Consider the following 482,130-nt stretch of genomic DNA (forward strand, 5'->3'; position numbering starts at 1 on the left):
GGCTCTTCCGGTTAAGCATCTGACTCTTGGTTTTGGCTCAGGTCATGATATCACAGTTTTGTTTGTTTTGTTTTGTTCCTAACGTTTATTTATTATTGAGAGACAGAGAGAGACAGAGCATGAGCAGGGGAGGGGCAGAGAGAGGGCGAGACATGGAATCCGAAGCAGGCTGCAGGCTCTGAGCTGTCAGCACAGAGCCCTAAGGGAGGCTCAAACTCACAAACCATGAGATCATGACCTGAACTGAAGTGAGACGCTTAACTGACTGAGCCACCCAGGCGTCCCTATGATCTCACTGTTCTTGAGTCCGGGCCCCATGTTTGGCTCCTCACTAGGAGGCTGCTTGTGATTCTCTGTCTCCCTCTCTCTCTACCCCTCCCCTGCTCTATCTATTTCTCTCAAAATAAATAAATAAACTTAAAAAAAAGAAGAAGAAGAAATAGAAGAGTCATGGCAAACTGAAAACAGAAACTTAGCAAACCAAGATGAAAAATAATGAGTTTCCTTAATGCTGTCAGCAACCAGCAAGCTTGGAGCTAGGTTTCTAAGTTAATCACAATCATTTTTCCTCAGTCTGGGCTAACTGGTATTGGCGTCCCTCTTCGTTATTCATGTCTTGTCCGTTGACTTTCATGCTTCCTAGTTTTATTGTGACTGGCTTTTATTGTAAATCATCTAAAAGTTTGTTAAGAAGCAGGTAGGATGTAACAATGTATAACAAGATAGAGAAAATTTTATTTGCCAAAATCTAGGGGACCTAAAGACAAGCAGATTTTCTTTGGGCATTAAGAGCAGGAAGGGACTGTTCTCTCTGGTGCCCACTGGAGTGAGATACAGAACTGTTCTCTCAGCGATTCCTCTGGTGAAAGTGGCATCTGGACAGTGTGAGTTTGGGTAGGGCTAGATTGTATGAATGAGCTCCCAGACAAGATGGTAAAGGTCTTTATTTGCCTTATCTCATATGATCACTTCTCCATGCTTCCCTTCTGCCCTGAAAACTTCGGGTAAGGTCCTAATCTATCAAAATGCTATTGTGTACGTGGATTTTTTTGTGCATATAATAAAGACCAGGTGGGAAAAGAAGATTATAGAGACTTAGCTGAATAGACAGAGATGGGAATAAGGGAAAAGACACTTTGAACTATTATAATACTAATAATTTTTTATCAGAATTTCTGCAACACAAGAAGACCCCAAATGAGGTCCTGATTAAATAAATTAACTAATAATTATTAGATAAGCTTTAATCCCTTCAAATGCCTTTAATCCCTTCAAATCCTTTTAAAAATACTGTAAGAAAATATAAACATCTCTTTGTTATCTTTATAAGAATACAAATTAAAATATTTTGTAGATTTTATGCCTGTAACATATATCCATATAGAGGTAGATAGATAAATGAATTTGCATATTTATTTGCATCTTGGAATGCCAAGAAGATAGCATGAACCATTTTAAAGTGACAAAGAAGTACATTAGCCTGGAAAAGAAGGGCTTATGTCAAGTGGAGAAAGTTCACTTTTGATCTTTCCACTTTTCCATCATCTTTCCATTTGGGTTAAACCAACAGATTTGGGGGAAGAGGAGAAAGAAGGAGCAAAGGGCACCTGAGATGTGCAATACAATCCAGTTCTGGCTGAGCAAAGTGGCCAGGGCAGACACTACAGATTCTCCCCTTCCTGGGCACACAGAGACATATGACCGAGTCCTCATCAACGGGAAAGGGAGTAGAGCTAGTGGGCCACATCCTATCCAACGCCATTAAGAGCTGGCATGGCTTCTACATATCGTCTCCTCTTCCTTCAGCATGGCCGGAACAATGAGATAAAGGAGAGGTAAGATGGAGACAGCTTAGATCCCTGAGACACAGCCTCCCCAAGGAGAGGTGCCTGACCTGAATAAGCCTGAGACAGGGTCATAAATAAACCTTCCTGGACCTTTCAGAGTCATAAATAAGCCACTGAGAGTGGGGCGCCTGGGTGGCGCAGTCGGTTAAGCGTCCGACTTCAGCCAGGTCACGATCTCGCGGTCCGTGAGTTCGAGCCCCGCGTCAGGCTCTGGGCTGATGGCTCAGAGCCTGGAGCCTGTTTTCGATTCTGTGTCTCCCTCTGTCTCTGCCCCTCCCCCGTTCATGCTCTGTCTCTCTCTGTCCCAAAAATAAATAAATGTTGAAAAAAAATTAAAAAAAAAAAAATAAGCCACTGAGATTTGAGGGTGTATTTGTTATCACAGCATAATCTAGCTATCCTAATACAAAAGCACTATTTCAAGCCATTAATACGAATATTCCTCGATTTGGAGTCAACTGGCATTCAACTGTTCTATGACAAAATTAGATATATAGAGGAGTTAGCAGAAGCTTACCTCTTTATTTTAGATATTTATCATTTATAATCAATTTATAATAGATAAGAAAATAACCAGTAAATCGAGAGCATCAACAAAATATAGAGAGGGTTTTTTTTTTTTTCTATTTTTAACTACAATTGACTCTTGAACAACATGGGTTTGAACTGCACAGGTCCAATTATATGTAGACTTTTTTTGATAGATACAGTATAGTACTGTCAATGTATTCTCTTTATGATTCTTTTAACAGCACTTTCTTTTCTCTGGCTTACTTTATTGTAAGAATACAGTACATAATGCATATAATACACAAAATATGTGTTAGTTGACTATGTTACAGGTAAGGCTTCTGATCAACAGTAGGCTATTAGTAGTTACTTTTTTGAGGAGTCAAAAGTTATACTACTCAGCAATGAAAAAAAAATGAAATCTTGCCATTTGCAACAATGTGGATGGAACTGGAGGATATTATGCTAAGTGAAATAAGTCAGTCAGAAAGAGACAGATATCATATGTTTTCACTCATATGTGGAATCTGAGAAACTTAACAGAAGACCATGGGAGAAGGGAAGGAAAAATAAGATATAAACAGACAGGGGGGCAAACCATAATAAGAGACTCTTAAATACAGAGAACAAACTGAGGGTTGATGGGGGTGGGGGGGTGGGGGATAGGGAAAATGGGTGATGGGCATTGAGGAGGGCACTTGTTGGGATAAACACTGGGCGTTGCATGTAAGCGAAGAATCATGGGAATTTACTCCTAAAGCCAAGACTACACTGTATACACTGTATGTTAGCTAACTTGACAATAAATTATAAAAAAAGAAAAAGTTGTATGTGGAGTTTCAATGGCATGAAGGTTGGCACCCCTAGTCCCCAGGTCATTCAAGGGAAACCTGTACTTCTAAGCACCTTTCAGATAGTAGCCACCCAAAGCTTAATGAAAATTTCTAATTCTTTTTTTTTTTTTAATTTTTTTTTTCAACGTTTATTTTTATTTTTGGGACAGAGAGAGACAGAGCATGAACGGGGGAGGGGCAGAGAGAGAGGAAGACACAGAATCGGAAACAGCCTCCAGGCTCTGAGCCATCAGCCCAGAGCCTGACGCGGGGCTCGAACTCACGAACCGCAAGATCGTGACCTGGCTGAAGTCGGACGCTTAACCGACTGCGCCACCCAGGCGCCCCGAAAATTTCTAATTCTTAAGCAACACTGAAAATTTATCCTTAACAGGTGGTCGGAAACTTATTACAGCCCAAATGATCAACGCTAATTTGGGTCTCAGCACAAAAGCGTGTTTTTAAAGCCTCAGTCTTAACATTTTGGGTGGTGACATGGAATACTATCCCTTCCTGGGGCATCAGAATGATCCCTGATGCCTTCCTTTCAAGTATGACATGAGTCTGGCATACTTTTTTGCTGGTGAGTTGGAAATGAATGTACAGTTTTTCCTAAGCCTTGAAAGTTCAATCCATCTTATGTGAGATAAATCTTAGTGAACGTTCAGAGAAGGCTGAATTTAGTGAGAGGCTCATGTGTGGTATTTTATTTCTGTCAAGTAGAAGATGCTAGTCAGCAGTGGGGTCATAAAAGCACCCACCTGGCCAAGATTTGTGCCAATCTCCAAGTTCAACAGCCCTTGTAACTGCTGGTTGCCACATCACTGTTTCTCTATATAGATTTTCCATACATGTTTAATACCCTAAGGAATGTTTGATATCCATCCAGTTTTGTTAAAGCCCTCATCAGCTATCCCAAACCCATTGGGCAGACTACTGAAATACTGAAGGCTTTATGTGGAAGTCATTAATACTATTGCCTAGCTAACTAAAATATCTTTAAGTAACACAAAAGACATTAACTTTATGTCTTTACCTTTCCAAACATCTTTTTTTATTAATGTTTTTATTTATTTTTTTGACAGAGAGAGACAGAGCATGAGCAGGGGAGGGGCAGAGAGAGAGAGGGAGACACAGAATCCAAAGCAGGCTCCAGGTTCCCAGCTGTCAGCACAGAGCCCGAAGCAGGGCTTGAACCCACGAACTGCGAGATCATGACCTGAGCCGAAGTCTGATGCTTAACCGACTGAGCCACCCAGGCACCCCTCCAAACATCTTTAATAGAGTAAATAAATTAATTCAATAAATGGCAAACATCATTTTCCTTAATATATTTCATGTTAGCATAACAATTTTTCTCACATAATATCACAAGGAATAGTTTAGCCAGTATAATTTTCAAAAATTCTGGAACAACTTTTAGGCATCAAAATTCCCATTGAAGTTCTATTAATATTTAGCTAGATTATTTTCTCTGCTAACAATACTCATTCCCTACATATATCACCAGCGGAACACTGATGCCTGCCTTTATATAACAAATATACTCAATATTCATTGAGCAGGATACATTTGCTATACAAGCTAAAAAGAGAAAACAACAGGTAAGCAAGTTTCTTAATTCAAGCGCTTCAACTGATTTTCTTTGTGCTTACTGTTGAAATTTGTCATATTCTTTCAGGTGTGATTAGCTCTATGGCTCAAGTAAAAATGCTAATCATGTATCCATATCCTAAAGTTGGAGCATTAGGAAAAACTTCCCTTATTCTTAGATCTTAGAAGAGCAGGAATTCATCGGCCCCTTTCATGCTTCCCTTCCCCAGATATGCCCCTATTATAAATTGCTGGGTTTTGAGTTTCTTAACACTAAAAGCAACGTGTTTATGCATTTGAACCCCCTGCATGTCCTATCCTGGAAAGAACACATAATACGGACTCAAAACAAGTTTGAGAAAGAATTTGAATTGCCTGTTCTTAGCTGACTCTTTTTAAATCATAGAATGTTCTCAACTAGAATATAACAAATCTGCAGAAAAATATACACAAGCAAATAGGTTAACAGTTTAATGACTTATCAGAGAGAGAGCCTTTTTAACACCCCCTCCCTGTCCAAAAAAAAGGGGGAAATTGCCAGCACTGTAGGAGCCCGGTCCCTGCCTCAGGCTCTCTCCCAAATACTAGCTCCCCAAAGGGAACCACTCTCCTGATTTCTCACTCTGTAATCTAGCTTTTCCTATCTAGGATCTTAAGTAAATAGGCTCACGCTGTATTCTATTATGCCTGGTTCTGACACCCAACATTATGATTATGAGGTTTATCCAGGGTGTCACATGGAGCTACTGTAGTTTGGTCTTTGTTGTTGCTGTGTGGTATTATATTGCAAGAATGTACTATAATTTACCTTTCCATTCTATTGTTGGTAGACATTTGGGTTGTTTCTAGTACCCATAAGCACACATGTGCCAGTTATATATGCCGCAAATATCTTTTCCCACCCTGTGGCTTGCCTTGACAGCAAACAATTTTAACTAATGTTTCTTGGCAAACGGCAAGGTATTGCACCTGACTCTGTAAGAGGGTACATACAGAGTGCTACACAATGATGGGACTGTCGTATTTTCCTACACCTGGGACAAATAGCAATTGTACACAGGGGGAAGAGATGCTCACCCAAAATGTATTGTATCTGTACGTCTGTGTGTCTGTGTCCGTGTCCATGTGTGTAAGTCGTGTGTGTAGAAAAACACCAGGATTCCAAAATTAGAATGAACTTTCAGATACTTATTGGGTAAATTATAAATGGCTCTGGGGCACCTGGGTGGCTGAGTTGGTTAAGTGCCTGACTTTGGCTCAGGTCATGATCTCGCAGTTCATGAGTTCCAGCCCAGACACTGGGCTCCCTGCTGTCAGTGTGAGTGAGCCCATTTCAGATCCTCTATCTCCCTTTCTCTTTGCCCCTCTGCCTCTTTCTCTCTCTCTCCCTCTCTCTCTCTCTGTCTCTCTCTCTCAAAAATAAACATTAAAAAAAATTTTAATGGCATTATACACAAACAAGTTATGAAAGCAGATTGTTTGCAAATGTAAACAAGCAACATTTTTGTATTTTTATAAAAACTCTGGTATCTCTTTTGCCTTTCTCTCCCTTTATGGGCCATACTTAAGGTTTAGGTTGTAAAATCCCAAATACTGTAAATTATGTGATCGCTGAGCTGGACTGCCACAATATCACAGAACGTGCCCTGATGTTCTACAGTGGGGAATGTGCCTTCAGCTGGGACACTAAGGAAGGAGAGCTTCTTCCTTGAAGGGAATTCAAACTCCCCTCTTATTTGCCTTAGCAGGAAAAGCAGAGACAGCCAGAGAAGGAAGAACAGGGATTCCCAGCACTCAGCTGAGTGAAACCAGGGGTAACAACCTCAGGCCAATGTTTCTTTAAGGTGGCAGCCAGCTTTGGGCAGAGATACTGCAGAGAAATAAATATTTCCTTAAATCATTTGATGAAGACTGAGTGGTGGACTAGAACTGCCTCGAAAGACTGAGAAACGAAATCCCTGAAGCAAGAAAAAGAGGTCTCAATGCAAGAACCATGCAGAGCACAAAGAAGACAGCTCAAACTGGAAGAGAATTTTCCCTGAGAATAATAGGCATAATCACTTATTAAAAATGATCATTGCCCTTATAAGGATCCACCATTTCTTTCTGTGGAAAAACTAGGATTTGTAGATCCTTCTCAGTTGTTTAGCGGGGGTAATCATCTTAGGACATCAAGCCAATGTGCCTTCACCCTTGGCGATTGCTGCTTCCACATTAAGGTAGTTGGGGTTGTCTGGGACACAGACTTAGGGAAGGCATTTCGAGTGCAGGATGTTTGTTAAGCAGACCCCTGGGACCAACCCTGAGGGAGGGAGCAGCAAGGAGCAGAGCCAGGTAGAAGGAGCAGAGCCATGATGCTGTCACAATGCAGCCTGGCCTGACTCATGTGTCCTCCACAGCTGGACCAGCCCTCTAGGGCTGTGCCACATAGGACCAATATGGCCCGGCCTTTGTCCTCCCATACAGATCAGTCATTGGCTCGGAGCATGACCTTGGGCACAGCTCCGAAGCTGAGCTGGTCCTAAAGAAATGACAGCTGAAGTCTGTGTGGATACCATACTCTCAGTGGCTGAGTCCAAGTCCAGCACTGAAGGCATCTGGGCTGTCCAGTCGGGTGTCAACGTGACACCCTACCACTGGCTCCTGTTGCAGATGCTGCTGTTCCCCGTCTTTACCACTCTGACCTCCAGTGTGGGCAGTTCTCTCCCGGGCAGAAGCCCCATCACTATGCCTGCTGGCTCTTTGCTGAACCACTGTGGGCAACGTTGCCCACAAACAAGACAGGCTGGATGTACCAGGGAATGAATAACCACCTACAGCCTTGACTCTTGGAAGTGGATGAAATACCCCAGCTTCCTGACCCCTCCATGATATAGTTCCAATGTGTGACGCTTCTCCAAGTTTCCTTGTGAGATTAAGCTCCCGTCACCCAGTGCAATAATTGTCTTAATAATTCACCCATTTATTGGCCTTTTTCTTTTTCCTTGCTCGCTTCCTCACTCCTCCGCCAGTGTTCCTTGCCCCCTCCCATATAAACTACTTGCATTCAAATCTTTGTCTAAGGACTTCTCGGAAAAATCCAAATGAGAGAGCTTCCAGAGCCAAAAACGTGCCTCGTAGACTCAGATGATGGAGTTTCTTTCATCAAGTCTGGTCTGTGGAGATCAGTGCTGCACAGAAAGCCATAGTAAAGGGAAATCCTTTCCAAGAAGGAAAAGAAAGCGGGAAACCTACTCTGTTGGTGCAATGAAGTGTAAGAGGAAAGGACGCAGGAAGAAATTGGGAGCTGTAGGGTTGAAATCTATAGTGGGAGACACACCCAGGCAGGTACTATCGGGGAAATATAATCAACAACATCTCTGCCAGCCCAGAAAACCTCTTCACAAAGACAGAATACAATTCTATCATTGAATAATTGTTGAACCAGAATGTGGTGTGTATCATAGGCCATCTGCAAAGAGGCTGCAAAGAGGGAAAAAAAATCTTCCTGTTTTATAGAGCCAAGAAGATGCAACCATTTACATGCATGTTCTCAAGATAAACAATAACCACTCCTCTATAACAGGACCTGACAGCACCATTTGTCACACATAGATCATCCCAGATTCACCTGGTAACTGAGGTTGCCATCTGTGTTTGCTAATTGGCTTTATCCAAAGGAAAAATAAACCTCTCACATCTTTATGACAGGAGGTAGCTTTGGAGTGAGGCACTTGCCAAAGTTAGGTCCCTATCCTCTCACAGAAATTGGGAAATGGGACACTTGAGAAAGACATTTCTGGGTCATAAAGCTGACAAGAGGCTTAGTTAGCTTTTAAAAAGATTTACATACATTTCAAAGAGAGAAAGAATTTACAACAAGTTTTCTAAACGTAATGATTGAAGAAAGGGGACATCTCTTCCCTTATTTTCAACAGAAAGAGTTAAGCATCTTGTTTGTATCTGTACTTGCCTTTACAGTACGAGGGGACCCCAACACTTGTCGTCCCCCCCCAACACAGGTTTTTTCAGGTGATACTCCAGTGAATAAGGAGGAGAACTGCAGGAGACAAGACCAGAGGGCACTGGGGATTAGACTGAGTCCCCCCTCCCCCTGTCAACTGTTGTAGGGCTTGGCACTCACCGTGATGGAGATAAAAAGTCATTAGAGGTTTTGATCAGAGCAGAGCATGTGGTCTGATGTACATTTTAGGGTCATTTATTATAAAGCTGGCAACTACCTATTTAGCAGGACTTTGTTCTGCATAAGTGCTAATACAGATACACAAGGAACAAAGCTTTATCTTGAGGTTGTCTACTCTGCCCTCTGCTGATGGGAAGGTAGTGGGGGAAAGTCATTAATAACATGAGGTCATACAGGTTCATTTGCCCAAATGGCAGCAGTCTGTTTACAGACGAGGCTAGACAAAAAGAATGCAGAGGCAAGGAGAGACACTGAGGACTGAGCCATCACAGAATGCATCAAGGAGCAGACAGGACCTGAGCTGTTCAGAGGATGGTGGCAGCTGAGTGACAGAGAGGCAAACAGCATGAATCCAGGGTCAAGGATCACTCTGAATACAGCCTGTTTGGAGTAGGCTGAGAAAGGCTAACAAATTAAGATCAGGAGACCTGTGCTGTGGAGGCCAAGTGTTACTGATAAGAAAGCATGGGAGCACCTGGGTGGCACAGAGTCAGAAGAGTGTGCAACTCTTGATCTCAGGGTCCTAAGTTCAAGTTCCATGGTGGGTGTAGAGATTCCTAAGGAAAAAAAAAAAAAAAGTAAACATAAAAAAAAAAGAGAGAGAAAAGTATAATGAACAGACCGAAAAGCAATTATAGCCATTACTTTTAACTACTCCTGCCATTCCTTCCTTGTCCCACCCCTGTCTCTGTCCCTTAGACAAAAACTTTGTCCCTTAGACAAAAATTCGTCGGGGGGCGAATTTTACTTGAGACCTTTAAGCAAAATGCCATTTTACTGGCAGGAGGAGGGAGAGGGCTTCGAAAGAGATGAGAAGGGGAAATTGTGATGGTTAATTTTCTGTGTCAACTTGACCCAGCCACAGAGCGCCAGATATTTTGTCAAACGTTATTCTGAGTGCTTCTGTTAGGGTGTTTTGGATGAAATTAACATTTTAATAGGTATTGAGTAAAGCAGATTGCCCCCCTAGTGTGGGTGGGCCTCATCCAGTCAGTTGAAGGCCTGAATAGAACAAACAGACTGACTCTCCCTAAAATAAGAGATAACTACTTCTACCTGACTGCATTTGCACTGAGACATTGGTCTACGGGCATACCACCCTGACACGCCCAATCTCATCTGAACTGAGACATTGAATTTCCCCGTCTTTGAACTCAAACTGAAACACTGGTTCTTCCTGGGTCTTGAGCCTGCTGGCCTATGGACAAGGACTACACCATTGGCTCTCCTGGGACTCAAGGTTCCTGACACCCTGAAGATCTTGGGACTTGTCAGACTCCATAATTGTGGGAACCAATTCCATATAATAAATCTCATTGTATTTATATATGTATAAAGAGAGAGAGAATATGTCCAGAAAATACAGAGTCAATAACTCTCCCAAGCTTCTTTTAGGTAATGGCCTATGTCACCGTGGAGCCTAAGGGACTGAGACTGGAGGAGGGAATACACTCTGTACTGGTAACAATTGAGTACAGCTGAGGAAACCACATTCAGCAGAGCGACCCACACAAGCAAAAGCAGGGTGGACCAGGGCCTGGAATCCCCTGGAGACATACCTACGGACATTTCTCTGTAATAGTCACAACTCACACGGAATGCTTACTCGGTAATACACCCTGGGCCAAACAAAGGCTTTCCATCCATTGTCTCAGATAACGCCCCCGTTTTTCAGATGAGAAAACAGAGATCTAATGAGGCTAAGTGGAAAGTTATAGATAAAGAGATCAAGGGCCTCAGACTAAGAATCCTGTAAGAATTAAATGAATCATTCCAGGAAGCGTGGAGAGCTAGGTGTCTGGCATGTCGTATGAGCTCAATAAATGGAAATTGCTATTTTCACATTGTCATCCTCATCACTATTATTACTATAGTCTTCCTTCATCACAAATTCTTTATCAACCATGTTTCTCTGGCTCTAATAAGCCTAAAATGCCAAAGAGGTGGCTTTGTATATGGCCTTCAAACTCAAAGCTACCTGGAAGTATCTTTCTTGCAATATTTTCTGCCTCAGTTGAGAGAGGCACGTGAAGGTCTTCGTAGCTTGAGAAAGAAAGCACCATCACTCACCAGTCAGAAACCTGGTTCAAAACTGCTCTCTCATTTCTCCCTGGCCTCCATAGCTCGTTCCTGTTTCCCATTGTTAAACATCTCTGGACTCAAGGGTGCCCACTCACTAGCTCAACTGGGTTTTGCCTTCAACCTCTTCATACACCGTAACCTAGATGTTACTCAGGGCACTTCATAAGCCCTAAATGCTTACTTAATGTGAGCCGTTTTCTCTTCAACCCCCTCCTGCCCTGCACTAAAGAGAAAAGCTTAAAGTTGACCATGTAGCTCTCATGTAAAACTACCTACATCGTTTTAATTGTATTTTATCTTTGCATTAAAAAAAGAGTAGAGGGGCGCCTGGGTGGCGCAGTCGGTTAAGCGTCCGACTTCAGCCAGGTCACGATCTCGCGGTCCGTGAGTTCGAGCCCCGCGTCAGGCTCTGGGCTGATGGCTCAGAGCCTGGAGGCTGTTTCCGATTCTGTGTCTCCCTCTCTCTCTGCCCCTCCCCCATTCGTGCTCTGTCTCTCTGTCCCAAAAATAAATAAACGTTAAAAAAAAAAAAAAAGAGTAGAGTTGACCAAGTAGCTATAATAAAAAACGTCCTCAATGGTATTGTATCTTTGATACCTGGAGAAATGCCCTTTGAATTAATTTTTCCAACCTGTGTATCATGAGCAACCTGATTACACTGGAATCATTTTCTAGCTGTTGCCATTAATTATTTTTTCCTTTTTTGGTGGCTGTCATTGTACTGAAATATATTCATTAGTGGTCACACATATATCCTGCAGTTTGCTTATTGCTGTGCTCATGTCAGTCCTGATTAAATTCAACATGAACTTTGGCCTTGAATGGAAAGAGAGGCAGATTTAGCCGTGTTCCCTGAATTCGTGAGGCCGCAACATGTTTTGTTGTGACTGGAGATAGGACAACGCTCTGGAGAGCAGGGCTACCACAGAAAGGAAGAAGCCCATGTGACCTTCCCTTTGACACTGGCGATCGCAAGGGGTTCACAGCCAGGACTTGGCCTGGCTTCCTCTCAAGAGCCTGCAGAATGTTTGCTGGGATCTGTATGTTACGCCAATGTGGCCTCTGCTCTTCGAGCATTGAGAAGGAAAAAGGAAATAAATGTACATTGCTTGTCACCTGTTACCGCTCTGGCCACAATACACATTCAGACTTATAACGGCACAGCAAGTAGGTTTTTTTTTAACATGTTTTAGAGACAAGGAAGCTGAAGCTCAAGGAAACAGAGTAACATGGCCAAGAATAACACAGCTGTTAGTAAAGGAGCAGCATGGGGTTTTGAACCCACGGCTGTGATTCCAAAGCATGGGTTACTTCTCTGCATGTAACTAAAAAGCCTTTAGAAATGTGTTCAATGATGAAATCAAGTTTGTAAAATGGACAGTGGTCCAGCCAAGAGACATCTCTCTGCCAAGAGATGTAACAGGGGGCAAATCTCACAGCCAACCAGCAAAGTCAGGAGATTTTCTCTAGTGAGTCTTAGAAACCCATCAGGATGGAGAAAGCAGATAATCTGATTGCCCAAGATTTGGGGTCAGCATTATGGGTGCAGTGGAAGTTGCCAGAGTGAGAAATCTAGGACAGAAAGGAGGGCATGATGTTGGCATGGAGTCCCGGCTGTGTGCGGAGCTAAACACCAGGAGGGAGTGGGGACAGGCTGGGACAGCAGGGAGGGGTCTGCAGTCTGAGAGGTGACTGGGTGGGAGTGGGGAGACAGGGAAAAGAGCCTCGGAAATACTCAAGGGGAAAAAGAGGTGATGTCAGCAAAGAGGCAAGTTTCAGAGTCAGATACAGGGCAGGCAGAGCCCGGGGCATGGCTCGTCCTCCAACAAGCTGTTCCCCTCCAGCCGTCAGACTCTTGATAGTTTAACAGGATGTGCTGCCAGCCCCTCAACAGGTGTCTCTTCCCAGACAAAGCAAAGGGACTTGAAAGGCAGAGGATTCTTTACTAATAGAATGGCAGAATCTACAGACAGACACTCCAAATTGTGAGAGCTAGAATTTCCGGTGAGGACACACACCCCTCCTCAGTCCTTCCTTCAAACCTTACGACACAAGGTCTAACCTGCCTTAGAACACACCAGCTCTGCCTGAAGCTTGCTTCTGGGATGGGTGTCATGAAAGGGTTATGGTCCCAGTTTGGGATTCTCTTGCCACAGCCAACAGTTTCTGGGCGCCATTCTGCTTTTCTCTCCAACCTCACTCTGCTCTAGCAGAGTGGCCTCTTCTCAATATCTAGAACATTCCTTTCCTGATGAAAGACTTTGCACTTGCAAAAAAAAGATTTCCTCTGTCTGGAAACCTCTTCCTTCAACTTTTCCTGAGGTCGCTCCTTCTCATTGCTCAGGTCTCTGCCTACGTATCACCACCAGCGACCTGACCTCATACCCCTCCTGCACCCACCTGTTACGGCTGCTTGTGCCTATCCAGTGCCTGTGTATAATCACTGCATTCATTACCTTCTGTCTCACCCACAGGAGGGAAAGCCCCCTGCAAACAGGGACAATACGGGCGTATCCTCAATGCTTACCATGGTGCTTCAGCACAGAGTAGGGCACCTGATAAATGGTGTTTGAATAAATGAATGAATGAGGGATCAATAAGTAAGCATCTCAAAGGTGCAGCAGAGGCTAGAGGAAAAGAGACAATGGTTCCATCTGGTGCCATTTACCCCTCTCTCAATGGACCTTTCAACTCTTCCCTATTTGTCAATTTTCACCAAATTTCCCAGTGTGAAAAACTTGTAAGGAAGGGGACAGAGGGAATTTAATATTTTCTTTGGGCTCCACTTGTGGAAGGCACAGCCCTGTCTTACACAGCCCACAACCCAACTCTGGCAGAACCATGATTATGGACTGAATTGTCTCCTTCCAAAATTCATATGCTGACGCCCCAGCACCACCCCCCCCCCCCCCATTACCTCAGAATGTGACTGGATTTGGAGCTTTTAAAAAGTTAAGTTCAATGAAGCTGTTAGGAAAGGCTTTAATCCAATCTGACTAATGTCTTTATAAGAAGAGCAAATTTAGACACAGAAAGACACCAGGGATGCACACATTCAGAGGAAAGACCACATGAAAACAGCAAGAAGGCAGCCATCTACTAGCCAAGGAAAGAAGCCTCAGGAGAAACCAAATCTGACAACACCTTGATCGTGGACTTCCAGCCTCCAGAACTGTGAGAAAACAAATTTCTTTCCTTTAAGCCACTCAGTCTGTGGTTGTTTTGTTATGGCAGCCTGAGAAAACCAACACAAACATCAATGTAATAGTCTTAACACATCTTGGATAACTTTCATAGACCACACAAGTTGGACCAAGCTGACCTCACAGCCCATGGAAGCACTGTGATGAGTGGAAGGCATGTGAACTGTGCGATAAGATCCCAAGTCCATCACTTGTCAAGCTGGGACATTTGCCTAACCTCTCCTATCAAGATATAGAACATTTGTCTATATATTAGTCAATTATTTTTCTCTTCTTCCCCCTCTCCCATTACCTTATCTGTCATCAGATGTTTTAATAGTTGGTTAGCCTTATATCTCAGTATTTAAGTTACAAGATCTCAAAGGAAGAGCACCATGCATCTTGGAGAGGAATAACATCGCCTGGGGATAGATTAAGCGACAAATGAGACCTTGTATACTTTTGGAGAGAGAGTTACCATGTTTTAGGCTGTCTGAGGAAAAGTTGCATCATGTTAAAAAGTTAAATATGGGAAGGTACATATTGATGCCAGGTTGACAAGGAGTGGAACATCCTCGTTTTACACTATGTCAGCCTATCTACTGGCACTGTGGGTCCCAGAACCCCCTACTGGGAAACTTGAGTAAAATTTGGAAAGCAGAAGTGAAAAGTAGCCCTTATTCTTTGAAGAGCATCATGCTTAGACACAACGAGGGATAGAGACAGAGTGCCGGAAGGTTCCAGGTTTTGTCCTTACTCTTCCCTCTTTGGTGCCCAAGTCCTCGACTTCCAGCCTTGCTGACTGTAATGATGACTCTTACATGTCAACCTAGATTATGTTTTCTAGAAGCAGTTCACATTTAAATTGGCAAACACTGGGTAAAGCAGATTGACCTCCATAATGTAGGCAGGCCTCATCTGATCAGTTGAAGGCTTGAATAGAGAGAAAAAGACTGGCCACCTGCAGCAAGAGAAAATTCTCCAGCAGACTTGGAACTGTGTCATCCGCTCTCCTGGGTCCTGAGCCTGCTGGCCCAGGCTGCAGATTTCAGACTTCCCAGCCTCCAAATCATGTAAGTCAATTCCATGACGGATGGATAGATAGATAGATAGATAGATAGATAGATAGATAGATAGATGACACATAGATAGATGATAGATAGATAGATGACATATAGATAGATGATAGATAGATAGATAGATAGATAGATAGATAGATAGATAGACAGATAAATAGAGATAGATCCCATTGGTTCTGTTTCCTTGGAGAACCCTGACTAATACATTTACCAACAGCCATTCCAGGCTGTCAAGCACATGCAAAGCCCACAGCCTTCCCTAGACCCCTCCCCCCAGGCTTCCTTCCCAGGACCACTCCTCAGGTGGTACCCCTGCCTTCCCACATCCCCATCCACTAGTCCACTTGCACTTGTGCATCAGAAGGTCTGGATACTGATGCTTCCCTGACTCTGCAATCTCTTTCAAACCCCTGCTTCTCCAGCATGTTCCATAATTGTGGAAGGCCTCAATCCTATAGCAAATCTTATTCTATAAAACCCATAATGAAGGGTGCCTGGGTGGTTCAGTCAGTTGAGCGTCCAACTCTTGATCTCAGCTCAGATAATGATCTCATGGTTCATGGGAGTGAGCCCCACATCAGGCTCTACACTGACAGTGCAGAGCCTGCTTGGGTCTCTCTCTCTCCCTCTCTCTCTCTCTGTCCCTCCTTGCTCACATGTTCTCTCTCTCTCTCTCTGAAAAATAAATAAACATTAAAAAATACATTAATTATTCCATTTTCCCTTTTATGCCATGAGTGATAGAATATATCATAATTTAGCACAAATGAAAATGGGCTAAAATTCTCAGCATACACAGTAAAGCATTAATACTATTAAATGGTTCTCGCTTCTTGTCTCATTCACTCACTCCCTTCCTCATTCATCTGGGAAATATTTGGTGAGGGTCTGCTACAGGCCACATGCTCTTCTATGAGAGCACATGTGAAATATACAAAGGGCCGTGATATGAAAATCATCAGGATCTGGAACTATGACCAACGAGGGGAAATTGCCAGATGGAAGCTTGGGCTCAACACAGAGAACTTTCTGACAGATACAGCTGTCTATAAATAGAATGGCCTCTCCATTCTAAGGCAGTGAGGGGCTAGTTACTACAGAAATTAACAATTCAATTACCAGGAATGTTTCAGAAAGCAGTGGCACATCAATTACCAGTATTTAAGGTACATTTGCACCAGGCTCACTCTCAAATTTTTATATTCTACGATTCCATTATAATATATACCATTTGTGAGATTCTGAAATTCCCTATTCTGCCCATATTCTGAAGCAACTATGAGGCATAACAGGATTATGATAGTCTCTGAATAAATACCAAATGGGAATAGAACTAGCATTTGTGGCTTAGTACATGCCAGGAAATTTTCATTGGTTGGTTTGTAATGCTCCCAAAACTCCAAGAAGTAAATTTTATTATCCCCACTGTGTGGATGAAGACACCAAGATTCAGCACACTATAGCAACTCATCCAAACATCTCAGCTCCCCAGCAGAAGAGGCTAAAATTTGTATGACCCCACAGTCTGTGTTTTCTTTTACATTCTACCGCATCACATTTCAGTATTAGGGTGTGAGAATTAATAAGATTATTATCAACCATAAATAAAAGCAGAATGTCCAGGTAAATTCTTAACGAATGCATACTTAATATATAGCTTAGACCATGCTTTCTAGTAACTGTATTAGACTCGTAGCGAGATACCGCTTACGGAATATTCTGTGTGTTCCAATCACTCCGAAGTGCTTTGCATTCACATCTAACCTCACAATAACCCAGCAAACGGAGTTATTATCCAGTCCCCTTTTACCTGGGGAGAGTAATGAGGACAATGACCATCAGAGAGACTGAGAAACGCTTCCAAAGTCAATCAGCTCCTAGGCAGGGGCACATCTGGAATTCTAATTCTATTGCAGTTGACACTGAAGCCCATTGTCCATGTGCTGGGTACCCCAGAATACCCTCCCCTTGGACCGGGGTGGGAGCGGTGGGTTTTGTCTACTACACTAGACCCCCTTATCGGTGAGAGGCATGTTCCAAGTCCCCCCGTGGGCGCCTAAAACCCCATATATACTGTTTTTCCCTATCCACACCTCTCTTTAATGAAGATAAATTTACAAACTAGGCACAGAGATTAACAACAATAACTGTTGTTAATAATAAATTAATATACTAATATGTTAGCATATTGCTAATCATATATACTACTAATAATAACATAATAATAAATAATAAATAAAATAGAACAATTACAATAACGTCCTGGAACAAAACTTATATGAAAGTGGTCTCTCTTTCTTTGCCTCTCAAAATATTTTCTTGCACTATCCTCACCATCTTCTTGTATTGATGTGGTGATAAGACACCCACATGATGAAGTGAGGTGAATGATGTAGGATTAGACGGCCACTGACCTTCTGACAACAGGTCAGAAAAAGGATCATCTGCCCCCAGTTACTTGAAAGTAACTACAACTAGAGAAAGTAAAACTTTTGACACGGCAGGGATCCTGTATATTTTCCAAAATGACTTGTTCCCTCTTCTGCATGTTCCCAGACCCATCTTCTCCTTCCTCTAGATGCCTCCATACAACAGCTCCTGGTTCCTGGGTTATCTCCATGCCAGTGTTCGTTTTCAGCCTCATTTAAAAATTAGGAAGACTCACCCACCTTAAAGCATTTTAACATGAGGAATTGGCTGAGCAGAGAAAAAGAAATATTTTTTTGAATACTTAAATTGCAATGAATGACGTACTACCAACATTCACTGCAGTTCAGGTCTTTTAAGATATTCTTTTTTCTTGGCTCAACCAAGCATTCGTAACTAGATGATTTTTGCTTCAAGCTATGATTCAGATCCACAGAGGACTTCATTTTGCCTTTAAACTATAGCTGACTCTAGCTATATGAGATGTTTAAGACAACCAGGTATATAAATTGCCCCATCTGCAATTAAGGGAAAGATGATTATATGTTTGTGAAATGGACCTCAGGATAGAGACCGACCTATCTGCTATTTGCTCTCGTTACCAACATCAGCTCCAAAGCAGAAAAATAAAATTGAAGGAAAGAAAATTGGTTTTTATCTCATTATAGGGAAAGGTAAGCTACATTAGAACATGACTCATACAAAAAACGAAATATATACACAAACACACAATGGGAGAGAAGGAAACTAACATTTATTAACGGCTTAATATACACCAAGAGCCTCACATAACTTACAACCGTCCTATGACATAGCTATTGCCAGTTCTCTATTACAAAAAAAAAAAAAAAAAGAAAGAAGGAAAAAGAAAAAAAAAGAATTCCCAAAACAAAAAACAAACCTTAAGTTTAATAAACCCTTCCAACTCAAGGTCCAGGCTCTTTCCACCATGTTACATTGACGCTCTCTACAATACTATGGACATTTCTTTCAGAAACTTGGAACTAGTTTATGAGACATTACTTAACCTTTTTATGCTTCCGAACGAAAATAAAGTCATGAATCTCAAAAGGGAGACCAGAGTTATTGCAGCCTCTACCAATTGTCCCGCTGCTCTGGTGTTTATTACCTAGTTTTACAAGCGCCTTTGTGTTTAAGCCTTGACAAACTTGTTTGGAAACCCTGAAGTTTATAAGGAAAGTGAACAGAAGAAAACTGTCCTCCCATTTTGAAAACATTAGAGAGATTTCTAGCTGTCTGGAGATGATGTCTATTTTTGTTCACGACCCAAAACCCAACTCACTTGATTTTGAAAACAACCCCTTGCCTTTCCTGAATAGAACCACCCTCCTCCTGGTTGATGGTTTTGATAGAGCGCTCTGTCCTTCAATATGCTCTCCCCTCCCCTGACCAAGGGGAGATACACCAAAGCTGGATTCTCCTCACCCCCACCCAAGACTCAGATTTTGCGCAGAGGAGTGAAAAAGAGAAAACAATTGGTATAAATTCATCGCAAAGATGTCACATAGACATCACACCTTATTTCTCCAGCTCTGCCCAGATTCTCGGGCTCCCTGCTTCATTCATTCATCTATTCCTTCAGTTCTGTGAGCTATCGCATATCCTTCCAATATATTTATTTCTTCCCCCTTTATTGGCTAGAGTCAGTTTCTGTTGCCGGCAACCCAAATACCTGAAATGGTAAACAAATTTGCCCTTGGAAAATTGTAACCTTGGGTTCCTGGGCCCCTTCTCTTCTGGACTCCTGTATTTGCAAGATGTGTTCTTGCATTATCGATTTGCTCTAAGCCACTAATCCCATCTAAAACGGTCAAGGAGCATGAAAGTTTTTCGTGGGTCTCGCGTCCATGAAATACAGCCAGACCAACACTAAACCATCCTACACACCTAGAAAACTGGAGGATTAACAATCTGCACAACCGGAACCACAGAATTCAGCAGGTATGCGGCGCGGAGAAGTGAACTTGGGGAGCAAGAAGACACAGGAAGGGAGGTGCTTTTGCAAGCGGGGAGAGGACAGAGACTGGGGGCGGGAGGGAGAATACGGGAAAAGCCCCCTTCCCCAAAAGCAGCTGGAGAGAAAATGGAAAATTGGAAACAGCCGCAGGGACTAAACTAAAAAGGGAGAAAGGAGAAAGGAGAGGGTTTAAATTCCATTAAGACTGTAAACAAGGAGAAGGCAAAGGCTGCAACTCCGCAGCTCCCTACCTGGCGGTGCTGGGGTGGGAAGGGCGAATCCCCAGGAGCAGAGTGGGGTCTGGGAGGTTCTCGGGCCACACGGGGAAAAGCGGTTCCACTGCTGGAAGGACATTTGGTAGAGTCTGTTGAAGCCACCTGGTCCCAGCAGACTCCAGAAGGCGGCCACATTCGCTGGTGTTGGGGCAAGGTCTTTAGGGTGAAGCCTGGTGCCAGATGTGTGTTGTAATTTCCCATAATCCCTGAAACGCTGCTGCTACACTGTCTCGCGAACTTTTTCTGGGGCGAGCTGGCTCCTGGCCGCAGTCTCGGGGTACCGGCAGCAGCAGGGTCCAGCGGGTGTTCCTGGGTACAGCCAACACTCGGCCGTTGCTCTTTCAGCCAGTGCTCAGTGAGACCCTCTCGCAGAGGGGCGGAGCGGGTCAAAGCCGCAGTCCTTCAGAAGTAAGAGGCCAGAGAAAACAGCCGCATCTGAGACAGAACTCAGGAGAGAGGTGCTGCCTGGGGCCTGGTCACGGAGAGTGGAAAAGCAGGGAGTGGATGAGAGATGAAGACAGAGGACTGGTGCGCGATTGCTGATAGGGGAGAACAGACTTGGTGGCGCCATTTTTCACAACTCCCACACATGCGCACCAATGAGCACTGCAAGACTCCACCCCAGTAGGCTAGCAGCGCCATCTAGTGGAGAGCGGAGCCGTTACACTGAGCCCCGCCCAACAGGGCCAATTTAGTTCTTCAAGAAAACAAGTCTCACAGCCGCTTGGTTTATGGACTATAAAGAGCTACATAGACTAACTTCTAGGGGAAAACGAAGTAATTTCAGTCCTACTTCAATCTGTTAGCAGGTCCATCTATTCAATTTTCTTTCTTTTTATTTTCTCTTTTACACTTCTCTTTCTTGACTACAGAAAGAGAAAAAATTCATTTTTATTTTCCATTTTTATTAAAAATATTTTTCTTTAATTTTTACTACTATATTTTTTACTTTTGTGTAAATTTTTTCAAAGTCTATTTTACTTGCATCACTTTATTTTAGTCTACTTCAGTGTATTCACCTTTTCAAATTTTCAAACGATCTCCTTTTTTTTCTTTTTCTCTTTTCTTTTTTCTTTACTTTCTCTTGAATGCAGAAAGAGAAAAACTTCATTTTTACCTTAAATTTCTATTAAAAATATTTTTCTTTAATTTTTTATATTTTTTGCTTTTATGTAAATTTTTTCAAATTCTATTTTATTTCCATCGTTTTATTTTAGTCTACTACAGTATATCCACTTTTTCAAATTTTCAAACAATTTCCTTTTTTTCTTTTTTCTCTTTCTTTTTCTCTTTTTCATTTCTTTTCTTTTTCTTAAATATAGAAAAAGAAAAAATTCATTTTTATTTTTAATTTTTATTAAAAATATTTTCTTTAATTTTTTTCTACTATATTCTTTACTTTTGTGTATATTTTTTCAAATTCTATTTTACTTCCATCATCTCATTTTAGTCTACTTCAGTGTATTCGTTTTTTTAGATTCTCAAACAATTTCTTTTTTTTTCTTCCCCCCCCTTTTTTTTCTCTAATCTGTCAAACCACTTTCAACACCCAGACCAAAACACACCTAGGATCTAGCATCACTTATTTGATTTGTGTGTGTGTGTTTAATTTTTTAATTTTAATATGTTTTTAATTTTAATATGTTTTTAATCTTAAATTTTCTACCTCATTAATTCCTTTTCTCCCTTCAAAATATCAAAATGAAGGAATTCACCCCAAAAGAAAGAGCACAAAGAAACAACAGCCAGGGATTTAACCAACACAGATACAAGCAAGATGTCTGAACCAGAATTTAGAATCACGATAATAGGAATACTAGCTGGAGTCGAAAATAGATTAGAATCCCTTTCTGCAGATATAAAAGAAGTAAAAAATAGCCAGAATGAAATTTAAAATGCTATAACTGAGCTGCAATCTCGAATGGATGCCATGGCGGCAAGGATGGATGAGGCAGAACAGAATCAGCAATAGAGAGGACAAACTTATAGAGAATAATGAAGCAGAAAAAAAAGAGGGAGCTTAAGGCAAAAGAGCACAATTTAAGAATTAGAGAAATCAGTGACTTATTAAAAAGGAACATCAGAATCATAGGGGCCCCAGAAGAGGAAGAGAGAGAAATAGGGGTAGAAGGGTTATATGAGCAAATCATAGGGGAAAACTTTCCTAACCTGGGGAAAGACACAGACATCAAAATCCAGGAAGCACAGAGGATCCCCATGAGATTCAACAAAAACCAACCAGCAACAAGGCATATCATAGTCAAATTCACAAGATACTCACGCAAGGAGAGAATCAGGAAAGCAGCAAGGTAAAAAAAAGTCCCTAACCTACAAGGGAAGACAGTTCAGATTTGCAGCAGACCTATCCACAGAAACTTGGCAGGCCAGAAAGGAGTGGCAGGATATATTCAGTGTGCTGAATCAGAAAAATATGCAGCCAAGAATTCTTTATCCAGCAAGGCTGTCATTCAAAATAGAAGGAGAGATAAAAAGTGTCACAGACAAACAAAAATTTGTGACCACTAAACCAGCCCTGCAAGAAATTTTAAGGGGGACTCTCTGAGGGGAGAAAAGATGAACATATTTATCTATCTATCTATCTATCTATCTATATAAAGCAACAAAGATTAGAAATGACCAGAGAACACCACCAGAAACTCCAACTCTACAAGCATCATAATGGCCATAAATTCAGATCTTTCAGTACTCTAAACGTCAATGGACTCAATGCTCCAATCAAAAGACATAGGGTAACAGAATGGATAAGAAAGCAAGATCCATCTATATGCTGTTTACAAGAGACCCACTTTAGGCCTAAAGACACCTTCAGATTGAAAGTAAGGGGATGGAGTTATGCTAAGTGAAATAAGCCATACAGAGAAAGACAGATACCATATGGTTTCACTCTTATGTGGATCCTGAGAAACTTAACAGAAACCCATGGGGGAGGGGAAGGAAAAAAAAAAAAGAGGTTAGAGTGGAAGAGAGCCAAAGCATAAGAGACTCTTAAAAAACTGAGAACAAACTGAGGGTTGAGGGGGGTGGGAGGGACGGGAGGGTGGGTGATGGGTATTGAGGAGGGCACCTTTTGGGATGAGCACTGGGTGTTGTATGGAAACCAATTTGACAATAAACTTCATATATCGAAAAAAAAAGAAAGAAAGTAAGGGGATAGAGAACCATCCATCATGCTAATGGTGAACAAAAGAAAGCCAGAGTAGCCATACTTATATCAGACAATCTAGACTTTAAAATAAAGACTGTATCAAGAGATGCAGAAGCGCATTATATCATAATCAAGGGGTCTATCCACCAAAAAGACCTAACAATTGTAAACGTTTATGCTCCAAATGTGAAAGCACCCAAATATATAAATCAATTAATCACAAACATCAAGAAACTCATCAATAGTAATACCATAATAGTAGGAGACTTCAACACCCCGCTCACAACAATGGACAGATCATCTAATCAAAAAATCAACAAGGAAACAATGGCTTTGAATGACACACTGGACCAGATGGACTTAACAGATATATTCAGAACATTTCATCCTAAAGCAGCAGAATATACATTCTTCTCCAGTGCACATGGAACGTTCTCCAGAAGACCATATACTGGGACACAAATCAGCCCTAAGTAAGTACAAAAAGATCAAGATCATACCGTGCATATTTTCAGACCACAACGTTATGAAACTCGAAATCAACCACAAGAAAAAAATGTGGAAAGGTAACAAATACTTGGAGATTGAAGAGCATCCTACTAAAGAATGAATGGGCTAACCAAGAAGTTAAAGAGGAAATTAAAAAGTAGATGGAAGTCAACGAAAGTGATAATACCACAACCCAAAACCTCTGGAACGTAGCAAAGGCAGTCATATGGGGAAAGTATATAGCAATCCAGGTCTTCCTAAAGAAGGAAGAAAGATTGCAGATACACAACCTAACGTTACACCTTAAGGAGCTGGAAAAAGAACAGGAAATAAAACCCAAAACCAGCAGAAGACAGGAAGTACAAAGATTAGAGCAGAAATTAATGCTATCGAAACCAAAAAAAAAACAGTACTACAGATCAATGAAACCAGAAGCTGGTTCTTTGAAAGAATTAACAAAATTGATAAGCCACTAGCCAGTTTGATCAAAAAGAAAAAGGAAGGGACCCAAATAAATAAAATCAAGAATGAAAGAGGAGAGATCACAACCAACACAGCAGAAATAAAAACAATAATAAGAGAATATTATGAGCAATTATATGCCAATAAAATGGGCAATCTGGAGGAAATGGACAAATTCCTAGAAACGTACACACTACCAAAACTGAAATAGAAAGAAATTAAAAATTTGAACAGACCCATAACTAGTAAGGAAATTGAATTAGTAATCAAAAATCTGCCAAAAAACAAGAGTCCAGGGCCAGATGGCTTTCCAGGGGAATTCTACCAAACATTTAAGGAAGAGTTAACACCAATTCTGTTGAAGGTGTTCCAAAAAATTGAAAGGGAAGGAAAACGTCCAAACTCTTTCTATGAAGCCAGCAACACTTGGATTCCAAAACCAGAGACCCCACTAAAAAAGGAGAACTATAGACCAATTTCCCTGATGAACATGGATGCAAAAATCCTCAACAAGATATTAGCCAACCGGATCCAACAATACATTCAAAAAATTATTCACCACGACCAAGTGGGATTTATACCTGGGATGCAGGGATGGTTCAATATCCGCAAAACAATTAACATGATTCATCACATCAATAAAAGAAAGGACAAGAACCATATGACCCTCTCAATAGATGCAGAGAAAGCATTTGACAAAATACAGCATCCTTTCTTGATAAAAAAAACTCTCAAGAAAGTAGGGATAGAAGGAGCATACCTCGAGATCATAAAAGCCATACATGAATGACCCAACGCTAGTATCATCCTCAATGGGGAAAAACTGAGAGCTTTCCCCCTAAGGTCAGGAACAAGACAGGGATGTCCACTCTCGCCACTGTTATTCAACATAGTATTGGAAGCCTTAGCCTCTGCAATCAGAAAACACAAAGAAATAAAAGGCATCCAAATAGGCCATGAGGAGGTCAAACTTTCACTCTTCACAGATGACATGATACTCTATATGGAAAACCCAAAAGATTCCACCAAAAAACTGCTAGAATTGATTCATGAATTCAACAAAGTTGCAGGATATAAAATCAATGTACAGAAATTGATTGTATTCCTACACACCAACAATGAAGTGACAGAAAGAGAAATCAAGGAATCGATCCCATTTACAATTGCACAAAAAACCATAAAATACCTAAAAATAAATCTAACTGAAGAGGTGAAAAATCTATACACTGAAAACTATAGAAAGCTTATGAAAGAAATTAAGGAAGACACAAAGAAATGGAAAAAGATTCCATGCTCCTGGATAGGAAGAAAAAATGTTGTTAAAATGTCAATACTACCCAAAGCAATCTACATATTCAATGCAATCCCTATCAAAATAACACCAGCATTCTTCACAGAGCTAGAACAAATAATCCTAAAATTTGTATGGAACCAGAAAAGACCCTGAATAGCCAAAGCAATCTTGAAAAAGAAAACTAAAGAAGGCATCACAACCCCAGACTTCAAGCTATACTGCAAAGCTGTAACCATCAAGACAGTATGGTACTGGCACAAGAATAGACACTCAGATCAATGGAACAGAATAGAGAACCCAGAAATGGGCCCACAAATGTATGGCCAATCTTTGACAAAGCAGGAAAGAATATCCAATGGAATAAAGACAGTCTCTTCAGCAAATGGTGCTGGGAAAACTCGACAGTGACATGCAGAAGAATGGACCTGGACCACTTTCTTACACCATACACAAAAATAAACTCAAAATGGATGAAAGACCTCAATGTAAGACAGGAAGCCATCAAAATCCTTGAGGAGAAAGCATGCAAAAACCTCTTTGATCTTGGCCGCAGCAACTTCTTACTCAACACGTCTCCAGAGAGAGGCAAGGGAAACAAAAGCAAAAATGAACTACTGGGACCTCATCAAAATAAAAAGCTTCTGCACAGTGAAGGAAATAATCAGCAAAACTAAAAGGCAACTGACAGAATGGAAGAAGATATTTGCAAATGACATATTGGGTAAAGGGCTAGTACACAAAATCTATAAAGAACTTATCAAACTCAACACCCAAAAAACAAATAATCCAGTGAAGAAACGGGCAAAACACATGAATAGACATTTCTCCAAAGAAGACATCCAGATGGCCAACCGACACATGAAAAAATGCTCAACATCATTCATCATCAGGGAAAGACAAATCAAAACCACAATGAGATACCACCTTACACCTGTCAGAATGACTAACATGAACAACTCGGGCAACAACAGATGTTCGAAAGGATGCGGAGAAAGATCTCTTTTGCATTGGTGAGGATGCAAGCTGGTACAGCCACTCTGGAAAACAGTATGGAGGTTCCTCAAAAAACTAAAAATAAAACTACCCTATGACCCAGCAATTGTACTACTAGGCATTTATCCACGGGATACAGGTGTGCTGTTTCGAAGGGACACATGCACCCCCATGTTTATAGCAGCGCTATCAACAATAGCCAAAGTATGGGAAGAGCCCAAATGTCCATCGATGGATGAATGGATAAAGAAGACATGGTATATATATACAATGGAGTATTACTCAGCAATCAAAAAGAATGAAATCTTGCCATTTGCAACTACGTGGATGGAACTGGAGGGTATTATGCTAAGTGAAATTAGTCAGAGAAAGACAAAAATCATATGACTTCACTCATATGAGGACTTTAAGAGACAAAACAGATGAACCTAAGGGAAGGGAAACAAAAATAATATAAAAACAGGGAGGGGAACAAGACAGAAGAGACTCATAAATATGGAGAACAAACTGAGGATTACTGGAGTTGTGGGAGGGAGGATGGGCTAAATGGGTAAGGAGCACTAAGGAATCTACTCCTGAAATCATTGCTGCACTATATGCTAACTAATCTGGATGTAAATTTTAAAAAATAAAAAATTAAATTAAAAATTAATTAATTAATTAATTAATTAAAACGGTCAAGATTGGGGCACCTGGGTGGCTCAGTCGGTTAAGCATCCAACTCTTGATTTCGGCTTCAGGTATGATCTCATGGTTGGTGGGATTGGAGCCCCAAGAGAAAGAGCCTGCTTGGGATTTTCTCTCTCCCTCTCTCTCTGCCCCTCCCCCTCTCACTCTAAATAAACAAACAAACAAACATTTTTAAAAATGGTCATGACTAATGACTGCTCAGGTTGTATTATCTACTGAAAGAAATTTTAATTCAGTGGGAAACTCAAGAAAGCTAGAAAACATAGACACAGAGGAATGAGACTCCAATAATGAGATCATACATATGCTAAGTAAAATAAAGTATAATTAATATATTTATGGTAGACCATTCTATAACAATCTGTTCTATAACAATCTATAACAATTACTGTTCTGTTATCTAAACAGTGTCATCCAAGACCCTCTGCCCTAGAATGTTTCCATAATTTATGGAATCTTGCACTTAGAGGGTCTCTCTGAGAGAGTCTTAATTAACCAGTTTTTAAATACAGTACCTAAGACCATGATAATTTATGCTCAATCACTTCCACACTCAGATTTATTGGAGTTTAATTTAAAAATTTAAAGATCGACTTAAAAAGAAAATATCATCTACCCTTTCACTACTAGAAGCAGGCTTCGCTGCTGACTCCACGGAGAGTAAATTCATGCGATTGAAATTCATCTGCATTATCTCATGCTGTTGTCCTCTTTGCACACCAATAGTGCAATGGTAGGAAACGACTATAATCCTTGCCATCTCGCTGTTCTTTAGCGTTCCTCTCTTAAATCGGCTCTTGAACCAAGGACCAGAGAAATTGTCAAGTAATACCTGTTTCATTTCATCTGCAGGTGAATAAAGGGCCAGAGACAGCTGTTTCCCCGGGGGCTTCCAATTAAAAAGGATTAAGAACAAATCCAGGTCCTAAACTTCCCTGATTTCTCAACATAATCACTTTACTCCATCTAAGAACTTCAGCTGCAGAGCTCTTCTATAAATACCAGTTATATTTTGAGAAAGACTCAAATCAGACAACTAAAATTGCTTGACAAAGTCAGGTCAAAATAGTGTAGGATCTGGACCCTAAACACCACAGATTCCCACTTCTCTGGTTTGTTCGCTGCAGGCTCCTACCTGGACAACACTCTGTCACATCATCCCTGTCCTTTGAGGCACAGATTGTTCCCTTCCTCCATGGAGGATTCCGTGACCCACTGACCTCCTGACGCATTCCTCCCCTGGGGTCCATTCATGCCCAGAAATTCTAGGAGTCTCTTGCACTTAGCGTAGCCGGCCATACATACTCTGACCTCCAGGGGAGCCCAAGGCTCCTGTCCTCCCAATCCGGTCCCAGCAACGTCTGAGGAGACAATAAAGCAGCAAAGCACAACAGGGCCACACTGCTGATGGAACACAGGAGGGAGATGTTTAACTGAAGGAATAAAAATGAGATGACTAGTATGCCTTTAAAAGAATTTCCCTTCCTTTGTGTGCTGTAAAAATTAACAGGGCAAGATTAACATTTGGTACAACCTTGACCTGCCTCTAGAGTAAGTCTACATTTAAAGGGACATGGGCGATTCTTGAAGCTGGGTATAGTTCGGATTAACAAGCAGGGTTGGGATCTGCAGAGAAACTAGATCCATAGGCAGTAGGCGTTCCTCTTCTGTAAGGCCAAGTACAACACGGAATCTATCTAGTACAGAGTTGCCAAGTGGACGGAGAACCAAGGCATCCTCCTCAGTTCTGCTTCCAGCCCTAATCTCTTCTACCAAAAATCGTATACTGCTTTGTACATTTAGTTGTGTATTGTGGACTTCTTCCAGTTTTACAAATGCATTGGCAATTTCTTGAAAAGACTCTCTTTTTTTTAAAATGTTTGTTTATTTTTGAGAGAGAGAGAGAGAGAGTGGGAGCAAGGGAGAGGCCAGAGAAAGAGGGAGACACAGAATCCGAAGCAGGCGCCAGGCGCCGAGCTGTCAGCCCAGAGCCCGACGCGGGGCTCGAACCCACGAACCATGAGATCATGACCTGAGCCGAAGTCGGATGCTTAACTTACTGAGCCACCCTTAATGCGTCCCTTAAAAAGATTGTTTATCTCACTAATGCATATCCATTCACCACAGCTTCTACATAGTAAGTGTGAAATGTTTGATGGTTTCAATTAGAAATGACTTCTTAATGAGAAAAAAATCACATGGAGAAAGAGAAACATCCTAACCAATAAATACAACACGCAATCTAATAAAGTTATGAACATAGTGGGATGCTAGCCGAGTTGCCGTATCAGCAGGAAGCTCCAAGAAGAAAGTGGCCATGTCTGTGTTACTGACCGGTGTGCCTAACACCAATGATAGGCTTAAAAAGTATTTAAATAATTAGCTACATGTAACTCAAAAATTAATATTTTACCCCATATTAGTTTCCTATGGCTGTTGTAACAAATTGCCACAAACTTAGTGACTGAAAACAACACAAATTTATTATCTTGCAGTTCTGTGGGTCAAATCCTACCGAGCTAAAATCACGGTGCCAGGGGCCTGTGTTCAGGCCCTCAGTAGAGGCTCAGAGGGAGAATCTATTTCCTTGCCTTTCCTGGTTCCTAAAGGTGTCTTACATTTGTGGGCTTATGGCCCCTTCCTCTACCTTCAAAACCAGCAGGGCAGCATCTTCACATTTCTGTGACTCGGACAGTCCTGCCTCCCCCTTATTAGGACAGTCGTGGCTATATTAGGAGCCACATGACTGATCCAAGGAAATCACCCCCTTACGAGGTCCTCAACTTAATCACATGTGCTTTTTCCCAGGTAAGGTAACATATTCGCAGATTTCAGAGATGAGGACATGGGCATTTGGGGAGGCCATTACTCTACCTACTACCCCACCACACGCACGCGCACACACACACACACACACACACACACACACAGAACCATGTCAGACATTTACGAAGCACCCCAGTGCTGAGGTGGAAGGTTTTTGGAATATTAGTCCCACCACAGAGGCAGTGAAAGAGCAAGGCAAATCTTCCAGGGAAGCGTGGGTATGTGCCTTCTCTTCCGGGCAGCAATCCTAAGCAATAGCCAGCCTCCTCACAGCCTTTTATACTTGGATTACAACTGTGAAGTTCACTGACAATTGAAAATGTATTTAATCAAATCATTACTTATATGTGATAGAAGCTTATGTGAAACTCTTTTGTAAAGAAAACAATCATCCTTCCAACTAATCTTTTGAGTAAATAAGAATTTTCGTGCAAGGGACTACTTAAAATTGGAGAGCACCCACATTTATTTTATGAAGCTCAGCTTCCCGAATCCCACTCAGAAAGCTACCGCCCCATGGTGTGATAAGGCTTTCGCCTCAAAGATGAAGAAATATTGGGAATCCTCCATAGAAATTCTACTCTCTAGGATCATGCTTGGAACAAAATAGAGAGAGAAGAGCAGAGGAGAGGAGAGTCCAGAGAAGAGAGAGAAATGTCGGTTAATATTTTCCTGGCAGGGTTCCCTAGGAAACAGAAACATATGTGACGCTTGCACACTTTTTTCTTAGGGAGTACAATGTATCAAAAGCCAGAGTGAGGGGGAAAGGATAGTAGGGTAGAAAACAGGGGCGCCTGGGTGGCGCAGTCGGTTAAGCGTCGGACTTCAGCCAGGTCACGATCTCGCGGTCCATGAGTTCGAGCCCCGCATCCGGCTCTGGGCTGATGGCTCAGAGCCTGGAGCCTGTTTCCGATTCTGTGTCTCCCCCTCTCTCTGCCCCTCCCCCGTTCATGCTCTGTCTCTCTCTGTCCCAAAAATAAATAAACGTTGAAAAAAAAAAAAAAAGAAAACATAGCAAAGAGAAGGTGGACCCCCACCCAGCTGCCCACACCTTCAGCATAAAGTACATTTTGCCCACTTGCATGGACCGTCTCCAAATGAAACAGAAAGAAAGAAAGACAACTGGAGCCTGTGAACCATATGGGGGAAGAAAGGAGAAAAACTTATATGCAGGCTCATTCTTGTCTCCTGGTTCTCACTGGTCCAAGTTCACCCCCATTGTATTACCTGGCACCCCTGGAAAGCCACTGGGAAGCCAGATCTCACACCTTAGGTGTGGCCCTTTAACTCAGTTCTGAGGCAGTCCCGCGAGCCTTGACCAGCTCAAAATCTAAGTCCAACTCACCTCCTATCTCTAGGGTGGGGGACAGACCCTGGTGGGGGCTTGGGCCCTCAAACCTTCTGTTCTAACTCTTGGTGACCCCATTCGGAGGCTCCGCAAAGGAAGACAAACCATCCCCAGGTTGTGTCTCCACCTTGTCCCAAGACTCTGCACCCCTTCACCACTGGACCTACTGCGGCTCTTGTTTCCATGAGCACAATGGTGGTCACAACAGCCACACTGCATTCTCATGGCCATGTTTGGTGACGTGGAAGAGGTAAGCCTGAGGCCACTAGGCAAGTTGGTGTCCAGAGAGCCCTTGTATCGGAGGAAGAAAAGGCATAATACAGGGGCAATCTGAAGCTCAGCGTATCATAAAAGCACATAAAGTTGGACTTGATACCAACTCCAAGTACATGATAATTTTTATGTGATACCAAATTATGATTTGGAAGGAGACTGAGTACTCTGGGATTTCAAGGGAAGAAAAAACTCCCCCTAGGCCAAGGACAAGGACAACATGGGAAAAGAAACAGCTCTCAGACTAAGCCACGAAGAAAAGATTATAATAATAGCAACCACCATTTTGTGACCACATAAATGCTTTCGACTCTTTCCATGAAATGTTCCACTTAATCTGCTGCTCTACCTGGGAGAGGGAAGTATTGTTACTCTTTTACACAACTAAGGAAGCTGGCACATGGTTTAGAGAAGGTTATTCAAAGAGCCTGAACATGTGGGAGAGTAGAGAGCTCATTAAGGACAAAAGAAAAAGATGTTTTTAAGAGGTCAGTAACTCCCAGCCCCAAGAAGGTCTTCAGAGCCAGGCTGTAGGGTTGGGCCATTATTCAGTGGCACTGAGGCCAACAGGGAAGGATGACCCCCTGAGGACTGACACGTGTACATGTGTTTAGAAGACAATCCTATGGAAGAGGCAGAGACAAACAGAGGGGAAGATTTCGGAAAGTGAAAGAAGCAGTGGCCGTGGCTTGAAACTGGACAACATAACTTGATAACTTGAACGTGAACGACAAGATGGCAGGAGTGAACGATGGCCCAAGGCTCTTCGGGAGCACATCACGGATGGACCAGTGCTATGGAGAGGAACCTAATCCCTCAGTCACCTTTCTGACCAGACTGCACTCGCACAACTCGGCAAATCCCTTGCCACGGGACCTCGCTCACCCAAATGCTTCAGACAAGTGTGAAACTTCCAATTCGCTGTGACAAAGGGGCCAATTCCCAAAGATGGAAGGAGCATGATGGATCAGGGTCAGCCCTGCTTTATCTTCCACCCCTTCTCTCCAGTCACAGAGTAACATCCCTCAGCATTTCGATTTTCAAGGAACTCCTAGAGCTTTCCATGCCCTCTTGCTAATTACTACACACCTCTGGGTGCTGGGAGAAGCAGCAACAGTAATTACAGACATAACCGGAGTGCAGTCGTGCCCAGCACAAGTGGCTGAATTAAAATAAAATGCAGGTGACCTGCTCCTCAGCAAATGTGGTCCTATGCACCCTGCCCCCCTCCAGTGTAAACATGTGATTTGGTGAATTATCTTTCATCCAGTGACATGAGCAACTCTCAGGAATGGTGGCCAGCCTGGATGGGAGAAAATAAAATTTATTATAAGCTAAACTTGTAATTTGACATGAAGATGTTTATAGGAATAGTAGGTTCATGAGTTTTGTACTTTTACAGGAACCCAAGTTTCCCTGGAGACCCTGAAGAGGTTATCACATGTGGTTTCTTATTGTCAGTCAGTCTGTTTGTGAAAAGGATTATAAGAAATCGTCTAAGGTGATATCTGAAGCAATTGTCAGTCTTTCAATGTCATGAGTGACTAGACAGGGCTTCTGAACGCCATCTTGGGACCACAGAGGGACATTAGGCTGAGACCAGCCAGTGCAGAAAAGAGCAGAACTGAGGGTAAAGAAAATGATGTCAGGGAACCCTTGAATCTAGTTCCCCTATTCCTGAGCTTTTCAGTTAAGTGAGCTAAGGACGTCTTTTTTGTATTATTATTATTAATACGAGTTAACTTTCTTTCACTTAAAACTGACAACTGACTCAAAATACCACAGACCCAAAGAACATAAATGATAACTGAGATTTTTCTGTGAGAATAACCTGAAAGCCAACATTTATTTGAGTAATAATTCCTATCATTTTGTGGTTTTAAAATTAGACCAAGAGAAAAATGAAAGAACAAATTAAAAAATACATTCATTTAACTTGGTACAGTTTTTTGTGACTTCACCTCAGTTCTGACTACTAAAGCATTGAGTTACCCCATCTTTTCAGCTCAGAGTTGGTGATTAAATCTTGCCTGCCATCAGCATCTCTAAACCATTCTTCCAGCCTTCAGGGAAATGCTGTACAATATAATAGCTTTGTTCATCGGAGCACCTAAATATATAAAGTGAAAACTAACAGAGCTAAAAGGAAAAATAAACAGTAACACAATAATAGTTGGGGACTTTAATGCCCCACTCTTAACGACTGATAGATCATCCAGACAGAGAATCAATAAGGACACAGTGAATTTGAACAACAGTATAGACCAAATGGACCTAAAAGACGTATATAGAACATTCTCTCCAACAACAGCAGAATGCACATTCTTCTTAAGTGCACATAGAACATCTTCTAGGACAGACCATTCATTAGGCCACAAAATGAGTCTTAGCAAGTTCAAGAAGGCTGCAATCATACCACGTATCTTCTCTGACCATAACGTGTGGAACTAGAAGTCAATAACAAGAGAAAATCTGGAAAATTTTCAAACACATGGAAGTTAAACAACACCCTCCTGCGTGACCAATGGACCAAAGAAAAAATTAGAGACAGTTAAAAAGTCTCTTGAGACAAATGAAAATGAAAACACGCACACCAGAATTTATGGGATACAGCAAAAGCAGTTCTAAGAAGGAATTTCATAGCAATAAATGCCTCCATCAAGAAGCAAGAAAGACCCCAAATAAACAACCTTAATCAACTAGAAAAAGAACAAACTGGGCCTAGAGTTAGCAGAAGAAAGGAAATAATATAGATTAGAGCAAAAATAAATGAAATAGAGAACAGAAAAATATTAGAAGAGATTAACCAAACAAAAAATTTGTTCTTTGAAAAGATAAATGAAATTGACAAACCCTTGGTGGGTTGACCAAGAAAAAAAAAGAGAAACGACTCAAATCAATAAAATTATAAATACAAAGGAGGCATTACAAGTCATATCACAGAAATTTAAAGGACCATAAGAGTCTCCTCTGAACAATTATATTTCAGTCTAGAGATAAGAAAAATTCTTAGCAACATACAACTTACCAAGACTGCATTGGAAAAAAATAGAAAACTTGAATAAGGAAATTGAATCAGTAATCAAAAATGCTGCAATAAAGAAAAGCCCAGTACCAAATGACTTCACTGGTGACTTTTACCAAACACCTTAAGAATTAACACCAAACCTTCTTAAATTCTTCCAAAAAATTAAAGAGGAAGGAATACTCTCAAACTCATTTTGATAAGGCCAGCATTATCCTGATATCAACACCAGAAAAATGCACTACAGGCCAATAACTCTGATGAATATAGATGCAAAAAATTCTCAACAGAATGCTAGAAAACTGAATGCAGCAGGACATTATAAAGATCATTCCCAGGGCACTTGGGTGGCTCAGTCAGTTAAGCATCTATCTGACTCTTGATTTCAGCACAGGGCATGATCTCATGGTTTGTGGGTCCAAGCCTGCTTGGGATTTTTGCTCTTCCTCTCTCTGCTTCTCCTCTGCTCAGTCTCTCAATCTCTCTCTCTCTCTCTCTCTCTCTCTCTCTCTCTCTCTCTCAATGAATAAATAAACATTTTTTAAAATTTTTTAAATTAAAAAAAGTTTTTAAAAAGGATCATTTGCTGGGATGATCAAGTAGAATTTATCCCTGGTATATATAGATAGTTCAACATACACAGATCAATGTAATACATTACATTAATAGAATGAAAGAATCATATGATCATCTCAGTAGACATAGAAGAGCATTTGACAAAATTCAACATTTATTCACGATCAAAACTCTTAACAAATTAGGGATAGAGGGGACATATATCCACATAATAAAGGCCATATATGATAAGTCCACAGCTAACCTCATACTCAATGGTGAAGGGATAAAAGCTTTGCCTCAACCCTGAAAACTATAACACATGGATGAAAGAGACCAAAGATGACACAAATAAAGGGAAAGCCATCTCATGTTCACAGACTGGAAGAATTAATATTATTGAAATGTCCAGACTCCTAAGAGCCATGTATAGATTCAATGCAACCCCGATGGCATTTTTTAATAAAAATAGAAAAAAAGAAACACTCCTAAAATTTACATAAAACTGAAGAAGACCCAAAGTAACCAAAGAAATCCTAAGGAAGAAAACATAGTAGGAGGTTTACACTTCCTAATTCAAACTATACTATAATGCTATAATATCAAAACTGTGTGGTACTGGCATAAAAACAGACAAACAGACCAGTGAAAAAGACAGAAATAAACCCATGTATACACAGTTAACTAATATTTGACAAGGGACCAAGAACACTCAATGGAGAAAAGGCGGTCTCTTCAGTAAGTGGTGCTGGAATAATTGGATATTTACATATAAAAGAATGAACCTGGACCCCTATTGTACACGACTCACAAAAATTAACTTGAAATATATTAAAGATATAAATGTAAGACCAGAAACCATGAAACTCCTAGAAGAAAACATAGGAACAAAACTCGCTTACATGGGTCTTAGTAAAGACTTTTTTGATATGACATCGAAAGTACAAGCTAGAAAATAAAAAATAAACAAGCATGGCTACATGGAGCTAAAAATCTTCTATACACCAAAAGAAACCACCAACAAAGTGAAAAGACAACCTATGAAATGGGAAAAAAAACTATTTGCAAACCATCTATCTGATAAGGGGTTAATATCCAAAATATATACAGAACTCATACAACTCAAAAGCAAGAAAACAGATAGCCCAATGGAAAAAAAAAAAAATAGACAAAGGACCCAAACAGACATTTCTCTAGACAAGCTATACAAAAGGCCAACGAAAAGGCCATGAAAAGATGGTCAACATCACTAGTCATTAGGGAAATGCAAATCAAAACCACAATGAGAAAACACACACACAAGACAAAACAAAACAAAACAAAACAAAACACCATAAAAACCACAAGAGATAGTATCCCACACTTGTTAGAATGGCTATCATCAAAAAGATAAGAGAGAACAAATGCCGGTGTGGACGTGGAGAAAGGGAATTCTTTTGCACCATTGGTGGGATTACAAATTGCTACTACAGAAAACACATTGGTGCTACAGAGGGGCCCATGGGTGGCTCAGTCAGTTAAGCATCTGACTCGATTTCAGCTCAGATCATGATCTCAAGCCCCACATGGGCTGTGCACTGACAATGCGGAGCCTGCTTGGGATTCTCTCTCTTCCTCTCTCTCTCTGCCTCTCCCAGCTCACCTCTCTCTCTCTCTCAAAAATAAATAAACATTTAAACAAACAAACAAATAAAAAAACAGTACAGAGGATCCTCAAAAATTCGAAACTAGAACTACCATATATGATCCAGCAGCTACACTTCTGGTAATATATCACAAAGAACACCAACTCGGGGAAAAAAAAATATCTATATATATCTATATCTATCTATCTATATATCTGTACCCTCATGTTAATAGCAGCATTGTTTATAATAGCCAAGACATGGAAACAACCTAGGTATCCACTGATGCAAAATGGATAAAGAGGTTGGGAAATACATATACACAATGGAATATAACTTGGCCATAAAGAACAAGGAAATCCCCCCATTTGTGATCATGGATGAACTTTGAAGGCATGATGCTAAGTGAAAGAAGTCAGACAAAGACAAATACCATATGATCTCATTTATATGGGGAACCTTAAAAAAAAAAAAAAACTCATAGAAAAAGAGATCAGACTTGTTACCAGAAGCAGGGGTGGGGGAGGGAGGGAGGGTTGGAGAAAGGGGGTCAAAAGATACAAACTTCCAGTTATAAGATAAATAAGTACTAGGGATGTAATGTACAACATGAGGACTATAGTTTACACTGCTGTGTGATGTACAGAAAGGCGTTAAGAGAGTAAATCCTAGGGCGCCTGGGTGGCTCGGTCGGTTGAGCGTCCGACTTCAGCTCAGGTCATGATGTCTCTCAGTCCATGAGTTCGGGCCCCACATCGGGCTCTATGCTGACAGCTCAGAGCCTGGAGCCTGTTTCTCATTCTGTGTCTCCCTGCTCTCTGCCCCTCCCCTGCTCATGCTCAGTGCCTCTCTGTCTCTCAATAATAAATAAATGTTAAAAAATTAAAAAATATAAAAAAGAGAGTAAATCCTAAGAGTTCTCATCAGAAGGAGAAAGTTTTTCCCTTTACTCTTTTCTTCTTTCTTTTCTTCTTTTTTTTTAAATGTTGATTCATTTTTGAGAGAGGGTAAGTGAGCAAGGGAGGGGCAGAGAGAGAGGGAGACAGAGGATCCGAAGCGGGCTCTGTGCTGACAGCAGAGAGCCCGACGCCAAGGGGCCAACTCAGGAACTGCGAGATCATGACCTGAGCCGAAGTCAGATGCTCAACCCACTGAGCCACCCAGGAGCCCCTGTTTGCTTCTTACTGTATCTATAACAGGATGGACGTGAGCTGAGCCTATCGTGGTAATCATTTCACGATATACGTAACTCAAATCTCCATGCTGTACAAGTTAAACTTACACAGTGTTGTAGGTCAATTATTCCTCAATAAAGCGGGAAAAAATAATAGCTTTGTTGATCAAAACAAAACAAAACAAAACACCAGGAGCAGAATGTACTGAACATCAGGTTAACTAGGTAAGGATGTTGCTTCATATTCTGCTGGAAACAATGGCCAATTCACAAGCCTCTTACCTGGAGGCAGCCTCTGTCCAGGCTGTTGGCAAAGATACTAATGAGGTTTGAGATCTGCACAGCACTGTGTGCTTTCTAGAGTGTTTCCCCATCCACTTTTACATGTGACACCCCCGATCGTAGGCTGGAACGGAATGATATCTTGCCTGTTAGAAATGAGTAAACTGAAGCTCAGGAAAGTCCACTCGTTTCCAAGCCAAACAGCCAGCGGCTCTCAAAACGGGACCCAGTTCACTGCGACCCTGGTGAATCTGCAAATTGCTTCCTTTGCCTCCAGAGGAGAATCGGGGAGCTCTGCAGCCACTGGGCAGTCTCCCTGGTTGCTAACAAAAGTCCTGGGGAGGCTTTTCTTTCAGCAAGTGGTTGGCTGCAGGTAGAGGTGAGGAGAGAAGCAAGCCTTTAGTAGGCTCTCAGAGCTGGGAAAGTCCTCCGCCCCCAGTCCCTCCTCCCCCGCCAGCTCTTACCACTCCAGAGAGGCTGAAGCAGAGAGAGCCTTTGATTTCATAATGCAAGATCAACTTTAAAAAAGAAAAAAAAAAAAAAAAAAACTGGAAAGGGTAACATTAAGTAGGAATTCACTATTGCTGTGGAAAAACCCTCACAACCTTCTTTCCCAGACCCACCGCCCACACAGGTTCCCAGCCACCTCCCGTTTCACCCCCCTGTCACCTCTGCCCAGCCACCCTCAAATCAAAACGCTCCTAAGAGCAGATGTGGACGTTGAGTGAGGAAGGGAATAAAGGCCACAGGGCCCAGAGAATTTGAGATGTTTGTGCATATGGGGGAGAGGAGAGAATGAGCTGAGTGCCCCATACTGCACCAGCTGCTGTACCCATATTATATATATACGGGGGGAGCACAAGCAGGGGAGAGGCAGAGAGAGGGGGACAGAGGATCTGAGCCCAGTGTGGGGCTTGAACTCAGGAACTGTGAGATCATGACTTGAGCTGAAGTCAGACGCTTAACAGACTGAGCCACCCAGGTGCCCCAAATGTATTTTTTAATGTTTATTTACTTATTTTGAGAGAGAGAGAGAGAGTGAGTGAGAGATCTGCAGATGGGGAAGGGGCAGACAGAGAGGGAGAGAGAGAATCCCAAGCAGGCTCCGTGCCATCAGCACAGAACCCACCTCAGGGCTCGAACCTACAAACTGGGTGACCATGACCTGAGCCGAAATCAAGAGCCAGACACTCAAACGACCGAACCACCCACCCAGGGGTCCGTCCCCATCTTACTTAATGCTGCCCCAATTCCTCAATGCCAAACATCACTTCCCTCACTTTGTAACTGAGGAAATCAAAGCTCTGGGAGGTAAAATTGATTATCCAAGGTGCCAAAACCAGCTTCAAAAACAGGTCTAACTCCACAGCCTGAGTTGGGTCTGCCAGACCATGTTGCCCCAAAGACCCGCGCAGCTCCCTCCCCGCACCCCAGGAGCTGGGGAAGGGGTCTGGAGAGTTCCCAGAAATGTTAGTTCTTCAGGTTTGCCACCACCAGTCAGAAATTTGTATCCAATCCCTAAGTCAGCAAAACTCAAGAAATGAAGGAGGGCTCTTGTGATGAGCACTGGATGTTGTATGTAAGTGATGAATCACTACATTTTATTCCTGAGACCAATATTACACTGCATGTTAACTAACTAGAATTTAAGTAAAAATTTGGGGGGGGGGGGGTGCCTGGGTGGCTCAGTCGAGCATCCGACTTTGGCTCAGGTCATGATCTCACGGTTCATGAGTTCATGAGTTCAAGCCTCACGTCGGGCTCTCGGCCGTCAGCACAGAGCCTGCCATTTAGATCCTCTCTCTCCCCCTCTCTCTGCCCCTCCCCCACTCGCTCAAAAATAAACATTAAAATTTTTTAATTAAAAAATACAAATTTGAAACAAATAGACAAAAAAGAAGAAAGAAAGAAAGAGGGAAGGAAGAAATGAACTCCAGATGATCTTTGCTGATCTTAGCACAGCTAAGTCTGACCCAAGTCAAAGGAAAGGACAAAACAGATTAACTGATATACTAGGAGTGGGGTGAAAAGGGTTATCTCTGGAAGAAATTAGTGTAGTTAAGCAACATCTTCGAGCTATTAAATGGGCCTCGTCAGATCTAATTGCCTTTTTCACTGAAGCACCTGTTTTCAGTCCCATCCTCCAGAGCCTCGGGCTTTAAATGGAGTCATAAATCTTACCTGGGTGACGTCCATCAGTGGAAGTCAGGCCATGGGCGTTGCAGAGCCCCCTGGTGACCTGCCGAGGAGACACAACATTTGTTCTCAGGGCAGGTTTGCAAAGGCTGGCTGAGGACAGGTCGACACTTCAAGTTAATGAAGAACTCTGGGATAGCCAACATTTGAAGCCATCTGTAATGATGTCTCAAGTTCAGGCACAGGGCCATCCAAAGTCGCCGAGCGGGACAGGAGAGGCAGACAGGCACACTCCAAGATGGAAGAACCACAAAACAGCATTCCAGCCTCACCCTCCGAGTGAGCCCAGCAAAGGGAAAGGGGCTTTGCCCTGAGAGGCCGTGGACGCAAGGGCAGAAGGGGGACTCATTCCTGAAAGGCACGGGGAAAGGGGTTAAAGGCAGGAAAGAACTCAGCGCTACCGCAGCCAAATGCCCACAAAGCAATGAAAACTGACCCTCAGCTCAGAATCTCATGTTGAGTTTTAATTTGCATTGTAAAATGTTGATTTTTTTTTAAATGTTGATTTTTAATTTGCATTGCAAAATGTTTCCATCGTACAAAACAGAGACAATGACACACTGAACATCTAGGACCCATCACCACGTCAATCAAATCCTAATAGCCTTCCAAGTTTGCTCCCCATCTTTTATAAGAAGTAAGTCATCGGGGCACCTGGGTGGCTCAGTCAATTGAGCGTCGGATTTTGGCTCAGATCATGATCTCACGGTTCACCCATTCGAGCCCCACATAGGGCTCTGTGCTGACAGCTTGGAGCCTGGAACCTGCTTCAGATTCTGTGTCTCCCTCTCTCTCTGCCCCTCCCTTGCTCACACACACACACACTCTCTCTCTCTCTCTCAAAAATAAACATTTCAAAACATTAAAAAAAAAAAAAAAGAAGCCGTCAAGTTGAAGCTCCCCCTTCCTCCTCCCTTCTTTCTTCCCCAGAAATAACCAAAATACTGAATGTTGATGGTCATTCCCATGAACGCGTTCCACAATGATTACATGTAAACGTAGTATTGCTTGTATTGTTTGTTTTCAAATTTCATTTAAATGTATCTTACAGGGGTGTCTGGCAGGCTTAGTCAGGAGAGCATGTGACTGTTGATCTCAGGGTCATGAGTTCGAGACCCACCATTGAGTATAGAGATTACTTTAAAATAAGTAGATGATGATAGATAAATAGATAGATGATAGATAGATAGATAGATAGATAGGTAAATGGCCTCTTCTAGTACATATCCTCTACCACTGCTGTTTCTCTGAAACTTTAGGTTTCTTTTTTTTTTTAAGTTTATTCATTTATTTTGAGAGAGAGAGAGAGAGGGAGAGCATGCACAAACCGGGGAGGGCAGAGAGAGAGGGAGAGAGAATCCCAAGCAGGCTCTGTGCTGTCAGAGATCATGACCTGAGCTGAAATCAAGAATCAGACGCTTTACCAACTGAGCTTTACGTTTCTAAGATTTGTCTACTTGATATGTGTGGTTCAATTTCATCCTTTTTCACTACTGTATATTATTCTATTGGATAATAAACCAAAATGTATTTATCCACTCTTTTTTTTCCTGAAGAGTTAGATTGCTTCGTTGTTACTTTTTTTTTTTTTTTTTTTACAAACAATGTCACAATAAACATTCTTATACCCTTCTCCCCCTGCCTATCCAACGGGAGAAGTTTCTAAGGAATATTGCTAGCAGCAGGGCTGATACTCAGCATTTTTTCAGCAATACACATGCACCTGTTGGGAAGCGGAAGCCTCCATTCTGACTGGAGAAGGTGTGGGTTCTGCTTGGTGGCTGGATTGACCCATAGGATGCTAAATATGTCAAATATCATCCCTGCCGAGAGATGGAATTACTGGGTCCAAGGGCATGAGGATCTTTGGCTTTGCTAAATAGTGACAAATTTCTCTCTAAGGCTACTGTATTGACACAAGCCTCCGGGTCATGGCTGGTATTTCTCCAGACGCTTGTCAATGCTTGGTATTATCAGTCTTCCTTTTTTGTTCAACTGATGGTGCAGAGCGTTATCTCTCTGTAAGGTGTACCTCTCTGATTCCCAGCGGGATTGGACATTCTTTCATTTTTACCACGTCCTCTGTGAATTACCTGTTCGAACTTTTGTTCACTTTGTGTTTTGAGTTTTTTCTCTATTTGTAAGTCATATGTAATAATCCTTGATCATATACATTTTTATAATATACGCTATGATTATATATTGTGTATGTATTATGATGTACAATTATATAACACCTGCATGATAAGTATCCTTTGCCATCTTGCCACACGGTTTTCAGCCTATAACACCAGGTGTGTTGGTTTCCCCCAGCTCTGCTTCACACACCAGCATGGCAGTTCCTGCTCTCTGAAGGGGTGTCAGCAAAACAGCCACCGGGGGAGACCCCATAATGTGACCTGCGACCTCTGAAACACCTTCCTCGGACAGCCTCCTCTCAGACTATCCCCTTAGATTTTACTGATATTTTGGGCTTACCTTTCAAATTGATGGTAGGTACTACAAGGGTAGGAACTTGGGCCCGGGACAGTGTTTTTCACAAAAATCAGTGCCCCTCACATTGTTGATGGGTCACAAATAGGAAAGGGAAGAAGCTGATCTCCTAGAAAACATAACTAAAAGTTGGCAGAACTAATAATTTTATGGAGACAACTGTCATTTATTAGACACAAACATAGACACTTAAGTCATTTACTCTTTTCAACAATCCCACAAGGCAGGTTCTGTTTGTATCGCCTTTTTTTAGATGAGAAGACGGTGGCAAAAAGGATTTCAAACGCTTGCCCACTTAGACGGGAAGTGGAAGAATTGGGACTGAAGCCCAAGAAGGTGGGCTCCAAACGTGTGTTTTTCTTGCTTCATTTTACTGAATTCCCTTCCCTTCTTCCCCTCCCTGTTATTTGGAATGAAACCACATAAAGGCTCAGAGTCTAAAGGTTTCTTAAAACCAAGAAAAAAACAAATATTGTAATCACTGATTATCTCTACCTGCACTGTAATATGAGACAGTTGCTTGATGTGATGGTTAATTTTGTGTCGACCTGAGTGGGTAAGGGATGCCCAGACACAGCTGGTAAAACACTATTTCTGGATGTGTCTGAAGGTGCCTCTAGAAGTGATTAGCATGTGAATTGGTGAACTGAGCAAAGCAGACATCCCTCCCCAGTGTAGTTGGGCATAATTCGATCCTCTAAGGGTCTGTATTAAGCCAAAAGGCAAAAGAAGGGCAAATTCACTCTCTCTGCTGGGGCTGGACCAGCCATCTTCTCCTGACCCTGGACACGGGTTTTGTGGTTCTCAAGACTTCACACACGGACTGAGTTACACCACCGGCTTCCCTGGATCTCCAACCTGCGGTCAGCAGCTTGTAGGACTTCCCAGCCTCCACAATCATGTGAGCCAATTCCTTACAACAAATATCTTCGGATTTATACACACACACACACACACACACACATCCTGTTTGTCCTGTTTCCCCAGAGAACCCTGACCAATACCACTGAAATAATAAATCAGACTCGGGGGGCACCTGGCTGGCTCTGTCAGTAGAACGTGTGACTCTTGATCTCAGGGTTGCATAAGTTCGAGGCCTGTGTTGGGTGTAGAGATTACTTAAAAATAAAATCTTTCATAAAATAAAATAAAATAAAATAAAATAAAATAAAATAGGGGCGCCTGGGTGGCGCAGTCGGTTAAGCGTCCGACTTCAACCAGGTCACGATCTCACGGTCCGTGAGTTCGAGCCCCGCGTCGGGCTCTGGGCTGATGGCTCAGAGCCTGGAGCCTGTTTCCGATTCTGTGTCTCCCTCTCTCTCTGCCCCTCCCCCGTTCATGCTCTGTCTCTCTCTGTCCCAAAAATAAATAAACGTTGAAAAAAAATAAAATAAAATAAAATAAAATAAAATAAAATAAAATAAAAATATAAAATACAATAAAATAAATCAGAGTCAGATCATGGTGTCTCAAAGACTCGAAGCAGGAAGAATCCTAAAATGGAATTGGAAAAACTTAGCAGATAACATATTTCCACATCTTATTTTGTGACTGGGACAGCCAAACCCGGACAGAGTAAGAGACTGGCTGAAGGTCAAGCAAGCAACAGAAAATCCAATTGAAACCAATTTGGTGGGAGAGTTCCTGTCACCTTCCTCCTGCTAGTTTGAATCGCCTGCCTGAGAAGGTAAAACAAGCAGGATACAAATGAGAACAGGGAAGATTCTCTCCCTCCCAAACCCACAAAGACATTTCAGGTCCTTAAAAACTGTGAAATCCAGGGGCGCCTAGGTGGCGCAGTCGGTTAAGCGTCCGACTTCAGCCAGGTCACGATCTCGCGGTCCGTGAGTTCGAGCCCCGCGTCGGGCTCTGGGCTGATGGCTCGGAGCCTGGAGCCTGTTTCCGATTCTGTGTCTCCCTCTCTCTCTGCCCCTCCCCCGTTCAGGCTCTGTCTCTCTCTGTCCCAAAAATAAAAATAAACGCTGAAAAAAAAAAAAAAATTAAAAAAAAAAAAAAACAAAAAACTGTGAAATCCAAGACTCAAATACCAACTTCCATCCAACTTGTCACTAACCGAGTTGTGGATGAGGCCCTTCTTCAGCTCAGCGCCATTTCTTTGGGGTTCTAATCACCTCACACTAAAGGAATTAATTCTATCCACACCAAGGTAATTTAAAACAGATAAGACATCTGTGTTTGCAACACATCTTTCCTGCCCCTCATCACACACACACACATCCACCTCCTTTCTCTCTCAGGCTACAGTTCGCTGTTTTAAATATTTGATCAATTTTTTTTCTAATTAATGAAATGTGATTTGATTGTTCGGTTTCCCAGTTAAAAGCCTTACATGGATACATCTCTCGAATAACGCAGGGGAAGATATGGAATGGAGAAGATAAAAACCTGGTTGAAAACACTAAAAAGAAATATTCTTTCTAAAATAATTTATTAGTGATCAGTTAGGAAAAATAATAACGCCCGTATTTCCTGTTAATGGCTTACTAAGAGAACTTCTGGAAAGCTATATAGTCTCTGTGCAGAAAATGAGTTCGAACTGCCAAATGTCAAAATCTCAGCGCTTCCCGGGTTTGACAACGGACTTTTCTAAACAACTCTCTCCTTGCCCTCTCTGGGGTCAGGGCATGTGAGACACAGAAAATGAACAGTTGGAGAAAAGAACGCAAAACCCAGCTAGCGACCGTTCAACTCTTTACACACAAGCGCGAAAGTCCATTTCCATCTGGTAAAAGCTCGTGAAGGGGAATTTTAAGTATCTTTGCCTTGGTGCATGGACTCAAAGGGTTTGTCATTGATCCTGTTGAGCAAGCGAGTGGTGAATGAATGTTGCAAGAACGTGGTAAGCAGAAATATCACTCTCCTATTGTCCTATCTTATGCTGACTTATTGGAATAAAGAGGGGAGAGAAATAAAAAGGGGAGAAACAGAAAGAGGGGGGAAAAAGAGACAGAAAATGAAGGGACAAACGAGAATTTTTGATCAGAGCAACATTCTGGAACTTTAGAGTCTTAAAAATATTCGTAGTGAAAGAGCGACCTCTTCTGGTCAGATCAAAAAATGCAGGAACTTCTCTTTTCTCACCAAGGTACGTTCAACCTCAAAGATGGATGAATTACTACATTGAAAAAGAGTGCATTCAAAATTTAATAAATCTGCTGGTGTGCACTAAACCTCATAAACTAGCAAACTCAACTCAGAGTCAGCATCCCGAAGGTGACAAGTTCCAGCAATCCAATGAGAAACTAGGCTTGGATAGGGATCTTGTTCAGGATCCATCCTTCACAGTGATGTCCTTCCCTAGTTAAATTAAGTAAAGCAGCTCAGATTTAGCCCCTTATGGTGAAGCAACTTTTCCAAAATATAATTCAAGAGCAAAGACTATGCTCGCTCTTCTAAAGTAACAGGAAGTGGCAGGACATTTGAGGTCAGCATGAGGTCATAGTGACCCACTTGGGCGCTTTTTGGAGCCAAGACAGACGTAGATTTGAGAGCTGGGTTTACATAAATGGGTAACTTTGGGCCACGACTGAACAGTCTGTTTTCCCAACTGCAAAATGAGCATAGGAATGGCTACTCTCAGGGTTTTTTTTTCCAAGGAGTCCATGAGAGACCTCATGAAGCACTCGGCCGCTAGGAAAGGCTTGGTCACCTTGAGCCCCTGAATGGTCACCACCAAGCACAGTACAGCTCATTGTCAATTACATTGCACATCCAACATCTGTGTGTTATCTCTTCTATCTTTACATCTGCTCTTTCAAAAACCTGAAGACAATTTCTTTTGCTTTTTTTATTGCGGTAAAATAGGCACAACACAAACCATTTTAACCATTTGTAAGTGCATTAATTACATTCGCAATTATGTGCAACCACCCCCACTATTTCCAATCCATTTTCATCACCTTGAACATAAACTTCATACCCGTTAAAGGCTAAGTCCCCACTTCCCTTCCTTACCTCCCCCCTCTCCCTCCCCCCATCCCCCCAGCCAACCCTGATGACCTCTACTCTACTCTCTGTCTTTATGAATTTGCCTATTCTGGATTTTTCACATAAGTGGAAACCTACACTATTTGTCCCTTTGCATCTGGCTTATTTCACCTAGCCTACTGTTTTCAGGGCCCATCCATGTTGTTGCATATATCAAACTGTTTTCCTTTTTTACGGCTGAAAAATATCCCATTGTACGTATATACATTTCGCTTGTCCATCCGTCGATGGACACTAGGGTTGTTTCCACCTTTCAACCACTGTGAATAATACTGCTGTGAACATTGGTGCATAAGTGTCTGTTCGAGTCCCTGTTTTCAATTCTTCCTAGGAGAGGCACTGCTGGGTCATATGCTAATTCTGTGCTTAACTTTCTGAGGACCTGCCAAGTTAGTTCCCAGAGCATCCTCACCGTTTTACAATCCTATGCTCAACATATAAGTGTTCCAATATACTTATATCCTCACCAACACTTGTTATGTTCTTGGGGTTTTTTATATTATTATTATTGTCACCTTCCTAGCAGGTGAGAAGTAGGATCCCATTACAGTTTTGATTTGCATTTCCCTAATGACTAGAGATGCTGAGCATCTTTGCATTTTCTACTTGGTCACCTGTGTACCTTTTTGGGAGAAATGTCTCTTCAAGCCCTTTGCCCATTTTTAATTGGGTCTGTTTGCTTTTTGTTGTCAAGTTGTTAGTGTGTGTGTGTTTTTTTTAATTCTGAGTATCAAACACTTATCAAATATATGACTTACAAATATTCTCCCCCATTCTGTAGATTGTCTCTTCACTTTCTTGACAGTGTCCTTTTTTTTTTAACTTTTAAGTTTATTTATTTATTTTGAGAGAGAGGGAGGGGAAGAGAGAGCCTGTGCTGTCAGCATGGAGCCTGACTCAGGGATCCATCCCAGGGAACCGTGAGATCATGACCTGAGCTGAAACCAAGAGTTGGACGCTTAACAAACTGAGCCACCCAGGCGCCCCCTTGATAGTCTCTTTTGACGTATGAAAGTTTTTAATGTTGATGAAGTCCAACTTCCCTGTTTCTTCTTTTGTTGCTTATGCTTATGGTGTTACATTTAAGAATCCTTTGCCCAGCTTGGCAATACCTTATTTTGGGGTGAACAATGCTAACCACTTAACCTACTTGATTACCACCTCCTACATCTGCCTCAGTGTCTTACCCATGAAGCTCTGCTTCCAACCAGATTCTACTCCTGCCCACGTCTTCCGTGCCCACATTCCTGGACTTCGGTGCCAGTCTCACTTCATCACTTCTACTGGAGTCCCAGCTCATTCTACAACACGGCAACCGTGTTGATAAATCATATGACAGCCTGAGTAACTTAACACTGTGCATCCCATCTAGGTTATGGCCCCCAATTTAAGCTCCCCCCATCATCTAACACCCCCCCTTCTCTTCGTGTTCCTTGTGTGCCCCCTGCCTCTCCTTCCTCCCAATTTCTCCCATCAGGTCCTCCGGGATGCTCGGCTCTGATGAACAGCCAGCTCCGTCCTCAGCGCCCATCGCATTGCTCACTTTTGTGTTGCAGCTGCTGAGTTTGCACTGGATTGGCAGAAGCTGGGACACACGTCTGTGTTCTGGTTGGAAGGTGGGCAGGGGCTCAGGAAGGAACTGTACCAAATCCTACCTTGAAAAGGCAGAACAAGACTGCTGCAGTGAGACACTAGGTGCAAAGAGAGTGTGCAAGTGATGCTGCATGGCCAGCAGATGTCCGCTGCCAGGCTTTTCTAGTCAAAAGGCAAGAGGAAGTGTTAGTGGAGAAAGAATCAGGAGAAGGGCTCCGTGAGGAATCAGATGTAGATGACAGAGGTGACCAGGTATCCAGCTTACTCAGCCCCGTAGAAGGTGATGAACCATGATGGAGGAAGAAGTGAGGGTGGAAATGATGAGTCTGGTTTTGGAAACAGCCTGCGGGGTTTATAAGTCCATAGCTCAAAGAAGCTTCCAGATTCTCAGGCTCAGGCAGTGGCACCAACAGTCATCTAGGGGCCTTGCATGTGGCACCAGCAGCTGTTCTGACAAACCTGTCAGCCAATTCTCATCTCCAAGCTTTGCTCAGGCTGACCTCCTCTGAAGATGTGAGTTGTTCTCGCCTATCCTTAACCATCGTTTCCCAGGCACCCCCCACCCCCGCCCCCAGCTGGGACCCAGTTACTAACGTGCATGAGCCTGAAAAAATCTACTTCATCACTAACGCGTATGAGCCTTGGAAATCCACTTCACCGTTCAGGACCTCAGTGTCTCATCGGTGCAATGAGAGGGTTAGAAACGACCTCCAAGGCTCCTTCCTGTTCTCTGGGCTCTGGTTCTAAATAAGACGCGGCACTTTCGCTAGTACACCACCAGGGGGCACAAGAGAGGCGCCCTCTCAAGGGGCTGCCATGGAGGTGCCGGGGTCAACCCTCCCCCCGCCCCCCAACCTATGCAGGGCGCCGCACTGGAGAAGATAAAAGGTAGGACGCGATCCTTCTGAAGCCTCCTTAGGCAGATCCTTAGGCCTGGGGGGAAACAAACAAAAACGTTAAATAAGTAGCTGCCAACTTTCTATGTCTTTATACTCTTTACCACTTTATTAAAGTAAAAAGTATCTTACTGCTTCTTCACGGCCAGAGTTGGGATCAGATATATAAATTTTCAGAGCAAATTACATCCAATAATTTTCCGTCCAATTATAAGACAGACAAGGAGAAAAGGATTTTCTTGCTCATGATTGATACAGACCTGTAGTTCACGGCGCGGCTGGCTCATTAAAATCCCCGGCCTGCTTTTAAAATGTACTGATCGCAAAGTGAGACGCCGCAGGTCTCCCTTCAGCTTGGGACAGATTCCTGCTTCCCGCTCACCTCGCCCCACCTCACTCCTGCAAACTCAGCTCCCCTCTGTGTCAACCCTGGAAAAGAAAAGCTGGAGACCATCCGGCAGGTGTCCAGCAGGGGGCAGTGCTGTACACGTGGTACCTTCAAAGCCTTCGGCAAAAAGCTGCAAGGTGGTGGTTAACGCTGAGTGGTTCTCTTATCCTTATCGACGGGATAAAACCATAAAGAAAATACCACCAGAGACTTTTAGACGCTCGACTGTTACGTCTGTTCTTTTTCAAAGAGGCAGGGACAGTGTCTGATTCTAGCATTCTGTCATTATAGTCAATTAATTATCTAGCTGGCAATGCTGGGTTTTGCCAGTCTTCTTGTCTCTGTGTGTGGTCTAATCCTGGTCGTTAACACTTAACCGCCGGGGTGCAAGTCACGCTTTCTTTGTGCCTTCTCTTCTCGCGTCTATGGAGAGTAAGATATCCGTGCAACCCATCTCACAGGATTTTGTGAGGGTCGGACAGGGTATGTATCACTGGCGATTTGCCATGTGTAAAATGGCTGCGAATGGCAGGTGACACTTTTAGAGGTGAGGGGTCGCTGCACGGTGTTTTCTTTACACTTAGCCAAAAACGTAATTCAAACATCCAAAATTCCCGACTTGAAGTGGCGACCCTCATTTCTTTTTAGCGAGTATCTGACGTCCTGCAGTGTGTCCACTCAAATGAAATCTTTGCACCTCTTAGAAACTATTGATATAGTTAATAGTTAAAGCATGTTTAATGGCACCGGGAGCTCCTGATTATGTATAAGTGAAATTAAGCAGACTATAGTATAATAAAGTACAATATGACTCCCTTTCAATATGCATGTATTGGGGCGCCTGGGGGGCTCGGTTGGGCGTCCGATTTCCGCTGGGGTCATGATCTCACGGTGGGTGGGTTCAAGCCCCACGTGAGGCTCTGTGCTGACAGCTCGGAGCCTGGAGCCTGCTTCGGATTCTGTGTCTCCGTCTCTCTCTGTCCCTCCCCTGCTCATGCTCGGTCTCTCTCTCTCTCTCTTTCTCTCAAAAATAAATAAACATTAACAATTTTTTAAATATGCATGTATCTATATCTGTGTGTTAGATATGCATATGCATATAAAAATAGAGGGAAATGGAAGCCAGTACCCCAGATGGAAGCAATGGGTATGTCTGGGCGAAGTGGACCCACCGGGCGTGGCCGCCTCCCTGAGTCATTCTTCAGACTGAAGAGCAAGAAATGGGCTAATGGGACAACTAATTGGGTTTCCCTTCATTTCACTTTACTATTAATGTATCTTAACATAAATAAAACTGCATACATTTGAACTCACCTTAATTTAGTAATTTAAAAAATAAACACGCAAAAGCAAATTCAAGTGTTTCAGTCAATGCGAGGGGTGTTTGATTTCACACCCGTGAAAATCCTCAGGTTGCATGTTTCTTCCGTATTCCCATTTCAAACATGGAGCTCCTTCTCAGAAGTTCTTGGGAAGGAAGGGAAAATGGCTCTCAGTGAACAGAAGCTCCACACGATGTGTTTGGTTATCAGGGACATTTTGATGTGAGGAACAAAGGCAAATGAAAAATTAAATTTCCTTACTGCCTGCAGCCCATTGACAGGCCCTTGAAACAGGCAGAGAGACCCTCTGAGAGCTCAGCTTTTGCTAAGGGCAAAAGGCAATTTTAGCCTGATTCCCACCCCCCCCCCCCCAGGGCCCTGTAAGTCTACTTTAACATATAAAAATTCCTTTAGAGGGGCGCCTGGGTGGCGCAGTCGGTTAAGCGTCCGACTTCAGCCAGGTCACGATCTCGCGGTCCGTGAGTTCGAGCCCCGCGTCGGGCTCTGGGCTGATGGCTCAGAGCCTGGAGCCTGTTTCTGATTCTGTGTCTCCCTCTCTCTCTGCCCCTCCCCCGTTCATGCTCTGTCTCTCTCTGTCCCAAAAATAAAAATAAAAAAAAAATAAAAATAAAAAAAAAAAAAAAAAAAAAAAAAATTCCTTTAGAAACTTCCTTTATCGCCCCTCCCCCAAGATATATGTTGGCAATCAGACTCCAAGCTTGTGGCCCCTGACACATATCTGAAGGGTCTCATGACTGAGTTTTTACCAGACCGTAATAAATGACCTTTTCTTAACAGCTAGCCCCCTCAAGGTCCTGGAAACCTTGCTTCCAAAGTTCCTTAGAGACTTGCACTGTCCCTAAACCCCCTCCCAACCTGAAGGTATATAATCTGTCATCTGTCACAATCCCAGGACAGCTCTTCCTGCCCACGGGCCCTGTCCCCTTGCTTTAATAAAATCACCTTTATGCCCTGAAGACGTCTCAAGAATCTTTCTTGGGGCGCCTGGGTGGCGCAGTCGGTTTAGCGTCCGACTTCAGCCAGGTCACGATCTCGCGGTCCGTGAGTTCGAGCCCCGCGTCAGGCTCTGGGCTGATGGCTCGGAGCCTGGAGCCTGTTTCCGATTCTGTGTCTCCCTCTCTCTCTGCCCCTCCCCCGTTCATGCTCTGTCTCTCTCTGTCCCAAAAATAAATAAAAACATTGAAAAAAAAATATTAAAAAAAAAAAAAAAGAATTCTTTCTTGGCTATGGGCTCCGAACCCCAACATTTCCATATCACATTTCATGATTTCATTTTGCCAAACTGTGGGCTTCTTGGGTCAGGAACTATGCTTATCCACCTTGTGCTCCCAATCTCTTATTATCTTGCCCCCACTCAATAAATGTTAGAGGTATGGATTTTCAAATTTTCAAGGTAAATTAGATCCAGTGCTCTTGGGTCCAATAACACGACAGAGAGCCAGAAAAGGATGAAGTTCCTTGCCTGTGGGTGATGGAGTCCTGTAGTTCGCAGCCCTACTGGCACCTTGGAACCACCCGAATGCTTATTAAATTAAACTGAAGTCAGTGGGTGTAGCGCTACCTTGTTTTTTTAACCTCTGGTAAGATTCCTTGGTATGAGTCATTGATTTAACCTTTCCACATCTCTCTCATCTGTATATTTGTTGCTATTGTAAATCTCATAATACTCAAACACATCTCTTTGCTTAGATGAGACTATCAAACATCTATTTTCTAAAGCGAAGGTTTATATATAAAGCAACGAACTAGAAATAGATTAGATATTACTACCTACAGAATTAGTCCATAATGGGGTTATAACAGTTAGTATTGGGCCCACTGTCCAGCTGGGTGTGAGATTTACATTCGAGATAGTAGAGGTCTACCAAGTGCCTTGCCTAAAGGTATCCTATCTAGGTTCCATTCAACATTTTTTGGTTTGGCTTTGAGGGTCCTCTAGTCCTGTACGGACACCTCAGAATTTAAAGGATTTCCTTTGGCCACCAAATAGCATTTACTAACCAATACATATGATTTTATAAATATTTCTCTCGGAGAAATATACCAATCACTCCGACCAGCATGTGTGTGTGATGGCACCAGTTACTGTGCGTCCAGTTCAAAGTGAGGAAATGAACTATTTGAGTCCATCTCAGGCCTTTTCTGAAGGCTGACGTAGCATTTCATTAAGCCATTTAAAGACTGAAATCAGCTCTGGACCTCTCTACTTATATAAAGTGAATAAAAGCTGGGCTTCACATAGTCTAGCATTAAAAAAAAAATACACTGATGCCAACCTGGAGCCTGTGATGCTCTTGGTCGGAGGTGGGTCCCAGCATCAACCTATTTTCAAAGCTACTCGGGGTTGAGTACTGCTGATGCATTAAGATTTTCTCTTTTTTTTAATTTTTTTTTAATGTTTATTTATGTATTGAGACAGAGTGAGAGCATGCGTGTGCACATACATAAGCTGGGGAAAGGGTAAAGAGAGGGGGAGAGGGAGAATCCCAAGTAGGCTCTGCATTGTCAGTGCAGAGCCCGACCCGGGGCTCAAACTCACAAACCATGAGCTCATGAACTGAGGTGAAATCAGAAGTCAGACACTTTAACCAACTGAGCCACCCAGGTGCCTGTCAATTGCAATTCTGAAAACTCAGGTATCATTTAAAAATATTTTTTAATGTTTATTTATTTTTGAGAGACACTGAGCGTGAGCAGGGGAGAGGCAGAGAGAGAGGGAGACACAGAATCTAAGCAGGCTCCAGGCTCCGAACTGTCAGCTCAGAGCCCGACGTGGGGCTCGAACTCACAGACCGTGAGATCACAACCCGAGCCGAAGTCGGACACCCCACCGACTGAGCCACCCAAAACTCAAATATCACTTTACACAATTGCAATAACTACCAACCTCTTGAAAATTTCCAAAAAAAAAAAAAAAAAAATGATGATGAGGAAGGGGAAGGAATTATCAATAAAACAATGGTAGAATTCTCAAATGTGTGCCTTATAAAAATTGACTCAATAATGTAACTTTAAGAGAAATTACACATGTCCTGGGTAAGATTTACTATGGAAGAGTAGGAAAAAATGAAAAACAGTTGATAGAATTCTACGAATGTGTTTTAGATTTTTTTGTACATAGCATTATATGAGTAATGTAAAATTCAAGCAGAAAAAAGATTTTAGTAAAATTTTCCTATCTTAGCTAAGACATGGATTGTGCAGTGGATTTTAATGCACTTTTAATTCCAAAATTGGGGTGCTTCAGACTCAGCCCCCTGGACAGAAATTATTGAGTCATGTGGTAAATGACATAGGACTCATCTACAAGTTGCTATTTTGATTGAAGCTTCCATGTTTGTTTTAAAAATGTCATTTTTCCAATCAAATAAATTAAATGTACTTATGTACTTTCAAGGTAGCTTTTATATTTTTTTTAATTTCTATATCAAACCTTTTTTTTTTTTTTTTTTAAGATTGCATTTTTAATCTCTACACCCAATGTGGGGCTCGAACTCACAATCTCAAGATCAAGGGCAACATGCTTTTCTGACTGAGCCAGCCAGGCACCACTAAAGTTCTACATAAAAATTAAAAAAAAAAAAATTTTTTTATTATTTTAGGGAGAGAGAGAGAGCATGAGTAGGGGAGAGGGGCAGAGGGAGAGAGAGAGAGAGAGAGAGAGAGAGAGAGAGAGAGAGAATCTTCAGCAGGTTCCACTCTCAGCGCAAAGCCCGACGCAGGGCTCCATCCCACAACCCTGGGATCATGACCTGAGCTGAAATCAATAGTTGGACGCTCAACCAACTGAACTACCCAGGCAATCCCTAAAAACTTTTATTTTAATCACTAATGTCACTACTAAGTGTAGATTTATATATATTTTTATATATATATAAAATATATATAAATATATATAACTTTTATATATAATATATATATAACTTTTATATATTTTATTATATATATTATATATATATAACTTATATATATAATATATATAACTTATATATATATATTTTTATATATATAAAATATATATATATATAAATATATATAACTTTTATATATATAACAGAGTGATGAATAACTTTACGAGTGAATAGAAATCCCTGATGAGAATAAAGCATTTTTCAGCTTCTCTGGAAAGACTGGTCCAAATCAGAGCCAGAAGTTTCCATTGCAAAGCTGGCACCATGTCATCATCTCAGGGCACTGGTAAGTTGAGATTGCCATGAGGTTGAGGCCCTGCTACCTCCTGGTCCTGGCTGGGGGTAGAAGGAAGCAGAAAGTGACCATTAATTGAGTCACATGGTGAAGTAGGTATTATTATCCTCTTTGAGATGAGGAAGCAGAAGCGTTTGGTGCCTGGCCCGGGATCACACAGCTGGTTCAAGCACACGGGGGTCTCATGACAAAGCCCATTCACTTTCTGTCCAGTTAGCCTCCCTGATTCTCAATGAAGAGACAAGTATGAACAAGCATGGACTGCCCTCTAAAATAACTCAAACTTCTAAGGCAATAATTTTCCATTTTGTCTCAAAAACTTTCCCAGATAATTTTTTTAGATTACGTACCCCCTCTCATTGACATATGTCTTTTTTTGTCATAAATTTAAATTGTTTCAAAGGATGCAATTTCTGGTTCTGATAGATTTTTGCAGTAATGGTCCCTAATGAATGGCACCTCGATGGATCCATGCCCTTGGGTAACTAGTTCCTTACCAACCTGCCTCTGGGTTTGGCTACATGTCTTGCTTTAGCCGAGGGGATATTAGCAAAGTTGAGATGGGAAGGGGCTTGAAAACTGCATTGGAGCTTGGCCTCTGATGTTCTTTGGAACCCCAAGGCCACCATACATTCACTGAATATTTATATCTCCACAGAATGCATATATGGAAGCCCTAACCTCCAATGTTATGGTGTTAAGAGGTGGGGCCTTTGAGAGGTAATTAGGTTTAGATTAGCTCATGAGTGTGATACTCTCATGATGAGATTAGTGCCTTTATAAAGGGAAGAGAGACATCTCTCTTTCTCTACCCACAGGTACCAAGAAAAGGCCATGTGAGGACCCAGCCAGAAGGAAGCCATCTACAAGCTCAGAAGTGAGCTCTTACCAAGCCTTCAATCTGCCACCACCTTAATCTTGGACTCCACAGCCTCCAGGACCGTGGCAAATGAATGTCTGCTGTTTAAGCCACCCAGTCTATGGTATTGGTTGCAGTGGCTCCAACTGACCAAGACACCATGTGAAGAAGCCTGTGCTAGTCTATTGGGTGAAGAAAGACCACGTAGAGAAGAGACAAGCTATCCCAGCTGAGGACCATCTGACCAAATAGACTTCCACCTGACCAACATGTGACTGAGGCCACAGGACCTGAGTGAGACCATCGCTAAGCTTCCAATTGACAAGAGATCAGCCAACCCAACAGAGACCAAAAGAATTTCCAGCTGACCCACAGAATCACCAATATCGTAAATGTTGATGACGCCACTGAGACTTAAAATGGCTTGTTACATAGCAACTGATACACACGTATTATATAAGTTGATATTTTAATTTTTTTTAATGTTCATTCTTTGAGAGAGAAAGAGAGAGAGCATGAGCAGGGGAGGGGCAGAGAGAGGAAGACACAGAATTCAAAGCAAGCTCCAGGCTCTGAGCTGTCAGCGCAGAGCCCGACGCGGGGCTCGAACTCACAAACTGCGAGATCATGACCTGAGCCGAAGTTGGACGCTTAACTGATTGAGCCACCCAGGCACCCCTAAAAGTTGATATTTTAAAGTAAAATAATACTGGGGTGCCCGGGGCGGCTCAGTCAGGTAAGCATCCAACTCTTGATTTTTGATCGGGTCGTGATCTCATAGTCGGGCTCTGTGCTGACAGTGCAGAGTCTGCTTGGAATTCTCATTCTCTCTCTCTCTCTCTCTCTGCCACTACCCCACTCTCTTTCTCTCTCCAAATAAATAAATAAAAATTTTTTAAAGGTATACAATAAAATAATACTCACTTTTAATGTATCTTACACAATCTGTATACTATACCAATTGGACACCCATCATCCATTTTAAGACTCAAAAATTTTTTTCTTTAAATTTGTTTTCCTCATCCCCTAGCTCTCTAATATACTACTTTACAATAAAAATCTCTATATAAATGTATTTGTTAATGGGGTGCCCGGGTGGCTCAGTCAGTTAAGCATCTGATGTCAGCTCAGGTCATAATCTCATGGTTTGTGACTTTGAGCCCCAGGTTAGGCACCATGCTGACAGCGTGGAGCCTGGAGCCTGCTTCGGATTCTAGGTCTCTCTCTCCCTCTGCCCCTCCCCCACTTGTGTTATCTCTCTCACAAAATTAAACATTAAAAAATAATTAAAAAATAAAAGTTTTGGCATTTGTTGGGACATCTGGGTGGCTCAGTTGGTTAAGCGTCCGACTTTGACTCAGGTCATGATCTCAGGGTTCCTATGTTTGAGCCCCACCTCTCCCCTCCCCCCGCCCCCTCATCAGGCTCTGTGCTGAGAGCTCAGAGCCTGGAGCCTGCTTCAGATTCTGTGTCTCTTCTCTCTGTCCCTCCCCTGCTTCAGCTCTCTCAAAAATAAACATTAAAAAAAATTAAAACAAAAAGTTTGGCATTTCCTATGATTATAAAGCCCCAACTACTTCTTTAAAAATCACTTTTGGGGGCGCCTGGGTGGCGCAGTCGGTTAAGCGTCCGACTTCAGCCAGGTCACGATCTCGCGGTCCGTGAGTTCGAGCCCCGCGTCGGGCTCTGGGCTGATGGCTCGGAGCCTGGAGCCTGTTTCCGATTCTGTGTCTCCCTCTCTCTCTGCCCCTCCCCCGTTCATGCTCTGTCTCTCTCTGTCCCAAAAATAAATAAAAAACGTTGAAAACAAAAATTAAAAAAAAATAAATAAATAAAAATCACTTTTGGATTGAGTTAGGATTACAATTGTTACCGGTACAATTGACCAATAAGAAAAAACAGATAAGATATTATTAAATGTAAAAGGTGACATTTCACTGGAAATGATCTCTTAATGACATGGAAGTGTTTGGGTATTTTTCTCAATTAGTTCATGTTTCCAGAAGGGATCCTATTTTTAGCCACATAAAGACTTGAGCACCAATTCTCTTCCTACTTTTCACGTTTATAATGAAAGCACAGAGAAAGCAAACTGAAACCACCTGACATGGAAAAGTATGAGCATCCTGGTCAGTAGAGTCATTTGCTCTCTCAACACACTATTTTTCTGTGTCTATTTGATGCCCCAGAGGTTTGTGCTCCCAAGCGTGATCCACAATGGATGAGAACAGTCTCTCTTCCATAAAGAGGGGGAAGATTCTAAGAAGGGCGGGAGAAAACTTCTACTTCCTTCACAAGCACACTCCCAGGCAGATGAAGGTGAGGAGATTGGGAGGTGGATTCCCCTGAAACGATCTGCATTTTGAACCCGCAGCAAAGTCACATTTTGGCTCAAGGATCATTGCTCCGGTGAGTCAGGGTCATCTTCCTCTCACGGGTGGTGACAAACTCCCGGAGACGTGGAGAGTTTATTGAAAATCCACCAATAGGGAGCGCCTGGGTGGCTCAGTTGGTTAAGCGTTGGACTTCAGCTCAGGTCATGATTTCACGGTTCATGGGTTCAAGCCCCACTCGGGCTTTGTGCTGACAGCTTAGAGTCTGGAGCCTGCTTTGGATTCTGTGTCTCCCTCCTCTCTCTGCCCCTCTCCTGCTTGCTCTGTCTCTCAAAAATGAATAAACATTAAAAAATTTTAAAAAAGAAAGAAAAGAAAATCTACCAGTCATTGCTCCTCCCTCTGTTCTACAAAAATCTTTTCCATAATGGTTTTTAGTAAAAAACATCAAGATTTATTTCAAACATAAATTTCATCCCAACCATGTATCCCTACCTTGACTTTCTCTGATTTTTTTTTGAAAAAAAAAAAAAAATCTACAAGCCTTTATTTTGTTTCCAAAGGCCATTTTCTTCATTATGGATAAGAGGACTCTGGGGAAAGGAATGAATTGCCCAAACATGTCTGTGCTATGAAACTGATTTTATCACTACTGTAAAAGTTCCTCCCTCATGTAAATCTAGAGGGAAAACAAGAAGTAACATATGTGGAGTGAGGGTATTTAAAACCCTTGGAGTTTGGAAGGGAGACCTCTCAAGGATGGTCGTGTCACATTAAGTACCCAAATCCTGTAGCTTAATGGCCAAACGTTCCTGTGAAACTGAGTGTGGACAGGAGGAAGGACAGGACACTGGGAGATGGTCCACCCACCAGGATATCCAGCCCAAGGATCTAATACAAACGCAGGTGATAATGCCAGTCTCCGTGGCAAAGCCATAGGCATTTCTGTGGCAAAGTGAAGACACCAGACAGGAAAGTGGATCTTGACGACTCACCAGAAGCCAAACAGGTCAGCAGTATGGCCCCTACAATGTAGAAATGTACATCAAAATCTTCAAGACACATATACATACACTCAAAGCTATTTCAATGACTGTACCCTAACAAGTGCACAAAGAATACGCAACACATACGTTCACGGTATTTTTCTATAATAATAAAAACCAGAATCCTTCATGACCATCAGCAGGGAACTGAACATAGAAATTATGGTAAACCACAGTCCATCCATTAAAATGGATGACTATGTAGCAATGACTCTGAATGCTACAAACCCATTTACTGTCTTAGGCAAATGGCCACAATTTGTATCACTGAGGGTAAAACTCAGATTAATAAAAAAAAGTATGTGTTAATAAAATAGTATGAACCCATTTCGTAAGTGTGTGCGTGTTTTGTCGGCACACAGGGGCACACCCATGCATGTATTCAAGGAGTCAGTCAGGAAGGACATGAGCCAAAACGTGAACGCCTTGATTGAAAGCGAACCAACCCTTTATGTCTACAGCACAAGGCAATGACACCGGGCACAAAACACAAGCACAGACCTGAACACAACGGAACACAGGATGTTCTATTTAAGATGACGACACAGAACTCAGAAACCAACGAGTTCTTGGGATCGGCTCGGGAAGCCCTAGGTGGCTTCCAGGAAAATGGGCCAAGTCCTAAAGCCAAAGAGAATGGGGCTGGTGCTCAGAAATGCTGTGAGGGTCCCACTGAATTTGACCTGGATGTGGGGCATGTTGAAAGGACATGTAAAATGGCGTTCTTTTCTACGGATTCTGCTCTATAGTGGTTCCTGATATTTAAAATATTAAGGTTTAGGTTTTTAAAAAAGTATCGGGGCATCTGGGTGCCTCCGCTGGTTAAAGACTGACTCTTGATTTTGGCTCCGGTCACGATCCCACGGTTTGTGTCCTCGCTGACAGTGTGGAGCCTGTTTGGGATTCTCTCTCTCCCCCTCTCTGTTCCTCTCCTACTTTCTCTCTCTCAAAATAAGTAAACTTTAAACAAATAATAAAAATAAAAACAATGCCCCCAAACCACAAAGAACAAGAATCCAGCCCACAAACAGAGAACAGACTGATGGCTGCCAGAGAGGTGGGGGTGGACAAAATGAGTCAAAGGTTCAAAAGGTACAAATTTCCAGTTCTAAGATGAGTAAGTCCTCAGGAAGTAACATACATCATGGTGACTATAGTTAAAATACCATACTGCAGATCTGAATATACCTAGAAGAGTGGATCTTGAAGGCTCTCATCACAAGAAAAACTATGTATGGTGACAGATATTAACTGTACTACTGAGGAGGCCATTTTGCAATATACACGAATACCAAATCACCTGAAACTAAGATATTATAGGTCAATTACACCTCAAGTTGAAAAAATTAAAAAATAACACACAAAATTTTTTTTTTAATGTTTATTATTTTGACAGAGACAGAGTGTGGCCAGGGGAGGAGCTGAGAGTGAGAGGGAGACACAGAATCTGAAACAGGCTCCAGGCTTCGGGCTGTCAGCACAGAGCCCGACGCAGGGCTCGAACTCAGGAACGGTGACATCATGACCTGAGCTGAAGTCAGACACTTAACCGACTGAGCCACCCAGGCACCCCCAACACAAAAAAATAAAAAAAAAAAAAAAAAACACACAAAAAAAACACAAAAGCATGAAAAGCTCTACCAAGTCAGCTTTCCCTTGATGATCACGATAATTATTGAGAGAGAGAGAGAGAAACAAAAGGGCATTCCCAGGAATCTCCTCTTTCCCACTGCCAACAGTCCACACCCATCCTCCCATCCAAAAAGGCACAGGACCGTCCAGATACTTTTCAGTATTTTTATTGTTTGACAGGCATTTACAACGTTCCATTCGTAGACCTAAAAACATAAAAATAGACCTTCTTTCAGCTTATAAAAGAAATATATAAGAACTTTTGACATAGACACGTCATGACCTTATGTACAAGAGACAATGGCACCCTCTCTAAGCACCAGACTTTCTAGCATCTGCAGACGGAACCGTTGCACTGGGACTAGTGTGGCTATCAGAAGTCTCTGCTTCCGTTTTCCATCTGGACACAATCGAACTGGAGGTGATATGGAACAATGCAGTGGTACAAAGGGTATAGAAACCATTCTAAAGCTTTTTAAGAAAACCAGAAGATATAGCAAAAATTTAATAGAATAAAACTTTCAAAAGATCAAGCTCAAAGCCCTGGAAACCCGAAAGGGGGGGGGGGGGAGGGGACAGAGGGTGGAAAAGCAGGTAAAGCAAGCAGGGGTACCAGAGCGTGATGTTCTGAACTCTCTATTGTCTGGAAATATAAAGTCATAACTGATTTTTATAAAATATAACTCCTAAAGCTACTATAAAATTCAGGTCTTTAAAGTACCTACTGATGTGTCAAACACCAAATAGATATTTTCCCCAAAAAAGAAAGTTTTCATATTATTGAAACCCTTCTTAGGAAGTGGACATTGTGAAATGGGAGAAAAAAAAAAAAAGCTATAAACCGTTTTAAAAGAATCAAAAGTGCTTTAACTTGTTTTTGTTCTTCCTATTTGGAAATCTGTTGAGAACGTTAGGTTTTTTAGCGTGTTTACCCTGTTTTTGTTGGCATGTTGAAAGTATTAAACACAAGATAGGTTTCTGAAGAGGCTGTTTTGTTAAGGGGTCTGGTGTGGACCGTCAGGGAAGGGACAGGTATTCTATGGATGAGGATGCAACTTTGATGGGAAAACCAATGATCACCATGGCAACCCCTTGAGAAGGAGCCTCCCCTCCCCCGCCACGTGCAACAGACATAACACACTGCCCATCCGGGTGTCATGTTTAACCCAGCCAAGCTCCCATCTCGCATAGAGATTCAAACATTTAAAAAAAAAAAAAAAAAGGCAATCTGTTTCTTTAAAAGTTTCTCCTAAGCATCTTGTTGGCCTTTCATATATAAATATAAAATCACCATGCCTCACTCTCTCTGTAAAAGGTAAAATCCTCATTTCTTTAGATTCAGAGTTACACTAGCACTGTAAAATTCTTATCTGTTTGTGCCCCTGCATCTCAAGTAAAATACAAAAAATAGTGTTTTTTTGTGTGTTTTTTTTTTCAAGTGATAAATTTGGATCTCTTCTTAAAGAGTTTGGCATCTTTATAATTCTATGCAAAACTAGAACTTCCGAACACGGACACTGAGTAAGACCAGCCATGGACCAAAACAGAAGAGAGAGAAGAAAACAAACAAACAAAAAACCAACAAAAAAAAAACCCCAAAAAACAACTCATCAAAACATACATCTCCACCGTCTCCTCACACATTCTTAAAATACACAGATATTCTCAGACATTTAAGAGGGGAAGGAGTAAGAACATTGTAGACGGTACAGTTGCTTTGTTGTGTTTTGTGTTTGAACGTGGTTTCCCCAACTGAGAGATGGCTCCTGGACTGATTTCAGATAGAGCGACTTTTATTATTGTTAGTTTTTGTGCTGTCCCTTCAACTAATCTGTCGTAACATACTTAAAACACCCGGGGTGATTCTTCCTCCAGTGCTACAGAATCTTTTTTTTGTTTTATTTTTGAATTTTTCCGGCCCTGATTAGTTGAGGATAAGAGCCCTTAGGAATGTACAGAAGATGGAACTCGAGCTTATTTGGGATTCTGGACAATTCTTTCTGATGTCATGAGAGATGACGAAGTTGGGTGGCGACGTGGCTTCAGCACAAAGTCAAGCCGCCAAAACCGTGTGTGTGTGCAAGAGTGCCACCTACGGGGACATTCTCCTCCTTGAGGGGACAGGAGGGGGCAGGGGGAGGGCGGGGCGTGGGGGGTGGGGAGTATCTACACACACTCTCTAGGGGGAAAGTGACAGTCAGATCTCAGTGTTCAGTTTCCTGGAGGGGGCAAAGTCTTCGCGCCTAACCCAGATGACTTCCTCGCTCGGGCCCTCCAGGCCTCCATTGATGCCCGACAGGGCGGCTTGCTTCTTGAGCTGCATCATGCGGGACGCGTGACTATCCAGGCTTTTGCGGCCTCTCTCCCGCTGACTGATGGACGCAGCCTGAAGCTGCTCGGGCAGGTCTGTGTCCACCGCGGCGCCCTTCACGGACTCACAGAACTCATCATCGTCACTGAGGATGTCTGTCTCCTTGATGTCGTCTTGCTCCTCGTACTGAGCAAGATCAAACTGCTCCTCTACCCATCGGTCAGTGTCCCCGCCACCGGGGGGCTGCTGGGACTCTTTCTCCGGGCTGCTGGCCGAGATGGCATCAGAGTCAATGGTAAACCTGTTTCGAGCCAGTCGCCGCCTCCTTCTGCCAAGAGACTTGCTTGGGGCGGACACTGCACACACACACAAAAATATAAAAAGAAAACCCCCACATGCTTTACATGCGATGAAAATCCAGACAGCAAAGAAAAGAAAAAGAAATGCTAAATGGTATTTATTTGATGTCGTTCGGGGCTTAAAGTCCAGATTTCACCAGTCTGCCTTAGAGTCTTTATTTCACACAGATGTCTGGACTTGGAGGATGTCATAGCAACGGACCGAAGGGCAGGGCAGGGGGAACAGAGGGACGCAGGGGGCTGTCGGTTATGGGGAAAAGGGGATTCACCTCCCTCTGAAACAATCCATTTCTCTATCTACCCTGTGCTACACCCAGTTGACCTCTGACCCTGGGATTAGTTAGTGCCCTCAGCCCTGACGATGTCCCATGGTGCAGTGCTCTGGGGATCCCCAGGGGCTGTCCTAGGGTCATGTAGCTGGAATGGGTCTCTGGTAAGGGTAGGGGGTGCTTTTAGGGTTCCACTGGCTTCGTAGAAATCACACATCAAGGAGGCAGAAGTTTGGGTCCAAGTTATACTGCTCTCTGGGAAACCAAATGTCACATTTCTGGAGGATCTGCAGTGAAGTAAGGGCACGGCGTCCCTCACGCAGAGCCTACAGGAGAGTGGCTCTCAGAGACACCAAGTCTCCAGTCACGGCCCTGCCCGCTTTCTGACAAAGCCCCACGTCAACTGTGAGGCTGAGCAAATGTGAGCTTTAGTCCCTCCTGACGACATTCTGTGTGTCACCGATTACTCTCCTACAGATCAATTAAAATACCGGTGCCCGAGTGGAATGAGAAAGAAGTCATATATGACACCCATGCCATTGATCCTCAAAGCGCTGTATAAAGGGACTCACCATTACCAACAAACAGATCTTTGAATTAGTTTGTTCACCCCACAGCCCTCTAGGAAGCCAGAGTTTTTCAAAACACACAAGACGCCACTCAATCAAGCAAACGAACACTCCCACCACACGCTCACACACAAAAGACACATACACAAGGGACGCCACTGCCTGGTCCCTGCTAGTCAAGGGGCTGTGGCATTAGACACGAGAAGGTGAAATGCAACATGGGGTTCCCAGTGGAGGGGAAGAGCCTAAACCCCCATTAGGAGCCGCGTTCCCGGCATCTAAGCCCTAAAACCATTAAACTGTTTTCGGTGTAAGAAGTACGATAGCTATTCCCAAGTACTGCCAAACATAGCCATGACTCCAAACACAGCAGGTATACGGGCAGTGGGTTGGATGACGCCCTCACTTGGCTCCCATTCCGGCCATCCTCTGGCTCAGATCCCTAGGTTTCTATCGTTCTACCAGCTGAAAATGGAACAAACGGACATCGCTCTTGATCAAGGAGGGAAATCGAATAAAGGTTTCCAGGAAAAATGGAAAAAAAGAGAGAAAAAAAAAAGGCACTACTTTTACTCCAGTGGGAAAAAGCAAAACTTCCTGTTCAGTTTATCCCAATCCCACCATAGTGGAATCTGCCTGTCTCCAATCGCCATATTAGAACCACCTCAATTCAAAATTGGGCTACTGGAAATATTTTTGCCAATGCTCAAGTATTCAGGGGTAAAGTGTGTTAATGTGTGTATTTTTGAAATGTGTCAGAAATACGATGCGTTGACGGACGATAGATGGACAGATACGGGATAAGGAAAATACAAAACAAAAACAAAAACAAAAACAAACCCCAATTATAGAATGGATGGTAGGTTCTGTATGTGTACAATTCTTTCATTTTCATTGGGCTTTTGGCAGACATAAAGTACTTGCAGACTGAGTACTGAGGCAAGACACTTGGCTTTACTGTCCTTTTCAATCAGAACAGAGAAATAAACTACCTGGGTATTTATGACAATGCACAATGAAGCACGAGTATTTATCCTTTGTTAAAAGGATACTTCATAACCTGGACGGCTATACAGGGTTCAGGGAGACCATCTCTGACTTGCGTATTCCCAACTCATTGTTAAGACTTGTGACAAACTGGTGCTGGCTGAGCCACTCAAGCATCATCTTTAAATCGTCTAACATGAAGATGCTGACGATGATACTGAGGGGTTTGCAGAATGGCCAAAACTTTCTTCAGCTAACTATGAGCCATCAGGCAGACAACTTCCAATCAGCCAAAGCCAACAGGCTGACATTGAGGGTTTCTCTTGGTGTCCATGATGGTGTAACTCTGCATTCGTTTTCGCTCCAAAGGGGTCTTAGCAGGAAAACTTCTGAGTGTCCTGCAGACTAAAATCGCTTAGTTTTAACGCAAATGCAGCTCTGAATTTAGGTTCGTTGATTAACAACTGAAACCTAGCCAATGACAAGCACATTTCCTGAGGCTGGCACGCGTATTCGCAATCCGAATTTAAACATTCCCTGGCAAGTAAAAAGGTTAGGCGAGACAATTCTCAGGAGAAGTGCTCTACTGTGAGGTATAAAGGGATCTGCAAAGTTTTCTTCACATGAGGACTCCGCGAGAAATTGTGGATACAAAGGTATGTCAGATTCTCAAGACACTTGGAGAACCCAACAGAACACGAGATGTTCACTGCACTAGGTTTTCAACAGACGTTTATCAACTGATTGGAGAGTAGGTTCGACTTAACTAACCCCCAACATTAGTTAAATGTAAGGTGCCTCAAGAACATAATACCCCACGTCAAGCTAAGTAGGCTAGGTCTACGAAAACTTCCAACCATTCACAATTCTATCTATGCCTCTTCGACACAATTGTGAATCGGCAGAAAGGTGACCCGGACAAAGGTCAGAACCTTCTCAGCAAATGCCAAGGAAGCCTCTTTTACTGAACAATTCCCTGCAAAATTCAGGGCTACCTCTTAAGAAAGGAGGGATAAAAGCGTGAATATCTTGATGTCACTAATACCTATGTTATGAAAATACCTTTCTTCCTAGATATATTTTACTGCTATTTATAGATGGTAGTATAGGTCTTCCTTCCTCACTGCTCCAAGGTGATGATTCCAGTCCTAAAAGAATATTTACTCTGGGACCATTTAAACTCTAGTTTCCTCTTTAGCAAATAGCAGCTCAAGGCTTCCCCAAACTAACACTGAAGCTAAAAATAAAGTTGCAGGCACTAGGCAAGGGTAAACAGCTTATGTGTCACCTGGTCTACCAAACACACCATCCTTACTGAGAACAGGCATCGCTGTGTTTTCAGATTACAGAGCCACCATGTTTTCAGAATGGCAGGCCGTGACCTTGCTGAGACAGGACACACCGCTTTTTGCTAGACAAAGCCGGCTGTCATGCAAAGCAGCGACTCTCATTCCACAAGCAGGCTGAGAGAGCCCCTCCAGAAAGGGACCGCGCTCACTTGCTGGCTTGGCGAATGAGAGAGGCGTCCCCAGCCAAAAGGAGGAGGGTGGCAGAGGGAAGCTGGAGGGAGGGCAAGATGAGTAAATGAAGGGCGGATCCCCAGGGAGCTGCCGGGAAGGAGGCAAGGGCAAGGAACCTGACACCAGGGAAGAGCTGTACTCCAGTGTTAGCCCCCACAAGGCCACATCTAATTCCTGCTCAACAGAAAGGTCAAGCTCACTGGAGTTCTACAGTGGAGTGGGGGTGACGGGGATCTTGAACGTCTGAATCCCCACAGTACCTGCCCTGCTCATGGCTGGCCTGGCCCCTTTGAGCGCACACAATCTTTTTCCTCCAAAAGGTACATATTGCTGGGATGAGGGAAGGCTTTCAGTTTTGAGGAGCTGTCTTCTGTGCTTATCACGCAGGATTGAATGCACAGCCTTCAGGAAATCTTTCCGGCTCTCTGGAGAGCTATGAAAAGAAAGAAGATTTACACGCGTTAGGGGGAAAAAGTACTTAAGACATGGGGATCTTCTAATGTTATCGGGGGCAGCCCAACAAATATCCCTGAGGACCAAAGGTTAAAGAGGCCACAACTCCAATTTCTGCGCTGAGCCATGTTTTCATTCCTGGAGATAGAGAACACACACTTCTTTCCCTTTATGCTTTGCGACTCATCTCCCGCAGCTAATGTGGGACAGACAGCCCACTGACGAATAGATTGATGGATACACTGATCCTGCACCAAGAAGTTGCCAGATTCTGCTTTTGACACTTAAGGCCTTTCGTTCCAAAATGTTTTTTTTACAGGCAAATGAACCACAGGATTCTCCGCTCTGCAGAGCACCCAAAGACAGACATCCCAACGACCTTAGTTTCCTCTAGAGTTGGCCTTATGTTAAATATCAGCTACTCCCATGACATATTTGAACAAGTCGATATTTTTTTAAAGACTTTTTAAAATGTTATTTATTTTTGAGAGACAGAGCATAAGGTGTGGGGGGGGGGGGGGGGGCGGGGGACAGAGAGAGAGACACAGAATCCAAAGCAGGCTCCAGGCTCTGAGCTGTCAGCACAGAGCCCGACACGGGGCTCGAACCCACGAACCGTAAAGATCGTGACCTGAGCTAAAGTGGGACGCTTAACCGACTGAGCCACCCAGGTGCCCCACGACAAGTCAATATTAAAGCTACCTTGAAAAGAACTAAAAAATCTTCCCAAGCCCTAATTCCCACAATAAAAACCTTCCTCCTAGGTAAGAGTAATTTTTCTAATTAGGTCGTCAGTATTTCTACCCAGGTAAGTGGCACTCGGTCTTCCGTATTAATGATGAATGAATACAGCATCTCTAGGGGCAGGCTCACCAAAGTCCATGGACTTTGCCAACAAAATCACAAACAGGTTAGCCTACGCAGATAGGACCCAAGTTTGAACTCAGTGTTCATTTCTGTAATATTTTAGGCAAAGTAGCCTCCGTGAGCCTTGGCTCCCCATAGGTAAAATGGAATAATGGAACCTCAGTCTGGCTAAATGAAATAATGCATGTGGTGGGGGGTGGGGAGGGCGCGGCATCTGGGTGGCTCAGTCGGTGAAGCATCCAACTGTAGGTTTCGGCTCAGGTCATGATCTCATGGTGATGAGCTGGAGCCCCGAGTCAGGCTCTGCAGTGAGAGCACAGCACCTTTTTGAGATTCTCTCTCTCTCTCTCTCTCTCTCTCTCTCTCTCTCCCTCTCTTTCTGTCCCTCCCCCACTTGCTTGCTCTCTCTCCAAACAAACTTAAAATAAGTATATAAGTAAATAAAAAGAAATTAGGTTAGTGAGATCATCGTCTATGTTCTGATAAGATCAGTTTAATTTGCCGGATCAGTGTTATTTGTTGCGCAAGAAAAAGCACGTGGCGTCTAGGGATGCACAGGCAGATGTGCAGAGCCCTGAGGGGGTTGAGGGGACATCGAGCAGTCACGTCCTTTCCCTCTGGGCTGCACAGTCTCACGGCCCCAGGCTCACCTGCAGCACAGGTGGAAGATCCTCTCCGGCCTCCCTTCAGACTCAGACTTTACATGGACAATTTCACACACGGCATTTGCTTCCGCGTCTACATAAATTAAAACAAGGAGGGATTAGCGTACGTTCCAAAGAGATATGTTTGCATTTTTACAAAAGCATGTTCTACGCCCTGGCGTAAGATTAAATAGCGCAGAGCCTCATAAGACCAAAGGTCCTTCACCACCATCCTGTCAGCTCAGAGAGACAAAGTGAGAGCTTAATGGGTGTTAAGAAAAAGAAATGCTTGGAAATTTTCCAGTTGCTACAATCTCCTGCTAGATGGTCTAAAAGGGCAATCAGTCAATCATATTGATCACAGAACTACCCCTTTAGCTGCACGGCCTGTTTGGCCGGACTTTTTCCATTAAGTGAATGGTTCTTTTGGCAACGGTTGGACTAGACAGAACCCAAGATGCCAGTGCAGAGTGCAGCAGGCCAGTGCTATCCAGAGGCAGGTCCTCGTGTCCCTGAGAAGAGCCTTCCCTGTGAGTGGCCAGGCCCGTGTCCTGGCCAAGCAGGTCCTGGAAACAGATGGGCCTCCTCCTCTTTCTCAGCACCCCCAGGGTGTCCACTCTGAGGGAAGCAAAAATGGGATGCCCAGAGGTGGGGACAGTTGTACTTTAAAGTCATTTCTAAGCTTTGCAACGTCGGCATACCATGGTCTTTGAAGTCAGAAATAGTGTTTGTGGAAAGGACAATTACTGCAATCAGCAAAGGCTGCACATTGCGAGGTCTCAGCCTTACCCAGCGTGGTACCGAGAGCCCCGGTCACAAACCCTCATTGTGCCCACACGATTTAAGCCCAACCAGGGTTCATCTGCAAAAATGTTCACGAATCTTCCCAAACGAAGATAAAAATCGAGAAATTGCACATTCTGGTTTCTCAGAGCCGCTAGAATGTATCTCATGACGAGAAACAAGTTGGCTAATCTTTCTAAGTCACTTAAAAAAAAAGCTTTTATCTTGATTATCTTAAACATGCTTTGAATGAAAGCATGAAAGAGTGAGAATGGAACAGCACATCACAAAGATGGCTTTGTTGCCACAATTTAAATTCTTTGTGTACGTGGTCCTCAGCGAAGGCAGAATATCTGGCCGAGAAGCCAACAGTTGGCCACGGACACAAGCTTTCCCATTTATAAAACAGGCACAACATACGAACTAGATAATCTGCAACCTACAGTTACAAAATAAGACAAGAAGAGTGTTTAAGTGCCCCATCCTCGGAAAGCTACTCCAGCTAATAACTTCCAGGTTCTGGCAAATCAAATAAAGTAAAAAGGCACCAGAGTAAATTGCTGTGCCTCAAGGTTGGGAAGAAACCTTCTTAAGGCAAATGATCATCCCACATACATTCGTCCTATGGGGTTTCTGCATTTGAGTGTTTCTACAAGAGATCACAACAGTGAGGGAAGAAGCTCTGGTTTAATTTCAGTGAGTAATTGAAGGTTCACTAAAACCGCATGACGTGGCACTTGACTTTATGAGGATCAGAGCCAATTTTATTACTCATGGAGGTGACGCGTGGAAACAGGGAAGGATGAGGAACACACACTGGGCACCAAGAACTTCATGCTCACATCAGATGCCAGAAGAGGATACAGAAAGACGGATGTACTGTGCATTGCAGACGTCCCTTCCATGTCCTCCCTTCACTACCAGACAACTGCACCTGTTGTCCAAGTGGGATTGGGCTTTAATGGCTTTATTTTGTGCTTTTGGTGGCCTTTACGGGCCCCCCGGTTAAAAAGCTAGTGAGTGATTTTCTGTGGGCTTTAATCTGCTCACGGTCTCAAGGATTCTGTCCAGAAGTACAAGACTCACTGCTACTCAGATATTAGGCACTATAATATTAATACATATAACAGGATTGACTAGAACTCCTTGAAACAATATTGAAAACATTCCATCCATTCGCTTAGTTCATGCATGCATGCATGCATTCATTCATTCAAATATTTCATACATGGCTGGGAACACAAGAGGCAGTAGAGAGACTGAGGAAAAAGAGATAAATATAGAAGAAAAAGGAAGGTTACAGAGGTTATGCCAAAGAAAGGATTCAGACCAACCGTTCACACACACGTTGGAAACATGCACCCGACATGTTCCCGTGTTTACCTGCACTTGCCAAAGCTCGAACCTGCAGAGCTTCGGTGGGGATCATGTGCCGAAACCGGAAGGGGTCCCAGTCCTCATAAATCGAAAGCCTGTGAGATCCTACCTGCAGGAAGAGAAGGAAGCGGGTGCGTGGGGGTGATCTGCTTCAGCCTGGACCGGACCCCCCCCACCACCACAGACACACACCCACACCCCCCACACCCACACCCAGACAACTAGTGAGGCTGGAACACCCCGTGCTGGTCTGGAGGGACCTCAGCCCCACGGGAAGGAAGATGAAAGGGATTCCCCAAAAGGGGGACAGAAAAAAGGAAACAAGTGTCAGGAAGGTTCTGGCCATGATGGGCCCCAATAGCTCTTCACGTTTCATGCTCTCAATGTGCACCTGCCAAAGAGAAGGCGGGGTAGGCAATTTCCTCCTGTTCTTAGCAACACTGCAAATGTATTTAGAACGGAAGGAAGGAAGGAAGGAAGGAAGGAAGGAAGGAAGGAAGGAAGGAAGAAAGAAAGAAATCACACGAGGCTTGTGCCTGACCAAGGGGCAGAATGGTAATTATGCAGATAAAAACTACGAAGCAGACAGAAACGGAGTTACTTTCAAACCAGGGGAGACATAAGAAGTCTTACAAGTTTCTTCTTCTGTTTGGAACCGTCTTTATACACAAGGACCACAGCAGTTTTGAAGACTGGAAAAAGAGGAGACAAGGTGGTTACAGCACATAACACATGGGCTTTCCTCTGAACTCCGATAATGGACACTACAGTTCCCAAGAAGACAGCGAGGGGCATGTGAGCCAGCCCCGACCCCACCTTCTGCTCATTCACCCCATCCACACGGCTCCAAAGCCTCCTGAGATGACAATTTTCCAAAAACCACAGAAAGCCTAAGTAAATGGAAATAAACCCTCCTGCCCCACTGGAACCTTTTTTTTTTTTTTTTTTTTTTTTTAACGTTTATTTATTTTTGAGACAGAGAGAGACAGAGCATGAACGGGGGAGGGTCAGAGAGAGAGGGAGACACAGAATCTGAAACAGGCCCCGGGCTCTGAGCTGTCAGCACAGAGCCCGATGCGGGGCTCGAACTCACAGACTGTGAGATCATGACCCGAGCTGAAGTCGGACGCTCAACCGACTGAGCCACCCAGGCGCGCCTGGAACCTTTTTAAAGCAAGTTTAATCATGGTGTGATTTCAAGTTTAAAACTTCGGCAGAACGCATTTAACAAAAATGTACTGGTTCAGCAGCTGGAGGAACAGTACAAACCTCGATGATGATAACAAAGCTTACAGGGATTTAGATTTATGCCAGCTAACCTAATAAATAGTGCGCGCGCACACACACACACACACACACACACACACACACACAGAGTATTGATAATTCAGGAAACAGAACTCATCTTTTTTGACCTAAAGAAATGAAAATGCGTTTATGGAACCAGAATGCAACTGCACTTCTTCCAAATGGGGCTGAATCACAGGAAGGATCCAGGGGCAGAGAGCTTGCCGGTTTATTCTTACAGTGTTTGAGGGGTAGAGGAGACCCAATAGTTGTGCACACTCCATAGAGTTCCTTAAACAATGCCAAGCATGGTGACCACTCAGTGACTCTGACTCTTCCTAGAGGGAAGGAAGAACGGGCGCCCAGGAGACCAGAAGATGGGCAAGCCCATCGCTGGCTCTTGGATGAAAGGACTCCATCCCTCTTCCCGCTCTGGCCCCAAGAGCCAGGGCCCAGGTGGTCACACGGCAGCTGGAGGGGCCATGCCTGGTGTACCAGACCCAGGATCACAAAGGGAAGGAATATTCTGAGCATTCTCAGGGAGGGGCTCCCAGGCCTTCTGGAGACCAACCCCAAGAGTCTGGCTCATTTTCTGTCCTTATATATGGACATTTATTATAAATGAATCGGCTTCTCCTTGGTGCAAAATGCCTCTAACTTCCACTGCAGAAACCAGCCTGATGGTGTAAAGAAACCAGCTCTAGCCACTGGGTCTGGACTGCCCCTGGCCCTTCACGCTCACAGCATCCCACCCCTCAAGAGTTCCAGAGGGTTGGGGCGCCTGGCTGGCTCAGCTGGTAAAGCATCCAATTTTTGGTTTCGGCTCAGGTCATGATCTCACGGTTTGTGAGTTCGAGGCTCATGTCAGGCTCTGTGCTGACAGCACAGAGCCTGCTTGGGATTCTCTCTCTCTCCCCCCCTCTCTCTGCCCCTACCCCACCAGTGCTGTCTCTGTCTCTCTTAAAATAAATGAAAGAAAGAAAGAAAGAAAGAAAGAAAGAAAGAAAGAAAGAAAGAAAGAAAGAAAGAAAGAAAAAAGGAGGGAAGAAAGAAAAAGAATCCCAGAGGATTGACGGAGAGGTTCCCTCTCCAAAGTCCCCACTGGCCCAATAAGGCTGTACCTGCTCTGCACGGTGACTAACACTGGCACCTGAAGAGGCCCTACATTCCCACCGGAAGCCTTCAGAAATCACCACGGCCGGGACAATGGGTCCCTTTAAAACCGAGGGAGCTCCACCCCAGGACAGGGTGTCCAGTGACCTTAGTCTCAGAAGACCCACCAAGTCACTGGGACTACAGCTCAATGGGGTGGTTGCTATGGTTCTAAAAAGGCTACTGGCCTGCCTCAGTTTACCCTGACCTCAACTATCTTGGATCACGGCGGTGGGGCCAGAGCGGTCCTCAGCAGGGGCTGTGACCACCTCCGCCTTAAACCCTCCCTGATCCCCTGGGACTAGTCTCACTCAGCTGACTGGAGGTGTTGCCCAATCTCTTCCACATGACCCCCACCAAAACTCCTAGCTACCCCTTGCCAGCCCCAAGCACTCCTCTACACCCCCAGCAGTGAACATCTAATACCCTGCAAGGCGGAAGCCTAGACCAACTATTTCTTTTCTTTTTTTTTTTAAGGTGATAATCATCAGCATTCAGTACAGATTAGCCATCCTGTGAGTAAGAACATCAAGGTGCTGAGGTATACATCAGTACATCAATTTGTTTCAGAGGAAAGCTGCGCTGTCTCCTGAGAGGAGAGATTCAAATCAAAAGACAACCACATTTTAACCCCAGGGCTGCCTGTTCAATGGTAATTACCCTGCCTCCCTTATAGCAACTCCTCTTCACTTCAAAAGGCATTTCTAAGGCTGTTTGCTCTGCCTTGCTACCTGAAATCACATCAAAACTGCCAAACATGACCTTGGAGGACTGAAAACCCGTAAGTAAGCTCATGATGGTGAGGACAGTCTGCCTTTACTCATAATCCTGGTTTGTTTTTCTCAATTTTTTAAATTAATGTTTATTCATTTTCTGAGAGAGAGACAGAGACAAGAGACAGAGCGTGAGCAGGGGAGGGGCTGAGAGAGAGGGAGACACACAATCCAAAGCAGCGTCCAGGCTGTGAGCTGTCATGTCAGCACAGAGCCTGATATGGGGGCTCGAACCTGCAAACCGCAAGATCATGACCTGAGCCGAAGTCAGACACATAACTGACTGAGCCACCCTGGTGCCCTCTGGAGATGACTCTTACTTAATAAGCTTGCCTCCACCTCCCATAGAGCCTTGGGCAATTCTCACCTCGCTAACTATGGCCCCAGCGGAGTCTACAGGCAGTGTGATCACCGATCACTGGGGCTGGGTGTGCAACTTCCATTCACGCCCAGCACAGGTGTTGGGGGCTCCCTTTTGGTGAGCCTCCTCCTCTCCCAGCCCCAGTAAGCAACCCATGGGGCAGGGAGCAGAATGCTGCAGAGTGAAACACACACTGTCCTCCCTCTGAGCCTGTGCAGCAAGAGGCAGCTAAAGCCCCAAACCTCAAAAACAGCCTGTTCCTGAACCCTTTGTAAACCACCCTGGAAACTGGGGCCAGCTGCCTATTCAGCACAGCCTGCGAATACAGGCGCTCATTTGGTTACATATGGTCTATGGTTGCAGTTTGGCTACAAATGACTTCTGACCCTGAAAACCTAAAACATTTACAATGTGGCCTTTTACAGAGTAGGTTGGTTGACCCCTACTTTCTCCCACTCAAATTATTTTCTGGTTTTAAATCTGTTCATTTCTAACCCCAGGAAATCTGTACAATTCAGGACATAGTCGTGAAAAAGTCCCAATGACAGAACTCTGGAATTGTTCACCTGTAGCCCAGAATCAGAAACAGGTAGGTAAGACTGTTTGGGTCATTTACTTGGGAATCATACTTCCTAGAAATGACCTACCATGAAGCATCAGAAAGCTGCCAGCCCTTCCAAGAAGAAATTGCAACATAAGAAACACAACTGGTAAGTGGGGGGTGGGGGGTGGGGTGGGGTAGGGAAAGAAAACACTCTCCTTACCCCTGCCAAAAGCACCCCGCCCCCATCAAAAGCTACCAACGTTGTTATAATATCCCAATACTTTCTTGTATGATGCATGTAGTCACATATTTTTCTTGCACACTTCTACCCACCTTTTATTTTTTTAATGTTTATTTATTTATTTTGAGAGAGCGCACGAGAAGGGAGAGGGGCAAACAGAGAGAGAGAGAATCCCAAGCAGGCTCCAAGCTATGAGCACAGAGCCCGAACCCACAAACCACAAGCTCATGACCTGAGCCGAAGTCAAGAGTGGGAGGCTCAACGAACTGAGCCACCCAGGCGCCTGCCCACCTTTGTTATGCTTAATGAAATGGCATCACTACTCTAGTGGCTTTTTGAAAATGTTACAAAGGTCACTACGTTTTTCCGTGAAGGCTGAGTGATCTAAGTGAGAAGTTCAACAGTCTTTATGTTCAACACTCCGATTTTAATATCACTAGGATGTTCCACCTGGGGAGACTCTGTTCACATCGTGGGGGGAGGAAAAAAAGAAGTGTTCTGGTTAAAGAAGCCTTAAGCAACAACCTCTTGAAGGCAAGGTAAGAAAATGGAAATGCTAGATTTCCTTTATTTTAGGTTCCCACCCATGAGTCTTCTGTAGAGGCTAGGAGAAGACACAACATAAAACAGAAGCACACACTGTTGGTCGTTTTGCACCCAGAACGGCACTGCAGGCCGTCCAAGCATTCAAACTGCAACAACAAGCCGTATTTCCTAAATTACCCACAATTCCCGGTGTGCCAAAACACAGTTTTCTCTCTCAAAGAGCATTTCACAATACGACCGCGTGAAGAGTCCTGATTACAGCAACTGCATCCATCTGAACCAGTTTATTGAAAAAAAGAAATCACGCACAAGCATCTCTACTTTTGCTAGTATTCGCCCTACTGTGATTGAGAAGCACCCCACAACTGAGCAAGGCACCCACCACAGGTGAGCTGAGAATCAGAGTCCTGAATCCCAGCACCACACACAACAGCAGAGTCAGCAAGGATAAAAGATGTCAGATTTGAGGTCGCAGAAAAAGACGGTGTTTTCATTTTTGCCCATCGGCTTTTCCCTGGTGTATTGTTAACCTGTTATTTTGAAAAGCTATGCAGAGGGGGGTTGGGTGGCTCAGTTGGTTAAGCATCCGACTTCGGCTCAGGTCATGATCTCACAATTCATGAGTTCGAGCCCTGTGTGGAGCTCTGTGCTGACGGCCCAGAGCCTGGAGCCTGCTTCCAGTCCTGTGTCTTCTTCTCTCTCTGCCCCTCCCCACTCCTGCTCTCCCTCTCCCTCCCCGCCCCTTTCTCAAAAATAAACATTAAAAAAGGGTTTTTTTAATAAAAAATAAAAAGAAAAGATATTCAGAGCAGGGACGACAACAAACTCTTTCTCTGCCTGCGTGTTCGTACACGGGGCAGGCTTGGCACGGCCATTCCCTCCCTCCCACGTAGCTGGTGCTCACACTGGCCATACTTAACTGGAAGGTTTCATTCACTGTTTGTGACATGTTGGTGCTCAAGGCAGGAAGACCGGTTCAGATAACTGGAATGAACTTCATTTTAATAAATTGGGTCTTGGGAAAGACATGTTCTTGTTTTGGGAAATAAGCCCAGCCTCCCTCCCTGTGCCCACCCTCACCAGCCCTGTTCTGATACGTACCAAAGGCTGCCAGTTCTGGCTCCTTTTTCCACTTTCCCAGGGAGGCTGGCGGGTTTGGCCAAATCACGGTGGTGTGCAAAAGCAGGTCCCCCATGCTCAGATCCGCAACCTGAGAAGCACAGAAAAAACTTGCAGGTGGTTGTTACAATATTCAGATTTTTAGGTTTTCAAATCTGGCAGGCTGATGTCAATCTTATTTCACAAAAACATGGCCTTTAACAACATCTGGTCACTTTTTTTTTTTCTTTTTCTTTTAAATAGATTTCCCATACTTTTTAAATTTTTTAATGTTGATTTTTATTTGAAAGAGAGAGAGAGAGAGAAAGAGACAGAGACTGTGCACGAGTGGAGAGGGGCAGAGAGATGGAGACGGAATCTGAAGCAGGCTCCAGACTCCCAACTGCCAGCACAGAGTCTGACGCAGGGCCAGAACTCAAGAGCCATGAGATCATGAACTGAGCAGAAGCTGAACACTTAACGGACTGAGCCACCCAGGTACCCCTGGTCACTTTGTTTTCTTTACCCCACATTTATCTACAAGAATTTCAAGACTAGAGTGGCAAAAGGTAGAAATTGGGGCCTCAAAATTCACACACAGTAGCCTGGAGCCTGGAGCCTGTCAAAATTGATCTATAAAACTGGCCAAGCTCTGTGTTCAAATAGAGACAGTTCCCCAAGAAGAGACAAATGGCCATCGATCACAGACATTCCCCCCCAGAAAACTAGGCATTTCCACCTATGGCTTTAAATCCCCTTGGAGCCAAGGTTTTTCTGGAAAGCAGTGGAACCAATGATTTTTTCTTCTTCCAGCTCATTCTAAAGGTTTGATTTCACTTTAGAGGAGGAAGAGAGAAGCCAACTGAGGAGTCTGAAGAGTGTTCTTTCAGTATGTGCAGCATGAGCTCAGGGATCCGCAGAGATCATGGGGTGTGGTCACACAGCTGGGGGAGACTGAGCACAAGCCTGGTCCAGATGCGTCTTTGGGTCGTAGAGCCATCCAGACATGATGCTGCGGCAGTCCAGTGCTGACACTTCCCAACAGCCACCTCTGCCTTTGTCACCGGAGTCCAGGGCCCATTTGCAAGCCCATCCACACCTCAACCTCCTGCCCACTCAGCAGCCTATTCACAGGGAGGAGAAGCATCTGGTCTCTTGACCTGCTCTCTGTGCAGGCACATTAGGGGACAAGGCTTTACAAACAACCAGAGTCCGTGGTCCACCCACTGATAAATACCAAACACTGCCAATAGGTTCCGCATCCAGAGATCAAGCTCAAGGCAGCATTTCAGATACTCCAAAACTTGATGTTGAGCTTCTCAAAGACAGATGGGTCATTTTGCTGCTTATAATCTGACAGGGTTTCTGGAAATAGCAGCAGCAACCCGGCAGCCCTCTGCTGACCACAGTGCCATTTGGCGTTGCTCATCCTGAGTCACCAAGTCAGATGCTGGTGCTGGGGATGCGGCTCCAGCAGTACAAAATCCAGTGGTGTCGGGGCACCTGAGAGGCTCAGTCGGTTAAGCACTGGCTTAAGACTTCGGCACAGGTCATGATCTCGCGGTCTGTGAGTTCGAGCCCCATGTCGGGCTCTGTGCTGACAGCTCAGAGCCTGGAGCCTGCTTCGGATTCTGTGTCTCCCTCTCTCTCTGCCCCTCCCCCACTTGTGCTCTGTCTCTCAAAACAACGAATAAACGTTAAAAAAGAATTAAAAACACAAACTAAACCAAAATTCCGTGGTGTGGTTACCACTATAGTGACTGGGGGATCAATAATAATAATTACTGACCTGTATTATTAGTAAGTAGTATAGCCAAGGATAAAAAAAATTAATCAATCTTAGTTTGTTTGTACATATGAAATAACTAGTCAACCACCTCCCAGAACAGTCTCAACTAAGGTAACTATAGTCTCTACTACCCATGCCCCAAGCATCCGCACAAAAGAGGACTGTTTATACACAGAAGTCAAATTCCCAGGTACCATTCTGGGCCACCGCCTTAGGGGATATGTCTTTAAACATGATTGAGGGTCACTGGGGCAGATCATTCTCCAAACTCTACTTCCTTCTCCGACATAATTCTGTATCGGCACCCTCTGCCATGTGACTTTCTAGCACCTCCCACTACACCAGGCAAATCCCTGATGACTCTGCACGTGGCCATGTGCCTTGGGCCTCGGACTTGCCACAGTAAGTTTCCACCAGCCCTCCTGGGCTTCCACCTTCCATGGAAACGATATGCCCAAGACAGCCACTGCTTCTTAAGCCCAGATCCCGAAAGGATGACAAGTAGAGTCATTTACGTTCTAGAGCTCACCAAGAAAGGCCAGAGTTCCGCTGGCCCACATACCCGAGTGTGGTGGTATTCACTGAGATGTTATTTGTCACATAGTGAAAAGGGACTGATGCAGTCCCAGTCCATGTGGTTATGCTCTGTTTTCAAGTTTCCACATGGCCCACGGAATAAGGGTGTCAGCGCTGCCCATCCTGGCCAACAGTATCTCTCTTGGCCTTCTATTTGTCACCTTCTCAATTTTCTGCCCAAACCTCAAGACTAAGCTCTGCTTAGAAGTCTGGCCTGTTCTACTCGGCCACGTCTTTTGGGCCCAAAGGGGACATGCCCTCTTTGGTCTTTTCTTCATCCTACCTAAGCAAAAGGGATGCTCTACGTGGTCCAGCTCAACTCTGCAGGGTTTAACATGGTGAGGTTGAAGGCCTCCCAGCTTCATCATACAGTATTTTCTTGAACAGCTTTGTTCTTTGTGCACATATCTGCCTTCAGGGATCGCCTGAGGAAAGTGGCTGATGACAAGATGAGCTACGGTAACGTGTCCCTGGAATGTTACCATTTCGATAGTGACCCACCTTTCCCAACAGATACTGATAAATGTTCCTATTCATAACTGTTGACAAACTGTTCATAAATCCATTCTAGGTTTTTACTGGATATTGCCATTAAAAAGGAACTACAATGATCAGGAATCAGCTCTGTGGGAATCAGGACATAACCAAAGTTTCCATAATTGCTCCAATGTATGTGGCAAGGAGTGTGATAACTGATCTGTGCACTATTTCCCCAGGACCCACATTTCCCTCAGGTCTTGTGTTTGTGAAATTGAGACCACTCCATCCTTTTCAGTTTGAAGACCATCCTCAAAGAGAGATTGCATGGAACTTGAGGCCTTCTCCTTGCCTAATCAAGGATCGTTGGCTACTAAACCTCTGCTCCACTTTGGGCGCCTACTTCTTTCTTATTCTTCTTACAGGGTTAAAACACAATCTTCTGTTGCTTTCTTTGGCATCTTTTCCAAGCCTTGATCTTTCTGGGCTTTGGACGTCCTAATACTGAGATAGGATTTTCCTTCTCTTTAATACTGGTTCTCAGTTAAATGTCTCCCTTTATCTTTTGCACATTTCTTTTCACAAAATCTCAGCCCACGGGAGGCTATTTTGTACCGCACTTTGTCTCTTTGTTCCTCGCTAGAAAGATTTCTTACTTGATTGTCAGAATTTCATTGTAGAGGACGGGCAGTTTCACCAAAGCCATGTTCCCTTTCACGGTCCTTGACTTTTGAATCATATTCGTCTTTTTTTTTTTCCCTAAATGCTTTGCAATCCACTATCCATATCACTTTCTAGTCTTTAGCATAACAAGGTCTTTGCCCCCAAGGTCATTAAAATCCAGAAGCTAGCTTGATGCATCATGAACAATATAATGAAAATGTTCATTTCCCAGGCCCAATAAAATTCACTTCTGTCAAAATTAAAATAAACTAAAACACAGGGGAGAAAGTGTTGTGATAAAAAAAATGTTTGCAGTATTGGGGTGCCTGGCTGCAGAAGCCTGATCTTGGGGTCGTGAGTTTGAGCTTCACATTGGGTATAGAGATTGCTTAAAAATAATAACAATAATAAATAATAAATATATATATAATAAAAATAAATAATAAATACTTTAAAAAATGCTGTCAGTATTATTTGTAGTAGTCAATGAAACCAAGAGATCTGTCTAATGACAGGAAATTAAGTAAACCATTGTTCACCCACACAATGAAATATTACACAATAATTTAAATGATTGTTTTGAATAATTTAAAACAACATGGAAGTTTTTTGTTCAATATTAAATAAACAAGGCATAAAATTATTTTCAAAGTATAATTATTCAAGCATATACAGAGATATAATTTTCTAAATCAAAGCAAACACCCAAACATTAAGAGTGGTAAGTGCTTTGAGATCGAAGAGATTTTTCTCCTTGTCTTTTCCCATATTTTGCCCTCTCACAAGCATCCCACGGCTTTCTTCTTACAAAGGTTTTATAAGAAAATGAGAACTCAGTCCAGAGTAGCCGTGCCCACCTTTTCTAAACTCTTGATTGATTACAACATCTGCCAGGTAGACTGCGAACATTCTCATGCTCTGCTTGTCACACCGGTAGAAAAAAATAAATGGTGTTGCAGTGGAACACTGTGGATCCTCTAACACACCCTCCCGAGCCGTCAGACTGCAGCCCTCCATGCTGCCTTTGAGCTCCTCTGCAACTCTCTTGAAGGTGTAGGCAATGGTTGTCCAGTCGGGTGCTGACTTGACTTCCTCCCACTGTGGAGAAGCCAGTGTGTCTCCATTTGCAAACGATCACACTATTTCTTCATGTCTTATCCACACCTGTGCTAGTCCAGCTTTTCCAAGAAACCGTGGTGACGTCTGCCTGGTTCCCTCCTATCATCTGAGTAACATAAATGTCTTAATATGTCTTTGCTTTTACATCTAGAGGAGGGCCCATGATTTTACCTCTGTCTGAAAATCAGCCTTTAGCAGTCTGAAAACTTGTTTTGTTTCCCTGAAGACATCAAAATGAACCCAGACAGTAATCCTGTGTACCTTGAGGATAAGGCTGTTTTCTCTCTGCTTAGACTAAACAACCAAGTTTCCCCGCCCCCTTGTCTTTTAACCTCTTTGTCATCCCAGTAGGAGTGATTTTCTTCCTGGTTCCCTCCCAGCTTTTCTCCTTTCTTTTCTTTTAAAGGCAGAAAGCAAACCCGAGAATATTCCAGCCGAATGCACAGAGGCAGTGATGAACGTTATTACATATCCTATCCCTCGGATTCATCTCAGTATTATCAGAATTTTTATTCACATAAGCTCTTGTCAATGACTCAGGCATTATTTATAATTTGCTCTCCGTTTTTCTCAGGTGTATCTGGCCCTGTCACTCTTTCTTCTAAGTAGGTTTTTAGGTAGACTTTAAAAAAAACAGATTTAGAGTCATTTGAAATTTTCATTCATTTAGCAAATATTGACTGAGCCCCTACGACAGGCTGAGCATTATTCTAATCTCGAGGGATGCAGCTTTGGCCTTTTACGGTGCTTACGGAAGCAGCCCAAGCCATGGTCATGGGGGTTCAGGCTCACACATAACAGAATAAAACCAGAGGTCCCGAGGGGGAAGGAATGAGACTCAGAGACGCGGTTCCGATATTAAGAACTAATTCAGCTGAGGAAGAAAGTTCACTTATAGCCTTGGATAAAGGGTAAAAGTTCCACCAACAAAAACAATACCTTCGTAACTCTTTCACTTACAAATAACACCTTCAGAAAACAATGGAACCAACCCAGCTTTACTGCCAGGTGTTCTGAGAGGCCGGCCCCCTTACCTCTTTTTTCTCACCGGTCTGTTCAGCAATGAGCTGGTCAAACACAGCCCCAAATTCTTCATGAATTTTCTGCATTTCATTGATATGACTTGCAACCTTGTTCATAGTCTTGATGGCCACTGGAAGAAAACGGCCGTGAAAGGCAAAGGATGTTTAGAGACGGTCACGGAGACACGGGCAGGGGGGGCGGGGGGCAGACCTCGGGGCCGGGGCCTCACCGTCCAGATGGTAGTGCTCCTCGCTCTCGGCATCCGTCAGGGCAAAGAGCTCCTTCAGCAGAAGCGGGTACTTGAGGATCCTCTGGATGGGCTTGATGAGGTAAGACTCGAGAGTGGCCGAGTGCTGCTGTTTCGGGTTCTGGGCATCTAAGAACGCCTTGAAAGCCGTGTCCGTCTTGGCTGGAAGAGATTAACACAGGCTGTCAGGATGCAACCTCCAAATGACCCCCTCCCCACCATTTCCCTCACTTTTTCCAAGGCGCCTTTCCACAGGACTGAGTGGAGAGTGTGTTGCAGGAGGAAGGAAGGCGGGGGCCCCAGGGAGACAACTGGAAGAGCCTGTCAGGCTTCTTTGTTTGGGGGCAATAATGGAGTCTGAGTAAAGGGATAACAGGGTTTGTAAATCCTACACCTGGGCTTTCAGGGGCTGCTGTTCATCCTCCTTGTACTAAGAACGTCTTTTTTTTTTTTTTTTTTTTAATTTTTTTTGGAGTTTATTTATTTTGAGAGACAGAGAACGAGCAGGGCAGGAACAGAGAGAGGGGAGAGAGAGAATCCATGCTGCTAGTGCAGCGTCCGACGCAGTCCTCGAACTCACAAACTGTGAGATCATGACCTGAGCTGGACGGAACCAAGAGTCTGATGCTTAACTGACTGAGCCACCCAGACGCCCCAAGAATGTCTTTTTATTCTGATATTTTGACATCTGGGGGCCTTACAGACCCCAGAACTGCCCCTCCCAGGGGCTAGCCATTCCTACATGAAGCAAAGGACTCACCCACCGGGGAGCACACCTTTCGTATGCAAACCAACCAATGTGGAGTCCCCTACCCCCATCTCTTCTAGTGGGCCCTGACACTCTGGGCCGCTAATCCCCTGCCCTAATCCCCTCAGGGCCAGGTACCAGACAAATCAGGACTGCCCCTCTACCTCAGAACCCACTGAAACCCCCCCACCCTAAGCCTGCTTACCCTGCCTCGCTCCATCCTTCGTGCAACAACCACAATAAAGTTGCCCACGTTCCCCCCTGGCTGCTGCTTCCTGACTGGCCCTGGTGCTTCCCAGTGTGGCCCTGTGTGGCATGTCTCGCCCCCTTCTTTGGGGAACTGTGGGTAACAAACTACCTTTACAAAGGTCTGTTCGCTTCGCCGTATCTGAATACTCAGAAAGCCTACATGTTGAAACACTCCTTACCCTGGTTTTCTTAATCTTTAAAGCATTTCATTGCCAGTTAGAATCCTTTTTTTTTTTTTTTTTGAGAAAAGATATGAAAAAAACGAAAAAATGAGAAGCAGTGGTGCTCTGTAGCTCTGGGAAGTGGGGCAGGGCTGGGTCTCCCACAGCCAATGCCTTTTAAGATCTGTTCTATGTTAATACGCTGCTACCAGCTATTAGCATCTAGAGGGCAGCGCCTCCCTCCCAGAGCCCAGGACCGCAGGGTCCATTCAGAGGGAAACATGCATCTGACCTCAAAGAACCCAGGCAGCACTTTCTTCATCAGCCTGGTTTCTATCTATGTCCCAGCAGGGCTGAAAAGCAGCCCTGGGGAGTTGAGGGAACCCAGACGAGCAACAAGGTACCCACCAGTGGGTAGTTGGGAAGACAAGCCTAATTAGGAAGACAAGGCTAATTAATGCCATCTAGGTGCAGAGAAACTGGGGGGAGGGAGAAGGGAATGAGGGCACAAAACGGGGGAAAAAAGGTACGATATATCAAAGTGACGTAACGGTGGGCATACCCTTTTTCAAAAGCTTCTGATAAAAATGTATCTCCGTCTCCAGGGATTAGCAGCGCAAGCGGAGACCAGAAGATGTTGTAAAAGGGCATCATGGATTGTAAACTGATTATTCTATCTTTATTCAAAGAAAAACAGCAACCATGTGAAGGTGGCCTCATAAAGACCACAATCTTTTCATCCCTTTTAAGCCCTGTGAAGAGGAATTAGACTGCATGGGGTTTGGGGCCACTGTTTCTCCTCCTGCCAAAGAGCAAATCTGGGAAAAGAAAGGACACTGGGAAGGAGTGGCCTGTGTGTCAGGAAAGCAAGGCCCAGCCCCTCCGATGCCCAGGAGGCTGTGGCTACTGTGCGACATCCCAAGTGTCTACTGCCCACATCTAGAAGGGGCGTAGGAATCCCCTCAAAATCCAAAAGCCCAAAACAATGGCCACTGGCATTTAATCCATCAACCATATTTCATGGCAGAACAAAACTCAGCTCTTGGTGAGTTAAGGGAGTCTCACTTTCATCCAACCTAGCCGTGAGCCTATTAAGAGTGAGACTTTTGGGACACCTGGGTGGCTCAGTCGGTTAAGCATCTGACTTCGGCTCAGGTCATGATCACACAGTTCATGAGGTCAAGCCCCGCATAAGGCTCTTGCCTCTCAGCACAGAACTCACTTTGGATCCTCTCTCTCTGCCCCTCCCCCACTTGCGCTCCCTTCCTCTCAAAAATAAACATTAAAACAAAAGAAAAGAGTCACAGACTTTTGTTCTCCAAGAGTTCTCTTCACCCTACCCTCTAGGAAACTTTGGCCATTAGAAAAATGTAGGTCATACCTAATGTTTCCAGCGATCATTTTGAAAGACAATAATATTTTTCAGGTGCAAAAAACAATGTTATTGGATTAAGAAAAAGTCTCCAGGGGCACAATTTAATCTAATTGAGTGATTAAAAGTAACACAAATTGCTCTAAAGCCTGTAATGTGTATATAATTTTACAGGAGAACAAAGTTCTCTAAAATTGTTATGTTAATGATCTCCTAACAATCAGCAGTCGGTTAAAGTTGAAAAAGAAGCCTGTATGCAGAACTCTATGCCCAATACAGGACACGTGAAAGCAGCATATGCGAAAAGCTGGGCCAGACAACGTGACAAGGAAATTCCCAGGCTCCCTCTAAAAAAGTTTTCTTTAATGTTTATTTATTTTTGAGAGAGAGAGAGACAGTGTGAGCGGGAGAGTAGCAGAGAGGCAGGGAGACACAGAATCGGAAGCAGGCTCCAGGTTCTGAGCTGTCAGCACACAGCCCGACACGGGGCTCAAACTCACAAGCTCTGAGATCATGACCTGAGCTGAAGTCGGACGCTTAACGGACTGAGCCACCCAGGCTTCCTTTAAATTTCATGTTGAAAATGTCCTTTGAATTTCATGTTGGGATGGGTGCCGTGGCAATCAACTAGCTCTACCAGTAAGTATGTCATTATCTGGGGCATGCTCTTCTGTCAACCGGAGACCTGCACTGTACTAATATTTCCTATAATAGGTTTTAAATTAAGTCAAGCTCATTCTCTCTGGCAGGAAAGCATAACATGGATAAATTATTTACGTATTCAGGGACTGGATCCGCAGCTGTGCACATGACAGCCACAGGGAAGTGTTAAGAACGAGCAGGCTGATTTCCAGAGATCCTTTGCAATCGGACTTTCTACCGATTATACTGTTTCCCAGGGAAATATCTTTTTTTTTTTTTTTTTAAATCACCTATCACTAACATCACATGCTGAACTAGGGAAGCAAAACAGCTTTCTGGAGACTCTCAGCTTTAGCAGTGCTGGTGGTGGCTATTATCACACACCTAGGGAGAAAAACATAGGTGAGAGAAAGAGGCATTCCACCAAAAGGCCCAGTAAGTGTGCGAGGTTATAAGGAAATGAATGAACATTAGGAGTAAAGCAGGGATTTCTAAAGCTCCTCTGTTTTTGCATAATTGCAAGATGACCCCTCAATTCTGGCCCCAAATAGATGAGTCAAAGCTTTCGTTATGAGAAGACTGGTAAGACCGTTAGTCCAAGATAGTAGGGGCACCTGGCTGGCCCAGTCAGTAGAGTGTGTGACTCGGCATCTCGAGGGTTGTGAGTTAGAGTCCCATGTTGGGCACAGACTTTACTTAAAAAAAAAAAAAAAAAAAAGACAGGGGCACCTGGGTGGCTCAGTCAGTTAAGCACCTGACTCATGATTTTGGCTCAGGTCATGATCTCACGGTTTGTGAGTTCGAGCCCTGCGTGGGGCCCTGTGCTGACAGCAGAGCCTGCTTGGGATTTTGTCTCCCTCTCTCTCTGCCCCGCCCCTGGTTGCTCCCTATCTTTCTCTCAAAATAAATAAAAACAAACTTAAAAAAAAAGACAGCAATGCATTTCACTTCTTAGTACCTTTATTTGTGTAACATCTATCTGGCACATCAATGACTCGTGGATTTCTGTCCCAAACCCCCAACCACAGTCAGCCACACAAATGTGAATCTACAACAGACATGCCCACCTACCGCCCAGTCCTCACCGGCCTACCTTTCACCAGGACCTTGGGGACCTTCGTGTGGCTGGCGCAGAAGGCACTGTAGAGCTTGAAGCGGTCAGCGTAATACAGGAAGGATCCCCCCAGGGAGAACAGCACTTTCTGGATTCAACGAGAAAAACCGCAGTTAGTTCATGTTCATCCTCATCTAGAAATATCAGCAGGACACAGAGGGAGCCCACATCTGTCTGACCCTCCCCACACATCAGCACCATTCACACCTGTCACAGCCTTTCTTTGCTCCCCGACGGCCTGAAACTGACTATTGGAAAGGTCGAGGGCTTACATGTTTGTGGAGTTGGCCTTCTTGCTAATTACAGTGGAGATGTCACTGCTTCTCCAGCCCTGGGCCTTTAAATGACCTACCTGGGATGTCTGAATGTTAACGAGAAAATATAGATGGCATTTTGGAAAAGGCAGAAATCTCCTGAAATCTCTCATTAGCTCATCCTGGGAGGGGGAAGCGACAAACCAAATAGAGGCAAGAAATACATACACCCCAAAAATAGAAGACACATTTTCCTGGTCACTAATTCCACCCTCTCCAATATTACTCCCTTGTCTAGCAGGGAGCAGATAAGAATGTAAGAAACATGCTTGGCTATGGGAATTAGATATCCTCTCCCAGCCCACACCCTCTGCCTCAAAAGGCTCAAAGATGGGTGATGAACTTCCCTATTAGAATTTAGTTTGCAGGGCGCCTGGGTGGCTCAGTCGGTCGGGCGCCCAACTTCGGCTCAGGTCATGATCTCACAGTTCATGAGATCAAGCCCTGAAATGGGCTCTGTGTGGACAGCTCAGTGCCTGCTTTGGATTCTGTGTCTCCCTCTCTCTCTGCGCACCCCCCGCTCATGCTCTGTCTCTCTAAAAAATAAATACTTTTTTAATTAAAAAAAATAAATAAAAGTGACGTTCCAAGAAAAAAAAAAAAGTTTTGGATTTCAATGTGCAATTTACCTAATGAGCAATGCACAGAATTCTGGTAGATGGTCTACTAAGAACAAAAAGTTTCTTTTCAATTACCCAGAATAGGTAATTGGAGACCTACACTTGTTTCCTATGCTTTCTACTTTTCCTCCTTTCCAAGCCCCACCCCTTCCAACCTCACCACCCTGGCTGAGAGGGGTCCAGCAGGGACAGTTATCCTTGGAGATACACTCAGTAACTAAAAAGAAAAGATGTGAAAGAGAAAGCTCTAAACATAACCCCTCACGTTAACTGTATCAAGCCATTAGTTAGGTCTAACTTATGACTTACTTAGCATTTACCATACAGGCACCCACAGATAAAACATTAAGGCATTCATTTATTCTTCTGGCCTTAAAAAAATGATCTCAGGGCACAAAGTGTGCCCAAGTATGAGGGGTTTATACACAAAGACTATATTTACCCCAAGTTGCCCTTCCGTAGGACATCATAGAGCCACTCACTGGATGTTGGATGTAGCAAATTTCCAAGGGCACATTTTATCAAGACTTGTTTGACCTCAGAACTAGTTGTTATTTCTTTCTGATACTGCCTTAGAACTAGAGTTTTACGCAGTCTGAATATTGGAACAAGCTTTTATGTTTCTGGCCAAATGTACAATCAGAATTTAGACAGAGCACCAAGGGTAAAACCGACAGGGATAGGTGTGGGAGCAAAGGCAAGACAATCCAGAAGCCAACTGAGAGGTGCTGGAGAGGAGCTCTTGGGCCATGAATATTCAATATGCATCAATTGTCTTGCCTTCCTGGCAGAATGGAGACCTTCAGGTTATGCAATAAACCAGTAAAGCCACAGTCAGGGAAGAGTCCCGCTCGAGTGGAATTTAGAACTGTAACCGTTCAGAGACAGCTTACTCAAAGAATCCATGCAGCAGTCCCTCCTAGAAGAACCCTGCTCATAATGCAGCCATGTTCATACTACAGTTCTGTTCACCTACCTCTCCTCAATTGATTCACTGAACCTACACTCAAAGAACCGGCGTCCCAGCAAGAGACTGGTAAGTGAATTTAATGAGTGTTGTATGCTTTAGATTAAAACCAAGTGTTTTAGGGGCGCCTTGGTGGCTCAGTCAGTTAAATGTCCCCCTTCAGCTCAGGTCATGATCTCATGGTTCATGAGTTGGAGCCCCGTGTCAGGCTCTGTGCTGACAGCTCAGAGCCTGGAGCCTGTTTCAGATTCTGTGTCTCCCTCTTGCTCTCTGCCCCTCCCCCACTCGCACTCTGTCTGTCTCAAAAATAAATGCTAAAAAAATTTTTTTTAAACCAAGTGTTTTAAGGAATGTCTGTAACCATTTATTTTTTTAGATCCTCATCAAACAACTTTTTTGATTAACAAATCACTGACCCTTGTCATGACTTTGAACTGTCTTAATTAATGCACTAATTTAGAAAATACATGTTATCATTAAAAACACACACAAATGAACCAAACTGTATTTTGAATGGACAGCAGAACCACCCTGAGGATGAAGAGGGGAGAAAATTAATTCATCCAAGCAGCATTTGAACACACACACAAATGTACCTTATGCGGTAATTAGGATTAAAGAGGTATCCTGCCTGCAACTAAACTCTTCAATGGTTCGAGGAAAAAAAAAATTATATTCCACAGACACACAGATACATACACATATACATATCAGAGATAGGAAGGGAGGGAAATAATAAAGCAAACGTGGTCAAATGTTCACATTTGGGAAATCTGGGTGAAGGAGATCCGGGAATTCTTCCAGACTCTTCTTGCAACCAGTCTCAAGACATATCCAAATAAAAACAGATGACTATATATAAAAACACATTTGGGGGCACCTGGGTGGCTCAGTCGGCTGATTGTCTGACTCTTGGCTTTGGCGTGGGTCGTGATCTCGCAGCTTCATGGGTTCAAGTGCCACTCTATCAGTGCAGAGCCTGGTTGGAATTCTCTCTCTCCATCTCTCTCTGCCCCTCCCTGGCTCACGCTGTGTCTGTCTCTCTCAGAATAAATAAACTTAAAAAGAAAAGACTATATTCATATGCTAAGTGTATGAACGTGTGTATGTATACTGAATAGCTCGCATTGCAAAGGATCACTGACCCAAAAAAACACGAGGGAGAAAGGGCAGCCAAGTCCCTAAATGTGTATACTAACATCACTCAGCCATATCTTGGCAGGCTCTACGAGAGGTCGAAGCGTATGGGGGCCCTACACAGACAGCTGAACCTGAGTCCAACACAATGGCCAAATTGACAAAGCAAAGAGAATAGAAGGATGGTCATTTCAGCACATAGTACCAGAAAAATCACATTCACAGGCAAAAAAGATGACTTTGATTCCTACATTGCACCTTAACAAATTTAATTCAAAACAGATCCGAGACCATAAGGTACATGCCCCAATTACAAAGTTTCTGGGAGAAAACAGAAGAAAATGTTTATGACCCTGGTTTAGGCCAAAATTCCACAGCCAGGACACCAAAAGTGTGACCCAAGAAAGAAAAGATTTGAAAAATTGGGCTTCGTCAAAATTTAAAATTCCTGATCTTTGAAAGACACTGTATGACAAGAAAACATTTACAGATCCCGGTTCTGGTAAAGGACTTCTACTCAATATCCAATAGTAAGAAAACCAAAAAAATCAATGGGCGAATGGTATGAATAGATCCGTCACCAAAGAGGATATGTTACAGGCAAACGAGCACATCAGAACATGTGCACCGTCATGTCATAAGGGAAATTAAAATGAAAGTCACAGCCAGATGCCACTACACATGCGTTAGGATGGCTACAATTATAAACAGAGACCATGACCTCCTCGTGAGGGTAAGAGGGAACCGCCGGTGACAAGGTACATTGGCTCAACCACGTGATCCAGCCACTCTACTCCTGGGTATTTAGCCAGAAGAAAAGAAAGCAGACATCCACACTAACACTTGTACACAAATGTTCACAGCAGCTTTACTTGCAACTGCCCCAAACTTGGAAACCACCCAAGTGTCCAGAAAAGGTGGTAAGATAACAGAGATTGCTATACCTGTTAACCCGTGTCGGGGGTCACCACTGAGCGATGGCAAGGTTGGACTATTGGCAGATTGAGATACGCAGCCACAAGGATGAAACGTGATTAAACTAAGGACAGGACGCCACGTAAAAAGAGCACACGCTGCATGATGCCATTTATATAAAACTGCACAATGCAAGTTAATCTAACTAATCTATGGTATCACAAAGTGCACGCGGTGGCCTGGGGCTGACGGGCAGTGAGGGGCGGGAGACAGGAATCACCAAAGAGCAGGAAAAACACATTCGGGGCTGATCGTTATGGGTATGTACATATGGCAAGATTCATCAAACTGTGCAATTTGAATATATGCAGCATATTCTATGTCAATTATACTCGAATTTTAAAATCTGTTTTTTAAAAGCGTATGACGGTGACATGTAAGCCAACAACACTGTGCATGAAGCAGCGAGCTCTGTCATTTGCAGGTGTAGCATAGGAAATTATCTGCAATAAAGGAAACCCGGCCAAGGAGGAGGACACAAGCTGTAAGTATCCTCACTACGGTACTCGTCATAAATCCTCATTAAGGCTATAAGAACACTGTAAGATGGAAGATCGTGTTCCTCCTGGATAATGATAAGCATTTCCATTAAGCAAAGTTTTCCAGAACAGGATAAATTAATTTGTTTACTGGGAAACCAAGGGTGCTGGTCTAATTTGCTAATAACAAGTATTAAAGGGCCCCACATAAACAGAACAAAAGGTCAAGCTTGGTCTATCTTCCACAGCAGAAGCTGGTAGACCTACCAGGTTTGATACATGTTGATGGCACTAGTGTCCCCTTAGCCAGACAAAGGTCCCCTCTTAGACTCCCTTCCTGAATGGACGCCACTGGAGGTCCAATGAAGACTCAACACCATGAGCACGAGAACTGACCAGAAAGAGCACAGGCCCCCTGCTATCAGGAGAGTCAACCTGACCTACAGAATAGCCCACCCATGACATTAGGAGGCAGCCTCATACCTTTGGAGATGAGACTTACCTTAAATTGATCGACTTTCTCGAGCTTTTCCAAATCAGGGACCAGTCTTACTCCATCCTCCAGGGTTTTCAGAAATTCTACCTGAAACTCTACCATTTCGGTGAGGTTTCCGAAGAGCACGTCCAGCTGGAAAACGGAAAAAAATTTAATCCACTCTACATTACATTAGTGGTCAGAAACTTTATTTGCTTCCGATTTCAAAGCTCTTCTATCAATACTTATCAATTAAGATAATGAGCCCACCATGGGGAAGGGGGGAAAGGTGAGGGGGGGGCAGCTCCTCACCCTTTGAGCACAAGCCAAGAGCTTAACAGGCAATCATTTGAGCTATTTATTACAATTAAGCAAATTCAAATTGCTTTCAGTGTTGCCTGTGTGCCTCGCTCCTTCTTCACCAGGTTCAACTGCAATGTGACCCTCCCAAAGTTAGGTCGTTTTTCCATCATACCTCATCTTGGGTGAGGAAAGTTTCTTTTTGAAGAGGTTTTAGGTATCTCTCCATGAGACAGTTTAAGTCCTAAGGGTTGAAAGATACTTCATTAGCACATCTAAAAGTCTGTAAAGCATCTAAAGAAGAAAAAACAGATTATGTCCGAAACGCTAACATTACGCTCTTTAGGTCATTAAATTCCCTTAAAGCAGGAGTGAGCCCAAATTTCCTGCAATATGTTAGACTGCAGGCCATGTGGCCTCTGTCACAACTGTGCTGCTGTAACAGGAAAGCCGCTTCCTGTGACAGCAGCACAAACACATAAGTGAATGTGTGTGTGTGTGGCCACGTTCCGATAAAACTTTATGTGTCAAAACAGGTAGAGGGCTGGATTTGGCCTGAGGGCCATAATTTGCTGACCCCGGAGTTAAAGACTAAAATAGGTAATTAAAAACAGATCACAGTGTTGTGACATCTAACTAAATTATATAGTTATAGGAATATATAACTATTACAGTCATGGGCATGTATTACAATGTACGTTTTGCAGTGTGTGTAAAATGCACCTATTATAGTTATACATATTCGATAGACATTATGAATGATGAAGGAATAAATTACATAGCTACAGGAATATAACTAAATGTCTGAACACAAGTGAGAATAAAAACAAAACAGATGCCCTTCTGCCTAGACTCAAATTAGATCCTGAAAATGACACCTTTACATTTTTCAAAAACTCAATTCAATTTTAGTCTTAGCCCAATGACAGATTCAGAAAGGTCAGAAGGCTCACTTAATATTCTCCATCATCTCCTTTCTCAGTCGATCACTTACAAATCTCAAAGAATTGCTCTAAGAATTGATGAGCTTCCTTAAGACGCAGGAGAAATGAACGTTCAGAAGAAAGGCCAGATTCCAAGGGGGACCAAGATATGTCTCATTACCACCACCGGGCTTTGTGGTTAGTCAAGCAGGGGTATGAACCCACAGAGCCCCTCCTTGGAAGTGAGGGAAGGCAGGCCCCGCTGGAAGGCAGGGCGGGACAAGGGGACATACTTTCACATAGGTGCGCTCCGTCTCCAGGAGCTCACAGATGACCTTGCGCAGCTTGTCAGCGTCGGTGAGCTGCCTCATGGTGGCCAGCTGAGGCCCCGTGCAGTCCTGAGGCGATGGGCTCGGGTCAGAGAGGTTCATCTCATGCAGACTGCGGCAAAATGCGGCCACCTGTTCCGTGCTCTGCGGAGCACGGTTTAAAAGGCAAGGCAGATGAAGTTACCCCTCGCTGGAGAGACCTGTCTGACATCTGTTCCGCCTCAAGATGTCCTTCCTGGTTAATGAACTGCCACACATGAATTACATCTCTCCCTCCCCGCCCCCCCGCCCCCCACCGCTCTGCACATATGAGAGCTCGGATGCTCAAAACAACCATAACAATAATTGCTAACACATTCTGAGTGCTCACCACATGCCAGGCACTTGTCTGATGTAGTTAACCCTCCCGCAGGGTGAGTAAGGGCTATTAGCATTCCTACAAAACAGCTGAGACAAAGGAGGCCCAGAGAGGTTATGGAGCTCATCTGAGATTGCACAGCTCCAAAGTGGCAGAGCTGGGATTTGAGCCAGGCAGTGTGGATCAAAGCCTGTGTTCATAACTACTCTGCAAGAAGCATAAAAATAAGGGGACAGAGAAACAGAAAAATGAAACGCATTCCACTCAAAATACAAGGCTAATTAATTAGCACACCCCCAGGTAAGTAAACTATACTTTGCAACGTCAGAAGATGATTTTATAAGCTAAGATTCTTTCTGGCTCTGTTAAAGATTGGCCCTAAGGCAACCTTCTAGATAATGACAGACACTCATATATTTTAAGAAAAAAAAAAAAATTTTTCTGTCTCTATAGCTTCTCCGAACAGAAAGATACCTCCTCTGTGGGAATAAAGGCTGTTGGGCCCTGAATAAGGCTTCCGTGGGGGAGTCCAGCCTCCACCTAGTCTCTGTCCAGGATGATTCGGGTAGAAGTTGAGGGTTCTAGGATTCTAAAGTTCCAGTTTTCCAAGTTATGCAAGACAGTTCTCCAGAGCGTGGGTGATAGAAGTGCTGCTGAAAATCCCTGGGCCCAGTGCTTGGCCACCTCGGCTGCATATGGGACTCACCTGGGGAACATGCCCAGCTAACCCTCCAGGTCAATTCAATCAGGATCTCCAGGATGGGATGAGCCAGCATATTTTTTAAAGCCCCTGGTGGAATGACTCCAGAGGCTACTTCGCAGCACAAAATCTAGTTTATTAATATTTGTCCAAATGTGCCACCCTACAAATGTTTGCCAGATATCTCCTCGAAGGCAGGCTGTCCACTCCTCCTCCTCCTCCTCTCCCCGGCTTCCATTCTCTAATTCATCCCTCAGCACAGACTATTCCCAATCAACACGTGTGCAAATAAAGAACGACTTCTATCACCCACGTACCCAGGAAGAACATGAGAAGAACATCTTCCCCAAAACAACAGTTGCTGCCCAGAGCTGAAAGTCAATGCTGGCATTTTTGTGCAGGGCAGAGGAGCTAAAACCAAGGGGACCCCATGGGGGCAATCTCTTAAACGCAGAGGAGGGCAGCCAACATTAATATGCCTTTTCTCCATTAGCACATCCCCAAGGGAAGGGAGCCTGGAATAAAGGCAGGACAAGGACTAGGGAAATCAGAACCTCACAAGGATACGTTAACAACAATGGCATGACAAGCCAAGAGTAGAGCCAAATCCACAAAATTATTCTTTCAATTCTCTTGCAGTGACCGCAGCTTATTCGCTGCTAGCGCTAACCCTAGTCTTATGTGCCAGAAGGTATTAGTCACCTGTCAGGGGCACTGTTCAATGTTCTCTATGGATTCAGTGTTCCAGACATTGTATATTCCCATGAAGAATCCTCCCTTCAGTGACTGACAAAAAAAAAAACCTCACCAAAATGGGCTCAACTGTATGATATGTGAATTATATCTCAACAAGGCTGTTAAAAAAGAATTTAATCAAAGCTTGTTTCTGTAGAAACCAACTACACAGTTTTATTTAGTTATGTTAGTGTTTTACTAACTTGTCACCCTGAAACATCCAGTTTAAATATGGCTTTGTCTTAAAAATGGCACAGGAATAAAAGACCCGTTGTAACAAAAATGCTCACACATCTTTTAAATGATCCAGTGATGATTTATACCATCTGCATTATAACATAGACATGACAGGAGGGTTGGGGGAGAAAACCTCACCAAAACTAAAATCCTGTGGGTGAGAAAGTCTGACAAGTAACTGCCCTGCTCTCCAGCTTTTCCCACCTGACTTTTACCGTTTAGATTTAGCGTTCTGCAAAGGAAACTAACGCAACAAACGTATAACTGGCACCTTTCCTTTCACAAAGCTTTTCTAACCGGCCCGGCACTAACCACAGCTACCTGTCATTTCCCTGCAGATGAACATCAAAGCTACTCCTCATGATAAATAAATCCATCCCTTCGTTCCCATCAGAGATGCAATGCACCTTTCTGCACTTTTATCATTTAGACAGGTTACCACGTGAAATCCAGTGTCCTCCTATGGTATACCAAGGGCGCCTCACACTTTCAGGAGGGGCCAAAGTTACAACCTGGGGACTCTGACACATAGCAAAGGCACAGGAGTCCAGAAGACACTTCTCTTTGTGCTCCCAGTTCTCACTACACTGACCTGTTGCCATTCTCCCCAACATCTACGTATAGTAATGGAAGGTGCGGGAAGGTCTTTCCAGGTTTTTATTCCCTTGGTTTCACCACACTCTGAGGTTTCCATTTTCAAGAGTGTGAGGAGAGCTTCTGACTTTACCTGTGTGAAGTTCACTACTCCTAAGGTCTGGTATCCTTATTTTAAGCAGGTCCAAGGGGAGAGCTAAGGTTAGTGGGCTGTGGGCTAGGGCTATGGTGCATCAAACCTAGCCACGTCCTATCCAACCTCACTCCAAACACCCAGCCTACTCCTCTTTCTCCTGCTCTGAGCCAAGTTCTGGATTCTATTAGGAAAAACCTTTAGCATCCCAGAGACACCCCCAAATTCCCTTAAGTCCTCTTCTGAGAGTTCAAAGCCTTAGACATCCCTTCCTTATTAGACACAATCCTCAGCTTAGGACAGATTTAGCTAGGTGGTCTCTAACACAGAGGAGGGGGTTAATGAAGTTTCAACATGGGCAACCCTGTTCTCTGATTCAAGATATAAACTCTCGTGAGGAACATGGACGTAATCTCAACATGGACGAAGTCTGCTTACTGTCAATTCCATGTTATTTAAATAAGGAATAAAAAGACAGAATTCCAAGTTACAGTGCATACTGGCAAAGCACGTTTTACAAAGCTCATAAGGAAACTTTTGCTTGGAAACATTTAACCTAAAATGATGTCATCAAGTTTGAGAATTTTGTTTTACTAAAATCTGACCCAGAAAACATCCTTAGAAGGAAGTATGAAATGCAGGTATTTTCTAGAAGAATGCAGAGATTTTGTATGCTGTGGCCCAACTTTTAAGTCCCCCTGACCCTATGCTGTGGCCAGAACTTTTTTTCTTTTTTTAACATCAAGGTCCTAGGGAGCTAGGCCACGATGTAGGATGTACGAGGAACGCAAAGCTTCCCCCGCTCTGTCACGGAGCGTTTTGTGGTCTCCTCGTTATTCTACACCAAGCTCTGGGGTCAGAGATGCCCGGAGAGGCGGCTGCTGTGGGGGGTTCTCAACACACTCCCGAAAGCCAAGTGTCCTGGAACCAGGACAAGGGGAGAAGGGCAGCTCGGGAGGAGGGGACAGCGAGGTTTCTGCAATGGGAGAAGTACAGACCTCTCCCGGCTTGAGGACTGCAATCAGTCACCCTGGAAACAGAAAAGCACTTTCAGGCATTTCAGAGCTGCCGGTTAGAGACTGTTCAAGGTAGCAAAGCCGTTCTACTGCCATAGCTCAGAATTATCCAACCACCATGCAGAAGAGAGTACACAATTGCAGGAGGAAATGGACCACTTTACTGGGGCCAGCGTGAAGCTCAATGTTTATAATATCACTTTCTTCCTGTGGAAGATGAAAAGAAAGTACAAAAAGAAGGGGGAGGCTTTTAAGTACACACTATTGACTCAAGCTACCCAGCTGTTTAAGCCCTTCCTGTTATGCAACCACCGAGGGCAATTTCTATCTCTAGAGGAGTTCAGAGTCCTAAAACTGTCCTTTAAGTGTGACCGATTTAACACATCCCACAGATTTAAAAGAGGCCAGAGTGGCCTAAAATCTTATAACCTTTACTTAAGCTCTTTTGGAGACAAACACCAAAGTCGTGTTCTCTATAATTTCAGAGACCACTATACACAATGGCAATCCCCATAGTTTTCCATCACCTTCTCTGTCTCCTTTTGAACAAACTTTGAAGAAGAGACCTCTAGGAAGGACGAAGGCTCAACTGAGTAAATCGGGTGTACTTACTGCCAAAGTTCAAGCTGCACTAAGTGACACAAAGATCGCACGGCGGGCAGACTCCAATGTTAATATGAAGCTATTTTTAAAAGTTCAATGTGATTTGGTTAAATTAGTCCTTGTCATTAACCCACCAGATTGTCTTATTAGGGACTCAACACTTTACTACAGGAACTGACACGTACAATAGAAGTCAGTGGACGTCAAACCACCAACACATTCCCTGCGCCAACGCATCTATAAACATCTCCTTCTCAAGTAAGCAGAGATAAAGTCCAAAACCCTTAAAACGTTATAGGAGGCAAGGTGAACACCCTTCTTCCAGAAACACATGCGGAACACTCTGACGTGGGGTTAGGGGAGATTTGCCATACACATAATACAAACACACTCGAAATCTCAACAACCAAAAGAAAGGGGGAAAACTCAACTCTCACTTCGTTTTAAAAATACACACTACTGGGGCCCCTGGGTGGCTCAGTTGGTTAGGCGTCCGACTTCGGCTCAGGTCATGATCTCACGGTCCGTGAGTTCGAGCCCCGCGTCGGGCTCTGTGCCGACGGCTCGGAGCCTGGAGCCCGCCTCGGATTCTGTGGCTCCCCCTCTCTCTGCCCCTCCCCTGTTCGCGCTCTGTCTCTCTCTCACTCAAAAATAAGTAAAACATTTTTAAAAATTATTAAACAAAATACACATTACATCTTCAGGCCATTTAAGAATGAAAAAATATATATGTAAATGTGAAGATTCGAGGCAAATTCGGCTTCACACCAACTACCAATGCCCACCCCCATGCTAAACTACATGTCTCTTTATCAACAAGGGGAACTGGAGGGCAAAAAGACGCAATATGGGGAAATGGGGCTGGAAGACAATTCAGCTGGAAAGTCATAACAAACAAGGTTAGCAAGACAGAATTCAAACATGCTCACCAGAGGAAGCGTCTGATACACAGAGTCCCCGGACTTGTAACTGGTTTCGATCCTGGGCTTGCGCTTTATTTTCCACAGTGCAGACATCATCAGGAATATATTCTCATGGTAATGCTACCACCTGACATGCTCCGCACAGAAAGAGAAGTTTCCTAAAATACCCCGAGAGCGCCAAACGCCTTCCAGTTCCCAAGGGAGCATCCTCTCACACAGACAGCCCATGCGGGCTCGCCGGTGAAACCTACTGTCGCATCTCAACACAGCAAGGAGGGCAGCAGTGCGCCCCCCGTCCCCAGACCAGCACCCCTCTTCCCGTCAGCGGCTTCTGGGATGGGGTCAAAGGCTAACTCGCGGACTCGAATTCATGCTTTGATTTCACCTGGCTAACCAACAAAAGTTCCAGAAAGGGAGAACCAAAAGGGACCAGAACACAAAGCCGAAAAAGCCTGCCCAGGATGTGAGCAGTCTGCTCTGCGGCCAAGATCAGCTGATTGGCCAGCGTCACGCCGTGCTCGGGGATATTCAACCCGGCAGGCTCCCACAACTTTGAAGACACCCCTCTCTCACTGAGTCGGGAGCAGGCACTAAAAAACAAATAGATAAATAAATAAAAACAAACTACGTTCTTGGAACAGCTTATGTTTTCACATCTTCCGCTAATGCTTTGTTACTAAAGCAGACATTTCCAAGACAATCCCAATTTGGATTAAAAAGGAAAAAAAAAAAAAAAGAGAGAGAGAGAAACAAGGCTTTCAGAATGGAAATGTTCTGAAAATTATTCTAATATATTGGCTAAATGGAAAACAAAATCACAGCTGCCAGGGGGCCTGGGATGCATAACGACAGCCGGGAGCTCATCAGCATTCATTTCCAGAGACAAGAGTTTTCCAGGAGAAGCAGAGAAACCAGTGGCCGGTGGAGAAAGCCCCCTTTGAGGCTATCACCACAGTCACAAGAGGAGGGAGGTGGCTCACAAAGAGGCTAGAATGCCCCCCTGCGGTGTGGGAGCCCTACCCCCACCCCAGGGCCACCAATGCCCGGCAAGCTCATAATTATCTACTTGCTTAACCCCAAAAGGCCACAAATAGCGAAAACTGCTATTTACAAAAAAGAAAAAAAAATCAAAAAACACATTACACTCAAGCCTGCATTCTCTTGTATTCTGCCCAATGTTTCGTAAAGCAATTCATTTCGGAAGAGCAACAAAAATATTAAACAAAAAAATCAACAGTCTTCACACACTCAGCAGGAATAAAGAAAAAAAATGACTGCTTGTTTCATTTCATGTCATTTCTTGACTTGTTTGTTTATTTACTTGTTTTTACATTCTACACCCAGCCTGGTGCATTCGAAGCAAAGGCTAAACCATCCTTCCGTGTTTACGGCAGCTTACAACTTAAAAATTAACATGTGGTTTATTCTCAAGAAGAATTACTGATCTAGGAGACATGTCAAAAGAATAAGCTTGATCAAGAAACTCTTGCTCTTACTTTTTTTTTTTTTAAATGTTTACTTACTTTTGGGGGAGAGAGAGAGGGAGAGAGAGAGAGAGCGCGCATGTGTGCTCAAGAGCTCAGGCACGTCCGTGGCGGGGGAGGGGGTAGCAGGAGAGAGGGAGCCACAGAATCCGAAGCAGGCTCCAGGCTCTGAGCCGGCAACACACAGCCTGATGCGGGGCTCGAACCCACAAACCACAAGATCATGACCTGAGCCCAAGTTGGAAGCTTAACTGACTGAGGCACCCCCAGGTATTCCTTACTTTAAATCATAAGAAAAGACACCCCAAAAGCTTAAGTATTAAGAAAATATTTAAGTGGCTAATGAGTTTCTAGCTAATTGACTTACACGGCACATTAATTAATTAACTCCTTTTTCTGAAACTTGGTATTTAACACCACACTTTAACCAATCTGGCCAGAAGATAGTTTTAGCATAGCCGATAACAATACAAGGCCTGGTTTTGCCATCTCAGAGCTGTGTGACCTTCAGTGAGTTGTGAACCTCTCTGTTCCAATGTCATTACCTATAAGATAGAGGGAATAACAGGATTTCTCTCTCAGAGGTATTGAGAGGATGAGGGAAGTTAATATGAATGGTGCCCAATATGTAGAAGAATCCACAGTAGGACCCAGACTCCAGAAGAACCATTTGCACAATTTAAGATTTTTGCTTCCAAATATCCAAAGTGAGAAAGTAACTCATTAAAGGCTAATTTAGTTAACTAACTTGGGTTGAGTGACAAAATCATTCAAATAAAGATAAAATGTGAATCGAAGCAAACCTAGGGAGTATTTTCAGGTACAGAATCACACAGTGCCCTCCGACCTGGTGAAAAGAAAAGATTAACCTATGGTTTTAGCACGGGTCACTGCACTAGCTTCAAAAATACTGATCATCACCCAAACTTGTCATCAATAACTCTGAAGCAGTTCTCTTTCAGGAAAGCGCACTGAGCATCGTACAGTGAAATCCAGGGACGAGCTGGCCTGTTCCTGCACCTGACCCTGTCTGTTCCAGGTGAGCTGTAGGGCCTGTTCTCTGGAGAAAGAACCATGAAGTCAGACAGGCATCCACAGGCAGTCAACAAAACCCCAGGGCCCCTTCCTTCCTCTCCACTGCCAGACCTAATATTATAGAGGACCCTGTTTAGGACCTCATGACTCACAAAATTTTAAATGAAAACAATCTCAAAATCCACAAGGAATGAGAACACGGGGCTATTACAGTGAGGTAAAAATGATCCAAGTTAAAAAGTATTCAGAGATTAATGTTTTAGATATAGGAAAAATAGCCGTATTCCTAAATCAAATTAGAAACTGAGAATTAACATTCAATAACAAAATAACTTAATAAATACCTTTCGAAATATCTGACCCCAGTTTGGAAATATCCATTTCTCCCTGAGGGGGGATGTCCCTGTCTCCTCCCCCAAGTATGTAAAAGTAAAGTAAGGGCCACAAACATAAAAAAGTTAAGTTTAAGCAAGTTTTTGTTTGTTTGGGGTTTTTTGGCTTTAAATGAAATGTGTGTATTTCCATTCATCTGTGGGTTTTTTTTTAAATGCTTATTTTTGAGACAGAGAGAGAGAGAGAGAGAGAATGCAAGACGGGGAGGGGCAGAGAGAGGGGGACAGAGGATCCAAAGCGGGCTCCGTGCTGACGGCAGAGAGCCCGATGTGGGGCTCGAATTCACGAACCGCGAGATCGTGACCTGAGCCCTAGTGGGACACTCAACCAACGAAGCCACCCAGGTGCCCTACCATTCATCTGCGTTTTTTTTTTTTTAATTTTTTTTTTTTCAACGTTTATTTATTTTTGGGACAGAGAGAGACAGAGCATGAACGGGGGAGGAGCAGAGAGAGAGGGAGACACAGAATCGGAAACAGGCTCCAGGCTCTGAGCCATCAGCCCAGAGCCTGATGCGGGGCTCGAACTTCACGGACCGCGAGATCGTGACCTGGCTGAAGTCGGACGCTTAACCGACTGTGCCACCCAGGCGCCCCCAATCATCTGCATTTTAATTAATAACCAACGTAAAGCCCTTTACAAATATTAAAGTTAGTTTCAAATATTAAATTTGAAAGTTCAAATATTAAATTTCCAAATATTAAATTTCAATATTAAATATTAAATTTTATATTCAAATATTACATTTTATATTGCGCCCAACTTAGAAAGGACACCAAGGAAGGTAATCCCATGAGGACCAAAGACACACACATGGGTAAAAGTGACACGGGCACTCAAGAGAGTCTTACAGAGACAGAAACACCAAGAGAGACCAAAAAAAAAAAAAACAAACAAAAAAAAAGGACACATAGAGAAATGCAGGTTTTTTAAAATAAGGGTTCATATTTGAATCATATATTTCCCTGGCCAACGTGCTCTCCTACTGTTATATTATTTGACCTCCCCAGTCATCCAATCACTGGGCGAAGGCAAGAATCACCCTGTTACAGGATTTGATCAGGGCAAGTGGTAAATATCAAACAGAAGAACAAAAGCTAGGTGGAGGGATCAAAATAAACATGTGCATATTATTTGTTTTTTTTTTTTTTTAAGGTGAATAAATACAGAAACAGAATCACATACAATGACTTTTGCTGCGGAACGGCCTTTGGACGGAGGTAACACCAGGTTTTCAAACTGCCGTACTCTGGAGATTGTGCTAAGAAGACATTACTTACTGATCCACAGAACCCTCTGGGAAGTGAGGGTGGAAGGGTGGAAGCATGATGAATTATGGGAAACAAATACACAGCCTTCCACCAAAGAGAGGCAGAATAAGGCCTCAGCCAACCAAGGAACATGCTATTTGAATAAATTAAAAGATGGTTTCTTTCCCTTTAACAGGAGCCACACACAGACAATCCAAGAAGAGTTCAGTGCAGAAACCAGAAGAGCAAGAAGGTGTAACTGACCCAGCAGCACACAAACTGGATGCTGCCTTTTCAAGCACAGACGGAGACGTAAGAAGGAAATCGGATGAAATGAGACTTGAATCCATGCAAAGGGACTTCTGCCCTGTAAGCTCACGCACAGGTTTGTTACCAAGGTGGTAATTTGGATTTTGTGTCTTATCTCGTGACCTCTCAGAGTAAAAGCACTTGGTCCCGGGGAGAGGCCTCCTGACCGCATACGGCTGCAAAGGTGACGTGTCAGTTGTGATTCTTCGGTGGTTTGACACGTGGGACGTGAAAATGAAAATCTCTCACCTTGCTGCTGTGATCAGTTTCATCTGAGGATTCCAGGTCCGGCCCTTCGGTCTCCTCCAGAGCGGTCTCAGCACCACTGCCCTGCTCGCCGCACAGGCCGTGCCCTGCAAGACGACATCAGAGGAAAATGAGGGTCGGCATGTGCACCAACCGCTAAAAGCCATGCCTGGGCAAAGCGGGGCACGGGGTCAGGCTCACGACAGGTACATACATTGTGAGACCCTCCAAATACGAGCTCCACGATCTTGGCTCAGTAAGTGTGTTTTTATTGTTACTAGTATTATTTTTATATTATAGCATATATATTTTTTTCCAATACCTAATTGTTATGATGCGCCCCGCCCCCCCACAACAAACTCAAGTTGAAGCCCTAACCTCCCACGCCATGGTATTTGGAGGTGGACCCAGGGATGTAAACATTCGGTCCACAATACGTATGATACCTGTTTTTGCGAAGTCTGGCAAGCTATAAACAGAACACCAAACTTCCATACTTCCCGGCATACTCTATGTAAAAGAGAAGGAAGAGAACACTGCAATCACAGGCCTCTGGGGGGGGCTTCTCAAATTTAAAGAGCATCTGAACCCACAGGGGATCACACTCTGCAGATTCAGATTCAAAAGATCTGGGGTCGAACCGAAAATTCTACATTTCTCACAAGTCCCACGATGACACCAATCAGTACTGTAGGTCCACGGACCACACCTGGAGTTCCAAGGCTCTAAGACATTTAAAAACCTCTAGCTAATCTGATGAGACAGTGGTATAATCAAACCAGTCTGGCACTGGATCCGGGACGACAGCACCATCACTATAAATGGACAGGATGGAAGATGAGAGAGGTAAGGGAGCCACTTTCTGACTCTTCCGATGAGAAAGCCTGGGTTTGCAAAGAGGTTGCCTTATCCAGTGACACCAGTACAGTCATAACCTGCCTGGCATCACTTTCTGTTTGGACTCGAAGTCAGCTGGGAAACAGGGAGGAAGCCCGCCTCCCAGTGAGCACTGCTCCAAGATGGTATCCTGTGGTCTCCCCTCCTCCTCTGGAATGAAGCACCAACAAAGTGAATACACTCTGAATGAAAGTTTCTGTCTGTGTCCTCCCTTTTGCTCTGGCTCTAGGATTTTCTAATTACTGGCTCACTCTACCATATGGCAGTAGCAGTCAAAGAAAGCAGCTCAGTCAACTTGGTGGCTATCGACTATATCATATTGTCACCTTCATGGGGAAAAAGTGACTGAACACTCTGTACGGGGGCAATGGCTTAGAGGCTGGGGCCAGAGAAACGGGCAAGAGTTGATCTCCAATGCGGAGGAGCGGATGAGCTCATTTAGGGACACTTTGCTAAGCACTGAGCTCTTGGATCACAGAAACCACGGCTCACTCAGCACTGTCCTAAATAGCCAGGATGCACAGCCCACAGGACACCATTCACACTGCAGTCTGCAGAATGGCAACCCCCCTGCCTGTACAGCCAACTGCTGTGACTCTACAGACCCCACTGTGTAATGCAATGCCTGGGGGACAGCTGATGCTCACAAGGTAGTGAGAAAACAGATGAAAGGATTTCATTTTTAATGATACAGTGGTGCTAGGTATCCTGAAAAGGAAGGAAGGAAGGAAGGAAGGAAGGAAGGAAGGAAGGAAGGAAGGAGACAGGGAAAGGGAGAGGGAAAGAAAGAAAGAAAGAAAGAAAGAAAGAAAGAAAGAAAGAAAGAAAGAAAGAAGAAAAAAGAAGAGAAAAGAAAAGAAAAGGAAAGAAAAGAAAAGAAAGGAAGGAAGGAAGGAGGAAGGAAAGGGAAAGAAAGGAGGGAACTTCACCTCTACACAACACTTAAGAATGATAAATAAAACATAACAAAATCCTTTTAAACATAGAGCTGAGCTCCAACGAGTCCCAGGGCCCAAAATGAAGACAATAAAAGAAGCTGGTGTGGTGGGGCCAGTCTAAAAGCTGTGGCGATATTGAGTAAATCCATCAGTCCCCAAACCCTAGAGCAGTGTTTCCCGAAGAGAGAAAGAGACCTATGGGTGTTAGGAGAGGAACAATTCGGGGCGGCGGGGTACAAAATTGCACATTTGGCAGACACTTAGTCTCCCTCGCTCCTGGGCACTAAATACAATTAGCACTCCCCAATCTCTGTGCCAATAAAAATGCACCCACACATTTCCCAACAGCGGTACCATCACAGCTTGGGAGCCAATGTCCTGGAGACTCTGGTTTCAACTGTAAAGACCAGAGACAGAAGACAGGTGTCAGATCGGCACAAGTTGGAGACCTGGAACTGAATCTCCCGCATTCATTCACACGGTTCCTTTGAAGGGCTACACCCTTGGTCTAAAAAGATGTAAAAAGATAAAAGAAAGAGGTATTCGTTGGCAAAAGGGAAGGGAAGGGGAGGAAAGAGAAGGGGAGGGGGAGGGAGGGGAGGAGGGGAAAGGAAGCTTGTCTGATTCTGCCTACACTCTGAGACAGAAGACCAGGGAGGGAGCAAGGGCGGGGGGGGGGGGGGGTTCTCCAAAGAGGATAACCACAGGCTGACCCCACGGGTGTTTGAGATTCAAATTTACACCAGGTACTGCCTCCAGAAGACTCTATGTCTTAGTCAGCTTGGGCTTCTGTAACAAAAGACCACAGAGGTGGTGGCTTAAATAAGACATTTATTTCTCTCAGTTCTGAAGGATGGAAGTCCAATGTCAAGGGGCTCACAGATTCAATTCTTGGGGGAGACCCTTCCCCCGGCTTGTGGAAGGCTACCATCTCCCGATGTGCTCACATGACCTTTTCCTCACGCATGTAAGGGAAGACTGAGCTCTGCTCTGTTGCTCTCCTTACAAGGACACTAACCCCATGTGGGGGGACCCCGTCATGGGTGGGGTCCTACTTTCACAAGTTTAGCTAAGCCTGATTACCTCCTAAAGGCCCCAACTCCAAAGAACAATCACACAGGGCTCACGGCTTCAATGTATAGATTTTGGCAGGACACAAACATTCAGTCTGTGACACTTAAGATGAACAAACTATCTTAAAATCATGGTAGATTTGTATTCCAAGGGCTCTGGCAAAGACACAATCCAAATCCCTCTGGAGGAATTCACTCTTAAAAACGGTATCATGTAATGTCCAGAGATAAAGCTTGATCAAATAAAAACTCCTAATCCATTATTAGAAAACCCAGGAAGAACCAGGTCCCCATGAGTGAGAAGCAGCAGACACAATAAACAACAGAAGCAGATTCCCAAGGAATGATACTGTAATCATCAGATACAGAATGGCAAGTATGCATAAAAATATATTTTTTTAAAAGGGACAAGAGGTAACTTCAGAAAAGATCAGGTAAATTCACAGAGTTTTTAAAAATGAGAACTAACCACTGAAATAAAATGCTCAATAGGTAAGAATAAAAGTTCAAGAAAGAATAAAAGATCTATCTGAAGAAAGCACAAAAATCTTCAAATGCTAACACGACCAATATAGAATTGTATTTACAGCTAAAATATTATTCAATAAGGAGAATATAATGTTCTCTGTTTGAGAAACAAAGGTGAGAAAGTTTGCTACAAATAGAACCTCACTAAAACAAACAAAACAAACAAACAAACAAACAAACAAACAAACAAACCCCACCTCTCTAAGGGATATACAGCTATACCTTGGAAATATTCTGAGTTTGGGTCTAGACCACTGCAATGCAGTGGATATCACAATAAAGCAAGTCAGATGAATTTTTTGGGTTCCCAGTGCATATAAAAGTTATATTTACACTACATTGTAGTCTATTAAGTGTGCAATAGCATTGTGTCTTTAAAAAGTTTGATTTTCTAATGTTTACTTATTTATTTTGAGTGAGAGAGAGAGTGAGCGGGGGATTGACAGGGAGAGAGGGAGAGAGAATCCCAAGCAGGTTCTGCACTGTCAGTGCAGAGCTGGAACTCACAACCCGTGAGATCATGACCTGAGCCAAAATACAGTTGGACGCTTAATGGACAGAGCTACCCAGGCACCCTCTGACGATTTTATTTTTAGGGGCACCTGGGTTGCTCAGTCTGTTAAGCATCTGACTTCAGCTCAGGTCATGATCTGGCAGTTCATGAGTTCCAGCCCCACGGTAGGCTCAGAGCCTGGAGCCTGCTTTGGATTCTGTGTCTCCCTCTCTCGCTCTGCCCCTCCCCCACTCACGCTCGGTCTCTCTCTCTCTCTCTCTCTCTCTCTCTCTCTCTCAAAAATAAATAAACGTTAAAAAAAAAAAAAAAAACTAAAGGGACGGGAAGATATAGTTGGCCAATGTAAAGAAAGCGCAACAAATGTCAGACAAAACAGATTTAGCCACCACGTGAAGATGTATCAATCGTTAAGCTTGATCCATGAATAGATTTCAAACCCTTTTTCTAAGAATTTGTGAGTGTGCATCTTCCCCAAGGATCACAATTTATACAAGCAGGCCACACATCAGACCACAACATAAACCTCAACAAATTTCAAAGAGTCTGTATTTAGCCTCAGACTACACTTAGCAGCATTTTGGGGGAACTGAATTTGTGACAAAAGAGCACAAAGCCAGTAACACCAGAGACAGTTTTAGAGAAAAAGAACAAGATTACACAAGGTTACAGTATTTTCCCTACCAGATCCCAAAATGTATTATAAAGCACAGACTAACAGAGCATAGAGCCCAGAAACGGCCCTTCCGCATAGGGGGGCATGATATACACAGTAAATGTGCCGTTTCAGACCCCAGGGAACAGAATGGTACCTCTGCTAAACGTTATGACAGAAGACTACTCACATGGAGAAATAGAACGTTGTACCCTAACACACACCATTCACAAAAATCAATACCAGGGAGGTATACACCAGAAGAATGTCAGTAGCCCCAAGTATAAAATCTTTTATAAGAAAATACAGAAGACAAGGTTGGTTACCTTAGGAAAGAGAAGGGCTTCTTAAATAAGATATAAAAAGCACAAATCATAGAAGACAGAAACATCAGATTTTATTAAAATTAAAAACCCTTCTGGGGCACGTGGGTGGCTCAGTCAGTTAAGCATCCAACTCTTGATTTTGGTTTAGGACACAATTTCACGGTTCGTGAGTTTGAGTCCTGCATCGGGCTCTGCGCTGACAGTGTGGAGCCTGCTTGGGATTCTCTCTCTCTCCCTCTCTCTCTGCCCCTCTGTCTCTCACCCAAAATAAATAAATAAACTTTAAAAAATAAATAAATCGAATTAAATTAAAACCCTTCTTTGTCAAAATGCAACAAGACACAGTATAGACTGAGAAAAGTTATCTTCAACATATAACTGGCAAAAACATTAATATCTAATAAAGGGACTCCTATGAATCAGTATCTATAGGTATATCCGATTCTAAAGCAAGTGTTCTTTCCCACTTCACTATGCGATGCTTCTGCCCTTAGCTGAAGACAAAAATTAATAAAATAAGAGAGAAAGAGCAATGCAGCTGGTAGAGCTGTTTGCAAACTGATGATTCTGTCCATCCCTTTGAGCACAGACTCCTGTGTCACTTTTTCTCCACCCCATGAACTGGGACTGGCCTTGTGAGTTGCTTCAATCGACAGAACGTGACATAGATGGTGAGACAAAAATTCCAAGCCAAGGCCTCGCGAGTTCTCACAGATTCTGGTTTGCCCCCAGGATCTCTGAGCTCACCAGACAAACCGCCGCCTAGCCTCCTGAGGTCCAGCCAACCAAGCACCAAATGTACAAGTGAGGCAGTCTTGTAACCCAGCCCCAGTCAAGCCACCAGACGACACAGCCAAATGTGCCACTCCGGGCAAGGGCAGCAAGGACCCAGCTGAGCCCCGCCCGAAACTGCCAAACCCAGAAGAACGAGCAAGGAAATTGACTGTCCTGGGATGGTTTGGTACCCAGCAGAAGATAACCAGGAAATGGGTCAGGGGGATTTAGTAATCAAAGAAAGCCAGAGAGGCAGGAACAGGGACTTCAAAGAGATGAGGTCATGTTCTGGCTCCTATGCTTCAAGGCCTTCTCCGAACATCCCCCAGCTTAAAAGGCTTATGCAAAAACACCGCTGGGGTTTTTTGGCAGCCTCAGTACAGTTTTGCAACATCCTATATCTCAGGTCTCCACCGCCTTCACTACAAGAGACTTGCCTCCAACAACAGACACCGAAGGAATTTTCTTCTTTGTCCCGGAGGGAGCTGCCCCCATTTACTCCCTAGTGCACCGCCCAACACACACTGGCTCTGCTGACCATCAGAGAGATGGGAGAGCCGAAGATAAGGCTGAGAGGTGGCTGAAGAAGTGGTCACAGCAAGGGAGCCGCCACCTCACCTCCATTCCATCCCCACGTTTAGCACAACGTCTGGCACAGAGGAGGTGCCCAGTAGCCATGTGGCAGCACAGAGAAGAAGCGGGGCCAAATCTGAAGAGACAGTGGGTTGACAGGGGGCTGGGCAGCCCCAGAGAATGAGGAAGCACAGAGTAGGGCTGAGGCTGGGGGAGACGGGACCTAGAAGCACCATAAATAACATTCATTGTTGGAAACAGGTGTGGTCATTTCTTCACTTTTTAAAATGATTTTCATATCAGGGCACCTGGGCGGCTCAGTCGGTTAAGCATCAGACTCTTGGTTTCGGCTCAGGTCATGATCTCACAGTTCGGGAGTTCGAGCCTTGCGTTGGGGTCCGCTCTAAGCATGGAATCTGCTTTGGATTCTCTCTTCCTCTCCCTCTGCCCCTTCCCCCTCCAAAAGAAAATCCTTACAATGATTTTCACATCATAACAATGCTCTGGTGACCAAGAAAACCTTTGTGACGAGCATAGCCCACTCACAACTAGCAGGATGCACACATCAATGTAAGCCTACGTTTAGATTTATCTTTAATTTACTTGGTTGAGACACATTCACTCTGGCTCCATTTAAGTCCCTTTGGGACTTAAAGAAAGAAGATAAAAATCTTTCGCTTATGAGATGTACTAACAATGTGTACTACATAAGCAGATTCTCCAAATCAAACATTTCCAAAGAGGGACCAATTATAACACTGATTTTCATAACGCCTTGATTAATGCCTGAGTTTAAAGCTCTGTGAGGGAAAAAAAAAAAAATGATTGGAGGACAAGGAGGCAAGAAAAGGTTAGATGCTGTCAATAAAAACACTTAGCTGAAATTTAACCACTAGGCCAGGATTTTATTTTGCTTTTTAGTCACTTGACTGTCATATAAGAATTCCATAGAAACACTCATAATATATGTATAGGATCAGCATAAACACTCTTTTCACAACAAAGCTAAAAAGCAAAAGTAATTACAGAGAGAAAAAAAAAAAAAGAATAGGTTAAAGTGCTCCAACTTTGACCTCATTGACAAATAACTTGTTCCCAGCCAAATTTCACACAATCTCAGTGTCCGTTTCTCTATGGAAATTTTTACATCCCCAAAAACCGTAGATCTAAGCGTTACTGACTCTGTTAATCTGTTGTAAAAGCCATATAATACAAGGTTCATTACTTTTCTCTTAAAATACACACACGGAGGCTCTGAAATTCTGAACCATTTTTCCCCACACACAGGATTTCGAGGGTGTCGTCAACCCAATCCAGCCGGAAATCAAGACTAGATGTTTGGCTCTCGCCAGCAGGGCCTCAGGAAGCAAGCCAGGTGCTGTGTGACAAAACCATGGGGCCCAGACAGTTTACAAAACGCACATGGCTCCAAGTTTTATCAACAAACAAACAGAAGACCGTGTGCTACTGGTATCTGGGAGACTTCAGAGCCTCCGAAGGATGGGGCCATATTTGTTTGCAGGAAAAAAATCTGTGCGGTGCCTATTTCTCTGTTGTGTCTCCCTGCTGCCTGATTGTCTTGTGTTTTCAGAATCGAGCTCCAGACAATCTGCACGGAACAACGGTCTGAAATAGACTTGTATGTTCCACAGGCACTGAGGGAAGCAGGCTCTGCCCGCAAATCAAACTGTCCATGGTGGGTGCTCAACCAGTCCTCTGGCCAAGGTGCCTTGGGCTCTCCCAACTGTCACAGAAGCCTTTCCTGTTACAACAAACTCTGCTTAATCTACTTCCTCCAGGAGGGGTATTTGTACTCGGACAGACTCTAATCCTCCACTTAGCATCAGACAGATGTGCCTGAGGTATATCAAGGGGGGAGGGAGGCGCTTGACTCTCCAAACAACGATGGCCCCAACTGTCCTTGACGCGCATAGGCCGGAGTGAGCTGCAGATGCCCAGCTTGGCTTCCATAATGACCACTTTTCAAACAAGAACCAACTCCAGTTTGCTGAACTCTGGCACTTTTATTGTAACACTGAGCTAAATGAGGGCACCGGCTTTGCCCCAACCCGTCGAGAGGAATTTTAGAGAAGATAAAGCAGAGCTGCATGCACCTCTGCATAAAATTAAATGGATGCAAGCCTTGATGGCGGGATTTAAAATGAAAGACGCAAACAGATGTTTTGAAGCCTTGGAAAGACACCATTGATGCTCTGTAGTGATTCTTTCAACTTGCGTAAAATGTGGGGATTGCAGAATTACTGAAAGAAATACCTTTGTGCCAAGAATTAATTTCAATGATAAATATCTTATGTCAGAACAATCCTCCTCACACTTGGGAGAAAGGCCTCAGAATAAGCATTTATTTGTTCTTTGCTCTTCCCTTGACTCAAAAGGCAGTGGGTGGGGGAGGCCCAGGGGGAGATGCCAGAGAAGGGTATTTGTGTTAGAATTCCCTCAATAAGTGTTTAATAAAAACCTTTAAAAATTATTGTACACCGAGATTTGCTTTTCTATATTGATGCTCACTGTGAATATTTCCCTAACTGGGTAATGTGGGTTTTCCTTCTAGTAAAGCGGGCCAGTGGCTCTCCAAGGGAGGAGATTTTGTTGCTCAGGGGACAGCTGACAATACGTGAAGAGATTTTGGTTGGCACAACTCGGGGAAGGGGCTACCGTTAACTTACAGTGGTTACATTAATGCACAGGACAGCCCCCCCCCCCCCACCACAAAGAATAACCTGGCTCCAAATGTGAGTAGCTCCAGAGGAGACCAGTATTCAAAATAAATCACACAGGAGCATTCGAGAGGCTTTCTGGAAACCTCACACAAACAGTGTTGCAACTTCCTACCTCAGCTTCCTCTTCACTCCAAGGTTCTCTCTATAACAACAGCCACTCAAGGGACTGTCGTTTTGTCTAGACATCCTTCCTCCATTTTCTTACCAGTACATCAGTAAACAAACATTTAAAAAAAAAAAAAAAAGGTGGGGGGAGGGGGATGAAAGTAGCTCAAGAAAGATTTTGACAAGGACCCCAGGTGGTCAATGACTGAGGATGGGAAGCTGAGTCTCAGGGAGAACACAGAGGATGAGATCTCTTATTTTCTAAGCCAACACAGCAACCCATTTGCCACGCTTCCTTCTCAAGGGACACAAGGGCGGGGACACACTCCACATCCCCTAACGGATTTCCATTACAAAAATCTCAGGCCACAATATGATGTCAACAAATGCCACCACAGATGGTCTGCGTATGACCATAACTTTCCAATCACCTTGTCATTCTACCAAGACAATCAAAAGAGTATCAACAAACAAAGACCGTTGGAGAGCAAAGGTAGTGGATCCCAATCCCAGCTGCACGTTAGAATCCCCTGAGTTTTAAGTAACCACAAGTACAAATGCACCCCCAGACCCCTCCCCGGGTCATGGGAATCACCATCTCTGAAAAGGGGCCCAGGTGTCTCAGCACCTAGTCAGCAGAATTCATTTCTTTCTGCCTGGGAAAGGGAAATACTTAAGTAAGGTATTCATAAACTTAGTTCTCAGACAATTCACCTGTTGCACGTTGAGGTGGATGGAGTAGAGACCAGAGAGATCAAAAGTGAGCAGCTTCCGGTTACAAGCCACAAATCTTCATGTCTCCATAAGAGACTGTGCTTTGAACACGTAACATTTATCGAGCACTAAGACCTAAACACTTCACTTTTATTTTTATTAAATTTTTTTTTAGCATTTATTCATTTTTGAGAGACAGAGAAAGAGCATGAGTGGGGGAGGGGCAGAGAGAGAGAGAGAGAGAGAGAGAGAGAGAGAGAGAGAGACAGAATCCGAAGCAGGCTTTAGGCTCTGAGCTGTCAGCACAGAGCCTGATGTGGAGCTTGAACTCATGAACCACGAGATCATGACCTGAGCCGAAGCTGGATGCTTAACCAACTGAGCCACCCAAGCACCCCAAAACACTTCACTTTTATAACTCAATTAACCCTCACAACAACTTAGTGAGACAATACTGTGGTATCATCCCCATTTTGTGCACAAGGACACTGAGGCACAGAGAGATTAAGCATAACCTGTTCAAAGACAGAAAGCTAATAAACACAGAACCAGGACTTAGTCCCAAGACACGTGGTCCCAGAGCCCATTCAATCTCACTAGGGTGTGGGGCTTTCAGAGAGGAAACAAACTTATGCAACAAAGGGGTTCAGAAATAATCCAGTGCTGAAAGTTAGTCCCATATTTCAGTTCAGGGTTCTGAGGGCAAGATCGGGCCACGCCTGCCTACTTGGGCACCGTCCAGGGCTCCACGTGGACCCCAGGGTCCCTGAGACACTGCCTGACCCTCCGTCAAGGTGGCCAAACATCCACTGTGACCACCGTTAAGACGGTCCCTGCATCACACCTCAAACCTGCACTCAGGATGCTTCTTATTTTTAGCTCCTTCTAAATTTAGACTAAGGCGATAGTCCAGCCTCCCCATTGTACAAATTGTCTAGTTGTTTTCTTTACTATTTTAACTGCAGCCATCAGTGGATGCTGCTTTATCTCTGCCTCATTACGGAGCAGTCTTTCAGATCATTTTATCCTGTTTCCTTGCCTCTTGTATTTTTCATGGTAAAATGGGGACCAGGAGCTGCTAGCGACCAGAAAGAAGGCAAAGAGGCTTCAGCTGCTCCAATTGGACCGCCACTGCCCAGGGCATTTGAGAATTCTTCTGGAACGTGTTAATGCTGAAGAAAACTAACACGATGACTACCTTTTTGCTTTATGCTTGAACCAGTTTTAATGACCTCAATTTGACCCAGAGGACTGTGTTCTGAAGGATTTTGATCATCGCAAAATAGTATCATTTAACTGGAAAAGAAGCAAAGGAATGGATACATCTTCTAAGAATGATTCCAAAATGGAAATTTTAATGTGTTTTAAACACTGGTAGATTTGGTGGATTAAGCACTCAGCCTTCAAAGGTGACTGGCCTGAAGGAGGTAATGTGTACTATGTAGAGGTCAGTTAGGTTTAAAACTCCATCATATAAAAGATGGGACAGCTACTATATATACAGAATATACTCAATATTTCTAAAATAAATACACGCATGCAAATACATTTTAATTAAAACAATTTTAATAAAAATTTGCAAAACGTACACACACATACACACACACACACACACACACACACACACAATTTTTTAAAGAAGAAACACCCAAAAATAGGGACAATCAACCTTTATTTAAACAGTTTGTTTAAACAGTTCCAAAAAAACTTTACTTGTAAAAACAGGCCATGGGTTGCATTTGGCTTGTGGGTTGTAGTTTGCCAACCCCTGCTTTATATCCATAGCCCACAGGAAGGGCTCAGATGGAAAAAAAAAATTCAAAGAAAGTTGAAATACACTGTATGTACATAGTACGTACATCCAGATCTTATAAAAATCCTTTAAATAACCCAACCTAACCTAACACAACAAGCCTCATTCAGAGTCATATTACAGATAGAAACATCAGTCTCTGTGAACTGAGTTTTATGGGATCAATCCTGCCATCTTGTGGTCACACAAAAGAATAGCCTTCGTGGTCTCCATTCCCCATAGGGGTACACAGCTCCCTGGAAACATTTTCTAAAAATCTGATTGGGGTGCGGGTACTGCAATGACATAATGAGTCAAGGAAGTCAACAGCAGTAAGTGTGATCAATTTTCTGAAGCCTCAACTTGTCAAATTCCTGCAACAGCCACTGAACAAAAGAATGTGCTCTCACAAGGGCTCTGCTGGGGATCTATTCTCATCAAGCCAAACTTCAGAAGGGAATTTGAAACACAGTGACAGGAGGGTGCCTGGGTGGCTCAATCAGTGTCTGACTTGGGCTCAGGTCATGATCTCGTGGTCCATGACATTGGGCTCTGCACTGACTGTAGAACTTGCTTGGGATTCTCTCTCTCTCCTTCTCTCTCTCTCAAAATAAGTAAATAAACTGAAAAAAAAAAAATCAATGGCAGGGCAAAGAATATTCAAAGTACCTATACCCAGAGTTTGAAATCAAAGACTTTTTTTTTTAATTCAAGTTTTGAAAAGAAAATAAATCCAAAGACCCCAACTTACTAAATCAACCCCACTGCTAGAACCAGGTCATGGAGAAAGAAGTGACAGCAACATGCTATTGACTGGTGGGCTCATTCACGGACCCTCACTCAACAAGAACGGGGTGCGTGGAGCAAAGTGAAGCAGGTGTAAGCCCAGTCCCAGGAACAAACTCAGGACAGAGAGACAAACCAGTAAGAACAGTATTGTACAACTAGGGCCCACGTGAAAGAGGTCTTTGCACGGTCCTAGGGACCCGGAGCAGGGAGGCTTCAAGGGGCAGATAGCATACAAGTTCCTTCTTTTTTTTTTTTTTTTTTAAGTTTATTTCTTAATTTTGAGGCAGGGGCTGGGGGGAGGGAGGGCAGAGAGAGAGAGGGAGAGAGAGAGAATCCCAAGCAGGCTCCACACTGTCAGTGCAGAGCCTGATGCGAGGCCCAAACTCACAAACCATGAGATCATGAGCTGAGCCAAAGTCAGATACTTAACTGACTGAGCCACCCGGGTGCCCCCAAGTTGCTTCTTTTAGGGTAAGCACAAGGTTACAAAGGGATAGGGAGAAAGGCTGAGGGCAGGAAGCGCAGCGGGTAAGGCAGGGCACGGTTGCACCTGTGGACTCCTGCTCCGACTGGAGACCGGGTGAGCCCAAGAGAAGCTGACCAAATGAGAGCTCTGGGCGTATTTCCACGCGGGGCAGCCCGTACCCTCTCCCACACAGAAGGGAAAGCACGGGCTCGACGGTTTGGGGGATGGTGGCGTGGAAGGCAGAGGGGGGACCCGGAGCCTTGGTGAATCTCTGTCATCTCCACCCACAGCCGAGACACGGGGGCCTCTACCCATTCGACTTTCTCCAAAATGATACACAGCAGCAGCAGCTGCATGTGTGACAGGTTGATTAGTGGACAAACGGTTACTCCGCAAGAACACAAGTCCCCCGACCCCTGGAAATTAACAGGAAGCACACACTCCGTAACCAGTTCATTTCACTCGTACATCTTAGGCCTGCTGGCCCTAGGCCACTGGAACACACACACACACACACACACACACACACACACACACACCCCCAGCAGGTCCCGGCTGACCTGGGCTCAGATGCGGGTCCGGCACACGGCACAGCCATACCTGGGTTGCTGCTGAGGAAGGCCAGGGGGCTGTCGTTGAGATCCGCGGGGCCGTCCGCTCGGTGGGGCGGGCAGTCCAGCAGCTCCACACCCCCGACCAGCTCGGGGTAGGTCCTCACCAGGAGGCCCAGAGACGGCTGCGTGAGGAAATCTTTGAGCACAGAGGAGTTCAGGGTGCCTGCAGCCCGGCTATTGATCTCGAGAATCTCATCTCCGGCTTTCAGGCCTGCCAACGCGAGACGGAAAATGTTTCATTTCACACGCACATAAAAGCAGTGGCGGCCGCAGCATCGAGTCAGATCACAACAGCGTAGAAACCCTGCTGTAAAGGGCACGTGGAGTCACCTGTCATGGGCCCCACGGCCCCGGGCACCAGCGCAAACAGGCTCTGGTCCTCAACAGTGATCACCAGGTGATCATGCGGGCCCTGGTCTCAAAGGCTCCGGACTCGGTCGTGACAAGCGTGCCTGTCTGTCCTGCACACACACCAACTAAACACATTTTCTCCTTCCCGAATCCACCTGCTCTGGGCACCTTCTCCTCACAAATGCTAATTCCGGCTATCATCCTCAGTTTTGAGGGGAAATGGTAGAAATGCTCTGGGTAGCTGGGGCGGCTCAGTTGGTTAAGCATCTGACTTCAACTCAGAGCATGATCTCGCGGTTCGTGGGTTCGAGCCCCGTGTCGGGCTCTCTGCTGACAGCTCAGAGCCTGGAGCCTGCTTTGGATTCTGTGTCTCCCTCTCTCTCTGACCCTCCCCTACTTGTGCTCTGTCTCTCTCTTTCTCAAAAATAAATAAACATTAAAAAAATTTAAAAAAACAAGAAAACAAATGCTCTGATTGCTATAATCAATATGTTTTGTACACACTCGTGCGACAGTGCACACATGTGGCACGGCCAGCTAACATCTCTTTGCTCACTGCTATGGAACCAAAGTGCAGTGAGCTTCTTCTGGCTACGACTATAGAAAATCAACTTATTCCAAATTCAAACACAATCTAGAGAACCACATGTGATCATTTTTTGCCCTCCACACCCCCCCTCCCGCCTTTTCTGTAACTATATCACGGCTTCGGGGTGAGTATCTTTTGGAAGGTCCCCAAAGGTTCTGCTGCTTTTGCAAAGCATGCTGGGGGAGTTGCCAAAGTCTGGGACCCAAGGGAACTAGCCCAACCCAAAAGAACAAGAGGTTGTGACGGACCCTGCGGCGTTTCAACCTGGTATTAAAAGAACATTCCAGCAGTTTGAGAAAGGGAGAGGTTAGAGCAGAACATGAAAGGAAATATTGTTTCAGCTACGAAGAAGACAAGAGTCCAACTCTCACTCTAAAGACTCATGTGGAAGAACAAACTTGGAAAGGGAAGTGAGTGAGGGCAAAGGTAAATGAATAAACTGCAGATGTGAGACGCCACTCAGCTCCTCAGGTATCCACAGATCCCACCTCTGAGTCTGAGGGAAAGTGTTTCCACAGAGAAGTTCGTACTTCCCGGCTTCACCGAGTCACAGCCCTTGGCTATCTGTACTCGGGCTTCCAAAACACTTGACATCAACCTTCTACCATAAAACACTCCAGGAAACGCTTGGAGTGGGGAGGCAACGGAAGACAAATGTTTTTCTCTACTCAGAGGTGGAATTCTGGGAAGCTAAGCACTCCAGTTTTAGGTGACAGATTTTGGCATCACAGCATTTGAAATGAAAACACAAAATTCCCCCATGTGGAACGTAGTTTGTTTGGTTGGTGCTTTTTAAGTCTTCTCTCGGAGACAACCCTTTCGGTTAGACATTAGAGGAGGTAATATAAGGAGAAACAGAAGACAGGACTTAAACATCTAGGAGTTTTGTTTTGTTTTGTTTTTAAAAATTTTTTTTTTAACGTTTATTTATTTTTGGGACAGAGAGAGACAGAGCACGAACAGGCAAGGGGCAGAGAGAGAGGGAGACACAGAATCTGAAGCAGGCTCCAGGCTCTGAGCCATCAGCCCAGAGCCCGACGCGGGGCTCGAACTCACGGACCGTGAGATCGTGACCTGAGCCGAAGTCGGAGGCCCAACTGACTGAGCCACCCAGGCGCCCCGTTGTTTTGTTTTTTAAAGAAGTTCCAGGTTTACCATGACTGGTGTAGCAAAAGTGTATAGTGGGTTGAACAGTGACCCCCCCCCCCCAAAATATGTCCATGTCCCAGAACCTGTGAGTGGGGCCTTATTTGGAAACAGGATCTTTGCAGTTATAATTAAATAAATGATCTTGAGATGACACCATGCAGGATTGTCTGGTGGGTCAAAAACCCACTGATAAATGTCCTCTGAAGAGAGGCACAGAAAAAAGATAGACGTGAACAGGGCGGTGATAGATACTGCTGGGGGTCAAGGAACACCTAGAACTGTCAGAGGCTGGAGGGGACAAAGAAGAATTCTTTCCTAGAGACTTCAGAGGGAGCTGCTGACACCTTCATTTAAGAATTCTGGCCTCCAGAACTGTGAGAGGACACATTCCTGTTGTTTTAAACCACCCAGCTTGTGGTCATTTGTCATGGCAGACCTAGACAATGACCACAGGCAGTTGCCTGAGTGAGTTATTCTCAGTATTAATACGTGAGTGTAGACAGCCCAGCAGTAGTGAGCAATGAAGTGCCTCACTGGGGTCCTGCTGTCACAGTGTGACCGCGTAACAGCTCTGTGACCGCGGGCATGTTACTGAATCTCTCCCAGCCCCCGTTTCCTCATACGTAAAAGTGACCGTGCGCTGAGACTAAGTGAAGTAACCCATGTAAAACTCTTAGCACAGCATTTGGCACGTTGAAGGTATTCACTAGACATGAGCTCTCATCAGTATGTAGCAGAAGAAAAAGGAAAAGGTTTTCTTTCTAACAGAAAACCACAGCCTGCTTAGAAGCAATCCCCATAATTGACCGTGGCAAAAGCTGTGAAGTATCTAGAAGATACTCTGCCCTGGAGAAAGAAGCACACGGTTTTCTCAACCGGGCTCTGTCCTGTGGAGCCATCAGAGAAACACTCGGGAGGACAGCAAACAAGATGCCAGCTCCCAGCCTCAGATGACCCCAAGAGAAGAATGATGGGCCAGAATGAGCACACCCAAGTTGAACAGAGATTAAGTGTCATGGTTTTGGTTCAAAGAGTCAATTCCGTAAGTATAGCCAACGCGAGATCCAGGGGACGGGTAGGCAGATATTAAAGGGGGATTCACCATTAGTTCATTATAGGCCAAAAGCCCCAGGTGGTTAACAAAAATAAATAAGAGACTTAGTTATAACATGATGGACATCCAAGGCTGTCTATAGAGAAGAATAAGGTAAAATGGTAAATGGAAGCTGAAGAAGGAGAATGTTTTGTGATTAGAGATCTCCAAGAAGAGGCCTTACGGTCTATAGTGAGCTCTCCATTATCCAGACATCTGCACAGAGAGGCTAGAATTAACATTAAAAAACCCAAATCTCTCTCTCTTTTCTAATGCTTATTTATTTTTGTGAGAGAGCGTGAGCAGGCGAGGGGTAGAGGCTGTGGGGACAGAGGACCCAAAACGGGCTCTGGGCTGCCAGCAGGGGCCAGTCCGACGTGGGGCTCGACCTCACAAACCACGAAATCACCACTGCGCTAAAGTCAGATGCTCAACCAACTGAGCCACCCAGGTGCCCCAACCCAAGTCTCTTGCTTGCCACTGCCCTCTACATGGGTGTGTCTGTGGCCCCAGTGGACAAAGGGACATCACTCTTAAATCTATAGAGGACAGTGCTATACAAGGCAAGTGGGTTGGAACAGACAACCATTTGTTTTTATCTAAAACCAGGGCTCCTGGATTCAAAGAACTCAAACAGGATGTGACTGAAACTGAGGCAGCGTACTTCCCCACCCCCATACCACGCCAACGGGCACACTCATCGTGCTGCAAGAGATAACAATCAGACTTTGGGTTTGTGGGAGAACAAACCCTGCCACATCTGCTCCCAGCTGAGATACAGCTTAGTGAATGTGGAGACTCGCCTCCAGGCTGCCTTTGGCCTTGAAAAGTATGGAAGGAAAATCCTCCTCTGTGATGGCGGTGAATACATGACTTTGACTTTATTCCCCATTTGTCACACTTCAGCCATTTCTGTGCACAGCCAAGTGTGCAGGCTGCCCTTCTCCGAGGCTTACGGCACAGGGGGAAGTAACCTGGGTGGGTAGCTCGAAGGTCGTGAACACCCAGAACTGAGCTGTACCAAGACATGGAAGGAGTTGGCAAGGTAGGCCACTCCACCATTTTCTTGTCTCCTCCATTCTTGTCTGCTAGAGCAGACAGATGCAAGGCATTACGTCTAAGTGCAACTGACCCAGACGTTTTGGTCTTTTATTCGACAGGTATGATATGGCTGCTGCCTGGATGAAACGAAAAGTTCCACAGCAAGGAGAATGAAAGGAAAGTGGGTTTTGAGCCCTATCTAGCAGCCTGATTTGTTTACGGTAAGTATGGTAGGCTGAAAAGTGCACCCCCCACCCCCCAAACTCATGTCCATCCAGAGTATCAGAATGTGACCTTAGTTGGAACTAGGGTCTTTGGGGTGCCTGGGTGGCTCAGTCAGTTAAGCGTCTGACTCGATTTCGGCTCAGGTCATGATCAGACGGTTTGTGAGTTTGAGCCCCACGTCGGGCTCTGCGCTGTGTGGAGCCTGCTGGGGATTCTCTCTCTCTCCCCGCCCCCATCTCTCTACACTTCCACCACTGTCTCTGTCTCCCAAAATAAGTAAATAAGCTTAAAAAAAAAAAAAATGAATGGGGTCTTTGCAGATGTAATTACGTTAAAGATGAAATCACACTGGATTAGGATGGGCTCTACATCCAATGACCGGTATTCTTATAAGAAGGCCATGTAAAGATGCAGAGACACATAGGAAAGAAGGCCATGTGATGAAAGACAGAGAGATTAGAGGGACGCAATCACAAGCCAAGGACTGCCAAGGACTGCCAGCAGCCACTGGAAGCAAGGGGGAGGCATGGGACAGATTCTTCCGTCAGAGGCGCCAGAAGGAAACAACCCCGCCCATACTCGGATTCTGACCGTCTGGCCTCCTGAACCGTAAAAACATAAATTTCTGCTGTTTTTAATCACTCAGTTTGTGATAATTTGTTACTGCAGCCCTAGGAAACCATCACAGGAAGCAAAAAAATCTAGGCTGAAAAGATTCTCTCTGAGTAGAAAGAGGAAAGAGAGTTGGGGTTTCGCAAGTAGCCCAGACCGCAGTGAGCCCTGGGAGGGCCACAGGCGTGGTGTGGCAGAACAGAGCTCTCTCCGTGGGGCAAGAAGACTGGATTCTGAAACCCTAGGTTCTCAACTTCTGCAAAGGTCCCTTCATGAGCGGGAGCAGGACCACAGCCACTCTGAAGGAGCTTTGCAGGTTCAGGGGAGAGCCAGCATCAGCTCTGGCCACCGGAGCACAGAGGGCTGTTCCCAAATGCTGCTTCAGGAAAACCCCTAGGACCTCCATACCATCGAAAGATGATCATGTCAGATTAGAATGGAATTTCCCACCAGCCCCAAGGAAATGGGCGCAGAATCAGATTTAAGATCCAAAATGTGGCATTTCTTAAACACTTGCGTTTATAGAACAATATGCATATTCCCTGGGAGGGTTTTCAAGGAGACAACGTTCAAATAATCTTTACCGGTGAACCCTTTGGGGGTGTCTTTCTCATCCACCAACCAGAGAAACTCCCAAGGGATTTCAAGAGAGACAGACAGTTACGGTACTCAGTCACTTACCTTTCTTGGAAGCTAAGCCAGTTTCCTTTACACTATTCACATAGAGCCTTCGAACGCCATCTTCTTCCACAGAGGAAAGGGAAAAGCCTAGAAAACACAAAGACAGAATGGTAGAGCTCACACCTTCCGAATGTTTGCCAAACAACACAAAATATCTGCTGTGAACTAAGTATGTTCAATGTTTTTGGTTACAGTTTGGAGCGATTGTTTTTTCCTTGTTCGTATTATTTTACAAAGCACAAAAAAAAAATGTATTTTTAGATCACTCTAAAAAAGCCACTACTTGCAAAAATTAACATTACCAGGTACATCTCTCCTCACACCACCTACCTATCAACCCAAATGGAAGAAAATTATTTTGTTTTACCTTGCTGGCTAGCAAATGCCACAGTTTTATTTTTTCCATTGTCCCCTCCACAGTGCAAACGGGATGATTAGCATATATCTCAACTGGGTCCTTCGGCTTTTTGCAGGCAATCCTTGTCCTAAGATATGTTACACCTGAACAACTATATGGTATGTGTCCAGCCGTATGTATTGCTATATGGACACCGAGTTTAATTTAATAAATCTCTGCATATGGGGATTAAGTAGTGACTTACTTTACAAATCTTATTTTATACTCAAATTCATTGATTGCACATTCTACTAGAGTGTGATCATAAGATTATCTTATACTTGTCCAGCCTTCCAGAGCCCAAAGCCCATTAGCTAATCAATCTTGGGCTTGCTACATCCTTCGGGAAAAAACGCAGAACCAGACCCTGAGTTTCCAGGTGGTTTGGGGATCTGAGGGGCTTCTAATTCCGTGGCCACAAGCCCTGGGCACCTCAGTTTCTAGACAGTCTCATTACAACTCTTTTCTGATCAGGGTGACTGGCTGGCTCAGTCAGTGGAGCATCCAACTCTTGATCTCAAGGTCATGAGTTCCAGCCCCAAGCTGGGTACAGAGATTTTTATTATCTTTTTAATGTAAATTGATTTATTTTGAGAGAGGGTGAGACAGTGCAACAGGGGAGGGGAGAGAGAAAGAGAAAGAGAGAGAAAGAGAGAGACAGAGAGAGAGAATCCCAAGAAGGCTCGGTGGAGAGCCCGACACGGGGCTCGATCTCACGAACTGTGAGATCATGACCTGAGCTGAACTCAAGAGTCGGGAGGCTTAACAAACTGAGCCACCAGACACCCCGAGATTACTTAAAAGTCTTTTCTGATCTGTTATCTCCTTTCCCTCAAATAAGAGACTGTGGCAAACACCCCTAAAAGAGCAATCAGAATTAATGCAGTTGTGAAGATATGACATAATTTCAGGTCTGGGAGAAGAATAATCCCCTAATATAGGTACTTACCTTAAGGGTGAAGGCAGAAAAAAAATCACAGTGCTTTTGAAGAGCAAATAAGCAAATAACAACAAGACTGAATAATAAATTACAGGACTGAGACCCAGGGAGTCATCAAGACTTTTCAGGCCATGTCATAAAGAACATGGGTTTTTCTGTTTAGTTCACAGGATCAGGAAATAGATACCCACACTTAGGCAAAACTACCAACTGTCTTCGCCCACTACAGTATCATAACTCCCTCAGATGGGGAAACACAGGCCATACCCTGAGGACTTTCTGGTCTTTATTTGACTCGTACTTTGAATTCCATTCTTACAGCAACTTGTAACGTTCAGATTATGTTTCAAGAAGACCCACTCAAATCGGGGCCCCTGGGTGGCTCAGTTGGTTAAGCGTCTGACTCTTGATTTCGGCTCAGGTCATGATTCGTGAATTCGATCCCCACGTTCGGATCTATACGGACAGTGAGGAGCCTGCTTGGGACTCTCTCTCTCTCCCCCCCTCTCTCTCTGTCCCTACCCTGCTCGTGCCCTCTCTGTCTCTCAAAATAAACTTTAAAGTAAAAAAAAAAAAAAAAAAAAAAAAGAAGAAGACTCACTCAAGTAAAAATAATTTTATACATGAGCCAATTAAGTGATATTAGCCCTAACACAGGTTTATCTATTTGCATTTCAGTAGAGAATTTCCCTTATCTGTTAGAGTAGATGCAGAATCAGGGGCAATGCCAAGAGAAAGAATGGATACAAATTCATTAAAATATAGGCATTTCCTTTCTGAAATGCCGAGTTTCTGTCAAGTTTTGAGACCACATTTCTTTTTCTATTAAAACAAGTGAGCAGGGGCACCTGGGTGGCTCAGTTGGTTGGGCGTTTGACTCTTGAGATCAGTTCGGGTTGTGATCTTGTGGCTGTGAGATCAAGCCCCATGTCGGGCTCTGTGCTGAACGTGGAGCCTGCTTGGGATTCTCTCTTTCTCTCCCTCTCCCTGACCCTCCCCAACTCTTTCTCTCTCTCAAAATAAATAAACATTAAAAAAAAAAAAGTGGGCAAATGACAAGGTGCCAGGGGACAAGATCAGAAGATGCCAGGAGAGGTGACAGTTGAGAGCCTGATACAAACCACATGAGGCCAAAATCAGTGGAGATGGCTGAACTATTCCTTTGCCCCCTTCCCTCTTTTCTTGGTCTATTTTTTTTTTTAAATAATCAAAAGATAATAATAATGACTACAAGCGACTATGAGATTGGTGCTGGGCAAGCATGGCTCCGAGAAAGAGATCAGACCCCTATAGTTGGTGGGAAATCTCTGTGACAGGACTGCTGAAGAAAGCTTTTGCAGTAAGTTTTCTGGAAGTTCATTCAAGGGAAGCCAACATTCACAAAGGGAAACGGCACTTCGGCTCTGCACTGGAATTCATATTGGAAGACACCTGTTGGGGGGTCAGGCAAACAGGACCCCCTCCCAGCATTCAGAAAGGCAGCTCTCCCCACACTCAGCTACACAGCACACACTACCTCGGGCTCTCAGAGTCTCAGGGAGCAGCCTCCATTTTGAGATGCCAGTACTGTGCCCACGCAGCGGAGGGGGATTACAGCCATCTCCTAAATTAACACATGTAAGGAAAATATTGTATATCCTACCGTTGGATTATTTTGAGATCACTGGAAAACACAGTTTTTTTCTTCCTTTCAAATAGGATAGCAACAATCTAATTCCCAGCCAATAAACGTAACATAGCCCCAGATGACTGCCAACAGGAGGCAGAGGGAGTTATTCAAAATAAACCCAACTTAACCCACCAGGAGGAGGCACCACGAGCGGCAATAATGCTCTCAAGAATGAAAGGAAGTGATTAAAACTAAGAAGAGAAACCAAGAAGACAAACGCCTGTGATGAGCAACCAGAAGGTCCCTCATACTAAAACCTATAACCGAGGAAAAGTCATGGCGTCATCAGAAACAGCAGGGGAGTACTCAAAACCAGATTCCAGGATACAGGGAAATTCAGAAAATAGGACAAGTGTGGACACCTCTGATAGAAATGGTACATGTGACCAAAAATGCAACAGCAGAAGTCCCCGTAGAAGAAGGAATGTTCACTTGCTGCAACGATGCATCCTTTACTTCAAGGCAGCCTGGGGGTCATGCTTAGTCTATGTCATAACTCTGTGAACTAATTTCAACAATCAGTTCAGGTTGAGATGCAGGGAAGGGCGACTAAGAGAGATTAAGGAAGGGCCAAATCTTGGGGCGCCTGGGTGGCTCAGTCAGTTGAGTGGCCGACTCTTGTTTATGGCTCAGATCATGATCTCGAGGCTCACAGGTTTGAGCTCCACATTGGGCTCTGCACTGACGGTGTGGAGCCTGTTTGGGATTCTCTCCCTCTCTCTCTGCCTCTCCCCTGCTCGTTCTCTCTCTCTCAAATAAATAAACAAAAAAAAAAAAGAAAAGAAAAGGAAGTGTCAAATCTTTCCACTGGTTCAGTCAGTTGGATTATTAAGCCCTATTTTCCTCCCTAAAGTGTTCTAAAATAGAAGACAGCATGTAGTTTGTGTTTGGATTTTTGTATGTTGGCATATGCTAGTAACTTATATATATACTGCACTGTATATATATTGAGCTCAACGTACGGCAGGAAGCCAGACTTGAGTAGGTGCTAACGTTAAATACTGCTGAGCTGAATTTAGAATCCTTGGTAGTTCTGGGGACACCTGGGTGGCTCAGTTGGTTAAGCCCCCGACTCTCAATTTTGGCTCAGGTCATAATCTCACTGTTCATGAGATCAAACCCTGCATCGGGCTCTGTGCTGGCAGCACAGGGCCTGCTTGGGATCCTCTCTCTCTGCCCCTCCCCTGCTCAAGTGCTCTCTTGCTCTCAAAATAAATAAATAAACTTAAAAAAAAAAAAAGAATCCTTGGGGGCACCAAGTTGGTTAAGCGTCTGACTTCAGCTCAGGTCATGATCTTGCAGTCCTTGAGTTCAAGCCCCGCATCAGGGTCTGTGCTCACAGTTCGGATCATGGAGCCTGCTCCGGATTCTCTCTGTCCCTCCCCCACTTATGCTCTGTCTCTCTCAGAAATTAAAAAAAAAAAAAGAGAATCCTTGATAGTTCTGAGGTCAGAGGCAACCAAGTAAGTCTCTTAGGATGAGGGACTCTTTAACTTCTCCGTCAATACGCTGTTGGAACACCTTCCACCAGCATGAACTGGGCGCTCAGAATAAATGGTTATGCTGAGGTTATTAGCCACACATAGCAGGCTCTAGAAAGTGAAGTCCATTGGTGACTGATAGTAACATAGACAGAAACTGAGATTAAGCACTGTGAGCCCAGCCGTTAGACAATGGCACACCTCCAAGCATGAGCTTTGAGAGTTTACAAAAGCAGTGGCGGTCCACGACAGACTGTTAAAACAAAACAAAACACCCTGCTTCTTTACCTCAGATATTTTGAGAAGCACTGTTGACGATACTTTCCAGGGTGACGCCTGAGGTGCTAAAATACCTTCAGGGTGGAAATGTAAATGGGGTCTGTGAGCGCTTGAGTCGATAAAAACATATAAAAAGTATAGCTTTTTTTTTAGAGATTTTTTTTTAATGTTTTATTTATTTTTGCGACAGAGAGAGACAGAGCATGAATGGGGGAGGGGCAGAGGGAGAGGGAGACAGAATCACAGCAGGCTGCAGGCACTGAGCTGTCAGTCTGAAGCCCGACACAGGGCTCGAACCCACGAACCGTAAGATCATGACCTGAGTCGAAGTTGGACGCTTAACCAACTGAGCCACCCACACGCCTCAAAAGCATAGTGGCTTTATGCCCAGTTCCCGAGTCCAAGCACCCGTCAATCTTACAGTTTCATTCCAAGACCTTTAAATTCAGCCCTGTCTTGCTTCTTGCTACTTAAAGAGAAAAGAATAACTGTCACGGTGCATCTCACTTTGGAGAAGCCAGACACTTAAGTTACAGCACTGCCACCAACTACTGCTTTAATTACCAAGGTCACGCTTCCGATGCATAATAAGCCTTCTGTAGATGTTTATCCTCTGCCATCAAAAAACATCCTCTGGGTGTATGATGTCTTTAGTTTCAAGGTCAAGAAGTAAACAGCATGAAGGTGCAATGCAAGTGACCAGGGTCCAAAATGAGGTTCTCTTCATTAGGCCAAATACCCTAAGGAATGTTCAGAGATGAAGAGTAGTGGCCTGTGGGAGCGACTGCAGAATGATTCTGCCATCCTGCTGGTCAGTGAAAGTTCTGAAGATGCTCAAATGCTAAGAAGCCAAATTAACTTAATTCAGAGAGAAACCGTAAATGAGCAAAGACGGTAAGCTCCACGTGTCTGCATCAGGCTTTCTGGTTCTCTTCCTTCCCACAAATAGCAGGGCTAGAGTCCCCCGCCCCTTGGGGGCAGGCGGGGCCAGGGGACTGGCTTTGACAATAAACTGTGAGGTCACCAGCACCTGGCTCACCGCGCCTTCTCTCTTCCCCTCCGCCAAGAGACAGACAACGCCCCAGGCGGCCGCTGCAGGCCTGTGCCCGAGAGTGAGGGTAACATAGAGTCGAGTCAAGCCACAAAGGATGCACGGTGAATTCAGGAAGCCCATTTCACTGTTCTGAGCCACCTCGGCCAACCTCGCCACTCCTGACTAATATCACTGTCTGGATTTCCCCTCGTGGTTTCCTCAAGCACCAACTCCACTGCTATTCAAATCATACAGTGTGATGCTAAGCAGTCTGGGACATATGAAGGGACGACATATTCGGCTATGCCAGAATGCAGACAACTGTGTAGAAAACCATCAACATGGCAGATCTGTTATTCTTTCAAAGGCCTGCTTATAAGTTTGGCCCCTGGCTGGCCATCCGGGAACTTGAATTTTGGGTGGGTTCCCAACACCCTGACGAGACTCACCGGGCCTAAAATTTGTACAAACAATACGGCTGACGCCGAACTCCAGCTTTCCCCTGCTGGGAGCCTGAAACTTTGGTACATGCTAGGTAGAGTGCATCTACATGACTGGGCACTGAGTCTCCAACAAACTTCCCCGCTAGACAACACCCCACGTGCACTGTCCCAGCTTGTCGCTGGGGGAATCGAGGACGTCCCGTATGACTGGGGAAGGACTCTTGGAAGCTTGCACCCACTTTCCTCAGACCTCACCCCATGTGCCTTTTCCCTTTATTGATGCTGTTATTATAGCTTCTCTGTAATAACTCACAGTCATGACCAGGACGATCTCCTGAGTCCTATGCGTCCTCTTAGTGGATCAGCAAACGTAGGGGTGGTCTTGGGGACCCCCAGCACAACACCGAAATAAGTTCTTTTTACATTATTTGTGGGGGAAGGGAGAATAATGAGTATGTTTGAGGAAGAGGGGTGTGAAGGGATCATTTCTTCATTACTAGGGTATATCATACTACAATCTATTCCTGATACACGCATTTCCTATTTACGACAGAACCCCAGTGACCCAAAGGTATGAAATTTAACCCCAATGATTAAAGCTATGAAGTTTAGGCTGAAGTCTGCATGGTACCCACAGTAAATCTCTTCCCTTCCCCCCCCCCCCCCTCGGTTTGGCCTCTGTGTATATAGCACAGAAGCCAGATGTGCTATCTGTTTTAAATAGGCCCCAAAGACGTTTTACTGAATTGTAAGTAAGTGCCTGTTTACACAAGAATTGCTTTAACTTGAAAAACACCAAAGATCAGAGAAAAATAAACATACCATAATTATCACTGGCTGTATCTGACTTCTCAATCTGGATGTTCTGAGTGACTTTTGGACAAATTTCAATTTCTTTGTACAGCTGAAAAATGACAAAGAGTCTGATTAGGATTGCATTACAAATATCTTATTAGGAATAGACATCATTTTGTAAGTCTATTTTTTCACAATTGATACTTGGAAGTAAATTCTCATCACATCACAGCCTTTTTACTGAACCGAACCCAGTAAAAGTCAAAAGAGAAATTTAAAATGCACGCTCCCAAACTTGGCTACCGTTCCAGTTTCTAAATAATGTCTCTTCCCCTTCTAGATCTCTCACAGACCTGAAAACTATTGCTAAAGTAACCAAAAATCTCCAGTACTGGGGAAAGAAATCATTAAAATCAGAAAGAGGCTATAAAAATCTTGACAAGGGGGCGCCTGGTTGGAACCTGGGTGGTTCAGGCAGTTGAGTGTCTGACCTCGGCTCAGGTCATGAACTCACGGCTTGTGAGTTTGAGCCCCGCGTCAGGCTCTCTGCTGTCAGTGCAAAGCCTGCTTTGTATCCTCTGTCTACCACCCCCTCTCTCTTCCCCTCCCCTACTCACTCTCTCTCTCTCTCTCTCTCAAAAATAATAAGTAAACATTAAAAAAAAAAAAAAGATCTTGACAAGGGATTCCTAGAAATAGGATAAGTTTCTGTTCACATGCCATTTTGCCCTAAAGATTCATAGTAGCACAAATAGGTGCCGACAAAGAATAGCACTGAAACAGACAATAATTTATATAAATGGAGAAGATTCTCTTTTAGCCACTGGATTATACCAAGTTAGCTAGAAAATTAAGGCACATAAATTAATCAATTCTCTAGAAACCCAATAAAGCGGGGGGGGGGGGGGTACGGGGAGGGGCGGGAAAGATAACAGAAAGCTGTAGTTCACATATCAGAAACTTTACTTCAATTTAATTTAATTCACTTTCATATGTCTACAACAATCAGCATCATGGACAATAACTTATGAAGGTTTTCTCAGGTGTCCATGTGCCACACAAGTGTCATTCCATTGAACAAGCAAGGGAATAAGTCTGGAGAGGAAGCACTTTGCTAAAGGTTTTAAAGCCAGAATGGGCAGAACAGGGATTTGAACCCAGGTCTCGCTGGCTCCAGAGGTCAAGTTCTCTCCACTATACCGCAGTGCCCGGTAGACCACCTCCAGGTGGCGCTGAGAGGTACCACAACTTCTTAGGTAAGCAAGACAAAGGCCATTTCCAAAGATTATGATAAAAACTCCAAAACAAATAAATGTGTCAAAGCTCATATGGAACTGGAAAACTGTCATTCAATTTTGAAATGAAAAACTCTGGTGCCAAGGTCAATAACAGAAGGCTGTGCTTTAGTACGAAAGAGAAGTCTTGGTGGTTATTGAAACTTGCTCGCATCTCTGACCCCACAGTCATTCACCCAGCAATAACGTAATTCAGGCAAGTAGAAAAGAATGGTAGTTTCTTTCTCTTCACTTTCTTAGGGAGGCTGACAGGTGGAAGAAGGAGCCTTGGAAAGAGGCTGCTAGAATAGAAAGGGGAGCAGAGTCCTGGGAACAACGACCACACAGCCCAGATCCTCTAGAACATCCTAATTTAATGCAACTTCCGCCAAATGCAATGTGTTAGGGGTGTCATTTCATGGGTTTTTTTTTTCCTTTTATACTTCAGAAAAATGTTCATACGAATAAATTCTGCAATCAGAAGAAATCAGTTGTGAAACTGATCTTTAGTTCAGAAAATGCAGTTACCAAAGTTATAAATACCAAATATAATAAAGTTTTATGCAATATTTTAGGACGCCATGGAATGTGCAATAAATGCTATGCACTGTGTTTCCTTCAAATTACTTTGAGCCTCAGTTTTACTTTTTACAAATTTCCTCAAGAGTCAAACTCTTACCCTAGGTGGCAGTATATCACTGTTGCAATCATCTCCAGAAAGTTCCTAATGGTTGCCACAGATCCAGGGGGAATACAGCTTTGTGAATAATCTTTCCCATTCTCTCATAATATTGCCTCTTACTTTTCTTTGGAACGGTGTGAAAGCTGTTGTGTCTTTTACCAGCCCCAGACAATACCTAAGTGTGATCTAGATATAAGCCCTCTTGGCCACAGTATGTTCTCAGAGTGGTTAGACTAAAATTGTGTTTGGTAAAAAACACTAATAAAAACATAAAATCTCAAGAAGGATATGCACTTTAAAATATATTTTTTCAATGCAACTACAATCCCTATCTGAAACTACAAATGCTGAAATTTCATAGGTGTTATACAAATATCTTTTTTTTTTTTTTTTTTAATTTTTTTTTCAACGTTTATTCATTTTTGGGACAGAGAGAGACAGAGCATGAACGGGGGAGGGGCAGAGAGAGAGGGAGACACAGAATCGGAAACAGGCTCCAGGCTCCGAGCCATCAGCCCAGAGCCTGACGCGGGGCTCGAACCCACGGACCGCGAGATCGTGACCTGGCTGAAGTCGGACGCTTAACCGACTGCGCCACCCAGGCGCCCCTATACAAATATCTTTAACAGCAAAACGTCACACGCGTTCCCTTTATTTTATTAAGTCAATGATGTGTCACATTTTCCTTCCCTTTTTTTTTTAATGTTTATTTATTTTGAGAGAGAGAGAGAGAGAGAGAGCACGCAGAGGAGGAACAGAGAGAGAAGGAGAGAGATTCCCAAGTAGGCTCCTCACTGTCAGCACAGAGCCCGAAGTGGGGCTCAAACCATGAACCCTGAGATCACAACCTGAACTGAAATCAAGTCTGATGTTTACCCAACTGCGCCAGCCAGGTGTCCCTTTCCCTCTTCTCAAAGAGCAGATTAAAAGATCATCAGATTTAAGAACAAACTTGATTGCCAGGCATTCGAGTTATCATGAAGTCAGGATCATGTCTCACACATCCCCGCTGGGTGCCCTGGTCCAAGCCAGCATCACCCGCTGCCCCAATTACAACGCACTAACCCCCTGCTCTTTCTCAGCAACTTCTCTTGTGCCCTGTGGTCCATTGGCCATGTGGCACATGTCCTACGGACACAGAGCCACAGTGAGCCTACTAAAATAGAAGTCAACCAGTGTCCTTCTTCCTCCGGGGTTTCCCCTCTCATGTAGGCCCTACATGGCCCATCCTGCTCCCCTCCTCCCTCCTCTCTTGCAGCCTCACCCCCTCTCCAGCCACTGACCCTCCTCACACACAAGAAAACAACCTCCACCCTCACCATCCGCCCCCTGCCAGGGCCTCACCCAGCTTTGTTCCCTTAGCCTAGAACACTTTCCTCCAAAATACCTCTACGACTCACTCTCTCACCTCGCTCTGTTCACACATCAACCCAAACACAGCTAAAGGGGCAGAACACTCTGTTTTTGGATGCCCCATCTCTCTTTCCACTTGACCTAACCTTTTCTTTCCAAGCTCTTCACATCCTCTGAAATACTGCACAGTTACATGTCGTTATGCAAAAAATCTACATATTTTTGTATGTCTCCACAAACTTGAGTGTGGGTTCCACAAGGAGTAGAGATTTTTTTCATTTTCGTTCCTTTTAAGTAGGCATATGTCCAATGTGGGGCTTGAACTCATGACCCTGCGATGACGAATCACATGCCCTGTGGGCTGAGGCCGGCCAGGTGCCCCGAGGGGTAGGGATTTTTGATTGTGTATCCCAGTGCCCAGAACAGGCACAGTGGTGCCAGGCACACATAAATGCTAAATAAATATTTGCTGGATGAGTAAATAAATCAATTGACCAGTGTTTCTGCAAACTCTTTATTCCCACCTGTCACTTTAAGAAAAACACATTGAATAAGGGTCTTGAAAAGCCAGTGCCTCCCTATTCATTATCAATCCATCGATGGGGCCTAACAATTAACCAAATACAAAAAAAAGTGGCCAAACAGGTACCACTTCTATTAAAACATAACCAGCAGAGCAGATAAGTAGACGACCGACTAGTCATGGTCATTCACAAGCAAGAGGATCCCCTAACCCACCAAAGATACATCCTAGACCCCTCAAAGCTTTCAAATCTAATACACACTTTTCCTAATAACTACAGACTTTACTATTAAAGAATGTCTGGTAAAAGTGTCAGAGAATAAAACATATCAGGACAGCCATCTATGAATGAGTTACTTACAAGGAAACAGCTTCATACGTGTGCGAGTTTCGCTAGTCTGTCAAAAATAAAATGGAGGTGGGCTACAGAAACTAATCGACCGTGTATGGTCTGATGCTTATTCAGTAAGGGTCAATAGCCTGAAATCTGCAAACTCTCAAAAAGCCTCCAGGAGCGCTGTGTGTTCAGACGCCCCCTGCCTTGGAATGACATTAGAACAAGTTTAATGGCCTATATGGGGGATTGGAAGCCAGGGACCCCTGGGTAGAATCCAAGGGGTCTGTGAACTTCAATGGTGGGGGAAAAAAATGCCATCTTTATATCCACTAACCTGTAACTGAAACTTAGCATTTCCTTCAATCATAAATAAATGTAGGCAACGAATACAACAGTACTGGCAGTGACTATGACCTTGTCACCAGTAAAAATCATGGTTGTTTCCCAATCACATTCAGGCTGCTGTCAGTACTTCAAAACAGTAGTAGCTATCGGATCTCCCGCTAGGTCTTATTATTTAAGGAGCCAATAAATAAGCACACGTATTATCTATAATTTTAAAAATATCTTGGATAACTATTGCAACATAATTATGCCATAGGTGATCCTATGTGTTTTATTTCGTGCAACTGAAAACAGTAATCTGAGAAGGGAGCGTGAAACTTTGCCAAGTTGCCCAAGGTATTCTTAAGAACAAAAAAGTGAAGAAACTTGGTAAAAGCAGAGATGTGAGTAAGCAATACTCACTTGCAATCTGAACGATAAAATGAACGAGCCTATGGCATTCGCTTCCTCAGGGACCTCTGAGCTGGAGCCCTTTTGCAAAGAGCAGGAAAGATGCCATGCTCTCTCTGCATTTTAGACACTTTAAAAAAAATTGTGATGAGAACATCTGCAATTGCAGATACAAACAGACCAAGCTTGGTGCGCCTCAGTCTCCTACACCAGATGAGCTACCCAATGGCCAAGACTCGAAAATAATAAGCGCATCAATATAATTTCAAAAGACATGTCTTAAGTCCCTACTATGTGTGAAATAGGAGGGCCATGGAAGTCAGTTAGAGGCAACATATGAAAGTCTTAACCATCAAGATGCAAACATACTGGTGGTCAAAGAGCTATCCCAGTCTAACCAGCCCCGCACTTTCCTTTTTTAAGTAAGGAAAAGGGTTTTCTTTCCTCTGCTCAGAGAGAACAAAGTCAGGGCTCTGCCCCATGCCAGCCAGAGGAAAAAAAATAAATCAGCTACTCTCTCTGTTAAAAGCTCCCTCTCCTGTTAACGCTTAATTGTTCAGGCGATGGTTGAAAATAGACTCATCATTTTGATCTTCTTTCATGGATTGCATCACATGGAAAAGTGCGACAAACACCCTCCCCCTCCTATTTATTAGAAACACCTAACGGGGCACAAGGGAACATTTTAGGATGATAGAAACGTTCTAAAGTAGGACTGCAGTGGTGGAAACATGATGGTATGGTGAAACCTCACTGAATTGTGTGCTTAAAAGCTGGGGAGCTTTAGGGGCACCTGGGTGGCTCAGTCAGTTAAGTGGCCAACTTCAGCTCAGGTCACGATCTCGCGGTCTGTGAGTTCGAGCCCTGCATCGGGCTCTGTGCTGACAGCTCGGAGCCTGGAGCCTGCTTCAGGTTCTGTGTCTCCCTCTCTCTCTGACCCTCCCCTGCTTGCTCTCTGCCTCTCTCTCAAAAATAATAAACATTAAAAAGATATTGGTGAGCTTTGTTGCATATAAAGTAAACGTCAAAAAGTTGATTGAAAACAAAATTCCCTATTAAATTTTAAATCACGCTTCTCCTTTTCAGAAAGAGACTATGCGGGTTCAAGTTTTCAATTCTGCTTTCTGTGGTGCAACCATGTCTGAAGTCATCCTGTTATCATTCACATATCCACAGCCAGCAGCTCGGTGGCCCCCAGAGGAATGACTAAGTGCAGAGAGAGAAGAACAAATTCTAAGATAGAGGCGCCTTGCTCCCAAATTGTCTCTTTCCTGGAACTGAAAACTATACCACTCGGCTAACAAAGAAGAGCTTGTTACTGTGTTATTTCCATGACAACCATTTACTGAGCATCTATTATGTGCACTAGTATCTATCTCTCATCTTTGCAAAATCCTAGAAATTAAGCCCAGTTGACCCTTGAGCAACGTGGGTTTGAGTTGCATGGGTCCACTTTTCCAGAGTTTTGTTTTGTTTTGTTTTTTACAGTTACTGCAAATGTATTTTCTCTTCCTCAGGACTTTCTTAATAACATTTTCTTCTCTCTAGTTTACCTGATTGTAAGAGTACAGTACCTAATGCATGGAACATGCCAACTGTGTGTTGACTGACTGTTACTGTTATCAGTGAACTTCCAGTCAGTGGTAGGCTATTAGTAGTTAAGTGTCGGGGGAGTCAAAAGCTATACTTGGATTTCTGACTGTGCAGGCGGTTAACACCCCCAAGCCCCGCACTGTTCAAAGGTCGACTGTATTAGCACATCTTTTGCCAATATCACAAAATTCGTAAGCAACGGGGCCGATATAAAACCCATCTCTAGTTTAGAACCCAAGTCTCATAATGAAACCCAAACATACCTAAATGTCCCCAGGCACCTATATAAATACAATTACAAAAGACTGGGACATAGAATCACACGGCAGCATTTTCACCCAGAAGGATTCGACCCATCGGTTTCAATACCCAGGTAGAAGTCATTCAAAACCAGAGTTAGTGCTTTTGTTCCTGACAACAGCCAGCTGATCTTTGAGTCACCATGCTGCCAGGAAAGCTAGGAATAATAACTAAAATTCTACCTGAGGGTCAGCTCTGGATTTCAATTTCTCACGATCGCACAGCCTCGCTCCTTGCAGACACAAAGGTGGCATTTCTACTCTACAGACACGTTGTGATAAGTAAGGCCATCTTCGCAAACTTCCGAGCTCTGAATGAGGTTCATTTATTTTAGAATTCGTTCTACTTCACCAACCACAATTAGTACAAGCACACATATAATTTAAAAATAATCTCCTACAGAATGTAGTTGGACAACCGTCATAAACATTACCAGCTCATAAATGTCCTCCTCGGGCTTTGGAACGTAGTGTTGCATTTTGTTTTCTATTAGAAATTTCAGACGCAGGTAATGAGCAGAGTGATCCAGTTGATGTGTCTGGGACAAAAGAAAGGAAAAAGAAAACGTTCAATAGTAAACAGGAGCATTTAGTGCACCACTGACATATTATCACTATCCCCCAAGAATCATAGAGATTTGTTACTGGGGAGGGCGTATGGTTTCTACACCTCCTAGGAGGTTTACCTCTAAAACTCAAACTTGAAACGAATTTTCATTGAACAGATGAGTAATATTCCACGGACAGCTTATGATTCAATGGAAATAACTGAGTCACATCTTCACTTCTGCTTATCTGAGTCATTACCCTCTTTAACACTGGTTTTGCAACAGAACCCCATCAGATCAGGGAGGCCCTTCAACATAATTCCAAACATACAGAGGTGATTAAAGAAAAAGTCACAGAAACAGTAAGGAAAGATTCACAGTGACAGGGAAAAGCTGTGCCCTGGCAACGTTGTTTTTCTAGCCACATGGGGACACTGGGACAGTTGCTAATAGTTCATTTGCAGGCGAGTCAGCGTGAAGACAAGGCATTTGGATTTCAGTCTTATTTATATACACCCCAAGTGAGACTCCCTCCGGGGGCAGTGCAGACGGGCATGTGTCCAGCACTGGCAACACATTGAATGACTTACCCAAAGAAAACAATTCTAAAATAGTTAAGGGTTGAAATTTCCAGGCCTACTCCTTTGGTTCAGAATGGGTCGACGGATTTTTCTCCTCTAGAGAGTCACCCTCGATTTAATGTTGCGGTAAAAGCAATAGTCGCAACGTGGCTTTATAAATAATCCTCCACGTGCATTCGTGAAGATGCAGAGAAAAATGTAAGAAAATGCTCTTTGAAAGTTACATGGCAGCTTGAAAATGTATTGCTAGAAAACGCTTAAGTGAAGCCACTTTTTAAAGCATTCTTATCCCTCAGAGATGCATCCCAAAGCACTAGTAGATAAAAGATAGGATGTCTAAAACTTGCTTCCAAAAGAATCCAGAGCAGGGGGTGGGAGGGGATGAGTAAACAGATGAAGCATAATTTGGTAATTTTGGTTAATTATAGAACCTTGGTGACAGATACGCAGGAGTTTATTACACTATTCTCTGCTCTTACATGAGTTTGAAATTTTTCATAAATATTAGATCTCTTCACAACAAAGCTCTACTGGTGAGAATTATTGCAATATAAGTGAAAATTAATCTTTTGCTGGCTTAATCCTCTTTCTACCTACCCTGATCCCCCCCCCGAATTTTAAAGGCTAAACTAAGAAAATTCCGATAATTATTCCAATAGTAGTCATTCAGTCCCATCTAACGAAATCTTAAGGGTACCAGATGCTGTGTGAAACACTGCAGATATAAAAATTAATAAAACATAAATGCAGCCTTCAACCGTGTGTGTGGCTGTGGGGAAGAGGGGGGCAGAAAACAGAAGATGGGGCGGTGGTGGCTTTGCTTTTTAAATAAATATATATGCAACAGGGGTGCCTGGGTGGCTCGGTAGGTTGGGCATCCGACTTCAGCTCAGGTCATGATCTCACGGTATGTGGGTTTGAGCCCCGCGTCGGGCTCTGTGCTGACAGCTGGGAGCCTGTAGCCTGCTTCAGATTCTGAATCTCCCTCTCTCTCTGCCCCTCCCGTGCTCATGCTCTGTTTCCCTCCCCAAAATAAATAAACATTAAAAATTTTTTAAAAAAATACATGCAACATAGGCATCCTGCATTATTACAAAAGCACATTTTCAGAAAGTGGAAATGAGTTCGTTCTGAGCACCTAGGAGAATGATAAAGAAGTTTTCTACCCTGCATCCTCTCCTGAGTAAAGTGATAGTTTGAAACCCGCTGTGTGACCACAGATACTGCTGAGCCAACACATTCCCACGTACCTGACTTTCAGGCTGTCACTGTCTGTATTACGGAGGTCAAATGCTCAGGGTCTGACAGACCCAGATGGATGGTGTCTAAGGTAATAAGAATGATTATGGGTAATCCCAAGAAGCGTATAACAGGGAAGCTTTTGTTGGTTTTTTTGTCTGTTTTTGTTTTGAGAAAGAGAGAGACAGAGAGAGAGCATGCATGCATGGGGAGGGGCGGGGGTGGGGAGAGAGACAGACAGACAGACAGACAGACAGAGGGAAAGAAAATCTTAAGCGGGCTCCAAGCTGAGCGTAGAGACCACCACAGGGCCCAATCTCACGACCCTGAGATTATGACCTGAGCTGAAATCAAGAGTCGGATGCTTAACTGACTGAGCCACCCAGGTGCCCCAAAACAGTGAAGTTTTACAGTGGGCTACCTAGTACTTACAGGAGGGCTGCTGAGACAAACAAATGAAATAATAATATTTAGGGTAAGATGATAGGAAAAGTTTCCCTCCAGAGACAGAAGCTGCAAATGCTTCCCACCTACCTAGGTCCTCACCGAAATCTTTCAATAGAAAAAAAAAGTTGTGTTTGCCATCTGTTTCTGACTGAGGTGGGATGAAAAGAGCGATGAAACTTCATGGGGTCTTGGTTAACAGGAACAAATTCACTTGGCAACCTTACTGTCATCATTAATAAACACTTTGTGGACACTCTCAATAAGGCTGACACTTAAACCGTTTTCTGGAAGTCAGACCCAAGGAGCAACCTCACCTAAGAAGCGTGTGGTTCCTGAACCCTCAGTGGGAGAGACAGCCCCCTGTCAGGCACCAAAGATCTTAAGATGGTCCTGATGAAGAGTAGAGAGGTTCTCATCACGCCTTAAATGCTGCTGTGCTGAAACATTTATACAGATGTACAGAGAGCAAAAAATAACAGCCGTCTAGGTACCTCACTTAGAGGGACACAGCAAGGACAACAAAAGAATGGTAAATACAGCAATGGTAATGAGGCCGATTCTTGGCACCTTCCCCTCCATCATCATCTTTGTCAAACTTCTTTAAGTTACAATAATGTCTTGATAATTTTAAAAAATGAAAATGGCACATGCAACAGATAAAACTTTTAATGGTCTTACTTGCACCCAAGGAGCCCTTAGATTGGTCAGTAAACAGTTACCCTAAAAATGGGTAGTGTACCTGAGGGTCTCCCATTTTGGTAAAGATTTCTCAATTACAAGCCCTCACTAGTCATGGCTGCTCTAACGTAAAGGCAAAATCCTAATGAATTAATTGATCCTGATGAATTAAATCTGATCATCAGAACTCTCAAGAAGAATTTTCTGCTCCCCAAATATCTGCAGGTTGAGCAAATTTACCATGTTCACAATACATCTTTGTGCAAAAAGAATTCCAAGTATCAATGAATATGTTAACACAGCAAGTCCAAATATTTGTCCTGCTACAGACTTGTGAAACATTCAAGAGAAAACTTCCTAATTCAAGAGAAACTCAGGGAAAAATTTAAGTGGTACCAATTTGTGTTCCAATATGCATGTGCTTAAGTTACTCAGAGAGCATTTGATTCATTTTGAGGCAATGTAGCCACAAGTTATACCAGAAGATAAAAATACCATAGAACAAGTATTAGTTTAGTTGGCATATATCTTCTTTTAATTTGCATCCACTTCAAAGGATGAAATAGCAAACACAATGTACTTTTTTTTTTTCCCAATAAATAGTTTGAGCCAATTACAAGAGATAATAACATGATCTTTTAATCCATCAGGGTTTTCTCTTCCAATTCAGTCAAACTTCTTGGGGAAACATAAAAGTTACCACATATAGAAATCCATGCAAACACACACACACACACACACACACACACACACACACACACACACACAAGTGCTATTGCAGAATTTCCAAAGATTGATCTTCCTCTTCAAGGTGACCTTTCTTTTTTTTAATGCCAATGGTTTTTAGAATAATCAAAAAGTCATAGGCCAATACAGTGATGGCATGAAATAAAACTCATCCCATGGTCACACATGAATTGTATCAGTGAGTATGAATGAATGAATTTTTTGCAATTATTTTGGTAATTGCAATGATCAGAATATATCGAAAACCCACAGGCCAACGTGGTTACCTGCTATAGTTAGCAACAATCATTTTCGTAACATCTATAACATGAACTGTACATGAAATGTAGATCTTGAAACATTTACTATACCAGAACTTGACTGGTGCTCGGATGGCAGATGACAAACTGATGTGAAAGGATGTGGATCAGATAGAATAGGAAAAAGAATGAGCTGAATGCAAGAGACAGAAGAAAGAGATTGATTATTAAATATTAGAAAAAGCATCCATCACCGACGTTGAGAATGACAATAAAGAAATAAAAGACAGACATTCTGACAATCACCTTTTTTTTCAGTCCCTCCTCCTCCAAAGAGAAAAACACTCACCACTAATTAGATCATTAATAACATGTGGCACTGTTACCCCATTATCTCTTTCCCTCTTAAGAATAAAATTGGCTCCACTAATTACAATAAAGTGTTTTCCAAAGAAGGAGCCAGCTTTAGAAGGCACCTGGTTCTCAGCACACTATATAATTTATCCTACATGGGTGCTTTTCCAGAGACCATCAATTTCTTCAAGTGCATACAAAAGTTTTCCATTTTTAAACTCACGACACTTAGCTTGTTCCACACCATTGTTTTTGTCTTTATTTCCATGTTTGGGGGAAAAGAGTTGAGGACCCAAGGGAAAATTGGGCGGGATGACCTTCTGTTGTTAGAGAGAGGGATTTGTGCCCTCACGATGCCATCAAAAACCTTTCCAGCGATAGATATGAACACTTTATGCAGGGACAGGTCCCACTTGCTGTCCAAAGATAGTCTCTAGTTGTCGTGACAATACCATTCATCATTCTCTTAGTTTCTATCAAAACAAAGCTTGAAAAGTACCTAAAATTGGGCCCATCACTATTTTCCCCACTCATTGTTCAAGTTTCCACCAATCAATGGTCACTGGAAAACTATGACCTACCCTCTGATCCCTAATTGCATCCAAGGCCAATGTACACAGGAGGCGCTTAAGCAATGCTATCCCCTTGGAAAGACCTCCAGGGTTTGACTTTATTAAAAAAAAAAAAAAAAAAAAAAACACCGGAGTCCTACTTTTGACACCTTCAGCTGCAGTTCTGAGAACGACTTCCACAGCTCTGCGGAATATTAATGGGTCTCTAAAGAATCGTGCTAATCTATAAATAAAAGAATGCAGAAATCCTCAATAGACTAATTTTGTTAAGTAATTAAAATGAAAAATGTGAACAGAAATACCATTATCTTCAAAAAGCTGGAATTCACGTACATGAAGGATTCGAAGCATGTAACAGAGTATCATTTATTTTTAACACCTATGTGGGGGCTGAGTTTAGCTTTGTCCTAAAACAAATGGCCCTTCTACATTTCTTCCACATAAGGCTTATTTGAGCCAGACTGTTTCATTTCTCCCACTCATATAAAGAGCCATATTTTTTCTTTACAAAGGCCCTAGTGATTTGTTTTCTTTAAAAAATTCCGAAATTGCTGATTGCAGAATTACAGCATTGAGGTACTTGTTCTGGTAGTGAAATAGATTCAGTCTTTATAAACCATTGTGTTGAGTGAGGAGGTCCTAAAAATGTCACTGTATCCATCCAACTTCTTCTAGGACAAAATTATGACGGGAAGGTTTCTGCTTGCCCTTTAGGGGTCCTGGGGAAAGCCATCATGCTCTCTAAAAAATATATTCTGGATTCTTCTGACCCTAATGGACCATCCTTCCTGATGACCACCCTGGCGCAGGAGAGGATACAGGCTCAGAGCAACCAGGTAGATGTGGGTTCAGTCTCTCCTTTGCAACTGACTGCGTGCAACTGAGTGCTGGGCCTGGAGCTAAGGCTCTCTGAGCTTCACTTTCTCCATCTGTACAATGGGCAAACATCATTTCCTCCTCAGACTCGACAGAACTCCTAAATAAAACTATTAGTGCTGATACTTTTGTACAAGTAAAAACAAGCACACGAAAAAGGCTCGTTTCTTTCTCTTTTCCTTCCCTCACTCCAGGCAATTCATCTGGTGCCCTTCAGGGGGGTGAAAAATAAAACCACGTTGACTTTGGAAAAGAATCGGAAGTTTCTGCAGCTTAGAAGTGACAGCAGAGAAAGTGAACTCAGGCATTTGTCACATACACACGCATAGTAAGAGGCTAATTATGTGTTTACAGGAAAGGGAACTTCCCATCACGGAGATCAAACATATTTATTTCAGTTTTTCCCTACCCATATGGCTGTGGCGTCAGTTACTGTCAAAGAGCAGGTTACACACAGTACACATAATATGATGCCACTAAACGTGTGTGTGTGTGTGTGTGTGTGTGTGTGTGTGTGTGTGTGTGTGCGCGCGCGCGCACAAAACAAGTTAGGCAAATGCCAGAATGTTTACGGCGATACTTCTAGACCTTGTAGGGGTGGCCTTCATTTTCTTTGCTCTTCACCCAAATTTTCTAACATTTTTGCAATGAGCATATAATTCACTTATTTCAAATCTATGAGACATGCATATTGAAAGAAGCTATTTAAAAAAAGAATCCCTCTCCTCCCAAAGCCCAAGAATTCACTTCCACTTAGTATGCATATGATCACAGAGGAAATCAAAGCTGTGAGAGGAAATGGAGGTACCCTTCGAAGCGCCTTCCTCCCTCACACGTCTCTGAATCCTCACGCGTGCCACAGATGATTCCTCTGGCCCACTCTGCTCCTCTCAAGGAGGCAACCCCCAATACCTTCATACCTTACAGATCAGCTCCAGGGTGTCCCGGGCAGTGTCCCCGGGCCGGACGACCGTCAGGGCTGGCTGATTATTTGGCAGACAGAACCACGATGGTGTGAAATACTCGTGGACCCAAATGTCACAGTCGGGATTGTGCTGGTGGACGCTGGGCAAGACCATTTCTTTCTCCCTCTACGATAAGAAATGAAGTTAGTCGGGTGGCAGTCATCAGGCTTTGCTATCCGGATTGTACACAGAGATTCACTGTCTCCATGAAAATGGCCCAGAGTGGAAATGGTAGCACTGGTCAGGGACAGAGGGGGATGTTCAGAGAGGAAACTATTGACAAAGGAGCTTTAATGGGGGAAGGAGAGATTTCTCAGATGTGAGGCAGACCTTTCACCCGGTCCACAGCATCCACAGGTGGGCACTGTGTAAGTTGGGGGGGGGGGCGGGGAGGGTACTGAAATTTGGAAGAAGGAAAGAAATGGATCATTCATTCAGCTCAGCTTTCTTGCTAGGATTTCCCCCACAAATCCACCTTAAACAGGGAATTCCTACAGCAAGAATATCTACAAGAATATCTACTGAGTGGGTTATATGTTTCAAAAGCAACAATGAGGCCCCAAGGAAATTATTAAAGAAAAGATGATGTTCTAGCACTACACGTTTACAGGGAGCATCGTTTCTGTGCTTGCACTTGACCTCCAGCACAGCTCTGGGAGGGAGACAGTTCCGTTTCCCAGACAAGGTTCAGAGAACCTCAAAGCATGAGCTGTGTGGCCTTTTTAGGCCTTTGCCACACTCCATCCTCTTCCACTACTCGGCCTGAGGGTCAAGGAGTAGTGTCATGTTTATAAGGATGGGAAAAGATGTACTTGTTCAGCAGCTGGGATAATCCAAGCAAGCGAAGCTAAAACATTCCATAGAACAATGAAATAGGGGCCAACTTCTTTGAAATAAGCAAACAAAGAATGATGTTAGGGGAGCCTGGGTGGCTCAGTCGGTTAAGCACCCAACTCTTGGTTTTGGTGCATGACCTCACGGTCACGATCTCTTGGTTCATGGTTTTGAGCCCGGATCAGGCTCTGTGCTGACAGTGTGAAGCCTGCTTGCGATTCTCTCTCTTTCTCTGCCCCTCCCCTTCTCTCTCAACATAAATAAATACACTTAAAAAACAAAAAAAAAGAATGATGTCAGATTTCAGCAATGTAAAAACAATATTGATGGGCAAGATGTACTTAGACAAGACTTGATTATTGGTTTATAACCAGGCCACTGATCAGTAAATACAAATCTATAGGTTACCAAGAACAAGGCTGGTATTAGAAAATTACAAGAAACAATTTTTAAAACTAAGGCTGATAGGCGGTAACGTCATAGCTTCTATTCAAAACAAGAATGAATCCGAGAATGGGGGAAATATTTTTGCAAAGGCTACTAACTAAATTCAACCAAGAAGACAATTTCAGCTCTGGCTTTGAATGATGTCACTTTTGCGGATAAATTGAACCCCAAGGAAGGGATTGTCAAAAAGCAAAAAGCAATCAACTTGGCTAAATCCCATGAACTATAATTGGAATCTTTTTATTGTCCCCATGTGCCATATTAAATAAGTGCCCCTTAGCACTGGATCAACTCAAGTTTTGCATCTAAACTGCTGTTTGAGATCAAGGCACTCCAGCCAAGAAGAAGAATAAAGAAATATCTCAGAGAAATGGACAAACAAAAGGGGCAGAGAAATCCAAAGGAAAAACATGTGCAGGTTCCAGGATCTGTGTGCTCTGTGCCTGGGGTCCAGGATCTGTCTGCCTGGAGAGGCTATCCCAACATTAAAAGGGAACTAGTAACAGTATGCAAGATGAGTTAGCTAACTTCAGAAATGGCTTCATTAACATCAAAAACAATGCTTGTGTTGCACGTAGGTACAGTGATTTAATTTCATCAGATTTCATCAGAGACAGAGTTTTTCAGAGAAAGGGGCATGGATGGGTATTTCCAAGGACAGCTGCATTTGTATCTACAGGGACATAATCCAGAAGTAGTTCGAGCACAAAAGTGACAACAGGCCTGTCCCTGGCCACTCCTCTCCCCTCACCCCTTCCAAAGGCCAGAACTCCCCGCTGCACTCTGTTTCAGAGGCTCCATCTCGAACACAGGGCTGTGCTACCGCTGACCGCCCCTGCTTGGTTGCACAGCAACCGAGAGCTGAACTCTCTGTCATATTGATCCTGAGCCCAAGAACCGGGGGATCATTCCAAGGTCACGTTATCAACAACAGAACCCCCTGAACAAAGAGGTTACTGGTATCACTATTAGGGTCTTTAAAGCTTGGGATGTCCATTTAAATTAGAGGCTGAAAAAAGTAGCCCAGAGGAAACAAAAATCAATATTCTTCATGGGCTTTCAATCAGAGCAGTGTGACCACCCCTTTTAAATCCAGGCACAAGGTTAGAACAAGTCTGTGAATCTTTAATTGAATACTTGTCTTCAGGAGGCAAAAGCATTTTTTTTTTTTAAAGAATATACTATCAGAACAGTTCTTTGAATTAATGGGAACAACACAGCATGTGTGGGCAGAGAGGGAGGGCAGTACGAACTCACCTCTTGGGAATGGAAGTTGTAGATAAAAGCAATTGGCAAGGACATAAGATATTCAGCTCCCCAGAACCCAAATTTCCTCTTATATTCTAGATGGAAAATGATACATCCAAATGATAAGTATTGAAAATGTTATGTTGGCAGGAGAATGTCCTTATTGTTACCAAGTTTTAAGCATAAAATGCTTGTCCACCTTTTACCGACCTGTTACATAACTTTAAAGATTTGATCATTTCAGCATTTAATACAGTCCACTTAATTTTAGGATCCCAAGAAACCAATGCATTGTGTAATGTTGACACATTCGCGGTACTTTTAGAAAAGGAATGGGTTTATTTTTACCTTGCCATCTGGAACAGTGTCATCAAATATTCCCTCTAAAGATTTCTTTACAGCATCACTTCCCTCACCGAACACCTGCATATACAAAAGTATCATCTTAAAAAGGCCTGTCGGCAAGAGGGCAAATGAAGCATGGGAAGGGGGATGGAAAATGAGCGTGGCTCTTGGAACACATGACAGAAGTCTCCAGATCCTCCTATATCAGCTCCATAAATAGGGAACGTAATTCATGGTAGCAGACCAGGAAAAACATGATCCTCTATCTGGATCACTTCCCATAACTCTAACAAACTCAAAAGAAAAAAGAAGAAGAAAAGAAAAAGTTGGCTTCTAGATCTGGATAAGTCATTTTGTTGTAAAGAAAATAAGCTTTTGCAAAAGCAATGGACTAGATTTGCTCACATTGAACAGTTTCCACAATTCCCTCACATATACAATCAGATATTCATCAACAACTAGTTTACTTTTCATACTCTGCTGAGCAGAACCTGAGACTATCCATTTAGAGTGCTTTCCGTAACATCCCAGAAAAGGTTTTCTTAATTAAAGAAAAAGAAAAAAAGACAGAAATTTGTCTGTTCTTTGAAATTAAATGAATTCTGTTCAGTAGTCAAAATCTAAACATGTCGACAAGAGAAAGTTTTATATTCTGGCTCTAAACCAGCCAGGTACTCTAAGGATATTACACATGATTAAGAAAAAGCCTTTCTCACGATGCAAATGAGATAGATAGAAACACACCATTTGTGTCCATTTCAGAGTCCTGAATTAACAAGTAGATTTCTGTTGGTATGCTCATGGCTAAGTAGGAAGTTTTTATAAACTCTTACTTTAAGAGACAGGAACAAGAATTGCTTCGAGGAAATGGTATCGTCCTTTGATTTTTGAAATACGTTAAAACATTCTCTTGGACCTCATTTAACTTGAGGCATCTATTTCAGCAGCCATGGACTCTGACACAAGCTGGCCCCGATACAGTTACCACCGCATGAACCAAGGCTTGTGACAGAAAAGACGTTCGAACCCAGTTCCCAACTGCCAAGTCCTGGCATGTATTTTAGTGGGTGCTCTGAGTCACCTGCCATCACAGGAGGATTCACGCAAAACGCCACCACCACCTGCCAAAGGGAGGGGAGAAATCCTAGTGGCGAATGTCTTCCTTCTGTACGTACGTTTCGTCCAGAGACATCAAGTCTCTTGCGTGAGTGTTTTGATAAATCAGTGACCTTCCTCCACACTGTTTCTTCTTCAGGTTTACACAGAAGCAAAACCTGGTAGCAGACTTGATGCTCTGCCTTCTCCAAAGACCACAGACCAAACGGCATGAATGCTCAGTCTAAGGCTCACTTATCACCTGCTCATCTGGTCTCCTGCAACGTCCATCAGCGACACAGAATACCCACGTTTAAACAGTGAGTGTGGTGGTCAGTTAGGAACGTAGGACGTCACTTTTCAGGACTGTCTCTTCTAAATTTCAGTTCTTGTGTAAGCTAATGGCTGGAACTGTCAGAACAAACAATGAGGGATCTTTTTATCAAATTAGTCAACTGGCTTCTCACTTTGCATAAGGGCACAGAGTGAACAGGTCAAACTGGGAATCCTAGCCATGACCTCCAACATGCTCAGTGCTTCACTTTTCGGCCACCATAACCCATGAATCAACATTCTCCTTCTCCTGAAAAGACCAAGACCCCTGTTCCTTCAGTCCCTAAATCACGAGCAAGCAGTCCCGGAGCCACTTGCTTCACAAAGCCAAAGAAGAATGACAATGACAATGGAGAGAAGTTCCTAGAAGTGACTCTAGCAGGATGGCGGTCTTGGCTAAAAGGGATAAAAAGGACAAGGCCACAGCATGTGGCTATCAGAGGACTGACCCTGTGGTACACCTCTCGGTGATGCCATTCGTGAGGTACCGAGATCCCCTTCGAGCCCCAGCATCTGGGTAGAAGGGCATCATGGCAGTGGTGAGGACTCTCAGACTCCTGATTTCTCATACTGGAAGACAAGGGAACTCCCCATTTCATGTCAACCCCAAAAAGCTAATGGCAGAGGAACAATCTGACCTCCCCGGAGGCCACCTTTGATCCAACGCCAGAAGCAGCTTAAAAAGCCCTGTGCTCAGGTGCCCACTTGGCTTCATCAACAAGCCCCGCTTTTTTCCGAAGACTCAGGATGAATTGTGCACTTTCAGGAGGTCTGTAATTAGCCAGGGTTTGCAAAGGATGCAGGTGGGAGACTGGAGCTTGGTGATAGACTAATAGCAGAGTTCAAAGTCATGAGTACACATTAGCTATTAAAAGCGTCTAGTACAACCAACGTCTTTGTGTCAGTGAGCTGATTCGAAATACCACCCAGTACCAATAAATCACCACACATGCACATGCATCCCAAGTTGAGGTGGCCATGGAAGCAATCTGTGCCTGCTCTTTCGCCCACCCTGGAACCCACCTGGTTGATGCTGGGGCGTCCCTGCTTCTTTTTGGAGGTAGTGTCCAGACCCCAAAGGGAAGAAAACCTGCTCCTTCGCTTGCTTGCGGATCTGGACATGGCCTGAGTACGACGTCTCACTCCGGTCTCACCAGTGCGTGCTGCCACCTGAGGTCGTCGAGGAACAGCATCGACAAGAGAAATGCGTCAGGACCGCTCACCTCTTCCTCAAGGTCCCTACTAAGTTACACGCCCAGGGAGCATCCCTCTACTTGCTAGAGGGATGCTGCCCGTTCGTGAATGACTTAATAAAGCCAGTTACATCTTCAAATTCATAAAAATTTTTAAAAAGACCAACCATACCTCCATCATGCCAGCCCATCACCAAAGCATTTAATCTGTGACTCCCATATATTGGGACTTCGAGGGCCCTTCATGGAGTCCAAATATAATTGAAAGGTTGGCAAACTCAACCACTGTCTGAAACCATCAGGAAAACAGTAATATATAAAATAACAATAGGATGCGTATGTAATGTTTCCAAGAATTCAATGCCCTTCTGGTCACAGGATTGAACTCTAGCAGCAAGTTGAGCTAACCATACGATCTTGAGATTCTCCCTAAATGCTCTAGAGCTGTTTCTACATTCTAGAAGAGTGGTGTCTGAGTGTCGGCAAAAATAGCGAAAACAATACCTCTTGGTTCCTGTGATTCCACATGAAATCTAAGTGTACCAATTTTTCTATTTAGTTTTCTCAGAACGACACAATTTCCTTCGTAGGGAAGTGATGGTTGTCCCCCTATATCATTCTCCCTCTAGCTCAGTCAGAGAAACCCCCACACGTAGCTGAGCACATGACTACCCAACGCTGACTTATTTTCCTTTGTAGCAGGACATGGGCCTGTGACTAACTTCCAGTCAACGGGAGCTAAGCAGAAGGGCTATTTGTCACCTCCAGGAACCGTCCTTAAGAGGAGGGAGGGATCTCCGTTATCTTTCACTTCTCTCCTTCCTGACAAAGGAAGGTCCGTGGGTTAACTCTTCTAGGACATTCAGACAGAACCCTTTTCACGGTTTTTAGAACAAGAAGATGGACGGGACCCAAGTCCGGGAAAATGGTGAAGCCACCTTATTAGCCTTACATGTCCCATGTTTAGATACAAGGGAATAAAAGTTCTATTTTGTTTAAAAAAAAAAAAAAAAGCAGTGGGGAGCAGGAGCTCCACTCTGTTGAGATATTTGCAAGATGCCAACAGCCCAGACAAATATTTCAGACAGGAACACCCCAAGTTCAAATCTGCTTCTCTACAAACTGCTCAAGTAGACCCTGAATCTCTGTGAGGATCCCACAAAGTCCTTCCCAGGCCAACATTCGTGCTTGCAGTGTATCCATAGGTTAAAAGCAAAGTCCCAGGAACTTGAGGGAACTTCTGCCAGGAAATCTCAATAGGCCACCCACAGGCTCTCCTTTCAAATAAGGGAGTGCCAGGAGGTACAGCGAGTCAGACTTGAAATGAAACCTCCCCACCCGTCCTTTGTTGCTGGGGATGAGTCTTGGAACCTACTTGTCACAGATTCCCACACGGGCAACTCCCAGTGTGGTGGGTGCCAACTGGCATCAGACTGGGGGATGAAACCCCGTTGGGGAACAAGAGGGGCCCCCCAGCTGTCAGCACGTTTGTTAGAAGGCACGCCTCTCTGGGGTTTTCAGTACTGACAGGGTAAATACCCTGGACGCTCCATGGGTAGACTGGCAAAGACACTAAAAACAGGAATCAGAACAGCTTCCCTGCAAAGGTATTAGAGGGGGAAGATTTTGGTCCCAAATGAAGATAGGAAGATGAGGAAGCGGTCTTATATTTTCCGAGCTTGAGGCATGTAAAAACGCAGCATCCAACACCACGTTAGAGAAAGAGGTCTAGACTAGGATTGTGCTCAAGGGGATGAGGGGGACAAAATCACAGACCAAAAGACACGTGTTTACTTTAAATAGATACACATTTTCTCTTCCCTATTTTCATCACTTTCTGAGTCAAAGGTAAACAAAAGCTGCAAAAGGAATAAATTATAATGTGCTGACATACATACACGCACACATGACGATTTCAGTATCAGATAAGCTTATCATCACAAAATGAGGCTAGGAACCACTAAATAAGTGGTGTGAAAGTTAAAAGTCTGAGAGGAAACAAAAATGCCTATTCGGTCTCATTATTTGTATATCTACTTATAAATAGACAAATCTATCTGTAGATACACAGACACCTACAGGCAGTCATATACAAATATATGGCTGTTGTATCACTGTTTATATATATATATATATATATATATATATATATATATATATGTATGTATTATTACCTTGTTCACTTCCTTCATAGCATACATCAATACCTGCACCTACCCTGTCTATTTAACTGCTTACTCATTTATTATGCATCTCCCCCCATAAGAATCTCCAATAGGAAAAGAACTCTGAGTTGTTTGCTGCTATAACCCTAATCATAAGAAGAATAAATGACATATGCCAGGCCTCACATGTATTTGCTGATTCAATGAATAAAATACATAAACCAACATCACAAAGCAAAAGCAGGGGGAAGCCTGGGTGGCTCAACTGGTTAAGTGGCCGACTTTGGCTCAGGTCATGGTTTTGTTTCATGAGTTCGAGCCCCACGTTAGACTCAGTGCTAACGGCTAGGAGCCTGGAACCCGCTTTGGATTCTGTATCTCCCCCTCCCTCCCCCTCCCTCCCCCTCCCCTGCTCCTGCTCTGTCTCAGTCTCTCTCTCTCTCTCTCTATCTCTCAAAAATAAGTAAACATAAAAAAAAAAAAAAAAAAAAGCAAAAGCAGAGATCCTACATATAACATGGTCACAACAGTAATTCTTTACAATTTTAGAAAGACAGAGTCCAGCAGAGAAACTTACACAACGTAAATGTTCTCAGTTACCGGCTGACCAGTTGGTTGAGTCTGTTTAACAAATGGGCCCTTCACTAGGGGTTCTCACAGTAACTATGCTGCACTGCTGGGGGCCCTGTAAACTGCAAAAGTAACTGCTACCCCCAACACAATAATGACTCAAAATAAGCAAAGGGATTTACAGGGGGGGGGGGGAAGCTGGCAAAAGAACTAGCAGACAAGAGCTCAAGAGTTTCTCAATGATCTTTGCCCAGACAATGCCTCCCTTTGTGGCCAGAACCTGATTACTCTATCATTCTGCTCATCTGTGCAAACAAGAACAATGATAACCTTCTTTCAAAGAGTACAGCGGGGACCCTTCAGTTAATTACTGCAAATCACTGAGCATTATGGGAAGCCCTCCTGGTGAATGGGGCTTAAATTGTAGCCCAAATCTCCCCGCCCACCCCCAGCCCGCCTGCCCTCACACCTCCTCCTCCCTTGCCCCTCACTTAAAAGAAGAAAAAAAATAAGTCTGGACAAAGGCTAAATTGAAACATGTTTCAATGGGGGGTGGGGGGGGGGACCTCTCTGGGGTCAAATGACAACAAGTAGAGGAAAAAATAAGTATCTAATAAATCAGACTGTAAAATTCCCTTCCTGGGATCTCCTGCAGGAACTGGAACAACAAACAGGGGCAGACACCTAACCGGCCTGCTGAACTTGTTCTGTGTGAAGTGAAACCCCTCGTGGAAAAGAGAAGTTTGTGAGGACACACAGGCATATAGACACCCAGACTCACACTGCAGCTGAGGACGGTGGGGGGTAAGGAAGAGGAAGCTGCACATAAGGACTTAAATATGCTTCTTAAGGGGCGCCTGGGTGGGTCAGTTGGTTAACAGTCCGACCTCAGCTCAGGTCATGATCTCACGGTCCGTGAGTTCGAGCCCCGTGTCGGGCTCTCTACAGTCAGTGCAGAGCCCTCTTTGGATCCTCTGTCTCCCTCTCTCTCTGCACCTCCCCTGCTTGCCCTTCTCTCTCAAAAATAAATAAACCTAAATAAATAAATAAATATTCTTCTTTAAAGTCACTCACCAAAATGCCTAAATTACTAACCCTCCCATCCCTATCTTCAGCTGGCCAGATTTTAACAGTCTGCCCATCCAAATAAAAGTACACACAAATCACAGATATTGAGATAGAGGCAATTAGAAGGTCTGAAGATAAGTTATGGAAGGATAATAATAAAGTTAGCTCCAATGGCTTTGAAGAAAATTAAAGAAAAGAAGTTTTAGATAGATAGCAAACTTATTCTCTCCCAAATCTATCAGGCCCAGTAACAGGAAAAAGTCATTTGGATGCTTGGGGTTTAGAATTAATACGGACTCTGCATCATTGGAGGCATGAGCTCTCTTACAAAAATGCCACTTCAATCTACGACATTCTTACCATGCAGTAGACAAGAATTTTTATTATTATTATTTTTTAATTAATTAATTTATTTTTTTTGCAGAATACAAAAACTGAGATTTGGTCAAGTTACAAATTGGTGTCTGGGTCTCAGAGAAACAGTCCTAGAGCCTCAAACTCAAAAACATTTGGAAGACTTATTCATCACAGCACACTGACCCATTACTAAGAAAAAAAAAAAAAAAAAGCACTTAACAGCTATATGAAGAGGTGGGAGACCAAGAAAGACCAAGGGAGACCAAGAAAGACCAAGAGCTGAGTCGTAATTAGCAGAACAAATCAGGGTGCCAGTTTTAATAAGTCCAGAAATTGGTTTAAGACTTCTTTAAAAATGTAAATCTACCCCTAATTATCTGAATGATGACGCTAATCTATTTATAAAGAATACAAACGCCTTTGACTGAATTGCAGCTCTGAATTCAATTGAAGGGTACAGCTGACGAGGGGAGGCAAGCCAAGCCCAGCAGAGCTAAGGTTTTCCAAAGCAGTTTCTGGAACCTGAGACTTAACATTTAATTCCACAGCAAATGTGCTAAGGTGCAGTACATTTTAAGTGGGTGTTGACTTGGATGGGCTGAAACCATGTTACTCGCAATAGCAATTTTTGAGAAGAAAGGAGCCAAACGTACATAAAGCTGTTCGCAATTTAGCAAGTACATAAAATTACAGATTGCAAACACACAACACAACGATGCAATCTGCCGTTCCGGAGGTCAGATGCAAATTCTCCTTCCCAAGCAAATACATATGTTGGGCTGGAAAATCATGGAAGATCTTTACTTTCCTCAAATGCAGCAGGTACAGTTATGACTGTAAAGAACTGATTTCTGAAATTACAGTATTTAAAAATAAAATGAAAGGAAGATCACCAAAGAGATCTGTGTTCAATATATGGGGTGTGTGTGTGTGTGTGTGTGTGTGTGTGTGTGAGAAAGAGAGAGAGAGAGAGAATGCATTTCTGTATGAGAGAGCTCTCCGCTTAACATTTACATAAGGTTAATATAAAAAAAAACTGTATTTGGATTAAAACCAGAACACTGCCTAAAGAGGACATCAGTTACGAACAAACACTACATGCAGAGATCTCTTAAGATAATACCTTTCCTATTTTCTTCGCACGATAGTTTAGGCCCCATCAAGAGAGGCTTAAGGAATACATTTCAGAACAGACTCAAATGAAGATCTGTACCCACCGCAGAGGACGTGTCAGAAATCCACACCCAGCAGTGAACTAGAAAAACACTTCAGCGGCTCCTGTCAAGTCCTGCTCAGGATTAATAGTAAAGAGAAATATTTCTTAAAAACACACCGGCTTCGACTCACCAGGGCATGGAAGGATGATACAGAGAAGATTCCAAGGCGGCCCATTGCCACTTTCGTTGGTCGGCTTGCAAAAGCAAGTAGCCTTTTGGGGTTTGGCAGTTCCCCACCTTGGAGGCTAGCTAAGTAACAGCGGTAACGAAATAGGTCCATTTGGAACTGCTCGAGATTCTGCTCCCAAACGAAGATCTACGGTGGTGAAAATATGGAAAAAGGAAAGGCGAGGAAAAGGGAAAACAAGTGTTAACAGCTTCATCCCACACGAATGTTACAAAACCACACGTTGTCAAGGTATTGATTTTAATCCTAAGGGGTAAACCACAGGTACCCCGAATTTCTTAGGGAACAGCATCTCAAGTATCACTGTTTTCGTAGCTTACACGTTTTTTTCACAAAGACCCACAGTCATAAATTCGGTCTGGTAAACAGAAAGTATATGTCAGCTGCTCTGTGTCCTCTGGTTACAATGTCACGTTTCTGGGCTTTCTAGGCCATCAGCTCCAAGCTCTGGGCCACAAACCCAAGGGAAGTAAAATCTGCAGGGTTTTTACCACTGGAGAATTATAGGACTTACCAGGAGATGACCTTTCATAGGAAGACAAAGAGAAAAAGGAAAGGGAGGTGAATTAAAGATCAGAGCCCAACAGCTTTTGGGAACAGGGGAGTGGCACATGGCCCACGGTGGGAGGCAGAAGACACTAGAAGGTGAAGACCCAGGCTCTGGAATAAATTTCCAACCACAGAGTGTGTCCAAGATATTTCCTCGCTTTTCAGAGTGGCAAAACGATACCTACTTCCTAAGACTGAAGTGATATTTAGATGAGATAATGCAAGAATAAGCTTGGCACAGGATGTGGTATATAGGCCAAGGCTCAGTGATGTTAACGATGACGTGGACAGTGGTTAATGGCCGATGTCTACTTTTTACTGTGACTTATGCATGTTCGCAGCACTGTTCACAGCGGCAAAAAAAGTGGAAACAGCCAACATGGCCCATCAACGGACAAACGGATAAGCAAACTGTGGTGAGTGTGGGCAACGAATCATAGCCGTAAAAGGGAATGAAGAACTGACTGATGTACCCTACGATGTGGGTCCATCCCAAAGCGTGACGTGAAGTGAAGGAATTCAGACGCAAAAGGTCACATGTTGTGTAATTCCACTTGTATAAAAACATCCGAAATTGGGGAATCCGTAGAGGCAGCATGCCAGGAGCATAGGGGAGCAATTTAACAGGTATGGAGTTTCCTTCTGGGGTGAATGACAACATCTGGGAACTAGACACAGGTTGTGGTTGCTCAATACTGTGGACGTATGACATGCAACTGGATTGTACGCCTTAACATGCTACGTGAATTTTGCCTCAGTGAAAACAAAGACAGCGCCAGGTAACAGAGGGAGAGAAACCACGGGAAACCAGCTGCTGGCCCACACCATCCACTGTTCCATTCCTGAAACTCACTGATTCCCACGATGATTTCCTAACCGTTAAGACAAAGTTTCAAAGCGCGACTAGATGGCTCATCGTGGACTTTGAAACAACTGAGTAGAAGGCACAACCTTCCTGTTACCTCGTGACTGCTTTCTTTTCTTAGCATGAAATATACTTACTTATGATCCTATACTGCAGCTAGGCACACGCTTTTTCAAACACACTCCACCTTGCCGAAATTGCCTAAATTTGCATCTCCCCACAGTGGAGCTCACTCGTGAACCGGACAAGGTGGGGAAGGAAAACCAGCAGACGTGGCGATGACAGAGATGCCCCAGAATAGCACAGCAGTGGTGGTGGGAGCGGGGGCAGGCTCCTCTATTAGATTTCTGTCTCCCATTCAATGTAATATTGTTCCCTTCAGCTCGTAACAATCGGCTGCGAACGACGGGTAAGGAACGCTGACAGTCACAATAAAGAATTCAGCAGCCCGGATGACAGGCTGACAAGATAAGCGATGATGCTCTGTGATGCCAAGACGTGGAGGCACTTGAAAGACCCATAACGATCCCGCCCAAGTCGAAACATGGAAGGACGATTACCTGATCTAATATAGTCTTCTTCTTCTTCGAATCGGTGACCGAAGACAGCTGCATTTCGCCCATTTTCTTCATCTTCTCATCCATATCAATCTTCTGTTCCAGTTTTTTGATCTCGGACTTCAGGAGCCGGAGCGTGTCCTCTTTGTGGTGATGTCTCGCCACGGCAGCCGCGCAGGCAGAGTGGATGGCGGTGATCCAGTTTTCCAGCTCCGTCTGGCTGGTGGTCTGTAAGGGGGGGGGGGGGGGGGGCAAGAAGAAACAGCCTCCTCTTAGGTTATCGGCAGTGGACCAGGGGCGTTTCGAGAGAAGCAATGGCACGGAGTCAAGGTGACGGGTCTGGACACCTCATGAGTAAGGCTAACCTTCCTGACCTCCTCCTGCAGACAGTACATTAGGCCTTAGGCCAGACGAACTGCACCCACCCCCAGCCCCCAAGAGCTGTCTGGAAGGAGGCCTCCTCCGTGTCTGCTCACTCTGTGTACTCCCTGAACTCACTTGTTGTGATGGAATGATCGTGTGCATCTCCCCCAAATGCAAAGGTTGAAATTCTCACCCCCAGAGTGGTGTTAGAGGACGAGGCCTCGGGGAGAGGATTAGGTCATGAGGGCAGGGTCTTCATGCAGGGGATTAGTGCTCTTATAAAAAGGCCAGAGAGGGGCGCCTGGGTGGCTCAGTCGGTTAAGCATCCGACTTCGGCTCAGGTCATGATCTCACGGTCCGTGAGTTCGAGCCCCCCATCGGGCTCTGTGCTGACAGCTCAGAGCCTGGAGCCTGCTTGGGATTCTGTGTCTCCCTCTCTCTCTCTGCCCCTCCACCACTCATGCTGTGTCTCTCTCTGTTTCAAAAATAAATAAACATTAAAAAAAAAATTAAAAAAAAAAAAAAAAAGGCCAGAGAGCTAACTAGTCCCCTTCTGCCGAGTGAGGACCCAGAGAGAAGACAACATTTACGAATCAGGGAGCCGGCCTGCCCCTCCCACGCTGCCACCCTGAACTTGGACTTCGAGCCTCCAGAATGTGAGAAATAAACGTCTGTCATTTATAAGCCACCTGTTTATTTATTTATCCGTTTGTTATAGCAGTCCAAATTAAGACGCCTGTATATGTGATAATCCTACACAAAGAGCTTAGTTTCTAGTTAACAGGGTTGCTATGAAGCAAAGGTCAGTTTCCAGAGAGGGATGTGTGGTTCCAGAGTGGGAATGAGGCCAAGGGACGTTACTGGCCAAGGAAGGCACAACAGCCCTGCCCCCAGTGAACTGCTGTGACCCAAATCCCAAGGCCCTATGCCAGAGTCAAGCAGCAATGACACAACTAGGGTTGTGGAAGAAGTTCAAGGCAGCCAGATGCAGTATTATGTTCGGAGACACACGGGAGTACCCAGGAAGAGGGGCCACCTGGCAGTGAAGAATGGCCAGGTCACTTTAAAGAAAATGGTAACCCCCAAAAACACACAAGCAACCTCCAAGTGACTCGAGGTGCTCTGAAAGGCAAAAGTCAAAATACAGCTTGGGGGAGACAGTTCATCTGCAGAAACACATGATCACTAAGACTTTAGGAACCCAGTCAATTGAGTATTTATAAGTAAGGACACGCTAGAATGTTCCGGGTATCCCCTTAAGCCCAGAGAGGTTTAACAAACACTCAGAAATTAGATCACTGAAGAAAAGGTCTATTCAGCCACTTCAATACTAAAGTAACAGCCAACATCATTTTCACACACAAAACACTCATTTTTTTTTCCTCTCTCTGTGATGCGTCTTCTTAGTTTCCAAACTCATCTGAGTGAAAGTCTGCAAACAAAATTCCACCAGCAGGTCCCCATCCGCCTATTACTCTGTACCGACAACCAAAGACCACCCCAGGTGTCTACATTATTTCTGAATTCCATCAGTTTTGTATTCCACAAAGAAAATGACAACAAATGTTACGAAATGGCATCAGCCAATAGAGCCCCGACACACTGGACAAATGTAAACAATGTGGCCGTTGTTACATATATAACAAAACACGTGCCTCTGTCTAAAGAAGATTTCCATAAGCTAGACATCCTCATGAAAAAACAGCAGAGGGAAGCAAATGGAATCATTTTGTGAAAACTGAGTGGGAGAAGAGGAGATAGCAACACTGGAAATCAGAGGTAAATACTTCTTGGCGGGGGTGGGGAGGGTGCCCGTGTCTGTACAGGAGACTCATCTTTAAGGCTTAAATAACTTTGCTTCAAATTTTTAATGTGTATCTCCTCTTAGAAAGTCACTGTCTTACATTTTATCTTGGTAGATCACTCTAAAGTAACTCAAGAGGGGCGCCTAGGTGGCTCAGTCGGTTGAGCGTCCGACTTCGGCTCAGGTCATGATCTCGCGGTCTGTGAGTTCGAGCCCCACGTCGGGCTCTGTGCTGCCAGCTCAGAGCCTGGAGCCTGCTTCGGATTCCGTGTCCCCCTCTCTCTCTCTGCCCCTCCCCCACTCATGCTCTTTCTCAGAAATAAACGTTAAAAAAAATTTTTTTTAATAAATAAATAAATAACAAAGTAACTCAAGAAAAATTCAGAGTTCCGGGTCCTCCCACATAAGATAAATGCCCCACGCTTGCTCCCGCCTAGGACAAGGTACAGTGTTGGACCTCGGAGTCTCTCTGTGCCACAGCATCAGTGCGTTTCTTTACTAAAAAGTGGAGTTATTTTTCCTCTTTCTTTTTTTTAAATGTGTTTATTAGGGAAGGTATCAGCTCAGATGGAAAAAGAATCTCATAAGGATTCTTTCCTAAAAGGAAAGCTTCCAGGAAGAAAATACCAAGTGATGGCAAAGATACGGAGCAACCAGAATTACGACGCACTGCTGGCTGCTGGCTGGAGAAGTAACTGGTCTACGTGCTTCGGAAAGCTCTTTGAAGCTACCTAAAAAAAGGTGAATATATGCATGCCTTGCGACCCCAAAAACGCACTCCTGGGCACATGCTCAACAAAAATGCATTCATATGCTCACCAGAACACAGGTACCAAATTGTTTATAGCAGCATAATTTGCAGTGGGCCAAACGGGAAACTATCCAAACACCCGTCAACAGCAGAATGGAGAAATGAGTGTGGTAGAATCACACAATGAAATACCATACAGCAATGAGAATGAAAGACTACAACCTGAATAAATTTCACACACTGAGGACAAGAAGGCCGACATGCAAGAATACAGACTAGGATTCTATTTATATAAAGTACAAAAATGGGCAAAAGCAATGCGAGAAGTCAGAAGAGTACCTCTTTGGTAGGTGTCGGGGGGAGGGTGGAGAGCAAATGGAAGAACCCACAAGCCAGGGGGGGCGGGGGGCTCTGGGGTGCCGGCCAAGTTCAGCTTCTCGGTCCGGGTGCTGGTTATGTGCATGTATGACGTGGGTGTACGAGCTAATCAAACACCATCAAAAGGTGTACTTTTCTGTGTAGATATTCTACTTTAAGAGAAAGTTTTTTTTAAAAAACACTAAGATATATTACCCTAAATTTACATCTAATTTCTCTGTAGCTATCCCCCAAAATAATATATTTCAGATTCCATTTTTCTTTAAAAGGTGTTCCCTATAATTTTGCAATGGAAGTCCCAAACAGCACGACCCTTTCGCGGGGCTATGTCTCTGTCGTCCACGGTGTCAGGCAGTATCTGATAAAAATAGCTGCTTCCTTGAGCTGAAACATGCTTTCTCCTTGGTACATGCAGCTCAGTGGAAACAAGGAGCTTTTATAGACTTTAGGAAAGATGGTGTTTTCACCTATTACAAAGGGACACTGTTGGGAGCGTTTCAGATGCCATCCGTGCAGAGGCGGCATGTGCTACTGAGGAGGAGAGACCGTGTCTCCTGTAAAAATAGCAGGTACGTGGATGCTTAGAGTGAGGTCAGCATCCACCCCACCCCTGCCACCGCCAGCTGCCCCTCGCCCACCTCTGCCTCCATTAGAACCCTCCACTCCCAAACTCCTCCCGCCCCAAGGCACAAAGAAAAGGAAATCCCTACAAGTCTGACATAAGATGTGAAGAATTGATGGAAAGAGCTGAAATTCCCTGATACAGGCTCTGCTTTTTAAGTTACAAACTTAAATTTTATTTTTTTTAAAATTTCTTTTTAACGTTTATTTATTTTTGAGATAGAGAGAGAGCATGAACGGGGGAGAGTCAGAGAGAGAGGGAGACACAGAATCTGAAACAGGCTCCAGGCTCTGAGCTGACAGCCCAGAGCCTGACGCGGGGCTCGAACTCACGGACCGCGAGATCATGACCTGAGCTGAAGTCGGATGCCCAACCGACTGAGCCACCCAGGTGCCCCACAAACTTAAATTTTAAAACAAAAATATGCCTCTAGAAGGGGCCCAGGGCAACTTTATGAATGGAGAAACCAAAGCTCAGAAGAATGAGGGATAACACAGTAATTTATTATAAACCTCGATCTCTACCAATTCTGTGCTCAAAAAAACATTTTATTAAATATGCTACACTGCCCCTGAACCCCTAGTTCTCAGCAATTACCCCAAAGCCTGGGCCCCCACAGTGTCATTAGTGCTATACCTGTAATATTTGGAGCCCCTCCTAAGGATGTAGGGGGATAGAACTCTCCTGCTCCCTTTAAAGTTCGGTGTGGCCATGTCACTTGGTTTTGTTTTTTTTTTTGTTTGTTTTTTGTTTTTTTGGCCAATGCATTTGAGGAGAAGCGGCGTGTGTCATTACAAAACAAAAGCCGGATTTGCCCCCATTCTCGTCCCTTGGCTTACAGTCATGGAAGCATGTGTCGAGATGAAGCGTCTGTCAGCCTGGGTCCCTGAAAGTCCAGGACAAATACAGCTTCATAGCCAATGCCCATCAGACAATGAAGAGGTGTGGTAAGCCATGGGGGTATGAGGGTTGCTCCTTACTACGCATAACCTAACCACCGTGACTGATGATGCACTAACTATGCTCAAAAACCCTTCTAAAGAAATGCTTTTAGAAGAGTCTATAGAACACACTTTTAACCTCCGAGAAGAGCCATAATCTGATAGGTTTTATAGAGCAACAGCCTTTTCCTCTCTTTACTTAATGGAAGCAGGGTCCCAGGCCCCTTCTTCCCTCCACCTTTGAGGGTCTCTGCCAAACTCAGCCAAGGGCAGCACAGACTCCAATCTGATGCCTTAGAGTTTATGTTTACACCCCAGTTAAGAAGTGGAAAGAAATCACCTGGCTGGCTCAGTCGGTAGAGCGTGTGACTCTTAATCTCAGGGTTGTAAGTTTGAGCCCCACGACAGGTGCAAAGGTTACTTAAAAATAAAATCTTAAAGGGGTGCCTGGGTGTCTCAGGCGGTTAAGCACTCAATTTCAGCTCAGGTCATGATCTCACAGTTCGTGGGTTCAAGCCCGCATTGGGCTCTGTGCTGACAGCTCAGAGCCTGGAGCCTGCTTCGGATTCTGTGTGTGTGTGTGTGTGTGTGTGTGTGTGTGTGTGTGTGTGTGTGTGTTTGTCTCTTTCTCTGCCCCTCCCCTGCTTTCTCAAAAATAAAATAAACATTAAAAAAATGTTTTTAATAAAAAATAAAATAAAATCTTAAAAAAAAAAAGAAGTGGAAAGAAAGGAAACTGATACTAGTCAATGAAGCTAAACATCCTTTGAAAGATGTTTATTTACTTTGGGTAGACCAGCTATCCTGAAATTTATTTATTCAAAATAAAGAAAGATGGTGATTGCCAGGGGCCAGGGGAAGGTGGGACTAATGAGTTAGCATTCGGAATTTCGGGTTTGCAAGACGAGGAGAGTCCTGGAGACGGACAGTGGTGACGGGTGTACAAAGATGCAAACGTACTTAACGCCACTGATGTGTACATTTAAAAACAGGTAAGATGGTATGTCACGTATACTTTACCACAACTAAAATTTTAAGGAACAAACAAAAGCACCAAACCCCATAACCTAGAGAAGGATACGCAGAAAAGTCTGATCACCGCTTCCTGAAAAATTTATCCATCATTCGTTCTAACCATTCGGCATGCCTCGGGCCTCCAAGCTTCTCTGAAACCTGTCGGTGGCTGAAGGCAGTTCCATTAGAGAGAACTTTTGCTCCTGCTGCCCTGTATAAACAACGCAGCAGTCTCGGCCTTTCTCTATCATTAAGCCACATCTATTTCTAAGAAGCGCAATTCACTAAATGAGCTTTCTGAAAGGGCTTGTCCATTCCCAGGGGCATACACAGAGAGGGTGGGCTAAGTCCACCTGACTGCTGTCAACAGCGAGTTAAGTAGACAAAACTCTGGATAGTTCATGGCAGTTTATAGGCTTAACAATCCAGAGCTGCTCACAGCAGATCACCAACTTGATAGAATGTTTCCCAGTGTGGACTCCCCAGGATTTAAATTCTGACATGCTAGAGAAAGCTTTTCAGAGCCGCTACCTTTGCATTATCTTGCTGAAGCAGGCAAGTTTAATTAGGGACATCGGGTCTACTAAAGGGCTCTCTGTCAGAATCCAGTGGTTAAAAGGGCAGGAAGGAGAGACACCCCCCTCCCCATGGTGGAATCCTCTTGACTTCCTCCACGGTCATCAGCTTCAATTAAACAAACAGCAGCAGAAAGGTAGCAGACAGAATTTTATGATTCTTCCTCTGTCTTCTAGAAATTATATGAAAACTGTATAAAGTTCAGTGAAGGGAATATGCAAAGTTCTTGCCAACAGAGGGATATAATCAGAAAAAAGAAATGCATTTTGCCTAAGAGCCTCTTTGAGTGCAGAGTTAAGATGCACTTTATGTATTCATTATGTATTTAAATAGATCTAGCTTCAATTATCCAACCGAATGGAGGGTACTCAGTGATTTCAGATAATCAATGGTTTACGTGAATGGCAGGAAAAGGGAAATTCATTTTAAACGAGAGAAATACTAGGGAATATATGCCAGATCTAGGAAACTAAAATTTCAGATAATTTGAGTTTATAGGAGCACAGGAATAATTGGAAAGTAGACTGAACTTCTTTTTTCCATCTAAAAAGAACAACAACAAAAGGGAATAAAGTTATGTGTTTTTAAAAGGTTAGTTGGGAATGAAGTTCCTGTATGAATTCTTGAAAGTCTTTTCTTTCATTATTTCTCTCTTTAACATATTCTAGAATTCTACTTATACAAGGCTTAAGTAAGCTATCACTTTTTAAAATTTCCTTATGTAATCTCTACACCCAAAGTGGGGCTTGAACTTACAACCCTAAGACCAAGAGTCACATGCTCTACTGACTAGGCCAGCCAGGTGCCCCAGTAAGCTATCATTTTTAACACGTGTAAAGAGAACAATATGGGGCTTGCCTCATCCACTGGAAAAAGTCATAAACTGGGCACTCTTCCCTCCCTACCCCCCAATCCCTCACCTCTCTACCCGCTCACTCACCCAAGGTAAATTCTTTGGGGAAGAGAGGCTCCAAACTCTAGGAAAACAGGCACAAAAGGAGGAGGAACGTTTTGCTCCAAACAGGGGAATAAATGGAAGCCTGCCCAGTTAAATGGCAAGGGCAGGATGCATCTCTGGCAAAGCTGAGTAGCCCCACAGAAAAGGCCAACAAATACTGTCAAATGGACACCCTCAACAAAAAAGGTTTTACCATCTGTTCATGCTATAAAAGCCCCCAGTAGATGGCACAAACGATATCCAAGCACTTTTTTGATATTTCACATTTAAATATGATCAGATAATGAAGAATCGCCATTTGATGAAAGCCTCCAGCATGAAAGGCAGAGACTAGAGCACACAGAAGAAAATACATAATGAAAAAAAGAGAAACAAAGCCTGCAGCCACATTTCCTGAATATTCAGCAACATCCCCAAAGATGGAGACACAAAAGAATCTAAAGCTATAAACAATAAACAAATGCATAGGTTACACTGAAAAAGGGATGATAAGGTAGAAAGGAGGGAGGAAGACAAAGGGAGAAAAGGAGAGAAGGACAGAGGGAGAGGAGAAGAAAGGAAATAAGGAGGAAGGGTAGGAGGGAAGGAAGGAGAGGGAGAGAGAACAAGAAAGGGAGGGAGGGAGGAAGAGACTGGGAGAAAGGGGAAGGAAGGAAAAGTAGGAGGGAGAAGGGAAGGAGAGAGAAAAGGAAAGGAAGAGAGAGAAAGGGAAAGCTTTTAGTAATAAAAAAAAAGATAACTAAAATTAAAATCTCTTTGAGAAATCATAACCCTGGTGATAGAAAATTATTCTAAAGCTTCAAAAGAGAAAATAAAGCACACACAAATTATTCAGAAATGATAATAAGTGAACAAAGCACATTTTCCAACCAAAATTTCAAATTACTCAAAGGTTATTCAAGTAAAAGGTAGAATAAAGACATTTTCAAATATGAACCATTTTGTAGGAAATTATTACAGGTTTGTTCGTTAATGAAAATAAAGGAGAAAAAAAGGATAACTTGCAATCCAAGATTCTAACTAGGATGGTGAAGGAAAATCCAAGGTAACTATTATGCCTGTGGCCTAGAGAGCAAACAGATTGGAGCAGGACAATAAAGGACCTGGGATAGGTGGTCTCCAGGGAACAAAACAGTACTAAGCAACTAGGTAATAAAGTACAGATGTAGAAAATACTGCTAAGTAAGTGTAAAAGTAAATAAATGGAGCAGAAAAAAAGAGGCAGGCATTAACTACAGGAAAAAAAAAACAAGAAGTTGTTCAAGAAAGGAAATCAAATGATAGTATACTAATTGGCCCAGCAGCTAATATTATTTATATGGTCATAGCATGGAACACCCTAACAGTATAAGAGAGACTACTGATTTAATCCTAAATGTTCATATAACTATATAGGAACATGAAGAAAGGAGAATTCATATATAATATAGCTAAATATTCATCTGTCATCACAGAAAGTCAGTAGTTAATGTCCAAAGTTAATTTAAAAATACTATAAGCATGTTAATGAGAAATGAGGGTAAATGCAAGGGGAAAAAGAACAACTAAACAAAAAAAAAACCTAGCTAAAATAATTGAACATAGTTACTCTGGAGGACTAAGGCTGGGGGAAGAGGTTAAAGAAGGATAAGAATTTCACTCTTAATTTTTTTTTTCATTTTTTTTAACGTTTTATTTATTTTTGAGACAGGGAGAGACAGAACATGAACAGGGGAGGGTCAGAGAGAGGGAGACACAGAATCCGAAACAGGCTCCAGGCTCTGAGCTGTCAGCACAGAGCCCAACGCGGGGCTTGAACTCACGGACCGCAAGATCATGACCTGAGCCAAAGTCGGCCGCTTAACCGACTGAGCCACCCAGGCGCCCCTTAATTTTTCTTTTAAGGTTAATTAAATTCTTTAAAACCATGTGCTCATATTGACTTTATACAAATTTCAAATAATGAGAAAAGGAAGATGAATACTGTCAGTAATATATTATTTGGATAATACATTAATAGTATACAAATCATATACTAAAATCAAGCTCAGCCACAATTATATTCACTGTCCTTTTAACATATGTGAGGAAATGTCTGAACACACTAATAGTAGGGCATGTGCTGTAAACATTTACTGCCCTGTGTATTCATTTTGTACTTCAACATCTATACTCTTCATCAATACTCTCCTAAGAGCTAGGCAAATGGAGCCCCATATTTTGAAAATACCCCTTCTGGTGCCTGAAAAGGACAGGGTCCAGGAGGAACCCTCCACACCCAGTATACTTTCTTCCCTTTGGGGAGTTCAATAAGGTATGTATGCTAAGGAGCTCTTGGACATGAGTCAATGCCTAGTGGTTGTTCCCAATAGCCTATGTGGTATTTCTTTCACTAGATTGCATGAGATGAGCCACCAGAATGGTTTGAAAAGTTGATATGGGGTGAGTCAAATTCTCCATATAGATAAAAAATTTTGCCTGGGGCTCCACACATCTTAGGAGTTCACCCTTCTTCACAACTAATCCATGTCAAAACCAAAGGTAAATATTTCTAAACTTTTTAGAAAACTGGCTAGGGGCAGGGAGATGATCTACAGCGATGAGAAAACAGGACTTAGCTACAGACTAAGGCAGCATTTAAACCAACAGAAAGAACAAAGACCAAACATCCAGTTTGTCTTATCTGCAGAAAGCATGAAGTTAGAGGGAAGACCAAATTAGGATCCAGGATGATTTCGACAAGTTCATTAGAAGGACAGAAACCACAAACATAAAATCTCAAAGAAGTCAATTTAACTTCTGCACTTAGAGTTCTGGAAACATCTATTAAAATAGGATGGTAGAGACCTTGTAAGAGTTGATTCTATGGGTTTGATACACCACAAGCTCAGTATGAGTCAACAGTTAGGTGTGGATCCTAATAAATTAAGGAACTGACACTAGCATTGTGGAAGAAAATGGGAAGAGCAGGAACCAAACTGCAGGGAGGCTGCACAGCACTGACCTCAAGGGAGACAGGGTGCTGGGTTCCAGAACTATTTACAAGGAGGAGTATCTACCAAGTCCACTTCACGCCTCTTTGTTTTTTTATTTTTATTTTTTTTGAGACAGAGAGAGACAGAGCATGAACGGGGGAGGGGCAGAGAGAGAGGGAGACACAGAATCAGAAACAGGCTCCAGGCTCTGAGCCATCAGCCCAGAGCCCGACGCGGGGCTCGAACTCCCGGACCGCGAGATCGTGACCTGGCTGAAGTCGGACGCTTAACCGACTGCGCCACCCAGGCGCCCCACTTCACGCCTCTTTGTAAAAGATGACTTCCAGAATTTTCCTCAATCTGGCTGGCCTTGTTCAGGACATGTGTGCCAGTGACTTTTGTCAAGTCCACATAGAACCAGATGTGGCACTTCAGGATAACCATCCAGAGCTTAAGAGCCTAATAAAACTCAAAGCCTTAGCCTTTTCCCAGGGAAGCCACACTCAACTTCTGTAAAGATCCTTATATAAATATTTTTTTTAACGTTTTTATTTATTTTTGAGACAGAGAGAGATAGAGCATGAACAGGGGAGGGGCAGAGAGAGAGGGAGACACAGAATCAGAAGCAGGCTCCAGGCTCTGAGCCATCAGCCCAGAGCCCGATGCGGGGCTCAAACTCACAAACCGCGAGATCGTGACCTGAGCTGAAGTCAGACGCTTAACCGACTGAGCAACCCAGGCGCCCCAAGATCCTTATTTAACAGAAATAAAAGGAACTAGTCACTTTTTCTTTATTGTTAAAATGCAACAATAACATTTAATGAGCATTTGCTGGGGGCATCTGGGTGGCTCAGTCCATTAGGCATCCAACTCCTGATTTCAGCTCAGGTCATGATCTCGTGGTTTAGGAGTTCGAGCCCAGCACTGCCAGTGCAGAGCCACCTGCTTGGGATTCTCTCCCTCTCTCTCTGCCCCTCCTCCTTTTGTTCTCTCTCTTTCTCTCTCTCTCTCTCTCTCTCTCTCTCTCAAAACAATAATGAGCATTTAAAAAATATTATTTAAAAAATTATTTTAAAAATAATGAGCATCTGCTATCTATAAGACATCTGACTTGGATTATTACACCCAATCCCCAACCCACCATAATGGTGTAAATACTATTCTTTTGTTCACTAGTCTCTTTTTCATACGCATACTATACCCTCATACAAGTGACTTTCTAAATGATACGAAAACTTTCTATAGAAAGGCAGTCCCCCCACGGAGATATTCTCTACACTTCTTTAGATAGATCATTGCATATGATTTTCCATCCAGTCAGGAGTCATTCTTACCCGGCCTGCGAATTATGTTCCTAAGACATGTGATGTAGAAATAAAAACCTAATATTAGGATATGTTACCATAAAAGTCATGGAGCTTTTTGGAATTGTATGTAACACCCGGCGGTAATGGACAAAGGAAGGCCCTGAGAGGAAACTCTACTTCGTACGTGGTAGATGCTGGTTCTGCCTTCCAGTTGGAGGGAAGTCTCTAAAGCAGTTTCAGTGCAGGAACTATAGCCTCCCTTTGCAGACAGCATAGCACCTCTTCTACGCAAGCAGCTCTAATATTCACGCCCATTCCCACCCCCATCCTGCCCATAAAACCCCTTTTCTGCTTTTGCCGGTAGCATGAATCTCCTTACCACGGGCAAATCTGAATAACAGCATCAAATCAGCAGCACACTGGCTCTGTAAACCATGCACAGTGAATTGAGCCCCGGGGCTGGAATAACCTACAAATTATTTCCATAATCGTGGTTGATCTCCCTTGTGTTAACCTCACCCCTAACCCACACAGGTTTCTTTCAAACCTAGCCCCTCTAGAGTCATGTGGATTACAACAAGTAGAAGGTAGAAAATGCCCTCATAGGTCCTGAACAGCAGTAATTTCTGCTGAAGAGGTTCATTTTGTGCTCTATCCCACGTAAGTAGCCTAAAAATTTCACCACCACAAGAGGACACAGAGGTTTTCATGAATAGGTGCTATGTTGCCACAAAAGAATTTTATTCAACGTGACCTATTGGATATTTAGATTGTACTAGCAATTTTATGGCCAAGACGGTCCTTTCAAGAGGAATTCACATCAGCAGAGTGTAAGTAAAGTGAGTATCCTGAAACCGGTTAGATTATCATCTAAACCGCGCAGTGAGGCGAGAACGGCTGAAATATTGAAACATTCCCCAGTGAATGGCTTAATTCCAAGAATGAGAAACAGACCCTTTTGACCGTGGTCAGTGATTCCTGCCCATGTTCTTCTTAGGGTAAACAGTAATAGAAATAAGATAAATAGTATGCTTAGACAGTAACAGATTTTAGAGAAAGAGGGGCTTGGTTTGAATCCAGCCAACACTCAGTGACTGTGTCACTTGGCGTCTAATTATTAGCCTTTATAAAAGCCTCAGCTTCACCAAATGGGAGACACAGTCCACATTAATTGGCTAAAATATGGATAAACCATCCAAGTCACTGATTGCTGTACGAATTAAATGTGACTTATGATTTTGCTTTCATGTGGAACTGAAAAACATAAAACAAATGAACAAACAAAAGCAGAAACAGACCCATAAATACCGAGAACAAACTGGTGGTTGCCTGGGGGGTGGAGGAAGGGGAATGGGCAAAACAGGTGAAGGAGATTAAGAGGTATAAACTTCCATTTATAAAATAAATAAGCCACGGAGATGGAAAGTACAGGATAGGAAATACGGTCAATCATACTGCAATGATGTTGTAGATGGGAACTATGGGAACTATGCTAATGGAGATAATCGCTGCCTAATGTATGGAATTGCTGAATCACCATGGTGGCACCTAAAACTATGATATATCAACTATACTTAAATTAAAAAAATTTTTAAGAATTATATGTGACTCACATTATAAAACACTTTCCAAGATGGTGGCATACAAGAAGGGCTCAGTAAAAGAGAGCTGCTGATATCACATAATATTGTTATTGTTGTCATTGTTAGCTCTTTCATTGTTAGCTATTCCCTCATATACAAGAAATCCAAATAATAAAAAGTGATGCCGGATGCAGAAAAACAGTGGTTAATAAGCTATACAGAAGAATAGTTTCATGACTCAGAGCACGTAGATTTTTTAAATAGGATACACAAAAGCACTATCCATTAAGGAAGACCTGAGAAATGATAGACATTAAAATTAAAAAGTCACAGGGCATCTGGGTGGCTCAGTCGGTTAAGCCTCCGCCTTCGGCTCAGGTCATGATCTCACGGTCTGTGAGTTCGAGCCCCGCGTCGGGCTCTGTGCTGACAGTTCAGAGCCTGGAGCCTGCTTCCGATTCTGTGTCTCCCTCTGTCTCAGCCCTTTCCCCACTCACACTCTGTATCTCTCTCTGTGTCTCAAAAATAAATAAAATATTTATTTTATTTTAAATTGTTTATTTTATTTTAATTTTAAAATAAAATTAAAAACTAATAATAGGGGCGCCTGGGTGGCGCAGTCGGTTGAGCGTCCGACTTCAGCCAGGTCACGATCTCGCAGTCCGTGAGTTCGAGCCCCGTGTCAGGCTCTGGGCTGATGGCTGAGCCTGGAGCCTGTTTCCGATTCTGTGTCTCCCTCTCTCTCTGCTCCTCCCCCGTTCATGCTCTGTCTCTCTCTGTCCCAAAAATAAATAAACGTTGAAAAAAAAAAATTTAAAAAAAAACAAAAAAAACTAATAATAAAAATTAAATAGTCAGATTAACAAAGGATATCTTTAACAGAGTAAAAAGCGAGCCACAGTAAAAGCACAGTAAAAAGCGATACACAAAGTATGTACAGAAGTGTCATGAATCATTAAGAAAGATAACCCAATGGAAAAACAAGCAGGAGACTAAAATAAGCATTTCACAAAGATGATGTTGAAATGGGCATTAACCACCCCCCCCACCACCAAAACATGGTCAGCTGCACACTAATGGCTTACAAATGAAAAACTAAAAAGATCTGACAATACCAAGTGCAGACAAGGATATGGAACTCCTTGAATTCCCTTAGGCTGCTGATCGGCACATAAATTATCATTTTGGAAACTGGCAGTATTTAGTAAATACGAATGCGGGGGCACCTGGGTGGCTCAGTCGGTTGAGTGTCCAGCTTCAGCTCAGGTCATGATCTCACGGCCCGTGGGTTCAAGCCCTGCGTCGGGCTCTGTGCTGACAGCTCGGAGCCTGGAGCCTGCTTTGGATTCTGTGTCTCCCTCTCTCTCTGCCCCTAACCCACTCGCATTCTATCTCTGTCTCTCTCAAAAATAATTAAATATTAAAAAAAAAAAAATTGAAAAAAAAAAAACGAATGAGTACATTGACCCCATGACAAACCGATACCAATCCTAGGTATATGCCAGCAGAAATGTGGACAAACATATCCTGAACACAGACACAAGCTTACTCTAGCAATACTGCTCATGGTCCCTCCAAATTGGGATCAACCCAAATGTACCCAGGGACAGGATGCTACACAACCCAGGTAGCCTGGATCTGTTGCAATTTATACCTGTTATCCTGGCATAATTGTTTATTGAGCTGCCATATCTCTCAAAACTGGCTAGTCTCTGAAGTGTCCTGATGAGTTCATCAGTAGAAATGGTAGAATAAAGGACCTCAAAAAACTGCTCCTCTGTGAAACCAGTAACATCAGCAAAAATCTTCAAAATTGGCTTTTTCAGAGCTCCAGCAACTAATTAGGTCTTGCAACAATCAGGTGCTTCTATTGGAAAAAAGCAATAGCTGAGTCTCAGAACAGAAAGGTTTGAGGACATTTTCGCTTGGCTTATTCCCATCTTCATCTCCCCATCTCCACAAGCATGTGAAAGACAGCGGCCTAGCAACCACTGGAGGGGGCAGTGAGCTCCCACAAAACAATGTCCTCAAAGAATTGTCATCATTTGACATATGACAGTTCGCAGGAAACCCCCATTCACAGGGCTTGTTGCTCTTTGACCTCAGAACTCACTTGTGCAGCTAGTCATTACTCCAAGGGGAGTTTCTGAAAACTAATCAGGAACAACTGTTTAATATCACAGCTGCCTGAGACAGTGATGACAGTTGGGGCAAGAAAAGAAGCTAACCAAGAAACTTTTTTTTAATGTTTATTTATTTTTGAGACAGAAAGACAGAGAGAGAGAGAGAGAGGGAGAGAGAGAGGGAGAGAGAAAGAGCAGGAGAGGGGCAGAGAGAAAGGGAGACACAGAATCTGAAGCAGGCTCCAGCCTCTGAGCTGTCAGCACAGAGCTGGACATGGGGCTCGAACCCCCAAACGCTGATATCATGACCTGAGCAGAAGTCAGACACTTATCTGACTGAGCCACTCAGGCACCCCGGGAAGTTTTTTAATAGCTGGGGAATAAGATATTCATAAGCTATCCATAGTCCAGGGAATCTAGAAAGTCATGTACATGTATAAGACTGTGCATACATTCACAAAACCCTAAGAAGGCCCTACCCTCACCCCTCTGGCTGCCCTTGAGACTCTGTGCAAGCAGAGGTGAAGGCTAAGGCAAGTTATTAATCAGCTGTCTGAGTGTTGAAGACATAGAAGTCCTTGGGAAAGAATGGATGTCTAATCGCTTCCAGGCATTTAAGGAAATCTTTGCAATCATTTGCTGACTACTAAACTAACTGAGCAGAGACTTCAGTAGCCACACATCACAAAGAATAAATGTTTTATAGATTTCAGGAAAGGCAGTTAACAAACAAGCAAGAGTCACAACAATCAACTACAACAAACACTGGGGGGAGAGGGGGGACCTGGTTTCAAGAGTCACCACATTATATTATTTAACATGGAGTTTTCAACCAAGTAGCTGTGAAACATGCAAAGAAACAACCAAACATGGAACACACACAAGGAAAGAAACAGTTAATAGAAACTATCCCTAAGGAAGTTCAGATAGTAGACTGCTAAACAAAGACATTAAATCAACTATTTTGAATATATCCAAAGGACTAAAGAAAATCATGTCTAAGGAAGTAAAGCATAAGAATGATAATCTCACCAAACAGAGAATATCCATAGAAAATTAAAAAAAAATTTTTTTCAGAGAATCAAATACAAATTCTAGAGTTGAAATGTAGAAAAACTGAAGTGAAAATTTCACCAGAGGAACTCAACAGCAGATTTGAACTGGCAAAAAAGAATCAGTGAACTTGAAGTAGGTCAACTGAAATTATCCAGTCTAAGAAACGGAACAAAAAAAGAATGAAGGAAGATGAACAGAGTCTCAGAGACTTGCACTATCAAGCTTGCTAACATAAACATAATGGAAGTCCTAAAAGAGAAGAGAAATGGAAAGAAACCTATTTAAAGAAATTATGGTTGAAATTTTTCCAATTGTGGTTTAGACACATGCATCTAAACATCAAAGAAGCTCAAAGAATTCCAGGGAGAATAAACTGAAAGAAATCAATACCTAGAGACATATCATAAGCTGTTTAAATACAAAGACAAAATTCCCAAAGTACCAACAGAGAAGCAACGCATCTAATAGATTTTTATTTTATTTTGAGTGGGCTCCATGCCCAAAGTGGCACTTGAACTCATGACCCTGAGTTTAAAAGCTGCATATTATACCAATTGAGCCAACCAGGCGCCCCAAGAAGCAACTCATCTATACAGGGGATCCTCCTAAGATTAAAAGCTGATTTCTCATCAGAATCCATGGAGGCCAGATGGCAGTACAAGAATACTTTCAAAACACTGAAATAAGAGCGTCCGTCGAGAATTCTATATCCAGCAAAACTATCCTTCAAAAATGAAGGAGAAATGCAGACATTCCCAGATAAACAAAAGTGTCCTGGCTTGGATGATAAGATCCAGATTTACTCTATCCAGCTAGTAGCCTGCATGTGTGTCTGTGGGTGAGGAATGGCTTATAGGGTGCTAGAAATTTCTGTTTCTTGACCTAGGTGGTGGTTATGTATTCATTCTGTGACATTTCACTGACCAATACATTTCTGTTTTGTACACTCTTATTTTTTTTTTCAATGTTTATTTGTTTTTGAAAGTGAGAGAAAGAGTGAGAGAGAGCAGGGGAGGGGCAGAGAGGGAGACAGAGGATCCAAAGTGGGCTCTGCACTGACAGCAGTGAGGCTGATGCAGGGCTCAAACTCACAAACCAAGAGATCCTGACCTGAGCCAAAGTCAGACACTTAAGCAACTGGGCCACCCAGGCATGCCAGATCATAATTATTTTAATGATGGAGGAGGAATAAGCAGAGGTCCTTTTTTTGTAATTTTTTAAAATGTTTACTTATTTTTGAGAGAGAGAGAAACAGAGTATAAGTGGGATAGGGGCAGAGAAAGAGGGAGACACAGAAGCTGAAGCAGCTCCAGGCTCTGAGCTGTCAGTACAGAGTCGGATGTGGGGCTTGAACTCACGAACCATGAGATCCTGACCTGAGCCAAAGTCGGACACTTAACCAACTTGGCCACCCAGGTACCCTTTATGTGTGCTTTACCTCATTGATTGATTGATTGATTTTAAATTTTTTTTAATGTTTATTCATTTTTGAGACAGAGAGAGACAGAGCATGAACGGGGGAGGGTCAGAGAGAGAGGGAGACACAGAATCCGAAGCAGGCTCCAGGCTCTGAGCTGTCAGCACAGAGCCCAACACGGGGCTTGAACTCACGGACCTTGAGATCATGACCTGAGCCGAAGTCGGACACTTAACTGACTGAGACACCCAGGCGCCCCTTTACCTCATTGATTTAAAGAAAAACAAAAAACAAAAAAACAGATGCTTTTGGCTGTCCACACACAAATGACCACTTTATATTTCTCACTTTAACTGCCCAAATGCAAATAACTTAGGGGCCAAACCCAGAAACTTGGTAAAATAACCTATTATTCTTTCCCACGCCTTTAATCCAGCTCTCTTTTCTGCATGGAATATTCTCACTGGCCATTGCCCCAATTCATCCTTTAATATTCATGACCAGGCCTTCCTATACTACAAAGATCTATCCCTGTGTCTATCTCCCATGTCACATATGAACACTTTTGAGAGCATGAACTGTGTCAAAATCTTCTTGTTCTCAATAGCACCATGAGAAGCATGTAGGAAGCACGGACTACAAGTTGCATTACAAGTTGCATTTCTGCATTATGGAAATAAACGAGGGCAGCCTTCCTAACTACCACAGCAAGAAGTTCTGGCAGAATGCATCAGAACCGACCAAACTCAAACAATTCTCCATAAAAGCAAATGTTAACCCTGCAGTGATTAGCAGGTTTTTTTTTTTTTTTTTTTTTTAAAAACACAATTAACACTCCAACTTCAAGAACACTGGGTACAAATTTCTGATAAGATGAGGAAATTATTCGGGTACAGCTAGTCATTTCTGGGATGTCACGGTTTTATTTTATGAGTAATGTTAGAAGAGAACATTATGATGAAAAATTTTGACAGCTCAAATCATTTCTAAATTAAGGAATTCATCATCTTTTTCTGAAGCTCTTCACAAATGGTATTGAGACTACATTGACGTATCCTTCAACCCACGGCAAAGAGCGCAAGCCTCTCAAATTCAACTCACATCCTTCCGTAGGCTTCCCATGGAACCTTCTGGGTGACTTCTCTCATTTCTGAGTTCAATACAGATGTTTATTCTGTCATGGATCATTTTTTTTTGTTTCTATAATGAGCAGAAGATAAAAACCCACTAGAAAAGGAAAACAGGGTGGGGTACCACAGGCCGGAGAGGAAGATGTCTGGTTTGGAGGTTTGAAATGCCTACACGGGAAGCGCCCAACAAACCTGAAAGAGGAAAGCATCACCCAGGGAATTGCTGAGGCAGAAGACGAAGTCCTTCTTGGGGTGTTCAGGCACAGCCTGCACGATGCTGTTCTCCACCCACACGGCGTGCTTAGGGATGCTGTTGTGGTCTATTCCAGACCTACCATCGCTCTCATAGAAGAAGAGTGTGCACCCTGAGAAAACAAAACAGGGGTCTGCATGAGTATTCAGCGCTTGTGCAACAAAAAAGTCGGTAGAGGAATCTATTGTCTGTGTCCCGTCACAAGGAAGAGTCTGGAAATTAAAGTGCGTGGAAACCGAGGGAGAAAAGAATGGGGTTTTGCTTGTACTGAAGTCTTGGATGGACTGAGAGGAAGGCAAAGATTTTTCAATCACTGTTTCTCAGGCCACATGAGACTCCCTCATGTACGCCCTCAAGTTCTTAAAGACCCTGAATCTCTTAAGAGTGTTTCATCACAGGTGTGCTCATAGGCATATGGGGGTCCTACAGCAACTTTGGCCAATGGTGGCTAGGAACCCGGCGCAACTGGTCAGAACTAAAACTACGGCTGTGTGAGGACCACCAATCAGTACTGGCCCACTGGAGTCCCTTCCCAGTGGCTCACATGATATACAACCAGGCAACACAACTCTGGGGGTTTCTTGGCTAGGCCCTTGGAGGAAACAACTCACAAAACTAGCTTTGGGTGCTTTCAGGATAAGGAAAGAAATGATAGATTTTTTTATTCAAATATGTCCTACAGAATGTTCTTCTAGAAATAAACCATGTCCTGTTCCTACTGAAAGAAAAAATGGCATGGCGCACATATGAAGGCCTGGGGCGGTGGGGGGGGGGGGGGGGGGCGGTGCTCAAGACCTGGTCCGAACTTAATGGCCCTGTGAAACTAATGAGACAGAAACAATAAAAACCTCCCATAGATTTATGCCAAGGTGGCTTCAGTGAATGGCCTCCATGGTCTCCTTAACGTGAGGCTCACTTTCATAGTAATTATTACCTGAACATTTACTGTCAACTAATCAAAACCACTTTCAGGGAAAGCGTGGGCCCCACTTTATGTGACTGACAAAGCCCCTGAAAGTACAATCTATTCAGCCGTAAGAGGGGTTTCTTCCATAACGTAAATTTGCGCATATGTGATTAGTAACGCAGAATGATGGGTATCGATGGAAAAGTCACATTAGTTCAGAGGCAATTTTTCTTAGCCCATAATATTTCACATTCACATGGTAACAGCTGCTGAAATGCAAAGTCCCCAAACACAGCCGAATACAGCACAGTGGCAGATGCCATGTCCACGCACTGCATGAATTCTCCCTTGGCAGAGTTTCCCAAAAGCTTTCCTCACAAGTCCTACCGTATGGTGGTCCTAGGCTTTACGGTTTCTTCTTTCCTGTTCTTGTCTCGATAATCCAGGTGTTTTGATTCCTCTTTCTACCCACTCGTGTTATATTCACTTTTTTATCTTAATTGTTTTAAGTTTATTTATTTATTTGGAGAGAGAGAGAGAGAGAGCGAGAGAGAGCGAGCATGCACAGGAGAGAGGCAGAGAGAGAGGAAGAAAGAATCCCAAGCAGGCTCTGAGCTTTTAGCACAGAGCCTGATTTGGGGCTCAGTCTCACAAACTGTGAGACCATGACCAGAGCCAGTATCAAGAGTTGGACGCTTAACCAACTGAGCCACTCAGGTATCCCATATATTCTCTTTTTTCTTAAAGGTGAAGTCCAATGTTTTCTATAGTATTTACTGCTAAAAAGTAAGATGCGAACTATGTGAATATTTTTAGCAGTGTATTTAGTTATCCGTCCATCCATCTATCTATCTCTCCGTCTATCCAGCATTGGGTTAAAAAGTTGCAAGCACGTAACTGAATTACTTACCTATTGAGTAGTCTGCCCCAACCTTGTTTTTCCCATAATCCCTGTTATTGTGAAGATCTCAGGTCTTTTCAGAAACCCATGTAACACATGGCAGAATCATCTGAACCTATTTCTACTTCTTAACCTAGCACAGACTCAGAGATAAATATAAGAAAGAAAATGGAAAGGGGACGCCATTTTTCTCCAAATCAGAGGTTCTTGAAGTATGGCAATCTTGCCCTTGAGGGGACATGTGGCGATGTCTGGAGACATTTTTGGCTCTGTCACTGGGTGTAGGGGGTGGGGGAGGAGATACCACTGGCATCCAGCAGGTAGAGGACAGGGATCCTGCTAAACATCCTACGGCGCCCAGGATAGCACCCCCACAACAAAGAATTTTCCAGAAAATGTCAAGAGTGCCCCCGTTACGAAACCCCGCTCTGATCTTTAGGACGAACACTACAGTCATGATTAGCAGATTGTGAGCAGAGAAGGAGAAACACAGCTGTGCCAGAGGGTGAGGACAGAGAAGGAGGCCTGTGGATAATGGAGAGGGGACATCCGCGAACCTTGGCATGTGCAAACATTGAACACTTTATACAGTCTCCTCAAATGGCTGTTTTTAGAATCTTCCAAAGTTGGTTTACAATCACCCACGACAGCAGGTGGTTAAAATCGGCTTTTCCTCTAATTATCTCCTTGCTCCAGTGAGAAGACGCACACGAAGCAACACATCCAGGACCCACACGCTCCCTGATAGTCCACCGGCCCTCAACTTCACTTGAGCGTCATCTGTATGCTCGGCAGTTGTCGACAGAGACACCCCAGAGGTTCGTGCTAAATGAGATCTTTTTTTAAAAAAATTAATTATTCTGTCTAAAGTGAAAGAATCTTTGGAGAAATCTACCCCCACGGCTCCCAGGTGCTATGCTTTTGATTTCATGATATCCAAGGGTTGCTAAGAAAGAAAAAAAAAAAAAAAAACAACCCAGCAGCACGTTGTGCCTTTGAGTGGCAAGAACGAGCCGTGAGCATGTCAATATACAATGGGAACCCGTCAGGATTAAGAAACGAAGGACTCGGTGGCTCTGGGTTCTGGGCCTGGATCCTGACAGACTGTGTCACTCAGATCTGGGTCACTAAGAAAGTGAAGGCTCCCTCCTCTAACGGGCTCCTGAGCTGGGCTCCAAAATGCCTGCACGCTGGCTTCCGGGATCATTTATTCTCTAAGGGAACGGCAGAAACAAAACAGTTCCCTCTTCTGTGTCCCAAGTTAAAAATCACCTAATTATTGTTATTCTCTGACACGGACACTGGTGTTCTCGAACTTAGTGTCAGAATGATGTGGGAAGCTTGTTTCACACGTACATCCGGGGCCTGTCATGGGCTGAATTCTATCACCCCAAATTCCTATGTTAAAGTCCTAATCCAGTACCTCAGAAAGTGGCCATATCTGGAGGTAGGATTGTCAAAAGAGGTCATTACAATCAAAAGAGGTCATACGAGTGAGCCCTAATCCAATCTAACTGCCGTTCTTATAAGAAGGGGGAATTGGGCCACAAACAGGCAGAAGGGGAAAGCCATGAGAAGACACTGGAAGAAGACAGCCTTCTATAAGCCAAGGAAGGAGATGGCAGCAAGCACCAATCCCACTCACACCTTGATTTCCTCTGGCCTCCAGAACTGGGAGAACATAAATTTCTTTCGTTAAACCAGCCGGTCTGTGGTACTTTGAGACAGCAGCCCTAATACAGGGTAGGGGGGTGCACCTCCATTTTTCTGCAGGAATGCGGCCCCGGTGGTGAGTTGTCTTGACCACAGGGACTAAGATCACGCTCTGGGAATAGCTGAGCAACAGGACAGAAGGAGCCTGGGACCCAGATGACTCAGAGGAAGGAGTCACCAGGGGTAGACGACTTCAGACGGTCTACCCCTGGTAGATGGGAGGGAAATCAGTTCCATCTTGCTTAACACGTTGTCACTGTGGGTCTCTGTGACATGCAGCAAAGCGTACAGTCTAGTTAACAAGCTCCCATCTCGTCTCACCAGGCGGTGAAGCAACACTTGGCACCGATAGCAATGGGGCCAGCCTACACCTTGCTTGTCCTGCCAGGATTGGCCTGTGCACCACCACAGACTGCAGGGCATCCTGTGCCTCTAGGACTGGGTGTCCCCGACACCAGCCACAGTTGATGTGATTGAGTATGGAATGGTCCGGAGTGTGAGCCACATCTGGAAAGCCCAGGCTCCCTCCTGCACTTGCCCTTCATGCCCGTTAACCTATCTAACCTGTCCTGCCAAACCCTACCCCTGTTTCGAATGGAGCTTGTGACAAAAAGTCTAAGTGGCCTTCAAGTATTCTTTTTAAGACACAGAGCTCAGAGGTGCCTGGGGAACTCAGTCGGTTAAGCCTCCGACTCTTGCTCTCGACTAATGTCATGATCTCACGGTTTGTGAGTTCCAGCCCCGCATCGGGCTCTGCGCGGACAGTGTGGAGGCTGCTTGGGATTCTGTCTCCCTCTCCTCCCCCCACCCCCTCCGCCACCCCACCCGTCCTCTCTCTCTCAATAAGTAAGTAAACCTAAAAATTTTTTTTAAAAAAGGCACAGAGCTCACAAATGCATTATGACTTTTATACTACTGAGACACATGCAGACGTGCACAAGAGCATATACACCTGCTTCAAAAGTGTATAATCAATGTGTGACTCTACAACAGTGACTTTTCACAAACATATGATGGCTCAGACATTCTATTATGCATTAGGTCAAACCTTATGAAATCAGTGATATTCCATCATTTTTTTTTAAGCCTAAAAACAGTAATTTCTTGGGCTTCAAACTAATGACTTTGCCTCTATGACAGTCACTTCAGGGGGCACTCCAATGCCTTGAATAATTAAAAGAAATTTTTTTTGGAACATGTCCCTCGAAACTGTCATCCCAAGCAGCTGTATATAGGAGGAAACTGGGTTAGTGATGCTCCTCTAGCTTAAGGGTGAAAAAGTGAAGAAAACAGCTGGTGGGGAGGCCGGGGTGGGGAGTTACTAAATAAGCAAAGAACATAAAGTTTCAGTTAAGTGAGATGATTGCATCCCAGAGATCAGCTCTACAGTCAATGATAATGTAACATACGCCTAAAAACTTAAGATCTCACGCTAAGTATTCTTATCACAATAAAAAAAAAAAAAACTGGTTAAAACTGATACAAAATAGGGGCGTCTGGGTGGCTCAGTCCGTTAAGCGTCTGACTCTTGACTCTGGCTCAGGTCATGATCTCACGGTAGGTGCGATCAAGCCCTGTGTGGGGTTCTATGCTGACAGTAGAGAGCCTGCTTGGGATTCATTCTCATTCTCATTCTCTCTCTCTCTCTCTCTCTCTCTCTCTCTCTCTCTCTCTCTCTCTCTCAAGAAATAAACATTTTTTTAAGCTTTAAAAAAAATTGGTATAAAACACAAACTCCACGTAATTAAGAAACATCATGTGCGCAGGTGCACCAAGGAGCGCCGGGTGCATCACGCGCTGGGGGAGCGGGGCTCCCGCTCCTACCTTTCAGGGATACCCAGTAGTGCTTCCACTTCCTCCGGGTGGCCGACTCCACCTTCTTGTTCTTCTTGTGCACCAGGAAGTTCTTGACGGCCAGCGCCCCGGCCTTGCGTACCGTGCCCTGCGCGGCCGTGAGCAGGATGTCCGACTGGCCCGGGGAGCTCAGGGTGCCGCTGCTCTGCTCGTCGCTGTGCGCCGAGCCCGCCTCCTCCAGGCTCTCGCTGTTGGTGGTGCTCATCTCCAGCTCCCGCCGGAAATTCTCGTACACCCCCTGGCGGGCCGCATCCCCAGTGGAGCTGCTGCCGCTGTCGCTGCCCACAAAGGCGCGGCCGGTGGGGGGCGAGTAGCTGGAGTTGGTGGCATTGGATCGCCTGGACAGGAGGTCCGTGTCGGTGGTGGCCCCTTCGATCCCGCTGTCCGCAAACTCACTGCCCTCGCCGACATTAACATCCTTGGGAGCCGAAAAGGGAGAAAAAGAAGATGTACATCACGCAGAGAAGCAAGCCACAGACCGTGTGGCCGCAGGGCTGCGCGAGACCCATGGGGCGCTGCTGCTCCCACTCGGTCCTGGACCAATGACTCCTCAAGCCCCCGACCCACGCGAACCTAACCTGCCCGCAGAGCGGCTCAGGAAGACCACCACGCCACCCTGGCGTGAATCTGAACAGGCTGAAATGTTCAAGAAATTTATGTATTTAAAAACAAGGAACCTTCCAGAGAACTCACCATGTATCTGACTTAGGTAATTAACTAACTGGCGAATCCGCTACTGAGCTTCTCCCACCGCCGTGGCTGGGCGCCCCTCATCAGTCTGCCCAAAACTCCAGGAAATTCTGCAGGCTGATCAGTGCTTGCAGAGGTAGGGGTTACAATGGAGAACAAGGTCTTTACAGCTAATACTTTTTTTTCTTTTTTTTTTAAATAAAGAGCCTGGAGTTAGGAGTCTGTTTTGTAATGTGGGGACTAAAAAGATACCTAGCATACCGCCTCACCCACTCACCCAGCAAGGACCCATGTCCCACGAGCAGGCAAGAGTCCTCATGCTGGAACCAGCTTCACTTCTTGAAAACAAGCAGCCTCTCACCCTGCATGGAGCTAAATAAGTCTGTGGGGCCCACAGCTCCAGTACAGGCTCTCCAATTACCTTGCCCTTTCAAAGCTGGGATGCTAAGAGCCCAAAGCAAGCTACTCACTGCCCCCGGGCCAAGTGACAGCTTGCGGCAACTGCCAGCGTGTGGGGGGGGGGTATCAATTCCCAGTCTAAAAACATTTGGAACTTCCAAAGCACAGTCCCTGCTCTCAGGTTGAACACTTCCGGGACACAGACAGGTCTGTTCTTAAACCAGAGTCTTAACTGCACTAAAGTGCGACCGGCATATCCATAAGCAATAATTAAATAATGGTAGTCATCAAGGAAGGATAATGATAGCACTGTTGGACAAGACAGCTCAACAGCCTCATGGATAAGAAGTCAGACTGATTTTTCTCAAAGGAAGAGAACAGGAACAGGGGTCTGACATAGTGGTATAGATGGTAAAGTAATACATGCTTTGGGGATTTAACCATTTTTTGAGCCTTAAGTCTCGTAAGCATCTAATTGTGGTTCGAAAATGTAAAAACTGACAGTTCTGGGTTGGCATAAAAATGAATGCTTTGGGCTCAAATATTTGCTGAGAGGCAGTGGGGCCGAATGAACCAAGCCACAGACGAGCACTGTCCTGCGTGAAGCCCAGACAGGTGCTGAGCCCGGATCTCTAAGCATCACAGGCAGTTCTAAGTTAGGGCCTCAAAGTTCACTTCACCTTCATCGTGAATAGATACTAAGTGAACAACTGAAAGATGGGCGTAGCCAGATGTGACAAACAGGAGACCCAGAACGACAAATGCTCTATGATTCACTCGGGTGGAATCTAAAACTGTTGGATTCAGGGGCGCCTGGGTGGCGCAGTCGGTTAAGCGTCCGACTTCAACTCAGGTCAAGATCTCACGGTCCGTGAGTTCAAGCCCCGCGTCAGGCTCTGGGCTGATGGCTCAGAGCCTGGAGCCTGCTTCCGATTCTGTGTCTCCCTCTCTCTCTGCCCCTCCCCCGTTCATGCTCTGTCTCTCTCTGTCTCAAAAATAAATAAATGTTAAAAAAAAATTTAAAACAAATTATATATATATATATATTAGAATGTTGAATTCATAGAGCAGAGAGTGGAACAGTGGCTGCCCGGGGGTGGGGGGAAATGGGGAGATGTTGGTCAAAGGGTACAAACTCAGTTATAAAATTAGTAAGTTCTACGAATCTAATGTGCAGCATGGTGTGTGTGTGTGTGTGTGTGTGTGTGTATATATATATATATAGTGAATACTGTACGTACACTTGAAATTTACTAGGGGAGCAGATCTTAAGTGTTTTCGCCACAAAAGAAAAAAGGTAACTGTGTGAGGTGATGAATGTGTTAATTAACTTGATTGTGGTCATCATTTCACAATATATACATATATTACATCATTATATTGCACCTTCAAAAACAACAACAAAGAGAACTGTATGCAAAAGGAGAAAAATACATAACTTTATAGTGGATATAGCTGCAAATGCTATCTCAGCCAGGTGTTTAAGATTAACTGGGAACCCTCTCTACTATCTACAACTGTTCTGAAAGTAAGAAAGAAAGAAAGAAAGAAAGAAAGAAAGAAAGAAAGAAAGAAAGAAAGAAAGAAAGAAAGAAGAAAAGAAAGAAAAAAGAAAAGAAAAGAAAAGAAAAGAAAAGAAAAGAAAAGAAAAGAAAAGAAAAGAAAAGAAAAGAAAAGAAAAGAAAAGAAGGAAGAAAAGGGGCATTTGAGTGGCTCAGTCGGTTAAGTATCTGACTTCAACTCAGGTCACAATCTCACGGTTTGTGAGTTCAAGCCCCACATTGGGCTCTGTGCTCACAGCACAGAGCCTGCTCCGGATCCCCTGTATCCTTCTCTCTCTCTGCTCCTCCCACTTGCTCTCAAAAATAAACATTAAAAAAAAAAAAAAAAAAAGAAGAAGAAAGAAAAGAATAAAACGAGGAGGGAAGACAGTAGCAGGAAGTGGTTAAGATATCTTCTAAGGACCAACTACATTTCCAGTGGAATTGAGACCCATGGGATTTACAGAGCCTTAAGGGGGATAAAGAAACTGTGGGTGCCACTCAGGGGCACACTGCCCTGCATCTGCTGTTCCCATCATTTTGCTATCTGCCGTCCCGCCTATTAACTGCCAGCAATGGTCAGGAAGGAGCCAGATCCAGTGGATAAACATCCTCTATACAAACAGAGAAACACAGTTAAGAACTCACATTTCTCCCAGCAGGGATACTGACTATGTCAATAAGACAGTAGGTAAATTCACCATTACTGATTACTCAAGATAACCATGAGTAGTGGGAGATGAGGAGTTTGTGAATTTCCTAAACATCTGGATTCATCTTCACGTGCCTCGATCTTTCTCTGGAAGAAGCAAAGCAATCCGCGACAAAGTCGCATCTAAAATGCAAAAAGGCGAGAAGCTTCTCTGTAAGACAGGGAGAGATCAGCTACATGGGTAACCTCCCTAGTCCATGAGAGAAAGGCCTCCGAATGTGGGGGAGAATGAAAAGGCGTCTTGCAATGCCCAGAGTTCAGCTGCGACAGCACCTCACAGATTCTGTCTCAATAGTCAACTCCATGCCTTGCCCCCCACCTTTTTTTTTGGCCAACACTGCTTTTTCCGGGTTTTCCCAGCAAAATCTGAGTGACTATCTACATGCCTTGACTTGCCAGGCAAAGAACTCAAAGCCCAAAGTTGGGGGAAGGGGAGAGAAGGGATAAAAGAGAAGGAGGGAAACAAGAAGAGACCAGATAGGCCAAACCCTCAAGAGCATGTGTCTTGACCGTCTACTCTCCCACAAACCATTTCCCCCTTTACAGAATGCCCTGAGGCCTCTATTGAAACTAGGAGTTAAGACCTCGGTAGACACTCACCTCTCTGTCAGACCTGAACATCTGCTCATAACAACTGATGCTCTAAGCTTGCAGTGGCCCAGGCTCTGTGTGTTCACCTCCCGGCCGACCACTAAACTAAGCAGAGGTGATTACCCCAGGTAGGAGGCCTGCTGGCCCCAGCCGAGCATGCATACCTATACAACGCACAACCCGTGTAACCACCGAGGAATGCTCTGGACCAATGATCCAAGCCAACTCCACCTCGTCTCCACAAGTGGCTAAGCAGGCTAAGTGGTACACATCCCCCACTGATATGTGACCCAGCCTGTTGGGAAACATGCCGGCTGCCCAGCCCCAGCCCCTATTAGGTCATGAAGCTTGGGATGTCCCACATACTCAGAGGCCTGGATTATAGCATCATGGGAAACCAGAGGCACTACTCAACACCTGAATGGTCAATGGAGGGCTCCCATGACACCAGCAATCTCCAACTTCAGTGTGGGGAAGAATTATCTGTAGAACTCTACTACCCAGATGCCTAAGTGCCACACGAGAAATACAAATTTATAGGTCTAGGACAAACCAAAGCCAGATACTCTGACAGAGAGGCTCTGGGTTCACACTTTGGTTTTTGTTTGTATTAAGTTTTCATCTTAAATCCAGTTAGTAAACATACAGTGTTGTATGTATGTTTCAGATGTACGATAGAGTCATTCAACATTTCCATACATCCCCCTGTACTCATTGGGTTCACACTTTGCAAAACACCAGGCATCCCTCTATGGTTGCATCCCAGATGCCCATCACTCTCAGATGCCAGGATGCATTTCACTGTAAAGCGTTTTCCAACAGCTCAGAAGAAAGGCAGCACCGGGGTCACGGAAACATTCCTCGGTGGTCATCTTTCCAAGGGCTCCTCCTCCTACCCACCTCAGTCTCAGATTCTCTCTCTCTTCAGAAGCCCCTGAGAACCTCCCACTGTTCCCGGCAGCAAGGAATCTAGAAAACCAACCCCTGGGAAGAGTCTCATGGGAGCCTCAGCAGTGCTTGTAGCAAATGCAAAGTAGGTTCCTACATATCACCGGAGACATCCTAGCGTCTGATAGGTCCTAGTATTTAATCAGATACTGAATTTTAATTCAAAAGTCAAAGCACATCTGGGGCGCCTGGGTGGCTCAGTCGGTTGAGTGTCCAACTTCGGCTCAGGTCATGATCTCCCAGTTGACGAGTTCGAGCCCCGAGTCAGCTGTGTGTCAGCTGTGTGCTGACAGCTCAGAGCCTGGAGCCTGCTGTGTCTCTCTCTCTGCCCTCACTCATGTTCTGTCTCTGTCTCAAAAATAAAATAAACATTAAAACAATTTTTTTAAAAAAGCCAAAGGACATCAAGGGAAGTGGTAAGACCCTAGCTACACCAAGAAGTAACTCCCAACATGGTGCACGGTCTGGTTAGAGACTTCTAGGAAATTGCTCAAAATAAAGTCTCCGTGTTAGAAACACTCCACTGAAGAGGCTTCCGATTATACACAACATTCATGGGGTAGAGAGGCTGTTAAATCCTGCTGTCTCTGGACAAATCCTCCCAAGCCAGATTTTTAGAGCACTCACCAGTTTCCACTGCACTGGCAGCTTCCCAGCATTAACGTACACACTTTCCTCTTGGATGCACAAGTGGCCAGCTGTAGCCCAAGGCCCGCTACAGCTGCGAGGCAACAAGAGTTTTCATAGTCATCCTAGCTGGGCCACAAATGCCTAAATGAGCTCCAGTATGAACATGGGGGAAGCAAGTGGCAAATTTCAAGCCCGTTTTCACCACCTCTGTAAAGCGAAGGGCCACGCAGCCCTTCCACGCAGAAGAGTGTGGGCTAATGATACACTGTGGCAAGGCTCAAGTTGTTTCGGGGTGACTTGCAAAATACTCTTAAGGACAGGGATTCTGTGTTAATGAAAGGTGAGCACAATTTTGAAAAGGTAATTAATTAGCCACAAAGTTCAAGGGCCGTGGGACAATTCAAGGACCAGTAAGATCAATCGATCGATCATTTACTACAGTTGTAAGTTGAATACAATTAGAAACTATTTTGTTGGCAGGGCGCCTGGGTGGCTCAGTCGGTCAAGCATCTGACTTCGGCTCAGGTCATGATCTCGTGGTTTGTGAGTTCGAGCCCTGAGTCGGACTCTCTACTGTCAGCACAGAGCCCGCTTCAGATCCTCTGTCCAACCCCCCCCACCGCCCCTCCCCTGCTCGCTCTTTCTCTGTCTCTCTCAAACAATGAACATTAAAAAAAGAAACAACCAACAACTATTTTGTTGGTTACTTTAATGTCCCTGATGAATCCAGCTTACTTTCATCATAGCTGGGCCACAAATGCCTAAATGAGCTCCAATAGGAACATGGAGGTGCTGACCTCCTGTATAGAGAAGCTCAGTCAAGAAGAGCTCACTGAATTTGTGGGTTGAGGAAATTTCAACCTGCAGAAGCTTTGAATTAGAACAATTTTTGCCGTGTTAAATAAATTCTAAAATACTCCTCCCTCGGAACACCTGGGCAGCTCAGTCAGTTAAGCGTCTGACTGTTGATTTGGGATCGGGTCATGATCTCAAGGTTCATGAGATCAAGCCCCGCATTGGGCTCTGTGCTGACAGCAAGGAGCCTGCTTGGGATTCTCTCTCTCTCCCCATCTCTCTCTGCCTCTCTCTCTCTCTCTCTCTCTCAAAATAAATTGAAAAAACATTTAAAATAAAATAAAAATAAAAACAAAATAAAATCCTCCTCCCCTGATTTCTCATCTTATTTTTATCCCCAAAATGTAAGTAAGTACCCCCCCCCCCACACACACACACACACACATGCACACACATGAATGAATACTGTCTTTGGCTCCCAGCATTCCCTCCTTGGTATACTCAGTATATTCTTAGTATGCTCTTCCTTGGTAATCTCAGTATGGTCAATACTGATCCTAGGGAAGTTACTTTGGGCCAATTTGTGCCTCAGTTTCCCCATCTATAAAATGGGGATAACAGTCATCTATTCTTTAAGACACTTTATAAGATAATGTGGAGTTAATCCAACAAAAGTTTCTAGAACTGTGCCCAGCACACAGTACCTGCTCTGAAGTGTTAACTCTAATTACCGTTCATTTCCATCCTCAGCCTTACTTTCATCTCAGCCCAAGGACAGAAGGCACTAGCTGACCTCGCTCCCTAGCTCCCTGCACGAACATGGAAAAGAGGTGGCTGATGAAAAAACTGTGGAAAACAAGGGCTCCTGGGAAAAACAGGCCGACCAAGGCTGGTGTGAACCAATGAAACCCCTTTCAAGTATTTTCACATTCACACAACAGCATAATGACCTAAGAAAATGGTGACGTTTTCTACACTGTAGATTGATAAGTCCAGGTCGCTGTCACTAATAATTTGCTAGAAATATTTCAGTGCTACTTTTGCATCGCTGTAAGGCTCCCCCCCCACCCCCAATGTCCACTGCCTTTTTGCATTTCTAATTCTGAAGTTTGTAAATTCTACCCCTAGGCTTCCTGCTATCAGTCCCCGTGCACATGTCCCAACTCCTTTTGAGGCATTTCTGAAACCCGACTCTATTTCCCCCTTCTCCCTTTCCCAAGGCAAAATTTCCAGACCTTGTTATGTTTCCAAAACCTCTTCCCTTTTTCTCTAATGATTCCCAACGGGAGTGACTCAAAATTTCTCTCAATCACAAGGACGGGAAGCAACGTTTTTACCGTTGCTAAAAAGCGAGGCAGAAGTAAGTTGGCAAAGGCTTGGCACGTTGCTTCAGGTGACTGCAGCGCGGGGACCGCCTTTCTGTCTACGTCAGTGAATCATCTTCTCTCTTTTCATCTGGGTTTCTATGTAGGTGCCTCGAACCCTGTAGTCATCCTTCCCCTCATCCTTCCCCTCCCCACGATGTATCTATCACATGGTCCCACAGGCTCCTGGCGACCTTTCTTAGAGCCACACCTCTGGTTCGGCAACAAGCTGTCTCTTCCCTCATCCTTCCTCACTGCACCCTGCACGCCAGCTGCTAGGTAACCTCCCAGGAGCGCACGGAAGGCCCCTCAGCCTGCCTTTCAAAGCCCCCAGCGAATGTCCAGCCCTCGCACTGGAGCGCTGGATGTACCTGAAACTGAAGGAGTCCTTGCAGCGCACGTTCCCAACCTTTCTCGCTTTCAGGAGTGCTTACCCTTCAAGGCTCGGATCCCACCCCTCCCTTCCGCAGCTTGAAGATGTTTCTTTCCCTCCTCCAGTTGCCAGGCCATCTTCTCTGCAGCATCTCAACCCCCTTCCCCGCCCCCGCTGTGCTCCAGACACACTGGCCTCTTCACTCACTGTGCCCCAAACACAAAGGGCACATTCCCACCTTCCAAATCAGTGGCCACTTTTCCTTCGAGTCTCTACCCAAGTCTGCTCTCCACAGGGAGCCAGGCCTGACCACCCTGTCCCAAATTGCCTCCCGTGTCCCCCATTACTGCATCTTCCTGGCCCTGCTCTCCGTCCCACAGCACGTTGAATGCTTATTATGCTAATTGTGTTCTGCGTATACACCCCCATTTCACCCTGAACTAGCCAGAAGAGCTCAGGGACCTTTTCTTGTTGACACATCCCCAAGGGCACTTCAAACAAATAAACCCACCTTGGAATGAATGAACTGCTGTTCATGTTCTGCCAGAATCTCCAAACAGGGAAAACAGTTTCTCGCGGATTACATTTTGGTTGATTTAAATGGTTTAGTCATTTCCAGGTTCAGCTCATGCTCGGCTACGGCTGAGGTGACAAATCAATCCTACTTCTCATGCTTAACTTTGCAATCTACAAGCAATCCCATTTGATTATGTTGTCTATGGGAACAACCAGAGTTGATTTAATATTTTTAACTTAATTTTTTTTTTTTTTTAAATAGAGCAAATTAAGAAAGACATGATGGGCTGTCCTACGGCCCATCTTAGATAATCTGCCAACAGTGGTCCAAAGCAAACGGGGCCCAAATGATGATGGAAAGCCTATATTGGCTCTTTCCTAAGTTCTACCTTGGGCTACATGGAGACCCTCTTAGCTCTTCATAGCAGGCTGGCTGGGAGGGCGCTAAACTCCCAATCCCAACCCCTCCTCCTCCCCAGTGATGCTAGGAAACCAGCATTTTCATCAAGGGACACAGTTCCTCCTCTTCAAGCACTAAACTAAAAATGTGAATTTCAAAGGCTTGAACTTCCCCAGCCTACATTAGCATAAACGAGCAGCTCTCAAAGTGTGGACCAGGGATCCTTAGATCATTTCAGGGTAGACGGGGGCTCTCCCTTTTCCAAATACCTGGGCGAGGCCACATTTTCCCCCGACCGCCTGACCAAACTAGCATATCACAAGAGAGTGAATGCAGAAGCAGATAGGCAACTGTCAGGACTTATGTGCCAGAAACTGCAGAGGTTTGCAAAATGTAAAATAACACCTCTCTTCCCACTAATTTTTTTTAAATTTTAGAAAAACAAAAAATTTAAATAAAAAAGTTATTTGCGTGAACACGTAATGGGTGTATTAGGGCTATTTTAAAACGACTCAACGAGCATTTTCTTTACTTTTCTTTTTCAATTTCTAATGTGATAACTATGTATGAATATAACCCAGAAGCAGAAACAGAAGTCTTCTGGAGTCTGCCATACTTTTTAAGAGTTCAAAGGGGTCTGAAATGCCAGACAGAGCCACCCCTCAACCACCTGCTCGCCCCACCCACTTCCCAAAAGGAGATCTTGCCGAACACGGATGGGCTTGCTTTCAAAACTACCTCATTGCTTAACGGAGATGCCAGAAAAGAGGAAGATCAAGGGTAAAGCAAAAAAGCAGCACCAAACAGCAGTCGGAGAAGGGAAGGAAGGGAGGGTTTGTTGTTGTCGCTGGTGTTTAACTTTATACGAAAATACGTTGTTTCGTGAAGAATTAACCTGAGGTTATTAACCAGAAGCTTCTAGATGGACTTTGGGGAAACCATGGAGCCCCAGGAATTGAATGCAGAAGAGGGGTCCATGTGTTTCTCTAAGAAAAAGATCCAAATTTTTTATACAATTCTCAAAGGAGTCTGTGACCAGAGGTTAAGCATCTCTTGGATGCTGAGGTCAGGGAACATACTTATTCCTGAGCCATTTTTAAGTGGAAAGCAAAATCAAAATTTAAACACCAACACAATTTTCCTAGGAACTCAAGATCGTCTTCTGACAATGCTGTACCCTCTACGTTGCTGAAATCGCGGATTCTGTGACTTGCTTCTCCAAACCAGAAAGCAAAGCTTTCTTCTAAAGCTGTTGTGAACACCTCTCAGGAACCACCGTCTCGGGCTATGGGGGTGGATATTCCCGTGTTCTTTTCAGCCAATCACCCTTTTTTGCTTCTGTACCAGAACTGAGGATCCTCATCTTAAAATCTGAGGACACAGGAGTTGAAATCTGTTCAAGAATGAGAGGTCGCATGCCGTGGGATGTGGGATTCTGAAGAATGGCCCTGGGTCAGTGAGGCAGGAGACCTGGATTTTCATCTAGTTGGGACACCTTGTCATCTCATCTCTTTACATACACTTCTTCCCATGAAAAGCAAGGGGGCTGGACACAGAGGTGATCTGTGAGCTGGAAATCAGGCTGAAATGAATCCCTGCCAGTGGCCCACAGAGACCAGAAGCTCTGGTCTTACCAGTGGAGATCTCTCTTGCCTTACCCCGTTCCAACTCCATACTACAGTGTGAAGGATTTCTGGGAACACTGAGGTAGTCAAATGCTGCACAAACACACGAAACTACCAAGAGCGTCACATCTCCACAAGGGGCGCTGAGCAGGGTCCCCTCGCTGTCTCAAGGCTGTGTCTCCCTGAGACATTCTTGGTACAGCTGCCCCCATTCTCATCTCCTAAGAGGATGAATGAAGCTCTGCTCACAAGTTATGCACAATGGAGCCAAGCCAAAGCTTCCCTCTGAAACACGGAACCTGGCTAAAAGACGCCCCATCAGTTGGCGGTTTTCTCCTTCCACCTCACCCACTGAAAGTCTCAGAGACAGAGGAGGGCTGAGCTCTAAAATATTAAGTCAAACTTTTCCATCGCAACTAATGATCATTATTGACTGAGCTTGTACAGTGTGCCATATACTGTGCCGGGAGTTTCGCGTTCTCTCGTGTGGAACTCACATTACCCTATTTAAAGAGGCACCGAGATCCATCTAGATTACACGATCAACAGATAACAGGGCTCAAACGGACGAGCTCAGATCTGCTGGATTTCAGAACCTCTTTGCGTGACACCAGGCTGCCCCAACTCTGTTAACCACAGGAATTATCAAGACGGTAAAAGTTCAGTCCGAAAGACCGGTAATGCATCAATCAAATCAAGGGGCAGTTTCCTCTGTATTTCTGCAGAAATCAATACAAGTAAACTCTGCTTTAAGTGGTGTGGGTAAACCCTCCCAACAAATGAATACCAAACTGATTCGCAAGACTAATTTTTAGGCATGGTGCACGCATGCGCACACACACACACACACACACACACACACTCTCTCTCTCTCTCTCTCTCTCAAACATATTGAATTAAAGAAATAACTCCTCAGCACTCACTGTGCAGCAGACATATGACATGTGTCACTTTTTCAAACCTAAACATGCACTCCAGTGCCTCATGTTTTAGTAACACGTCCAACTACTGAACAAATACAAAAACAGGGAAAACGGTCAAAAACTCTTTTTCAATCATTTTCAAATCAAATTAAGTTGTTCGCATTATTTCAGATAAAACATATTTTATCCCAGGCTCAGAGGCCATGCTCTGGGGCCAAATGTCTGCCAGAAACTCTTCTTTCTGGGGAGTAATATTGCTGACAGACAATTCCAGATTCAACTACGTCACCAGGGCAGATGAGGCGACTTTAATGTCTATGATCCAAGCCCACTGGAGAGATCCCCTGGGTCAGAAACTTTTACCAACAACAACAACACAAAAAAGAACAAAAAAAGAATTCTTTTCAAGGAAGCTTCCACACCCACCGTCTCTTAAAATACACTGTTTGGAACATAGTGGGTTCTCAAGAAATCGCGTTGGATGAACACGCCAAACTTAGACTAGGAAGCGTGGGTGGAGGGATAGTGTTGTGCATAATTCTGGGGTTTGTTTCAAGTCATTAAAGATCCTCACTCAACATATAAAGTCAATACGAAAATAATACTTCCGTTTTTTTTACAGACTCCGCAAAAGGTTTCCATACGCAGTATCCCATTTGGTTCTCCCAGTGGTCCTGTCCGAGGCTGGTGGCACTCACCCTAGACAGAGAAGGAGCCCGCGGTGCACGCAAGATGGAGAGACTTGCCCAAGGTCACCGGTCAGTGAGGAGTGAGCCAGGATGTAAATGGAGTCGTCAGGATGCCTCGTCTGTTGCACTCTGCGTTACATTAAGCTGCCCAAGCAGTGACTTTATGAGACCACACTCAGATGATCTCACTTCCATATATTAACGATTTTAGAAGGCGACAAGCCAAAGATGGAAACGTCATAGAACAATTACACGTGAGCGCTTTCAGTGGCACCCGCTCTGAAGGAGAGAACCGCTCTGCCCCTCTCTTTTGGGTGCAGTCAGCCGTGACTCAAAGGCTCAAAGCCCCACCCGCGGGGTGTGGGGTGAAGCAGAGGGTCCAGCCGTCCCCTGCAGTGGAGACCCGGAGCCAGAATACGGCCAGGCATGCCTCTCAAATCCCACACAGAATATGTGCTACCGTGGCACTGTTCCAGGGAAAGGGGACAGTCACAGGTGATGTTCGCCTTCTCTGAACTCTGAAGGCCGGCAGACCATCTCTTTTTATCAGCTCTGCGTGGCTCACTCAGTTGAGCATCCGACTTCGGCTGAGGTCATGATCACACAGTTCGTGAGTTCGAGCCCTGCAGTGGGCTCTGTGCTGACAGCTCAGAGCCTGGAGTCTGCTTTGGATTCTGTGTGTGTGTGTGTCTCTCTCTCTCTCAAAAATAAACAAACATTTTTAAAAATCTAAAAAAAAAACAAGGAAGGAAGGAAGTTCTGACATGTGCTACAACAATGCATGAACCTTGAGGGCACGATGCTAAAGGAAAGACGCCAAGCACAAAAAAGGCAAATACTATATGATTCCACTTATATGAGGTCCCTATAGTAGTCAAATTCAGAGATGCAAAATAGAATGGTGGTTGCCCGGGGCTGGGCGGGGGTTGGGGGGGAGGAGAGAGGTTGGGTACTGGGCTTCAGTTTTGCAATACGGAAAGGGTTCTGGAGATGGATGGTGGTGATGGCCGCACAGCAGTGTGGAGGGACTTAATGCCAGCGCACTGGACACTTAAAAACGGTCAGCGTGGTGGGGCGCCTGAGTGGCTCAGTCGGTTGAGCGTCCAACCTCGGCTCAGGTCATGATCTCGCGGTCTGTGGGTTCGAGCCCCACGTCGGGCTCTGTGCTGACAACGCAGAGCCCGGAGCCTGCTTCCGATTCTGTGTCTCCCTCTCTCTCTGCCCCTCCCCCGCTGATGCTCTGTCTCTCTCTCTCTGTCTCTCTGTGTCAAAAATAAATAACATTAAAAAAAATTTTTTGGGGCGCCTGGGTGGCGCAGTCGGTTAAGCGTCCGACTTCAGCCAGGTCACGATCTCGCGGTCCGTGAGTTTGAGCCCCGCGTCAGGCTCTGGGCTGATGGCTCAGAGCCTGGAGCCTGTTTCCGATTCTGTGTCTCCCTCTCTCTCTGCCCCTCCCCCGTTCATGCTCTGTCTCTCTCTGTCCCAAAAATAAATAAAAACGTTGAAAAAAAAAAAATTTAAAAAAAAAAATTTTTTTTTAAATGGTCAACGTGATAAATGTTATGGGTATATTTTTCCCACAATGAAACATAATTTTAAAAAGAAAAGGAGGGGAGAGGTCAAACACGTTCCCTTTAGTCCATATAAACCCAGAGGAACATACAGTTAACTTTTAATTATTCAAATACAGAAATCTAGAGCAGTAAAAGAAAAAACAAAACAAAACTACCCCCTGATGACCTATACCTGAGAATTTAAAATTCCAAAGTAGGGGAACCTGGGAGGCTCGGTTAAGCACACGACTCTCCATTTCGGCTCAGGTCATGGTCTCACGGTTTTGTGGGTTCAAGCCCCCCATCAGGCTCTGTACTGACAGCGCAGAGCCAGCTTGGAATTCTCTCCGTGCCCCTCCCCCATTCACGCTGTCTCGGTCCCTCTCAAAAAATAAACTTAAAAAAAATATTTTAATTTAAAAAATAAATAAAATTCCGAGATAAAATTAGAAACCTGAGATTTTGGACACTTAAAAAATCTGCTCTCCGGGGCGCCTGGGTGGCTCAGTCGGTTAAGCGGCCGACTTCGGCTCAGGTCATGATCTCGCCGTCCGTGAGTTCGAGCCCCGCGTCGGGGTCTGTGCTGCCAGCTCAGAGCCTGGAGCCTGTTTCGGATTCTGTGTCTCCCTCTCTCTGACCCTCCCCCATTCATGCTCTGTCTCTCTCTGTCTCAAAAATAAATAAGCGTTAAAGAAAAAAAAAAAGAATCCATTATTAAAAAATCTGCTCTCCAGCAAGAACACAGAGAGTCTAATGCCAATTTTCTTTGCCTCCTTCCTTAGGTTCTCCACCATCTGCCCATCATACTTAGACCCCCTTTCCGAGAGAACTTCACCTTGAAATGCCTGTTTTGCTTGCACAGGAGCAGTACCAGAGGTACACCGACCACTGGTCGGGTCAGAGGGCACCTGCTGTTCCCCGGCAGACCGCACTGCCGTTAGCCGGTCACCCTGGTGGCTGACATGCCTTTCGATGCAAATGGGCTTGATCTGGATTTCTGATCCAAAGCCCCATCCTGCAAACCACGAGCCTACCCTAGACCCAAGCCAGGCCTCCCAGAACTCTGCTACAGGGGCACAGCAGGACCAGAAGAGGACTTTGGTCCCACCTGGTCCAAGCAGGAGGGCTTGACAGGTCCTTATGCTCGTGTGGGTATCATTACCGGTTAAGGTGGGGAGTCCTCTTTCCGTTAGCAAGACGCTTCTTAAAAACCTTTGAAAAATGTCTTCCCACCCACCCTCTTGTGCCCTAGACCCCGAGGCAGGCAAGTTGAGCATTTTCACTCCCATTTTTCAGAGGAGCAACTAGAAGGCAGGGTTTGCCCAAGGTCACACAACTAGTTGGCTGCAGAGTAGGAACTGGAACCCGCCCGTGTTATTCCTTCCGCTACACCTCCCTCCAGAGACAGGGCTGGCCAGCATCGCAAGGAACAGGAAATTGAAATGGCTCCTGGTAAGGCAGGAAGGCTGCCAACCTCCGAGAGAAGTTGACAAATGACCAGAGCCCGCCCTGAGTCGAAAATGCCTCCTCAAAGGAGCTTCCGACTAACCCCTTCCCACCTGCGGTGCTGGAGACAGGAGCTGTAAGAGGCCACAGCCCACCATGCCCATCTGTCCGGGGAGAGGAAGGAAGCTCAGAACCAGCGAGCTGCTGCGGCAGATCGGAGTTGGACAGGCAGTCACTTCCCAGTAAGAACTTAGCAGCTTTATTCTCACTCCCGCCACATCACCCCCCGCCAAACACACACTCCTCCCTTCATCCCACCCCTGCCCGCGGAACGGGAAGCGGGGCGAAGCAGAGGTGAGGCCAGCCCTCGGGGAAAGCGGTACCACCTGCAGCAGCCACCGGGCAAACAGGGCACAAGCCACTAAGAGACGGGAATCTCGCGGGAGCACAATCATGCACTAAAAGTCATGCACCGACTCCAAAACATGGAAACAGACTTCGGTCACTTTACCTGAGTTGTTTTTGCTCTTCTGCCTTGCATGCTGTTGCTATGGCTAATTTGTGGGTTGGTGGCACCTTCGGAAAGACAGTGAGATTTCCTACAGGGGAGTGTGTTGTAATTACTGTAAGGAACAGAGTCTTCAGCAGCAGCCGGTGGCATCTTATGGTTTGCAAGCTCGGGGATATCAGACACCAGATTCCGACAGTAGCCTGCAAATTTGCTCCTTGGCCCCCCGTTTGCCGTCACCCCGGAGTTTTTCTGAGCGTACAAGTCACCCAGGGAATTGGCACGCTGACAGGCGCTGAGCCGCCGCGGACTCGCCCGGGGTTCCATCCCCCGAGCCTCCTCACAGTCTTTCTCTTCAGTGGAAACCAAGATTTCTTCGTTGCTTGTTAAATGTTCTTGGCTCAGATCGGAGAGTGAGAATTCCAGGCTGTCCTCCCGCCAGATGTCTGCAGATTTGGAGCGCTTCTTCTTAAAGCTCGCCGTCTCCATGAAAGCGGGCCCATTGGATGTATAGGGATGCTGCCTCCTGCCCCCGTCAGCCAAGTACGCAGCGTCATCCCCGTAAAGCCTGCTCTCCTCCGAGTCTGGCATGCTCTGCACAGAGGCGGCTGTGAGGACGATGCTGCTGTCTACGCTGGGAGCGACAGAAGAGTCGGTGTACGACACGGGTCTCAGGCCCATATCCACTCGGTCCACCCAGATGGGGCTGCCGAAGTCCTCCAGGGCGCCTTCTTGGGAGAAGGGCTCCAGGCCATTTTCGGCCAGAGACTGGGGGATGCTGGGCGTGCTGCTGGACCGCGTGCTCACTTCGGAGTTCCTGTGGATCACCTTCCCCGAGGACGCGTGCCTCGTCCGCCGCGCCTTGTGCGACAGGCGCAGGGAGCGCGACGTGTGCTTGCGGCCCAGGCTGGCGTGCTTTTCTCCATAAAACTCATGCTCTACATTTTGACTTTCTGCGTTTCCCATGGTTTTATGGTCTGTAGCACAGGGGGGGGGGGGGAGGGGGAGGGGGTGGAAAAAGGAGGGGATAATTGAGTCACCAATGGGTACGGGCAGTTCAACAGAAAAGAACTCAGGGTGCAGGGCGGGCAGACGGCTCGGCAGGTCACAGCGTACCCACCTCTCTCTACCCACCCGGCAGGTGCTCGGTCTCTTACCCGGTGGCAGGTGAGAACCAGCGTCATCCACTGAGATGGGCCCTCCCGAGATGTGTGAGAGGAGCCTCAGCAAGGTGTTCAGACAAGGAAACTCGTCTTTGTCCAGAGGGCAGCTGCCTATGGGGAACCTGCCACCGCGCTGCCTCCATGAGGCCGCCAGCCCTAAACTCTATACGTAACAAAGTTCTCAAACCCCGAGAGCACAAACCGAGGGGTCGGGCAAATGCGTCACTTTCTGCTTGAAACTACCCGTATTTCAAACAACAGTTAACAAAACTCACAGGTGCATGTGATAACCTCCCTCCCTCCCGATGCGTCTGCTTGACTCAGACTTCAAAAATCAATCAGAACTGGGAAAAGTCAAGATGTAAGTCCGATCAACTCCTCCTAGTTTTTCAAAGTCAAAAAGGGAAATGGGCTTGCTGCTTTTTATTATCATTTCTTTTTTTACCTTAAATTCCACAGCACTCTGAAAACCTTAACTTGCGGTGTTTGGGAGGGGGTGCGGGCAGAAGAAAATAGAAACCCCGCTCTCTGCTTAGCAGCAGACCAATGGGTTTATTTCTGGCAGCAAACCCAAATTGAGAACATTGATCTGGTACAGAGTGCCTGCAAACAGACATTCACATCATGAAACCACTAAATGTGATTCCGCCTTTTGGGGCTGCCCAGGCTAATCCAAGCCCTTCCTTAACATTTTTCCAGTCTCTCGCACTGACCTGGTGACCTTATCCACCATAGAAAAGAGACAAACCTTCCAAGCTCAGCGATTGTGACTCCATTGGCCTATTCTCCTTGCTCTGCTCTTTCTCTGTACCATTCAAATTGTAGGCACTCGAGATATACACATAAAAGTGGCCAGAATGGAAAGAAGAAAAATATAGTAGCTGGACATATTCCTGAGTTGATTTTTCCAACCACCTACACAGTCATTCATTCAGAAAATATACACCGAGCACCTACCATGTTCTTGAAGCCAGAGATACAACACAGAACAAAAGAGACACATTCCCTACTCTCGTGAAACTGATACCGTAGCCCCGGGAAGGCACACAATAAAAGTGAAAGGCACCAGGGGGAAATGGAGAATGAATTCCCTTACGACCACGACAAACAGTTTGGAATGCCCTGGACTATATAATACACGTTCACATTGATCCAGAATCATTCCCTAATCTCACTGTTCTGTCTGAAACACTGCATTGACCGCCACAAGCGCATCATCACGGAAACGAAGGCAGTGGCAACAGGAAGAGAAAACCTCCATTTCGTGTTCCAGTGAGTTCAGAGGTAACTCATACAGGCACCAGATGTTAAGCTATTCCCATACTGGAATATTCCCTACCAGGTCACACATCATATGATTCTCAGAGGGAACTTTCCAAGAAGGAGGATCTCCTTTTTACTGGCAGTAAGTATATTTCAAAGCAGTTAAACTCATGCCTCTCTGACTGGCATCTTTAAGAAGAAAAGAAAAAAAAAAAAAAAAAAACAACCTCAACTCACTGGAGGGAAAAGAAACAGATCAACTGTCCAAACACGACCATTTATGGGATCTAGAGTCCAAAGAATATCATGTGCTGCATTTTTAAAGTAAAACAAATAAACATTTCCATAACTAAAGGCCATGACTAATTTCTTAGAGGTGTTTTTTTTTTTTTAATAGACGTTAAGATCCCTGGATGTATCGATGTATCTATGGTTTACCAATAAATAATACAGAGCTCAGAACAAGTGTTAGCCATGGTTCCATTTTAAGAATCACAGAGATTTAAGTTTAAAAGCAGGAAAGAATGAGTGTGGAAAAAGTGAATGAGAGAAAAGCCAGACTGTCACCTCACACTTCAGGCCCACCAGGGGGACCCTCCTCTACCATACGTACCAAAAGTCTGCAAATATAAATTGACAGACATACTGCCAACAACAAATTTTTGGTTAGGCTTGTTTCTGTCAAGAGAAGAGTAATCAAGTTAAAAGCCTCAGGAGAAGTTTCCTAAAGGAAATGGCCCCAACCTTCAAGAATTACAGCGTCTCCATGCATCATCGTGACGGGTCCTGTTATATTAATAGCATTTTTAGTAGCAAGATTCTTTTCGGCCAGCCAAGGTAGGAAAGAAGCCATTTTTATCTTCAGAACTAGAATTTAGAGATGAATGCCAAATCTCCTAAATCCTACCGAGAGAAATTCTCAGGGGATGACCTACACAGAGTCAGCAGGAAGTCTGAGGCCGCTAAAGAACAATCAGTTTCTAGGGACTGCTGAAATAGCCCTTGGTTGGAAAGCTTTTCCAGAAAGGTCGGTGACAACCACGAGGGCCCATGTGGCCTTGGTGGAGGACTCAGAAATAACAGAAGCATGAAAACTTGAAACTGCCCGTTGCATGTGACAGACACAATCTCCCCTTGCAGGGACAACCCCCCACCCCCTGCCAGAGTCAACCCCCAGAACGTTGTCCAATCCTTTTCATGTACAAATGTAAAATGCCAGCTACTTCCATTATCTGAGTACCTCCCTGTTCTCGGTTTAACCCTATCGTTTATTTTCATTTCAAACAAACAAACACCCCGTTTGTATTTTACATTTGCACCAGCTTTGTTCCTGTGAAGCAGGAAGCAACTTCAGGGCAGAAAAGTGGCTTTCAATTTCTTGGTGGCCTCTATGGAGGCTAGAAGGGTTCGACTCGAGACAAGGAGTCAGTAAACATTCATGCGTTTTAGTAACAAAAGCAAAGGGTACCTCACCAACGTGATCATGGCACCATCAGCAGGTAAGAGAAGAAAAACTTAAGGTGAGACTGAAATACAAAAGCCAGGATAGAAATTAAAAAGAAGAGCATCAGGGAGAAAAAAAAAAAAAAAAGGAGTACTCAATCTCAAACCAGAAACCGTCACCAGTTTTAAACTCATTAAAACTATCACTTCCTTATGTCGAATGTTAGTGGTTCCTAACAGCTTGCACTTTCAGGGGGCAGTGGGAGGGGTATTGAAAAGGGTGCTGGGTAAGATTTTATTACAAGAATAAATCTCAGTATTTAAACCTCTCTCACACTTTCTTTTCAAAGGTCTGAGTTCTGGCTACTCTAGCCTGCCCCAGGGCCTTTGCCCATGATCTTCCTTCTACCCACAACTCTCCTCTCAGGCATCTACCGCGCTCACGCTCCAGTTCATTGTAATTCTGACTCAAATGCTGCCTTCTCAGGGTGACCTTTCCCGGCCTCTCTACCCAAAATGACCACCCCTCCTGCAGACCTCAATCCTTATCCCTCTTCTTTGTTTTTCTCTTCCTCCTTAGAATTTATCACACTGGTTAACAATGTATTTCACTTATCCTTTTTTATCCTCTGTCCTTCCCCACTACAACCTAAGCTTCAGGAAAGCTGAAAGTTTTGCCTTGTTTACTGCTGTATCCTCAGTGCCTAGAACATTGCCTGAAAGGTAAAAGGTGTAAGGTGCTCAGTGGAAAAATACTGAATGAATGAATGAATGAATGATAAAATGAACTTTCACCTAGGATGCAAAAACTCCTACAACCACAATAAAATGTAGGTGTGAATGTTAACACCACACACACTGGGTAAAAATACCACAGTGTGGACTAGAGCAAAACACACATCAGACTTAAACACGCTGGCCTCTCCCACCAGGGTGCCTTGAAGACACTCCAGTCTTCAACGTGCCTGTTGCTCTGTGTCCCTTCCACCTGAAGACCTGTGTAGGTCCCTCATCTCAGACCATTCGACCCTGCCCCACTGTGCTCCCCTCAACCCCCAATTACCTGGCCAAAGAATGAAGGCCTGGCACCTGCCTCATGTCACTTAATTCTTGCCCTCAATTCATAGCTGCCTCCTCTTCTAAGAGAGGACCTTGCAGGGGTTTAGGGAAAGGCTCAAGAGTCGAGAGGATACCCCTCCCCATTGTGTGGGTGGACAGTGCAGGACAGCTCAGCCTAAGATGATCCAGACACAATGGGGGCATGGGCGACATAGTGGGGCCACAGGCAGGGGGTCATTCCGACAGGGTCAGAAAACCGAGATTCTCAGGGTCTGAGCTCAAGGGCGCTAAAGGGAACATGACTCTCCAACACCACGATCTGTCTCTTAATATGATCAATTCAATTTTTCAAGTAATCACTGCAAATTCCTGTAAATCCACCCAATGAAATACACAGTGAAAAGGTATCTCAAGGAACTTTATCAAGAAGTATGGTCATTAGGGTGGTTCATACATTCATCAGCTAAGTGGTCCTTTCTTAAGGACTGCTTTTTTCAATTTATTAGCCTGCTTAAACTTATAACTACATGTGTACATTGAAAAAAAATGTCAAACTCCTGGCTTTGATAGTTTACTCTAATTATTTAAGAGGCAACCATCAGGGGACACTAGGTGAAGGGTATACTTTCAGTATACGAGTTCCTCTGAACCTGTGATTATTTCCAAATTGAAAAAACAAAGTCTTACCTGAAATATTGTGGTTAAACAAAATTTTTGTTTAAAAGTGAGAGTTCTGCAAAATGAAACTTTAAAAAAATTTTTTTAACGTTTATTTATTTTTGAGAGAGACAGAGACAGAATGCAAGTGGGTTAGGGGCAGAGAGAGAGGGAGACACAGAATGCGAAGCAGGCTCCAGGCTCCGAGCTGTCAGCACAGAGCCCGACGCGGGGCTCGAACTCGTGAACTGTGAGATCATGACCTGAGCCGAAGTTGGACGCTCAACTGACTGAGCCACCCAGGCACCCCTAAAATCTGCTTTTACAGCTTAAAGCCATCAAAAACATTCTAATATAAGTTTCCACAAATTAGGCAATAAGAAATAAGCATGCACTGAGCATCATCTAGCATCTATTATTAGGAAATACAAAGCAAACACAGACCAATGGTCTAAAATGAGGTTGAACTGAGAGGTAGAGTTGAGTGGCAATGCGTTTCTGTCTTAATAAATAAAGTCGTGTGCAAAACTGAGTTGCTATCGTCTGGTGCCAGCCGAGGTTCAGATGCAATATGGCACCAGGACGGACCCTTCCCTCGCTGATAAAAACTAAAAACTTGGGACCAAAGGAAAAAAGCAAGTACCCAAAGACTGCAAAGTGTAAGCAAAAGCAAGCGGACTGGGGAAGGGAGTCAAAACCTGAAGAGGCCGCGCACACGGGAGTGAGTTTCCTGGTTTTCTCTCCCAGCCTTGCCCGGAAGGCGTGCACCCAGCATACCCAGACAGAGGCGAAGCAAAAATTCTCAGGACACGCCCGGCTGTTCTGGCCAGAGAACCAAGGTAAGTGGTCCCTGAAACCAAAGGAGTGAGGGGGATCTCAGAGAACAGAGAGGCGGAGAAGCAAACCCACTCAGGCCGCGTATAAATCCACATGAGTTCCGGGCTCACCCCTCAGAGGCACATGCCTCGGACTGACCCAAAGCAAGACGGCAAAGGCTTTGAGAACTGAATTATGATACAAACCACAGCCCACGTCCCAGACGAGCCAGTGGCACATGTGGGGGACAAGTGAGACCAAAGTGACACTGGAGCCACCACCCACCAAAGGGGAGGCAGAACTTGTGATCTGAACCTAGCCAGGCTGATTCCCTGCCAAAACAGCGAAAAAAGAAAGACCAACATTTTCCGGGTGATTTCAACAGGACTTAGGGTCTCCCGATATAATACTTAAAATGTCCACGATGTATTCCAAAGAACCAAGAAAAGCTAACCAATTCTCAAGAGAAAAGACAATCCATAGATGTCAATCTTCAAGTGACCCAGGTGTTGGCATATCAAACAAAGACTGTTAGAGCCGCTATGACATGGTTGAAACCGCAGCCCAATGTGTTCTGAGACTCCCACGCTAGGAAATGTATGCAAAGCGCACCCAAAGTGATCAAAGGAGTGAGGAAAAATTCGTCGAGGTTAAAATGTTTTTCTTCTGAAATCTCCTCTCCAAAAAAATTAACTAAAATAAAGCAGCTACTCTAACTGTGCTCCCTGAGTAAAGGTAAGCACTCTTGAAATAAATGGAATCCTCAATTGCTTGCAGTGTCTACACAAAATCATTATGAACACAACTATTGTATACGAGCAGAAGAACAGAACACAAAGAAGAAAGGTAAAACGTATTATGATCCAAGAGAGAACACGCAAGCTGCGTCTTTAATCACACTGATGTTACGCTGTCCCCCGTACTGCATGAGAAAACATTCCAGTTAATAGAAAATCACCCCATGGCCAAGGTCTCTGGGCAGAGAGGAACAAAGAAAAATATTCCTGTAACTTTACATTATTCGGAGGAAAAAGGGGGAGAGGGGCGCCTGGGTGGCTCAGTTGGTTAAGCATCCAACTTCAGCTCAGATCATGATCTCGTGGTCTGTGAGTTCGAGCCCCACATCGGACTCTGTGCTGACAGCTCAGAACCTGGAGCCTGCTTTGAATTCTGTGTCTTCCTCTCTCTCTGCCCATCCCTTACTCTCGCTCTCTCTCTCTCTCTCTCTAAAAAAGAAATAAACATTAAAAAATTAAAGAAAAAAAAAGAAAAAGGGGGAGAGAAAGAAGAAGATACAATGGAAACCAGAAAAAACCTCATCATCTTGAGGACTAAGGAGCCTGGAATAATACTTTTATGGTACGGCATGTCAGAGTCCCTAGATAAGTCAAGCGATTCAAGCGGTACCTCAAACACACAGCAGAATGGCCCAGCCCTTTCCCTGAAGAATGGGAAGGCTCCGAGTGGTCAAAGCCCAGTCTTGTGCGTCAGCCTGCCAAGGTTTGTCCTGTTCAGAAGTAGACAATCAAAAAAGAGAATTCTACTGTTGTTGCGGTGGAACATCCCTGGAGCAAAACCCTTCTTATTCTCAGGAAGCAAAACTTACATTTGCGAAGCGCATCCAAGAAACTGGCTTTGAGCAGGTTAAAATTTTCTTTAAGAATATTAATAGTATTTCACTTTCTTAGGGCGCCTGGGCGGCTCAGGCGGTTAAGCGTCCAACTCTTGATTTCAGCTCAGGTCACGATCTCACGGTTCATGAGTTCGAGCCCCCAAGTCGGGCTCCACACTGAGGGTGCAGAGTCTGCTTGGAATTCTCTCTCTCTCTCCCTCTCTCTATCTGCCCCTCCCCTGCACACACCTGCATGTGCATACTTCTCAAAATAAATAAACTTAAAATAATAATAATAATAATAATAATAATAATAATAATAATATTTCACTTTCTCACACACACGTGAGCACACACACTGGCAACTATTCCAGATAGAGCGATTAGGGGAAATTTTAATTTCCAAAAGTTATATTTTTTGGATTTTCTAAAGTTTCTACACTAACCCTGGAATTCATTTTAAGAAAAATAAGTAAAACATGTTAACATGTTATAAGTCCCTGGGTTTTTTGGATAATTGAAGAGAGTGAGGATGTGGGCACTACATTGACAGCTACAACAAACGACACCAAACCCAAACTCAAAACAGATGGCTGGGGAAATTACCTAAGGTAAAAAGAACACCATCTAGCTTGGACTTAATCACGCTTTCCCTACATTCCAACAGCACTCGGCTTGACCTGTTCGCGTGGCGTCCGCGATGTGGTTATTTGTCCACTGATGTGCTGCTCTTGCTTTTTATGCATCCCCTTCCCATTTTATTGTAATTCTCCAGTGGCAGGGACCATGCTCTACCCATCCATGTCATTACTCATTAACACAGCTCTCTTCACTGGGAGTGGTCGCCGCGCAGCCCAACTCGTAACAAGGGTACTTCAAATATAACAACTGTTAGAGCTCACGAGTGGGCCCGAGATGACCCAATTCGCATCAGATTCAAGTCAGAAGGCAACTATGAAAGCCAGGTTTCTCTGTCATTTGGCAAGGACATCGTGAAATCCAAGCATAAGGCATTTAATGATGTATGTAAATTATAATTATTAATAATACAATTTTTTCACTCCCCTGAGGTATTTAAAAACTTATTAAAATAAACATAATGATCACCCTTCTATGACTTGAAAACAGACCTCCACATTTGCAGGAGAAAGGATGAAATGTATTTATTTCAAAGTTAAATTTGAAGCGAAAATCACAAGACAACAGATTGCAAATTTAAAATTAGCTTCTGGTGGGAGGTCTTTGGTTTCAAGCCTGTTTTTTCTCTCCTGGAGGCTGAGCTTGAAGACAGGGGTGGGGGGGGGGGTTGGGGGGGGGGAGAAGCTAAGATTACATGGAGACAAAGTTCTGAAAGTTTCTGCTCAATCTTTACAAACCCATGAAAAATGTTTTTGCCAAGTCACACGCGAGCACCCCTAACATGAGAGACTAAACAGGAAAGTTTTGCAACAAATAAAAGATGATCTTTGATTTAGAAAGATTATTATTTTGACTGTATTTATTTTGCTTTTTAAAGATTATCCAAACCACAAACAAAATATATCATTGTTTTGAATTTAAGATTTTGCAGCTAGGTTTGTCTTTTTCAAACATAATCCAATATAAAGATGCTGAAGCTCAGGGATAAATTTAAAAGACCCCGAGGGCAATTCACAGGGTGAGAAAAGATTTCATAGGTACCAGGCTTTTTCTTTTCTTTTTCTTTCTTTTTTTTTTTTTTTAAGCTTTAATGCTAATGCTTTTGAATTCTTAGATGGGTGTAACCCTAATCCAAAGAAGTGGTTCCAAATTCTTTTTTCCCATGAGCTCCATGCAAGACAGCAATTCCAATTATGCTAAAACATATCTGTCCCTCCCCCCTCCCAACCCCACCTTTGAAGCATTTCCATTAATTCATGCAGACACATATACAGGCTCGAAAATACATATACAAACCTACCTTCCAAGGCAACAGTGGTTCCCAGCCCAACGTGCCCCAAGAGCACTGTGGCATTTAGATACTGAGATTGGAAATGGCCAGGATAAACAGTGACAGGGGCTGGGGCAAGGTATCAGCACCTGTCCCTCGCGAAGGCCGTCATGGTCTCATCTGAGTCTATGAGGAGGTGCCAAAAACCTGGAGAGGACCAAGAAGAGAAAGGAAATGGTCAGCCAGAACACAGAAAGTGGGCCTTTTTTTTTATGGCGCCCATTTTTCTCAATTCTCCAACATCCATCTTGTGTGCAATACCCCACCCCAAATCACACAGTGCAACAGTTGGCCGCAGGTACAAAGTGACAGGCATAATCAGAAAAATAAATAAGTATGAGTGTGTTTATACTGACGGAAAGAAACAGTCCCACGAGCTACGTTATCATTTTGCCCCGTTTCTGTGGACGAAAGTCTCCGATGACAGAAACAGGTTACTTCGGATGATTTCCAGGGCTCTTCTTCCTCTCCACAAGGTCTCAACGGACAGACACACATACAAGGAAACAAGGGAGTCTCAGCTATTACCAAAGCAGGGCTATATTTATAATGAAGGTTGAAGAAAATGTTAAAAGTCAGGAAAACCAAAGGCCTAATTAAATACACAGACCTCGTGGCTTCCATGTTTGCAGCTGGCAAACTTCAGAGACCACTCATGAAGAATATGTACAGAAAAGAACTTAGCAAAATACCTAAACTGTTATTTAACACAGAAGAGAAACTGACAAGGATAACTCCACGAACGTGCAGTTTGGATGGTTTTTCAGCAGCTACTGAGTGAGAAAGGAAGAGAGACTGCGGGTTCCCTGGGGTGGCTGCACCTCACCACTGTCCTCCTGGGCACCCATCTGTGGGGCAGCCCGCTGCAGCCACCCATTACTGGTGTTTTCAGCAAGGCGAGAACACGAGGCACCAAACGCTTAGAGCACGAACGCGGAGAAAACTGCCTATTTTGTGGAAGGCAACCCCACAGGGGCAGCCAATAAATAAATGCACACATCCACAGAGAACAGTAAGTAAAGTTGCGGTTGCTTCCTTATCTTGGAAACCGGGCTATTGAACCTGAAGTTGGTGACTCACGCTTGCAAGAAAGGGAGCACTCGGCCTCGGCAACACCCCATTATTAGCCTACAATACGTGCCCTTTCCATAATATCCCCATCGCTGGCTTGTTCTCACTCTTCCCCTAGGCATCCTCCTGAAGCTGTTCGCTGCAAATTTTCCAATTTTCAAAGCAGTTCCCGAATTGCTTAGGAACTGGCAGAAATTAATAAGCAACAGCCCATTTATATTGAAATGGACTCATTACGGTGCCAGCTGCCAATAATTTGCAAGGCTGGATTCTTGCTGGCAAACGGGGCCTGTGGGCGGCTGCCCTTTCCACCTGCACAACAGAAGCTGATAATGCATTTTCTAAACACTTTTTTAAAAAGTACACATTTTATCTACCAGAACGAAAACTTTATCTATATCCTTGTAATTCCTGAGTAGAAGAAAGACTATGGGGAAGAAGATGAAAGTTACAGAGCATTATTTATAAAACATGCAGGAGGAGTGCCTGGGTGGCTCAATCAGTCGAGCATCTGACTTTAGCTCAGGTCTTGATCTCACAGTTGATGAGTTCGAGCCCCACATCGGGATCTCTGCTGTTAGCGCAAAGCCCGCTTCGGATCCTCTGTCCCCCCTCTCTCTCTGCCCTTCTCCCAACGTGCTCAGTCTCTCTCTCTTTCAAAAATAAATATTTTAAAAAATAAAATAAATAAAACATGGAGGAAAACAAAATTGAGTTGTATCTGGAATCATTTTTGCCTGATCTTGGTGGGAAAAAAAATTTTTACCTGAGACCCAGGGTGCAGAATTGACCTATGACGTGGACTAACGAAGAGCCTCACGTTTGTTCTTTTGCAATCAGCAGATATGCTACGGCTGCAATGTGCCAAAAGGCACCCACTTTGCCCACTGTGGGTTAGCTCCACCGCGGCCTTGAGACTGTGCGCCATGGCACCTTGAGAACTATTAGTCCTCTGAGTTTTCTTCAAGAATCGCAAAGAATTCAGTTTCAATGGAAGGCAGCAATGCACCAAGCTCAGCGCTGGGGGGTTTTGAGCCTGAGTCCTTGCCACATGCATCAGGTCAAATCTCGGCTTCACCATTTACTTGCAGGGTGGTTTGGGGTAAACTGTAAATATCACCCCTCTACAAACAGAATGGCTCCCAGACCACTGGGTTATTACGAGCACTGAGTAAGATCACCTACGTGACATGACTAGCTTAGTGCCTACCCCTTGGTCAGTTTGCAGTAAACGTTAGCTATTATTCCACCGTTATTTAACATTTGTAAGCTGTAAAAATACTCGCTATAGAAGGCCACCGTTACAGGGACTTCCTTAAAACATGATGCCTAACTCACTGAAACTGGGCTCACAAGTCACCTTAAATCTGTTGCGAGGCAACAAGGGAATTGATTAATGCCACCGGAAGATGTGATCTACTCGATCTGTCACAGCGCACGCACTGCACTGACTCAATCTGGCAGCACCAGCGGCCCGTTGACGTTACGCTGATGGGACGTGAACGCGGAATGTACCAGGTTTTTCAGTCTCGTTCTAATTCATCGTCAACTCACACAGTCAGTTTCTGTGTCAGGTGTCAACCAGTTTCCACAGGGAAGTGCATGTGCTGGAGGTGGGAAAGGAATTACCAGAAGGAATCTCAGGTTTCATCTACCTGCAAAAATAGACAGGGCTGAGGGGTCCCGCTGCTTCCACCTTCCCGTCTGATGGGAGCTAACAATATGACGGGTGTCAGAAATAGTGTGTCCATGACAGTTAATCCATAGCTTTTCCTAAAAAGTCTGCCAGGCCGGAACTCTTCTTTTTCACCTTCAAAAAACACTCATAAGGGGCAGCCTGTCGTTTTTAAGTCCTTACAAGTTCCAGACACCAAAGTATATAGAGAAAGGGGTACTGTATTTGCCCTCAAAGTATCCAAGCTCGTGTAGAAGGCTCTATTACGTATGTGACCTTGGGCAAGTATCCATCCTGAAACTCAACAGGGAAAATGTGAGATTATCTCCCTTACTTTCTGACCTACAAAGATTGTTAAAAGACAGAAATTAAAGAATCAACACAAAACATTACAGGAACTATAAAATGCTACATAAGTATGTTCACTCTTTTTTTTTTAATCTTTTAAAAAAATTTTTTTACATTTATTTATTTTTGAGAGACAGAGCACAAGCAGGGGAGGGGCAGAGAGAGAAGGAGACACAGAATCCGAAGCAGGCTCCAGGCTCTGAACTGTCAGTGCAGAGCCCGACGTGGGGCTCGAACTCACAAACCGTGAGACCATGACCCGAGCCGAAGTTGGACGCTCAACCGAGCCACCCATGCGCCCCTAAGTGTGTTCACTCTTAGGCTATTCATCATGACTTAGTGCCCAAAATGATTCCATGATTAGTGAATTAATGAGAATCAGGAAGTTTCCCCTCACCTTGAACCTTAAAAATAAGAAGCAGAGGGAGGAGGGTTATAGAGATCTCGGATCAAAATTCTGAACAAGTCAGAATCCTGAATATTTGTATGTAGTAAGCACCCCAAAAAATAACTTTTAGTATTCACTTAGTCTAAAAACCAGTACTGGATAGACGGATGGATGGATGGATGGATGGATGGATGAATCTGAGTCACTGAAAAATTTTACATGGTTCAGAAATTAAAGAAAATTCACTGGTCATCTTCTTTACTTATTTTTATACCATTACTTTATTCAACAAAGGACTCAGTAGTGTGTGACTTTCCAAGATACATGATCTAAACCAGAATAGAAGAAATTACTACAAGCCAACTCAAATTGGGAAAACATGGCACTTATAAAATTCGCAATTCCAAATCAATTGCTCAGAAGAAGGATGAATGTTCTTGGTACTAAAATCAGACAGGAATTCCCACTGAGATCCTCTGAGGCCACTGTGATACGATAAGCAATGCCGTGGACCACATCCTTCCACATGGGCTCAGGGACACATTTCATACGGACGTTTCTTCTTGATAGCCGATTAAAAAAGAAAATCACAACTCAGTGACAGAAGTTCTGAAGAAGCAGGACACTGCTGAAGAGCAGAGAGGCTGCATCCTTCCAGGAAATTTTCCTTAATCACTGTTTGCTCTCCACAGAGTGCTGAGGGGTGGTGAGCTTAAGGTAGGGTTCTCTGGCTCACGCCCAACTATCACTGTGTCAAGCTATGACAATCATCCCCATCTGGCATGAGGGGAGGGTTCCACAAGGGAGGAGTCTGTTTGCCTTGTGTGAAAACGGACACTCCAGGCCCATCTTCCCCTCCCAGGAGAACCATGTGACCCCTAAGGGCAGAACCAGGATTCTTATCACAGAAGAACGAGCCACGATGGGGGCTCCAAACTCCTAGCGCATGAATGACATACATGGCTTCAGCCTGGCCACATTTTCAAGACAGGTGAAAACAGGCACCCAAATCGGCTGAACAAAATCCCTGGAAGCTCCCATATCCAAACACTGCACTAGTTTCGAGCAATGCTATTTCCTAGTAGATCCAACTGTATCCCGAGGTAACTGAGGAAACATGTTCATAGAATCAGTATTTTTAAGCCAGCTATAAGTCAAGGAATCTCCGCTAAAATAATAACTTTAATTTTAGAACGGTGAATCTTTGGCAATACTTAACCAACAGGTTCAGCTGGGACAGACATTACCATATTTCATAGGAGTAAAGTCAGTGTGTTTCAAAGTGAAGTAACATGTTCTACCCCAACTAAGCGCGATCTACCATTTATGGAATGCTTACTATCTGTCTGGCAGTGAGTCAGTGGCTTTAGGCCAAAATACTCTTCTAAGTTTCCCTCAGTTCTTGGTGTTTATTGTCTTGCAGCTACAGTTGGACACTGGTAACTGCCCATGCATACAACTCCAACATTGCATCACGCACTACGAAGCTCCCTCCCAGCTTCGTCCAAGGGTGTTTGGAAATCGTCAGTCCCAAGGGGCTGTGTTACACAGCTGGCCATCAAATCTCCCCAAATATCCCACAGCCCAGCCCAACAAGGGCTCAAATGGCACCCAGCTTACTGAAATGGACTTAACAGCTTTTTCAGGACAGACCATGAGAACCACGTAATTTCTCAAAAATCTAAGTAGCATCATTCCCACTAGGAAGCCATGAAGCTGCTGAACACTTGAGAATTCCACCCAACATTCCTGGAGTAGTGACCATGTGGTATCAGAGCCTGCTCAGCTCAATTTCAAGTTTGAGTCACGTCAAAAAAGCACATCCATGTCATTGCAAGAGGGAACAGAACATTTGATCTCCAAAGAAAATGGATGTGGACCACAGTTAACTGCTAATGCTGACATGTGTCCTTCAGCATTACACCACACTGTGGCTTAACTTCACAGGGTGTTCCCAGTACCCGGGAGAGGAGAGGACTCTGTCGAAAGTGCTTCCATACCTCCCGTGAGACCTAACAGACTGTACCATCTTAAACCGCACACGAGAATAATCCTCTCCAGAACACATCAATGCCTTAGATAGGAGAGATTTCAAATGACGTCTTTCCCAAAATCAAGTCACCCAGGTCTCTTTCCTTGAGCAGACCTGCCTCCCTTTCCCATTCCAGCTGGAGAAGGCCTCCCCAGGCACAGGAAGAAGCCTCGTATCCCAAGCCACTGGGTGACATGGGCGTGGTGGGTTAGAGCAGTTCCTCTTTCACTGTCAAAGGCTACGGTTCCAGAAGGGAATTTGGTTTGAGTTCTTTCTGGCTTTCCATGCCGCGGTGTGTAGCCTGGAGACAGGGGAGTCTCCACTCTGAAGGACACGGCCTTAGCTGAGAGGAGACTCTCAGGCTAAAAACAGACACCTTCTCCAGGCCCTCCCAAGTGACCCAGCCCTCGAGAAAGGGCAAGCTGCCACTTCCACGCTGGTCTCCCACCCCTACAACCTGGCCTCTCCCTTCACCTGTTTTCTCGCCGAGCAGCCAGGAGGGACGTCTCTCAGCCCAAAATATAACTGAGATGTCATCGGGGTCAGAGCAGGATGTGGTCTTCCTGGCGATTTTATTCCATTTGCCACCACACAGACGCAACAGTCCCCTGACCTGGAGCTGCCTTTCCCACGCAGAATGGGAGGGCCACTCTGTGAGTCAGGGAAGAGCTCCCTGGGGGAGGCCATGCACCCAAGCAGCCGGTGTGGCAACTGTGCCTGCCAGCAACGAGGATCAGGACCGCCTTCAACAGCATAGAAGAGACAGAAAACACCGCCAGCCTCTCTGGAGAGCTTATTGGGCTGGGGCGCACCAAACTCGCACAGTTGGTCTCTCGTGCTTGAGCCTAAAGGGTCCATCAGAGTCACTCCCCCACCCCAGCTGGTACCCCTTCCTTGGCTCATCTCCTGCTGCTGGTGGTATTTGTCTTGGCAGAAGGCATGTATGAGACGGCAACATTCTCTAAGAGAAAATGGCCAAAGAGATTTTGGTAAACCAGATACTAAGGATGGAAAGGAAGGAAGAGAAGCTAAAAATACGAAGTGAGTGTGAATATTGGATTAACAACATAATTTAGTACCAAAACTCAATGAGCAAGTATGACAGCTGGCAAATGTAGCTGCCCTACATAAAAAGTGACGGTGTAATGGGTCCTGTGCAATACCATTGGTAAGGGGACAGTAGGAACATCAATCCCGATACGTGTTTAGATGGTAACGTAGAATTTTAATCAAAGACTAAGGAAAACATTTTAGTGCAGCAAAGAATCTTCTACTTCGATGTCGAGTAAAATAATTTTTTAACAAATTCTTAAAGGAATTCCTCCCAAGGATTTTCAAAATGGGGGTGATTCTTTTCCTATATAAGTCTTCATCTTCTAAAAAGGAAGAAATTAGGGCTCACTCCTAAAATCGAGTAACAAGACAAGGTTCCACAGACCTAGCATCCCAAGTCACTCCCAGGCTTCTCAGCCCCAAATGCTCCTTTACGCTCTCATTTTAAAGGAAAAACCAAACCAAAACCAAAACAAAACTTTTAAAATGACCTCAATTTTTTATTTGCAATTCACTTCCAACTGTCTTGCAGTTACAAAATTAAGACTATAAGCTCCAGCAGGTAAAACACAGTTCCTTATTCCACTGGTCCTAAGAAACACATTTTTCACTTTGAACATTTCTGAAATTGAATGTCCCTTACAATCTCAATGGTGTAGTGTGGTTTAACTGGCACCATTTTCTTTCTTTCTTAGTGGTACATAAAATAGTGGTGTTTCCTACAATTGAGAGCATCTTTTGAAATAGAGCATATAGGGGCACCTGGGTGGCTCAGTTGGTTAAGTGTCTGACTTTGGCTCAGGTCATGATCTCTCAGTTCATGGGTTCGAGCCCCGCATCGGGCTCTGTGCTGACAGCTCAGAGCCTGGAGTCTGCTTCGGATTCCGTGTCTCCCTCTCTCTCTGTCCCTCCCCCACTCAAGCGCCTGCTCGCTCGCTCTCGCGCGCTCTCTCTCTCTCTCTCTCTCAAAAATAAATAAACATTAAAAAACTTTTTTGGAAATAGAGCATATAAAAATAGTTTTTAAATAGTTATGCTTATGGCTATCTGAAAACTGCTTGTGAATGGTTTGGAGAAGAGCTTATATAATTTTGCTGACTCCTACCAATAGTTGACCAACACTTATTGAGCACCTATTGTATGTCTGGGATGAGGAAACAGACCATTTCCTTATGATGCCCCAACTCTGAGAATACAAACAATGGTCACTTATCCACTTAGTAACAGGGCTGTAAAGGCTCATCTGGCATTAAGAGTGAATAAGAAGAAGAAACAGGTTAATTCTGCTAAGAGAAGCTGTCATTTGAACCTGGTCCTCACAGGCTAATAGGATTTGGCTCAGCTTGTGAGGATGGGAGGACATAAACAGGGACAGGAGGGGATCTGCAAAAAGAGAACGGCAGAACTTTCCAGGAAAAGAGCAAAGGCCCTAAAGGATGAAAGCATTAGTCCAATGTTGTAGAGAGGCAGATGCACGGAAAGGATCTGGGGGCACCTGGATGGCTCAGTCGGTTAAGCATCCAACTCTTAATATTGGCTCAGGTAGGGGCGCCTGGGTGGCGCAGTCGGTTAAGCGTCCGACTTCAGCCAGGTCACGATCTCGCGGTCCGTGAGTTCGAGCCCCGCATCGGGCTCTGGGCTGATGGCTCAGAGCCTGGAGCCTGTTTCTGATTCTGTGTCTCCCTCTCTCTCTGCCCCTCCCCCGTTCATGCTCTGTCTCTCTCTGTCCCAAAAAAATAAATAAACGTTAAAAAAATAATAATTAAAAAAAAAAAATATTGGCTCAGGTCATGATCTCACAGTCGTGAGTTCAATCCCTGCATCAGGCTCTGCACTGACAGCGCAGGGCCTGCTTGGGATTCTGTCTCTCCCTCTCTCTGCCCCTCCCCCCCCAAAATAAATAAATAAACTTTAACAAAAAAAGGAGCTGGAGGTGATGAGGCTAAAAAGATGGGCTAGAGCTATGGATGCCACACAAAGGAATCAGACAGGATGCGGGGTAGAATATGTAATGGGACTTTATTAGCAGAGTTACATAACTGAACATGTTCTCCCAGCCCCCTGGGTAGCAGGGGAGAGAAGGTGGAGGCTTGTCGCAAGGAACCAATCAGGCAGTGTTTAGCTGGAGATAAAGTGACCTAAACTGGGCCAATGGAGAGCCCTGAAGTAATAAGAAAGGCAGGTGGAGTCAACAGGACTTAGTAGCCACATACGTAAGTAACTGTGAGAAATGGGAAGGGAAGGAGAAAAAGAAGGAAAAGATGCTTCTGAAGTTTCTAGTTTGATAACTGACAGAGAAGGTGACAACAACACCTTCCACCATGAGGCCAAATAGAGCACCCAATTCAAAAGTGTTATCCTTGAGAGGTGGGGATTCATAGTGATCCTACTAGAGATGCAGTATCCGTTCCATGCAAGGCCTCAGCACAGAGGAACACATTAGCATGGCATAGGAAGGAGGGAAGGAAGGGAGGGAGGAAAGAAGGGAGGGAGGGAAGAAAGGGAGGAAGGGAGGGAATGAAGGGAGGGAAGGAGGAAGGAAAGAGAGAGGAAGGGAGGGAAGGAAAGGAAGGAAGAAAGGAAGGAAGGAAGGAAGAAAGGAAGGAAGGAAGCCCTGTCAAAAAGCTTGGATCAGGAAAGATTTATGGAGGCACAAATATTGGCCAATTCCATTGTATAATCGAAGAATTTTAAACACACACACACACACACACACACAAAACCTCGGATGACCTGTGAGAGACCAGAAGTTTAAAACATGATCTCAACTACTCCTACTGACTAAGCCAATGGCTATAATAACTGGCTTAAATAGCATCGATAATTTAACACAAAAATAAAAGTACGCTGCCTCAGGTTCGGTGCCACCACGTTAAAATGTAAATCAGATTTGAGTTCAGCCGCCCAAACTCTCTAAAACTCAGGATACCCACTGTGCCCCTGCCTCACCCTGAGACTGGGCTTATAATTCAAGTAAGACCACCGATTGCAAGGCGGATGCTCCAAAGCCATCCAGGTCGTAGTGAAGTGCATCTGGGATGCACAATGCACAAAGTAGTACACCAGACACTCCTTCCAACGCAGCATTTGAGGACAATGACTTCCCCTTCCATCAGTGAGTGAAATGAGAAGTGGACAGCGGACCTCGGGCAGAGTTCTGGTTTTGTCGGAAAAGCCTGGGAGCGTGGCACACGGCGATGGGTTCATGGAGATGGCCGGAAGGACGTGGACTAACTCCACAGCCACAAGCTGAACACAACCTCCCTGAACGCCCATTCTCCTTAAATGAAGAGGAGGGTCTGGAAGCTTCTATGCTCCTTATACTTGAAAAGAAGTCCATGTGTCTTCAACCAGCCTAAGTTACAGTGTGGAAGTGGCATAATGAGAACCATCATGAGATTCTCTTTCCAGCAAACACATGAAAATCAAGGCAAAAAGTGCCAGGGAGCTTGGCCCCAGAAACACAAGACGGAATAACCGATTCTTACTTTCAACACTGGTGCAAGATCTTTTGGGCTGAATAACGACCAACATTCATCCTAACTGAATTAAAAATTGGGAGGGAAATGAAAAGCACATGAGGTGGCTGCAGACTGGGTTTTTAAAAAGTAGAAGGGAAAAAAAAAAAAAATCACATGACTTTTTTATGACTACTCCCTGTAGTCAGAAGAGGATAATCAGCCTCTCTCACATAAAGACAGTTCCTGGGAAACCATGGGAACGTGTCTGAAACAGTGATACATCAAAGTCCCCGTGCAGAAAAACTGATACAGAACATCGCGAAGCAAATCTGTTTCTTGTATGACGGCAACTAGCTTAGAAAGCTTGACGTTCATTGCCAAGTAATATCTATGAGACCACACACAACGCAAGTGAAAAGGACACCAGCCTGCCTTCTAAGAACTAATGAGGATACTCCTGTCCAGGGCACTAGTGTGCAAATGGTTTTTATGGGCATCCTCATTCAATAAAATAGTTCGGAGCACACCCCCCCTCAAACAGTGTGAGTGTGTGTCATTACTCATCTAATTAACGTACGAATTGCATACATGAGCTGTTGTTCAAATAAATTATGCACATTTTAAATTTCTGTGTATGTTTATAATGTGCATAATTCATGTGAGCCAAACAGAAATACACAAACATGTAAATGCACAAGATAGAAAGAAAATATCAATTCTGAAATTTCCTTCTCGTGCCCTACTGAAATCATCTCGCACATCCATCTGACACGGACGGACGGCTACAGTTACGGTGCAGAGGAAGCTGATCTGGAAACTAAGACAAAATAAGAAAAGAGGCTCACGGGAATGCCTCCTTCCCCGGCCGCATGACCCCAGCAGGAACAAAACCACCCAGGGTACCTACTCCTTCTCCTCCTGCTTCTGTCTGTCTTGTTTCACCTAAGACAGGCTTTCCGTTTCTTCCAGGGGCATAACTGACAGGTGGGGTCTACGGGTTGCAAAAGAACTCTCTAGCAGCAGATATAAGGTCATCGTGATTTTAAAAAAAAGAAAAAGAAAAAAAAAGAAACCATCCCCAAATCTGTTGCTAATTTTTGTTTTCTAAGCCTATGTGACAAATTCCTCAGTTTCCCCATCTGTACACTCTAAATTTTACCTATATCTCAGCCTTCTTATGAAGCAACATCACAGCACTGTCAAAATCTCCCAGAATCTTCAGGAACCTATCACCAGGTTTGGAAACGTGCTGAAAACTTTAGGCTGCTCTGAAGTTCCTCTGCTGATAGGCCTAGGTCTCACGAGGGGCCGTTAAATTGTACTTTTTGCCATCAAGATATCAGTCCTTTTACCAATACTCAATAAAACAATGCCATATGTAGCAAAAGAAAACGCTATAGGAAGAGGGACTCATTTTTGCAACTTCCTTCTCTCCACCCACCACAAGACAATGACTGGCCAAGAGGCAATAATAAGCAAAAACAAGTTTCCAACGACGGTTGCATTTTTTGGTGTGCGGAATCCAAAACGCAGCCAGGCTAAGTAGCCAAGAAATATCAGTCAAATGGTCTGGAAGAAAAAAGGCCAACAACAACAACAACGCACAAAGAAAAATCATTTTTGAAATATTTTTGAACAAAACTTTGGTCCTCCTAGGTGGGAAGAAAAGGTTTTGTCTTCTGGAAGAAATCCTCATTCTGTCTGGCCAGCTCCCCATCCAGACAACCACTGGCAACTGAAGGAGCTCTCACTGAAGAGTTCCAATGGCCATGGCCTCCCAGCAGCATCTGCCCCCTCCCACAACAGCACAGGATTCCTTCCTTTGGATTCCACGCACTTCACCAATTTGTCCCTGACCCTGACCTGCCCACAGCCTCCTACCAAACTCTCCAGACGGAAAACTTTTCTACTTAACAGACTCCCTTCCTTCCACCCTCTCAACTATCTGAATCTCAGTCTTCAGCACAAATCCCTCTTTGGAACCCCCTTCTGGACACCTCCATGGGGCTAACCAGTGATAGTTCAAATTTGACGCACTATTTAGGGTCAACACCTCCCACACGTACGATTCTTCCCAGGAGGCAGCAAGATTTGTCAATGTAACACAGACTTTGGGATCAGTCAGATCTAATCTTCACCTGCCATCGAATGTCTTTGTGACCTTGAGCCAGTCCCCTAACATTCCTATAGATCACTTTCTCCATCTACCCAATGGGAAATTTGCCTTGAGGGTTTGTACTGAGAACTAAGTGAGGCAATGTATGTGCAAACAGTCTTCCTTAGTACTGCATTGGGGTTTCCATGAACGTTAATTTCTTCCTTTCCACCTTCTCCCTCTTCCCCTCTTCTTCCTCCAAGGTCCCTGAAGTATTCTCTATACCCTGCCCCTTTGTATTTGATCCTTCAGTTCAGGTCTCATTGCCTTGAATCCCCATCACTAACATCCCTCTCTGCTGCCCACTCAGTGCACTCATCACCGCAAAACCAAACCAATGCATATATTCAATGTGCATTTAATATCCTTACAGAATGTAGCCACTGGAATCCCTGCTCTGCTACCTGACATACAAACACCCTGGCATAGCCAGCAGAGAGAAGAGCCATAGGGATAAAGGGGCATCTTTCTGAAGAGTCACTTTTACTCAAAGATTTACTCAGGAGGTGGGGGCGCCTGGGTGGCTCCGTCGGTTAAGCATCCGACTTCGGCTCAGGTCATGATCTCACAATTCGTGGGTTCCAGACCCACGTCGGGCCCTGTGCTGACAGCTCAGAGCCTGGAGCCTGCTTCAGATTCTGTGTCTCCCTCTCTCTCTGCCCCTCCCCCACTCACACTCTGCATGTGTGTGTGTGTGTGTGTCTCTCTCTCTCTCTCAAAAACAAATAAACGTTAAAAAACATTTTTTTTAATAAAAAGAAAATATTTACTAGGAGGTTAGTGAGAGCAGAGAAGTTGGGGCCAATTGACAATGGAATAAACTTTTAAATGTGTATGATTTTTTAAGGTGAAATACCCATCTTTTTCCCAAAATAAAATGGCACATGGAGTGGTTGCAAGTTAACTCTCTTTTTATGGGGGTGTGTTTTATTGGAAAATTGTGCAAAGCTCTGGGCTTCGAAGATTTGCTTTACCACTTGCCTCCTCTGAATCCCCATAGTTATCAGTTAGCAGAACACTTGTCTTAATCCCTCTCTTCTAGAAGGATCACAAGGTCCTTGAGGGAAGGGATTACAGCTTATCACTTTTTGACATGGTGTTCCATGACACATGTCCTCTGTGTGAGGCAGGGTTCTCCAGAGGAAGAGCACCAACAAGATGTGGATGGAGATCGGTGGATGGAGAGACAGATATTTTAAGGAACTGGTTCGTGCAACTGTAGGGGCTCCTAAGCTCACAATCTGAGGGGCAGATCGGCAGGCAAGAGACCCAAGAAAGAGATGATACTGTTGTCTTGAATCCAAAAGCATCTGGAGGTAGAATCCCTTCCTTCCAGAAGGCTTGAGTCTTTACTCTTACAGGCCTTCAAGTGATTAGATGAAGCCCATCCACATTATGGAGGATAATCCACTTTATTCAATGCCTACTGATTTAAACGCCAACCATATTGAAAAATTACCTCACTGTCACATCTAAACTGGTTTAACTGTTTAACCAAACAACTGGGCACCATAATCTAGCCAAGTTCACATATAAAATTAACCACCACATGCCCTAACAGACTTTTTCTCCAGCACCTAGTAATGGCACAACGTGTGGCCAAAGGAACAAAAGAATTAAACCAAAAGAATAAAAATAATTTCCCCCACAAATGTTTATTGTAGAATAGGCAGCAGGCACTCTTGACTGATCCACCAGATTTGAGCTCTGAAAAAAGGGCTACTTGGGCTGTTCCTGGTAGCCCCAAGCTGCAGGGCATGAAAGGATCACTGAGGACAGTGGTCTCACTTTCACGATGTCATCTTTGCCATATATTTAGAAGAACGTATATTTTTTAAAGATTTTAATTTTTTTATATTTATTTTTGAAAGAGAGAGAGATAAGTGTGAGCAGGGGAGGGGCAGAGAGAGAAAGGGAGGCACAGAATCTGAAGCAGGCTCCAGGCTCTGAGTTGTCAGCACAGAGCCTGACGTGGCCTCAAACCCATGAACCGTGAGATCATGACTTGAGCCAAGGTCGGACGCTTAACCAACTGAGCCACCCAGGTGCCCCTAAAAGATTTGATTTTGGAGTAATCTCTATACCCAACGTGGGACTAGAACTTGCAACCCCAAGATCAAGAGTCTCATGCTCTACCAACTGAGCCAGCCAGAGGCCCCTGTCATGTATTTCTAGATAACTGCATCCTTCTGAGTTTATGTCTCCTGGTAGCCCACGTCATCAACAGTTATGGCACTCTTTTGCTTCAATATGGAAAATGGTATCAAAATATTATTTGCAAATTGGAAAACACAAATATACCAATCCCCACCCTTAAATCCTCCCCCCACCCCCCACCACGTATACACAAATTATGGAGGTCCTGGGTACATAAGCTTCCCTGTGGTGACATTTCTGCTGTCGCCCTGGATCTGAAATTACCACCCTCTTCCACCCCTGAGCCAAGACTTCAAGCACAAAGCAGGGGAGGGGCGGGGGATGTCCCCAGCACGTCCTCAATTCTAATGCAGCTGGGCTTGAAGTTGAGCTTGAAAGCCCAGTGATGGGGAGGAGGGTCAGAATGATTGTTCAACACCCTCCTACGCCCTGCTCATGACTAATGCATCACACTGGGAGAGCAATTCCTCTCAGCTAGCTGGAACGGACAAGTCCACATTTAAACCAAACCAACCCTCGGAAAGCTCAGGCGTCACCACAGCCCTTCAGAGCCCTAAATGTGCCCCTTTCTGAAACTACTCACCTTGAGAGAAAACAAGCTGAGAGATTTGGCTTGGGAGTCCTAATTCTGCTTTTCCGTAGGGCAGGAAGCTCTAATTTTCAAGGACCAAACCGAAGAACACACACAACCAGTCCAGGATAACTGGACAACTTGGGGCAAATCACTCAATTTCTTCATGGCTTCAGATTCTTCCTCATTAAAATTTAGCAACATGGGGCGCGTGGTTGGCTCAGTCAGAGAAGTGGGCGACTCTTGATCTCAGGGTCCTAAGTTCAAGCTCCGCAATGGGTAAGGGGATTACTTAAATAAATAAAACTTAAAAAAAAATTCACCACCTAGTAAGCCCTTCCAAAATGTGGGCTTTGCAGAAGAGGGAGCTGCTGGGGTTGGGGGGATATACTGGGAGGGAAAAGGTATTGTGCCCATAATCAATGTAAGGATTTGCTTTTCCACTAGTGATTTTCCATTCAAAATAGCATCCATGAGAAGGAGGGGATTAATCAAGTGTATTCATTAAATAGAGCACGATGATCAAAATAATATCAGCCTTCTGGTTCCGCCAATGTCTCACTCGAACAGGCACAGGGAAGTGGGGACTGTGTGCGGCCTCGACGAATGTTGGCACCAGGGTGCCAGCTCTAGAGCCACCTGTTTTGTTCTGTTTCTCTCACTCCGTCCCCACACTCACAGGAACAGGCTGCCATCTGTGCTGTACCAGCTCGGCTCCGTTTTCCATAAAGGTAAATAAGATCATGACGTTTTCGTCTAAAAATTAAAAATAAAAAAATTCCTCCAAGTATTCCTTTCAGAGCTCAATCTCATTTCAACTCAACCTAATGCCATTTCAATTGGTCCTGAGCACCTGCTCTTCCATGCCTGGTTCAAGACTTTACAGGGATGCTACGATGGGGAAGGCTTCAGGCTCCTTCAACAGCCTTACGGATCTTGGGGACGGGGAGGTGGGGGGCGGGGGGATGAAACAGAAACAAAACAGTGCAGTCTTAGACCCCAAAACTAGGTGCCTACAATGAGCTCAGAGTACATGAAAAATGAAGGTGTGACTTAACAAAATTCTTTGCCAAGAGGATGTTCATGCCGCTAATGTCCTTTACAAAGAAATACATGCTCTTCACAGGGCAATGTAAAAAACACATACAGATTATGGTAATACACACAATAGGACAAGATGGCAGTTTAATGCGACTGTGATTTTTTTGAAGTTGAATGTTATGGTTACTGAGGGAAAAAAAGATGATGATGATTTTGGTCTCTTATTTTTTTTTCCCTCTTTTTAACGTTTACTTATCTTGAAAGAGAGAGAGAGAGACAGCTCCCACACTGTCAGCACAGAACCTGACAAGGGGCTCAATTCCATGAACCACCATGAGATCATGACCTGAGCTGAAATCAAATGCTTAACTGACTCAACCACCCAGGTCCCCCTTTGATGGTATCTTATTTAATCCATAATCAAAATACTGCTCAAATCCTTAGAAAAGGAAACATTTCTAATTGTGAGGGTTAATAATGGACATTTGGGAATAATTTTCCTATAAAATCATGGAATAGAGGAGAATATTCATTCTTTTTAAAAACACACATTTTCAAAGCCTTATTTGAATAAATAAGAACAGGTCATCTCATATTTTAGGTTATTTAATTTTGAAATGGATACTTTTCATCCTAAAAGTTAAAGAAGATTTCCCCTGAAAGAAACCCAATACCAACAGCTGCCATTTTGAGACAAGAAAAAATGATGAAATATGAAATTTTTTAAATCCTGCTAATCATCTACATGACCAAGAGACAATATTTAGGTGTTGAAATTCACATCTCTTCCATTCCAAATACTGACTTAAGAAGAAACAAAACACGGAGCACCTAACTGGCTGGCTCAGTCAGAAGAGCATGCAACTTTTTTTTTTAAGTTTGTTTATTTATTTTGAGAGAGAGAGGTGGGGAGAGGGAAGGGGGAGGGGCAGAGAGAGAAGGAGAGAGTGAATCCCAAGAAGACTGGCTACTGTCAGCACGGAGGCAGACATAGGGCTCAATTTCACAAATCTTGAGATCATGACCTGAGGTGAAATAGACACTTAATCGACTGAACCATCCAGGTGCCCCAAGCATGCAACTCTTGATCTCAGGGTCACGAATTCAAGCCCCATGTTGGGTGTAGAGATTACTTAAATAAAAAAGAAGAAGAAACAAAACATGTCCATTGTCAGGGGAAATCCCCAGGTCACTTGAGTTCTAATTTGCATATAGACCAGATTTTTTTTTTTTAATGTTTATTAATGTATTTTTGAGAGACAGAGAGAGAGTGTGTATGTGAGTGGGGTAGGGGGGCAGAGAGAGAGGGAGAGAGAGAATCTCAAGCAACTGACATCGCAGAGCCCAACATGGGGCTCGATCCCACGAACCATGAGATCATGACCTGAGCCAAAACCACAAGTCAGATGTTTAACCAACTGAGCCACCCAGGCACCCCAGGATGGACTAGATTCTTGATCAGCTCTTCTTATAGGCACATCCATATTATGCCCTCTCCTCAAATCACGGGTAACTCCTATTCAGGGACATTCCAGAGGAACACCCCAGAAATACACGTACTCTTCTTTTGTCGTGCAATGTGTTAGGAGAATGGGGCCAGGAGTGAGTGAACTGAGAAAACAAATCAAATCAAATCAAAATCTTACATCATAACAAATGAGAGGATATACTTGAAGATATAATGCTAAGTGAAATAAGCCAGACAGAAAAGGACAAACATTGTACGATTCCACTTACACGAGGTCCCCTGAGCATCACTGAGACAGAAAGTAGAATGGTGGTAGCCAGGGGCTAGGAGAGTGAGGGTTAGTGTTTAATGGGCCCAGAGTTCAGTTTGGGATGATGAAAATGGCTTAGATGGGTGGTGGTGATGGCTGCACGACACTGTGAACGTACTCAATGCCAGTGAACTGTACACATAAAAATGGTCAAGGGGCGCCTGGGTGGCTCAGTCGGTTGAGCGTCCGACTTCGGCTCAGGTCACGATCTCGCGGTTCGTGAGTTCGAGCCCCACGTCAGGCTCTGGGCTGATGGCTCAGAGCCTGGAGCCTGCTTCCGATTCTGTGTCTCCCTCTCTCTCTGCCCCTCCCCCGTTCATGCTCTGTCTCTCTCTGTCCCAAAAATAAATAAACATTAAAAAAAAAAAAGAAACAATTATTATTAAAAAAAAATGGTCAAAATGGTCAATCGTATGTATGTTATAGCACAGTAAAAAAATTAGAGGGTATATTAAAAACTCCTATCTCCAGGCCACTTCAAAATTTGAAAAGCATCTCCATACACACTACATCATCTAATGATCACAGCAACCTGAAAGGGGAATATGTGTTTATTTCGGAGCCATTTGTAAGTGACAGGTCTACTGCCTAGACGATGGAACAAGTAGCTCGCCCATGATCCACACTCAGGTCTATATTCTCCAACATGCGTTGTGCTCATTTCTCAACTCCACACCGTCTTCCAATGTTTGAACACATTCTGTAGAAACCCAGGAAACGTTCACAGGTGCCCCAAGAAGAACGCATTCCATGGTCAAAGTTGGGAACTCTAGCTCTCGTGGTGAAGAAATTGATTTCACTTTATTTAACCAAGTGTTTCTGGGACTTTCTGAATCAGGAAACCTTTTTTTGTGGAGTAGCTATCAATGGCCTGTGGGCAATAACCTTTGTACCCTATTACTGTGGGGAACCATCTAACAAAAATGTGCTCATTACTAGAAATTCTGTCTTCTTGCAGAATAAAGAGCCAAGTCATCAAGGTATTTACTTAATTGGCAGTTCCAAGCATCAATGTCATCACCAGCACTACCCTCAGCTGGTAGCCTTCCTTCTCAATTTTCTATGTTCCTTCATCCAGACCTCTCCATCATCCATAAAACAGACCCTGAGAAAGATAAGAATGACTAACCTGGCATCATCCTTGGCCTAGACTTCTTACTCATGGGCATGGGTCAAGTGAGATCCATTCCAGGGTTTGCGCGTGTGTGTGTGCTGGGGGCGGGGTTACGCACACATGTCTACATGTGTATGGAATAACTGGCATATGTGCTTTTAAATAAATTAAAAGAAGGATAATGGTATATGTGTCCCCACCCCGAATCCTATTTAATAAGGCCTGGTATAAATGAGTCAGAGAAAGAAACAAATACATCACTCTGCATGAAATACCTATATTGGAGAAGGGAGGTACAGGTGACCAGGAATACAAGTTTTACAGGTGATTTTGTGCAGCAGCAATACTCAGATTTGGAGTTCACAGTTTCTCCCTGATAATTAAAACAAAAACATCAACAACCTGCAGTCAAAATTTCTAATGATGGGTTTGTGTTGTTTTCACCACCGTGCATCCAAAGACCTTTAAGATGCAGCAATGAATGATTCAAAAATCATTTGTAATATGTTATGTCTACTTACTTCTCGAGAAGCTCCACCATCTCCCTCTGGGATTCAATCAAATATAAATCTGCCCCATGCCTCTCAGAATGAAGGAAACACAGCCCCGGTTTTCAAGGAGTAAGCCTAGCAATGTATCCACGCCACCACCCTCCCCCCACTCCCCCCACCCCCAGCTTCCATGACATTTCTCAGAATGCAACTAACTGCTGACATTGGCCCAGGCTTCAGTGCCACAAACACTAAACCTGTCGACTGTTATTTCTTGTTGGGGCTTGCGCTGTTTGTTTGTTACGTATGTTCAATTTATAAAGGGAGCCTGTCAGCTTCTTTTGTTTGAACTTGACACAATGGGAAAAGCCCTTAAGGGTTAATTATTCATCTCAAAATGAAATCTGAAACAGATAATGAACAGGTCTTGAGCAACTGTGAATGAAAGACACCCAACAGCATCAGTCAGAGGAAGGACTGTTCCCAGACCAGAGCCCTCTCAAGCTCCACTGCATTTCATTAGCTCTTAAGTGACTAGGAGAGATTAGTGCTCAGAGAACAGACTTTAGAGCCAGACAAACTTGGGTGGGAATTTTCCTTCTGCTACTGAACACCTAAATGGGTGTGAAGAGTTATTTCACACCACCAAGACTCAGTATCCTCGTTGGTAAGATGGAAATACCAACAGTGAATGGAACAATCCATGGGAAACCACACAACCAGCTGTCTGAGCCACGGAAGTGATCAACAGATGGTAAATGTGGGTTCTTTCATTATCTCGAGATATTGATTAGTAATCAGAATCTCGAGGCTCCTGTGCCATAATTAGAATTTTTCAAAAAAAATAAGCAAGTTTGAAAAAATAACCTGTGAAATTAGTGCCTGAATTTCTGAAATCTCCTTCCTCACGGATTGCAATGGAAATACACGAAGCCTTCACATGGAATGGTCATGAGGGTCATCCAGTATCCAGTCTTCAGTGATATAAATCATAAGGATAGGAAATGACAGCTCAAAAGACCATAACCTTGTAAAATAATACACCAATTCTTCAGTTCTTTTATGTTACCGCAAACTTTTTGAAAAGGTGACTGTTACCCAAAATTAAAGACAGAAACTTCATCTTCTAAACATAACCTCTGTTGATTAAAGTTAACTAGAGACAACAATTTAAGTATCTTGGAAAGAATATCGCCAATGGCAGTACACTACTCATTATCCCAGAACATGTCAGGAATGCACAAAGCAAATCAGACTTACTAAACATAAATACACTAAAGATACACCAAAATATTAATTCTGTAATATTTAGATTTAAAAGATCATAGTTTTAAGGGATCAAAACAGAGATTCCTGGTATCTCAGGAAGCAGGAGCCTATAAAATAAAATGTGTTTGCGGCCAAAGGGACTCAGAGAATCCAGCATCAAAATATGACTCAGAGGAGACAACTCCTAGGTATGTATGGAAGTGATAACAAGGACGGATCTGAATTGTGAATTTTAGAGCAGAGTTCATCTGGAGAGTGAGATTATATCCTATGATCACTTTTTGTTAAACAAGAATAAGGAACAGCTATTACGTACGAGATACTACATGCCCGGTGCTCAGGACTGGGAAGAGGGTGGGGTAGGCCATCAAGTCTATGACACAGGTATGACTGTCCTCACCAGTCAGCCAGGAAGAACCCAGACCATGAGCCCAAGGCTAGAAACCAGTGACCTATTTCTTTAAGGCCTAGTTTATAAGAGCTAGATTAATACAGTGGAATTTAAAACTGTACAAAAAAATAAATAAATGAACAAACAAACAAAAAACTGGGCTCAATTTCTTATCATTCTCCAGACCCTCTTCTTAAGCAACCCCTAACTATGGAATACAGACAAAGGCATTAAATGAGGACACCCTTGGGATTTAGGAGCATAAGAAAAGGAACTCCGATAGGAATTATGCTCTAGGCAAAATCATCAAAGTATACAAGACAAATGTAGGTGACCTGACCCTGCTATCCAAGTGGGATATTAGGCTCTGAGAATAGAAATATCATTATTCAACAGGCAATTGAGATCTCAGATATCTTGTGAAACTGTCCTGCAATGCTATCCATAGTCAATGCTAAGTCACTTCCGGATTTAGATCTGGATTACAGAACAACACTGCCTTCACAGGTGTTAGCGTCAAAATGACTCTTAATTGTTAAAACCTCAACAAAAAAAGACCTTTAAAAAACATAGCAAATGTGATTAAGATAAAGCAGAAAGTAAATGATATAGTGAATACATATGAAATTCTACCCCACTCCTGCTCACCAAAAGCAATGAAATGTAAGACATTTGTTTGGTGGGTCTCTTAAAAGGAATGGTCTCCATTTGGCTGTGAAAGCTACAGATATATTGGCATACTCTATTTAATCCTAGAGCAAAGAAAAAGCCCTTTGTTTCGATTTCCTCAGAAACTCCAGACTGACCTATGAGTTCCCTATCTAAACCAGTACTAGAGGTATGATAAATGGTAAACAGCACTCATGGAAGGGAAGGAAGGCAAGAGGAGGAAAGGGAAGGAAAGGGAAGGGAAGAGGAGGGGAGGGGAGGGGAGGGGAGGGGAGGGGAGGGGAGGGGAGGGGAGGGGAGGGGAGGGGAGGGAAGGGAAGGGAAGGGAAGGGAAGGGAAGGGAAGGGAAGGGAAGGGAAGGGAAGGGAAGGGAAGGGAAGAAAATCTCAGAAACATAGACTCCAAAAGGAATCAGGATACACCATTAAATCCTAGTCTTAAGTTTTCAAAATGCTCTGTGTTTCTAGGGGGCCATAAAGTTGAAGCAGAATCTGTTTCTAAGAAATCAATCCTACTAGCTTCAAAACCTGGGACCCAGTTCAATGGAGTCAAGCACCCACCATGTGTCATAGGTAAGAGTTGATATGAGAAACAAAGGCAAAAGAAAAAATTAAATTTCCTTACAACTTACAGCCCATTAACAAGTCCTTGGGGCAGGTCGAATGACCTTCCTCTGGGAATGCAGCTGCTTCCATGTTAGTACTTTGCTAAGGGCCTGTAAGTCTACTTTAACATATAAAATTTCCTTTGCAAACTTCCTTTATCTCTACCCCCAAGATATATATGTTAGCAATCATACTCTAAGCTTGTGGCCCACTCACTGATAGACATCTGAAGGGTCTCATGACAGAGGCTTTACTAGACAGTAATTAACGACCTTTTCCTACTTAACAGCAGCTAGCCCCCCAAGGTCCTGGAAACCTTGCTTACAAAATTCCTTAGAGATTACGCTATCCCTAACCCCCTCCCAACCTGAAGGCATATAATCAGTCAGCCACCACAACCCTAGTGCATTCTTTCTGCCCACAGGTCCTGTCCTGTGCCTCAATAAAACCACCCTTTTGCACCGAAAATGTCTCAAGAATTCTTTCTTGGCCGTCAGTACCAAGCCCCAACATTTCCACGTCAAGAGTGACATACTACAATGAGAACATGGTCAAGATTTTTTAAAATATAGGTGTGGTTACTGAAAATTCAAGAGGACAAAAAGAATTTTTCTAGTTCTAGCAAGTTCTGATAACAGACTTGAATATTACATCATTGACATGTCTGAATTTCTAAATTTACCCAACTCTTATCTCAGATATCACCCTGGGGTGTGTGTGTGTGTGTGTGTGTGTGTGTGTGTGTGTGTGTGTGTGTGTGTGAGGGAGGGACAGAGGGAGAAAACCTATGTTTATAAAATACATGATAACAATTTTAAATATTTTGTTTAACAAGGATGTGCACTGAAAGTGTTCATTATGAGTACCACTCACTAAAATACTGTCTTTATTTTTATTTTATTCTATTCTATTCTATATTTTATTATTATTTTCTTTTCTTTTAGAGACAGAGCATGAGTATTTTATTTAATTTTTATTTTATTTTGCTTTATTTTCTTTTAGAGACAGAGCATGGGTATTTTATTTAATTTTTATTTTATTTTACTTTATTTTATTTTATTTTAGAGACAGCATGGGTATTTTATTTAATTTTTATTTTATTTTATTTTACTTTATTTTATTCTATTCTATTCTATTTTATTTTAGAGACAGAGCATGAGTAGAGGAGAAGGGCAGAGGAATAGACAGAGAAAATATTAAGTAGACTCCATGCCTCAGAACAAAGCCTGATGTGGGGCTCAATTCTGGAATCATGACCTGAGCCGAAATCATGAATCAGATGTTCAACCAACGAAGTGAGCCACCCAGGGGCCTCAACACCACCTTTTTAAAAACATGTATCTATGAACAATTTTTTAAAATTAAATTTGGGGCCAAGAATTTTAGTTGCTTATTTTGAAAGTGTCACATTATAATAAACTGTATAGAAAAGAAAGTGGTAATGAATGAGCATTTGATGCTCCTAAAGCTGAGCAAAAAGGCTCATAGGGTCGATGGGGGTGCAGCAAGGAAGAAATGGAGGAAGGAGAGGTAGGCACAGACAATGAAGAGAAACTGGTTCTCAGCTTTGGTCCTTACACAACCACGGCTAGCAGCTGGCAGGTTCCTCTGACAGCCCCCAACCCTCCTCTCCCTCAGCTCAGCCAAGGCTCTCCTTGAGAAGTCACCTTTCTAGATCGCCCTAGAAATCTTATCAGCACCCCCGTTGTGGACAGAAAAGGTGATGACGACAGTTTTCAAACTTGGGTTTCAACAGGATTGAGCTTCTCCTAAGTCTTGGAATGAGTTGTGTAAGAATGTGCCTGAAGGAACAGCCACTACCCTTCCAGGCCAGCTTACAAATTCTAAACAGGCTTCACTGTTTCTTCAATTTAACAACAAAACCAATTGTCCCTTAAACCTTCATAAAAATATCCACGGTACACTGACCCCAAGGTAAGCATGAAATATAAAACCTGGTGACAGGAGAGAGAGGAGGGTGTCCACCCAAGGGACAGGCCTGGCATGGAGGTGTCAGAGTCCAAGCAAGGTAGCGTGGGGGGGGGGGGGTGGGGGGGGGGGGTGTCCCACAGAAGGGAGCAGGCAGGGTGCTTCAGAGTCCAAGCAGACTCTGAGTGAGGGATGGGGGGGAGGGGAAAACTGGACAGAGGAGCCCGCTTGAAGGGACCACCATAGGTCATATCAGGAATGACAAGAGTATCAAAATAAATACCACTACTAATAGAATATAACCCATTGCCTAAAATAGAAAGCCGTGAGTCTAAACAGATATAAATAAGTAAACTGAAAGTTCTATGAGAAATAGGGGATCTACATAATTTCAAAATAACTCTATAAAAAAACATTTACTGGGGCACCTGGCTGGCTCGTTGGTAGAGCGCTCAACTCTTGATCTCGGGGTTGTGAGTTCGAGCCCCACGTTGGATGCAAAGTTAACTTAAAAACAAACTCTTTTTAAAAAACGTACTAATGGGATGCCTGGGTGGCTCATTCAGTTCGTGTCCGACTCTTGGTTTCAGCTCAGGTCATGATCTCACATTTCGTGAGTTCAAGCCCCGGATCAGGCTCCACACTGACAGTGGGCATGCCCTCTCTCTCCCTCTCTCTCTGTGCCCCTCCCCTGCTCACTCACTGTGTCTCTCTCAAAATGAATAAATAAACTTAATTTTTTTTTAATTTACTAATTACAAAAGTTAAATGAGTAACTTCCTACCAGATAAAGCTGGTGGACAGCATCTTCTAACTAAGAGCCCCAGGTGAGCGGCCATCATCAGAAATGAAACAGGTCAAAATGGAGAGTTCCCAGAGAAGAAAACACGAAGACACATCATCGCCACCTCGGGTGTCCACCAGTGATGCAGAACACAGATCTGATCTGCAGGAAGCATTGAGTAAAACCAAATGGAAGGACATTTGACGGGAAAAAACCCCCACAAAACTGCTCTGAGCTCTTCAAAAGTGTCAAGATCATGAGAAGTAAGCCTGAGGAGGTGTTGCTGACAGAAGGAGTCTAATCTAAAGACACACACCCAACACAACACATGATTCTACTGGACACATTTGCTATTTAAAAGGGCACCATCCATGGGGCGCCTGGGTGGCGCAGTCGGTTAAGCGTCCGACTTCAGCCAGGTCACGATCTCGCGCTCCGTGAGTTCGAGCCCCGCGTCGGGCTCTGGGCTGATGGCTCGGAGCCTGGAGCCTGTTTCCGATTCTGTGTCTCCCTCTCTCTCTGCCCCTCCCCCATTCATGCTCTGTCTCTCTCTGTCCCAAAAATAAATAAAAACGTTGAAAAAAAAATTAAAAAAAATAAAAATAAAAATAAAAGGGCACCATCCTTCCGACACTCGGGGCAAATGGCGAAACCGCAAAGGGGTGTGAGGAGGAGTTGGTAGCAACGTATCCATTCATTTTGTGATTTTGAGCCCTAGAGGGTGGTTGCGTAGAAGGGTGTCCTCCCGTATAGGAAAAAACACTCGCGTCTGGGGTAATAGCAACTAACTCAAAGGATTTAGAGAAAATAAAATGCTTCATACTGTACTGCCAACTTTTCTCAAAGCCGGTGACAACTTCAAAATACAAACAAAATTTCAAGCATGACAGCTTATTTATTCTACATTAGCAGTTATGGATCATTTGTATAATGAGCTAATGAAACAACTGAACAAGTGACTTACTACATTAGATGAGAATTAATTTAAAAAGCATAAAATCGGCGAGTTTCATCTTAGAAAAAATAAATAAAACCCTTTTGGCCACACGTGTTCATATGCCCTTCTGTTTCACCAGACCACGTGAACCATCAGTCAGCAGGTGTGGGTAAATTCAGAGCCTTGTTTTGTCTTTTCATGCCAAGCCACTCCCACGACTGTGAACATTCTGAGTACACATTAAATACACGGAACGCTCAGGAACACCTCCCACATCTGAGAGCCCCCAGTGGGCCATCCAGAACATTGCCAGGAATTAAGGAACAAACCCAAAATCACTGCTTTCGAAGTCCGTGTTGTCACAGACCCTGAAGACGTGGGTTCTAATGTGAAATCTACCCCAGACAGCTCTGGGATGGAACTTCATCGGGCCTCAAGTTTCGTCATCTGGAAAGTGGGAGGTTGGGCATGGTAATCAATAATGCTGATCAATTCCACCGGCATTTAATACAGGGCTCCCCAGCCCTGACCGTGTCCTCAAGAAGCTCAAGTCCAGCAGGGGGAGAAGGGCTTACAAACAAATGTAATGAGTGAGTCTCAGTTGTAGGCACAGACTTGATCCTGGTCAGGGAGAAGAGAGTCTAAGATAAGGGAAAGACAGGAAGATGAAGTCTCCATTGAATTCTCAGGATAGAAATGAAGAGCTCCACCAAGTAGCATAAAAGGATGAGAAGGAGAGTTCACCAGCATCACTAGCCAGTGCTACACAATGGCCAGTGCTAGTGCACCCTAGCTATGTAACCCTGGACAAATTATGTCATCTGCGTAACTTTCCTCATCTGCTATAAAGAAATGAATTCAAAGTCTGATGCATCTCCTTTTCTCATCTGTAAAAAGGACATAATAACATTACCCAGCTCATCGCTGAAACAGTTAAATGCTTTCATGTATTGCATTTTACCTATATATTTAACATTTAAATCTACACTTAATTATTAAGTTGTTGATGTATAATTATATATTAATTGCATACAACAATAAATTGTTGTTTATTTAGAATATTTGATCATTTGACCTACATCTAATATAATCTAAGTGTTTTGGTCCCTGGGAGGGGGTTAAATGTTTTAAATACATTCTACAAGAGACCCTGGCACATAGTAAGTACTCAATGTTTGTCGATATGTATGATGAGTATATGCAGTACGGTGATCATAACGTGGCGTGGCTCGGGAAGAGAGTGCGGTGTGTGTGTCATGGGCGTGGGGGTTACTATAACGTGTGCAACCCAGCAAAGGCCATCTTAGCTGGCTGCCAAAGGCTGTAAATGGCGGATGAGGGGCTTGAACTTGATTCCACCGATAATGGGAGTCTTGTTGTTGTAGTCCTCACTTACAGCTCGCTGATTCTCAATTTAGCAAGCTTGATTACCCAATGTGACAGCCCATGGTAAATTAACAGCAGGGAGAGTTAGAGGGCACAGGGAGAGTTAGAGGGGCCAGGGAGAGTTAGAGGGGGCAGGGAGAGTTAGAGGGAGCAGGAAGAAAGGACTCGGAACCACAGCAGATATGACAAGAAGAAACGAGACAAGCCAATGAGCTCCGAAGCGTCGCCATTCTGCCCCTTCCAACCTCGCTAACCTCTGCTTTACCAATCTCAGCATGAGATAATGATCAATTCTGTGGGACAAAAAAAAAAAAAGACAAAAACAAAAAACTGAGGATTAACTGTTGCTCAACATGACTCTGTTGAACATGAATGGTAACATATGAAAAGTTTTAAATGATTCGAAAGTGATTAAAAATGAAAAGCTTCAGAATCTGTAGGGATAAAAAAAAATCTTTTGTCAGGAAAAATCACATAGCTGGAATTCTACACCCCTAGACTGTAAAGTCTGGCTGAAGAACTCCTCCTTTAAAGTCAAGAGAGCTGTCTCTCAAATGAAACATGAAGATATAGCCTTCTAACCCTGAAAGGCCATGGTCATTGATAAACTCTGGGAAAAATGAGATACAAAGATGAACTTCAGGGAATCTCTGAAATTAGCACAGATCCCCAGAGGAACTGTCTGAAAAACCCAAATTTGATTATATCCAGAAGGTATGATGCATGACCAGACATTTATCCTGGATCTTTGAGCAGGTAATAAACACATCTTTAGGCAAAGAGAAAAGTCCCTAATGCAGCACTTCAAAAGTTTACTTTTATTTATTCTGAAACAACAGAGAGAACAAACAGGGGAAGAACAGAGAGAGAGGGAGACAGAATCCCAAGCAGGCTCTTTGCCATCAGCGCAGAGCCCAACACAGGGCTCGAACTCACAAACTGTGAGATCATGACCAGAGCCGAAATCAAGAATCAGACACTCAAATCGATTGAGCCGCCCAGGTGCTCCCACCCAATGTAGCACTTTAAAAAGAAAAAGAAAATAAAGTGAAATGAAAAAAGTCCTTTTTCTCCATTTGTGGAAAGCTCATAAATGCCTAAGGTAAAAATGAATTTGGAATTCAGATCCAATACCTAGCTACCGAGCCATGTAAATTCTTCTTTTAATGTCTTCCTAATGGAAATACTTCACCTTTAGAAACTCTTAAGGTCGGGGCGCCTAGGTGGCTCAGTCGGTTGAGCGTCCGACTTTGGCTCAGGTCATGATCTTGTGGTCTGTGAGTTCGAGCACCGCATTGGGCTCTGTGCTGACAGCTCAGAGCCTGGAGCCTGCTTCCGATTCTGTGTCTCCCTCTCTCTCTCTGCCCCTCCCCCACTCACGCTCTGTCTCTCTCTCTCTCTCTCTCTCTCTCTCTCAAATAAATAAACATTAAAAAAATTTTTTTAAAAAAAAGAAACTCTTAAGGTTAAGCTTTAAATACTCAACTGTGGCAGAGACATCAATTCCTTTTTCACCTGAGAAGTAAGGAAATGTGGCTTCCCAGGCCACTCACCACTATGTGGGGGCCACGTGCCTACATCACGGCCAGTGGAATGTGGGCTCAAACATTGGCCACTTCCAGAATCTGCCCTTTACACCTCCCCGGGGACCCTATAGGCGCCTTCTTCCTTGTACCAAATCAGAGAAACCAGGAGAAAACTTCAAGAACCTGGGTCCAACAAGATGAACCAAGCTTGAGTCCCTGAATAACCCTGGAGAGAGAGAGAGAGAGAGAGAGAGAGAGAGAGAGAGAGAGAGAAACTATACCACCCGCTCCCACCCCCAGCCCACAGTAGACATGACAAGAGCAGTGAGTAAACCTCCAAATGTATGAAACCACTGATATTTGGGATTGTATATTTAAGGAGTCAGACTAGCTGCCTTGGGTTAATGAGCTTTTGTGAGCATTTCCTGGAGGGACATAAAGCTACCAGCTCCAAAGATATCTTGGAAATTTACCGTCATGGGGGTTAAATCAACTTCATAGACTTACAGCCTTGGCTGCTGAACACCAAGAATTACCAGCTACTCTTCAGAATCAGAAGTCAGCGACTCCCAAATGGAAATTCCTAGCTACTGTGTTCTCTTCTACCAATTCAGTGACCTCAAAATAACAAGGCCGACTACGGTGTTCTCATTATGTCGTAGCCAATAGCCCTAAAGGAAAGGTTACCAACAACACGCGATGTGAGAAGGAGGACAGCACTGACAATACTCATTGAGGAAAAGTGTTTAAGGCAGCGTGTCAAAATGTTTACTTCTAAAGCAAAGTATAATTTGCATTTTTATATATATATTTTTTAATTTAGCTCGGTGACTAGCACAATGTGATCCTGTGACAAAGAACTGCATTCCAAATTTTCTTAAGGGAAAGTAGAGAGTCGACTTGTCTTAACAAGTAAGCAACACCTGCACTGGTTTGGCAGGACTGGCTCACACCATGTAAACAATGAACTACCAATATGCTTGTTCCAGAACCCAGGAGGAAAACCTTGATTCTCTTGCCCATTGTCTTCACTGGCAGGAAATGTTTTCTGACACTTCTCTATCAGTGCAATATGAGGAATGCCATCAAAAATTGCTAACTCAAGAGGGCAATTAATATGCTACAAAGTGAGAACAGAGGCCCTGAACTAAGCTGCCAGATTCTTAAAAAGGGGAGGGACTCCACCTTGGGAACAGATCCTATTACTAAGAAGTTGTCTTCTCTTTAATGACGCCACCCAGTGAAAGACTAAAGCTCTAAATGCTGAAATGAATTCACTCCAAAAATGCCCACCAAGATTTCCAGGAACCGGGGTTACAAATTTTGGCCCAAAGAGCAATGAGAGGTGATTTACCATCACCCTGGATGAAATTTAGTTTATAATTTCTTAAAACACTCATCCTCTTACTCCTGGGTCTATGCAAACATTTCAAAAGGGCTCCACTTCCTCCGCATTGGAATATATCAGTGCACAAAGAGCAGCCCATGAATGGGGGATGGGGAGGGAAGGGAGGAAAACTCTACTCCTCACTCACCAGTCCGTCCATCTCCACAGACCTCTCCATACAGAGACAGATAGGGCAGTGGCCAGGAGACCACTGGGTGAGTGTCTTAACATCACTGAACTTCAACTTCTCATCTGTAAATGATGAGAAATCCGTTCTAATGATTCCTCCTAATAAAGCCTCACCACCACCACCACCTCACCCCCAAGTGAGCTAGGAAGGTTAGGGCACTAGAATTAGAAAGCACAGGATGTTAGCCTTGAATTGTTAAAGATGATCAATAAATGTTAGTTATCGCTTAGTAGGAAATATGCCGCATGTTATGTCAGAACTCTCACAAACAGTAGGAAAAGTGAGAAGTAATGAGATTTCAAGGGTTCTAAAAAGACCCTCCTTATTCACAAAATACATTTCCTACCCAGTTGAATAATAACTCCACAATCCACCATTACATGTTTATTTTTATTTCTATTCTTAAGAAACGTAAGCCTTTTAAAGAAGTACAGGGGCGTCTGGGTGGCGCAGTCGGTTAAGCGTCCGACTTCAGCCAGGTCATGATCTCGCGGTCCGTGAGTTCGAGCCCCGCGTCAGGCTCTGGGCTGATGGCTCAGAGCCTGGAGCCTGCTTCCGATTCTGTGTCTCCCTCTCTCTCTGCCCCTCCCCCCTTCATGCTCTGTCTCTCTCTGTCCCAAAAATAAATAAACGTTGAAAAAAAAAAAATTTTAAAAAAGAAGTACACCTGAATCTTACCAGCATGAAGTGGTCACTGAATCCAGAGATAACAAGAAGCCCATTTTACAAAAGAGCAAATCAAAGCTCCGAGAAGTCACCTACGTCACCCAAGTCCTTGGAAGGAGCAGAAATTCCAGCCAAGGTCCACTGGGCCCTAGAGACACGTCCCTGGCCTATAGAATTCTGCCAGATACTAGTAACTGCACACCTTCCAAAGAGAAAGATTTTATAGCTAGAGAGTGAAAGGGAGAAAAGAGAAGAGGACATTATATAAATAGGAGGGACGACACAGGAGGGCATGATACAGAAAGGAATGTCAGGAGGCCCAATTTTAACGAAGGGCAGGCAGCCCTATGGGAGACAGCTGGGCAATGTTCTCAAACCCACATCACACATAACCCTTAAATTATAGCAGCCACTCACTAGCCTGGTGCAAAAAGCATGTTTATATGCATAGCGTATGTCCTATATATTACTTTATAAGACACAGCAAGCTCAAGCTTAAATCTTCTTGCAACCCTCTTAAAAGTGGTGGAAGAGGAAGGTTTTCATGCATGAATCATCTTTTCTAAGAATTTGAATACATTTATTTGGGGTAGACATTTGCTTTGAGTATGTTTGATAATCCTGGAATTCAGTAAACTTCTTTCCTTAAAGATTAACACAATGCCTACAAAAAGTATTTCTGGGGGGTAAAAACACCAGGAAAATTACTTAGCTGTGTGTGTGTGTATGTGTGTGTGTGTGTGTGTGTGTGTGTGTGGTTTTCTTTTTTTTTTTTTTACCACATTTACTTTAATAACAGATCCTGGCAGTTGTGTTTCGACGGTATTTGGAGTTTTCTAGGAGACTCCCATCTGGGATCCAAATAATCAACATTTGCAACATTTGTAAGTGAACAGAATGTTGGTTCACAATATAGAGGAAAGAAAGACAGATTGCTCTTTTAATGTCATTTATGACGTGTGGGGGCAAAATAATTTATACAAGAAATCAGGAGTTAAGTAGACTACATTTAAAAAAATAAAAGAGGAAGATTAAACAGATGCTTTTAAAACACACTACTAAGCCCAGAGTGCTCATCTGCTTGGTTAACGCAGCCAGAATGGACGATTCAACACATTCTGAGAAATTTCTAAAATGTGATTCCTGCATGGTGTAACAAACAGTTCAACTACTACTAACAGTGATTAATGTTTACTGAGGATTTATGCTATGCATTTTATACACATAAGCTCATTTAATATCCCCAACAATCCTGAGGGAGGGATATTATCATTGTTCGGACCACTTCACAGAGGAGGAAACTGAGGCTAGGAAACATTAAGTCTCTTGTCTGAGGTAGTTAATTGGTGGTAGGGTGGGGATCACACTGATCCTTAGCTGAAGGGGGAAAATAGAGTTTGAATATTAAGGAAAATCAGGAGAGCCTTCAACAGGAGTTAAGCTTATTGACATGAGAGGTATCCCCAGAAAGACTATGGCAAAGCCACCACTGGGGATAGGATGTGAAGATATAAAAATGAACATTTTTCATAAAAGAAAAGGGCCAGTGTAGTCAAAAATATAATGAAAAGAAAACATGGACTTCTTTAAATTGCTCCCACTGCCCTAAATATACAGCAAAATAAAGAGAGCAGACATAGTTTTCTCAAACTGGGACCCATAATTTTCATCTCAACCCAGCATACAGATATATAGACACATAGCCTGGTTCCTTTCTATTCTGCTCCATTACATTCTTTTGGTAATGTTGGCCCCGAACCACTAAAATTACCTTATAAACCCCAAAAGTGTTTTAAGTTCCACTTAAAAAAAAAAACAAAACAAAAAAACAAACAAACAAACAAACAAACAAAAAAACCACTACCCAGCTGGAAATTACAAGTTTCCACATGGAGCTATTAGTATTTTTAAAAACATTCATACTTTTAAAGGGTAGGGGTCACACAGACTTGCTAACTTCAGCAATTTTGCAGTAGACTCTGGGAATGGACCTAATACAAAGGTTTTTAGTGTAAGATCCCAGGAGAACTTTCAAAGGCCTTTGAACCTTCTAGAATTAGACCCAAAAGTATGTGCATGATCATCTCTACACTTGTATAAGGAGCAGCTCTATGGCTTTTACCCGCTTTTCAAATGAGGGAACCCACAAAAGTTCTATATGCAAATGTATTCATTTTGTGAGGGTCACCAAACCCAGCAAGGAAACTACATAAAACTTCTCCTACGTGTAAATACATTCCAGGAAAGAAGAGTATCCCAACCAAGATGGCCACGAAACTGTGCTATAGAACAGAGAGGAGCAATTCAGCAGGACATACATAGGACCTCTTTCATTTACTCTACAAAACTAAGTGTCTCCCAGGGGTGATTAATGACAGGGTCCCTGATATCCCTGATGTCCCAGCGTGAGGACACCATGATTCTAAAATCTGCAAAATTTAAGATTATCACCTACCTGCATTTCCTGCCTCCAACGCAGAACTGGCAGAATGTGAAGGTAATTACTTTTTTAAAAGGTATTTATTTATTTATTTATTTATTTGCTTATTTATTTATTTATTTATTCATTCATTTATTTATTTATTTATTGGGGAGGGGAGGGGGGGGACAGAGAGATAATCCCAAGCAGGCTCTACACTGACAGACGTGGGGCTCACGAACCATGAGATCATGACTTGAGCCGAAATCAAGAGTTGGACACTTAACCGACTGAGTCACCCAGATGCCCCAAGGTAATTACTTTTCAGAAAAATCATTGCTTTATCACTGCTTGTTCCTGATTATCAGCTAACAATACATCAAGAAAAGGTTCACACTGATTTAAACAATCATGAAATGTAGCCACCCTCAGATAAAAGAGGTATCCACTTTTCATTAAAAACAATTTGGGTGGGGGGGGCGCCTAGGAGGTTCAATCTGTTAAGCATCCAACTTTGGTTCAGGTCATGATCTCACCATTCATGGGTTCAAACCTCGCATTGGGCTCTGTGCTGACAGCCTAGAGCCTGGAGCCTGCTTCAGATTCTGTGTCTCCCTCTCTCTCTTCCCTTCCCCAGCTCATGCCCTGTCTCTCTCTCTCTCTCTCTCTCTCTCTCTCTCTCTCTCTCTTCTCTCTCTGTCTCTCAAAAATAAATTAACATTAAAAAAATAAAAAAATAAAAACATTAAAATTTTTTTTTAATTTTTTTAATATGGCCTTCTTCTTACCCTGCAGTTGGCACAATCAGCCCTCTCACTGAATATTAATCAAGTCTTCTTATCAGATCAAAGTTGATAAAAAATAATTGTGTCTCAGGACTAAGATAGCATTCAATGTGATGGAATATGTGTGCCATGTCCTGGGGTTTCCTCTCGTAGGAAATGTCTTCTCCTATAGAAACGTCCTGACTTCTCGGACTTTGGACTGCTGCTTCGGGGAGGCAGAGTCACTCACCCAGTTTGGACAAATGACCCACACGCATGCCTAGCTCAAGCCTCCACTTCCCCTCTTTGGGATCTCCCAGGCCCACAAAGAACCCAAGGTCTGGCCTGCTCTAGATTACAGAGCGGGTAACTCTAGAGGGCTTGCCTCATGGGAGGATGCCTACTTTTGTCCAGTGCTTGCCCTGCATCTAACTCTGTTCCTGAATCTTACTGTCGCTGTACCTCTACATCACAACCTCTGATCCCACATCTAATAGTAACCAAGGGGATCATTTGATCTCCATCCGATGACTCCTCCATCTGGACATCCAGCTGGTCCAGAACTTGCACAGGGATAAGAGCCTCTCCAATCCCACCCAGCTCGGTCTTCTCCACATTCGGGGTTTTAGGTGGGTTGAACACATCCAATTGTGCGCTTGACTCGGCTGTTACTTTCCAATTTTAGATGACCTGTGCCTACTTGATCAGACAACTGCCTAGCCCCGTTGTGACACAGCTGCCACCCAGCGGAGAAGTCTCTGGAAACCAAAGCCTATAACCACCGGCCCAGCTCAAGAGAGAATTTCAGGAAGAAGATACCTTCCGCTCCATTACTGCCCAGTGACAGAACTAACACGAATTTTGCAGAGGGCAGTTTAACATTCGGGCAGCTAGAGTTTCCAGGTCTCTGCAGAAAGAGGACTTCATTCTACCCTCCAAAGTGAATTTTTAGAACAACAAACATTCAGGTGTGACTATTTTGATACACCCCCTAAGGCTAATAAAGTTGAATTATCAATGGCTTACTAGCTGCTCTACAGACTCCACACTGCCAGAGATAGAATAACTATCCAAGAACCCAAAGCCAAGGTTCTGGTTCCTACTTAGATTTTCCATTTCCAGGTCTGATTGAACAACACATGCCAATTTTGTCATGGTACATCCAACAAAAATTTAAGACTTAGGAAATAAATCTTTTGGGATGTGAGGCTAGGAGAAAAGAATTCCGTACATATACATCTACTTGTCATTATCCTGGTAATGTTACTAGAAAGAAAAAAATCTGATTCAGCCTCATGTCATGTGCAGAATGTTTCCTGTGTGTCTTGACATGACAAGGTGGCTTCCAGGGTTTGAACCAAGCTTGGTGTTTCTCAAGTGGCTTTGTGTCATTAACGTCAGTGATAACATGGATGGGCTTTTTTTTTTTCTTTTCTACAGCGCTAATTTCCATGGCTCCACATGCTAAATGCCACATAAGTATATCATCTTTAAGAAGGATGAATTGGGGCGCCTGGGTGGCTCAGTCAGTTAAGCATCTGACTAAGAATCAGGTCACGATTCATGGCTCATGGGTTCGAGCCTCACGTCAGGCTGTGTGCTGACACCTCGGAGCCTGGAGCCTGTTTCGGATTCTGTGTCTCCCTCTCTTTCTGCCCCTCCCACGCTCATGCTCTCTCTCTCTCTCTCAAAAATAAATATTAAAAAGATTTTTTTAAAAAAGGATTGATAGACAATAATAATACAACTTCAAAGTATCTTTTTGAATCCCTGTTTGCACATCTTCTGGACAATATACCTAGGAGTGGAATTGCTGTGTCAAATGGTAATTTCATGTTTAACATTCTAAGGAACCACCAAACTGTTTTCCAGAGCAACTGCCACAATTTGGCATTCCCAACGGCAATGTACGAGGGTTTCCAATTTCTTCACATGCTCACCAACATTTGTGGTTTTCCTTTGTTGTAACTATAGCTATTCTACTGGATGTGAAATGGTTTCCCCTTATAGTTTTGATTTGCATTTTCTTAATGACTAATGATGGTGCACATCTTTTTATGTGCTTATTGGCCATTTGTATATCTTTTTTAGAGAAAGGTCTATTTGCCCATTTTTTTTTAATTGGCTTGTTTTTTTGTAGTGTTGGTTGAGTTGAATGACCAATGTTCATAACAGCACTATCCATAAAAGCCAAAAGGTGGGAACATAAATGCCCACTGATGGATGTCTGGATAAACAAGATGTAGTATGTATATATAATAAGGTATTAGTCACACACACACACACACACACACACACAGGAATGAATTCCTGATACATACTACAACTTGAATGAATCTTGAAAACACTACGCTAAGTGAAAGAAACTAATCAGAAAAAGACAAACATTGAATGATTCCACTTATATGAGAAATTGCCTACGTGGAATAGACAAATTCATAGAGACAGAATGTAGAATAGACATTATGGGTGGGGGTGGGGAGGCTGTTACTGTTTAATAGGTACAGGGTTTCTGTCTTTGAGGTTGAAAAAGTTCTGGAAACAGATAGTGGTCACGGTTGTACAACATCATAAATGTACTCAATTAACTCTGCCGGACTTTGCACTTAAAAACGTTTAAAGCGGTAAATTTTTTGTTACATCTCTCCTACCACACACCCAAAAAGAGCAGCTCAGTTTTATTCACTTTATATTTCCAAAAATAATCAGCCAAGAAAAACATCCACGACATGGAAAAAAAAAAAAAAAAAGGTGGTTTTGAGCAAAGGCGGTGGAGTCAGTGGGCCCTGAGGCAGGTGCGAGCAGGAAACGGCACACGGGTGAGATGGTATCAGGCTCACGGGACAATCTCAGCTCTGCATCGAGGGGCCTGCGATGGTGGGCATGTCCTCCAACCTCTTAGAGCCTCTTTAGCTACAGGGTTGGAAAAGAGGAGCAATGACCTCAGAGGGTCACCCTGGGGATACAGGAAGCGACCTCCCTGAAGTGCTCAGTGCAGGGATAGGCCAGAGCAAACGCTCCACACAGGTTCACTGGCCTGCACCCCCTCCTAAGACCGCAGGCTTCCCCATGTCATTAGAGCTCAGTCTAGACACTGCCCTCTTAGCGTGTGTTATCGCCATGCCCTTCTGCGTTTTTTCCAGTATTTCGGGACAGAACTTTCAGAGCAAGTAAAACTTGCTCCTTACATAACACATAAGAAACCAAACTGGTGGAACTAAGTGTAGGAAAACATTAACCCTCCCTGACATCCTTCAGAAACGGACTCCGCGGAGGAGGAGAAAAGAAGTCTAGCAGGAAATAGGGTAAATGTTAACAGCGGTGAAGCAGGCCAAAGGGGAGTTCTGACTGCCTTCTTTTTGCTTATCTATATAGTCTCATCTCTCTGCAATGAATGATGCATGATCATTTAAAAATACTAGAGAAAAAGGGCGACTGGTGGCTGGTTGGCTCAGTCGGTGAAGCATCGGACTTCGGCTCAGGTCACGATCTCACAGTTCGTGAGTTCCAGCCCCACGTCGGGCTCTGTGCTGACAACTCAGAGCCTGCAGCCTGCTTCGGATTCTGGGTCTCCCTCTCTCTCTGCCCCTCCCCTGCTCGTGCTCTCTCTCAAAATAAATAAACATTTAAAAACAACCTTAAAAAAAATTGCTCTGGAGTTGAGTCTGTAGCCTGAAGTTGAGGCTTCCTTGCTGCTTCCTCCCCTCCCCCACCACAGCCCACCCCTCACTGCGATCCCTCTGCCTGGTCATGATGCAGAGGATGGGTCCAGCTCCCACTTACTGAGGGTGTGCGCGTGCGCTGATCACTCCCCTCCGTCCTCACAAAGGCTCACGTGTTTACTCCTTGTGAGAGCTCATGAGGTGGGCACCATCCCCCCATCTCACAGGAGAAGGAACGGAAGCCCCCAAAACGACAGTCACTTGTCCACAAGTCCCCAGTCATCAGTGACAAGGCTGGTTTCACACCCAGGCCATATGGCTTCCGAATCCCCACTCTTAGCCTCAACCCCCTCCCCTCTCCTATGTAGTGCTCTGGTGGTCACTGCCTGGCGCTCTGTCACCAGGCACGGACTTTCTGTCACCTCTGCCGCACCGCAAGATAGGAGCTGCGACCTACGAATCTCCACTGCGAATATCCATCCGCTAGCACGGTCGCTAGAACATCCACTGAACTGAGTTATTGTTCAATGGTCCGTAACTTGCTCATGCAACATATGTGTCTCCATTTCTATTTCCTTAAGAGTGATAAGCGGCCACGGATAATTAGAGCGAGTTTCATGGCTCTCCCACGTAGGTCAGGCATGACTCCCTCAGCCATGGGGAGTGAGCCACATTTCTCTTCAGGGAATTGGGAGTTTGCAGGTGAAGTCCATGGTATAGGACTATGTACACTTTGGGCCTTCACAGCCAAAGTCAAGAAAGAACAGAAAACTCAGAGAGAAGCCATTAAAAACTAGTGCTGTAGACACATCAGGAGAGGAAGCGGAAAAGAGAAGCCTAGCTAGCAATCATCTCAAATCTCATGATGCCCACACGCTGTGGATAATGGAGATGAGACTCCAGGCTCCAGAGGCAGGAAACTGAGGGACCTGGATTCAGAAATGGTTAAACCCTCGTTGGGGAACCTCTTCAAAAAGACATGACTGCAGGGGCGTCTGAGTGGCTCAGTCAGCAAAGCATCCGACTCTTGGTTTCGGCTCACGTCAGATCTCCCAGATCGTGAGCTCAATCCCTGAGTCAGGCTCTGCGCTGACCTGTGAGCTGAACTCGGCACTCGGAGGCTCCTCGCACCCTCTCCTGTTCTAGGAATGTGGGTTCCCCTTGCCTTTCCGGCTCCCAGAGGCTGCTCCAAGGATACGGCCTTGAGATGGTGATGTGGTGTTGAGAACACTTGTGTGGTATAGGTGACTGAATCCAGGGAGGGCTTTTCACCAACTTTTAAGACTTGGTGGGCGAGTGCAGGGATCCATTCGTCTGCCCCCTAAGACAAGCCTCCTATGTAAGTTCCCTTGCTTATTAAACCTACCAGCCTGGAGTGTGCCTGCCTTTCTTCAGTCTCTCCCTGCCTTCTGAGTATGGCGCCGGTTTCATATCCTACCTGGGAAGCTCCCGGGAGGGCTGCAAAACAACAATCTTACAATGGCTTAGTAGAGAAGACATAGGAAATCTCTTAAAAACTCCCAATACTGACTCCAGCCTAAGGGCAGAGAGAAGATGACCACAATGTCAACAAGGACAGTAACAACACAGGTTGACACTTTTGGGGGACATACTAGAAATCAGACACTAAAGAAGGGCATTAATCTTTCTAACTGTTCTAGAAGAAAAGGACTTACCCCCAACTTATAAATGAAGACTCCAAAGAACAGAGAGTTTAAGTGACTTACTCAAGGTCACACAGCTAGTAAACAGTAGAGTTATGTTTCATTCTCAGGGTGCAGCTTTTAGCCTTCTTTTCTGTCTCTACTTTCAGAAGGCATCAAAGTTACCTCAGAATTCTGGGATTCCATCCACAGGGCCCCTGGCATTGCCATGAGCAAAGGGATTAACTATTCAACTTGAAAGTGTGACGCTCATGCTGAAGACAAAGATTTTGGTTTATTTTGGCTTCTAAACAACGAAGTACATTTCCAAGTCATTTCTTTGATCCAATTATTTATCTATTTAAGGACCATGCCAGTAACATCCCGGCCAACTGGAGCTCCCACAATACAAGGCAATGGAGAATACCTAACCCACAACCATATATTAAGAACAGATCATCTTTCCACTGTATTTCCACCCCAGTAAACAAAAAACACATCAACACTGTCAAATTAAAGACCCAAAGTATTTTTTACAGTTCAATACTATTAAATAAGAATCCTGGAAGGAAACATTCTTACGGGGTGTGCCTTTAGAATTTACTCAGAGGGCCTTTGTCTAAAATGATATATAGATGTTTAATATCTCTTATCTGCAGACATATGGGTAATCTTTCTACATTTAAGTCACAAAGAGAGACCAGGAATCAAGGGGTTTGGGACATCATATAGAGGGAACATTCAAAGAACTTGTGTCTGTCAACATTTTTCCATTACGTTATTTCCACATGCAATTCTAAATAAAGGCAATATTTTATTATAAAATCAATAGCATGCTTTACAGTGGCATTGGGGATTTTTTTTTAAGTTTATGTTTATTTTGAGAGAGAGAGCGAGCGAGCAAGCTGGAGAGGGGCAGAGAGAGAGGAAGAGAGAATCCCAAGCAGGCTCCACGCTGTCAGCACAGAGCCCAATAATGGGGCTCAAACTCAGGAACCATGAGATCATGATCTGAGCCTAAGTCAAAGTGGGACACGTACCGACTGAGCCACCCAGGTGTCCCTGGCATGAGGGAATTTTTAAAAAACAGATATAAGGACTCTATTTAAAATCAAAAGAAGACATTGGGGCACCTGGGTGGCTCAGTCGGTTAAGCATCCGACTTTGGCTCAGGTCATGATCTCATGGTTCCTGAGTTTGAGCCCCACATTGGGCTCTCTGCTGTCAGTGCAGACCCCACTTCGGATCCCAGGTCCCCCTCTCTCTCTGACCCTCCCCCACTTGCATTCTCTCCCCCTCTCTTTCTCAAAAATAAACAAGCATTAAAAAAATTTTGCTGATCAAAATAACCCATTCTTTCACAAGCCAACGGTATATCCTGCACCATTCCCGTGTTCTGCTAAGGCCTGCCGTGAGGCGACCCCCTGAAGACTGACCCAGCCCTCAGTGGCGAAGCCCTGTGGCTCTGCATATAAACACTCTGACCTCAGCTGGAGCCACACCCTTGACTCCCTCCCACAGGTTAGCAGGTGAATTCTCTACCTACTAATGACATGACCACAACACTTTCTCCTTTGGTTTTTAGTTTTGTTCCATTTTTTACATCAGTGCCCTCATTTACCAGAAATGGACTCAAGCAGCTCCTTCTGGGAAAAGCCATGGCTCTCCCCTGCCTTCCGCCTGTCCCAGTTCACCGGGGGGACTTTCTGGAGTGAGAGAGTTAGGGTGAAGGGGATGTCCCCGGTCCCCTAAATGAGAATGACTCATTACCAGCTTGGAAGATGGCTGAAATTTAAAAAGAAACTCCCTACCTACCTGCTTACCAAACCAAAAAGGGAAAAAAGCAAACAACCTTACCAGTCAACTCTACTAGCCTTCTGTCCACACCATGAGCCCCCAGGTAATCCATAATAAGCCATAACAACCCATGAACCAGAAACGAAGAAGTCCTCTGAAGTGACAATACTGAAAACAGCCAGGACAAGTCTCCGTATCCCGTATCCTGGGAGAGTCCCCACTCCCTGCAGATGTGTATAATAATGCACTTCCCACCAGGTAATACTTGCCAAGTATTTAAGAAGCCAGATGAAAGGCACTGGTGAAATGCAAAACGCCTGTTAGTGCTGGGCCCACAGGCTGTCCCTCTATGTTCTTCCCAGTGGTGATTAAACCCCTTCTCTACCTTCCAGTGATGTGAGGTTTAATTAATATGCACTTGGGGTTTTAAAATCCCTAGATGAAAAGGGGACCAGATGCGAAAGTTATTATTATTCTGTTCAAAGTACACTGGTAAACTAACATCTGTGGACAAATTTAACTGCATGCGACTCAGAACGGGCTGACAAGGGTCAAACGCCAGAAAAACTCGGGTTTGGATTTCCGAGAGGCTCAGAGAGCCCGCCAGCTGTGTGCAGGCCACGATTTGGGTGGCTCACTTTTAGGTGAGACAATTACACACCTGACACATGTTCACTTTTCTCAGAATGGAGACTCCTGAGGAGCAACCCGAACAAAGAAGGATGAGTGTCATGGAAAGAGAGTGGAATCTGGCTACAGGCAAGAAGGGGGCTCCCAGAGGCAAAACAGAGCCACATGTAGGGAGGAGGATTTTTCTGTTTTGAAGGTGAACACAACACAGGGCTGCAGAGAACCCTAAATTGTTTTCAAGCATTTCTTGAGCATTTTTGGACTCATTACAGAACGCATAGGCTAACTACACTTGCATGAGGAAAGTCCCTTCTCTTAAGAACTATAAAGAAAGAGATTTGTGGGGTACCTGGGTAGCTCAGTTGGTTGAGCATCCATCCGACTCTTGATTTCAGCTCAGGTCATGACCTCATGGTTCATGAGTTAGCGCCCCATGTCAGGCTCTGCACTGACATCACGGAGCCTGCTTGGGATTCTCTGATTCTCTCTCTCTCTCTCTCTCCCTCCCTTGCTTGCACACACGCTCTCTCTCAAAATAAATAAACATTTTTTTTTAATTTTTTTTTTAAGAAAGAAAGAGATTTGTGCTCACATAGGTAGAAAAAAAAATACTTCTTAATAAAGCCCCCAAAGCACCAGTGTGATCGGGGCTGTGTGAGCAAGAACCCAACATCACTGCTCAGACTTAAGGGTCATTAATGGTCGGAGGGTCAAAGTGAGAAAGCTGCCTCACCTCTCAACAGCACACTCAGAGAGACCCTCCTGAAACCTAAATCTGATCACGTCTGATGGCAACTACTGGAACCCTCCAAAGGCTTCCCTTCTCACCAACAGTCCTCCTGGCCCCTCCTGGCCTCATCTCCCATTTCTCCAGAATGCTCTCTCACCCAAGCCCCAGTGGCCTCCAAGCTACTTTTCCAGCACACCAGACCCCCTGCTTCTCTCCACAGAGATCACCCCTGTCTGTTAACCAAAACAAAACAAAAAAAAAAAACAAAAACAAACAAGCAAAAACCTCTTTGCTCCAAAGTCACCCCTGCAGTGGGCCTTTCCCCTCCCCCATTCCAAAGTTCAATTCCCTGGACTCTTCCCAGCCCCTTCCTTGCTTCGTGGCCCCCCACTGTGGTGATAACCCAACACACTCCATGTTCTAACCAGTTGTTCATTGTCTGTCTTCTGCCTCCAGGATGCCAGTTACATGCATGCACATTCTTCTAGGTCTCGTTCACTACTATGCCCCTGGAACCTGGAAGTGGCCTGGCATAAAGTGAAATGCTCAATAACTATTTGCTGAAGGCATGAATGAGGACCTCAGAAAAGTGACAGACCACCTGTAAGGAGAAACGCTGATGAAAACGTTCAGAAAAATCTGTGTAATCGCTCAGTCCCATGTTCGTGCGCCCCGTACACACAGCTTCCAAGAGAACTCCCCAGGGAAAGGTCACACGATCAAGGCAGGAGTGGACGGTTTCCCGTCTCCGGGCCATAGTATTTTTAAATGCTACCGAAGTCAACTCCTCCATCACCATGCCCATTGCAGGAAAGTCCCACTAACCTGTAACATACCAAAGGGTAAGTTCATCAAAACTGCATCCTTAATACCAACAATGGCACGATACAAGATCAGAAGGGAAAAACAGAAACTTGAAATCAATGCTTTCACAGCCCTGAAGGTGCCAGGGATCAAGATCTCCATTCTCATGATACCCCAGTTCTCTGAACATCAGAGTCTCCTGCTTGATAAGGAACCCTCCGTGCCGTCCGCCAGCTGCTGCCCAAGCAGAGGGGCCAGAAAGGACTTTGAGAAGTAATACAAATCAAGAGACATTTTACTGGGCACCGTGAAGAGAATTCACAGCTGTTTCCCCAACCGTGGCTTGTATGTTGGGTATACAACGTGGCTATCGTTGGGTAGATTTTATTTTATGGAGTACTTTCAGGTTTGTAGCAAAAGTGAGCAGGATGTAGGGTTCTCCTGGGCCTCCTGCCCCTACACCCGTACAGCTGCCTCCACTATCAACAACCCCCACCGAGTAGCACAGCTCTTATCCTCAGTGAACCGATACTGCTACATGATCAACCCAAATCCATCATTTACGTCAGGGGTCACACTTGGTATCGTACATTCTGCAGGTTGTAACAAATGTATGATGACATTATATTCACCATTATAAAGACAACACAGAGTTGTTTCACTGCCCTTAAAATCCTGCGCTCAGCCTGTTTACCCCTTCCTCCCGTCCCCCAAGCTCCTGGCAACTACTGACTTTTATTGTCTCCATAGTTCTGCCTTTTCCAGCATGTCACAGTGTTGAATCTGACAGTATGTACTTTTTCTTTTTTTTTAGTTGGTTTATTTGAGAGAGAGAGAAAGCGAGAGAGACAGGGAGAGAGCGAACGGGGGAGGGGCAGAGAGAGAGAGAGAGAGAGAGAGAGAGAGAGAGAGAGAATCTTAAGCAGACTTCATGATGTCGGTGCAGAGCCCAACATGGGGCTCCATCCACGAACCGTGATGTGAGATCATGACCTGAGCCGAGATCAAGAGTCGGATGCTTAACCAACTGAGCCATCCAAGTGTCCTCTTATATATTTTTTAGATTGTCCCTTACACTTGGGGGTCTTCCACTGCTTTCATGGCTTGATAGTTCATTCTTTTTAGCGGTGAATAATATCCCGTTGTATAGATGACCATGGCTTACTTATCCACTCAGCTGCTCAAGGGCCTTCCGCCTACTAAACTGCTTCCAAGTTTGGGCAGTTATGAATGCAGCTGCTATGGACAACTGTGTGCTGTAGGTTTCAGTGCAGATAGATGCTTGTAGGTCTCTACCAGCATTTTCGGAAGCAAAAAGATAACCAAGAGACATGGAAAGGAAAACCCTAGTGAGGTGAAGACAAAACATCTCCATACTTAGAAAGAGGAAAGTCCCTCTTTCTAAGAACCTTTTTTGAGACATTAAATCATCAAAGAAGTCTGGTTTCAGTTTTATACATACGTGCATCCATTCTGCATGCTATGCTTTCCTCAAGCACTTCAAATGGATTTACGAACTCTGAAATGTAAAACGTTTTGAATGTTTTCTTTTGTCCCTATTTAAAAAATCTGTCGGTGGGACTTTGCTGTCAATTCCATTACCCTCAGTCCATTTTTCTCAACTGGTGCCACTAGCCTGTGACTTCGGTTGAGAGACCCACCAGATCGGCCATATCCCTGCCTGAGTTCCATGAGCCTCTCACTGGGCATAGCACATGGCAGGTGCTAAGCAAATTGTTGGCTGGTAAATGCGTTTTCAACATTCAACCAAGATTATGACAAATTTTAAGACAAAAATTCATAGGGGTGCCTGGGTGGCTCAGTCGGTTAAGCATCTGACTTCGGCTCAAGTCATAATCTTGCGGTTCATGAGTTCAAGCCCGGCATCAGACTCTGCTGACAGCTTGGAGCCTGGAGCCTGCTTCAGATTCTGTGTCTCCCTCTCTCTCTGCCCCTCCCCAACTCGCTCGCTCTCTCTCTCTCTCTCTCTCTCTCTCAAAAATAAATATTAAAAAATTTTAAAACAAAAATTCACAGAAGTCCCTAGACACAGATATAGAAATTAATTAGTAACGTAAGCATTCATTCAACCAATTCCATCAAAATCCCATTATAATTATTAAACAAAAGGCATAAGAAATGTGGGGATCTCAAGTCAGATAGATCCATGTCATGGAAAAGGGGAGCCAGCCCATCACATGAAAACATAGACCACAGGCCATTAGGCCAAAACTCCTCAAGGCATCTCTCAGGATGAAATGTGATAAAATATGATGCCCAGGAACTCGAACATATTTTAAGATAAGATATCAGATAGCAGAAGGAACCATTTTCTCAATGATTTCTTAAATCAAAATTCATTCTCAACATTTCTGAAATCGAAATGCATTCCTACTACCCAAGACCCCACATCGCCTTACTACTCAGGATCGGGAATCCCCAACTGTGCCACACCAGCTTTAAAAACTCAAATCACAGGGCGTTTTAGCAGGCCTTCCATTTTCCATTTGTAAACGTAGACATTTACAAAATGTCTCCTGAAGGCTGACATTTCGCAGATGAATTTCCCCACATCCTGTATTTACCACATTCAAAGTATTCCTGGGCATTCCCACCCACTCCCATTTGTGAGTTAAAAAGGGAACTGGAGAGGAGGCCAGATGGATAAATAGACAGGGGTCACCTGAACCAAGGTTCTCACTTGCCGGATTGCCATCTGATTTCAAATTATAGAAATAAGAGGCAGGCAATCAGAGTTTAAATGCCAAGTTGATGTGCTCTTGACAAGATGGAAATATTTAACATTCAGATCTGCTTTGTGCGTTCTTTTCACTCTCCAGTCCCAATGAAAAAGTAATCCACATAGAATGTAGCCACCGCTGGGAAAAAGCAAGCATACACTCCTATGTTCCCTTTACGCAGCTAGCAACAAAATGGTGTGTTTTCTCATTTTGTTTAATTTCTCTACTGCTGAAAATTACTTCCAGATTTTGTCTCTTCTTTAGTTTCCATTTTCGTCCTACATGAAAACCCATTCTTGGAGTGCAAAGGAGAGAGAGAGAAAGAAAACACAACCAGAGGGTGACACAATGTTTTAAGTATAACACCAAAAATATAAAACGCAGCCACAGCATCTGGGTCTAAAACAACACATTTAAATAAATAATGTAGTAATACCAGGTTAAAAAGTCGAGTCTTGATACATAATATCCTTATTCCAGGCTCTATCGTACAGGAAGAGACTTCCGTACATCACAAGGACCCTGACCACATAATTCACTGCCCCAACAGCGGACTCTCCTAATGTCCAAGAGTTAGGAAGGGCACATCAAAAAATCAAAAAAACCCAAAAAAACTCAGGTCACTGGACTTCTACCCTGGTACTCTCCTCTGCCTTCCATTTTCTTCCATAAACATTAACTGGCAAATAATAACCATTTTTTTTAAATACAAATGACTGCATTTACCTCTCTCACCTAATTAAAAAAAAACAAACAAACAAAACCACAACCAAAGAAATGGCCCTTCACCGAAACAGAAAAAGTGCTGTGCCCTCGCAAGAGACAACTTCCAGCAGTGTCAACACTGACACTGGAACCACCCAGAGAAAACCTTCAAACCACCACCAAGGAACTGAGTAATAAAACTCCCACACTCATATTCATGCTATTTATATGATAATTAAAATCACCCTCCAAGGACCTAAAAAAAAAAAAAAAAAAAAAGTCCGCTGGTTACTCATGACTAAATGGCCCATCAGGCACCCGCATAAACTAGATTTCTCTAAACGCGGAAAAAATGGAACAGCCAGATGGTAGCCACCTCGTGGAGAGCACCGCATAACGTATGGATTTGTCCAATCACACTGTGTTGTTCACATGAGACTAATGCAACGCAGGGAATTAAAATAAAAAACAGTGTTTAAATTTCAGATTAAAAGAAGAAAGTGGAACAGAAAAACTAAGCCCTCACGTGGGATGTCTGTCCCTGATTTCTTAAAAAGAAAGAAATACTATGGGTGCACCGACAGTTCCAGCAACAGAGGAAGATGGGAAATGGAAAGGGCCACAGAGGCATGGGGTAGTCAGGAGGGCCGACCGCCCATACGCTGGCTGCATCATCTCTTACCTCTCTCTGCCTCAGTTTCTTCAGCTGTGAAACTGAGATGCTAATAGCTCAGTGGGTTATTGGGTTATTAACGTGGTTAATACACATTAAGCATTTAAAACTGTGCCAGGCAGAGAGTGAGCTCTTAATAAGCAACAGAAATCAGGAATATCATTAATAGCTTTCTCGATCGTTCCACCATTCTACCGTGGAATGGCTAACGTCCTGACCCTTCCAAAACACCAAACTTCTCGATGATGGCTCTCAGGTGGCTCCCTATGAACTTTCCCACGGCGTTATCATTTCTCCCCTTCTACACTGTAAGTTCCTTGCGGGAGTGTGAGCTGTGTGTCACACGTCACTGACCCCTCCACGGACACCTCCAAGGATGATACCCAGGGCCACCCAACGAGTGACTTGAAGAAATGAATAAATCAATGAACTACCTTCCCGCCTCCCAATCAACATGAAGCCCAGACACTGGACGTCACTGCGTTAACTTGAATACATTACCTTACTTCGGTTTGTTGCGACGTCTGTAAATGCATTAGAGAAATAAAGAGCAACGGTTATTATTACCCGGAGGCTAGAGTAGGAAAAGCTTTCAATCAACCCTTGTGGCTTTTGGCTTTTCCACCGTGACTGAACTCCATGCTTGCTTTGCATGTAGGCGACCGTAATTACCTCCGATGTTCCCTCTAAAGCTAAAACCACCAAAAACCCGCTCAAGTGTCGCATGCTGTCAACTCTGGATGTTTCTTTCAGGCACAATTGGGCTGCCTCACGCAATCCCTGTCTGGGGGTTCTTCATTACCATCCTTCCTATTTCCACCGAAGCTTTCAGTCCCCATTACGCAGACTGATGCTGCCTGACCAGCTGATTCTCACTGAGAAGGGCCCCCACTGCTCTATCTCGACTCTCCTGGGATTTCAGGTACTTTCACCGGAGCCTCCAGCAAAGCTAACCCAGCCCTCAGGAATGAATGCTCTTGCTAGCTCTGAAAGTAATTATCTGCAATCCCATCACTTTCCTCACCACCCCCACCCCCACCCCCAGACCATTCACATTGTCTCATAAGAAAACAGAACTCCAAAAGCATCAATTAGGAGCGGAGAGAAAAGGATTTGCTCTGAGCCAACTGGCTTCCTCCCAAGCTAAACACACTTATGTAAACCTGACTCCATTAGTGCCCGGCCTGTGGACGTACCAGGGTCCCTAGCTTTCTGGACTTAAGCTTTTGTTTACCCACTCTCAGGTAGGTATTTCCCAGTCAGCTTCTCCTCCTGTGGAGACTGGATACAGCCACCCCTACCCCCCACCCAGGCAACCAAATGTGACATCAAAGGAGCCTCCCGAGTGGCCATCTGTCCCTGCCATGCCAATGTTTATGCAATGTGGGCACAAGAGGCACAGAAGAGCCAAACGACCCAGGGTGTCCTGCTGCGTCAGGCCCAAGGCACCAACATCTCAGGCTCGATGTGCTGCAGGATAAGACAGTGATGAGAAAGTCCTCAGTCTAGGTAGGGAGGTTCCTTCTTAAAAAGAAGGAAGAACTTTTAACTTTCCTGAGGGTGTTCAAAGAATGGTCTTGATTATGTTTCACCTGTGGATGGCTATCTAAAAATAAAGTCAGATCCCTAATATTACAGTTTTTCAAGTATTGGACACCCCACTCCCAAAAAGCCCCACCTAAACATGGTATTTCAGGCAATCCTGACTTTAGCAAATCACAAGAAGCGAAGTGCTAAGAGGAATTGGCTACGGTAGAAAAGGAAAAGGTCAGAAAAGAACCCAGGAGCCTCAGAATTCTAGAGTTAATAGGATCATGAGAATCATCATCCAAACACCTGTGTCTAATTAGAATGAAAGAGTCATGGGTTTAGAAGTCAAACAAAAGACAGTTCAAATCCAGGGTCACCACAATATGTGGTTTTAGTGAGATCACATGGGTTCTGACTGGACTTGGAGAGAATAGCACATGCCGGCATGGTCATGGGGATCAGTCATATACTCTGATAGAGAACACTTAGCAGAATGCCAGGCACACACACATATATGTAGCTTCTTTTCCTCTGTATCTTCAGTTCTGGACTGACCCTCTTTCCTGGACATAAAGGTGGAGGCAAACCCAAGAGGAGACAAAGTGTGTCTGAGTCAGCCAAGGAGGGGAGGTCACTGTGGACAGGTGGCAGCCATCAGCAAAATGTAATATATTGACGCCGGAAGACATCTTTGTTATGTTTCAAATGGGTGGGGTGAGGGGAGACACTTGACATGTTTCACCCATGATTTGCATGAAGTTTGTCAAACCACAACCCAAGAACTGGAAGAAAATCCACATTATTCATCACATAAATCTCCTTAAATTCCCATGGTGGGGGGGGCAGAGGGGGGTAGCGGTGGTAGGGGATGGCTAGCCATTGTGCTTGAAGCCAAGGGATGAGACATCCACTCTGTGGTTCAACTTGGACAGCTGCAGCGTGAAAATGTGCACATGGGCTCACACAAAAATGGGCTAACAAATTTTAGATTTGTCCATTGCTTATTTTTTTTTTCAATTTTGTTCTCTGACCACATTATTTCACAGAACCTAGAAACAACCTTGGCATTTCTTTGGACAGCTCTGACTAGGTTCTGATTAATCCCCAAAGAGTCAAGTCGCCAAATACTTACCCTGTGGTTCAGGGCACGCAATGGTAGCTCTCCAGGATTTACAATCATGCTGGGGTGGGGTGGGGGAGAAGATACACAGCAGTCCCCCGTCATCTGCAGAAGATACATTCTGAGACCCCCAGTGGATGTCTGAACCGCAGACGGTACCAAAGCCTATATACACAATGGCTTTTCCTAACTACATGTACCTAAGATAAAGCTTGATTTATAAATTAGGCATAGTAAGAGATTAACAGTTAACTATTAAGAAAACAGAACAACTAAAAACTATACTGTAATTTACAAAGTTATGTGAATGTGGTCTCTCAAAATATCTTACTGTGCTATACTCAGCCTTCTGCTTGTGCTGATGGGAGATGATAAAATTCCCACATGATGAGATGAAGTGAGGTGAGTGATGTAGACACAGTGACGTAGTGTTAGGCTACTGCTGACCTTTTATTTTTTTAAGTAGGCTTCACATCCAGCAAGGAGCCTGGTGCGGAACTTGAACTCACGACGCTGAGATGAAGACCTGAGCTGAGACCGAGACTTGGAAACGCCTAACCGACTAAGCCACCGAGGCGCCCCTACTACGGGACCTGCAGACGGCAGGTCAGAAGGAGGATCACCTGATTGTGGATGATGGCTGACCATGGACCAGGGGGAAGTGAAACCACAGATAAGGGGAAACTGCTATACAAGTAGTACTCATTCCGATAGGGGAAAATGACAGCAGGTTGGGCCAGACCAGAGAGGCGGCAAGGAGGAAGGAGGTTGGGGTAGACTCTGAAAGAGAGCTAAGAGAAGGCCATGTTAGGGGGCAAGTGAGTGGACAAATGCCCAGAGACAGGACTCAGGTAGGGCTGACTGGGGGAACAGCCTGCGGACAGCGAGACAGTCAGTCACTCATTAAGCAGGTCATTACGGAATACCCCAAGGCAGCCCCTCTAATCCACGCTGAGGCAAATGTACAGAAGAGGGAGGGCACGCAGTCCTGCCTTGCAGAAACACACAGGAACATTCTGGCTAAGAGCACAGATCCTGGAGTCAGGTGACTGGGGCTCCAATTGCTAGCTAGCTCCCCACTTTCTACCTCTGTTGCTTTAAACAAGTTACTGAAGCCAGAGTTAGAACTCCTGTCTAAGTTATTTATTAGGAAGCATTTGTACAGAAAACAAGTTGGGGAGCAGGAAAAGGAAGCCAGAAGGGTTCTCTGGAAACAGGACAAAGGAAACCTCAAAGTTGTCCTAAAATCCGCGTGCCCCGCCCCCATGGTTAGTCCTGCCTAAGGACCGCCCTGGAAGTAGAAGAATTCCTTGGTCAAAGGGGGATCCACCCCCAAGGGCAGCCCCTCCAGCAAAGAAGGAGCCTCATGGGAGTGAAAGCACATGGCAGCGAACAAATATGCACGAAAGCTAAGTGAATCCGAGGCGCTGGGGCAAAGCACGGAAGGCAGGTGCCACGAAGGGGCTCGCCGTTGTTCTAATATTCTTGTACTGTTATCACTTATATCAGTTTTTTTTAGCCCTTGAAAAAGCCAAGGAACCCAATTATGATAATCCAGTGTGATGTACATGCTGCAAGGGAGGTCCCCAGGCTGCCTTGTACACGCAGAGAGTGGAGTGGGAAAGGCCGCCGGTCTGGTTCAAGAGCAACAGGTAAGACCGGAGGCACAAGTCACAGCAAGACCCGCAAAAGCAGGGCCTGCCACGCCGGCTGGGAAACTATAAAAACTGTGGGCATCAGAATGCAAAAGCGTGCAGCCGCTGTGGAAAACAGTAGGGAGGCTTCTCAAAAAACTTAAAAATAGCACTACCATATGATCCACGAGCCCACTCATGGGTATTTTTCATCGGGAAGAAACGAAAGCAGATCTCAAAGAGATACGAGCACTCCCGTGTTCACTGCAGCACGATTCACAACAGCGGAAATGTAAAAACCACCTAAATGTCCAGCAACGGATGAATGGGGGGCAAAAAAAAATGCAGTGGGTACGGGCGCAATGGAATATTCGTCAGCCTTTAAGAAGAAGGAAGTCTTGCAGTATTGCAGCAACGTCGATGAACCCGGAGAACATGAGGCCATGTGAAATAAGCTGGTCACAGAAAGACAAATGCCACATGATTCCACGTACATGGGGGCATCTGAAATAGTCTAACTCACGGAAGCAGAATGGTGCTTGCCTGGAGCCGGAGGGAGGGGGGAAGTGGGAAGGTGCTAATCATCGGAGACGTTATTTCAGTGATGCCAGATGAAAACGTTCTGGAGATCCACCGTGAAATACTGTGCCGATAGTGAATTACACTGTACTGTACATTTAAAAATCTGTTAAAAGGGTTGGTCTCAGGCTAACTGGGTTGGTTTCAGGCTAACTGCTCTTACTACAGTCAGATCAAAAGAAAAACAACACGGTGGGGATCGTGCCTCAGGAAGCATCTGCGATTCCTCCTCTCCCCTGAGCGGGTAGTCCCATATTATTGTTCAAACTCTGAATCGGCCGGCATACGATCAAAACGTGATAAAGGGTGAATAGTGTGGCGTTGTTACCCAACATCCAGGCTTGGGTGGGTTTGTTCATGGGGAGGAAGGCAAACACAAAAAGAATACCTGCAACTCTGTGTAGTCATAAAGCCCCTTGTGGTCTAATTCATTCCCTCCCCCCACCCCCAGGAAGTACAGGAGGACTGACATGGCCCTGTCCCCACTTGGCAGAAGGGAAAGTGAGGGAGGAAGGTGTCTGCGGCATTATTTCTCTGCTCAGAGTGCCTGTAAGGTTGTAGATTTACGGCTTGACCCTTTCAGTGGGAAGCTCTATCAAAAGTAACATGATCTCATGGCCACAGCCCCAGAAAAAGCCCATGCTGATACCAAGTTTCCCCTGTTGCACTCCAAAACAATTCCTTCTTCTTCTCCTTTCCTGGTATCACAAGGGCAGGCAAAACTGATGCCAGGAAGACAAAGGTCGGAAGACTACTCCGTGAGGTCTTTGAAACAATATAACCTGAGAATCAGGGGGAATCTTCTTCCTCATGACTCAAAGCATAAAGAATCAATGCTAATCGGTGGTCACTCACAAGGGGCAGACCCAGCCCGTGGGGTCCCTGACATGGGTTGTACCACTGTGCCCTCTTCATCAAGCCCAAAACATTGGCTTGTCCGTGGAATGATCCAACAATGGGACCCTACACATCCAATGGTTCCCAGGAAATCAATTTCAAAGCCCCAAATTGTGAATGAGGAGAATCAGCAACGCCTCTTTCCACAAAACGGCAGTCACAAATAACGAACCTCCTATTGTCCCAGGACAGGAGGATTTCGACAGGGTCCTAAAACAATAAGGACTTTAAAAGCTTGAATCCTCGGGCGCTTGGGTAGCTAAGTCAGTTGAGTATCTGACTCTTCATTTCGGCTCAGGTCATGATCCCACGGTTCATGAGATTGAGCCCTACATCGGGCTCTGCTCTGACGGCACAGAGCCTGCTTGGGATTCTCTTTCTCCTTCTCTGTCTCTGCCCCTCCCCTGCTTGTTCTCTCGCTCTCTCTCTCTCTCTCCCTCTCAAAACAAATTAATAAACTTTAAAAAATAAATAAATAAAAACTTGAACGTTCATTTCCCAACCTTCTGCAAATGCCTCACTTACCCCATCCCAAGGAGAAGAGGCTTCTCTCAAGATCCCCATATGTGCCATCCAAAGAGGCCGATCACGTCCTAGATAAGAGACTAGGATTCAGAATATCACACCACATGGTACCAACCCTCCTCTCCTCCTGGCTTTCAGGTCTAGATATGTGGGCCTCAGTTCACACCAGTTCTACCTACAAGAGCAGACACAGGAAAATAATGGGTTTTATGCTCATTTTTTATGTACTTCTAGAGAATGCAGTATCACCCTCTGAGACAGTAACAAGAGAACACGGGAAAAGTACCGGGTATGTTGTAGATGCTCAGTAAATTAGTATTTAGTATTAGTATTTTAGTAATCAAAGAAGTATTTAGCAGGCCCTTATTCGACCATGGCTTTGGAGAAAGCACTTTGGCCATAGTTATCCTTGCCCACCAAAATCTCTGGATTTACAGAAGTAAATTTACAGAGATTTCAAACACTGGAGCATACATTTCCAAGGTATTGCATGAGGCTCCATGCTTCAGTACAAGATCTCACAAACCCACTCCTAACCAAACTTTCCAAAAGTGATGATCTCTCCCCCAAAAGTTTTACCAGGGAATACCATGCTGACACTTGTTTTCAAGCAACAGCATCAAAATAAACCAGAGGCGTCATGTTGCAAAACACTCATGAAGACTATACGCCTCCTTGTCCCCTACTCTCATAAAAACACCAACCAATACAAATAACAGCACAGTTACTCAGCACACTGGGTCACAGCTGACGGGCCAGATCAAAGGCAGCTAGTCAATCTGTTGTTGAGGCCGATTCACCGCAAAAAATGTAAGCCAAGACTCACTCCTCGAGCAGAGCACTGAATGATGTTGGCATGGCACTGGTAAGCCTTTTCCCAGCTGACGACCCCTTCCCTTCCCCAGTCCAGCCCCTTGCATTATTAGACACCTGAAGAAACACTAACTGATCATGCCATATATTCCCCGGGACCTTCTTCAATTGACAAACCCCAAGAAGAGCAAACAGCCGCAGGGTTGGATCACTTCAAGAATGCCATATTCCTTTCTGGAGGAATATTACCCAGCCAACTTCCTCACCCTATGCCTCTCACTTCCTTTCTTGGTTATGAGGTCAGCCATAGCATTAAACAATCCACACTCCTCCCCCCCACACACCCCCAAAGTACCAAGGAACTTTAAGCTCTGGAAAAAACACTCTCAGAAAATGCTATAGCAATAAAACCCTGATATGGTTATCCTCAGCCCCATCTGCCTCCTGGTTTACATTCCTACCAATGGTGCATGAGGGTTCCCTTTTCTCCACAGCCAAACCTTGTTATTTCTTGTCTTTCTGGTAGAGAGCTGGTATCTCGTAGCGGTTTTGCTTTGCATTTCCCTGATGATTAGTGACATCGAGCATCTCTTTTAGAGTAACTGGAGTTCTGGAATAACTACATTTTACCAATTTCCCTTCGGAGAAGCAACCCCACTAACTTACAGCCCCGTCTCTGCCAAGTTTGAGCTGAGTACTCATTTCATTTCTACGGAAGGGAAAGGAGGCTGGGAGGCAGGGAGGGAGGGAGGAAATAACAGAGCAGTGAGACTCTCAAGGAAGTGAGATAAACTGAAGACAAAAATAATAATCCCAGGAAGGTAACGTAAAAATTGGGGTGGAAGGGGTGCGTGCCGAGGTGGCTCCGTCGGTTGAGCGTCTTGAGTTCAGCTCAGGTCATGATCTCAGGGTTTGTGAGTTTGAGCCCCACACTGGACTTGCTGCTGACAGCATGGAGCCTGCTTTGGATCCTCTGTCCACCTCTCTCTGTCCCTCCCCGGCTTGCGCGCTCTCTCTCTCTCAAAAATAAATAAACATTAAAAAAAAAAAAATTGAAGGGTCGCCTGGGTGGCTCCATCGGTTAAATGTCTGATTTCGGCTCAGGTTATGATCTCATGGTTCCTGAGTTCAAGCTCCACGTTGGGCTCTGTGCTGACAGCTCAGAGCCTGGAGCCTGCTTCAGATTCTGTGTCTCCCTCTCTCTCTGCGTCTCCCCAACTCACACTGTCTCTCTCTCTCTCAAAAATAAATAAACATTAAAGAAATAATAAAATAAAGTTAGATTTTTAAAACATTTAATTTAAAAACTCAGAGTGGAAAAATATACAGCCAGTATACCACCAATCAACTAGGATAATAAGACGAAAATACTGAAAATATGAAAAGGGACCTCGGTAGCCCATCTGCCCCAAATATGGAGAGAACAGATGGGAGAAGTGGCTTTGTTTCACTCTGTTGCAATAACCTTTCACACTTCTGGAAGGCAGGCACCCAGGGAAGCTGTGAGGTTGCAAGTACAACAGAAAGGGCAGGAGGCGAAAACACGCAACGCACTGCACCCCATTAAGTGCCCACTTTGTTCCAAATCACCAGCCAGGTGCCTTACAGGAGTACTCAGAAATCTCACAACAGCCCCCTGAGCAATTTTCATTATTTCCATCTCACAGGAAGGGAAATGTAAGCTCAGAGGGGTTAGGCAACTTTCTGGAAGTCACGGAGCTAGCTACAAGTGGCAGAGCAAGAATTCGGATCCACGGGCACCTGACTGGCTCGGTGGGTAGAGCACGTGGCTCTCGATCTCAGGGTTGTGAGTTTGAGCCCCACACTGGATGTAGAGATTACTTAAATAAACTTAAAAGAAAAAAGACTTCAGACCCAGGTCTTTCTGGCTCTATGTTCTCGTTCTTACACGGTCACAAACTCAGAAAGATTTTCCGAGAAAAACGTTAAAATGCCAAGACTCATGTATTAAATATGAACCAAAATGAAACTTTCTTGGTCATTACAGCAAATTTCCTCTGCCCTAGTACAAAATAAATCTGTATTGTCAAGTAGGTTGAAGGGTACCTACAATTCACATTAAATTACCAGCAAGTCTTATGTAAATTCTAGCTAGAAGTTTCCAAAACAATTTCACAGGGTGTGCCCCAGTGAATGTACAAAACCATCTTAGAACAATTTGATGCACTGGGTAGGACTCTCAAGAACACCAGGTATGGTTTAATAAAACCAAGAAACATTATTTCAGAGACACATAAAAATGAATACAGAATGTCTGCCTCCTTACAGCCAGGAGACTCAGTTACTTAGTTTTAAAGGCTCTTAACATCTTTTTTGACAGTGTTCCACAGCACAGAATTTTTAAAATGCATGTAAACTTAAGAAAGGAGGCAGTGTTTATGTTTCATTTCAAATACAAACAAAACCCAAAGTTGGTTCTTTCAAATGCCAGTAAAATTGATAATACATTAGCAAGATTGACCAAGAAGAAGAAAAGCACAAATAACCAATGCCAGGAATGATGAAGGAAAACATTTCTACAGATGCCATACAGTCTTTTAAAATATTATAAAAGGATATTATGTACAACTTTCTACCAATAAATGTTAATATTTACATGAAATAGAAAAATTCCTATAAAAGACTATCTAGTTACTAAAACAAGATAATCTTAATGGCTCTATTTCTATTAAACAAATTGAACCTGCCACTTCAAACACACACACACACACACACACACACACACACACACACACACACAATCAGAGCCAAACCTCTTCTTTATGGGAGAGGTAAGAGGACCTTGAGGAAAAAAATAATGATATGGAAATTGTAACATTCTCTCGCACCTACCTACACCTACCAACTCATATAGGAGAAGTAATCCAATTTCAAATGTCTACATGAAACAGTCCCATGTGATCTCTAAATACCTTTATGAATAATACACTCCCTTTCTCTGGCTGAGGATTATCGTTCCATTAAACTCCATGTGAACAAGGGTCTATTAGTTTCACCAGCACTATCACGAGATCCAATGTGGTTGTCTTTCCTGTTGAGTGAGTTGCTACAGACTTCTTAGGGGTGGAGGAAGCAGGCCACACAACTTCAGGCGCGCATCAAGTTCCCATCTCCATGCCATGCTCTTTCTTGAGCCCTCAAGGAACACAGGACTCTAGCGGTTGTGACAGCCTGGACCATGCAACCTGTTGGCCTTTCCCGGGACGCGTCTACTTTGCTTTAAAAGTCATTTCATTTCAGGGGCACCTGGGTGGCTCAGTCGGTTAAGTGGCAACTTCCATTCAGGTCATGATCTCGCGGTCCATGAGTTCAAGCCCCGGGTCAGGCTCTGTGCTGATAGCTAGGGGCCTGGAGCCTGCTTCTGTTTCTGTGTCTCCCTCTCTCTCTGCCCACTCCCCATTTGCACTCTGTCTCTCTCTGCCTTTCAAAAATGAATAAATGTTAAAAAAAAAAATTTTTTTTTTAAAGTCATTTCATTTTACTTCTGTATCATTAGCTTCAGGGAAGCTGAAGGTGGAAGTAAACTAAGTAAAACTGTGGCCACAGCAACCCGGCCCCTGACCCCAAAGTTCAAATGGAAGGTGCCAAGAGAAAGCCAGGCTGCCCCACTGTCGGATCAGGAAGATGATAAAATCAACTATTGATATCCTCCTAACTGCACCCACCCCAGATCTGGGAGAAACACTTGTAAAATGAAATTTGGTTTTCTATCAGCATAATGACAGCCACACATTTCTTCCCTTCTGTGAAGGTGCCCTAAAAATAAGATGATTCTCTAAGAATTCATAGGAAGGATTAGCTTAAACTACACACACACACACACACACACACACACACACACACACACACACAGCTCCCACTGCCCTGCACCAACCTGTTGATCAGATATGAAACAGGTGAATTGGGTAAGTTAGCCCAAAAGCTTCCATCGGACCCTCATGCGGAAGCAAAACCACAAAGCTCTAAAAGGGGCTCCAAAATAAAATCTAAGGAATGTTTACAAGAAACTTTACCTTTGGCCAACTTTATCATTTGCTGCAACATATATTAAGTGTCGCTTGCAATGATCCCAACCAGGGTGCCAGCCTCCACCCAAACTTCCTCTCCCCACCCCGCCCAAATCTGACTTAGGCAATCAACCTGGAGATAAAGCAGCTGCCATAGAAAAACTCATACTTTTCAAAAAAATTTTCTGGATACACAAATGACACCTCAATGGCTAGGAAGTCTTGAGCTGAACTAAATCAGACACAAAATTAATGAGAAACCCAAGACTTTGGATGCCTCCCTAAAGAATTCCCATACTGACCCGGGGGGCCTGTCGGACGCCCCAGCTTCAGAACATTCCTTCAGAAATACTGAATCCCAATGGATTCATTGTCAACGGCACTGACCTGGCATTACAGAACGGGCAGTCAGACAGCGGGGACAGTGGGGACAGAACGCACCTCTGGTGGGTAACCTGATCCCCAGCCTCCCTCCCTCCCGCCCTTCCCCATAGGATCCCTGGATACCGAAGGCAAAGGGGTAAAGGTGAAGGGCTCACAGAGCCCCCATCCTCTCTTTACCCTGGAGCCGGGACCCACACAGGCAGTGTCCTCCCCCCCTCCCCCCAGGGATCCCGGCGCAGCGTGGAGACGCTGCTCACCGATTCCGCGGGGCTCGGGGCTCCGGGCTCCGGGCGCACAGGTCCCCTCAACGCCGCCGCCGAGCTCAGGACCCCATCGGCCTCTGCTTGTCCACAGCCGCCTCGGCTGCTTGCCCCTCGCCACCCGACACAAAGAAATTCGCCGGTGGAAAGAATGGGCTTGAAATTAACGCTCACCACTGCTCGGCACGGCGCGCATGCTTCCCCGTCTTGCTTCACGTCTCCAAACTTCCAGTAACAGAAATGAGGAAGCAGCAGCCTTCCCCGGCTTCTGGCAGAGGGAGTGGGCGTAACTTGTGAAGTTTCGTGCTGTGATGAATCTGGTCATTTGGGTGTGTTGGAGAGGGTTTGTCGCTCCTCCCCACCCACCGTCCCCTCCCTCCCCTCCACCTCCCTCCTCTCCACCTCCTTCCCCAATTTAATTCTCCCCTCCATGTTCCCCAGACCAAGAGCCCAGACGGGCTGTCACTCAGGGTCGCGGCTCTGGGCTCCTCACAACCTTAGGGGAAGACATTTATTCCTAACAGATCTTAACCACTTCACAGATGAACCTGGGCACCCTGCAGACAGCATAAGTTCCTGTCACATTTATTTCGCACATGGCAAGAAGGCAGTGCCTCTTTCTGGATTTGAAAGGCTAGAAATCTTAAATAATTGCGCCGTGCTCCCCACCCCAGCACAGGCAGGAATGTGGATAGGTTAGTCAGTGGAGGCCTAATTCCTAAACATCTATTGAAAAAGAGTGGGGGACAGAAAGGCAAAACAAAACACTTACAACTGCCCCTGTTTCCCTGAAAACTTACTACAAAATATTTCAGGCATACGAAAATACACCTGAAAATAAAATAATGAGCCCCCAAGTACCTATCATGTAGCACAAAAAATTAAAATTACCAACATAGTTAGAGCCATCTGTAAACTCCTCCCTGAAAGACCTCCCACTTTCCCTCCCCCTAGAAAAATGCCATAAATTTGGTTTCCCACCAGCAATATTTATACCACAGTTCCTGAGCACTCTAAACGATACGCGCTAACTTAAAAGTCCACCCAAAAGCAGTCCAACGATCATCCCTTTGCTAGGCCTGACCTCGGTTCTGAAACAGAAGTTTCATGGAATAAAACTAAAAATGACCGCACACATTAAATGAAGCCTCAGGTGGCTGGTTAAAGAGAATGAAAGGAATCACAATACAAGAAAATAGGAGATCTAGAATGACAAGTGGAGGCCATATCTGTAACAGGTGAAGCATTCATGGGTGAAATTGATAGATTAATAGAGCATTATCATTTTACAAGGTTAATAGCTGTGTCAAAGTCAAGAATACTGACCCAGGCTGCAAGGGGCATCCCTCAAAGACCCAGGCTACAGAAATAAAAAAACATTCATTAAAGAAGTCCTAATTACTCAAATGCCGGCCAGGGCTATAGGTTGGGAATGACATTCAGAGAAGGGAACTTTCGAGATAATAATGATAAAAATCAAAAGAATGTAAACCATGATACATCAAAATTGACTCATATATATATATATACATGAAGAAGGAGATACCTAGTTCATCCTTATATTCCCCTACATAGATGGCATAAGAAGCTGGCATAAGTAGAAAAGTTAATAACTATTTGTTCCATGAATGAAGTAAATAAACAAAAGAACGCCCATGAAGAATCGTGAAAGAACAAAATGAACAGAGGGGGTGCTTGGAATCAGCGCTGGTCCCTTGCTGGGAAAATCAGTGGACTTTGCCCCCGTGGGAACACTCAACAACAGTGGGGACAATTTTTGGTTGCGACACCTGGGGGAGCTACTGGCTTCTAGCAGGCAGAAGACAAGGATGCTGTGCAGGAAAGCCTCCCACGACAAAGAATTATCCAGCCCCAAATGCCAAGACTGTTGGCTACTGAGAAGCCCTGGGAGACAGATTTCACCATCAACAGTCACTGAATTTATTCATTCCGTATATGATCATCAACATTATGATGAGGCTCTCCAGGGACTTATAAGAATATAGAATAGCATTTCTTCTCCTCTTCCACTGGGCAGCATTTGAGGGCTGGACCATCTGCGTGGGACCAGAAGACGGTGGGCATGGGAGTCAGAAGCAGTAAAGCATTCAGGGATACGGAACACAGCTGGGGGCCCAGGCACTCACTAAGTTAAGGACCCGTGTCAAATGTGGATGGAAATTATCATGGGGGTGGGGAGGAAGATGACGTCAGGCTTGGGTATCAGCTTTAGAATCACAGAGAGCACATCTGGGGGGAGGAGGCATGATACCTTGCTGAAAGAGATATGAAAGATACACAGACAAAGCAGGCTTATCACAGTCACCAGCCATTTCTCCACTGACAATCTTTAGCTGGAGACGCTCCATTGAGAACAGGAAGGATGTTTAATCTCATTACAGCTTATCGAAAAGAAAGTTACAAATCCGCTTACAGGAAAAAGAATACAAGCACCACCACTGTCTACCAGTTAGGGTGAAGGACCTACAAAGTGAAGATATCTTTTCTACAGGTTTTCTGGTCTCATCATTACCTAAGAAGTGTTTCCTTTAACTCTAGAATGCTATATACGCTTTTTTTTCCTTCTTTCTTATATTATTTTTTAAGTTTACTTATTTGTTTTGAGAGAGAAAGCACAAGTGGAGGAAAAGGGGGAGAGAGAGAGAGACAGAGAGAGACAGAGACAGAGAGAGAATCCCAAGCAGGCTCCACACTCAGCACAAAGCCCAACGGGGCCAAACTCACAAACCATGAGATCGTGACCTGAGCCGAAACCAAGAGTCAGATGCTTAACCGATTGAGCCACCCAGGCGCCCCTCTTTCTGATATTACTTAATTTCTGCTTGGAGAGGGAGAGGAGCCTTGCCCTTGTTGCTCAGTGTTTCTCAAAAGGGGACACAGAACAGTGGGTTGGCTCCTCTGAAATCCCCTTGCAGCCTAACACACAGTATATATGTGATAAGTGCATGTTGCATAGAACTAAATCAGTCTTCACCTCATTGCCCATCTCTCAGGCCTAAAAGTAAAGACTCTCCTATAGTCACTTCTGGAGGAATCTTCAGGGCACCCTGGGTTCAAGAGTCTGAACTACCTGTGAGCACATATAAAACCTGCTGGTTTCAGGGCGCCTGGGTGGCTCGGTGGGTTGAGCGACCGACTTCAGCTCAGGTCATGATCTCGGGGTTTGTGAGTTCGAGCCCCACATTGGGCTTGCTGCTGTCAGCACGGAACCTGCTTTGGATCCTCTGTCCCCCTCTCTCTCTCTGCCCCTCCCCGGCTTGTAGTCTCTCTCTCTCTCTCAAAAATGAACATAAAAAAAAAAAAAAAAAATTGGAGGGGCGCCTGGGGTTAATCATCCAACTTCGGCTCAGGTTATGATATCATGGTTCGTGAGTTTGAGCCCCACATTGGGTTCTCTGCTGACGGCTCAGAACCTGGAGTCTGCTTCAGATTCTGTGTCTCCCTCTCTCTCTCTCTCTCTGCCCCTCTCCCGCTCATGATCTGTCTCTCAAAAATAAATAAACATTAAAAAAATAAAAAATTTAAAAATCCTGCTGATTTCGTTCAGGGGCTGAGAGATTGCACAAGACCCGACACAGGTGAAAGCCCACCAACATCAGAACCCAAGAGGTCCTCGAGCAGCGGCTGCCAGCCCCCGGCAGGGCTGCTCTTTGCATTAAAGGAAGGAAGGGTGCTAAGCAGTGGCCCTCTCCACACACCCCTGTACAAATGGGCGGTAAAGACACCCTATCCCTCATTATATCATCACCTTCTTAACCTGCGGTTCTAAAAGCCACTGGTCTTGCTGCTTCTTTTTTTTTTTTTTCAACGTTTATTTATTTTTGAGAGACACAGAGAGACTCAGAGAGACCAAGTGCAAGTGGGGGAGGGGCTAAGGGAGAGGGAGACCCAGAATCCGAAGCAGGCTCCAGGCTCCGAGCTGTCAGCACAGAGCCCGACACGGGACTGGAACGTACAAACGGCAAAATGGTGGCCTGAGCAGAAGTCGAACACTCAACCGACCGAGCCGCCCAGGCGCCCCTGGTCTTGTTTCTGAAAACCAAGGAAAGGAGAAGGAAATGAGAATGTGAGCACGGTTATGAGTCCCACCAAAAGCAATGAACCTAATCATGAATGTACGGTGTTTCTGTTCCAAAGAAATGCAACCAGTAGAGGGAGCACAGTCAACTTTTGTTTTTAACAATTTCCCAAGATCAGCATAAACCTGGGGACAGTGTTAAGTGATAGAAGGCACAAAAATAATCAACCATTACCACAAATAAGAAGATTTATGTAAAACTATTTTTGAAAAACTGTAAGTCATGACACCCTTATGAGGCATTTGTACTGTTCATGGATATTTACACAAGAGCCAGCTACACAGATATAAGAAGGTCATATAACGAATAAATAAATAGATATTGGGCAACAACATTTGGTAGGTGGGGGAGGAAACTCACAAAGGGCCAAACATCTCTCTTTCCCTTTGTCAGCTGAATTTACGCCCAGAAGCAAAAAACGATGGGGAGTTTATTTAAGTTATTTTCCCCATAGATTTTAATTCAGTCTTTATCGTGCTGTTTTCTAAATTTGACCTCCCATAGCCGACTTTTAAAATTCCTTTCAAACTGTGTCCTCAATGACATAAATGCCTTCCTTTTTTATTAAATCAAAAAAATGTTTTTTTAATGCTTACTTGCTTTTTGAGAGAGAGAGAGCATGAGCGGGTGAGGGGCAGAGAGAGAGAGAGAGACACACACACAGAATCGGAAGCAGGCTCCAGGCTCTGAGCTGTCAGCACAGAGACCGACGCGGGGCTCGAACTCGTGAACCGTGAGATCATCACCTGAACCGAAGTCGGCCGCTTAACCGACTGAGCCACCCAGGCGCCCCCACAAATGCCCTCCTTAAGCAAGACTCTTCTGGACTTCTGTTCAAGGATCTTCAGAACCAACGTGATCAAACACCAGGGCAACTTAACCGAAAAAGCGTTGCAATCAGCAGAGCCGACAAGGTCCAAGAATTCGATGCCAGCTCCGGCAATGGTTCTTACCTGCACCTGCCCCAGCACCTACCCCGGCAAGCTCAGAAAGCTGTGGTGGGCTCCCAGGAACACGTCCACAACTGTCCACATCAACCTGCTGTCGCCTAGCAACAGCAAGCCCACAGCCCAGCTGGAGAAAAAGAGCATTCTCCTCCTCAAGTTAGGGGAAGTCCACCAGGGGTGCCGACGAACACAGATGATCTGAACCCAAGTAGATGACCCCCCGCGATGACTGCAGACCCAAATCCAGATCCCCTGGATTATCCAGCATCGCTCTGGAAATTGAGAAGCTTCTCCATGAATACATTTTGTGGCTAGCTACCAACGGATTGCCAAGATCAATTTTTTTCTATTTGAAACTGATTAAAAGTCTAACTATGGATCCATCCGACCCACTCTTGTGCCGGACGGTGTGAGGATCACCAGGAACATGGACATGTTTGAAAACCCTTGATTCAGCACTGGATGAGGCCTTCCTTCTCTCTGAGAGACAAACCGAGGCCCTTCCTTTCAGACAATGTCTTCAACTGCAGACCCTCATTACATTTGATTGGATACAGGGGCACCCGGGTGGCTCAGTCGATCAAGCATCTGACTCTTGATTGCAGCTCAGGTCATGATCTCACAGTTTGTGAGTTCAAACCCCACATCGGGCTGTGTGCTGAAAGTGCAGAGTCTTCTTGGGATTTTCTCTCTCTCTCTCTCTCTCTCTCTCTCTCTCTCTGCCCCACCCCTGCTCATGCTCTCTCTCTCTCTCTCTCCCTCTCTCTCTCTGTCTCAAATTAAATAGACTTTAAAAATTTTTGATTTGGGGCGCCTGGGTGGCGCAGTCGGTTAAGCGTCTGACTTCAGCCAGGTCACGATCTCGCGGTCCGTGAGTTCGAGCCCCGCGTCAGGCTCTGGGCTGATGGCTCAGAGCCTGGAGCCTGTTTCCGATTCTGTGTCTCCCTCTCTCTCTGCCCCTCCCCTGTTCATGCTCTGTCTCTCTCTGTCCCAAAAATAAATTTTAAAAAAGTGGAAAAAAAAATTTAAAAAAAAATTTTTTGATTTCAGGGGCACCTGGGTGGCTCAGTCGGTTAAGCGGCCGACTTCGGCTCAGATCATGATCTCGTGGTCCGTGAGTTCGAGCCCCACGTCAGGCTCTGCACTGACAGCTCAGAGCCTGGAGCCTGTTTTGAATTCTGTGTCTCCCTCTCTCTCTGACCCTCCCCCGTTCATGCTCTGTCTCTCTCTGTCTCAAAAATAAATAAACGTTAAAAAAAATTAAAAAAAAATTTTTTTTGATTTGATACAAAAATGTTTTACAACTTAAATCTTACACCAACCTTAGTGACTTTGAATACGGTTTTCTCCATCTGAAAACCAAATGCCTAACAAATAAGCAGAGTAATCCTGAAAAATATAAAATCAGAAACACACCAAGAAAATCTCACCAGCCTTTAAATGCCACCTGGATCCAGAATACACTTCAGGGACTGAATGGGTAGCAAGTTCCTTACAATCCAGAGGCTTTGATTTTCTCCAACTATTAAATGGCAATATCCCAATTAATATTCTCTGGCCTCCTAGTTCTATCTTCCAGTTGTGTGTTTCCAGGATTGTAAAACTCCCATTGCTTTCATGGCCCCAAATGACAACGCCTTGCCCAACAACATTTGTCCCACACGCCAAAGTCAAGAGTCTCAGGACTCACCGGTGGCTCACGCACTTATGACTGAAGCCAGGCTTGTAACTGGAGGGGAGAGGGGAAAAGGGAGGAAGTGCAATCCAAGGATAAAGGTAACAAAGAAGGCAAAGGAAAAGTCCATGAACCTCTAGCACTGAATAGCAATAAACCATATGGGGCCAGATGCTGTCCTGCCCACACACACAGCGAGGCTGTTGGTGCCAAAGGCCCTGTGAGCCTTGCACAAGAGGTACGTGTGGTTCGTGGGGGCGAGAGCATCTGGGTTTTCCCTGGCGTGGGCTCTTTCAGACACCTCTCTGCTCGGCAGCAATAAACAATAATAATTATTATTGGCACTAACAGTGAGATCGTGCTGAATAAACTCATGTAAGAAGATAAGAAGTCAAGTTCTAATTTCAGTCCTGCCTTCTCTCCAAAGAATGTGCAGCCGAGATCGCCTTACAGTCCTCAATGTAGCCCCTAGGGAGTGCTCCCAGGGGGCGTTCAGGGAGCAGTCCCACTGAGGAGGCCTCCTTTGGTCAAGGGAGAAGCCAGGGTGTGTAATGAGAGGGCCTTGTTCAAGTCCAGGCCTCCTCCAACAAGCAGAGCCAAGCCATGTGGCTTCCCTTTCGGTAAAATGGGAAGTTGAAATCGACGCCTAAGGACAATCCATCGGGTTGTGTGGATAAACAGGCTTTGCGTGAGGCACATGCCCAGAGATTTCCTTAAGAGGCACTAAACGTACAAATACAATTTGCAGTCAGGAAGTAAGCAACCATGTTAGTGTTTTAAATGTTTTTGAGGTTTTCGTATTGCTATTTGGGTCACGGATAGAAGTATAGTTCAGATACTGGTTATGCACCTGGGGAGAGAGTGGGGGCCCTTCCAACACCCCGGGGCCTCAGAGAGACCCCGTGAGCCCTTGCTCGAGTCCCTGTTGTGGGGAAGCAGCAAGCCCCCTCATGAGGATTGCCACAGCGAGACACACAGGCCCTTGGAGCTCACCAAAGATAACCAACATTAAGAGGACTTGTTTTGGGGGCTCTTGGGTGGCTCAGTCGGTTGAGCGTCTGACTTCAGCTCAGGTCATGATCTCACGGTTTGTGGGTTCGAGCCCCACGTCGGGCTCTGTGCTGACAGCATGAGACCTGGAGCCTGCTTCGGATTCTTTATCTCCCTCTCTGCCCCTCCTCCCACTCATGCTCTGTCACTATCCCTCAAAAATAAGATAAAACATTAAAAAAAAAAACAGTACTCGTTTTTATGGTTGATGATTTTGATTTTTATATTAAAACATTGGTAATTATCCTTTCATAATTCATGGGCCAAAACCTTTTGGAGGAAGGGTAGGTGGGAACAAGGTGAGATAGATAGTACGGACACACATAGCACATGGGTGCGATGGTGACGTGAAAAGGACCATGCGCATGGATGTGTTTCTAGCACCTGACATCTTACACAGTCCTCTGCTCAGGACGGGCCCATAATCAGTGAAAATTAGGTGACTTTTTTTTTTAACTTTTTAAATTTTCTATTTAATTTTTAATGTGTATTTATTTTTGAGAGAGAGAGAGAGAGAGAGAGACAGAGCTCGAGCAGGTGAGGGGCAGAGAGAGAGGGAGACATGGAATCCAAAGCAGGCTCCAGGCTCTGAGCTGTCAGCACAGAGCCCGACGCAGGGCTTGAATTCACAAGCTGTGAGATCATGACCTGAGCTGAAGTCGGATGCTCAACCGACTGAGCCACAAGGCACCCCTAAAATTAGGTGACTTCTAATGTCAGAGAAAACATGCAAATGAGAATCCACTTGTCTTGCTTTCCTTTCTAAGAACATAGACATTTGATTTTATGGACCTTATGAGTACTTGGTGGCATTTTCCCTAACGTAAACAAAACTCCAACATGCAAAGATTATTTTCAATCAGAAAATACAACAAGCGTATATCTTAGAATATCAAGTGAACGGGGTGGGCAACACAGAGGGGCAGACCCAAATACATAGGAGTGAGGAAGGGCTTCTGATTATTCACCCATTTGAGGTCAGAAGGGTTAAGTGACTCACTCAGGCTCACATAATAAAATAATGGCAGATCCAGTCTAGAACCCAGATCTACTGAAACAAATCTGCTGTATGTCCTGCCCACTCCATTATTCCCTCCTTAAAAAAAAAAAAAAAAAATCCATCAAATAAACATTAAATGCAGCCTGTGCATATATAATTTTGGCCCCAACACAGTACAAAAGGCACAGATAAATAAAGAATGATAGAAATGGAGCCCATCGAAAAGTAATAAGCAAACCATAATAACCGGATGCCTGAGACACTGCTTGGCTCAGCCCCAGATGGCCAAAAAGAGGCTCAGAGACCTGGGACGGAAGGACGCATTCAAGCCGGGACGGCTGAAGGCAGCCTGATTCAGCAGCAGCCAGCATCCTCCCAAACAAATTACAGTGCTAGGCTTGGCGAGACTGCAGGTAAGGCTGGCGGAGACGCAGGACGGATTCGTACGTACATGCCCAAGGGGTCATGTGGGCATCCTGGCCAAAGACAAGGCCTCCTCCAATTTCTGCCCAAGAAATTAAAACCTGTCTCTACAGATACTACAACGGATACTGCAAAACAGCATCCTTTCGCCTGCACCAGAACGTGCACCTGTAGCCCTCTGCACGGTTGGCAAAACGTGTAAACAGCCCAGGTGTCCATCCGCAGATGAACAGATGAACAAAAGGGGGCCCATCCATACGACAGATGAATACACGGCCATCAAAAGGAATGAAGTTCAGAACAGGATCCAAAAGGATGAATCTTGAAAAGATTCAAAGCAAAACAACGCTTTGCATAATTCCGCTGATACGAAATATCTACAAATCGGCCAATTCAAATTCTCCGAAAGGAAGACTCCGGGTTACCAAATGCCGGGGGGGGGGGGGGGCGGTGGAGGACAGGGGGCATGGGAATCACAGCGTAATGGTTGGAGCGTTACTGTTTCAACCACGAAAGAGTTTGGGACATAGATAGTGGTGATCATGGTAGAATACTTTGAATGTAATCAATGCCACGGAACAGTACGTGAAACAATGGTCAAAATGGCAAATTTTATGTTACGTAGATTTTACCGTAACTTTTTTTTAAAGACCCCCCCCCCCCAAAAAAAAAGAAAGAAAAGAAACCCCACATCATTTTCAATCTATTGGCTCAGGACCACGCAGCTTTTCAAGACATTGCTGCTCAAAAACCAAAAGGAATCAAAACGTTAATCTAAGCACATTAACCAGCTTTAAAATGTACCTGTTCTCCCTGTCACTTCACCATGATCTTAATCTCATAACTAAAAGAGCAGATTTTCTCTGATTGTAAGAGATTAAATAGGATTGTCTAACCGACGAAATTCAGGCTGTTACAATCATAACGACGAAATTCAGGCTTTTGCAATTATAACGACGAAATTCAGGCTTTTGCAATTACAAAGGTAAAACAAGGAATACCTCTTCGCATGCAAAGCTTTCACAGCGCGCAGGGCAGGCATCACAGTCACACCTGTAGGCAACACTCCTGACCCTACATCGGCTTCCCCCAACCTGTTCCCATCCTAATTTCAAAGCAGATCAAGAAACCTACAAGGGGTGGACCGAAGTCCGGCACCATCAGAGTGAGAGAAATAAATCAAACTCAAGTGACCAATCGAATACATGAAATGGCACACATCTGGGCAACCACATTTTGCACATTTGACGGACCCGAAATGGCCAGGAATTCCTTTTCTAGTCATAAGCCCATCACCTAACCCTTGGAAAGCCTCAGCCTCTCATCTCTCAAGTGGGTTATAATAGTATTTCGCTCGTGACGCTACTCAAGAGTGAATCACGTTTCCTGAGCACTTCGTGAAAACCACAGGGCTGGTGGGGGGAGGGGAGGCTGCTCATCCGTTTTTGTACCCGGTCCTCATGCCAACAAAGCATAGACACTAGAACTATTTCACAGATAGAGAGACCGAGGCACAGAAAGGTTAAGTGAACTGCACAAAGCCGCCTGGCACGCAGGAGTCAGGTCTGAAATTCCAACCTGGTCTCTCTGAGGCGGGGACGGTAGCTGTCCCTCATTTGACTGCTACATCTGGCCTATTTCTTGTCACCTTGCGTGTGTTTTTATTATCGCCATCATCTTTAGCAGTCACACATGCTGGGCTTGCAACGTCAGAGAGCCAAACGTGACTCTCGAAGCCTGAGCTTGCTCACGGGGCACCTCACGCCCCTCTCAAGACCAAACGTAGCAGGCCAGCGACATACTTCGGGGCTTGCCACGAAGCTCCTGGCAGGTAACCGTCACTCCGTGACGAACAAGGGATCTAAGAGAAGCAAGTGAAACTGGGCAACAAAGAATATGCACAAGGTATGTGTAGGAATCTCATAAATGGATTCACTGGACCCTCTTGCAGAACCAAGTTCCCCTGCAAAAGGCAAGTTCAAGGTCTGGAGTGAGACAATTGACCATTAGGTGGTTATTTTATATTCCACCATTCACAGTGGTGGTTCACGATTAAAAAAAAAAAAAAAAAAAAAAACCATAAGGAACAGAATTTTTGCTCCCGCTCTCCCAGACTTCCCAGTAAAACATGGCAGGTGACTCACAGGATGACACAGTGTCCCCGATGCAGGCACCGAGAGTGACACACGCCGGCCATTTGCTGTGGGGTAGGCTCACACAAGCAGGTGGACAGACTTCACCAGATCACCTGAAACACCAAGGCTCGGCCTTCCCCTCCCAGCCATCTGGTTTCTGAGAAACAGGATTTCCTCCACATTGGGTGGCAATGACAGAATCCTTGCTGAGGGCTGGCCTGAGGGCCGGCCATGACCAAGACAAGCCATCTCCAACTTTCACTTTTCTAGCTCCAACGAAGTCACACACCTTTCTTAGAGGTGGGCGTATGATTCAGACTTCTGGCTCCTGCCAAAGCCCTGGACCCTGAGTGCCTTTGTTCTTTTTTCTGGCCACAGATGGAACTCAGCCCCTTAAAGAACAACTGTAAACTTTTGCCCACAGAACTTCCCATTGGGCAAAAATTAGTCAGGTTGGCTGGGTCTGAGGTCAGCAACCTCCTGAAGGAACACTCACCAGACAGCCTACCCTATCCCCAAGAAAGTCAAATATAACTGTTAATGAACTGCCCATTTCCACAGTCTCATAGATACATATTGACACATACGTAGATCCTATTGGATCATTCTATTTCTTAATATTAACCAAAAACAAGATTCCTGGTCTTTAGCATTAGCATCGGCTTTGTTTTCATAAGGACTTGGTACCAACTTGTGCTATTTGCTTCCATGGGGACTCACCTTTACTCTGAGCATACACGTGACCTTGGACTTGAGGTCTTTCTTCACTGTCACCTTCTCAGTGAGATATTCCTAGCCACTCCCCAACCCTTCCCCCACCCCCCCCCCACCACCACTCTCCCCTGGCTCATTTCCCTTCTCACTTCCCTAATTCATTGTTTGTTCCTGTAAACATACGTGGGCAAGGATGTTGATCCATTCTTCTCCCAACTCTATCTTGAGTGCCTACAAGAAAGTTTAGCACATGGCAGACCCTCAACAAATATTTGTTGACTTCGACTGAATACACTCTCGTCATGATAACGAAGACCAGAAGCATGATCAGAACCACCCAGGCCTGAGATCGCTCCTTGAATTCCAGAAATAAAGTCCTGTACCACTTTCTTCTGAACCCCAAACAACAGGAAGAGAAACAGGGAACAAGGAGGGAAGTGTACATTTATTCCAACAATATGCAAGTGCTTGGACTTTTCAACGTAAGCTAAGGATTTTCAAGACGCAGCATGCTAAATCTCTGAAACGCCATTTTGTTAACCTAAAGACCAGTAATCTCTCCATACAGTCAACATCACGCATCCCACCCTCAGCTCACCACCTCCCATTTTTCCAGACCAACCCCCTCAGACCACCACCTTGGGGTCTGTCACAGTCCTCCCGGGTCTGTCACTGAGTTCCCTTCCTTAACTCCCTGGCCCCTCTACCACTTGGTCACATCCATTTGACAAAGATACCAACCTGCTTAGATCCAACCAACTAATTCCCCGGTGGGTACCTGCACTCAGAGAGCTAAACAGTCCACTGGTCCTCCTTTAAACCCATGACCACTAACGGCAAGTCCGCCCTAAATGAAAGTGGCAATCTCATACCAAAGTTCCCAGTCCATCCACCCCTTCGTGAAGTTCACATCTACCCTTCTTGTCCCGAGTGCCCAATAATCTCTCCTCACCTTTTTTCTCAGCGGATGATCTCTTGTCCTCCTCCTGTGAGAAAACTGAAGCAACTGGATAGGACTATCACAACTTCCAAGCCTGTGTATATACACCAACAAGCGTCTGTCTGTACCCAAATGCTCTACAGGAAACAATCCACATCCCATCTAAAACCAATCCCTCCTCCTATGACTAGACCCTACACAACCCCTTCCTGCACTCAAGGACAATGTTCCAGCAATTTCCCTCTCTCTCCTCTACATTATCAAATTTCTTTGCTCTCCTGGAGCATCCCAGCAGTAGGAAGAGATGCCTTTTTCCTCTAAATCCAAATCACCTGTCAACACGCCCACCAGTGCCACTATACTCTGAGCAACCATCTTCTCTCTGCTAGGCTAGAGCAAAACTCCTTAACAAGTCTCCCTGTTTATACAGTCCAGTGTCACCCAAGAGCCAGAGGGGTCTCTCTGATGTGCAAATCAGAGCACACTAACCTCTGCTCAATCAAGGGGTAAAAGCCAAATTCCCTGGAAGGGTCTACGAAGCCTGTCATCTCTCACCTCCTGCTCCTTCTCCCCTTGCTCATGTCACGTCAGCCACACTTGGCCTCTCTGATGGTCCCCGAACTTTCCAGACACACTCCCTCTTTCTGGAAAATTCCAGATACTCATTTAGTTAATACCTTTAAGTCCTCATTCAGATGGTACTTTCTCATGACTGTATCCTAAGTGGCTCAAACTTTCCCCCCCAAAATGGCCCCTCTTCCCAAAGCAGCTCTACTTTTCCTTTTTTCCATGATAATTTTGCTATCTTTTTTCTAAGTTTACTTATTAATTTTGAGAGAGGGCGCAGGTGAGGAAGTGTGCACATGCAAGCAGGGTAGGGGCAGAGAGAAGGAGAGAGAGAATCCCAAAGCAGGCTCCCTGCTCTCAGTGTGGAGCACGAGGCAGGGCTCAATCCCAGGAACCGTGAGACCATGACCTGAGCCCAAGTCAAGAGTTGGATTGAGCCACACAGGTGCCCCTACCTTTCCTTTTTACGAGAACACCTACCACCTTCTAGCACGTTATAGCACTAAATTAATTAATTGAAATAAAGAAATATGAATAAATAAATGCGATTAACAAACAACTGTTTATTATTTAATGGTAACGCACAAAGACAAGGATCTTTGTCTCTTTTATTCACTGAAGTATCCCAACAACGTAGGACAGTGCCGAGCACAATGCAGGACCTAAAAGACCAAATGCTGAGTGAATAAAACACTATTTCCTTTTCCTACCAGTTGGCAGAATGAAGTAGGGAAGGACAAAAATATGAAAAATAAAGAAAGAGAAAGTAAAAGAGACTACAGTGAGAAAGTCTAATATTCAGGAAAACAAAGAGAACTGGGCAGAAAAGATACAGGCTGGGAATTTCCGAAGATGCACAACAGACACCGATCCACAGATTCCAGGAGCCCTACAAACCCCAAAGAGAAGAAAGAAGAAGAAACTTACACCTAGACATGTCATAGTGGAACTGGAAAAACCGAAGAGAAAATCTGTACAAAGAGCAGGAGGAAGCCTGCGGGCCTACACGGAGACAACCCTGGGCTGCCAGCTGACTCCTCACCACAAACAAGAGCCAGAAGATGAGCTGTTATCTCCTAAGTGTTCAAGGAAAATAACTGCCAACCTAGAATACCACGCGGAGTAGAAATAAAGACCATCTGGAACAGAGATAAAATAATAATATCTTGGGAGGTTTCAAGTAATATGAAAGAACACAAGCTATGCCACAACAATATCCTAATACCAGGTAGGAGTAAAAGGAGTTAAAATACTCTAATGCCCCAGTATTGTCTGGAAGGGATAAAAGTACCAATTTACATAAGACTTTGTAATCTAAGTTAATGATGGTAATCTTGGACCAGAAAGAGATTTTAGGGACACCTGGTTGACTCACTTGGTGGAACTTGCAACTCTTGATCTCAGGGTTGTGGGACCAAGCCCTATGTTGGGTGCAGAGATGACTTAAAAATATAATCTTTAGGTGGCTCAGTTGGGTAAGCATCCAACTCTTGATTTTGGTTCAGGTCACGATCTGATGGTTCTGAGATTGAGCCCCGTGTCTGGTTCCATGCTGAGCGTAGAGCCTGCTTAAGATTCATTCTCTCTCTCCCCCGCCTTCTCTCTCTATCCCCCACACCTCTGCCCCTCTCCCGTGCACATGCACACTCTCTCTCAAAAAATTACAATAAAGAAATAAAATCCTTAAAAAAAGAGACTTTATTTAAGACCAACATAAAAGTAAATAATAATTCTGATTATATTCAGACTGAACATGCATTTATTTAAAAAATAATTATTTATCTTAAAAATAAGTAAGAGAATAAAAGACAAACCATGCTGGGAAACCATATTTGCAACTCATACAACCCACAAAGGCATATTATCCAGAATACGTTAAACACACATGCACACACGCACGCGCACACACATGCACACAGAAATCAATAAGAAAAGATCAACTACCAAATGGAAAATTACAAGTGATTTGAACTGGCGGTCCACAAAAAAGGATATTCCAAATGACCAATAAACCTATGAAGAGGGGTTTAATGCTACTGATCATCAGGAAAATGTAAATTAAAATCAAGAAATCCACTTTTTATCAGAATAGCTAGAATTCAAATGAGTGATAATGAGGGGTCCGTGAGGACATGATGCAACAGGAACTCCCTTACCCTCCTAGGGAGAATGTAACTACCTAACCTGTAAAAGATGAAGAATCAGCAATTCCGCTCCAAGAGATACCCCAAGAAACGCATGCCCACGTGCTCTAGGGAAGATGTCCCAGAAAGTTCTTTCTTTGCAGCATTATTCACAATAGCCAAGCATTAGAACTCACCCAAGTGCTCATCAGTCTTAGAATGGCTACATCAGTTACAGTCTATTCACACAATACAACTGTGTAATAATGAATATGGAGCTACACACAAAAGAAATGTATCTCATTTTTTAAAAAGGTGAGGAAATGAAACCAGACCTAGAATGGTAAATAAAAAATGATTCCATTCATATAAGGTTCAAGAACAAGCAAAACTAAACTGCAGTGCTTAGAGATACATGTTTGAGTCATACAACTGTGAAAAAAGCAAAAACACAATTCCATAAAAGTTGAGCCCAATTACTACCCTTAGAAAGTGGGAGGAAGCACCTGGGTGTCTCAGCCCGTTAAGCATCCAACTTCGATTCAGGTCATGATCTTGTGGTTCGTGGGTTCAAGCCCCACATTGGGCTCTGTGCTGACAGCTCAGAGCCTGGAGCCTGCTTCGGATTCTGTGTCTTCCTCTCTCTGCCCCTCCCCTGCTCGCACTCTCTCTCAAAAATATATAAACATTAAAAAAAATTTTTTTTTACATTAAAAAAAATTTTTTAAGAGTAGGTAAAATCACATTAAAACTATCTTAGAGAAAAAATATTTCCCACCAAATATTAACCCCCCTCCCATACAAGAAAGCCTCTTAATTTTAGGCTCTAGGTATAAAATCCTGTATAAATAACTTCTTCATTAAATCTCTGTAAAGTTCAGTAAGGCAGATAATGACACAAAAGATAACATATTTGTTCTAAAGAAGATACTTAGTTCATGAAGGCATTCTCCTCCAACTATTCAACCAACAGTAGATCATATGGTTATAGATGCAGGTGACTCTTCTTTAAGCAATATTGTCAGAGACATAATTGATTAGATGGATAGATAGGTAAGTAGGTAGGTAGGTAGACAGATAAACTATGTATGTATTTCTGTATGTATACACCCACACACACATATATACACATGAATATGTGGCCAACCTAAGAATATACCCCTTGCTGTGACTTTATTTAAAAATAAAAGAAGCATTTAAGAGGGGACTCAGTACACCCACTCTCTTCCCCACCTCTGGTGTCACTGGACTGGACAAGCTTCGGGATCTGATGCTTACAACCCAGAAAGGAAGTGGGAAAGGTGTGGTGGTTGTCCCTACATTGAGCCCAAAGATTCAAGCCATTCACCCAATACTGCCTTTCTCTTCAAAACGAATCATGGATCCATTACCTTTGAATATGCTATATCTTTATGTTTAAAGGAATGCCCATCTATCGCTTCTTTTTTTTTTCAAGTTTATTTATTTATTTTGACACAAGTGGGGGGAAGGGGCAGAGGGAAAGGGAGAGGGAAATCCCAAGCAGGCTCTGCCCTGACAGTGCAGAGCCCCATGTGGGGCTTGAACTCATGAACCACGAAATCATGAGCTGAGCTGAAACCAAGAGTCACACTCTTTTTTTTTTTTTTTTTAACGTTTTATTTATTTTTGAGACAGGAAGAGACAGAGCATGAACAGGGGAGGGTCAGAGAGAGGGAGACACAGAATCTGAAACAGGCTCCAGGCTCTGAGCTGTCAGCACAGAGCCCGACGCGGGGCTCGAACTCACGGACCACGAGATCATGACCTGAGCCGAAGTCAGCCGCTTAACCGACTGAGCCACCCAGGCGCCCCAAGAGTCACACTCTTAACTGACTGAGCCACCCAAGTGCCCCCACCTCTCACCTCTTGAGGCAATGAGCACCCTATCTTTCCTACCTGCACCATGAGGCAGTTAATTGCTTTATTTTCTAATTAGTATCCAGCCTATAAAATAAAACATCAAGTTCTCTGATGTCTTTTTTTGCCTAAGATCGGTGATGAGGACCCTTCCTTTCCTCCTTTATTTGTGACTACTTTTCTCTGAAGGATACCTCCACACTTTCTTCTCCGCCATCCCCAGGCACAAAGATGGGCATGATCCAGGGAGGGAAAAATCACTGAACCTCAGGATAATGGACATAGTGATTGGTCCAGAGGTGGGTTAATGATCTACACTAGTCAATCAGAGAACTTTTAAAACTGAGAATATCAGCCTACAGCTGCTGGCAGCCATGCCTCTCCCAGGCTGAAGCCAGACTGAGAAAAACTAGTCTGATACTGGAGAAAACAAAGATGAAAACCAGAAAGAGAGGCCTGATATGCTGGACTTCTCCAGGTCCAGCTGTCCCCTACCATCAGCTTTATCATGTTTCTTACAGGGACCAATTCGTTTCCACTTAAATCAACTTGGGTTTCTTTCCTTTTTTTTTTTTTTTTTTTAATGTTTATTTATTTTTGATAAAGAGAGCACAAGCAGGGCAGGGACAGAAAGAAGGGGGGACAGAGGATCCGAAGCAGGCTCCATGCTGACAGCAGAGAGCCCAATGCAGGGATTGAACCCATGAACCATGAGATCATGACCAGAGCCGAGGTCGGACACTCAACGGCCTGAGTCACCCAAGGAGCCCCAACTTGGGTCTCTAACCCTTGAAGCAAAAGGTCTAACTAATAGAATTGGGGTTTTCTTTCTGGGTTTTGTTTTGTTTGTTAGTTTGTTTTTGAATGGTCTTGCTGTTGGTGTTGCCATTTTGCTGGGGGTAAGAAGCAAAGATCTGCCTATGGGACTCACAGCACACCTCCATACTACATGTTCTTGAAAAACTAGTTTGCGAGTCCCTAAGCTTTCTCTTTTCGTGTCTTTCACAACAGTTCTTTATGTGTCTTCTTCCTGCCTTATTCCTTATTTATTTCTTTACTTAATTCTTGTTTTCCCTTTCCTAAATGCTGAATGACCACATGGTGACTGTCCTAGATTTTTCTCTCTTCTGTGACAATGCTGATCACCCCCGAATTAAAAAGTGAACATGCAGGGGTGCCTGGGTGGCCCCGTTGGTTAAGCGTCTGACTTTGGCTCAGGTCATGATCTTGCAGTCAGTGAGTTCAAGCCCCGTGTCGGACTCTATGCTGACAGCTTGGAGCCTGGAGCCTGGAGCCTGTTTCGGATTCTGTGTCTCCCTCTCTCTCTGCCCCTCCCCTGCTCCTTCTCTGTCTCTCAAAAGTAAATAAATGTTAAAAAAATTTAAAGAATTGAACATGGAACAGCAGCTGGAGGTACTTTTGCAGTATGAAGATGATGATCTTTTAGTCCTTCCAAAAGAAAGCTCTCTGGTTTTGAGGACACTCCAAGCTTGGGGCAACCAAAGGAAGTGCCTCTGAAAACCACACAACATGCAACGGAACCACAGAAAGAAAGAAAAAAAAAAAGAAAAAAAAAGCCTCTTCCTGTACATTTTCTGAAACATTTTGCTTCAAGAGAGATCAGTGGTTTTGGATTTCAAGAAAGAAACATTATGAGGAAAAGCGTACGGCAAAACAGCTTCATGACGACACGTGCAAACGTTCACGGCCACAGGAGTCATTTGCATTGACTTCACACATCTCTCCATTATCTTGATAATACAGAACAGAATTTCAGCAATTAACAGGAAGGTAAAAACGCATTCCTAGTTACACCAACCTATCACTCTCTTCATTTCATGGTAAGCTTCCCAGTACTGCCAGTTCCTACAGACAAGATTAGAGGCCCCAGCACTGCATTGTTCTACATTTCTATGTGCCACCAAAAATTAAGAAGTATCTCAGGTGGAGACAATTTGTTAAGCAAAGGGCCATTTGAAAATGACATTGCTTGTAGACAGCTCTCTCACAGCTTAATGAATGGGGCTCCAGCTCTCAATCTGAAATTGTGATTAAATGAAGTGCATCTTCAAGGAAGGAAGAAAAAATGGATGATGGATGGATGGATGGATGGATGGATGGATGGATGGATGGACAGATGGATGAGTGGTTGGCTGGCTGGCTGGCTGGACAGACAGGTGGATGGATGGATGGACAGATGGACAGATGAGTGGTTGGATGGGATAGACAGACGGATGGATGGATGGATGGGTGGATGGATGGATGGATGGATGGATGGATGGATGGATGGATGGAATGAGAATGGTGACAGTCACAACTAAGTGGCTGTCTGCTGATGGAGGGGAGAGGAAGGAAGACAGGTAAAACACACCATAATTAAGTAATGACACAGTCCAGAGGGGGCCAATTTTTCTGTGAAGAGCCAGATAGTAAATATTTTAGGAATTGTGGGTGTTCTGGGCTGAAATGGGTCCCCCCCAAATTCATATGTTGAAGTCCTAACCTTGAATACCTCAGAATGTGACCATATATGTATGGAAATAGGGTCTTTAAAGAAGTAATTAAGTTAAAATGAGCCCATTTGAGTGGGTCCTAATCCAATATGATTGGTGTCCTTTTAAAAAGAGACGATTTGGACACAGACAATTAAAAGGAAAGAGTACATATGGACACAGGGAGAAGATGGCCATCTACAGGCCATCTAGAGGAGCCTCAGAAGGAATCAACCTTGTCGACACCTTGATCTCTGACTTCTAACTTCCAGAATTGTGAGAAAATAGACTTATATTGGTCAAGCCACCCTGTCTGTGCTCCTCTGTTATGGCAACAGAGTAGACTAACACAGTGTGCAATAAAGTCTCTATGGCGACTATTCAACTGAGCCATTGTAATGTAAAAGTGACACAGACAATATGGGAATAAACCATACGGTTCAGTTCCAATAAAGATTTTTATTCACGGATACTGGAATTTGAATTTCATACAATGGAACAGTTTCATACAAACACTGGAAGCAAGAATTTGGTGGTCAGACTGTAGTTGGAGGATCCCAGATTCATCCTCCAAGCACTCGAGACAGTGACCAGAAGAGATCTCTCCAGTAGATTCCAACATGAAGGGCATTTTTCTAATTATGTTCTCTCTACTCTCTATATGTCCCCTTCTGCCTTTATCACACACCACTCTCCATCTATGTGATTGCGTGTCTGTTTCACACACCGGGCTGTGAGCACTTTATGGGCAAGGTCTATGTTTCACATGTTCCTTTATATGTAGCACTTCTCATAGTACCTGGAACGTAACAGGCACTTGGTACATATCCCCTGAATTAAATCATATTCCCTGACACCATATTCCCTGATTCTGCTGTCAAAGTGTGACATGAGAGGCAAACCAGGAGTAGACGCACCAGCTACCAAGCCTCTCATGGTCTGATATCATAGCCATGAATATTATTCCCTTGGGATGCTTGACAAAGATCATAGAAAGTAAACTGCACACGTTATCCCGAAGCTGGATTCTGCCCTTTGTCCAAAGCAACTCTTAAGTTATCACACTAAACAAGGCAGAAAACACTTCATTTTCTTGCATGGCCTCATGGATGTTACTTAATTTATGCATTGTCCTGAATGAAAGGAAACAGGCCCCTCCGTTAGCAGAGGACAAAAAACATGTTGCCCTTGACTGCTGAGTTTGGAGATCAACGTGCAAGGAACACACCCCAGCATTTTCTTTCCAGTCTCATCCATCCATTGAGGGGAAGCTCAATGTCATCTTCAAAATGACCATTTTGTAGCTATACCCTGAATACAGTCTTCATGTTTCTCAGGAAAACAGTCTGTCAACAGGATGTGGCTTAGGACTATTTCAAATACGTCACTAAAAATCTTAAATGGAAGCATGTCAGGGATCAAATCTGTGTACCCAGGGAATATAAAGAAGCATAGAGGAATCTGCACGGAAGTGATTCATGACTATTCAGATTTGAATAGATCCTAAAGTATGGCCCCAGAGCTATAACTGTAATAGGAGGCAGGAAGGCAGGTAGGTAAGCAAGACAGAAGAAAGAACAAAAGAGAAGGAAGGAGAAGGGAGGTGAAAAGGGAGAGATGACACCAATGGTATCACTCACACTGGGTCAGCACTCCCCCAACCCACACCGGCTCTTATAAAGGGACCAGACAGTACTTTGGGGTTATAAGTGCTATGAAGAACAAATGGGGCCCAGAATTAAGAGAGGGGCTGACACCATACTTCTATATTCCACGTCCATCAGTAGTAACTGCTAGATTTGAATCGAGCTACACTAAAACTTAGCTTCCTAGTCAACATAGCAGAACTAGAAGTTCTGGCAGACAGACCACAATAACAGACCACACCAGCTACCCATTCTAAATGGTATTTGTTTTCTTTTTCTTTGTGAAGATATCTCCATAGCAACCAAACCTGAACACCTTGGTATTCAACCCAAGCTTACCCGCCCAATGAATTTGGCAAGAACGGTCTCTTCTTACTACGGGCACACACAGTGCTGTTGCGAGTAGCTAGAAATGTGACAGGCCCCGTGCACTCTTCCTGGGATAACAGACAACCTAGAGACATCCACCTGCTTCTCAACAAAGGCGGCCACATCATCATTTATCACGTCGTGGCTGCAGATCAGCTCATTGTTCACGTTATTTACACCTTTGTCCTTGTGTGTTGGTACCTTCTGCGTCCTCGTGGGCCACTGTGTTACAATATTTTACTTCAGAGGACATCTTAAGTTGAATTATATGATCAATACAATATGGTTGTTTATTGGTCGTTTGTCTTCCCAAAGCTGCTGCGTGGAATCCAAGTGGATGCCCAACGAACAGAAATCAGACCCTGAGTCTCGGTGAGTCACTGTGTGAGATCCACTAAGAGCCCATCTATAAATCTCCTTCCACAGCAGGCTCATCTCAGTACGCTTCATGCAAAGAGTCATATTAAAATAATTCATGTTGAACAACTTCACTCGAATTCAAGCTTAATGATATTACATTAAAGGGACTTGAGATAACCTGACGGTAAGTGGACAAAAGAAATTCATCCATCATTTTAACTTCCTGAAAGATCTTAAGGGGAAACATTTAAAGTTGGTATTAAACTCCCTACTTTGTTTCTTGGGCTCTGTTCTTAAAAGACCTTGAATATTTCAAAATAATTGATCCTAAGCTTTTCAAATAACCTTATCTAAAAATCTAGGTGAATCATTTCCGCAATGGGGTACCCAACAAATTATTCATTTGAGCTCAGCTACAGGCATATACCATGTTTAAGCAGGGTGCCATGGTGTGCCTTGATTTCAAATCTGAAATGTTCCAATCCAAAACGATTCACTAGGCTTCCTATTTGCTGCTGGGAGTTTGGAAAGCTAAAAATAGCAACCAAGTTTTCACATCACGAGGCAGCAGAGAGCATTTCAGGAAAACATCCAAGCTTCAAAAAGATCCATGAACAGATCCCAGAAGCCGGCTATAGCCTGACAAGATCTTAGCTCTGGTCATCCCCACTACACTTTTATTTGTAAAGGCAAAAGGACATTAGGCACACATTTAACAGTATCATATTATCAGGAGAAAAACCCTGTAAAACAGGGGCTTGTCATGTAAACTAGGCGGCTGCAGGAGGAGGATATGGAAAAACTGCTAAAACACAAGTATCTAGACTCCTCTACACTACAAAACTGAAGATATTAAATTAGCATACAAATTTTGAACACATCCGTAAGGATTCAACCAGCAAAATCCAAAATATGGGAACCTAGGAGCGCCTGGGTGGCTTAGTCGGTAAAGCGTCCGACTCTGGCTCAGGTGATGATCTCACGGTCCGTGGGTTCGAGCCGCATGTCAGGCTCTGTGCTGACAGCTCAGAGCCTGGAGTCTGCTTCGGATTCTGTGTCTCCCCCTCTCTCTCTTTGCCCCTCCCCCGCTCATGCTCTGTCTCGCTCTGTCTCTCAAAAATAAATGTTAAAACCAAATTTTTTAAAAAGAATATGGGAAACTTTTACAGGTCAAAGACTTACGTCTCTTCAACAAATAAAGTAAAAGGGAAGAAAGAGAGGGTAGCAGGGAACCACTGATTATGTAACAAAGACACATATCCATCAGTTGATCAATTTCAATGTGTGGGTCTTATTTGGATTATGATTCAAAGAGATAAGCCGTTTAAAAAATTATAAGGGAGGTCAATTTGAAAACTAACAGGCTATTTTATAATATTAAGGAGTTACAGTCAGTATGTTTTTTTGATGTTTGTACCTTTTCTTGACATATACTGATATATTTACAGATGAGATAATACAATGTCTAAGATTTGCACCAAAACAGTCTAAGGTGTGTGTGTTGGGGGGGTGGGGGGGCTGGTTGTAGATAAAAGCAGATTGGCCATGGGTTGATAATCATTGAAGACAGGTGATGGGCACTTAAGAGTTTGTATGAGGGCTCACTATATTATTCTCGCCACTTGTAAAATATTTGAAATTATCCATAATAAAAAGGTTCTTAAAATTGGTATGTACAAGAAATACTGTGGTCTGTGTGCCCAGAAAATGCCTCCGGGTGGCCTGAGGGCGTGTGTGGCCTGCAGACATATTTTGTTTGGACTGTGGGGGACGGCTTTTAAAAAAATGTTTTTTTTCCGTTCTGATCCAACATTTGAAAATAAGGAAGATTTCCCATAAAAATCAGGATTTCCAACTTCTCTTGAAAAACGGAGAGGTCTGGCAATGCGGGACCATAGAAGTAAGCCCTGGAGTATGGCCTCCCACCACCTTTGGTCTCCCTGGCATGCATCCACTGGTACGGCCTCCCTGGTCTGTGATCATTCGAGTTTGGCCCCCAGTGTACGGGGCTCCTCGGAGCAGTAACACAGTGCCAACAAGAGGGCCAGAGTCTCCAGCATTAACATGTTCCACTATCAGCCCAAACCACTAGAGCTTTGTTTTCTGAACAGTAACCAAAAGTTCCTCAATACAAGCACTTGGACGGTTTTAGTTTATATTACACAAGGCAGTGATTGGAAACACATGGAGAGTCAAGCCGCTGCAAAAGAAAACTCCAGACTTCTTGTAGCTGATCTGGCTTGGGACCTCTGGCCGGCTCTGCTGCCTGTCCTTATCGCTCAGGCGACAGGGGTGGCTCCCGTTCTACTCCAAACTCCCAGCTGGCCGACAGGAAAGGCGCTGAGGGCTCGCTTAGCTCCTTACCCTCATCTTCTAGCTGAGGGTCCGGCCAACGGAGGCTGAGGGATTCACCCACCCATTTTCCAGAGGGTAAAAAGAGGAAGGGGTGGGGATGAAAACACACGTCATGCTCCAGATACTGGACACAATCTGCTCCTGCATGTTGCTAGTCCCTTTCAAATATTTTTGGAGTGCAATGTTTCCTAGAAAAAGATAGGCTTTGAACCTTGACCGGAACCAAAGGTTGAGGCACTTGGGTTCGGATGTTCCTGTTTAACCGACCACGCTAGGTGGAACCACTGTTCACAAGATCTTCTAACACCTTACCAACATTCCTCACGTGTCTGAGTAGCTGTCTTCTCATCAAGCAACAAAACAAATAAGGTCAGTCCGTCTGACTCCTCTAAAGATTCGGATCCTAGGTTCGTCCTACGAGCTCTCAGATTCACTCACTCCTCAGACCGAGCTCCACCAAGCTGAGTCCAAGGAAGTTCTCAGAGTCCTATGGTGACCACCATATTCTCAGATCCAGCCCTCTGTGACCTTGGGCACTTCCCAAAGCAGACTTACCTCGTTAACAACACACTGTCATTGAAATGTAATTAATTCAAAGCAAATAAGTCAGAAGAAGAAAAAACAACGCAGGGCGATACGTGACATAGGACCCTGGTGTACAAGTAGCACTCCTGACCCTCCAATGGGGAGCTGCTGTCATCCTCTGGTGACACTTCCTGTGCTGGCTGGAGAGCCTCACTCACTCTCTCAGGACTTCCACATACCTAACGTTAGCAATGCTTTTCTCCCATTAAAAATGTAGGAAAACATAATCTGTTTTTGCCATCCGAGGTCTAAAGGCACCACAGCAATCACCAGCCAGGGTTCCTCAGCTTCCTCAGCATCCGGACTTGAGAAAAGCCTTCAGGACCAATCATCGGTGGTTATATTACATTAGTCTGATATGTAATTAGTCACGGGTTATGACTCATCCTTTGCCTACCACCATGGGAAGTTGAAAAGGTTTGAAGTGAATCCCAACACACAATATGAAGGCTTTGAGGGCTTAAGGGGGCATCTGTGGCCAACCGCTGCTCAACCAGAACCTGAGAACCATGAAGAGCTGTGGAAAACAGCCATGGGAATCAGTCTGGCAAGAGAGGACAAAACTCTAAACTGGAACAGCAGCCACAGAGAAGAAAAGGGATGAAAGGGAGGGGAGGGGCTTGGGAAACAAGGCAGGTAGACATACCACACACCAGGATGACAGAAGGATATAACCCAACCTTTATTTTGTTCACACAGTATTTCTTGAGGGGTGCCTGGGTGGCTCAGTCGGTTAAGCATCCAACTCTTGGTTTCAGCTCAGGTCATGATCTCACAGTTTGTGGGCTTGAGCCCTATGTCAGGCCCTGCACTGGCCGTCCAGAGCCTGCTTGGGATTCTCTCTCTCTCTCTCTCTCTCTCTCTCTCTCTCTGCACCTCCCTTGCTTGCGCGCTCTCTCTCTCTCAAAAATAAATAAACGTGGGGCGCCTGGGTGGCGCAGTCGGTTAAGCGTCCGACTTCAGCCAGGTCACGATCTCGCGGTCCGCGAGTTCGAGCCCCGCGTCGGGCTCTGGCCTGATGGCTCGGAGCCTGGAGCCTGTTTCCGATTCTGTGTCTCCCTCTCTCTCTGCCCCTCCCCCGTTCATGCTCTGTCTCTCTCTGTCCCAAAAATAAATAAACGTTGAAAAAAAAAAATTAAAAAAAAATAAATAAATAAAATAAATAAATAAACGTAAAAGAAAATAAAAATAAATATTTCTTGAGTACCTAACATGTGACAGCTACTATGTAAAACACCAAGGGTACAATAGGGAGCAGGACAGATCAAGGAGGAAACACACACACAGAAGCAGGATGGGTGTCGGGATTTTGTTGTTATTTCAAAAGGGAGAAGTAAAGATGAGAAGAACAACTTCATTTGGGGAGATGCCAGGTTTGATGTGAAATCTTAATGGGCAGAAGAAACTGGGGATAATTCAAGAAAATGATCTGATATAGACATTCCTCTACATGAATATGCTTACCACCCCCCATCTTCTAATATAGAGGCCCCTCCTTTAGTCCTACAACCACTCTAGTTACTGCCCAGCCCATGGAGACCACGGTCATGGAAGCAACACCTCCCTCTGGTTGCGTCTGCTCTTCTCACAAGTGCGTAATCCCAGCCAAAGTCACCAGACACTATCCCAATGGTCACTCTGAAAGATCTTCACCTTCCTTGGTATCTGCATAGCACCTGAAATCAACAGTCATGGCCTTCCTTTGGGAGAGCCTCCTCTTTTGAATTCTGTAGCAATTACTGAAAATTCCAGTGAGCTTCAGGCCTGATAGGATCGGTACTCGGCAACATGAAGAGAATCAATGCTGAGTGTAGAATCCCTTCCTCCCAAAGGGTGCTGATATACTGGGTGCTGATAAGAAGATGGGAAACGAATGTTGGGTAGGCAATGAAAATTACATCCACAACCAGTGTCTAAGGTTTCTGTCCAACAGTTGTGACGATTTCTTCTCAAACTCCTCTTAGCTCCCTTTCTTCGCACCACGTTGTACACCCGTGTGCACAGAATATTCCCTCTGCGTGCATACAACTGCCCCCTGGAGCCCTCTCCTTTTCTTACACTGATACCATATGGGGAACTTTTGTAACCTCGCACGCACATCTTATCCCTCACCCCAGAACCAAGGAATCTGACATGTCCCCTAGATTGACTTGAAATCAGGGTGGAGAAAGGGACAGATAAAAATGAAGAGATGGGGGCGAAGTGCTGTATCTTGAGATTCTCTAGGACATTCTAATACAGGTTCAGCGTTTCCCACCCATTACTCTGCCTATGTTCAGAGAAGCCCATTCTGTCAAAACACCATTGGGCAGGAAGGAAAACATCAAGTTCTCGGCAGGGAGAAACTTTTTCCCAAAGTAACATGGGACAAGACTTAATTCCCAGAATTTATTTATTCAACTTCTGGGACCAAAGCTACAACCAGCCAACTAATAATTTTGGAATGTATTTATAAAAGAAAAACAAATATTCATTATTTCTCTGACCATTAAATTATCTTAAATATATTTTATGCTCCTATCCATCCCTCCTGAAAAACATACTCAGACTCTATTTCCAACCATTAAAAATGAAGTTTGGCCTAGGTTTAAGTGGTAACAGGGAGCAGGGACCAACTTAGCAAGAAATGAGAAAGAAAGGGCAAAATTTCTGGCCTTTGGGACACTATGGTCTATACTTTATAACCAGTGCAATAGATACTTCAGTGTTTCACCCTGAACCAGAATTCTATCTTTTCTACACAAGCAGAGAAATGTTCCCACTTTTGAACTCTTAATGTTGGTTCTTCATTCTTTACATTCTTTAATACTAAATAATATTCTGAGAAGCATACAGTTTGGGGGTGAATTTAACATTTCAGAAAAACAAACTATCAGAAAGTCAATGTTTAATAGAAAAAGTGACTTCAGTCGCCCCCAACAGACTGAAAGATACTAACATAGCATGATCATCTATATACAGGAAATTGAAGTATTTTTGTGTGCAAAAATGTACATCATTTATGCATGTATATGCACATACCTCCATATATTATACAACTGTATGTCCAAGCAATAAGAAGAAAGAATGGACAAAATACCAAAGTGTGAGCATGACTTTTAACAGTAGGTAAATAGGCAATTATTTCCCCTTCTTCCTATTTTTCTGGTTTTTCTTTTTAAGTTTATTTATTTATTTTGAGAGACAGTGAGAACACTAGCAGGGGAGGGGCAGACAGAGAAGAGCAGCAGAGAAGAGCAGACAGAGAAGAAGACAGAAGAATCCCAAGCAACGCGGGGCTCAAACTCATGAACCCTGAGACCATGACCTGAGCCTCCTAAGTCAGACACTTAACTGACCGAGCCACCCAGGCACCCCATATTTTTCTGGTTTTTCATACATGCCACCACACTGGCTGACTTGCTGAACGTCCAGTGGTATCAGGACACAATGCTTCCCTTAGCCCTTTAATGGGTTCACATATTTCTAGTAACACACATCATGCCTTCTGACCCATGTTGCTACAAGTCCTGCCTTCCCAGTTCTCCATCATGCGTACAACACTCTCTTCTTTCTCGTTCTCTCCAAACTCATGCAGGATATTACATTCTGCTTTTTAAATACTGTGTGACAGGTTTCTGCCTGCCATCCTGGGCTGCTGAGGTTATTCAGAGTTTGTACCGATAGCCTCACAGGTCTCCCATCCAGATGTGATACTCAAGTTCAGAAACTTTGGGCAGCCACATTTTGGGCCATGTCAATTCAAGAACAAGCAAAAAAATAATTAAAGGCTACAGGAGAGAGAAGAGTGACAAAGATAAGCAAAGACCAGAGGAACCAAGCGGGTCAGGGCGTCCAGAATCCTGATGGCCTTCCCAACAGGCACATTTTCTAGACAGATCCATAACTCTCAATGATGTCTAGGAGGCATTCTGTATCTTCATAAAAATTAACACCAACCTCTTTGAAACCAAAAACAAACACAAGAAAAACTTATATGATCTTGAGTTGGTTTCTGTTGCTTACAAACATGAGACCTGGATAAGAAAGAAACTGTATTCTCTTAGAAAAAAGTGAGTGTCCCATGTAAGTTACCATTGGCAGTTATTCCTTAGGTATTGAGCAATTTGTGGGGTAAGCTACAGACATCTTCCCAGTCCGGCACTGATTCATTAATTAACATTCTTCTGTTCGAATCCAACCGACACGTATCTTATGCTCTCCCCAGGACATTTTAACTTTTTAACCCTCAAGACTTTTAACTGTTTTATTCTCCTCTTTAGTTGGCTTCCCCTGAGCCCCAAAGCCTGTCCTTCTCCCACGCGTGTTTTCAGCCATGCAGTCTGGCCAACACATTACCTAATACATCAATGAAGTAATGAATAATTTCTCCATCCAAAACACGGTGCCGTCACTGCAGCCAAAGACTCACAGAGGTTGAACCTTATGCCAGGTATATCCAACCCTAGATCCAGATTGGTAAGAACAAAGGAGATGAGAGAAATGTCCAAACCCACACAGACTGTGCCTTACTTCAGAAAGAAAACGTAGACAAGATCTGTACTTAAAAAGTCAGTTACATATGAAAAGATGCACGTCCAACAGCACTAGCTGTTTGGGGAACAAAAATCAGGCCCACAACTACATACCACTTCATGCCCACTAGAAAGCCTGGAATCAAAAAGACGGGTAACAAGTGTGTTAGCAAGGATGTAAAGAAGCAGGAGCCTTCACGTCACTGGTGGGAATGTAAAGAGGTGCCACCGCCTTGGAAGACAGTCTGGTAGTTGATAGAAACGGTCAACCTAGAGTTACCATATGACTCAGCAATGTCCTTACTCAGTAAATGAGAGCATAAGTCCACTTGAAAGCTTGCACATGGATCCTAGCGGCATTACTTGTAATAGCCAAGGGGTGGAAACAACCCAAATCTCTATCAGCTGATGAATGGATAAAGAAAACACAGTACAGCATATCTATACAGTGCGATACTATTTGGCAATAAAAAGAAAGGAAGTGGTGATACATGCTACAACATAAATGAAACTTGAAAATATCATACTAAGTGAAAGAAGTTAGTTGCAAAAGGTCATATATTGTATGATTCCACTTATATGAAAAGTCCAGATCAGACAAATCTGGAGGCAAATATTTTCTGAAGTTTATTTCATTTAATTTGAGAGAGAGAAGGAGAGAGAGCAGGAGGGGCAGAGGGAGAGAGGAGAATCCCAAGCAGTAAGTGCAGAGCCGAACGCTGCAGGCGCCAACTTGTGACCCGAACCCAAATCAAGAGTTGGTCACTTAACCAACTGAGCCACCCAGGTGCCCCTGGAGGCAAATTAGATTAATGGTTGCCAGGGGCTGGCGACAGGGTTGGGACGGCTTGGGGAGAGACAAGAAGAGACTGGTAATGGGTACAGAGTTTCTTTCATTCTAAAAATGTGAGGATAGTTGTAACATTCTGTAAATAAACTAAACACTACTCAAGTGTATACTTCAAATGGATGAAGCATATGATATGTGAATTGTAGCTCACGAAAGTCGTTTAGAAGAAAAGGTCTATTAGAATATGGTCAATACCATTGGCAGTCATGGTATAAAGAAAAGGAATGTACTTGGTACTCTAGTTTTTCCAGTTCATTAAAATGTTGGTTAAAATCCTAAATCTGACATATACACAACTTTCATAAAGCTGTCTATATGTTTAATTCAGTATAACCTGCATTATACCAGATTGGTTAGGTACAGGGGCTTAGGGATCAGGACTAGGTCTGAATCCCAACCCCACCACCCACAAGCTAAATGACCTTGAATGCCCCCATTACACTTCTCAAAGCTTCAGTTTCTTTATATGTAAAAAAGGAAAATAATAGTGCCCTCTCTCAGTGGGTTGTTGTGAAAAATGAATAACTTTCATGAACTGCTAAGTACCTGGCACAGACCAGCACTCTAATACTAACTGTATAAATATATAAACACATACGTACATAAAACTAACAACAAAACAAAAAGCAGTTACATACAATGAACCAAGCCTTTTGAGAGGACATAGATAATGCAGTCCCCTTCTTCAATTATCATTCCAAGCAGATCTCAATAAAACACTATGAGAAATTTGTGCATCCTGAATTAGAGATTGAAAAGGGGGTAAGAATGAAACAAAACGATAAGCACCCCTCACATGCAATGCTTTTGCTAGCTCAAATACAAACACCAGAGACCCATGAGGCTGGAGGTCTCAGCACTTGCCAGTACATTGTATATCTGCATGAAGAACCACGAGGGATTATGAAAACCGCTGTTTAAATTCACAGGTGATACAAATCATGACCGTGGAGGCTCACACCCTCTTTAGTACCAACGTAAGGGCACAAGTAAATGAACAACAGAGATTAATTGTATATTTTGACAAAATTACAATAGCAAATCAAATACATAAAATCTCCAATTTCAACATTTCTGAACACTAGCTATCAGACTCCTCTGTATCTCATTAAAGACATAAAAGAGGGGTGCCTGGATGGCTCAGTTGGTTAAGCATTCGACTTCAGCTCAGGTCATAATCTTGTGGCTCCTGGGTTCAAGCTTTGCATCAGGCTCTGTGCTGACAGCTCAGAGCCTGGAGCCTGCTTTGGATTCTGTATCTCCCCCTCTTTCTGCCCCTTCCCTACTCACATTCTGTCTCTCTCTCTCTCTCAAAAATAAATAAAACATCAAAAAAAAATTTTTAAGACATAAAAGAAAAAATTATCACAGAGCCTGGCAATCTCCTAATAACTCTTTGGTCTGTTTTTTCCCAAAGATGGGATAACTCCAATGACACTGTTCTCTGAAGGGTAGCCAATAAGAAGAATGTAGCACACTAAATGAAATAGACTTGAAGTATCCATGCTCTTTCTTTTTATACTGTACACACACACACACACACACACACACACACACACACACACACAAAAGATGGTCAGTCAATTGGTGATATATAAAATGAGATAATTAAAGTCAAAGTCTTTACACTTGGCTTCAGTGGTAAATTCTGGTGAACATATAAAGAATTAATGTCAATCTATCTCAAACTCTTCCAAAAACTGAAGAAAAGAAAACATTTGCAAACTCATTTTATGAATCCAGAATTACCCAGATACCAAAGTCAGAGAAACACACCACAAAAAGAAAAGAAAACTGCAGGCCATTGTCCCCGATCAAACAGATGTAAAAATCCTCAACAACATGCTAGCAAAACAAATTCAAAAGCACATTAAAAGGATCACTAAACAGGAGCACCTGGGTGGCTCAGTCAGTTGAGTGTCCAACTCTTGATTTCAGCTCAGGTCATGATCTCACAATTCATGAGATTGAGCCCCATATCGGACTCTGTGCTGAAAGCATGGAGCCTGCACGGGATTCTCTCTCTACCTCCTCTCAAAATAAATAAACATTAAAAAAAAAAAAAGAATCACTAAACATAATCCAATAGGATTTATCCCTGGGATGTTAAGGATGGTTCAACATACGCAAATTAATAAATGTGATATACCACATTAAGAGAATGAAGGGGGGGAATACAATCATCTCAATAGATGCACAAAAAGCATTTGACAAAATCCAACCTCTTTTCATGATAAAAACTCTCAAACATTTAAGTATAGAAGGATAAATAACAAGCCCACAGCTAACATCATTCTCAGTGGTGAAAACTGGAAAACTTTTCCTCTAAGATCAAAAACAAGACAGGGATAGCCAGTCTAACCACTTCTATTTAACTAATTACTGAAGTCCTAACCACAGCAATTAGGTAAGAAAAAGAAATAAATGGTATCCAAATCAGGAAGGAAGAATTAAACTGTCTCTGTTTGCAGGTAATATGTTCTTATATGTAGGAAACACTAGAGAGTCCATCAAGAAATTGTTCAAACTACAAAGCAAATTCAGTAAAGTTATGGGATGCAAAATCAACATACAAAAATCTGTTGCATTTCCATACCCTAACAACTATCCAAAAAAGAAATTAAGAAAATAATCCCATTTAAAATAGCATCAAAAAAAAAAAAAATACTTAGGAATAAACTTAACCAGTGATGAGAAAGATCTGTACACTGAAAACTATAAAATACTGATGAAAGTAACTGAAAACATAAATAAATGTAAAGATATTCCATGTTCATGGATTGGGAGAATTAATATTGTTAGATATTAGGTGATCTACAGAGTCAATGAAATCCCTTTCAAAATTCAAATGGCATTTTTCACTGAACTACAAAAAAGAAACCTAAAATTCATACGGAACCACAAAGGACCCTAAATAGCCACAAACAATCTTGAGCAAGAAAAACAAAATTGGAGGCATCACACTTCCTGATTTCAAAATATTATGGTATGGTATGGACATAAAAACAGACATATTAACCAATGGAACAGATTAGAGAGTCCAGAAATAAACCCACACGTATATGGTCAACTAACTTATGACAAAGGGGCCAAGAATATACAATAGGGAAAGGACAGTCTCTTGGGAAAACTGAACAGCTACAGGCAAAAGAATAAAACTGGATCCTTACTTCACACTATGTATTAAAATCAACTCAAAATAATTTAAAAACTTAAATGTAAACACTGAAACTATAAAACTAATAGAAGAAAACACAGAAGAAAAAGAAACTTTAAGAGAATGTGAGCAGGGGAGGGGCAGAGAGAGGGAGAGAGAGAATTTTAAGCAGCACAGAGCCCAACACAAGGCTCAATCGCATGACCCTGAGATCATGATCTGAGCCAAAATCAAGAGTTGGACACTTAACCAACTGAGCCACCAGTCACCTCAGGAGAAAAATTTCTTGACATCAGTCTGCGCAAAGATTTTTTGGGGGGATCTGACATGGGCAACAAAAGATAAATAGGTGAACTATTTCAAACTACGAAGCTTCTACACAGCTACACAGGAAACAATCAAAAGACTAAAATAACAACCAATGGAATAGGAGAGAATATTTGCAAACCACACATCTAATAAAAGGTTAATATCCACATTACATAAGAAACTCAAACAACTCAATAGCAAAAAAATCAGATAACCCAATTTAAAAATGGGCAAAGGACCTAAACAGATATTTCTCCAAGAAGACATGCATAAGGCCAACATGTATATGAGATAGTGTTCAACATCACCAATCATCAGAGAAATGCAAATCAAAACCACAGACAGATATCACCTCACACCTGTTAGGATGGCTATCATCAAAAAGACAAGAAGTAAGGGCGCCTGGGTGGCTCAGTCAATTAACCATCGGACTCTTGGTTTTTAGCTCAGGTCATTATCTCACAGTTCATGAATTCGAGCCCTGCGTCAGGCTCTGCACTGATAGCATGGAGTCTGCTTGAGATTCTTTCTCCCTCTCTCTCTACTCCTCCCCCACTTGCATGCTTGCTCGCTCTCTCTCGCTCTCGCTCTCTTTCTCTCAAAATAAATAAATAAACATAAAAAAATTAAGAGACAAGAGGTAAGAAGTGTTGGTAAAGATGTGGAGAAAAGAGAACCCTGTATACTGTTGATAGGACTCTGCACAGTCATTGTGGAAAACATTGTGGAGGTTTTTCAAAAATTAAAAATACAACTATCGTATGAACCAGAATTCTACAACTGAGGACGTATCCAAAGGAAATGAAATCTGGATATTGAAGAGATATCTTACTCCCATGTTCAGTGTAGCATTATTTAAAATAGGCAAGATACAGAACAACTTAAGTATCTGTTAACAGATGAACAGATAAATAAAATGGGATGTATATCTATACCTACATACAGATACAAACATAGACATAGACATAGACTTAGATAGACAGATATAATAGAATATGGTTCAGCCATGAAAAAAAGAAGGAAAGCTTGCCATTTACAGCAAGGACCGGGAGGGCATTATATGCTACATGAATTAAGCCAGACACAGAAAGAGAAATACTCCATGATCTCACTTATGTGGAATCTAAAAAAGTCAAACTCATAAAAGCAGAGAGTAGAATGATAGTTACCAGGTGGGGGGGCGGGGGGGGGGGGTGTGGGCAGGGCGGGTGGAGAAAATAGGGAGATGTTGGTCTGTGGAGAAAGTTCCAGCTATGCAGTATGAACAAGACCTAGAGATCTAATGGTATCATAGCATGATGACTATAGTTAATAGTACTGTATTATATACCTGAATTTTGTTAAGAGAGCAGTTCTTAAGTATTCTTACCACCAAAAACCAATATTAACTATATGAGATACTTTATATGTTAATTAGCTTGATGTGTTCATCATTTCACAGTGTATACATATATTGAAACACCACACTGTGTAATTTTTGTCAACTATATTTCAATAAAGCTGGGGAAAATAATATACAAAGACAAAATATTTGCTATAAAAATACAGCAAATAAATTGAAAAATAAAAGTATATGATTCAAAATAATGTGAAATAGCTACCCGTGCAACATTTTTGGTTTAAGAAGTATGCCTCTGTGTCTTTAACATGAAAAATTAATCATTTTCACCTTGGTGAACTATTACAGTGTACTGCTTTAAAGCATATTTCTCAGATTCCATGCTCATTGATAGGAAGAACAAATATTGTTAAAATATCTACAGTACCCTGGGGGCGCCTGAGTGGCTCAGTCAGTTGAGTGCCTGACTTCCGCTCAGGTCATGATCTCATGGCTCGTGTCATGGGTTCAGACCCCACGTCAGGCTCTGTGCTGACAGCCCAGAACCTGGAGCCTGCTTCGGATTCTCTGTCTCAGTCTCTCCCTGTCCTTCCCCTGCTCCTATCCTGTCTGTGTCTCTCTGTGTCTCTCTCTCAAAAATAAATAATTTAAAAAAATATTAAAAAAAAAAAATCTACAGTACCCAAAGCAATCTACACATGTAGTGCAATCCCTATCAAAATATGAACAGCATTTTTCACAGAACTAGAACAATCCTAGTATTGTATGGAATTACAAAAGATCCTGAATAGCCAAAGCAATCTTTAAAAAGTAAAACAAAGCTGGCGGTAACATAGTTCCAGACTTCAAGTTATATTACAAAGCTACAGTAATCAAAACAGTACAGTACTGGCACAAAAACAGACACATAGATCAACAGAAGAGACTAAAAAATCCAGAAATAAACCCAAAATTACATGGTCAACTAATCTTCAACAAAGCAGGAAAGAATATCCAATGGAAAAAGACGGTCTCTTCAACAAAAGGTGCTGGGAAAACTGGACTGCAACATGCAAAAGAATGAACCTGGACCACTTTTTTACACTATACACAAAAATAAATTCAAAACTGACTAAAGGTCTAACTGTGAGACCTGAAACCATAAAAATCCTAGAAGATAGCACAGGCGTAATTTCTCTGACACTGGCTGTAGAAACATTTTTCTAGATACGTTCCATGAGGCAAGGGAAATAAAAACAAAACTAACCTGTTAGGCCTACATCAAAATAAAAAGCTCCTGCACAGTGAAGGAAACAATCAACAAAACTAGAAGGGAGAAGATTTCGCAAATGACATAGTCCATAAAGGATCAGTATACCAAATATATAAAGAACTTCTAAAACTCAACACCCAAAAAACAAATAATCCAATTTAAAAATGGGCAGAAGACATGTACAGACATTTCTCCAAAGAAGATATACAGATGACCAACAGACCCATGAAAAGATTCTCATCATCACTTAACATCAGCGGACTGCAAATCAAAACTATAATGAAATATCATCTTACCCCTGTCATAATGGCTAAAATCAAAAACAAAAGAAACAACAGGCGTCGGTAAGGATGTGGAGACACAGGAACCCTCGTGCACTGCTGGCAGAAATGCAAACTGGTGCAGCCACTGTGGAAAACAGTACAGAGGTTCCCCAAAAAGTTAAAAATAGAACTACCCTATGACCCAGCAATAGAATTATTGGGCACAAAACACTAATTCAAAAGTATACATGCACCCCTATGTTTATAGCAGTATTATTTACAATATCCATGATATGGAAGCAGCCCAAGTGTCCACGAATTGATGAATGGATAATTGACGAAGATGTGGTATGTATATACAATGGAACATATTCATCCATTAAAAAAAGGAATGAAATCTTGCCATTTGCACCAACGTGGATAGAGCTAGAGTATAATGTTAAGTGACATAAGTCAGTTAGAGAAAGATAAATACCATATAAGTTCATTCATATGTGGAATTTGAGAAACAAAACGAATGAGCAAAGGGGGAAAAAGAGAGAGAGAGAAGCCAAGAAACAGATGCTTAACTACAGAGAACAAACTGATGGTTACCACAGAGGAGGTGGATGGGGGGATTGGTGAAATAGGGAAGAGGGATTAAGGAGTGCCCTTGTCATGATGAGCACTGGGTGATCAAAATAAAAGCTTAAAAAAAGCAAAGAACACACACACACAAAATAATAAATGAAAACATATTTCTCAGTATCATAAACATTTTTAAAAAGCGTAAAATATAGGGGCGCCTGGGTGGCTCAGTCGGCTGAGCGTCCAACTTCGGCTCAGGTCATGATCTCCAGGTCTGTGAGTTCGAGCCCCGCATCGGGCTCTGTGCTGACAGCTCAGAGCCTGGAGCCCGATTTGGATTCTGTGTCTCCCTTTCTCTGCCCCTTCCCCGCTCATGCTGTCTCTCTCTGTCTCTCAAAAATGAATAAACGTTAAAAAAAAAATTTTTTTTAAGTGTAAAATATAATCACCATTTTCATAAACTTAGAATACTTAACAGAAAATATTTTAATCCTAGCCCTCTCAGTCTAAACTATGGTGATTCCCTCAGTGCCAGGGGCCACTGAGCAGTATACTGTGCAGAATGACCTTTACTGAACACTTGTTCTGTGCCTGACCAGAGACTATACGGAATCACCAGGAAATCAGAAAGTCAGAGGGGGCACCTGAGTGGCTCAGTCGGTTAAGGTCTGACTTCAGGTCACGATCTCATGGTCTGTGGGTTCGAGCTCCACATCGGGCTCTGTGCTGACAGCTCAGAGCCTGGAGCCTGCTTTGGATTCCGTGTCGCCCTGTCTCTCTGCCCCTTTTCCGCTCAAACTGTCCTTCTCTCTCTCAAAAATAAACATTGAAAGAAAAAAAAAAAGTCGTAAGATGAATCCTTCCCAACATCTCTTCAGACATCCAGTTTTATCACTCTGCCTTACAAACAAGCTCCAAAAGTGCTTTTGTAGACTTCACAAACTGACTGCCCTTGTCCACAATGCATGCCTACCTAGTTCAAGCTAAATATCCTCTCCAACGGCAGTTGCAAGTACGCCCAGGGAAACAAACCGTTCTCGTATCTACATCAGATTGTACGACTCCGTGTATGTATCTACTTACAAACAGTATCTATACCAGAAAGTTTTGTGTCCATGTAAACAAGGAAAGCATGAGAAATATAAAGCAGAGCCCATTACATCATTTGGGGCACTTGACTTTGTTAAGACCAGCTTAATTTGCTGGTATTTTCCACTTTCCTGAATGCAGGTCTGGAATGGAAAAAGAGATGTTTCCAAGTATGCTGCAAATCATCAGAACAATCTGGGCCAATGGACAGGTTTCCTGATCTGACAGCTGCTCCTCTATCTGTTGGGACCTGCTGTTTCAAAATTATCATACCAATTGAACACCTAAGGAGCCATACAAATTGCTAAAATCTAAGTAGAGCATGTGAAGACATTTGCTGGCAGATGACCATATTCTTGTAACTCACTCTGGGCCATGTACCCTGTTGTGTTCACAGATGTTAATGTGTTCACAGCACTGGGCACACAGTCGGTCTGAGTTGAATGAATGAATCAAAGAGTTAAGACAGTCAGGTTAATACATAACATATGAAGGGACTTTGGAAATAAAAGTAATCAAATAAACACATCATCACATAAAAAAGTGTCCAAGATCAAGAAAGAAGATGCCTAAATTTTTCTTTGTAATGTTCCAACTTCCTTAAATTATTCTAGATTTTATTTTGTGCTTCAGGACTATACAGTTTGAGTTTGTTTGACATTTAAAAATCAGAGTCAACAAAAAGTTAACAAAAGTCCACCTCAACTGATTGGTGTAGTCGCTTATGTTCCCTGTACCTTGACTTCTTTACCTGTAAAATGGGGATTCTAACTGTATCTGAATAACAGGATGTTAAATAAATTGGAAAATGGTTAAGCGCTATATAAGTGTTATCTGTCATTATAATTCAACACTCATCCACTCATACATCAGAAGAATGATAAGGGGGGGGGGGCGGTGCACAGGCTACCAGCAGCACCTTAGCTGTGATTCCACTAAGCCAGGGCTCAGCTAACGTTTCTCGTGAAGGGACAGATAGCAAATATTTTAGGCTTTCCGTGCCAGGCAGTCTCTGGCCCACCCACTCCATTCTGCCGCTGTCATGCGAAAGCAACCTTGGGCAGGACATATATGCATGGACGTGGCTGCATTCCAATAAAACTTTATTCATGGACACTGAAACTTGAATTTCAGATAGTTTTCTCCTATCACAAAGTATTCTTCTGTTTTTTAACCATTTTAAAAAAAATTTTTTTTTTTAATTTATTTATTTTTGAGAGACAGAGTGAGACAAAGTGAGAGTGGGGGAGGGGCAGAGAGAGGGGGAGACACAGGATCGGAAGCAGGCTCCAGGCTCTGAGATGTCAGCACACAGCCTGACGGGGGGCTCGAACACACAGACCGTGAGATCATGACCTGAGCTGAAGTTGGACGCTCAACCGACTGAGCCACCCAGGCGCCCCTGTTTTTTAACCATTTAAAAATGAAAAGCCCACTCTTAGCCTAAGGGACACAAAAAAAGAGGTAGCTGACCGAATTTGGTCCTTGGGCCCTCAGCTGCTTAACAACCTGTGCTAAGCACCCAACTACATTTTATATTCCTCTGACACGACCAGTCGGCTGGACTCTCAAAGTCCCCTGCCTTGGACACTGACATTTAATCTCTTATTTTCTACCTTCAGAGAGAGAGAGATTTTTAACCAATATTTGATGAACTATCTCACCTCTTTAGTGAGAACATGCTTCAATTTATCTACTTTAGCGCTGGTATTTTTCTTTATAAATCAATTCCTGAGGTACTCATTTGTAACTATAAATGTCAGGCCTCCACTGTGAGTTTTAGGCTTCGTTCTGTGCTCTAGACGCAAGATGTCCAACATGACAAATTTATTTCATTATATTCTGTAATCAGGAATACTCTTTGGCAGTGGGGAAAAAACCCTGGAACATTACCCTTTCCTGTGTGAGCTTCCTCATATTAAATAGACTTTTTAAAAATCTTATCAAAAAAATTTTTAGAAAGCACAAAGACTTTGCTTTTATAAAGTTTATTTATTTTTTTGAGAGGGAGAGAGAGAGCAGGCACACAAGCACGCAAGCAGGGGAGGGGCAGAGAGAGAGAGAGGGACAGAGACTCCAAAGTGGGCTCCACACTAACAACAGAGAGCCCGATGTGGGCCTTGAACTCATGAGCCATGAGGTCATGACCTGAGCTGAAGGTGGACACTTAACTGACTGAGCCACCCAGGTGCCTGGAAAGCACGAAGACTTTCTTTAGCAAGAGTGAAAGAACATATGAGTGAGCACTCTGGATCGGTGGGGCGGGTTGGGGAGGATGGGGGAGGGGATGTCATATTTACTCATCTTCAAGATTCACCTCACTGAATAAAGTACTAATGGACATCATGTTTTCAGTCATGAGTAGGTAATTGATGATGTAAAAAACAAAGCATTATTTTAATACCCTTGAATCATCAGGAGAACAGAACCTTGGACCCCTAACATTGTTTTCCATGCTTTCCCTACTTTCCATGCTTTTCCATACTTTCCCTAAAGTACTTGAGATCCTCTCTAATAAACAATTTGTAAAACCTTTGTATTATTATTACCAAAAATGACAAGTGATTTATCAGTGTGTGTGTGTGTGTGTGTATATATATATATATATATATATATATATATATACACACACACAATTTAAACTTGATCTTGATTTTGAGTTTTCCAATGGATTAAAATTAGCTCTTCTCATAAGAATCCCCTTCAAAGCAACAATTAAGAACATGAGAACATCCACACAATCACAGATGCTGTGAGCTTTAAGAATGCTGTCAAGGAAGATTCACCAAGAAAAAGGTGAATCATTCCATCAGCTTGGAAGGAAACCCTGATCCCAGGGATCAAAGACAGAGAGTCCATTCTTTGGCAAACCTTCATTAAGGTTCTTGAAAAGTGAAAAGCGAAAATCTTCATCATGGTATAAACATATCATATATTTCACTATTAGATCAAGCCTAGAGCTTTCTAAATGAACAAATGCCAGAACATGACATATTAAAAACAACAGCTTTTGAATTGCATCCTGTTGAATTCCAGTGTATTTGGAATGGATGCTTCTCACTCTACTTTTGTTATGTCAAAAGTAATAGCTAAATTTTTTAAGATCAAAACGAAAGCTAAAAGATTCCTAGTAGCAAAGAACCTGGGTCCCTTTTTCCAGAATCATCCCTAAACCCAAAGAAGAAGGGCCCTTGACCCAGGCACTCATATCAGAGGGCCTTCTCTGACCCTCCACCAGCCATGCCCTCATGGAAAACAAGCAGACATATGCAAAGAGTCCAGCTTGACCCCTTTCCAGACCATCCCTATGTACCCTGGCCCTAGTGCCCACACCCAAGCCCCTCCATAAGACCTCCTTTGTTCTATCTCCCAAGGGCAGGGAGGAGACATGTGCACTCTAATACCCAAGGGCAGCCATCAGTGGGGGTTCTAGAGGGAGCTTGTCTGTGTAGGTTTTAGGGTCCACGAAGCCTCATATGGTCCAAGATGGAGCCAGGGGTGGGCGCATAAAAATGGCCGTGGGCTGGGGGCTGGCTATCCTTTACCTCTATTACAATTCCTTGCTTTATTTCAAGGACCCTAATCGTTCTACATCTGAATCCAGTTTTCTAGGTCATTATGAAAGCCTGTCAAGGTAGGAGAATAAAACATGGTTTATTTTACACTTTGTTAGCTTCATTTACAACATTTTATATATTCAGACATAGGTTATACGAGCCTTCGTTTGTACTTTTGCCCCAGACCTGCTTTCTTCCCCCAAAAAGACACAATGGATAATTACAACTTAAAAAGAAAAAGAAAAAGAAAAAAAACTGCTAGACACACACTCTCATTCATGGAAACCATAAAAAGATATTACTGAGTTAAGTCAGGCTTTGTTTACCTCTTAAAAATGAAAAGTGAAAAGCGAAAAGATGCCCAGGTCAACGTATGTCCACTTCTGGGGTTGCTTTTCAGGCATTACTAGTCCCTCGGTCCCCACCTCCCCAGCAACACCCTCCGTCTCTCCACCATGAAGAGGGCCAGGACTAATAAATGTTCCCATAACCCAAAGCAGTCACATCAAGCATTATAAAATACATGTGCGACTGAACCACCAGATTCCACAGGAACGACCAGATTCTCCGCCACTGGCAAGACTAAGGGTCATTGCTAAAGCAGTTCTGGATTGTTTTGTAAGGGAGGAATTTCAGTACCTCCTTGGAGGTCAGTTGTTCAAGAGACTTATAAAGCTGACACCGTTTGTCTGAATGTCAATTATCATAAAGAGTCACTTAAGAAGCACTTTTAATGGAAACAGAACCAGCATTTGGAATGCCCTAAATCTTTCCTGTCTTTACCAGGAAGTGTTATAATATATAATAACCGTATGTTCTGCATTTTCCAGGACAGCTTCAATTTCATGTGTTTTATTACATTAAATTCATACACAGACTCAGACTGAATTTTTAAATTTTTCTTCTTTTTTATATTTTCCAAATGTTACACAGCTGAACGTGTGCTTTTTCATAGTCAGAAAAAAATGAGACTTCATTAATAGATATAATATACATAAAAATACATATATTATATATATATATATATATATATATTATCCACACAAAAACCTGCCCATGAATGTTTACAGCAGCTTTATTTATAATCGCCAAAACTTGGAAGCAATCAAGACGTCCTTCAGTACATGAATGAATAAGTCAGCTAGGGTACATCATACAATGGGACATTATTCAGCACAAAACGAAATGATACGGGGGGTGCCTGGATGGCTCAGTTGCTTAAGTGTCCAACTTGATTTCCGCTCAGGTCATGATCTCACAGTTTGTGAGACTGAGCCCCGTGTCGGGTTCTGTGCTGACAGCACGGAGCCTACTTGGGATTCTCTCTCCCTCTCTCTCTCTGCCCCTCCCTTGCTCACCTGCTCTCACTCTCTCTCTCAAAACAAAATAAACTTAAAAAAAAAAAAAAAAGATATGATACGGAAGAACCTTAAATGCATATTAAGTGAAAAACACCAACCTGAAAAGACTATATACTATATGATTCCAACTGCATGACGTTCTGGAAAAGGCAAAACTAGAGACACAGCAGTTGCCAGAGGTTAAGGGGATAAGGAGGGACGAACAGGTGGCACATAGAGTGAAACTACTCTGTGTGATACTGTAATGATGGATACATGTCACTGTACATATGTCAAAACTCACAGGATGTACAGCACCAGGAATGAACCCTAATGTAGGTTCACAGATTCTAACAAATGAACCACTTCAGAAGGGGGCAGGGGGTAGGCAGTAGGGGGTACAAGAGGCTAGAGACTGGGGGACAGGGGAGCTAAGCGGTATATGAGATCTCCCCATGCTTTCTTCTGTTCCGTTTTGTTGTGAACCTGAAACTACTCTAAAAACTACAGTCTACTCAGGGCCATCTGCGTGGCTCAGTCAGTTACGCAGCCAACTTCGGCTCCGGTCATGATCTCGCAGTCCGTGGGTTCGATCGAGCCCCACGTCAGGCTCTGTGCTGATGGCTCAGAGCCTGGAGCCTGCTTCGGATTCTGTGTCTCCCTCTCTCTCTGCCTTTCACCCACTCCCACTCTGTCTCTCTTACTCTCAAAAATCAATAAAACATTAAAAAATTTTTTTTTAGGGGCGCCTGGGTGGCGCAGTCGGTTAAGCGTCCGACTTCAGCCAGGTCATGATCTCGCGGTCCGTGAGTTCGAGCCCCGCGTCAGGCTCTGGGCTGATGGCTCAGAGCCTGGAGCCTGTTTCTGATTCTGTGTCTCCCTCTCTCTCTGCCCCTCCCCCGTTCATGCTCTGTCTCTCTCTGTCCCAAAAATAAATAAACGTTGAAAAAAAAAAAATTTAAAAAAAAAAAAAATTTTTTTTAAATACAACCTACTCATTTGTACACACACACACACACACACACACACACACACACACACACACACGCCTGCTAGAACACACAAGCAGACTCACGGCTCATGTTTATGATGACCCTGGCTGCCAGCACTGGGCAACCATTCCTTGCCTGTGACTCCCAGTTTCTTCCTTTCTGGTATGGAGTGACTCTAGCTCCTACCCACAAGCTACAGACTGGATTTCAAAACGACTGAGCCTGAGCTGTCTGGAGACAGCCCTGCTTCCCAAGGGGCTACTTCTAGTGAAGTCGCAAACAGCCCAGAGACTGCTGCTCGCCTCCAGCGAGATGCTGTCTGCGGGGGACAGGGAGCGCACGCTTCGGCCGTGACGTGTCAAGGCAAGGACAGCTTCTGCCACGAGAGCGGCAGAGAAAATCAGACGAGAGAGGAGCCCTCGGAGGCCAAGGTTATCTAAACGCAGTTAGTCACCCGATCCGCCAGAGAGGCCGAAAGGACCATCATCCCCGTGTTTCCTATGACAGGAGAACTTGTTTCCGCCGACTGAGAAAACAGATGTGATTACGTTACTCTGCAGAAGTGAACTTAATGCAGAGGACATGAGGCTGGTAAAAGGTGCCAGACGTGAGAATAAATATTGACTAAAACATCCATCTAGAGGAGGGGACACGTGTTCCCTTGGCTGGCAGCTGAGGATTTTTGTTACACGCATCGGAGAGGTTACCGAAAGGACGTGAGATGCATGGAATTCATTAACAACTATCTGTGAAAGTAGAGCCTAATTAGGAGAACAACACACTACATGCCTGAATCAGCACGCCAGAGGAGAGGGCCTGAGCGGGGGAGGGGGGAAATAAAGCAGCCTAGCACAGTGACAATAAGCAGGCGGATCACGCTCCCGCTAGATTTAAAATTCCAACAGGAAATATGGCATTTTCCCTCTTACTAGCTGTGAAATTGATTGGGATATAGGCTAATAGAGGTCCCAAGGGTGCTAAACTAAATTAGACCAAGTCCTATAATTACAGCTAGCAGTTAATTATTATATGATGGGAATTGTAATCAAAGGAACAGATACACTATTATTTTCCATCTTCTCTGCAAAAACACATTGAACAAAGTCTCTGAAGACCGGCACGGAGGCCGGTTTTGTGGTTCGACTGTGTCTCTTCCCATCTCCCGCAAGTAAAATCCAAGCAAGAACCTCCTGCAGGTGAGTTGGCCTCGTTTCTACTCTTCCCTGCCTTTCCCACACAAGCCACTTGCAGTCCCTCAACACATTGCTAGGTCCCTCCGCCTGGAATGTTCTTTCCCCAGATTTCCATAAAGCTTGCTCTGTCCCTCCGTGCAGATGACGTGAAGATACCTGGCTGGAGAAGGATTCTCAGTCTTCGCCATCTAAAATAGATACGCACACCACCATTCCTTGATGTCGAGCCTCTGAATCCCACATTAGCCCTCTTCATCCATTCCTGCCACCTGACATTTGTTTTATACGGTCTCTTCCCCACCAGACTGTCAGTTCCACACAAGTAGGGATTCGGTCCATCTTGTTCCCACTGTTTCCTTTAGCTCCCTCCCAGAACACAGCCTAGTCCTGACCTGGACCTCAATAAACATGGTTAAATTAAAAGGGGGTGGGGCGGATCACCTTTTCTACCCTACCACCTTTCTATGCTAGGAAAAAAACAAAGGAAGAGCTCCTTTGATCATTGTGATCTCGCTATATATAAATGAATAGCAATGTAGCAAAACTGATATTAAGACCAGGCAGAAGAGGGGCGCCTGGGGGGCTCAGGCGGTTAAGCGTCCAACTTCGGCTCAGGTCATGATCTCACAGTTCGTGAGTTCGAGCCCTGCGTCGGGTTCTGTGCTGATGTCTCAGAGCCTGGACCCTGCTTTGGATTCTGTGTTTCCCTCTCTCTCTGCTCCTCCCCCACTCACACTCTCTGTCTCTCTCTCAAAACTAAATAAAATAGAAAAAAAAAAAAAAAAAAAAAAAAGGCCAGGCAGAAAAAGGTCTGCCAATTCAGCCAAAGATCTGAGATGCAACATCAAAAAGGTAAAGTAGGGAACTAAGACGGGGAGGGGTACCTTTTATGTACTAGGCACTGTGTTTGGCTCTTAATGAGATATTAACTCTTCAAGGACTATCTCACCCATTTACAAATGTCATTTTATAAATGACAAAAACAGAGGCAGAGAAGCTGGCTTAGCTAAAGCCACACATACGGTCCCAAATTCCAACACAGGTCACTCTACCACTGTTAACTGTTCACGCTTCAATTGCTCACTTCCCTCTTTTCTCTCCTCCACATCCCTCCTGTTTCTTCCTTTGTTTTGAAAAAAATTCGGGCAAGTAGAGACCCAGAGACAAACATCTTTATACCCGCCCCCCCCCAAAGTAAACACGTTACATTTTGTTAGATTTGCTCCAGATCACCTTTTTTTTTTTTCAACTAGAAATTTCAAACTTGCCAAGAAAGCTCATTCTCAGTTTCTCTCCCAGAAATCCTATCACCTATTCTCTTTCGCAAAGATAGGACAAAGAAAGGGTTGGCAAGACATCCTGCCACTCACAAAACTAGAACTTTGTATGAGTTAAAAGCATTCCTTGGCATCAATTTGGAATCATTATTCCTACGCTTTAGAATATTTTTGCTAACTGCCTGAATACCTGAATCTCACACTGTGGATCTCAATGCGGTGTCTCTAAGGCAAAAATATTTGCAATCACATCGACCAAAGCAGCTCTTGGTTTAACAGAGTGCCCAATTTTCCCTCTCCGAAATAAGATCGCAGGACAAAGACTTGACGAGACCTCGTTCAAATGACTATTTATGACTGTCCTCTCTGGCCTGCTGCCAATGCTACGTTCTAAATCAGTTGGGGGGGGGGGCTCCCCGTCAAAGGCAGCTCTGTGTAAAACAAACCTCTCTACACAGAAAGAAACTCTTTCATTCCACTCCAGAAGTCAGAATGTGAAGATGCTGGGGCAGCTTTCTGGCAGGGAAAGTGAAAGGGCAGGAGGAGATCAGAAGGGCAGAAGCAACAGGTTGCAACACGGACCATTTTCTGAGGACAAAAGGACTTCAGACTTTTCACTGCTAACTTATAGAATGGATGCACCATAAAGTACCTGATAAAGATCTCAGCAAGCTTTGGCCTGCCTCTGTGCGGAGATGCACCAACTCTGAGCACCTCCTGCTGCAAGAGACCATGCACCAGCGGGCTGCCTTCCCTCTGACCTCCACAACTGCACCAGCAGAACGGGACCCAGGGTCACAGGAAGTGCCTAATCTCTGCAAGCAAATGTCAATCTTCAGGGCAGAGAAAATGTCTTTGTTCTTTAGAATGCCGGTTTAAATTGGGTTGAAATGACCACATAAATTCACTAACTTGAACTCACAAAGGAAGCACCTGTTTTCAGAATGGCGTGGAAAATTTTTAAACAATCTTACTTTTTATGCCGTCCTTTTGAATGAATAGCTGTGGATGAGAAGGGCCGGAGGGAGGACTGGCCAATTTCCCACACAAGGGTAATGGTTTACGTTACTGATGGAAATGTGCAGATTTTTTAAATAAGTCGGCACAGAATTTTAATCCACTAAAAATGGAAACCAATACAACCCTCGGAAGTAGCCCACATCGTTCTATTCTCCCTCGCATTCAAATACCTAAGCATGCTCACAGCCAGACACATAGACAAGGGGTGCAAGAGTCATTGCTGAATTGCTAAATTCCTGCTCCCGGCAGAACCTTACCAGCCTCACAGGAACGTGCATTGTTCCTGGGTCTGAAGATTACTCTGTGTTCACTCAGTGAAGGAGAGAAATTATGACCAATTATAACAACAAGGGCACCGGCCACGTTGGAGAACTATTTAGTGTGATGTGAAAATATGGAAGTGATCACTTGTCCTGTGAAGCTGATGAAGGAAAAAGGGAAACTTAAATATCAACATCCCTTGTCACCAAGCTCTGTCCTTTCTCAATTCAAGATACCTTTTTCCAGAAATGAGAAAGAAATTACAAAGACCAAGTTACTTCCACAAGATGGAACTGGTTGGTTCACTCATTAATACTAACAATGTGTGATCAAGAGTAGTAACCTTCTGTTATTACGGATCTTGCTTTAACATTTTAAATGTGACATCGATGACCCCACAGATATACATACAATTTGTTTGTAAAGCAATGAAATTATTTTTTATACCAGCTTGGATAAGTTCTCCCTCAGAAATTTCAACCAGCATATCCTTAAATTCTTTATACCATTTTAAACTGTAATCATTTGGATTTAGGGTATATAACAATCTACAAATGCTAAACAAAGAATAAAGTTTAGGTCAATGAAGTTAAATAATTGTATACAATATATTATTGCTTCAGATCCCAAGGCAAAGAAAGGAAATTGCTTCCTTTGGCTGGTAGAATGATTTGTTGGGATCCACTGGGGGAAAAATATATTTCCTCCCATCTAAAAGAGCCTGTCTCCCACCTAAGTTTCTCTTTCATAACAACAAAGGTTGCAAAACATAAATTTTTAAAAATGAAGGATTTTATATCTTGAGTTATATGTTATACCCCAAGAGACGAGTAAACCATAGCACCAGATAGATGCGTTATCTGAAACTGTCCAACTTTAAATTCAATATGACATTTAGGGTTATTAAAAGCCATTAAGATTTTTAACTTTGATTTCACAAAAGTAAAATGAGTTACCCCCTGCACTGCCAGGAATGTCTTTCCCTGGGTCATCAAAGCCAAGATAATCAGCTCATAAAATATCTCTCACAAGTTTCACTTACTCTCTTAACTCAAATAAAGCCCATTTAATGTTTGCCTTGAAAAACAGAACTGTTTTCAAAGAAGGTCGACGTTTTCACTGACTCCAAATGGCTCCTGATCATGTTCTTGCACACACATGCACTCACATACCCTGTTTTCACAAGACAAAGAAGCCCATGTGTCTGCTACAATGTCCAACTTTTTAAAAACCTGATTTTCTATACCGTTGGAAGAAAATATAAGGATACTACTCTTTTTTTTTTATTTATAAGCTAGAGGGGTAGCAGAACATGCTGAAATATAAGCTCCAGGAAGACATGATTACCATGTATTTTGTTTGCTCCTATATCCCGAGTACCTAAAACGTGCCTTAGAATATTACCCCATTGAACCCTCTCAACCATATTAGGAGATGGATACTTCTCTTACTGATTTTACTGGTAAGGAAACCTAGCTTCAAAAACCTAAGTTACCAAGATGACCCAGCTTGGTAGTGGGGAAATGGAGCCTTCAGATCTTATCCACCCCTCTTCTGGATGCTTTGTCACTGTCCCCCTGCCATCCAATAACTGTGATACACAACAGAAGTTCTTGGCTGTAAAACTGGAATCTCTGCATGATGAGTATGAATGTCTCAAGTCAAAGTTAAGGACTCAAAAAGTAAGTAAGTTTACATAGAAAGAAAAATTCAAAGGCATTAATTTAATTCAAAGGCATGAGTTAAAATATCTTTTGAATTAAGTATTGATTGGCAATGCCATGTATCCAATCACCCGTTTTTAATTAGTGTTAGTAAGCAGCTCTTCATTACCAACAAACAGACTACAGCACTTCTACTGCCTAGACCTGAAATTCCAACTGGGAAAGGTTGGGAGGCCAGGACCAGGCCAAAGAGGAATGGGTCCTGCTTTCCCAATGCGATCTAGAGCCAAACACAAACAATGGTGAATTGTTCCTTGATTGGGATATGGTAACCATGCCAATCATAGCCTCCCACCAACTCTACCTTCTCGAGAGTCTGCCTAGACAAGTCTGGGACTACCCAACATACAAATGACCCCTTCATCCCAGCAGTAGCTGGGGAGACCAGGAGAGGATATATGACTCAATATGGGCCAGACTCCCACTCAAAATTTTGGAATTCAGATACTAAGAGACCAAGATTGTTATCTAAAGGAAAGATCGTGTTGTATTGGACTAGAGGACTTTGTACCGAGTCAAAACCATTTGGCGAGCAGTGAATATGAAACCTGAGAAGTCAGAGCTCAAACAAGGAAGCCAGTCTGCAGGTAGAGGCAAGAAGATGGCAGAGCCTTGTAAGAAAAGCCAAAATTACAGGCTGCGTGGGCCTCTGAAAAGTGGGAGGATGGCATCCCTTCCTGATTTTCCTGCTCTCATCTGTTCATGGGCACATCCTTGGCTACCCACAACTTTTCCCCACATTGCTTGACCAGTGCCGTTTTTCCATAGGTGTATTTGAGAACTTCTTTCCGTTGCATTGTAACCAAATGATCCCAACGACACAGCATTTCTCCTCCTTGTGACTGCCTCATTAGAAAAAGTGACCAAAAAACATAACTTCCTAAAGTTCTCACACAAGGCAAGGCCCCACAGCACCACTGACAATTTGGAGAGGTCCTAATCATAGACGATGTCCAACATCCTTAATACCCAACCTCAAAAGGCGGCCATGAGTTAGAACAATTTTAAATAATTATCCCAGGTGTTAACCATTAAGTGTAAAAGATGATTAACTTTTTTTGAAAAATTCTATACCACAGGGAAACATACAAACAAACGAAAACTTTCCACTGCTTTATTAAAGAAGAAAACCAGGGGCGCCTGGGTGGCACAGTCGGTTAAGCGTCCGACTTCAGCCAGGTCACGATCTTGCGGTCCGTGAGTTCGAGCCCCGCGTCAGGCTCTGGGCTGATGGCTCAGAGCCTGGAGCCTGTTTCCGATTCTGTGTCTCCCTCTCTCTCTGCCCCTCCCCCGTTCATGCTCTGTCTCTCTCTGTCCCAAAAATAAATAAACGTTGAAAAAAAAAAAATTAAAAAAAAAAAAAGAAGAAAACCAACCAAGCTCTGGGGTCGTTTTAATGCTGTCTCAATAAAACTCTAGAACAAGGCCAGCCTGTCTCATGATAGCTCCAAATTACACAATAAGCTATCATGAATTAAGCTGTATTGATTTCAAATACACATAACATGCAAACAAATGCCCGGTGAAACACATAAAGAAGCGAAGCAAGAATAAGGAATAGTTTGGAAATTGCCAGAGGCAGAGAACTAGAGATCCTTAATGCTTTCAGCATCCTTACTTGAAACTATGAGAAAAGGAAGAAGAGAAAAGTCAAAAAATGAATTAGTCCCTGCCCTCAAAGAATTCCTAGTCTAGCGAGAAGACAGGCGCTCCCACAAACAGCTCAAATCCAGAGCAGATAGTGACGGAGGCTAATTGGAAGTCTCAGCAAAGCGTGATGGGACCACAGAGGCAGGGGCAATCAATCACAGTGAGCCCAGCAGCCAACATTTAGCTCACCTCCTACAGGGCTGTCATTTTCAAAGTAAATCCACTCTTAACAGTTATCATGAAATGGAATCCAGGATCTTTGAGTCCCTCCAGTCCATACCTTTTATCTGATTAATCAAAATCTCTCCCTTTTTCAGGGATAACAACATCTGTTTATCGTTCTCTGCGAGAGCTCTTAATATGACACAATGACCTTGAATTATCCTTTATCTTTGGAAAGTCTCCTCCCTCTGAAAAGGCAACAAAAATGAAGATAATCTCCCCCAAGTGTTCAAGGCCATAAATGAAAATAACCAGACGGTTTGGTCTCTATTCCATTAACTCAGCTGCTGGACTTCACATTCCACTCAACTGCTTCCCGTGTTAAAAACATTTAGACGTTAAACTAAAAATCATGTGTCTGTAAAATATTTATTACAGCTTTTGTCAGAGGTTCGCCTTCCCGTCAAGGAACACCAGTAAAATTATATAGTCTAAGTACGATCAAAAATAAAATAAAACAGGTACATGCAAAAACTAGTGAAGGCCCAGTGTGGCCTGTAGTTTTGTTAATTGCATCGTGCCAATATCAATTTCCTAGTTTTGACATACGCTAATTATAGTCAAACAAGATGTCACTACGAGGCGATAGGTACACAGGACCTCTCTGTTTTTTGTTGTTGTTGTTTGTAACTGCTTGTGAGTCGGTAATTATTTAGGTCAAAGAGAAAAGCCACCTATCAAATGCGCAGCTAGCTTCCCAGGGCTTGTCTGCATCCAGCAGTTCCTTTGTCCTCCCAGATTCCACTTGGATATTGAACCTCAAAACTTGCAGAGGCAATTCTGCAAACACGGTTACCCCAGTCCTGGGAAGGGCAGCCAGCAAGGGGCATTTCCGCCAAAGTCCACGCTCTCATCACGGAGTCCAAGAACGTTAATTTCCTCAGCCTAATCCCACCATGGACCGATTTCCCTACAGAACTCCCTGCTTTGCTCGGCCACCGATATCCCCTCCCTACCCTGCTCCCCCAACATACACACAACACACATAAGGGGCATTTAAAGATGTTCAGAAAACTCAAACCCAGCAGAAACTGGCAGAATCTCTCACCCACAAAACCGACTCCCAGGACTTAACTTGCTTGAATGAACCTCAACCAGTTTGGCAATAAAAGTCTAAAGAACTGAGTTCCTACGGGATTCAAAACACAAGAAATGCTCAAAGAGACTGTCCTCCTCAACTCTTCTCAAAGCTACACAAACATGCAAAGCCCCCTTGGGGATCGTTCCTTAGCAGTTATTAATATAGCTTATTCTTCAACTCCCAGTCCCCCTCAGTGTCAGGTAACGCGAACTGAGTTCCATGTCTTCAGACTTAAAATCTTTAAGGAAAACGTTACCACCCCGATGTGGACATTCTTGAGCTGTTTCCAAGACAAAAATCCAAGCATCGCTATAACAGATTAAACTCAGGAGAACTTTGGTACTGGGTCTATGATGCAATGATTAAAAACAAAGAATCTGATGATCTACCAAGATGCACAGCCCACCATTTACCACCCGAATAACTTTTGGCAAGTTACTTAAACACTCAGTGGCTCTGTTTCCACCTGCAGAATGAAGACAATAATGGGATCAGGATCCTGCTGCACAAGATTCTCATGAGGATAAAACAAGTGAATTTCAAGGGTTCAGAACAGCACCTGCCACGTAGCAAGCACCCTTAAAGTGCTATTATTACTATTATTAATGCAATAAATTTGTCTACTATTGCTATTAATGTAATAAACTGTTTGTTATCATTATGTTTGTTGTCATTGTTGTTATTTCAAAAACCTTTTATTTTTAACTTTTCTTTTTAACATTTTTTTTTAATTTTTTTTTTCAACGTTTATTTATTTTTGGGACAGAGAGAGACAGAGCATGAACGGGGGAGGGGCAGAGAGAGAGGGAGACACAGAATCGGAAACAGGCTCCAGGCTCGGAGCCATCAGCCCAGAGCCTGACGCGGGGCTCAAACTCACGGACCGCGAGATCATGACCTGGCTGAAGTCGGACGCTTAACCGACTGCGCCACCCAGGCGCCCCTATTTTTTGAGAGAGAGAGACAGAGTGTGAGGGAGGGAGGGGCAGAGAGAGAGGGAGACGCAGAATCCAAAGCAGGCTCCAGGCTCCAAGCCGTCAGCACAGAGCCCGACGCGGGGCTCAAACTCACGGACCGTTGAGATCATGACCTGAGCCGAAGCAGACGCCTACCGCCTGAGCCACCCAGCAGCCCCTATTTCAAGAAACTTTTATGGAGCGCCCAGCTCTACAAATCCGAGGTAAAAGACGGAACAGCCATTATTCCAGAAGAATCCACATATTAGCAAATGAGGGGGACAGGAAAGTAGCACACCATGCTGGCGTCCCCACCCCAAAGAACCACTTCTTCAGCTTCTGGACGGAGTGTTTAACAGAGAACCTGTGAGTCACAGACGATGAAGCTCTAAGATTGAGAAATCTCAAAACCTGGACAAAACCCCAACAGGGCAAACCTGTAAAAATCACAATGGTATGTATTGCCCTACCCCTCCCATGTTCACCTTTCACCTTAAAAGTCAACAAATTCCCTACAAGAGGCACCGCCCCTCACAAAGCTGGAGCCGTCAGACACGTTTTTCAAGTTCTGCAGATAATTCTATTAAAACACCAGCCACCCCAATAACACCGAAACTACTAGGCACACCATTCTCGACACATTCGTGTTCACTCACCACCACCACCACCACGGACGTCCCTGGGATCAAGACAGCAATTCCCATAAAGAAACGCCTGTATTACGGGGAGGCAGAGTTTCGACCCGTACAGAAGGGGCTTGCACAAAACAACTCTGAGAAGCAGGGATCCTTGTGGTTTCTGAAATGTTGCCAATCGCATAAAGGAAGCCTGATGCATGATTGTCAAGCCGGTTTTATAAAAATGATTCCAAATCCCTAAGTGTGTGAAAACCAAAATTGTAAATATTGTTAAGATCCCTGGGGTTGTTTAATATTATTTATTATGATTCCTCTTGGCACCCCAAAAGTGCTCACAGAGCACTTTATTAATTTATACACCGTCAATAGGGTTCACAGATGGCGGGACGGATACATGGTGATGTCAGAGAGTCTTGGCCAAAATCCCAACAACTTGTAAATAAATGAAGCTCTCAAGGACCCTGCGTGTTACTCAGTCCCACTATTGCTACCACCGGTGCTGAGGGAGGACCAAATGGATACTCTGGGTAAAACGGAAAGTCAACGGCTCAAGCCACAGGCAGCAGGCACCAATTCCAAGGTCAAGGTTTTCAATCCTTTCCTTTTCAAATGAGTCACTTGCACTCAAGTTAATCCTTTCAGGGATTTTTGAGGACTCTGTGAATGACTGACCTGCCTAATGTGAACAGACAAATAATTAAGAGCTCTTCTGAAATGTACACATTTGCATTTTAAAAGGCTCCTGGCCTTTTTGATGTATTTGCCCCTTACAGAAAAAAAATCCTAACTTAGGGCACAGCCATCAGTTCTGTTAAACACCTGGCATTTATTCCAGATCATTCCAGAGCATTCAAGATATTTTTGAAGCATACAGTTACACTGTTTGTTATGCATCTGTCTCTCATTCTTTTGTTTCTATTTCAGTTATGTTTATACTTGTGGCCAAAATCTCCTATCAACCTTTATTACACTCAGAAATAAAAAGAGAAAATATCAGAGTCTGTCAGCTGAAAATTTAGGCCCACTGACATCAAATGATCATTGTAAGAGGACAAACCCTGACAGTAAAAGAGGGGAGCTACTCAGACCCCTGAATTATCTTTTTTTATAAATAAAAGCTCAAATGAGGGACTCTCTTTCCTGAGTCAGCTAAAAGGATTCAAAATTACAAAGAGCCAGAAACTCAGTTTTGAAACACTCTTCCTGTTTATAGGGAATAAATTCCCCAAATGCACAGGAATTAGATTTTAATGAAAGTCTCTACTATCGTGTTATTGCTCAATAGCATTTTGCTAAAACTAGCTTAAGCCTTTCTAGAACTTAGAAATGATGACACAGTAATCGACCCAATGGGGACCAAATTCTTGTTCTGAATATACAGCTAGCTTTATATTCCATCTTCTAATCATTTCTTAGCTCAGTTTCATTTTGCGGACACGGAGGGGCTTTGCTTCACTGTTTCGCTCTTTTATGGGCCAGTGGTTCTCCAAGTGTGGTCCCCAGATGTGCGGAGGCAGCACCTGGGAACTTGTTAAAAGTGCAAATTCTCGAGCCCTACTTGGAGACCTACTGAGTCAGAAACCCTAGGGGCCGGCATTCTTCCACTTAACAAGGCTTCCAGGGTGACTGGGGTGCACCCAAGAGTGAGCACGAGGCCCTAGGCCATGGAAACCCCAGCCGCTGTGTCATTCAAATGTCCCTCTGTGCTTCACCAGGTGGTGGTCCTGAGCAAGTCGCAAACACACTGCTCCCCCCACGTCACCTATGTCCCTCACTGCCCCCGCCCCAAGTGGCAGAAACTCAAGCCTTCTTCCTTTCTTGGGTCTCTCCGGAAGTCTCAGAAGTGGGCTGTTTCTCACAGGATGCCCACCTCTGTCCCAGTGACTGACTGTCCACAGTCCGTGGTCACAATACAGACTTCATGCTCCTCACATGCGGGACACGTTGTCCCTCCTCTCTTACCTCCACGCGTGGGCCAGGGCCACACCCCTCCCCTTGGGACCACCGCTATCGGGCTCCCTCCCTCCAGCAACTGCAGCCCTGCCCCCATCTCCACCTTTTTTTTGGGGGGGGGGGGTGCGGCGCTGGCTGCAGTCTCTGGGCTGTAGGAAACCTCCCTCTCCCACTGAGCCTCACTCTTTGGTGGGGAAGCCCAGCGAACTTCCTCTGGCTAAAGGCCCTCAGCCTGGTCCCAGAGCCAGGTGAGAGGGGAGGTCAAACAGCCGTTTATTTATTTATTTTATTTTTTTAAGCGGGGGTTTACAAAGGCTGGTGATTCCTGTGAGAGAGCAGGAGATCCAAGTTTTCTCCAGCAGCCTGAGAAATGAGAGAAGCATCCTGTCCTGGGATTTGAGGGCAGCAGAGTCATTACGGTGGACAGAAGGCAGCACCGAGGGCATATGAGTGAGCGCATGTGTGTAACAGAGAAGTCGGAGTGAGTTCTCCACGTCACTGGCAGGCACATAAATTACCTACGTTTCCTGCGTCAGATAGGAACTAAAATAAGGCACACAGATGCCTGAAAGCATCTGGACTGCAAAGCAGTAAGTAAGGACCGTCTCATCACGGGGAAATGTTACAAAGATCCCCTGAAAAACTTCAGAGACAAAAACCGAAACGGGTAAGTGGCGCTCAGAGTGGGTGAGCTCCTGACGTGGGGGTGAGGCTGTTCTGGAGTCTGGGGGGTATCTGGAACTTCTCCCGCCCCCACAATACCTGGGGTGGCTCCTGATCATAAAACTCCCCCACGAGTCCAAACGTCTTCCAGAGGGAACCAGCACACCACCAAAAATACAACTCCTGATACGATCTCAGAGCTAAGAGGGGAGGAACAACGGGAAGCAATGGGTTGGATTCGAAGCAGCCAACATTAAAAACTAGAGATGGGTTTTTTTTTCATTATTTTTTTAAATGTTTTATTTATTTTTAAGACAGAGAGAGACAGAGCATGAGCAGGGGAGGGTAGAGAGAGAGGAAGACACAGAATCGGAAGCAGGCTCCAGGCTCCGAGCTGTCAGCACAGAGCCCGACGCGGGGCTCGAACCCACAAACTGTGACATCGTGACCCGAGCCGAAGTTGGACGCCCAACCAACTGAGCCAGCCAGGCGCCCCCCAAAAACTAGAGATTTTTAATAAAGGGGATGTCCTAGATTTCACCGTCCAGATAAAGAGCAAAGGTTGGCAAACTTTCCATAAGAAGCCAGAGAGGAAGTATTTCAGGCTCTGGCACCCATTCTTTCTGTCAACGCTGCCACTTCAAGTGTGAAAGTAGCCACTAAAATAAAGCAATGGGGCATGGACATCTTCCAATAAACTTTATTTACAAAAACAGGAGACAGGACAGATTTGGCCCGTGGCCTGTGTTTGGCAACCGTGGGACATCAAGCATGTGTGTTATGCGGAACTGGGCAGTGCTAGAAAGTGTACTTCATCTGCTCTTTTCAAGAAACCAGACGATGTATCCATAAAATAACGTTCCCTTCGCAGACACTTCTGTGTCTTCATGGGAAGGTGCGCCTCACACGCTAATTTGCCTCTTCCTTGCACGTCTTAGTACGTCCGATAAGACTACACCATCCTCGCCCAAAACCAAGCCCCACCGCCCCCCTTTGTCCCTGAGAAAGGGATATTATGAAATCGATTATCATCCTGTTCCTTGGGGAGAAAAAAAGCAAATGAAATGGACTATATCCAGAGCTGACCGATCGCCTCCAGTGTAACACGGGTGCTTACGCTTGATACAGCGTCTGGACCTCAGAGTTGGGGGGGAAGGCTCAGGAAAAGAACATGCAAACAAACCAGTCGAGCTCCACCTCCCTCCACAGGGTTCCTGGAGCTTCAATCTGGAAGTCAGGAGCCTGACTCAGCCAGCACCAACCCCTCCACCCCCGCCCGCGGCAACACCAGCTGGGGTTACGTCACCTGTACGAGTCCAACATCTGGAAATCCACAGAACGACCCTGGTGGATGGGAGCAGTGCTCAGGGAGCATTTTTCCAAGTTCACGGGGACCGTGTACACGTGACCCTGGGCAGATGGCGAAGGCCTACGAGAGTTATGATCTGGCTCAGCTCTGCACTTCATCCCCACCTCAGTGGATCTCTCCAGAGCAATGCTCCCAGGAGCCCATGGATTTGGCCACTCTGAAAGTGCAAGAGAGAAAATTCCAGAGCTGCGGAGAAAAAACCCTGACAAGCCTCAAAAATGGTCAGAATTCATTTTCTTTTGTGATATCAGGACGCACGATCTAAGAGTCCCACAGTAAAGGTTCCCTTCCTCCTACGGATTTCCTCAACAGCCAGGGGAGTCCTCAAGTACCCATAAGAAAAGCATTAATCTACGGCATACATACACATGTCCGGCTCAGATGGTTTTCATCAGACTTAAAAGAGAAGCTGTCCTTTTTCTTCTCAAACCTAACAGTGAACAATCCCAAAGGGCATGGAAAGCTCTCAGAATGAATCCACCACAAACGGGAAATGCTTACGAACAGGGCCAGGTTGCGGCTGGAGGTGGGGGGACCCGGCTCTTTCTATGTGTCCGGCGTGCAATCAGTAAAAGCGCCCCAGGTCGGCCGAGGACCCTCCGACGCCTTCCTCCTTGGCCCACATCCAACTTGATGACTTCCAGAACTCGGAAGTAAAAAAGTCTCTGTGTCAGGAAGCGATCCCAACCAGAATAGGAGCCTCTGAAGGACAGGTGTCTGCGCGGTTGGACCTGGACCACAGAAAAGACAAATTCTCTCTTCTGTTGCCACCAGTGCAGATGGATGGGATCCGGGGATCATTTCCTCAGCGGGCAAAAACCCAGGGAAGAGGAACTGACAAAGGTCACGTCCAAACAAATCTATCAACCAAACTAAGATGGTCCCAGAATGTGCAGGCGGACACATACCGCCTACGAGAGGAGAAAGCAATCACCAGTTCAAAAGAGCCAATACACTGAGGAGCCTTCTGCAAATGGCCCCTGAGAAAGCCCTGTGTGGGCAAGTGGTCAGGAAGCCACTCAAAAAGGGGTACCCCTGAGAGATGGGGAATGTTCTCTGATGCGTCCAAAAATGAGTGTCTCCTTCCACCTGTAAAACTAAAACAAACACACAAGAAGCACTCAATATAAAATAAATGGGGGGAGGGATGCCTGGGCGGCTCAGTCCGTTGAGCAACAAACTCTTGGATTCGGCTCAGGTCATGATCTCACAGTTTGTGTGTTCGAGCCCTGCCTCAGGCTCTGTGCTGACAGCACGGAGCCTGCTGGGGATTCTCTCTCTCTCCCTCTCTCTCTCTGCCCCTTCCCTGCTTGCGCTCTCTCTCTCTCTCTCAGAATAAATAAATAAACATCTACAAAATAAAATGAGACGGGAGGAGACGGAATTTTAGACGGCCTTCTTACCTTCGGGCTCCAAAGAAAGAGAGAATCCTCATGGAATTCTATGTAAGACACATTTATAAAATGGTTAACACAAGGCTGGGAATTTGTAGTAAAGTTAGGTCGAATTTATGATAACATTGTCTTACTAACAATGCCAATAATAATATTCATGACGGTCACTGAAGCATGTGTTCCTTCCAGAGATGAAAACTAAGTTATAATCTAAGCAAGTCCACTGAGTTAGTTAACTAAGCACATTCTAGAACCCATGGCTATCCAAAATATTCTCTCAAAGTCAGCACACCCACATGGAAAAACGTCAAGTATGCGTCCCTCCTTTCCCTGCTATTTCTAACCCAGGGATCAGGGAGGCGGGTGGTCACATACTAATGCCAGAAACCAACGTCCCCAGTGCGGCTAAAGTCAACACACTGCCTTCTCCCAGGTTCCTTCTCTCTCACCAGGATTTTTCTCTCCTTCCTTCCTCCTCTGTCACACAATGAAAGGACAGGTTTGCTCTTGCCTCCTCTGGTTTCCACATTCTCAACTGCTACTTCCTTTTCTTCATATTCTTTTCCTTTCAAGGGTCCTGTGACTCCACTTCACCGTCTAAGAAAGAATTTGGTCTTTTTTCTTTTCCTTAAGATTTCATTTTTTTTATTTTTTTTTTAATGGTTTATTTATTTTTGAGAGAAACAGCACAAGTGGGGCACAGAGCTGGGGACGGACAGAGGGTCCGAAGCAGGCTCCACGCTGACAGCAAAGAGCCCGACGTGGGGCTCAAACTCATGGACCGTGAGATCATGACCTGAGCCAAGGCATGGGTGCTCAACCGAATGAGTGACCCGGGCGCCCCAAAGATTTTATTTTATTTTTTTTATTTTATTTTATTTTATTTTATTTTATTTTTTAACGTTTATTTATTTTTGAGACACAGAGAGACATAGCATGAACAGGGGAGGGGAGAGAGAGAGGGAGACACAGAATCGGAAACAGGCTCCAGGCTCTGAGCCATCAGCCCAGAGCCCGACGCGGGGCTCGAACTCACGGACCACGAGATCGTGACCTGAGCCGAAGTCGGACGCTTAACCGACTGCGCCACCCAGGCGCCCCAAGATTTTATTTTTTAAGTAATGTCTGCATCCATCAGTGGGGCTTGAACACAAAACCCCGGGATCAAGAGGTGTATGCCCCACCGAATGAGCCAGCCAGGCACCCTAAGAATTGGTTCTTTTGAACTCCCGAGTGATTTGGGAGAAAACTGGCCTCCCTGTGGCCACGACCCAGAAGAATGCCTTCCCCACACGGTCTCGTCCACCCTTCTCTTCCATGACGGTTTCCCGACCACCACGTACCTCCAGCTCATCTCTAACCTGGTCATGGAAACAAGCTCCTAACAAGCCTCCCTGTCACCTAGACCTCCACCGGCCAACCGGCCTTCTACATGCTACCCTAGGGTTTCTTTAAGAGACCGCTCGCGGACGTCATTCTCCCCTACTGGCAGACTTCCAGCGATTGGCCATCTTCTGCCAGTAAAATTCGGGCTCCTTGGCACTTCCTTTAAAAAAGGTCTCCGCAACATGACCCCAGCTGCACTTTCCCTCTTCCCTCCGACACGACCCCTCACAAATCCTGCACTCCAGCCCCACAGTATGTCTCCTCCTCCGCCAGGCAGCCCTGTAAACGTTTTCACATATCCGCCATTCCCCTGTGCCGCTCGCCCCGCCCTGCACACCTTCCCTACCCCGCTGGGGTCCTGCCCCCACCCAGTTGTTGCTAACATCCACTCTGCTGCAGGATGTGCTCAGGTGAACATCCTGCAAAGTGACCTTGATGCCTGGACACGAGGGATCTCCTTACCCAGGGTTTTGCTTAGAGTCTGACGCATATTAAAGTTTTGTCTAAGTACTGACGATCAGGTCTACCTTCTCCAGCAAATTAGAGGCTCCCTGAAGACAGGAATCATCCCCAATCCCACTGCTTCACACACAGTAAACAATCGACAGATACGTACTGAAACTGGAAATGAGGACAGTCAATTGAAACGCTGGGAGAGAGTGGGGAGTGCAAACTGTCCCTCCCCTGTACCTTGGAGGCGGATCAGACCCGACCGAAAACTATGCTTGGAGCATAGTAAGGACTTTCAGAACTATCAACCTGCCACTGAGATTCAACAGCGCTGTTCTCGTTCTATATGAAACCGAGGCCCCTAAAGTGAATCAAATTTCCATTTAATGTGAGCCAAGCAAAGATCCTGGTCTGATGTTGAATGAAACACATGGTGGCTACCAGGGATTCTGCAAGAGGAAAAAGCTCTTGCCATCAAGCTGAGAACAGATGCACACATTCCAGAACACCTGCAGGTCAGTTCACACCTACAGTCGCTGTGGATGTACCCAACACTGGCGGCCACATTGTACCCGTGGAGTCAGGGATGTGGGGGACACATTCGTGCTGGTTTTCAACAGGACGGCTGGGGACAGTCTCACTAAAAAAGAGACACAATAGAACCCACACCTGGAGGAGGGGAGGGCCACACCCTGTGGCTCCCTGGAGAAGAGAGCTCCAGGTGGAGGACAGCCAGGACGAGGGCTCCCCAGAGTGTAGTGAGCAAGGGACAGAGGGACAGAACAGAAAGGCAGCTCCTGTCCACTTGGAAACCACTGTACCTCGGTCTTTCTGCTGGGCATTTGGAAGGCCAGGAAGGTTCTGAACAGATTGACACTGACCTAAAAGGTGCCCTCTGGCTACTGGCTTAAGACAGATGGTGAGGGGCACCTGGGTGGTTCAGCTGCTTGAGCGTCCAACTCTTGATGACGGCTCAGGTCATGATCTCGTGGTTCACAAGTTTGAGCCCTGCGTCGGGCTCTGCACTGACAGCATGGAGCCTGCTTGGGATGCTCTCTCTTTCTCTCTTTCTGCCCCACCCCCAACTTGCTATAAATAAATAGATAAATCTTAAAAAAAAAAAAAAAAAAAAAAAAAGACAGATGGTGGGAGGACAGACCAATTCAGAGGCCGGAGCAGTGGTCCAGGAGAGAGGGCCCTATGCATACACACACATACACACACACACACACACACACACACACACACACACACACACACTAAACAGCTGCCATCTCGAGTTAGGTTTACGCACCAGCTGCCAGCTGCCTGCATGGATGTGAGGACACCCCCTGGGTGTCCACACCAGCAGCTCCCGACAGAAGCAAGGCAGCAGAGCCCAGCAAGGGAGAGCACAAGACTCCGGATGAAAGGGGAACGCTGTGCAGCTTTCAGGACAAGTGCACAGAAGCTCTGATCAGAGAGGTGAGCGGCAAGCTTCGTCCAGCTTTAAACACAGGGAGTCAGAGGGGTCACCTCACATGAAAAGGAAACTGAGAAACAAGCTTCTCCCGGGAGCCCTGTGGGATATGTCGGGGGGAACGCACCGCCAGAGAAGAAAGGCGGCCTGCGGACACAGACAGTGCAGGCCTCTGCACGGAACTCAGTCTCAGAGACAGCCCTTTGGAGCTGGCCGGGTGGTGAGGCCTCTTAGAACTGTCCTTTCTCCGACGGAAAGAAAGGAGGGTCAAGGTTACACACTCAGGTGGCTTTGAAGCCCAGCTATGTCCCAGACCCCCCAGCTCTATTGTAGCAATCACAGGCTGAAGGTTCAAGCAAACCACTCTTCTGTGTTCCTCCTTCCCCAGACACGGCCAGGCACAGCCGTGCTGGCCAGGACCCCACTGCCTCCTGGGCAAAAGCTTCCACTCTGGAACCACCTCAGCCCAATCACGTAAGAGCCCCCGGGCATGTAACTAACCGCCTCCAGCCTCCTCCTTCCTCCTCTGTACCGTGGCAATGAAGTTAGACCATGCAAGGGGCGCCTGGGTGGCTCAATCAGTTGAGGGTCTGACTCTTGATTTAGGCTCAGGTCATGATCTCATGGTACATGGATTCAAGCCCCATATTGGGCTCTGCACTGTCAGTGCAGAGCCTGCTTGGGATTCATTCCCTCCCCCGCCCCACCCCTCTCTCCCTCTCTTTCTCTCAAAATAAATAAATAAACTTAAAAAATAAAAATTAGACCATGCAAGAAAACACCTAGTACAAGGATGCCACTCAACACTGGGGAGTTTCTCTTGGGGTTGTTATTGTTAATTCTCTTAACCTGTCTGGGAATGCGTGAGAAATGTGTTTATTTCAAGCAAAGTAAAATCACCCCAATATTCACTGATACCAATAAACAAAAGATGTGTCATCATTAAATAATAGTGATTAAAAGCAGGTGACACATCTTGCATTCGATACGCCATGTTAAACATGTACTCAAACAGAAGACCCCCCTCCGGCTAGCGGCCACCCTCCCCGAGGTCTGGACCCCTCATGAACAAAGCTGCAGATAAAATAAAAGATACAAAGATTTATACCTAAAGTTATAATAAAAGTTGCAAAGACTCACATGGAAGGAAGTTCATAGGCCCCACAACTAGTAAAAGAGACACTGGAAAACTGGCTGCTGAACCAGAAGCTAAATAAACTACAAGTTACATCCTTGTAAAACTTGCTGTGCAATTTGAGAGAGGGCAACTTCAGGAAAAATACCTGTCGGGAGAGCCTCAGCTACCTGCGAACCTGGCAAGTGGATCAGAACTGGATTAGCAACTGGATTAGAAGCACACCCGCGATTTTGTCACATAATCATACGTCACGGTACAGAAAACAAGGTTGGAAAGCCAAGAAATCTCTTCAGAGCCAACACGCATGGCCCAGGACAGCCACTCTGCCTGCGGAAGGAACCCATGGGCCAGAGCCTCCCACTTTCTTGACACCCCTTCTGGATGCCAGTGAACACAGGCTCCAAAAAATATCCAGAAATTGAGCATAAAGAATCAGTTGACTGCGGTGCCTGGGTGGTTCTGAAGCGAGCTGAAGCGTCTGACGCTTGATTTCAGCTCAGGGTATCAACTCACGATCGTGAGATTCAGCCTGGCATCGGGCTCTGCTTAAGATTCTGTCCCTCTCTTCCTCTGCCCCCTCCCCCACTTGTCCTCCCTGTCTCTGGGAAAAAAAAAAAAAAAAAAAGAAGCCGCTATTTCAGGAAAGCTTACTTAAGGGATATCCATGAAAGAATTTTCCAGCATCTCATATGCAATCAACCTGAAGACTCTGGAGGCAAATGAATTCAATATAGGTTCTCAGTGAGGCATGCAAAGATTGTCCAAAAGAACACACCAATTTAGACCTGAAATTTGGAATTGAAATGGCCACCTACTTGTGGCTCTGTTGTTGTTAACGGTGACAGGTAGAGGTCCCCTTGGCCAAGTGTATACTTCTTTTTTTGTTTTTTCTTTAAGTTTATTTATTTATCTTGAGAGAGCCAGAGAGAGAGGGAAGGAGGGCATCACACAAGGAGGGGAAGGGCAGAAAGAGAGGAAGAGAGAGAGAATCCCAAGCAGGCACCACACTGTCAGCGTGGAGCCCGACGCAGGGTTCAAACTCACAAACTGTGAGATCGTGACCTGAGCTGGAGCCAAAGAGTCAGACACTCGGCTGACTGGGCCACCTGGCACCCCCCCCCCCAAGTGTATCCTTCTTAAATCTTTATTCAACAAAGTAGAACTGCCTTCAGAACCAACCCTTGGAGTTAGTGGACCAAATACTGTCCACCCACCCGCCCCCCAACAAAATCCATGTCTACCCAGTTGTGTCCACATGACTTCAGAATGTGACCCCATCTGGAAATAGGGTCTTTACAGATAAAATTAAGATGAGTTCACAGATTAGAATAAGCCCCAAATCCAGTGACTGGTGCCTTATAAGAAGAGAGGACACACGGAGAAGGGGGTCATGTGAAGACACAGGCAGAAACTGGGGTTCCAACTATAAGACAACGGATGCCAGGAGTTCCTGGGAGCTAAAATCTTCCCTAGAGCCTTCAGTAGGAGTATGAACCTGCCAACACCTTGACTTTGGACTTCTGACCTCCAGCAATGTGAGAGAATACATTTCTATTGCTCTAAACCACCAAGTTGATGGTGGTTTGTTCCAGGAGCCCTAGAAAATGAATATAATCTACAAGCAAAAGTCACAGAGATGAGATGAGACCAGATAAACACACAAAGGATTGCTACGGACTGAATGTTTGTGTCCTCGCCTAAAATTCCTATGTCCTCAAACCCAGTGTGCTAGTAATTGGAGACGGGGCTTTGGGGAGGTGATTAGGTCATGAGGTGGAGCCCTCATGAATGGGATTAGTTCCCTTACAACAAAAGGCAAGAAAGAAATGATCTCTCTCTCTGCCAGATGAGGATACAACAGAAGACGTCCCTCTGCAAATGAGGAAGAAGGGCTCTCACCAGGAACTGAATCAGGTGCACCTTCATCTTCGACTTTGAGCCTCCAGAAATGGAAGGCATAGGGGCGCCTGAGTGGCTCCATCGGTTGAGCATCTGACTTCAGCTCAGGTCATGATCTCACGGTTCATGGGTTTGAGCCCAGCATCTGGCTCTGTGCTGACAGCTCAGAGCCTGGAGCCTGCTTCAGATTCTGTGTCTCCCTCTCTCTACCCTTTACACACACTCTCTCTCTCTCTCTCAAAAGTAAATAAACATTAAAAATTTTTCAAATAGGGGCACCTGGGTGGCTCAGTCAGTTGAGCATCCGGCCTCGCCTCAGGTCATGATCTCACGGTTTGTGAGTTCGAGCCCCACACTGGGCTCTGCACTGACAGCTCAGAGCCTGGAGCCTGTTTAGGATTCTGTGTCTCCCTCTCTCTCTGCTCCTCCCCCACTCATGTTCTGTCTCTCTCTTTCTCAAAAATAAACATTAAAAAAATAATTTTAAAAAATGTTAATAAATAGACATTTAAAAAAATTTAAGGAGGTGCCTGGGTGGCGCAGTCGGTTAAGCGTCCGACTTCAGCCAGGTCACGATCTCACGGTCCGTGAGTTCGAGCCCCACGTCAGGCTCTGGGCTGATGGCTCAGAGTCTGGAGCCTGTTTCCTATTCTGTGTCTCCCTCTCTCTCTGCTCCTCCCCCGTTCATGCTCTGTCTCTCTCTGTCCCAAAAATAAATAAACGTTGAAAAAAAAAATTTTTAAGGAAAAAAAAAGATGTAAGACATTAATATCTACTGTTTCAGCCACCAGCCTGTGGTATTTTTGTTACAGCAGCCCAAGCTAACTCAGGAGGAGACTCTGTTAAGAAATGTATGTTCCTTTACAACTCCATTTCAGACTCGGAGTTGGGGATGGGGGGTGGGGGATTATGAAGGAAAACTGAAAGATAAAAATAATTTTAGGAGCATCTGCGTGGCTCAGTCAGTTAAGCATCCGGCTCTTGATTTCAGCCCAGGTCATGATCTTGCGTTTGGTGAATTCAAGCCCCGTGTCAGTCTCCTCACTGACAGTGCAGAGCCTGCTTGGGATTCTCTCTCTCCCTCTCTCTCTGCCCCTCACTTTCTCTCTCTCTCTCTCAAAATAAGTGAAATCTAAAAAAAATAATAGTTTTAAGGTTTTACTAGAAGTGTCCTTATTTCTCGGGGCAGCGGTTCCTAAGCATCAGGGTGCATAAGCCTTACCTGGCAAGAGTGTTCGAATGCAGATCACCAAGCCCCCACCCCAGAGCCTGATGCAATCAATGCTACATTTTTAACAAGTACCCCCACATTCTGGCAAAGCTGGCTTCCCGATCACACTTAGAAGGACTCCACTGGGAATTCTACATATAATAGAAACATCTTTTTTGGAGAAGCCCATCTATCTAACTCCCCAGGCTGGTCTCTCTCAAGTCCCTCTCCAGCAACCCCAAAGCACACGATCCCTTTGTGACTGAGTTCACACTCTCCATGAATACTCCCGGAATGTCCCACACCTCCACCTGCACCCCCTCCCTGTGCACGCGTTAGCCCACGCCTCCTTGCCTCGAGCAGCTCTTCCTGGCCACTCACTGATCTTCTGCTCATTTGGGCATCGTCTCAAGAGCCCAGTATGAGCAAAAGTTGTTGGTACAATGACACCAGGTGCACAGAGCTGATTTTTTTTTTAAGTTTATTTATTTATTTTGCAAGAAAGAGCGAGAGAGACCACACGAGCGCGCGGGGGAGGGGCAGAGAGAGGGAGAGAGGGAATCCCAAGTGGGCTCTGCACTGTCCGTGCACAGAGCCCGACGCGGGACTCAAACCCACGAACCGTGAGATCGTGACCTGAGCCCAAGTCGGACACTCAACCGACTGAGCCACGCAGGCACCTCAGAGCTGATATTCTTAAAGACAGACAAAATGAACGTACGTGGAGTGGCCACAGGAGCTGCACGCTGGGGCCGGACTGCCCATCCTCGAATCCCCAGACAAGATGCTCAGTCCCTCACGGGGCTGTTGTTCAGGCTCAGCGAGTCAATACACGTAAGGGTGCAATTAAAGGTCATCATTGCTGAATAAACGAGATAATTTCAGATTCTAACACGTACTATGAGGAAAATCCACAGGGGACCAAGACGGAGTAGCGTGGGACTCTCTCTCGGGATGGAAATCATGGGACGGGGAGCACTATTTACAGTAGCCCTTGAAGGAGCTGTGTCACGAGGCTTGGCCAGTCTCACGATCCAACTCTGTTACTTCAGCTCCCAGAGGACAAAATCCCAGGTGGCAGACAGCCAGAACTTCTGCATGCATCTCGCCTCTTGGCGTAGACCTGGATATTCTCATCAGAGAAAGATATTTTTTTTAATATTTATTTATTTTGGGGCAAGCACAAGCCGGGGAGGGTCAGAGAATGGGGGACAGAGCATCCGAACCAGGCTGTGCGCTGACAGGCTGACAGCAGGGAGCCTGATGCGGGGCTCGAACCACTGAACCCGCAGATCATGACCTGAGCCGCAGTCGGACGCTCAACTGACTGAGCCACCCAGGCGTTCCCTCATCCTAAAGATTTGAGCAAGACAGTCCTTCAAGCATCTCCTACAGCACGGGGCTAATGGCTGGACACATGCCCAGAAAGGAAGGACAAGCTCCTGGTGGCTTGGCTGTGACCAACCGTGACCAGCCTCGGCTACACTTGACATCATCCTTTAGGAATCTGCAGAAATCCCAAGGGAAACACTGCAGGGGGAATACAAGTTCCACACAGCCACACGGGCACAAGGACAGGACCTTTAATTATCAATGCCAAAGTGACTTCACCGAATCCACACACCAGTGAGGCCTGCTGACCCTCGGATTCACAGGCTGCAAACCTGTGCTCCTTCTCCGATTACGCAGTGAGCTCCCTGAGGGTGGGAAGGCGTCCATCTTTGAGTGCACACGGACTAGAGCGAGGGACATGTAACAAACGTCACGCTGGACAAATAAAGGAATGTGTCTGCAAATGGCCCTCGACAGCGATGCACCAAAACACAGCACAACGGTCAGACTGCCCTGAAACGGTAATGGCTGGGCCTCGCATGCCACGACATTCTTGATCATCCCATTGGATCCTAGACCTCAACTTGGGAGATGTGTGACGAAATGTACCCTAAAGCTATGAGGGACTTGTCCACAGTTTCCCATCTATTTACCAGGCAACAGAGCATGACAGTGACTCTCGTACAGGGTGGCTCATTGCAGCCCTTTCTACCGAGAGGTCTGGGCCTGGAAATATTGTAGACCCTGGAGCTGCTAGCACGATTCAACTCCCTTCTGCCTGCCCCAACATCCTGTCTCTACATCCCAGTGAATCCATAGGAACCGCCTGATCAGGGGCACCTGGGTGGCTCAGTCGGTTGAGCATCCGACTTCGGCTCTGGTCACGATCTCACCCTTCGTGAGTTTCACCCCACATGGGACTCTGAGCTGACCACGCAGAGCCTGCTTGGGGGTCTCTGTCTTCCTCTCTCTCTCCCACTCCCCTGCTTGGGCTCTCTACCTCTCTGAAAAATAAACATTAAAAAAAAAAAAAAACCTGCTTGATCATTTACTACTTAGAAAAGCTCTGCTGCCTTCCACACTGACACTCCAGAGTCTCCTTCCAGAAAAGTCTGGTGCCCTCTAGAAGGGACTCTACAGGATATGCTAACTCCACCCCCACTCACGGGCAGTCAGGGTCAGGAGGGGAATACGCAGATGCCTCATACGGGAGCCAAGGTCCTCAGAATTAAAGGTTGAAATTCTGAGGTCTACAGGACAAAGCTTCTAACCTTTGCTTTAAAATACTTTGCAAACTGGAGGCAACCTGCCATTCCAGACTCTTCAGATGGCCCTCCTCCACACCAAGGCCGTGAGAGCCTCCGTGTTACTCCTCCCCTGTGAACACTCTGAGCATCTTGTCACTTTTGTTCAAGGCCTCTTCTTACAAGTTGGCTTTCCCACCATGCACATGATGGCTTCCCCAAGAAATTTTACTCATTTTTCAAAACCTTAATCAAACATCAACACCACCCCCGTAAGGATTCCCTTGAATGCCCACGGCCCAGCATCTTGCCAACCAGCACCCTGCATAGATGGCTATCTTCCCTGTCACCCAGTGAGCTCCTCAAGGACACGGACTGACTCTCACTGTTTACTGTGTCACCACTATCTAACACAGTCACTTTGTAAACACCGACTGAAGGCATCTCCCAATGTGAGATGTGTGGACAGTCTTCAAGGTGCAAATCTGAAGTCACAGCAGCCTCCCTCACCTCCCCCCATTAGACACTTTCAGAATATCCAAGCTTTCTCCATTACAGACATCAGTCCTTGGTGGTTAACATCTGTGTACTAATTCAGTTAATGCCCATCTTTCCCACAAGACTGAGAGCATCTGTGCCACCAGGGGATGGGTCTGATATTCAATGCCAGAGCTCTAGGCCCCGGCCCTGCATTTGGCTCGAAGCACTACGAACGCCCAGATGGTGATGTATGAATCTCTCACAGGTGAGACCAGCAGACATCCTAGAAAGTCACACAGAAACATTGCAAACGTTATGCTGAGTGAAAGAAGCCAGTCACAAAAAAACCACACATTGTACGATCACATTAATACGAAATGTCCAGAAGAGGCAAATCCATAGAGACAGAAAGTAGATTAGTGATGAGGGGGGTGGAGGGAAATAGGGAATAAATGCTGACATACGGGGCTCTGGAGTAGGGGGGACAGAAATGTTCTGATATCGACTGTGGTAATAATTCTCACAGCCCTGAGAATATGCTAAAAATCCTTGGATCATACACTTTAAGCGGTGAATTGCACAGTAAGTGAATTATATCTCAAAACGGTTGTAGAAATTCTACTGGTACAAATACTCCAAAATGAAGTCTGCTCAAGACAGCTGAATGGTATCATTAGGAGAAACCATGAACATCTTTAGAAGACATAGGATTTTCTTTTATTAATAGACGCAGACTTTCTTTTATTTAGTATCCAATAACTAGAGTTTAAAAGAATACTTGAGTGGCTCAGTCAGTTAAGCACCCAACTTCAGCTCAGGTCATGATCTCACGGTTCATGGGTTTGAGCTCAGCATCTGGCTCTGTGCTGACAGCTCGGAGCCTGGAGCCTGCTTCAGATGCTGTGTCTCCCTCTCTCTCTCTGCCCCTCCCCTGCTCATGTTCTGTCTCTCAAAAATGGATAAACATTAAAAAAAAAAATTGGGGGGTGGGGCGCCTAGGTGGCTCAGTCGGTTAAGCATCCAACTTCAGCTCAGGTCATGATCTCATGGTTTGTGAGTTCAGGCCCTGTGTTTGGCTCTGTGCTGACAGCTCAGAACCTGGAGCTTGCTTCAGATTCTGTGTCCCCCTCTGTCTCTCCCCCTCCCTCGCTCATGCTCTCTCTCTCTCTCTCTCTCTCTCTCTCTCAATAAATGAAGATTAGATTTTTTTTTATTTTTTTAAATAAATAAATAAAAGAATACTTGAAAGCATCAGGTCTGCATTTCTTATTTTTTAAAGTATGGGACACTGGGGCGCCTGGGTGGCTCAGTCGGTTAAGCGTCCGACTTCAGCTCAGGTCACGATCTCACGGTCCGGGAGTTCGAGCCCCGCGTCGGGCTCTGGGCTGATGGCTCAGAGCCTGGAGCCTGCTTCCAATTCTGTGTCTCCCTCTCTCTCTGCCCCTTCCCCGTTCATGCTCTGTCTCTGTCTCAAAAATAAATAAATGTTAAAAAAAAATAATAATAAAAAAATAAAAATAAAAAAAATAAATAAAGTATGGGACACTGAGGTGCCTACGTTCGGGAATTTGTCTAAGATCTCGTACCCAGTTTGGGACAGCTTAACATCCAAACATCAGTCACAGCAGCATGATTCACAACAGCCAAAAGGTGGAGGCAACACAAGTGTCCACGGATGGATAAATGGGCAACAAAATGTGGTACATAAATACAAGGGAACATTATTCAGCCTTAAAAAGGATGTAGTTCTGACACATGCTATGACACGGATGAACCTGGAGGACATCCTGCTAAATGAAAAAAGCCAGATGCAAAAGGACAAATACTGTGTGATTCCACTTATGTGAGGGACGTCGTCAAGCCCTCAGAGGCAGACAGTAGAAGGGGGTGGCCAGGGGAGGGCGGGGGATGGGGATTGCTGTCTTATGTGTTCGGAGTTTCAGTTTTGCGAGTTATAGAGCTCTGACCCTTGCTTGCACAATAAGGTGAATTGTCTCTACTGAACTGCACACTTAGAAATGCTTGAGATGGTGAATTTTACGTTTTGTGTATTTGACCACAACTGAAAAACAAGAGAGCCAGCCTCAAGCCCCCTAGAACTCCTGCCCTGGCCAGACTCTCCAGCATGACTCTCCCAGACCCTGCAGGATGCCCAGGTGAGGACAGCGGGCTCTGCTCGGTCAATCAGAGGGACTGAAGCCACCGCTTCCAAGACATTTCAAGAAGTTTAACAAATCTCAGTATACAGATCAATAAAACAGAGGCTACTCCGTAGGTCTGGGTCTGCCCTGAGCAAAGTCCAGCCAGGAGGTAATTGGATGGCTGTGAAAGACAGCGGGTGATGGGTGCAGAGCGGGTTAGGTTGCCTTTGCCAGGACAGAGCCCTCCAGCCTTAACTGAGCATAGGAATCAACCTTGGGATCAACTTCCTGGGAAAATGCAGATTCTGATTCACCTGGATGAGGCCTGGCCTTTCTAACAAGCGCCCAGATGCTGCAGGTGTGATGCTGGTCCAAGGCACCACTCGTGGGCACTTCCGGTAGCCAGGGTAGAAATGAAAGTCCACACTGCACTCCTTTATCCACACAAGAAGCCACCCTCAAGGGCTTGGGGCTCCATGGAATCATTCTATTTTCGGTAGAACTAAGCATACAGCCATAAGCCAAGAAATCTCGGCTCATTTTAGCCTGAGTGAGGAAACATACGCGTTCTAATTTTATGATTTATGAAAATGTTAAGTTTGATTTATGTTAAAACTGGGTCAGTAGGTTGGCTGCTGGATTGTGGGCAGGTGGGGAAGAAACCAACTGTGGTCCACTCTTTAAAGGGAATATTAAATCAGACTTAAGACTCAGAAGTAGGTGGAATCTGGCCTAATAATAGTTGCTTCACCAACTCGACTCTTGGTAAGCCATAGTGGGCAAAGCCACAACGCAGACAGAGCCCAAACATTCTGTTTTACATAGAATCACAGACAAGATGTTTCTTCAGCTTGATTTCCATGAAGGTTTCGTTTCATGCCAGTACCTAGTGAAAATTAACCGGGAAGAAAAGACATCTGAACGGTAATGACAAGAGGTTTGTAAGGGCCAGAGTCTGCAATCAGTAGGACAGAGGAAAAGACGAGCAACGAGGAAAGAAAATGACAGATTATGTTTTTAGGGTTTCGAGGTCACCGTAGAAACTTAAAACTATTCTTGCGTGGAGACAACAAAGCGTCGTAAAAAGAGAAAGCAACGAATCGGCTCCTCGCAATCAAAGACTATCCCCAAATATTCTACAGAAACTAAGGGTGGCTACTTTGCAACTTTGCACCAAATGAGCTTGTAAGTCCACTGCAGTCGTTAATGCCCATTCCTCTATTTGTGTCAATTAGTTAGCCCTTTCGTTGTACTGCCATGACGATTAGCAAGGCCCCAAAATAGAAGCGGGTGGCTTACCTATTACTCACAATATCTATTAAGTGATTCTCTCAGGTTCAAAGCACACACCTTCCACCAGTCTTTGCTTGCTGCGATGTCAATTAAATTTTTTTTAAAAATGCCTTTACCTTAAGGGACAAGGAATAAACAATTCAAAGGTCAAAGCAGAGAGAACAGTGCTCAGTACCAGCCACACTGCAGTGAGACTTCCCATACTCTGCCTCGTGGTGTGTCTGATACAACCTTTTCTGTGCAGACTGGTAAAAGTTAAAAATGTGTAGACTCTTTGATCCAATAATTCCTCTTCTACAGATCTATCCTAAGGAAATGATCCAAAATTCAGGAACGGTGCCACATGGAAAAAAGATAGCCACTGCGGTATTTTGTAACAACAGAGTAAGAATTACAGAGAAGCCCTGAGAGTTTGGTTCCATGTGACTGTAGCTAAATGGGAACTACATTTCCCAGAATCCCCCTCTCTTGGACGGTCCTGGGTTAGGGTCAGCCATGAGGGGAGTGTGCCCTGAAAGCACACGTGGAGGAGCGGATAGGGTCAGGGTGGTGAGCTCCACAAGGGGCTGGAGTGGGGCCACAGCCCTTCCAGCTCCTGAGGTAGGCCCACGTGGAACCCCCAGGGCAAGGGCATGGATGGGGTCTTCTGAAAATCACCCCAAGTCATCAAGGTGAACAGTGACGAGAGACAGACTGAGCTTCCATGTGTTGTGGCTCTTCCAGCGTCAACTGCATCTTTTCTTCCTGACTACATATCCAGCCAGAGGCAGACAACAGCCTTCCAAAGACTTCTTCTAGCCCCCACAAATGCATGGGGTCACAACCTCATGGTTAATCCTTCTTCCACGTCCCTCACTGCGATGGTTAATCTTACGTGCCAACATGACTGGACCAAAGGATGCCTAGACACTTGGTAAAACATTATTTCCGGGTCTGTCTGTGAGGATGTTCCTGGAAAAGATTAGCATTGGAATCAGTAGACTGAGTGAAGCAGACAGCCCTCACTGATACAGGCGGGCATCATCCAATCCACTTGGCTGATGGCTTGAAGAGAACAGAAAGGTAGAGAAAGGGCAAAGTCTCTGTGTTTGAGCTGGGACATCCATCTCCTACCCTCAGACACAGGTGCCCCTGGCTCTCAGGCCTTCAGACTCAGACTAACACCACTGGCTATCCTGATCCTTCAGCTTGCAGGCGGCAAACAGATAATGGGACTTCTTGGCTTCCATAATCGCATGATTATGGAGATATATATAGATATAGATATATCTATAGATATACATAGATATGTATCTATAGACACCTAGATATCTATAGATATCTATAGATATCTATAGATATATATATATATATCCTATTGGCTGTGTCTCTCTGGCGAACCCTAATACAATCACCAAATCCTAAGTGAGGCACAAAATGCATGCAAATGAGTTAAGTAAACTTAACTACAGCGCTCCATGTAATGTTAAACACTTGTTAAAACAGATGTTTACAAAGTATTTAAAGACCACTGTCCTCAATAAATGGGAAAAAATATCAAGCTAAAATTCAAATTTATTATTCACACTATATATAATAAGCAAAAACCAAAGAGAAAGAAGATTGATTAAAGTACACCAGAAAGGTAAACAGTAGTTCAATCTAGGTGGAAATAGGAAATCGCTTTTCTTTTGTTTCTTTCTTCTAGTATTTTCTAATTTAAAATTTTTCTAGGCATTTTACGTATTTTCTTAGAACTAAAATTCTCTAGGATTATACAGACAAGCAAAAGACCCCCCAAAAAACCCAAAATAATATTGAAGGAGAAGAAAAAGGTGGACAACGGACACTACCCATCTTTAAGACTTTCTATCAAACTACAGTAATCAAGACCTTGTGGCAAAAGAACAATCTGGCCAAAAATAAACAAACAGATCAAAGGAACAGAATAGAGAGCCCAGACACAGATGAACTGAGCATGAAGAAGTGGGCAAACTGATCTCCGACAAAGAAGCAAGGAAAATGCAATGGTGAAAATTCAGTCTTTTCAACAAATGGCGCTAGAAACACTGGACATCCACGTGCAACAAGAAGGTTCTACACACAGACTTGGCACAGAAATCAACTAAAAATGGATCACATACCTAAATGTAAATGTAAAATGCTAGTGGAAAAACTAGCTGTAAAGGATCACACAGAAGAAAATCTCGACGACCCTGGGTGTGGCAATGACATTTTAGATACACCAAGAAGCATGATCCATGAAGGAAATAACAGAGAGGGTGAACTTCTTTAAAATTAAAAACATCCGTTGAAAAAAACTCAAGAGAACAAGACAAGTCAGAAACTGGGAGAACATATCTGCGGAAGACACATCTGGTAAAAAGGCTGTTATCCGAAAAGAACTCTTAGAACTCAAAGTAAGAAAACAAACAACCCAATTTTAAAAATGGGCCCAAGACCTTAATAGACACCTCACCAAAGAAGATATACAGGCAGCAGATAAGCATGTGAGGACATGTTACACATCATATGTCACTGGGGAGACGTAGCTCAAGTGACAATGAGATACCACTCACTTCTGTTAGAATGGGCAAAATCTGGAACACTGACAACACCAAATGCTGGCAAGGATGTGTAGCAACAGGAACTCTCATTCAGTGGTAGAATGGATGCAAAATGGCATAGCCACTTTGGAAGAGAGTTGCCAGTTTCTTATAAAACCAAACATACTCTTACTATCCTCAATCCAACAATCACATGCATAGGTATTCACCTGAAGGAGTTGAACGCTTAGGTCCACGCAAAAATCTGCACACAGCTCCTTAGCACAGCTTTATTCATAACTGCCAACTCTTAGAAGCTACTGAGATGCCCTTCAGTAGGTGAACGGGTAAGCTGTGTTACATCCAAATAATGGAATATGATTTAGTGCTAAAGAAATGAGCTATCAAGCCACAAAATGACATGGAGGAAATGTAAATGTAAATGCATATTACTATTGGAAGAAGCCAGTGTGAAAAGGCTATGTACTGTGTGAGTCCAAGAATGTGACATACTGGAGGCAAAACTATGGAAATGATAAAAAGATCTGTGGTTGCCAGGAGCTTTGGGAAGGGAGGCAAGGACGAATAGGTGAACACTGGACTTTTTGGGCAATGAAACCATTCTGTACGATAATGATAATGTTAGTAAATACATGTTATTACAAATGTGTCCAAACCCATATAATATGCAAGATCAAGAGTGAACCCTGTGTAAACTACAGACTTTAGATATGATGTACTAATGCAAGTTCATCCGTGGTAGCCAAGGGACCACTCTGGTTGTGAATGCTGATAAAGGGGGAGGCTATGTATATGGGGGGAGGGGGGCAAGGAATATATAGGGAATCTGTACTTTCTGCTCAATATTGCTGTGAACTTAAAAGTGCTGTAAAAAAATGGTCTATAAAAAAATTAATTAATTCTTTAAGAATCATTATATATAGCAAGAATTAAATTCTAAACTCTATTTTTTTCCTCCCTCGGGGTTTGGTTTTGTTGTTTTTTTGTTTTTTTTAGATTTTATTTATTTATTTATTTGTTCATTTTTAACATAAACTCTAGGGGCACCTGGGTGGCTCAGTTGGTTGGGTGTCCGACTTCGGGTCGGGTCATGATCTCGCAGTTTGTGGGTTCGAGCCCCATGTCGGGCTCTGTGCTGACAGCTCGGAGCCTGGAGCCTGCTTCGGATTCTGTGTCTCCCTCTCTCTCTGCCTCTCCCATGCTCATGCTCTGTCTCTCTCTCTCTCTCTCTCTCAATAATAAATAAATGTTACAAAAAATAATAAAGTAAACTCTACCCCCAACGTGGGGCTTGAACTCACAACCTCGAGATCAGGAATGCCACACTCCACCTAAAGAGCCAGCCAGGCTCCCCTAAATTTTGAATATATCACAAAAACTTTTTCTAATTTAAAAAAAGGCCCTGGTTTTTGTGTATATCCAATAGAATTGCAAATCTGACATTATTCCATTTCACTGCCAAAAACCATTCAGCTATTTTCCAGGAGAAAAGTCAAACTTCTTGGCATGATCTGGCCACTAACTTCTTGGCATAATCTGCCAGCTTACTCATCTTATGACCCTGACAGAAGAATAATACCAATAATGACATAATGACAATGATAATAACTGTGATCCATTTGATTGCTCTACACTTTCGCATGTGATTCTCTCTCGGCCTAAAAACACTGTTCTTCTCACCATGAGTCATCTGAAGAAGAACCGCTCGTCAATTAAGGCTTAACCTGAACTTCCTTCATCTGAAGACCCACCTGACTCTCCAGTGGCATCAGCTTCCTCTTCCCAGTTACCCCCAGATATACTTGACTCGCCTACAGCTGCTCTGGCCAATCCGTATCAGATGAGTCCAACTCTAGCTGGAGGGCTGGTTAAAATTCCCATTGTGAGGCTCCACCCCCAGGGGGTCTGATTCAGTAGGTCCGGGGTGGGACCCAAGAATGTCCATTTCTAACAAGTTCCCAGATGATAATGCTAATGCTGTTGGCCTGGGGACCACACTGTGAGAACAGCTGAGACCAGACCCTTGAAGGTGGGACTGTACTTTACTCATCAGAGCATCCCAAAGGCTCAAGAACAGTGCTTGGCACTTAGCAGGTGCTCAGAATTGATTAAAGGTATTTTGGTTTACTTTACTTTTTAAAATAATATGGCCGTCATCACTAGGGTGCAGTATATAACATGATGTGCAGAGCTATACGGAATCTTACAACTATGTCCTTGTTCATACCTTTGTGAAATCTGGAAACCTTAGTAAGTGTGAGGTGAAGATATCAAAAATCTAAGATTCCTTGCATTCGTACACACTTTTTTTTTTAATTTTTTTTATTTATTTTTGAGAGAGAGAGAGAGAGAGAGAGGGAGGGAGAAAGAATGAGTGGGGGGAGGGGCAGAGAGAGAGGGAGGCAGAATCTGAAGCAGGCTCCAGGCTCTGAGCCATCAGCACAGAACCCGATGCAGAGCTAGAACTCATGAGCCACGAGATCATGACCTGAGCTGAAGTGTGACACTTTACCGACTGAGCCACCCAGGCGCCCCTCGTACACACTTTTTGTGAAAAGCTCTCCCCGTTTTATGTAGCTGCCGTTGCTTTCTCTGCGGCTCCAGGCACCAGGAAATGAAGCCAGAAATAAGGAGATGGACAGAGAACACCTGGTTCTTCTTTTGCTCCCAACTTGTTGATATTAAAAGCCCAGACCTTTTTCCAAAATGCCCTGCTGTCTCTTTTATTCTACTCCTCCTCCTCTACCTGTACAATTATATGGTTGACTGGCAGTGCTAAGTCTGGGAGCAGCACTCAGGTAATCTCACCTCCAGGCTTATAAATTACCTTCCTGGTAACAGTGACCATCACCTTCCCAGACATACCTTCAAGCCAAGTGGGGGAGAAAGTTAAAGGAATCCAGAAAAGAGAGGAACCAATTCCTTTTGTGAAGGCTGAGACGATGTCCCAGCACACATGATTTGAGAGAAGAGGGCACAGGGAGAAAGATTTTTCCAAGGAAACAACGGAATCAAACACACAGAGGCGTTAAAAAACATATGGCATGTCCCTGCAACACCAGGACATTTGCCCTGTAGCTCAAATGTACCATGTAATGGAGCCAGGACTGGAAAACAATGTGGGGTCAGACGGTGGAAGGTCTAAAATACCACGTCACAAACAGACTCTAATCTGTATGTAGTAACTCCTGTCATAGAGGAGAGTGACAATGATCAGACCCACATGTTGGAAAAACAACTCTGGGGGCCGAATAAATGAGAAAGAGGCCTTGGGAGAGACATGCTCTGCCTCACTGATAACCAAAGATACACTGAGCGAACTGGCAAAGGGAACGTGAAACACCAAGACTGCTAGAGGTAGGTCTTTATCAACTACTGAAGTAAAGGCCTTTATTTTCTCTTTTCCTTCTATCTCAGCTTGTTTTAAAAACAACTTAAGGTAGGTAAAGAACTAATTGAAAACCAGACCTCTTGAGAGCCAGGGAGACAGGCAAGTGTTCCAAGAATATGATCCCGGCCTTTAACAGATAAGAAAGACTTCACCAGGATGAACGGTGCATTTATAGTTATTGCTATTATCCTCAGAGACTTTGCAGATGGGCAAAATTCAACTGGCTCTTTAGAAAAGCCAGAATCTTCCAAAATGCACCTTACTCCCAAGTTAACAACATATTTGGGTGATTAGAAAGAGCACACTGGTTACAGAGAGGATGAAAATACACACATCAGTTATGCCATTTGTGAGTACAACCTCTGAAAACAGATCAAGTAATTTCATTTATACTTCCAAATGCAGTTGTGTGTTGCAGTCCATACTTCCAGTCCAAAGAGAGGACAAGGCCTACCAAACTTTTGGAAACTCAAGCTTTTCTTTTAGAACAATTTGCTCAAAACATACGAAGAAGAGGCAGCAAATTAAAAAAAGGAACTGATCCCCTGATGGCTGAGAAGAGAGGTTTTAATTATGCTTTAAGGTAAGGGTGATAATTGACTTACACTCCAACACATCTGAACACCAAGCTCATACACACAAAACAACTTCATTATCAAAGACGGTCAGGGAACGTGCTTTTATTCTGCATAAGTCAATTTGCCGTGCAACTAAAGCTCAGTATTTCCAAACGTCCAAACTTTTATTTTTAATTTCTTAAAAGCTATTTTGAAAGGGAAAGAAAGCACTGTCAAATATACTACAGGTCTTCCACATCCAGCCAACAGGAGCCCAGGACAGTGACCCCCAACGGACTGGACACAATGAGGGGAGCCCTACTGTTGCCCAGGAGAGGGAACCCAGGTGGGGCCGCCCAGAGTGTAGGAGACCAAGCTCAGATGGATTACGTGCCACCTTGCCATTTGAAACGAGCAGGCCAACGAGCTTACCGAACGCAGAACCGTGTGTTTCTTGATGACAAGTGGTCACCACCATGAAGACCATGGCGAAGAGCTGGAAAGCCTTCTTCCCCACACTCCTAAACCCAAAGTCCAGGCGTGACCTCATAATGACTTCTGATTTCCTCTTTTCCTAACAGATCATTGTCCCCTCCCAACATCAGCCCCCAGATGATGTACTTCCCAGCACAGTTACAGTTCACCGCATCTCCCATTTTTCCAATTCCCAAACTCCATGGCACAGGGGGAAGGGGGCGGACTCAGGGCAAGACCCACAGGCTACAGAAGGAAGCCAAGAGCACTGCTGGGACATCTGTGTTAACAGCTCGGCCTTTCCCACTCTCTGTGTTGTTCTGGGTTTGCCAGACTGGTGACCTCTGGGCCTGGCAGGCAGTAGGCACGCAATGAATAATTCCTGAATTCATTCATTCGTTCATTAGTGAATGAATAAAATGCTATGGTTAAAAATCTCAGGCAACATGTATCTTCTTTTCTCAATTCATAATCTATTCATGTTCAGGTCAACCTAAACAAACCAGTTAGACACCCTTCCGTCCTGAGCGGATTAATTCTTCACTTCCTCACTGACAGTGATCCCCAGGGGTCACATCAAGAACTTGAGGGCCACCGGCCGTGCACCCCTCTGCCTGTACTGAACCTGTTTATAGAGGAACAATGGAATCGCATTCCACAAAGAGCAGCTTGAGACTTCAGTCTTCAAGTCTTTAAAACCAACATCCAACTTCATTCAAGTTAGCCTTTGAAAGGCTCCTAGCGCTAGAGTTTAAAGCAACAAGGTAATGCAACAAGTTTTAAAAAAAAAAGGTGGGGGGTTTCTTCTATGGACCCAGGAACATATAAAACTCTACAGATATGTAGCTATAAGGCCACTCAATGCCTTGTCAATTAATACAAACAAAACTGTGGGGCGCCTGGGTGGCTCAGTCAGTTAAACATCCGACTCCTGATATTGGCTCAGGTCATGACCTCTGGGCTAAGAGCAGAGCCTGCTTTGGATTCTCTGTCTCCCTCTCTCTATCTGCCCCTCCCCCACTCATTCATTCATTCTCTCTCTCTCTCTCTCCCCTCCACTCTCAATCAATCAATCAATCAATCAATTCACATTAAAAAATACAAACAGCGGCCCCTGGGTGGCTCAGTCGGCTAAGCGTCTGACTTCAGCTTAAATCATGATCTCATGGCCCGTGAATTCGAGCCCCACGTTGGGCTCTATGCTGACAGCTCAGAGCCCGGAGCCTGCTTTGGATTCTGTGTCTCCCTCTCTCTCTCTGCCCCTCCCCTGCTCGCTCGCTCTCTCTCTCTCTCTCTCTCTGTCTCAAATAAACATTAAAAAAATAAATAAATGATACAAACAAAACTGTAATTAACTCAGGGAAAATAACTGATCCAATCATCACACAGAAAGGACCAGTGGGAAGTAAGTCCCGGGTGGCTCACACATTTCTGCTACACACAGCGTTAATAATAAAATGACTTCCACTCACATAGCAACTAACAGATCAGTGACAGAACTGAACAGACACGGTCCAGGAAGTGATGAGAAAAATGGCCTGGGCTTTCTCAGCCCTTCTTTGCCTTTGTGAACTCAGGGTCTGCCATCAAGACCCTTCTCACATGTCACCTGCTCCATGAAGCCTCCCTTCACATCTGTAAGGAAACTCGGCTATTCTGTCCTCTGCCATCCCACAGAATGTTAGCCCATCCCATCCACCGTAGGAAGTGTTTCCATCCACGTTTCCATCCACGCATCTGCCTCTGGTTGTGTCGCGCCCCACAGCTGCCACACGGCAGCCACCTGATGAACAGCTGACCCTCAGCCCCTGTGATAAGTTCCTTTAGACAAAGAAACGTCATCACTGCAGTGAACATTAAAACATTTACATTTTTCTCATCTCAAAAGTAACCTGTCTCCATTAAAATCTGGAAAATACATCACACAATAGAGAAAAACAGTCCTTTACTGTTCAAACTGCCAGGCTTCCAAGTCTATTTTTGGTATAAATATAACCAAGTGAAGAACATATTATATATCCGGTTATTTGTCTTACTTATTTTATTAACATACCCTAAAAATGCTCCCATGTCATTAAAAAATTATTTAAATTATGTTATATGGATATTCTATCATTTCCTTAATTCCAGATAGAGAAATTTAAAGGGGCTCCATTTTATTTTTTTTTTATTTTTTTCTTTTCTTTTTTTTTTAAGGGACTCCATTTTAGAAAGACTCCATTTCTGCTATTTCTCTGCTACACCCCATTTACTCACATTCTATATCTCACCTGGCATCTGAGTAAACCAAAGAAGCTATGTTCCTACTCAAAGGGGGAAGCAAGAAAGTTAATCATTCTCTGAGCTTCACTGTAGGCCCCCATACACCTGACAACATCTGAGAAGAACCAGGTCCCGAGCGTGTTCCAGGACATTAGCTTCAGACAAACCTTGGTTGACAATGACGTCAATACCTGCTACCTTTGGTGATTCACGGAATGACACTCCCCTTTGATTGGCTCCTACCCTGGATGCCTGAAGGAACACATACCTTGGATCCCTTTGCAAATAACCCTCTACCTCCAAGCGATAAGGAAACTCTCCTTTCTTTCCCAAGTCTCCCAGATACCCTGTCTGCCATATACAGAGTAGAATATGTCACATCCACTATTCAATAAACTCTGCTCTCACTTCCTCCTGGCTTTGAGTTTGATTTCTCTCTCGCAAGAAGCCAAGGACCCTCTTGGCTGATCCTAAGGGATCCCCCTCTGGGTCCTTGGACCCAGCCTGCCTACATCAATTTCTTCATTTTTGGACTTCCAGTAGCTTGGAATGGACATTATACGGGTAGATCTTTGTGCAAATCTCAGATTGCTTTATTAAGAAAAGATCCACCATTTTGGAAGTGAAGACACAGGAACTTGTGAATAAGCAGCAACCTTCATCATCTAGTCCTTACAAACCCCCAGACAACAAAAAGCACCAGACAACAAAAAGGCCCAAGAGGTGACCGTGTTACTAAGTCACACATGTGGGTTTGTGGGGTTGACACTCTTGTGCTGTGTTTCTCAAACAGGGCACTGGAGAGAGTTAACAGATCTGTGCACAGACCTACCTTAAACTGATGCGTCAAGACGTAAACTCTTTTTCTTCTTTTCTTCCAGAAATCTCTCTCCCACAGCCTCCTCCTTACTCCCTACTAATTGTTCAGAAGCCCTTCCAAGGTCAAATCAGAGTTTCATAACCTTGGCAGTATGGACATTTTGAGTTGGATAATCCCCAGTCATGGAGAAAGTAGAGGGGGCTCAGGGCACGGTAGGATGTTTAGCAACATCCCCGGCCCCCACCCAGTAGGTGTCAGTAGCAAACCCCAAGCTGCAATAGTCAAACTAACTCCAGACACCGCCAAGTTCCAAAGGGCAACTTCATCTGCAGCTGAGAGCCACTGATTAGCCACTTAGTTGTTTGATGATAAAGGCAGCGATATGGCCAGCCAGAACTGAGAATCTGGTCTCAACTACTTTGCTAACGATAACTGACCGATGGTGTTCACCTGGTATCATGTCCAGGGAAAAGGGCTACAGTTGATTGGTGATGTCTGCCATGGGCTGGGAATGGGTATTTGCCGCCTCCATTTCTTCACCAAACCAGCTGGACGGAAGGTGGGGATTGGCACAACATTTAAAACTTGCCTGCAAAGAGACCCAGTGCCATCTGCCCTTGACTCCATGAGAAAAATAACATAAACCTTAAACGCATTCTACTCTAAAATGCATTTAAGGGGCGCCTGGGTGGTTCAGTCAGTTAAGCATCCAACTTCGGCTCAGATCATGGTCTCACAGTTCATGAGTTTGAGCCCCGCATCAGGCTCTGTGCTGACAGCCTGGAGCCTGCTTCAGATCCTCTGTCCCTCTCTCTCTGCACCTCCCCAGCTGGTGCGTGCGCTCTCTCTCTCTCTCTCTCTGTCTCTCTCTTTCTCTCGATCTCTCTCTCTCTCTCAAAAAATGAACATTTAATAAAAAATAAAATAAAATAAAATAAAATAAAATAAAATAAAATAAAATAAAATAAAATAAAATAAAATAAAAATCCATTTGACTGGTAACATGCTATGAAATGATCCCTAAGAGAAACATAATTGTTTGTCATTAATTACAAACTTCCTTGGGATGCCTGGGTGGCTCAGTCGGATCCAACTTCGGCTCAGGTCATGATCTCATGGTCCGTGAGTTCGAGGCCTGCATCGGGCTCTGTGCTGACAGCTCAGAGCCTGGAGCCTGCTTCTAATTCTGTCTCCCTCTCTCTCTGCCCCTCCACTACTCATGCTGTCTCTCTCTCTCTCTCTCTCTGTCTCAAAAATACATAAACGTTAAAGAACAAATTTTAAACTTCCTATACTATCTGAGCAAGCTGCACATTACTAGAGGCTGGTAAGAAACAGAGCTGACTCTACCCACACAGCCTCAAAAAGCTGGCAGTATCAAATGCTAACCCAAAAAACCACAATTTTCATGAAAGGAAACGGAACCACTCTCTTCTGCACCAAGTAATCCATGTGTAAAGAAACAGAGAGAAGACACTTTCCAAAAACCACTGGTTGTACAATAATATAAGGACTGATGCAGAACACATCAAACTGAGAAAGAAGAAAAGTATGGATTACTTCTACTTCCAATGGTGAACAGGCTCTTGATTCTCCACAGTGTAACCCTGCACCGTTACTAACCTCCCTGTGCCTCAGCCTCGGTTTCCCTCACCTGGTAAAACAGGAATACACAGCACTAACAACTTCTAGTGTTGTTAGGATGAGGAAGTAATAACCAAGGCTATAGACAGTAGGGGGTCCATTAGTGTCAGTTAATAGTGTTTGGTGTCAGTACTATATTCAGGCTAGAGAGCATCCACTAGCCTGCGTCAGTTGCCACTTTCCACCCGCCCGTAGCTTAGCGACGGACGGTGCTGAGAGATTAGAAACCACAAAGAGTCTCATTCAAAGCCTCTATATTCACAATCTAGTTTCCCCTTACAATTGCGATTTCCCCAAACCATTTTCTCATTGAAGATCCAAATATTCCTTCTCACTCCACCAACTTTCCTTGCCGGAGTTTGGGAAAACTGTCTACACGTGTCCCTCCCCACCCTCAGGTATGTCCCTGGCCTGATTTCTGACAAAGTAAACTCAGCCCATTTAAAAATCATAACACAAGGGCATCTGGGTGGCTCAGTCGCTTAAGAGACTGACTCAGTTTCAGCTCAGGTCAGGATCCCAAGGTTGTGGGATCGAGCCCCACGTCAGGCTCTGCACGGAGCATGGAGCCTGGTTAGGATTCTCTCTCTCCCTCTCTCTCTGCCCCTCTCCCACTCATTCATTCTCTCTCTCTCTCTCTCTCAAAATAAATAAATTTTAAAAATAAAAAATAAAAATCACAATACAAATGGCCAAGTCCATAGCAGATGCTGTCAGAGTTTTCATGGTCCCTGATCAGTGATCAGAAGAGGTTAAGAAAATCCTTATGTCTTCAATGGGTTTGAAGAGACAAATGAGAGAGGGAAACCATCCATTGTAGTTAGTTGCTGAGGAAAAGGAGCACACCTCCTGTGCTCCTCATTCTGGTCTCCAGCACCCCATTATGTAATGAGGTGCCATAAGGTAACATCCTGGTGTGTTCCCAAAGCAGAAGAGTATCAACAAGATGACGATGGGCCACGGGGAAGAAGAGACAACCCTGACCATTTGATGAGCTGATCTGAACAGGTCTACACATGTTACCAAACCCAGAACACGGACAGAAAAATCAACTGCGATTTTGTTTGCTCAACTTCTCTTTTCACTTTGGAAAGACTCACTGTTTTCTGTGTGAATAATCCCAGCACGACAGAATCATGGAACCTTGGGTCTAGAAGGTACTTGGCAATCATTCTACACATGGTTTCTCAAGGTGTGGCCAAAGTAACCCCTACATCAGAATTACATGGACCCTTGTTTGCAACGAAGACTGACAAGTTGGTGTCGAACAAAACTCATACCCTCTTCCTCTCACCTACGTTTCTCAGCCTCTTTTAAAGAGAAATGTGACTATGTGACATGATTCTAGCTGATAAAATATGAGTGAAAAAAATGTGTGCTCCCTCGTACAAGCCTTTGCGCTCTCTCCCCTCCCATGATTTGACTCACAGGAATACGGCAACCAAGGAAGGCACATGTTGGAATGACAGAGCAACCATATAAAACGATCTTGGAATCACATTTGGGAGAGAACTTTATTTGGACAAGAAATAAACTTTGTTGGGTTAAGCCACTGTCATTATGGATTTTCTTTCAGGAGTGTGCCTTCCCTGTGAATAATGCATAGACAACGTCCCATCTTGAACACATCAGGTAAGATTCTAGAGGATGTTAAGGAAAAATCATTCTGATGGCTGTTAAAACGGTAAGGAAGACTTTATTGAACATTATCAATAGGAATATTGCAATAGGGGACAGAAGTCAAACTCAAATACAACAAGGACAAGCGGGGATCTATAGCAAAGGAGCACTCGGGTGAGGGGGTCCGTCAATAGGAAAATCAGCATGAGGAGACATCAACCATCAGGGATTCCTGCTAAACTAGCATAACAGGATTCTTGGTAAAGGCAGGCCAAGGATGTAAAAGGTGGGGGATGAGGAATTTTATCAGATATCAAGGGTGGGGATAACTTAGCAGGATTCTTTGCAAAGACTGGGCTGGGCAGGTCAAAGAGAGAAGCAGGGGCCAGGGTCAAGGCCTAGGAAGAAAGAGAGCTCAATTAAAGAGAGCTGATTAAATTCGGTCCAGAAAAGAGACTTCATCAAGATAGGGCCATGGAATCCTGCATGTTATTAAGATTTAGGAAGGAAAATCATCTGAGCAGCGAGAAGTACCCTACTATACCAGGTCACACAGACAAATATATCGAAAGAGCCAAGACTAGAAGTCTCCAGTGATCAGTCAGATTCGATTCAGTGTTTTAGTGAACCGCTATACTAAATACCAAGTTCAACTGCGACTCTATCCACATAGGTTATCCAGGATCGAAAGCAACTTTTAACTGCTTTAATTTAAGCAGAAAGCATCCCAACCTAAAAGGTGGAAATCCTGGACTCTTCCCCTTCACATTGCAGTTTTAACTCTGAAGAACAAAGCCAAGAAGGTCTGGGAAGGAACGGGTTACAGGAGAGCCCACTGTGAGGCATGGCCAGGCCTGTCAGATTCCCCAACTGTCTGTAGTCATTGGGAATAATTGGACCCTCCGGTAATATGCAAAGAATATGAAGAGGCGTTTCAGAGTCAGATCCCCAGACATTATAAAACAATAGGAAGTGGGGGGAGACAACATTTTCCCACAAGACTCTTAACCTTAGAGAGCCACGTACCCCCACAGTCTAAACACTTTTCAGAACTGGGTTCAGAGTCTATCGATCATTCTTCTATATATCCTAACTTAATGCTTTGCCCTTTGAATAAGGGGTTGAATTTTTTTGGAAAAAAAAATTTTTAAGTTGATTTATTTATCTTCAGAGAGAGAGGGATGGGGGAGAGAGACAGAATCCCAAGCAGGCTCCGCACTGTCAGTTCAGAGCCTGAGATGGGGCTGGACCTCACAAACTGTGACATCATGACCTGAGCTGAAATCAAGAGTCGGATGCTTCAAGGACTGAGCCACCCAGGCACCGCTGAAAATGGTTTCTAACAAATAATCATGCAGAGTGAAGCATTAATATTCCTTTGGTACTCTATTCTGCTTCTAGCCTCTTTCTCTGCCTTGCAAATCTGCCCGTTGAAGACTTGTTGACCAGCAAGCCCTGCATGCCCATTTTAAATGTCCCCTTGTAAGAAACTCATCTACCCACCACCACCACCTCTGGAATAAAATCCCCAGACCTTAGACTCTTGTGGCTCAAGTTGTGAATCTCTTGCAGCTTTCAAAGTATAATTTCTGACATGCTAATTTGGGACCAAAAAGGGGGTGGGGGTGGAGGTCCCTATTGCATAGCCATGGTTTCTACACCGAGCCCTTAATTATTATGGTTTTCCAAGTTTTCATTCTCAAGCAGGCTAACAGTATCCCTACCCCTCTTGCAAATCCCTAAAAACCAGGATTTGGAATTCAGTGAAGGCAGCATAAATCTGACTCGTCATGTAATATGAAACATCAGACACAGTTGGCTCCCATGCAAGTCATTTACAACATATTCCATGAAAGCTGGACCTCAGGAAGTGTAACCTCTCCAAAAAGTCAAAGAGAAGCCACGGTCTGTAAACCGTTCATCCCTGGACCCTCCTCGGTCTCAAATTAAAAGAGCCAGGAGGATAGAAACTGAGGAGATTTCATTAAGAGAAAAGATTCAGGAAAATCAATCCTAACCAGGTTAGCTCCCAGCAACAGGACCCATGTTTATATGGATGGTGTTAAAGCTACAACAGCAGAAATTACAACGGCGTTTGTCAAGCAACTTTTAATACACTCTCCTAAGCAGATGCGCTTCGATTTAGAATTTGCATTGGCTCTCCTGCCGTGAAAAAGCACGGTGCCGACAGCCTGCACCAACAGAGGAAAACAGCAACTGAGGAATACAGCTTCCTGAGTTAAAACTGATAGATCAATAAGGCAGGCTTCTACTAAATTCCCTACTGCGTTAAATTGCAGAGGAGGGGTGCAATAGCCACCATGGTTTTAAAGGATCGGGGGTCCGGACTAATGAATTTCATGCTCACGCTCTGGGAATTTACAAGGAAAAAATTCAGGATAGATGGCTAATTGCTACAGTAGTAATTTCATATTTACATTCCCCAAAGCAAGGAGGTGAAATTTGTCAGCTTGAGGAAAATGAGATTGGACCTCAGATAATGACCTAATATCCAAATTAACTGAAGGCTACCATTAACTATTTAACAATAAAAAAAAATAGGTCAGCAACCCCTTCTAAGAACAAGAGAAAACTTATTCAACTACTGCTTTTGCTGCAGACAGTTTTACATTCAGTAACAACTAGGTAACGTTTCTGTGGGAAACGTTACCTACCATACAGAATGCATCAAGTGTCACAGGCTAACGTGAGAAACAGTCTATGGGTCATGAAACCTTTCAGCTCTGGGGCCTCAGTTTCTTAATCTGTAAAATAAAGGATCTAAATTCATTTTATCATTATGCCCCTGCTAGCACATCCTGTAATGCCATCACAAGCCTTACTGTGGTGAGGACAAGTGTCTTCCAGAATGTTCTTTCACCACAGATCTTTCATATTACATTTTGATTTTGCTGAAGGGAGGGCAACACATGCTCAGGAAGACTCCTTCATGTAAGGTGCAAATTTTATGGAAAATGACCTGGTAAATCAAGGAAATGGTAAGCTTCCCCTTGCCATTCTGGATGTTACCTATAATTCCAATTAAAAGAGACTCAGGCCTTTAGCAGCCACATAGAATCCTGACTATTGTCCCACATGCCGCCCCAACACTACGTACCTGGCAGAGATTTCAAACACTCAAACTCCTGGCAACACCCAGAAGTTTGTTTTCTTTTTTCTTTTTTTAGTGTTTATTTATTTTTAAGAGAGAGAAAGAGACACAGAGTACAAGTGGAGAAGGGGCAGAGAGAGAGGGAGCCACAGAATCCAAAGCAGGCTCCAGGCTCTGAGCTGTGAGCACAGAGCATGAAGTAGGGCTCGAACCCATGATCTGAGCCGAAGTCGGACGCTCAACTGATTCAGCCACCCAGGTGCCCCAAGCCTGTTCTATTCTGAAGAGACCCACGGTATCCCAAATCCTAATAAAAATCCAAGCATCCATGCTACCATCCATTACGTCCTGAGTTGGAATGTGTCCACTGAATTTATCAGGTAGCCTTCCCTGACGCAGGGAAACAAAGGCAGTCAGGGGGAGGAGGGCACTGGAGGGGAGACGGGTTTTGTTGCCCATTTGGGCTTGGGCTTTGGGGAGTTGCAGGAGGGGTTTTTTTGTCATTATTTTCTTTTCTAAACTAATTCTGCCTTTAGCTACAATTCCTGCAGCTAAAAATTATCAGCAACCTCTTGCAGTTACGTAGCAAAGATGGGTATGTGAGTTCCGGCTATCCCACGCGCCCTGACCTGGATGCCCACTCGAGGGGCAAGGGGCCGCGCACCATGCCATCTGTCCCCACAATTCTGTGCGCTCACTCCCGCAGAGCTCACTGGACCTGCACCGGAAGCCTGCACGCCGGCTTTCTTGCTGGGGCAGCACCACAGGACCAAGTACAAGGTGATGGGTACTACTGAACAAGGAACAGGGAGCCCCGAGTAAAACGCAAAGAATGCAAAGGACACAGAGAAATGGCACGGAGCGTCCACAACATACCGACGAGAGGTATTCATTCACCACGGTCGGGAAGTGGGACAGGGAAGGCCTTCCGCTCCGGTGACAGGCCCCCTGCAGCACCCAGGCCACTCTCAGCCAGCCCACCAAAGCTCTTTCCATCCAGGATGTGCTGCATGTCTTCAATGAGAAGTGCTAAAAACAGAAAAGCTGTAAAGCGTGCAAATTAAAGCGAAACAGTAAAGTGCAAAAGGAAAAACTTTATCCATAGTAAAAGCTGGTGTTTAAAGAAAAGCAGATTTAATGAGAATAGGGTGGCCAGAGACATTCTCAGAAATTCTGGAGCGGGCCAAGACCTGCAGCCTTGTTTACTATTAAGAATTTCAGGTTAGGGGCGCCTGGGTGGCTCAGTCGGTTGGGCATCCGACTTCAGCTCAGGTCCTGATCTCACGGTTTGTGGGTTCGAGCTCCGCGTCGGGCTCTGTGCTGACAGATCAGAGCCTGGAGCCTGCTGTGATTCTATGTCTCCCTGTCTGTTTCTGCCCCTCCCCCACTTGTGTTCTCTCTCTTTCAAAAAATAAACTCTTTAAAAGAAAGAAAAGATCGGGGCGCCTGGGTGGCTCAGTCGGTTGAGCGGCCGACTTCGGCTCAGGTCATGATCTCGCGGTCCGTGAGTTCGAGCCCCACGTCGGGCTCTGTGCTGACGGCTCAGAGCCTGGAGCCTGTTTCAGATTCTGTGTCTCCCTCTCTCTGACCCTCCCCCGTTCATGCTCTGTCTCTCTCTGTCTCAAAAATAAATAAATGTTAAAAAAAAAAATTAAAAAAAAAAAAAAAAAAAAAAGAAAGAAAAGATCAGAGAAGAGAATCTAAGTTAGAAGTACACCACCACAGAGAAACCCAATGACAGAGGCCAACCATGGAGGTGCTGTGCAAACGTTCCCAACTCTGCCTGTGACTTCGGGGTACAACTTCCCTATCACTCAGGACTCCACATTCAGAACCACAGCAGCTCTCGGGAGGCATGAACTAGGACCAGACAGGCTAGAAAATCCCCAAATTCTGGGCATGAGTTTTTTGGGTCAGAGAGTCCAACTCTACCCAGTTGAGTCCCCTGGCCTCCACTCCTCAAGATCGCTATGGTCAAAGAACTTGACCTCTCCCTGCCTCGGTTTCCCCATCTGCAACACCAAATGTGCTAGCAGCATCCACCTGCATGGACTGTTCTGGGGAGCCAACGAAGCAATGGACGTTAAGGACTTCATCCAACGCCAGACACAGAGTAGAGACTCGAAAAAAAAAAAAAAAGTAGCCGTTGTTTTTAATTAACCCCTAGTTCCCTCCACAACATTTCCACTCAGAAAATCTACGAGGTACTTCCCCAGAGAAACCTGCCTGGCAATTGCCACAACTCCCTCTTCTGTCTTGGGCAGGGCTGGGGTTGGCATCAGGACTGTCTACTACACAAAGTACCAGGAGAGCACCCGACAGATTGACCAAGGGCAAGCAAACACTGCTCTCCCACAGGCATAACGGGATGAGGCAGAAAAGCAAATGTCTGGCAGGCGATGAAAAAAAAGTAAGTTGCATGGGGCCGGGGGGTGGTGGGGGGGGGGGGGCCAGCAACCACATACCCGACCACCTCGCCTCCCTGCTCAGTGTGGAATCTCTGGGATGTCGGAGATGCTCGTGAAGGCTGCAGCTGTAGAAAACAGGACTCCCTGAGCCCTGCGGAGCACTACTGCCCTTCTGCCCTCCCCCCCACTGGCTGTCCTTTCACAGAGGCAGGGCTCCACTCCCTCCCCCTCCCAGATAACTTCGGAGCCTACCAAAAGAATTGGGATCCCGCCCCCCCAAACCATCTCCTTTCTTTTTTTTTTTAATTTTTTTTTAACATTTATTCATTTTTGAGAGACACTGCGTGATTGGGAGAGGGGCACAGAGAGAGATAGAATCCAAAGCAGACTCCAGGCTCCGAGATGTCAGCACAGAGCCCGAGGCGGGGCTCGAACTCACGAATCGTGAAATCATGACCTGAGCTGAAGTCAGACACTTAACCGACTGAGCCACCCAGGCACCCCAAACCATCTCCTTTCAAAGGGGTCGCACCCAAGTTGCTTATCATAAACAAGACATTGTCTCCTATTCCAGAGAAGTAAGTCTAAGACCCACTTCTCCAAAGAGTCTCCCTGACATTCCAGAGGAGGCAGGTCCTACGTAACCACAGCAATTCCACTGCTGTTAGGGAGTGCTGCGCTTTCTCCCAGGCGCCCTGCTTCCCACCCACCCAGATCTAAGTTCCTTCACGGCAGAACTCTCTGCATCTTGCTTCCGGGTGCTTTGCAAAGTGCAGAAAACACAACAGGCATCCAAAAGACCCCAACGCAAAGAGCCGCCCTGACTCTCAGAGAGGCCAGGGACACTGGCGGCCTCTCCCCCTTTGAGAGTCCATGAAAACAGTCCTTGGGGGCTTCAGACATCGTTAAACAGCAACTAATCAATCCAGAAGTCAATTAAGCTAAGAAGGTAAACAGAATTGAAGAGGAAAACGGGCCATCCAAGATGGATAAGGCTGAGGCCCCACGTGCTGGGACAGACCTCACCACCTGTATTACACCACAGAGTGATCTGTAGCTCTGAGGTGAGCACCAGTCAGGTAGCAGGGGTGGCCGGCAAGGGGGCCACAGGCGTTCCGGTGCTGGCCATCAGTCATGCCCGCTGTCTGGGATGCCCAACCACAGACAGAGCCAGCCGAAGGGACAGGCGTAATGAGCGACTCAGATTGCCAAAGAGCATGCTTGATTTAGTGCATCACATTTTTCTCATGCATTTTTTAATTCAGTTAATTCACCCAACATTATTTTAATAAAAAAAAAAATAGTACCGTCTATAGGGAAGTTAGCCAAGTCTACACACGGTTGAATAATCCAATTCAAGTGACCTTGATGATTTCAACAGGAAGGTGGAGAGGGGTAGGGGTGGGGAGAGGGGGAAAGGGTGAAAAGCACCAGGTGTAAGTGGTGTTCAGAGAAAAGTGCAATCAAGGAGGCTAGGGAGGGGTAAGGGATGGCTTCAGAGGATTAACAAGGGGGGGGGGGGGCGCTCCCGAGGACACTCCTGGAGGGACAGACAAGCTCCGAACCATCAGGGCAGGAATTCAAGAATGAGGCAAATGGCTCATCGCGAAAAGGTTGGCCAATCAGGCTAACATCAGACTCTAGGAAAACCCAACGTGTGTGTGTGTGTGTGTGTGTGTGTGTGTGTGTGTGTGTGTGTGTGTGTGTGTGTGTGTGCGCGCGCGCATGTGTGAGAGAGAGAGAGAGAGAGATACAAATATCAGGGTTTAGGAAGTACGATTTCAAAGGGCATTTCAAGGAACATAAAAGGACTCAGTAAGTGAAGGGGTAATAAAATGACAAAGAAAAACAGATGTCAACACTAACACTCAGGACAAACACCTGGTGTCTGGAAGATTGGCGGTTATGCTAATAGATACAAGGGAGTCAGAAGCGGAAAAACAGTGAGTCTGGTTTCAAGATGAAATTCCCAGATCAGTGAGCCACTCTATGGAGGGCACATGCTAAGGGGACCCCTGATGACCCCCGCCCTTGTACGACCCCCACCTCGACTGTGTGCAGGACCCAAGAGTTGAATTTAAACAATGGAATAGCAAAGGTGATGGGACATCACCCTACTGGTTATATTTCATTTTAGAAGATCTGTCTTGGGGCACCAGGGTGGCTCAGTCGGTTGAGCGTCCGACTTTGGCTCAGGTCATGATCTCATGGTCCGTGAGTTCGAGCCCCGCATCGGGCTCTGTTCTGGAGGCTCAGAGCCTGGAGCCTGCTTCGGATTCTGTGTCTCCCTCTCTCTCTGCCCCTAACCCCCTCGCATTCTGTCTCTGTCTCTCTCAAAAATAAACATTAGAAGAGCTGTCTTAGTAAGCTGAGCCTTTTTTTTTTTTTTTGAAAGAGAGAGAGAGAGAGAGCACTTGTGTGTGCACACAGGACAGGGGTAGAGAAGGAGGGAGAGAATCTTATGCAAGCTCTATGCCCAGCATATATGCGGGGTTCGATATCACCATTATGAGATCATGACCTGAGCTGAAATCAAGAGTCAGACGCTCAACTGACTGAGCCACCCAGGTGCTCCAGCAGACAGGGCCTTTAAAAAGCATACTGCCAGGGGCACCTAGGTGGCTCCGTCCATTAGGCATCTCTTTTTTTTTTTTTTTTTTAACGTTTATTCATTTTTGAGACAGAGAGAGAGCACGAATGGGGGAAGGTCAGAGATAGAGGGAGACACAGAATCCGAAACAGGCTCCAGGCTCTGAGCTGTCAGCACAGAGCCCGATGCGGGGCTCGAACTCACGGACCGCGAGATCATGACCTGAGCCTAAGTCAGACGCCCAACCGACTGAGCCACCCAGGCACCCCTAGGCATCGAACTCTTGATTTCAGCTCAGGTCATGATCACGCAGTTCAGGAGTTCGAGCCCAGTGTGGGGCTCTGCGCTGGCAATGTGGAGCCTGCTTGGGATTCTCTCTCTGCTTCTCTCTCTGCCCCTCCCCTGCTCCAAGATAAATAAATAAACTTAAAAAAAAAAAAAAAGCAAACTGCCTGGCTGTGAACTGCCTATAGAGGGGGTCATGTGGCAGGAAATGTAGACGGCTGCTAGGAGGTGAGGGTGGCCTCCAGCTAAGAGTCAGTAACAATCCAGGGCCCCCAGTCCCACAACCCCAAGGAAACGAAATCTGCCCACAACGTGAATGAGCTTGGAGGCCAGTTCTCCCCCAGGCCAGCCTCCAGATGAGAATGCAGCGGCAAACACTTAGGTTACAGCCTTAAGACCCCCTGAACCGTGCCCAGATTCCTGACTCACGGAACCGTGAGATCCTAAGTGTGTGTTGTTTGAAGACCCTAAGTTTGTGGTTACTTGTTATGAATTTCTCAGAAACTAGAGTAATTGGAGTTCAGGAGAGTTCAGGAGAGAAGTCAGGTATGGACCTGCGTCTGTAACACAGTAGACGAGGGCCCACATGCTGGAGGTAAATGCCTGGGATTGAGCCCCAGCACCTCCTAGCTGGGTGGTCATGAGCGAGTTACGTATTCTCTCCATACCTCAATTTCTTCATTCATAAAATGGGGGGGGGGGGGGGGGAATAATAGTACCTATTGCCCAAGGTTGCTACTGATGATTGTTATCAGCAAGTAACTGTTTCATGCTCAGAACAATTCCTGCTCCAGAGAAAGCACTGTTGGGGGAGGGGCTGGGTTAAGTTCTCAAAGGCAGAAAGTGCTAAGAGAGGCAAAGCCACGAACAAAGGAGGAAAAAAGATCAGTCAAGGGCAAAGTTAGGGTCAGACAGAAAGTGGCCAAGAGGGTGAGTGCTGTCACAGTCCAAAGTCACACCCATCAAGGCAAGAGGGAGCATCGGTGGAAGGAGTCCAAGAAGTATCAGGGAAAGGAGCGACCGGAGGACGAAGGCATTTCCATGGGTTGTGAAGGGGAGGAAGCCGACTGGCCTCCAAAGACTGAATGACCTGGCCTCCCTTTCCTGGCTGTATCCTTCTCCACCCGCCCCTCCCTCACACTGGCCTCCTTGCTCAGACACAGAGGGATGCTCCCCTCAGAGCCTCAGCACTGGCTCTTAACCGTCTCCTCCCAGAACGTTCTTCCCTGACACCCACACTTCTTCCCAGTGCTTGTCCAGAAGCCTCTTCTCATCAGGGCAGTCCTGACCAGCATTTTTAAAACTGCCCTCCAGCTGCCTTGTGCCCTGCTGTATTTTTGTCTACAGCATCGAGCCCCTGTTACCATTCTACAAGATTCAGTATTTGCTATGTTTACCGTTTCTCTGTCTCCCCTGCCTCACAGAGTTCTGCCTATATTTTCTGCTGATAAATTCCAAGTGCTTAGAACAAGGCATAGCTCAAAACAGGTACTCAGAGAAATGACAACCAAATGCGACATATAATTCGGAACCAGATCCTTTTGCTTATAAAGGACGTGATGTGAGCAACAGGTGAAATCTGCTTCTGGTCTGAGGATTAGGAGGGAGTCGTAGGTCAGTGTTAATATCCTGATGTTGAGGCCTATAATTACAATTACTCACAGAATGTCGTGGTTGTAGGAAACATGACCACGAATTCCAGGATGGGGGGGCATCAGTCAGCAACTTCCTCTCAACAGGCTGCAGGCAAGGGAGGAGAGGCCTCTCTTGGGACTATCTTCCCAACTTTCTGTGACTGCTTTTTTTTTTTGCATTATTAAAAATTAAAAAAAATCAAAAAATAAAAAACACTTGGGGCACCCGACTGGCTCAGTTGAGGAGGGTGTGACTCTTGATCTCACGGTCGTGAGTTCGGGCCCCGTGGTGGGTACAGAGGTTACTTGAATAAATAAAACTTTAAAAAACAAAAGTATAAAAATAAATAAAAACGCTGTCTGGGGGTAACAACACAACAACAACAACAACAAAAAGGCCTAAAGAGATACTCGTCGTTTTGTTATAAATTGTTATTTCTGGAAAGGGCAATGAAATTCATGGGGAAACAGAGAGAGGAACTTTCATTTTTACTCTGCATTGTTTTCACATACACACACACACACAAAACATATATTATTTATATGGTAGTTAAATAATAAAATATTTGGTGGGGGGAGAAAAGTTGGTCCACAGAAATGACACATACACCAGAGCATAATCCTCAATAAAAAACCCAGGGGAGCCCGGGTGGCTCAGTTGGTTAAGCATCTGACTTCAGCTCGGGTCATGATCTCGAGGTTCGTGAGTTCGAGTCCCGCATCGGGCTCACTTGTTGTCAGCGCAGGGGCCACTTCAGATCCTCTGTCCCCCTCTCTGCCCCTCCCGCACATGCTCTCTCTGTCAAAAATAAACACTAAAAAAAAAAAATACAAAATACAAAATAAAAACCCCAGGCCCCAGGCAAAGACGACACTCACTCCAACACTCACTCTCCTCCCCTTTCTGAGTCTTCCAGATGTTCAGTATCTATGACTTCAATAAACCCTGCTCTCACTTCTCAGCTCCCATGTGACTTCTATCCGACGCAAAGCCAAAGACCCTACTGGCCCTGCGGGACCCCCTCCCGGTCCTTGGACCCAGCCCACCTACAGCCCCACCTCTCGCCAGGGTCACCGCAGGCACAGAGAGGGCGAGACCTGGTGGAAAGCAGTGGCCGAGGGGTGTGGAGGCAGCCCCCCTGCCACCTGGTGAGGACAGGCTTCCCCCGGCTCCTGTTCCCACACCCGCCTGTGGCTCCAGACAGAGGGACTTTGCCAGCGAAACTGGCAGCATCTGTTGGGCTTGGGAATTCTCTTTGAGAGAAGATTACAAAACTGACAAATGTCTCATAGTGTATTTACATTTTTTTAACTGCAAACAACGTTGCAATTTACCAAAGTTGATCAGCTTCCGATTCATAAACAACTATGGTTACATAATCCCCACGTATCCATAACCCAAGTTCAGCTATTCAATCCTGTTTCACTGTAACCCTCCCACACCAGACTCTTTATGCTGAAGAAAATCTCAAACATCGAACTATGCCATCCATAAAGACACAATGTATCGCTAAAAGAGAAGGACCTTTTTGTAAACATCAACACAATTTTTATGCCAAAATTCCTCTCTGCTACCAATGATCCATTTAGTTTCTCAATGTCTCTGATATTCCCTCTCTCTCTCTCTCTCTCTCTCTCTCTCTCACACACACACACACACACACACACACACACACAGTGGGTCTGTTCAAATCACATTGTAAACAAGACCCATACGTCGTGTTTGGCTCATTTGTCAACTCCTTTATTTAGAACTTTCTCCTTCTTCCTCTTTTTATTTCCTTGGCATTTCAGTTTCCCCTTTTCAGTTAAATGTCTATGCCATTTAAGGTATTCTTCTGTCCCTCCCTTCCTCTGACTCCACTAATCTCCTCCCCGATCATCTTTTTAAAACATATTTTGTCCGTAAATCCTCGACATGCCTGGAACAGTGGTACTTGCTGCCCAGGCTCCAGCAGGGACCCCGAAGACAAGGAGTAAGAGCCCCCAGAAAGCGCCACTAATCACACCACCAAGCTACACAGAAAACAGAAGTGCAGGAAAATCCCCCCAAAAAACCCATATGGGCATTGCTCTGCAATTAGCCATGACTTGGGTGAATCACTGTCCTTCACTGGGCCTTAGTTTCCTCATCTTTAAAATATGAAGCTGCTGGGGGGCGCCTGGGTGGCTCAGTCGGTTGAGCATCCGACTTTGGCTCAGGTCATGATCTTACAGCTCGTGGGTTTGAGCCCCGCGTCGGGCTCTGTGCTGACAGCTCAGAGCCCAGAGCCCGGAGCCTGCTTTGGATCCTGTGTCTCTCTCTTTCTGCCCCTTCCTCCCCACCCTCCCAAAAAAAGAAAGAAACATTAAATAAATAAATAAATAAATAAATAAATAAATAAATAAATAAATAAATAAAATACAAAGACGAACAACATAACAATGAGGACACCGACATTAACTGGGTATTTAGTGCCCAAAGAACCTTCAAGATTCCTTCCAGTCAAGAGTGTGGTTTTAAGTATCCTACTCACACAACGCACTAGCAAAGAACACCCCCCTCCTTTGTTGGGGGAGGGGGGAGACAGTCCATAAATGGGACAATAACAACAAAGGAACTCACAAATGCTGATTATAAATAGCACATCAGTCATCGACATAATCTAAATTTGAATACCATGCTACTGTCTCAAATTTGAGCCACACTAGTGGATACATGATAAAGGATGCTACAAGGGCACCTGGGTGGCTCAGTCGGTCAAGCGTCCGACTTTGGCTCAGGTCATGATCTCAGGGCTTGTGCCTGGGATTCCCTCTCTCCCTCTCTGCCTGTCACCACCCCCCCCCCCGCCCCCCACACAAAAATAAACAAATAAGCTTTACAAAAATGATAATGGATGACACAAAAGATAAATAGTAACAGTGTTTTCTGCTCACGGGTCCTGTCCCCATGCTTTAATAAAAAAAAAATAAATAAACCACATTTTTGCACAAAAAAAAAAAAAAAAAAGGTTAATGGTAGAACCTTAGGTAGGTAGATGTTTCTAGACCAGTGGTTCTTAACAGGGGAGATTTTACTTCCCTTTCCCCAGGGATGTCTGACAACATCTGGTGACACTCTGGTGTCACAGCTGTGGCGATGTGCTAGTATCTCATGGGCAGAGGCCCAGGGCGCTGCTAAATATCCCACAATACACAAGACAGCGTGCACCACAAAGAATCATCCAGCCCAAAGTGTCAGCAGTTCTGAGGTTGAGAAACCCTGAGAGAATCCCCTTGTTACCCAAGTGAAACTGTGCTGTGCTCGGGTTTCAGGCGGCGGCTACTGAGGTCTAAAACCACAGGATACACACCCTGTGTTATAAGCTTCTGCACCGAAGACCAGTCTCACACGTGAGGTTTTGATAAAGAGACTGCCTCGCTTTGGTTTGCTTTCGTTACCAAGATAAATCAGAGCACGTATTTCTGAATCTGAACCCTTCCCTCAATGGAGTCATCCCGGGAAATTATTGAGAAGACCCATCCAACTGAAGAATTTACGCTGCGTCAGGGACTGATCTCTGGGTGACAGCACCTGTGCTGTGGCAGGCCTCATAGTGGCAATGAACCACTAGCGACCTTGGGACTCTTTGGCTCTAAAAGTGACAAGCAAAGAACGGGCCAGTGAGTAAAAGAGGGAGTCCCCATGGCCCCCAGGGCCATGATGAGACTAGAGTGGTGTCATGGGAGGTGCGGAGGGGCTTGGGGAGATCGTGTGCTGAGGGGTGGCTACGTCATACTCCATGCTCTGGGAGGCTTTTCTGGGGAGGGGATGTTTGAGTAGAGCCCTACAGGAAGTAAAGGACTGGCCAGGCCAGCTGGAAGATGACGTTCCTTGACATCCAGGAGGAAGACCTGAGTCTGGCTGTATTCTAGTCCCAGAAAGGAGGTATGGGAAGGACCCACAGTTAAGAGGAAATGAGGTGGTGAGGGCAGGGGGAATCGGACAAATCACTGGAGGCCTGGCAGTCATGGCGGAGTCTGGTGTTTAGGAGGAAGCCGCCGGAAGTTCCAAGCAGAGGAGTAGTGAGATCTGACTGCCGTTGAGATCTCTCAGACTACACCATGGACAGTGGACATCAGGCAGACAAGAACAGGAGAAACCAATTGAGAGGAAACTGCATTAAGAATTTTACCGGGAGGAAAAAAAAGAATTTTACCGAAATTGAGGTGTCTGGGTGCTCTGTCGGTTAAGCGTGGGACTCTTGATATCAGCTCAAGTCACGATCTCGCAGTGAGAGATCCAGCGCCCCCACCCCCCCCCCCACCCCCCGCATCAGGCTTGGCATTGAGCGTGGAGCCTGCTTGGGAGTCTCTCTCTCTGCCCCTCCCCTGCTCATGCGTGCTCTCTCTCTCTCTCTCTCAAAATAAATAAAATAAATACACACACACACACACACACACAAAAAAGAGGGGCGCCTGGGTGGCGCAGTCGGTTAAGCGTCCGACTTCAGCCAGGTCACGATCTCGCGGTCCGTGAGTTCGAGCCCCGCGTCGGGCTCTGTGCTGCCGGCTCAGAGCCTGGAGCCTGTTTCCGATTCTGCGTCTCCCTCTCTCTCTGCCCCTCCCCCGTTCATGCTCTGTCTCTCTCCATCTCAAAAATAAATAAACGTTAAAAAAAAAAAAAAAAAGAAAAGAAATTTTACCAAAAATGAAAACCACTCCAAAAAGAGAAAGAGTTGCCACTGAGGAAGATATTCCAAAGGACACGCCCCAGACTCTACAATCTATTTCCAAAGAAGAGGTGTCAAATCTCTGAGCAGTGGTAGTCTCTTTCAGATAAGTGCTGGGCAGTGCTGCACACCCGACCCCGGCCACCGCATTCCCATCACATGATTTCTTTCAAAAGCTAAGCTCTGGAGTGGGCCGTTTCCCCTTCAGCCCCTCTACAGTCACACAGAGCCAGCTTCTCCCACCAGGGGGCGATGAAGAGCACCCACCACCACGCCTCCCGCAGAAGCCTATACGTGGTGCCTCGTGGGCACGGAACTCTAGAACCAAAGAAGTAGTGAACAGAAGTTCAGATCTGCCTGGAATGGTCTCTGCCAGTGCTTTTATTTGCGTTCTTGAGTGTTCTGGTGCCCCAGTCTTCAAGGAGTCAGATGGAGCCAAGGTGGGCAGTAGAGAAAGTGAGACTCAGGCTCCGAGCCTGTGAATCCATTACCTTCCCCCTCTGTTTCCTGGTGGTACTTTTCCTTGGACTCATCTTTCCTGGCCGTATCTGCAGTAAGATCCATGGGGCCAGAATGGGGGTGGGTCTAGAAAATGAAGTCAAGGAGGCTTCTCAGCTCGTTTAAAGCACACGCCCCAGGCCAACCTGATACCAGGGCAAGAAGGGTCCCCCATCTGGTCTACGCCAGGGAACTGCCCTGAGGTGTGAGCTAAAACCACAGCGGGTATCCAGGAGTTTGTCTTCTCCTGTCCCTAATCAATCCCGGGGGCAGCGGTGGCTGGGTGGCTGGTCAAGCTTTGGGGAACCATCTCTCCTAGCCCTTAGTTTATGATCTCTCTCTACCAACAAAAAGCAACTAACAAGGCAGGAAGCAAGATGCTACAATCTGTGCACAGATTCAGAAGCACTACGGTAAGAACTAATTCAGACATCACCGCTCCTAAGAGGTCCCCTGCCTGCCCAAATGCACGCCTCATACTTCAAAGAAAGATTGTTAATTACACATTATGATACCAATTATATCCGACTGCATTATGAAACAGGATCTTTGCTAAGCAATTTTATTGTTTTAATTCTTTTCTTCTATCATTTTTAATAATTACTCTCTGGCTTTTATTACATTAAGATGCAATTAAGAAAGAAAAGTCCTTTATATTTTAAATCTATTTCATTCTTTTATTTTTTTTTCTTACATGAAGAATTCCATAGCCTTCCAGAATAACATAGCACACAATATAGCTAAAAGACAAAAGGAACAACTTAGATAAAACTATCTAAGTCCCATTTAGGGGGGAGAAAATGCAAGTCTACTTATTTTGAAAACCCTTGCATTTACTAAAAGGATGGAGAATTCTTTTTTTTTTTTTTAATGTTTATTTTTGAGAGAGAGATTGACAGAGTGTGAGTGGGGTAGGAGCAGAGAGAGGGAGACACAGAATCCGAAACAGGCTCCACGCTCTGAGCCATCAGCACAGAGTCCGACACAGGCCTCGAACTCACGAATCGCGAGATCATAACCTGAGCCGAAGTTGGATGCTTAACCGACTGAGCCACCCAGGCGCCTCGGGGATGGAGAATTCTTGATCACACAAAGACAAAACAAACCACACAATATTAATACACTCATATGGGAGAGAAACTTTCTACTATCCAAGGAGGACCAAATGGCAAATCAGGACTTAAATGCTAAACTTTGGGATTACGGAAGGTTCAACACTAATATTCCATACTAAAGTAACTGAATACTAATATATACAACCATCTGCCCAGTAAAATGACACCAATATTAAATGTGAACCTACCCGTGCTGAATTGTATTTCCTATTAAGTATAAAAATAACGTCCTCTAACCTGTAGAAGAACGAACAAAAAAAAAAAAGTAAAATCTTAACAACGTTAAGCCACAATTTGTGAGGTATGGAATTTCACATTCACACACACTAAGGCTGAGCGGCGTTCAAGTGACTGACAAGGAACATTTCTGTATGCTCCATCCCCAGATAGCCTTTCTCATCCTCTTATTTTCTAGCCCGTGGGTCAGCAAACTTTCTTTCTGTAAAGAATCAAAGAGTAACTATTTCAGGTTTTGTCCAGGCAGTTACTCGACTCTGCCTGAATGGATAAAGAAGACAAGGTGTATGTGATGGAATATTATGCACCCATCAAAAAGAATGAAATCTTGCCATTTACAACAACATGGAGGGAGCTCGAAAGTACAATGCTAAGCAGAATAAGTCACAGGAGGACAAATACCATATGATTTCACTCGTGTATAATTTAAGAAACAAAACAAACGAGCAAAGGAAAACAAAAATAAAAAGAGAGACAGACAGACACAGCAAGAAACAGACTCTTAACTGCAGGGAACAAACAGATGATCACCAGAGGGGAGGTGGGGGGGTGGGGGGTGAAATACTCCCCGTCATGGGGAGTGAGGAGTGCCCTTGTCATGATGAGCACTGGATAGCTTATGGAAGTGTTGAATCATTATACTGTACACTTGAAACTAATATAACAATGTATGTTAAGGATACTGGAATTAAAATTAAAAACTTAATTTAAACAAACAAACAAGAAACCAGGCCTGGGGGTGAGGATTTGCCTCCCCTTGGCCCAGGGCTCAGCGTGCTGGCAATGACGGGTGGGATAGTACGCTTCAGACACCCCTGTAGAAAAGCGGAAGGAGGGGCGCCTGGGTGGCTCAGTCGGTTGGGCGTCTGACTTCAGCTCAGGTCATGATCTCACCGTCCATGAGTTCGAGCCCCACGTCAGGCTCTGTGCTGACGGCTCGGAGCCTGGAGCCTGTTTCCGATTCTGTGTCTCCCTCTCTCTCTGACCCTCCCCTGTTCATGCTCTGTCTCTCTCTGTCTCAAAAATAAATAAACGTTAAAAAAAATTAAAAAAAAAAAAAAAAGAAAAGAAAAGCGGGAGGAACGAGCAAAGATGTGTGGGTGATCCGAAACTACCCACCAACACGCTGAGCCCAAGAGGGTTCTTCCCGTCACGCCCAGAAGTATTTTTCCGAGACCAAAACCAAGTCTAGACGCACGCGGTAGGAATCGGTCCTCAACAACCTTCGTTCTCCGGATCCAAGGGGTTCTCCCTCACAGAAGCAGATTCTCCTCTATCACGGGGCTTGTCCTCTGAACTGGGCATCTGTTAGAGGTTCAGTCATGACCTCCTCAAACCCTGGCCGCCTTTGTGGCTGGCACGAGGCCGGGGCCAGGGGTACAGATGGTGGCCACTGAATTAAAAGAGGTGACTTGGCCACCATGGAATGACCCATCCAGCCACTCGTAAACTCCTCAAGAATGGAGAACTCCATAGGCAAGCCTTCCTTCCCACTGCTGGCCTGGAACTCCTGCCGCACGGCCAAGAAGGCCCAGGTTGCCTGGAGCAGCCAAGGTCCACCGACGCCACCGCTCGTCCCCCAAGTACGTGTGGCTCTTGTCCCTCCTGGACACCTCCCTCCTCCCTCACACCTCACACCCCATCCATCAGCAAATCCCGTCAGCTCTGCCTTCAAAACGTATCCAGAATTTGGCTGTATTTCACCAGCTCCATCACCCGTATGCTGGTCACGGCCACCTGCTAATTCATCTTGCTGATTCTGCCCTGATCCTGGCCCCCCAAACAGTCTATTCTCATGGTATAAAGTGAGTGAAATCAAGTCCATCCATGGTCCCCGAAGACCTTCCAATGGCCTGCGAGGCCCTGTGCAATCTGGAGCCTAACCCACACAGCCCCCCGTTGTCGAGTGTCTCCCAATCGCCCCCTCAGTCCTCTCCTGCTCATTCACGCTGTCACAGCTGCAACGGCCTCCTCCTGTTCCTCTCACACGCCAGTGTTCCTCTCACAACGGGACACAGCTGCAACTCGGGGCTTCCGCACTTCTCTTGCCTCGGCCTGGAACCTTCTCTCCCAGAAAGGCACCTGGCGTCCTCCCTCACCTCTTTCCTGTCTTTGCTCAATGATCCTGTCTTTCATGGGAAGATCCTCCCTGATCATCCTATGAAAATTACAGCCCTATCCCCCAACCCCACCTCCAGGATGCTCTAGCACACTTCCTTGCTCTTGTCCATCACCATCGGACATGCTCGTCCGTGACTTCAGACTTCACGCATGCTAGAAGGTAAGCTCGGTGAGGGCAGGAGGTATGGCCTCAGCACCTAGAACTGAGAAAGGTATGTAGTAAAAAAGTAAAGTAGTAAAAAAAAAGTAAAAGAGAAAGGCATGTAGTAAAAAAGTAAAGTAGTAAAAAAAAAAAAAGTTAAAAAGTAGTAAAAAAGCACTTGGTGAATAAATTACTTCCCTTCTGTTTATCTTCCCTGGAGTATCTTAGACGATTCCTTTTTTGTCCCCTCCATTCCTCATTTTTAGCGTCTTTCTCTCTCTCTCTCTCTCTCTCTCTCTCTCTCTCTCTCTCTTTTTTAATGTTTTATTGATTGGGGGCCTGGGTGGCTCGGTTGGTTAAGTGTCCAAATTTGGCTCAGGTCATGATCTCACATTTCATGAGTTCGAGCCCCGCGTTGAGCCCGGTGTCGAGCTGGCTGTTGTCAGCAGAGAGCCTTCTTCGGATGCTCTGTCTCCCCTCTCTCTCTCCCCCTCCCCGGCTTGCACTTCTCTCTCTCTCTCTCAAAAACAAATAAACATTTTAAAAATAAATACATAAATAAAACATGTTTTATTTGTTTATTTTGAGAGAGAGACAGAGAGAGCCTGCTCACACACTCGTGTGCAAGTGGGGCGGGGGGAAACGGGGGGGGGGGGCTGCGAGAGAGGGAGAGAGAATCCCAAAGAGTTTCCTCACTGTCAGCACAGAGCCCAACTTGGGGCTCCATCTCATGAACCGTGAGATCGCGAACTGAGCCAAAACCAAGAGCTGGACGCTTGACCAACTGAGCCACCCAGGTGCCCCACGCCTTTATTTTTTATCCTTCTTTCATCCTTATTTAATCATGCTTATAAATTCTTGTCTCTTCCTTTTTCACTCCACATCTTCCCTTCCCTCCTTTCTCTTATTATCTAGAAGTGTTTATTAAGTAGATTTATACATCTAAAAACAGAGGCCTTTTTAAGCTACTGTTTCTAACCACATCCTGGCTCCAATGTCAAATACATAAAGAATCTAAGAGTTTGCAATAAGATCTTTCCTTAAAAACTCACTGACCATCTTTGAAGGACAATATGGAATCGATTCATTATTCTGGTGAAGGAAAGAAAAAAATCAAGCCAGCATTCTGCCTTTTATATACCAACTATATACCCTGAGGCAACTTTTTTAAAAGATTGAAACAAAGTTCTTTATAAAACTTTCCAGCTAATAAAGGCAGAGGAAATGACAGAATGAGATTATCACCCTTCTGTAAACACCCTAAATGAAAACTGAGTCTAGGCATCCGCTATGGACCGCCAACAGCTGCCGAAACCATAAGGGAAAAAGCTGATGGGGACCCTAATGAAGGATGATCAGATTAACAGCACCTGCCTATATTAACATTTCAGAAAGGATACAAAATATGTCACCTGATAAAGTTACATTATCATGTATGCAATACTGTTGCCCAAAAATACAAATCTGAATCTAATAAAGCCTTTAGTTTATAGGACATTTTGAAGACAATAAAATGTTTAATGACAACACTGGGATCCTGGCAGCAAAGTCTATATATACTTATATACCGTGAAGAACTCCACGGGACAAAAGATCCAGCTTCTTGACCAAATATATTGCAAGAGAAAACAAACAAGGACAGGAAACCTACATATAAAAAGAGACTTAAGAGGGGCGCCTGGGTGGCGCAGTCGGTTAAGCGTCCGACCTCAGCCAGTTCACGATCTCTCGGTCCGTGAGTTCGAGCCCCGCGTCAGGCTCTGGGCTGATGGTTCGGAGCCTGGAGCCTGTTTCCGATTCTGTGTCTCCCTCTCTCTCTGCCCCTCCCCCGTTCATGCTCTGTCTCTCTCTGTCCCAAAAATAAATAAAAACGTTGAAAAAAAAATTAAAAAAAAAAAAAAAAAAGAGAGACTTAAGAGGCATTATCAACCACATGCCATTTGTGGACTTTGTTTAAATCCTTTGATTACCCTGAGGGATTTATAACTAACTGTGAAAAGAACATTTATCAATCAGGGAAATCTGAATGTGAATATTAAGTGATACTGAGTGATTTTTTTTTTTTTTTTTGCATGTGATACAGTACGCTGATATTTAACAAAAAGAATGTTATCTTCTCGGACACATAGTGACATATTCATAAATAAATCTGATTTCCTTTTTAAATCTGCACCTTAAAATTCTCCTTCAAGCAAAGGACTTTGGTTGTTTTAATCCTATGGAAGTCACTGCTTCTCAAAGATACCCATAAATGCGGTGATGCAGAAAAAATAGACAGTGGAAATCAACAAAACACCAGGCACAGATTTAGGGGCTATATTATAAACAAATAAATGAGAAAGCAAATGGATTTATATACCCTTGATGCACCTCGAAAGTCCTTCAAAGCATGTAGGCGAGTTAAACTGCTCACCATGTGCAGGTCAGGCTTCTGATAATGTTAATATCTGGAACACAGCCATCTGGAAATTAAAAAAAAAAAGAAAGAAAGAAATACTTCTGGGTGACAAACAGCTTTCAAAAAGCCCCATGCACTTTACTCCATAAAAGAAAAAGAAGCATGTCATTTATAAAACGGTATCTAAACAAGGCATCATCAAGAACCAATCGCAGAGGAAAGCAGCAGAGCACTCAGAAGTAGAAGCACAGTTGCTGAGCCACCCAGGAGTTTATAACAAAGACAGAGTCCCCAGGGACTCAACCCCCAGGGCCATCACCCTGGAGCAGCTTCCTATAGTAACAATATCCCAGAGTTGGCAACAATGTTCCAGCCGGGCTCAGAGTCCTGTTATAAAGAAAGCAAGAAGGTGGGGCACCTGGGTGGCTCAGTCCGCTGAGTGACCAACTTCGGCTCAGGTCATGATCTCACAGTTTGTGAGTTCGAGCCCTGCTGACAGTTCAGAGACTGGAGCCTGCTTCAGATTCTGTGTCTCCCTCTCTCTCTACCCCTCGCCCACTTGTGCTGTCTCTCTCCATTTCAGAAATAAACATTAAAAAAAGGAGAGAGAAAGCAAGAAGGTCACTATAGACACTACTTGAGAATTATTTTCATTGGAGTGCCTGGGTGGCTCAGTCAATTAGGCGATCAACTGTTGATTTCAGCTCAGATCACAATCCCAGGATCGTGAGATCGAGCCCCACATTGGGCTCCACGCTGAGTGTGGAGCCTGCTTAAGATTCTTTCTCTCCCTCTCTCTCTGCCTCCCCCCTGCTTGTGCACTCTCTCGCTCTCGCTCTGAAATAAAAAAATAAATAAAACAAATTTATTTTCATTACGATGGTTAAAATTTTACGAAGCTCATTTATTCCCTTAATGAGGGAGTTAACAGATTCCCAGGAAAGGCGACACTGAGATCAATGAGGAAAACTGAAGGTAAGTTTCAAGCTTGAAATTGAGGCGAGGCATCTCAACACTGAGAACCAGCCCACGAGAGGGTAGTAGGCTCCTCACCATGGGACCCGCTGGGCTCTCAACACTGGGCGGGTTGGACTGGAAGTCCCTGAGGATCACAAACAATTCCAAGGTTTTACGGGGTGGTAATGTTAAAAAAAAAAAAAAAAAAGTATTCTGATGTTTGTTAAAAAACGGTAAGAAAGACTTTATTCAGGGCTGTTGCAATTGAGGAGAGAGATGAGGTGCAAATCCCAGTGCAGCAAAGACACCTGGGGACTTATAACAAACAAGCAGACTGAGGTCACTACTCAGCAGACACAGCAAGGGTGGGGGTCCTTACTAAACCAAGAGAAAACAGGATTCCTGCTGAAGGCAGCCCAGGGTGACCAGGTATTGCATACCAAGGTACTCATACACCAAGGGTGGGGGTTCTCTCTAAACTGACTTAGCAGGATTCTTGCTGACACCTAGAGATGCTGTCCAAGGTCACAATGCAGGAGCAGAAGCCGGAAGCAGATGCCAGACCCCAGATCCAAGCTTGGGGGTGTGACTTACACCTGCTAGTGACCTGACCCTGCCGAACGCTTTTTAACTTCTCAGTTGCTTCCCCGCATATAATCTCTCTGTTCTGCAAAATCCAGAAATGCCCATTTCATTACATCCAGCTATCACGTAAGAGAAAACTACCTTTGAACATAATGCCATGCAAGTGATTTATATATAATTCCCTGTGATAATGAGGCAGATTGATTCATCATCGTGAGTCGCAATGCAGCCTTTCAAAGTAGCCTTGTAATAACAGGTATACGAATAAAATAGGGAAAAAAACAAAAACAAAACCTAAAAGCCTGGATTTAAAAGCATCTGGATGAAAACCAGGACGCTACCAATCATGAACAGGATCACGAAACCTTCACAGCACAAGCCATGCAACTTCCCATGACGTCCAGTCCCCGAGGAGAGCACTTCAGGATGACAAAGCTGTTCCTTTGCAGCCTCAAAAGTGCCATCTATTGGACAGAAACATCTGAAGAGTAATGCGCTAAACATCCTGTTCATGTCCCATGGTTGTCCACTGGGATCCGAGCCCTGGGAAGCTGACCTCCGTGATCTGCATCAACTAGGCTCCCCTGCCCTCGGGTCCCTTGGGAGCTAACCACAGAAGCCAGGAGTGGAAGAGAAGGGTAAAGAAGGAAGAAGCACTGGGCACCTGGGCGGCTCAGTCGGTTGAGAGTCCAACTTCGGCTCGGGTCATGATCTCACAGTTTGTGAGTGCGAGCCCCACAACAGGCTCTCTGCCGTCACTACAGAGCCTCCTTCAGATCCTCTTTCCCCCCCGCCGCTCCCACACTTGCACTCTCTCAAAAATAAGTTAAAAACATTAAAAAAAAAAAAAAAAAAAGAAGGAAGGAACAGTTACCCACACTCACCCCTTCCCTGCCTCCTCTCTCCAGGGTTGCCTGGAAGTCTCTCCACCACAGGGCACAGCCTCTCTGAGGAACCCTCCCTGCCTGTCCTTAGTTCTAGGGGTTGGATGGTGTCATAGACTATGCCCCCCCAAATTCGTATGTTGAAATCCAATCCCCCAGTGTGATGATATTAGGAGGTGGGGCCTTTGGGAGGTGATCAGGACATGAGGGGGGAGGGGAGAGCCCCCATGAACGGGATGAGTGCCCTTATAAAAGGGACCCCAAAGACCTCCCTCACCCCTCCGACCATGCGAGACCACAGGAAAAGTCTGCCATCTATGAACCTGGAAGTGGACCATCACCAGACCCAATCTGCAGCACCTTAATAACCTTGGACTTCTCAGGCTCCAGCTGTGCGAGACAGAAATTTCTGCCACGTGAAAGTCTCCCAGTCTGTGGTATCATTACAGCAGTCTGAACAGGTTAAAACAGAGGGGCTTCCTCAGGTAGCCCCCGCACCTCACGCACCCTTTCTGCTTCCCGACCTCATGACACGGCTTCACTCAACCCTCTTCTGTCAACTGAGTGTGCCGTATATTTTCCCGCCAGGCCTCTGACTAACTACAATGGAAAAGGAGAAGGGGCAGGAAATCAAAAATTTAATTTCCCATACTTGCCCTCAACTGGGGCGGGGGAGGAGGGAAGAAAACCCAACTCTTGAACTAGATTTCACGGTATGAATATGGAGGGTAGGATACGGCCAAGGAGCCTCTGGTTTTAAGAGTGCCAGTGAAAATCCAGAATTTACACACAGAATGGCCTATAAATGTACACGCGCATTTTTCTGAAAAGCAAAATCCGGGGAGGAAAAAGGTCGAAATTTCTACTGTATTCTCAAAAGGTGACCCAAAACCGCAGAGCCAACGCTGTAAGAACAACACGGCACAGAAACGGCCTCCATCTGCCCAAGAAAATGACCAGGCAGGCGATGGGTACCTGTGCCAGCTGCATGAGCAGAAACACAGCCACCTCCTCCTACCAAGGCCTGGGAACCATCACACTCCCACCCGCCACCACCCACCCCTTGGAGGCAGCTGGGATGGTGTGTTCCCGCCAATCACTCACAGCTCCCTCCCAACAGCCAAGTGACATTTCAAAAGCTCATCAGCCCAGCAGGTGCTCAGATGCACAAGCAGTAGCAAAAACAGTTCCGGGCGGTGGAAAATCTCATTCTTTTTGTTCTGAAAAGCTCGGGACATGGAGGCACGGGAGAGCAGGAGAGCGTGGGTGCAGCACAACAGGAGGGCAGAAGCAGCTGACTAGTGGAGATGATGCCCCATCCCAGGCCCCCCCCCCCCGGGAGAGCCCCCACATGGGGTCAGTCCTCACCTTATTTTGCACCCCCCCCTGCTGTGTGACCTGAGGATACAAGAATAGTGGCTGGCCCTCCCCAGGCCACTACTCCCCCCCCTTGCGACATGGCGATCACCATTGAGTGGGAACCTCACTGGGTCGTTGTGGGGGTCATCAGGGAGATGATGTGCACCCGAGACTCAGGACATGCCTTCCCAGGTATGTTTTACAAGTCATATCAAAGCTCTCCTTCATTTCCTTCCCCACTGGGATGGTCTTGGCAACCAAACAAACAGAAGCCTACAGAAGACTGGTAAAATCAACCTCCATTCCACTCCACAGCGGATGCCCCAAAAATGTGACAAGCCACGTGGGCAAGGGCACCTGACCGGGACCACACAGCCTCTAGCCCACACGGAGCCCTGTGACTGTGTCCATCCCCTCTGCCACCACCCCTTTCCCAACTGTACCTGGGGTCTTAGCTCAGAGGCAGGAGCCGCTGCGATTCAGAGCCCGGCTCGGAAGCCCGATGACCTCAGCTGACTCTTGGCCTTGCCGTGTCCTGACTGGGTGGCCTCGGGCAAGATAAACTACCCTTCTGACTTAGTTCCTCCATTTACGACCCAGGTATAATCATGATCATACTAGCTACCTTTCTGTGAGGATTAACAACAATTCATGCCAAGTTCTTAAAATAGAGGCTGGCATACAGTAATAACTCGATAAATGCCGGCTGTGGTATTGCCCCGCACATTTAAGCTAGTTTCCAAGGCCCATCTAATAAGGAGGCATCTGTGCTCCAAAGAGTAGCCAAACACTGGCTCCACCAGTCCACGAGCCAAGCACCATATGTCCTTGATTCTCAGATGTGTTTTGTATGTTAATGTTCCTAAAATTACGCTACACGTGCACATTTAACCCTGTCGATTCTCCCATCTGTAAAATGAAGATTACAGCATCTACCTAATGGGATTGGTGGAAAATTACTGGTTAATACGTGCAAAACACTTGGAACAGGTCTTGGCATCAGAAACTGTTCTCTGCAGGTTATGATCACCATCATTATATTAACCGACCTGACCTGCTGCAGGGCTTTCCACTCCCAGTGTGAACATTCTTCCACATTCCACCTCGAAACAGGGACCGCTTGACCCTTGGTACCCAAGGATGCTGTGGCTCAGGGCTGCCGAGTGAGTAGCTACAGCCCCAGTAAAAATAGCACAGGGCTTCAGCCAGAGGCTGGGTTTTTACTATCGCACCGGGTTCCTAGAACTAATTCCTTACAGAAATTGTTAAATTGCATCACATTGGTTCCTGGGGTTTATTTCAGGCTTCTGCCCATAGAATAACTTGGGGGGGTCATGATGTGGGTTTCTTGGTGGCCTCTAGAGACCAGCTGGCCTCCCATCAGTCGAAGAGAGACCCGGGGAGGATGGGACTTTAGCAGAGGCACTAAAAGGCAACTCAGAATGGAGAAAAGGCAGCAGAAAGGGCAACCCAGAGCAGCCGAAGGTCAGTGAATGAGCCCAGAATGAAGGCAACTGGTACATCAACGGTCCCTACTGTCCGAAGCAAGTTCTATCAAACTACATTGTTTTCCCTTCCTCTTTCATCTTACTGCTTTCTCCCTACATGGGAGGCTTGGACAATGCTGAACAGACAAGGTACAAGGTGACTCCTGTGATCATGGGTGCTGGGTCAGATTACATGGATTCAAATCCTGGTATCCCCAGCTATTAGCCAAGTGACCTTGAGCCAATGCCCCAACCACTCTTTCCTTCTGTTTCCTCCTCTGTAAAAGGAGGGTAGCAGTAACTAATAGGCGAGTAGGGATTAAGGGAATCTCTTGGAAAAGAGTCAACAACCCTGGCCACCATCACACTCTGGTACCTGCACCCTAGCAGCCCCGCAGGGGAAAACCCGGGTTAGTGACACTGCTGGGAGGAGGTGTCTTGTCCAGCTTCCAGCAGCCAGTGAAATGGGAAGACGTCTGGAAACAGAGATTCCAACCACAGGCGCTCCACATACAAGCCGTTGCTAACGCCCTCTGAGCCTCGGCTTCCTCACCAGAAAAATGGGGTTCCGCTACCTCACGGGGTTGTTGTGAGAAATGAGAAGGCATCACGCAGGCATTAAATAAACGTTACTTCTTGTCATCTGTCCTCCTTCCCCAGAGTGAAGAGAAGGCAGCAGAAGCAAAACCTGACCTCTTGCCACTCTCAGGGAAGTTTGTCACCGGCCCACATCAAAGCTCCTGTGCCCCGAGACCCCGCAGCCCGCCATGGCCACTGAGGTCTTCCTGCCGACAAAGCAAGCCAGCGGCCCCCTTCCCGGGGGAAGGTGAATGGGGTCTGTCTTCCAGCCCCGACACGTCAGCCACTTCCCACCAAAGGCCCAGAAGACAAGAGTCACGGGCAGTAAAACCCGGGAGGAAGTCCTCTCACAAAAACCAACAGCAAGCAAAGGTTATGAAGAACCCTTGACAAGTGCTTCAGGAGCTGGAGCCTGAATCATTAGCGAGAAGGACGCAGAGAGGTCGTTTTTCTGGAAACGTCTGAGGGATGAAGAGAGTAGATAAATGTCAAAAACAATGCCTAAAACGGCTGCATTCTGCTTGCTTACACAGCTTTTTCCTTCTTCAGACAAATGATAAAACATCCACGCTTCTGAATATAAATCATCTTCAATTAAGACGTTTCTATTGGGAAGCACTTTGGGCAGGACAAACGAAGTCTCTGCCACTGTTCTCCGACTTGGCACTTTCAAGGTTGGCAGGGCGATTTATTTTTGTTGATTAAACAAAATACAAATGGAGAGGGCCTAAAAATTGATTAGCCAATTAAAGTCAATGATTCTCAACAAAGAAATGTGCATTATTAGCTTTGCCAGAGTTATAAAAATGCCTCCTGGCTTTACTGCTGCTTTCGGGATTTACACCATCGATATTTGTGCTGACAGAAAGATTAAGTAAGGACTGAATTAGGCAAAATTTGTCTTCTCTTCTGCTGGAACGGAAGGAAGAGAAACGATTAAGGGCTGGGGCCGTTTCAGGGAGAACGTTTGCACAGCATTCGTAATTCTTGAAAGAATGATCCGGGCTGAGTGGGCCGCAGTCACTGATTTTGTGTGTACTTGTTCTTTGGCAAATTACAGATTCACTAATAGGGGCCAAATCTGTTGAGATGACAACAATCATAAATATCCAAATTCTTCGCCTTCTCTTTTCACTTTCCAAGGGGATGAGCGTCCAGATAGGCAGCCAAACGCACGATGGGTGTCAGATGCCTTCCGCAAAACGGACCGATGTTCAGGGGGACACCAGCCGCCCATTTCAGTCCACAGCAAAGTGTTTCTGGATTGCAACCATAAGGTCCAGACCGCAACTGCAATAAATTCACGTACGATAGCCACACACCCGGGCCCGCGGAATGCTGGGATTTTTCTGGTGGTCAGAGCATGAATGTTGCCGGCTGCTATGCATTTTTAAACTTGATTGTACATAATTGTTAATCACTGACCCATTCTCCAACCCTCCTGGGCTGGAGCATGTTGCTAGGCAACCAATTTTGTTCTGGATACTTTCTGAAAGCTAGTGAGGCAACAAGCAAGTGTCAACTAAGTGAACACTAACCAGGAGAGACAGATTCAAATTAAAACAAAAAAAAAAAAAAAAGGATGCCCAGTTTCCTTAAAGCACGGTCATCCCGTGCCTCTCCTAATGTAGACACGTATTTTCCATGTCTTACAACTCAGCAAAGAGGCTCTCTTAGGTGGAACTGGATGAAACTGCCCTTTTAGTAGCTCAGTTTGACAATTCATATAATTCAACCTAACAACTGAAAAGAGGTCCCACAGACTGCGAAACTGGCATAAGCAGTGCTTCGTATCAATAAGATATCGTTCATGTGGTCCATGGGTTTCTGAAAATTCTTCTTATAAGACACAGCTGGGAGAGACAACCTGTGTGGTCACACAAACGCCTGAGTAAGAAGTCACATTTTTTCCCCCAGTTCAGACTACTACAAAGTGATCGATTTCATGTAAATAACCACACCTTCCTGCCTTTTCAAATGTTCGGCGCCACGGGCGATGAGACTAGATTTATTTCTCCCAGTTTGAGAATGGAGATGCTAAAGGACATTCTAAAGATGAGGAAGGAACTGCCGGGTACACGAGAGAAGTTCATCTAAGGGGAAAAAGGAGGGGAGGCTAGGGGCGCTGGTATCACGGAACATGATGCTATTCCGGGGAAGCCAGTGAAATCTAATGACTCTCCCCTTCCAAGGCAGCTGAGAGCACCACAGTCAAGGAACGGTGGAAGAAAATAATGGCCCTATGTCAGCTCACAGAATGAATCCAGGAGGTTTTTAGAATCTCTGTTGGAAGCCCTGAATAATGACCAGCTCAGGCAATGCATTCGAGTAGATGATTAACCTCATTAGGAAAGAATTGGTAAAAATTATTAGGTGAAGGGAGCATACACAGGGAATCCTAGGTTTAAATTCTGGCCTTATTGAACAGGTCTGAATACCTGTGCAATTGCAACTCTCTAGCAATCCAAATTAATTGTGTCTAAAATTGTTAGGCTACAACTTATAAACTAAGGCACCTGTAAAGTTTATATTGGGCAAATGGCAAAGCGTGGTAAGAAGGCAACAGGAAGTTTATCGCCGTTGCCCAGATGAGCCTGATTAAAATATAAGCAGGCCGTTTTGTCCGGATTTGCTTTAGATGACATGCTTATAACTAAAAAGAAAAATGAAGTAAACAATACGGAAACATATAAACTTAAAAGGTGAGAGATTTCTCTCCAGCTCATTTCCACCTTCCACCACCCTTCAGAGGTAACCACCAACTTGTTTCTCTTTTACAAAAGTGGCATCGTAATGCATACCTCAGCAACCTGCCCTTTTCACTCAACATTATAACACAGAAGCTAGTTTTCAACACAGTCCTCTGGAGCACTCACTCAATTCATCAGCCACTCTGTCCCTGATTTCAAAATAAAGCTTCTCAGAGAGGAAGAGTGACCCTTCCTCTCTCAGAGTTAACAATTTATTTTTAAATTTTTTTTTTTCAACATTTATTTATTTTTGGGACAGAGAGAGACAGAGCATGAACGGGGGAGGGGCAGAGAGAGAGGGAGACACAGAATCGGAAACAGGCTCCAGGCTCCGAGCCATCAGCCCAGAGCCTGACGCGGGGCTCGAACTCCCGGACCGCGAGATCGTGACCTGGCTGAAGTCGGACGCTTAACCGACTGCGCCACCCAGGCGCCCCTCAGAGTTAACAATTTAAAATGTTTTATTTATTTATTTATTGGGGGGGGGGGGGCGGTGCATGTGTGAGCTGGGTAGGACAGAGGGAAAGGGAGAGAATCTTAGGCAGACTCCACACTCAGCATGGAGCCCGGCACAGGGCTCAATCTCATGACCCTGATCATGACCTGAGCTGAAATCAAGAGTTGAACACTCAACCAACTGAGCCACCCAAGTGTCTCAGAGTTAACAACAATTTAAAATTTTTTTAACGTTTATTCATTTTTTCACAGAGAGAGACAGAGCGTGAGGGGGGTGGGGGCAGAGAGAGAGGGAGACAGATTCCGAAGCAGGCTCCAGGCTCTGAGCTGTCAGCACAGAGCCCGACGCGGAGCTCGTACTCACGGAGCGTGAGATGGTGACCTGAGCTGAAGTCGGGCAATTAACCGACTGAGCCACCCAGGCACCCCAGTTTAAAGACCACCAAAAGTAGGGTCAGTTATTCACCTCCCTGGAAGTTCCCGCCAGAAGCCCAACAAGGAGGAAAGCCATTTTCAACCCCATAGATACAGTTACAGAAATTCAGCGTGACACAAATGGAGCCCCTGAGCAGCAACTGGTTAAAACCATAAATGGGTGAGTGAGTTGGGAGTCCCAAAGGAGAGAGATCCAGATCACAAAAGAGAGAGAGAGAGAGAGAGAGAGACGCCAATGAAATCCAGAAACATCAAAGACTGAAAACCAACTGCTAAATTAAATTCCGAAGCCCGGTGCTACAAACTAGAAGAAGAATGTAATTTCAACAGGGACATTTTGAACCCCCTGTGAAGGAGACGGTGAGCCTGCTGGGAAGCCGCAGTTATAGACACAAGAACAACAGGAACACTTGGATGAGCGTTAGGACTGTCGCAGAAAAGCAGGGATGACAGAACAGCAGTGCGCGTACAAGGGTTCCACACTGCTCCAACTCAGAAACTACAAAGCTATATTCAAGATTGTGCTTTCTTCACTTAAGAGAAGCAGCTGCAGACTTCAATTCTGAAGACCATCATCCTAATCTAAGTTCTACAAATAGATTTTAATAAAGTCACTTCCTTGGGGCTCAGTTGATTAAGCATCTGACACTTAATTTCAGCTCAGGTTATGATCTTATGATTGGTGAAATTGAGTCCCACGTTGGACTCTGCGATGACAGCACAGAGCTTCTCTCTCTCAAAATAAACCCTTCTAAAAAAAAAAAAAAGTCACTTCCTCTCTCTAGGTATCAGTTTTCTTGTCTATAATATGAGAAGACTTTACTAAAAAAAACTCTAAAGTCCATAAGGTAATTTATTTCTAAGATTCTGTTTAGTTAAAACGATGTTTATAGATGGATGGATAGATGATGGATGGATAGATGGACAGACAGATGGGTAGATGATGAATGATGAGTGAATGGCTAGATGAATGGATGGAAGGATGAAGGCTGGATGGATGGATGATAAATGGATGATGGATGGATGAATGGACAGACAGATGGGTGGATAATGAAGGATGGATAGATGGATGATGGGTGGGTAGATGGATGGGTGGATGAAGAATGGATAGTTGGATGGACGGATGGATGGATGGATGATAAATAGATGATGGATGGATGGGAGGCATTGGTCAACTGAATGGGATTGTACCATTTGTTGTGAATGGTTGTGATCAATTGTTGTAGCTTTAGAAATTTGGGGGCACATTCAACATCATGTCGGTAGCTTGGAATCAGCCATGGAAGGAGTATTTACACCACGGAAATTGGCAAACACTACAAATCAGGCCTTTGTATTCACCCTGCAGTGTCAGCTTACCAAAACATCACTGAAGAAAGAGGAGGAAGGAAAAGAAGGGGAGAAATGAAAGGAAGGGACAGTATCTGTATGCACACAGTCTCCAAGTGGGCTGGCTTCCCACATCTCCATCTTGATATGCTTACTATTTTCTCTGCCTATAACACCATTATTCAGATTTGACTGAATAACCCAGACTTCTTGCCTCAAACTCGGCTCAAGCCTCACCTCTTTTAGGAAAGCCATCTCTGGTGTCTACCCTCAGTCTGTGTGACATATAGCACCCCCCCCCCCGCAATGTGCTCCTGAATGCTGTAATTACCTCCCTCTGCCCTCTCAGGTAGTACCTATAATATAGTGTCGTCCATTTAACCAGCCCCACTAAATTGTCACCCAATTCAGGACAGCAACCATACATTTTAGCTCTGGGTGTTTAATGCCTCGCACGAAGCCAGGCACATAATCACCATCCAATAAACATGTTTTAAATTAAAGCAATGGTTTTAACTACAAGGCAGCACAAAAGAATTTGCTGATAAAAGGTTTAGGCTCAAAGAGCTGCACTACTCTCTCCTAGACATAAGTGGGTAGTTGGGAGATTTTTCGAGGGCTTCAGCTTTTCAAGACCACTTTCCCTTAGATTATGGCTTTCCATTAAGTCAGTTAACCTACATTTATCACAAAACAGTGCGGTGTGTCACTGACCCACTTTTTTTCATCTCTTTGCTGCTCAATGACATCCACCTGTCACTGTGAATTGCATTTTTAAATAAGGAATTAAATATATTTGTCCTGGATTTACCCAAGCGAGCTCTGACAGCGCTGGGATGCACCCTCAGGTTCATTGCCTAATCTACTAAAGTGGCTTTGAGAAAACTGCTTATGCTTTCTCATCCTTAGCTATCCAATCCATTAAATGAACCCAGGGCCTGGATGTAACACAGAGGAGACACCCCCTCCCCGCCTCCGCCCCGTGCCAGGGCAAATGCAGGCTTGCCAGGCCTGACCTCAACAATGCTAACGTTACTGCAAAGGGAGTCACACATGCCTATCACCTTCGGAAGAAAGGAAAGTGTCTTAGTCCGCTGGGCCTGCTGTACAAAGTACCACACACGGGGCGGGGGGGGGGGGGGGGCGGAGGGAGGCATGGTCCTCACACGACAGAAATGTATGGTCTCACAGCTCTGGAGGCTGGAAGTCCAAGGCCAAGGTGTCATTAGGGTTGGCTTCCGGATAGACCCTTCTTCCTTGGCTTGCAGTCCACTGCCTCCTCACTGTAGCCCCACACGGCCTTGCCTCTGTGCACATGCACGTGGAAAGAGGGGCAGCTCACCCGTCTCTTCCCCTTCCCATATGGACACTATCCCTACTGAATTAGGCCCCCACACTTTTGACCTCATTGAACCATAATTATCTCCTTAAAGGCCCTATCTCCAAACACGGTCACATGAGGAGTTAGGGCTTCCACATACGAATAGGAGGGTGGGGGAAACAACTTAGGCCGTAACAGAAGACAACCACGCAACACCTACTGGGTATGGATACCTCACAAGGGATAGATCTCTCTCCACTCCCCTGAAAGGAAAAAGCCAGATCGCCATTCTTTTTTTTTTTTTTAATGTTTATTTATTATTTGTTTTTGAGAGGGGGACAGAGAACGAGCGAGCGAGCAGGGTAGGGGCAGAGAGAGAGGGAGACAGAGAATCCCAAGCAGAAGCCACGCTATCAGCACAGAGCCCAATGTGGGGTTCAATTCCACAAACTGTGAGATCATGACCTGAGCCAAAACCAAGACTGAGATGCTCAACCTCCTCAGCCACCCAGCTGCCCCTAGACTTCAATTCTGAGTTGAGTTGTGTTTGCCTAAATTCAAATGTCAAAGTCCTAACCCCCAATATTTCGTAATGTGATCTTATTTGGAAATAGGGTCATCGAAGATGTTATCAATTAAGATAAGGCCAATAAAAATAGTGTCCTTATAAAAGAGGGGAAGTTTAGCAAGAGAGGGTGAAGTAAGAAAACACCGAGAGGTGAAGGAAAAGGCGGAGGTCAGGATGACAATTCCACAAGCCAGGAAACACCAACCAGCACCAAAGACTGAGCAAGCAGCCACAAGCTAGAAAAAGGGTGGGGACAGACTGTCCTTCACAGAAGCCTTCGAAGAAACCTGGATCTCGGACTTCCAGAACCAAAAGACGATAAATTTCCATTGTTTAAGACCCCTAGCGTGTGGTTCTTTGTTATGGCAGCCCCAGGAAAGTAAGACAAGCTCTCTTTCAACATCTCCCAAGTCTTTCCTCCCAGGGACTCAGAGGACTTTCCTGCTTGGCGGACTGGAAGAAAATACAGATTGCACGCCTCGAGCCTTCTGAGTTCTCTCCTTTGGAGCTGATCATCGTCAGGACTCACCTCTCCTTCTCTGCCCTGTTCCCAGGGGCGGTTGGCCCTGCAGGTCGGGCAGAGCAGTGAGCGAGCCCATTTAGCCCTCACCTGTAAGCCTGCTCTCCAACCAGCTTTATCTGTTGTGATGTCCCACCTGTCTGGATTCTCTGTTCCATTTGGCAATTGGCTCTAAACTCTGGGAAGAGAAGAGGCGATTACTTATCACCCTTCAAAACTCAACAGCACCCTCCACATCGCTCTGCCACTGCGATCTCATACCACCACCACAAGCAGCCAAGGCTCCTGAGGGTTTGGTCTCTTACCTGTAGTCCCAGGACTCCCGGACAGGACAGCCAAGGAGTCCAACCCAGGTCCTCTCCCAGCGAATCCCACCTTCTTTAATTAAAAAAAAATCTCTGTACTGGGGCGCCTGGGTGGCTCAGTCGGTTAAGCACACGACTTTAGCTCAGGTCATGATCTCATGGTTCGTGAGTTCGAGCCCCACGTCGGGCTCTGCGCTGACAGCTCGTTGCCTGGAGCCTCCTTTGGATTCCGTGTCTCCCTCTCTCTCTCTCTGCCCCTCCCCGGCTCACACTCCGTGTGTCTCTCTCTCTCTCAAAAATGAATAAACGTTAAAAAAATTTTTTTTTAACTTTTTTTTTTTAATCTCTGTTCTGACTCATAGCGGGTCAAATACACAAGAAGAAGAGAGAAAAGAGGCACATCTTCGGTAAAGAGCTTAAGTGGAGTGGAAGGGAAACTCCACTTACTTACCAATGAAAGCTAATAAAAGTGATGAGTTTCTTCCAAGCCAAAGAGTACTCAGCCACCCACTCAGCCACCCACTCAGCCACCCACTGAACTACCAGGGAGCACACACAGCTTCTCCAGGCTGGGAGAAATTCGATTCCAGGCTTATTAGTGAGACTGGTTCCGGTACAGTCCTACTGAAACACCGGTCCAGAGCCACATGGACACAGACACTGTGCTGGCCTGGTGACTCCCAATGAGCTGCCACTATTTAAAAAAAAAAAAGAAAGAAAGAAAGATAAAACACAAAACACATCTGGTAGGAACTCTCCACTTCCCACCACACTTCCGTATCTCCTCTTCCTCTCTTCTTGCTTCTACCTACTGATAGTCTAGACTCGCTGGTGGTGGCCCACGAGGCTGAACTTCGGGGCTAAAGAGGTGGGAGCACTCTGAAATGAATGACTCCTTAAGAAACCACCCTATGTCCAGACTCCAGAACAAAAGCACCGCATGGCTGTTGACTCACTACCTTACCCGCCGGAGGCAAGGAAAATATCTAGACACGCTGAGAACTTCATCCAGAGCTCTACAAACGGCTACCTGTAACTTTAAGTGCAAACAACAACACAGGCACACATGGGGAAGACGGGTTCAGATGGGATTCCCACGGTCTGGGTGACTGGAAGCTACAGGAGACAATAGGGTCATGTGGCTGCTAAAGAAAAAAAAGAAGGGGTGCCTGGGTGGCTCAGTCGAGTAAGCGTCCGTCTTCGGCTCAGGTCATGATCTCGCGGTTCGTGGGTTCGAGCCCCATGTCGGGCTCTGTGCTGACAGCTAGCTCAGAGCCTGGAGCCTGTCTTTGGATTCTGTGTCTCCCTCCCTCCCTCTCCCTCTCCCTCTCTCAAAAATAAATAAAACACTTAAAAAATTTTTTTTAAAGAAAAAAATAAAAGTTAAAAAAAAAAAGAGAAAAAGAAAAGAAATGCATGCTATAAAAGCTAAGGATGCATCTAGAGAGGGGCACCTGACTGGCTCAGTCAGTGGATCTCAGGGCTATAAGTTCAAGGCCCATGTTGGGTGGAGAGATTACTTAAAAATAAAATCTTAAAAAAAAAAAAAAGAAGGCATCTAGAGAAAGGAAGGTTAATCCTGGAATAATGGGATTAGTTATAAGGGATGAAACCCACTGCCAGTGGGTCTTTGACAATCTGGACAACAACTCCAAAAAAGTAAGCAGCAAGAATTCTGTGTGAACTAAAAACAAAGACCAAGGAATGAGAGTTTGAGGTAATGGTAAAAAAAAAAAAATTAATTTTTTTAATGTTTATTTATTTTGAGACAAAGACAGAGCACAAAGGGGGAGGGGCAGAGAGAGGAAGACCCAGAATCTGAAGCAGGCTCCAGGCTCCAAGCTGTCAGCACAGAGCCCGATGCAGGGCTCAAACTCAACAAACTGCCAAGATCATGACCTGAGCCAAAGTCGGACGTCCAACCGACTGAGTCACCCAGGCGCTCCTGCAAATAGTAACATTTAACCTTGAATGAGAGGTACAGGGAGAGACGCAGTAATGATTTTCAGATACTTGATGACCATGAGGCCAACATGTAAAGTCCCTGGAAGACGAATTTCAGCTCAGTATTAAGTTAAAAGTAGAGATGCCCCCCCAAGAATGGAAAGGGGCTGCTTTTTGATAGAATTTTGATGTCAGGCAGTATTCGCGGGTACAGACAGGGGCCCACAGGTCAGAGATATTTGACAAAGGATGCTTACCCAATAAAGGGCGGCTGGGGTGGGGGAGAAGAGAGTTTGTACGACCATCAGTGTCCTCCTCAGCTCAATAAAATCCAACCCAGACGCCAAGGGCACAGTCAATGCCTCCCGTGACCCTTAAGCTCTTCTGGTGGGACCTGTTCCCAATCCTGTATCTTGACCAGAAATTCTGCTTTGCACACAAACTCAAGACCCAACCTTTTAGTCACCTGGGACTGGCCAAAGGAAACCAAGAAAGGGCTTATTTTTTTATTCCCTAGACTGAACCACTTTGTTTTGTTTGTGTCTGTGATGGCTTTCGCTGGGAGCAGGGTGGAGAGCGCACACGGTGGGAGACGTGAGGGACAGAAGGCTGACATTCGGGGACACACCCACTCGCCAGCCCATGTACATCTGGAGTAGGTTAATTTTAGGCTTGCCAGTCCTTAACTAAATGAGAAGCATCCATAGTCAAGGCCACCCTACTGCTGAAAACACCATGGGAGACCATGGCAGTGACCCAGACAGAGCAAGGTAAGAAGTGCGCTCACCATTAAGTTGTAATAATAATGGGTACCATTCATCACCCTGCTACGTAGCCCCAGGCACCATACATAATCTATAATCATTGCTGTTAGACTGGTAAAGAAGGAGTTATACCAATTTTACAATAAGGGTACAGAGGCTCAGAGACCAAGTGACCTGCCCAAGGCCACAGAGTTGGTTAATGAACGGGAATACGAACCCAGATGTATCTGCAGAAGCCACGGCCCTGGCATTACCCTATGCCGTGCTGCCTCTCATGGCTCCTACATTTATAAAGAAGGGGGCGCTTTACACACATAAGTGAACACATGTTGGCCAACACCAACAGGTCCCAGAGCAAATGGCTCCTGGGGGCACCCACCGTGGGGGCAAACACCGTCCCTCTCCTTTGTTTCACGAAGTCTGAGCTCTTGGGAAGACACACACACACACAACTACACCACATGCTCCAACCCAAGAGTCAGTGTGTAAATGGCAGAGTGGGTCTCGTGCCAAGAAGCTGGAGCCGGTTTATTTTAGTCTCAGTGTTAAGACAGCCAGCACCAGGTTGAGGCTGAGAAATGCTCCCGCTAATTAAAACTTTTTATTTTCAAACACATGTCACAGTTTCACCATGGTGAGACCCACTCCCTGCTCGGTGGATGTCTGCGCGTAGGAGCAGCTCCTCTGTGACAGCCTCTTCCATTCACGCTGGGATCCCCAAGGGCAAAGACTCAGAGGTTGCTCCCCCTGGGGCAGCGGCGCTGTGTGGCCCGCGAGCACTCCGGAGAACCGCACAATCGGGAACAAGAGGAGACTTCTGCAGATCTGGCTGATGCTGCGAGAGTCCAATAAATGTGCACAGAGGACAACGGACAACGTTCCTTGTCCCCGCGGGTGAGAAAGCAAAATCCAGCACGGGAAGTGCAGAACCGAGGCAGCCCGGAGAAAGGGGGTAAACCAAGGCATTCCAGATTCCCGAACGAGGAGTCAGAAAACCCACAAAGCCTGCACTGCTCCTCCCCAATCTTGGCCTCCACCAGGCGGCTGCAAGGATGCGGACTGTGTCTGCTTTGATCCCCACTCCATCTGAGGGCACATACCCAACAGGTATGAGGTCCACACATCCAGACTTCAATGCCTGCCTGTCAAATTAACTGGGGCTGGCACCGTGGGTGGCCTCCAAACCCAGCTCTGCCTCCTGCACAAGAACCTTACTTGAACATCAGGTCTTCCTCCAGCGTGACAGGGAGAGGAACAGAAAGAAAGGATTTGTGGAAGTCTGCAGGAGCGGAATCACGCGGGGCTCAAATCCTTCATCCACCACTTTCTACCGGGATAGACCTGCTCAAGGCCCAGCTACTAAATCAACACCTGAAGCCCACAGCACTATGGGTCCTGAAATTTCAGATTCCCAGAAAGGGGAGTCTATAAACCGTTGAGGACCCTGCCCCGAGCCAGGTCATCTTCATGTTCCAAGCCCCCACCCCCAACCCAGGTAGGGCCAGGTGATGAGCTAGACAGAGATGCTCCACTCGTTTGCCATTCATGGCCCAGGAACAGAGCCTACAGGTACAACTGCTTCTACAAGACAGAGAAAAGACCGCACGTGGTGGTGTAGGCAGTGTGGGCCACAAAGGCTACTCTTGGAGTAATAATCCCACAGAGTGTCAACGGCAAGTCAGGCTCCAAGCTGCCTTCCCACTCCTCACTCCGCAGCTTACCAATTCCAACTGGTCCCAGGAGAGCAGCCCCTGGTGTCTCCCAGATGCGGGCCACCCTTATCTCTTATGGTAGAGACCATGCAATGATTCAGATTCCAAGGGGCTGTGCTGTAGGGTGAATGTTTTATAATTTATGGAGATTTTCTAGAAGCCTATATAAATCCAGTGGTAGCCCAGGAGCAAAGAGGTTTAATGTTTAAGAAATGTTTAATATGGAGGCACGTGGGTGGCGGCTCAGTCGGTTGAGCATCCGACTCTTAATATGGGCTCAGGTCGTGATCTCGTGGTGGTGGGATCAAGTTTCATGTCAGGCTCCCCACTCACGGTAGAGCCTGCTCGGGATGCTCTGTCTCCCTCTCTGTCTGCCTCCCCCCAAAATAAATAAATAAACATTAAAAAAAAAAGAGAGAGAGAGAGCAATGTTTAATACCAATGTTGCCTGAGCACGTGGGGATGGGAGGCAGGGAGAAGCCAAAGGCTAACTCTAGAATCACAACTCAAAATTTAAACATGGAAGCTCAAACCTCAAATGACCATATTCTCTCTGGGGGACTCTAATAGCCGCCCCTGCAGCAGGAACGTCCGTACAGCTCCCACACCCCCAATTCTGCAAAACTGTACACGCCCAAACGGACGGGGCTTGCAAGTTTGGTGTCCCAAGGACGCAGCCCAGAGCCAACAACTCAAACAGCAGCTACTGAATGCCAACCACAGGCCAGATATTAGCCCAGGAGCATTCAATCCCCAGAACACTCCTGAGAGGCAGGTCCCGCAATCATCCCCATTTTGCAAATGAGAAAACTGATGCACAAAGAGGGTAAGGGCCCCATGCAAGGCCACACAGCTGGTGGGTGCAAGTCTCAGCCCATTTCACAGCCTGTCCTCTTAGCTCTGAGCTGCCACCTAACCACGCAGTTTCAAGAAGCTCTCACTGGCTAATTCCCAGAACCGTGTTCATCAACACCATCTAGTGCTACGTGGGTTCAGGCATAAGCCGCTCATCAACAAGTAGAAATCAACTGCACACCCCAGCCCTCTACCACTTGATTCACAATTGGAACTGATTCTCGTCCACCATAAAACCCAAAACTTGAAGAGTATGCTACCCTGTGGAGCTGGCATGCCTTCAGGAGGGCTGGGAGCCATCCAGACTGGACCACCAACCATCTTCCAGTCTGCATCATTCTGGGAAAGAATGTAAACTCTCGCCCTCTGACGGCTGGAGGGTGGCCTTGGAAAACCCCCTGCTGCCCCCTGGAGGCCAGCTCTGACCCCCCCCCCCCCCCCATCCTGCCACTGAGTCCCCGGAGGGGAGCCATCGCCAGGAGAATCTGCCATCCAGCTGGGCTGGGCCATCCTTCCAGGTCAGGACAAGAGGGGCCAAGGTAGCTCCAGCAGCTCAGCCTGCAGAAGCGAGATTTCCTAAGCGCTTCATTTACATCTGACAAATATCCTGTGTCCTCAGGTGCTGCCCTGGGCTCAGCTGCGCGCTTGCACTGAGCAGTGTTCCATTCAACTGCTCCTGGCACTGAGCACAGCAGTCTGGCTGGGGGGTGGGGAGGGGGGGTGGCTGCTGCCCTGCCGTCCTCCCAGAAGGGAGTGGGCCAAGCCACCCTCCCTTCATGGACCCTTAGAGCCCAGTGGTCTTTGATCTGGGGGAGTCCTGGGGCAGAAGCACTTTGCGTGAAGCTGCCTTGCCCAAAGCTTAAGTTCTGCCACTGCTCAGAGACATTCCCGCTGTGTGGCCCGTTCCCCTGATAACTCACTGGGACCACAGGTGTCTCCACCTGGAGTCATGAAAAGACAGGCAGTGGCCCTGGCTGAGATGTGGTGCCACAGCCACGGGGAGATCTTCCCCCGGATTCATTCTATCTAGGACAGCTGGACCCTGCAGCTTCCACCCTTCAAACAAAATGCATGATATTCCGAGTCTGGGAGTGTGGGCAGTCAGAGTCTGTGCTTGACCTTCATGGGTCTTCATCCTGGCGGCCTGGCAGCTTTGTGCAGGGTGGCCCTGGGCAGCGCCAGGTGATAAATCCTGTGTCGTCCAGTCCAGTGGTTCTCAATCAAAGGTGATTTTGCAATGTCTGGAGTTGGGGGGGGGGGGCACCACCTGCATCTAGTGGGTGGAGCCCTACAATTCACGGGACAGCCTGTCAAGACAAAGCACTGGGCCCAAAAGGTCAGCAGTACCAAGGCTGAGAAGCCCTGGTCTGGACTACCCAGGACATGCAGCTTTCCTTTGCCAGAAAGTAGGGTTTTCAGCCCTACTTGACAGCTGGGCAGTAGGTCGGCAGGGAGTGGCTGGTGTGATAAAGCTTGGTCACCTGCTAAGAGACATCAGTGCTGGACACCGGACTGAGCAACCCACAGAGATGTTTACAATTAGTCCTCAAACACCCATTACCCCCTTTCACAGATTAGGAAAACTGAGGCACAGAAGGATCCCATACTGCTTAGAAGATGAGCTGCGGTTTGAATTGATCAGTCTGGCCTCACACCGTGTGTTAACTGGGAGAAAAAAACACAACATTGTACCTATATTCTGTGTGGTCCTCATTATGTGCAGAGAGAAAAAAGAAAAAACCGATGGGAAGAGAGAAAGGGAGGGAGGGCAGAGATATGCATGAGAAGAAAGACTGTACAAAGACGGATGGAAGTGTGAACAGCCACAATGTGTAAGTGGTGGATTCTGGGCATCTTTTGTTTTCTTCTCCGTGCCTTTCTGTATTTCTACATTCCGTCCAACGAAAACGCCTTTTACGGGCAGAAAGAAAGTCATAAGCAAAACAAAAACACCTGCCAAGCATACATCTCAAGACTGTCGTCAGCACCAGGCACCTATAAGGCATCAATAACTGTGCTAGGAAAGAAATGCAGAACACCGCCCCCCCCCCCCACCCCGCAACAGACATGAGGGGACACCCGTGGTCACTCAGGTCCATCGCCGCCTTGATGGCAGCCGTGTGGGGCAGTCATCCCCAGGAGGCCATGTGCACAGCACACCTGCAAGAGAAAGATGCTGCTGGAATCCGAGACAGCTTGTCAGCTCCTCATCTATCTCACAGCAGAGGACGGGGAGAGGGAGAGCCGTGAAGGCGCGAGGTCAAGACCCCCGCCACGCCTGACTGTTTCCACGCTCGAAAGGCTCAAACACCACTTCCAGAAAAGTAAGGTTTCCAGATCATTAAAATTGCCTTTCAACAGTTTTATTAACCGGTAGGAGACACAGGAAAAAAGAAAAAATTATGGTCCAGACTAATGTGAATATTTGTTTTAGGAAAAAAAGGAGAACACTAGGATACACTGAAAAGTCTGCTTTTCCTATTTTTTCCCACAGAATTTGTATTTGCACTATTTTAAGGTCAGTTTCCACCATAAAAACCTATTCTATGCAGAGATGCCCATATCTACTCCACCTTTTTCGCTATTATTCTTAACCTCCCCCTCACCATTTGGGGTCATTGTGAGGCCGTCTCTAATTCCACCTTGCATAAAATGCTTAAGTGTGTCAGAGTTATAAAAAATCCTTGCAGTTATCTTCACCTTTCACGAAGGATCTCTAAAGTTTAAGATGTCACACCCCAGAATGCAGAAATGCAAAACGTCCAAATGTCACCATGGGGTAAGGCAAGGAATCAACTCATGTTAGGCCATCAGCAAGCCTACACCTATTTTTAAAAATAATAAATCGCTAGCTGCCTTCCCTAGAGCCCCTGCTTGGGGCCTCCTTCCATGCCAACAGAACGCGGACCATCTCAAAGTCATGTTCAGGGGTGCAATGCACTGCAGAACCACCTTCCTGAATCAGGTCTGACACGAACCAATCAGGGGCATCCCACTCCTCCTTGCCTGTGATTGGGTTAAAGCCAGGCACGTGACCCAGCTCTAGCCAATAAAAGAAGAGGATACCCTATAACCGCGGTTCTGGGAAGAGTTTTCACTGCAGATGGAAAAAAAGCAAGGTGGAGGAAATGGCCTCGTTTTTTGGCCAGGTATCGCTGCGCCTCCTTCCACTGCTGCAAGTCCGGCTACCATGCTTGCCACTGTGTGGAAATAAGCCCAAGGATCAAGTGAATAAATACCCTGAGGATAGTGGAACAGGAAAATGGAAAGAACTCCATTCTGATGCCGTCATTGAATTGCGGGATTAACCTTGGAACCATCATGTGAGATACTAACTGCCCCATCCCCCCCCCCCCCCCCCCCCGTACTGTTTAAGATGTTAGTTGGGTCTTTTGTTTCTGGCATTGAAAATATCCTAAGGCGCCTGAGTAGCTCAGTCAGTTAAGCATCTGACTTCGGCTCACGATCTCACGGTTCATGAGTTGGAGCCCTGCTTCATGAGCTCGGAGAGGCAAACCCCACTTCTCTCTTTCCCCCTCTGTCTCTGCCCCTTGTGGGAATCTCTCTCTCTCTCTCCCTCTCTCTCTCTCCCCATGCCCCTCACTCACTTGTGCCCTCTCCCTCTCCAAAAAAAATATATATATACACACACACACATTCTAACTGATAGAACCCTATGCTAAGACTCATTACTAAGCGTCTGGGATCTTACTAACACCTTAAGGCCAAAAGAGAATGAGTCAGATCATTGGCACCATATCCCCAGTAAGTCAGTGAGAGGATAGGTGACAAGAACTTTCATAATGACTTCCTGTCAATCACCAATCTGTTTCCCAACTCTGCATCCTCCACACTCTGTCTATCGCTCACTCCAGCAGAGGTTAAGCAGCTGACCTCCTTTAAGACGTATTCAGGACAGAGAAATAGGTGTTCTATGGCCACCCGAGAAGAGCAGTGCAAGCCAGAATCCCAAAGACCTTACACATTTTCTCTCTTCTGCTTTAGCAATTCATAAACTACCAGCTGCTAAAAGTCCTCCCCAAATTTAGACTTTAAATAAACTGACTCATGAATCTGTAAGGCTTGGGGAAGGAAAATTTCCAAAGTAATTTGTTCGGGAATGGAGGCTGGTGAGAGCCATAAGTGGTAGATAATAGTCAGTACATAAATCATCTTGCTAAAGATATGAATTTCATGTAAGGCTCTCTATCCTCAGAAAACAGACACAGAAGAAGTGATAACACCATTTGACTAGAAAGAAAATCTCTCTTCTATGTGCCTGTAACTTTATTCTTCACAAACAAGTTTCCTGAAACTACCTAAGCATTAAAAAGAATGACTTTAGGGGCGCCTGGGTGGCGCAGTCGGTTAAGCGTCCGACTTCAGCCAGGTCACGATCTCGCGGTCCGTGAGTTTGAGCCCCGCGTCAGGCTCTGGGCTGATGGCTCAGAGCCTGGAGCCTGTTTCCGATTCTGTGTCTCCCTCTCTCTCTGCCCCTCCCCCGTTCATGCTCTGTCTCTCTCTGTCCCAAAAAAAATAAATAAATAAACGTTAAAAAAAAAAAAAATTTTTTAAAAGAATGACTTTAATATGTATATATGAAAAGCTAAGTGAGAAAAAAATCCAGGCATCCACAATACACACACACACACACACACACACACACACACATGCTGGTTCCAAACAGAAGTGCACACATGCCCGATGAAAAGACAGGAGAGAGGTGCCCGGGTGGCTCAGTTAGTTAAGCATCCGACTCTTCATTTCAGCTCAGGTCACGATCTCATGGTTGGTGAGTTTGAGCCCCGTGCTGGGCTCCACACTCTCAGTGCAGAACCTGCTTCGGATTCTCTCCCTCTCCTTCTCTCTCTGCCCCTTTCCTGCTCGCTCTCTCTCTCTCTCTCTCTCTCTCTCTCTCTAAATACACAAATAAGCTTAAAAAAAAAAGACAAGAGAATTTGGTCAATAAAGATCCTTAAGGTGTGTTTTAATGAAGTTGCCTTTTTAATGAAGTTGATAGTTAACGTATGTACGTCTTTTAACGAAGTTATTTGAGCTGCTAATGCATATACGACCATTCCCAGACATCTCCAGTACTTGAAACTGCAAATATCTGAGGGTCAACTCCATACCACGTGCAGGGCTGGTCTGTAGAGAATTCAACTATGTTTCAGACACAGCCCAAGTGGCACTGGATTCTTTCTGCAACACAAGAAATAAGGGAGAGTGGGAAGGAGAATGGATTTACCCTCCTAAGAAAGGGCAATCTAATGAGAAAGCAAGAGGTATAAGAGGGGTAAATGCACAAATATTTAACATAAGGCACACAAAGATATTAACATATGAGATGGCAGAGGACTTTAAAAGAAAAAGGTCTTAAGTTGAGAATTTCAGCAAAGACTAATGAGAGAGGTGTCATTGGAAATGGAGGGGCGCCTGGGTGGCTCAGTTGGTTAAGCGTCCAACTTCAGCTCAGGTCATGATCTCGTGGTTCATGGGTTCGAGCCCCATGTCGGGCTCTGCGCAGACAGCTCAACGCCTGGAGCCTGCTTCAGATTCTGTGTCTCCCTCTCTCTCTCTGCCCCTCTCCTGCTTATACTTTGTCTCTCAAAAGTAAATTAAAAAAAAAATTAATTAAAAAAAAAGAAGTCCTAAAAATTAACAAAAAAACATACCCACCTAACCATAAAATGAGACTTGGACAAAAGTGCAATTAAAGTACAATGGGATTAAAGGATGAGTATGTGTGAGGATGTCCTTGTTCTTAGGAACGACACTGAAGAACTCACACAGCAAGGGACATGATGCTCCCAACACACTCTCAAATGGATCCGAAAGTAAAAACGCGTATGTATGTGTGTAAATCTGTGTAAGGATAAATGTGCGCAAGGGTAAATGTGGGTGCTAGGTACTCACATACATGGAGTACAAATTATAATGCAAACAGTGCAAAATGCAGACAATTGGTGAATTCGAGTAAAGGGTATATGAAAGTTTCTTACAGTATTATTGCAACTCTTCTGTAAGTTTAAAATAACAGTAAAACAAATAGTTACAAGAATGAGAGAGCTATTTATATAGTGATTAAGATCTTTAAAACCTGATGTTAAGTGAATAAAAAAATCCATGCAGAATGGAATGTATGGAATGTTATCATCTGTGTAAGAGGTGGAGAGGAAAAAGACATATAGATACAGATACAGATTTACAGATACACATCCACCATATGCAATCATTTGTGGGTAATACACCTGTAATGACTCCTAAGAAACTGGAAACATCACAGAGCTTCTCTGTCGGGAAGAATGGGGTAGCTGGGAGTTGGGGGGAAGGGAAACTTCTCATTTTAAACTCTTACATATTTTGAATTTTGAATCATGTCAATGTGTTACCTAGTCAAATATGCAAATAAAATAAAATGACCTTTAAAAACATTAGAGGAGGGGCACCTGGGTGGCGCAGTCGGTTAAGTGTCCGACTTCAGCCAAGTCACGATCTCGCGGTCCGTGGGTTCGAGCCCCGCGTCGGGCTCTGGGTTGATGGCTCGGAGCCTGGAGCCTGTTTCCGATTCTGTGTCTCCCTCTCTCTCTGCCCCTCCCCCGTTCATGCTCTGTCTCTCTCTGTCCCAAAAATAAAAATAAACGTTGAAAAAAAAAAATTTTTTTAAAACATTAGAGGAAAATAATAGTGCAGGCATATGGTTTGGGGTAACTTAGGCCAGGGAAATATAGCAAACAGGATTAAAGCCACTTGGCAGGGTGCTACCCAGATGTGACCCCACGGGCCGCCATGCTTGGACAGCTGCCTGCTTATAAAGGGCTCATTCCAGACAAGTAGAGCCGAGGGCTTAGGAAAGCACATTCTATCAAGTTTCAGCCTAAATTGGATAGAAATGTCCCCTAAAATAAACTATGTAATCTACTTACAACAGACGATTCCCCATAGCCCTGTTCTCCAAGCTCAGATTCCCCGATCTAAGATTTAATCATCTGACACATGGCATGCCTGTCCTGCCTCTGATGCCACAACCTGCTATGCCCTGGTGAACAGCACTGGGAGCTGGTGCAAACCCACTCCTCAGCGGGACAGACCCAAACATAAACAGCATCCGTCTGCCTTCACTGGGAGCCACCATCCCTGCAGATAACGGCCAGCAAGCCATCCAGTGGTTGCGTCACTGAAGACACTCTTGGATCCGTGCAACTATTTTTTAAGAATTTCCAAGATGGGGGGGGGGGGGCGCCTGGGTGGCTCAGTCGGTTAAGCGTCCGACTTCAGCTCAGGTCACGATCTTGTGGTCCATGAGTTCGAGCCCCGCGTCGGGCTCTGGGCTGATGGCTCAGAGCCTGGAGCCTGCTTCCGATTCTGTGTCTCCCTCTCTCTCTCTGCCTCTCCCCCATTCATGCTCTGTCTCTCTCTGTCTCAAAAATAAATAAACTTAAAAAAAAAAAAAAAAAAGCTGCTGAGGACTCAACTCAGTTTAAAAAAAATTATTAAAAAAAAGAATTTCCAATATGGGGCACCTGGGTGGCTCAGCTGGCTAAGCGTCCGACTTCAGCTCAGGTCCTGATCTCACAGTTCATGGGTTCAAGCCCCGCATCAGGCTCTATGCTGACAGCTCGGATTCTGTGTCTTCCTCTCTCTGCCCCTCCCCCACTCATGCTCTGTCTCTCTCTTTCTCTCTCTCTCTCTCAAAAATAAATAAACATTTAAAAAAAAAAAAAAAAGAGTTTCCAAGATGATCGTGCATGGCAAAGCCAGGTAATTCAGAATGGGGAAACGGACCTTCTAACCAGGTCCATGGTTACTGGTCCAGGTCAATGGAACTTCTAGACTCTTCTGTTAAACTTCATGGGGACTGAACAAGTTCACAGACAACAGTAGAAAGACAAGAGGATATTCTGTCCAGAAAAGCCAGGCTGAGAAGGTGGTTGAGCTCATCTGGCTTTCTGGTTGTCAGAACACCAGGCAAGGGACCCCACAGTACCTCTCTCTCCCTTGAGGGAGCCCGTGGTTGCTCTGAGCCAGGATCTCGGCTCCAGTCTCGTACTGTGGGGGACTGTTTGGGTGCACATGCCTGTGTCTGTGCCTGAAACTGCCACATGAACTGCAATCAGAAAATTAATTGATATTTGCATCTGAATGGGGGTAAGGGATATAAGAAAGCAGGGTATATATAGGTTCCGTAAAAGAGGGCCCTCCTCTCCCCACAAATTTAAAACAATGGCTCCCCGTCTAGTAGTGGGAGAAAAACATCAATCACAAAAAACGGAAGGATGGGGCGCCTGGGTGGCTCAGCCGGCTAAGCATCCGACTCTTGATCTTGGCTCAGGTCATGATCTCGTGGTTGGTGAGTTCGAGCCCCACATCGGGCTCTCTGCTGTCAGCACGGAGCCCGCTTCAGATCCTCTGTGTCCCCCTCTCTCTGCCCCTCCCCTCTTCTCTCAAAGAAATAAGCATTAAAAAAAAAATTAAAAGGAGAAGAGATACAAAGGAAGAAGCCATGGACTACAGAGCCCAGATTGGAGACAAACCTACGAGCCAAGGAACTCCAAGGACTCCCAGCCACCACTAGAAGCTAGGAGGCAAAGAGCAGACCGTCCCACAGAGCCTCCAGGAGGAGCCAAGGCTACTGACACCTTGAGACTCTGCATTTCTAGCCTCCAGGATCGTGAGGGAAAAATAAAATAAAACAGTGAGCAATTTTTGTATCATTAAAAAACTATATTAAAAAATAAATAAAAGTATCCTATGTTTTGCCTCACCAAAAAAAAAAGAAAGAAAGAAAGAAAAAAAGAAAGAAAGAATTTTGAGGGAACACATCGTCGTTTTAAGCCACACAGTTTGTGGTGCTTTGTCAGGGCAGCTCAGGAAATGACTACATCCTTTTCTCCTCTTGCTCTTTTAAGGAAAAATGAAATTCCTGAGTCCCCTGAGGAAACAGGACACTTTCACAAATACAAATAACACGCCAGGAAAGGCAATCTTTGGTAAGAAGCCTTTGCGACGAAAGAGCGGTATGTGAAATAGGAGTGTTCTCCTGGTTCTTTTTTTTGTTTTCTTTTTCCTTTTGTCTCCTTTTCCTCCCTGCCCCTCTCCTACCAGGAGCAGCCGCCACCATCTGGGGCTCTTCCTACTTTCCAAGAGGGATCAAGGCACAGCTAAAGAAGAATGGCCTTCTGGGGGGGGGGGGTGGAGGAGAGGGGAAAACGGTTGACGGGCATGGAGGAGGGCACCCGTTGGGATGAGCACTGGGTGTTGTATGGAAACCAATTTGACAATAAATTACATATTAAAAAAAAAGGAGGAGGAGGAGGAAGAGGAGGAGAAGAATGACCTTCTAATGCCGTGCAGAAGGTCAGGACCGCAAACCCCATCGCCGCATAAGCTGGTTCACATCCCACATGCGGCCCACCTCCCAGGAGACCCCGAAACACGCCCCCCTCAGTAAGACTCATGGCCACCTTGGGGTGAGGAAGGCCCTGGATTTTTTCAATACAATCTGCTGACAGCAAACCACAGGTCAATCGGGATGGAGAGAAGAGGGGGCCCAGAGACAATCTGAAGCAGAAAATCACTTTCTGGATGTCTGTGCGGCTAAAAGGAAGCACAGTGAGGCTCGGGTCTGACTCGCCCCAGCCCACCCCCTTCCTGGGGCCTTTCACATCCACCTGTGCTATGGTCTGAATGTTCGCATCCCCCGAAATTCCTATGTTGAAATCCGAAGGCGCAACGTGACAGAATAAGGAGGTGACCTTTGGGAGGTGCTTAGGTCATGAGATGTAGCCCCCACAAATGGGCTTAGCGCTCTTATAAAAGAGACCCCACAGAGCTCCCTGGCCCTTCCTCTATGCGAGGACACAGCCAGCAGTCAGCAGTCTACAACCCAGAAGAGGGCCTTCATCAGAAGCTGAGCGGCCCGGCCCCCTGATCTCAAGACTTGCAGCCTCCAGAACTGTGAGACATACATGTCTGTTGTGTTTTTTGTTTGTTGGTTTGTTTACATCTTTATTTATTTTTGAGAGAGAGAGAGAGAGAGACAGCGTGTGAGCAGGGGAGGAGCAGACAGAGAGGGAGACACAGAATCCGAAGCAGCCTCCAGGCTCTGTCAGCACAGAACCCGACGCGAACTCACGTGAACTGTGAGATCGTGACCTGAGCCAGAGTCGGGACACTCAACCGACTGAGCCACCCAGCGCCCCCCATGTCTGTTGTTGTTTAAGCCAACCAGTCCGTGGTACTTCATTATAGCAGCCCGAACAGACTCAGACAGAGTGCTATTCCGTCACCACAAAACTGGCATTCTCGCTGGAGTCCGCAAAATCCACAAAGTGGTCTTTACCTGCAACCAAGAAGCCATTTGTTTGCATATGTGGGTCCAACTGGCTGTCTGTCCAGTTACCAGCCCTGTTAAAATTCAAGTGGAGGAAGACTCACTAAGTGTGAGCACTAAGAGTGGTGTTTGGACATCATTTTATTCTCCCCAGATTTTCCAGCTTTCACCTAGACGTCTGGAGGCCTCAGGGGAACTTTCCATGGTCGAGGAATACAACTGCAGACTTAATGACTCAGGAGTGCTGGTTCTAATAAGGTTACCAAACCAGTCCACCGGGTGACCCACCTTAGAGAACAGTGAAGGCAGAAATACCAGAGAGGACACTCTGGGACCCACAATCCCTGCCAGGAAGCAAGCGATTTAAGAAGGCACCAGTTTCTACCTCCAGCACCACCACGATCCTCCAAAACCAGGGCCACACCAAGCCCTAGGGCAGAGAGAGAAGGAAGAGGAGGATTTCAGCTGTAGAAAAGAGGAAACATGACGCTGAAATAATGGGTCGGGTGGGTTCTAGAAATTTCTGCTCCATTCAAGAAGCTGCCTTATGATATTTTTTGCCCAGATCATCTGTCTTGGGTTTCCTGGTTCACCCTGGAATGCATTTCATGGCTTCCCTGTACACTCAGATCCTGACTATTCAGGACGGCTAACGCAGGTGCTAGAACTCTCTGACATGGGCTGCCTGCCGTCCCTCGGCTTCGCAGCATCTCCATCAGAGCGAGGGCAAAGGAAATTTCAGGAGCAGCAATCAGTCAAGCAAGGAATCCTCATGTTCATACCTCTTAGTGGAGTTAAGATGGCGAACCTGCCTTAGCAGCAGTCGATTCAAAAAAAGGGGGGGGAAACTATAAAAGAGAAGGAAAAAGAAAAATCTCAGAAAGGAGAATCCTGGAATCTTGGGATCAGAATATTTCATTATTGGAGATCATCGATTCTCCACTCATTTTATAGCTAAGAGAACCAAGGTACTGAGCATGGGCCAAAACTCACAAAAATGGTTCCCATTCATGGACTGACCAGGTTTTCCGTCCCCAGCAGGGCACGCCTCCTACTCCACCACCGGCGACCATAAACATACAGGTGTGGCAGGAGGCCTGCTCAGAACTCAGCACCAAACCCGTGCCAGGTGAGTCTTCAACAAACAAAATGAACATCGCAAGGGGCTTTGATCCAAGCGTCAGGTCCTGATTACATGCACTCAAGGAGGAAAGCAGTTAAATCAATTACGTGGGAAAGTGTAACACTTCTCTACCCCTGTTCCCACCAGGGGGTGGCCTGCCCTCGCCCTGTCAGGCCACACAAGTCTGGCCTGCTGAGTCTTATTGGCGTGAACACACCCTCTGGACGAGCGACTCCACACGTCACACCTGGAAGGACTCATCCCAGGCTCTGTCCAATAAATCAAGAGTCGCTGCGCATGAAGCAAATGTGAAAAGTGACCCAAGGGTCCCTGTGTGTGAGGACTTCCAGCTTAGTACTTTCGGTGTTATCTGACTCATGATTATACTTCCTGCCTGGCCCGCACCCCAAGCTTCCAGGAGGCTATCTTTCCATCTCGGTGGCCCTGGGGCTGCGACATTGCCAGTACAGAACAGGAGGAAAGAACCTAGGACAGACGGCATACAACTTTGGGAAGAACATATAGGAGGAGCTTAACACAGCCCACTTCATGAAAGAACACACAAGGTGCCAAAGAGCTGATGTCTTCCTAACTGTTAAATGTGAAGGCCAAACTCTGGCCCCTTCCAACACCAAATCCCAAAGGATGATTCGAGATGTGGAACACTACAGGTATTCCAGTGCAGGAGCTGGGACCAGCTCATCCACTTTACAGAGCAGATCCTGAATGCTTATCGGGGATCGCTTACAAACGGACAAAAGATCCACTGTCTGTCCTTTCACGCCATGCCCAACCTGACCGTGAACAAGGGCCTAGATCTTCCAAAGGAAGCATGCCCTCTTTTCAAGGGAGATATGAGCGAGCCGACGGTCGGCCTGTTGTCTGTCTTGACTTGCTAGCAGAATTACAGGCTCCTGCTTGCCTGCGAATGCATCCCAGAGCAACCTACACTACCCTACCACAGAGCCCCGTTCAGGAAACCGATGAGCCCAACATTAGCTGCGTTTGCAGGTACACGAGAGGCCTGACCTAACCCTCCCGGAGATGCATATCCACAAGGTGGGCATGTGAGCCTAGGGCGAAGAATCCAATCCCTCAGGGTCACTCATTCACCTGATACTCTTCAAGGATGGGTTGCCACTTTGTCAGAAAGATGGTGGCTCTGATGGGTGACTTCTCTACCCGGCCTTTCCGAAGCCACTCGGAGAACAATGCCCCCGGCCCCCCAAGTTCGAAAGTGCCAGTTTGTGAAATGAAAGCACTATGGGTGGCCGGGACTCAAGGGCCCTCTTCTGGTAGTTTTTCAAAGACTGTAACGCAAAAACTTCAAAAACTTCCAAAGCTGGGAAACCTCTTACTTCCTGGTTAACTCAAACCAGTGGATCTAAAGCTGCTTGTCCACGTGAGCGTCTCTGGCAATCAAAAGTTGCTGATGAGGTCTACGCGGGAGGGAATAAGAGCACCCCATTTTGGCTTCTCTGGGCCCAGACCCTGAGTGATCCTTGCTTCTTCAGATGTTAAAGGAGTATTCCTGAATTTTCCACTGGATCCCATACTTGGTTGACAACTGCTCTCCCGCCCACAAAGGAAACTTTTAGAGGACCCTAACTCTTCTCCCCAGTAGCTAAGAACTTGACTGCTGTGGTCGGCTCAGCACAACAGATACTCCTTCCCTGACAGAGTGAGACAGGAATGATCCCTCTTAAAAGAAATGAGCAAGTTACCTTTGAAAAAAAGTTTATTAGTCTCTAACAGGCCTGTACTAGAGACCTTAGAAGTACCAAAAATAAAAACAGTCGATGCCATAAAAGGACCCAGGATACCCAAGGAACAAGGACTGAAGGCGCCTGGGGCAGTATCCCATGAGAACAACCCAAGTACAATCACAGCTCAACCACTGATTAGCTGGGTGACCTCAAGGCCAAGCGAGGTACTTAACCACTCAGCTTCCTTGTCTATAAAACAGAGACCATGAACTGACCTCACAGTGTTGCCATAAGGATGCAATATCACGCATGCAAAAGCTCAGCGATATACAAGAGATACTACTGTCAGCATGAAATAATTAGAATACAAGCCCAACATGCATAAATGTTAAAAGAAAGAAAAAGGACCAAGGTAATCTTGAAATCAGAAGACCCGGCAAATGGATAGGAACAAAGAGAGATTAAGGGGGGAAAATAAATGAACGTATTCTTCTTAAGCCAAACTAACGGGTGCCATTAAAATCACCAGGAATTCCTAACCAAAGGATGATTGCTTTAAACAGACACACTCTGGAGCCAGCAGAATTAGGGAGCACACACCGAGTGTAGCAGTTGCAAAGAACTGTGAAAAACCTCAGTGAATCAGCATTACCTTGTTAGATGCTTAAAACCTCTGAAGCTTTTGAGCTGGAAAGATCTTCAGAGGTTACTATACCAGCTCCTTTTAAAAGCGGATGCCCACGATAGGAAACCATTGATTTGCTCAAGATCCCACAGCTAGCTGGAGACAGAGCTCTGATTATAACCCCAGGTACTGATAACTACCCTTGGTGCTTTTCCCTCCGGCCCGGCCCGCTACTTCTCTTCCCTGCAGGCAATGTCAGCAACTCCGGCTGCCTCTCCCTTCCGATCTCCCTTCCTTTCCTCCAGAGCACCCTCTTGAAACCCACCCTCCGTCTTTCACACATACATACACACATCTGTGTGTGTGTGCGCAAACATCCTTCCATATTCATTTTTTTAATTGCGGTAAACTACACAGAATGTAAAATTCACCATCGTAACCATCGTTAAGCGTACATTTCAGGGGGATCAAGTACATTCGCACAGTTGTGCAACCGGATCTCCCATCCATCTCCAGAACTCTCTCCGTCTTGCAACCCTGCAACTCCATTCCCATTAAACACTAACTCCCCCTTCCCCCGCCCGCCCCCCATTCTACTTTACGTCTCCCTGCATCTGATTAGATCATACAAATCTCATATAAATAGAATCCTACAGCATTCCTCTTTTTTGTGGTTACCTTATTTCACGTGACTAACATCCTCAAAGTTCATCTACGCGTCAGAATTTCCTTCCTTTTTGAAGCTGGATAATATCGATTCCATATATATACGTCTTACCTACGCATCTGTCAATGGACACAAGTCACTTCCGCCTTTTGGCCCTTGTGAACGATGCTGCTACAAACATGGGTGCACAAATACCTCTCTGAGTCTGCTTCCAACTTTTTTGTATGTAAGCCCACAAGTGGAGTTGCTGGATCTTACAGTAGTTCTATTTTTAACTTGTTCTGGCGGCACATGTATCTTTTAAAAATCACATCACACTTCTCCCTAACTATAATTGATAGAAAAGCATGTCTCCCTTTTTATCCAACTATTCTTTTCTTTTCTTTAAGTTTATTTATTTATTTTGAGAGAGACAGAGGGCAAGCTGGGGAGGGGCAGAGAGCCGGATGCGGGGCTTGAACTAACGAACCGTGAGATCACGACCTGAGCTGAAGTCCCAACGCTTAACCCACTGAGCCACCCAGGCACCCTGTCCAGATAACATTTTAAATTTTTTTTAATGTTTATTTATTTTTGAGAGAGAGAGAGAGACACAGTGTGAGCAGGAGAGGGGCAGAGAGAGAGGGAGACACAGAATCCGAAGCAGGCTCCAGGCTCCGAGCAGTCAGCACAGAGCCCGACGCGGGGCTCGAACTCACGAACCTCGAGATCATGACCTGAGCTGAAGCTGGACACTTAACCGACTGAGCCACCCAGGTGCCCCTAACCGTGAGATCACGACCTGAGCCGAAGTCGGATGCTCAACCGACTGAGGCACCCAGGCCATGTTCCAAATAACATTGTAAAACACAAGCTACCTGCTAGGCCTGGGCCTAGGTACCAGGAGTATACTCAATCACGAGCTAAAGTCACGGTCCCTCATCTTGTGAGGGTTTACAGTCTACGAGGCCAGACAGGAATCAGAAGATGAGCGAGTGTCTGTTTGGGCTCTATGGCCCCTGTCATGCAGGACCCTGGGAGAGTGTGCACTTCCCCTTGAACGGGACAAAACAGGAATGTCCAGATACAAGTATGCTAGCATCAAGACCTGACAAAGCAAAGAATAATAACAAAAAAAAGATTCAGCAGCAAAGGAGTGGGGGCGGGGGTGGGGGGTGGACATTTAATCAAAAGGATACCTCCGAGCTCAAACGAAGAGGGTAACAGATACACAATAATAAAATTGATGCAGGCAGCCACTCTTCTACCATCAGTCATATTCGGAGCAACCATGGTAGAGTGGGAACACAGGGGCCATGGTGGGGGGGGGGGTGTTATGAGTTCAACCCTGACCCCCAGAAATAGATCTCTCAGTCTTAACCCCGGGGTACTCGTGACTATGACCTTATTGGGAAACAGGGTCTTTGCAGCTGTAACCAAGTTCAGACGAGGTCACACTGGATTAGGATGGGCCCTAATCCAACAGCGGGTGTCTTTATAAAAAGAGAATGTTTAGAGGCAAGAGACAGACCCAGGGGGAAGGGCGTATCAAGATGGAGGCAGAGACTGATGTGACACAGCTACAGGCAGGAGAAGGTGGGCAAAGCTGGGGCCACCGGAGGCCAGAAAGGAGCAATGAAGCGTTCTTGCCTAGAGCCTTCGAGGGGGCATGATTCTGCCACTACCTTCGTTTCGGACTTTAGCCTCCTGGACTGTGAGACGAGAAGTCTACTTTTAAGGCACCCAGTTTGTGGTACTTTGTGACCACAGCCAGGAAAGTAGCCAGGGTGCAACATGGGGAAAGACCTGGACTGGGATTCTTGTGGTAGGAGCACAGAGGTAGAAAGACAGAGAAATAGACTTTCATCTCGAAATTTCTAAGCAAATAAGCACTTACGATCCAGGCCCGTTGATTTGAATCTCAGTTGCCAAATCTGCTGAATGAGTAGGGTGCCTTAGACACCAGGGAGACTAATACTGACAGGATCTGGATTTCAGCATTCCCGGGGTCTTTTCCAACTCACCCAGGAGGGCGACACGGAACCGGCACTTGCACTCGGGTGTGACAACACCGCAGGATGATTAGTAAACTGGGCTAAACGCTAGTAACCTACTCTGCCCCCCACCCCAATATAATGAACACATATTTCTTTTTTATTTTTGTTAACATTTATTCATTTTTGAGACAGAGAAAGCACAGTGAAGGATGGGCAGAGAGAGAGGGAGACACAGGATCCGAAGCAGGCTCCAGGCTCTGAGCTGTCAGCACAGAGCCCGATGCGGGGCTTGAACTCACGAACCGGGAGATCATGACCTGAGCTGAAGTCAGCTGCTTAACCCACTGAGCCACCCACAGGCACCCCAATGAATACATATTTCTACGCAGGCAGCACTGAGTTGAGAGCCACCCCCATCCGGGGTGCAGTCAGAGTAAGCACACTGATATTCCCCAGGATTTATGTCTGAATGTACTAGAAGCATATTTGATGGAGATAATGGTTGGAGAGCACTGGGCAAGAGTCAGGACAGACACCAAACCCTCCCTGCTGAGATGCCACCCCGGTCAGAATCACCCACTTAGCCACGTCTGCACCCCATGAGTCTGTTGGGGGTGGGTGACATCAGGCAGCCCCCTGCCCCCCGCATGTGACATGGAGGAGGGAATGGGACCCCCAGCAGAGAGGAGCAAATCCAGCTCCCCCTAGAGTTCCACAAGGCCCCAGGAGCCACGTGAGGGCCAAGTCACCTGCCTGGCACAGGCGTTGCCTCCCACGGGCTCCACGGGCACCCAACTGTTCCAGCGCCCGTCACCGCCTCCCCCGCCACTGTCAACACAAACGCCCACACCCAGGCAGGAAGCAAAAATAACCAGGCTTCTCATAGCGATGGCTCATCCCCTTCCCCAGGGTAGACGTGCCTCTCCCATTCTCCAGTGGGACCTGAGAGGAGAGGAGGGGATGGGAGGGGAGGGGAGCAGGAGGAGGGGAAGGAAGGGGAGAGGAGGGAAGGGGAGGAGAGGAGGAGGGGAGGGGAGAGGCAAGGTAAGGAGATGGGGTGAGAAGGCATGGGGCAGGGAGAAGAGGTAGGGCAAGGGGGGGGGTGGGAAGAGAAGAGGGAGGGACGGTCAGGGCAGGGGCAAGAGGCCGGGCAATGAGGGGCAGGGTGAGGAAGGGGACTGGCCAAGAGTGAGCGCCAGACCCATCCCCAGAGCTTTGTCTGAGCCATCAGAAGATCATCTTTAAATTTTTTTTACATTTATTTATTTATTTATTTATTTATTTATTTATTTATTTATTTATTTATTTTTGAGAGACAGAGACAGAGCCCAAGTGGGGGAGCGGCAGAGACAGAGAGAGGGAGACACAGAATCCGAAGCAGACTCCAGGCTCCAAGATGTCAGCACAGAGCCCGACGCGGGGCTCAAACCCACCAACCGGGAGACCATGACCCAAGCTGAAGTTGGACGCTTAACTGACAGAGCCACCCAGGCGCCCCCAAAAGATCATCCTGAAAGAGGAGAGGAGTGGAGGTTCTTCCCCTGCAGGACCACTACATACATACCCGCTCCTTTCCCTCGAGAGGCCGAACGGCCTAGAATGACAGTTCTTGCGGTCAGCAAGCTCCCCTGGGCCCCTCAAGCCTGCAAACTTGGTGGATGAGGTGGCTGCAACCTCTGCGTACCCAGCCACCCCCAGGCTCCTCCTCCTTTATCTGGCGCAGGTATGTTAGTGCCCAGGCAAGGGAAGAGGTGAAGAGCTGCCTTCCATGGAAGCCCAGAGCAGAACCAGCATCCCGTGAGGCAGGGTCATCGGAGGACCTCCTAATCTGGGAGGCAGAATCAAGCCCCGGCACTATGGGTTCGGTTGTGTCCCCCACATGTTAACGTCCTCACCCCTACGCCCCGTGAATGTGACAGGTGTGCGGGGAGGCTGGCATAACCAAGTACTGCAGACTGGGTGTTTAACAACCGAAATCTGCTTTCTCACAGTTCTGGAGGCTGGACATCTAGAATCACCGTGTTGATGGGACCGGTTTCTCCTGAGGCCTGTGTGTGTGAGAGTGCATCGTGATATCGGTGTGTGTGTCCAAACTTCCGACTCATAAGAACACCAACTGGACTGGATTAGGACCGACTCTAGGGCCACCCTTTTATTTATTTATTTTTTCAATATATGAAGTTTATTGTCAAATTGGTTTCCATACAACACCCAGTGCTCATCCCAACAGGTGTCCTCCTCAATACCCATCACCCACCCTCCCCTCCCTCCCACCCCCCATCAACCCTCAGTTTGTTCTCAGTTTTTAAGAGTCTCTTATGCTTTGGCTCTCTCCCACTCTAACCTCTATTTTTTTTTCCTTCCCCTCCCCCATGGGTTTCTGTTAAGTTTCTCAGGATCCACATAAGAGTGAAAACATATGGTATCTGTCTTTCTCTGTATGGCTTATTTCACTTAGCATCACACTCTCCAGTTCCATCCACGTTGCTACAAAGGGCCATATTTCGTTCTTTCTCATTGCCACGTAGTATTCCATTGTGTATATAAACCACAATTTCTTTATCCATTCATCAGTTGATGGACATTTAGGCTCTTTCCATCATTTGGCTATTGTTGAGAGTGCTGCTATAAACATTGGGGTACAAGTGCTAGGGCCACCCTTTTAACTTACCTCTTTAAAGGCTCCATCTCTAGGGGTGCCTGGGTGGCTCAGGTGGTTAAGTGTCTGACTTCAGCTCAGGTCATGATCTCACAGTTCGTGAGTTCCGAACCCGCATCGGGCTGTCTGCTGTCAGCGTAGAGCCCACTTCGGATCCTGTGTCTCCCTATCTCTCTGTGCCCCTCCCCTGCTTGTGTGCGTGCTCTCTCAAAATAAACAAACACCAATAATAATAATAATAATAAAGGCCTCATCTCTAAACATGGTCACAGTCTGAAGTACTGGGGATTAAGGCTTCAACACATGAATGGCAAGGGGGGGGGGGGTCACAATTAGCCCCTAACAGTGACCATGTTTGGAAATTGTTGACATTTCGATTGGGTCATTGCAGATGTGATTAGCTAAGGAGGTACTGGAGTGAAGTGGGCCCCCTAAGCTAATATGACTAGTCTCCTTGTAAGAAGGGACAAAGACAGGAGGAGAGAAGGCCATGTGGCTACGGAGGCAGAGACTGGAGTGACAGACCTATAAACCAAGTGGCTCCATGGATTGCCAGCTCCAAGGATTTAATCTAGGAGAGAGGCACGAACAGATTAACCCCTACAATCTTCAGAGGGAACAAGGCCCTACCACACCTTGATCTTGGAGCCCTCGTCTCCAGAACTGTGTATTGTTACTAAGTCACCCGGTTTGTGATACCTTAGTGACGCAAGCCCAGGAACTAAGGCCTAGGAACCCTGAGTTGAGCAGTTTGTTGACAATGAAGGTGAGGTCTCCTGAAGCCACTTAGCAATACACAGAAAGGCCCAATCAAAACAATTAGCTTTTAATAAAATTCAGAAAATGATTTACGACACAGCATAGCAGAGTGATTATCAGCACTGTCTCGATAGCCAGAATGCCTGAGCTCAGATCCGCACTCTGTCACTTAGCAGCCACCCCGCCCTGGCCGAGGCCTGCCCTTGGAGTCTGGGTTTGCTTCATCTGTAAAAAAGAGGGTAATAATCATCATCATCATAATATCTAGCTACTCCTATTAAAAAATCAAATGAGGGGCACCTGGGTGGCTCAGTCGGTTGAGTGTCCGACTTCAGCTCAGGTCATGATCTCGCGGTCTGTGAGTTCGAGCCCCGCGTCGGGCTCTGTGGTGGCAGCTCAGAGCCTGGAGCCTGCTTTCGATTCTGTGTCTCCCTCTCTCTCTGCCCCTCCCCTGCTCATGCTGTCTCTGTCAAAAATAAATAAACATTAAAAAAAATTAAAAAAAAAAAAAATCAAATGAGGTACTGTTGTAAAACACCGTATGCCTGGCCCACGGAGTCCAGGCCGTAAGGGATTTCATCAATCCTCACAAAGAGTTATGTCACCAAGGCATGCTTCTCTCAGTTGTATGTAACATCCCTAAAAATCCTTCATCGGGCCCCTCCCATCCTGGATTGATCACGTGCAACTCCAAAATTTACCAAATTTTCCAGGCAGAGGAGAGCAAAAAGAAAAATTTAAGAGTACTAATGAAGCATTCCAAAATTATTAAAAATCCGAAGTTTACACCTGGCTGCCGGAGCAAGGAGAAAATATTTTTAAGAGAATCTAATCTGTGGGGTGCCTGGGTGGCTCAGTCGGTTAGGCGTCCGACTTCAGCTCAGGTCAGTATCTCACAGTCCGTGGGTTCGAGCCCCGCATCGGACTCTGTGCTGACCGCTCGGAACTTGGAGCCTTCTTCGGATTCTGTGTCTCCCTCTTTCTCTGCCCCTCCCCTGCTCACACTCTGCCACTCTCTCTGTCTCAAAAATAAATAAACATAATAAAAAAATAAATCTAATCTGAGAATCCATATGAAACTGACGGGTAGTGGGCAGTGGCTGGCAGAAACAGACAAGAGGCACTCTCGCAGCCCCGTGGATACAAAAGAGGGTTGTAAGTCAGGGCCCAATGGTAAACTGCAGTCCATGGTAAGAAAGTTCACATGGCAACCTGTTACAGGCACCCAGGTATGTAACACAAGAAAATCTTTTACAAGATACCTGCCTTCCTCATGCGGGATGCACTGGAATTCTCTATTCTACTGCAGTTTTTTAAATGCAACAGCCCCACATAAACCAACACGTGCCTTACAACCCAGTCTGAAAACCAGGGACAGGACCCTCTCTGCAAGACTCTTCATGCTCTTTTTGTCCCTCAAAATATTTAACTTAAACTAAATTCTGAGGACAACTCTTAAGGCTTTCTTTTCTTTTCCAAAGTCTAAGACAATCTTCTCTCAACACAGAGAAACTTGAATGCTCTAAAACAAACCACATAAGCTTGGACACTTAAAGACAATGTAGGGTTTCCAGAGGGCTAACAGCTCTGTTCAAGAAAGTTAGTAAAATCTAGGGGCGCCTGCGTGGCTCAGCCGGTTGAGCGTCCGACTTCGGCTCAGGTCATGATCTCACGGTCAGTGAGTTCGAGCCCCATGTTGGGCTCTGTGCCGAAAGCTCAGAGCCTGGAGCCTATTTCGGATTCTGTGTCTCCCTCTCTCTCTGACCCTCCCCCGTTCATGCTCTGTCTCTCTCTGTCTCAAAAAAATAAATAAACGTTAAAAAAGAGAATTTTTTTTAAAAGTTAGTAAAATCTAACTTCTTTTCATCATTCTTACCCTCTAGAAATTGATTTGGTTAATAAACATTTATACACAAGCACCATAGACATATAAGTGCCATGCACCAGACCCTATTTTAAGCTCTTCATAAATATTAACTCAATTAATCTTCACAACAACCCTATGAGACAGATGAACTATTTTACACCCATCTTATGGATGAGAAAACTAAGACCCTAAGAAGCCACTAGCCCAACGTGACGGGCCACCATTCACGCCCACACAACTGAGCTCCATGCTCCTTCCCACTAGACCATGCTGCTTTAATTGATCTCTCAATTTTCTATCTCAGATGCCCATGTTCATTATTAAGCAGAGTTCCTTCTGAAGTTTCCTTGCTAAAGTGCAAAGTTTTTTAAATTAATTTTTTAATTGAGATATAATTGACATGTAACACGGAAGTTTCACGTATACAACATACCGATTCAATATACGCCTGTATTGCAAAATGATCCCATGGTTAAGTCGAGTTAACATCCATTACAATGCAAACTCTCAATCACGACAGCACGGCCCCCCCAAGAGGGTAACTTACAGGGTCTCACCCTCCCTGTCCTAGTTATTCCTTCCCAGTTATTTAGCAGTGGGATCAAACTGTCAGTATAAGCTCCTTAGAAACCAGATGGTACTGGAAGAGTATGGAAGAGTAAAATTCTGATTTAAAGGAGTCTCTTGTATAGGAATCATGCCTGTGGGCTATTTTCTTTACATCAAACCAGATCTGCCTGCAAAAACAAGGTTCTAGCACATTCCCCCCAAAGGATTGCAACAGAGGGACATTTCTGAGGTGGAGGGGGGGGAATATCCCATTGTATCTCAAAACATGCTCTGATCCCACCCTTCCCCGTCCCCCCCTCCCCCCCACACACACACTTCCCCAATTCCTTCTACCTCACAATCTGAGAGTTGAAATTAAGAACAGACTGTAGAACCAAAGTTGTTGGCCCCAAATGGTAATGCAAACCCAGGACTAAAGAAAGTAAAAACTGTTTTCAACTGAAAAGGCAATTATCCAACCAAACTGGTTGAACGAGAGAATTTGCAAATTCCAGGTTCTTGCTTCCGGGGTTCTAAAGGTGAGCCACCAACTGCTCAGGGCCGGCTGAAAATGGTTAAGTTACAAGGCAGAAAGGAAATAAAAACCCATCTTGATTTCAATTTTGAAACAACTATGATCCTTAAGTCCTTCAGGATTTGAACGGCTGGGGTCTACAGGTAAGGGTGTGTCCCTGCCGGGGTGGCTGAGCTGCCCCTCTCCTTGCAAGAAACAGACCTCCTGGAGCCCGAAGCTGGGTGGGACCACAAGACAGAGCCAACTTTGTTCCAAGAAGAGAGCCTGTGTTGGACGATGGCAGAGATGGAAAGGGAGATAGAATCCCATTACTTCTTGCTTCCAGCTCTCCTTATTTCTATCACACACATACAGGTAGTTTCCAAACTCACTTCGGCATCCCGACACAAGATACAGTCGGAAGGACCTCGCCTGATTTGGCAACTCTTTGCCAGAGGACACTCTTTCTTAGCTTTCCATAGACGTGACTACACGTTTACAGAAACTCTAGATGCACATGTCCTCGACCAACCAAAAAAAAAAAAAAAGTCTTATGCTTAGTTCTCTATTTTTCCCCATTTCTTCACAATCCAGCCACAGGGAACCCCTCCAAAATCACATCCCACCATTCCATTCCCTACCTTGCCACACACACACACCCCTTACACGCGAAATGCCCCGTCCTCTTTCGTCCATTTTAGGAAAATCAGACCCACCCTAAGCCCAGCTGGAAAACCCCACCTCTGGGAAGCCCTCCTGACCTCCGCGTTGAGTTAGGTGCTCTGTCCTCCATGAGCCCACTACACGGTGATTTTCCAAGTGTGGTCCCCGAACCAGCAGCACCAAAATTCTGGCACTCCACCCCAGGAACTAGGAGCCAGAAGTTGGTGCTTTAACAAGCTCCAGGTGGTTCTGACGCCTGCTCAAGCCTGGCACCCACTGCCACAGTCATAATCGACACTTTACCTACATAGCTTCGGGGCTCAATCTTTGGAAGGCCCTCAGAGCCTGGCACAAGGGAGGCACCACAGAAACACAAGCTTGTTGAATTCACCTAATGAATCTCTTCTAGAACCGGAAAGGGCTCTGTGTGAACTACAGGCCACCGAACCTCCACCTCTGTGTTCAGGCACACAATGGCGGCAACACCCAGGAATCCCGTAGAATAAAACCAGGGTTGGTCAGAACTGTCGTGGGACATGGGAAAAATGAATCCAAGGCTCCAGGTCATGGCCATCGTACAAGGTTAGCTGCCGTGGGCAGGTAAAAAAGACACCCAGGAAATGTTGGGAACAACACCGGCTTATGTCCTCGAAGGGGTCTTCGCTGGCTCCATGGGAACAGTAGGGCTGAGTCATCCCCACAGGCTCACCAAGGAAGGGAATTGCCTAAATGTGATTAATATATCTCCTAGGACGTCCTCTTGCCTCATCAGAGCCACTGATCCCAAGTCCCAACTCTGCAAAACCCATCACACTATTGGCACCCACAAAGGATTTGAAAAAAAGGAGGAGGAGGAGGAGGAGGAGGAGGAGGGCAAAAGGAAATCAGAATGGAAAGGAGTGAGAGTCAGGACAGCACAGCAGAACATTCTCAGAAAGCTAAGTTAGTGTATATGGGGCATCTTTCTGTACCAGGCACTGAGCCAACGGCTTAAACACTCATGAGCGTTAAAGCCAAAACAGTTCCCTGCTCCATCGCTGGATCTCAAGTATCTCCAGGCAATCCCATCACATAAAAACACTGATGGAGAACACTATTACCTTTTTTTCCCTCATCCCAGAAGGAATGTACCCCCCAGATAGACCCAGACCCTAAACCCCAGAACCTCATATGATAAAAAATACAACTGAATTAAGGATATTTTTTTTGAGGTTTATTTATTTATTTTGAGAGAGCGAGAGAGAGAGCATGAGCAGAGGAGGGGCGGGGGGGGGGGGGGGTACGGGGCACAGAAGGAGAATCCCAAGCAGGCTTCACACTGTCAGGAGCCCAATGTGGGGATCGAACCCACGAACCATGAGATCATAACCTGAGCCGAAACCAACAGTTGGCCGCTTAACTGACCAAGCCACCCAGGTGTCCCTGATGGACTTAAGGATCTTAACCAAAAGGCAATCACCCGCACCCGAATGAAATGGAGGCTGAGGGAGACTTCACAGATAGAAGGACACAGAGAAAGGAAGACAGGAATGTGAGCACAGAGGCAGAGACTGAGCGACGCAGCCACCAGCCAAGGAACACTGATGGCCACCAGAGCTGGAAGGGACAAGGAACATGTTCTCCTGAGAGCCTCGGAGGGGGTGTGGCCCTGCCAACAATTCTGATTTTGAGCCAGTGATAACTGATTTTAGACTTGTGGCCTACAGAACTAGGAGAGAATCAACTGGTGTTGTTTTAAGCCACTAAGTCTCTGGCTTAGGAAACTAACACACTCATTCATCACTTCTTTTTCTCACATTAGCCGGTATTACCCCCACCCTATGGACAAGGAAGCTCGGGCTCAGCAGGACGGGCAGCGAGCTCACAACTGCAGGCACAGGGCAAGCCAGGTGAAAACTCTGTCCATCTGATCTTCTCAACATGCTGTGCTGGCTCCAGCGAATCGACATGTGGGTTCCCTTGGCCTTTAGAAGTAACCTGGGAAACAGTCACCCCGGTAACATTGTTTCTATGAAAAACATTCTCCAGATTCCAAATAAAAGAGGAAGTTGAGAACACCACCATGGGGGAGAAGAGTGTGCTCATCCCAGAGCCCAGTTTTCCTCTTAGAAACTGAAGCAATGCAATTAACCCGCTCACTGAAGGGTCCAAGTTCCCTGGTCATAACATCACAGACAAGCTGCCCCCTGTTCTCTGGGCATCAGCATCTCAAGAAAAGTTGTAACTGGCCATAAGGCTCCCTTCCCTCCGTAATAAACCCCAGAACCCTCCACTTTGAAATCCAGGAGAGTATTCACATCGCACAAGGCCCTGTGGTATTACCAGCAGAGGGCTGCTGAAACCAATGATCACAGGTTTCCTAAGGAAATTAATTTGGGGTGGTAGGAATTACCATTGAATTCTCAATCAGTTGAATTTAAAGTATACGTTCACGAGGAACCTGGGTGGCTCAGTCAGTTAAGTGTCTGACTCTTGTTCTGAGCTCAGGTCATGATCTCACGGTTTGTGAGTTCAAGTCCTGCATCGATCGGGCTACTTGTTGACAGCTCACAGCTTGTTTGGGATTCTGTCTGTCTCTCTCTCTGCCCCTCTCCTGCCCACAATCTCTCTCAAATAAATAAATAAATCAACCAGCCAGCTAACCAACCACCTTCACACTTTACTGCAACACTAAACCTGTTGATGATGATGGTTGGTGGAAAATATGCAACATACTGAACATAGTTTTTTGTGTGGACCACGATCACATGCGTGCAATAAAAACAGATGCCAAGGTAAACCCTGGAAGGATGTACTAGTTGGTTAAATACTAACAATAAGCACAGGAAAAGATGCTCAACAACACTCATCCTTAGGGAAATGCAAACCAAAACTACAATGAGATACCACCCCATTCCCATTAGAATGGCCATTAATAAAACACAGAAAATAACAAGAAATGGCAAAGAGGTGGAGAGACTGGAACCCTTGTGCACAGCTGGTGGGAATGCAAAATGGCGTAGCCACTGTGGAAAACAGCATGGCCGTTCCTCAAAAGAATTCAACATAGAATTAGCATATGACCCAGCAATTCCACTTCTAGGTGTATTCACAAAGGAAATGAAAGCACGGACTCAAGATACTAGTGCACCCATGTTCGTAGCAGCATTATTCACGATAGCTAAGATATGGAAACAACCCAAGCATCCATCATGTGATGACTGGATAAGCAAAATGTAGTATATCCACACAATGGGATATGATTAGCCTTAATAAGGAAGGAAATTCAGACAGGCTACAACATGGACGAACCTTGACGACATTACGCTAAGAGAAATGAGCCGATCACAGAAGGACAAATACTGTATGATTCCACATCCATGAGATATCTAGAGCAGTCAACTCATAGAGACAGAAAGCATATGGAGGCAGTCAGGAACTTGGGGAGTGGGGGGTTGGGGAGTTAGTGTTTGATGGGTGTGGAGGTTTAGTCTGGGAAGGGGAAAAAGCTGTGGAGACGGATGGTGGAGACGGCTGCACAACAATGTGAGTGTATTAATGCCACTCACCTGGACACTTACAAGTGCTTAAAATGGTAAATCTTGTTACATGTATTTTACCACAATAAAAAAACAGAAATACTAACAACAGTTATTTAAGATCAGTGAGTTTACGGGTGAGGTTCCATTTCTTCTTTCGAGTTCTAAATTTTCATTCATGAAATTTCTCTTTTTATAAAGAGGCATACGTGGCATTAAATATCAAAAGAGGGGGGAAAATGGAACAGTCGAGGGCAAACCAACTCATTCAAGACCCACAGCTTCAGGGATTAACGGAATTCCCGGGGTAATGGCCCTTCCCACTTCTGTAATATGAATTATCACAAAGTGAAAATCCAATTCCCGCTCCGTGTTTATGAAAGCCATTCCTTTCAGACAGCTGAGGCAACAAAGCTGGCCAAAAGCACTTCCCAGACGTCCGATTAGAGATTTATATTGCATATAAACATAAAGAAACATTATGTAACATAAGCTGCGAGGCAGGGGAAGAACGCTGGTCTTGGAATCAGATGCTGAATTCAAGACTGGCTTCACCCACTGACTCCCCACACCAGACCAATTACAAACCCTTCAGGCGTCTGCCACCTTTTCCACAGGCGAAACAACACCTGCTTCATATGGTGACAATAAATCCTGAAAAGGACCCATGGCTTACAAACGTTACAAACGTCAGGGGTATATACACAGCACGAGTGAAAGAGCACAGCCTGCCATGGAGCAGGTGCTTGATAAATGATCCACGCCTGCTTCCTTTCCTTCCACGAGTATATGAACTCACACATCAAGTGGCTTTATGCTTGTTTATTCCCGAACTTCTTAACGTGGAACAGATTGCCACATTTACTCTCAATGACCTCAACGCCACCACCTTCTCTAAAAAGTACACTTATCCTAAAATTCGTAATGATCCTGGCTTTCTACTTTCAGGTCAGATAACTGGAAATCACAAAACGCTGGCTAAAAAAAAAAAAAAAGAAAAAAAAATCAAGCTGGAAGTCTTCATTTAAATTAGAAAATAGTTTTTAGAGTTTTTCTTAAAGATCATATTCTAAAATTCCAGAAAACCTAAGGCTCCAGCACTCGCTACAGGTGTGACCTTGGGCAAATTACTTCACCTCTGTGACCTTTGGTTTTGACATCACAAATGAGGACCTAAAACACGTGTACACAATTGGGCCTCTTGAAGAAGTAAAGGCCAGCAGGGACTTTAATCGTTAAGAAGTTACTTGTCATGGGGAGCCTGGGTGGTGCAGTCGGTTAAGCATCCGACTCTTGATCTCAGCTGCTCACGATCTCACGGTTCGTGAGTTTGAGCCCCACATGGGGCTTCCACTGAGGGCTCAAAGTCTGCTTGAGGTTCTGACTCGCCTTCTCTCTGCCCCTCCCCCACTTGTCCTCCGCCTCTCTGTCTCAAAATAAATAAATATACAAAGAAAGAAATTATCTGTCATGTCCCCAGGATGAAATTATTAAACATACTTGTGTATGTTCTAGGAGAGTCTTTGTTTCTGGGCCTTAGGCTTCCATTGTTTCAACTGAAGCTGCCCTTTGCAAATAGTTTTATCCAAATGGGATCCCTGGCAATAAATATCAAGAGTTGAAAACAGGTGGTAGGGTGGACAGAAAACAAAAAGAATGGAAAACGGTGATGACTGGGAAGTTTCTTCTGATTTGAGCAATTTCAGTAACATTTTAACATTTTGTTTCTCCATCCTGATAACTAGTATCACCCAGTAGCTCAACATGACCAGCGTTTAAGCCACAACCACCAAATCTGTAATTCACTGACTATCTGTAAAAGGAAGTTCTGCACAGTCTCAATCATTCTCGATGGACCGTCATCCTTCAGGGCTACAGACGGCTTTGTCATGGCACCCAAGACTGCTCTTTTCAACTTCTCACGCCCTACCAAAGCACCTGCAAAGAGAAGGGATCAAACGAAACATCTTGTTGCATGGATTTCCTCTTTACAAATGTCATCAAAGAACACAGGCAGACCAAGACATGGAATAGGGCCCCCTGAAACTTTATTAGGTGCAGTGTTCACTAACTACAGCTTAATGAGCTGAATAGTTAAATAGGTCCATGCTTTTACAGGAGAAATCGCAAATAGTGCCATGAAAAGAGATTGAAAAGAAGCCAATGCATTGATCCAAGCAGCAGAACTTCTCAACTGAGGTCAAGTCATATGAAGCACCCAGTTACGACTCCTTGAAGGAAGGTGTCTGGCCTTGGAAATTAAGAGAAAAAGAACACCATTGCAGAGCAGCAGCATGACGAAATAAAGGAGGACTCCTGGACAATCCCGGACACAGTCTGAAGGGCTTGTGGGCCTCAGTGAGCTCTTCCCGAACTGTGTGACTGTGGGCAAATCTCTGAAGCCCGGTCTGGTCCTCAATAAAGCGGAGATAATAATGCATACCCAGCTTACCCTCCAGGCCTCATGATTCCCATCGCTCAGATGACAAAAAAGCCAAGACAGAATCACATTCCATGGCTAGTGTATGCCAGAACCAGAACCCAAAAGTCAATTCTAACTCCAAGGCCAATGCTCTGTCCTCCTCGCCTTCCCTTCATTTGCTGGTGATGCTATGGACCCTGAGAGCTTGGAAACAGGAAAATGGAAAATCTAATTAGAAAGTGTTTTGAGCCCATACTATGCCCAAGTGTTTTATGTTCATTTTATTATGTAATGTCCCTATAGGTAGTTCATTAAACCAAAAAGTTACACAGACTTGGTGTCTGCCTTGCCCCTACTCTAAACGTCTATCATATGAGCCATTTACTCCTCCCAACATTCCGGTGAGATACTATTTGCATCCTATTTTGCAGATTCACCAACTGAGGCAGAGTCAAGTGACTTGCTCAAAGTTATGAAGCCGCAGCAGTGGGGCCAGAATTCAAACGCAAGCAGTCTGATGCCAGTCTGTGCTATTAACCCTACATGAGGGACTCATTATCCCCCCCTCATCTTGCACAAGAAGAAAGAACGGGGGGGGGGGGGGGGCAGATGTTAAATACCCCACCCAAGTGAACATACTTGCTTTGAACCTGGTTCACCTGGCCTCATCACCTGGTGACTTTGAACCTGGTTCACCTGGCCTCATCACCCAGGCACTTATAGCCATGCTTTCCTGTTAGGGCCTGGCTAGCAGATATGTGCTCCCACACAGCACCACTGGCTTTGAGCAGACAAATAACCAAACACGATCAGGAACCCACAACAGCGGACTAAGAAGGGAAGGACAAGAGGTAAGTAGAGGCAGTAAAGAGCAGAGAGCACAAGCCCAATCATCTGTTTCTACTGACTCTGATGAACACATACTGCGCGCGGTGGACACTTCTGGTCCAGCTTATACGTAGCTATTTGTCTGTGGCCAGGGGCTCCACCAGCTGAGTTCATTTGACAAATTAATGACCTTCTAAATCTTTTACATCATTGTGAACAGAAAAAGAATCGCGGGGCACCCGGGGGACTCAGTCGATTAAATGTCCAACTTCAGCTCAGGTCATGATCTCATGGTTTGTTGAGTTTGAGGCCCGCATCCGGTGAGCACAAGCCCCACCCCACCCCCTTCAGGTGAGCCCTGCTTCTCTCTCTCCTTCTCTCTCTCTCTCTCTCTCTCTCTGCACCTTGCTCACTTCCACCCATTCTCTCTCCAAATAAATAAAGATTCCCCACAAGTATTTAAAAAATAAATAAAATGAAATGAAAAATAAAACAATATAGGGGCACTGGACTGGCTCAGTCAGTAAAGTATATGACTCTTGATCTCAGGATTGTGAGTTCAAGCCCTACAATGGGTGTAGAGATTAATTTAAAAACTAAAACTAGGGGCGCCTGGGTGGCGCAGTCGGTTAAGCGTCCGACTTCAGCCAGGTCACGATCTCGCGGTCCGTGAGATCAAGCCCCTCGTCAGGCTCTGGGCTGATGGCTCAGAGCCTGGAGCCTGTTTCCGATTCTGTGTCTCCCTCTCTCTCTGCCCCTCCCCCATTCATGCTCTGTCTCTCTCTGTCCCAAAAAAAATAAATAAACGTTGATAAATAAAAAATAAAACTAAATAAATAAATGCATACATACATACACACATAAATAGTAAAAATAAAATAAGATATTAATGCTTCCCAGTCTTACACACGACTCCAATACCCACATGAAGGAATCCTTCAGTAAGTCTGGGGGGGGTCACATAGATCATCACATACTTTACCCTCACAGCATATCTGTGGGATTCTCAAAAGCTTGTGGTCTCTGTTTCCTGGTCTTCTGTCAGGCTTCCAAGAACTCCCAAAGACGCCAGGGCCACCCACTTAGGAGCTGACACCTGAGAGGTGGGCTGCAGCTCAGAGAATCAATTTAACACACTCTTGCCCAGAGGCGGTCACCCCTGCGGACCCAGCAGCTGGGGCTTCCTTGCCTCACCATGAGCTACAGCTCATCATCATACTCACTGGAACTCGTTCATGCTGACACCCAGGCATGTTCTAGAAAGCAAGTTTTGGCAGGGGGGCTGGGGGAGACCCAGGTTATTAGACCCTCAGGGAAGGCCCAACATCACAGGACACTCACCCACCTCAACTTTGCAAGAAGCGGTGCCATAGTTGCAAAGCCTAGTGGAAAGCGCTCAAAATAAAGAGTCCTACAGACTCCCGACAGAGGCAATTTAAACTACAAACAATCTAGGGGCGCCTGGGTGGCTCAGTCGGTTAAGCGTCCAACTTCAGCTCAGGTCATGATCTCACAGTCTGTGACTTCAAGCTGCGCACCGGGCTCTGTGCTGACAGCTCAGAGACTGGAGCCTGCTTCGGATTCCGTGTCTCCCTCTCTCTCTGCCACTCCTCTGCTCACACTCGGTCTCTCTCTCTCTCTCTCAAAAATAAACATTAAAAAAAAAAATTTTTTTTTTTTTTAACTACAAACAATTCATTATTTAAGTAACAGACATGTGGGGCGCCTGGGTGGCTCAGTCCATTAAGCGTCCGACTTGATTTTGGCTCAGGTCATGATCTCACGGTTCCTGATATCGAGCCCCAAGTCAGGCTCTGCATTGACAGTGCTGAGCCTACTTGAGATTCTCTCTTCCCCTCTCTCTCTCTCTCAATAAGTAAAGTAAACATTAAAAAAAAATCTTAAGGGCACCTGGGTGGCTCAGTTGGTTGAGTATCCAACTCTTGATTTCAACTCAGGTCATGATCTCCTGTTTTGTGGGTTTGAGCCCTCCATCAGGCTCTGTGCTGCCAGCATGGAGCCTGCTTGGGATGCTCTCTCTCCCTCTCTATCTCTGCCCCTTTCCCCTCACACACACACACTCTCTCCCTCTATCTCTCAAAATAAATAAACAGGCTTTTAAAAATAAATAAGTAGGGGCGCCTGGGTGGCGCAGTCAGTTAAGCGTCCGACTTCAGCCAGGTCACGATCTCGCGGTCCGTGGGTTCGAGCCCCGCGTCAGGCTCTGGGCTGATGGCTCAGAGCCTGGAGCCTGTTTCCGATTCTGTGTCTCCCTCTCTCTCTGCCCCTCCCCCGTTCATGCTCTGTCTCTCTCTGTCCCAAAAATAAATAAACGTTGAAAAAAAAATTTTTTTTTAAAATAAAAATAAATAAGTAAAAAAATTATAGAAATGAAACGCCTCTTAAATCCTTCAGCCAGGTTTTTAGGGAGTCCTGTGTGGTGGAAAATAAAGAGAGGTCTTGAGGCCTGTCCTCAAAGGCTCCTCGGTCCCACTGGAAAGGGAAGAGAAAATGAAGGCAGATAAAACAATTAGGAGACAGTCACCAGGGTAATTATGGTCGGGGTTTGAGTTCCAAGGATGAGATTTCAGGAACCCAGAAAGAATGGTCCAGTCACCAGCTCTGGAGGCAGGCAGAGGAGGAAGCTGTAACAAAACATTCTCTTCTTTATCTCTAAGTGTATCTTCCCTATCAGCAAATGGATTTCCTTTCGGGCAGTTTAAGACCTTGTGGGTCAGGGCTACCTGCCCAGTCTAGGCCAGAAGGGAACAGAGGGAACAAATCAGGTCACCCAGCAGCCCCACCCTTCTCCCCAGAAGTCCTTCCTCAAACACAGAGAGTCACAGTCACTGCAAAGCGGCACACGCAGACACGTGTTTATGCACAGTAAGCCTGACACCTCCAACCTGGCCATCTTCCTCCTCCAGCTCCAGAGAAAGGCTGGGTCGTGCCCCTTCCTTCTCAGAGGAACGTCCACAAGAGACAATGCAAAATGCTCTCGCAGGCAAGATCCAAACCTTCTGTGACCGCCACCACCCCCCCAATCAGTCTCCATCATGACCATCACATGGTTTACTGGCCGCGATCATTGCTTTTGTAAATTCCCTGCAAACGTTTATTTACTCTAGCACGTCGGAAGGCAAGAGGATAACTTGGCGTTCAAACAACCACATCAGGAAACTCACAAGTGAACTTAGGTCCTGTCCAAGCACGAGCACGGCAGGACCAGATACATCCTTGCTCTCGTGGCTCTTGTCCACTGTTCAGTGCCACCTCCCAGGACAACCTCACCTGGGAGGGTCTCCTCTGAACTCATACCGAAAAGGTTTTGAACATGACCTGCACTTACTTCAAGGATGGCGAATGGTTATCCAGCTGAAGTTCCCTACTGAGCAAAGTTCTCCATCTAGAATACCTCCTCAACCCTATGGTTGCCATTTAACAGATAAGGAAATGGCAGCTAAGAAATGAAGCAAGGTGGTCAAGATTGCCCAGAGACTTGAACAGACAGATCTAACACCAAAAACCAGCTCTTCACCCTCAAGGCAATCGTGTCTCCCCATCACTAGGTTTAGTTTTTCAAACTGGCCAATGGAAGTCAGTGCAGAGCACTACAAGCATATTTGTATGATTATGGTGATCCTAGGAAGAAGCAAGGCCACAAAGGCTGAGGCAGATCTATAAACCTATAAACCGAGGGGTGCCCCTGAGACCAACTGCACGTGCCCTCCGGGTGGACTTACACCCACCCAGAAGCAAGGTGCCTTCCGATCTACACCAAGCAGGCGCCTGCCCCCACCAGCTGGCCAGCCATGCTTCCAGTGCTCAGAACCAATCTCCAAGATCCTGGCCCCCTGGCCACACTAGGGGTACACAGCCAAAGGAAACGTAAGCAGAGGGCAAGTGATATGAGGAACACACTTCTTTCTTATCTGCTCACCCTTCAGGCCAAGCCTTACAAACACAGAGTATAGTGGGACTGGCTTGATTCCTATGCAATACATTTAGGGGTTAAAAAAAATAAATGATTACTACTAACTATCAAGAACAAGAAACAGGACTTAACGGTTCTGGCTCCAAGTCAATCACAGCGCCACTGACTTACGCCCCACGGAGCACACTACCATGGCTAATTGCTCTCCAGATGGCGGCTTGTACTTTTCCAGGCGGAATCTCATCTCCCCAAGCCTTGCCTCACCTTTCTACGGCTCTTTGTGTTTTCCCAACGTCCTCGATGTGTGCAGAGGGCTTTGCAACACCTCTGAATTTACGGCCACCTACAGATTTAATTAGCAGACTGTTTACTTCCCCCTTCACTCTTTGGAATATCTTAAGTAAAACCAGGCCTCCATTGAGCCCATGGGTACTCCACCCTGGGCCTCCATCCAATCAGCTCCCAGTGGAACAGTGTTTGCCCAGCTCCAGCCCCGGGCCTGGCCCTTGTCCAAGGCAAGTCTGTGCTGAGCCAGCCACTGGGTACCACGTGAGGGCCCTCCACCCCCACGGCCACCTGTGTGAGGAGACTGTGCCCAAGGAAGGGCAGAGGTGGTCAAAGAAAACACTAAAGTGACACCCAGTTAAGGCCAGGCTTTATTAGAAAAAGAAAGGGCACGGACCGGCCAGTTAAACACACATTCTTCAGGACTTCTCTATGTAACCCAGACCTTAGAGGGAAAAAGAAATTAATAAAAAGCAGTAACGAAATGGAGGGAAGGAGAGAGCATAGATGAAATGGAGAAAGTAGGGCCAGAAGGGGAAGGAGGGCAGGAGGGGAGGAAAGAGGATGGTCTGGTTTTGGGGTTTTTTTATTAGCCACTAACTGTATCAACTAACAAACACCAAGTGACGGTGCGTATTATGTGCAACAACACAGGAGTTTTGTTTGTTGGTGTGTTTAAGTCATCTCTACACCCAACGTGGGGCTCAAACTCACAACCCCAAGATCAAGAGTCACAGGCTCCACCGACTGAGCCAGCCAGGCGCCCCAACAATACAGGAGTTTAGAAAAAGGAAACAAGATCTCTCATGGCAAGGATTTTGGCATCCATCGGGAGAAACAAATCAGCAACCAGCAGCAAGGGAAACAAACGCGAAACCAACAGCAAGCCTGGCGAACAGGCCTATCATTCATTCTCCTGCAGAGCCCTTTAATGATGCTAGGGCTAACGCATTACTCTGGCCAAGGAGCAAGAGTAGAGGTTTCACGGAAACCTCCCTCTGGACCAACTAAACCAGGCTCGGTCTCAGATGCCCCCACCCAAACAGCCCAGCACTGACGCATTATTACGGAGACGACAAACCAGCATATGAAATCTCACCTTGATACGGGATGTCTCCTCTCCTTCGCTATGCTACAGCTTACACACTCCTGATTCATTTTTCCTAAACTCTCGTGGGGGACTACTCTCATTTCTTTATTCCTAAGCTTTTAAAGGGGAGTCAAACAATGAAATTTGGGGCCCTATGATCACTCATAGTAGGTGCTGATACCATGTCTACCCGATCGTCCAACATTGCCTAAATTAATTTTGCTGCAGAGAAAATCCTTCTGTCTTTCCAATGAGCTAGTTAGGAAAACTCGTTGTTTCGGAAGTGGCTCCCCCCTGTTTGTCATTTTCCCCAAACCCTGGCTTCCAACATGCTTTGCAAGGCCCGTCAGAGCTAAGATATTCCTAAAATAAGAGATAACTCACCCACTCTTGCAAGTTACCCCAGGAAAATAAGTAGGCGGTCACTGTCCAGAGCAAGGCTATCCAATAAAAACATCACTTCAAATTTTGTAGTAGCTACATTTAAAAAAAAGTAAAAAAAAAAAAAAAAAAAAAAAAGTAAAACTAAATACAATAACCGATATTATTCAACCCAATATATCATAAATATTATTTCAACATATAATCAATATAAAAGTTATTGAGGGGCACCTGGCTGGCTCAGTCAGTGGAGCACGTAGCTCTTGATCTCAGGGTGGTGAGTTCGAGTCCCACACTGGGCATAGAGATTGCTTACATAAAAAAATTAAACTAAAAGCAAAGAAGAATTTCTACTTTTTAAAAAAAAATGTTAATGTTTATTTATTTTTGAGAGAGAAAGAGAGAGAGAGAAAAAATGTGAGCGGGGGAGGGTCAGACAGAGAGGAGACACAGAATCCGAGGCAGGCTCCAGGCTCTGAGCTGTCAGCACACAGCCCGACGCAGGACTTGAACTCACCAACGGTGAGATCATGACCTGAGCTGAAGTCCAACATTCAGCCGACTGAGGCACCCAGGAGCCCCAAGAATTTCTACCTTAAAAAAAATTTTTTTTGAGAAGCAGTTGAGATTTTTCTTACTAAGTCTTTCTTACTAAGTCTTCGAAATCTGATCTGTAGTTCACATGTCCAACACATCCTAATTCAGACATTTCAAGGGCTCGGCAGCCACATGTGGCTGGCAGTCACCAGAGTGGGCAGTAGAGCTAGAGCCCCTCTGACTATACACGTAGCCAGGAGGAAACGAGGCTCGATACAGAACTTCTGAAGTGTGAGGATTTCCTGAGGTTCTAAATGCCCAATTCTAGGACATGCTAAGCTTTCCTTTTCATGGCCCTTTCAAGGGACAAAGATGCCCTCCAGTCTTTTGGAAAGAACTGCCTGGAATCGGGAGAACCTCTCCAGGGTCCTGAGTTTCAGGTCCAAAACCAACACCCTCAATATGATAGAAAACACAAAATATTACCTCCCAAGTAAAAAAAAAAAAAAAACATGCTAAGGGCTTACACAAAATGTGTCCAAACTCACTAGTAACATCTAAGCCCCCTACACTCTGGCCAGGGGACGTTGTCTTTTGTGGAGCCCCACGCCTTATTAGAAAGTCATTAAAAAATAAATAAATAGGTAAATAAATAAATGGTCGTTAAATCTCAGTGCCTGCACTGAGAGAGCAGACATCTTTAACTACAGGAAACTGAGTCCCTGCGTTCATGACCTGCCCTGTTCCAAGTTCCAGGATAAACCAAAGAATCCAAAATCAGCACTTCAGAATCTTCACTTCTGCCTGCCCATCACTGAGTCTCCAGCACCCCACGAGCCCTAAAGGAATCATCACTGTTAGCGTATCTGCCGTGTTTGACAGTTTTTACTCAGGGTCTTTGTTGCTCTAAGTTGATCCAGGAAGTTCTCGCTAACCCAATTTTTTCTCATATCACCTTAGAAGAAAGTTATTTCAATACTCTGATTAAAATTCATGAAAGGTATCGAAATTGAGCTTTGTGAAGCTGAGTGGGAAAATGACCCCATTTGCTTAGTGGGAAAATGACCCCATTTGAGGCACTGTGGATTGGGTAATAAGTGTGCCCACTCCCCACCCCTCCCCCCTCTCCCCAGAGACCCCTGGCTATCAGATCCCATGGGAGCTCTGGGATCACGGCAGGTCCCTTTTTTTGCTTAATGTTTATTTATTTTTGAGAGAGAAAGAGAGCACACAAGCCGGGGAGGGACAGAGAGAGGGAGGGGGGGACACAGGATCTGATGCAGGTTCTGTCCTGACAGCAGAGAGCCTGATGCGGGGCTAGAACTCGTGAACCGTGAGATCATGACCTGAGCTGAAATCGGATGCTTAACTGACTGAGCCACTCATGTGCCCACAGCAGGTCCCTTTAACTGTCAAGTCAGCCTGACGGCTGCTTCTCCACCCAAGTCTTTTTTCCCTTCCTATTGCCCTGATCTCTTTTGGGGTTCAGACTCTCCACACGTCCCCATGGGACCACAACAGCCACCAGACAAGCATTTGCAGCTGACAGGAGAGTCTGAGGTCCAGCCCGGGCACATCCCCGTACTTGGGAAGACACTCAGATCATTACTTATTCTCTTCCGAGCAAGCAAAGGCTTCCAGAACAGAATCTAGAATGGACCTGCCCTCAAGACCTCCTGGGGCCCCAATGAAAAGAGACACACGAACGTATTAAAAGAAGACAATGGGTGATTATGGCAGCAGAGAGGATCTTGGAAAGCTTTCAAGAGATAACGGTGCCTGCACTGAACCTTAAAAAGTAAGCAAGAATAGACCCGAAGGGGAGAAAATGCTACTCAGAAGTTTGGGGCCAACACTTTTTGAGCTTCTTACTGGGTGCCAAGCCCATTGGAAACATCTACAGGAATTAACTCATTTACTCCTCACAACAGCCCTAGCAGGTGGGTACTATTGTTATCCCCATTTGACAGATAAGAAAACTGAGGCATGGAGCAAGGTCATTCTGTGAATAAGTGGACAAGCAGACCATGCAAACCGAGCACTGCAACCACGACAGCCCTGCAGCTGCACATGTGGGAGCATGTTATGTTTGTGGACTTGTGAGTGGAGGTTGTAACGTGGACCACGTTGGCGGCCAGGAAGGTAGTTTAAATGCAAGAACTTCCGAGCAGAGTAACGAGGACAGTCGAGGACCACTGGAGCCCAGAAGAGCCAGCTACGTACATCAAATTCAAAGTCACATCTGGCACTCTTCAATCCAGACTCAGCCACCCCGTTGGTAGCTGCCAATCTGTGTCCACTTCGGGGTTGAGTCAGCAAGGCTGGGGCGAGCGAGAGGTGAGGCAGAAGGGGCAGAGCAGTGGGCACCTGAGTGGCTCCGTCAGTTAAGAGTCCAACTCTTGATTTCAGCTCAGGTCATAATCCCAGGGTTGTGGGATCAAGCCCCACATCAGGCTCCAAGCGGAGCGTGGAGCTTACTTAAGATTCTCTCTCCCTCTCTCTCTCTCTCTGTCCCTCTCCCGCTTGCACGCACGCATGCTCTCTCTCAAAATATAAACTTAAAGAAAGAAAAAAAAGAAGGGGCAGAGCAGGGCACATACGCCAGATCAAGAAGCTTGGTGCTTCACCCAATGAATACTGGGGAAAACTCAGACAGGTTATAACCAGGACTGACGTGATCAGACATGTGTTAAGACGGATGGCTGACCTCCATGGAGAAGATGCAGCGACAGGGAGGAGGCGGTGATATGCAGCCAGGAGAGAGGGTAAGTAGAGTGTATCAGTCAGCTGGAGCTGCTGTAACAAAGCAACACACACCAAATGATGTCAAAGACTGGAAATGTGGGTACCGTTCTGGAGACAAGTCTAAAACAAAGATGTGGGCAGGGCTGTGCTCCAACTGGAGGCTCCAGGGAGGGCCCCTTCCCCATCTCGTCCACCTTCTGGTGGCTCCTGCAATCACAGCTTGTAGGCACATCATCTCAATTTCTGCCTGCATCACTCCAGCCCCCTCCCATCGTGTCATGTCTCTGAATCTGAATCATCAGGTTTTGGGCCCAGCTGACTCCCACATGACCTCTTCTTAATAAACTGCATCTATGGGGCGCCTGGGTGGTGCAGTCGGTTAAGCGTCCGACTTCAGCCAGGTCACGATCTCGCGGTCCGTGAGTTCGAGCCCCGCATCAGGCTCTGGGCTGATGGCTCGGAGCCTGGAGCCTGTTTCCGATTCCGTGTCTCCCTCTCTCTCTGCCCCTCCCCCGTTCATGCTCTGTCTCTCTCTGTCCCAAAAATAAATAAAAAACGTTGAAAAAAAAAATTAAAAAAAAAAAAATAAACTGCATCTGCCAAGACCCTGCTTCCAAGCCAGGTCACATCCTGAGGTCCTAGCAGACATGAGTTTGGGGGACACCACCCAACTCACTACATAAGACCAGTGGCAGGGATAGTAGGACTGAATGGGGAGACGAAGGGACATTGTAGAGGAAGGTGTAGAGAAGCAAGGATGGGATGCTGTCTTCCTGGAGAGTGCAAAAATCAGAATACACACCTTTACTTACATAAAGCGATACAGCAAGGATTCACAAGAGACCAAGAAAAGTAGTTACCTTCGTGTATACTTTATCAGAGCATCTATCGGAAACCACGGAAAGGCAGAAACGCAAAGCGTATCCAAAACACGGGATGAAAAATCATTATCCTTATTGATTACCATGATTATCAAGGGTGAAGCTCAAGCCGTGGTGTTACAAGTCAGGTCTGGGGCTGCCTTTCGGGGCATTCTCACAGGACGGGACCACAGGAAGGTTCTGAGTTCTTAGCAGGTTCTGGATCTGAGCGCCGCTTACACCGGTATGTCGTTTGTAAGAATCCATCCAATCAGATGCTTCCAAAAATGCACGCTTTTCTGTATGTGTGTTGTGTTGCCATTTCACTAAATAAGCACGTATACACACAAATGTTGATGACCAGCTTCCTCTCTGCAAAACGCGGGTGAGATCCCCCCGCGTCTACAGCAAAGCTCTCCTCGCCGACAATATCGATAATTCTAAGGATGATGACACAGGATGCGGATGCCATGCAAATGTAACATCATGGGATTTCACGGAACAAAGTCCATGTGACACGCTCTAAGAGATCATCTTTTTTTCCCAAAAGAAACGTGCATATCACAACGTTTTGATTAGTGCTGCCTTTGTTTCGAGAGAGATTTGGCCTCCACTGTCACAGCCTGAAATTTTAGCCTTAAGCAGGAAGGGGGGAGGGGGTCCCGGAAAGATTTCTATGCTTTTCTTAACTGAAACGAAACACCAAAAATGGATTTTCCACAAGAAGTGACAGGGGGAGGAGGCTCGCGGCCTGCATACGTCGAACCCGGCACGGCTGCTCGAGGCAGCCACCTAGCAGGCCTCCCGGAATGGAAACACCAGATTTAAACTGGTGTCATAACAATAAAAGGGCCCATAAATGGGAAACCCAGAAGGCCTCGCAGAACGGGACAGCTGGTGCGAGAGTGAGGGTTACAGACCTAAGTGGTCCCCAGACTTCCGGAGCCTGCTGAACGTCGCCTCACACACACTTAAACATCCATTTGCCTTCAGGAGCACACACACACCACATATATAAAACCTCTCAACAGGAAATTTCTGCCATTCTTAAACGGCCTTGCCTAAATAAAATACCTTTGACAGACTACTCCAAGCCATTGGATGTGTTAAACGAGAGGAGAAAAGAGAATGGGTTGGTTATTCCACAATAAACAGTCTGCTCGGGCGCACAGGGTCACGTGGGCAGACTGGACTGACCAGTAGAGGGGTATAAATGCGAAGGGGGTGGGTAATGTAGTGGCCTTGAAGGGGGGGTGGGGGAATCGACAATCTCAGCCCCCCCAGAGCCACCCCGGTGCTGTCATCAGCTGATGAGCGTAGTTTTTGGGGATCCACAAAACCCACACCACATGGCTTTGCTCATGCCATCTGCTGGCTCGCTTCCCCACTTTCTCATCTGTAAAATGGGATAACAATACCCATCTGCAGAGATTTTTTTTTAATGATAAAGTGTAAAGATCCCAGCACAAAGAAAAGGATCTATAAAAGGTAGTCAGCATAGGGGCACCTGGGTGGCTCAGTCGGTTAAGCGTCCGACTCTTGATTTCAGCTCAGGTCACCATCTCACGGTTCGTGAGTTCAAGCCCCTCATTAGGCTCCGCACTGACAGCAGGAAGCCTGCTTGGGATTCTGTCTGCGTCTCTCTCTGTCCCTCACCCGCTTGCTCTCTATTTCTCTCTCAAAATAAATAAAAATAAAAAACTTCTGGGGTGCCTGAGTGGCTCAGTCAGTTATGTGTTCAACTCGATATTGGCTCAGGTCATGATCTCACGGTTTGTAAGATCAAGCCCCATGTCGGGTTCCACACCGAGTATGGAGTCTGCTTAGGATTCTCTTTCTCCCTCTCTCTCTACCCCTCCCCAACTAGAGCTGTCTCTCTCAAAATAAATAAACATTTTAAAAAGGAGAAAAAAAAGAAAGAAAAAACTTAAAGAGAAAAGGTAGCCAAGCATAACGGTCATAGTCATAAAAGTCATTTATATAATTAATTACTTACTTTAAAAAAAAAAATGGCCACTCATTCTTTACCCAGAAGAGAGTATAAACTGAAGGACGGCCTTTGACCTGCAAGTCCCATTAATTCCCCCAGAAAAGCTCAATAAGGAAAGCACAGAAGGGGCCGCAGGAAGACACTGATGAAAAGGGGCAGGAAAGTGGGGACAAAACTACATTACCTTCCTGGACTAGTTTTCAAGGGCTGTCATAACAAAACACCACAAACTGAGTGGCTTCAACAACAGAAATTTCTGTTCCCACAGTTCTGGAGGCCAGAAGTCCAAGATGGAGGCACTGGCAGGTGGGTCTCTTCCGAGGCCTCGCTCCTTGGCTGGCCGACGGCCGCCTTCCCACTCCACCCTCGCGTGGTCTTCCCTCTGTGCTCAAGCATCGTGGCGCCTCCTTGCGTGCCCACATTCCCTCTTCTTCATGAGGACACGACTCATACTGGATTAGGTCCACTGTAATAGCCTCATTCTAACTTAGTCACCTCCTTAAAAACCTGGTCTCCAAATTCAGTCAAATTCTAAGGCACAGGGCTTAGGACTTCAACATGAATTGCCGGGGGCGGGGGCGGGGGGGGGCGGGATACGATTCAGCCCATTTGACTTGTCTACACTGAAATTTGCCCGTGTTGAATCGGGTGTTCACAGAACAAAAGAATCCACGTGCTACAAAGGACAGATGAAGGCGCACTGGAGTGAGATGGGGGAGGCATGAGAGCCGACAGTAAGTGGTTACAGGTTGGGGGGTTGACTTACTCCCCCGACCCGGGACAGCGGGGGGCACGTGGGGGGCAGAAGAATGGCCATCACTGGAAGTTTCAGGGAGGCAACCTCCATTCCCTGCAGTAAACAACTTTGTAACAATTCACTTGCTCAGCCAAGCTCAAGGCTGTCCAGGCTCTTTTTGATGGACTTTTGTGCCTTCCTTTGGGGCTTAACAAAGGCCAGCCCACCTTGTATCCATGTCACCCCTACAACCTGGGAGCACGCACTGCTCCAACATCACTCCACAGAGGGATCAGATAGGGTCAGCCTCAGAGAGGGAAGTGGCTTGACCAAGGTCAACTAGCTAATCGGGAGTCGGCACAGGAGATGGAACCCGGACTCTCTGATGCAGGGTGTCTGTTCTTCCCTTGGCTCCATAACAGAAACCACAACAAAGGCTCAGGTAACATTCTTCAGCCACGGTGTCACAGACAAGATTCGTGGGTTGGAGAGCCTTATCAATCCTTCCGACTCTAAAATCCCAAACCAGAGGCAACCATAGCAGAAGGCCAGGAAATAGCGGGGAGAGACTCTCAAAGGTGACGTCAGCTTCCTCAAAGCCAACCGCAATCCAACTGTATGACATTCTAGATAAGGCTAAACTATGGAGACAGTAAAAGATCAGTGGTTACCAGGGGCAAAGGAGGAGGGAGAAACGTATAGACAGAGCATAGAGGATTTTTAGGGCAGTGGAACTATTCTGTACGATATTTTAATGGGAGATACACATCATTGGACATGTTTGGACACATTTGTCCAAACCCAGAATCTACAACACCAAGAGTGAACTTGAATATGAACTATGGACTCTGGGTAACAATCATGCATCAATGTAGGGTCATCAAATGTAACAAATGTACACGCCAGGAGGGATGTTGATAACAAGGGAGACTGTGTATGTGTGGGGACAGGAGGGATACAGAAACTCTCTCTGAACTTTCTGCTCAATTTTAATGTGAACCTAAAACTGCTCTAAAACATAATAAACTCTAGGGGTGCCTGAGTGGCTCAGTTGGTGGAGCATCTGATTTCAGCTCACATCATGGTCTCCCCGGTTCGTGAGTTAGAGCCCTGCAGTGGGCTCTGTGCTGACAGCTCGGGGCCCGGAGCCTGCTTCAGATTCTGTGTCTCCCCCCTCTCTGCCCCTCCCCACTCATGCCTCCTCTCTCAAAATAAATAAACTTTAAAAAAATAAAAATAAACAAAGTCAATAAACGAACAACAAAACCCAGCCAACAACAGGTCACCTACAGCCATTTCGCCAGCTGGTGCATCGGAACTCTTAGGGATGCCTCCCATTCCCCTTTTACACTTTTGGTTCATCAAATCAGATGCAGGATGCTGGAAGCTAGAAAGACCTTCAGGAATGACTGGCTTCAACCTCAACGTCTCACAGATGAGGAATCCAAAGGAAGTTGTTCCTTGTTTTATTCCATTGATTTGTTTTGTTACGGGGTACGTTAAGGAATTAAAAGACAAGCCAATGGCAGTGTTTTCTAAAACTTTAAAACAATGTTCAAACAATAAACCCAAAAACTTCAGTCTATCTGAAAGCAAAAAAAGAGAGAGAGATTCAATTAAGAGTAACAAAATAGGAGTGCCTGGGTGGCTCAGTTTGGCATCTGACTTCAGCTCAGGCCATGATCTCACAGTTGGTGAGTTTGAGCCCCGCGTCGGGCTCTGGGCTGATGGCTCAGAGCCTGGAGCCTGCTTCCGATTCTGTGTCTCCTTCTCTCTCTGCCCCTCCCCCGCTCACACTCTGTCTCTGTCTCTCAAAAAATAAATAAATGTTAAAAAAAATTAAAAACAAAAAAACAAAAAAACAGCAACAGAATAAATGATTAAGACCCAGCGCTGTGGTGAGACTCATCTAGATCAACAGATCAAGACTTCTGGAAGGCAGTTTGGCAATGCAAATTAACAGCCTTTTTTTTTAATGCCATATTTAATACAGATACCACATCCTGGGAATTTATCCTGAAAAAAATAAGTTTTAAAAAAGAAAGAAAAAAAAGGCAATACAGACATAAAGAACGTCAAAAAAAAAAAAAAAATTTAATAGCGGCAAAAAAAAAAAAAAAAAGCCCACAAGATAAATATTCAAGTATACGAGAATGGTTAAGTAAATGATCGCTGGAATGTGCGATCGTCGTAAATGACAAGTTGGGGGCCAATGCAGCCAGAATGCACATGTTGACACTGCGATGTTACGTGAAAAGAAACAAAACACAAAGCTGTATCTATGCAGGAGTTACAAATATGTTGAAAGGACATGACAATTAATTACGGATAAGAAGGAACAGAGAAACCCAAAAGCAATCAACATGTTCCTACAGTAGGAATGTGGGAGAATGCCCCCTTTTAAATGCACTTGATTGTTCTTAATAATCCTGCAGTAAAGAAAACTCCATTTTAAAGACTAAGCTGATATGTTTGCAACTCAAAGTCCCATTTAGAAGCTGCATGTTTGCTCAGGTCTGCCTGCAGCCCCTGCCCAGTAAAGCAGTTTGAGAATACCAAAGCAGAGGCCTGGACCCTTATCAGAACTCGATCCGCAGCGTGTTCCCTTTCCCTGGAACCAGCCGCCTGCCTCTGTCCCTCAGTGGATATTTGCAATGAGCGCTATGCCCTCAACCCTACACCCACCACGTGCCGCGAACCACACTCCAAGGCACCCCCTCCATGAACATCCCCTTTCCACTCTGTCTCCCTCTCTGCTTGGCCTGTTGGGTAGTCCTACCTCCAGGCAAAAGTGGATTCTCCTAAGACCGCACACCTCAGCCCCTCACTGTTTTCCCTGCCCCTATCCCTCACCACCCCTCAGAACTTCCATGATTTTCTACGCATACTTTCAGCATCCAGACACAAATTCTTCCCCATCCATCCGCAGGCTCGGTCCTTGGCGACCCGTCCCCAAGCCTCGGCAACCCTTAACTAAGCCCAGGTCCCCAAGAGCTCACCTTGGAATCAAAGGCATATTGGCACGATGGACTTAGATTCTTTTGTTTGCGTGTCTCCTAGTTTCTCTTTCTCTTCTGGTTCCAAACTGCGTACCTGGCTGCTTGCTCACTGCTGTGGACTGAATGTCTGTGTCCTCCAAAATTTCAGGTGGTGAAGCCCTCATCACTAGTGGGATGGTGTTTGGAGGCTGGGTCTTTGAGAGATGGGTTTTGGTAAGATCACGAGGGTAGAGCCCCTTGATGGAACTGATTAAAAAGAAGAAGAAAAGAAAAGAAACGTGGGATCTCTGAATGTGCATGCACCGAGAAAGGCCACAGTATAAGATGAAGGCGACAGAACCAGGAGAAGAGCCCACGCTGAGAATCCAACCAGGAGGTCACCCTGATCTCAGGACTTCCAGTCTCTACACCGCCAGAAATAAAAGTCTGCTGTCTGACCCACCCAGCCTATGACATTTCCTTAGGTAGCAGCCTCGATGTGGACACAAACCCACCCACCCTTCCCCTCAGAGTGCATGCTGCCTCATTCATTTTGACTCCTGTGACAGCATCAGACTCATCCTGGCCAAAGACTGCTCACCGGCAACTAAGACACCTCCCTCTTGCCAGCGGGTCCTGGCAGAATTTGCCTGTGTGTCTCTAGTCTCTCCTGAGTACAGCCCTTTCTTGCTTTGGGCTTATCTCTTAGCTGTCCTCCAAAGACTGCCCTCTTGGCAATGACCCATGCACCATGCGTACAGACTGACTGCTGATGTCGTAAATCAGGGCAAACACAGATCAAGCTTCTGTGTGGTGAAGCTGTGGGAAAGCAAGATCAATTCAAAGAGAAAGCAAGATCAATTCAAAGAGTTTGGACTCCAAGAAGAGTTCACTGAGACACAAGAAGAGGTAGATGGGAAAAGCAAAAATGGGAATAATCCTGGGGCGCCTGGGTGGCTCAGTCAGTTAAGCATCTGACTTCAGCTCAGGTCAGGATCTCACAGCTTGTGAGTTCAAGCCCCACATAGGGCTCGGTGCTGACAGCTCAGGGCCTGAAGCCCCTTCTCTGTCTCTCTCTTACTCTCTCTTTCTTTCTTTCTCTCAAAAATAAATAGTCCAGATCTAGAGACCATGTGAGCAAAAAACAAAAAGGAAGGGAAGGAAGGAACGTAGAAAACAGGATACAACCCAAAGCAAAAGGGATTTCTGTTTCACTGGCTCAAAGTATTTGAGAAAAGAGTCCTGAGAGATGAAATGCAGAATGCAGGGCTGGGACCAAAGGGCCTTTGAAAGTTTAAACTCATGGTGACATACGGGTATCGGCCTGGCTCTATCTGTACAGCAAGTGACTCTTGATTTTCGGGTCATGAGTTCAAGCCCCACGTTGGGCATAGAACCTACTTAAAAAGAAACAAAACAGGGGCGCCTACACGGCTCAGTTGGTTAAGCATCCGACTTTGGCTCAGGTCATGATCTCATAGTTTGTGGGTTCGAGCCTCGCGTGGGGCTCCGTGCTGACTGCTCACAGCCTGGAGCCTGCTTTAGATTCTATGTCTCCCTCTCTCTCTGCTCCTCCCCTGCTTGCACTCTGTCTCACTCTCTCAAAAATAAACATTAAAAAAATAATTTAAAAAATAAAAATTAAAAAATTAAAAAGACAAAAGCAAAAAGCCACAATAAAAAAAATAGTAATAAATTCATGATGACATTATCAGCTTTAGGAAAATCTAATCTCCTAGCAGTAAGTACACATCCACATTGCAGGTCCCTACCTGCTTTAAACAGGCCATGTAATGGAGTGGTGCTTAGACGCTCTTGTGGGTTAAAATGTGTCCCCCCCCAAAAAAGGACATGTCTAGCACCTATGAATAAGACCTTATTTGGAAATCGAGTCTTTGCAGATGTAACCAAGTTTAGGTCATAAAGGATGAGGATGGGCCCTACACCCGATAGCTGGTGTCTTTATAAGAGAGAGAAGGAGATTTTTTTTTTTAATTTAAATCCAAGGTAGTTAACATACAGCTACATACAGTTATACATATACAACTAACATATACATATACAGTTACATATACATATACAGTTAACATACAGTAATAATGATTTCCGGTGTAGAATTTAGTGATTCATCACGTACATATAACCAGTGCTCATCCCAACAAGTGCCCTCCTTAATGCCCATCACCCATTTGGCCCATCCCTTCACCCAAACCCTCCAGCAAACCCTTAGTTTGTTCTCTGTATTTAAGAGTCTCTTATGGTTGGCCTCCTTCAAGAGAGGAGATTCAGAGACAGACACACAGCCACAAGAGACAACTGCCATGTGAAGAAGGAGGCTGAGGCTGGGAGTGATACTGTCACAAGCCCAGGAAGACCTGGGGGCCAGCAGACGCTGGAAGAAGCAAGACCCCCCCCTCCCTAAGAACCTTCGGAGGGAGCATAGCCCTGCCAACACCTTGACTTTGGACTTCTAGCAACCCGACTATGAGAATAAATTTCTATTGTCTTAAGACATCCAGTTTGAAGTATCTTTTGCAACAGCCTTAAAAAACTAACACGGACATGAATTAAACTTGACCTGAAAATCATCCATTCTTTGGGACCTCCAGAGAAGATGGGCTAGATCACGAGCAAGGAAGCAATCCTAGGGAAAAACCGAGGTCAAGAGGCACAACCATGTTGGGAACTATGGGTGTAAGACCACTGTCTCTGGGGAAAGGATTCTAAAGAAAGGGACACAGTCAACACTGGAAGGTCAGCAACTTTCTAATGACTAGGGGTCTGGGTTCAATCTTTGCCTGAAAGGATCCATCAACAATGGGGCTAATCCTTCCATTGATATTTAATCACTGGGCTACTTGGCTGCCCCACAGGCTTTCTCATCTTTGTTCACTCAGGCCAGAATACACATATTCTTTATTCTTCCCATTGTCCTCATCGAGGAGAGGAGCACTTTGCTATTAATCCCCATGTGTAAGTGGATTATGGAACAAGAAAATATGACTTGGAAGATTAAGTTTCTACTAGCCACCGCCAACCCAAAGATGAATGTGTATTTAATTAATGCAATTTGCTGATCAGAAAAGGAACCCCTCCTCACTGCAAAATCTTTCTAAGTTAGAGAAAACTATGCATAAGAAAGTAAGAATCACCCTTAATCTCAATACTGAAAGATATTTATTGTTGGGATTTTGGCTACACAGCATTTACTATTGGCGCCTGATGTAACTAAGAGAAATACTTTACAATTAAAGGGAAAAAAAGGCATTGATGAGATATTTGGGAAGAATCACTGAGACAGACCAAAAAAATAAAAGGCGGGGGGAGGCGGGGGAAGCCCACAGACTGTCTAGGGAAAATGCAAAAGGCTGAAGCCAGGTAATCAAAAGCCATTAGCCACTTCAACACTTGCTAGATGTCAGAGATTTCATTCAAATTAAAGGGGGAAATTCAAAGATCTGACTCAGACAGGCTGCTGCAATACTCACGGTATTAAACCATCCAACCTGACTCATGTCCTAATTAAGCTCTCCAGTTCTAAATTCCAGAAAGTAACTTTTCCAAATGGAAAAACTGTACTTTTAATATTTCCTTGAGAGCTTTTCATTTTCCCCCAAATCATGTATGGTTTTCTAGCAACCATAACATAGCAACCAGGACCATATTAAGACACACTCCTGGAATGAGTCTCCCCAAACCCCTGTAACTCAGCTGTCGTGGCTGCAGGCTGGGCCCCAGAATGTTAGGGGAGCTGGCTCTCTCTGCACCCCTAATAAAGTCCAAGCACTGTAAACTGCTAGATGCTAGTTGCTAGGAGGCCCATAAATTCACTTTTCCTGACTTGGATGGGATTCAGAACTGCTGCATCACAGGCTGCGAAGACAGCGATGACCACAATTAAAATTCAGAGGCTGTCCGTGAGGGATAATGTTAGCCCTTCTCTCTCTAATAAGCTGTGAACTGGTTCTGGTGTAAAGAATGGGCCATTAACTTAGATCTCTAATGTCTTTGGCAAGAAGAACTCCAAGATCCTAATACCAACCTGCAACAGTCATAAATATGCTCATCTTATTTTAACCCCATTTTCTCGAAGAGAGAGAAGGCCATTTGGGTATTCTTACTCGAAGCAAGTTGAAACCCCACAACAGGCTCCCACAAACCTTTCTCTTTAAGGCAACTTGGTGGTAAGCAGTCACAGGCCGATTGAATCCCCAAATAAAAGCATTAACTGTCAGGAGGGGGACGGGGAAGGGGGAAGGAAAAACAAAACAAAACAGAGATTGAATATTTTAAGTCAATATTAGGAGGTTTTAGTTGTTTTAGGTTGCGGTGAAATGTTAAAGTTCAATTGATATTTATAGATTGAAATGATAATTTCTAATCAGAGATATCAAGATGAGATAATTATTCTTACATTCAAAAAAATTTTCTAAAATGTCACAGTGCATCTCGCACTGTCTTTTTTTTCTAAAAATGTTTGACGCTCCATGGACTGCTTAAGAGGTATGACATTCTAATGATCAGACTACAAATACTTGTCCTCACATAACACTGACCACAGCAGAGTTGAGGGCTAAGGATGAGCCTTTCACGGTATGTTAACAGCAATATTCTGAAGTCATTAAATGGATGATCTTGCCCAAGCACTGAGGGGCCCAAAACCCCTGAAATGATCCATTTTTTAAAAAAACTTTCTATCCTAAAAAAGATACTTCATTTATTCCAGCTAAAATAATAACCAAAATAATCTGATACCTCAGATGATTCATTATTAATCTGACAGCTCACTTCCAAATACCTAAAAAACATCAGCTCCTGTTGTAAGTGAAGAAATTTACATATGCGTTCTCTAATGGTATTTGTGTCTTTTGAATGCAGGGTTTCTGGGGGGCGCCTGGGTGGCTCAGTCGGTTGACTTCGGCTCAGGTCATGATCTCAAAGCTTACGAGTTCAAGGCCCCCGTCGGGCTCTGTGCTGACAGCTCGGAGCCTGGAGCCTGCTTCGGATTCTGTGTCTCACTTCTCTCTCTGTCCCTCCCCCACTTTTGTCCTGTCTCTATAAAAAATAAATAAATGTAAAGAAGAAAAAAGTTTGAATGCAGGGTTTCTCAACCTCAGCACTACTGACCATGGACCAGATAATTCTTTGTTCTAGGGGACTGTCCTATGCATCACAGAATGTCAACATCGCTGGCCTCTAGATGCCTGATATCTCCTTATATCTAGATAGATACCAGTATAACCTCCCCAATGTGACAACCAAAAATATTTCCAGATGATACCAAATGTCCCCTGGCAAGCAAAACTGCCCTCTGTTAAGAACTTCTGTCCTCACCTAACACAACAAAAATATCACCCAGCAGAAATGTAATGCCCAAAAGCTGATACCCAAAGACACCTCACTTTCAAATTACTTTGCAAATATTTCCTGCATGTGCCTTTGGTAAATAAGTAAAATAACTGAATCATATGCACTGAGTTTTTGAAGTAAACAGGCTATTTTTCTTTTTTTTTTTAATGTCAAATCACAAGGAGCCAAGAATACTCAATGAAGAAAAGACAGTCTCTTCAATAAATGGTGCTGGGAAAACTGGATATTCACATATAAAAGAACAAAACTTGACCCCTACCTTACACCTCTCAAAACTTAAACTGAAATGTATTAAGGACCTAAATGTAAGACCCAAAGCCATGAAACTCCTAGAAGAAAACACAGGAAGAAAGCTCCCTGACATGAGCCTTGGTAATGATTTTTTGGAAATCATGTCTAAAAACACAAGCAAAAGGGGTGGCTGGCTGGCTCAGTCAGGAGAGCATCTTACTTTTGATCCTGGGATCATGAGTTCAAGCCCCATGTTGGGCATGGAGCCTACTTAAGTAATAATAATGATAATAATAAATAAAAATAAAAACACAAGCAACAGAATCAAAAACAAGTGGGCTTACATCAAACTTGAAACCTACCTACCGAAAGAAACCAACAAAGTGAAAAGACAACCTACAAAAGAGGAAAAAGTATTTGCAAGCCATTTATCCGATAAGAGGTGAGTATCAAAAACATAAAGAACTCCTATAACTCAATAGCAAAAAGCTAAATAACCCAATTTAAAAATGGGCAAAGGACCTGAATAGACATTTCTCCAAAGAAGATACATGAATGGCCAACAGGCACATGAAATGATGTTCAACACAGTCATCATTAGGGAAACGAAAATCAAAACCAGAGTGAGGTATCACTTCACATGGGTCAGAATGGCCATCATCAAAAAGACAACAGCAGGGCACCTGGGTGGCTCCATCCATTGAGAATCTGACTCTTATTTCAGCTCAGGTCATGAGTCATTTTGGCTCGGTGCGTTAGTTCTAGCCCTGCATTAGGTTCCACACTAACAATGCTCAGTACAGAGCCTGCCTGGGATTCTCTCTTTCTCTCTCTCTCTCTCTGCCCCTCCAGCACCTCGCCCCTTAAAAAAAAAAAAAAAAAGACAAGAGAGAACAAATGCTGGCCAAGATGTGGGGAAACTGGAATCTTCACACGTTGCTGATAGAAATGTAAAATGGTGCAACCACTTTGAAAACAATCTGTCAGCTCCTCAGAAAATTAAACATAGAATTACCATATGACCTTAGTGATTCCACTGCTAGGTGTTTACCAAAAAAAATTATTAAATGAGTATCCAAACACATATTTGTTACACTGGTGCTCAGAGCAGTAACTATCCACAATAGCCAAAAGGTGGGCTCGATCCCAATGTCCATCAGTTGATGAATGAATAAATGAAATGCAGCATTATCCATACAGTAAAATATTACTAAGCAATAAAAAGGGATTCTGACACATGCTGCAACACAGATGACCCTTGAAAGCATGATGCTAAGCAAAAGAATGTGGACACAAAAGGTCACATTTTATATAATTCCATTTACAGGTAATGCCCAGAACAGGCAAATCTACAGACACAGATCCGTAGTCACCAGAGGTGAGAGGGAGGCATGGGGAGAGGAAGTGCATAATAATGAGCACAGGGTTCCTTTTAGGGGTGATGAAAATGTTCTAGAATTGATTATGGGGATAGCTGCACAACTCTATAAATATACCAAAAACCACGGAATTGTACACTTTAAGGAACTAAATTGTATGGCATGTACATTACATGTTAATAAAGCTGTTATAAAACAAAAGCAACCTAGGGGCACCTGGAGGGCTCAGTTGGTACAGCATGTGACTCTCAATCGCAGTGTCGTAAGTTCGAGCCCCGTGTCAGGTGTAGAGATTACTTAAAAATAAAATCTTAACAATATCCAAATTATGGAAAGAGTCTAAATGTCCATCAACTGATAAATGGATAAATAAGATGTGGTATATATACAAAATGGAATATTACTTGGCAATGAGAAAGAATGAAATCATGCCATTTGCAGCAACGTGGATGGAACTGGAAGGTATAATGAATGCTAAGTGAAATAAGTCAGTCAGAGAAGGACAAACACCATATGTTTTCACTTATACGTGGATGTTGAGAAACTTAACAGAAGAGCATGAGGGAGGGGAAGGGGAAAAAAGTAGTTACAAACAGAGAGGGAGGAAGGAGAACCATAAGAGACTCTTAAATACAGAAAACAAACTGAGGGTTAATGGGGGTGTGGGAGAGAGGAGAAAATGGGTGATGGGCAATGAGGAGGGCACTTGTTGGGATGAGCACTGGGTGTTGTATGTAAGCAATGAACCATGGGAATCTACCCCCAAAAGCAAGAGCACCCTGTCTACACTGTGTGTTAGCCAACTTGACAATAAATTATATTTAAATAATAATAAAATCTTACCAAAAAAAAAAGGCAATCTATAGACAAGGCATAGAAGACGTAATCATGCTTACAGAACACAGTCTTAAAACCCTGGTGGTGACAGAAGCTGGGGGTATAAGATGGAGAGGGGAGAGCTGAGAGGAAAGACAGATCCAGACACCGATATTCTTATTTGACAAAGGGGAGGTCAAATGTCACAGTCTTCGGTTGACGAAACTAAATGAGAGGTCTATGTAAGTAACAAAGAATGAAGACTAATCAATATAAGAACTATAAATATCAGCAGCAAAAATCTGGAGAAGGAAGGAGGTGAGAAATAAGCAGCCTAATTGTCCTTCATCATAACAGGAAGCCGATAAATAAAAATAGTATAAGCATATTATTTAGAGATACAAAGACAACCACCAGAAGAACAAAAAACAAAAATGAACAAAAGTGATCATTTCAGGAGAGTACAGAGTGGGCGGGAATAGAAAAGGCATGGGAACAAAAACACGTTTCACGTAAGCTTGTCTGCTATGAGTTTGTTAATGCTATATGGAATTATTATTACTTCACACCCTGTTTTTAGAAAGAAATCAAACTTGGCATTACTTGAGATTAGGAATATGGATGAAATAAGAATATACCTTGATGGCAGGAAAAATATTAAACCGGATCATCACCACTGAGTAAAACTGTGATTGAAATCTAACCAAGCAGCAGTCTCTGTTTCGCTGTCCTGCCTTCCCCTCCTTGCGGTGTATCCAGTAAACTTCTATCCCCTTTAAAAATAAATAAGTAAATATATTTGAGCAAAATAAGCAAATATATTTGAGCAAAATTGACTCAAGTTTTACAGCCAGAGACTGCATCCATATTAAGGCAAACCTGGAAATGTATGTTAGATCTTTAAGGGACCAAGAAACATGCACAAAGCCTCTACTCTCTGCATGGCAGACAGACGGTTAAGAATCCTCACGCGGGTCAGGGCACGGGTGGCAAGAATATTCAAAAGACCTAAGATCACTGTGGGATCCAAAGGGCATTTCAGATGAAAGAAAGTGCATATGGCATTCTCTCCCTCACAACGGACCCCTGTTTAAACACACATTAAAAATGAAAGGGCGAGGGGCACCTGGGTGGCTCAGACAGTTAAGCATCCCATCTTGACGTGGGTTCGAGCCTCACACTGGGCTCTGTGCTGACAGCTCAGAGCCTGGATCCTGCATCGGATTCTGTGTCTCCCTCTCTCTCTCTCTCTGCCCCTCCCCACTCACACTCTCTCTCAAAAATAAATAAACATTAAAAAAAAAAACCACGAAAGGGGGAAGGTGAACACTGCTCAGCACCAAAACCCAGCAGAATTTGCCACCGGGGAAGTACCACACTCAGTTATTTAAAACCTCATCACAGTTACAACTCTGACACCTGGGACATGATTCTGGACAGCTAAACTAGGACGCTTCTGAGGGTGTCCAATGGTTACGCTAGGCAGTGGGCACGAAGGAGTGTCCCAGAGCGCTTGGGGCCTCACAGGCATGGAAAGGGGCTCCGCGGGGACCAGAACCTAGGGGCCCCTCCAAGTCCTCACCATCCCTGTGCCATGGAAAGACATAGAGATGCACATTTTGCAAAAAAAAAAAAAAAAAAAAAGGCAAACACTAACACATTGCCTCGGTTTGGGTCAGGCTCCTTTTAAGTCCAAAAAACCCAAAATCCACATACAGAGCTCAAGGCAGAGTGATCCCACAGCTCTGGGCCTCTCAAACACTGCCCAAAAGGCAAGTCGCCCCGGCTAAATGAGTTCCAGAGGCTCCCAGAGCTTCCTGCTGGAAATCTTCATTTGGCCGCAATTCAGCCAATGCTCTCCACCCAGCCCAGGTGATGAGGCTGTGTCAGATGAGATCGTGTTCCGGGGACAGGGGATAAGGGACATGAAGAAGCCCTGAGATGGTGAGGCTTTGGGCTGGAATCCTAAAGACATGGGAGGCCTCCACGGTGGCAAGGGGAGGCAAGGCAGACCCCCCTCCCTCAGGGCCCCTCAGACTCAACCTGAGGCAGACATCAGGCCCGCCCCACCCCCTCTTCTGAAGGGCAAAGGGTAGAAAATCCCATGGACCCCATTTCCGTGGTGGACAATTCCACAGGGAGAATTCCCAGACCCATTCGCAGACCCTAACCTCCCCCTCCCCCAGGGTTGACCTGGGGGCTTATCCAGGGCCATTATCACCTCTGCAGAGGGCAGAGGAAACTAGAAACAGGCACCAGAATTGATCTATATTTACAAGGTTAGCAGCTCCCAGTGGAGCAGGAGGAAGAGGAAGAGGAGGGGGAGGGCGGGTGGGCAGACAGAAGCGCTCGGGGCTGGAGGCAGCCATTGCAAAGACAGGTTCCTTCTGCAGGATTTCCTGTCTCCTCCGTGGGCACAGAGAACAGTGTTTGGGGGTTTTAAGGAAAAGCAACTGAACTTCCAGAACCTAATCACTCATCCCCTCCCCCCACCCATCGCAAGCCAAGCTGGGGCACCCAGATCCACAGTCTTCCAACCACTTAATTCCTCACACATCTGTATACTGATCTGTAGGTCTTTATATAAAATCATGTTCTTTGGGGGGCAGATGATGTAGTTAAATAATACAAGAGGCTTTTTTAAAAACCCTTCTCCTTCATAAAGTCAAAGCGGCCCCGGCCAGAAAAACATGCAATATCTTTCATATCATACTTTGGTTTTCCCAGGGGTCTGCAAAACGCTAGGACCCCCATTCCCCCAACTACACCCAAGTGTCCCTTTATGGAAAGAAACTTTGTGACAGCACTAAAACTCAAAGGGCCTTGGCCCATTCTGAAACTGAGGATGCACTCAGCTGAAAGAACCTTCCTCCCACAGAGCTGTTCCCTGAGTCATCACTCTGTTAAACGTCCTTTGAAGACACACAATTGACCAGCTCTCAGATCATGGCAGTATTGTGCACCCCCACCCCCCAACACTTTTGCTACCATTTCAAGGAACTGAGACCCTTGCAGATGAATGCAAGCCTCTGAGCTCAGGCTCAGTCCACGAGGAAGGAACCTCTTCACCTAGCAAAAGAGCTCCAAGGTCTTCTAGAAGAATCTCACAAGAACACAGGAGGAATCTTCGCATAACCACAGTCTAGACCTTTATGAGTTTCTTAACGAGGTCCCTGGAGACCCAGAACAGTGAAAGTCTTATGCTGGAGGGATGTGGAGGAAGGTACAGGAGATTGGGAAGGGGATAGAAGGGAAAAACCCACCTAACTAGTAATATCTGGTACCTTTCACACTAGACCATTGTTTTCAAAACATTCTGTTCCTGGCTGAGTACTGCTTAATTTTTGAGTGCCTCTTTTATTCAAGTTTTTTTCATTTTTCTAAATAAGTGATTTGGCCTACAACGATGAGAGATAACTTTTTTTTAATGCATTTATTTATGGGGGGGGGGCAGAGAAAGAGGGAGAGAAGGAATACCAAGCAGACTCTTTCTCCTGGCGCTCAAACTCCTGGAGCAAACCGTGACACCATGACCTGAGCCAAAATCAAGAGTCTGATGTTTAACCAACTGGGCCACCCAGGCGCCCCAAGAGAGAACTTTTCTTTAAATACAGGGGTCATTACCTAAATAAAACTGATTATTTAGGCATGAACTGACCTCTAATTTGGAACTGTTAAACAAACAAACAAACAAAAAAGACACAGAAAAGTGTTGCTGGGGCCTGTTTTTTCTGGTCCTGTATTGAGAAAAATCAAACAAAAAGACAGACATACACAGAAACATATACTCTACCCATCTGCTTAATTTGGAAAGGAAAATTAAATGCACACATGTACAGTATACACACACATGCACACACACAACTCCCATGGAACAGTGTTTAGGATACAGGAGTCCAGTCTACGGCCATACCACCCTGAACGCGCCCGATCTTGTCTGATCTCGGAAGCTAAGCAGGGTCGGACCTGGTTAGTACTTGGATGGGAGGATGCAGGAGTCCAATGACCAGAGACAGTGAAAATGAGGATCTTTCTCCACTGTAAGCCTGCACCTGTGGGGTTCAGGAATCTGTCCATCCCCCACAGGAACCAAATTCTCCTTCAGCCTTCCCACCTTTGCCCCTCCTGCACTCGCAAACAGCAGAAGCCCCTGCCTTCGCGGACTTCTATTTGAGGTTTCAATGTGATCCCTGTGTTCTCACCTGCCTTCCTCGCTTGGGAAAGCACAGGCTTGAACTTTCCATTTATTAAAGTGCAGTCTCACAAACCCTTCTCCTGCAGACAGTAAGCTCCTTGTGGAGAGGAAAGAACCAAGTGTTCACAACCAGCACACCCAGTAGGCCCTCAGCAAGGCTCTGGGGAAGAGATTTCCGGCCAGGCGCTGCGGAAAGCCTGGGGTTCAGTGAGCCGCCCCAACTGCAGGAATTTTGACCAGGAGGAGACTGGGCCAGGCGGGGAGGGGAGGAGAGGGAAGCTGGGAGGGAGAACTGCAGGGGAAAAGGAGAGGAAGTCTTTGTCCCCGCTCCTTGCAGGAGCATTAGAGAGGAGTTAAATTGTCAGCTAATGAGATTTCCTAACCACGTGCTCCCTTTTAAGTCTAGGCCCCCAATTGATTTGATCCCCAGATGGCTGCAGGGGGCACAGCTGCCTTTCAGCATCCCTAAGGGCCAGAGAATTCCCAGAACAAGTGCAGGAAGGCTCGGAATCATGGCTAGGAGAACTTTAAATAGGTTATCTCGTACATTAATTGAGACCTAGCAATAACACCACTGGCCCCTCTGTTTGCAGGAGTCGGCCACCTCTTGGGGTGACTGAGGCAGGCCTGGGGAGCAGAACAGGGTTGGGAGCATTCTCTGTGGGCTTCTGCACCCGCTGGACAGACTTGGGTTCCAGTCACTCACCTAGTTTCTGTCTGTCCGTTGGCTTTTGGGGGCCAGTTAAGACCCCTGAGGTCAGGGCACATGGGTGGCTCAGTCGGTCAAGCGTTGGACTCTTGGTTTCGGCCCAGCTCATGACAATCTCACAGTTTGAGGGTTCGAGCCCAGCACTGGGTTCCACACTGACAGTGCAGAGCCTACTTAGGATTCTCTCTCCCTCTCTCTACCCCTCCCCCACTCACTTTCTCTCTCTCTCTCTCTCTCTCTCTCAAAATAAATAAATAAGCTTTAAAAAAAAAAAAAAAAAAAAACCTCTGAGGTTGACATTCAAAGAATATGTTATTGGACCTAACCCAGTAATTTGCCCCAACCAGCAAAAGGGGGTTGAAACTGGAAACACTTTTTCAATAATATCCTATGTTGTAGCCAAGTCTGAGATTGTGTCTCTTAAACTATCTGATTATGAGCTGTACAGGAGTTTTTCTTGGTTTTGTTTTTGTTTTTCCTGTATGAAACTGGCTTCTCTCTTAACCTTAAAAAAAAAAAAAAAAAAAATAGCGGTGTCGGGCTGGTGGAGCCGAGGAAAAACAAGTCAAAACACATTGACGGCATTTTGAAGATATTCAATGAAATCAATTCTCCCTTTCTACCTTCCTTAGTTAGTCAACAGCCTGCACCTTTAGTTTATTTCTCCTTTATTCAAAGATAATTACTTAGCAACTTTGGTGTTTACCAGTCAAAAACAAACTCCCTGGCGGGGCTCTTCATTATGGGGTACAACAGAGCATATTCTAGAAACCAGAGATTTACTAAACTTCTGCCACAAGACACAGCTCAAATTTCGCTTCTACCAGGAAGTGTTCCCTCCCGGCCTCCAGGTATCTCTTTGTTCAAACCTCCCTCCATCCGGGTCCTAATCACTTTGCACAGTGGCCATTGGTTCATGGGGCAACCGCTTCCCACCTGGACAAGTCTCCCTCCTCCAAACCCAGGCCTGGGCCTCTGCATAGCCTTAAAGGAAGAAGGAAGAAAGAAGAAACAACTAAAACCTAATGGAAATTCAAACACATAAAATGGAGCTGGAAGCGATTAGATAACTATAATTAAACCTAAGGCCAAGTAAAACAAGCCCTGTTTGAAGCTGAAAGCAGTCTTCAAGCTTTCTAAAATAAAATAGGAGCCAGGGAAGTGGAGAATAGGAGAAGGGGGAAAGACACAGGCTAGCTATATCCTCTAGAATAGATTCCCTCTAACTGGGAGACACCATTCCAGTGTTTCATCTGTGACAGTGCTGTGCTAAAACTAGGGGTTTTTAACTGTCGTTTAAAACCCGCCACAAATGGGAATACACGTTATTCCCACTTTACAGACTCGGAAACTGAGTAGCTCAGCCTAGATCACTCAGCTTGTGAGTGACACTGAGCAGATACGGGAACCCGAGTTTGTCCGACCTCTGCGCCCAGGCTCTCAACCTCTGCTCCAGTTCAAACTGTGCACCAAGTCAGCACACTCGGGTAACCCGATCGCTACCGCTCGGACTCAAGGATGCCCCACAGCTGCTCTGCGGGACCGCGTGGGTACCATTAAAAGCGGGCATGGATTGGCCAGCGTCCCCAAGGGCTCGCGCGCGTCCTTCAAGACTTGGCAGCACGCAGGGAAAGGCAGGCTCGGAATTAACCTGGGCTGATCCGGAGGCAAGGCCAGAGGATGCTACTGGAAGGGAGGTGAGCTTGGCTCGGTCAGCGCCCCGACGGCCGTCAATCTGAGGACCCCTGGCAGGGACAAGGCTCCTCTGGGTGCACAGGGCCTGGGGGCCGCCGTGCGCGGCAGGGACTAGGCGCGAAGGCGCCGTCTAGTCGTCTTTTCCCTGCAGCATCTCTCCAGGAGGCCGGGGGAGGGGGCGTCACCTGACAGCACGCACCAACTTCTCCCAGCTCGGAGGGGGCGCGTGGCGGCAGCCTCGGGCCGGGGAAGCGCAGCGCGCGGCTCTCGCCCAATGGCGAGGTCTGTAAACAAAAGCGGGCCCCACGCGGGTCCCCCAAAGGGCGGTGAGCTGCGCAGCGCAGCACGACCCTGGCGGCAGAGCCCGCGAGAGGGCGAGGCGGGGTCGGGATCGGGAGCCGGGAGTCCTCGCACAGCCCCCGGGATCCCGCACCCGGACCAGTCATTGTCTGCGCGCGCGCAGAAGGCCGTTTTAAATGCCTCCTCCCAGGTTAGCCACGGGTCCCCGGCCCGGTGTGCCGGCCCCCAGGCTCTCCGTCCCGCGTGTCCCGCCCTGAGCGCTGCACGGATCGCCAAGGTGAGAGCCGACAACGTCGCCGAAAACCCAGGCCTGGAGGTGCCCAAGTCAGGGACGGAGACACACACACATACACACACGCGCACGCACACGCACGCCCTCCCCGAAGTTGATAAAAATCAGCCGACAAATACAAACTGCCTCCGCCGCCGCAGGTCAGCGCCGACCTCCTGCTGCCGAGAAGACCAAATGCCAACGCCTGCACACTGTCACTTTCATTCGGCACCGGGCACCTGGGCGCCGCTGGCTCGTCCCCCTCCCGACTGCTCCCTCGCACGAGGGATGTTTCCTCTAGCTTACCCTCGCCAGCTCCTCACCTTCCAAGTGTGTGAACGCGAAAACAATACGAGTAAAACCCAATCGGGGGGAGCTAGGACCCGCCGGGAGCCCCAGTGTGCGGGAGACGGGGGTCAGGACGTGCCCGACACGGGTAGAGCGGCTCCGGGCATCCTCACCCCGATCCCTCGGGACGGCTTCGGACAGCCGGCACAGGCCCGCGGTACTCACCCGCGACGCTCGTCCCGGATCTCCGCGACGCCGCCGGGGACAATGCGGGGACGCCGGGCTCCTGGGGCTGCGGGCGCCGAGGCGTTCGCGGCGTTGCAGAGCTGCGCGCCCGACGGCGGCGGCGCTGCTCGGCCCGGCCGCACTCCGGCCCGCTCGCCGTCTGCCAATGGGAGCTGTCAGGGCGCCTCTGCCGGCGGCCTTGTGGGCGGGGCCACGGGAACCCGTGGGAAACGGAGCTCCGATTGGGCCGCCTGACAATCGCTCCGCCTCCAGGCGGCCAATCGGAGGCGGCGGATACAGGAGCGGGGCGTTCGGAGTTGGGCTGAAGAGTGACAACAGGAGCACGCTGGGTACCCGGGCTGCATCCCGGCCGGTGGCGCCAAGCTGGAAGGATGCGGGTGCCGCGCGCTCCGGCGCTGCCACCCCACGAGGGTCTGGCAGCGCGGCCTTGGGAGAGCGGGGGAAGGTAGCAGAGGCGCGGCGGGCTGGGGAACCGCGAGGGAGCCCCTAACAAAGCAGCTTCGGGAGGGCCGAGCGGCCTCCGCCTCCTCCGGCTATAGGTCGACGAAGCTGCCTGTCACTCTGCATAGGTGGAGGTGGCCAATGACGTACAGAGAAGGAGCTCGAGTTGGCGTGCGCGCGCGCGGCTCGGCATCCGTGGGATTGGTCGGAGGTAAAGGATTTTCCTGCCACCTAAGGCTGAGAGGAAAGGGGAAAGGAACGGGGAAGGGGAAGAGCCAGAAAACGTACCTGCGACACGTGGTCTGGCTTGGGAGGCGTGTGTCTGGCTCTAGGGGGAGACAGGAACTTTTTTACGAGGCAGGAAAACCCTAACGTAATGCCTCCCTGTGGATGCTGGGGGATGTTTGCGCTAACCGAGCTCCAGGTGGGGCACCGTGGCCTGAACGGAATCCTGGGGAGTCCTCGACTCCCCGGGATGACCCACCTTGCCCAGCGAGTGAACTTAAAATCACAGCGTGGGGCTTGGGCCTTAACATCCACCCACTGGGCAGAGTACGTGACTCGGGCTAGGTTCACACGGACCTCTTGCTGCCTTCTGTAAAATCCGGAAACGACCCTGGCAGTTTACCTTTCGCGAGGTTCCGAGCGACACCGAAGCCGGGACGCTGACAGTGGAGACACTAACGAAGCTTTCCCCACGCTGGGCCAGTGCTTCCTCCTCACCTTAAGAGCCTTGGACTTCACCATTAAGAACAAAGGCTGGGGAGACTATTCTTTACAGCCCGAGGGGTGGGAAGACCTGGGCTCCCGGGGTTATCTGGTTGAAAACAAAAGGAACCGCAAAAGGAATTGCCAGTGGCCTACAGGGTAAACCTGAACTGGAAAACGAAAAATCATCCTTGACTTCCCCCTCCTCCTTCTCTTCTTGCCTGCCTCCCAAATCCATGCCCTCCTCCAGGTTTTTTCTCACCCGACCACAGGTCTTTCTGCCCCCACCCTCTTGAAATCTATTCTCCCCTCTGCGGAATCATCCTTCTAAACTGAAAAATCGTATTTTGGGCCCTCACCATTGGGTTCTTCCCTTTCCCCAGAATACCCTCCCCTCCCTCACTTAACAGCTCCTACCCATTCTTCAGAACCCAGTTTTGCAGGCAATACATTCATGCAGTAGACATTTGCTGAATTCCACAGTACAGCAGTCTTGTAGACACTGGAAACTTCCTGTATGGTCAAACTTAGAGACCCCCCCCCCCAAGCTCCTACTCCCTCCTTATATTACCTGGGCTGAAATTGCCAGTTAAGTATGTCCTCCGCCACCAGCACAGAACTCCATTCCATCCAGAATCTTCTCTGTCTTGTCCTCTGCTGTTTCCCAGTGCCTAGCACAGTACTTGATATATTTGGGGCACTCAAAAATATTCAGTCAATAAATATAGACGAGCTATAATTAGAGGTAAGAGCTTTGAAGATTTGAAGTGCTTCTAAAGCATCAGTTTTGAGAAGTAGAGTTAGGATAGTAGATGGAAGAGGGGTATGTCAGCCAGATGCCATGATGGGTGTTGCAGGGAGGTTTCTGAGTGAAGTTTGTGAGATTTTCCAAGACACCCTTTTGGGGCGCCTGGGTGGCGCAGTCGGTTGAGCGTCCGACTTCAGCCAGGTCACGATCTCGCGGTCCGTGAGTTCGAGCCCCGCGTCGGGCTCTGGGCTGATGGCTCAGAGCCTGGAGCCTGTTTCCGATTCTGTGTCTCCCTCTCTCTCTGCCCCTCCCCCGTTCATGCTCTGTCTCTCTCTGTCCCAAAAATAAATAAACGTTGAAAAAAAAATTTTTTTTTAAAAAAAGACACCCTTTCAAAAAACTACCTTCATCTCAGCGAATACCTTGCCCAAGCTTCTCAATGGAGATAATTCTTGGGTGAAGCTTTTCATCCCAGGAGAAAGAGCAATTTCTTTTCTTTTCTTTTCTTTTTTTTAATGTTTATTTTTGAGAGAGAGAGAGAGCCCAAGCAGGGGAGGAGCAGAGAGAGGAAGAGATAACACAGAATCTGAAGCAGGGTCTGGGCTCTGGGCTCTGGGCTGTCAGCACAGAGCCCAACACAGGGCTCAAACTCAGGAGCCCTGAGATTATGACCTGAGCTGAAGTCTATGCTTAACCAACTGAGCCACCCAGGTGCCCCAAGAGTATTTAAGTGGTTACAAGCCATCATATTGGACGGGGGGGGGGGGGGGGGGGGGGGAATACACACACACACACACACACACACACACACACACATACTTCTGAGCTCAGCGTTTTCCCCAAAGTATGTTCAAAAGTGCGTTTGGCTATTCTCTGGAGCCAGACTGCCTACTCTCAAATCATAGCCCATCATTTTCTAGCTGTGACCTTGGGCAAGTTACCTCAGATCCCTGTGCCTCGGTTTGCCCATCTTTATAAAGGAGATGACAACAGTCCCCACTATATAAGGTTGGTATCGGGATGAATGAGTTAGGATCAGTCATGAGCTTAGAAGAGTGCTTGGCATATGGTAACATTAAAGAATGTTCATTAAATAAACGTCTTCCACTGGAGACACATGTGGCGGGACCTGCTGAAGCCATCCGTGTCAGTGACAGGCTACTACATTTAGGCTTTCCTGGGAGTAAGCAGTTGGATTTCTCTTCTCTGCCTCACTCCCGGCTGCTACCTGTTGTTAAGGACGTATCACTGTTGCCAGGTGAACTTCAGATTAATCCTGAGTGGCCATCTCATAGCCTTGGGCATAGCTCTTGCTGCTCCTAAGAAATCTGAAAAGCAGTTAAGAGAACTCAGGAGTTAGACTGGCTGATTTGAACCCAAGCTCCACCAGCTCTGAAGCCTTGAGCAGGTTACTTAATCTTTTGTAAGCCTCACTTTCTCATTCTATAAAATAGAAGTAACCCCCTAACCCATAAGGATGTTGAGGGACTTAAAAAAAAGGTCACACACAGGGGCACCTGGATGTTTCAGCTGGTTAAACGACTGACTCTTGATTTCAGCTCAGATCATGACCTCACGGTTTGTGGAATCGAGCCCCAGGTCAGGCTCTGTGCAGACAGTGCAGAACTCATTTGGGATTCTTTCTCTGCCCCTCCCCTACTTGCTCGCTCACTCTCTTTCTCAAGATAAATAAATAAGCGTGAAAAAAATTGTAATAAAAAGTCATACACAGTACATGGTATACACTCATAAAAGTTAGCTCTTGGGTTTAGCTAAGTTAACTAAACACTCTGCGTCACAGTGTCCTCATCTTTAAAATGGAATAATGAGGGGCGCCTGGCTGGCTCAGTGGGTAGAGCATGCAACTCTTGATATCAAGGTCATGAGTTCAAGCCCCAAACCGGGCGTCGAAATTACTTTTTAAAAGGAAGGAAGGGAAAAAAGAAAACTGAATAATGACATTTCATTAAGTGTTTGAAAACGCTGAATGAGATGGTATGAGAAAAGCTTAGCTCTTTGCATAAAAGGGAGATGGTTACAGAGGAAACCACCGTTTGGGCTCTTTCCATCATCCACTCTCTCTCTCTGAGCCCCACCTACATCAACACACTCAGAATCTGCTCAGGGCTGAGCACGGGAGCCTTTCCCACAATCACAATTCTACCACTGAGGTTAACAGAATCAAACTTCTCCGGCCTTCGGGTACATTTCTTGACCTCAAAAACCGGAAAAGCAACTGTAGATCTCTGCTGTTTCTTTGCTAAACACACTTAGCTTGCCACTCCACACTGTGGCAGAGAATGGGGCGTTTTGATTAAAACACAGACAAATGCCATCTGGCAGAGTAGTCTGGCATCCCATCTCCTGAGGGCATGGTTGACATCTCAAGAAAACACAGCGTTGGCATTAAGGAAAAACATGGAGTGGTCAAAGGCGGAATTAAGGGTTTAGGACAAGAGAACCAGAAGAAATTACATTTCTAGTACCTGACCTCAACTCCAACCACAAGTCAACATTTTCTTCCCCGCTATTTATTGAAAGCCTCGCAAAATATAAATGTAGGTAAGTCACAAGTGGCCCTCCCTAGTAAGGCTACACCGGGGAGATGGGCCCATGTCCTTACTCCCAGCAGCCTCTGTTCCTGACCTGGTCTTCCTTTTGGACAGGTGCCCCCTAGGGGCACAGCTGGTGTTTGTTTGGGTCGCTGCTGTAATCCTTGTCTCTCAGACGTCTCTCAGAATAGAGTCTGGCACAGAGAAGACACTCAATAAATGTTCATGGAATGAATGAAGTTGACCCTCTTGAACTCCCTGTGACAGGGACTTTTAGCGTTTACTTTCTTTTTTGTCACTTAGTTGCAAATGTCCTCTTTAAGAAAGAATGAGAAGCAGGGATGCCAGAGTGGCTCAGTGGGTTAAGTGTCTGACTGTGACTCAGGTCATAATCTTGTGGTTCACAAGTTCGAGCCCTGTGTCAGGAGGGATTCTGTGTCTTCTTCTCTCTGCCCCTCCCCTGCTTGTGCTGAGTTTCTCTTCTTTCTCTCTCTCAAAAATACACATTAAACATTTTTTTGAAAAAAGAATGAGAGGCAGCCCATGAGACCATCCATCTCCAGCAGGACTTCCTTCGTGGTAGAGAGGGCAGCTTCAGTGTAGTTTTGTCTCCAACTAAATTTAGGCTCCCTGAGGCTATGCTTGGCTCTCCTGGAGCTTGTACACTGTATGCGTTCAACAAATGTTTCCTACAAAAGCACTCACCGGTTGAGTTCTCATGTACTCAGAACCAGGAGAGAGATGAGAATTGGGTTGGCCAAGGCAACTGTTGATAAGTTTGTTCTGATTCACCCTCAGTCTCTTGCCAAGACCCCCTTTGCCCCATTAACCCCCTTTAGACAGGGCTAAAATCTAAAATGGGAAAGTTCTGGGGCACCCCGGTGGCTCAGTCGGTTAGGTGCCCAGCTCTTGATTTCCGCTCAGGTGATGGATGATCTTGCAGTTTGTGGGATCAAGTCCGGCACTCGGCTGTGCACTGACAGCACAGAGCCTGCTTGGGATTCTCTGTCTCCCTCCCTCTCTGCCTCTGCTGCTCGCATGTAAGCACACTTTCTCTCCCTCTCTCTCTCAAAATACATCAAGTTTTTGTTTTGTTTTGTTTTTTTATCCTTTCTTACGTTCCTGAGATTTTCTTTAACAAACCAGCCAGGTCACTACTGAATTCTAAGTTCCTGACAATAGGTTCAGAGAAGCTAAAATCTCTGCCTTCGGGACCTGGTAAGCCATTGCTTGGGTGGTTTTCTTCTGCAGTACGATGCTCTAGAGCTTTGCTGTGTATTATTCTGTCACACAGCTGGAGACCTCTTTAAAACCTGACCTGGGTGTTTCCAAAAGCCCCACCTTTTGGACTGCCAACACCCCACCCCATCCAGAGAGCACAAACTTAGTAGATAGGACTGTGACTCTACCCACTGCTACCACAGGGTTTCCAAGTGACATAAAAGTGACATCAACTGGCTTACTTTATAAGCATCTGGAATGACAAGTAAAGGATGATGAACACGCTATCTCACTGAAAGTGATAATGAATTTGGGGGCGCCTGGCTGGCTCAGTCTGTAGAGCATGCAACTCTTGATCTCGGGGTTGTGAGTCTGAGCCCAACGTTGGATCTAGAGATTACTTAACAATTTGCTTTAAATTAAGTAATTGCTACACCCAACGTGGGGCTCAAACTCCCAACCCTGAGATCAAGAGTTGCATGCTCTACAGACTGAGCCAGCCAGGTGCCCCTGAAAAGTGATAAGGTTTTTGAAATTACCTTGTAGGGAGGAGGGAAGAAGGAAACAAAAAGAAAAGAAGGAAGGAAGAAGTAAAGGAAGGAAGAAACAAAAAGAGACACAAAACACTACTCTGGAATTTCCATCAGGATATTTAAACTCGTCTGCCTCCTGAGCTGACTCTATCCAGGGCAAGCTTAATGGGCATGTGACCTGTGTGGTTTGAAGGGCTCCACACCTGGTTTAATGCTCTGCTATTACGGTCTTGAAATTCCTAATTTATTTCTTCAATCCTAATTTTTGAACAGGGAGCCCTGCATTTTCATTTTACTTTGGGCCCCGCCAATTATGTAGACTGTCCTTCCCACATTCTTCCACTGTGGGGGCGGGGGTGGTCTCATCCTCCGTCCTCCTGGACCCCCAGCTTGGAGCTTTCACACAGCAGGCACTCAGCACAACTGTATTAAGGGGTTCAACATAAATGTAGAGTGTCATCTGTCACTGATATGTCAGAATTGATGGGTCAAGCCCAGGAGTTACATAGAGAGTTGCCTTTGAGAGCATGGAGATCTGGGGCAGCAATGACATTAAGCTGACAAGGGGACACATCTGGATCTTCTGACTAAAGATTTCCAAGAAGATAACCAAGGACAATCCAAGAGCCATGACGACCCCCGGGGAGGATACCCCTTCCCATCTCATCATGCTTCACCTTATGAGTCAACTCGATTAGGCTACAGAGTGCCCAGACATTTGGTCAAACAGTATTCTGAATGTGTCTATGAGAGTGTTTTACGTGAGATTAATATTTCAATCAGTAGATTGAGTAAAGCAGATTGCCCTTCTTCATGTGGATGGGCCTCATCCAATTGGTTGAAGGCCTGAATAAAACCATATGGCTGAACCTCCCGGAAGGAGGACTTCCTCTTGCCTGACTGTATGATCTGTGACACTAATCTTTTCCTGCCTTCAGACTCAAACTGAAACTTACACCATCAGCTCTCCTGAGTCTCCAGCTTGCAGATGACAGAGCTTGGGATTTGTTAGTCTCCATAATCACATGAACTAATTCCTAATAAACCTTCTCCCCTTACATCTCTCTCTCTCTCTCTCTCTCTCTCTCTCTCTCTTTCTCTCTCTTTGTATAAACAAACATCTCCTATTGATTTGCTTTCTTAGAGAACTTTGGCTAATACACATCCCAACAGTGTTCCCTACAACCATTCAACCATTCAGTGTTTCTCAACAGCTGGTCGTTTGAAATCGTGGTCTGTCAACCAGCAGCAGCATTGTTGGCTCATTTCAGAAATGCACACTCCTGGTCCCCATCGCGGACACACTGAATCTGAATCCCCCCCATCTTATTAAAATCCTCAAGTAATTCATCCACACATAAATTGGGAAACACATCAGCCTTCTTTGAAAACGAAAGCCACCTAAGAGTAACAACAATATTAAAAACAACTTCCTAGGGGCACCTGGGTGGCTCGGTATTTAGTGTTTGACTCTTGATTTAGGCTCAGGTCACGATTTTGTGAGTTCGTGAGTTCAAGCCCCGCACTGGGCGTGGAGCCTGCTTGGGATTCTCTCTCTCCCTCTCTCTGCCCCTTCCCCACTTGCACTGTCTCTGTCTCTTATACATTAATAAACCTTAAAACAAATTAAAAAAAAAAAACTCTAATAAAAGAATTAGTTTAATCAGTGTTTTCTTACCTGAGGTGACATGTGGAGAGCAGGGTGAAAGAGGGTCCAGAAAAGGACTGAGGAAGCCAGGACATTTTCCCAGCTGTGACAAGCCTTCAGTCATGGAGACAAGATGGAGGAAGCCTCAATATGCAGACCAGCATGCCCAACCAATGCATAGAAATTCAAGGTCAAAGAGGCCGGGCCAGACAAGTCAGGCCACATCACAGCCGGGGAACTTAGCACTCCCTCCTCTGTGTAATGTGCTTGGTTGCGTTTTATTTTCTGTGTTTTCACTGAAATGGCAGTTTGTGGAGAAACTCTCCCACTTGGCTGTGAACAGGCTCTGAGCAACAGCAACACTTTCTGCAGAATTGGCAAGGACAGCACTGTGGAATATTTCAGAAACTTCAAGGCAAAGGGACAAACAAACAACCACAAAAAAGAAAAAAATCCCTCGAAACGTGTTTTAGGGCGAAAGAGCTGGGAATCAGAAACAGTTACCGGGAATGCATCCATGGGGGTCTTCAAAAGAAAACCAATCAGATACTATGTTTTCCACCTCAGCCCCCCTCCCAGCCTGATGATCCACACGGGAAAGAACGAAATCTCCTCTGCAGACCAGAACTACTGCATGGCCGTGGGTCTCTGGGCTGCCCTACCAGGTCTCGGCCTAATGAACCCCCGCTGTCTCTTTTTATTGTAATTGACACACACATTATGTTGGTTTCAGGTGTGCAACATAGTGACTCGACAAGTCTCTACACTCTGCTGGGCTCGCCGCGCGTGTGGCCGCCCCCTGTCCCCATACAACACCACTGCCAACATCCCTCTGCTGTGCCTTTGCGACTCTCCCTTCATTTATACGCCTGGCGGCCCGGGGAGGGCAAGAGCAGGTCAGAGCTGCCTCATTCCCACTCTTTCCCACCCCCCCCCCCCACCAGCACCTGGCTGGAACATGCCAGAACACACGCTTGCTGTCCACCTGCCCCACACCATCCATTTAGTTTCACTTCCACACAAGTGTTATCCAACCCCCAGTCTCACAGAATGGTATGGAAACGGTTGGAAGGTAGCCACGCTGCCTCAGCAAAACAACCAGTGGACCCAGAAGAAGCTTTACCAGGAAGCAAAGTGGTGCAGTGGAGCCACAGCCATAAACCTCTCTTCTTGGAATAAAGTGACAGCCCATTTTCTCACTATGCACGCACACAGACACACATGCACACACACGTTCTCTAGAGAAGCCGTAGCTAAAGACAGAGAGGCTGGGGGGGGGGGGGCGCGGAGAAAAACAAAGACTGTGCCCTAAGTCAAATCTTGTCTCTGTTCCTTACCAGCTGTGTGACCTTGAGGACGTTTAGTTAACATCTCTGTGCTTAATTGCCCTTGTATTATCTCAGGCCTGCTGTAACAGGGTACTATACACTGGGTCGCTTACACATATATATATATTTTTTAAATTTTATGTTGGGGCGCCTGGGTGGCTCAGTCGGTTGAGTGTCCGACTTCGGCTCAGGTCATGATCTCACGGTCTGTGAGTTCGAGCCCCGCATCGGGCTCTGTGCTGATGGCTCAGAGCCTGGAACCTGCTTCTGATTCTGTCTCCCTATCTCTCTGCCCCTTCTCTGTTCATGCTCTGTCTCTGTCTCAAAAATAAATAAAAAACATTAAGAAAAAAAAATTTTATGTTTATTTTTGAGAGAGAGAGAGAGAAAGAGAGAGAATGCAAACGAGGGAGGGGCAGTGAGCGAGAGGGAGACACAGAATCCAAAGCAGGTTCCAGGCTCCGAGCTGTCAGCACAGAGCCCGACACGGGGCTCAGACCTACGATCCGACCCGCGAGATCATGACCTGAGCTAAAGTCGTGCACTTAACTGACTGAACCACCCAAGTGCCCCTAAACATTTATTGTAATTTAGAATAAATTAAAGCAATTAATTTTCTTACAGTTCTGGAGACTAGAAGTTCAAGATCAAGGTGCCATCAGGTTGGTTTCTGGCAATAGCTCTCTTCCTGCCTTGCAAACAGTTGCCTTCTTGCAGTGACCTCACCTGGCATTATCCTCTGTGCACAGAGAGAGGACCCTGGTATGTCTTCCTCTTCTCATAAGGACACTAACCCTATTGGATTGGGCCCCTACCCTGTGACCTCATTCAACCCTAAGTACCCCCTAAATGCCCTGTCTCCAAATGCAGTCACACTGGGGGCTTAGGGCTTCAACCTATGAATTGGAGGAGGGCGGCTCAATTCAGTCCATCACAGCCCTCATCAGTAAAGCAAGGCCCAGAGTCCCGCACATCTCATGGGACCTTGTGAAGATGCAATGATTTGAAATAGTAAAGAACTTAGAATAGCACTTTGTGCACATTTAGAGACACGACAGACGACAGATTCCTGACTCATCTACAGAAAGCCAGATTCATTTCATTTTCCTTTTTTTTTTAAGATTTTATTTTTAAGTAATCTCTACACCCCATGTGGGGTTTGAACTTACAACCCTGAAATTAAGAGTCACATGCTCTTCTGACTGAGCCAGCCAGGAGCCCCTGGACTCATTTTGGACAAGCTCACTGCACATCTCTCCCAAGATACCCCAAAACCTTCATGAACTTAACATGTCCATAATCTCTATCTGCTCCAACACCTTCCCCAAACAACAACAAACAAATCCCAATAACCCTCCTTTTTTAAAGGTTTATTTATTTGGGGCACCTGGGTGGTTCAGGCAGTTAAGTGACAGGCTCTTGATTTTGGCTCAGGTCATGATCTCATGGTTCCTGAGTTCAAGTCCCATATTGGGTTCTGCACTGATGGTGCAGAGCCTGCTTAGGATTCTCGCTCTCTCCCTCTCTCTCTCTCCTTCTCTCTCTCTCAAAAATAAATTAATAAACGTTCTTTAAAAAAAATAAATGTTTACTTATTTATTTTGAAAGAAAGAATGTGCCAGCACTGTCAGTGCAGAGCCCACACAGGGCTCCATCCTGGGAGCCCTGAGATCACGACCTGAGTCTAAATCAAAAGTTGGACACTTAACTGACAGAGCCACCCAGCTACCCCCAAAACCTCTTTTTTGTAATTAAGATTTTATTTTGGGGGGCTTCTGGGTGGCTCAGTCAGTTAAGGGACTGACTCTTGGTCTTGGCTCAGGTCATGATCTCTTGGTTGGTGGGATACACCTGTGTTGGGCTCTGTGATGACATCATGGAGCCTGCTTGGGATTCTCTCTCTGCCTCTCTCTCCTCTCTCTCTCTCTCTCTCTCTCTCTCTCTCTCTGTTCCTCCCCTGCTCCTGCACGACCATTCTCTCCCTCTCCCCCACCCCATTCTTTCATTCAAGATAGATAAATAAACTTTAAAAAAGATTTTAGGGGCACCTGGGTGGCCCAGTCGGTTAAGCATCTGACTCTTCATTTCAGCTCAGGTTGTGATCTTGAGGTTTGTGAGCTCACAGCACAGAGCCTGCTTGGGATTCTCTCTTTCTCCCTCTCTCTCTCTCTCTCTCTCTCTCTCTCTCTCTCTCTCTCTCTCTCTCAAAATAAATAAACTTTTTAAAAAACCTTTATTTTAGGTCATCTCTAACACCCAACATGGAGGTTGAACTCACAACTCTGATATCAAGAGTGGCCTGCTCCACTGACTGAGATGGCCAAGCGCGGCCTCCCACCCCACTCCCATAACCTTGCCACCTAGAGGGACAGTGTCCAGGCTAGAAAAATGGGAGATAGCATGGGCTTGCTTCTCATCAACGAATGCCCAAGCAGTATCCATGGGTAAATCCAACCTTTGAAAGGACTCTAGAACCCTCCTCTCTGCAGGCCACTGCTACTGCCCCTGACCAGCTCACACCCCCATCTCTAATAATGGCAATAACCTTTTCACTGGTCCCTCTCGATCCGCTTTCCATCCTGGTCACTCTTTGGGAAAGTCTCTCTGCCGAATGTAAGACAAAGAACATTTATTTGACCTGGCACGGAAGACCCATCCTGTGTTTTTGTTTTTGTTTTGTTTTTTTCATTAAAAATGTTTTTAAATATTAATTTTTGGGAGAGAGAGAAAGACAGAGCGTGAGCAGGGAAGGGGCAGAGAGAGACACACACACAGAATCCAAAGCAGGCTCCAGGCTCTGAGCTGTCAGCACAGAGCCTGACACGGGGCTCGAGCCCATGAACTGTGAGATCGTGACCTGAGCCGAAGTCGGATGCTTCACCGACTGAGCCACCCAGGTGTCCCCATCCTGCCTTTCTGACTTCCCCCAACTGCTTCCAAACTTGTCCTGCTCCCCATCTACCTGAAATGACCCAGGGCTCCCCAGACAACCTCTTCTCTCCTCGGCCATCTGCCTGGAATACCTCCTTGTGTCCCAGTTCTCTCTGTCCGGTATGATCTTGCTCTCTGCTCAAGGTCAGGCTGGACCATTATCTCCTCTGAGGGACCCTCTTCTTCCTTATGGCTACTGACCACCTGCCATGTGTGAGGCTTTACATTACGCAGTTTCTGATTTGACTTTTCATTTCATATTCACATCAACTTTTCAAAATGTGTCCTATAACCTCCATTTAAAAGATAAAGAGATTGAGTAACTTGCCCCAGGTCAGAGCACTAATGAGAGATCCTCCCAGAGGGAGGCCTCTGATTGTTTTCCTAGCCCTTGCTTCCCCGCCTCCCGACAGAATCTGCCACTCCATTTTCAGAGCTGACACACACAGCCCGTGTGCATGACACTTGCCACATTGTATTTGAGGCAGGAGACCAATCAATCTTGGAGGAACAAAACGTGGACGAGGGCGTTCGCAGGAATCTCCGCTGGAAGGCCCGGCTTCTTGTCGGGACCCAGTGTCCTAGCTTCCCAGAGGGTCTGTGGGCCTCTTTAGTGGGTCCAGGACAGGTGTCTTTACCACTTTGGTGGGGGGAAGGTAAGCACTGATTAGGGACACGCCCCAGTTTCGCAAGCATTTAAAACTGCCCTCTGTGCATTGTGAAGTGCCAGGGTTCCAGGCAAGAGGAAATGCAAAGACAGCAGAGCTCTGGCTTCTCCGGGCTTCCAGAGTTCCAGAGTGCGCAGCGGGGGAGAGGCGAGCAGGGAAAGCAGGAACAGAAACGCTGTCATCCGGGCCCGGAAGGGAGGTGCAGGGTGTCTGGCAGGAAGCAGCTTCAGGCTTCTGCACGGGAACCCCAGAGTTTTGGTGCCGGCTGCTGTGAAGTCAGATCAGTGGGGTCTTCGAGGGGGTATAACCGTTTGACTTGTTTGAGGGTTATTTATTTATTTTCAGAGAGAGAGGGAGTGGGGGAGGGGCAGAGAGAGAAAGGGAAAGAGAATCCCAAGCAGGCTCCGTGCTGTCAGCACGGAGCCGGAGAAGGGGCTCAAACCACGAACCGGGAGATCACGACCTGAGCTAAAATCAGGAATCGGATGTTCAACCGACTGAGCCACCCAGTTGCCTCAACAGTTTGACTTCTTTTTTTTTTTTTAATTTTATTATTATTATTATTTTCTTTAATGTTTATTGGTTTTTGAGATGGGGGAGCAGGAGCAGCAGAGAGAGAGGTAGACAGAGAATCTGAAGCAGGCTCTGTGCTGTCGGTACAAAGCCCAGCGTGGGGCTCGAACTCAGCAACCATGAGATCACTACCTGAGCCAAAGTTGGATGCTGAACACCTGAGCCACCCAGGCGCCCCTAAAGATTTTTTTTTTTAATTTTTGTAATGTTTTTATTTTTGAGACAGAGAGAGACAGAGCATGAGCAGGGGAGGGGCAGAGCGAGAGGGAGACACAGAATCTGAAGCAGGCTCCAGGCTCTGAGCTGTCAGCACAGAGCCCAACGCAGGGCTCGAACTCACAGACTGTGAGATCATGACCTGAGCTGAAGTCGGATGCTCAACCGACTGAGCCACCCAGGTGCCCCAAGATTTTTTTTTTTATGTTTATTTATTTGTGAGAGAGAGTGAGAGAGAAACAGAGCATGAGTGGGGAAAGGACAGAGAGAGAGGGAGACACAGGATCCAAAGCAGGTTCCAGGCTCCGAGCTGTCAGCACAGAGCCCAGGGCAGGGCTCGAACTCATGAACCGCAAAATCATGACCTGAGTGGAAGTCGGACACTTAACCAACTACCACCCAGGCGCCCCCCCAACAATTTGACTTTTTAAGGACTGTATTAGTCCACTGGTGCTGCCATGACCAAGTATCACAGACTGGGGAAATTTATTCTCTCGTTGTTCTGGAGGCTGAATTCCACCATCAAGGTGTGAGTAGGGCTGGGTTCTTCTGAGGCCTGTCTGCTTGGCTTGTAAACGGCCACCTTCTCCCTGTGTCCTCACCTTCTCCCTGTGTCCTCACCTTCTCCCTGTGTCCTCACGCAGTCTTTCCTCTGTGTGCAAGCGTCCGGGTACCTTCCTCTCTGTCCCAACCTCCTCTTCTCACAAGAACAACAGTCATACCGATCAGAGCCCCTGCTAAGGATCCCATTTTAACACCATTAACTCGTTAAGGCCCCATCTCCAAATACTGCCCCATTCTGAGGTGCTGGGGGCTAGGAGTCCAACAAAGCAATTCGAAGGGGAGGCCCAATTCAGCCCCTAACAAGTACCACCACCCCACACACAACTGGGAGCGTCTGGAGTCAGCGTAGAAACCCTATTCCCAGCGTGTTCAGCTCTGTTTTCTTAGTCGAGTAGTTGTTTGTTGAATTGGATTGAATTCTTTGGTTAGGTAGCAAAGGGCCACTGAAAACGTGTCCTCTCCCCTCGGAAGCATTTCTTCCCTCCTTTTTGAAAAGGAGAGAAGAAACACATTATTGAGATTTCTAAGTGTTTCTTTGAGAGCCTGAGAGGGAAGGAGAATGGCGGTCACTGGGCTCTAGTGTCAGAGAGAGAGGAGCCGGGCAGAGGAGTTCTGTTCTCAGGGCCCCAGGGGGAACTGGCCTCTGCTGGGGAGGGGGGCCCTTTCTCAGGGTGCTCCACATAGTTAGTCCGCATTATTTCAGGTCAGGACTCAGCCCTCTATAGGTGCCTCTCAATAGCTTCATTAATCCTATTCTTAGGATTTAAGTTAATTTAAGTTTTTTCCTCTAAAACAATTGTTGCTTTTATGTTTCAAAACGTGTGGTATGTAAGAAGCAACATTCCAGGGCCTTCGAGTCCCTGTTACTGCGATTATTTCCTTTGATTGGCCGAACGCAAAACGCTGGCTCCCAAACGTGAAAACCAGTAACTGAAAACAAATGCCCGATGCAGCCGCCCCGGCACTTGTCCCCATGTATTTAGTTATGATTCTTATATTATTTCTCTGGCCAATCGTCAGGAATACAAAATGTTCACAACTATTTTTCCCCCATTCACCACTCTAACATAATTCCCGGTTGGAAATCAAGACCTTGGATATTATTGCAAGGCATTGTATTTATTTTTTTAAGTTTATTTAGTTTTTGAGAGGGAGAGAGAGCAAGTTGGGGAGGGGCAGAGAGAGGGGGAGAGAGAATGTCAAGCAGGCTCCACGCGCTCAGCATCGTTGAGCGCAGAGCCGGATGCGGGGCTCGACCGGAAACCGAGAGTCAGGTGTGTTTAACCCACTGAGCCACCCAGGTGCCCCTGATAAATACCACTTTAACGAGAGGTTGTCTCTCAAGTGAATTTTGTTTCTACTTGACTGACCTGTTACCTTAGTGCCCTACTGCGGCTGTAACAAATGATCTCAAATTTGGTGAAATGACACAAATTTACTCCTGGAGGTCAGAAGTCCGAACTGGGTCTCACTAGGCTAAAATCCAGGCACTGGCAGGGCTGTCTTCCTTTCCGGAGGCTCTTGGGGAGGATCCGTTTTCTTCCCTTCGCTCCCTTGCAGGGGCGCCCGCCCTCCTCGGGCCCCGCAGAGCCCTCCCCTCTTCAAATCCAGCAACCACCAGTGGAGACTTTCATGCTGCAGGGCTCTGACTCTGCTTCTGCTCTGCCCCTCCCCCCCATTCCACTTTCCAGGATTTGGGGGATTATGCTCTGCCCACCTGGATAATCCAGGATAATCTCATGTCAAAGTCTGTTAATTAGCACCCTTAATTCCATCTGCAATCTTAATTCCTCCTTGTGGCATAATCTATGGTAGTCCCACATTCTAGGGATCAGAACAAGAGCATCTTGGGAGGTCGCTACTCTTCGACTATCCCCAAGTGATGAAAGTTATGGCAAGTGATGAAAATATAAGGTATTTCAGGAATCATGTGGACATTGTTTATTTTATCTAGATCTGTATATTTAGAGTTATTACACTCCCCCCCTCCCTGCCCCAACCATTACCCTTTTTGTTTTATTGAAGTATAGTTGACATATTAGTTTCAGGTATAGAACACAGTGAAGTGATAATTACATATGTGACGAAATGCTCCTTCCCTATTACTCTTAAAACTCAGCTTCAGTGAGTAACAGACAAGACATCTGGATTAACAACTTTCTGGGGCTGTAAACCTTTCTGGAAGGAGAATTTATCAAATACCATAGTTCCAGGATGTTTCCACTCAGAATTCTAAGCCAGTTACAGAACTCTATCTTCTTAGGTCTTAACTGGAGTCAAGCAATCTACATGGATGTAACATAATCGAAATGGTATATGCCATTTCCTTCCTGCCTTTGCTAAATAAATGCACTTCCCTCTTTTTCCCCAAAGGGCTTGTTACAAAGAGATGCTTGAGTATCCTCCTTTCCATGAAACCTACCAGTCCTAATTGTTGGCTCAGAAAAACGGATCCCTTATTCAAGACACAATTTAATAAATTTGTCGATGGCTAGTTGTTTTCAGCCACGGACAAGTTAAATTTATTTACTCTCTACCATACTTAACTTCACATTCACCAATACCTCTTATTTGAAAAACCCATCTTTAAAACTCCTTACAATTTCTGGGGAGCCCCAGGTGGCTCAGTTAAGCATCTGACTCTCAATTTTGGTTCTCGGTTCGTGAGTTCGAGCCCCGTATTGGGCTCTGTGCAGAGCCTGCTTGGCATTCTCTCTCTTTCCCTGTCTCTTCCCCTTCCCCACTCATGCTGTCTCTCTCTCTCTCTCTCTCTCTCTCTCTCTCTCTCTCTCAAAATAAATAAATAAACTTTTTTTTTTCAAAGGTATTTTCAAGTTAGCTAACATACAGTGTATACAGTGTGCTCTTGGTTTCGGGGGTAGATTCCTGTGATTCATTGCTTACATACAACACCCAGTGCTCATCCCAACAAGTGCCCTCCTCAGTGCCCATCACCCATTTCTCCCCTCCCCCTCCCATCAACCCTCAGTTTGTTTTCCGCTAAATAAATAAATACATAAATAAATAAAGGTTTTTTAAAAAAAGAGAAACTCCTTACAATTTCCATTATGACTTTGGAGATGACGGAGACCTGGGGAAGAGAGTTGGCTGTGTACTGGATTTGTTGGGTTTGTAGTAGGAGATTCTGAAAAGGGCAGATACTTTTGAAGTCATTAAGTAGAAAAATGACAAATGTTCCCTCTTCTTGTTCTGATCATGAAAATACTTGTAGGCCAAGACCAGAAAATTCTGGTCCCGAAATGATAATCCATTACAACATTAAGTACATTCAGAATTTGCACTACTCTTTAATTTTTCCCCCTGAGTTTCGAGTGGACCATTTGGTAGTGATATTTCAAAGAAGAAGGAGTGGGACTGAAGAGGAAACAATATTTATGTCTAGCCGCACCTGGGAGTATGTGTGCCATCTGTCATTTTGATCTCAGTTGACATCTTTCCCGCTGGAATCTGCAAATGTAACAGAGGGAGATAATCATTTTCCTTTTTATTCTTATCTGTTTGGATCTTCTCCCCTATTATATCTACTTCAGTATTATTACCACTATTCATAAAAATGAATGGCCCTTCCAAATATGTGCTATAAAATAAACCCCTCAGTGTGGGGTTGCATAGATTTAGAAGGGAAAGGCTCAACTGAGTAACTTTTATTTTGACAATCATGAGGGAAAACAAAATTTCCAGCATCTCCAACTACTGCTTTTTCTTCCTGAACCTGGTTTATTTAAATAGCTCATATCAGGGTGCCTGGGTGGCTCATTCAGTTAGGCCTCTGACTCTTGACTTCAGCTCAGGTCATGATCTCACGGCTCATGAATTCAAGCCCCACATTTGGCTCAGTGTTGATGGTGTGGAGCCTGCTTGGGAATCTGTCTCTCCTTCTCTCTGCCCCTCACCTGCTTGTGCTCTCTTTCTCTCAATATAAATAAATAAACTTAACAAAAAAAAAAGTTTTCATATCAACTTGAGTTGATTCTAGGAACCGGGCTCACGGGGATCCCAACATCCAACCCAAGTAGACACATGTTGGTTTGCGTCTTGGCCTCCAGTCTTACGATGGGCTGGTGGAATATTGTTTCATCAGATACTTGTCCCAGAGGCTGCAAGCTCGCTCAGGTTTGATAGTTGATGGAAGAAGCAGTTCATGTGTTGAACAGGCATTGCAGAAAGTCCCTCTGCAGTTCTAACACACATTTTTTGTCCTGTGTGTATCTGTTTTAAGCAAGCTCTATGCCCAGTGTGGGGCTTGAACTCACAACCCTGAGATCGAGAATTGCATGTTCTACCAACTGAGCCACCCAGACGCCCCCAAGGTGTGTATTTGTAATAAGTGTATGTGAAGGGGGGATCTTTTCACATTACATCTCTTGAAAATCTTTAATTTGGCAAGGACAATGTCTCCATCAAAGACTGCTACTATCTCAGGTTGGCCTGGCTCATTAAAATATACTGACTTGGGACATGGAAAGGAGACAGAGGAGTCAAGTGTCACAGATCATGTTCCAGGGGAGACAGGAGCTGAGTTGGAAATGAGCCTGCAGGAAGTGCCCTTGGGATCAGGAGCAGCTGGGGAGGGAAGGGCCGGATGGGGAAGAGGGAAAATCTCTCTGCAATACCGTCTTTGGGAAGACCTCAGGTAACCCTGTGGTGAGCTCAGAGCTGAGCTGGTCTATCAGGACACGAGGGCTCATTGGACACTGGCTGCCCCGAGAAAGGGCTGGGCCTTTGGGTGGGACAGTTTTCTTCTGAGTGGGACCAGTGTCCAAAGAAGGCTGATGACTGAGAGCTGTCAGTCGACAACCTTCCCAGCAGCTAGGAGGAAAAATTCTCTAGTCCTGAAGGGGAAGTCAGAATCCATATGACCTTCTGCTCAACTTGGGCAAGCAAGCCACTTACCTCTCAGTGAAGGGGACCACCTACCTGGCCTGGAGTGGGTCCCAGGAAATATCTGTGCTTCTGGACTTGCTGCCTTTCTACCCTGGGCTTCTCTCTCTAATGAGGGGCTTACATCAAAGTTGAAGGGGACAGCCCTCCCACCCAATCAGGCCTGTATATCTGATTTCTAGTGGCCTTCAGTGTTTTAAAGTTTTGTGGCTTCATTGCCAATATTCATAAAAGTGGGATTTCCCCCAGATTCCAGATTTCTGTTTTTTCTTAAACAAACAAACAAACAAACCAGAAGCTCTGACCGCACTCCCTTCAAGGCCAGTCACTGGACATGTCACAAGCCCAGCAATGTACAGAGACCCCCACCAGGCCGCCGGTCCCTGGGAGCAGGCCTCTCAAACCTGGAAGGTTTGGGCAATTGCTAGATTTTGAATAATGTTCAATTATTTGAACAAGGCTTCTAAGTTAACTCTCTCTCTCTCTCTCTCTCTCTCTTTTAATGTTTGTTTATTTTTGAGAGAGAACAGGGGAGGAGCAGAGAGAAAAAGGGACAGAGGATCTGAAGTGGGCTCTGTGAGGTGCCCTTGACAACAGTGAGACTAACACAGGGCTCGAACCCACGAACCGTGAAATCATGACCCGAGCTGAAGTCAGAAGCTCAACTGACTGAGCCACCCAGGTGCCCCAACTCTCTTTTGCTTTTAATGTCAACAAATCAGATAACCTTTTATTAAAACCAAAATAAGTGAATCTCTCAATTACACATACTTTGATAGGTCCTGAATACACATTTATTTTATTTTTATTCCAGTAGTGAATATGAATTTTAAAATGAGAAGAAAGCCAGCCCAATGTGATGTCCCCCATCCATGAGAATCACCAAGTAATTGGTGTTGGTGGATATGGGTAACACTCATTCTTAAAGGAACCAATGGCATTGACATCGTGACACATTAACACGAGTAATGACACATTTGTAATGGATGGAGGTCCTTAATATAAACCAGGCATAAGAAGTGTCATTTAAGGGGCGCCTGGGTGGTTCAGTGGGTTAAACATTCGACTCTTGATTTTGGCTCTGGTCATGACCTCACGGTTCGTGAGATAGAGCTCTGCGACGGGCTCCGTGCTGACAGCACAGGGCCTGCTTGAGATTCTCTCTCTGATTCTCCTCCCATTGCTCTCTCTTTCTCTCTCAAAACAAACAAACAAAAATAAATAAAAAATAAAAGAACTGTCGCGTTAAAAAAAATTACTCCTGGGGCGCCTGGGTGGCTCAGCTGGTTAAGCGTCCCACTTCATCTCAGGTCATGATCTCACGGTTCATGGGTTCGAGCCCCGTGTTGGGCTCTGTGCTGACAGCTCAGAACCTGGAGCCTACTTCCGATTCTGTGTCTCCCTCTCTCTCTGCCCCTCCCCTACTTATACTCTGTCTCCCTCTTAAAAATAAATAATCATTAAAAAAAATTTTTTTTAATTACTCCTTCACTAAAGAGCACTGTATCTGCAAACCCAAGCTACTTAAGTGGTAAGTAGGAGTTTTGAGGGGCGCCTGGGTGGCTCAGTCAGTTAAGGATCCGACTTTGGCTCAGGTCATGATCTCACGGTTAGTGAGTTCAAGCCCCATGTCGTGCTCTATGCTGACGGCTCAGAGCTTGGAGCCTGCTTTGGATTCTGTGTGTGTCTGTCTGCCCCTCCCCTGCTCACTCTCTGTCTCTCTCTCTCAAAAATAAACATAAAAAACAATTTTTTTAAGTAGGAGTTTTGATGTATTCGCTGGTAATTTGTGCTGAAATGTGTCTTATTCCAAAATATCATTTTGATTCAGGCACACAGCCTAACACTGACGCAACGCCTTCAGCTGTACTTGTCTTCACCATGAGGAGGCAAAAGATACTCTTGGTGTCCTTTGTTAATGGAACACAGATTTTGCTCAGGGGGAATATGTCCAACTCTGGCATATCCCCAGGGGATAGATCACGATTGAAGTCAGCGTATCAAGAATATCGATCTCATTCCATTTTGCTGGACAGTGACACTTCCAGCTTCCCTAGCAGCTACATTGGCCAAGTGTCCTGGTCTCTTCACTGACACTTTGGGAAATCTGCCGGGGTTCTTCTGAAAAAGAGAACGTGTTTCCTGATCAAAAGGGACAACTGCAAGAGGGGGACTTTCTGGTGCTCTTTCTCTTTCTTCCAGAGCCATCTTGAAACCATAAGGGAACCGTGACTGGAATGAAAAATCAGGTGAAATGAAAAATACAGTCTGGGTGCGGGGGGATATGGTTGATCACCTGAACCATCCCTGGAAATGCCTACTCCCAGCCTTTTCACCGAGACAGAATGTATTATCTAAACTGGTTTTAGTTAGATTTTCTATTACGAGCATCTAAGAACATTCCTGATTGATGAAGAGCTCTGGAGGGCAAAATGCATTTAATATGACCAGAAATAAGTGATTTCCTTACAATTTAGAAAATGCCTTGCCCGTATTAATAATCCCTCAATAGAGCTGTCTGCTTGAATTTTATTCTATTAAGTGCATCTTTTCAACCCAGATCCTAGTTAGTACATACTTCCTAGTTTCTCTGAAATATACTAGCATCTGAGTGCTTAATGTTTATCTAAGTAGCAAGTTAAGGACTTTTCTTCCACTCATTTTAATGTAACCGTTGGACAGTGCACTATTCCAGAATTCATTATTTTTTATTTTTAAAAGTTTATTTATTTTGAGAGAGACAGAAACAGCATGAGCTGGGGAGAGACAGAGAGAGAGGGAGAGAGAATTCCAAGAAGGCTCCACACGGCTTGTGTGGAGCCTCCCACACAGGGCTTGAACTCACAAAACTGTGAAGTCATGAATCCATGCTTAGGGTTCTGGGCATCCCTCTTCCTTAGAAGGGGTGAAAAAGCAGCTCCTGGGTCAGACAGCTGGGTCTCAGGCCACCCTTTACCTCTCCCTGCCTGGGACGCCTTGCATGAGTCATTTAACTTCTCTTCCCTTTAGTTGATTTAACCTGTGGAACAGCTGTTGTTCATGTTTCCATGAGAGGCATGTCTGGGGGTGCTTGCCCAGCCCACAGCTCCTCCTTGGAGCCTTGCTGCCACCAATGGCTGAGGCAACCATATATATGCTATATAACCCTAATGAACAGATTATTGGACAGATGGGGCATGCCCAAGGAGAGCCAATACGTTTGATGGTCAGTGACCAAATGTATTCTCTGTCTCTTCGAAACCTGAACAAAGAGACCAGAGAATGTATTCTAAAAGATGGTGATACCGGGCTGGGGTGGTCGTCTTCCCCACAGAGCAGAGTGATGAGTCATCAGACAATGGCAGCCTGCTGAGGAAGCAGGAGAGCCATGCAGATGGACAGATACAAGGGCTAGAGACCATGTCTCTCTCCAAAGCACTAGAAAGACTGAGTCTCATCCTATCGCCTGATGGCTTCCAGATTCCCCTGAGGCTCAGTTGTTCTTTGCTTCTATGAGATGTCCTCAGCTCCTTCTAGTCTCCCCCCTTTCATTTATATTTACTCGTTTGTCTGTCTGATCCTTTTTTTTTTAGAGGAGGAGGGCAGGTGGGGGAGGGGCAGAGGGAGAGGGAGGGAGAGAATCCCAAGCAGGCTCCACATCCAGCATGGAGCCCATGCAGGGCTCGATCTCAGATCACAACCTGAGCCGAAATCAAGAGTTGGACACTTGACTGATGGAGCCACCGCGGCACCACAATCTGATCCTTTTAACTAAAAAGCCTTGACCAGAAGAGAGTCTCACATAAGAGTGATGAAAGTAAGTAGCTTGAGTAGAACCAACTCGTTTCGATTCAACAAAAGATCTGCCTCCTTCATGAAACCACTTTGGTGTTCCATCAGCAACCACCCCCCCAAAATACTTTCTGAGCATTCACTGTGGGTTCAGCCTTGAAGGTCTGATGGGATTTGGGAGGGTGGAGGAAAGGAGGTGATATAGCCAAAGACCCTGAAGCAGAGGTGAGCAAAGCAAGGGAGGAAGGGAGGAGTCTAGGGACAAAACCGAGAGGGGGTAGTTACATAGAGTTGTCAATTTTCGTCTGCTTGAAACAAATTCCTCTCCTTCTCCTAGCACTAGGAACCCTCTTTCTTAAAGAGAACCCATTCTGTGTGATCTGACAAGAGCTTGGTCTTCCTTCCAGAACGACCAGAACTACCAGCACCACCATATGGCTGGGCACATGACCCTCACCAGCATGTTCCAATCTCTAGGTCACTGTAATTGACTGAGGGGTGGGCTCATCAGATACGATCATAGCCTGCTAGGCCAATCCAAATCTCCCCTTCAGTTGTGCTATGGAACCCCTGGGGGAATGACACTTGCTATAGACCACAAGCCATGAAGAAAGCGTGAGCTGAGCTCTTGGGGATGATCCTGGCCTCCACATGGAGAGATCTAGACAGTGAATGTGCCCTCAAGGAAAGCAGGGATCACAGATAAAGAGGGGGCAAGAAAGGAGTCTAGATGGTATCATTTGGTATCCCGAATCCAGCTATACCTGAAGCCATTCACACCCTTTGATTGCTCTCTTGTTCAGTGTAAGCAATATTGCTCAGTTAGAAGAAAACAATGTCTTCTTCCTTACAGTGGTTTGAGCTGAACTTACACTGTGTAAGTTTGTTTGTTTGTTTGTTTGTTTGTTTGTTTGTTTGTTTATCTATTTATCTATTTTTTAGAGAGGGTGCAAGTGAACGAGGGGCAGTGAGAGAGAGAGAGAGGGCAAGGGAGAGAAAGAGAAAAGCGGGGCTCGTGATTTACCCAAAGCGGGACAGGAGCTCACCTGATGTGAGATCATGACCTGAGCCCAAGTCATGCTTATGGACTGAGCCACCCAGGGGCCCACCATTGACTGTGTAAGTTTAGACAAAAGAGGTGATTAGTGCTGCTTTAATGATCACTGCACTGTGTTTCCTTCTTGCTTTCTACTCCGCTCTGTGCTTGCCTCCCTGAATGCCAGGTGCAAACTAGAGAATGCAGCCGTGGCCAGAGCAGGGCTGGCACGCCAGCCTTGTGTTGACAGAGCACAAGATCAGTGTAACGGACTTCCCTTCGGACCACAAACATGTGCTAACGCATAGAGCACTTCCCATCATTAAAAGGGCAAGGGGAGCTAAGGAAACCAAACGTTATTCCAGTGATTGATAAAACTAGGCTGAAGAAAGGATCCTCGGTCCCGGGTAGAAGAGAAAGGGTAAAAGGGAGGGAGGAGAAGACTGGGGGTGCAAAGAGAAGGGAAGCAGCAGAAGTAAGGGAGAAGAGAGCCAGCACAGGAGGAAAGAGGAAGAGAGAAAATTTCGGAAAGGAAAAAAAAAAAAAATGGGGAAAGCATCCACAACATTTAGGCCAAGACCCAGCTCCTCCTGGGCCTCCAGGGTCTCCTCCAAGGAAGGTATCCACAGGCAGGACCAGCTACACATTTGTGGGGCTGAATGCAAAACTAAAATACAGAGCCCTTGTTCCACACTGATTAAGCATCTCAGGACAGCGACAGCAGAGCATTAAACCCAATGTGAGGCCCCCATGAGACTCTGCAGGTTGCCCCCATGGCCTGTCCTGCAGAGGAAGATGAACAGAACCAGGATTTTCAAGGAGTGTTTTGTAAGCCTCAGATGTTGCAGAAACTAAAGCTTCCTTTAACCTCCTAACTGGGGAGCAGGGCGCACGCCCCATTCCCAGAAGCCCTGATGAAAAAGCCCTGCATGTAACTCCATTTAAATAAGTGTTGCCTGGGGTGCCTGAATGGCTCAGTTGGTTAAACATCTGACTTCAGCTCAGGTCATGATCTCATATGGTTCATGAGTTGGAGCCTAGCATTGGGCTCTGTGCTGACAGCTCAGAGCCTGGAGCCTGCTTCGGATTCTGTGTCTCCCTCTCTCTCTGCCCTTCCCCCACTCGCACTCTGTCTCTCTGTCTCTCTCTCTCTCTCTCTCTCAAAAATAAATAAAACATTAAAAGAAAGAAAGAAAGAAAGAAAGAAAGAAAGAAAGAAAGAAAGAAAGGAAGGAAGGAAGGAAGGAAGGAAGGAAGGAAGGAAGGAAGGAAGGAAGGAAGAAAGAAAGAAAGAAAGAAAGAAAGAAAGAAAGAAAGAAAGAGTTGCTCAAATTTGCTTGACCATGGAAACATTTTTTCCCTAATTCTCCATATTAACGTCCCACAGAAACCATTTTTGCAAAATGCTCAATTATGATCTTGAGGTTCCTGGAGCTGGGGGTGGAGGGCTTTAGCAATCACCCATAGGGGTGCTTCCTATCCTGAGATTTGGTGCTCTAGAATCTGCTCCACTTAGCCAGACCAGTGACAGCAAGGACTCTGTGCCACATGGTGCGGGGGTGATGGGGAAGGGTCGGGAGTAGCCCTCACAGTTTACTGTGGCTGCAACCCCCAGGATGAGAGACATCAACTCCTCTCCTCTCCCCTCAGGCGTAATTTGAATTTACTCAAAATGTTACCTCTTTGCTAATGTCCAACCTCCCCTCAAATTTTTCAAAAGGAGCTCTGTGACAATATGTGGGCCAGGGACTCCTTGGTTATAGCAAATAAATACAATGTTTATAGAAACCTTGCAATCTCAGATAATGGTATTCAAAGTGCATCATTGTATTTGGGGAGAATTTATGTCCAGAACTATGGGTTCTGATTCCTGATAAACATTAGCTAACTTTCAATCTTGTTGAAAAAAAAAAAAAAACAAACAAGGTTTAATACAGAAGAGAACCCTGGTAGTCTTTTTGCTTGTCCATCTACAGTAGGGTAAAGAGGGAGGGATTAAGGGGGCGCCTGGGTGGCTCAGTCAGTTAAGCTTCCAACTTCAGCTCAGGTCATGGTCTCATGGTTTGTGAGTTCGAGCCCCACTTCGGGCTCTGTGCTGACAGCTCAGAGCCTGGAGCCTGCTTCGGATTCTGTGTCTCCCTCTCTCTCTGCCCCTCCCCCACTCACCCTCTGTCTCTTCCTCTCGCTCAAAAATAAAAATAAACATTAAAAAAAAAGATGGAGGGATTCAGAACTTCAAGTTTGAATCTCATTTCTGTCCCTCACTATCTTTGCTGCGCTGGACAGGTCACTACATTCTCCCCTCTGTGCCTTTATTTTTCCAATCTGTGAATTATGAAGGTTCTTCTAGCAATAAGATAATGCATGAGAGAGCCCTCTAAAAATCAAGCTGCTGCGAGCCTTGCTAAAGCACCTCTGACTTCCCCCTTACAAGCGTCAAGAGCCAGATTTCCACAGTGAGGCTCGAACAGATGATTTGAACATCAGAAATAAAAATGGTTACAGCAACACTTACCGAGAATCCCCCTCATTGGTCGTTTTGCTTGCGGGTTCAAACTATAACTAGATGCTATGGAAC

The 482,130-nt window shown here is 45.0% G+C and overlaps 1 protein-coding gene and 1 long non-coding RNA gene across 13 annotated transcripts; one reads left to right on the top strand and one right to left on the bottom strand.

Annotated features, from left to right (window-relative positions):
* Positions 1 to 61,335: 61,335 nt before the first annotated feature.
* TIAM1 (TIAM Rac1 associated GEF 1) lies at positions 61,336 to 455,849 on the bottom strand. 11 transcript variants are annotated; one of them, XM_086675833.1, is made up of 29 exons: positions 455,692 to 455,849; positions 440,234 to 440,479; positions 375,673 to 375,721; positions 207,647 to 207,823; positions 197,698 to 198,671; positions 181,962 to 182,409; positions 176,556 to 176,728; positions 157,390 to 157,614; positions 155,359 to 155,544; positions 149,682 to 149,828; positions 147,234 to 147,308; positions 144,312 to 144,482; positions 137,545 to 137,649; positions 130,342 to 130,423; positions 123,278 to 123,364; positions 117,523 to 117,747; positions 104,044 to 104,147; positions 93,989 to 94,168; positions 92,948 to 93,016; positions 92,500 to 92,625; positions 87,485 to 87,593; positions 83,202 to 83,381; positions 82,984 to 83,102; positions 77,329 to 77,437; positions 71,957 to 72,015; positions 71,330 to 71,432; positions 69,170 to 69,257; positions 67,460 to 67,632; positions 61,336 to 63,851 (listed from the first exon to the last, which is right to left on the bottom strand). In XM_086675833.1, exons 5-29 carry the CDS (start codon positions 198,658 to 198,660, stop codon positions 63,382 to 63,384), a joined length of 4,776 nt encoding a protein of 1,591 aa, XP_086531959.1. In that variant the 5' UTR covers positions 198,661 to 198,671; positions 207,647 to 207,823; positions 375,673 to 375,721; positions 440,234 to 440,479; positions 455,692 to 455,849; the 3' UTR covers positions 61,336 to 63,381. The 11 variants fall into 11 exon arrangements, with proteins under 11 accessions (XP_086531959.1, XP_086531958.1, XP_086531961.1 ...); XM_086675832.1 differs by having other exon boundaries at positions 375,619 to 375,721; XM_086675835.1 differs by lacking the exon at positions 440,234 to 440,479 and having other exon boundaries at positions 455,692 to 455,832.
* LOC147577583 (uncharacterized) lies at positions 120,311 to 137,031 on the top strand. Of its 2 annotated transcripts, none has more exons than XR_015240413.1 (4): positions 120,311 to 120,667; positions 121,328 to 121,763; positions 121,879 to 121,980; positions 136,305 to 137,031. It is a non-coding gene; the product is annotated as an uncharacterized LOC147577583 (long non-coding RNA). The 2 variants fall into 2 exon arrangements; XR_015240412.1 differs by lacking the exon at positions 136,305 to 137,031 and adding an exon at positions 122,305 to 130,349.
* Positions 455,850 to 482,130: the final 26,281 nt, after the last annotated feature.

This window comes from Puma concolor, chromosome C2, assembly GCF_028749965.1.
Source record: "Puma concolor isolate L17-30 chromosome C2, mPumCon1.1.hap2, whole genome shotgun sequence".
Classification (NCBI taxonomy): Eukaryota; Metazoa; Chordata; class Mammalia; order Carnivora; family Felidae; genus Puma; species Puma concolor.

Coding starts and splice junctions, on each gene's coding strand:
- TIAM1 (XM_086675833.1), bottom strand. CDS start 198,660: ATGGGAAACGCAGAAAGTCAAAATGTAGAGCATGAGTTTTATGGAGAA. Junction 72,016..77,328: donor GCCAGAACTGGCAGCCTTTG/GTACGTATCAGA, acceptor CTCTTTTTCCAG/TCTTCAAAACTGCTGTGGTC. Junction 71,433..71,956: donor CCAAACAGAAGAAGAAACTT/GTAAGACTTCTT, acceptor CTCTTCCTGCAG/GTAGGATCTCACAGGCTTTC.